The sequence below is a fragment of the Centropristis striata genome, chromosome 13, assembly GCF_030273125.1.
Source record: "Centropristis striata isolate RG_2023a ecotype Rhode Island chromosome 13, C.striata_1.0, whole genome shotgun sequence".
NCBI classification, from domain to species: Eukaryota; Metazoa; Chordata; class Actinopteri; order Perciformes; family Serranidae; genus Centropristis; species Centropristis striata.
The window spans coordinates 31,125,048-31,627,383 of NC_081529.1; the positions used below are offsets into that span (position 1 = coordinate 31,125,048).

The window sequence follows — 502,336 nt, forward strand, 5'->3', positions numbered from 1 at the left end:
TCTCCATTGTAATAATATAAATCTTAAATCTTCATACCCTGTCTTCCTGTCCTGTTTACCTTTGTCATATTGTTTGTGGGTGTTTTATACGTTCTGGACGGGATGATGGCTCAATTTCGTTGTTCTTGTACTTGTTACTCTCTGCAATGACAATAAAAGGGTTCATTCATTCATTCATTCATTCAAATTGTCTCAGCCCTTAACCATTTCCAGAATGCTGTATTCATCAGAAAAATGACAAATTGCCACAAAAAAAATCATCAATTTCAAGTTAATTTCTGTCTAGGACTTGAAACAAACCAAATACTTTTTTTTTTGGCAGTCTTGCTTCAAACTGAAATCCGATTGAATCACATGCTGAATTATCTCGATCTGAAACGCTATTGACCCGCAGCCATGAGCATTGCTCCACGATCGATTAAACACCGACCGAGTTTGTGGCTCGGGATAAATAATCACAGCAAACAAGCAACACAAACATCTCCCTCCCTCTCATCCTCTTCTGCTCTTATACCACAGACTTTGATGCTCAGCGTTTTGACTAATGGTATCTTCAGTGGGGGTTGATGAAGAAAACATGCTGGATCATGTGCTCAGCACTGCGCTGCTCCCTGAGGACTCTTTAACTAAAGCAGGCCAATGATACAGCAAGATTAAATGAGGTTACTAATAACAACAAGCTCAGCTCCCACCACAAAAAACCTCTGAATCATATTCTGCAGGACACAACTCGTGTGTATGCTGAGGGTTGACCTGCATCCTCATCCACGGGCTCATTAAATCTCACGGTCAAGCGCCAGAAAGGAGGGTTGGAAACAGTTTGATATGCAGCCCGTAAAGATGAGCATTGCTGTGATGTTTGTGGATAATGGTGTCATTTACAGACCAGTGGAGGCTGCAGTCTGACTCAACAGTTGCAGCATGAGACAAAAGCAAGATGGACGATAGAGAAAAAGAAAGAAAAATAGGGGATAGGGAGAAGTGACGTGAAAAGAGACAGATTGAAAGTGACAAAATGACGGAGGATGACCTCTGTTGGGAATATATCACTTAGCACACACACAGACATGCAGTAAGTCAGTGATTGGCCTTTAGGAGTGACAGCATGGGGGGATTCCTGTGGCTATAAAGTACGTGGATGACACAGGAGACATGTCCCCCAACGAAGCCAATGGAGGGAGTCGTACCTGCTGTGTATATATATATATATATATATATATATATATATATATATATAGGGCTGAGACTCGATTAAAAAAATTAATCTAATTAATTAGAGGCCTTGTAATTAATCGAAATTAATCGCATTTTAATCGCATATAAATATTTGACCTGATCGCATATAAATATTTGACCTGAGAACATTTTTAATTTTTTTCACATGGATTTTTAGTATACCATTGAATAATGACTGAATACATGAGCTAAAGCAACAAAAATATTGTTTATTTTTGTTCAAGTCCAACTGACCAGTGCAATTTTTGCCATTAAGTGTAGCAATAGCATATTTAGAAATATAGTACATTTCAGAAATTCAGGTGATATGCAAATTCCTTGTTGCATAGCAACACAAGCATGCTCTTACCGACGCTTCCATCTTGTTGTTTTTTTTTACAAAATTTCCCATCCACGGGACCAACCAAAGCGCTCTCATCAGCTTCTTCCTTCATGTTCACTGTGGTTTGTTGTTGTCTGAACTCATCAACGCTAGTTGGTGCTCCAGTATAATCGGTCCGCCTGAAACTCATCCAGTGAGAAACGTTCCGCGGTGCAAAAATAAGTGCGATTAAAATGCGTCAATTTTTTTAACGCGTAAATTTTTGTGTAATTGATTAATCTTTATTGACGTGTTAAAGTCCCGGCCCTAATATGTATATATATATATATATTGGTATGAATGTCAGCCAATAGGGAACATTCATTTCAGTAGAAAATGGCAGATAATGTAAGATATTTTTGAGGTGATTTGGAAATAGTGTCACCATAGTGCAGAAGAAGTAAAGAATGGATAAAAGTGAGCAACAGAAAATGATGGTAACACTTTATATTAAGGTACACGTATTCAACATTAATTAGCTGCTTATTAGCATGCAAATTAGTAACATATTGGCCCTTAATTAGTCATTATTAAGTAGGTATTAATGCCTTATTCTGCATGGCCTTATTATACAACCAGTAAGCCATTAACTAAGAGTTTTCCCTCAATAACCTGAGAATTATTGCTTATTAGTAGTAAGTAAGGAAGTTGTTGTATATGAGTTACAATCTTAATATGCTTTGCTTTGTGTGGACTTTATTAGGTGATAGTACCACAAGAATAGTTATTCTCCCTTAATGAATATGGTCTGTTCTTATATAACAAAACACAAAACTTCAAAGCATAAGGCAGAATAAGGCATTTATAAGTACTTAATAAAGACTAATTAAGGGCCAATATGTTACTAATTTGCATGCTTATGAGCAACATATTAATGTTGAATATGTGTAGCTTAATATAAAGCGTTACTAAAATGATTTATTGGAAAAGTCTCTTGCTATGCTAGTATATAAAAACCAGAGAAACTCAGGAAGATGGCTTCCTTAAAGCTGGCCCGAGATACTCTAAAATTCATTTCACAGCCTGCACTGCTAATAATAAAATACTGAGGTATACATAAAAACATACTTTTACTGTAGAATACACACACACACACACACACACACACACACACACGCACATGCACACACACACACACACACACAGTCAATCCGTGCAGCAGGCTGAGTGCAGCAGCGGGCTTCAGGGTGGACTGGCTCCCCCGTCATCTTACCTCATTCATAATTCACACAGCCATTTATCACACACACACATACACACACACACTCCCGCTGTGCACATTAACGAGTCACTACAACCCACAAACACAGACAGGGTGCGGCTGCATGCGTGTGCGTTTGCATTTAGTGTACTTGAACGCAGAAAAGTGCAGAAAGTGAATCCGTGTCAGTGAGTGTGTGTGTGTGAAGGAAGGTGGGAGGGGCTTATTGCTTGTGTCACCTTAAGACTGCGCTCTATCCGTCAATGTCAGTAAAGGCTAGTGTGAGTCCGTTAGGAGGAGTGCTGGCATTTTCTCTACCCTTGATCACAAAGGAGAAAAGCTTAGGATGCATCAATGACTCATGATAGCAATGCATCACCCGAGAATCTGCACGGCCGCGAGGAGAGCAAACATAGTCCCAGCTCAACTCACACTGCACAGCGTCTGGATATCAGATATACAGCAACATCAGGAGAGAGATACACAGAGATGCCTTCACGTACGTTTCCTTCGCTTTTTCAAGGTTTTATAGATCTTTGAGAGTCAGCGCGTGTGCAGTTTGTATCTGTGTAGGTGTCCTTTAGAGCTGCAACAACGAAGAGTGGCTGCACGTGTTCGGTTCAGTCTTGCTGGGCTCACACACAAACAGGCCTTCGCTTGGCTTTTACCTCAATATGAAAGCCAGAGCTTCAGCTGAATTAAGTCAATTTTGGCCCTTTTCTCCCATTCAGAGCACCAGTCCTCCATCTAAAAAAGAGCCTCCAGTTACCAGCTGACCCACGCCCCTTTCAAAAGCTTGTTGCCATGGCAATTAGCCTTGGCGGGCCTGGGGTGCAGAGCTGGGATAAGTGTGTGTGTGTGTGTGTGTGTGTGTGTGTGTGTGTTGCTGCAGACGGGAATCGTCCTTTCCCTTGTGCTGAGGCAGGTGTTATGACCGTGAGTCAGGTGGAGCCAAACAACAGCCATAAACATGGTGACCCTTAAGGGGCAACTCCATCCATCTTTCTGTCTCACTTTATATATCTGTTTCTTTCTCTCTTTATATACTGCCTTTCTTGCAAACCCGTTCCCTCTTGTTTGCTTTGTATTCTGTTTTCATTTTTCCTTCAATCTGCAGGAGGGGATGTTATGATTGCATGGAGATTTACAAGCAGATCTTCTGAGTACATTTGCATATGTGAAAACTCCTACGGTGTATGATAACAGATTGGTTTGCTGTATGCAGTGAAGGAGAGAGCAGCAAGAAAATTACTTTACAAACTCTGGCATATCAACACTATTTCTATTCATTTTACATTTCTGACGCTGTAAATAAATAAAAAACTCTGAACCCTGAGGTAATAAAAAGAGTCCTGGTAATTGTGTTTGCATTCAGGAGCCTGATATTACGTTGGCCTTGAGAGCTCACAGCACTGCAACTTAAGAAAACACATGGAAATACACAAAACACAAGCAAACTGAGAAAACATCATCAATTTGACAACACAAGTGCAGAATTTAGAAAATGCACTGCAAATAGACCACAACACAACAGAAGTGTTTCTAGAGGACACTTAAAAGTGATGCACACGTCTGGACATACATGTGAAATTATCACGTTATTTCATGATATTTTCATGTTATAAGGTGATATATAGTGTTAGCCCGCTAGCAATCACATTGCAGTTAAACAAATAAAATAAAATGAATGACACATGTTTTAGTTGGTCTCTCAACAGCACCAAGTTGGTCTTGGTCTTGCTCGCTTGCTAACATTAGCACGTTATCGATCGCGGCTAACGTTAGCATGCTATCGATCGGACGTTAACGTTAGCACGCTATGATCGTTATAATGCTATAACGTGAAATTATCATTATCTTAAAATAACGTGATAATATCACATGCGTGTCCAGACGTGTGCATCACTTTTAAGGGTCCTCTGGAAACACTTCTGTTGTGTTCTGGTCTATTTACAGCGCGTTTCCTTATCGTGTTGTGTTGTGGCCTTTGCAGCGCGTTTTCTAAATGCTGCGCTCATGTTATCAAATTGATGAAGCTGTTTTCTCAATTTGCTTGTGTTTTTTGTATTTGCATGTGTTTTCTTAAGTTGCAGTGATGTGAGCTCTCAGGGCCACCGTATGATATATACTTTAAATGCAATTACTGCAAGGAAAACTGCAAACATACACCACATTTTGTAGTTTGAAGATTAGAAGCAACCCATAGCAAAGACATAATGTCTACTATCCTGCAGATCAACACTCCCTCCATCCTCCACTACTCATAACCTCAGTGAGTTATGGCCTAATTATACAAGAGAGTAAATATCTGCCACATGACCACCTCCACACAACAGACCAACGCATGGCTTCGCTGCATTACCCCACCAGTGTGATGGCGGCTAATGGAGCAGCTGAAACGTGAAGTCAAAGCACATTACTCTCTCATTCCATCATAACAGACTCCCCAGGGGAATAAATAGGTTATTTTAGTTAAAAGAGTGTAAAAGCTGTGACAGGTCTTGGCTAAGCTTTTAGTCTCTTCTCCAACACTTAGAACTACTCAAATGAAACATGCTGATACAATGACACAGCAGTTTGATATGTTGTGTCAGCTTGATATACAAACTAAAATACACCCTGTAGGTACCCAGTACTTGCAGCCCTTTCCTCTGATATCCCCAATTTATTATTTCCTTATTCCACTGTACCTACATTTAAGTACCAGTAGGAACCAGTAAGTATTTTTGTGTACTGTATTGTATCTAAATTACTATATTACTCCTTGTTGCCTAACAGTCCAAATCCCAAAGATACACATATTACAGTGCTATAAAATAGAGAAAAGTAACAAGTGATGTGAAGCTACACTTCACATGCAATTAATTGTCAGTTGAATCGTCAACTAATTATTTTAGCTGCAACTTAAACTCAACAAAGTGATAACAACAATTATATGCTCCTTTATAGCATATTTACAGGTAAGATACTTTATTCCCCCTCAGCTAGCCTGTGGCGGTCGGGCCGGATATAATATATATATAATGATAAGCCGCATTTTTTCCCGGAGGCCTATTAGGAGTATACTAAATATAATGATATCATATGAAACTAGAAGATCTAAGGAATCTATAGAGCCCAAGCATGTTAGGATACCATGTTGGGAAGTTGTTGAAAAAACGCTGCAGTTAGGGTATTTTGGCGATTTTCAAAACGGTCATCTGACCTCTGACGTCATGCTATCTGAATGAAAAAAGGCTCTCTGGGTTCCCATGAGTCTCCTCTTTACATACATGCCTACATGATGTTCACCACTTCTATGTGGCATTTATTGTTGACCTGCTATCTCCCCCTAAACATCCATTGCCCACAACCACCAAAAAGGTCTTTGAACAGTAACAGGCTAGAACTTAACCTTCACCGAAATGTAGCACTTTTTATATGTCACATAAAAAAATTGAAAAAAAGTTTTAATAAAACTCCACCTTCAATAACCTTTGTCAGCACTGCCATTGATATTGATGTGAGCACTTACTTTGGTAGATTAAAAAAGGCTATAAGTGAAACAGTGTGCGCTCGACAGCATGTAGCGTAGCATGTTGTCCTCCACATGCTACATGTGTTTGTGTTTGTTCTGCAGCCGTGTCAGCTGCTCGCATGTGTGGCTCCTTATCAGACAGACAGTGGTGGCGCTGATATCAGCCTCTCTCATCCACCTCGCCCTGGGTCATCTCTGTCAGAGCAGATAGAGGCAGAACGCTTCAGCACTGAGCCAATGGGACAGCTGTCCCCTACAGGAGGGACTGAGAGGTCTGCCGGGTCTGCTGACACTTGTCAGGATTAAGTGGAGCACAACAGGATACGTAGATGTTCAGAGGAAAATCTCTAACAGTATCGGTTCAATAGAAAGCTCACTGGGCTGGGCAGGTAAGATTATTCGCTGCCTTTTGAAAAAAAAATCCTGCTTTTCTGATTTTGATCCAGAAACTCATTAGACCCCCCGAGTACAAATCTATTATCGCTTGCAGCAATACCCTTGCTGCACCACGGTCCCCCTGAACCAGCACAGGTAGTCCAAAACCTGCTGAGTAACACAGCAGATGACCTAAATGACTGCAGCTATAAAATCCAGCTAATCCCCACTTCATAGACCTTCAATAACCTTGCAACAATGGGCCCCATGTTTGCAGAGCATGACAAGGGATCCCGAAGCTCTGCAGACTTGCTCAGTATGATGAGGCCAAAAATGATAAATGATGAGATTGCGTTGCTGCTGGCCACAATGCCATGCTGCGCTGAACTACAATACACAGTCCAGGGCGACACAGTACAGCGCCGGGTGATGCATTATGCCATTACACTCTGGGCTGTAATCTACCATGCAGAGCCAAGGTGTTCTCGGCAGGGCTCGGTCACTGCAATACAATATAGCAGCTTAGAGTTCCCCTGGCAGTTTGTTCCCCTGGCAGCCTCTGGAGAGCCACGTTCCCCTCGCAGACTCAAGATGAAAGGGCAGCTAGAGAACACAGTATGCAGAAATCTATTTACCACTGGTTTTATAAACCATCAGACCAGCTGCCACGAGGACTAACCAGAGTTTAGCTCGATGTCTGCCCCTCCTTACCCCCTCTTCGTAGTAAGCCACTCCACTCCACTATCGACCCCCGCTGTCTTTCTACAGTACAGCTGAATGCTGTGTGTGCATACTGATTTGGACTCAAGAGTCTAGACGGAAATTATGCCAGGTATTTGATTTGTTGGCAGGGGGAGAAGACAGCTGTGTGTTAGGGTGAAAAAGCCAAACCGTTTAACTTTTTGTCAAGTACGGCAGTGTGTAGGCCGACGGCGCACACGCACAAACACACACGCAGCACTTTAGGTGTGAAATCCAGAGGCTTAAATGTGTACAGCCTCCCTTTCTCTGCTTGTAGTTCACACTCCAGCTCAATGCTGAGGTCCAGTTACATGGAGGCTTAATGTAGTGGTGGTTAGGCAACTCAACTCTGCTGCAGTTGTGCTCTCTAGTGTCACCACTCATTGGATCAAAACTGAGCCGTAGACGGCAGAACTGGACCAAAGTTGAGAGCAGTTCATCTACTTTCCCTGTCTAGCTCTCTTGCATTCACTTCTCCATCCTTGCGTCTCTAAGTGTAACCTCAAAACGAAACTCATTTATCGCTTTTCAAGGTTACAGATAGCAGCCATAATAAGTAATTCTCCGCTGAGCCTCGGGCAAATACTGTGCACTTTGCAGACTGACGGTAAATCCCTATGGAATAGCATTCAGGGGTTAAGGGAGTTTGAACGTGTGTGTGTATGTGTGTGTGTGTGTGTGTGTGTGAATCACCCAAAAGCACGAATAGCTCTCCCGATAGCCAATACCTGCGGCAGAGCTTGAAGTAATGGGACCAGAGTGAGGGGACACGGGACATTCATCACCAGGACCATTTGCCGACAGGTTCGGCTCTGTGCTCAAATCAATCCTAATGTAGCTAATCAATTATTGTTCTCAAGACTTAAAGGTGGACAAGGAATCGGGACAAATTAATATCATGGACCAGAATACAAATTATCTTACGTTTTAGAGCCAGCACAGCTCCTGGCCTTGGTTGATTCTCTTTGATATCCACATGACATGAAAATCTTTCGTGTTGCCTCATCATAAATAAATACAGCCGTGACAGCCTCATTATAGGCAATCAATATCATTTACTGTGAAGTATAAATAGCTGGCTGGCAAGCGGCTGGTGTTCGGGGTCAGTGTTGGAAGATATGATGATGGAGAATTACTAACATTAATCACTTTAGAGATTACCCAGTCTGACTTTATTCGAATTACCCCGCAGGGCAAACAAAGAAGAGAGCAGGTTGGGAAGGGATATGTTTTATGCAACCGCCCAGCACTGCTTCGCTCAGCAGTTAAGTTAGAAAAGGTCACGCTCACAATTTCAAATGGAATCTGAGAACAAGCCTTACCTTGAGGTGGCAGGTCACGGAGAGCCCAGTACATAATGAGTGTTGGTGGAAAGGGGCTGTGCAATTATCTAAATCGGTCCAGTATTGACTTGTGCCAACAACACACTTTGAGCAGCTTTCATAGACTAATGTTGCCATGGTTGAGTACAGGCAGGTTGAATTTGTGGCCAGTTGGGCTTAAAATGGATCCTAAGGGTGGGTGCCTTCAAACCTGAGCTGTTTGGTCCGCTTGAAACAAACTCTGGTGAGTTTTGTCGGATAGTTCGTTTGGTTTTTGCTGGTGTGAACGCTCAAACGAGCTCTGGTCGAGACCAAAGAACCGAACTCTGGTCCGCTTAAAAACAGAAGTCTCGGTTCACCACCAAGTGCACCGGAGATCCGTTCTCTGTAGGTGATAAATGGTAAATGGTAAAAATGGTGAATGGGGTGCACTTATATAGCGCTTTTATCCAAAGCAATTTACACTACACACTACGCTCATGTAACGTAGTTAATGAGTTCATGAAATTGATTCCACTTGCCATATATAAAAAACGTATCTCTCAATAACCATGGTATTTGAACGCAGCACCCCTGTGGTTTAGAGTCGTGCACCCCGGGGGACAGCAACAGTCGGACCTTGTGGCTCCATGGTAGGTTCACGGGCTATGAGCTCCGTCTTTTTTTATAAATTAATTACTTTAATTTCACTGCAGATGGGTGGTTTAAGTTGTGTTTGTCTGTTATATAGCTCCCTTACGGTTGAGCCCTTCTTTTTTTTCGTAGAAAGTTGACAGTGTTTTTCTTTTATTTTTATTTACAAAATGGCTATTGCTACAAGTTAGCAATTAATCTTTTAATTTTATATTTTTCAGATGTTATGTTTGTGTGAGAGAGCAACTGATTGACTGTGATTCCTGTACCAGAATAAACGGCTGGATGCCAATTGGATCTCTTCGTCTCGCCATAAAATTACACAACGCACGAGAGAGAGAGTACAAAGCCGCTACAAAGCCATTCACACACACATTCATACTGGTGTTAGAGGCTACCAGGGCACACTGGTGCCACCTGCCACCATTGGGAATTCATTCACACACTGATGAACGCAGCATCGGGACCAATTTGGGGTTCAGTATCTTGCTCAAGGATACTTCAACATGTAGGCTGCTATGGTCGGGGATCGAACCACCAACCTTCCGATCACTGGACGAACGATCTACCAACTGAGCCACAGGTGAGAACACAGTCTGAACCAAAGGAAGGAAGCAAACCAAAAACACAGAGCATTCAGGGTTGAATTTGGCCCAAAAATTCTGAATCAGCACCAGGCACAGTGGTAGCAGGCTTAAAAAATGTCTCGTTAACAGACGTGGTCTAATGCTGAAGGAAAGGTCGTTATAAAAATCTGGTCAGACAATCACAGTTCTTTCAGCTGCTTGTGGCTACACACTAAACAACAAAGTCTTCAAATGATTTAGCGACTGAATGGAGGCTAATGGATTTAATCACACAGCAAATTCAATTCCACATAAGAGTGAAAAAACTCAACCAACAAGTCTACTTCGAAAAAGTTTCAGCTCTTTCACTCACATATTCTGTCGAATAGACGAAGGACATTTGTTTACAATACTTGGTGTGCTTGATAAAGCTCAGTGTAGAAGCAAAGCAAACCAAATGAAAAATGCAATAATGTTGCAACTTCTCCACTAAATCGCACCGAGTCCACCAGACTTTATGTGTGAAAGCGACCTTACACTTCAGTTCATACAGCCTCTGCAGACCTGAGGGTCTGAAAGAACTATTCTGACCAGCCAAAGAGGAAGAAAGAGAGAGAGAAAGAAAGAAATCCTATACCAAAGCCTTTTTCCTGAAGAAAAATGCAGTCCCAGGAGAGGAGAGATCTGCTGTAAGTATGAAGGTAATGTTATTCACTGTGTTAACCTGGCATCAGTACACATGAAAGCCTGGCAGCATAACAGTGAAACAAACTCAATAATCCAGTAATAGGTACACAGTATCAACTGATTCCTGCCTGATTTTAAAATATTAATATAGAATAATTGCCCCGAGCGTTAACATTGCAGCCGATTTCATGGCTGCTGGTTGCAGTGCTCTCGCTCAATACTGGACCAATTTCAAGAATTGTTGTCTCCATTAGTCATTTAGACACAAAACATGGGAAAATAGTGTCCAGGTTGGAAAAAAAACAAAAAAACAAAGTTCCCTTTTAATGTCTGCCACCGAGCCACTGCTGAAGCAGTCTGGGTGTCGTACTCAAAGATACCCGAAGCAGCTGTTGTTAATCTGTAATGCTATTGTTTTTTTGTTTTTTTAAATTTGTTTATTATGTGATTATGATAAAATGTTATGTTGTGATGTTGTATGTGATGTTGTATTTTTTCTTAATTGTATCGTAAGTGATTGTATATGTATTTTGTATATTGTACGTGGGGTTTTTTTTGTTTGGTTGTTTTTTTTTTTGTTTTGTTTGTTTGTTTTTTGTTTTGTAATTCTCTGCTTTTTTACATCATGGCCAGGGGACTACAGATGAAAACTAGCCTTCTGGCTAACTCTGGCTTTTTTAACCATGTGTAATCATGTGTTTTATGAAATTGCACTGTCCCCTTTTAAATAAAGTACTAAAAAAAAAAAAAGTGTTTTTTTCACAATAAAACACACACATACAGGAACACTCACCCCAAAAAGTAAAAATAAGTGAATGGATAGATAAATAATAATAATAATAATGATTAATAGATGAATAAATCTAAGACAATATAAGTTAAGTATGTTGTGAAAGAGGACATATATAAACATAAAAAGGAGAGAATTTTACAAAAAAACAAAAAAAACATACTGAATAGTATTTAAGCAGGTTGTCATCTAAGCACAATGAAATCTTTGGTTGTCCTAATTAACTTGAGTCAGGCAGCTCTGATTTCTCTTCCACATATCTCAGAAAAGGTTGCCAAATCTTATTGAATTTGCCAGCTGAACCTGAGCATCTTTCCATTTCAGAAGGATTAGGCGACAGGCAAGCAAGGTACAAAAAGCCAGAAAGTCACACTGGGAATTATTCAAACTGTAAACAGTGGACGGTACTCCAAACAGAGCTATGATGGGGCAGGGGGCTATATGTGTAATGCTATTGTACTGCTCCAGATTAAAGCAAGAACTAGTAATGACTCTAGTAACTGCATTTTCTCCCATCTTATTGTAACCCACACAACTCTGGCAACATCCGCACCCAAACAATTTCATTTCCCCTGGAAACAAAGGCGGCTTAAAAAGAAAGAGAGAACCATCTCTGGCTCACTGTGGTGATTTTGTCATCAGCTGAAAAGATAATAGGACCACACTGACAGTCTCCTCCGGAGGGATAATCTTCTACAGGGGCCATCATTTTGCATTAAGCACAAAAGGAAGGACATAGACAGGTACTTTCCAGGGAAACAGAGCCAAATATAGCTCCCATTTCCAGTAAGGAAAACGCACAACAGCGTCTGGCCTCACGTGTAGCCCCTTATAGAGACAAACACTCACAGCTGTGTACAGAGAGCCTTGTGTGCTGCACTGCTATATCTGATGTACACATATATCCATCAGACAAGCTGTGGTTGTGGTTCGGGCTGCAACTAATTGATTATTCTGTCAATTGTTTCCTCAATTAGTTAATTAATCATGTCATTCTTAATAAAGAATTTAATCGATTAGTCAACTGGCAGAAAAAAAAAGATTAAAAAGATTTAATTAGCGTTTCTTCATGCAGAAATACCTCTCTGGTTACAGCCTCCCCAGTGTATGGATTTCTATTTTATATAATTGTTAACTGAATATCTTTGAGCTTTGGACTGGTAGTTGGACAAAACTTGATGTTTGAACACATCGCCATGGGCGTGATCAAACAGTATCTGGCATTTTTCAGTACTTTCTGACATTTTATGAAATCAATTATTGAGAGAACAACATTAACCGTTAAGAGGGAAAAATAAGTTATTCTTTATGCCATCTAGTGGTTAAATAATCTGTTCATTAACCCTTTATAGGACACTCATTGAAATACTTGCAAATTCCAAATTTCAACCCCAGAGAATATTGGAGGATATTACATACTGCCAGAATGTGTAAAAAAAACATGCAGACCCAGGGGGAGGGGGGTCATATTTTGAGAAAAAGTTTATTAAAGTGGCAAATCTACGATCAAAAAATGTGCAGATTTATGAGATTTAAAGTGGTGAATCTGCGAGAAAAAAGTCACTTTTTCCCCCACTTTTTTCTCGTAAATTTACGACTGTTTTCGCCACTTTAATCTAGTAAATTTGCAACTTTTTTCTCGAAATATTAGAAATCCATGTGGTTCTACGACCTCACAGAGAGACATGGGGACCCCATTTTGATATCCACTGAAGTTACCAAATATAGTTCTTTGCCCAATAAAGGGTTAAATTAAATCTTTTAATTAAATCTTTAAAATGATCTATCAAGCAAAATTGCCAAGCATTCACCGTTTCTAGCATCTCATAAATCTCCTCTAAAAGACATAATTTTGTAGCAGTCATTGTTTTCTGGCATTCTACGGACTAAACAATTAATAAACCACTCAGAAGAATCAGTAATTCAGATTAAGCTGTAATGAAAATAATCATGAGATTGAGCCTCAAAACTATCTTCAATATTGTCAGACTGTCTAACTTACCCTAGAGCACCAGCTATCACCGTGTGGTTTGTAAACCGAACCACAGCATCTCAAATTTGTTAGTAAAACCACAGGTCAGTGCTGTAGGGCCAACAGGAAGCAGCTGCAACACTCAACTGACCACATGTGGTTCTGCACCACATGTGCACCTCTGCTACAATGAACCACAAATAGCTTATAATCACATCAGGAAGCTATAAATAATAAAGCATAAACTTTTAAGCGTGCACCTACAAGATGAGACCAAGAACTTGACTCTATAGCCTAAAGCATAAAGTTAAAGTGGCACTGTAAAACCCAAAAGTGAGACATCACTGCACTGATTCCAAAAGCATATAAAAAATACATAAAAGACAGCTGCACGGCAATCAGTGCCTTGGTCAGAGCAATTTACTTGCTCCGAGTCGGGCAACAGGGACCGGCCCCAGCCAGGATCCATGGCTGGCTGCAATGGTACCCAAGTGATTAACACAGACTGAGCCAGACAGTGGAGGGAATTTTACAGCACTGGAGCACAACTCTCTCTTGACAGCCAGCTCTCTCAGTGGCACAGCAGATCTAGAGTGAGAGGATAAATCTTAGGAGGGGAACTCAATGCATGATTGAGGCAAGAAAGGAGTCGAGGAGAAAGGGGAGGAGGAGGAGGTGAGGTGGGGTGATAACACCACATTTATCCTCACAATAAAAAGAGAAGAAGGACAATAGCAAGTGTGGTAGTCACTCATTAATCTAACAGATGAGGGGAAAATGCAGGCCCATAAATTACTTCTGTGGGCTGGTAAACAAGACGCACTTTCCCTCCATCTTGTAATTTCCAGGCCAAAATAATGGAAAATGTGCGAGTCCTGCAGGTATAACAGCTTCTGATAGTTTGGGTGCCCAAATTATTAATGTGCAGACTTGAATTGCTAATTTGCATTAATTGCCAGTTTATTCTAATCCATGCCTGATACGCTCTGTACAAAATCAGACATGCAGCCTCCGAGGGAGCACATTCAGCATCTCTTACACAAAAATAAACCTGAAATGCTAATTCAAAAGGGCAGATGAACACCATCTGCACTACCTTAGTCAGACACTGTCGCTTCACTTACACTGGCTGATAATGGATCAGTAAGCCTTGAATGATGAAAAGATCCATTAAGCCAACATTTAGTTACACTGGGGCGATTTGCATAAATGTATCAAATAAAAGCTGCAGTCAAGCAGTTTAGAGGCAAGGAAAAGAGAGGACAAGATTGAGGGGTGAAGATATAGCTGCGGGCAAATCTCTATTAGAGAAGGCGACAGTTGCATTAAGTTGTAAAGCAATCCTGGGGGGGTTCAGATCGAGGTTAAGAGAACAGGACACATTGAGGACGTCTGGAAGGCAATGTAATTGAACAAGGGAACAAAGAGTGGGCAGAGACAGGGTGCAGGGGAGGATGGGAAAGAAGATGGTATCTGTCTGTGATACAGTCATATAATACTAACACCACAGAGGGCACCTGTACCAGACTCAGACCTGTACCATCAGTGCTAAAACCCAGTGTCATTCTTGACCAATGCAAATGCTCCCTTACCACTGTTCGGATCCACCTGGGGCTGAACTGCAGATATGCTGGCATCAGTAGATACTTCTCCTCAAGGGATGGCAGAGAGGCATTACAGGACATTAACTTAAGCACCGAGGTCTATGGCCTCATGGGAGAATAATTGCAGAAATAAGTCTCACTATTGCAGCCAATTTGTAACAACTGCTGCTGACGTTGGAGTTCTATTCTTCTTCTCAGGGATTCAACAAAGTGCACCTTTTTTATACTAAAGCTTAAAAAAATGGGTAACGCTTTATAATAAGGTCCTTAATAACCATTAATTAACAAGTAATAAGGCATTGTTCTCGCTTTAGATCCGGTAGTTGCAAAAAGCATAGTTAACTTATAGTTAACTTATAATAGATGAGCAATAAAGAATATTTTAATATCAATAAGCAAACAAAATAAGATTGATAAAGGCATGGCAAAGACATAATGGGTGGGTCATGGGTGTTTGTAATGCCATTATTAACACTTATATAATCTTATAAACACACAATAATGTTAATAAGCATCTTGTAAGGACTTACAAGGGCCTTATTACTTGTTAATAATGGTTATTAGAAGGACCTTAACCCATTGAAGCCTGGAAAGCGGATACGTCGTTTTGTAGTATTTGTATAAGCTCTCAAATACTTTTTGAATTTTATTTCTATCTGCTACAGAGGCTGAAAAATCTATTATTTAGTAGAAGCGTTAACACTTCTGTTGAATTTCCAGAAAAACTTCAGGTTTTAGGGGCTTATTTTAAAATCGCCCAGAGGTTTTACAGGAAGTTGTAGGCGTCAATGGGTTAATATAAAGCGTTACCAAAAATGTAATAATGCTGGACATCTCGCTCCATCTCTACTTGGCATTGAAATGTACGCCATATTTTCTCAGAACACCTACCTTTCAGCTGGTCAGCCACCACGCTCTGTCCTATTCTCTCAATGACTTGTCCGTCTTCGTGCTGGTAGCGGTCATCCAGGAAGTTGGCGGTGGCCTGTGACAGGTGGACCTTCCCAGCCACTCCCAGCTGCTCCATCAGGTTGGCCAGGTTGACGTCATTGGACCAAACATCAAACTTGAAGCGCTTCATGCCCAGAATACCACACAGGACAGTGCCAGTGTGGACACCCACCCTCATGTTCACCATCTCCCTCTTCTCCTGGCAGAACTGTTCAATAGCCTGAATCATGCCCAGACCCATCTCCACGCAGCAGTAGGCATGGTCTGCTCTTGGCTCAGGACAACCAGCCACACAGTAGTAACAGTCCCCTAGAGTGCTTATCTTTTCACAGCCAGTGAGCTCACAAAGTCGATCAAAACGCCCAAATAAGTCATTTAGAAGACCAACGAGTGCATGGGCAGATTTGTTGGCAGACATTTTTGTGAATCCCACGATGTCTGCAAAGAGAATGCTGACGGGCTCCATCCGTTTCATGTTGAAAGGTCTGAAGATGATCTGGCCACGGGGGATGGAGGTCTTTTTGCGTTTATTGTTTTTAGGGCTGGAGATGGCAGCTGCCGCACCGCTGGTGGAGTATCGTTTAACAGAATTATCACCGATCTCCTCGTCACCCTGCTTCATCAGTTCATCAGCCACGATTCTGGGCATGACCGAGTGGATCATTCGCTCCTTTAAGGCTTTCTCCACCTCCAGGTCTTTGCCGTGCATGATAGCTTGTCCCACCTTAAGGAAGGTGCTGCGTGACCGTACCTCAGACATGGTGAACAGGTGTATACCGATGACGTGGGCACAGAGGTGGAGCAGAGCTTTGGCGGGGCCAAGCCAACATAACGTATCCCAGTCTGATTGAGAGGCTAAGCTCCAGTTATCTCCTGCCTGGGTCAGGTGCAGCCAGCCCAAACTCTCAAAAAAGACAGAGTAGAGAAACCCGAGAAGGACAGAAGCATAGAGGCGAACATGGAGAACGCTGTAGAGCAACAGAAGGACCTCAATACAGAGGGAGAAGGTGCCTACAGGAGAAAGACAGGGGGATGGGGGGCTACCTCCAAGAAACTTATCATAGGACAGGTTGTATGTGGGTCCCATGCCACTGAACTCTTCCACTTCGAGTTCAGGTGTGGGCGTCTCTGGGTCCCTGAAGCTATATGTCTGGATCTGGGGGGCCAGGGTTAGGGTGAAGGTTACAATGATGAGCAGCAGAGATGCTTGGTTGTAGCAGCGAGAGTAGAGCTTAGTAAAAGTTAAGAGGAAGAGAAGGAGACAGAACAGGAGGAAGGATGCAGTGGGTACAAGAAAGGCAGTCCTGTCACAGCGGGAGGGGTTGGCAGCAAAGTACAATCCCCAGAGGAGGGCAGCGGCAACCAGGTAGAAGAGCACGTAGCGGAAGCGGCGCTGGGTTTGAGGGAAACATCGTTCTCTACAGGCCTCCTCCAGGATCGAGGAGTCAAACTTTGGGTCCCAGAAATGACCTGCAGATCTCTCGAAAAGCTGGGGCATCTTCTTCTGCGTGCGAAAGCTCTTGACCACCGGCCTCCTGGCTCCGGACTCCCCGGAGCTGCAGCTGGAGGAAATGCTGTACTTGCAGTGCTTGGTTCCCCCCATGAAGCCTCCTCCGATTGAGCTGAGCGGCCCTCCAACGTGCTTGTGTTTGACACTGCTGCCAATCCTCACTGAGACGCCTCCATCTCCACTTGAGTCACAGCTCACTTCTGTGTTGTGAGGCAGTAATTGTTGATGTTGGGGGGATGCCATTTTTGCTTTCTAGTCTTTCCCGAAAAAAAAATGTAAACTATGCAGAAGGGAATGTTATTTCAAAGCAGTAAGTAAGGCAAAGTACGTGGCCACAGTGCAAAAACTAGGACACTTATTGTTACCTCTTAAAAGTGAAAAAGGAGAGCACAAACAAAAACCTTTTCAGTGAGAATTCCTCCTCTCAGTTAGCAGTGTAGTGGCTGCAGAAACACCAGCAGACCTTCCAGAGATTTTGAATAGATCATTATTGCGCCTCTTGACGTCAATCCCTGCATTCCTCTACGTTCCCGTCTGTTTTGACGCACTTGAGACTGCAAGGTTCACTCGCTGCTTGCTCTGATCCTGTCCAAATCCACTCAGCTGCCTACACACTGTTTCACTCATTGGAAAAGTATTTGAGAAACTCAGAGAATTGCAATATAATAAGCGTAAGGGGGAGGAAGTGTAAAAGAAACGCCAAATGAGTAAAGGGAAAGGTTTACACGGGGTATTGAGAAGTTGTAGGCAAGTGTGCAATATCAAATCCAGTTCAAATGTGTTGCTTTAGTGAAGAGTCTGCTGCGTTAATAGACTGGTGCATGTCCTTTCTCGGATCTCCAGTTTTACGTCCCACTGGGGATTCACAGTACCCCTGAACTTCACCACGTTTTGTTTACTTCATCCAAAAAAAAAAAAAACACCCTCCGCAGTGTTTTCTCTGCCTAAAAATCGTCTGTTTGCATGATCGGTTTAAACAAAAAAAGACCAGCGTTTAATTTTAAGACGCAGATCAACTTCGGATAATGGTAACGTGAGTGCAAGATCTGCCATCAGCGCTTTTATTTATACCCACATGCTCCGTGCAGCAGGGCCTAATCGCGATCATTTCCGTGGACGGAGCCCCGTCCTTTCCTGACTCTCTACTCCTGAGTCCCCGCCACCGCTGCGTCTCCAAGCCCACAGGGGATCATGTGCACGGAGGTCTGTGCAGGAGACAAATGCATGAGACGTGGTGCCCGGAAAATACCCGATGAACTGTGTTATTGCAAGAGCTTAGCTGACAGCGGCTCACGTGTAAACACACTCCTCCAGGGCTATGCACCAAGCAGTCTTGATCGATAATGCTTTGGTATCCACAGTCACATTAAATGTCGCCAATCCCTTGTCACAGTGCGCCTTAAGGAGATCCTCCAGATATTCCAAATATATAACCCGGGCAGCTGAGAGAAAGAAAATGCCGCCTAGAGCAGGCTACATGAAGTCCAGTCCAGTCCAGTCTCTCCTTTTCTCTGAAGTAAACTTTGCCCACGGTGCTCTGTCCCCCCTCTAAAAGGCAGACAACAAAAAACCCGGAGAGAGTCGGGCTAATTAAAAGGTCTCCACCTGCGCTCCACGCCTCCCCACACCAAGAGTCCCACAGGTCAAAGCTGAGTGCTGTGTTGATCCAGCCACTTTAATTGAATTGCATGGGATACACAGGAGAATATCTTCTTCATACCTCCAAAGAATTCCCTTAAATCCAAGACAAATGGCTTAGGGCTGCAGCATCGTCCAGCCTCTCCATTCCCTGCATCGTCCACAGTGAAAAGAGATTGTCTCACTCTGTTACCTGACCATTATCTGCTGCTGGCTGCTGCAGCGTCGACACCTGCACGTAATGTTGTGTCCGCTATCCAGGCGCGGTGGGCAACGCAGTGGCCGGAGCCGCCACCATCTTCTGTGCGCTGACAGCCGTCCAGCCTCTAGAACTGTGTGTGTGTGTGCTTGTGTGTGTGTGTGTGTGTGTGTGTGAGAGAGAGAGAGAGTGTGTGAAGTAGGCCAAAACATAATAGAGATGATTTCCGCCTTTTCCTTCCAAAATAAAACCCTATGTGCATTTGGCATAATAAGAAAAGCAACACAAAAGGCCATTTTCTATGGCACCGAATTAATTGAGAAACATTATGAACCCTTATATTGACACAAAAGAAGGCATGATCATGCTGTAACGACTGAATTTCCCCACTGTGGCATAAATAAAGTCTTATCTTATCTTATCTTATCTTATTGTATCTCATCTTATCTTATCTTATCTTATCTTATCTTGTGTGTTGTTGTTAGTCTTCTCAATTACAGAAATTACAAATTACAAACTACAGGTATAACTACAACCCCAACTAACCCTTGTCCTATTTTGTGTATCTCATGAAATCATCATTCTAACATTTGGGGCTTGTTTTTAAAGAGTCCACACACCGTTGAGCTAACCATCTATTTTTTACACTAAGCTAGACAGCCTTATAAGTCATTTAGCAACACTTGAAATACGTTTTTTTTTCTCCAGCTGGAGGGAAATATACCATCTCCTAACCGTGTCTTCTAAAAATTCTCTGAAATGTGAGCATCAACCCAAAAAATGCTTTTTTAAAAAAAATTTAAAATCAACGTTTTATTTTGAAAAATATTTATGTGCTTCCTTTTTGGAGGTTACCGGTGACTTGACGCTGCTGTCTGGCGAGCAGAGGAAAGAGGGCTGACTACTGATGGCAGGGGAGGGGTACGGAGGTACGTGCACGCTCTTGGTGGGGAAAAAAAGAGACTGAAAGGTAACGAGCACGTATTTAGGAGAAGGGTGGGGACGTTTTTTTTTCTGACCGCAATGAGCGCATCCCCCACCTTCAGTTCAGCCCCTCGAGCCTCCATTCACAATAAAAAATAAACTGCATTATTTTTATACATGTAAACATCCGCATTGGGAAGGCAGCAGAGGGCAAGTTAAGATTTGGAAATGTAATAATTAATATTGGATTATATTAATATTATTATGAGGGATGAAAATATTAACCCTCTGGAGTCCATGAAAGCACCAGCACATTACTTCTTCATGACATGAAGACATAAAAATGAAGCAACGTCTAGACTTACCATCAGCTTCCCTCTAAAGTTCTGGCTTGAAAGATATTTTTTCATGATATTCGGCCAAGAAAAAAACAGAGATAATGTCAAATATATTATCCTCATTTAACCTGTTATATGTTTGCATATTTGCAACCTGTGTTCATATTTGCAACATGTACATTTCAGTGTGTAAAACATAATTTTCAAGATCAGATTTTATGTTTTTATTTGTTTCTTTTGGGTTCAAAATTTAGATCAAGTACGTCAAAGTTAAAAATTAATTATCAGGACATTTAGGTGAGGTTGCACTGAAAAAACTGATGCCAACATGGCATGGGGAAGATTTTTAAGGGTTAATTCAACAAAGTCAGCACATAGAGGCTGACTTGATGTGATACTGCACACGATAATATTTCAGCACCCTGAAGGTGAAAATAACAAAAAAAAACGTGACTTTTCAAGGATGAAACATTACAATTCTACAGTATATGTGTGCAGCACAGTCAAACCTTCAGTGCTTTATTCTCTATTCAGTAGCCTGAGAGAAATAATAAACAGCAGCCTCTGTAGTCAGCCCTGTGGCTTCACAGTACAGTGTAATGAGGGAACCCCATGGGGGGACTGTGGGCGCCTTTTTGCAAACCACCTGCACGTAGGGCAACAAAATAAAGCATGTCCTGTATGGAATGAATGGAAAGATTTTCTCTATATTTAGACTGGATTGTGGTTTATAATGCTGGGTTTTGGGGCCAGTCCTCATTGCAATAATACTTGTTTGTGTAAAAATGGCAAGTTTCGATGTACAAACTTAACCCCGCAAGTATAAAAGTCAAAAAGAAAAGTCTAAAAGAGAAGTAATTTACACTGGACAATGCAGTGTTGTACACAATGTGTACATGTGTTTACATGGTTGTGCACTTGAGGTGTCACCATTTCAATTTTTAATTGAAAATAGATCGAAATTCACTTTCACTTTTTCCGGATTTGCACTATTTCTGACTGTTGTCACGTTATAAAACCAATGTCCTGTTGATCTTTATGAAGCAAGACTCCATAGTCATTAAATATTAGTAACAATGGCAAAGCCTTCGGAGCAGAAAAAAATCAAATGAATCAATTAATCAAATTGTCTAATATTATTATTAATATTATTAGAATTAGAAAAAATGTGTACATGTGTATGTCACGTGTATTAAATATAATCTGTGTATTCGTTTTGTGTTTACCTAAAAACTCAAATATGTTCTTTACAATAACAATTCATTTATTTACGTACCTTTAAAAAAAAAAAAAAAAGTTTTTTCTGCAGGCTATTGTTTATAACAGGATAAAAAAGGCTTATGCTTTTATTAATTTTTACACAAAGCCCCAGTGTGTCTTTTTATGTCTTTGATTTACACATAAGAGCAGTTTTAGTGTTTTGTATTTCTACTTTATTTTCTATTTCCAGTCACGAGCAGAGGTGAGTCTGAGTGCACAACTATAGGAACTACACTGGCACCCAAATACTTCATCCACCACACACACACACACACACACACACACACACACACAGCCCTCCCCACTTCAAGTCACGACAAACTGTTGGTGCATTGCAGCTACTGGATAAAACCCCCACAAATACTCTCAAACCCAAAAGTGAGAGACTTAACCTCCAGAGTAAAGGAACATGGGACATGAATGTCGGCAGAGTTGTGATAGAGAGCAGGGAATGTCAGCACGAGATAGAGAGCTTGGTACACGTTTGAGTCTCTCCCATTAAGAATTGACAGTTTTATCACAATAACCACAACGTTTCACTACCTAGTCAATCAGAAATCTTTATTCTTGATGATCAAGCATCCAAAGTTGGGCCAAGATTAATTTCAATTTTATACCAAAACAAAAAAAACTTAATCAACAACTACTTTAATGGGACACACATCCGTTCCAGATCTAAAATCACAGGTAAATTAAGATAACTGATGCTGAAATATACCAAAAACACAACCACACAACATCATTAGCCCAAGCTTTCACTGTTTCACTAAATACTGTTTCCATGATGAGAGTTAGTGGTCTGTAGAACTTTTTACACTTTTACACAGCACTCTCTAGTGGGCATCTCCTGGATCTGCAGTGTAAGCATACTAAACACAACCAGTGGAGCACTCACACTCAAATAAAAAGAGAAAATTAAGCAAATGTGTGTGTTTGTTAGTTTTATTTTTTCATTATGCTTCTGATTTTAGTTGGGGAAACACTCTTCACAATGGGGTTAGTGAGGGAGGACACAGAGGGAACTGGGAGCACAGTTTTCCATGAGCTAACTTTTTGGAAGTTTAGGTATTTCTACTTATCTATTCTTTGATGATTAGGGCTCTGTTTTTAGAGCAATAGTTTGGTTTTTTCAGCGTTATATTGATATCAATTTCATGTCTGTACAGCCCTGTGGGTAGTTAGCCAGCTGCAGCCAGCAGACACTTAGCTTAGCTTAGTTTAGCTTAGCTGGTACCAGAATCAGGGGGAAACATTTAGCCTGTGCATGTCCAAAGGTTTAAAAAACAACAACATTTTTTTATGCCTAACTGCACGTCCAAAGCTGGGTTGTCTTAGTCTGTACAAAAAACAAAGTTTAAAGGTGACGTGCTGCAGTTTAGGAGGGGTTATGTGCCGGATTTATTCTTAGAAGTGAAAATTGAAATAGTCCAGTAGTGTATTTCTGAAAATGTCAAACTACTTTAAGCAATTTTATCCTGCTATACTCATGGTAAGTTCATTGAGGTAGGCTTACATAAGAATTTGCAGCTAGTACATGTATCACTGCAAAACCGTTGTGGATATATAGCTAGACGCTGCATTGGATCTTACATCAACATCATCGCCATGTTGAATGGGCCACAGCTGGTCTTTAAACCAACACAAGTGAACACTTTTTTTGTGAATGAAAAGCACTATAAGATAATACTACTGAGCACTATTAAGCTTTTTATATTCAAGGGTTTATTGGAGTGGAGTAAGTTAGACAAAAAACCTTTGTCTACTCCAAGTAGATAATAAACCCATGAATACAAAAACAACTCAAATTGATTGAGCAATGTAGAAGTTTTAGTGCTTTTTGTCTAGAAAAACTACAGCTCCCATGTTTATTCTATTTGGTTAACAGGTGATTTTGTCCAATCCAATATGGCAGCAACATTGACATATTGCAGCAACAGCCACAGCAGTCAATGCGGCATCTATGTATGTATGTCGTTGGGTGTTAAGGTCAGTATTTGGGGCTTCCTTCTTTCCACAGAGGTCAGGGGTCAACTCATGAGTCCTCCACTTTACCTCCAGCCCGCTTTTCGCAAGCGAGGAATCTTACAGTGGAAGTTTGCAAAATATTGCAGGGGGTGTTCAGTACACATACACAGCCTACTTCAATGCCCATTTGGAAAGTTTACACAGAAAAATCAATAAATAGCTTTCTATCCTGCAGAAGAAATGGCTAAAGACAGCTATAATCCAAACACATCCTTCATGTGTTATCTTTTTATGGTCGTTCAGCTAAAAAAAAGCTGGGAAGCTTATCGTTCAAGGAAAAAAAAAATCATAACACAGTATTGAATTTCTGCCAAAGACTGGCAAATTTATAGACGCAAACAGAAACAGTAAGAACAGTTAAGAAGTGAAGCAGAATGAGCATACCCACCCTGCTCTGAAGACTCTGACCCTTGAACCCTGACCTCTGCTTCCATCAAAGTGCTCATTTCACAGGTTGTCAACAACCAGGACTGATGAGCGTATATAAAGGAAAAAGAGAAAAAGGCCTTATTTGTTGCATGGCAGGGTTGGTTCAGGTTTCAGTTACACAAGGAATTTATCACTTAAACTTTATGTTAGCAGGAAATGCATGCATCTGTTAAATAAGATCTAACATGCAATGTTAATGTTAATCTATGTCAAAAGCAAAGGTTTGTATGATAAACACAAAGGCTTTGCGTAGCACCCACAAAAAGGCTACTTCAAAATCAGCTTCTGAAGCTTATGGAATTGACTTTCTGCAATGCAATTCTCAAGATTTTACAACACAAATTTGCAAGTCCTGTTTCCACTTTTTCCTGTTTTATTCACATACAAGGGAGCTGGTACTTGACTGTTTTCAGTCTAGGATTAATAATTTTTATTTGATCTTTTTCCCCCTCTTTTTTCACATCATTACATCCCCAACCCCCAAATCCCAGACAGTCCACTGTGATTGTGCAAGGGAGAGAGGAGGGTGTATATTTTAACAAAACTCAGTGATCAGTGGCATGTTCTCATTTCTTCAGCACTTGTGTCCTTAAGCTGCCTTATCAAACGATGACCCTTCCCTCCCTCTATCTGCCTCATTCCCACAGTCCCCAAATGCACCTCCCCATATTCTCCTGAGGAAAAAAACAAACACTAATCTCCTCTCCTCTGTCTCCTCAACAATACAGGCGTTCTGACAAAAGCAGGGTTGGCTTCCACCAGACCCATTCTCTTCTTACTTCCCCCACTCAAGTTATTTTGTTGCTCTCAGTTCTTCCGGTAGCGATTCTTTGGCTTCTCACCGCAGCCAGTGGCCTCGCAGGAGGACAGGCCTGGCTGCTTGCCAGAGTTAATGCTGCTCAGTAGGCCGGGCAGCTCATTGGTGATCGCCCTCTCAATCTTTTCCAGCAGACAACCTCCCATGTAGGAGCACTGAGCCGCCAGAGGCTTGAAGTTGGTGATGGGGTTGACGCCAAAGAAGTCACGGTAGGCATCGCGGTTGGGCAGGTCAAACTTGCTGACGTTGGTCTTGGCTAGGATGGATTTGAAAATGTAGAACTTGTCTGGTTCGTCCACAATCTCCTTGAAGACTAGTTCGGGGTCACTGAAGAAGCTCATCTTCTCTTTGAAGGTCTGAACGTAGCGGTCTACCAGCAGGCCATGGATGCGTACGCGGATGCCATGTTGACGGATGAAGGCAATTTTGTTCTCCATGCGATTTTCAATCACCTGGTTCAGATCTTCCAAGAGGGAGATCTCTTCTCGCTTGAAGAGCTCACGGCTGGTATCAGGTGCATAGTCATAAGGCCAGAAGGAGCTGACATAGACACGAGGGGGTTCAGTCACATTGATGAGGGGAGCTAAGCTCCAAAACAGAGCTCCGTAGACTCTCATTAGGTCTTGGGTGGCCAGATTGTCAGCCTTGTTTAGGATGATGCGGATCTGGGATTCACGACCCTTCAACTGCCGGAAGAGCATCTCCAGCTCCAGGCCAACGTCCAGCTTGGTGGGGTCAAACACCACGAAAATCAGGTCGGCACGGTCAATGAACCACTGGCATACATCATTAAAGGGGTAGCCTGGATGGAAGAAGAGAAGAAGTAAACCACAAATTGTAGCCAGCTGCTTTGTTATTGAATTGTGGTATGTGAAAACCTGCAAATTAAAGGTAGAAGTCTCCGTTTTACCTCTCTCCTGCTGCTTTCGGTTCTCAATGATTCCTGGTGTGTCAACAAAAGTCACACGTTCCAGCAGCTTGTGGGGCATCTCAATACCAATCAGCTTTTCCAGAAAGTTTTGGCCAAACTTCTCCAAGGGAGAGAAGGACCGAGAGCTGTCTGCTGCCATAACAATACCCTCAACAGAGCGGATCTTCTCCCCATGCATAATTACAGTGAACTCAGAGGTAGTAGGCTCAGCTCCTGAAGACAAATGTAGAAAACAAGAGGGAAAGATTAGCAAGAGTGGTATTAAGACGAGAAGCAGACTGAGACACAGAGACATGAAAGAGATGTGTATACACTTAAATAACTGATATTCTTTATGTTGTTGTGAACATTGACATATCATCACCTTTTAAGATGACTTGTTAGCAAGCAGTTGCATATTCATACATACAGCCAGCCTTAACCAAGTCCTGAGGTAATTATCTGGCTCTTTAGCGATCATTCACCAGATACTTTATAACTGTGTCTGTCTGGTCTGGCGTTAGCCCGCTAGCGTGAGCCCGCTAGCCTGTATCAATCACATTGCAGTTAAACAAATCAAATAAATGAATTATACATGTTTTAGTTGGTATCTCTCAACAGTACCGAGTTGGTCTTGGTCTTGCTAGCCCTCTAACGCTAGCATGCTATCGATCAGCCAGTAACATTAGCACGCTATGATCGGCCGCTAACGTTAGCACGCTATAACGTGAAATTATCATTATCTTGAAATAACGTGATAATATCACAAGCATGTCAGACGTGTGCATCACGTTTAAGTGTCCTCTGGAAACACTTCTGTTGTGTTCTGATCTATTTGCAGCGCTTTTTCTTATTGTGTTGTGTTGTGGTCTTTGCAGCACTTTCTAAATGCTGCGCTGAAGATGAGTTGGTGAAGATGTTTTCTTAATTTGCTTGTGTTTTGTGTACTTGCATGTGTTTTCTTAAGATGCAGCGCTGTGAGCTCTCAGGGCCACCGTAGTAAACATTTTCCTTACGTGTTTTTGGTCTCATTCGTTGTTTTCTTAAATCAGCATGATTGCATAATTTTGTAAGTTTAGGCAGCGCTGTGAGCTCTTAGGGCCACCGTACTTTCACACCTTTTGCAGCACGCAGAGGCAGGTAGTCAGCTGATACAACCACAAACCACTGAAGCACAGTGAAGTCGCTGATATGCAAATGAGCACATGACGCCATCTGTCAACTTTTGTAGCTAGAGCTAGCTACTTTCATTGGAATAGAGTTGGCAACACTGGCTGCAGATCGAGGCCTTAACACTCAGATAGTACAGATATTGATTATATGCTTCAAATAAACTGAACAGTGGCACTTAATTGCCAGATATATTTTTTAGATAAAGCAGTTGCCTCTAATGGTCCTGTAAATTTATGATGGCATTTTAGGGTAACTTCACATTTTTATTGCTAATTTAAAAATCAAGTCTTTCTAACATACCTGTGTAGAGCTGATAGGGGCTGTCGTGCATGCCCAGGAGGTAATTGATCATGGAGGACTTCCCTACGCTCCAGGGTCCCAGGAACAGCACCATGGGCTTGGAGGTAATCTCTCCATCTGTGAGGCAAGGAGAGACAACATTGGTTAAAATCTCAGCAGAAAAAGCTAAATTATGACAAACAACCTCTCAAATTCATCCCAAACTCTAATCAGTTATGCTGGGATTTTATTTGTGGCTGACAGGAAAAGGTGTGAGAATTTGAGCTGTTCAATGTTTCCTAAAAAAAGTGAATGTTTGCTACAGTCTCCATGTATTTTTGTGCCTCATAAAAGGACAGTTTAACCAAAACGTTTTTATGATGAACTATTTTTAGTCTGAGAGACATCAAGATAGCACTGTCACTCTCAATCCAGAGCACAGATAAATAGACTGAGAAAGGAAATAAAAAGAAAGCAGTTGAAGCTGTAATGCTTGTTTAATAGCGTATAAAATATTGTAAAAAAACAAACAACAACAAGAATGCTGCAGCCATATCTCAGTAGCACACATCAAAGCGGCACCATTACTGTAACATAAGACTCAACACAGCAAAGCTCTCAGAGAAAGCTGTGTCTCATAACAAGCTGATATCTGTGTTGTGAGTGGAAGTGGTGTCGGGGTTGTGTGGTGCAGGAAAGGTCAAAGGTTACAGCCTACTGGTCCAAAGCTGAATTGGTTCAAAGGAGACGAGGATAAAAAAAATATCAAGAAAAGAATGAAAGAAAAGAAAAAAAGGGATAATGTCATCAGAAAAGAAACCAAAAAAAATTAGAACAACTCTCCCTGACTCTCGTGACTTTTAAAATTATTAAAAAGGAAAGAACAAAGTATGACAAAAAGTCAGAGATTGTATAAAAATGAACATAACAGCAAAGTGCCTTAAATCTGAATTCTGTCTAAAGACCAGCAGGGGGCAACCCTACTTCTCACTGGATTTATTACCTTAGTAAACATTTTTCTTATCAGTTTATGGTCTCAATCGCCAGTTTTAAGTCGTCTTCAATTTTTTTGTTATTTTGTGGTCCCATTTAGAGCAAATTAGAAGATGATAAAGCATACCCTGCTTTAGGGCGTGACTACCTTGTGATTTACAAGTGAACTTTTGGGGTGTTTTCTTTGTTTTTGTCTTAGAACTATGTAACACTAGTTGCCTAAAAATGTCTTGTTCAGCGTTGGGTTGCATTAAAAGACATTAAGAACTGCAAGTACATTTTATAGGTCTGTTATTTGCTAGCTAAAATTAGCATCACCATTAGGGAGAGAGTACGAACCAAGCTAGCTAGCATTAGGGTTAGCATAGACTGTAGTCAGATCCAACCCTCGCTCCACCCTCTCATCCAAATATGAACATTCTGGCCCAAAAAATCCCCAAAATGCCAAACTTAAGGCTTCCAAACGGCAGCCCACAAACCAATGGGTGATGACAAGGTGGCAAAGTCCACTTCTTTTATACAGTCTATGCTCCTAGCCTAACACTAACCATCATCTCTAGGGATGCACGATATTGGATTTTTTGCCGATATCCGATATGCCGAATTTTTTACAACTCATTTAGCCGATTACCGAAACCGATATTTTTTTCCCGCACAACTAATACCCACAATCAGGGCAAATTTGGCCAATTTCCCAATTGACACAATAAGTAAACATAACCTGTGTTCACTGGGAACATGTGAAAAGTGCAACTGTACAGCAATTAAACCCAAATTGAATAAAACTACATGTACCTTACAGACTGCTGCTTAAATTCAAATATAACTTAAAACAGGAGCCCAATATGTGACGACTCAATCTGCACTGTGCAAACAAAATCACAATAAGTACAAAAAATATAAGCAGCTTCAGTCCCTAATCAGAAAATAAATAAATAGGTGAGCTCAGACTACACTGCACATTGGCGTGTTGGCCAATGTCTGATAGTTCATCAGAACAATAACGTGCCAATAATATCGTGCATCCCTAGTCATCTCCTCAAACCTGTGTGTCCTTCGCTAAAGCCAGAATTGCACATGCAACCCCCTCCATATTTTACATTTTACACCCTGCCTAAAGACTAACAAGTTTAAAATCTTGCAACATTTCTTCCCATTTAATTCTTGCATATGGAATTGGAGTTTTGGTTGAAATTTTGAACAAGTAAATCAAGACAAAGTACATGGATCTTGATTCACATAGGGTATAAAACTGCTGCTTCCCTGCTCTGTGTGGGTTGAACCTTTCACCTATGGTTCACTTCGACCACACACCAATCTGTGATGTCACATCAGGTGTCAAAGTGAAACATGCTTGAAATCTTTGACCCACAGAGAGCAGCGCAGAGCTCATATTATGCCAAGTGACTCACAAATGCACGAGGACAAATGAAGGGGGTAAAGATGGGGCTGAGCACGTCAGGCAGTGCCATGCACAGGTAAGCCCCGCCCACACCCACCTGTGGCTGATTCCCCCAGGGTTCGTCCGGGGTAGGCTGTTAGATGAGGGGAGCGGAGGGGGTGGGGATAAGGGACAGGAGAGGGTGGAGCACAGAGAAATTAAGGGAACAGGAGGTGGAGGAGAGTGAGGGTGTGACGTCTCTAGCAGCAACAGGGAGGAGGATTGACAAAGTGCATGAATGGGTGGGAGTCTAGTCCCATATTTGACCTAGTGTGTCAAACATGTCCGTCTACAGATGGATAATGTGCCTTTGTGTTCGGGTGAGGTAAATCTTTTTGTCTGTATAGTTTTTTTTACTCTATCTCTTTTCATTTAGAGCCATGACACAAGTGATATTTCACAAATTTGCATGTATGCCAATCCCAAAAAGCCACAAGAGGGCGAGCTTTATTTCATTGTGGGGAAGTAGAGTTTGTTCTTGGCAGTTCAGTGTGCAGCCTAGAGTCTTGAGTTTACTGTGAAGAAACAATGAGCATTTTAAAATCAAACATTACAAAAAGTGTTGGAGGAAAATTATTGGAACAAAAGGGGAAGAAATATATACCATGAATGGAGAGATTTAGACAAAATGATAATATGCCTTTTCTTGGACCAATAGTGTTTTAGAAAAAACAACTGGTGCCAGTGTTGGCTTAAAAATAAATATAAATAAATATCCTGTGACTACGTCTGTACTGAAAAGCCAATAAATTACCTTAACAAGGAGGGATTACTAAACGGGCTTAAAGGAAAGGGGCAAAACAACCACAAAGAGACACAAAGCAACTACAAAGAGACACAAAACAACTACAAATAGACACAAAGCAACTACAAAGAGACACAAACCAACTACAAGGAGACTTGAAATGAAACAAAAAGACACAAAACAACTACAAAAAAACACACAGCAACTAAAAAGAGCCACAAAACAACTACAAAGAAACTTGAAATGACAACAAAACGACACGAAACAACTACAAAAAGACACAAAGCAACTACAAAAAGACACAAAGCAACTAAAAAGAGCCACAAAACAACTACAAAGAGACTTGAAATGACAACAAAAAGACTTGAAAACAACTACAAAAAGACACAAAGCAACCACAAAGAGACACAAATCAACTACAAAGAGACACAAAACAACAACAAAAAGAGGTTTAACAACTATAAAAATCTGTGTGTGTTATAGGTTATTCTCAGTCAGTCAGAGAGCCCAAAGAAAAAATAATAACAGACAAAAAAAAATCCCCACATATTGGAAAAATAAAAGATCTTTCTGCTATGTATTGGTTGATGGTGTGTGGACGATGTGTGTGCGTACAAACAAGACAACAAATCAGTCACCAAAGCAACCCAAACAGAAAAACCCACACATCAGAACAAAAGTGCAGAGGTGGCAGAAGCCGCAGTGATACCTGAGATCTCGTGCTGCCTCAGCTCGTTGTACTTGTAGGCCTGCTCCATCGGCTTGATGGATGAGTGGTAGATCTTCCGCAGCTTCTGTAGAGCAGCTGGAGGACAAGAAAATTATGATAAAGATGTTAGAAAAAGATGAAGCGGGGCAATTTTACTTTTTTTTAACTTTACAATTTTCTACAATGCATGTTTTTCAGTGATGCGATACTTTAAAAAAGAGGGAAGAGTATAGGGAACCAATAGCAATGCTTTAATTTGTCACATGACCTCCAGGAGGCCATATTTAAAGCCTATCAAAACAAATTTCCCGGCCCTTTTCCATCTGGAAAAAAAATTATTCCTACTGATAGGTGAGTAAACCTTCATTTTTTATAATTTCATACACTTAGACTGTTCCAGACATTCATTTCAATGGGTCGTTGGTTCAATGGTACAATGTTTCCTACAGGCAACATTCAGACAAGAAACCGGTTAAAAAAAGTTCCTTTTATAATGTTTTTTAAATTTAAAATGTTGTGTATTGTATTAAAGCTACTGAATCTTTTAATTTTTTTTACGTTTATTAAATAAATTATGTTAAAATTAATTTTAAAAACTTTCTTTTTCACTTGTGCACCGTTATGGTACAATGTTGCCTACGCACAACTAACCCCAAAAACTTCCCAAAAAAATAATTATAAAATTTATTCAGATTATGTTTATTTAGTCTATCTTAAGCCAAAAAAACCACTCCAAACATTTTTTTTTCCTATCTGGCATCATAATGTGTACCATAGAGGGTTGAACATTTTGACCTGTAACCCCTAAAATGAAATAATATCTACTTGGGACCCCTTAACACAAGTTTCACATATTTAGTAACAAGCCCGGAAAGGTGAACCATCAAGTGGTTAACAGAGAAAAGCAACAATTTTAGATAAGTCAGAATAAGAGGGTTTTTGTTGTTGTTGTTGCTGCAAGCTATATTGGTATCATTGCTTCTTTAATTGCCTCATCAGTCCTTAGATATATTTTGTGACTGAGACTTCAAGGGTTCCTGAGCCACTGGTGCATGTGTCTGTTTGTTAATCACTAAGAATCAACCAAATTCCTTTTTTATGTGTTGCATTAATAATCAAATATTAGGAAGAAAGACATCCGTAAGCTAAAAGGAAATCAGTGATAGGGATTTAAAGGATATTAGAATATTTAACTGCTTGTCATATCTAATTAATCTAACAGTATAGTACAAAACTTCACAAAATCACATTTATTGAAGAATCTTTGATCCTCACCTGCATAGTCCCCTGCTTTCTCCTCAGTTGCAAGCCGCAGCGTCTCATCGATGTGAGATCTGTCCCTGAGGACGGAGATGAATTCTTCTTCTTCTTCTTCTTCTGTAAAAAACAACATTAACAAAATTTAATAAGGTTCAAGTCTCAACTGTATGTCTTTCATGATCTGTTAACATCAATAATGGAAGTGGACCCAGGTTGCCAGATTTGGTGATGACAGCCAATCGCACCTGGTCTCACAGGAATCTGTGAAATAGCCACGGATTCGCTTAACTCAAAATCCGTGGAATAGCCACAGAATCACTCAAATTTCCGTGAAACTGACACGGATTTCGCTACAATGCAAGTTAATGATAGTCATATTCCGTGGCTATTCCATGGATATTTTTTCCTATTGGTTTGTTCCAAGTCACGTGACTTTCAAGGTCCCGGCGGTCAGAACAAAAAACATGGCGGACACTTCTCTCATTTTTAGTGAAAAAAATCTATATTTTGACTTAGTTTCTGCATAAAAATGGATTTTCATCACATTTCTAGCGAGAAATATATGTTTTATTTTCTAAATATTCACTCAGTGAATGTACATAATCACTTTGTATGTTGGAATAGCCACGGGATATGACTGTCATTAACTTGCATCGTAGCCTAATCCGTGTCAGTTTCACGGAAATTTGAGTGATTCCGTGGCTATTCCACGGATTTTGAGTTAAGCGAATCCGTGGCTATTTCACAGGTTCCTGTGAGACCAGGTTGGCTAGTCGTACATGTTCAATAATGCTACAAAGGCCAACAGCGCTGCTATTTCTGGATGTCAGTCAATACAACCTGCGTCTCAGTATGTATCATTCACCACTGCTGGGAAGTCAAGTGTGACATACAGATAATTGATAATAAGCACTGGGTGACAGTTTTGCATTGGATACCAATAGCAACTTCAGACATAGCAGATATTTGAGCTGATCAGATTTCCATTTCCATTTCCAGAGTCTTGATTTCATCTGCAGCCACATGCACTCCAAATGACCAGACCGAATGACTCTTCATAGTCTCTCTGTAAACTCAGAACCATAAAATGTCTGGCAAGAATTATCTGATACTTGTTGGTGATTAGAGTGTTTGCAGGCGTCCTTTGCAGCATCCATTTCCTGCTGTGTGGTACTTGTGCAGAGGCCACAGGGAAATTCAATCATCCACTGGGAACAACAAGACCTCACTTCACCCTACGGAGATAATTCTGGTGATCCATTTTCAAAGTCTGATTTAAATAGTTTTCTTTCCCATGTTTAAGACGAGAGAAAAGGTGAGAAAAAAAGGCTCTTCCAGGATCATCTTTCTACGTTTTTTCTTTCTTTTTATCTGTGATAAAAGGTGGGAAAAAATGTAAAGGTTTGTTTGTTGTTGTAATACTCCGTATCCTTCCAGGTGAGTTTTAAATCCTCCATGTATCCCTCTCCAAACACACGGGACATATCCCTCTATGGTACGGTATTGCCCCATTTTTGGCCTGTCAAATTTCTACAATGCATGTTTTTGAGTGATGCGATACTTTAAAAAGAGGGAAGAGTATAGGGAACCAATAGCAATGCTTTAATTTGTTACATGATCTCCATTAGGCCATATTGAAACACTTTTTTGCAGACTTTTACAAAGGAAACAGCTTTGCCATTTTGCGCCACAAAAATCACTCAAAACGTCAAAATGTTATTTCCTAAAATATATTCCTACTGACAGGTGAGTAAACCTTCATTTTTGATACTTTCATGCAATTTATTTTTTAATTAAATAATGGAAACTTGTTGACATGCAACTGTTGCCTCAAGGCAGCAATGAACCATTATGGAATCAGCATGGCAACATGAGATATTGGTAGTGTGTGTTTATGTATTTATATAATGTTCAAAAGTATACCACTCATCATAATTTAGTTTTGATCTTTACAATTTACAAAGATATATTTGATGGTGGTTGCAATAAAGTAAAGTTCCAGCTATTACTATTAATACCCTGTAGGCCATAATCTACTATTATAGTGAACTTCACATGTCTTAATTGCTTATAATTTCCACACATGGCAACAGGCAACAAACCCCAAAAACTTCCCCAAAAATTCTTCAGATTATGTTTATTTAGTCTATTTCAACACAATAAAACACCCCAAACATGTTTTCCCTAACTGGCATCATAATGCGTACCATAGAGGGATATATTATGTGTTAGTGAGTTATGTAACATTATGGTGTGTCTTTAATTAGGCAAGAAATGTATTTTGATACTGATAAAAACATATTTCTAGCCAAAAGAGACATGACAGTAATGCTACATAACTTGCTAACACACAATATACCACATTGGTTTAGAGTGCATGGAGGAATTAAAAACCCACCTGAAAGAAAACATTAATGCATTTAGTCCTATTTATAATATAAGTTAATTGTGCACGTCAGCCTCTTCTGGCCAAAATGAGTATTACAACAAAGAGGGAAAAAAATTTCACCTGGCAAAAGTTTTGTTTACCACCAGATGAAAATAAGGGGAAGAAATGTCAAATTAAAACCTTTCATTCACATTTTCTTGAGTTGACCATCCTTCTATTTGCATCCATTACGTTTAATGCTTTTTTCCAAAGTGGCTTACATTTTTGCACCCCACAACGTACCCATGCGTGTGGTATTTCAATGACTATTTTCACCCCCCAAAGAGTGAGAGAGAGAGAGAATCTGAGAGAGTACATCCGCTCACCAGTGTGTCATGTCCACTTTTGAACATATCGTATCGCTCAGATCTCAGCTGTTAGTACAATCAGCTCTTAATTTAGAAAGCAAACGCTGAAAATAAATGTTTGGCATCACCATGGGCTTTATAGCAACACTAAAGATAAGAGAGGCAGAGAGAGAGACAGAGAGAGAGAGAGAGAGAGAGAGAGAGAGAGAGAGAGAGAGAGAGAGAGAGAGAGAGAGAGAGAGAGAGAGAGAGAGAGGGACTTCCCCAGTTTCATGACAGACTGGGAGGAGAACTGAGAGATGGACTGAGTGTTCCCATCACTAATATACAGGATGGGACAATGATGTGCAATCCTCTGTCTTTTCTCTTCTATATTTATCCACCTATCACAGACTTATCGTGCCGTGAGGCCTGTCCTTGTGTGTCCAGGCCTCCTAACAAGCCTCCCTGTAACGCCTCCCACACAGTCCGGCTTCTGACAAACCTGCTACGGCTATGAGCTATATTTAGGAGGAGTGGGGAAGTCTTCCTGGTTCACACTTCCATGCCCCTGGAGGGTTATGGGTCTGTGTATCCAAGCTACCAGACACTCCCTTAATAGAGTTGTCAGGGAATTTTAAAGGTATTTACAGCATGTTATTGGAATATTACAGCTGATAGTAGTAGCTGTTTGATTGGCATTAATTGTAAATCAGACTGTGTAAAACACATGGCATAATGTGGATAGTAGTAGTCGACGGGTACAGGTTTTTTAATGCCGATACCGATTATTTTGACATCAGTCTTAACTGATCCCTGATTTGTGCTGCCGATTTTTTTAGGCCGATTCTAGAAGCCGATATTGCCTTTTCTCCCTCCATTTACATAATAAAAATGACACAATTATAACAAATGTTAGACAAGTCTCAATTTAAACAACAAAAGAAACATTTATTAACAAAACAACCTCAGTGAAATGGGCTAATTGATCGGCGAACGCACGCACATATCGGCCAATGTCGATACAAGTAAAAAACGCAAATATCGGCTGGCCGATATATCGGTCTATCTCTAGTGGATAGTGATGTTCTCATATAAACACATCATCTGCTTTTATTAATCCTGTCAGCACAGCAAGGTTACATTAGGTTTACTGGCACAGGAAATGAAAAGTAATAAATCAATCCTTAACTTTCTCAAAAAAGTTTGATCCCCGGCTGTAAATGTCTCCTTGACATAAATCTGGTAATAAAAAACTTTTCAGCATCGCAAATTAATATTATAGCATGTTCAGATAAAGAGACCTGCATGAGGATCAGAAAGCACAACAAACAGGAGCCTTGGCCCACGGCACGCATCACCCATCAGCAATCAATAAGTGACCGGTGTGAAGCAGAAGTACTTGGTGCAGGAAGGTAAAAAATGTTTTTGTTTTTGTGAACATCTTAGACCAGAGGGACAAAACTTTGATGATTTCATGTAGCCTGCTACTTTGTTTTGTTACAGCAATGTGGACTTGTCCAATAGATGTAACAGATTGAGTCGTTGCCTTTTTAGGGCTGGGCGATATATTGATATAAAAATTATATAGATATATTTTTAAATGTGATATGGAATTAGACCGAATTGCATATATCGATATAGTTCTTTTTTTTTTCTTCCTTTATATATAAATGCTGCCCTTTCTAGGGTTTGTCATATTTAGTTATTTTGTAATGTTCATCGTTCTTTTCTCATATAAATATATTTATTTCAGAAAACGAAGAAGCCTTTTTTATTTCATAGGCTATTTTTATTTAAGATATTTTTTATTTAAATGTGCACTTTTTGGAGCTTTTTTTCCTGTTGTTATACAGTATTTATGTTCACTTAAATAAACGGTTTCAATATACTTGTGACATGTTGCATTTGACTTTAACTGAACATTTGCTCTCACTTTGCAAATATCGGGATATATATCGTATATCGATTTTCAGCCTATGACTTTTGGACTTTTGTTTTTTTTCCTAACAAAGCAATGATATATGATGACAAGGTTTCCCCCACTTGGATTGATCTTTTTTTAATTCAAATATATGAGAGATTTTGATGTTTTTAATTACATAATTAAATTAATAATTGTGCCATATATTGAGCTTCCCAGTCTTGAATCATGGTGCTACAGTAAATTCTCCACAAGACTACCTTTTATTTTGCTTTTTGTAAACACAAGCATATATTTTTTATGTGAGAGACCCCTCCCTCTCTGGAAGCACTACTGCCATGGCATCTTGGACCCTAACGTGGAGTCGAGCATGAGGTCGATGACTTCTAGTTCTTCTAGCCAAGAGTCAGAATGGCATGTTGCTCTGGCCAAAACTGACGGTGCATCAAATGACAAGTAAAAGCATCTGTTTGTTTACAAGCCTGGAGCAAACTGTTTGTTTGTTATTATTAATGAGCCAGTGGTAGTTAAAATAGGAATATAATCACATCCTCTGAAATAAACTGGGGTCAATAAAGGTGTCTGACAACTGAAGCAACAGAAACTGACAAATGCAGGGAAGAACACCACACCTCATAAAGCCATAAAGATAATAACAGTACAGTATGTGCACAGTTAAATAGTAATAACCACAAAGGACCTCCCACAATGACATATAGTATGGCTAAGGCTTTAATTGAGACCCCAGCAGTTGCTCTATTGCAGTTTCTCCCCGAGTCAACCTGCTAAAAATAAACCTGTGTAATGTTGCTCCCAGCACGCTGCAAGAACAAGAGAAACCAAAAGGTTAGCAGCCAGAATAAAAGCAGGGTATGAGTAATACTGCAGTCCCTAAAAAGATTGAGTGACTGATCCATATTTGTCACTACGTATTTAAATGTGTGAAAGGGTACGTACTTGGTCTTTATTCTCAACAAGTTTTTTCGAGGAGGTACAGTAGGATGTGGCGAATAGCAAAGAGGATATATATCAGCTATTGTCAAAATAGTGCAAGAGAAAATGGGTTCATCCTTCTATGCATGTGAGCACATAATATTAAGGGTGTAACTTCATACAATGCACTGTCCAATCTGACAATAGTCTTCAATTAATGGCATTTTATATCAGCCATTATAGGTCACGTGATTGCTACATACCTATGCAGAATTGCTGCATGATATTTAAAATAACAATAAGTGACGTCATTGTAAGGGCCAATAAGGACCAGTTCAGCAATAATAATTTAAGTTAAAAACAGTTAAAAATGAATGATGATAATTTCATTGTAATTCATGCAATGCTTAGAGTATGTTAGTTTAAAATACACAATTAGTAATGTTTAAGGGGTTAAAAATGCGTCCATGCTTTAAATTTGTGATGTCACTATATAGTGGTAACTACGGTAACTGACTGTGTATCTTAAGTTTTGTTTAGAGTCAGAACATGTTGGAAGCAACACAGTCTTTTGACCGTGCGTCAGACTTGTAATTTACTTTGTTGTTTTTAGGTAAACATTTTAAAAGACAAAGAAGTTGTCATGTCTCCTCGCTCACGTGGAAAAAGAGTGTTTTTGCCGACTGATTCTAGAAGTGGCGCAGCAAAAAAAGAAGACCAAACGGAGTGCCACTACAGTCATCTTGTCGCACCATCTGTGTTACAGGCACACACTGTATAAAAGAAGTGGACATAGCCTCTGTGTCTGATGAATGAGGCCAATGTGGAAGTGCCTTTAAACCGCATTCTCTGTAATGGCCAGCAGGGGGCGACTCCACTGGTTGCAGAATGAGGATATGAGAAAATGACCCTACTTCTCACCTGTTTTTTGCCTCAGTAAACATTTTCCTAATGAGTTTATGGCAATCACTATTTTCGAATCTTCTTCAATACAGCAAGATATTTATTTTGTAATTTATGGTTTGTAGTAAAAAAGTGCAAAATGTGCTTAAGGGCATGGCTACCTTGTGATTGACACAGTGACCTGTCAATAAGGATAAAGGTATGGCACTGTGTACATTTAATAGCCGTGAACTTGTTTTTGGTTTACCTCACAAGTTAACTTTATTAGCAGCGACTTTGCAAAGTATAGCCAGGAACCAGGTGCAGTCAGGTTCGGGTTCCCAGTCAGACACACCCCCTTGTTAAAATATGGTCACTTCTGGCTCCAAGAGACAGTCAACCTTCCAAACTTCATTTTATCAAAATGATGGAGGGGACTTCACAGTGGCAAGGTCCACATCTGACACTTGTCATGGAACACATTGGCTGCATATCAAATTGAGTTAGAGAAACATTGCAAAAGCAAGAATTTAAGTTATCTGAACAGACACTGAGATAGTTAAAGATTTGGCATAAAAGTTTAGGAGAAAGTGGATGATTCAACTTGGAGGCTAACGAGGCTTTTGGGGGAACATATGCCATCTCTTCACTGCACCAGGCCAGTCCCTGCAGCACACTGAGCTTACTCAATTCTGTAACTTGACTCATCACTCAGAAGAGTCATGTCTTTTAACACTATCCTCTTGAGTGGGCCTTAACTGCTGTGAGTGTGTTAACACCTCCCAATCCAGTCAATCCCTGATGGAAGCCATGAGGCCGAGGTCTGCAAAGATCAGAGAGGTAGTGTTGCCCGCGGAGGGCGGCCCTTGCATCAGCGCTCTAAATTAACCCTGCAGGCGCCAGAGGAGTTGAACCCTGGACATCTGCGCCCAGGACCATGTGTCCTCAGTGAGCCCGTTGCCACACAACCCTCCCTCAGTTTGGAGAAACATTCTGGTGGCATCAGTACATCCAGTAGGAATGCTGGTGGTTTAAGCCTAGCACGGCCTCTGCGGCTGGACAAGTCATGCCTCAACTATAGATCCTTATGTGGAGGCTGTTCAATCATTAGAGGGAATGTCTATCAACTACTGCAAGTGTGAAACTTCGAACCTGGTCTCACAGGAATCCGTGAAATAGCCACGGATTCGCTTAGCTCAAAATCCGTGGAATAGCCACGGAAAAACTCAAATTTCCGTGAAACTGACACGGATTTCGCTACAATGCAAGTTAATGACAGTCATATCCCGTGGCTATTCGTGGTCCAAGTCACGTGACTTTCAAGGTCCCGGCGGTCAGAACAAAAAACATGGCGAACAGTTCTCTCATTTTTAGTGAGAAAAATCAATATTTTGACTTTGTTTCTGCATAAAAATGGATTTTGATCATATTTCTAGCAAGAAATATATGTTTTATTTTCTAAATATTCACTCAGTGAATGTACATAATCACTTTGTATGTTGGAATAGCCACGGGATATGACTGTCATTAACTTGCATTGTAGCGAAATCCGTGTCAGTTTCACGGAAATTTGAGCGATTCCGTGGCTATTCCACGGATTTTGAGTTAAGCGAATCCGTGGCTATTTCACGGATTCCTGTGAGACCATATTGGAAACTTCAGTGCAAATATGTTTACTTTTGAGATATTTTATTTTCACTACAAAGGTCGATGGATGTGTAACATTCACATTACTTTAACCTGAAACTTTATGTGTTCGTATACGTGTAACAGTGTGTGACATCACAATTTGTGCAGCAAATCACTATTCAATATAGAAAAAGAATATATCTTGACAATCATAAGCACATACCTCTGTTACACTAATGTGAATTCTTGTTATGTGCATTCTTATGTGTTGTGCCAGTATGTATCAGCACTCTTGTGCATTTACAGTGTATATATTAGGTATCTGTATATGTGTAAAACCCTAGGATCATGTTCTGCTTGCAGCACAGTGGAGGTAAATTGAATTATGAACATGATGAGGGCGACACGCCTGGAACCCCCGGTCAGAGGATTTATACTGAGCAAGGGGGGATTCAGGCAACCTTAACTGAAGGCCAGGGGGTTCCACTGGAAAGATCCCTAAAGAGGCATCGGTTTCATTCAGATTTAAACAGTGGACAACTTTTACATAACCTATAGTTTATTAAATACCAAGGGACGTTAATACAAGCATTCTGACAAACACAAACCGATTTTCTTGCACACGCTAGAGGGACATTGCATGTACATTTCCCTAAATATGAAGCCCGATGAGTCCTACATAAACCTATCCCTTTAAAAATGCACATGATTCTCCCTCTAGCAAGGGTCAGAGGTGTGACAGCAGTCAGCAGAGCTTGTGCAGGGCGTGGTGAGAAGAGGCCACGGATGGCAACAGGTGGCACAGCTCGCGGAGCTAGTACTCCCCCACGGTCAAAAATAGACCCACAATGGGTCAGAAGATGGACAGAGGAGGGGGCAGAATGGCCGGCTCCTATTTTAGTCAGTGTGGAGACTCAGAGACATTCACATCCTTTAGAGCGGATTGTGTAATATACAGGCAGACAGAGGGAATGCTACTGTACGAGGACCGCCCATGTTAGTTTCAAATACAGTAATGAGACTTTGTAAATAGAACTGGTCCTTAAACGTGAAAAAGCAGACTACTTATAAAATCTTTTACTGTAAAAGCCACTGGCTGTAACAGATCATCTTATGTGAGCCACATCCGGATTGTAAGTCCTCTAAGGCAGTAGTTCTCAACCTTTTTGAGTCGCGACCCCCAATTTAACATGAATGTTGTCCGCAACCCCCACTCACTGAACAGAATCTCACAGTTCAGATCATACAAACTTAGTTGATACACCACATGACAAATAATGAAGCACAAAAAAGAAACCAGATGACCAAAAAAAGTCACAAAATGTCTAAAAAAAGACACAAAACGACCAAAAAAGAAACAAAATGACCACAAAAGACACAAATTGACCACAAAATGATCAAAAAAAGGCACAAAATGACCAGAAAAGACACAAAATGACCAAAAAAGACATAGAATGTCAAAAAAAGACACAAAATGTCTAAAAAAATACACAAAATGACTTAAAAAGACACAAATTGACCACAAAATGATCAAAAAAAGACACAAAATGACCAGAAAAGACATAAAATGTCCAAAAAAGACACAAAATGTCTAAAAAAAAGACACAAAATGGCCAACAAAGACACAAAATAACCCAAAAAGACACAAAATGACAAAAAGAAGACACAAAATGACCAAAAAAGACACAAAATGTCTAAAAAAAGGACACAAAATGGCCAACAAAGACACAAAATGACCCAAAAAGACACAGAATAACCAAAATGATTTGGCCCCTTAGCTGCTCTAAGGGGTCACTGACAACTAGATATGCAGTTGAGTGACAGGCTCAAAGGAAGGCGCTATGGCGAAGGCACTTCACCCTGAGGTGTTGATCTGACACCTCTATCCCTGCTCTCCTGTTGGAAAGCCAGGAGAGGACGTCAGGTGCCCTTGGGAGTGGGGGGCTTGTCTTGAGGAGGGGTGTGTTGTAAGGCACTTGACTGTGACTGGTGAGTCCCGTCTACTACGACCACAGCGCAGGGATGTCCCAGACATGCCACATGCCACCAGAGGAAGTCACGTGGAGACAGAGTGCCGTTAAAGCTCCATGTCTCCACTCTGCAAAGTGAGGAGGCCCAAAATGTTTTTACTGTATCGAAGGCGGATAGTGTTACCACTCAAGTATATAAACACACTGGTGTGAAGAACTAATCAAGGTCCCAAAGAAGCTGTGATATATTTGTATATGAAAAAAAATAGCTTTAAGTGTTGCATTTTACATTTGTAAAACTATATATTTTCCTCCTGCCTGTAGTGCTATTGATTATTAATAGCTTGTTTTGGTGTGAGTTGCCCACAAATATTGGCCAAAGCGATGTCTTGAATATAATCCACAGACTTTGTTGTAAACAGTTTCATGTATGACTATTTTCTTTCTAGTGTAGTTCCAACTTGAAACTGCTCACAACAAGGTCTATGGATTATTGTTTAGTAATCATGATTACTGATGATCACTCATGATTTCTGGAGAGAGACATTGCTGTTAATTATTTAAAATATAGTTTTTGTGGCACTTTGAGCACCATATGCCGAGCGCCATCTAGTTCCATTATATTCACGAGAAGGCAAAAATATCTCCAACACTCTGGACGTCACACCAAAACTACTGTGATTGATAACTTGGATTGATAACACATGTAAGACTAACCACTATCTGACACTGAACACAGCTTTAATCCTTGTTCAGTGAGTCATTGTTATTCTCACAACACCTGGTTAGTATTAAGGCTTTCTGGCAAACTGATTAAAAAAACCCAATTGGGTGTTCCCAATTGGGTTTGGCACACCTGGTGTCACACCTGGTAGAGCGCATACCACGGAGGCCCAGTCCTCGTAAGCGGTCGGCCCAGGTTCGAATCCGGCTCGGAGCCCTTTCCTGCATGTCTTCCCCTCTGTATCCCCCTTTCACTCTCAATATATCTCTCTCTCTCTCAATAAAGCTACAAAATGCCCAAAAAAGCCCCAAAAAAAACAAAAAAACGAAACCCAATTGTTACCATCGCAATTCCGACATGACAAGTAAACAGCATCATGTCAGGTTGGTCATATACATAGACTGTTCAAAATGGTCATATATCACAGAAACGGGGGAGACATGCATCAAAAGTCCGCAATCGCACCGCAGATGTTGCGGTTTTATGGCATGTTCTGTAACCACTTGACTAATAGATTGCTCCAGATGCAAGTTTTTAAACAGGCAAATGAAATATTATGGCAGCGTCAGATGAGCACTCTGAACCTGCCTTACTACACCTGAAGGTGTGTTCACACTGCTACAACACAGTCATGTCATTCATAAGCATACACACTGCAAAGCCATGTACCATATTCAATAATAAATGTATATACTACATTACTATGTGTTATACATACATATATACAGTATATAAATATTATTGTTGTTATATAACTGAATATAGTAAATTAACATAGGGAGAAGGGCTGGGATTTAATAAGCTGTGGCTCCTTTTGAACACAAATAAGTGTTGTCTTGTTATTGTTTCATTTTGTGTTGTTGTCTTGTATTTATTGTTGTTAATTTGTTTTTAATTGTTCATCTTCTATTTCGTGTTCAAATAAATTCTCAATCAATGTAGGCCCTGCTGCTTCTTTCATCTGTATTTCTCTCTACTGAATTATTCTGTTAGGATAAAACATTAATGTCACTGCTTTTTGGACTAGAAACCCCGCACAGCCCAGGCCTGTTATAAAACCTGTGATGAGATGATAGAAAATCGATTTTACATTCCTTGAGAAGGAGATTGCCCTTTCTGCTCCTCTGTGTGATGTTGGCTACTGCAATGGAGTTCCTGACATCGATCGAAACCAATCCATAACACAAATAATTACACACTGAGCAGCAAGGAGTTCATGATTCTCATAATTATCCATAACCTGCAGGTATTGGGAAAACTCCTGTGTGCTCTGCAGTAAAAAAAAACAAAAAAATGATTACATAGTGTGCACATGCAGTAGATTTAGAGACAGAGGCCACTAAAAGACACCTGCATGGGCCTGCAGACGAAGGCGTGAGTTGCAGCCAGAGCCCGGCCCCTCCTGCCTGGAGAATGCATGTCCCTATAAGGCCAACTGCTGGGAATAAATTGCGATTGTGACAGTGCAGAGTGACAGCAGCTGTGCAGCGTATCTAAAGGGAAGCATGGGTCTGGGAGGGGTGAGGAGTCAGGAGGGAAGGGGAGCCGAGCGGCGGGAGGGAGGGAGGAACTGTAGTGGACAGTGTTGGGTTTCAGGAGGCCTTCCAATCTTAGACACCTGACAGCAGCCTGGAATATGGAGGCCTGGGCCCCGGCCGTGGAGCCCAACGCCACCCCAAGGACGGACAAGGGTGACAGACAAGGGTACTGTCCGGTGCAGAGCCAGGGACCAGTTTGCATTTTTAGAATGGGTAATCTGGGAGAAGTCGTTGTCCTTGTGATATTCAACTCCCATGGGTGCCATTTAATATTGTCAGATTGTCACGATCTGGTGATGCTATGGATTATCATCACAGGAAAGGTTGCCCCCTGTAGGTATTTCAAGCCTGCACAAACTCTTGTCCAGGGAGAAAAAGTTCAAGAATGAAGCAAAGAGATCACATCTATGAATACAAAGATTAAAAAAGCTCCAATGTCCATTCAAGCTCCCGGGTGGCCGTCCTCTCCTTGGTTGGACTAAGACTTTCCATCAGCTGGTGCCATGCGTTAGGACAGCTGACATGCTGTCAGTCCACAGGAGGAGCTGAACTCTAGTTTGAATGATCCTCAGCTGCTCTCCTTGGTAAAGCCACCAAATGTATCACAAAGACATTTGTATATACACCCAAAGTGTTAGTGACTAGAGTGTTGGCTTGGTTTTGGATTTTTATGATCAAAAAGGTGACAAAGAGCCACGTAAATCTGTCATTTTGTGCTGGGGGCCAATAGTATAATAATAAACTGACATTTTAAATAGTCCTGCTCAGTGGTAAAGAAAGATTGGGATAACATTTCTGTCTCCGTCTATCCTCGGCTGGTGTCACCATGACTGTCACTGTCCACACGCACACCGCCTCTAGTAGCCATTCCTGATTAAACTGCCCCACAACGGACACAAAACTGTACCAACTACTTATAGCAATCTACTTTTAACAGTCTGAATCACAGCGTTTGGATCTCTGAAGGGTCACAGTGTGATCGAGCAATCAAGCATTCATTAAACTTACACCGCATCACTATTTCATCCATCAGCACCACTTGTACACCAATGTATCTCATGCCCACAGTGCACCACACGACATGAAATACAAGGAGTCCACCAGGTGTTTGAGCAAAATGCCCATTAAAAGGCTTACCTGCTGTGGCCTGCAAAAGCAGCAGGGAGAGGAAACAGCAGATCAGGACTGTACCCTTCATGATGGCTGCCAGGAGAACTCTGATAGTCACACAGACTATATATACCGAGGCAGGAAGGTTAAAGGGCATGCAGAGAGAAGAGGAGGAGCCCAGGGAGGGCCAGCTGGTGGAGGGGCAGAGATCTGTGTGGTGGAGGTGTTGCAGGAGTCACAGCATGCCACGGGGACTCTATGTGTACAAGCAGCTGACTCTCCTTTTTCGAGAAGGGTCGCAGCTCAGGCCTCAGCATAAATCAGTGCAGAATCACATAACTTCTCATTGATGATCATTTTCCAAAATATGTGTTTCAGAGACTGCAAATAGATACATCAGATAGATCAAATACTTACTGTTCATGACATCAATATTTCTCAAATATGTGTTTTATTTTTAAGGTATATTCAGATCATGAAAACTTTCCAAAGCACTTTAAGAGTTATTTTAAATGTAATTCTCAGATTCACTCTAATTCAACGCATCAATCTTTAGATCTTCATCCTCCAAGATTTCTGACATGCAGAGGTCAATTTATTGTTCAATTTAGGGACTAAATGATGGAAAACCTTTTCCCATCTGGCAAAGAACTCCATCTCTGTGAAATGTTTCAAAATATGTCTGAAAGCTCATTTAACTGCTGTTTTGAAATTCTAGTTCACACACAAATACACTTTTATATCATGTTCATTTTTGTTTTTAATTGTTTTTGTTCATTATAACTTGTTGATGTTATACATTTGTTTTTTCTATTATCAGTTTATTACTTTCTAATAACTATGACATTTTGGGTGGAGACTTTAAATAAACCCATCTGGGTTTCTGCCTCTCCCTGCATTTTACATTATATGTTATCTTTGTCATTTTATGTAATTCTAACTGTGCAAATAAAATAAAAAATTACATATATATATATATATATATAGGAAATGTTTTGTTTTCTTGTCAAGAGTTAGTTTAAGATATTAAGACTATCTTATTAGTCCCACAACGGACATTTTCAACCTCTGCATTTAAGCCATCCCTTCACACACCAGTGAACACACACCATAGTGGTGCAGCACATTACTGCAGTGGAGGGTTAGGTGCCTTGCTCAAGTGTGCAAGGACTTGCTCATGAACTGTCAGTACTGGGATTCAACCTGATCACAGCGGTTACAAGCCCGATTCTCTAACTTCTGGGGAGGCTACAGACTGCCCAAAGAGTTACTAGGTGGTCTAGCTGGTGTTTGACCATTGACCTTTCCACTAGGCCACAAAAGATATACAGTTACACATTTAGATGAAAAGATTGTTGAGCAATTAAATGCAGAAATGGGTCTAGATGCCTTTAACCCTCTGGAGCCACTGAGATCGCTGGCGCATTACATCTTGATGATGTCACAATGTAAAAACGAAGCAACGTCTAACCGAGCCGTCAACTTCCCTCTAAAGCAAGTAAAACCAGAGATAAGACAAATATATTAAGTAGAAATAATAACTGGATGTTATCATTTTACCTCTTATATGTTGTGTTTGCAACCTGTGTTCACATTTTCAACATTTAAAATTCTTTATCGAGCATGATTGGATTTTGAAAGTAAAAAAAAAAAACACAATCATTTTCTAAATCCAATTTTATGTTTTTTTTGTTTGTTTTTTGGATAAAAAATCTTGATCCAGTAAGTCAAAGCAAGAAAAAAAACTGTCAGGTCATAGAGGTGAGGTTGTGCTGAAAAAGTCATGCTAAACATTTTTAAGTGGTATATACAGGCAGAATGAAAAATATTGAAAAACTGACTAAATAGCCCAGGACTCCCAAGGGTTAATACTGAGGCCCAAGCTGTTGTGTTTCTGTATTTGGTGGTATTTTTTTTGGTATTTTTTTTATATTCGGATTTTGGTGTTTCTGTGTTGTTCTTCTTAATGCTGCTCAAGTGCTATCACATTTGTCAAGATATTTTCTCCATTTGCATGTGTTTTTCTTAAGTTGCATTGTTGTTGAGCTTTTAGGGCTACTTACTTCAGTTAAACAGACTGAAAAGGAGTGTTACCTTCCTCTAAATTAATACTGAATAAATAAATGAAGAACTGCATCTTGAGCTGACACGGCTGCTTTGCTGAACAGAGACTGATGATCAAATGACTGTAACAACTTCACCACCTTCACTTTCCAAACCACTCGCAGTAAATGTGCGTTAAGTAAATGAGCTGTCAACCCCTTATTGTGGCAAGGACGACACAATGCTCACTTGGCTGTCGCGTTGGGAAGTAATCATCATAAGACTGTGTCTGAGAGAGAGAAGGAGGGATGAGAGCTGGAGAGAGGGTATGTCTGGGACATATAGACCCCCGAGTCAACCTTGAATCCCTAACACAGCTAAACGCTAGGCGGATTACTGCTTTATCACACTCAAGCAGACACACTGTGTTGAACATAATCTCACAGTTCCTTGGGAATCAACATCTCAACTGTAAATTAATCCCCAAATATGGCAGGAGTTTCTTACTCGAGCATGTCCATCCCAAATGACTCTGGAAGCGTGTCCAAACAATACAACATGTTCATTTTGGTGCGTAAAACTGCTTTAATCCACAGGAACTTCGCTGCTGGTGGGATGTGGCATGATGATTTGTTTATGGGGAAAATCTGTGCTTTTGATGAGCTTTTATGAATTCCAGTGAACATTAATTCTTTGTTAATTACCGATGACAGGCACTGGTATCAGTTGCTGTCCTCTTCCAAGTGTGGCTTCAAAATGTTAGCTGCAGCTTTGATGTTGCTATCATCAGCAATGGAAAAAAATGCCATAACATTAGCTGCGCTGTTTAATGTCTGCAGGGTGTCTAGTGTTACAGCAATACCTTAGATGTGGCTTTTATCCTGTTATTTCACATGCTAACATTGTGTTTATTGAGACACTGCATGCCTGTGCACATCTTTGATCACTAACTTGTTGTGAGTTCTGGGATATAATATATATATATTGTGCTCCTTATGGAGATTTTTAAATTATACTGTATTTCGAGACTAGAGTTAATACAACTATGTACTCTTTAGCTGGATGATTTGAACGATTTTGAATGTTTTTTCAGGTTTTTGCCGAGCCCAGGCAGGTTCGCAGTTGGATCAACTTGCGAAAAAGCTCTGAACCTGTTTGCTTTTCCACAGGATCTAGAGCCAAGTCATTACACCACTGTTAATGTCTATATACAGCTTCATCTCAATACATTAGAATATGATGGAAAAGTCAATTTCCAGTAGTTTAAGTCAAATAGCCCCAACCAAGTACTGAGTAGGCTACATATAGATAGACATACTTTTCAGAGGCCAACATTTCCATTTAAAATTGGTCTTTTTTAATATAATTTTTTTTTGAGACATTGAATTTTAGGTCTTCATAAAATGTAAGCCATTATCATTATAATTAGAAGAAATTAAATAAATCAAGGCATTAAATGTTTTATTCTGTGTGTAATGGAGCTATATAATGTGTAAAATAAAAAATTCCACTTTTTCCAATTGAATTACTGACATAAATAAACTTTTCTATGATATTCTAATTTATTGAAATACATTCTAATTAACGCTGAACGTTAATGTTGGACTTTGTTGTAAGCTAACGTTAGCACGCTAGCAATTACCAGCTAACGTTAGCATGCTAGCTCGCCCATATTAATCACATTGCAGTTAAACAAATCAAATAAAGTATGATACATGTAGGAGCCTAAATGAAATTTTTTGTTGTTAACAGAATAATTGAAGTTCATAAGAAATAATAAGAAGAATATTTACAATATATACATGTTTTGATATTTACAATATGTGGATAGATATATTTTTGTTTTGTGAAGACTGTACCTTTAATTTGTCACTCTCGCGAGTGTTTGTATTTCATTTTGTGACATTTTATATTTTGTATTTCTCCTGCATTTTTCTGAGTAAATATTTCAAGTTTACCGGCTGGTCTCTGTGGATTTATTGGATGTAGACACAGGTGGTATGAGCCTCAAACTACAATACTCACCTACAATACACCTTTTAGTTGGTCTCTCTCACCGGCACAGAGTTGGTCTCGTTGGTCATATAGCCTGACCCTCAGCCCCTGACGTAGCGGGTCGCGGTTCAAGATCAGCAAAGAGTTGGTGCTGCTCTGGAACCGGTTTCCCGGCCGGGAGCCGGTTCTTTGGCGATGGAAAACCAAAGAACTGGTTCGCAATTGGGCACCAGCTCTGGTCGAAAAGTCCTAAAAAAGAGACCAAAACAACTACAAAGAGATGCAAAAAAGCTGAAAAGAGACAGAGACCACTAAGGGACTAATCCTAACCCAATGACTGTGATTGTGGGAAAACAACCATAAAAAGACACAAAAGACTATACTGAGACACAAAGCAACTGCAAAGAGACACAAAACTTTAAAAAAGATCAACCAAAGTAAAAACAAACAAACATATAAACCAAAAATGATTCCAAAGAGACACAAAATGACCAGAATGAAACACAAACCACCACAGAAAGAGCCGTAACATCTACACAAAACAGCAGCAAAAAGAGGCTCAGCAGCTATAAAGTCTGTGCGTCTTGCTCCTGTTGCAGAGGTGGTTTGACCTTTTGCACGTCTGTGCCGAGAGGCCCATCGTCACATTATCCACCCAGGAGTCCAGGGAACCCTTCGACCAAATGGGACACCAATGGGAACTATTCCTACTTGACATGATGCCACCTAATACCTCACACACTTTTTGGTCCATATCGCAAAAGTGAATTTCATACATACATTAATAATACAGTTAACTGTTGTGGTTTGGACACTGTCCACACTTATGAACAGTCTTTGCTATAAGTCATTAAAAATGAGGAAGAATTGAGTCTCTATGGAACCAAAAACCAGCAGTATTTCTGAATGAATGTGTGAGGGTGTGAACAAGAAGTCTGGCATGAATGAATGCATGTCAGAGGATGATGGCAAGAGATGCCACCTACTGTCCCTCGTGTACTTTCTAACTGTCACAGAGAAGGTGGTTGATCTTAATTTAGCAATGAGCTGTTGAGCAAGAGAGGGAGCGGGAGGGGGGGCCTTCAAAATCCCAGCCAACCAGAGACTATTTCAGCTGGTTATGTCATTTTTTGTGCTATAATAACTATAAATACATCAGAAATGTCAGTGAAATTAAAAAGAAAGTGGAAAAAAAGACACACACACTGGGCCCAATGCGTAAAAAACAAAGTACAAATTTTATTATTCTGTCTTTACAAAGGCACAAGCCTCTTTATCCCCAAAACATTTCTCTTAAAAACAAAACAAAAAAAGACACGAAATAGCTTCTTGACGACCATATGCACAGACAGGTCTAACGAAAAAAAAAAAAAAAAAAAAGGTTACAGAGAACAGACAAAAGGAAAGGGAGAGGAGGGAGCTGCGAAATGTGGAGGGAGACAAGAGATACTGACAAGAGATACACAATGACAGCGTAAAAGATTCTGAAAAAAAATTTAAAAAACAAAAATGCGAGGGGCAAATAGGACAAGATGTGAGAGGTCTGGACATGGAGGAAAAGGGGGATACACAGCTGTGCGGCTTTTACTCATAACCTCGAGAGCTTCAGCTGAGGAGACGCCCCTTTATACAAAAGAAAGAGGCGGACTCCAGTATAGTACAGTAAGTGCTTTGTAATCTTGACCCCGTTTAATGATCCCCAGGCCCACCCCGCTCACCTGACAATCTGATATGTCCACGTAACGTTTCCTAACACACAGAACAGAGTGTAAAACACAGATGGAGATAAAACAGGAAATCTGGGATTCAGCAGAAAACTATCAAATGCAGATGAAACAACAAAGGCTCTATAAGGAGCAGAGCTTGCACAACACGTTTTCAGCATCCAGGAATCCCCTAGCTATAGTGAGAAGTACTGGGAAAATGTCCCAGGGTTTCATTTGACAGACGCGTCACTCATTTCAGTGCAGCTGACATCAATATTTCTTTTAAAGGGCAATTCCATGACATGAATCATGATAGATGAGGTGCGTTCGATCGATCGAACACATTATCTGTCCAGCAGTTCAAAGCTCCATCTATGCATTGATGCAGGGGATTCTAATAATGAGTTTGTCACAAAAAGAGCGAGTGTGATGTGTCAGAAGCACTAATCTCTAAAATAGACCAGGTTTCCCTGATAGGACAAATTAGTAAAGATTTTATGGAATGTCAACATTTCATTGTGGAATTTTTTCCCCACACACATCTGGCTTTAATAGTGCACACGAAGGGGCCAACAGTTGCAAAAATCTACAGTATTCAGACACTGTTTGAATACTTGGGGAGAAAAAATATCAGGAGCGCTTGAATGTAATTCAGATGCCAGCAACTTGTTCATGTTTGTGGCAAACATTATGAAACAAACAGATAAAAATAAGTGGGAATATATATTGTAACACACCCCAAGTGTTTACAAGCCTGTTTGGGAAGTCCAGAGGGATTCCAGCGGCCACCAAGCGGCCCAGATCAAGTGTTCAGGTACTCTCGGGCCCCCGGGGGCCGTGTTAAGGCTGGCTCCACGGTGCCTCCCTGCACCCACGGGCTCCTGGTAAGGCAAGCTGCTGCCTCTCTCAGCTACATGTCTTAACGTCTGTCTGTCGACCAACAGTTCTCCACGCAAAAACATTTAAAAGTGAGCAGAAACGAGTGGTAACACACTAAAATAACCATTGTTAATAAACGGTAAATTGATCAATTAAACTTAGCTTAATAGCTTAAATAGTTTACTGTTATATAATAATTCATATTTACTTAGTGATGCTAAAATGTATTAAGTTTGTTGCACACAATATAACATTATATGTACTATGTTGAGTATTTGTTAATGATTGATTACCAAATTATTACTCAAACATCTATAAACATTTCGATTTTTATTATAAAGATGCAACTGGTGATTATAATACCTTATTAAATGGTTGATTAATACTTTGTAATGCATCTGTAAATATTTACATAAATATTATCAATGCATGTGTAATCATTCTTTTGTAGAGCACCCGTAAAATATTTAATGTGTCAAATTAATATACCACAACTACTTACTTTATAACAATCCAAATACTGTTATAGAAGTCTTTATTTACCATTTAACAAAGTGAATAATTACCAGTTGCAACTTTATAATAGCATCCAAATACCGTTTATAGATGTGTTAAAACAGTCTGACCCATTTATTTAACATTTAGAGATGTTGTTCATGAATGTTTAAAATCATCAAGTATTAGTTATTTTGGTAATGAGTGACAAATACTTAAATCTGTAACATAGTCTATAAATTGTTATTTGTGCAACAATAAACAAGGCATCGCTGATAACTAATAACTTTTAAAAAGCAAAAAAATAATGAGCTTTTGGTTGTTGAAACTGAAAATATGGTTTAGTGACCTCATATTTTAAGTAATTATGATACTAGGTGGTAATAATTGACATAAAAAATAATAAAAGGTTTATTAGAGAAACCATACAAAAGTCTTTGTAGTGTTTTTTTTTATCTGTTGCTTTTTACGCTCTGCAGCTTTTACTGTTGTGCCCTGTTCATTAACAGTAAAATAACTATTAATTTACATTTATTAATCTACAATTTACCATTTATAACTGATGGTTATTATAAAGTGTAATCTAACGTGTATCCCGAGACAAAAAGCGCACAAAAGGGACAAAATGATCTCTGCAGGGAAATGCATAGATCACGTGTGGTCAGCCCGGACACCTCCATGGCACATTCAAACTATTTCACCGTCGTATTTGAAGTGTACTCGTCTTCGAAAGATGTCCAACATTTGGACAAGAGACTCCACTGTTAAGGGCTGAATAAAGCCAGCCCTTCAGAGTGAGCAAAGTGATTGTATGTCAGTCGTATTTGTGTGTGTTGTGCGCTCATATACACACGTGCCCAAGGCAAAAGCTGTGCAGACTGCCAGAGTCTGGGACACCGCTGAGCCCTGCTGATTCAAAATGCTAAAAGGGACACACACACACACACACACACACACACACACAAGCCAGTGGAAATCACTCAAGAGTGCCCACAGATTAGCTTATTTTACCAAGCCAGGTGCTTTAAAATTCAAGAGGGGAGGATGTCAAGAAATGTCAAAGCACTGATTTTTTTTTTTTTTTTGTCAGGCCATGAGTGTAAAAAAAAAAAAAAAAAAAAAAAAAAAAAGAACATGCCAAATACATATGTGGGATTACTGGGAACCCAGCCCAGTAAAAATGGCAACAAACAAACAAACAAACAAAAAAAATAAAGAATAGAGCTTTGAACCAGTAAGCGCACACTCTCCCCCGAGCTTTGCTTCATTTCCTTTGAGCACCAGTCAGCCATGAAAACAGTTTTTTAAATTCCCGTCATTTTTTGTGTTTTCTTTTTTTTTTTTCAGTACAATCACTTTAACTTGCTGGCTGAGGGAGCCTTAGAGAAACAAACCATGGGGAGGAAAAAAAAAAAAAAAGACTTCACAAGAGTAAAACAAGATAATTCTTTCATCCAGAAGCCTAAACAGGTGGATGTTTGAGACAGCCTTTGTTAGCTCACAGTGTCTCTCCAAACAGCTCAGAGAAGGAGGTTTAAAAGGATGATCGTCTTAGAAACGAGAATGCTCTGGTGTTGGGTGGTGTTGGGTGGTGGTGGTGGTGACGCCACACTGCTGGGCTCTTTGTCTCCTGTTTCAGTCACGTGGCCTCGGGGCCGAATAAAGAGAACAGTCCTGGTGATGAACGGTGACGTTTAGCAGACATTCTAGTATCCAGTATGACGGAGCATTTACAGATCAGTCAGTGAAGTAGTCGCTCTAATAACCTCTCTACAGAATAATGAACAGAGCTTGTGTGTGTGTGTGTGTGTGTGTGTGTGTGGGCTAAGCAGAGAGAAAGACGCAGAAGAGACTGCATGTATGAATGTCTAAGTGTAAACCTATTCGGCTGCCTATCACGGTACAAATGTACTGAAAAGAAGAGAAAAAAAAACAACAACGAGTGCTTCAATGTGTCTACCAGCCCTAGTAATGTCCACTGAAGAAGAGTGCTGTGCGTTTGAAACCTCCTGTGGCCCCTGTGGTCTGCTCGGGGCCGTTTGTGTGTAAGTGTGTGTATGTAGGTATACGGCGTGCGAGATGTCGGGGAAGAACTCAGGGCAGCGAACAGTCGTCGGGCCCGTCGCTGTTGGAGGCCGTGTCTGAGCCCGCCGCGTCAGAGAGGACGCGACCTGAAGTGACGATGACCGCCCTCCGCTGCTCCTCCTCGCCGGGGCAGGCCTTCCCCTGGGTGCCCTCGATGTGCTGGATTGCCTGGAAGAAAAGAGGACGAGTGATGTCAGACACAGCAGCGCCCTCTGGTGTTCACATCTGGGAAGAAAAAAACCCTTCACAACAACAAGAAGTGTCTCATAAGGCTGCTCCTGACTCCTGTCTTACTTGAACGATGGTGTCCAGGTTCTGTCGAGATGTGGACACTGTGTTGATAACGGATGCTGGTCCCATGGTTACCACGGTGACGTGATGGGGAGGCTGAGCGGGTGCAGGGACGATGACTGTGGCGTGGTGCGTCGGTGCAGGGGGAGTAGCTGGGGCCAACACCTGGAAGATTGGAAAACAATTATTATACATTATAACTAGTCTTGTAAAGCAGGGATGGGCAACTGGAGGCCCGAGGGCCACATACGGCCCGCATCCTCACTTGAAGTGGCCCTCAGTACAACTACATGCATTTGAGCATGAAATCTTAAAAGTGCAGTGTAAAAATGCACAAAATTACTTCTTGCAATTAATGTTGGTCTGCTGTTCTTGCACTTAATAAAAAAAGAAATCACAGTAAGTGGTTATTTTTTATTTGCTTCAAACCTTTTGTATTCCTATTTATACTGTTATTCATGCATTAGAGCATGAAATATGTTAAGTTACTGCACTTCAAAAATATTTTAAATTGCAGTTTCATCATATCTGGTTAAGTGCACGATCCTATATGTGCCTACATGTACCTGCCTACTTGATAACCTATAACGTTAACGATCAATTAATCGATCAATCGCTGCATGCATACATGGGTAAAATAAAAGATATATAAACAGTACAATGCAAAAGCCTGTTTTGATATCAGACGCTTTTATTTTGAAAGGATGAAAAGAGACTTGATCCTGTCAATCGTAAAACTAACTCAACTGAGATTAAACTGTAGAGATAAAGTCAAGGAGTTCAATGTTTTATGTTTTAGCCCCTGAAGAGGCATGAGGTTAGTTTTCACAGTAGTTTTGCATATTTAAATGTGTTTAAATGCGTTTTGGACAACTTTTACCAAGTAATTCATGCTAGCAAGGTTTGATACAGTAAGGTAATTTTGCTCAAATTAATACTCTCGTATTTGTGTGTTTTATAATTGTTTTTGCAACTTCCAGTTTGCAAACTGTAGCTTTATCCAACTTAATTCTCAGCTCATTGGTTTATTGACATACAGCTGCTGAACTAAACGATCGGTCGTGTTTCAGTTCAGTGAGTACTGATACACAGTCATAGATAAAATTAAAAAATACACAGATCGATTAAAAATTCCATGTGATCGATCAAATCTCAACGACCATTAATCGATCATTGATCAATTATTCCCATCACTAGTACATTGCTCGGCTATAATGTTGGAAACTCCGGTCTGTTTCCTCAAAAATGGGGCAGTGCAGACCATCAACTCTATATAATACACCGACTATGGAGAAGTGCCTCATACAACGACACCTCATACAAAAATCCAAACTATCCTACTAATATACAGGGTTCGTACACTTCAGCAGTGGTCAAATTCAAGCATTTTTCAAGGATTTCCATGGTCAATTTTCAAGCTTTTCCAGTATCTTACACCTGTTGTAAATTGCATGTTTTAGATGAGTACTTACATACTAAAAGGGGGAGATTTCACTTAACCATACCAACAGCGATGGTGTTACACTTTTAGGAGGAACGGTCTTCATTTCAGATAGGCTACTCATTATTTTTACATTGAACATGTGATTATCTATAGTCTATAGATGGATATAGTCAGATTGCAAGAGAAATTCAGTAAGAATTTCAAGCATTTAAAAGCAATTAATCTCAAATCCAAGCACTTTTTAAACCTTGAGAATACAACATTTAAATTCAAGCATTTTCAAGGATTTCAAGCACCCGTACGAACCCTGAATATATGTATATGCGCACATACACAGGCACTATCACACACCTAAGTGGGAATACAGTTGGGCAGCATGTTGAATATTAAGCAGGCCAGATGTTAGGAGTCTCTCAGCAACAGGAGTTTTCTCCTGTCCTTATGTTTGGGTTCACTGAGCGTTTTGAGCTGCCTATAAGAACCAAACTTACTGGGGAGCCAGTTAGAGTTTTCATGAGTGTGCCGCTACACTGCGAAAAACATGAAGCTTACCAAGTATTTTCTTCTTATATCTAGCAATAGTACCCAATTTGCCTATTGGCCATAGCTTCTTGTGCTTATGTAATTATCTTATTGTTTAAAGACTTGTTTTTAGGATTGACATTGTTAGCTTTGTCATGCTTTTCAAGCTATTCAACTGTTGAATATGGTGAGTTTTTACCTAAAATATTGGCTCCAATTGAGAGATTTAGTTGCATGTAGTTTGAAATCTATTTCAAAAGCATTTTCTACCACCAAAACGTGCTCGTTTCCAGTATTGCTGGCTTATTTTAATGTTACTACAGTCGGGCTATTCAAGCCACAGTTGCTCAAAATAAGTATATTTGTATTTATTTCAAGACATCATTGGTTTTTCCAGTGCCAAGATATTTTTTTACTTATTTAAAGAATTCTTACAAGGAAAAATGTACTTACTGCATTGGCAGGTCATTTTACTTGTTTCGAGCATGTATTTAATTAATTCTAGTCATTAATTTCTTGTTATTTGTCAGTTGGTTTTTGCAGTGTAACAGGTGGAGCACACAAGCCCATAATGATCCCTTAACTTAAAATAAACCAGATCTGTCAGGACACCAAAGCTGCCGTTGTGCATCTTGCAATTTAAATGTTTCTAGTAACATCTAATGTTGCGAAAAAAGCTGAAATCTGTGAGAAAAGTTAGTAAGAAGGTTCAAAAACTTTTTGAGTGGCCAAATTCAAGCACGTTTTAAGGACTTTCAAGGTCCATTTTTAAGTTTTTCCAGGACCTTACAACGGTTGTAAATTGCATGTTTTAGATGAGTACTTACATGCTAAAAGGGTTAATTTCACTCAACCATACCAACAGTGATGGTATTACACTTTTAACAAACAAAAGTACAGTTTGCTAATCTCAATATTCAATTTAGTATTTTTTTCATTGATTATTGATGAATTTCAAGCATTTTCAAGCACTTTATCCAAAATCCAAGCACTTTTCAAACCTTGAAAAAACAACATTTAAAGTCAAGCACTTTCAAGGATTTCAAGCATCTGTATGAACCCTGTAGTAAGCTGGCTTTTTTTTTTTGACATTTTTGGTCACATTTTCCCTATATTATGGATTTGATGCATATACAAGTATCTGTTTCAGCAAAGTTAAAATGTGATATCAAAGAAGATCAAGCTTTTCAAGGAGCCATGAAGATAGATAGATAGATAGATAGATAGATAGATAGATAGATAGATAGATAGATAGATAGATAGATAGATAGATAGATAGATAGATAGATAGATAGATAGATAGATAGATAGATAGATAGATAGATAGATAGATAGATAGATAGATAGATAGATAGATAGATAGAAAAACCAGTTGAATAATTTTATTTTCAGTAATTTTGTGTTAATGTGATTCACTCAGTTAATTCATTGTGATATTGATTTAAGCTTGTGTCGCTCAGATCTGCTTAGGGAGTCACAGAGTCTCACATGACTAATGCAGAGTCTATAAACCATCTTTCACTAGCAGCGCCCGGCTGCCACCAGCAGTGAACAGGCAGACAGCGCTCGCCGATTGATTTGGCATCATGTTCAGTCCGGGTTGGCCTGCAGAAACAGGATCCTGTGGCTGTCAGGGCCAGAGACGGGCACAGCAGAAAGACGTGTGAGCCGCTCATTTAACACACTGTAAATGTGTCTGAGCTGCTGACAGCTCTAACTCTGGACACGGAAGAGGCTGTCAGCGTGACGTCTGAAGTGCTCTGTGAGATTAGCTCAGGTGTTCCTGTTTTAAAATGTTTCAACACCGACTCAAAGACGTCTATAGAATTTTACAGCTACATTCAGGAGGAGGAGGAGGATTGGTGTCAGGCGCCAGTTGAAGTTAGGCTGAAGCAGGGATGGGCAACTTAAATGCTGGAGCGGGCCACAGTTTTTCATCTACACTACCACAGGGCCACATATAGGACTGTGCACTTCACCAGATATGATGAAACTGCAATTTTAAATATGTTTACAGTGCAGTAACTTAACATATTTCATGCTCAAATGCATGTATAACAGTATAAATAGGAATACAAAAGGTTTGAAGCAAATAAGAAATAACCACTAACTGTGATTTATTTTGTTTTTTCAGTGCAAGAACAGCAGACTAACTTTAATTGCATTGCAATTGCATTAATTTTGTGCATTTTTACACTGCACTTTTAAGATTTCATGCTCAAATGCATGTAGTTAATTTTATGAGACACTGAGTTTTGTGTTTTCATTATCTCTAAGCCAGAATCATCAAAATTAGAACAAAAACAGGCTTGTAATATTTCACTCTATGTGTAATGAATCTATATAATATACAAGTTTCACTTTCTGAAATAATTGATAAAAAATATTGAACTTTTTCATGATATTGTAGTTTTTTTTAGATGTACCTGTACATTCAATGAGAAAATTGAAGGTCTAGAAACAGCCCCATTTCTAATTAAGTTTTCAAGAGTGAAATGTGTAATGCTGAATATGCACAGCAGACGAAAGGTGAGAACTTTCAGCATATGAGTAATAATAATTCTCAAAAGTATTCCTCTGTTTAATGTGTGAGTCGGACTCATATGCAAATGTTTCCAACCTGTGGGCTGTGGGCCGGAGTGAGGTCCCTCTCCAGCTGCTTGTGCTGCTGCAGATGGACGAGGCTCTGTGTTTGGTGCTCCGCGAGCTGCTGAGTGATCGCCTTCAGTTTCTCCGGGTACAACTGGGCATCCAGGGAGCGCATCTGGCACACAGAGCAGATTAGGCTTTGAGTTAGTCACTGCGTTTTTCTCTGGACACAGACTCAGGAGTCTCAAACTCAAATTACCTAGGGGCCGCTGTAGGCAATATCAAAATTACCATAAAAAAGACACAAAATGACTAAAAAAAGACACAAAATGACTAAAAAAAGACAAAAATAACCAAAAAAAGACACAAAATTACTGAAAAAACACTAAATTACTTAAAAAAAGACACAAAATGACCAAAAAAAGACACAAAATGACACAAAAAAGACAAAATAAAATAAAAAAAGACACAAAATGACACAAAAAAGACAAAATAAATTTAAAAAAAGACACAAAATGACTGAAAAAACACTAAATTACTTAAAAAAGACACAAAATGACCAAAACAAAAAACACAAAATTACATTACATAACATTTCCACTTCTTCCGGTAACAACAACACGGCAGATAATAAACGGTCCGGTAGCAGCTGCCTTTCTTTTTGTTAACGTCGTCATAGAAACAAGTGAAACAAAGCTCCAGCTGGAGCAATAAAGGGACCTTCCACACACAACACGGTAAAGAGCCATTCATATAAAACTCACACTAAACTTTCATATCAAGGTGAGGGCCACAAAATATCGTCACGAGGGCCGTGACTGGCCCGCGGGCCACGAGTTTGAGACACCTGATTTAAATAGTCTGAAATTCTGTCACATTGCTGTTGTTCCTTTCACCTGATCTTCCAGCATCATCCTGACCGAGCGCTCCTTCTCCAGCTGCTGCCTCAACTCAATCATCTCCCTCCTCAGGTCCTCCGTCTTCTCCTCCTCCAGGATGTCTGGTGAGCCGATCCCTTCATCCTTCTCCTCTGCGCGCCTCCTCTTGGGGGAGGAACCACTTAGCTCCTAGGGAGAGGAAACAGAAATTGGATATCCGTTTTAGATGAATAGCTAAAATGATGATACACACAGGAAATCCTTTTTCAGTTTGTTTTGTTACGGCGATGCTTTACTTGTATGATTCGTTTGAGCTGACTGTTCTGCTGCAGTAGCCGCGTCTTCTCCTGCTCCAAAGTGAAAATGTACTCCGCTGTCTGTTGCAGGATGGCAGCCTGGGGGAGAGGAGAGGAAGCAGAATGTTACAAGGTTTGTTATGGAGGCGGGTTCGGCGCCTTCCAGCTACATCTAATGCTGGACTTACACCAGAAGATTTCCACAGTCTCAGAATAAAAACTGAAAGTCTTCAGTAAATCTAGGAGTTTTACTGGAGTCACGGCGCTTCCGTCATCTCCATCGTTTTATATAGTGTATAAATTTAACCCTTTGATGCACAACATGGGTCAAAAATGACCCGCATTCATTTCTCATGTTATTTCATGCTTGCTGTGTGTTTATTTGCTCTATCTTTTAAAATCAATTTATTTTATAAATAAGTATAGTCCAAGTATTCTTTGAATACTCGATCATTATATCTTCTCACTTGATTTATTACTTCAGAAGTTTTTTTTAGGACAACACTATGGTCTCAATCACTAGTAAAAAATCTTCTTCAAGACAGTTTGATGTCAATAGTTCTAATAATGGTCCCATTTAGAAGAAAATAGAAGATAAAGAATTGTATGATTTGGGGCGTGGCTACCTTTGATTGACAGGTCACTAACAAGGCGAGCCGTCATCAGGAGAGAAGCAGAACAATGCGTATCCACGGCAACGTGTCAATAAAGTTATATATAATGTTATATAGATATATAAAAGGATGTTTAGCGGTTTGGTCTCATAACTTTGACCCTTTCACTGTATTTTCACTTAATGACAGTTTATTTGAACGTTTTGTTCATTAAATGTCTTGTTCAGTGTTTGGTTGGACTAACAGACACTCCAAGGAGTCGCTGCTCAGTTTTCTGAGGTCAGTAACGAACATGTTTTGCCAAAGCTAACATCCCAGTTAATGCTAACATGAATTAGCAGCAGCTTCTCTCAGTCAGGTTGAGGTGTAGAGAGGCTGTAGTCAGTGATCAGATCCCTCTCCTCCTCCACAGTCCAAATATGGTCGGCTTCCAGTATCGGAAACAAGATGGCGACGAGTGTAACGATGAACTCGATGTTTCCAACGGGCCACAAACCAACGGGTGACGTCACGGTGACTACGTCCATTATTTATACAGTCTATGTTTCAAACCCACCTTACTGAGTTTCTCTCCATCGCTGTGTGGGATGAGTGTTTTCAGTGACTGGAACCCAGAGTTGATGCTCTGCATACGCCGACGCTCGTTGCTGTTGGCGATCTCTCTCCGAATTCGCCTCTCTTGGTCCCGGGCTGTTTCTGGGGTCAGAGGAATGTTGGCCAGACTGGAGGGGAAGACACGGGGAGAACATAAAACACAATTTCAGTAACATCCACTTTACACTGTGAACTTCAACCTGACCAAAAAAAAAAAGACACAAAATTACTAACAAAAGACAAAAATAACCAAAAAAAGACACAAAATTACTGAAAAAATACACAAAATCACTAAAGAAGACACAAAATTACAAAAAAGACACAAAATGACCCAAACAATACACAAAATTACAAAAAAAATAAAATAAAAAGACACAAAATTACTAAAAAAAGACACAAAATGACCCAAAAAAGACACAAAATTACTAAAAAAGACACAAAATTATTAGAAAAAGACACAAATTTACAAAACAAAAGACACAAAATTACCAAAAAAAGACACAAAATTACATTACATAACATTTCCACTTCTTTACTTCTTTAACAACAAAGTTCCAAAGTGATTTAGAATCATACAACATGTTATACAACCATTTCCCCGCTAAAAAGTAAATCATTCTATAAAATGAAACCAAAAAATACACGATGAAACACTGTCTTGTTGAGTTGCAGCTCAGTCTGCTTCCATTGGAACGATCCAAGTCAATGATGAACAACAACGAGCTATCTTCATTTTTGCTTTGATTTACTTTACTTATTTTGGAAACCCACATTCTCTCAATCTGCCCTTTTCTGCTCCCACTTGTGAGAGCGGACGGGCGTAAAATTGTTATTTTCTACCAGAGCTTAGTAAACAGACATAAATACAGTATTCCTGTGCTTACAATCCCATCCAACACAATATTTCTGTGGCTTTGCTCTTTGATTTTGAGGGACAGACAGTCACATTTTATTGCTTTAACTTCTTTATACCTGAGGATAAAAACTGTGAGGTCTGCGGATTATCCTTGAATGACACATTGGTGTCTGGGTTTTCATTCAGCTCTAATGTAATGAGGTTACAGCAGGCTGAAGCTGTCGGCACGGCTAAACATAAACTGTAGTAAGAAAGAAATGAACTGATCCAACAGCAAACAGCAGAATGGACCAACATTTTCTCCTTATGTCCATCAATTCAGGCTTTGTACAGATTTGAAAAGTTACATTCAAGCACTTTCGAGGTACAAACCTGTTTTAACTCTATGGAGTCTTGGGCTATTTTGTTCATTTTTGAATCATTTTCATGTCTTTGTAAGTATTTTTGTGTCTTTTTCTGTCATTTTGTGTCTTTTTTTAGTCATTTTGTTTCTTTTTTTAGTAATTTTCTGTCTTTTTTTAGTCATTTTGTTTCTTTTTTTAGTCATTTTGTGTCTTTTTTTGGTCATTTTGTGTCTTTTTTAGTCCTTTAGTCCAACATAAAAGGTGATTTTGAATCTTTTTATTTTAACTTTCAAAACACTATCATGCTCAATAAAAAAATGTAAATGTTGCAAATGTGAACAAAGGTGTCAAATCTAACATATAAGAGGGTTACATTCAGTTCTATAATTTTATACTAAATATATTTGAGCTATCTCCGGTTTTACTTGGTATATTATCATCAAACTGAAACTGGCCTCATGGAGTTTACAGCCAGAACTTTAGAGGTAAATTTACAGTAGGGCTCCACGCTGCTTTGTTTTCTAGTCTGGATGTGATGAAGAAGTCTGGATTTGGTGCTTTTGGAGACTCCAGAGGGTTAATCACGACCAAAACCCCAGCTCCCTACCATTTAATATTTATGGAAAATAATTCATTTTTGGTTTTGTTTTGTTTTTGTTTTTTTTGGAAGAAATTATGGACAACTTCAAATACATAAACTGGCATATAAAGGGTTAAAATTCTGAAAATCATTCAATGTTTGGTAGTTTTGAACAAGTCTGAAGTTGTTTAAGAGATTTATGAAAAAAAATCAGAAAGGAATATTGATGTATGGTGATTTTATAGCAGTTTAAGTGTGCATGGCCTTTTTTGGCCATGAGGGTCACCAGAGGGAGAATCTGGCACTACATAAAAAATTCTAATGCAATCAAATCAGTTTTGTTGCTAATCTTTGACATATCCAAGACTCTAATCACCACCAAAACACCAGCTCCCTACTATTTATTATATGGAAAATAATTCATTTTTTTGTGTTTTTTTGGAAGAAATTATGGAAAACTTCAAATATACAAACTAGCATATAAAGGGTTAAAATTCTGAAAACGATTCAATGTTTGGTAGTTTTGAACAAGTCTGAAGTTGTTTAAGAGATTTATGAAAAAAAAAATCTGAGAGAAATATTGATGTATGGTGATTTAACAGCAGTTTTAGTGTGTGTGGCCAATTTTAGCCACAAGGGTCACGAGAGGGTAGTAAATTTGAAGAGAGCATAAGGGTTTAAACCCTGTGCACTTTCATAACAGGTGTTAAAGTGACTCATTGATATGTAACCTACGCAATCCAAAGTTTTAAAAGTGTTTCCTGCAGATGAAGCAGTATTGACGTTTCACAAGACGCCTTAAAAGCACCGCATGTGGTAAAAAAAAAGGCATTTTTACAGTAGGACCACAGCTGATAACTCCAGTTAAGATATAATTAGTGCAGCACTGAACCTGTTAATGTTTCCCACTTCAAGCTGTGGTGAAAAGACACAATATGCTGTAATTCAGTTGAGGGAAAATTCTAAGCGAACTTCCTCTAACATCCTCTGTATCAAGCTCGGTATCTCTGGGACCCTCTCTGGCCAAGCTCTTATCTGTACTGACTCAGCTGCCTCAGTGCAAACACTGGGAACAATTGTGCAGACACAGATGAGAAAAGGAGTGTGTGTGTGTGTGTGTGTGTGTGTGTGCGGACACACACGTACCAGCACAGCAGCCGCACATCCAGCAAACACATCCACTGCCAAAACATGACCAACTGGGCCTGGACTTCACCATATCACACAGACACAAACCAGTACAGAGGAGCAGACTGGCTCCCAATTAGAGCGGATTAAAGCCCAAAACAGGAGTTTAAATGCCAGGCAACTAAATAGAGCTGAACTGGAGTCGATTAATTGTTTTGTGGATCAAATCAAGAAAATTATTCCAAAAGTATGTGAATAATCGAGTCTTTTTTCCAAGCAAAAATGTCAAATATTTGATGGTTCCAGCGTCTCAAATATTACAATTTGCTGCTTCAATTGTCTTTGATTGTTGTGAGTATTTTTTTATGGACTGTTGGTTAAACAACTCAAGATATTTAACCTTTTGATGCACAACATGGGTCTAAAGTGACCCGACTAAGTTTTTATATGCTATATCTTTGCAATAAATTAATTTCTTCATTCAGTATTGCAGGTTTTCCTGAAATTTTTTTTTTTTTTTTATCATCACATGTCCTAATTTTTCGTTTTCATTTCTTACTTTTTGAATAGAAACCCTTTTTTTATTACTACGCTTCTAATGCACACGGCCATTTTTGTCCCATCTTGTGCATCAAAGGGTCAACTTGACAAAGAAGACACAAATATTAACTATAATATTTTGTTAAATTGCTGTTTTTCCAATGGAAATTATTATTTGGTGGCTCTAAAAAACATGTGATTTTCCAATGTAATCTGGTGGTTCTAACAACTCTTTTAAAGTTAAAGATTAAAAAAAATTACACATATACTCTAATTGTTAATTTAGTGAATCACTTTTTGTATCAATACGCTTCTAATGCACAAGGTCATTTTAGACCCATGTGTGTAAACTTGATGTAATAATACAAAAACTATTTTTCTTCATAAAGTATGAAAGGAAAAATGGATATAATGATCTGTTGTAATTTAAAAATAGATAAAAAGATATTCAAACACACAGCCAGCATGAAATAACATGGGAAATTAATGCGGGTCATTTTTGACCCATGTTGTGCATTAGAAGGTGTTTAAATGTTGTGCATCAAAGGGTTAAAGACATCAGGTTAGACTCTATGAAAGAAATAGGCATTTTTCCACCATTTTCTAAATTTTACAGGCCAAATGATGAATCCACATATTACTTGCCTGAACCAAAAAATGTATTGATTGACTCCAGACCACAAAGCTTTTAACCAGAACCGAGAGACGTGATCACATTACTCCCGTTTTAGCCTCTGTACACTGGCTTCTGTATTTACTGATTATTTTAAGGCTCTTTATGACCTTTCTCCATGCTACATACCTGACTTTTCAGTACCGTATATACTTTTAGACCCTCGGGCGGAGGTCTGAAAACTAAAAGGGGACGCAGCATTTGAAGTCAGGCCCCCCGAGGCTGTGGAATGACCAGCCTGAGGAAATCAGGTCGGCTCAGTCTGTGATCTTCTTTAAGTCCCTTCATGAAACATACTTTTATCTCAGAGCCTTCAAACTGTCTTTTTATTTCCTCCTGTGCTGTATTGGTTTTTATTAGCGCTGCTAAATTAATCAAACTTTTATTTAAATCACAACGTAGACTAATGCAATCGTCCACAGATCCTTCACACTTTGATACCAATATACTGTAACATAACGCAATATCAGTTAAATAATAATTGTGATTAGATATTATTCCAAAACACACAGACCTAGATTTTACATATTCAAAAAGGCAATAATATCTACAACAGCAAAATTATCTACACTGATAAATAGCACTACAGGTAAGAGAGAGAAAAATTAGATTTTGTTTTCTTTTTAATGTATTTGTATAAACCCCACAGCTTTTTATCTGTTACTATTTGTATACAATCTTGTGTATGATTAATATCTGTCTTGTTATTTAAATAAACAATAAAAAAGATAGATATCCCTCGTCATCTTTTATGCCATGTTCTCACACCAAAGAAATTCTGGCAAAACCTTTACAGATTTGTCATTGATCATAAATATATAACTTCAATTTGAAAAAATGTGGTGTTTGGTTTCTTTCTTTTTTTTAAAAGACACATTTTTTTTTTTAAATAACGCACTTGATGATTTGGCAATTCTTCATTCATAAATGTAAATTTAGCAATAAAAAAACAAAACAAATTGTTGTTTTCCTGAAGGACGTCACACAGTGTATGACGTATGCTTTTCAATGTTTTTGTATAAACCTCACAGCTTTTTATCTGTTATTTGTATGCAATCTCGTGTATAATGAATATCTGTTTTGTTATTTGAATAAACATTTTTTGTGTGTGGGAAAAAATAGATATCCCTCGTTGTGTAGTAATTCTAAATATGTTCAGAAACAGAAAAATATATATTTTAAAAGGACTACATCTCCCACACTGCCCGCGTCACTCCAGCCAGCAGCAGCATATCCCTCCGCCTCCCTCTTCAAACAGGGCTGCGGACGTATCGAAGGGCCTTCCGCGACATACACACCCCCTTATTAATAACACCACTTTTAATTTTCCTGCCTCCCCGCGAACACCAAATGCCCCTTTAAGCGGACACACCGGAGGAAAATATATTTCTTAAACAGACCAAATAGTCCCCGCTTCGGTCGCCACAGTGCCCGACACCTCCTCCTCTGCGCTCCGAGCAGACTGTTCGTGTCCTCCGCCATTATAACAATGCGGCAGGCAGCATGGCAGAGGTGCGGGATGAAAAGACGCAGTGGAGGCGCCTCGATAGCGCCAACAAGACGCGCTGAAACACGAGTAAAACTGTCGCCACGTCGAGTGGGGGCGATTTTGAAAGCACATATGCCGTTTCACGTTAGAAGCGGACTAAAAGAGGGCGCCATAAACAGGAAACAAACGCCAGACCCCCTCATCACTTTTAGCTCAAGCCACAAGCATGGCCGCACTACCCACAATAACTTCGGATCGCTCCCAGCGCAATCACAAACCCCGCACGATGTGTGCGCCAAAACTAGATCCCTCCAACACTGAATGCCACCAGCTTGCACAATCTTTCCCTTTCTTGCGCAAATCACAGCACCTTTAGGTGACACTGAGGGGTAATTTGAGGATAAATAGAGCAGGGGTGCGCTCTGGAGCGGAGTAGCAGCGTGGTGCGCACGGAACCACGTGGTTTATGTTTGTTAGCCACAAAATACATCGATTTCGCAACAAAATTTGCGAAATAACATCACGGGGAGGATGCTGCGGTCCGACACGGACCCCCTACTTGCTCAGACGCAATATTATTTAAGTGTTTGATGATAATTAATGCCCGCAGCTCCCCGTGAGTGGGTCGTGTACACAACAGACCAGATCAAGCATGTTGCCTCATCGCCGTCGTTAAGTGCATCTACTCCAAACAGATGACTTATAATAATAATAATAATGCACGCAGCGTGCTGGGTGAAGCGCATGTATACACACCTACAAAGACCTCCAATCACTTCTTTCTCCGTTTTCCTGAAATGTTGCAAGGAGGGCACCTTCTGAGCTGGTACCATGAAATACTCCATGCTCGCCTCTCGCCAGTTTGCCCCCCTCCTCCTCAGGAAAATAAATAAAATAAAAACAGCAAACAGTCTCCGTAGAATAAAAAAAATCAGATGTTAGAGAGCAGAAATCCCGTGATCCGACGCAGGTTAAATCCTCAGAGAAGATCTGATTTTCCTCGTCTGTGTAATGTAGTAGTTTCAGGCTACTGAGAGTTGTAATGTTACTCGACTTCCAGCTGATGGGGTTCCCTCGTTGTGTGTGGCGCTCTACCTCTCTCTCTCTTTCTCCCTCCCCTCTGCTTTCTCCCTCTGCATGACCGTGTGTGTGTGTGTGTGTGTGAGCGCATGTGTGTGTGTGTGTGTATGCAGCTGATCGGATGGCTTTCAAGGCGGGAAACAGCTGGTAGGAGTCACACTGCACTACCAAAAGCCTCCTTCCGCAGAGACGAGGGACTGCATGTAAACAAAGGACTATTTAGCGGAGAAATACACGAACGAGAAAACGCGCATGTGGAGGGAAACGTCTTTAAATGTCTTTAATGGGAATTACACTGGCAGCTTTTCTTATGATTAAACGTGTAATCCAGTATATTATGTCGATGATTAACATGTAGACCAGGGATGGGCAACTTAAATGCTGGAGGGGGCCACAATGTTTCATCCACAATACCACAGGGCCACATATAGGACCGTGTACTACCAGATATGATGAAACTGCAATTTTAAATATCTTTACAGTGCAGTAACGTAACATATTTCATGCTCAAATGCATGTATAACAGTATAAATAGGAATACAAAAAGGTTGAAGCAAATAAAAATAATCACTTATTGTGATTTCTTCTTTTTTTCAGTGCAAGAACAGCAGACCAACTAATTGCAAGAAGTAATTCTGTGCATTTCTACACTGCACTTTTAAGATTTCATGCTCAAATGCATGTTGTGCTGAGGGCCACTTCAAGTGACTGTGCGGGTCGTCTGCGGCCCCCGGGCCTCCAGTTGCCCATCCCTAATGTAGGCTATCAATCACAAATATCCCCCTTACATGACATGTTCAAGTGAAATCTGTACTTTTTTTTATTATTATTATAAAGAGCGCCTATAATTTAAACCCATAAACATTTAAAGCATTCTTAAAATGATCGACAGGTAATTACAGGCTATAAACATGACATTAGTTTTATATCTTTTGAAGCAACAACGTTAAAACTGTAGCTTGCACCTTGTCACTGATATAGTAAATAGACAGTAGGGGCGGACACTCCAACAGCTGCGATAAAGCGAACAAGAGGGATCAGCTGACGAGTTGGCAGAGCTGCACAGCAACAGCGCACCGGGGAGGGCTTTTAGGGACAGAGCGCTGCTGGCGGACACACAACACTGCACGGCTCAGTTCGTGTATGTTGTTCACCATTTTGGGTTGAAGAGTGTTAACACAGGAGGATAAACTCTAATTTAGGAGCTGCGACTCCCACACGGCGATACCAGACACAAAATGGGAGCAGAGCGGATTTTTTTTTTCTTTTTGTTTTTTGCACCCGGAAACATGAGAAGCCTGCAGCTGCAGCTGCGTCCTCTTGGAGGCACATGGTGGCGTTTTATTAATTAGTCTACCTTTACTGGTGCAGCTGGAAGTTGCCGTGCATTTACATAACCGCACTGCTGTTTACACACGGATGACCTTCGTGCACTCGCATGAATGCATCGCGGTGATTTCCAGTTTTAATCATATCCGCATTTATTTAAATATCACATTTTAAAACCGAGAAAAAGACACAAAACAGCATTAAATGGGCTACACAAAGACATAAATGAGAAAATGGCAATTAAATATTAAACAAAAGTAATAAGGAAGCTCTCATTCTGAATTATTTAAAATAAAAATAATTTTAATATTAAAAAAACTAAAATTAAAATTATAGGAGAAACTAGAAGATGCATTTAATACTGTAGGCTATTTAAAGAAAATGCAATAAACAATTTTATTCAACATATATAGTTCTTAATGCTAGATTAAACCCCCCCCCAACCAAAAAAAAACCTCCCTCAAAAAAGGAACCGGATTCAAACTCTATCCATTATATAAATAAAATAACAAAAAGATGCTCCAAAATCCAGCCTATTTATAATAAATTTAAAAGTACATTGTATTCATATAGTACTTTTCAAAAACAGATTTACAAAGTGCTTCAGACATAAAAACAAAATAGTAATACAAGTTTTATTAAATATAAATCTTCAATGAAAGTCAATTAAAAATAGTTTTTAAAAGAGTAATCTCATTAAACAGCAAAATAAAATATAATTATTTCTTCTTATTATAATGTTATTGTTTTTTTTAGCTGATATGAAAGTGTCTCTTAATGGCCACATATGAGTGTAGAGTTAATATTATTTTGGAATACATTATCAACCAATCAAAACTCAGTGATGGGATAAAAAGGAAGTTTACTTAAGTGCTGTACTTAAGTACAATTAGGCATACTTCACTTGAGTATTTCCATTTTTTGTCACAATTCTTCAACTAGAGGAGAGGAAAGTATTGTACTTTTTACTACATTCATTCGACACTTTGTTTTCACACATAACAACATGTTCATGTGATATGATGCAGCATTGTACTACTTATCTACCCAGTAAATATGGTACAGAAAGTATCTAAAATTGTCTCCACACTGACAAGCTCCAACATTAAAATGCTCTTACATTTATTAGTGATAAACACAGAATAAAATAATATTCTGTCACATCACTGAAAGGAGCCACAGCACAATGATCTTTTACAACTTGGTTACATTTCTACTTTTACTGAAGTAAAGAATCTGAATACTTCTTCCACAGCGGTCAAAACTAAGTATCAAACTCATATTTCATGAGTATTATTGCTTAGCCTGTTTATTCCAAGTTGTAGGTTACTATCAATTAATTGGTAAAGTCCATGGTGCAAACTTCAACATGTAGGCCATGGGTCTCAAACTTGCGGGCTGTGGGCCAATTGTGGCCCTCGTGATGATATTTTGTGGCCCCCACCTTGATATGAAAGTTTAATGTGATTTTTATATGAATGGCACTTTACCATGTTGTGTGTGGAAGGTCCCTTTAATTACTTTTTTTGGTAATTTTGTGTCTTTTTTTGGTAATTTTGTGTCTTTTTTTGGTAATTTTGTGTCTTTTTTTGGTAATTTTGTGTCTTTTTATTTAATAATGTTGTGTCTTTTTTGGTAATTTTGTTTATCTTTTTTAAGTAATTCAGTTTTTCTGTCATTTTGTGTGTTTTTTGGTCATTTTATGTCTTTTGGGTCATGTCATGTATCTTTTTTTTTATATTGTAATTTTTTTGTGTGGTAATTCTGTGTATTTTTTTTTGTCATTTTGTGTCTTTTTAAAGTAATTTAGTGTTTCTTCAGTAATTTTGAGTCTTTTTTTGTCATTTTGTGTTTGTTTTTTTTGGTCATTTAATGTCTTTTTTAAGTAATTTAGTTTTTTTTCTGTCATTTTGTGTCTTTTTTAAGTAATTTAGTTTTTTTTCTGTCATTTTGTGTCTTTTTTAAGCAATTTTGTGTCTTTTCTTGGTCATTTTGATGCTGCCTCCAGCAGCCCCCAGGTAATTTTAAGTTTGACACCCCTGATGTAGCTTATAAAAAGCAGCTTAGTTTAAATCCAAAACATAACATTAAGTGTTACATACAATACCAAAACAGGCTCCGTGCACTAGGTGGAAAATGTAATAATAGTGAACATTTAAAACAACATATTTTGAGTGTTTTGGTCTAATTAGGGGCCCCTGGATTGGCCCTGTCACTACCCATGTCATCTTCCTTACATTCATCATTAACTTAGGTCTGAAATACTGCTTCCAACTACATTAACACACCTAGAGCTTATCAGCATGGAAATACATTTATGGTCTTGATCATTATTTTAGAAATATTAAATGCTTAGAGAATAATCGCTTAACTCTAAATGGAAATGTAAGGCTCAGCAAATCAATTCTTACTGATGAATAAAATCTCTGTGGGCTCCTGGGTTAATTAAATCTCCTCCCAGGCTGCTTGAGGCCCTCTAGTGGTGGCTCGGTGGAAGGGCCACAGAGTTTCTGCTGCACAGATTTGCAGGCCAGTATCAGTGAATCACTGGGTGCCACAGGGAGGACAAAACATCTGTATGCAGCACCACTTCAGTCAAAATGGTAGCTATATTTGGAAGTTGTCTTGTGATGTATAAATGGTGTTGGTGGTTTGTCTTTGAGGTGTCAGACTTGTGTTAAAGCTGGCTTCTGCTGCTAATTGGTGTTCACTTAGAAATGAACTGACTTGTGTCATTGATGCCTATAATCTACAGTTATCACTGCATCAATCATATGCGTTAGAACATTAAAATGGTGATGACATCAGGAATACACATTTACATATTTCACTGCACACCAGATTTCTTAGAAATGCCATTTAAGTCAATTCTAAATAATTAAATATACCTAGGAAATAAATAAATGAATGAATAAATAAATAAAAAAATAAAAAAATAAATTTGAAATAAATCCCAAAATGAACAAACAAGTCGATACATTTAAAAATAAATATATTAATATAAATTAGTCACTATAGAAATAATAAATATGAAGAAATTATTTTTTTAAATCTATTTTTCAATGATTAATTTTGCTTATTTAATTATATTGCAGAATTTCATATTTATTTATTTCAGGGGAGTTTTACTCCCTAAGTGCCACATTTCCCCCCCAGCTTTTATTTTCCATCTTTTTTATTCAGATGATGGGGTGAGGTTATCTCACAGAGACTACTTCACTGGAAAGTTTGCTGATTAGGGCGGGACTTGGAGTGGTTTGCTGGGATTTTGCACTGGCTGAATTTAAAGTTGCTACAGCTATTTTTTAATGTCAAGCTCGATGCTGATCCACAGGTTCTGCTTCTGGGTTTACCCAGTACTCATATTAAAGGGACTCATCAAAGAAGGCTGCTCAGTATTCCCACATTTGCTGCTCGAAATGATATATTGCTCAGATGCATTGATAATGCACCTCCAAGAATTGGGGGCTGGCACAAAGTGATATTTGACCTGATACCAATGGAATATCTAATGCACAGATTGCAGACTGGCTAACTGATGTTTTTAGGTTATAAGGCAGGACATTAATTTACTCATAATTATTATTATTTTTGATTATCAAAAATATAGCATTTTCTCTCAAAATGGAAATTGAGATTTTTGTAAAAAATTGTTGTTGTTTTTTTTTTTTTTTACCACTCTTCACTTCTTTCCAGATGTGTATATTCTACATCACTGTCAATTGTAATGGGACGGAGCATTTTCATTGTATTGTCTAATAAGTACAGCACCATGTTGCTTTTATAGCAGCCTTCAGCTCATCTGGTGTCTCTCACCTTCCTCTTGACAACAGCCCATAGACTCCTATGGGGTTGAGGTCAGCCCAGTTTGCTGGCCAGTCCAGCCCAGTAACACCATGGTCACTGAAGCAGCTTTTGGTACCTTTGCCAGTGTGGGCAGGTGCCAAGTCCTGCTGGAAAATGAAAGCAGCGTCTCCAAAGAGCTTGTGGAAGCATGAAGACTCTAAAATGTCCTGCTAGATGGCTGCTATGTTGACTGTGGACTTCAGAAAACACAGTGGAGCAACAGCAGCAGAGGACATGGCCCCAAACCACCACTGACCCAGGACCAGCACATTACACTTCTGATCAATATTCTAATTTTATGAGACACTGAGTTTTTGAGTTAAAACTGGGCTGACCTCAACCCCATAGGAGTCTATGGGCTGTTGTCAAGAGGAAGGTGAGAGACACCAGATGAGCTGAAGGCTGCTATAAAAGCAACATGGTGCTGTAGGCTGATCTCCTCCATGCCACCAAGTATTAATGCAGTAATTCATGATTCAAAAGGAGCCCAACCAAGTATTGATGGAGAGAAATGAAGATACTTCTGAAGTCTGAAATTTGTGTTTAAAATATCCTTTTTCTTAATTAATCTTATGTAATATTCTAATTTTATGAGACACTGAGTTTTGTGTTTTCATTATCTCTAAGCCAGAATCATCAAAATTACAAGAAAAACAGGCTTGTAATATTTCACTCTATGTGTAATGAATATATAATGTATGAGATTCACTTTCTGAAATGATTGACAAAAAAACTTTTTCATGATATTCTAATTTTTTTTAGATGCACCTGTATGTTTGCTGTAGCACATGGTTGCAAGGTTGTATTGCTTTGGGGGTGAAAAAAAAGAACAGGCTGTTTGGAAGTTAGAAGTTTTAGATTATGTCCCAGTTTTCACATCTGTTGGTGAGGCAGATGTGGTGGTCAGCGTGAGAACAGAGATGTCCACAAAACTCTGGAGAACAAAACAACAGCCAGTGAATTAGAGGGGTGTTAGGCTTCATGAAGGCCTGCTGATGGAGATGGAGGGGAGCTGAGGCGGAGAGATGGCCATGAGGACACGGAGAGAGAGAGAGAGAGAGAGAGAGAGAGAGAGAGAGAGAGAGAGAGAGAGAGAGAGAGAGAGAGAGAGGGAGAGAGAGAGGGAGAGTTTGGAGAGCAGCCGGGGACTGCCCATGGTGGATGGGCGGAGCAGTAAGCATGCGCTGAGCTGGCAGACTCTGGGCTGGTCCTGACGGGCTGGCTGGGCTCCGGGCGGCTGTCTGTGCGCTTCAGACGGTCTTGGGGGAGACTACCACCAACACTCAGCGTCTCCTCGAGTGCTTAGAGATTATTAAAAAAAAAGAAAACACAGAAAGCAGAAGAGACACGAGGATAACTGCGAGAAAAGAAAAGCAAACAGCCCCACCTCGGCATCTGGAAAAGCACCGAAGAAGAAGGAGACGATCCTCCCCCTCTACCCCACACCCCGCCGCCAACCCGCCCTATCTACCCTACCCACCACTCCGTGCCATCCCTCTGCTCTCAACTGCCCTCCCACCCCGTCAGGAGAAGCACGACCACCCATAGGAAACCCCCACTTGACCAGCGTTGCCATTAAGCGATGCGCTTTGAATTTAGGAAGAAATCCCCTTTGCGTTTTTGATGCACAACACAACCAGTGGTCTTCATTTTTTTTTCCTCAGCGGGAACAGTTACGGATTTGGGTGTTTACACTTTTTGACGGGTTTCCAGTGGCATGATAACATGCAGAATATATCATCCCACGGCAACAGACAAGGCTGTCATTCTATAGATTAGTCTTTATTTAAACAACCAGCTGTCACATACGCTGCGTTTGAGCTCATGTTTGATTTTTCCCATGCTTAGAAAGAATCCTGACAATGGTCTGGGAACGGACTGCCTCTACAGACCCCTAGAAATATTTTTTCAACACGTACCAGCTCTATATTTCGTTTTGATCGAAGAAAGAGCGACAAATTGACGAGGAGTCATTTGACACCGACGCCGCTTGAGCCATAGGACTTTGCGTGCGAAGTTTGCACCGGGAAGAGGGGGGCCAAGTCGGAGATATCTCGGCCATATCCACGGCAATTTCCCTGTAAGGTAAGCCCGGAGCGACTCTATGCTGCATGTCAGTCCTGTATATTGTGTCAGTTGTCATGTGTGTCCACGTTGGACTGAGTGCGCTGCTTCAATGTGAAAAATTGCACGAGTTCAAACAGGGTAGTGACCTATTTTCAGAGACTCTCCAGCGGTGCGCCCATATCCTGCAGCCTGGACTCCCCACACTGACATATTCAAGGCCGGTTGTGGCGGACGTGCCTGTACCGGCGTTTGTGCCATTTACGCACCGTGACAATTTCAACATGGGAGCGACCCTTTTCCGCGTGTCTGCATCCTCTGTTAAACCAGCATCACCCCTCTCCTCAACCCCGAGACATTTTTAGAGCACTATCACAAATCCTGCCCTATATAGGGGCGTTCATCTCATCTCAGCCCAGCCAGCTGTTGTGCAAGATGCAGGCTTGTACTGAGCTCTCTGATGTTCTGTCACAACATCTGATAAAGAGTTCAACGTCTACACGCTGCTGATATTCACTTAAAACGGCGATGCATCGGTAAATAAAACTGTGAGTGCCACATGAGGTGACGAAAAAATACAGACGAAAAAATTATGGTAATTCTCAGTCTAGACAATTTCTCCAAGTTTTATGTGAGAAAGTGCTGGATACATACAAATGGATACATTTCCACATGACTGCAACCTATTATAATATTGCTTAATAATCTCATTAATGTGGTTTACACACTAGATAATGACTGCAACTGGTAAAACCCTAGTTTTTCCTGTTTTATCATTTTTGCTTGGACTAATTCTAAGTTAGTTGAGGGGGGCAAGGATGAGCACAGGCACAGAGGCCTAGATAAAGAGCTATTTTCCTCCAATTAAGCAATTCCACTGTCCCTAAGCCTAATTGTGTGCACACTGGGACTGGGTTTGGGATGGACCTTCTCCCCATTGGCTGCCTCCCATGGGCCCATTGTTCCAGAAGATGCCAGGGGAAAGAGCCGAGCTCTGCCAAGGCAGACCTAACAAGCCCTGTGCTGGAGTGGAATAAGGCCTGATCATTAAAAAGCATTAGGCCACAATGCAGATCGAGGCACAATCAGGGGGCTGCAGTTGTATTTTGGACCAGAGTAGGATGGCTGTTTATTTCCAAGGTGACTGTGAGGGATTGTATGAACAATATAGCACGTGGGTGCATGAGAGAGGCTGTCACACAGATATCATATGAGACTGGAGGAGGTCTGGCCACAGGCCCACTGGACCTCTCTCAAAGTATGTGGGGGAGAGGAGCAGCGAAAGAGGCCGCGCAGGCTTTGTGCAGAGGGAGGACTTTGACTCCCTCTCCTCCCTTCCTCCCTCCCTCTTCCAGGCCCCTGCTATTTAATCCATAACCCCTCTCTGAACTGTGAGCACAGGTGCTCCTCACATCCACGGCCTGCATTGTTTATCCAATCAGCTGATGATCAGTTCAGCCGCAGGTCAACCATAACATCCATCTGACAGGAAGGCTGGAGCCAGACGGAGAGGCATCTATCAACACCGTCCGGCACACTCAACTCAGCGATACTTCTTTTACACAACTCTTAGTCAGTGCAGAGAAAGTCTCAGCGCCACCATAAAGCCAGATGTCCGCTGGGGTCCAGCTGTGCATCCCTGTGGTGGCATTCCACACTCGCACCATGTGTGCATGTGTTTGTGTAGGCTGCTTTTTTTTTTCTTGCTGTACATTTTCTCGTCCTGACTGCATGCTTGGCCAGATGGAGATTCTTGGACAGCTGCTGGGTGCAACAACTTGCACACAGTTTGGGTCAGACACCAAATTGCTTCATCTGCTGCAATCAAGAAGATGTACCATAAAGGTTGTCTACCCTGCCGGTCTCTAGAAATCAAATCACGGGGTGTGGTTGTCACCTCCACAATTTCCCCGTGCCTTTAAGATTTTGCCTCGCACCACAACTGTGTGACATCATACCCCTGAGGTCCGTGTGAGGCTTAGGCAGCTGCTTTATGGTGGAAAAGGTGGACCCTAATGGCATATTCCTGCGTCAGAGAACCACCACGAGGCATGTGGTGGAGGGACGGTGGGAACCCGCAGTGCACTTGTAGTTAATGCCTTAAACCAGGCTATTAAAAGTGTACCGCATCTGATGTAGAAAAGAAGTACATTGTGAGTATAGCGCCACAGAAAAAACACTCATCTGAAATCCAAGGTGACAACAGTAGGTTTTGTTTTTCAAACAGTGTTGTCAGCCTGTTGTGGGGCCACTAAATTATGTTTTCCACCGGAGGAAAAAACACTTTGAGGAGGACGAGGGCTGCTACCGATAATTGGGTGAAATGTAAGTGGTACAAACTGCAGTGGGAGAGCCAGTGTGAGTGTTTGAATTGATATCACAGTGGGGTTTCATAGCTGCTGGGGATTACGGTCAAACTGAAAGGCAACTCAGCAGCAGGGGAGGCAGGATTATAGTGGTCAGTGAATGAGGCAGCACGCAGTGAAAACAAGGCACCTGATACACTCTTGCATTTATCTTCACAAGGATAACAGACAGTTCATTTTAGATCCTCATGACAGATATGTCCTCTCTGTGGTTACACGTGTAGACAGGAATCCGGTAGTAATCGGTTTTTCTAATTTATGGGTCATCCACGAGGGTGCTCAACAGATGAAATATGACTAACATTAAGTTATGTCATGTTGAATGGAGATTCACATTCTAGCTCTTGACCTTTGATTGGGCTGGAAATGTCAGAGGAGATGCATGATGTAGCCAGATGAAGCAATGTGTTCCTCCAGTGAAATGTGCTAGACAAATCCTGTCTCGTAAAATGAAATTACATCCTCAAATATGCTTACAGAATACTGTGAATTGAAACTGAACTAGTTGAATAGAATAGAATAGAATAGAGTCTTTATTGTCATTGCACGGTAGTATAAAAAAATATGTTAGCACAACGACATTGAGGCACAGCTCTCCCGTCAGAGCAAAAAAGATAAATATTAAATAAATATGCACCCATCAAACAAGTTGGACAGGTTTAGGAAAAGATCATGGTTTGCGTTAAAATAAGTATGTTTGTTAAGCAACTTACGTAAGCTGTGAATATATGTGTATGTGAATAGTTAAGTATGTTACACATGTGTTGTCCTTTACTGAAGTAAAACTAAGTCAGTGTTGACTGTTGGTTTCACTTGAGACATAAACAGTAAAAAATAAAGTTGAATGAAATCTTAAAATTAAGAGGTGAAAATGAAACACCAAAGTACGGTTTACATTTTGTATTACCTTGTGCCTTCATCATTTCAAGTGTAATTGTAAAAAAAAAAAAGTTCTTGAAGTCCTGTGTTTGTTTGACTCATTTATAGAGCTGAAAGATTTGGGAAAAAATGTAATTAGGATTATTTTAACTGATATGACTGATGGGGAACGATCTTTTTTTGCATCATTATAATTTTAATTGACAAAAATATTTGAAGAATCAGGCTGCATATTTTTTTTGCAAGGATCTCCATCTAACCAACACTTTGTGTACAATATGATTTGTAGGCTAGCATATCTCATCAGTTCTGTATTAATTAATGCTGCAGTTATTTTTGACACATATTTAGGCCTTAACAAATATTGCACCTCCTGCAATTTTGACATTGCACTTGTCAGTATTGTTATTTTGATATAACTCAGATTAATTGTTCAGCCCTACCCATCTATCCATCACAGACAGTGACCACAAACATATTTGTCATATGTTGAAAATCCAGGAGAAAATATATTTCCCTCAAAATTTAATTAAAAGTGCAGTTTTGTTGTATGGTAACTTAATCTTTAGGGAACACTACTATCTAGATAAAAAAAAATGATGTTTGCTTTGCGTCAGTCCCATGAACACTGTGATGTGTCACAATATATGTGCAACAAGTTATATTTATTGTCATTGTATAAGTAGAATTAAATTAAATTTGTAGTAATCCTGTAGATGCATAATTAAGGATAGAAGCTATAAAAGTATAAACACACAAAAATATATAATAGGATAAATACAACAAAATATAATACTGTATATATTGACAATTAAAGAAGAATAAAGTGTCCAGTTCTGCAAGTGGGGCCAGTATTGTAGTTATCAGTTATTGAATGATGTTAATATGAATGATTTGTCATACCAACAGATCATTCTCATGACTTGACTTTGTTACTTCAAATTCTTGGTTGTTTTGCAGCTGATATTGGATCTAGCCTGTGTGGATTTCATATGAGCAGCGAGTCTGAAATCATCAACGTGACTCATTAAAACCCAAGATGAAACGGAGCTGAATCAATGGCTGAACTTTAGTTAAACTTGAAACTGACAGCGGATGACTCTCTCAGCTCTCATATCATTACAGTCGTGCTCTGTGCATTTTTTCCACCAAATACCTTATCACTAATCATTGCCATGTGTGCAGCAGCGGAGGTGACACACTCACACTTTAGAGTTCTGCAGTGTGATGTGTCTATGTGTCTCCTGGACCCCATACATTAAGAATAGACAGAGCGGATACAGAGCTTGACTCACACCAACTTGCTGAAGGAGACCAGTGCATACCGCTTTGCTCCCTGGCTGGCTGGGCTCACGGAGCGTGCATTTTTCTCCAGTTAAACTGTAACCACTAATCACCTCACGGCCTCACTGTTTCCTCCTGGAGCAGACCGTTCCTGGGTCCCCAGGGTGGGTTAAAAAGCCCCCTCGGGGGGAATATACGGTCAACCCTTTATTTAAAATCACCTGTTTGGGACATCCCAAACGAGCGCAGGACTCTTGCTCTTTCTCAGAGGCTCTGCCGCGGGGAAGTTTAGGGGTCAGTTCCTCTGTTGCAAGTCTGCAGGCCTGCATTTCCAAAATAAACACAGACAACTCAGTGCCTCACTCCAGCTACCCCACCCTACCTCTTCTCATTCTCTTTAATGCTCCTTCTGCGCTCCCTGCTCGGTGTTTCTATCGTGAGAGAATTTCAGCTCGCAGAGCCCTTCAGACAATATGCAGACCATGTCTGGGGCAGGGCACACTTGATGAGGAAAAGTTAAAGAAAGAATACAGGAGTAACGCCAAAACTTAGAAGAATAACAGCAATGTGAAGGAGCTGTCAGAGAAGGGGTGGAGGGAGTAGAAGGAAGCCTGTGTTTAAGTCCAGTTTGGGTTTCCACCAACATACTTTCATTTGCAACGTATAGATGATAGGGTTGTCACGATGCTAAAATTTTCAACTCGATATCGATACTCAGGAAAATATTCGATACTCGATACCATTTTCGGTACCACAAGGATAAAAACAAAGACCCCAAAATGTAACAGAAATATTTTCATTAACAAGAAAAATGCAACATGTAAAAATTATCAGAACCACAGTTTAACCCTCTGGAGTCTCCAAAAGCGTCAAAGCATGACTTCTTCATCACATCCAGACTAGAAAACAAAGCAGTCCAAAAAAAATACACAAGAAGACACAAAATGACAAAAAAAAGAATCAAAATTACCCAAAAAAGACACAAAATGAGAAGACAGAATAACCAAAAAACCCCACAGAAGACACAAAATGACCAAAAAAGACACAAAATGACCAAAAAAGACACAAAATGACCAAAAAAAGACACAAAATAACCAAAAAAGACACAAAATGACCAAAAAAAGACACAAAATAACTAAAAAAGACACAACAACAGACACATAATTACCAAAAAAGAAACAAAAAAGACACAAAATGACTTACAAAGACATAAAAAGACATGAAAAGGATTCAAAAATGGACAAAACAGCCCTATAAGACTCCATAGAATTAAATACTTATAATAAAAAACAGTTGTGCAAAAAGAAACTGCAACTATGATAACAAGCTTCAGATACTCGATACTTTTGAAAATGAGTATTGTATCCGGATACAAAGTTTTAGTATCGATACTTTTTTGAGTATCTATACTTTTGACAACCCTGATAGATGATAATAAACTTGGATCTAGCTACAGGTTTTACAGCTAAGTTCAAGGAGCCGTGAGTTGTACAGTAATGTGCTCACAGCAATGCAGTTTAAGTGGAGACACAGCTGGTTTGTATTATTATTTACTTGCTTGGCCAACACCCTGGATTCCCCAGTTCACCCTCACTAGCTCTACAGCAGTTCAGCATGACTGAGGTATGTATGTGTGTGTTTGCTTGTTTGAAGAGAAAAGAAAAGGAGGAGTCGGACAAGAGGGGCTCTGCCTGTAAGTACGGGTGAGGAATAACATGCTGGGAAGGGGGAGACGGGGGAGAGGGATTGATGATGTTTTTTAAAGAAGGGGATGAGGGGGAGATGGGTGAGGCATTTCTGAGACTCAAATAAGGCTCTCAAGTCTGGGCCTGGGCTGGGCTCCCTGTCTGGGCACATCCAGTCGTGTCAGTTAGCTTCCAGACTTTGCCCCCTTCACCTCCTCCTCCTCCCCATCCCTGACTCCCTGGGACTCCATCTCCTCCTCGCTTTTAACTTCTGCTCCCTCTTTTCCTTCGGCCCTCCCTCGCGTTTTCGTCTCCCACTTTCCATGAGCCCCCAGCTTCATAAGTGACGCTTACATTATATAAGACATTCTCCATCTTATATATGCAGTAAAAGAGAGAGAGAGAGGAAGAGAGAGAGAAAAAAGTTTGGCCTGTAAGTGTTTACCTTCTCGGTGGTGTTGTGGAGATGTTGCCAGCACTAATTTAATTCATATGTGCCATGGCTGTTTTTTTTCTTATGAGGGGAGCCTTATGTAATTTGCAAATGTTTTAAGTTTGAGGTTACAGTTTGTGAAATAAAGACTTATTCTGACCTCAGATGCTTTGATGAAATACCCTCGCTGTTTTTATTTGGTTGCTTAAAGTAGATTTAAGTAAAAGTAGTATTTTTTTTGGTATTTAGCTTACATTTACAGAGTGCAATTCACTTCAACAACGCTGTGATACATATGAAAATGGGCATTATGATTATGATAAGGAGTTGATAACTTTGCTAACACAGCCAAACATCAAGCAAGACAACACAAGACATAGCAAGCTAGCTAATATTACTCACTATATTGGTCACAAGTCTGTTTGTAGCATTCGATTTCGGAAGACTCTTGTAAATGAAAAAAGAAGCTAGTCCAAGATTTACTCTTGTCCAGCGGCCTCTTGCTCGGTCACTCTCTCCTTTTCTCCTCATAGCTTTTTCAATTGCTTGAACAGGAGCTTGCCTGTTCAGGCACAACACCTGTGACGTTCCCAGCCAGCGTCCTCCTTCGCCCACAGGGCGAAAACCCTTTTCCCCCCAGTGGTCCAAAGCTCCCGTAGTAGTGGTGTAAACACCAACACTCCCCCGGTTCTTTGCGCAGTCCTGGCAGCACGGCGAACTAAGCTAATTGACTGCAGCAACAGTTAGCAGCAGTTAGCGGTTAGCTTTGCTTTAGCAACAAGGAGCTTACCAGAAGGAAAACCAGTGGTGCTGCATTAGTGCTCTGTTAGATTGTACCCACTCATTAAAGTTACATTGTATGAAAAAAGGCATTCAGAGTGCACCATTTCACCTACTACAAGTCAGTGTAGCTTCAATAGTTTTCAAGTTGTTATTTTAAGGTTAAATAGTTCCATTAGTTGCTATAAGTTGAAATCATTATCTTTTTGTGGCCATCTTATATAAACCAGTCCCTATTTAAAGGTCTTTCATTTCTACTGCGTCCCATTACTTCGAAATGCCTTTGCTCCTTGTTTGCTCGGTTCACAATAAATGGTGCTGTCTATCATGGTGGCCTTGGCTATTTCTTAATTGATTCTAAATGTCAGTATTGATTCAGGACAGAAGAGTGTGTGAGAGCATGAGTATCTCCCTGACCTTCACCACTAATTGAGATCCTCTCTTAGGCTCGTTCTTCCCAATGCGGCCGATATATACTGTACGATTGTCCGCAGCACATTCATCAGCCCTCGCTGTTCAGAGTATTTCGCCAAATCAAAAGAGGAATCAGCTCCAGATCTTTTTTCCTTCCAACAGATCGTGCAGCACACATGCCAACAAATTTAAATCAAGACTTTAGTGCTACTCCATTTTACAGCATTATGCTCAACTCTGTCTGTCGCCATCTCACTCGCCCTCCATCTGTCCCTTTGCATCTGTCTCCCTGCTCTCTTTTTCTGTTTCTCTCTCTTGGATGGAGCTGCGAAAAGATAAAAGCTGTAGGGTGGAGCCTGTCACTTAGTTGAGCTAGAACACAGAAATACAGAGAGGAGAGAGGGAGGGAGATAAAGGGAGAGAAGAGAGAAGAGAAAAGACTGTCATATTGACCTTGTCTTAATGCCAGCCATGGTGGGAGGGGGGGGGGAAGGGGGGGGGGACACGGGGTGGAGGGTTACTCCGAGAAAACAGGCGCTCCATGTGAGCAGGGAGAACACAGGGCTGCCGTTAAGTTGGCACGGCCTCACAGGGAAAAGACAACACCAGCTTTGTGTAGACATATATGTGAGATCATGGCGAGCCAGGCAGAAGGGCTGAAACGGAGGTATAGCAGACAGTATTGGGGGCACGCCCAAATTTAAAGAAGCAGGAGCTCCTTGCAGTGTGTGTTTGCCCCCCAACACACACACAAACACACATCACGTCACTTTGTCCGCTAATTGCTCTCTGCTGTTTTGTATTTCTCCCTCTTCCTGTTTTCTTCCCCTTTCAATGTGCTTCGGTTTTTGGAAGTGGGGCCCTTGGCCTGTCCTTACTCTCTACATAAACACACTTACACACACATGTGGACTCACATGCTATAATGGACAGACACCAGCGGAGGCACTCCCTGTCCAAAGCACATCTGGCTCTGTGTCATCCCTTCGACACACACCCCTTCTTTGCTTTCCTGACAAAGTCTAACTGCAGTAACTACGATTTTGGTCGAAATTGGGTTTTAACCAAAAATGAACTCCTTGACGTCTGTTTTATCTTGTGACAAAGTTTTAGGCTTCGTTTTTGCTTTATTTCAGAGAAAAAATGATGTGAAAAATTGCAGTTACTACAAAATCCAACTCAAAACCAAAGCAGACCGCAGCAAGTTCACTTACCACGGTCTGCTTTGGATATATATACAAATTTAAACATAAAACCAAAGCAGATGGTCTGATATAGTGTAGCCTTGTATTTCTCCATTGTGTTGAATAGTGAAGACATAATAGAAATTATAAGTTTACTTGATAGGGAAATTAGTATCTAGATAGTGATTAAGTAAAAACGTAAGATAAAATTATATCAAGACTAAAATATAACTTTATAATTTAAATGAACCATTATGGAATCAGCATGGCAGCATGAGATATTGGTAGTGGGTGTTTATGTATATATATAACATTCAAAAGCATACCATTAATCATAATTTTGTTCTGATCTATACTATTTAACAAAGATATATTTGATGGTGGTTGCAGTAAAGTTCAGGCTATTACTATACCCTGTATATATATATATATATATATATATATATATATATACATACCCATAGTCTAATATTATAGTGAACTTATTTGCTTATAATTTCCACACATGGCAACAGGCAACAAACGCCCAAAACTCCAAACTCTCAAAAAATTTTCTTCAAATGATGTTTATTTAGTCTATTTTAAGACAAAAAAACACTCCAAACATTTTTTTCCTAACTGGCATCATAATGCGTACCATAGAGGGTTAAAAAACATTAAAAAACTTTAAAACAGTTTTTCTCAGTTTTACCCTTTATGTAGTTACTGCAGTTAGACTTTTTTAGGGCAGTGGTGTACAGGTGTCACCCATGACTCCAGGGACAGGGAGTGGACATCCAGAAATTCTGGGGCAAAGAAGTAGAAATAGTTACGTCAGCGACCATAGATGTGTCTGAAAGGCCTCAGCAACACCAGGCAGCGATACCACCAGCCCACCCCGTGCATCGCCCCCAGCCTCCCGGAGGCCGTGTTGCATAAAGCTGTTGTTGGGATCATATTACGGCGGCTATTGAATAAGAACACTTGCTTCCCAGGGAGTTCACTGTGTGCCGTCGGCTTATTGAGTTGCAAGCAAATGAAAGTGGCTGGGGTCACTGTGAAAAGGCGAATAGGGGTTTGTTTCTCATGCGTGTGGTGCCATAATATTCCTGTCCAGGAAATGACTGAGACCGGTGCACCCCTCCCAAAGCTGCACCACAGCGCTCTGAACTGGTCTGAACTCTAGTATGTGTGTGTGTGTGTGTACACGTATGCATAGTCTGTACATTAGGGGCTGTACAGTGTGTGTTTGTGTGTATGTGTGCATACACTGAATGCCTCCCTACCTCTTTCCCTGATCCTGGAAGTCGTCATTGGGTGGGTAGACCACATTGGCTCAGCAACTGGTGCTGAAATACCCCGGGTTTGCTGCTTATCGTACCGCAGTTTCCATACGTATGTCACGCCTATTAATCTGCCCTCAGTTTTCTGTTAACTGTGTGGGAGAGAGGGGGAGAGAAAAAAAAAGAGAGATTTCTGGACCTCCTCCCATTCCCTCCTACCCAGTGGCTTAGAACTGGTGCTGGGTTTTCACCAGTGAGGGAATATAATAGACGTCTCCTGTTGAGTTCAACCGCAGCTGCTTTTTACACTCGCTTATTTTGAAAGGAGCTTGAAGCTGTGATGTACTTTTGTACTAGTTGTTTTATAATAGTTGTTTGGTCTATAACACGTCAGAAAATGGTGATTAATGTTGATCAGTGTTTAAAGCCTGAGATGATGTTCACAAATGTCTTGTTTTGTCCACAATTCAGAGGTATAAAACCAGAAAATATTCACATTTGCTGGAATCTTAAAATGTTGACTTTTTTTCTCAAAAAAAAGACTTGATCGATAATTAAAATAGATGCCATTTAAGTTAATACTTGACAGCTAATTGATTAATCTCTGCAGCTCTTTCACCAAGTTTTGGGGTGCACACCTGTGTGCTTTGTTTTGGGCTGAAGCCATTCCTCTTAAGTCTTAAACCCTGCAGTGGGATTTTAGGGAGTGGCCTTTTGTTTGCGTGTGTGCTGAGGGAACCTGGTATTTTAAAGATTTAGGCAGGTGCCAGTGCTTTGCATTCCTACCCTGACCTTGTGCTCATTCCTGCTGCCTTTAGGGGAGGTCTGCTGCTACAAAGCCAGCAAACCAGGGTTGCCTGAGTGTGTGTGGCTTGCATGGTTACATGCATGTATATCTGCACATTGCAAGGTTTCAGCTTCATGCTTGGCTTTTTTTAAATGCTAAAGCCTCCCCTTTCCACCCCTGTCTAAGTGCACGGTGTTTGATAAGATCTCTCTTTGCATGCATGCATCTCTGCAGGGCTTAGCAGACCACTGCATATCCATTATAGAGCCACAGTGATAACACATGTCACCTGCACACTGCAAATTATTTGGTTCTTACCAAGATAAAGAAAACACTTAGATTTAGAAGTGTTTAAAAATGCATTTTTTTAAGTGTTCAACATGTTTATTTCTAGATTTAACAATCTTAATTCAAGAAATCCAAAGTGGAAATTATCTGTCCATGCAGCAAGATAATTTCCCTCAGATTTAGTGTTTTTTATCTTGTTTTTCGACCCCCCTTTTTTGCAGTGCACGGCCCCAGCAAGGAAACATTTCTGTTTGGAAAGGTACAGACCTCCAGAGACGACGTTAAAATGCCCGATCCGACAGCGTTACACCTCCACAATTATGACTTGAATTTCATACTGCCAGTCTAGCTGTTAGAATAATGCTAATGTCTGTGTGAGTCAGCTGGAATGACAGCATTTAGTGTGGGAGTAGCAAAGAACCATCACTTCCGAAACACAGACCCTATCCAGCAACCCAAGCAAAACGGACACAGCTGGTTGGTGGGCTGATGAGAGGGCAACAAGCGGGGATGTTGTGCTGTTTGATCCCCCACAATCCATTCAAAAGTTCCTCCAGAAAACAAAAGAATCACCAAAACAACAACATGTTTACCCCAAGTTTAGCTGTGAGTGTGCACAAACTGTGAAACAGAGCTGTTAACTTTTATCGCTGTGCTTTTTTTCCTCTATCACCCACCACCAGCTCTGACAACCTCAGCCTGTTTTTCCTCCCTCTCTCATTGGCTTCATTTCTTCTTTTCTTTCACCCCCCCTCCCCCCCTCCCCACCTCTCTTCTTTCCTCTCCTGTTGCTTTCCTACTGAGCGTGGTCTGGTGACGCCCCTGCTTTGGCTGGTGAGCCGACTCCAGACCCTGTGATTGCGCGCAGGAGTCGGAGGATTGCATCACTGCCTGTGGGGAGAGGCCACAGGAATGGACTGAAAACTGGGGGGAGAAGAGTAAAAACACTAAAGAGAGAGAGAAACGAGGGGAGTGGATGAAGGAGAGGAAGAGGAGAGACGATGGGGATACTAGGGTTGTCATGATACTAAAATTTATACCGATAATCAGGAAAATATTCAATACTCGATACCATTTTTGATACCCTAAGGATAAAAACAAAGACCCCAAAATTTAACTGAAATATTTTTATTAACAAGAAAAATGCAACATGTAAAAATTAACAGAACCACAGGTTAAATATTTATAATAAAAAACTGCAACTATAATAACCAGCTTCAGGTCTGAGGTAGTGCAAAAAATAAATAAATACAATAAACAATGACAGTTAGAACAATATTTTGAGGTTGTATGCTGTGCAAGGGGGGTTATCGATACTTTTGAAAATGAGTATCGCATCCGGATACAACGTTTTAGCATCGATACTTTTTTGAGTATGGATACTTTTGACAACCCTAGGGGATACAGCCTGAGGAAGTGAGGAGGAAGTGGAGAGGGAATAGGGCCGAGAGAGATCATGCCAGTTTATGTTTATGTGGAAGTACGGCAGAGTTGGAGTGGAGCGAATGCATTGAGAGGACTGCAGGAGGCAGAGAGGCCCAGCAGAGTTAGTGGGAGGTCAGAGTAAACCAGGGCGGGGATGTCGATCAAATCTCCTGAGTGCAAAGACAAACACATACTTCTCTTCTCCTCTCCCTGGCCGTGGCAGGCCTCCTGCTGCGCTCATTGGTTCCCCGCCGCCCCTTTGCTGCGCTATGAAACTGCTATGTTGTGAAATGCCCCACATTATTGTAAGATTACTCACCGCTCTTCAAAGCCTACAGTACCGTCGTGCGAAGTGCCTTAAGCAGGTTTACTGCTTAAACACTGAGTCATCGTCCCCTGGAGGATTATCCGTTTACCGCTGATTGCTGTCCTGATGCTACAGTATAGATTAAAACTGTTTCAGTTGATTAAAAACCTATGGATATGACTTTGAATTGGAGTAGGTGGGAGAAAAACTAACCAGTGACTCAAAACACATGTTGCTACACGTGGCCCCCTAAATCACATACTGTTCATGTCATATAGCAGCTACTAAGGAGTCTAATAACTCGACTGTGGCTTGGGGGAAGTTTCCTAGCCTCGTGCCAATCTGCAGCTGCTCTCTCCTCCTATACCTGCGTCTTCTCTTTCAGAATAGTTCGACTGGCTGCTTTTATTGCAGAACAGATTTTCTGATCAAGTTTGCACTCTTTAAAAGGATGCAACAGAAAGAAACAGGATGCAGTTTCAAGAGCTTTGCAAAGTCTCACTCCCAAAAGGCAGGCATTATTAAATGGATCTGATAATGCACGCTTCCCTTGAAATCCATCCGTCATCTTTGCTCCCGTTCATCCGCACAACGCCAAGAGTCGAGTCAGGTCACTGTGTCGTGCGATAATCCCGGGTTGAGCAGGTCATAAGGCTTACTGACACAATGTGAAATCTCAGTCAGATGGCTGTTTATAGATCATTCGTGGCCTAATCTCACTATCCGGTGGACTAAGTAGAATTGCCGTTCTGTTGTCAGGCTCGCCTGGATGCCATTAAGATGCAGAGTCTGCTGGAGTGTTTTCTCTCAAATTAAAATGATGTACCACTTATAATCTCCCTCTTATGTTTAATTCAGCTGACCAGAATCCACAGTGCTGCCAGTAGTCTTTCTGCACAGCGGTCTACATCCTTTAGCTTTAAAAGGCTTTAAATGTTTTTATTTGCCAGTATAGATACAGTCGATGGTTGGGCGGCATTCCAGTTTCCCTCAGCCTGGGAATGCTGGGAAAACATGTTTTTTTAGTTTTTTTAGTTTTGTTTGTTTTTTACATTTAAATGATGCTAATATCACCAAGGTGTCATTTCTTATACCGGTGCATCTCAATAAATTAGAACAGGGATGGGCAACTTAAATGCTGGAGGGGGCCACAATTTTTCATGGCCACTACCACAGGGCCACATATAGGACCGTGCACTTAACCAGATATGATGAAACTGCAATTTTAAATATGTTAACAGTGCAGTAACTTAACATATTTCATGCTCAAATGCATGTATAACAGTATAAATAGGAATACAAAAGGTTTGAAGCAAATAAAAAATAACCACTTACTGTGATTTCTTTTTTTTTCAGTGCAAGAACAGCAGACCAACATTAATTGCAAGAAGTAATTTTGTGCATTTTTACACTGCACTTGCACTGCATTTCATGCTCAAATGCATGTAGTTGTACTGAGGGCCACTTCAAGTGAGGGTGCGGGCTGTATGCAGCCCCCGGGCCTCCAGTTGCCCATCCCTGAATTAGAATATCATAGAAAAGTTTATTTATCAGTCAGTAACTCAATTCAAAAAGTGGAAATAACACATTATATAGATCCATTACCAACCGAATGGAACATTACATGTCTTAATTAATTTAATTTCTTCTAATTATAATGATTATGGCTTACTTTTTAAAAAAAAATTTTTTTTTACTTTATTGCCTTTATGCACATTAACAGGCAATTAACATCACAAAGGAAAACAAATCAAAACATCTTGAGATTGGGTCTCATCTGTCACATAAATAGCACTGTAAAGGGTGTTGCACATATTTTATCTGGTTTTGTATTTAAAAAAAGGGATATTTTAGATAATAATAGTGTTTAAGAGTCTTAAGCAATATAGTCTGTAACTGGGGTCCACCTTCTCATAAAAACAGGTACTTTTAGCTGTAATTGGGCAGTCATTTATTCCATCATGTAGACATGTTTTGCTTTCTGTAACCACTGAGTGATCATAGGGGGTCAGTCTTCATCCAATTTATAGTAATCATTTTTGGCTTACATTTAATGAAGACCTAAAATTCAGTGTCTCAAAAAATTTCAATATTACAAAAGACCAATTTTAAAAAGTATGTTTAATATGTAAATGTTGGCCTCTGAACAGTATGTCCATCTATATGACTCAATACTTGGTTGGGACTATTTGACTTGAACTACTGGAAATGGACTTTTACATCATATTCTAATGTATTGAGATGCACCTGTATAGTGTCCTTGCTGTCACTACAAAAGTGCTAGACTCAAAAATTAAATAGAATCGGACCGGATTGTTGTGAGATATCTCATAAAAGATCGGACAGAATGGCCCAATGTGTCATTCCCAGATTTCTTCTGTCACAACTACATGACGATATTTGCACTTAACAGTGGTATATAAAGTAGTATAATTGTCTCTCTTTTAAAATATAAAAATAAATAAATAAAAAAATATAAAATAATGAAAGATTCTGTTAAGTGGCCATTTCTGCATAATGAGCACTTTATGCAACTTAATCGATATGATCCATTACATTTCAGGGAGAAGTATTTTACTTTGAACCCCAAAATTACAAATTATATTTCTACATTAATTTTGCAAATTAAAGTTTAACACACATACATTTAATATTGGAGACTCCAGAGGGTTAATCAATCTCTTCCAAACGTATCATAAATGAAAAATGAAACCACACTGTAAAACCCAGTGTTGCTTGTTTGTTATTATAACTAATTTTTCCTTTTCAATACAACAAGATTTGTGTCATTAAGTCATTTTAACTTAAAATATTGAGTCAAATAGCAAGATTCATTTGATTTAACTCTGTTGTCTTTGTTGTCTTGACATAAAATTCTTTTGCAGCATGGACACTCAAATATTTAAGTTGAAACAACAAGTTGGGTTTTACAGTGCACAATTAACTGGTAAATTATTCCAACTTTAAGGGCAAGCATTTAAAAAAAATCCTAACTCCGTATTGATGTACCGTACACACAGATTCCCATTCACTAAACTGTGCACCGAAGTGTCCCATAATTCATAACCAGAAGTTTGGAAGTCTCGGAAAGCTGTTAGACTTTTCATACCAAAGTTTGCATCCTAACAGAAATGTTAATGTTCAACCCCAGAGAGATATCTTCCTTTCTCATGTAGCAGTCCCTCTTTGACAACAAACCACAAGTGCGACCCGCCCTCCTCGCTCTGTTTCTCCCTCCCTCCTTCCCTGCTGGCACCTTCCCTCCCTGCCTGCCCTCTGCCTGGAATTCCTCAGTGTCTGAACGCTCTGGCTGGAGGCCATCAGTAGCTCGCTGAGAAGCTTCCTGTTGCACTCTCTCCCTCCTTCAATCCTTCTATCCCTCCCTTTTTCCTTTCCTTATTTCCCTCACTCTCTCCTTTCTCCCCTGTCTCATGTGTCGCCTTGGATTTTTCCCTTCCTCTTCTCCTTTGCATCTTTATTGCTTCCCTTTGCACGCTGTCATTCTCTTTAATTCCTGGCCGATATATATTCTCTTTTTTTAAAAATCCTAAAAGATCAAGTGGCAACCTTGTGCTTATTTCTCCTCGGGATGAAGCATGTGAACACACGTGTCACTCTGTCTCTGTAATGCAGCTGTTATGACTGCAGGGCTCCAACAAACTTGTGTTTTTTTCTCAATAGCCCTTCCCCAGTAGCTCCGTGCATGCTGCTATTACATAATCCTGTGTAAGATCCTGTGTGCTTTTTTGCAACAGGGGTAAGGAGAAGGGGGCAGGAGGTGGTTTGGGTTGACATTAGGAGAAAACTCAGCAAGTTATCTATGTTTAAAGTTAATTTATCTTGAAGAAATGGTGTGAAAAGAGGGAATAATCCAACAGTTGATAGATAGATAGATAGATAGATAGATAGATAGATAGATAGATAGATAGATAGATAGATAGATAGATAGATAGATAGATAGATAGATAGATAGATAGATAGATAGATAGATAGATAGATAGATAGATAGATAGATAGATGGATAGATAGATAGATAGATAGAAATATAAAAATACAATAAAAATACAATAAAAAATAAAGTGTCTAAAGAAGGAGTATGTATTAAGGCAGCTACTCTCAACCTTGGGGTCCCGACCCCAATTGGGGTCGCGAGATGATTTCTGGGGGTTTTGGTCATTTGTGTCTTTTTTGGTCATTTTGTGTCTTTTTTTGTCATTTTGTGTCTTTTTTTGGTAATTTTATGTCTTTTTTTTATCATTTTGTGGTCAATTTGTGTCTTTTTTTGGTAAGTTTTTTCCTTTTTGGTCATTTTGTGTCTTTTTTTAGACATTTTGTGACCTGGTTTCTGGTTTCTTTTTTGTGCTTCATTATTTGCCATGTGTTTTATCAACTAAGTTTGTATGATCTGAACTGTGAGATTCTGTTCAGTGAGTGGGGGTCATTAACCCCCACTTTATTTAACATGAATTTAACATGAATGTCATTAACATTCATGTTAAATTGGCTAAATTGACTCAAAAAGGTGGAGAACTACTGTATTAAGGAGTAGAATTCCAGTGCAAAATAAATATGAATATGCAGTATAAAAATGTTGGTGCCGTGAAACAAATAAGGTGCAATGAACAGTGTGCATAAAAAATACATAAAGTGCACATATCGACTGTATGTATGTAATGAACCAGATTATTATTTGTTATTTGTTATAGCCAGGAGAGAAGTAAAGTCAGGTAGGGGTTACTAGTAGTAGGTGAGACAAGAATGAGATAAGAAGTGGAAGAAAAAAACAAACTGAAAGAGGAAGCAGTGCACGTGAGAGAAAAACAAAAGCAGAGAATGGAGGGATAAAGGGAGAAAGAGGGAGAGAGAGAGGGAATGAGAGGCCCAGAGGAGGAGGAGGAGTGGAAACTGAGGTTTCCTGTCTGAGGAGGCGGCTGGCTGAGGAGGACAGAGGCAAGAAAAAAAAAATCTCTCAGCTGTGTGTGTTTGTGTGTTGAGTGATCCATCAGAGGTGGAGGGTGGAGGGCTGTGGCTCCAGTGTGTATGTGTCAGCGGAGGTGGGGTCACTACCTCAAGAAACGTCAACAGCGACACAAGTGGAAGTGAAGGAGTGACCAACTTTGGGCCTGTTTTTCTCCTGCCTCCAAATCTGTAACAAACACACCAATAACTGCATATTAACCTGTCTCACCTCATTCTAATTGTCTTTTTCATTGTCAGTGATTCTTCTCCGACTAATCTCAAAAAAGACACAAAATGAGAAGACAGAATAACAAAAAACCCCCACAGAAAACACAAAATGACAATAAAGACACAAATTGGCCAAAATAAGACACAAAATAACAAAAAAAAAGACACAGCAGACACAAAATGACCAAAAAAGACACAAAAAGACACAAAATAACTAAAAAAGACACAACAACAGACACAAAAAGACACAAAATTACTTAAAAACACTTCTTCTTGACTTCTTGTGCCTCCAAATCTGTAACAAACACACCAATAACTGCATATTAACCTGTCTCACCTCATTCTAATTGTCTTTTTCATTATCGGTGATTCTTCTCAGACCAATTTCGAAAAAAGACACAAAATGAGAAGACAGAATAACAAAAAAACCCACAGAAAACACAAAATGACAATAAAGACACAAATTGACCAAAATAAGACACAAAATAACTAAAAAAGACACAAAATTACCAAAAAAGACACAAAATGACTTAAAAAGACTTCTTCTTTACTTCTTGTGCCTCCAAATCCGTAACAAACACACCAATAACTGGATATTAACCTGTCTCACCTCATTCTAATTGTCTTTTTCATTGTCAGTGATTCGTCTCTGACTAATCTCACCTGACTTTGATATGTTGCAAATGGAAATCGCTGCACTTTGAAGTACGCAACTGCTTTGATCACCTAAATCCGATTATTCTCAGAGCATTGTGAGTGTAAACCCGCTTGAAAATGTGCCAAGTTGTTTATTTCTCTCCGGCCCTAGTTACAGATGTAAAACCCAAATGTCATGGGGTCAGAGTTCACACCACACCCACGCCTCAATCAGTCACCTTTGACCCCTTCCTGCCCACCTGGTGGATGGAAAAACCAGCAGGTCTAGACATGACGGGTCTTTACACGTCACTGCTAAACCACTGAACTGCTAAACCAATGGAAACATATTTACTAAACTCAGTTGTTTACCTTCACTTCATTAGACGTGGTCATGGAGTTTTAACATGGCAGAAGATGTTGCTTTGGGGGATTTTTTCCATTTATTTGGTCACATTAAGTTCAAGCTATGAAATTAAGAAGAACTATAAAGCTTTGCTATTTGTTCCCTATACTCTTCCCTCTTTTATAATAATAATAATAGATTCTATTTGTAAAGCACTTCATTTTTGAAAACAATCCCGAGGTGCTAAAAAAAGCTTTTTAAAGTATCGCATCACTCAAAAACATGCATTATAGAAATTTTCCCCCCCAAAAATTATAATTCTTAAAAAAATATGCATCAATCAACTACTAGACCCCAACTGCCACTATATGCATTATAGTAGCAGAACTGTGAGACAGGCGGCTTTTAAATCATGATGTTGGGTTCAGTAGTTGCAAGTTTGCAACGGTGCTAACAGTATTCATTGCATGCTTAAAATGGAATTAATCAATGTTGCACGGATTGCTGTCACTTTGTCCCCAAATTCTCAACTCTTTTGTAATGAGAATCCTCTATTATAACAGATAGGCCTATAAATATGAGCAGCGACAGCACACAAGGAACAAGGTGCCTCAATATTAAATTACATCAAATTTGAATTTGAAAACATAACCCGTTTAAATTAAAGGATATTTCAAAGTTCAAAGTACTTTGTTTGTCATGTTACAGGAACAACGAGACAGCAGAGCATCTCTAGAAAAGAATGGCACAATACCTACCACATGCAATTCAACTGGGCAAACCTCCGATGGGCCCTTTCCTGCTAAACAGGTGAAAATAGACTTTAGAGTGACAGGACTTGAAGACCTGAAGAAGCTAGTTGCTGGCTATATTGTCAAGGACAAATTTCCCATTTCAACTGTAGACTGAATCATTCTGAGGCATCGTGGAAAAAATACCGACCAAAAGCGTCAAGCTGCCGCAGAGAGAGTCATTTTCACGATAGCTTGAGAGAGAATACGACTGTTTAACCCTCTGGAGTCTCCAAAAGCGCCAAAGCATAGCTTCTTCATCACATCCAGACGTAAAAACAAAGCAGACCAAAAAAAGACACAAAAAGACACAAAATCACAAAAAAAAGACTCAAAATGACCAAAAAAGACACAAAATGAGAAGACAGAATAACCCAAAAAAAACACACACACAGAAGACACAAAAAATGACAAAAAAGACACAAAATGACCAAAAAAAGATAAAATAACTAAAAAAGATACAAAAAAGACACAAAATGACTTACAAAGACACGAAAAGACATGAAAAGGATTCAAAAATGGACAAAATAGCAAAAAGACTCCATGGAGTTAATTTGATTAAATTTTATATGATGGAATATGCAGAAAGAACAGAAATAGGCTAAAAGGTCTATTGCTTAATAGTATATACAGGTTGTGCATCATGTTTTTGAAAAGTAACTAAGTAAAGTAATTAAAGTAACTAATTACTTTTGAAAATAAGTAATCATTAAAGTAACTGGATTACTTTCTTGGAGAAGTAATCAGTAACTAATTACTATTTCTAAGTAACTTGACCAACACTGATAAAGACAAGGACACAGATGCAGAAGACCTGGAAACCTGACCAATCAGAGCTGACGGTGTTTTTTTGGGAGGGAGCCTTTAAGAGACAGGCAGTAAAATGTAGCAGAGGGCCAGTACAGGTATATTCAGACAGAGAGTATGTAAAAAATAATGTCATGTTCTTATAGAAACTATAAATACAAGTATGAACCTGAAAATGAGCTTCGTTTAAAACACAATGAAGACTTCACACGGACCACCACATCGCTACCATTAGCTGTTAGACTTTCCCACCACGTTCTTTCTCTCTTTCCCTGCGTTGTGTGTGTGTTTGTGTGTGAAAATGAAAAAGAGAGAGCAAAGCGCCCCAGGGAGAGATGGCTTACCTCCTACAGACCACCTCCCAGGGTCACAGCAGGAGGCAGATTAAGTTACAGCCAACCTCAGAGGGGGTCACACAAAACGTGTGTGCACACACATTCTCTCGCTCTCTGGAAGCCTCACAGAAAATAAAATATTACACAATACGATTTTAAACCCTGTAACATAATCATCTTATGCCGCGCAGCTTTGATATTCTCTGATTCTTTTAGTTGGCACTAGTTTCTGCACCATCACACGGAGCCGATACACAATCCTCCCGATCAGGCTGCAGATCAATGGGTCGGAGCGGGGTCAAAGGTCAGCTCTGATCCGTGTGGGCCTAGCCTCGGAGCACGGAGGTGTTGAAACACATAGCCCTTCTTTGAACTGTGCCCCCCCCCAAAAAATAACACAAAAAAGACACAAATGACCAAAGAAAACAACAAAATTAAAACTAATGAAAAATCGAAAACTATTATAACCTCCCTTATAACCTACCTTATAACCCCCCCACCGAGGTTATAATAGTTTTCGATTTTTCATTAGTTTTAATTTTGTTGTTTTCTTTGGTCATTTGTGTCTTTTTTGTGTTATTTTTGGTCATTTTGTGTCTTTTTTGGTCATTTTGTGTCTTTTTTTGTTATTTTGTGTGTTTTTTGGTCATTTTGTGTCTTTTTTTGTGATTTTGTGTGTTTTTTGGTCATTTTGTGTCTTTTTTTGTCATTTTGTGTCTTCTTTTTTTGGGGGGGGTTATTCTGTCTTCTCATTTTGTGTCTTTTTTGGTCATTTTGTGTCTTTTTTAGTTATTTTGTGTGTTTTTTGGTCATTTTGTGTGTTTTTTTGTCATTTTGTGTCTTCTGTTTTTTTGGGGGGGTTATTCTGTCTTTTCATTTTGTGTCTTTTTTGGTCATTTTGTGTCTTTTTTTGTGATTTTGTGTCTTTTTTTGGTCTGCTTTGTTTTAAAATAGTAATTAGTTACTGATTACTGATTACTTCTAAGAAAGTAATCCAGTTACTTTACTGATTACTTATTTTCAAAAGTAATTTGTTACTTTTATTACTTTACTTAGTTACTTTTCAAAAAACATGATGCACAACCTAATCACTTTGTATGTTGGAATAGCCACGGGATATGACTAATGTCATTAACTTGCATTGTAGCGAAATCCGTGTCAGTTTCACCCAAATTTGAGTGAATCCGTGGCTATTTCACGGATTCCTGTGAGACCAGGTTCCACGTTCACACCCGAACACACCTCATCAAAGGGCGGCGTCCTAATGCAGCGGGGCCAATGTGGGACTGGGGTGGGAAAGGGTTGAGCAGGGGGGATAGGTGACGGGGGTTGCTGTAGAGGACACACACAAACCTCTCTTTCAGGACTCCTCTTCCTCCTCCACTTCCTCCTCCCTTCATCCTCACCCTCGTATATCCTCGCTGTGGCCCCTTTGGTCATCCCTCTCCTCTCTCGCTCTGCTGTAGCTGTGTTTACTCTGCTCCAGAGAGAGAGAGAGAGAGAGAGAGAGAGAGAGAGAGAAGGGACAAAGCCGCCTTTCAGAGAGACTGTCGACCCCACGGCTGAGCAAGGAAGTCTGCATGGGGGCCAGCCAACACCCCTTCCACAAACTTCACAGCCATCCGCCACCGAGCTTCACACACACACACACACACACACACACACACACACACATATCACGCCAAAACCGAACTCCTTCCTTCACGTCTCTCCGTCGCCCTTTTTCTTTGTCTCACATTCCCCACAAACCCTCTCTCTCAGTGACCGTGGCTGTTTTTCGAGGATGTAGTCGAGATCTCCGTGACTTCAGTCCAACATCCACACGCTGTGAGTCACTTCCCAGCCAGTCTCGAACATTTCCCCACCAAGAAATAATCGTGAGGGTGGGCTGAGGTGAAATCTAGCAGCGGGGACTGATTCACCAGGAGCTGAAGACTCCGTTGGGAACACATCAGACTAGCTGGTGTCGGACATATCTTATGATCTGCTGAGTTCGTTCGTCGTGTGAAATCAGGCCAATAAACAAAATTGAATTGGTGTCTGTACACATATGCGGCAGCCTATATATGCATCTATATGTACAAACTTACATACATATGCACTAGCACTTTAGGCCATTCTGGATATATAGGTCAGAAATGGTTGCCACATTTTGTCAAAGGTTGCAGGGCTGAGAGAAACACTGTATCGAACCCTTTCCATATGTAATAAGTTGGTTATTTCTGCTAGCCTTCATTTTTCCAAAGGGTTAAAATATTCCTTTTTGCAATAACCATGCCATATTGTAATGTCGTCTGTTGTAAGTGGGTTAAAGCTAGTAGATGTCGGGTCGCCCAAAGTGGCAGTGCAAGGATCTGGTGTAATATCACAGTTATATACTTCAGAAAAACATTCAAAAATATCTAAACAGAACTTGTTTAGCTTGGGGCAAGACCAGAATTAACAACTCTTGTCTAGTATACTAAGTTTTAACCCTCTATGGTACGGTGTTGCCCCATTTTTGGCCTGTCAAATTTCTACAATGCATGTTTTTGAGTGATGCGATACTTTAAAAAAAGAGAGAAGAGTGTAGGGAACCAATAGCAATGCTTTAATTTGTCACATGATCTTTTTTGCAGACTTTTCCAAAGGAAACAACTTTGCCATACTTGTTTTAACCCAAACCATGATCTTTGCCTAAACCTTACCAAGTACTTTGTTTCAAACACAATCCAAGTGTTCAAAACTGCAGCTGTAATAAAAATGTTTCCCTCAAAACATAGTTGATAATGCAGTTTTGTTGTATGGGGACACACTATTTAGGAGACAGGGTTGAATATCCTGTAGGGCTGCAATTAAAGATTACTTTCTTTATTAATTAATTTGGGGATTATTTTCTAGATTAATTGATTAAATCCAGTGTGATGTTTGGTCTGACAAACACATTTCAGAACCTGGAACCAGTGATTCTTTGCTTGAAAAGTGAGTTAAATAATTGATGGATGAATTAATTTCTATCTGTGGACGAATAGATTAATCATGTAATCTTTTCATTGTTAATATGTTGAATTGAGCAGTTTAGTGGAACAGTAATGTAGCCTTATTAAGTAAAAAGCTGGCTGAATTGGAACCAGCTGAAATATTTACACACACACACGAAAATATTTCATACTAAAATAAATTACTTGCTAAGATGGATGCTCTATTTATTTTCCAGAGCATGCAAGTAGCTGCATGATGCCAACAATGCTCTTTATTATATCAGGGAAAGGACACATTTCTAATAAATTGGCTATACAGTCCATTATGGAGGTTTAGTAATGGTTTTCACGTGGAGCAGCTGCCTCAGAAGGGCTTTTGTGTGTAGAGACCCCTGTAGTGTGTCTCTGCCAGGGAGAGATGTAGGATCACATGATTTGAGTTGCCAAAGCGATTTATGTTGCCGAGTTATATGGATCCAGAAGTTTTATATCTGTTTCTCATCGTGTTTTACAGCGTGGATTATAGCGCTGATGGGGGCCAGTTTTGTGTTTGTCCCTGCAGTTGATAGGAGCAGGATTTATAGAAAGGTTAAGCTGATTCTCGGTCCGTGCCTGAGGGTAAGGGCTTTTACTCGATTAAAGTGGATGACAGGCGATTTTCTGCTACTTTAGCCAAACAATAAAGCCAAAAGTCTTGGCAGGCTGTGTGGTAGGAGTTACAGTAAGTTAGTCATACTCACCCAATCCAGAGAGAGGAAGAGAAACAGAGATGTGGTATTAACCGCAGCTCGTTCTAAATGAGGATCACATCCACTCTGACAGATCTGAGGATGTTTATTTTCACAGCTAATGGCAGTATTTGCCCACATAACAAACTCTGTGGTCGAAATGATCATTAGAGCAACTCCCAGTCATACTTCTTTATCATTATGCAATTGTCCTGGGTTTAACTGATGGGAATGATACATTAAGGATGCATGTGTGGATACATTCATGATGGTTGATGATGATGGAAACATTTAGCAACATCGAGGATAATGGAGACATTAATAGTAGAGAGGCAGGACACATACACCTCCAAGAACCAAGGTTATAATAGTTTTGGATTTTTCATTAGTTTTAGTTTTAATTTCGTTGTCAGTTTTTGTTTTTAAATTCAAGTCAAGTCAAGTCAAGTCAAAGTTTATTTATAGAGCACATTTAAAAACAACCTCAGTTGACCAAAGTGCTGTACAGTTATTAAAATAGAATAAATCATACACAAATAGGTATAAATAAAAACAATGAAAACAATAAAATACTAAAAACAGTAAAAACAATAAAATAAAATAGAATAAAATAGTAATAAAAACTCAATCCAAAACAGTGTTAGAGATAAAAAGACAAATAAAAGGGTAAAAAAGTAAAAAAAAAAAGAAAGCCAAGGATTCTTGCCTAGCTGGGACTGAAAGCCAAGCAGAATAGATAGGTTTTTAATAATTTAATAATTCAGTTAGTTTTAATTAGTTTTTACTTTCTGGAAAATGCTTAGTTTTAGTTTAGTTTTTATTAGTTTTAGTTTTTTGTAATGGGGTATTTGTTGGGTGCAAGATTCAATAAGGTCACAATAAATGTTGCCTTTATTTCCTTTGTCTGATCAATCTCAGCCCCAATAAGGTTATTAAGTCATAAAACCAGATAGATGAAATAGATTTCATATCAACCAAAAAGGTTTACGTATGAAAAAAGTTGACAAAGATGAAAACTAAGGACATTTTTACTATAATTTTAGTTAGTTTTGTAACCACAAAATACAGTTTCAGTTAGTTCTTGTTTTAAAAAAAACTCTTGTTTTTATTCTTAGTTCAGTTAACGAAAATGTTTTTTCAATTCTAGTTTTCGTTATTTCGTTAACTATAATAAGCTTGTCAAGAACCAGTGTAAACACAAGTTGGCCTGACTGCAGCTGTAACATGTCAAAACTAGAAAGGCACTCAAAGAGCGCAGGGCTCCGAAAGGCCACCGGTAGATTACCATGTCTGTCAGATGTTTCTATCTCCAGAGTCGGGAAAGTGTTCTTCTGACTTTAGTGTGTTCATGAGCTTTAAGCATAGACTGTATAAGTAATGGATGTAATCACCGTGACGTCACACATTGGTTTGTGGCATCGAGTTTAGCGTTACGCTCGTCGCCATCTTGTTTTTTCGATACAGGAAGCAGACCATATTTGGACTGTGGAGGAGAAAGAGGGATCTGATCACTGACTACAGCCTCTCTACACCTCAACCTGACTGAGAGAAGTCGCTGCTTATTCATGTTAGCAATAACTGGGATGATCATTTTGGCTAGCAAAAAAACAAAAACCAAATGTACATTACTTCCCTCAGAAAAATGAGCAGCAACTCCTTGGAGTGTCTGTTAGCCCAACCAAATGCTGAACAAGACATTTTTACTGAACAAAATTTTGAAATAAACTGTCATTTAGTGAAAATACAGTGTCAAAGTGTCAAAGTTATGAGACCAAACCGGTATAATTGCAATAACAATTATAAAACACACAAATACAAGAGTATTAATTGGAGCAAAACTAGCTTACTGTACCGAACCTTGCTAGCATGAATTACTCGGTTTAATTTTATTCAAAACTTATTTAAACACAAAACACACTTAAATATGCAAGATTACTGTGAAAACTAACCTCAGGCCTCTTGGGGGGCTAAAACATAAACGATGAACTCCTTGACCTTATCTTTACAGTTTAATCTCAGTTGACTTTCAAAATAAAAGCGTTTGTTATCAAAACAGGCTTTTGCATAATCCTGTAGATACATCTTTTATTTTGGCCATGTATGCATGCAGCGATTAATCGATTAATTGATCGTTAACGTTATAGATAATCAAGTTGGCAGGTTTCTTCCAAACGCCCATCCCTACTGCAGAGATCCATTCTAAGACCAATTACTGTGTCATTTTGAAACCTGAAGTCAAGATTAAGATGGATCAGTGGGTCATGTGCAGTCTTTAATCAGATAACATCTAAAGGGAATTTTTCCTAATGTGTTTCTTGATGTTCACGTGAGGAACATGAGTGTATTTATATGTGCAGAGATCTTGCTGATAATGCCATAATGCAGGTCTGTGTGTGCATGTTCATACAGTATGTTCCTCTGTTTGAATCAGTACGTGTGTGTATCATCATCTTCTTATCTATGGCTGATTGAGTCTTTACACCCCCTCCGGCTGTGTGTACCACTGTGTGTGTATGTGTGTGTGTGTGTGTGTGTGTGTGTGTGTGAGCTGGTGGCCATCCCTGGTTGGGCTGGTGAACCTGGTGACCTCTCTGCTCCGTGCCTCCCAGACACAAGGGCTTCTCATGTGGCCCCTGGCCAGTCGCTCTCAAAGCCCACCATTCACCACCAACCGTGGCTGCTCCTCTATGAGTGTGTGTCGGCATGTGTGCGAGGAAGAGGGAGGAAGAAGGGGGTGAATTTGTTGGAATTACAGTTTGATTAATTACTTGTGTGTGTGTATGTGTGTGTGTGTGTGTGTGTGTGTGTGTGTGTGATTTGGTAAGTATGACCGTGTGTGTGGGTCTACAGTCAGCATGCACATAGAGAGCTGTTCTACATGAACTCCAGCAGAAATATAGGACACCCTGCAACTGTGTGTGCTTGTGTAGACGGAAAATGCTTTGAGGAGATGTGTGCGTGTGTGTGTGTGTGTGCGTGTGTGTGTGTGTGTGTGAGCCTGGTGAGAAGGAGCAGTGAACCCTAACACATTGTGTTGAATGGAGAGCTTGGCTTTAAACCAGCAGTACTGTACTAGCACTGCCTATATGTGTGAAGCAGTGAATGCTGGACGAAGAGGAATAGACTTAACATTTGTTTATGTTTAACTCTTTATCGGGCGAATAACTATATTTGGTAACTTCAGCGGATATCCAAGACTGGGTCCCCATTAGGGTTGTCAAAAGTATCGATACTCAAAAAAGTATCGATACTAAAACGTTGTATCTGGATACGATACTCATTTTCAGCATACAACCTCAAAATATTGTTCTAATTGTTATTATTTATTGTATTTATTTATTTTTTGCACTACTTCAGACCTGAAGTTTGTTATCATAGTTGCAGTTTCTTTTTGCACAACTGTTTTTTATTATAAATATTTAACCTGTGCTTCTGTTAATTTTTACATGTTGGATTTTTCTTGTTAATAAAAATATTTCTGTTAAATTTTGGGGTCTTTGTTTGTATCCTTGTGGTATCGAAAATGGCATCGAGTATCGAATATTTTCCTGAGTACCGGTATCAGGTTGAAAATTTTAGTATCGTGACAACCCTAGTTCATGGTGTTTGGTTGTTTAGGTATTTGCTTAAATCTTTGCATGGCACACAACCAGAAGTCTAAATGACAGCTAGATGAAGCGTCCTGCCCATAACCCTCAGGCTGGGTCCAGAGGTCAGTGTGTTTAGAGGAGGGAGGAGGTGGACGGAGTAGGTGCAGCTGGACTTGAAGGCCCCGGGGGGGTTGCTGGTGGGTCTCAAAGGTCCAAGGGGTCTGAAGGTGCACACTGTGGGGGCTGGGCTGGGGGTGATGTGACAGGGTGCAAGGGCCAGCGAGTGGCCGAGGGGCGGGGTTGAGCAAGGCATGGCGGCGAGGGTGACCATCTGGATTGGATTGTAGAAATTCCTCAGGAAGAGTGTGTGAGTAAAGGTCAGTGTGGAAGAAGAGGAGGGGGTCACTCCAATCTGTGTGTGTGTGTGTGTGTTTATTTTTCTTTAGCTTACTCAGTGTTTCAGTTTACGATTGTGGTCAGTTTACCATTGTCCGAGAGGGTTTCCCACCCAGTGGGATTGTGTAATGTGAGATGCTTTCACATGGGAAATATTGCAGGTGTGGGGAGTCTGTCACTGTTTCCTATCAGAATGCAGCATTTCATTTTATTATATGAAAACCAAACCGGGCTGACTTTGTCCCTGTGTGACTGTTTTTGCAGGTGGGAGGTCAGCGGGTTGTGGAGATGCTGTCCCTGGACGAGCCCCTGGACCTGAAGCTCCCTCGGCGGGCCAACGGGCGGGACAGAGGGGCGCGCTCCCCCCCTCTCTCCCCACTGCACCCCAAGCGAGCTCGACAGCTGCGCATGGCAGACGATGGCACTGCAGTCATAGAGCCGGCCTCGCCAGCATCTCCGCACACAGGTAGGTAACAACGAAACAAAGCCTACAGCAGGGGTCTCAAACTCAAATTACCTGGGGGCCGCTGGAGGCAGTATCAGAAGGACCAAAAAAAGACACAAAATGGCTAAAAAAAAGACACAAAATTACAAATAAAAGATACAAAATGACAGAAAAAAACTAAATTGCTTAAAAAGACACAAAATGACCAAAAAATACATAGAATTACCAAAAAAATACACAGAATTACCAAAAAAGACACAAAATTATTAAAAAGAGACACAAAATTACAAAAAAAGTAATTAATTAATTAATTAGCTCCCGTGGAGCTATATGTGGGAGTGCTGAATGTCTGATTTTATATTAAATTGTTTAGTTTCTCCCAATAAATTATGGTATATAGCTTATTTTGGCATAAATAATCAGCCTATAATAATAATAATAATACTTAGAAAAATGACTGTAGAAGTAAGGGACAAAAAACAGAAGTGCTGGTTCTCAGTACTGGTGAGTACAATGATAACATGTTGATGTTTACAAGCATATTGTGTACTGTGTAAACAAATATTTAAGTCTGGACCAAAGTGGTGGACTGATCCACCAACATTGCACATGCGTTCCCCTATGACATCCCCCAGGTGAAAGGTCATCTTTACAGGTGTGTGTGTGTGTGTGTGTGTGTGTGTGTGTGTGTGTGTGTTTTCTCAGGTGTGCAGGTGGTCCCCCATGATCGGACAAACACCCCCACCCCCCCTGCGGTGGACCTGAGCATGTCTCCCTCCTCCCGCCACACCCCCACCTCTCCAGAAATGACCAACGGCAACTACATCCCCTCAGGGGTGAGTACGACTGAAGCCTTAATCTCGGGCAGGCCGACTTTTGTCATTGGGCAAAAATTCTATAATGACCATTCAGCATGTTTTAATTCAAGTACTCGAGGAGAAAACTGGACTTCTCTGTGTTGTGGTGCGTGTCAAGAGACGTTGGCCAATCACAGGTCATTTCAAAGAGGGGGCGTTCCTATTGGCAAATTCAGATGCACTGCACGTCTCTTCAGATGGTGAAAATCTGATTCAATGGCAGAAAATCCTGCAGAAAAAGTTGCTATTCCAGCATTTGCAATAACCGACACTACAAAGCAACCCAAAAAAAGGAGGACAGACTTATTAAAAAGAGAATCTGATGATAAAATCATTTCAGAGATGGAGACAAAAACAGTTTAGCCTCCAACTAACCAAATGCTCACAGCTGCAGGTAATTCAAGTTCATGTTCATGTAGCTCACAACCCCATTCATCACTGTATGTCATCTCAAAGGGCTTTACAGGCTAATTATGTCTTCTTTTGTTTGCCGTTTCCAGAAAACCCCTACACCAGCTTTAAACACACACACATACACACACAGACACACACACACACACACACACACACACACACACACACACACACACACATTAAAAGAGGTCACAGTATTTTTTACTTTCATTTCCTTTGTCTTATCCATCTTCATTATGTATGAAAAAAGTTGAAAAAGACGAAAATGAAGGAAATTTTCACTATAATTTTAGTTAGTTTTGTAACCACACAATACAGTTTCAGTTAGTCAATTAATTATCCTTCTTTAAACATAAACCTAATTGTAACCTGAACCCTTAAAACAACAACAAGTCTGAAATCTCAAAAACTCCTTTAAAGAAGTGAGGACATTTCGGCCGGTCCTCACTTCTTTAAAGGCGTTTTTGAGATTTCAGCATTGCAAAAATGTCCTCACACTGTTGGTTAAGAAACGTGTTGTGGTCCTCACTATGTAGGAAGTACAAGAACACACACACACACACACACACACACACACACACACACACACACAGCAGTACAGGTGTTCCAGCTTTTATTTTGCCCTCTGCTGCCTCCATTGTTTCTTCATTCACCTCTGGCTTGTTGAAAGAATAAACACTGTCTTTCAGTGCAGTAGTGAGTGGCCAACACTTTCCCTGTCTACAGCGGAGAGTGATTCAGCCTGCTGGGGTCAGCAAGTCAGGAACAACATCGAGTTGTGTCACACTCTCCATAAGGGAGTCAGGCTCTGCAAGGGGTGGGAGGTGTGTGTGTGTGTGTGTGTGTGTGTGTGTGTGTGTAAGAGGGGGTTGGGCTCTTATCAAACACCTCTTCTGTCCCCAACAAGTACCTCTGTCTGCGCAACTTGCACTCAATGGCCCCACTGGCATGACGTGTGTGTGCTTGTGTGTGTGCATGCATGTGTGTGTGCATGTGTGTGTGTGTGTGTGCATGTATAATCGGATTTAAGACAAGGTACAGCCATGCAGACCTCACGCTGCCTAATTCAATTCCCTCCCAATTGAATTGAGACACGATGGCTGGGACCATTCAGGCGCCCCCCGAGTCCTCGATAGCCCCCTGACCCCACCATTACACACACTCTGCACTTTATTTATCCCCAGTGGACGCAGATAGGATGCTTTCTTCCAACAGTTGCACACACACATTCATGCTCACATGTTCTCTCCCCTACAGCATCTCACAAGGCAGCTCACATAGTTTTGCATGCAGAGGCAAAGCTCAGTGCAGAGAATTTGTCTCATTTTATGAAATTTGTCACATAGACATTACTGACATAGCTGAAGAAGACATACTGAGACAGGACTGTGATCCATTTGCACCCTTATTCTCCCTGTGCCTCCCTGCTCTCTGCCTTATGTGTCCCTTTTTCCAAATTCTACTTTTCTTCAAGTCTCCTCTCTGTTTTCTGCTCGCGCTGAGTAACTCTGTGTGTGTCTGTGTGTGTGTGAGAGCCGGTGCATTAGCTCTTTGAGCCCCAGCTGAGGTTCAGTGAATCTTGCAGCTCTCATGCAGAGCTCAGGGATGTAGGGAGGTTTTGTAGCACGCAGCGGGTGACTACAAGAGAAAAAGTGGATTTTTGAAGGGAGAGATTAAGATCGGCACTTCTGTACTCCATTGACAAAAAGGAAAACTTTTGTCTCTACTAAGTGTTTTCTTAGTGCCTGTTTATGTCATCCAGCTGCTTCTCAATCATGCCACGTGGACAGTGCTATCACAGAGCTCATAGCAGTTTTTTTGACAAGCTGTGCTTTTTATTTGTTCATTTCAGGCCATATAATACACCCACTGTTCTTTTTCCTGTGGTTTTATACTATTTTTCCAGTGCCAACACATTAAATATGAACTAAAGCTAAACTTGTGCATGTATTGATAACCCTGTTGCTTTTTGTTCTCTGTTTCTGCTTGCTCACCAGAATTCTCACATCTCCCAGGCCTTTCAGTTCTTCGTGCCAATCGGAGCAGGGGCGGGACTTCACCTGCCATCCTCCATGTTTATTGGCCAGACGAGCGACAAGAGAGCCTCTCCTGACCTCTCAGCGGACGAACAACTGGCCTGCCGCTGGAAGAAGGTAAGACCCCGAAAGTAGAAGAACACTTTTACGATCTTGTTGTAGCCAAACTAGAATCAGCTCCAAAAAGTTTTATGATCGCAATTAATTTTAAATGCTGAATGTTTTCGCTTTTCTAGTGCCATCTGCTCTTTGACTCCCTGCAAGACCTGGTGGACCACGTTAACGACTTCCATGTCAAGCCTGAGAAGGATTCTGGGTACTGCTGCCACTGGGAGGGCTGTGCTCGCAAAGGGAGGGGTTTCAATGCCAGGTGAGAAAATCATACATTTGCATACTTCATTAAGAAATGATCACTTGTATATCAGTTACTCCAACTTACTTCAATTAATCATTAACCTTTTTAAGCCGGAAAGCATTATCGCATTTCTACCAATTAAAACCGGGGGCGCTGTTGTGTTATTCTACCATTAAAGCCTGGAAAGCGGATACGTCGTTTTGTAGTATTTGTAGTTTTTTCCACCTATTTTCGTCTCTTGGCCAATGAAATGCATCTGAATACATGTGGGAGTGTTGCAATGCAACATGGGACTTTTCCAGAACTGAAATCATGGCAGAAGATGACTATAGTGGAGGGACAGGTACAGGCTCTCAAATACTTTTTGAATTTAATTTCTATCTGCTACAGAGGCTGAAAATTTGATGATTTAGTAGGAAGCATTGACATTTCTGTTGAATTTCCAGAAAAACTTCAGGTTTTAGGGGGTTATTTTAAAATCGCCCATAAAATCTGTGTTTTAGGCCTAAATGGGTTAATTAGAATAGAAAAACAAGGTTTTCATTAGGAATTCAAGGTAGCACAGGATGAATAATTGATATACTAATAGTCATTTTGGGGGTGAAATATTCTTTAAGTGTAAACATCAGGTACATATCCTCTATTTATGCTACCATGCTCACTATTAACATTAGTGCCTGAATTGGTTCAAAAAAGGTGCGAGTTCCGCAGTTGCATGGCATGATTATTATGCGTCTTGGAAATATTTATATTCATACACATTTTGTGTGGCTGCAGGTACAAGATGCTCATCCACATCCGCACTCACACTAACGAGAAGCCCCATCGCTGTCCCACCTGCAACAAGAGCTTCTCACGCCTGGAGAACCTCAAGATACACAACCGCTCACACACAGGTCAGTGGTAGAAGCTCAAATCAATGTTTTTCTTTATTATTATTTTTTGAAAGATTTGGTGAGTCCATTCTCAACATCTGGATCTCCCCTCTGCAGGTGAGAAGCCGTACATTTGTCCTTACGAGGGTTGCAACAAGCGCTACTCCAACTCCAGCGACCGCTTCAAGCACACGCGCACACACTACGTGGACAAGCCCTACTACTGTAAGATGGTGGGCTGCCTGAAGCGCTACACAGACCCCAGCTCTCTCCGCAAGCACATCAAGGCCCATGGCCACTTTGTGGCCCAGGAGCAGGGCTCCCCGGGCGGGGTGGGCTCCCTGCTGAGGGGGAGTCAGAGTGGAGTGCTTGTGGGCGAAGGGGGGAAGGACTCAGACCTGTCCTACGTGAGTGCAGCACACATTATCATCCCCGGGGCAGCGGCTGCTCTCCTGGGAGGCCACGCCCTGCAGGGTCTGGGTGGCGCCCTACCCCTGTCCCCCCTCAGTCCTCGGCCCCTGGACCTCAGCACACTCGGTTGCCCCAGCTCCCCTCCAGGCAACCTGGGAGGCACTCCCATCCTGTCCTTCAGCGGCTCCCCCCTGGGCCTGGCCAAGTCTCCTCTGCTCTCCCCGGCGTTCCCCTCCTCGGCGCTGAGCCTGCCCATGATGCCCATGCTGGGGGCCTCGTCCGAGCGCAGGGCCCAGAGCCAACACGCCAAGAAGGGCCGGGGGGAGGAGGGCGAGAACAAGGTGACTGGGGGGGTCCTGAACCTCTCCACAGGATCCCATGATCCCCTGTCCTGGGTGGTCATCCCCCCAGGCACCGTGGTGCTCAAGCCAGCTGTGGTCAACTGATACACACACACACACACACACACACACACACACACACACAGACACACACACACAGACATATACACACACATTCCAGAAGAGCTCAGGGGGTCGGGATGGGGGGGTGAACGCCATAGTGAGGGTGCTCAGAGGTGATAGGGATTGGCTCGCACAATCAAATCCACGCAATGCATTTCAGAGAGGTTGTAAGAGGAGAAAACTATAGAAACTTATCAAACTCTCAAACAGCAAATCAATAGATAACACTACACCTCACAAAAAATAAGTATACAATGCAAGCCTCTTGTATTGATGGGAAACTAAACCTGGGGCCCAGGAACATGTATGGTTCTGTGTTTCTATCAGCCCGACAGTGGGCTCCTCTTTGCTCTCTTCATTTTGAATTTTATACTTTATTCATTCCTGAACGTGACAGTCTTAGTGCTCTGTGTTCTTATAAAACGTCCTGATTCATTGATGAGTATTTATATGACTGTACTTCATTGACAGTGTGCCTCCAGCTTAGCAGTGAGATAGACCAACACCACAAAACCCAACGACGCACTCACCGTTAGGCAAACGTGCACGCAATATTATACGATTCTCTACAGTCGATGCTAAAGTTATGACCTATTTTTCACAGGCTGCTGCTGTGATTAATATGACTCAGACAGGCTTGCCAAACCAAAGCAAGTGAACTCAAACTGTCTTGGATTTTTTACAGTTTTCAGCTCTGAGACAGTTCAATTAAACACAGCACTTAATAGTGTAAACTGGTTATTATAGTATTGAGACCTCAAAACTGCTGCTAACCTCTCGGCTCCCCCAGTGTAACACAAACTGGGAGAGAGCACTTTTGACAATCTGTCCCCAGTTCGGGGAGGGTGACCAACATGGACCAGCCTAGTCCACCAGAATGTGTGCCAGGTGTGCAGACTAGGGGCTTTTAGGGCACAGAGCGAACTAAACACAGACAAATGGTGTTGCATCACCTGACAATGACCAATCATTACTTCCTCTTTTACACAAGTGAAATTAACGGCAGCGGTGCGTCTGGCTCCCTCCTCTGGCAGGACACGATGCACATCATCCTGCTTTCCAGTTACAGAACCTGCACTGTTTTTACTTCTGGATTGTCCAGCTGCTTTCCCGTAATTGAATCAACACGGCCAGTTTGTGTATGAAAGGGCCACTGTGGCGATAAACACTAGTGTCTTGTTTTTTTAAAAAGTGACCCGACCCAAAACCAGCTGTGAAAAACAGGTGGTCGTCCAGTCGAAGCCCGACTTAGCCTCGTCGGCTAGAGTTTTGTCCCTAGTTCAACAAGTCCCATGCTGTGCCAAAAATACCTGGAGACGGGAAAGGGGGATGTATGTATTGTGCCGCAGAGGGGGGTGTGACGCACTCAATGCCACATACAGCTGGACTGACTAGGAAGCCACACTTTTGCAAACTGCCTCATTTTACTCTGTCCAAAGGGGCAAAAAAAAAAAAGACAAAAAAAGACTCGTATGACGTCTGGGAAAACCTTTCTCATGGTTCTATTAAGCAGTCAACACGCACTTACCACACACTATATTCCTTACATGTTTTATAAAATGTTACTGCCAAGTCATGGTTTGCTCTTATTACATTTTTCTGCAAGGGTGAGTTTTACTGTGGGGTCTTTCCAGGCTTGTTTCCAGTGATAATGCATGTATGATGTTGACTGACTGAGGCAGAGGAGCAGGAGAGGATCATCACAACACAAGGAACATTCCCTCAAGAGACTGTCTCACCACCCTCCTCTCTCCTTTCACTCCTCCATCTCTGCTTACGTTGCTGGTCTTACTTTTCCATCGCCCAGTCTTAGAAATAATCAGTTATTGCTGTTTTTTTTTTGGTGTCATTTTTTTGTTTTTCTGCTGTTGTTCAGACGAGACATTGTTTTCTGATGTTGAAGTTGCTTCTTGTGTTCTGTGACGGCTGCTCTGCTCAGCTTTCTGCCGTCGAGGAGGAGTCTTTAAGGGGTTGAGGAGAGGGCCAGGAGGAGGTTTGGAGGGGTCCTTTAGGGGCAGTGGTTCCCAATCCAGGGGTTTGGGGGGAAAAAATCCAAATGGTTCCATAACAATTATATATATAGAAGACAGAGATTAAGGTTTCTTGAATGTTCTCTGGTCTGATGTTGATTTAGCCTCTGGGGATGAGGGATATTTCTGGGGTTCTGTAGCCAGAAGATATGGAAAACGGCCAAGACTTCCTCTTCTGTGCGCTTTTTACAGTCTGATTTGCAACTTGAGATGCAAGAATGAAGTCAGAGCTGAGAGATGACCAACAAGATCTAAAATCTAATTCTTCATTAGACAATACCCAATGGGTTCCATGACTTCATTTCAGCCAACATTTTCCACTTTTTTTGATCTCCAGACAGACTTTTTACTGCAGTAAACTGAAGCCCGCTCTAATATGATCTGATTGATCAATATTACTCAGACTACAAATAGAAACCAGAACTAATATTCTAATAATACCAATATTTTTCTAATACCAAAATCTCTCCAGATCCCGTTGCCTTCAGATTCTTCATAAAGAAAGAAAGAAAGAAAAATTTTGCTATTTAGCTTCACTTTTAATGCGGCTGATAGTCGCTCCACCACTTAGGTCCAGACTGAATTATCTCAACGACTACTGGATGGATTACCATGCAGTTTTACATGTTACAATGCCCAAGACACAGCCGTACCCAAGTACAGCCTTAGTGCTTCAAGCCTAGCTGTAAACTCTTGTTTCCTGTAACATCCTGAATATGGTTACCTGTTCTGGGTACATGAAGCAATGTCTGGAAAATAGAAATCACCCTTTGGTTAAATGGCTCACAACAACACTGCAAATTGCTTGTTTCTTACCAAGAAAAAAAAAAAAAAAAACGATTTAGAAGTGTTTGATAATTTATCTTGTTTTAAGAGTTAATTTCTTATTTTAAGTGTTCAACATGCTTATTTCTAGATTCAACAATCTTAATTCAAGAAATCTTGTCAAGTGAATTTAGCATTTCCCTCAGATTTAGTGTTTTTATCTTGTTTTTAGACACCCTTTTTTTTGCAGTGAACATGTCCAAACTGAGGCCATAAACAGCTAGGTTAGGGGCCATACGTTGAGATGAGCAGCTAGGGGCCATACGTTGAGATGATGTTTGATTTAAGGGGGTCACAAGCCAAAAAGATTGGAAACCACTGCTCTAAGGGGGAAATATGAAAAAAAAAAACATATCTAGTGGACCAAATGATCACATTCCTCTATGACAATCACAATGGTGTACTGAGGATCATTTAGAGAGGGTGTGGGCATAAAACCCATGTTGGATAGTATAATATCAAAAGTATAGTATAGACTATAATAGCAAAATTACTTTCAGTGTAAAATTAGATATGCAAACTCTGCCTCCTTTGTTCTGACTTTTAATTTCCACCGTCAGATAAAGAGAGAAATAACATCCGACTGTGAGATGGCGGGCAGTGCTGGGGAAAGCGTGCGAGCAAAGAGAGACAGGATTGGCTGAATGAATAAATGAATGGACAAGGGGAAGGGAGAGATGAGGGGAGAGGCTGTGTGCCAGCAGGGGAAAAGAGGCAGAGGATAGCTGTGCTGTGCAGCCGCCCTCCATCTGGCCACCTAAACAGCAAACGGCCCTCTCAGCTCTGAAGTCACTGGCTGTGCTGTGCCCGATGTGGCAGCGACTCACAGGCATACCAGCCTGCAGAAACTAGGCCACTGAACTCTGTCTGCCCTGTGTTTTTTCTTTTTTTTTTTTTTTATAGATTAAACCCAAAAGGCTCAACTCCCCCACCTTCCGGCCACAAAGCATTTTAGCAGAGACGAGGAAAACAAGCAGACTAACAAGTCACATTTAAAGTAAATAAAACAAATATAACCCTCCCTGTCTGCGGGCAGGGATGAACAGCATACCTGTGTTTCTGCTTCAGTAAATCTCAGTCATCATTATCTCAGACACCACCCCCCCCCCTCCTTCTCCACACACAGTGGTGCGTCTCCGGGTTCAGGCTGGGCACTGAAATGAATCTTGCGTCGTGAGTGGACAATCCTGGCATGTGATGTCATCAGAAACAGGTGTTAAGTAGGCTAGACATGGTTTCCGTGGCAACAGTGAGACCCAGAGCCGTGGCGGCTCTCCTCCTCCCCGTCGGTCTGTCTCTCCTCTGCAGGTCGAAGCCAGGGACAGAGACTCAGCGCGGCGGCAGAACGCTGAATAATACGACACGGATCCTCCCAGGGTCCACATCTTTTCAATATCAAATAAGCTGTATGATGATCCATTAACCCTTTGAGCTCAGTCTGTAATTAACTGCACTTTTGTTCCCCTCATAGCGTGTGTAGATACGGGGATGCTGCAACATCCTTTCTCAGTGTACAGCATTTTTCACCAGTTGTTTTGGGAACCAAGAATAATTGTAAAAATCATCCTCAGTCGCTAAAATGTCTGAATTTGATGTCTTTTTTTTTTTTTTTTTTGTGGACAGTATAAAAGCGGTACTTGCTCCTGGAGATTTTAAAGTAACCCTCACTTACTGCTCTGAAAAGTGGAACTGAAATCCAGGGCACAGAATTTGTGTTAGCTAGCTAGGTCAGTGTCATTGTAAAGGGGTGCCATTGACTGAAGTGCCACAGTGTTGCACAAAGGGTTAATGATAAGACTAAGGCCATGCAAGGCCTGTTCCAAGTTATGTTTTTTGCACATTTGTGAGATATTATGTCAGTATTTTAATTTTTCCAAGTGCCTTTTTATTATAGGTAAAAAAAAATATAGAAGTTATACAGTATATGAAAAAAAATGATTATATGAAAATATATTTTTTTCCTGGCGTCATGTTCTGTGGTTGAACATGCAGAATTTTAGAGTTGTAAAAGTCTCCAATTGGTACAACATAGCGGTGTTCTCCTGTTTTAGAGGAATTTTATTACGATATTGATAATAATGTCAATGAAAAGAAAAATGTTTAATAAAGTTGTATTTGATACACCTTGTGTATTCATTTCGGTTCAAAATATGCAATAAAGTTTTGTGGAAATGTATATTTACTTAATTAATTGTGCAGATAAATGTGATTCTGCCCCATTACACCAACATAAGGACACTTAATGCTGCAATCACACTTCACCTGAACAAAAACTATCATATAAATACCTGATGATTAGCCAACAAGCTTCAGTTTAACATTTGGAACAACTTAAATGCTGCAGGGGGCCACAATTTTTCATCGACACTACCACAGGGCCACATATAGGACCGTGCACTTAACCAGATATGATGAAACTGCAATTTTAATTATGTTTACAGTGCAGTAACTTAACATATTTCATGCTCAAATGCATGTATAACAGTATAAATAGGAATACAAAAGGCTTGAAGCAAATAAAAAATAACCACTAACTGTGATTTCTTTTTTTTCAGTGCAAGAACAGCAGACCAACATTAACCCATTTAATCCCACCGGTCACAATAGTGACCATAAAAATTAACTGGGAACTGGAAAGGGAAATATATTAATTTTCATGACTGCATAGGAGAAATATGTTAATGTATTCTCTAAATGGTAGATACATCTTATCACAATTGTGACCGAACATAAAACACACTTTTTCACCTATTTTTCCATGAAAATCTTTTAAAATAATGGTTAATTATTTTAAAGGAGTACTAATGACACATGATTTGGATATTTTTATGTCTAGAAAAAAATTTGGGATTAAATGGGTTAATTGCAAGAAATAATTTTGTGCATTTTTTACACTGCACTTTTAAGATTTCATGCTCAAATGCATGTAGTTGTACTGAGGGCCACTTCAAGTGAGGTTGCGGACCGTATGCGGTCCCCGGGCCTCAAGTTGCCCATCCCTGCTCTAAAATAAGAACAATAAGCCCATATTTTGTTCATGTTTTTGCTTACCTGTCTTAAAAATCACATCCATTGCCAACAAATAGCCACAAGTTCAAGACTAGAGAAAAGGAGAAGTGTTTTATTGGGTTATAATTTACAGAGGAGGGGGAGGGGGAGGGGGAGGACAGGGCATCATTTCATAGGCCTACTTCATGTTTCCGTGTTCTGCTGTGATTGCTGTTTTGGTTGTTGCGTCTGAATTTCTACTTCCTCGTCTAGACGCTCTTTAGCCCGCACCACCTGCACACAGACAATAATAATAAAGACTGAGAGACAGAGATGACACTTATAAATAACACAGTGGTTTACTCAGAGCGGGGAGAAATGAGTGAGAAATAAAACCAGTAACACCATTTCAAACAGTTGGATTCCTCCCACACACAAAGACATTCACATGACTCAGAATTTGATATATAACCGAACTGTTCGTTGCATTGAAAAAAGCTTTCTTGGAATCAGATATTATGACAGCTGACTTGTTAAAACTGGAAAAGGATTATCTTGGTTCAGCGGCACACTGCCATGCTAAAAATATTAAAGCCATATTTTCAAGAAATGAACACAATGGCTTCTTCTTAGCAGACTCAGAGTCAGTCAAGCTTGAAAATACTTGAAAAACTGTAATTAAGAGTGCACATTTAGCTTCTTATCATGATTTGCCAGTTTCTCCAACACTAGGGACATGCCAACTGCCATCTATTGTAGGAGAAGTACCTCAAACAACCCCACTTTAATAAACCCAAACTATTACTATTATTAGTTTTAAGCTTTGTCTTGAACTATTCTGTCTTATGGTTTCCAGATACCATATTTATCTTTTATGTTCACATGATGTTTTTGTATTTTGGTGAAATAAAACCCAATTACTTCCATAGGAAATAAAGTCATATTCTAGTCACTTCTAACCAATATTTGCCTTAACCATCCACTCTACAATACATCTGAAAATACTTACTTTTGATTGTATATAAAACGAACCGCCCACTTCCTTGTCATTCACTTTAAAAAGGTGCTCGTAGTTCTGGAAAAGATAAACACTTTTATTTAGAACAGCAGGAAAGACAATCGTTGACACATTTTCTGATCAACAAAAGGTAAAGACACATGTTGATTATGTTGGCGAATGGTCAAATAAACTAACAAAATAAACAACATTTATTAAAAATATATTCCTGATGTTAACTGACAGACAAATTCCTGGATATGGATTTTGCACCAGCTCCACAGACACTGTGCATCATTTTGTAAAGATATCGTCACACTGTTAAAATAATCGCCTAAGTCGTTTTTGTCAAAATTGTTTTGTTTTTTTGCCTAAATCATCTCCTCATAGCCACCTATGGTAAAATCGCCTACATCCTCAGTTGATCAGATCATGTGATTTTACCCCTTTAAGATAATGGCCTATGTCAAGCGTGTGACTTAAGCAGATTTATTATGCCTAAGTCAAAATAAAATGTGACTTAGGCAAATTTTTGAACATGCCTTTTTGACTTAAGCAAGATATGGTAACACTTTATTTTGAAGGTGTCTACATAAGAGTGACATGAGCGTGTCATAAACATGACATGGGATGTGTCATGAACATTAATGACACTTTGAAGTAACATTAATGCTCATGATACTTGTCATGTCATGTTTCTGACAGGCTTGTGTCACTCTTACGTAGACACCTTCAAAATAAAGTGTTACCATATCTTGCTTAAGTCACAAAGGCATGTTCAAAAAATTGCCTAAGTCATTTATTTCTCTTAAGTTACATAATTTACACACAGTGTTATTACTATGCCAATAGCCATCCTTTGTTACATCCTTTTTGAGTGAAATGATCATTAAATGTCATACGTTATACTTTTGGTGAAGTTTTTTGGGTTTCCTGCAAAACTTGAAAAAATCAGTTAGGCGATTATTTTAACAGGGTGACGATGGACTGGCAAACACAACATTATAACAGAGCTTAATGGCTCTGCAGCTCAGGTTCACATCTGTGTCTGTACCTTCTGAATCTCCTCGGGGGTGAGAGTGGACACGTTGAGGATTTGCTGCGCCTCTTGCAGGCTCATTCCAGTGATGCTCGAGGTTGCAGCAGACTGCTGACCTGCACGGTTTCTGGCCTGCGCTGCTGCTTGACTGGCTGCGAGAGGAAACAACAAACACAAATACACACAACTTAATTTCATCATACATACTGAATGAATGTGCAACCAATTTTATTTAGATAGGCAAATATCACCAGATATCCCAGATTTAAAGATACAGTGTACTAGATTGTCAACCAATTTCAGAAATCAACAGAGTAAACAAAGAAGTTAAAAAAAAAAAGAAGAGTAAATCAAATAAAAAGCTAACATCATGTTCAAATCACACCAAGCATTGTTTAATACATTTAAAAAAAATATATATATAAAGTTTTTATATCTGTGAATATATGCTGATAATGATAGTGAAATGTGATTTTTTTTAAAATCATAATGTACATTGATTTCAGAAAATATTTGTATTAATAGCATGATCAAGATTTCTGCCATAAAATCAGGCTCTGCTGCAACAAGCAACTATCTTATTTCGATTAATCTTTTGATAATTTTGGACAAGTCATTTAGTTGATAAAAATGATAAACATGCTTATTCCATCTTGTGAAGGGTTTGTATGAGTGGAATATGGTCTCAAAAAAATAAAAAAATAAAATGCAAGCCTCTTTTAAAAACAATCAGAGGCACACTGCAGGATATATGCAAAATGAAAACTTGGCTATTGGCTAAAATGTATATTTTTTTTGATTGAATTTTGCCCATGCAATGAGCATTTCACAAGATGGAATAAACATTTAGCATTTTTGCATGAAACACAAACTAGGAACACAATTTGTCTCCCACTTGGCTGATTAATACATTTGTCTCAGAAGTTTCCATACCATGTTTAAAATGACAGTATAGAAGTATCTAGTATATAATGGATCATACCTGCAAATTCTTGCTGCAAAGCTCGAGCAAAGGCACGTCCCACCACCTGCGCTCCCATCACAATGATCTGTGCAAGATATTTAGCCTGCAGAGGAAATACAACGTAGCTTAATGTATGCAGAAATTAATTACAAAACGCAACAGAGCAGACGTGCAATTTCTCATTGACAGTCATGGGGCAGTCAGTTGTCAACATGTGTGACATTACAGCCCGTACACCTTTTACTCTTTGTATATTTAATTTTATTATTATTATTTTTTATTTTTTTATTTTTTTTATTTTCAACTTCTCTTTATTGGGGTTTTTTCCTTTTGTTCATATACAAAAATAAAGAATACACATGTTAATTTATGCTTTAAATCAACATGAAAGAACAGAATGATTGTAGAAAAATAAAAGCAATAAAAAAAATAAAAAACAACAACAACAAACGAACAAAAACCAAGGTGGAGTCAAATAAAATACCAAAACAACAATAATAAGATTTACAAATAAAAGAAAGATATTTAAATAGTAATAATACAACTTGGAGGAGGTCAAGCGTACTAAAATCTACAGCTGCTAATTTTTCATGGGATTATATTTGGTATAATAGTCCATAAATGGCTGCCATATTGTGTAAAAGGTGAAAAAAGTGCAAATGTTTCAATATATCAATTATTAGCATATTTTATTATTTTTAGCTTGTATTTTTTAATTATTTATGTATTTTTTTTGACACACTGTAAAGCTCTTCACGTAGCCTCTATTGATTTTCATGCCATAATGTGGAGCACTTGAGGTGCTAAAAACAAAGCTATTATAATTATGATGATTATTAATATTAACTTTAACTGTCTGCAGGTGCAGATAGAGGAAGCACCTACATTACAGCACATTAACAGCTGTTAACACTGTGGCAGCGTCTTCAGAAGCTCCTCAGTCCTGCTTGGGCATTAATTAACTTACATTTTGGCACATTAATTTCTCCCTGAATCACATTAATGATTTCCCAGTGAAGAGGAGGCAGACACATTATGTAACAGAGCTGAAGAAGCAAACTGCGTCAAAGATTCAACTGCAGCGACACGACACCTCATGCTAATGCTACCTAGCAACAGCTGGATCACTAACTTCTGCTATACACACACACACGACTAGAATAAAATGTATTCTTACCATTTGGAAATATTAAGCAGGTCCCTCGGACAGTGGGCCACCTCTGTTTTTTTCTCACATGTACACTAATGAAGGTTACTTATGGGTCAAAGTTCAAGGAAGTTTCGACAGCGCAGAATCCAAGATGAACCAGGCGAACAGCGACATTTCTAATCCTGACACCTGCTGGCAGGGAGGTGAACTGCACCCAATCTGATTTAAATTCAGTGGTTCTCAACCTTTTTTCAGTGATGTATCCTCTGTGTAAAAAAAAAAATCAGCCAAGTACTCCTTGCCCCAAAGTATTTTTGGTTGAAAAAAAAAAGACTTATTAACACATACAAAATTCAAATATTTCGTCACCCTGTTAAAATAATCACCTAACTAATTTTTTCAAGTTTTGCAGGAAACACAAAAAACTTCACCAAAAGTGTACCTTATGACATTTATTGATCATTTCACTCAAAAAGGATGTAACAAAGGATGGCTATTGGCATAGTAATAACACTGTGTGTAAATTATGTAACTTAAGAGAAATAAATGACTTAGGCAATTTTTTGAACATGCCTTTGTGACTTAAGCAAGATATGGTAACACTTTATTTTGAAGGTGTCTACATAAGAGTCACACAAGCCTGTCAGAAACATGACATGACAAGTATCATGAGCATTAATGTTACTTCAAAGTGTCATTAATGTTCATGACACATCCCATGTCATGTTTATGACATGGTCATGTCACTCTTATGTAGACACCTTCAAAATAAAGTGTTAAAGTGTTGTTATGAGGTTGAATTACTCATGAATTACTATTCATACAAGTGCATCTCAATAAATTAGAATATCATAGAAAAGTTTATTTATGTCAGCAATTCAATTCAAAAAGTGGAAATAACACATTATATAGATCCATTACACACTTTATTTATTTAATTTCTTCTAATTATGATTATAATTTACATAACAATGAAGACCTAAAATTCAGTGTCTCAATTTTTTTAATATTACAAAAGAACAATTTTAAAAAGTATGTTTAATATGGAAATGTTGGAATACTGAAAAGTATGTCCATCTATATGAATCAATACTTGGTTGGGGCTGTTTGACTTGAAGTACTGGAAATGGACTTTTCCATCATATTCTAATTTATTTAGATCCACCTGCAGTAAGAGTATACTAATATTATTTATTTTCTGTATATTTAATGTAAAGGAGATTTTTTTCTGCACAGTGAGCCATATGTCAGTTATTAGCAACAACACTGATTTTGGTGCTTTTTTTCTTTGCAGTTTCAGATCTAACAAAAAACAAACAAAAAAACTCCCACTTAGAGCACAAAATGTCCCTTTCCTAAGTCTGCTATAACATACTTCATATTAATATTATTTTCCACTCTCACTCGGATAATTTTTAAACCAAGATCGGTCCTGATCAGAACTACCAAATAGTATTTACATTTCCAAATTTTAACCCATTAAATGCCAGTTTGTTTACATAATTCCATAATTGTTTGTTTTTACGAAAAAAACACACAAAAGTTTAATTATTTTCTGCATGCTAAATTCTATTGGGAACATGTGAATGATTTGCAACAACACTGATTGCATTAAACATTGCAGTGCTAATTAACACAGCAGCAATAAAACGAGTGGACACTAGAAAAATATCATGATTTTTTGTTCGGTCTGTTATTTTCCCCATATGGTAAACATGAGATCAGATTACATAAATCGATCCCACATCTATTCACTACGATGTCATGGGGATTTAATCACAAATGGACAAATAGTATTGGGTTTAAAAATGTGTTTATTGCGAGACAATATTGAAAAAAATTCACAAACCCTCACAAATTCCTCAAGTATGACAGACAAAAACAACAACAATGCTTTACTCACGGTATAAAAAGGAAGTTTCTTTTTAAACACAATGGAAGGCAAGTTAATCCAATACAAATATTACAAAGTATGGCATTAGAGAATCACTAGCACATACAGTGTACATCACACAAACACCTACAACACCAGCAGTTCACCTGTACAACATGATGTGCACGACCATGCATGGCTGAACCGATGCTTGTTAAACTGTGTGTTCCAGCCTGGATTATTGTCCATATTGCTGTAGCCCTGATTGGAAATTACATGATTCCTGTTATGGCTGCATCGTAAGTTATTAATACTGTCCTGTTATTAATTAACACCATGAGTACTTCCTACTAGTAAACATTAGATAAGAAAATTAACTCGTTGAAGTGAGGAATATTTCCCAAACAGTCTGAAAATCAACAAATATTATGATTAAAAGTTGCCCAGCAAAAAAAAAGAAAAGACAGAATAATCTCAGAGTATACAAAGGCCCCTCAAAGAAACTCCATAAAGGAGGTGGTTTGGCTTTCAATGCATAAAAAAAAAAAAAAAATCCCAGTTCGGTAACACTTTACAATAACCATAATTTATAAATGTCAAACAGATTTATTAATGTTTAATTATCATTTATAAACCGTATATAGGCCAATTAGAATGGTAAATACATAATTTATTAATTTTTAACTAACTAGATAATTTATAAATGACAAATAGATGGTATATTAATGTAAGTTTATAGTTACTTTACCATTAACAAACAATTCAATTATAATTAATAGTTTATCAGTAGTTTTAGTTGCACTGATTTTAACATTTTTAACACCATATTAAGTATGTTAATGATTATGAAATTATTCATATACCTTTAAGACATTGGTTTAAAACATATAAAGATTAAATATGTATAGCACTTTGTAAATGGTTAATCCTTTATCAGGCGAAGACCCGTATTGGGTAACTTCAGCGGATATCCAAAATAAAAAATAAAAATATTTTGAGAAAAAAGTTGCAAATTTACTAGATTAAAGTGGCAGATCAACAAGAAAAAAAGTTGCAGATTTAAGAGATTTAAAGTAGCAAATCTGTGCGAAAAAAGTCGCAGATTTATGAGAAAGTAGTGGGAAAAAAGTAACTTTTCTCGAAGATTCACCACTTTAAATCTCTTAAATCTGCGACTTTTTTTCTTGTAGATTTGCCACTTTAATCTAGTAAATTTGCAACTTTTTTCTCGACCCCATTTTGATATCCACTGAAGTAACCAAATACAGTTCTTCGCCTGATGAATGGTTAATAATTGGTCTATAAACATCACTTAGTTGGTTATTGTAAAGTGTTACCCCCAGTTCCACTGACCTTTAACCCCTACTTATATGACTAATACAAGACTATCGAACATTCAATCAAATCTTACCTGTACAAATACGGAGACACGTTATCATGTTACTATGGCGTTCTATTCTAGCACTGATTGGCTGACAAAGAAAACTTAATGTTGTCGTCATAAGAAAATTCCAGTTCATGCCAAACATGAGCACTGGTGACCCTGTTGTATCCTCATTGTGGTTTTTGCTGCTGAAGGCTTGAACATGTTACAGTGTGTGTGTTTCACCTGATCCAACAGGAAGACGAGGGTTCGTTTATTAAATCAGATGTATGATGAGTCACTTAAGAACATTACATCTTTCAAAGACACATCGTGACTGAGCGTGCTCACATGACTGGCCAGTAGAAAAAGCAAACAGTGGTCCACAGCGGAGGTAAATGTGCACACATGGGTAGATAATAATAATTTGTGTGCAACTGTACACAAGCTGGTATCGTGATTTTGGAAAATAACAGACTGGGCACAAAGGGAGGTCATTAATTGTTATATCAGGACACATCAGAGTGTTTTATCACGCTTAACCCTTTATCAGGAGAAGAACTATATTTGGTAACTTCAGGCAATATTTCGAGAAAAAAGTTGCAAATTTACTACATTAAAGTTGCAAATTTACTCGAAAAAAAGTTGCAGATTTAAGAGATTTAAAGTGGCAAATCTGCGCGAAAAAAGTCGCAGATTTACGAGAAAAAAGTTGGAAAAAAACAACTTTTTTCTCCCAGATTCGTCACTTTAAATCTCATAAATCTACGTTTTTTTTTCTCGTAGATTTGCCACTTTAATCTTGTCAACTTTTTTCTCAAAATATTATTTTCGTATGTTTTTTTTACACATTCTGGCAGTATGTAATATCCTCCAATATTCTGTAGGGTTGAAATTTGGAATTTGCAAGAATTTCAATGAGTGCCCTATTAAGGGTTAAAGTGGTGAATCTGGGAGAAAAAAGTTGCTTTTTCCCACTTTTTTCTCGTAAATCGCCGACTTTTCTTGCACAGATTTGCCACTTTAAATCTCTTAAATCTGCAACTTTTTTTCTAATAAATTTGCAACTTTTTTCTCGAAATATTACCTGAAGTTACCGAATATAGTTCTTTGCCTGATAAAGGGTTAAAGCATGGTCACATACCAAAGAAAAAGAGAAGCTGTGCTACAGGTGCATCTCAATAAAATAGAATATCATAGAAAAGTTTATTTATGTGAGTAATTCAATTCAAAAAGTGGAAATAACACATTATATAGATCCATTACACACAGAATGAAACATTTAATGTCTAATTTATTTAATTTGTTCTAATTATAATGATTATAACTTACATTTAATGAAGACCTAACATTCAGTGTCTCATTTTTTTTTTATATTACAAAAGTCCAATTTTAAAAAGTATGTTTAGTATGGAAAATGTTGGTTTTGTCTGTAGTTTAGACCTGTATTTGTGATGTTTATTTTGAATCCTACTATTTTGTCTTGAATGGGATGTTTGTTGTTTGAATATGAAAATCAATAAAAACACTTTGATTACTATTAATATGGAAATGTTGGCCTCTGAAAAGTATTTCCATCTATATGAATCAATACTTGGTTGGAGCTATTTGACTAGAACTACTAGAAATGGACGTTTCCATCATGGACATTTCCATCATATTCTAATGCATTGAGATGCACCTGTATTTTACTCATCCACTAAAATGAAATGTTCTGTTCCATCAGTTACTACTGGTAATGTTGCATAAAGCAGAAGTATTATTGCTATAATTGGCTGCTGTTGGTTGCTTTACCAGAAATATGTTTGAGGTGTCCTGACATATGACTTTAATGGACTATTTCCTGCTAAAATATCTTGAATAGTGTGATTTTATAGTCTACATTAACATAAAAAAAAATCAAAAATCAATAACTACGTCAGATTCCCCCCCCCAAACGTGATTTCTGAAATATTTAAGAATTATAGCCGAAAATGATTTCCATATCAAATTTCATGCAGTCAGATAAGATAAACACCAAACTAGACGACATGACATTTGATTTTCTAAACCTTAACACTGTGATACATACTGATATCATATTTGTGATTTATTTATTTTTTCCCAAATCATGTATACCTTCACATTGTACAGTGTTGTTTGTGCGTGCAGTAGGCTGAGATGTTAGCTGATTAAGCTCTGAGGATGTGTGTGTGTGGCACCGTCACACACACAAATGGCAACGTAACTTGACAGTTGGTCTGTTCTCTCCGATCTGCTGTTGGCACCATGATTGAACCCAAGGCAAGATGGCGTCTCCTTTAGTCATCCTGCACGACACAACAGCCACAATTAGCAAAAACAGATTAAAGACTTGTAACAATTAGCTTAACGGCATTACCTTAATACCTCATTGGCCCCTACTGTGTCAGTGTTTGATAATGAAGGAATACAAACGGACCATCTGTCTATCAATTACTCACCCTGTGTTACCTTGATTCTTGAACAAAACTTTGTTTTTCTCACACGCTTCAAGGGAATATTTAGGATTCTGCATAACGAGTGCTTTTACTTTTGGTACTTAAAGTATAATTGGATAATAATACTGAAACAAAGGACTAGGCCTGTCATGATAGTCAATATCAGTAATAAATGGGATTGGTGCCAAAGCCAATGTGGGAACATTTCGGATTTCACTGTTCAGCTCAGCAACAAGCGGCATGCTTACTGTACACATGGCTGATCATAAATGAACCTGCATGGCTAACTGTGCACAGAGTGTCTGGTGCTTGTTGTAAACAAACAGAGATCGCTAAGTGAACACCTCCTGCAGCAGCAGCACATACACACTGTACTGCTACAGAGCTAACTGTTAGCCTGTTAGCACTGACTGTCCTGCCTCTTAAAGGAGCCACGCCTCTCTTATAATGGTCGCAGTATAAGGCAGACTTTTTATGCTATTTTTATTAATACTGCAAAATTTGTCACCCTGTTAAAATAATCACCTAACTAATTTTTTCAAGTTTTGCAGGAAACACAAAAAGTAGTTTTCCCTTTTAATATGTAGCTGATACAGTGGTGCCAAAGTGTGTTTAATTCTATGGGGTCTTGGGCTATTTTGTCCATTTTTTTAATCCTTTTCATGTCTTTCGTGTCATTTTGTGTCTTTTTTGGTCATTTGTGTCTTTTTTGTGTCTTTTTTTGGTCATTTTGTGTCTGTTGTTTTGTCTTTTTTAGTTATTTTGTGTATTTTTTTTTGTCATTTTGTGTCTTCTCTGTTTTTTTTTGTTATTCAGTCTTCTCATTTTGTGTCTTTTTTTTTTTGTCATTTTGTGTCTTTTTTTTTTGTCATTTTGTGTCTTTTTTTGGTCTGCTTTGTTTTAACATCTGGATGTGATGAAGAAGCATGCTTTGGGGCTTTTGGAGACTCCAGAGGGTTAAGAAGAGCTTTAATCATGCACACAGTGTAAGTCATTAGAGTCGAAGCTTCACAGCTGTTTCCATCACATCCACTCACCCACTCGTCCTCGTCGACCCCCTCGAAGGACTCCTGTGGCAGCGGGTCGTCCATGTTCCCCAACTTAGCCACCATGGCACTGAGCAACTGGACACAGAAATGTTAAATCAGAAATCAGAAAAAACAACAAGTGAGACATACTAGGAGCAGCTGATCCTCACCTCCTCTTTCTTCTGCTCGTCAGTCTTCTCCTCCAGGTAAACTGATGAGGGAAGGTATTTCCTGACTGGAGCCTCTTTAGGGGCCTCACTCACTGAAATAAAAAACACACACCATTTATAAATTTAAACATACCAGAATATATGCAATACTGACATGTAGACGGTAGATGTAAGCATCTTTATCTAGATCACGGGTAGGCAATTCATTTTTCCGAGGGGCCACATGAGATACTGAAATTACCAAAAAAAAAAAGACACAAAATCACCCAAAAAAAGACACAAAATTACCACAAAAAAAAAGACACAAAATTACCAAAAAAAGGAATTATAGGGACCTTCCACACACAACATGGTAAAGTGCCATTCGTATAAAATATGTACATAAACAAACAGAATAAGAACAATTAAATAAAACAGGAATAAACACTAAAATAAATAGTTTCATTGCTTTTAAAAAACAAACAAACAAACAAATTTTTTTTAAAAACAATAAATAAGAGCAAACCATAAAACACTAAAAACAAGAGCAGAGTCTCATGCGTGGTTGAAAGCCAAGGAATAAAAATAGGTTTTAAGATGAGTTTTAAAAATGGAGAGTGAGGAGGCATACACATCCAGAATGGTCAGAGTGTGTACCTGGTGTCATGTCTTTAGGCTTCAGGCTGATCTTCTTGTGCTGGCCGTTGGAGCCAGAGAGCCAGGCGGAGGCAGTCAGTGCTGGTTCCCAACACACTGCAGTATCTGTGTACACATCGTCCTGGAAAAACTCTTTCTGGAGACACAGAATCACACACATAGAGCCATTTATACTTTTTATAGTGAGACGATAGCGTTATAGTGCTGCAGGCATGACACACTTTTGTCGGCCAACCGGGAAGTTACAGTAGCATTGCTCTGGTTCCCTTGACAAAAAACCAATGGGATTGTTTTATTTTGGATTATTGCAGAAAAAGTAGTTAAATCGTTGAACAAAGTTTGATACTTACATGTTTTGTTCAGTTAAATAATCTTCATAAAAGCTAAATGGCAATAGCTAGAACTGAGCTGACAATGACCCCTGTAGTATCATTTAGCTGCTTTTGACATTTTCAGCAAAAAGTGGGTTATTTACTGACTTTTTAAAGGTCATAGAATACAATATTAAAATATCTTCAAGTCTTCAAAACAAAGGAACACGAAGGGCAAAAAAAAATGCTGACTCATTTCCAGGTTTTAGGACTTATCCCTCTATGGTACGGTGTTACCGATACTGATTTTTGGCCTGACAAATTTCTGCAATGCATTTTTTTGAGTGATGCGATACTTTAAAAAAGAGGAAAGAGTATAGGGAGCCAATAGCAATGCTTTAATTTGTCAATTGTGGCCCTTGTGACGATATTTTGTGGCCCTCACCTTGATATGAAAGTTAATGTGAATTTTATATGAATGGCACTTTACTGTGTTGTGTTTGAAAGGTCCCTTTACTACTTACTTTACTACTATTACTTTTTTTTTGGTAATTTTATCTTTTTTAACAATTTTGTGTCTTTTTTAGTAATTTTGTGTATTTTTTGGGTCATTTTGTGTACTTTTTAAAATAATTTTGTGTCTTTTTTGGTAATTCTGTGTCTTATTTTGGTCATTTTGTGTCTTGTTTTGGTCATTTTGATACTGCCTCTAGCGGCCCCCAGGTAATTTGAGTTTGAGACCCCTGCCGTAGAGGGTTATTCCTGCAGCACTCTGTTTATTAGAATTAACCACCAGGAGTTAAACAGTCCACTGGGTGGTGCAGTGTGCTCACCTTGACTCGAGGGACTCTGAAGGCCACCGGCTCGATGCTCGTCTTGGTGAGCAAAAGTCCCACAGCGATCTCCACGTCACGCACATTGCACTCTGTCTTGGGCAGAAAGGCCAAGCCCTGCAAACAGGAATCAATCAAAATAACATTTAAAGTCTACACTGTTTCACATGCAAATCTCCATACTTTTCAGCAGATTTTTCAGACCATTTTTGACATCTTCGTACAAATAATGAGATGTTTCTTACGTAAATAAATTGCTTTGAAATACAACCGTTAACATGCATGTTACATTCTGACTGTGTTAGATGCTATTGAGTTGCTGACTGCTAAAGTGCAACGTTATTCAATGTTTGTCATGTACGTTTAAATAACTGTAAACCCTCAACCAGGAAAATAGAAGGGATGTTAATTTCATCAGGGAACAATTAACCCTCTGGGCTCTTTATATGATCGAGCCGTCCAGATCAGATCATGTGAAGTTTAACAAAAAAAAACATTCAATCTTAATAAATGTTCAAAAACATTTATTGTTCAACAGCACTATTAATGTCACAATTTTGATAAATGTTGTGGAGATGTTTTTTTTAATTATATAACTAAGAAATATCATAAACATAAATACCATAAACGCCCAATGTAACGTTTATGTCACATCACAGATCTTTGACATTTAGGGGTAGACATTTTTTTAAAACATCATAAATGTGTTCTATGTGGTCCACTTGCTCTGTGGTATATCCCCCATACTTTTCCCAGGATTACTGGGTTTTTATGGTTTAAATTCCATTCTTTCCCATAATGTGTAGGAACTCTGAAGAAGTAAAGCTTGGCAAATAAAAACACAGACAGCATCACAAACACTCACATGCATGGTGACTGAATTAAAATATGACAAAAATGAATAAAAAGTAAGCAGCTCAGTACCTTATGTGGCTCAGGGGAGTTAAAATAGCTGCAGTCAAGAAAGTGCGGCTCCTCAGGGAGCACCTCGTAAATGTGAACTCTGGTGTCACCCTGGAAACACATTAAACACACAGCTCACACCCAACTCTTACGTTTCTCTCAGATTTTGGATTTTAGACGTACCTTTATTTATTCTATTTGCCTACCTTTCCAGTGAGGATGAGCACGCTGGTGTCAGCGTCGTAGAAAGGGATGAGTGTGGAAGGAGAGACGTCTAGCTGGGTGCTGGCGACGGCTCCGGAGGACAAGGAGTCAGCGGAGTACAGGTAGAGTCCTCGCTCACTGCGGCTGCACACGGGCGACAAGAAAGAGTCAGTAGGGGTCTGATTTAACTGATTTAGTTTTATCCTACCATAACTTAGTAGGGGGGACCGGGGGCATGCTCACATGGAGACATTTTTGCCCTAAAAGCCTAAATTTGGTGCCTCTCGCACATTCTAATGCTACTATTCCATCTTAATCATTGCATATTTTAATGAATTACTGTAAAGGGGAATAAGGGGTCTGTTTTACTTAAGGCGTCATATTTTTACAGGCTTCTTGTAAATTATATGGTGGAATCTGCTAACACATCCATGTGCTCTTATTTTGAAAGCTATATTTGTTTGCATTTATTTTGAAGGCGGGTCCGACACGTTCTTACCAAGGTTATTATAGTTAACGAAAAATAACGAAATAACGGAAGCTAGAATTGAAAAAACATTTTTCGTTAACTGATATAAAAATAAAAACGAGAGTTTAAAAAAAAGGATTACTCATTGAAACTGTATTTTGTGGTTACAAAACTAACTAAAACTAAAATGTCCTTTGTTTTTGTCAACTTTTTTCATACGTAAACCTTTTTGGTTTTATGACTTAATAAACTTATTGGGGTTGAGATGGATGAGACAAAGGAAATAAAGGAAACATTTATTGTGACTTAACTAATAAAAACTAAACTAAAACTAAGCTTTTGAAAGTCTTTGCCATGTTCAGTACCTGTCAAATCCTGACACCAGCAGGAACTTGCCGTCACACACCCAGACTGTACGAGCTCCCCGGTGGCCCTCAGGACCTGGGCCCTCCTAAAAAAAGAAATGTAATTAAAGATTTAATTAGTTCATGAAATGTAAAGAAAACCTGTATTTTTTCACTCATTAAACAACACTGTAATGGATTGCTTCCTGTTAGATCTTCTTACTCACTAGCATCTTATTCCTTTTACAAAGCAGTCACACAAACTAACAAATTACATTTAAATATTTAAGGACAGACAGGAAAAACATGTTTTTGCACCAAGTTAAGTGTTGTTTAATGACATTTAAGTATTAATATAAGAGGATATTGAATTGTTATATAAGGTATTTATGTTTATTCAAACATACAATGCCATTTAGTCAATTACAAAAACAAAGAAAAGGAAGACAAAAAACTTTCATAAAATGAATATATATACACACACACACACACACACACACACACACACACACACACACACACACACACATATTTGATTAGGATAATTATAAGAATAATTAAGATGTATAATGAATTACATTATAAAATTTCATTTTGCAACTAGGGTAGATAATTTGATGGATAAATGTAAATAAATGTAATTATCAAATGTAAAATACAGTCATATAAAACAATTAAAAGTAAAGGTTGGGAATTTCAGGATCAAATTTCCAAAAGGTTTATGAGAACTGATTTTAAGGAGTTGCTGTATGTAATACATATTTTGTTTGAAGAGTTACGTCTACAATACACAACATACAGTTTAAAGACAAATCTCATCTTTTTTTTAAAAATCATGCATCGTTCCATATTCTGCAAAGTGCTGCACAAACCTGCACAGGTGCAGTGGACTTGCGGGGGTCATAGATGCGAACTTTTCCATCCTTGCACACTGTGGCCAGGAGCTTCCCATCTGGGCTCCACGCCATGCTGAAGATCTGAATATGATCCATGAGAGAAAGGAGAAGGAGAAGCTCAGAGACACTTGATTCTTCAGTTCTTCAGTGTTTGCAGGGGAGAATATCTAAATGACCAACCTGCTGTGCCAACAGTCTATACCAGGGATTAAATGCTGGAGGGGGCCACAATTTTTCATGGACACTACCACAGGGCCACATATAGGACCGTGCACTTAACCAGATATGATGAAACTGCAATTTTAAATATGTTTACAGTGCAGTAACTTTTTTTTTGTGATCAAATTTTCATCATCATTCAACAGCACATAAATAAAGTAATTACCATTTATAAACATGTGCATACCCATGTACATACACACACAGATACACACATACACGTCAAATAATAATAATAATAATAATAAAATGAAAACATAACAATAAAATGAAGATATAACTGCAAATAAATAAATAATAAAAATAAAAAAGGCAAGTAAGTGAAATACATAAAGTGTCACAAATGCAAAAGGAAAAAAGTGCCAATGAGGTATAACCTAGTTAGATCTATTAAATGGTTAGATGCCATCCACAATTTACAGTACACAGTAAAAACCCAAACAGGGAACATAAACCAAAGAAAAAAGGACAGAGAGGGCGAACAGTGCAGTAACTTAACATATTTCATGCTCAATGCATGTATAACAGTATAAATAGGAATGCAAAAGGTTTGAAGCAAATAAGAAATAACCACTTACTGTGATTTATTTTTTATCAGTGCAAGAACAGCAGACCAACATTAATTGCAAGAAGTAATTTTGTGCATTTTTACACTGCACTTTTAAGATTTCATGCTCAAATGCATGTAGTTGTACTGAGGGCCACTTCAAGTGAGGGTGCGGGCCGTATGCGGCCCCCGGGCCTCCAGTTGCCCATCCCTGGTCTATATCTATTATGTTTTACTAATTCTATGATTTGATCACGGTGTGGATCTTGATCACCCACCTGGTCCTGGTGTCCGGTGAGGACTTTGACCTGTTCTCCGCTTTCCACGTTCCACATTCTGACGGAGAGATCGTAGGATGAGGACACCAGCAGTCCGCTGGCCAGAGGGTGGAACTTGATGGAGTAAATCTTCTCCGTGTGGCCTACGAAGGGTCACAGCAGCTGTCAATCAACTTGACTTTTACCTTCAATCAATGATCTGTTATAGAAAAAACTAGAACATTTCTAAAGGAATTTTGAGTGTGCTTGACTCTTGCCTGTGACTCTCCCCCCATACATTAATAAATTACAATTTGAACTGTTCTCAAAATGGAAAAGAGATGGAAGTAATGAACTATAATAAAGCAGGTGTTGGTGTGTGTGTCTGTGTGTAAGTGTGAGATAAAAAAGCCGAAGTCACAAGAATGAAGTCAAAATGACAAGAAAAAGGTAAAAATGAGGAGAATAAAATAGAAAATTACAAGAAAGAAGTTGAAATTATGAGAATAAAGTAAAAATAACGAGAAAAAAGTCAAAATGAGAAAAGTAGTCGAAGTCAGGAGAAAAAAAAATTGAAGTCAGGATAAAATGTCAAAATGAAAAAGAAAATTAGAAGCCATGAAAAAAAAGTCAAAATGAGAAAAAAAGTTGAAGGCAGGACAAAATGTCAAAATGAAAAAAAAAAAGTAGAGTCATGAAAAAAAGTCAAAATGAGAAACAAAAGTCGAAGTCAGGAAATAAAAAGTCGAAGTCAGGAAAAAAAAGAAAAAATTAGGAAAAAAAAGTCGGTCAGAAAAAAAAGAAAAAAAAGTGAAAATGAAAACGAAAAGTCGAAGCCACCCAAAAAAGTCAAAATGAGAAAAAAAAGTCAAAGTCACGAAAAAAAGTAAAAATGAGAAAAATAAGTCAAAGTCACGAAAAAAAAAAAGTAAAAGTCACGAAAAAGTCGACAGACAAATTTTTATCTCCCTCTACACTCTCGGGATGATGTCATCCACTCTAGCCTCTTCATAGGGTAACAATGGGGGATTTTTTGGCGTGTCTTTGCCGAATAATTTAAAAAACGTTTGCCGAAATCCTTAGAAAATAAAAAAAAACATGGAAGAAATGGAAGAATAAGAATAAGCCCGGTGAATAGTATATAGTGTGCTAGACTGACGTAATATCAGTAGGTTCCTACCTCTCAAGATGACTTCAGGCTCGGTCAGGGTCTCTGTCAGGCCTCCCTTTGGGACCTGCCACACCCGGATCTTTGCATCATCGCCAGCTAGCACGGACAGAGAGCCGGAGATACACAAGTCAAATCACACACTAGTCAGGACGGTAATACAACGTACAGCTGCAGATGCTCACACCTACACAGAGTACATGTATTCACTCACCCACAGCCAGCCGCTGCGTGTCAAAGGGGTCCCAGGACAAGTCGACCACATTGACGGAGTTCTGGATGGTGGCCTGGGCCGTGTCAGGGAGCCTGCCAGGCTGAGAGCGCTGAGGAGAGCAAGCAAATCAGTCAACAGGGCTGCATGACATGCGGAAAATATACCTATATGTAATGTTGTTAAATCAATATAACCACAGTACTTGCAATGATTTCTGTTCATGTTGTGAATTGTATTATGCCTATGTTGCTGAGGTTTTTTTCCAATGACAATAAAGGCTTTCTGAGTCTGATTCTGATTTAACCCTACTATTATGTTGCGGGTGAAATTGATCCATTTCAAAGTTTAAAAATCTAGAAAAAATAGTTAAAAGTATTTTTTCATGTCATGTAAATCCATTGTATGTTATATGTAGGTCTTTTAATGTACCGTACATAAAAAAAGTTTTAACATGCATTTTTTATGAAAAACAATTGAATTATCCCCATTGAACCATGATCTGTGATAGGTAAAGAACGCTAAATATTGATTAAAATGGTTAGTAATTGAGTTATTAATGAAATATAAACAATGTTTATAGGGATATTTTAGTCTCTGACACTTTTGGATAATTAAACATGCCCTTGGTCAAATTGACCCATGAACATTATTGCTGTTCCTGAGAAATGAACATAACAGGAGGGTTAAACAGATATTGAAGAGACCTCAGTCCTGCTTTTCTGCTGCTTAATTATTGAACACATTAAACATTAAACTGAAGACAAAAGGCCCAGTAAAAAAGAATAATAGTCACATTAGAAAGTGCAGTTTTTTACTGATACTCATGATGGTGACGAAAAAACAAAGTGGGGAGGTTTTCTAAATCAGCATGACATAAACAGATATTAATTTAATCTCCCGTACCTCAAAAACGGCGATCTGGCCCCCAGAGATGGCGAGGGGCACGGCCACACGTTGGCTGTTGACACAGAAGCCGTCACACTCGCCTGGAGTGGTCAGGTTGAGGCCACGCAGGTTGGTGATGTGTGTGTCCCGGTGCATCACCGCTCCCTGGACGTGACGGAACTTGGAGGTCGGCCCTGGATCGAAGAAAATCAACAAACAGCTATTATTATAAAATGAAAGACATGAGAATAAAGAATCAATTAATTAATCAATCAATAGGACTTTATTTGGATAAGACTTTTCATACAAGAGAAAGGCAACACAAAGTGCTTCACATAAAAAAGGAGAAAATAATAATAATAATAATAATAAAACATAGAAACAAGCAAACATCCTAGCAACACTGGAGGCAGGTTAGAATTAATTAGATAAATAAATAAAAATAAAGTAAGGTAAGATAAAATAAAATAAAAAACAAAAGTAAATAATAATAATAAAAAGTAAAAAAAAAGCTAGATAAAAAAGATGAAAACAATAAATAAAAATTAAAAAGTAGAGCATGATAAAAAAAAAATATGAATAAATTAATATATAAATAACTAAATAAATATATATATATATACACAAAAATAAATAAATGAATATATATATATATATATACACCGGTATATAAAATAGACTAATAAATAGTAGCAAATAAATAAATAGATAAAAGAGAAGATGTTGTAACACTAAGACGCATGAGCAGAAAAATCTTTAAAAATGGGGTTCAAGTAAAAGCCAAATTAAAAAGATAAGTCTTAAGTTTTCTCCTAAAGATATGAACAGTCTCTGATGGCCTCATGAATGAGAGATGTGAGTGTGTTGGTACCCAGCAGGTTGTGGATGGCCTTGGTGCTCTGGCTGGGACTGGGACTGGGCAGGAAGCCTGAGGAGAGGCCGGAGGTGGAGGAGGGGGAGCGGGACGGGGCAGCGCTGCTGCTGCTGGGGGTGCTCAGAGGACTGCTGGAGGTGGAGCAGCCACGTGCTGGCTCCTGGAGAATAGAAGGTGGCTGTTAACTTGTCATAATAAAAATAAAATGAATACATTTAATTTAAAAACTCAAATTTTTACTACTCCCAATTTGGTAGAAAATCTACTAGTTATTATACTTGAGTCTTTAGTGGAACTTTGAAGGGGGGATACTATGTTTTTCCTTATTTTCTGTCATATATATACATTCTAAGAGACAGGTGAGACAACAGAGCGTTTTAGAAAGAGGGTGGATAGAGGTGTATGTGTTTGAGAAAATTGTCTTTTTTAACATTAAAGCATGTGATCACGTTTGAGTAAAGACACACAAAAACCCCCAAAAAACTATGAACCTGAAAATGATCATAATACAGGTACATCTCAAAAAAATTGAATATTGTGAAAAAGTTCAATATTTTTTATCAATTATTTCATGAAGTGAAACTTGCATATTATATAGATTCATTACACATAGAGTGAAATATTTCAAGCCTGTATTTCTTGTAATTTTGATGATTATGGCTTACAGATAATGAAAACACAAAACTCAGTGTCTCAGAAAATTAGAATATTACATCAGATCAATGAAAAAAATGATATTTTATCTTGTGGAAGCATGAAGACTCTAAAATGTCCTGCTAGATGGCTGCTATGTGGACTTCAGAAAACACAGTGGACCAACAGCAGCAGAGGACATGGCCCCAAACCACCACTGACCCAGCACCAGCACATTACACTGACCAGCAATATTCTAGTTTTATATTGAGACACTTAGTTTTGTGTTTTCATTATCTCTAAGCCAGAATCATCAAAATTACAAGAAAAACAGGCTTGAAATATTTCACTCTGTGGGTAATGAATCTATATAATATATGAGTTTCACTTTCTGAAATGATTGAGAAAAAATATTGAACTTTTTTATGATATTCTACTTTTTTGAGATGTACCTGTAGTTCCCCTTTAATAGTCAGATTTTTTTCTACCTCCTTGCTCCCCCCACTGGTCAGCTCCTTCTTTGCAGACATCTGTTTTGCTGGTGGAGCCTTTGCTTTGGGCTGTTTGTCTGGGTGGAGGCTGACTTTCTCCACCTGAGGATAAACAGAAGATGAATTATTTAAGGCTTCCTAAAGTGCAAAGACAGGATAAACTTGTTGGGAGTGGAGATTTTTTTTTTAACTTTACCTGCTTGTTCCCTCCCTGCCACCACTCCTCAGCAGACATGGCTGCTGTGGTGCCCACTGTGTCCGGGTAGAGGTCGTCATGAAACTCCTGGCCTGAACGCTGGAAGGGAACATGGCACAAACAAACATAAATACTAGGACCGGGACTTTAACTACACAAAAATTACACAAAAATAAACGCGTTTAAAAAAATTGACACATTTTAATTGCACTCATTTTTGCACCGCGGAACGTTTCTCACTGGATGAGTTTCAGGCGGACCGATTATACTGGAGCACCAACTAGCGTTGATGAGTTCAGACAACAACAAACCACAGTGAACATGAAGGAAGAAGCTGATGAGACCTTTGGTTGGCCCCGTGGATGATGGGACATTTAGTTACTAAAAACCAACGGATGGAAGCGTCGATAAGAGCATGGTTGTGTTGCTAGGCAACAAGGAATTCACATATCACCGCAGCAGTTTTACTTAAAAACCAAAGTATTCTAGTTTACAGAAGGTCTACCTACCTATAGGCTACCTGGATTTATGAAATGTACTATATTTCTAAATATGCTATTGCTACACTTAATGGCAAAAATTGCACTGGTCTGTTGGACTTGAACAAAAATAAACAATATTTTTGTTGCTTAAGCTTATGTATTCAGTCATTATCCAGTATTCAGTCATTAATGGTATACTAAAAATCCATGTGAAAAAAATGACTTCTCACTGTTCTCAGGTCAAATATATACATGCGATTAAAATGCGATTAATTACGATTAATTAATTACAAAGCCTCTAATTAATTCGATTATTTTTTTTAATCGAGTCCCGGCCCTAATAAATACATTAAAAAAAACCCAATGCAAACATGTACATCACTTGAAAACATTAGGAATCTGCATTTTCTGTGCAGATGCTCACCTTGCGAGGGACCTGATAGCTGATTGGAACAATGCAGCTGTCTGTCAGCTGAAGCACACGCATCACTTCACAGGACATGACATCCAACGCCAGCTTGGGCACCATGGCAACGCCTCGTGTTGAGGTGTCTGTCAGACAGTGGCTCACTGCAGAGATGTAGAGAAAAAAGAGAAGAGAGGGGTTAGGAACCAGGAGGGAGAGCTTTAATAACCTGAGCAGACAGATAACAGCTGATTATACTCTACCTTGGGTGAGGAAAGGCTCTGAGGACGACACTTCAAAGCAATCGACCACAGTGTCCCCCTGCAAGAGAGAGAACATTATCAAATCATTCACAGTGCTGCAAACTGTAAAGTAGAACCTGACCGATAAGAAGATTTTTGAGATGCTGATAGTGATTCTAGAGGGAGAAAATTCATCAATAACCCATATGGTGGCCGATCTTAATATGCTTTATAACATGGACTTTATAAGGTGGTAGTTATGTTCATTGAGTGTTATTAAGGGAGAATAACTATCCTTGTTGTACTACCACCTTATAAAGTCCATACAAAGCAAAGCATATTTAGATCATAACTCATATACAGCTTCCTTACTTACTACTGATAAGCAATAATTCTGAGGTTATTGAGGGAAAACTCTTAGTTAATGGCTTACTGGTTGTATAATAAGGCCATGCAGAATAAGGCATTAATAACTACTTAATGATTAATTAAGAGCCAATATGTTACTTATTTGCATGCTAATAAGCAATTAATTAATGTGTATATATATCTCAATATATCATATTATGTCATATCTTGTGTATATATATGTGTACGTGTGTGTGTTTATATATACATGTTTACATATTATATATTATGTTATGTATGTATGCACACCCTGCACAGGCTAAATATATGACACATTGCTATGTTATTATTAGTATTATTACTATTACTATTATTACTATTAATACTACTATTATTATTATTATTATTATATACATATACTGTTGCTGCCATTACTATTATTACTATATACTGTGATATATGACTATTAATATACTGGCCTTATTGTTATTATTATTATATTATTATTATTATTATTATTATTATTATTATTATTATTATTATATTCTATATTATATACTACACATATACTGTACCATTATTATATACTGTCTAGTCACTATAACATTATTACCATCATATCATCAGTATAATAACCATCATCTTGCCACTGTACCTTACCTACTAACTGATCTTCTTAGTGTCCTTCTTCTATTCTGTGTTTTTTTCTATTGTTGTTTTTATTTATTCTACCTCAGTATTTCATTCTATTGTATTTTATTGTACTTAAACTGTGACAACCGAATTTCCCTTCAGAAGTGGTACCTTATTATTTTTATAATACAATAAGTCTAAGGAAGGTTTTTTTTTTTTTTTTAAGTAGAGCACAAAGTTGAACATTCAAACCATTCTCTAAGTTTTACTTGGCAGAAGACATTAATCTGTATCTCACCGTGCCGGCCAGTATCAGCAGACCAGTGTCATCATCAAAGAGAGGGACCACCATCCTAAAAGAAGAGCAATGGAGAGAAACAGGCTCATCACATGATACTCAGAAACAACACACTGATGTAGAACACACATTTCTATGTCTCAGTCTGTAGGAGGAAGTACTGCAGCAGCACCACTAGATGGAGGAGTGTGATCAGTTTTAGGGCAAAAGAGTCACTGGACACTCACTGATTTCTGTTAGTTAGTGCTTATAAGCTGCTCAAGTAACGCTAAACCAACATTATCAAAGACATATACTGTACAGCATGGGTCTCAAACTCGCGGCCCTTGTGACGATATTTTGTGGCCCCCACCTTGATATGAAAGTTTAACGTGAGTTTTATAAGAATGGCACTTTACTGTGTTGTGTGTGGAAGGTCCCTTTAATTACTTTTTTGGTAATTTTGTGTCTTTTTTAGTAATTTTGTGTCTTTTTTGGTAATTTTGCGTCTTTTTCGGTAATTTCGTGTCTTTTTTAATGATTTTATGTCTTTTTTTTAATGATTTTGTGTCTTTTTTGGTAATTCTGTGTCTTTTTTGGAAATTTTGTTTGTTTTTTAATAATTTTGTGTCTTTTTAAAATAATTTTGTGTTTTTTTTTAAATAATTTTGTATCTTTTTTGGTAATTTTGTGTCTTTTTAAAGTAATTTTGTGTCCTTTTTTTTTGGCAATTCTGTGTCTTTTTTTGGTAATTTTGTGTCTTTTTCAAATAATTCTGTGTCTTTTTCAAATAATTCTGTGTCTTTTTTGGTAATTTTGTGTCTTTTTTGGTAATTTTGTTTCTTTTTGATGTTTTTGAAATGTGAGTTTGAGACCCCTGCTGTATAGCATAAAAACAGTTAAATGAATATGCTGCAGGATTTCTACAAAGAAATTCTGTTGTGTTTTCGGTTCCAATATTTTTATATTATTGCCTTTTTTTTCTTCTTATACTTCATTATATGAACTCTGTCCTGCCGACATACTGAATGTAACGTCTGTTCTGTTCTCCTCATTTCATCATGATGCTTCTGTTTTTGTCTCACATGTTGTTAATTATGATATATAAAAAATTAAATAAATAAAAAATGATAGATACTTTGTCAAATGGACAAAGAAGAAAAGAGTGCAACTAATGATTACTTAACAATTTCATTTTCACTGCTGAATTTGATCATAATTGAAGCATTTTATCTAATAAAAGGACAGAAAATCTTGGAAAATAAGCATTTTAGTTTCCTGCAGCCAAAGGTGACGTTTTGTACGCCAAAATATCTGAAACCCAAAGATACTCAGTTTAGCATCTTATTGACGATGAAAACAAGCAATCCGAGAGAATGTGTCGCATTTCTGCCTGAGGAACAACTTTAATGATTAATCAATTAGCAGATTATTAATCATCTAACCATTTCAGCTCTACCTTGAACCTCCACCCACACCGGCATAAACACGCCACAGTCACCTGCTTCCTCTCATGATTTGAGGTAAGAAGATTGAGGGATGAGGAGAGTGAATGAGCTTTAAACTCAAATGGGGAAAAAAGAAAAGCACAACCGGCTGTAAACCGTAAACAGACTAAACAGGAAGTAATGGCTTAAACAGGAAATGCAGACAAATCTCCTTCATACTGTAAGTCTTTCATTCATCAATGAGAGCAACAGTCAGCAGGCTGTGTTGCTTTCCAGACAGGAAAAGAGGACGGAGAGTGAGAGAGTGGCAGTTGATGTGGCCACTTCACATCAAGGCCACAGATGGGCTGATTGAAGTGGAGCGGCCGTTCCACTGATTGGCTGATGATGACGACCTCGTGTCACGGTGCTATTCTAGAGGCCACTCGGCTGTCTCCACATCGACCCAGAGTGACAGACTGGTGATGTAATGCTCCAAGTATGACAATATAATGACAGACTAACTTTGGGTATCTTAAGCAACTGCACATGGGGACACGCAACGTGCACCAGAGTGACAAAGAGAGACAGCGTGACTGCATGTCAGCAGAGCGTTTCTGCCATTTTCAGCAAAACCTACTTGAGTTCTGGCTGCCACGAGTCTGTGGTTGTAACGGCACATATGCTTTTGTTGCACTCACAAATGCTTCCCAAACAACAATGACAGGAATCTTGGTATCATTTTCTTTTCAGTCTTCTGTTACATGTTTTGGAGGTAATTGTGCACTTGGCAGTTTTTGCAGCAGGAGCTGACAGAGAAACAGCTGAATGCTGGTTATGATTGGGAAGGCTAAAGGTTTCTTGGTAAACTAGTCTGCCAAGGGGAAATGGTCTAGAAAAATGAGATATTTTGTAAAGTGTATGGGGGTAAAAGGTTATATTATATTGTTTGTTTTTTGGCTTAAAACAGTGAGTTTTAATAAAAACCTTATTGATCCTGCAAAGGGGAACTGAAGTACAAGAACAGATGTATATGGTAAAGACATGGATGTATTATATATATATATATATATATATATATATATATATATATCTATCTGCATAGTATAGATGGGGAACCTCTACAAAACGAGAAAATCATAAACATTATGAATGTCTCCCATAGAAAAAAGGGAATAAGAATAGAATATGCCTTTGCCAAACCAGTTGCAGTTTACACTAATAGTTTGTGATTTTTCATTATTTTTAGTTTTGAATGGCACTTTACCATGTTGTGTGTGGAAGGTCCCTTTGACTACTTTTTTTTTGTAATTTTGCGTCTTTTTTTGGGCAATTTTGTGTCTTTTTTGATAATTTTGTGTCTTTTTTGGTAATTTTGTGTATTTTTTTTGGTAATTTTGTGTATTTTTTTATCATTTTGTGTCTTTTTTTGGTAATTTTGTGTTTTTTTTTTATCATTTTGTGTCTTTTTTGGGTAATTTTGTGTCTTTTTTGGTCATTTAGTGTCTTTTTTAAAGTAATTTAGTTGTTTTGTTTTTAAAAAAAAAAAGATTTTTATGCTTTATTGAAAGTGATAGAGTGAAAGGGGGTGATAGAGGGGAAGACATGCGGTAAAGGGAGCTCAGGCCGGATTCGAACCCGGCTCCGCCGCAGCAAGGACTCAGCCTTAGTGGTAAGCGCTCTACCAGTGTGAGCCACCAGGTCGCCCAAGTAATTTTTAAGTTTTATCATCTAGAGCAATTGTTGACTTCAAAGTCTAAGTGTGATTGATTTGAAGTCCATTAGTTGTTGGAGATTGAATAATGTAAAAGCAATAAGCAGTTATTATGTAATGTTCATGAGGGACACAGTTTCCTAAAAAGAAACCTTTATAAACTGAGTGTTTGTCATGCTAATGTTTTGCTCCAACATGGTATTTAACCCACTTTAAAGCTGACTTGTTATGACTCCTACCTGTTCCAACTCTTTTCTCTCCAGTTTTCTCTCTCTCTCTCTCTCCCTCCCTCTGTCTGTCCCAGGCTATGAAGTCATGCTTCGTTAGTGCGACTGTGTGTTCCCATGTCGGAGTCAGCCCACAGGGAGTCCCTAAACACCTCCATTCCCACACCCCTCTCTGCTGCCTGTCCTCCTCTCCCTCCCTCCTTCACTCCCTCCTCTCCTATTCAACACCACCACCACCACCACCACCACCTTGCACCCCGCCGCCTCTTTGTGCCTTCAATCCCAAATTGGTGGCGTCCAATTTGCCTTCACTTTCTCCGCAGGCCTTATCTCTGGTTTTCTCACAGTAAAAGGTACAACAAGTCAACAGCCACATAATAGGAGTGGAGCTTTATCACTGATAATGGCCTCTGTTTACTATCGCTTTCATGCTCCACCTCACCACCAGCACATTTTCCCACACAGGAAAAAAACATACAAGCATGCATGTGCATATTTACGCCCATCGATTGCACAAGCACACAAACATACATGTGCTAGTAATGCAGCTAAATGACGTGTGAACACATGCAGGGCGAAGTGCGGGAGCTGTGCAGATCTCGATCACATGGGCTGATTATGAATGAAAAGCTATTATAGGCCTCATTCATGCTCTTAGAGGCTGTAAACACAAGTGTGTGTAGTGCCGAATACAGACTGACACACTAATCCAGACTAAAGCGCCTTTCAGTGTTGGGTGTGTGACTAGTTTAACCACTCACACATGCTGATTAGTCATCACATAACATAGTATTATATCATGTTTCAGGTTGCACCAAATCAACTTTTTCAGTCCCAACACAATAACAATATTTGGGCTTTAGGTATCAGCTGATATGGAGTATCAGTCTGATTCCAGTGTTAAATTAAACCTCTGAAGTCCAGGAGATTTGGGTTCAAATTTGTCAACTTCCTATGCATTTGTTTCTGTCTCTGTTTAGTCTGTCCTTACATCACATGCATGGCTCCTTTTTCTCCACACAAACTTGGCTATCAGTCAGATTTTTCATTCTATTTTAATTAAGTATAAAGCTGCAAGGAACCCAAAATACAAACAAAAGACACAGGTGTCTATGGAAATTTACCATTTTTTAAAACCATTTTTACACACAAAAACAGCAGAAAAAATAACAAATAATAAAACTACAAAACAGTCTATTTGCATGTAAATTAAAAATAGTAATAGTTTCATTGTAGAAAGTCAAATTCAATTCCAATTTATTTAAGGGGCAATTAGATTAAAGCAGCTCGTAAAGAGAGAAACGCAATAAAATATGACAACATGCAAACAAATGCATTGAAGAGGTTAAAATGTGGAACAAAATCTTTAAATAGATCATTTTGCTGAACCTTGATATAGATCAGATAAAGGGTTAAAAAAGAGACCTACAAAGTATTAAAATGTCAGACTGCAGAGGGGTTTCTCGATTTGGAATGACCATTAGTTTTACAACCAGGTAAAACATAACGACGTCTGATGGCAACAGAGAGAACTGACTTGCAAGAACACGACCCGAAGAAGCCAAAACGCTTGCTGCTTTCTTGAAGATTTGTTAGTTGCGGAAAGCATTCAGGTGCTGCTCAGGCTGCAAAACCAGCAGATAAAGGACAAACTCATAACACATACACTGAAAAAGAACCCACTTAATTGAATTGTTTCATTTGGTAACACCTAAATGAATTAAGTTCTTTCAAATTAATTTAAAATCAATTGTGTTAATCTAACTTATTAAATTAATTTGAAAGAACTTAATTCATTTAGGTGTTACCAAATGAAACAATTCAATTAAGTTGGTTCAACTATTTTCTTTTTTCAGTGTAGACACAATAAAAGATTGATAAAGATGACAATCCTAACAGAAAAATTTTAGCAAAATTTACAATCTATCTATAAAGCAAGAAGCATCTGTATGTGTGTGTGTGTGCGGCATTGCACTGTTTCCGATCGGACGCCTTTTAGTGGAGCTCCGCCCACTTTTAGGGGAGCTCCGCCACATTGTGTGATAGGCCTACACCTGGTCAGTAACACAATTCACTCTGGATTTCCACCCTGACTCATCTCATCTGTAAGTCTATTTAGCCTACCTATCTTTAGGAGTTTTAAAGTGGCTACAAGGTTCGATTTTCCAATAATATTCGAATAGTTTCCAGTGAATATCAATGTTCAATGTGGCTCACACTCTCAGGGCTTTCTACACCCACTAACGTCTGCGATGACTCGCCTAATGCTCAAAAAAACTCCCCTGGGCTTCAGTCTGTCACTGGCACTCTGCTCCTATCAGAGTTTACACAAAACAGAGAGCGGAGAGAGAGCCCGCCTCCGCCTCGTCTGCCATCGCCTCACACCGCTCTCTCACACAGACCCAATAAAATGACCTTCTGCCCATGACAGCAGCCTTCAGCACCACCAGATATGATGGCTATATTACTCTAATGTGCATCTGTGTGTGTGTGTGTGTGTGTGTGTGTGTTCTTGTACTTCCTACATAGTGAGGACCAGAACACGTTTTTAACCAACAGAGTGAGGACATTTTTGCAAAGTGAGGACATTTCGGCCGGTCCTCATTCTTTAAAGGCTTTTTTGAGATTTCAGACTTTGTTTTAAGGGTTAAAGGTTACATGATTATGATAATGAACTGAAACTGTATTGTGTGGTTACAAAACTGACTAAAATTATAGTAAAAATGTCCTTTGTTTTCGTCTTTGTCAACTTTTTTCATACATAATGAAGATGGATAAGGCAAAGGAAATAAAGGCAAAATGTACGGTGACCTCTTTTAATCTCCCACCCAACAAATACCCCATTACAAAAAACTAAAACTAATGAAAACTAAACTAAAACTTTTCAAAAAAATAAATACTAAGCTAAAACTAGCAAAATCACTCTAAAAACTCATTAAAACTAACTGAATTTGAAAACAAAAAATCACAACAAAATTAAAACTAAAATTAATTTAAAAAATCCAAAACTATTGTAACCTTGCAAGGGAATTCACTAATCCAATGAGGGCCCTCACAAAGATAGAAGTACAAGAATGTGTGTGTGTGTGTGTGTGTGTGTGTGTGTGTGTGTATGAATGGGTCTGAGTCAGCCCAGGTATATAATGATTATGAGAAACTGCTGTCGTTTGATTATGTAGGAGAAAATGTGTAAATCAGTGGAATAACTGACTAATGGAGGGTCAGACGAATGTGGATGAAAGACAAATGCAAAAATGCAGAAATGGTGCATGCTCGTGTGTGTTTGAAGTGGGGAGCGCTCGTGATTGGGCATCTGCAGCTGGGGTTGTGGTGGAGAGAAAGTTGATGGGGTTCAACTGAGCAAAAATGTCCAGTCATCGGAAAAAAAAACAGAAGTATTCGGCACTGCAATCAAATTATGGTTCCACACATACACAAGAAGAAACACAGTCAGGTGCAGACTGTTCACTGCAAAAAACATGAAGCTTACCTAGTATTATCTTCATGACGTCAAAAAAAGATACAAAAATGACCAAAAAAGACACAAAAAGACACAAAATTACTAGAAAAAAAGACACAAAATTACCAAAAAAGACAAAGAAGACAAAAGCGTCTGCTAAATGACATGTAATGTAATGTAATGTAAAAGACACAAAATGACAAAAAAGAGATAAAAACCCCCCACAAAATGACAAAAAAGACACAAAATGACAAAAAAAATACACAAAATAACTAAAAAAAGACACAACAGACACAAAAAGACCAAAAAAGACACAAAAAAGACATGAAAGGGTTTTCAAAAATGGACAAAATAGTCCAAGACTCCATAGAGTTAATTCTAGTTATTTATTTCTTATTTTTTGTCAGTTGGTTTTTGCAGTGTGCGAGTACGTGCTTACAGCATGATGAAATATGTAAAAGTATGAAAAATGCACACACATCAACACCATCTCTACGCTTGTGTGAGCACATATAGACTGGTCCAGATGCACTGATAGCATCAGACACACACAGTAGTGTATTATATACAGTATATAGGTGCAGCTAATGGAAGCAGCCTGCAGAGGTATAAGGTTATGGGTTGTGCAGCTATGACCAGATCTCTATCAGTCAAAGGGACCTTTCTCTGTGTGAGATCACAGCCTTTAGCCTGGCCAGTCCTGCTGCTAAAAACACACATTACAGAGCACAATAAGCTCCAGTCGACAGGTAGGAGCTGGCTGGAAAAAGAGAGGAGGCTCTTGGTGAATATGGAACTAAAACAAAGCAGCTGGTTGTCTACTTTTCTGCATATTACTTAATTCAATCATTGCAACACTTTCACACTTAAAAAATATTGAGTTGATTTGAAAAATCTCAAATTTGTTAACCCTCTGGAGTCCACGAAAGCGCCAGAGCAGGACTTATCATGACGTCAAAAAAAAGACACAAAAATGACCAAAAAAGACACAAAAAGACACAAAATGACTTTAAAAAAAAAGACACAAAATGACAAAAAAGACACAGAAGACACAAAATGACCAAAAAAGAGACAAAATAAAAAAAACAAACCAAAATGACAAAAAAAGACACAAAATGACGAGAAAAAAGACACAAAATGACAAAAAAACTTTAAGCTTACACAGGGTCTCTGTATTGCTCCTCCAAGATAGGCACACATTAGACTTTCAAGCTAAAAGAACTAACAAGCTAAAAGCTAAACAAGCTAAAAGAACTGCAAGCTAAAAGAACTGCTTCATCAAGCTAACAAGCTAAAACAAGCTAAAAGAACTGCTTCATCAAGCTAACAAGCTAAAAAAAAGCTAAAAGAACTGCTTCATCAAGCTAACAAGCTAAAACAAGCTAAAAGAACTGCTTCATCAAGCTAACAAGCTAAAACAAGCTAAAAGAACTGCTTCATCAAGCTAACAAGCTAAAACAAGCTAAAAGAACTGCTTCATCAAGCTAACAAGCTAAAACAAGCTAAAAGAACTGCTTCATCAAGCTAACAAGCTAAAACAAGCTAAAAGAACTGCTTCATCAAGCTAACAAGCTAAAACAAGCTAAAAGAACTGCTTCATCAAGCTAACATGCTAAAAAAAGCTAAAAGAACTGCTTCATCAAGCTAACAAGCTAAAACAAGCTAAAAGAACTGCTTCATCCTCATTCCTTTCCTCCACGCCGTACGTTTAAAGGGATAGGTTGAATTCTTTGTATGACGTACTTAATGTATTGTTGTGGATGGGGGCAGCAGCTAAACCAGAAAAATTAACCTAGAAAAATCAATATCAGGTTAAGTGTACTCTTTTTAGAAAATTTTACCTTGCAGTCAGACCAGACGGCCTCGTTTTAGTTTTCACAGAGACGGCAGAACACAGGAGTTGGTGGTGTACCACTGCCTTGATTGGTTAGTTTGTTTGTGTAAAGTAAAGTCACGCAATAACACAAATAAACTAAGCAATCAAGGCAGTGGTACACCACCAACTCCTGTGGTCTGCAAGTTAAAATGACTTTATTTGTAAACTGATATTGATTTTTTTAGGTGTCTAAAATATGCTTTGCTGCTGCCCCCATCCACAGCAGTACATTGTTTAGCTGCTGTTCATGTACTCATGCTGCTTCTTCAAACTGGGGGCACGCTAACCGCCCTTTACCATATAATAGGAAATACACTGACTATGGATAAGTACATACAACCACACTTAACACATTTAAGCCGGGAAAGCATTGCCGCATTTCTACCATTAAGACCGGGGGCGCTGTTGCGTTTTTCTACCATTGAAGTCGGAAAAGCGCATACGTCGTTTTGTTGTATTTGTAGTTTTTTCCACCTATTTTCGGTCTCTTGGCCAATGAAATGCATCAGCATACATGTGGGAGTGTCGCAATGCAACATGGGACTTTTCCAGAACTTTGGAATCATCACCAAAAAAAGGACACAAAATGACATAAAAAGACACAAAATGACTAAAAAAAGACACAAAAAGACACAAAATGACTATAAAAAAACACACAAAATGACTAAAAAAAGACACAAAATGACTTAAAAAAGACAAACTGACCAAAAAAGACACAAAATGACTAAAAACACACACAAAGTGACTAAAAAAAGACACAAAATGACGAAAAAAATGACCAAAAAAGACACAAAATAACTAAAAAAAGACACAAAATGAGAATACACGTGGGAGTGCCGCAATGCAACATGGGACTTTTCCAGAACTGAAATCATGTCGTAAGACGACTATAGCGGAGGGAGCTCAGATATAACAGCTATAAGCTCTCAAATACTTTATGAATTTCATTTCTATCTGCTACAGAGGCTGAAAATCTATTATTTAGTAGGCAGCATTGACACTTCTGTTGAATTTCCAGAAAAACTTCAGGTTTTAGGGGGTTATTTTAAAATCGGCCAGAGGTTTTACAGGCATTTTTTTTACAGCCGTTTTAGGTCTAACTGGGTTAAATAAATCTGACCTATCCCTTTAATAAGGCCATATCTGTCTAGTCTGAATATACAACGACTATAAAGTTAGTCAGTCCTGACAGATCTCTCCTTTGTAGCTGTTCCAAGTATTTTTTCACATCAATTGAGGGTCTAATTATAGAGGACGCTGTATAGATTGGGAAGCCCCTTCATCCTTTTTTAGGTTTGACCAGATCCAAGCAGAAAAAAAACTCTAACATTTGTTCAAATCACAACCATTCTGACTCATCCTAACCTCAATCTAAAGGTGAAAGATTTGAATCATAAATCCCGGCAATGGAGCCACGCCACAGTATTGGAAACCATTCTTCAGGGTTAAACGGGTCATAATCAGGCTTTAAATGATGTGGTGTGACCTCAGCTATATTCTGTTTTTATTTCATCCCTTTTCCGCTCCTCCCTCCTTCTTTATCGGTCCCCTGGTTATGTCATCCCAGTCAGTGGGAGTGAATGAGTGAGTGGTGAAGCGGTATCGCTGAGGGTGAAGGGTCTGCTGAACTGTGAACTGCAACAGTCCACTTTATCAGCCCTCCTGCCTGCAGGGACCGCAGGCCTGCAGCTCGTCCAGCTGTCCCACTGCCCACTGGTGACTTAGTGTTTTAGACTGAAACTAGAGCCGTCTCAGCCATAAAATAATGTTTGGAATATCACACAGGGTCATGAGGTCGAAACAGGAACAGTGAATGTGTTGTTGGGAGCCGCGAGTTTCTGATTTTAGAGTTTAAGTGTGAGACTGCACTTCGTTCACCCCAGCTGACCCATAAACATTCACACTTTTCTCACACTCACTCGGAGATCAAACCCAATGAAAGCTGAATTCAATGTCTTAAAACGAAAACATTTAAGGATAAGATATTATGCTGTTTAAAAAGTTGACATCTGAAGCTATAATCCAGAGCTGTGGTTGACACAAATATTCATCACTGGGGTTTTCTTGGAATCTAAAGTGTTGGCAGAGACAGCCAGGAATGTGGATAAATCCTGATGCTATATTTATTCCCTGCGTTTGTTTTTATCTATGTACCTTTTCTTGGCTATATAAGAGAGTCTGAAGCTCTGTAAATGGCTCTCAGAGACTCTTCAGAGGTGTCATTGTTTTGTAAGTCAGCCTTGTCTTTGCACTGCATTGATTTGTCTCTCCTGATGAGCAAACCGGTGAAACCACCGTCCAATATCACAAGAAACACAACTAATATTTGCAAAATGGAGGCAAAACCACATATTGAGCGAAGCTGACAGGGAGGCGACCGGAGAGGTCGGAACAAGTCCCTCTGGGGAACTTGAATGTCTGTACAAACTTTCATGATAATCCATCCAATAGTGGTCTAAAGTGGTGATCAAGGTTATTATAGTTAACGAAAACTAACAAAATAACGAAAACTAGAATTAAAAAAACCTTTTCGTTGACTGAAATAAATAAAACGAGATAACAAACGATAACTAACTGAAGCTGTATTGTGTGGTTACAAAACTAACTAAAATTATAGTGAAAATGTCCTTAGTTTTCGTCTGTGTCAACTTTTTTCATACGTAAACCTTTTTGGTTGATATGAAATCTATTTCCTCTATCTGGTTTTATGACTTAATAAACTTATTGGGGCTGAGATTGATGAGGAAAAGGAAATAAAGGAAACATTTCTTGTGACTTTTAAAAAAAATCTGGCACCCAACACATACCCCATTACAAAATACCCCAAAAACTAATAAAAACTAAACTAAAACTAAGCATTTTCCAAAAAATAAAAACAAATTAAAACTAGCAAACTCACTCTAAAACCGAATATAAGACTAACTGAATTTGAAAATTAAAACTAATGAAAAATCCAAAACTATTATAACCTTGGTGGTGATGGTGCTGCCGTGGCTCAAAGAACAATACCGGACTGTTTAAACCTGCTCTTTTCTTTCCATAAATTCATAATTACAACGATCCATTTAAGGCGTTACTTTAGCTCCCCCAGACATACAGATTAACAATGCAGCAGATCTGTTATAGTATGAAATTAATCAGTAAAATATGCAGTATGATGAACCGCTGGCTGCAACTAAACAGCTGTATCTCCCATTTCAAAGTATGACCATGTATGTGCATGCTTTTTCATTATTTTCATTGGCACTATCTGATGCTGACAGTTCATATGACCAGCAGATTATCTATTTATTCTTATGATAACCCTTCCCTCTTCCTGTCTTTATTGTTTGCTGTGACAGAACACACTCTTTCTGTTCCACTGTTATTACTCTTGTGTAAGGGAGTTAGACACAGCTAATGGTTTTATGCACACTTACGCTGCAGGCCCATGGGTGTTCACATTACACCAACAATGGAAGGACTGGTGCAGAATAATCCACTGGTGATTAACTGGGATTCATAACGGAACAACACTAGACCTGTAAAACCGTCTCCAGGATGGTAAATCCTGGGTTGGTTTCTAGACTTCTTCAAATATGTGACATTTATTTATTTATTTATTCGTCTATTTAACACATTAAAGCCGGGAAAGCATTACCGCATTTCTAACATTAAAACCGGGATCGCTGTTGTGTTATTCTACCATTAAGGCCGGGTAAGCGGATACGTCGTTTTGTAGTATTTGTAGTTTTTTCCACCTATTTTCGGTCTCTTGGCCAATGAAATGCATCAGAATACATGCAGGAGTGTCGCAATGCAACATGGGACTTTTCCAGAATTTTGAAATCATGGCGGAAGACGACTATAGCGGAGGAGCTCAGCAGTAAGTGACGGAAGCGATCATGATGAAAACAGCACCGATGATTTTATTGCTGATCCGGACTTTGAACCCTCAGAACCAATTGACCGGGTTTATGGATGAGGAATGTTTTTAGACGACATATTTTCACAGAAGAGCAGAGATTTGTGGCCATCTGGAGATAATAATAATAATAATACTAATTGATTGTGATGATGATATAAGAAATCATGATTGTTTGTCTTATATTACTTTATGCGTCGTTGAATACCCTGAAAAGTGCAATAGATAAAATATATTATTATTATTATTATTATTATTATTATTATTATTATTATTATTACAGTAGGCTAATGAGAACTATGTCTATTTCTTCCAATGGTCATATCATATTTGCATCTTGCTAATGGGCATGTATTAGTATTATGCATAAGATTTTTATTCAGTCAAATGTAACATTTGCTGAGTTTGCTGATTTTTAAAAAAACTTTATTGAAGGTTTGGACAAATAAACTCAACTTCTCATGAAAGTCATGGGTATAAGCTCTCATTACTTTTTAATTTCATTTCTATCTGCTACAGAGGCTGAAAAATCTTCTGTTGAATTTCCAAAAAAACTTCAGGTTTTAGGGGGTTCTTTCAAAATTGCCCAGAGGTTTCCAGCCATTTTTTTCCAGGCGTTTTAGGCCTTAATGGGTTAACAGGGACAGTGCATGGTTCTAAGCCGTACCAGAATTAGCTACTAGCTAAATTTCATCCGTAGTCCCTGAGCAGGAACAAATAACATAAATCTAACACAAACAAACAAGCCTTTCAAACAGGAAAAACAAAATTTCACATTCTTAAAACACAATACAACTGGAAGAGTAAAGTCACAGTATTAAGACACAACACAAAACAATGTTAAAATACAACACGAAAGAGATTGCCAAATAGTGAGCTAATGTTTGAGTTTATAGTTGGTAGGTGCATGATTGAGTGGATTTAAGCCATGATTTTATTTTAGATTTAAAACCAACGTATGTGCTGATGTCTCTGACCTCATTTGGTACTAAATTTTTAAAAGTCAAGAGTTTGTGCTTTTGAATGATATTGCAATGATGGCTTTTTGTCTAATACCTTGAGAGTTTGTTTATAGAGCGTTTGTAGTGGAGCAAGTGTTGTTGAAATGAAAAAATCCTTTCCATAGGAGACATGAGAATAAATATTCCAGAAGGTTATGGAAAAGGTTCTCTAAACAGCAAGCACATGGTTTGGCAATGATTTAGCTTTTCAAAATTGAAGCATAGCAATCCACCAAATATAACCACAGGGTGCCAAAAGCAAATAAACAATATATCAGAGCTGATGAACTTTGTCACCTTTGTAAACTCACAGAATCACAGATCAATCAGACCTCTGCACTTGTGCTGTCTGGATGTGTATAAACGTGTCCATTAGGAGCATCAGAGCTCCAAAAGCCTGCACCACAAAAGTTAAACTGCAGGGTCACAGCGAGGGCAGCTACAATCTGCAGCTCACGATGGTGCCGCAGAGCAGTTACCCCAACCTTACATTTAAATTCACTCATCCATCCCCGTTGAACGCTGTCCCAGGTCAGTGTGTTCACACGAGAACCTTTCAGAACTTGTTCTATGGCACACAAGGCTGGGCGATATGACCAAAATCTTCTATTCTGATAGAGTTTATTAAATACCTCAATAACAACATGTAAATACATTCAATAAATACATGCCTCTATGGCAGGGGTCTCAAACTCAAATTACCTGGGGGCCACTGGAGGCAGTATCAAAATGACAAAAAAAAGAGACACAGAATTACCAAAAAAGACACAAAATTATTTAAAAAAAGACACAGAATGACCAAAAAAAGACACAAAATGCCCACAAAATGACAGAAAAAAACTAAATTACTTAAAGAAGAAACAAAATGACCAAAAAAAGACACAGAATTACCAAAAAAGACACAAAATTATTTAAAAAAAAGACACAGAATGACCTAATAAAGACACAAAATGCACAAAAAAGACACAAAATGACAGAAAAAAACTAAATTACTTAAAGAAGAAACAAAATGACCAAAAAAAGACACAGAATTACCAAAAAAGACACAAAATTATTTAAAAAAGACAAAATGACCAAAAAAAGATATAGAATTACCAAAAAAAGATACAGAATTACCAAAAAAAGACACAAAATTACAAAATAAGACACAAAATTACCAAAAAAACGTACTTAAGAGGACCTTTCACACACAACATGGTAAAGTGCCATTCATATAAAACTCACATTAAACTTTCATATCAAGGTGGGGGCCACAAAATATCATCACAAGGGCCGCAATTGGCCCGCGGGCCGCAAGTTTGAGACCCATGCTCTATGGTTTGCTGCAGCTCTGCTCCCAAATGCAACAGTTTGGCTGCTGCTTTTTCCACATTGTTATAAAAATGATACTGAAAAAGATATACAAAAGACATTTTTTTTGGGTAAAAGAAATCTTAAAACCCATTTTTATTCACTGGCTTTTAATTCAACATGAGCCTTTGCTCTGTTTTATTTGTTTTCATTTGTTCTTTGTGGTTTTTAAAATGAAGATTCATTTTAAAATTGAGATTCATTTTAAAACCCACTGTTATTTACTGGTTTTTACCCAGCATCTCGCTTTGTTTTAGTTGTTTTTACTTGTTCTCTGTTTTTATTGTTGGTTTGTCCTGCCATGAGCAGCACTTTGTATCAGCTAACGCTCTTTTGAAGGGCTCTATAAATAAAGTTAATTTGATTTGAATATATATTGCCCAGCTCTGTAACACCTGATATGATAGTGACTCTGTCTCTATCTCTACAATGACATCTCGGTTCTTATTACCCCCAGTTGGTAACTCTGCTGTATTGTTATACTCCAGTTTATCTGAAAGAGGATCTTTGAAAAACCAAGAAAGTAGTTTAACAAGTCCTACCACTGTTTTTTTTTTTGTAATTCCAGAATCCACAAAGTTTACATTCTTCTACAAAAGCTAAACCAAACCTCTGCACGATAAGAAAAAAGCTGACTGTGACTATATTTCCTGATCATTTTGTAAGACACACAAACAATATAAAGAGATCATCCTGCTCTATTCAGTGTAAATACATAGAATAGAATATTTTCTCCTGTTCTCAGGTCTTTAATGATTACTTCTCAAGACAGGTGTTAGTACATTTCTTTCATAAAAACTGATCCTCTGTGGCTAATTTTATATATTAATATTAGACAAGAGACACACACTGGTTGTACTGTAGGTTCTTATATAGTCTTAAAGGCACACAGCTCTGGTTGGGGTGCTACTGAATGCAGCTTCAAAGTCATGATGAGTTCAAGGACCCTCAGCAGGCGTTTGAGTCCAGCTGCACAGTCGCCCTGCCGAGCAGTGAAATGTACTTAAGTGCAACATACTTTCTCCGCTGTGTTTGAGTCTGTGTGTTTTGTTGCCAGTGTGTGTGTGTGTATTTAATAAACGTGCTGCCTCGCTACCTTCCAGTAGCCAGTTCATTAGAAGGGAATTAGAGTTGACGCGCTGCGTTCCTGAGAGGGGAAGAAAAGCCGGGATTGTTGGTGGAGGGGCCAGCTGTGGCCCCTCAGAGCCCCAGTGACGAGGCTCTCAGATAGGCTGCCAAGCTGCTTCTCTACTCTCTCTCTCCTCGCTTCACCGGGCCCCATCCTCTGGCCCCTACATTCTTGTACTTCTATCTTTGTGAGGACCCTCATTGGAATAGTGAATTCCCTGCCAAGGTTATTATAGTTTTGGATTTTTCATTAGTTTTAGTTTTAATTTCATGGTGAATTTTTGTTTTCAAATTCAGTTCGTTTTAATTAGTTTTTAGAGAGAGTTTGCTAAGTTTTTATTTTTTGGAAAATGCTTAGTTTTAGTTTCGTTTTTATTAGTTTTATTGTTAGTTTTAGTTTTTTGTAATGGGGTATTTGTTGGGTGGGAGATTAAAAGAGGTCACAGTAAATTTTGCCTTTATTTCCTTTGCCTTATCCATCTTCATTATGTATGAAAAAAGTTGACAAAGACGAAAACGAAGGACATTTTTTACTATAATTTTAGTTACTTTTGTAACCACACAATACAGTTTCAGTTAATTGTCATTATCATGTAACCTTTAACCCTTAAAACAAAGTCTGAAATCTCAAAAAAGCCTTTAAAGAAGTGAGGACCGGCCGAAATGTCCTCACTTTGCAAAAATGTCCTCATTCTGTTGGTTAAAAACGTGTTCCGGTCCTCACTATGTAGGAAGTACAAGCACACACACACACACACACACACACACGCAAAAGACATGTAGTGGTGCACATGCATGCATACTGAGGATTTAATTAAACCCACTGTGTCCCGTGTCAACAGGTCTGCAGCGACCCCTCTGACACCCCCCCACACACACACTCCCAATTCCACATACGACCACATGCAAAGTTGCCAAACGTAAAGAATGCAGCACTTATTTTCCTCCTGTCCTCAAGAAACAGAATAACGCTTCATTACCATTCCAGCTTGTCAGTGCGGCTCCATCTCCACTGGCACCCAATCTGCGTTGTGCATCTCTCAGTTAATCCCTCTTTGCAGGGAGAAACAATGAGCCCGCAACAAGACAGTCCTTCTGCGTCAGCCACAAATCACTTCTTCGCAAAAATATCAAGCATGTGTAGAAAAACAACCCACGACAATATAATAGACACTTAGAGACATCTCAAGACAACTTAACACACAGTGCTGTCCGACCACATGATTGACAGCACGTCTGTTTCGCATCATGTTGACATGAAAAATGAAAACCCCAATCTTTATTTTTACAAGAATAGACCCGGAGGGAGAAGAGCTGGGTTTCAACTGGTGAAACACAAAATTACACATACCGATTAAACACACACTGTTCTACTTATCCCAGATAAATGAGAGACATTACAAGCTCATCCTCAATAGATTCATGCCTACTCACACACTTACAGACACTTAGGCAGGCTATAAGTGCGTGGTAAACTGGTCCAGACTGGTGGGGCAATAAAACAGCCAGGTCGCTGGTCATAAAGTGGTAAGAGACCTCAGCGCTGAAGGGCAGACGTGGGTGGGGGTGGGGGAGGGGTGAGGATGTGGGTGGGCGTGTGGGCGTCATGGCATACAGACTAAATGGGAGGTTAGGATGTGAAATGAGAAAATCTTTCCAATGCACATCAGTATACTATACTGTAGTATACTGGCATGTGTTTAAACTTTTTTTTAAGTTTTAAATTTAGAGCATATTAATTGCCTGCACACGGTTCTCAACATGGCCGTGGCTGAACTATATAAGTGCAGTCCATTTACCATTTACCATTTCAAGACCAGCAATGAGTTGGTGCTGAACACGTTTCCCTGGCTGGGAGCCGGCTCTTTGGTGGTGGAAAACCAAAGAACAGTTTGCAAATGGGCACCGGCCAGGAACCGCCTCCGGTAGAAAAGCCCTATTACTGTTGTAAACGTAGATTAAAACAAACAGAGAAGAAGCTCTCGCCTCACAGCTAGAAGGTCCTGAGTTCGATTCCCGCCAGGACGCTGTGGGCGTTGGAGGCGTGTCCCCAGCTCCATGTCTCCGGTGTCCGTAGCCCTGGTCGGTGTCGGCAAAAGGGCCTTTCTGTGTGGAGTTTGCATGTTTTCCCCGTGTCCCCCGAGGATCCCCTTACAGGGACCTCTCACAAAAACATACATTGATCCTGGTCGCTATAGAGCCTCCCTCTGGTCGGTCAGGGCGCCTGATGGGGGGGAGAGGAACCGGTGGGAATAAGGTGATCCTCACATGCGCTTCGTCCCACCGGGGAAACTCCCACTGTCAGGTGTCAAGAAGCGGTCTGCTAACTCCACATGTCTCGGAGGAAGCATGAGTCCAGTTCAGGACTCTCCCCAGACTGTCAGGGATGAGGTGGTGCCCAGGATCATGATATAGGCAACTGGGTGATAAATAAATGGGTTACAAAATTGTGGGATAAAAAAAACAAAAAAACGAACAGAGAAGAAGTCCAACTTCATTCTCTAGTCAGGTCGGCATTATTCCACTATATCTTTACATAGTAAGTAGTTGTTTAATGCTCTATGGATGTTCTGAATATTGTGCGTAGCCCCTTTAAGTTTGTGTTTACATCTGTAGGGAATGAGGTGTGTCTGGTGGCGGCTTGTTGACGGCTGCGGCACCCAGGAAGAGATGCGTTCCGCGTTAACCCCGGGGTTCAGCATCAAGGGGCCCGGGCTAGATGACCATTAAATGACCTGTCGACGGGGGCCTGGGAACTGATCAGCAACCACGACTGCCTCAGAGGAGAGAAGAGGGAGGACAGAAGGAGAAGAGGAGAGGTGAGGGTCACGACCGCGACGACCCCTCGTTCTGTTAGACCACCGGAGGGAAGTCCGGTTCCCGTCACAGTTGCATTTTAAATGCTAAACACAGACACAGGTACACATGTTGCAGAGGAAGTGAGAAAACAACCTGTTTTGAACTCTCAATGAGCAGTTGATGGATTATCCAACAATATTAGTTTTTTACAGATGGACTATGATCAGTAAAATCTCTGCTAATGGGACTAATAAATTACAGTGAAACAAGCCCTGAAAGTCTGGAGGCCTCTCAAGTTTTAAAGCACACAAATTATCTAAAGAAATATGTTCTTGGCAGCATTGAATTGCTAAAAACATCCCTCTCTTTGTGTGACTTTGAGTATGAACCAAACCTAATTTGCTAGTTAAAATCACCTCCAACTTTTCTATTAATTCATCCTATTTCATTAACAAATATCTGTCTCTTCAGGTTAAGTGTTTCATTAGCAGTCCCATTATTTTCTTTCACATGCAAAGACTAAAATAGATGTCTTTTTTATTTTATTTTTTGCAAAATAACATGAAGCCAAGGTGGGAAATCCCATAATAAATCTAAATATAAGATCAAACCAGTGATGACAAGAAGACTAAATGGAAAAGACCATTTATGATATGATATATATCTGCAGATATTGTGATTATTGGATCTTTAAATTCCACATAATCTACATCAGTATCTGACCTTAGAAATACCTCTGTATAAATCTGCTTAAATTCAGTGAATAAACCACAGAATTGAAATTTCAGGCTCTAAATCAAGCGTGGATATAATGCATTGCACAGTAATTATTCTGCATACCAGAGGCATAACTTAAAAGTCATGATCACAAGTTCAGTTTGACTTGGCTCCATCGAGCCAGTCACTCCACACTGTGAATTGATTTGCTAGAGGGAATAATTTGGACGTGATGTCAGTATTAGGTGCACTCTCGTCTCTTTTTCCTACTGTGGAAAAGCCACAAGTGCAAACTGTTGCCGATCTGCCACGCACACACTCCATAAAGTCCACTTTAAAAACACAGTCCACCAGTAACAGGCTCGACGAATGACTTACTGCCCTGTTAAAATCCTGTCCAGCTAAACAGACCGTGATTGGTCGCTCTTGGTCCGACAGTCGGCTGCTAAATAGCGACGGCTGACGGTTTGGAGCACGCCACAACTGGACGGAGATGTCACATGATCTGGACGTATATTGAGGAATATTTTGGCAAATGTAGCTCAAATCTTCAGCCAAAGTTCCCTCAAATGATGGTAGAGCTTGACCTCATACCAAAGCTCACAGTGGACGATCCAAACCATTTTCAGACCATACTTGCCCGAATGTGTATGACTGAATGTGTGTGTGTGTGTGTGTGTGTGTGTGTGTGTGTCTTTCCTTCATGGACAGCCAAGACAGAATTATTGGAAATGCTATAACCATAAAACCCAGTAATTTACAGACACAAAACATTACTGTTTAATATTTGTTTTTCCCTTCAAGCCTGAGTACGTGTGTGCAAATGAGTGAGAGGGTCGACTCGAGACACAGAGAGAGAGAGAGAGAGAGAGAGAGAGAGAGAGAGAGAGAGAGAGAGAGAGAGAGAGAGAGAGAGAGGGGACGGGAAAAATAAAGAGAGAAATATAAACCCTAAAACAACTTCTTCAGACCTTTTTTTCCCCGCTCCTGCTCCACTAGAGCTACAAAAACATTCTTGAGGCGTTCAACAGAGCGCCTTTCATCGATCGCATGTTTTGACTCCGTGGTGTCTTCCAGTTCTGCTTTATCAGAGTCGGCTAACAGAGTTTATCAGCCCCGCTGTCTGCCAGCCTGGAGCCAAGCGATCTGACTCATCTCTCTGTGACACACTCACACCTAGCCGGCTGCGACTATGTGTCCAAACTTGCTCTTTCTGGTGCAAAGAAAATGCCACTTTATCACTGTCTGCCCCTCCACTGCCCCCCCTCTCTGTCTCTCATATCTGAAAAACTGGAATTCCACCCCTGCTGTGTGAAATCTTACATCTCCAAAAAGACAACATTTGGAAACACAAAAAAGGATTGTGATCTTTTGAAAAATCCCAACTAGGATTGGTTTAACTTTCAGGGCTGATAAAATGATTAAGCTCAAGTAGAGACTTACAAAGGGCTAAAAAAAAAAGCTTATAAGTTTGACTGCTGGCATTGTAATCTATGTATAAATCACATAGACTGTATATAAATAATGGATGTAGTCACCGTGACGTCACCCATTGGTTTGTGGCCCTCAGAAAAATGAGCAGCGACTCCTTGGAGTGTCTGTTAGTCCAACCAAACGCTGAACAAGACATTTTTAATGAACAAAACGTTCAAATAAACTGTCATTAAGTGAAAATACAGTGAAAGGTTCAAAGTTATGAGACCAAACCAGTAAACGTCCCTTTTAATATCTATATAACGTTATATATAACTTTATTGACACGTTGCCATGGATACGCATTGTTCAGCTTCTCTTCTGATGACGGCTCACTTGTTAGTGACCTGTCAATCAAAGGTAGCCATGGCTAAAATCATATGATTCTTTATCTTCTATTTTCTATTATTTACACTATTAACATCAAATTGTCTTGAAAAAGATTTTTTTACTAGTGATTGAGACCATAGTGTTTTCCTAAAAAAAAGTTTTCTCATTTTGCATTTAAATGAATGGACAGAAATGCTTTTGCAGCCAAACCTGGTCTTGAGTGTAAACAGCTGATCAGTCATTTGAATTAAATGTTCGCTACATCAGAACTTATTTGAAAAAAACATTTCCATCTTCTGTTTAGTGCATCAACTATTTTTTGAGAAAGACAAAAACCACCGTAGGCGAGCGTAAAAACTTTTATGCGCATTTAAGAACGTTTTTTTTTTTTTTTTTTTCAGAAATGTTGTGTTTCCATCAAGCTTTTCTCCAGCGAATCTTAAAAATTAGCATTCGTTAATGGAAACACGACTAGACCAGGCCAAAACCTGAACAGGGGTGGAGACCTTATACTGATCATGGATTTCACCGCTTGCAGCTTTGCCATGTCCCGACCTGGTTTTGATCTGTCCTCCGTGTGGCTTCATACCACACCAGGAGATTTTGTTGATTTGGTCATAAATAAGTTAGGAGCCCATTGGCCATGATCAGCTCCAGCAACCACTGAAAGAAGAACCATCAACCCATCTGTGGCTGTCAACTAAAACAAAGATAAACAAAGAGCCTTGTCTTAGAAGCCCCCAAAAATAATATTCAGAACAGCCCTAGAAATTACATTTTACAATTGAACACTATTAAAAAAAACAATTTTTCCTTATTATTTTGTAGAAAAACCCTAAAATGTATGACAGCATCATACCCTCAGCCTGCCTGTGGCCCCAGGCCTCGGCCTCACCTTTACCCCTGTGTCCCGTTAGACTGCCTGAGCACGAAAGTCTGTGTTTTACTGTCCAACACGCCCACACTAAATCATGTGCTTTAATGACCAGAGCAGGGATTTGTACAGTGAAAACCAATAAAAACCTCACAGAACTCAGCAGATTTACTATAACAGAGATGGTGAAAGACTTAAGGAGGGAGAGGAAAAAAAGAGAGAAACGGAGCGAGACAGAGAGTAGTAAGAGATAAGATCGCTATCATATTGGTGTTGTAAATCACAACAGTCCTCATACGTGTGTGTGTCCTTCTAAGAATGCTTTGAGCGCTATCGTGCTACATCTGGGAGAGATGTTGGACAGAAAAGAGAAAGTACAAGATTGTTACAGAGGACAGTGTAGACTTGATAGCCTCGATGAGCTGCAACTGCACTGCAAAAAAGGCAACTTGTATTTTTTGGCCTAAAACAGTGATTTAAATTGGTAAAACTTGGAAATATAAATTATTGACATTTAGGGCAATAATGTAAGTTAGCACAACAAAGGAAGCCAGTTGTCTGCTCAGAAACAAGTTGGTGAGTTGTTGTTACTTATATCTTTAAGTTGGGGTTCAAAACAAGGGACAATAGTTCTGCTAACTCTTATTTCTTTGTTGTGAAATTCGGTCATTAGCGAAAGCTAGCGGCTAACTGACGCTAGTGGCTAACTGACGCTAGCGGCTAAGTGATGCTAGCGGCGCTGCTTGTTACAGCTACAAGAGTAGCCATTAGTGCATCAATGCTCACTCAAAATTGTGGTCGCAACATTAGCTGACATTTCATAGCAGTGCCACTTCAGCACATTGCAGAAGTTAGCAGAAGTAAGGATTAAAAGTTATTACAATGTAAAATTATAAGTTAGTACAACTTACAGATGAGTTGACAAAAATCTGAATTCAGAGTTGAGCAAACTCAAAAACAAAACTTACAATATTTAGTTTAATTGTCCAACTTAAAATTTTATCGAGGTTTGTTGCCTTGAAATTTTGAGTTCACCCAACTTTTCTTTTTTTGCAGTGTGATACGACAAGACTCCAGTTCTTTCCCCTCAGTTTCCACCACCTCTGTCTGCCTCTTGGTCAGGAGAGAAACCACGTTTTGTGACCACCCATACAGAGTAACCATCACTAATGCACAGTTTAGTATTCCGGTCATACAATGCCAACAAACCTCAAACATTTCAAGTGTATAAACTTTACATTGTAAATAAAAGGGGTTTTGGTCAAAAGGAGAGCAGAAAACTATGCGTTTGACGAAGCGAGACGCAGTGATGAACACTTCTTGTGTCGTTTATGTAGCCGCCATCTCTTAACAACAAGCTGCTGACCAAACGTTTACAAGCCCACATCCAGCCTCGGCCCGGGCCTTCCACCGCTGCATGACGAGGCAGCTTTGAGCAATTTGTTAACACAGCAGATGCGTTTTCCTCTGGAGGATAAAGCTAAGTGGCGCTCATGTTGCATTGAATCACACTCAGATGTTTCAGCCTCGCAAACACGGAGGAGGCCGGACAGTCACGAGAGGAATAAAAGCACAACAACAACAGAGAATGAGAGAAGAATAACAGTCATAGCTTGAGCGCTTTTAAAACCAATGACAATAGAAACAAGACGCGCTTTCTTTTTATTTAATCAACTTCTATTTGACCTCTCCTCCATGTCACGGCCTCCACATCCATCTTTTCAAGCTATGTGTGTGTCACAGCTGAAGGAAGGCTTGTTATCTGTGCGCGTGTTTGTTTTTATTTAACCTCCTTTATTTAACTAAGCAGGTCAGAGCCAAATTACTCAATAATCATCTGCCAAAACCCAAACAGGCTTTAAACCCTCTAAGGTATGGTGTTGCTCAGGCAACATACCCATTTTTGGCTTTTATTTTGAAGGCGATGTACATGTGTGCATGCATGCATGTGCACCTGCATATTAACACTGAGTTACCTTGTTTCCTTATCAAAAACAATTATTGCTTTTTTTGCATATAGTCAATAACTTGCTGGTTTACTGCATAAGAGAAATGCTTTATATTGTTTTTGTGGTTTGAACGTATGTTATGTTTAAAATAAATGGAAAAATTAAATAATGATTGGAGTTTACTCCACATTAACAGTCTTATCATAACATGTATTCTTACCAGTAGCAGCTCAAAACCAGATAATTTACTGCATTTCCTAAAGCCATGAAAAAGAGTTTTGGTGCGGCCCTCTGCAACCTTCATAGTTTCTCATGTGGCCCCTTGGGAAAATTAATTGCCCACCCCTGGTTTAGAACAAAGGTCCCTCCATGAATCAAATGTCCTTCTGCAATTGATCCACCAAAATTGGTCCCGTTTCTTTACTACAACTTTTTCTGTGTGTGCTTACATGGATTTTGCACTGGAATCTGTGTTGTGTTGGATTTTTAGCTACTTTTGGAGATTTCTAAGACAATGTTAGCTAGAGTAGCAAACTGCTGGCACAGCAGGGAAACTGAAGAGACGGAACATGTATAAACGTCACATCTTTTAGATTTCCTGGAGAAAGAACGAAACGTCCCAAGCCCTTTACTTAGAAATCAGTCCGTCACTTAACAGTTTGTGCAAACATTATTCAATACAAGGTGATTGATGCTGGCCTCACATAATATGACGTGTTTAACAGTCATTTCTACAACGTTTCTTTGTGCTGTGAAGCCTCCACACTGGACGGCATGCTCCTACCACATCATATGACTGACCACTCTTACTGTCTGCCAGTGGGCTGAATAGGATCTGGCTGACTGTGAGTCAGTCGGCTGGAAACTTTTATTTTATTTTTCTCTGCGGTTCTGTTGAGAAATTAAAGATATGAACTTAGATTTTTAGAGACAAGACTGCACTCCACACTAACTACAATTGCATGATTTTTAAGTATTAGAAAATAGATGAAAAGTTGGCAAAGAATATACAGGGTTCGTACACAGCAGTGGTCAAATTCAAGCATTTTTCAACGACTTTCAAGGTAAATATTCAAGCTTTTCCAGTATCTTACACCTGTTGTAAATTGCATGTTTTAGATGAGTACTTACATACTAAAAGGGGGAGATTTCACTTAACCATACCAACAGCGATGGTATTACACTATTAGGAGGAACGGTCTTCACTTCAGATAGGCTACTCATTATTTTTACATTGAACATGTGATTATCTATAGTCTATAGATGGATATAGTCAGATTGCAAGAGAAATACAGTAAGAATTTCAAGCATTTACAAGCACTTTATCCAAAATCCAAGCACTTTTTAAACCTTGAAAATACAACATTTAAATTCAAGCATTTTCAAGGAATTCAAGCACCCGTACAAACCCTGAATATATGTATATGTGCACATACACAGGCACTATCACACACCTAAGTGGGAATACAGTTGGGCAGCATGTTGAATATTAAGCAGGCCAGATGCTAGGAGTCTCTCGGCAACAGGAGTTTTCTCCTTATGTTTGGGTTCACTGTGCGTTTAGAGCTGTCTATAAGAACCAAACTTATTCATGAGTTTTCATGAATGTGCCGCTACACTGCGAAAACCATGAAGCTTCCCAAGTATTTTCCTCTTATATCTAGCAATAGTATCTGAATTACAGAACAGGCCAAAAGTTTGGACACACAGCTTCTCATTCAATGCGTTTTTCTTTATTTTCATGACTATTTACATTGTAGATTCTCACTGAAGGCATCAAAACTATGAATAAACACATATGGAATTATGTACTTAACAAAAAAAGTGTGAAATAACTGAAAACATGTCTTGTATTTTAGATTCCTTAAAGTAGCCACCCTTTGCTTACTAGAATATAAGACATGTTTTCAGTTAAGTACCTGTTTTCAGTTAAGTACATAATTCCACATGTGTTCATTAATAGTTTTGATGAATTTACAATGTCAATAGTCATGAAAATAAAGGAAAAACATTGAATGAGAAGGTGTGTCCAAACTTTTGGCCTGTACTGTATATTGTTTCGAGTATAATTTACCTATTGGCCATAGCTTCATGTGCATTAGTATTATTATGTGCTTATGTAATCATCTTATTGTTTAAAGACCTCTTTTTAGGATTGACATTGTGAGCTTTTTCATGCTTTTCAAGCTATTCAACTGTTGAATATGGTGAGTTGTTACCTAAAATAATGGCTCCAATTGAGAGTTTTAGTTGCATGTAGTTAAATTCAAGCATTTTCAAGGATTTCAAGCACCCGTACGAATCCTGAATATAAATTTAATTTTTTAAAAATGTAACTAAAAATGTGCAGAAGATGCTTGCACACAGTCTTCAAAGACTCTGGCCTTGAAGTATTTAATGACATTATGTAAATCTAGCAAGCAGCAGGCTGACCTGATGTGACCTGTGCTGCAGAGTTCCTCTCATCCCTCTGATAGAGTTTCTGTCATACAGCAGTGCAGTCATAGTGAACATACTGTAGCTAAGCTGCAGTCGCTGTACTTCCCGCACCAAACCACAGGCATGCTGCTGTTACTCAATACCTGACATACCAGAGCGCAGGGTGAGAATGAGACTGAGAGGTAGGAAGGAGGGAGCACAGCGGGGAAGGTAGGAAAGGAGGAAATGAAGGACGAGGGGAACTGGAGGTGTGAGTGAGTGAATGCAAGTAGATTTTATACTTGTATAGATTGTGTTGCATGGTTTTTCTTAGCTGTGCAAGTCTTAAATACATTTTATTGTGGAATAGAACTTTAACTCTATGGAGTTTTGGGCTATTTTGTCCATTTTTTGATCCTTTTCATCCTGCCTGTATTCACCACTTAAAAAATGTTTAAATGCCATGTTGGTATATATTTTTTCACCTACATGACCTGATAATAATTGATTTTTTATTCTGACTTACTGGATCAAAATTTGGAACCAAAAAGAAACAAAGAAAACCCAACATAAATGTGATCTTGTGATTGTGTGTGTTCCTGTCATCCAACTTTTTTTTTTATTCTAGTGGGACTCTATTTTATTTTTGTCTTGAGTGTTTAGCGTAACAATTTTGGTCATTTTGTGTCTTTTGTTCTGTCTTTTTTGGTTATTTTGTGTCTTTTTTTAGTCATTTTGTTTCTTCTTCTGTGTTTTTTTTTGTCATTTTGTGTCTTTTTGGTAATTTTGTGTCTTTTTTTGTCATTTTGTGTCTTTTGTTGTGTCTTCTTTTAGTTATTTTGTGTCTTTTTTAGTCATTTTGTGTCTTCTGTTGGGGTTTTTTTGGTCATTTTGTCTTGAACTTTAGAGGTAAATTTACAGTAAGGCTCCACGCTGCTTTGTTTTAACGTCTGGATGTGATGAAGAAGTCATGCTTTGGTGCTTTTTGTGACTCCAGAGGGTTAACAGTAGAGCAACTAAAAGGAACCTTTATTTTGTGTTGATTTTAGCGCCCCCTGTGGACAAAAGCTTTATTTTTCATGAGCACTATCACCTTGTGTCAAAAAGATCTTGATCTGGCTCGTGCGTGCATTCGTTTTGGAGCCGAATAGAAGAAAGAGGAAAACAAGCTGCTGCTGATGGTAAAACATGGAAAAGTTTATTTTAGCCACCAGCTTAAAAACAAATCCATATATTGATGTAAAACCACCTCTTATTTCATAAGTTAAATAGATACTCATGAGCGACTTGGAATTCTTTCAAATCTCATAATTCTCTCTGTGGAATGACCAGCCAAGGTTAAATTAACTCACCTGTGCTGTTACTATCCCTTTAAGATTTTTTGTTGTTCTTTGATCAATTCTTTTCTTTTCCTTTTTGCAGATCAGTATCAGCCATAACCACAAAATATAACGTCAGAAAATAAAGAGAGGTGTTCTCCTCGGGCCTGTTTCACAAAGCAAGTACGTTAGTCTGACTCATTTTTAAATTGATCGGTAACTGAGATTATGTAACTGAATCAACTGTAAATGAGTCAGATTAACCAAAACAAGCCTGTTTTGTTTTTGATTAAGTTATTTCATTGAACTGTCCAAAGTGTATGTGAGATGTAGAGGTAAGCCAGAAACAGACCGTTAAGCCGTTAAGCAGTTTGCCAAACTGTCTGCCAACATTTGTTTGACTGTTCAGTCCATAAATTTCATGAATAACGTTTATTTGTATGTATGTAACAGAAAGAAAAATCGGGTGTAAACTAGTCAGATGTAATAGTGTCCCCTAGTAATCCCACAGTGCTTTTAAAATGACCCCATCTTCTTTTAATTTATTTTAAATTAAATTTTGTTTTGTTTTTTGTTTGTTTCTTTTTTACCTTTGTCAATTCTGTATTTTATTGCACTTTTTGCACTTTTATGTGAAGCACTTTGGTGCGGCTCAGCCGTCTGTAAATGCTCTATACAAATAAATTTGACTTTGACGAACTAAAAGATGTGTAAATACATATGAACACCAATAAATACTTGGTTAAAGAAAAAAAAAAAAAAAAAAAAAAAGTTCCTTCATGGAACTGGCCCCTGCTTACGTACTACTCACTGCAAAACGTAGCCCGGTCTACATAGTGAAGGTGTTTCATCAAATAATTATATAGAAATAGCCAGTTTTCTCACTGATTGTGTCATTTGTTTGTGTAGGTTGAATTGAAGTATTAGGATTAAAACTTGTTTAGCTAGTTTAACTTTACTTAGTTAGTTTTAGCTAAATGATTGAAAAAGAGGCACAGAAAAACAAAACTGAAAAAAAGTAACAAGAAAGGAAGAATAAATGCAAAATAAATAGATAAATAAACAGAGTCATGGGAAAATGGCACTTCTAGATGACCCCCCTCAGTAATGGGGGGATGGGAGGTCGTCCACACGCTCCCTCCATCCAACCTCTTCCCCTCGAATCTCACCCCTCTCTCTCTCTCTCTCTGCACTCTCTTCTATCACTCTTATCAGAGCCTCAGCGATCAGCAGAAATCACTCTTTTACCTCAAGAGAGAAGCGATAATGCAGGACACTACAGCAGCGCCCACATGTGTCTAGTTTAACCCATTTAGGCCTAAAACGCCTGGAAAAAATGCCTGGAAAACTTCTGGGCGATTTTAAAATAACCCCCTAAAACCTGAAGATTTTCTGGAAAATCAACAGAAGTGTCAAAGCTTCCTACTAAATAATAGATTTTTCAGCCTCCGTAGCAGATAGAAATGAAATTCAAAAGTATTTGAGAGCTTATACATGTGGATTTCATGAGAAGTTAAGTTTATTTGTCCAAACCTTCAATTAAGTTTTTTTTTAAAAAATCAACATGTTGCATTGCGACACTCCCACATGTATTCTCATTTTGTGTCTTTTTTTAGTCTTTTTTGGTCTTTTTTGGTCATTTTTTAGTAATTTTGTGTCTTTTTTTTAGTAATTTTGTGTCTTTTTTAGTAATTTTTTAGTCATTTTGTGTCATTTTGGTCATTTTTTAGTATGTGTCTTTTTGTGTCTTTTTTAGTCTTTTTGTGTCTATTTTTAGTCATTTTGTGTCTTTTTTGGTCATTTTTGGTCATTTTGTGTCATTTTTAGTCACTTTGTGTCTTTTTGTGTCTTATTTTAGTCATTTTGTGTCTTTTTTTTGCTGATGATTTCAAAGTTCTGGAAAAGTCCCATGTTGCATTGTGACACTCCCACATGTATTCTGATGCATTTCATTGGCCAAGAGACCGAAAATAGATAGAAAAAAACTACAAATACTACAAAAGGACGTATCCGCTTTCCCGGTTTTAATGGTAGAATAACGCAACAGCGGCAAATCACACGGTTACTGAGGGAAACATGTTCTCAATCAGCACGACACTGTAAGTTGGTAAAGCCTGGATTGTTTTCATGATGGATTCTTCATCCTTTCACCAATAAAATGTGCACTAATAGCTTATCCAGCTCTGAGGCATGCACGGCCCAGCTGTGCTATCTGTCTCTGTCCCGCTCCTTAATGAGAAGTGCCAGCTTGCACAGAGTCAACAGACGAGTAAACCTCAAAGTGAACTGTGGTCTGACCTCTCCGGGTCTCTGTGTGTTCGCCGTCTCGGCCTCCTCTGCGTGAAACAAACAGCTCCTGCAATCATTAAAACTTTAGTGTACAGATTCTTGAGGTCTTTGTGTTTGAGGGGCCTTTTCATGTTTGTTCACTGACATAACTGGCTTAGCTCGCTCCGAGGAGGCCCACATGCCATGACAAGGCCACGAGGAAATTACCAAAAACGCCCGAATCATAATAATAATAAAAAGCACAAAAACAAAACAATAAACAAAGCGACAAACAGGAGCCAGGCGGTTTTTTTCCTTCTTCAGATTATGACATCCTGTCTGTGTTTCCCAAAGCAAAGTTTGTTAACACAGGCTGTCTGACGCTCTCGCTGACTGACAAATGGTGAGAAAGGGCAAAATGATATTTAGGGTGAGCACACTCTGCCCTCTTCACCTTTAAAGTATTATGTCACTTTTCACCGCATTAAAAAACAACCTATGTTATATGTATAGTTTGTTGAAATGTGTTTTGCATGATCCTAGATTATTCAAGTTTCAGTATTCAGTTTCATTTTATTTTTCATCCTGACACCCTGAGGGCACCACAGTTCATAAACACTTGATGCACACATGGGTCTAAAGTGACCAGACTGAGTTTTTATGTTCTATATCTTTGCAATAAATTATTTTCATCATTCAGTATTCCAGGTTTTCCTCAATTAGTTTGTTTTTGATCTTCATACATCCTAATTTTATGTTTTCCTTTATTCATATTTTAATAAAATCTACTACTTTTCTAATGCACAACATCTATTTTAGCTAAGTAGTGTGTGAAGCTAACTACTAAGCTAACTTCTTGCTAAGTATTTAGTTAAGTAGCTTGCTAAGCTAACTACTTAGCTAACTTCTTGCTAAGTATTTAGTTAAGTAGCTTGCTAAGCTAACTACTAAGCTAACTTCTTGGCTAAGTAGTTAGCTTGGCAAGCTACTTAGCCAAGAAGTTAGCTATGTAATAATACAAAACCTTTTTTCTTCATAAAGAATGAGAGGCAAAATGGAAATAATGACCTGTTGTTATCAAAAACAAGATATTTAAAGAATACTTGGAATACTCAATCATTAAATAAGTTGATATAAAAAGATAGAGCGCAGAAACACACAGCAGAATTAAATAACATGGGGAATGAATGAGGGTCATTTTTTACCCATGTTGTGCATCAGTGGGTTAAAAAAGGACTAAAAATTAAAACTTTTTGGCAAAACCTTTGGTTCCTCCCGTCTAGATGGTTTTTGGATTATGTATGTATCTATGTATGTATGTGTATATGTATACTTTTTCTTCTGTTTTTAGCTGTTTTTTCCCTTTTTTAATCATTTTTATAATTAGACTGTTATGCTTTTAACCTGTAGCACTAGATTTCCTCTAATGTAAAGTGCATTACAAATAAAATGTATTATTAATGAACAGTTCATTTCATATGTTCGCCTGTCAATGGCATCATATCTCCTTTGTGCATGCTTCAGCATTGTGGTTATCTGTCACCAAGTGACTTAATATCCAGTTTTAAGCCACTTTTTTGATACACTTTTTAAATCTTGGTCTTGTGTTTTAACTGGATGACAGATTTAAGTCATCAGACGTCTGGATCCTACAGTAAGCTTTGTTTTTACCAGTTTTAATCACCAGGTCTGTTTGTTTTGGAGAGGAGGAGACCTCTGCGGGCAGTTTGACTCCCGTTATAAACCTACTGAACGTCTGGATCTTAAGTTCCCAGAGAAATGAGCTGAGCAGCAGCTCGTCTTGCAGCCCCTTCAGGACTGTTCTGTGTCCACCGACCAGCGTTGGAAAAACACTGATTCATAATAGGAAACAGTTTTATTCAGTGTTTTTATTGGTTTTAATCACCAGGTCCGTTTGTTTTGGAGGGGAGGAGACCTCTGTGGATAATTCAGCAGTAAAAACCTCCTGAACGATGAACACTGAAAGGATGAAGGGAAGCTGACAGAAATGACTGCAATGGTGGTGGAGACAACAACTCCCATGATGCAACGCTACATCAAAACTTTTGTTACTTTTTTGATTGACAGACCCCTAGAGAAAAAAAAATTAGAATATCATGAAAAAAATGAAAATGAAACTCATACATTATATAGATTAATTACACATAGAGTGAAATATTTCAAGCCTGTTTTTCTTGTAATTTTGATGATTCTGGCTTAGAGATAATGAAAACACAAAACTCAGTGTCTCAGAAAATTTGAATATTGTGAAAGAGTTCAATATGGTGGTATGATGGATGGTCCTGGGTCAGTGGTGGTTTGGGGCCATGTCCTCTGCTGCTGTTGGTCCACTGTGTTTTCTGAAGTCCACAGTCAACATAGCAGCCATCTAGCAGGACATTTTAGAGTCTTCATGCTTGCACAAGCTCTTTGGAGATGCTGCTTTCATTTTCCAGCAGGACTTGGCACCTGCCCACACTGGCAAAGGTACCAAAAGCTGCTTCAATGACCACGGTGTTACTGGGCTGGACTGGCCAGCAAACTGGGCTGACCTCAACCCCATAGGAGTCTATGGGCTGTTATCAAGGAAGGTGAGAGACACCAGATGAGCTGAAGGCTGCTATAAAAGCAACATGGTGCTGTAGGCTGATCTCCTCCATGCCACCAAGTATTAATGCAGTAATTCATGATTGAAAAGGAGCCCAACCAAGTATTGATGTATAGAAATGAACAGACTTTTCAGAAGCCTGACATTTGTGTTTAAAATATCCTTTTTTTTAAATTGATCTTATGTAATATTCTAATTTTCTGAGACTCTGGGTTTTGTGATTTCATTATCTGTAAGCCATAATCATCAAAATTACAAGAAATACAGGCTTGAAATATTTCACTCTGTGTAATGAATCTATAAAATATACAAGTTTTACTTTCTGAAATAAATGACAAAAAATATTGAACTTTTCCACGATATTCAAATTTTTTGAGATGTACCTGTATATATTGTGCATTTAAGACTGAAGTTCAATTTAGGACACATAGTTCCCCATGAACCATTTCGAGAACTACACTATGTAAACACGATCATAAAATGTATGCTAGCCTTAATACTGAAAGGTTCCTCTGCAGCAGACAGCTTTATGAGGACCAGATTGACTTATAATGGGTGAAGCTGGCAACAGCAGACAGGTGGGAAGAGTCAACATTTCACTTTAATCTGCTGCAGAGCTTTTGATTGTCGCGCTATGTGTTTGTTCTCACACAAACAGTGACAACTTCTGCTTCGGGTAAACTCATTATTCCTCTTTCTATTGGCCTTATTCCTTCATCACATCCAGGTTCCCACAGCAGCAGCTAATTAGCCATGGATGTTCCTAGCTGCTCCCTCTCCTCCGCGCGCCACTCCTTCCCACGGACGTTTTTCCTACCTACGGGGAGCTGAGGCACTGTGGGAAGAAAAAGGCTCTCCGGGCCCTGTGGGGAGGGCCGGTCATGTCTCACGGCAGCCCACACATTCTGCCGTCAGAGCGCATTTACGTGTGACAGCCAAGACATGTAGTTGTGGACGGAGGGGGATGGCATGCATCTGCACAAAAACACACATGAACACAGATGCCAATACATATGCAGATATACTAACCACTAACAAAGAACACACTCACACTCCCACCTCAGCCTCTTAAGCACGGAGAGAGGCTGGGAGAATAATGAGCCATCAGAAAATAACCCAGGACGATCATTCCCAGGCTGCGCTAATGGGAAAGCAACGCATGATTCCCAAAACCGCTCCCTCTGTCTTTGTACTTGCTAATTGTGCTGAATATTACAAAACATGACTAATGCTGCAAATTCCTATACCACATAAATAATGTTAAAGGAGCAGCCCGGGGCAAAATGCACAAAAAGGTTTAAAGAATCATCAAACAAAGATTTCTACACCCACAAATTTCCAGTTCTGCTTTATTCTTGCTAAATCTAGGCCAACCTTTTTGAAACTGTGAGCTACTGCAAGGGTACTGAGTAATACCAAGGGCTATTTGTTTGATACAAACTTCTATGAACACAGTGTTTGCAAATTATCATCATAGCTTCTTTTAAGACCTCCCAGTCCGAAAAGGCTTTCTTGCTCTTCATCAAAAAGTTTGCTGCTTGACATTATATTGTGCCTCTTTGTTTGTAATTTGTTTTGGTATGTTATGGTATGTGTCAAGTTTTTTTTATTTTTTTTCTTGTTTATTTATTCACCTATATTTTTATTTTATTTATTATTATTATTATTATTATTATTATCATCATCGTATGTTTTCTTGAAGAGTACCTATTGTGACATTTGATACACTTAAGTGGACATTCGACTCTGACATTATATTGTGTATACTCTGTTTTGACATGTCATAGTTTGTGTCTAGTTTTTATTTATTTGCCTTTTATTATTATCTTTATCATTTGTGTATGTATGTTATTTGTCACTCTGAAAATTGACAATAAAAATATTTTAAAAAAATAAATAAATTAAAAAAAAAGTTTGCCCACCGGCCTTCTGAAAAGAGACTGCTGATTGCCCAAAGCTGCCTTTAACTCACATGCTTTTTCTGCCAGGTGGGTATTTAACATGGAAGCTTTCGTGACACATACTGAAGTGTCTCAGTACAGTTTCCCCGCAAATGAGACATTCACACTTCTCCCAAACTGTGAAAAAAAGAATTCTTCTTCCCAACCATTGTGAAAATGTAAATTTTTCTTTCGCTTTTCTGCCATGTTTTACTTTATTTTGGGGGTTAAAAACCGCACTTAGCCCATCGTAGCTGCGCCCACTAGCTCGTCTCTGCAGAGTAAGATGGAGGTTTGTCTTGCGCATGATATTGAACTTTGACCCCAGATAAGGTCACAGTTCATATATACATTAAACATTTTTGAATTGAAAATGTTATATTCAATACTGTCATTTTCAAATCTACATCAAGTGTTATTTATTCAAAAAGGACAGTACCTCAACTAAATAAAATTTTTAGATGGACCTTCATTGTAAATGGTGCTATTTTTAGGGAAAGAAAAAAAAAGCAGAAATGTCTTTCATCATTTATATCTGAGCTCAAGCAATAATCATTCTGCAGCTCCGTGTGTTCTTCCAGGACCAGAGCTGCCGAAAAATGTGAACATTGGGACCAATATTTTAGGTGAAAAGTGGCCTTTGTTTGGCTACAAAATGTGCCGCACAAGCTGTTTCCAGAAATTTGATGGATACTTTATTCTGGTTTTGGAGCTGTAAAAAGATCATCCCGCTCACTTCAATTTCTCAAAAGAAGGCATGTTTGTTGTTACAACTGACAATGTGGGGAGTAAGTGAATAAGTGAAATGTCATTTTGTGGTGAACTATTCTGCTAAACTCGCTCTTATTCTCACTGACTCTATTCCCATCCTTTTTTTGTTTCTGCAAGGACACTTTTCTTGTTTGTTTGCTACTTTTCAGAAAGACAAAACCCACAGGCATGCTGGGAACAACAAAACATGAACACCTCAAACCAAGACATGTGCACAGACATAATTATGGAAGGTAGTTGCCTTCACGGTGGTCTGCATCTGTTCCATGACGGGACGTCTGCTTGGCAAGGAGGTAACGCGGTGATAGGTCACAAGGCCATGGACAACACTGAAGCACATGCTGTATTCACCAGATATAGTGCATAATATACAAAACACACACTAACCACATAATTGAGTTTACAGCCAATTTCCAATTATTCCGAAAGCACAAGAATGTAGCGTAAATGCCCTATCTCGCATCGCTAATTAAAGTGAAAATTAATTAATATATCCACCTAAACACGATCATATCGGGGGAGGTCAAAATTAGGAAATGTATTAATGTTGCACATCCAAAACAAACCTATCCTAAAATCAAAGCAAGAACAAATGATCACTGTAAATCTGGGTCTCAAACTTGCAGCCCGCGGGCCAATTGCGGCCCTCGTGACGATATTTTGTGGCCCTCACCTTGATATGAAAGTTTAATGTGAGTTTTATATGAATGGCACTTATACCATGTTGTGTGTGAAAGGTCCCTTAAATTACTTTTTTTGTAATTGTGTGTCTTTTTTTTGGTCATTTTGTGTCTTTTTTTAATAATTTTGTGATTTTTTTTTTTATCATTTTGTGTGGGTTTTGGTAATGCTGTTCTTTTGGTCATTTTTGGGTCATTTTGTGTCTTTTTGTTTAAATAATTTGTGTCTTTTCTGGTAAGTCTGTGTCTTTTTTGGTCATTTTGTTTCTTTTTTAAGTAATTTAGTTTTTTTCTGTCATTTTGGCTCTTTTTTGGTCATTTGTGTCATTTTTGGTAATTCTGTGTATTTTTTTGTCATTTAGTTTGTTTTCTGTCATTTTGTGTCACAATCCCGTTCCTCTGTTTGTAGTGTGTGTGTGTGTGTGTGTATATATATATATATATATATATATATATATATATATATATATATATATATATATATATGTATACATGCAGAATATATATATTAAAGTTATGGATAATCGAGGACGTGGTCGTTTTGAGTGACACATCCAACCAGACATCACAGAGACTGCATCCATATTTTATACATTTATGGTTCTACCACTATGAATAAGGATACCAAACCATAAAAAAACATTAAGGACACAATGACACATACAGTTAAGTCTGTTTAGAGTCACTTTAGCCTTTCTGATAAGCTCTTCTGTTAAGTTCATGATAAGTCTGTGTGGACCAGGAGATAAAGCCAATCCATCAATGATTCTGTCAGTCTGAAATACAAGTGTTCCTACCTCAGGTAAAACTACTCTGCATCTTTGACTTGCTCTTCTTTTTTTTTTTTTTTTAAACTGCTTTTTTTCTTTCGTACAGATACAAAAATAAAGAAGGTACATGTTTATTTATACTTGAAATCAACATGAAAGAACAGAATTGTAGAAAAAAATGTAAAGCAATTTATAAAAACAAAAAAACAAAACAGAAAGAGATTTAAATAGTAATAATACAACTTGGAGGATGTCAAGTGTTCTAAAATTTACAGTTGTTAATTTTTGACTCGCTCTTCTTTTAAAGTGTACCTTACAATAGTATAATTCCAAATGATAAATCATGTAGAAATGATCTACAGTGATGCCTACAGGATCCATAAATACCAGGGAAAGGTGAACTTGAAAGAAGCCACTGTATAGAAGTTATCATAAATCACAGCGACAAGAAAATGACTCATGAAGTAAGAAACGATGAAGCAAATGTGAGAGAAAGTGAAGCAGCCAAAAAACTAAATGGGACCGTGGCCTCACCAGGGTGGGGAAAGAAAGTGATGAAAGTCTGCTGCTTGACAACATACTGTACACTACAGGCCAAAAGTTTGAAAGCAACTTAAATTTTCTGTTTACAATGGCTTTCTCAAAAACCAGTATGGATTCTTTGGATTTTTGGATGTGTTTGATCATACTTGAATCAATGAATTGAACCATTTTCCTCAATTTACCTTTAGGTATACATGTTACCAGACCATTGTTGAATAAATTGTTGAATAAAGAAAAAAAGTTTTTAGGGTTGAGAAGATTTGGAAGAGTCACAACTTCAGTGCAAAAGTAAAAAACAAATCACATTTTGCATTATTCGCTTTAAGCTATTTGGCTTTTGAGAGACTCTGGATACAAAAATCCCAATAAATCTCAACTGTGTTCATATCTCTGACAAAAGAAACGAGTTCTTGTTGAGTGGTGGTGGGACAAAAAAAAAAAGTCTGTCACCTCCCTCCAAAAAAGGCACAGTGCTGTGTGGCTAAGTGCCCCTAGCTTTAAAACCGTTAGCAGGCTGCGGTTGGCTCAGCAGCAGCAAACCAGTGTTTTACTGGTTCCCCTGGGCAGTGTTATGGAGCAGGCTGTACGCCGCCTCGCTGTTTTTTACTGAGCCAGGGTGATTAGGAGACCAACGTGCTGACGGCAGTAATGCTGTTAAACTGTGATTTACACCGCTGACCAAACGCCCGAGACTGTCCTGTTACGGACAAATATGAGGAACAAATTACACAGAAGTTCTTCATTCAACTGCAGGACGGAGCGGTCAGGTCTTTAAAAGTGATGAGTCGGGGCGTAACAATGACAGTTTGACAAGTGAATAATATGCTCAGTTCCTTCATATGATGAGTGGAACAATTCTCTTTGCATTTTTCTATTTATTGCTGTTTGTTGAGCTGAGAGGGTTTCTGTTGTTTTTACCACATCTGGTGGGTTTACAGGATATTTCATATATGCTGCTGAGACTCTAAATGGGCCAGGACATAAATAATTCTTAAATATTATAAATTGAATACTTTAATAACAGCTTGAGGAGGGAGTTTATATTCTATGATTACAAAGGAAACAGGCATTGTGGGTTTTGAGGGCAGATTCTAGTAAATGTCCTTAATTTTTTTGTTTTTTAACCCTTTGATGCACAACATGGGTCAAAAATGGTCCTCATTCATTCCTCATGTTATTTAATGCTGCTGTGTGTTTCTGTGCTCTATCTTTTGATAACAACTTATTTTATGATTGAATATTCCAAGTATTCTTTAAATATCTTGTTTTTGATAACAACAGATCATTATTTCCATTTTACCTCTCATACTTTATGAAGAAAAAAAGGTTTTGTATTATTACAGAAGTACTTAGCTACGTAGCTTGCTAAGCTAACTACTTAGCTAAGTAGCTTGCTAAGCTAACAATTTAACTAACTACTTGGCTAAGGAGCTTGCTAAGCTAACTACTTAGCCAAGAAGTTTGCTAAGAAGTTAGCTTAGCAAGCTACTAAGCTAAATATTTAGCCAAGAAGTTAGCTAAATAGTTAGCTTAGCAAGCTACTAAGCTAAATATTTAGCCAAGAAGTTAGCTAAATAGTTAGCTTAGCAAGCTACTTAGCTAAAAAAAAATGGATATGGGTAATTTTTGATCCATGTTGTACATTAGAAGAGTAGTGACACAAAAAGGGATTTTATTAAAAAATTAATAAAGGAAAACATAAAATGTGGATGTATGATGATCAAAAACAAACTAATTGAGGAAAACCTGGAATACTGAATGATGAATATAATTTATTGCAAAGATAAAGAACATAAAAACTCATACACATCGGGTCACTTTAGACCCATGTTGTGCATCAAAGGGTTAAAGATTATTATTCATCTTTATTTGATCGTACAGCTGGAGATTTTAATGGGAAGAGAGCAGCAACATGCAGCAAAAGACCAAGGGTCAGGTGTCCCATAAATATTGTTTTCAGGCAAAAATATTAAATTACAATAATATATAATCAATAGATTTATTATCTCCCCTTCATTATTTTATCCTGGAAGAGTAGAAAAGGCTTTTGTAATAGTGTTTAATAAATCAAATGTGGTGCAAAAACTACAGAAAACATTATAGAACAGTTTAAAATAAATAATATTCCTCAAATTTAAAAAAGAGGAATTTAACAAGAAACGTTCAGGAATTTGTTGGCGGCTTGTCAAACATCTTGAATTAGGTGTGTCAGTTTGTGTTTAAAAGTGTAAATGGTGGAGAAAAAAAAACAAATATACAGAAAAGTTTTTAAACAATGTAATGTGGGGTTTGGTGTGAGGTCAGAATAGATAATTGGGAAAAATTGCATAATGGCGCATCAAATAGCACAGTGTCAGCTACTACAGAGTCAACAATATGAAAATAAGCCTACTCAAGTTTCTGCGTTTCTGTTTACCCAGAGTTGACACTGTTATGACTTCAATATGCATGCATTGTGAAACTGTATTTTACACTAAACTTGCTTGTCTATTTATTTATTCTAATGTGACAACCAGTTATGGCAACACTCAGATCTTGCTGACTTTCAATTAGATTTGTTTTTCTCGGCAATTTGGCTTTAAAAGGAACAAACAAGCTTCTAGAGGATAAAATAACAGAGCCGTCTAGAGGCGGGTCCTGAGCTCTGGAGACGCTCGTCCTCCTCACTGTCCAACACACACAAGCTGAAACTAAAACTGAACTCACTCTCCCTCTGTGTTACCTGGATAACCTCCGCTCTGGTGTTGTAGTTTGGACACATATTATGTTTATTAGGGAGAGAAACAGAGATACACAGAGTGTGAGCACTGATTTTGTGAGCCTGTGTGATTAGGTTCAGCAGGGGAACACTGTAATGTTGCGTGTTTGTCATTATAACACATTTTCCCTTTCAGTACAACAAAGATTTGTGCAAAAAGTCATTTTTACCCAAAAAATTGAGTTAAACACCAAGATTCATTTGAGTTAACTCCATTGTATCTGTGTTGTCTTGACATAAAATTCTTTCGCAGCATCGATACTCAAATATTTAAGTTAAAACAACAAGTTGGGTTTTACAGTGAAGAGTTATTTCCTTCTTTATGTATTGCAAAAAAAAAGCAGTTGTGGCTATGACTGAGGAGCCACATCTGGACCCTGCGGGACGTGCGTGAAATCATTTCTCTATTCCTGCAATTTACTGTAATGCCTTGCAGATGGCACAGTAAGTGTGTGTGTGTGTGTGTGTGTGTGTGTGTGTGTGTGTAATAGGTCCTACAGTAGGAGCAGAAGGAGACTTAGCAGGGGAAAGGCACAAGACTTTATGGAGACTGCTATCAAAGAGTAAACTGTGCAAAAAAAAAAAAAAACATAAGCATGGCTCAACAAGTGGGACTAAAGTGTCCGGGGGACACTGAGGGTGGGGCTGGACCCCCGTGGGTCCTGTTAGTTAAATACTGAGTCAGAACGGTTTTGGCACGAGGGTGAGTGACATCACCACAAGGAGAAAATGTCCTTAGTTTCATTCTTTTTTAATAATTTCTTGTCAAGATGTGGAGAGAACAGAAGCTATAAACACGTGTTGTAGGTCAAACTTATGCAAATATTAAAGCTCTGTACACACCAGGCGTCAGGTTGCTGGTTGATTCTGCGACATGTGGCTAAAAGTACACATTGGAGGTGACACGGTTCCTGAGAGCTATCACCTTACTGCACCTTGTTGGGACCGGCTGACATTGAAATAGGCTGCCAGCTGCCGACGGGTAGTTTGTCACTGGCGTGAGGAAGTATTCAATAGCTTTCTCAGCTTGAAGATGGCTCTGTGAATGAAGCAACCATATGTTGTAATGTACGCTGCACGTATACGCTGTGGAGGGAACTGACTGTCTCTCATGTGTCAACAGAGACATAAAGTGAGTGAAACGATAGATCGCAGCATCTTGAATTAAATATTTAATATTTCTAATATTTTATATTTCTAAACCACTGTGTCATGGATTCTAGTTTTAATGGATGTTGTGATTTGGTTTGATCTGATCCAAACATTAGCTCTGGCAAAGGGTCTGCTGGATTGTAACTAAGTATTTACTCAAGCACAAGGACAAATTTGAGGTACTTTACTTTTTTCTATCTTATACTTCTTCTCCACTGCACCTCAGAGATAAATATTCCACTTTTTACTCCCTTTTTTACTTTTCAGATCCAGTTCCTGTCCAGTAAAAATAACAGCAACACATACCTCCAGATTTTAAATGTTTGTGGAAAACTGAAGGATCTTCTGATAGCAGGATAAGTTGATGTCTTTTAAGAGACATATGTTTCTCACAGGACAGTCAGGCCTCGAACATATGATGATCTTATAGAACAAGGTGCATTGATGTAGATGAGGGATGGGCCACATATAGGACCGTGCACTTGACCAGATATGATGAAACTGCTATTTTAAACATATTTACAGTGCAGTAACTTATCATATTTCATGCTCAAATGCATGTAGAACAGTATAAATATGAATACAAAAGGTTTGAAGCAAATAAAAAATAACCACTTGCTGTGATTTCTTTTTTTTCCAGTGCAAGAACAGCAGACCAACATTAATTGCAAGAAGTAATTTTGTGCATTTTTACACTGAACTTTTAAGATTTCATGCTCAAATGCATGTAGTTGTACTGAGGGCCACTTCAAGTGAGGGTGCGGGCCGTATGCGGCCCCCGGGCCTCCAGTTGCCCATCCCTGATGGAGATGAAACTACCCACCAGGATATAAGGAGTTCAAATCAGCACAACCCTAAACATTTACTGGAGTAAAATGCAACATAATAATCCAAAAACATCACATATAAGAGTGAAACGCTGGCATGGATCATTTTACAATGGATACTTTTAATTTCCATGATTTAATTTAGCTGATAATACTTTTTTAAACTTAAACTTCTGAAGTCCAGGAGATTTTGGTTGAAATGTATCAACTTCCTATGCATTCATTTCTGTCTCTGTTTATCATCTTTCAGTCTGTCCTTACATCACATGCATGGCTCCTTTTTCTCCACACAAACTTGCCTATCAGTCAGATTTTTCATTTTATTTTAATTAAAGTATAAAGCTGCCAGGAACCCAAAATACAAACAAAAGACACAGGTGTCTCTGAAAATGTACCATTTTTAAAAACCATTTTACACACAAAAACAGCAGAAATAATAATAAATAATAAAACTACAAAACAGTCTATTTGCATGCAAATTAAAAATAGTCATAGTTTTCATTGTAGAAAGAGAATTCACATTTTAAAAATGCTCTAGAAACTAAATGGCACACTGTGAAAGCTCCTATGATTGAACTTTAACTGTCTTTCTCAGCGTGTCTACATATCATATATAAATAAAGTTATTCCTGTAAATAAAACGTGTATTTTCAATAACTAGATGGACTCCAGAGGCTTAAGCAACGTTTTGAATGCAGTATTTCCACAGAGTGGTACTACTTTAGTAAAGCATCTGCATACTTCTTCCACCACTGTCTGGTCTGCAGGTATGCTGAAAACCTATCACCTGGTTATAACGCATACTTGTAAAAAAAACAAACAAAGCAAAGGTAGCAATTAAGGAATAGTCATTCAAATAAAATGCACCCAGCGTCACTGAACAGTAGCTAATGAAAGCACGCATGCCTCCTGCTTAAAACAGGTCGTGCAGGTAGGCATTAAGATATATAGCGAACTGAAAGCAGGCTGGAATGTCTCAGCCGAGCTGCAAGGTGACTATCTGCTCGCTGCTCTCCGGACTGAGCAGGAGTAGTGCGCTCTGCTGCCGTGCGCCTCGCCTCTCCTCGCCCCTCCCATCCCTCCTGCTCCTACTCTCCTCTGTGCTCACCCAATAAAGCGCTTTTTGTCCAGGGAGTCAGCACTTGAGCGCATTCCTTGACGTGGAGGTCGGTGTATCTCTCCAAGGATTTGATGAAGACTATTCGTTACAAGTTTAATACCTTCACAGAAACTTTTTTTCCACCGGAGCGAGCGCACGCACGGAAAACTACAAGGTCTTGGAGTTATATCGGTGAACTGCTCCGCTTGGATAAAGACAAACAAGCGCGACTGCGCTCACAACTTTACTTCTACGAAGTTCAGGGTAAGAGTTGCCTGTTTTGACTCTGGAAATAAGGAGTAATATTTCATTTTTGGGGCTCTATCGCTTGGAAAAGGATCTAAACGTGCGTAAAGACTTTAAAAATTGGTTTGTAGACAAATGCGTTTATGCAGAATATGTATAAACATTATAATATATTTACTGCGCTAAGTAGATGAAGTATTCAGTGCGAAATCAAGTCTTCGACAGGTTCAGTTACTTTTTTTTAAAGATAATTTACCGCTGATCGGTGTTCATTTAAGTTGTGTTTTTGCGACAACTCCCTCAGCGAAACCTCACCGTGTTCCTGTTCTGCTCAACAGCAAGTTGCTATTATTATAATAAAAAAAAAACAATGTTGTGCGTTTAACGCTGTGTAGGTGTAAATATAATTTGTTTTTATGTAAATGCACAAATGCAAAAACAAATAAAGTAGTTCTTTCCCGTCAGGAGTTGCACATCAACACGATCGCTGCAGTGACTTATAGGATGCAACAGGTTTTATGGGCGATGCGGGCGCCACTAATGCTTCCAAGTTACCAAATACTGACAATAAAACGGGATTTGGGGAAACGCGTAAAAGTGGAGCGTGTGCGCGGAGCAGAAAAAGCAGCAGCCGGGGCGGTAATGAGGCGGGCCGGTGTGGGACCGCAGGACGCCGTGCAGCATGCAGGGGCCGAGCCGAGTGTCTAGACCGCACCGTGCCGTGTTCACCGCAGAGGAAAGAGCTGTTTTTGGACCCACACGGGGGAACGTCCCACTGCACAGAGTTCAATAGGACACGGGCGTTGAAGTGAAAATGCAGATCATGCAAAGTCAGATTTAGTAGTTTTTGCAGCATTTTTATCTCGACTGCATCATATGTGGAGACAAGTGGAGAGTGACAGTCCTGCAGGAATGGGTGATATATGGCACCACCAAATCATCTCTGCAGACTCCAGGTTCCACCTGTTATTTTAAGTTTTCAGATAATTTATGGGCAGTTTCAGTGCACCGTTGCTCACTGTAAATTAAAAAACTATTGAGGAAATAAGGGCTAAGTTTGGCAAAGTGCCAAGCCTTACTGACACTCAATGATGCATTGACTTGATGTGGTTTCGCTTGCTTTAGAACCAAAACAAATCTTGAGCAATAATTAACCTGTAACCCAATATCAGAGATGGAAGAACATATCTTTGTTGCAGTGTTTGTGGCCAAGTTTCAGTCATCAGCCTAATTAGTGCCAAACTGTAATATTAAAGGTGTCTAGCTACTGCTGTGAAGATTGCTCAATAACTTCATTATTATTATTATTTTATTGTGTTCCAGTTTGATTGAAGTGTGAACAAGTCCCAAAGTGGATTTAATCATTTTTAGCTGCAGGCGGTGCAGATGAATCAAACGCCGACTCAGATGTGAAGAGAGGTACAAGCAGAAATTAGAGAGACATCACTTTCCTTCAGCTGGTGTGCAGCAGAGCAATGAGCGATGAGGTCAAATTCCTGAAAGATTAAATCTCTGAGTGAGTGACCCACTCCACCAATAAACTAACATCCAATAAAGTGGCATGACTCAACGCCTTAAAATCCATCTCTGTTCTGAAGAAGTACAGAAATAAAGTTTAACTGCAAGTGCATCCGCTTCATAACGTATTCTCATCACTTCAAATATTATGAAAATGATACTTTGTTTCTATAGAAGGAGCCTCATTTGTCAAAAAAGATTTTAGTTTCAGCCTTTAAAGTACGCAGGTCTGCCCCCTCTTAGCCCATTAACTGACTCATTGGTTGCTTCTGTCTTTTCCTTTTGATTTCTTTACTTATTTAGTCATTTTTTTGCTGAATGACTTACTTCCAAGAAACTTAGGAGCAAACCTCTGCTAAACATAAGATTTAAAGTGGCGTTTTGGCTTGATTCTTGATGGAGAAAGTCATTTTTTCCCCCGTCGATTAGAACAAAAAATCAACAAGTGTTTGTCGACTCTGAGTTACTAAAAAAAATCTGCATATGTTTTTGCCTGAGATGCTTAACTCATGTAAGAACAGTCTTCTGATCCCTCCAGCTTTCAGTCAGATTACCATCTTTTACACAGCCCCCCACAAACAGGCACGGAAAATCGCCTAATCTCTCCTGGGGGCAAAACAGGCGGCGTAAACTACTCCAATAGCCCCATTATTAACCCCTACCCCGGTGTACCGCTTGTTTCCTCGCCATGTGCTTCCTCACAGGCTGTCATTATGCTATAGGAGAAGCTACTGTGCCATTGACAGTATATAATGGTGGTAATTGGTTTATATTAGGCTACCAGACACAGCAGAGCAGCCACAGGAGGCCGATTATCCTTCGCCAATGTGGAGAACGTTCAGGCTCCTCTGAAGCACAGATTGTAACACTTACAGTAAAGTGTAGTTATTTTCTAGTGTAGTGCTCAGTGCTTTCTCTACACAGCACACTGTTGTGTTTGCACAGTCACTTGTTGACACTGACAGAGAAAGAATAAATGAGGAAGGGTAACAGGGTTGCTGCACACTTGACAATATTAAAAAACATATTTCACTAGATACTTTTGCATCTTTGGATAATCATATGTGAAACCTCATGAAGTTATCAAATTAGTGGCAAAAGCAATGAACTGTGTCCCCCTTTACTGTGTTAACTAAAAACACAGTAAAGTACAATTTTAAACTCCAGTTAAGTTATCTACAAAATTAAGTCTTCTTCTTGTTGCATGTTGGCTTTTTGGCTCAGAAATAAAATAAATGATCAAGAATATCAGTTATCATAAATAACAGAGAGCTTCGTGTCCTCTGAAACCTTATAGCATGGGTCTCAAACTCGTGGCCCGCGGGCCAATTGCGGCCCTTGTGACGATATTTTGTGGCCCCCACCTTGATATGAAAGTTGTGTGTGGAAGGTCCCTTTAATTATTTTTTTTTTGTAATTCTGTGTATTTTTTGGTCATTTTGTGTCTTTTTTTGTCATTTTGTGTCTATTTTAAGTAATTTAGTGTTTTTTCAATCATTTTGTGTCTTTTTTTGTAATTTTGTGTCTTTTTTGGTCATTTTGTGTCTTTTTTTGGTCATTTTGTGTCTTTTTTTGTAATTTTGTGTCTTTTTTGGTCATTTTGTGTCTTTTTTTGGTCATTTTGTGTCTTTTTTTAATAATTTTGGTAAACTTTAAACTCCAGTGGCCCTCAGATAATTTGAGTTTGACACCACTGCCTTATAGCCTACTGTTGTTAGCTTAGCATCATACTGTTTTGTGCACTTTTTTAATCCTGTTACCTTTGCTGAGGAACCAATCGAACATTTAGAAAAAGAAAGAGCTGGACTGAATCGACCGAAGACCAAATTATACTTTAAATACTGAATCCAGTGAAGGAGACATTTCTCATGCAGCAGGGAGCTCAAAATATAACAGTTTTTTATGACCTTAAATTCAGAATTTTTGGACTTCTGGAGAATCTGAAAGCTTTTTCTCTTCACCTGTGATGTCACATTAAAATCACAGCTTGTCAAAAATATTAGTATGCATGCACTTGCTGATCAAATGTGCAATTGTGCATGCTGGTGTGAGCATTAAGTGAGACACATATGCACACTGGGTGGATTATCTCTGCCCCCTTAAAAGTCACTCTGCAGACAGAAAGCAAGACAAAGGCGAAGGAGCATATAAAGTCATATAAACCCAAAATAAGCATGTCAGCTCAGGCCTGCTGTCACACCACTGTGACACTGATGTTGAAAACTCACTATCTGTCTGAAATTTGGTTACCAACATTGTGTCACCCTTTGTTTTTTTGGGTTTTGTTTTACAAAATCAACTGGCATTTCATTATCTGTGCCAAAGAGCTCGGGTGAAAAGAGCACTGATGTCTAAATCTTCTGCCTGACGATGATTGACAGATGTGTTGTTACATCTGTTGTGTTGAGACATGACTAAAAAGCTCTGCTGGCCATCTTACAGGAGATTGTGATGCCTGTAAATTTACTCCATCAACACAACAATCTTCTTTCTCCAAAAGTGAGAGCAGAGGATTTTCACATCGCGCCTCGTATCGCCAGAGCTCCGATTTACGCCAATTAGGGGCAGTGCCTGAAGCATCTTACCCTCCGCATCAGAGGGATTAGAGGGTTAAAAGTCAGGTGCTGAGGCGAGGAGGCCTGGGGGAGGGAGGAGAGGAGGAGGTGGAGGTAGAGGAGGACTGGAGTGGGCCACTCACGCAGCAGGCGGAGAGAAGGGAGTCGACAGGGCAGAAAGTTGGAATCAGATTGTGAATGTGTTTGTTTTTCTCAAGGCCATGTGAAAGTGAGGGCCCACGATCACGGAACCTGGTCTCACAGGAATCCGTGGAATAGCCACGGAATAACTCAAATTTCCGTGAAACTGACACGAATTTCGCTACAATGCAAGTTAATGATAGTCATATCCCGTGGCTATTCAATGGATATTTTTTCCTATTGGTTTGTTCCAAGTCACGTGACTTTCAAGGTCCCGGCGGTCAGAACAAAAAACATGGCGGACAGTTCTCTCATTTTTAGTGAAAAAAATCAATATTTTGACTTAGTTTCTGCATAAAAATGGATTTTGATCACATTTCTAGCGAGAAATATATGTTTTATTTTCTAAATATTCACTCAGTGAATGTACATAATCACTTTGTATGTTGGAATAGCCACGGGATATGACTGTCATTAACTTGCATTGTAGCGAAATCCGTGTCAGTTTCACGGAAATTTGAGCGATTCCGTGGCTATTCCACGGATTTTGAGTCAAGCAAATCCGTGGCTATTTCACGGATTCCTGTGAGACCATGTTGGATCACGACAAGCAAGAAGTCTGTGCGAGTGAGAAGGAGAATTCAAGATGTGTAGATTCTTCCTCTGTCGGAGTTAAATGTTCCAGCGTGCCCCTCGTCAGGTGCTGCACAGCAGGGGGGCGTTCCCGAGAGCGGCTCTCTCAAAGAGGCGTCTTAAATAAAACCCCCGGCTTCAAGGGCCTCAGCCTCACACATCAATGCTGACCCAGCGGTATGCGGAGGCAAACCCCAGCCTGTACGCCTGCCAAGCTAAATTGAAGAAGAGCTTGCCGATGCAGCCAAATGATGCGTTCAGAAGAACCACTTCAAAACGCTGCATAAATATACACACACATGCGAAGGGATCTGAGCGGCTTTGGAGTGCCCCAGCTAGAGCGCAAAACCCCAAATAACTGCTGTCCTCCGCGTCCACACACACACACACACATGCTCACTGCTGTCACATTTGACCACTTTCTAGATCTTCCAAAGCAAATGAATCAAGGAAGATGCTCTCTGAAGCTTTACATTAAATGCTGCTTTTTTTTTTTTGTTAACCATCTCTGGTTGGAAAATGTAGAAGAAGCCAAAAAGAATTCCTAAACTGACTCCCCTGAAGTATTGAGAGAGAGAGGAGCAGAGTCAGAGACAGATGTAGAGAGGGAGAGAGAGAGAGAGAGAGAGAGAGAGAGAGAGGATGAGAGGGAGGATGCTCATCCCAGAAAGTCACCACAAATTGCTGCATTTCAGTGGGCCCGTAAAAAAAAAGAGAAGAGAAACAGCTCTTAATCTAAGGTTGTAATTACCTCTGGCCAGCACTGTAATTAGGAAATGAGCCTTGAACCAGACCAAGAGCAAAGAAGGGGACACACACACACATGCACACACACACACACACACACACACACACACACACACTATTTGACCAAAGCCAAAAGTGGGAAAAACACATCTCACTTTGAGAGGAAGGTCCAATATTTAACCACTGACTGAACATTAATGTTTTCCTCAACATGGATTGGATTTAAAGACAGCAGAGTAAACTTGTCTCCATCAGGTCAACGCTCTCACACACACACTCTCTCTCACACACACTTTCTCTCACACACACACTCTCACACACGTGCACGTCGTCCATACGATCCGACACGTCCGCGCGGAGCCGCTCTCTCGCATTACATCATTGGATGTTGGAGTTCTCTGCTCCCCTTTTGCTTAAAGTCTATTCCTGTCCCGGCACAGAGACGCAAATAGTGCTGTTATCTGCTGCTGAGAGAGTAAGAGGCACCCTGGGAGAGAATCAGTGCGTGCATACGTGCCTGCATGCGTGTATCCGAATGCCACCGTGTATCAACCCAAATCTCAATCACTCAACAGTGCAATCAACAGCAGAGCGGCAGCGACAGTGGCACAAGTCACAGCTTGTCACTGGTGTACATTCAACATAGGAAAAACAAGTTAAATACGAATCGAGAAACACACCTACAGCTTCTTTCTGTTTATCCCCGCCGTCCTCTGCAGGTTTAGGGTTTGGACTCTGAGCTGTAATTTGGACAAATTGTCGGCAGTTTTAGATGATGCCACTACAAAGTGGTTCCAGCATTAAGGCCAGGCTGGGCTCTGTTCTGCTTTGGGAGAGATTAAACCAGATGGGGGAAGAGAAAGGGAGTGACAGAGAGAAAAGGAGAAACAGAGGAGGAGAAGGGTGAGGCGATATTTATGTTTAACAGATGAACACAGAGGAGGAAGGAAGAAAATTATAGTGGACAGAAAGCCTGAAAAGTATCAGTCCTCTAAAAAAAGGGAAGGACTGAAATAGACCTTCAAAAGAGGACAAATACGTAAGGAAAGCAATAATGTTGGAAATAAGAGGTACTGGCAGGTTAGAAGATACGGCGGATGTTTTGGCAGCGTGCAGCGTGCATAAATTAAAGACCAAACGTCTCATGGAAAGATGTGGAGAAAGCGGCCGGAGCCATTACGGCATACCAAGACAGAAATATTGTTGTCGACAGTTTTTTCTTTTATAAAACTGCTGCAGTCATTCATGTAGCTTAGTGGTAAAGATTTGCATCTATTCTGAGTGTCGAGTTCCACTTTGAAAGCTAAATATTTACAGTCGGGATTGTCTGAGAGGAGACACAGTGACCTCAGGAGACTGACCAGCACACGAGTCGCCACACTTGCATATATTTGACCTACAAGAAAGCGTGCGTCATTGGGTTTACCTGTACAGATTAGTTAAATTAATGCAAATAACTCCAAACTCTGTTGTTGACACTGACAGAGAAGGAATACATGAGGAAGGGTAACAGGGTTGCTGCACACTTGACAATGTTACAAAACATATTTCACTAGATACTTTTGCATCTTTGTATAATCATATGTGAAACCTCATGAAGTTATCAAATTAGTGGCCAAAGCCAGTACAATTTTAAAGTTAAGTTATCTACAAAATTAAGACTTTTTCGTGTTGCATGTTGGCTTTTGCGGCTCAGCAATAAAATAAATGATCAATAATATCAGTTATCATAAATAACAGAGAGCTTTGTGGCCTCTGAGACCCTATAGCCTACTGTTGTTAGCTTAGCATCATACTGTTTTGTGCACTTTTTTTAATCCTGTTACCTTTGCTGAGAAACCAATCGAACATTTAGAAAAAGAAAGAGCTGGACTGAGTGGACCGAAGACCAAACTATACTTTAAATACTGAATCCAGTGAAGGAGACACTTCTCATGCAGCAAGGAGCTCAAAATATAACACTTTTTTTATGACCTTAAAATTCAGAATTTTTGGACTTTTTAAGAATCTGAAAGCTTTTTCTCTTCACCTGTGATGTCAAATTAAAATCACAGCTTGTAAAAATATTTGTTGAATGCACTTGGTGATCAAATGTGCAATTGTGCATGCTGGTGTGAGCATTAAGTGAGACACATATGCACACTGGGTGGATTATCTCTGCCCCATTAAAAGTCACTCTGCAGACAGAAAGCAAGACAAAGGCGAAGGAGCATATAAAGTCATATAAAACCAAAATAAGCATGTCAGCTCAGGCCTGCTGTCACACCACTGTGACACTGATGTTGAAAACTCACTATCCGTCTGAAATTTGGTTACCAACATTGTGTCACCCTTTGTTTTTGTGACTTTTTTGTGAGCTTAAATTCAGAATTTTTGGACTTTTGAAGAATCTGCAAGCTTTTTCTCTTCACCTGTGATGTCAAATTAAAATCACAGCTTGTCAAAATATGAGTTGCATATTAGTTAAATCAATGCAAATAACTCCAAACTGGACAAACACAATAAAAACATGCACAAAAGCCTCTTTGCAGCAGAGCAAAACACTCCCACGGACTGTAGCAAAGGCCTGACAGCAGGTCAGAGAGCCAAACCAAGCCACGGCCTGTCACAGCTTGTTTTCAGATGTAAACAATGCACTCTGTATGTGGAAGCAAGTGTGAGCTGTGTTATGAATCAGAGATTGTATATGCAAAGTGAAAAGAGGATAAAGGTGTTGCACAATCAGGTGTATAGCACGTGGTTTGGACCTCAGTCTGGTTTCCTCCTCCACAGTTTGACTCAGAGCTTAGGTATATGAAACATGGCTTCACAACACTGCCTAGTGGAAATATACTGGAAGAGTGAGTCAAGTGTATTCATTGTGAAAAGGTGTATAGTTAAGAGTCTGTCTGTGCTGTCAAGGCATTTCAGCTATCTCCAGAACTGTTTTATGGCCGTGCCTTGAATCAATTAAATGGAAAAGTAATAAGTCGGAGCCGCTCTTGGCAAAACGTCTCCCGCTAATAAAACACCTATCAGGCGGTCACTTTGAGTTTCTCAAACCCGACTCATTTATGATCCCACAACTACGCTCAAAAATAACATTTGATACTAGTTAATAGTGTGTTCATTCAAAGCAACACGTGGACACAAGCATAAAGGGTTCTGTGGTCCGGGATAATGAGAAGCTAATAATTAAAAACACACAAAGTGTGTGTTTCATTTGGGCTCTGCTAGCTGATATCTTATAAAGTTAAAGATGGTTTTGGCTTTAAAGGGATACTTTGGATTTATTAAAGCGGAGTTGTACTGCTGTGGATGGGCTCATCCACAAGCTGTTATCGTGCTCTCGATAAAGCCAAACTCAACTGAAAAAACTGTCATTTTAACTCTCAGAGCACAGGAGTAACTGATTTACCACTTCCTCAATCGGTTAGTTTGTTTGTTTGGTTGTGTGACTTTAGTGAATCTGAAGTAACTCAAGGTAAGGTAGTGAAAATATTTTACTTATAGCGTACACTTAAATCGATATCGATATTTCTTCATGTTGCCAAAATACGTTTTGCTGCATCATCAACATCAACACATCATTCATTAAACCTCTGAAGTCCAGGAGATTTAGGTTCAAATTTGTCAACTTCCATTCATTTCTGTCTCTGTTTAGCATCTTCCAGTCTGTCCTTACATCTGGTGTCTTTTTTTTTTTTTTTTACCACTTATACACACAAAAGCAGCAAAAAAAATAAATAATAAAACTACAAAACAGTCTATTTGCATGTAAATTAAAATAGGAATAGTTTTCATTGTAGAAAGAAAATTCACATGTTAAAAATGGTCTAGAAACATAAATGGCACACTGTGAAAGCTCCTATGATTGAACTTTCAACTGGCTTTCTCAGCTTGTCTACATATCATATATAAATAAAGTTATTAATGTAAATAAAACATGTTATTTTCAATAAATAGATGGACTCCAGAGGGTTTACAGCAGCTTAAGAGAGTAAAACTTGCAGATCAGACCAGAAACTGTGAACACAGAACAACATATAAGGGTTCAAAGAAGCAGTCTTGTGCGACTCTACACTCTCACATACTGTACACACACACACACACACACACACATGAAGACACTCTCGGGCCACGGCTGATGGGCTGATACCACAGGACAAGGAGCTGACAGAGTGGAGAGTGGTCGGCCTGCATTCTTCCTCTCCCGCTCTGTCATTCTCTTGTGCTGCCACACGGCCTGCCAGCACTCAGCACGCTCCCGCACACAGCTGGAATCCAACCAATTAACAGGCAGAAAACCTCCTGTTTTGCTTGTGGACCATTAACAAAGCATGACAAGGGGGGTGGGGGGGAGGCTGGATTCCTAAAAAAAATAAACTTATGCAACATATTTGGCTAATAGGTGCAACTGTTGTGTTGTTTCCAGGAAAAAAGAAGATCTGAAAGCAAGAAAAGTGGCGCAAGAGTAGAGGAAGATTCTTCACTGGGTGAGTGAAGCACTAAATCTAATCCGACACTTTTATTAGTAATCTTTGTCAATTATGAATGATATGCAGCCATAATACAAAACTACTGTTTACATAAGGAATAGTTTTTTTCATTGCAATACAGAAAAAACAAAAGTGAGGATAGATTACAGAAGCAATGACACACGTCATTATATTGCACTCCTTTGGATGTTTGCATCCAAAAAACTCAAATCACACTCAGTTGGCGGTCCGTATTGTGTTAACCCTAACACCCTGCTCCCTCAAAAGGCTCCTTTCACACAATTCTGAGCCTCTTAACAAGACTGGCAGGAGAACAAGAGCAGCTCTCTAAACACACACACGGCATTTAATGGATACAGTGAGGCTGTGTAGGGTTACAGACGGAGGAAGAAGGAAAAGACAGAATGGAGGAAGTTTGGAGTTTACCACGCCTGTCTGGCTGATGATGTTATGGAGTTGTGGAAGAAGTGGGTAGATTCAGTGGAGACTTTGTGGGCACATGTACCATTGTAAACATCTGCAGTATGTACAGTATTAGGATTAGGGCTGGGTGATATATCCATATATTTTTAAATGTGATATGGAATTAGACCATATCGCATGTATCAATACAGTTGAACATTTTTTCTCTTTTATGCTTTTTTTTTTTCAATGCTGCCCTTACTAGGGTTTGTCATATTTAGTTCTTTTATAATGTTCGTTATTCTTTTCTCATATAAATATATTCATTTCAGAAAAAGATTTTTCTGTTTTATTTTTGTTTTTGTTTTATTTCATAAGCTAATTTTATTGAAGATATTTTTTTGATATTTGGCTTTGACTTTGACTGAACATTTGCTTATAGGCTGAATATCGTATATCGATATTCTGCCTAAATATATCGGGATATGGCTTTTGGTCCATATCGCCCAGCCCTAATTAGGATCATAGTACCCTTGAGCAAGGCACCTAACCCCCCCACACAGCTCCCCGGGCGCAGTAATGTGCTGCATTGTGGGATTAATAAAGTAAAAAACCTATTTACCTATATTTTGCATCTGATGATGTTCTATATTTTTTGTATTGTCAGCAAATCCCAAGACAAAAGCAAACCAAAAATAAATTCATCCTACTCTATTAGTGGCATGTATTAGAATATTAAAAGTACTGCCTTTTTATCCAAAGCCTGATTGATCTTATTCTGTGCCATAAAGATTCACAAAACAACAATGAGACTTACGCCATTGTTCCTATATTGTGATGAACACGGACACTGTCATTTTTTGTAAGTCAGTCTCACATAAAAAATCTGGTTTACGGCTAGCACATGGTTTGTAAAGAAAGAAAAAAAAGGAAATTGGGACATTTTTAGCATAAAAAAAAGAGAAAAAGAAAGATATTTGAAACTATGGCTGTATAGAAAACCAACCAATTTTCCCCCCGAAGTGAGAATTCCCAAAACTTTGTTCAAACTATAAAAACCAACAAATCCGCCTCTATGTGCTGGAGTCCGGTTATTATTGCGTCACCCTTAAAAATCTGTCGCTCTGATTTTCTTTTCAACGCCATACGCCCCTCCTGACCCCTCACCTTCTGTCCTGCCTCGTTCCTGTGTTGTGCCAGTTATCAATGAGCTGTGACAGGAACTGTGTGGGCTTGTAAAGACACACACATACACAGGACGAGACCGACCCGCGGGCCTCTGGACGCACACCGATACTCTCGCTAATTGCCTCACAGCTCCCGCCGCTGTCCTTGGGGAAAACAGGGAAGCAGAGGGAGCAGTGGAGGTGCAGAGTTCTTCTTCTGGGGTTGACTTTGGGCTCTAACGCATGCACACATTCCTCAGGTTAAGGAAGTGTATGTGCTTGCTGTAAATTATTTGCTATACAGGCAATTCTTCAGTGCCAACGTGCACTATTTCTGCCTTTATCCTGGAGTTTAAACATCAAAGCTGGTACACACTATGATGAATAACCGCACGTCCTGTGCATGTGTGTGTGTTTTACCTGCTTTTTTCCTGTGTTAACTACACACTGCTGCCACACCTATTTGAATACGTAGTAAAATATGAGTGTGTGCATGTGTCGAGGCTCCACGTCTGGCTGGTGGCGGCCTGTGTTTCTCATTAATGAGTTAAACCTCGAGACACGGAGGTGAAAAAAACAGCATGAACGCAATTTCCTCCACTCACTCCGTTGCTCAATTACCTGTTAATAATGTTAATATTTCTACCTTGAAGCAAACATGGAAAAGCAAACAAGGGTGCTCCATGATGGGCATAACACACACACACTCATTGACATCAGAACACACACACGGGCAGATCATACGTGTGAGCAGACACACACAGGTAGCCATTGTTCTATGTGTCACAGGTCAGCTCAGGAATCTACTGTACTCACTTAATGACGTGTACGAACGGATGTGAAAGCAAACAAACTGCTCTTTATATAGACAAATTGCTATTCGCAGCTACAACAACAAAGCGTCATTCATTCTGTCACTGGCTGTGTGGCAGACTGACAGGTCGCCTCAGGCTCGCTGTAGATGACAGCGTGACTAACCCACAGGGCAAACACATAGTGAAGCCATAGACCATCTACTTCATAACCACATGCCTCTTTGACATTATTTAATGAAAGGGCTTGGGCAGGTAAACGTCCCTTTAAAAAGGATCAAACAGGCCTTTATTACAGTGGCCCTGAGAGCTCACAGCACTGCAACTTAAAAAAACACATGCAAATACACAAAACACATGCAAAAAAAACCATCTTAATCAATTTGACAACACGAGCGCAGCATTTAGAAAACGCACTGCAAAGACCACAACTCAATAAGAAAACGTGCTGCAAATAGGCCACAACACACAGTGTTTCCAGAGGACCCTTAAAGGTGATGCACACGTCTGGACACAGTTGTGATATTATCTCTAGATAATGATAATTTCACATTTTAACGATCATATCGTGCTAACGTTAACAGCCGATTGATAGCATGTTAACGTTAGCCGACGATAAAAAGCATGCTAACGTTAGCCGTGATCGTTAGCGTGCTAACGTTAGCAGGCGAGCAAGACCAAGACCAACTCGGAGCTGTTGAGAGAGACCAACTAAAACATGTGTCATTCATTTTATTTTATTTGTTTAACTGCAATGTGATTCATATGAGCTAGCGGGCTAATGCTATATATCACGTTATAACATTAAATTATCATTATCGTGAAATAATGTGATAATTTAACTTTATAACGTGAAATTATAATTATCTTGAAATAATTTGATAATATCACGTGTATCCAGACGTGTGCATCATTTTTAAGTGTCCTCTGGAAACACTTCTGTTGTGTTGTGGTCTTTGCAGCGTGTTTTCTAAATGCTGCAATGTTTTCTCAATTTGCTTGTGTTTTGTGTATTTGCATGTTTTTTCTTAAGTTGCAGCGCTGTGAGCTCTCAGGGCCACCGTACTTTTCCTGTTAACCACAAATCACACACACTTTATATTCTGTGTTTGTAGAGTGTATTTTGGTTTTCTTTTGTTTCTTTCCAAAGAATTGAAACAAACAGTCTGGTGAAACTGGCTAAACACAAAGTCTGCATTGATGTCTGTCCAAGTTTTCACAACAAACTGAACTTTACCTGCATTACTACACAATAACAATGCGACACAAACTAATCCAAACTAGTTCCGTGTGATTGATTACACAACTCAAGCAGGTCTGCCAAGCTATCAGTCAAATTAATCTCCCACCTGTGAATTTTGTCTCTTCTTTGGAAAATTAATTAGCGAGGGAGGTGTACAAAAAGAAGAAACAGAGTAGATTACCGTTTATCGAAACACCCTAATATTAAGAAAGTTTAATTGATCGGCTGATACATTATCATAAAGTGTAGAAATGAGTGGAAACCAAGGTTGTCAGCAATGGCAAAAAAGTTACAACTTAAAGTAGAAACTTTAAAAAGATGATACATAAGATGTTGTCCTTTGAAAAGGAGCACCATGTGGAATAAATGATGGCAGTTGGCTTGGGTCGGACTTTGTTGTTGCATATTTCTTTGTATGACTGTGTATGTTTTTAATGGAACGGAACATCAGCAGAACATTCTTCTAAGATGTTGCTGAAATAAGAAGAAGTTCATATTGTCCTGATTTTGATGTCTTTCTAAGACACAGTGCACAGTGAATTCCTGTAGGCAGTTTTTACAGGGTTTTGTTGCATTCAGCAGATTTAAACAGTCCTCTCTTCTCTCTCAACTTGTTTGTGCCGTCTATGAGGAATCTTGTGGTCGTGTGCACCTGCTGCCGGTAAATTGTGTAGCTGAGGGTCAGCGTTGATGTCTTAATAGACTGTTGCTGACAGATGTCTTTACACTGAGCGCTAAGGGCTCACCTGTTTAATCAGTGGAGTATGCAGTATGTCAATGTGATAATCAAACTGGGGATTGCAGACTGATGTTGGCTGGCGGGCTGCTGTCATTTATCTGTGACAGTTGAATTCAATCTAATAGGGAAGGATAAAGGTAATAACTAGATACAATTAACAGGGTTCGTACACTTTAGCAGTGGTCAAATTCAAGCATTTTTCAAGGCCTTGATATTTTCAAGCTTTTCCAGTATCTTACACCTGTTGTAAATTGCATGTTTTAGATGAGTACTTACATACTAAAAGGGGGAGATTTCACTGAACCATACCAACAGTGATGGTGTTACACTTTTAGGAGGAATGGTCTTCATTTCAGATAGGCTACTCATTATTCTTTACATTGAACATGTGATTATCTATAGCAGGGGAAGGGCAAACTGCAGCCACATGTGGCTCTTCAGGCTGTCTGCAGTGGCTCCCTGTGGCTGTGACAAAAAATATATATATATATATACTAAATGAAACATTATTTACATTTTCATTTTCATTTGTCATTGGTGTAGGCCTTAAGCAATTTGTATTCTTCAATTGTAAAAATGTGAAGATTATATTCGCCAATAAAACTAAATTGTGCATCATAGCTTACGAAAATCTTAAATAGCCTTAACCTAAAAATTTTGAGTTTGAATTGAGTTTCCCTAGCTAGGCTAGCTTTCGATTCCAAACTCCAAATTCATATAAATAAATGTTCATTTTGACTATTTTAGTAATGTTGGTAGAATAATTTAGACTTAGTAGGCTATTTTATTTTCATTCAAAATAAGATTTGCGGCTCGATTCTGACATTTTTTCTCTTATTTTGGCTAAAAATGGCTCTTTTGTAAGTAAAGGTTGCCGACCCCTGATCTATAGTCTATAGATGGAAATAGTCAGATTGCAACAGAAATACAGTAAGAATTCCAAGCATTAACAAGAACTTTATCCAAAATCCAAGCACTTTTACATTTAAATTTAAGCATTTTCAAGGATTCCAAGCCCCCGTACCAACCCTGCATTTATCTGTGACAGTTGAAATCAATCTAATAGGGAAGGGTAAAGGTAATAACTGCAGCTGTGCAACAGATACAAGTTGATGACACAATGAATCAAATCAAATGTGTCAAAGCAGCCACTTTGAATACTTGAGAGAAATTGCACTGTGGTAGGATTCCTGTCATAAACAAGTCAACAGTCTTTAGAAGGTAATCACAGGGCACCCGGGGCCATGGAGGAGATGTCAGGGTCGGGGGCGGGGAAACTCTTCTGCCTGACTGCTGGTTTGCCAGCCAGCCTCCCCAGTGCTGGCGCACTACCAACACAGGCAGCAGTTTCACAATAAATTCCTTTGTGACATCCTAATCAGCAGCAGTGATCTCCATTTCACATTTATCTTGTGTGTGTGGCACATGTCTGAGGTGTTTTGCTTTCTTTTCTTTTTTTTTTATTAGGAGGAAAAAAAGCCTGCGGGCCAGAATGACTAGAAAAATCACAAACGGTTACTCTAAGAAAAGGAGGGGGTGTGAGTTTGGGGGCCTGAAAAACAGGTAGCACTGCACAATGCCTTCCTTTAAATGAAGTCTGTGATCCAGAAAAGTTTCCAGAGAAATTTCCACTTAGATTGACTGGAAGTATATATATAAAATTGATATAAATATGGACCTGTTTGTTTGACCTCATCCCTACATGGACTTTGATTAGGAACGTATTTGTGATAAAAACATAATCAGGGAGGAAATGTTTCCCTTGAGACGTGATTGATTTTTATGAGACCAGGATGAACTGGTGATGAGTAACTGTGGACAACGGCCAATAAATCACTCATCAGTTGATCAAAACATCACTTACTTCCTGACGTAGCAATCATCTTTCACATTTTATTGCTATAGATGCCAACCGAATCTCACACAGAGATGAGGTTCTCTGTACGATGCAAATAATGAACTTCATAATCTCTCTGCTCAGCCTTCTGAACCCTCTGAAATTTTGGGCTTTTATGTCCGTTAATAAAAATCTGTTAAAAGATCTTCACCATGCCATGTTGGTATGTTTTTTTCAGCAGTTACCTCACCTATATGTCCTGATAATTCATTTTTAACTTTGACATACTTGATCAAAATTTTGAACCCAAAAGAAACAAAGAAAAACATAAAATCTGATCTTGAAAATTATGTTTCACACACAGAAATGTACATGTTGCAAATATGAACACAGGTTGCAAATATAATATATAACAGGTAAAATGAGGATAATATCTAGTTATATATTTTTATACTAAATATATTTTGTTCGTTCGTATCCGTTTATTTCGGTCAATACATGTAATTAAAACAGAAGTAACAAACCAGAAAAAAAAAAACATTGATCAAAGTAAACAATAAGTAAACAGAGAAAGAAAATTGATAATATAATATTTGACATTATCTCTGGTTTTACTCGGCCGAATATCATCAAAAAAAAAATCTGATATGGAGTTTCAAGCCAGAAATCTAGAGAGAAGCTGATGGCTGAAGACTCGACGTTGCTTCATTTTTATGTCTTCACGTCATTAAGAAGTAATGTGCCGGGGCTTTCATGGACTCTAGAGGGTTAAAGTGTTTCACCTCTTTTAGTGTTTCAGCAAGAGACAAAGTGACACATGGCTTAATGTAGAAAAGGTGATTCTTATTGGTCAAATATCTGCACATAGTCCAATCAAAAAGCTGCCCTGTGTGAATGACGTGTGTTTGTTTTCTAAGTCTACAAGTTTCTATCCTGAACTGCATTTGAACAAGGTACATAAGTCAATGTTTACCTGTCAGAACCACTATAGAACCGCCTGAGGTTTCTGTTTACCATCGTATGACTTCAGCCTCGGGCTCTTACAAGCTCCTCGGCCTAATGAACATTTTGACAGTTGCATAGTTGCCAAGAGGGCCTGCAGGGCCGTTCATCAGATTCCAGTCATACCCTTGCCAGCTGCATGAACAAACCTGAGCGAAAGGAAAGAGTTGAGCAGAGCGGGACAAGGTGACGAAGACAGGGATTTTTTTTACTTGTGCTATGTGTCAAAAACAGTGTTTATGGACACATTTCAACATCAGTGCTTTGGCAGAAATGCAATACAGAATCAGTCTCGACCTATTAAACTCCCAGAGAACATCCTCTGATAAGTGTCTGTGTGTTTAAAGAATAAGTGGAAATATGATCCAGACGCATGAGCCGACAGGCTGACGGGCAAAATGCGAGCGCTTCCTCGGAGAGTACGTGTGACACTGTTTGTCTAACGAGGATAGTCGACCTGACAGGCAGCCCGACACACACACACCCTCTGATTTAGTCGTGCTCCAGTTTGAACCAAGATTGTAACAGTTTTGGATATTTCATTAGTTTTAGTTTTAATTTCGTTGTCATTTTTTGTTTTCAAATTCAGTTAGTTTTAATGAGTTTTTAGAGTGAGTTTGCTAGTTTTAATTAGTTTTTATTTTTTGGAAAATGCTTTGTTTTAGTTTAGTTGTTATTCGTTTTAGTGTCAGTTTTAGTTTTTTTGCAATGGGGTATTTGTTGGGTGCCAGATTCAATAAGGTCACAGTGAATGTTGCCTTTATTTCCTTTGTCTGATCCATCTCAGCCCCAATAAGGTTATTAAGTCATAAAACCAGATAGATGAAATAGATTTCATATCAACCAAAAAGGTTTATGTATGAAAAAAGTTGACAAAGACGAAAACAAAGGACATTTTCACTATAATTTTAGTTTTAGTTAGTTTTGTAATCACAAAATACAGTCTCAGTTAGTTATTGTTTTTTTTTTTTTAAACTCTCGTTCTAATTTTTATTTTCGTTATTTTGTTAGTTTTCGTTAACTATAATAACCTTGGTTTGAACTCGACAATAACAATGATGAGAAAAGCCTTGTTTCTTTCAGTTGGGAGAAATAAACACAGGTGGAAAAAGTCAGGTGACAAACAAACATTGCAGCCATGTTGGAGCTGGAATGAATGTCACAGGGCCAGGCAGAGTGTCGCACATCACTCCAGGCTTGTGGCTGACTGATAAAACTGGTCCATCCAGCTACTTTAAACCGCGAACACACACACACACACACACACACACACACACACACACACACACACAGCACAAACATTGCCTTGTCCCTGCTGGAGGACAGGTTCTCTCAGGTGTTTTAAGCACTCTGGAGGAGTCTGTTTGAGACGTGCCTGCTGCCAGAGTCAGCGAACCAGGCAGTGCAAAGAAGTTTTGGTTTGTTGAATAGCACAGGATGTGGAGAGAGTCCAACTTTGTGACACTAGGATGTAGGGCTGGGCGATATGGACCAAAAGGCATATCCTGATATATTTAGGCTGAATATCAATATACGATATATGTCTTGATAATCTTATCGCAAAGTGAGAACAAATGTTCAGTCAAAGTCAAAGCCAAATATGACATGTCACAAGTACACTGTAAAATCAAAGTACAACAGTTAAATCGGTCCATTAACAATAGGTAACTGTAATTTAACAGCATTAAACAGTATTATACTGTTTGATAAATTATGATAAATGTCCTGTAAAATAACCTCAACACCCACAGTTATCCTACGGTCATATACTGTAATCCAAAATATGATTATGTACTGTTAAAATACATTTTAGTACATGGACTGTAAAATAACTGTTAAATACTGGCGTCCCTGCTGCCAGTATTTTAGGAGTACCTTTTTTTTTTTTTTTTTTTTAATCAAAGCCCCATAACGTGCACATTTAAATAAAAAAAATATCTTAAATAAAAATAGCCTATGAAATAAAATAGGCCACTCGTTTTTCTGAAATAAATATATTTATATGAGAAAAGAATAACGAATATTACAAAAACTAAATATGACAAATTCTAGTAAGGGCAGCATCAATATATAAAGAAAGAAAGAAAATTTGAACTGTATCGATATATGCGATATGGTCTAATTCCATATCACATTTAAAAATATATCGATATATCTTTTATATCGATATATCGCCCAGCCCTACTAGGATGTAGTATTTACCGTTGCCTGGTGATGAAGTCCTTTTTGACTCATCACACTGCAGTGTGGTTTGTTGCTGTGTGAAGTGCAGATAAACAGAGACAGAGTCGGTAGTTTGAGCTGTTGTTTGTGTTTCTGTGCCACTCTGCTGTGACTGATTCAAGCCGGGGCAAAGCCCGACTCAGGGCCAGCCACGCTGTTTCAGGTCACAGAGAAAGAGAAGGAGGCGCAAGGTTGGCAGGAGTTGGTGCTAAACACCACAGAGAAATACAAAAACAGATGTTGTCAGTGTTGCACTGAAATCCTTTGTGTCTGTGTAATGTGAGAATCTTGTGGTGAAGATCTCAGACAGACGCCATGTGACTGTGACCTCAATGACTATCTGTCCCGAGAGGTCACAGGGCACGGTGCACTGATAAAAGACGCGTGTCTGTGTAGAAACAATCCACACTGGGTGGAACAAGAGGACACTGTGTGTGTGTGTGTGTGTGTGTGTGAACTAGGGTTGTCAAAAGTATCGATACTCCAAAAAGTATCGATATTAAAACGTTGTATCCGGATACAATACTCATTTTCAAAAGTATCGAGTATCTGAAGCTTGTTATCATACTTGCAGAAACTGCAACTATGATAACAAGCTTCAGGCCTGAGGTAGTGCAAAAAATAAATAAATACAATAAACAATAACAATTAGAACAATATTTTCGGCTGTGTGTGTTGCTGTTTGGTTGCAGGTCGACTTTTCTCTGCTTCATTCTGGGACTTTAAGAGAGAAAATAACACTTTTCAGTCACCAACATTTATGTAAAAACTTCGATACTTTTGAAAATGAGTATCGTATCCGGATACTACATTTTAGTATCGATACTTTTTGGAGTATCGATACTTTTGACAACCCTAGTGTGAACTGAGAGAGAAGAAGAGATCAGCCCATGCATCCTGAGCCTCCCCTTTATACAAACAGAATCAGATCTTGCATCTCCAGCACCATCCGTCATATCCTTCAGCAATAAAACAAAAGGAAATGGTCCACATTTCCGTTTGGAACTCAAAGAGCCTGACCTCTCTGCTCGAATGCTCAGAGGAGGCAGAGTCAGACAGCAGGCTTGCTGTTGCACAGTCCCACTCCTGGTCTAGTTTTGGCCGCCCGGCTGGCCGCCCACCTCGGCCTGCTTCCGTTCCCCGTTGCTTGCTTGGAGGCGGGAGTGTGCAGCAGGCTGTAAGGCTGCAGCTTTGGCTCAGGACGCATCATTTACTCAGGCACACTCCAGAGGTTTTAGGTTTCATGTTGCCCCGGAGGAGCGGAGAAAGCACCTGTTGTGGAGACGAGGACCAGCCAGGCTCAGGTGTTCTTGTGTGTAACTGGAGCTGGGTGTGTGCCCGTGTCAAGCAGGGCCTGTTATCTGTGTTGTCTGGGCCACAGTTACAACAGAGGACACAGAATACTGAGCAGCGGTGGAAACATTAATCCGAGCCTGACCTCTGACCTCAAGGAGTCGCTCTCTGCCTCATTGGTCCGCAGGCTTTGTTGTCCTTTGGGCTGATGCTATCTGACCAAATGAACTCGCCACAGGAATCACTGTTTTTTCTCTTTTGTATTAATATTTTACAAAGAGTACGGAAATGAAAATGTCATGAGCGACTCGGATCAGGAAAAACAAACGCGGAGTTAACCTGTTTTCCTCTTATAGTGCAGCAAATAAACAGAGTTTTACTATGTCACTACCCTCCCATTCACCCCTGGACTGTATATTATGCTCTCTTTCAAGTCCTCCAGCTGCAGGCTCTAATGGTACGGCTTCACACTGTCCCTATAAGCAAGGCATGGTCCAGAGCATAAATCTTGAGATGAAAAGAGCCGCCTTTCACACCGATAATAAGCTGTTCAACAACTCATTTAGATGTGCAGAATGAGAGGAGGCATAAGAAAAGCTAAAGTCTGTAACTGGGAGGCAGCCCGACAGGAACCTGCCTGTTGGTTAAGTGGCTGTTTGTGTTACAATAACTCTTTGACTTCAATCAGCGCTGGCAGAGCTGATGCACGATGGATGTGACTATTGCAGCGTCTTTTCTTGTGGTCAGGCTGAAATCAGTTGGAAAGCTTTGTTTGTGCAGCACATTGTAAAACTATAACGACCCCTAATCCCTCCTCATACCACTACAAAGCATAGCAATGATACCGTGGCTTTAAGATGAGTATTGGTAGTGACAGACCTAAAACTATCATCCTTCTTAGATTTCACAAAGCATCCTCTCTCCTGTCTGTGTTGTATTCTGACTTTGATGCAAGTGCAATGGAAGTCCCATTATCTCTCTTGTTTAAAAAGGCTTCGACTGACATGATAGACTGTTTTATACAGCCGAGCACTGATGTTTGGACACCTAATCAGTTGTTTGACTATTTAAAGAATCTCAGATATATCTAAGCTCGACAGATAAAGATGACCTTAGCTGTTGAATAACCAGATTTATTTTCAGTACAAACACATTTAAAAACTCTGCTTTGCTATTATGCCACCAAAACCACAAAACAACTAAAATTAGTATTTACCATTGAAAGAAACTGTAATCTTTTTTTGATATTTCATCAAAATCACTTTATATCTCATATAAAATTTCATCATAGAAAATAAAAACATTTTCACTAGCCAGATCCTTTAAAAACCAACAACATTTAATTTGGAAAACAAGAATGACTTGGCTGAGACAAACATTCACGCATCAAAAAATAATTAAAATCCGCTTCAACTGCAGGCTGTTTACACAGAGCAGAGAGGAGAGGACAAGAGAGGTTGGAACATCACCAATACGACAAATGTTCAAATTTGGGGTTGTATGTTTGTTTTTCTTATGTTAAGGAGTGTTTGCTACTGATCACAACCTATTTAAAAAAAAAAAAAAAAAAGGTTGCAAATGGCAAGTTGCCAACCGTTTCAGGAGTTCAAACAAATACTTGACAGCATTGCATTCGTACCAACAGTCTGACATTGACATAGCTGACATTTTCAAAGTCATACTTGTGTTACTTGCAAACATGCTCCTTCCTCCCTGCGCTTCTTAGGAAACCTTTTCATCCTCTGATAGTCAACACAACTCTTGTTTCATGTTGATGGATAAACCCATCATAACAATAACAGGCTCCAGCTGTGGCAGGGACGATGCTGACAGTAGAAAGGGATGGAAAAGTGGGAAAAAATAGAGATGGGATATGGGAAATAGTGTTGGGGGGTCAGAGGGGACACGTCAGCCTTCATCACTAGCTTTTCTCTGAGTTAGCATTTCGTCACACTGTTAAAATAATCGCCTAAGTCATTTTTTTGTCAAAATTGTTTTTTTGCCTAAATCATCTCCTCATAGCCACCTATGGTCAAATCTCCTACATCCTCAGTTGATCAGATCATGTGATTTTACCCCTTTAAGATAATGGCCTATGTCAAGTGTGTGACTTAAGCAGATTTATTATGCCTAAGTCAAAATAAAATGTGACTTAGGCAATTTTTCAAACATGCCTTTGTGACTTAAGCAAGATATGGTAACACTTTATTTTGAAGGTGTCTACATAAGAGTGACATGAGCATGACATGGGATGTGTCATGAACATAAATGACACTTTGAAGTAGCATTAATGCTCATGATACTTGTCATGTCATGTTTCTGACAGGCTTGTGTCACTCTTATGTAGACACCTTCAAAATAAAGTGTTACCATATCTTGCTTAAGTCATAAAGGCATGTTCTAAAAATTGCCTAAGTCATTTATTTCTCTTAAGTTACATAATTTACACACAGTGTTATTACTATACCAATAGCCATCCTTTGTTACATCCTTTTTGAGTGAAATGATCAATAAATGTCATATGTTACACTTCTGGTGAAGTTTTTTGCGTTTCCTGCAAAACTTGGAAAAATGAGTTAGGCAATTATTTTAACAGGGTGACGATTTACAACAAAGGTCCCTGTGCTACTGCAGTAAATCCACAAGAGGAGCTGCAATAGTAGTGCACCCCATGTGAACCCCCAGACCTGCAACACTGTAGATCATACTCTAATGCACATACCACAAGTGTTGTCCCTTTAATAGATTAAGTCCCAGAAGAGAAGGGGCCTCTTTAATGGGAGTATGCACTCTGTAGAGCGCAGCCTTATCCCCTTACTGTGATTTGGCGTGGTGCCCCCCTGATGTCTCTGGCCCGGCCTGCTGAATTATGCAAGTGCACAGTGACCTGCAACTCCTCCGCACCCAATACACACACCACAGTTTTCTTCCCCCTCATGTACCCTTCATTGCCCCTCAGTGTTGGCCTTCAGCTCTGAAGATAAGGGCTCTTGACGCTTGGCCTGCCGGGATTTAATTGCCGAAGCCCACTTCACCCTCCCAAAGCCAGGCCTTATCCATCTCTCCACCCCGGTGCCCCTGCTGACAGAAAACCTGCTTTTGTCTCCGCCGTTCCCCTGCTTTTGTTTTCTTTTCCTTCTCATCTCCAACAGAAAGGAAAAAGCGGAGTAAGAAGTGAGCCGAGGGAGAGGGGGAAAACGCTTTTTTCCCCCTTTTGAACCTTCTCATTGCCTTTTTAATTTTTCTTTTCAAGGGGCTCACCATGTTTTTCACTTAGTGTTCCCATGCTTCTTTCCTAGCATTTTTTCCTCCACGTTTCAGCCCCTCGGGGGGATTCAACATACACATCAGCCAACACGTTTTATTCTAATATAGCCCACAGACTCGAGCATAAAGAAAACACAGATGCGAGAACTATTGTTATATGACAGACGTGGTCACAGATGTTTGAACTCTCATTCATATAAGCAGCAGTGTAATTCATCCGATCCATCGTCTGTTTATAAACCCCCAAAAAGACTCTCTGTTAATCTCTAAATACCAAGCCAGTGAGACAGGGCGAGCTCACTTTTTCAAACTCAGCTGCTGCCTGTCTCAGGAATGTCTCAACAAGTGTGCAGGGGAGAGAAAAGGAAATTACAGCTCAAGAGAGGAGGAGGAAGGGGAGAAAGAAGGAGGAGGGGGGGGCATTCCTCCTTGTGCAGGATGACAAGCCTGTCTTTCTACTATCTCTCTCTGGGCCCTCCACCTGCACTTCAAAACTCTTAAAGCCACACAGCCAGGAGTCACTCACCACGTCGGTTTACTGTGGATCCATACTGTCGTGACGCCACAGTTGTTATGTCACCTGATGATAAGACCTGCACAAGTCACTCGCATCCACAGTGAAAGAAAACAACAGAATCCAACTTTGCAAGCTACGGTTTATCTGTGATCTGGCAGTATTCACTGGCTGAACCCCTCCCCATCCACATCCACCACAGTTTCTCCTCCACTGGGTTATCAGATGTGCCTGGCCCAGTTTGGAATGAGGCACAGTCAAATAAACATTCTGCCCCGGGGAGCTACGTTAGAATCACCACGTTGACTTTCTAAGACAAATATTCTCGGTTTTATCTCGCCCTCCTCTCATGACTGCCTTGATGTTGTTGTATGTTCTGGCACCGGACCCTCACGGCCGTCTCTGGCCCTGATATAATGTACCAAAGTCAGGTTTTTCTATCTCCGGAAGGAATGAGACGCATGTGATACTTCTCTCAAACAGTAAAGTGCGTCAGTGTTTGTTCTGAACAGGCATCCACTAACATGAAGTACACTCTCTTTGGCACACACACACACACGTAGTATCCTGAAACCCCACACACATAGTGATGATATGAAAACCTGAGACCATCTGCACACGCTCCAGCTGCTGCTTGATTCTCCCTAACTCCTTCATCTCCTGTTTATCTTCCCAAATCCCTTTGTTTTCCCTTGTTCGGTACACATACTTTCTTCTCTCTCATCATCATTTCTGAGCCTTGTAATGAAACATGCCTTCTTCTCCGTGACTATTTTAAAAAGGTTTTGGCCATCCTTAAACCTCTTCTTCCCTAGAATAAAAGCTTTTTTAAAAATACTTCCTAATAAGACATAATTTGGACAACATACAAATGGTTTTTAGACTCTGAAAAAGGAAGACCACATGTTTTCAAAGCAGTAGAATTTGAATATCATCTTTAAATAGATGATTATGAAACATGAATTTCCCTCTCAAGATTAAGAGCATAAAGTTGTGAGTCTAGTTATTATTTAGGCCATGCTTATATATTTTTCCTCATAATTGCTCACAATTTGAAATGATTCATATACCTTTAAGAAATTGGTTTAAAACATTTAAAGATTAAATTTGTATAGCACTTTGTAAATGGTTAATAATTGGTTTATAAACCATCTATAAACCTCATTTAGTTGGTTATTGTAAAGTGTTACCAAAAAACTTTTTTTGATTTGACTTTTTGTGACCTCGAGCCACTGAGGCATGACTCCAAAATCCTTTACAACTCTGTACATGTAATTACTCACCTGTTAAAGTGAATTCCCCCAGGCGCTGTGTGTACATTATGGGATAACTGCGACCCTTGACCCCTGCTGCCCATTCAGCTGTAGCCGACAGCTGCTATGGCGACTTTCTGGACAACATTTTCCATAAACAATTGCTACACTAAGGGGGTGTAGAAGCTGATAATGTAATAAATTCCCGATAATGTAATAAAAATCTGCACTTGAGTCCATTGAAAATGTAATAACTTCCCGATAATGTAATACACTTTTTTTTTTTTTTTTTTTACCAATAATGTAATAAAGTATAACATTAATGGGAGGTTATTACATTATCAGGTTAGCCTTCATTTCACAAGTCCTGATAATGTAACAATTCCCCAATATTGTCATAATTTAACAGCAGACCACCCATTACTTGGGTTCAAGTGGTGATACTGTGTATCAACTCTAGCTCAAGAGCTCTAGCGCCACCAACAGGTCAAAGTTGAATGTTTATTAACTTTTGACCCGTTCATCCGTTTTTCACAAACGAGTGCATTCAACAGCTTCTTGAGATCTAAAGGTGCTTGGTGTTATACTTTATTACATTATTGGTAAAAAGTGTATTACATTATTGGGAAATGCACTTTATTACATTATCTGGAAGTTATTACATTATCAGGTTTTATTGCATTTTCAATGGACTCAAGTGCAGATTTTACTTACATTATCTGGAATTTATTACATTATCAGGTTCTACAGGGGTCCAACTTTTCTGCACGGCTGCCAAAGTTCAGGTAGTTTCTCTGTGCTGTGAGCAGGTGCCCAGTCTGAAAACCGGTTAGCTGCTCTGTTCAATCAAGCCTCGAGGTTCGAGCGAGGTCGTGTTATTGACGTGTGGCTGCACAGAATAACATTTCTGCCCTGTCTGAAAGAGTTATCCGAATAACGAGAGTACCATGTTGGCAGTGGGGTTCAGGCGGATGCCATGATTGCTTTTAGTTTATACACTCGAGAATGAAAAATAAGACATCAGGGAATCTTTCCAAGGAGGTTGCAATTACAAGGAGGAGCGGAAAGAAAAGTATGCTGAAAGAGAAGGAAAATAAATGCCATAGCTGTGGCGTGATGGGATGATACCCTTCCTCTGCCTCCCTGATGCACCCCCACCAGAACCCTTCATCTCCTCTCCAAGTTCTGACATTCGAGGCTGTGATTTTTTTGGAAAGAAAATGTTTCATTAAACAGTCAGAGTAAAGGGAAAGAGCAGTGATTGAATTTTAAAAAGGAGAAATTATTTAAGTTGGCAGCAGCTCTGAAGCTACTGTAACATACACTTAGATTCAATTACTTTTTTTTATTAACAGAGAACAGACAAAGCTGTTTTCAGAGGTGGAACTGACACCAAGTAAAGTCAACGAAACAAAAATTCAGCACTTTTAAATGTATCAGAAAAATTGAATTAGCACATAGGAAAGAGGTAGAAAAAAAAAAAGTGTAATTAATTCCCAAAATGCATGATTGCTGACCCTAATAAACTCTTCGTGCTTCTACAGCCTACTGCAATGTTTGTGTGGCACAGAAAAACACAATACAGCTGTAATTTCAGAAGAAAAAAGCATAGTTCCAAGATAGAAAAGGAAATGAGGAAAATAAAATGTCCAAAGCAATTTCTTCAACATTTTATGTGTAATGAGCCACAACCCCTAGGTAGAGCAGTGTGAGAACAGAATGTTCTCTGTGTGTGCTCCATCTGTGTAAAACTGTAAGTCACACATACTTGGCTTCTCATTCAGGTATTTGTGCAGTGAAGACATCAACAACTACACCATTTAAGGCCCTAAAGTAAGCTCCCTGGAGCATTCAAGTAGATGCAGTGCTTATGGGTGTATTATTTAAAAAAAAGCAATGTTTGGAAGTTATCAGCTACTCACTTCACTCACTTCCTATCAATAATCATGGTACATCCCTTTGCATACAGGCAGGCATGCATTGGGCTGCTTTTTCATTTCATTTTTCGGTAATGCTTTATATTAGGATCATTGTAATAACCATTAATTAACAAGTAATAAGGCCCTTGTAAGTCCTTACAAGATGCTTATTAACATTATTGTGTGTTTATAAGCTTATATAAGTGTTAATAATGGCATTACACCCATTATGTCTTTGCCATGCCTTTATTAATCTTATTTTGTTTGCTTATTGATATTAAAATATACTTTATTGCTCATCTATTATAAGTTAACTATAAGTTAACTATGCTTTTTGCAACTACCGGATCTAAAGCGGGAACAATGCCTTGTTACTTCTTAATTAATTCATTATTGGTTAGATTGATTTGGGTGGGTGGGTGGATCACTGTGCTATATTTTATTGAATTTTCAATGCATACTTTTGTAACAAATGGTGGACCTCTCACTTTTTATGCCCACTCAATATTGCATTGTATTTTTGTACTTTGATGTGAACTTGCCCAAGAAAAATTTGGTCACAAAAAAAAAAAAATCAATAATCATGATCATTGAGTGATCATTGATAATGATCAATATTGAGTGTATTTGGCAAAGTATTTGCAAATCAGGCCAGACAGCCTCTGGTTAAAGATTACACACAAATTAGTGTTTGCTATTGACTCCCTGAAGAGTAAAAAAAAAAGAAAAGAAAGAAAAGCTGTCTAAAGAAGAGAAATGGTTAACAGATAGAGATGTTGCCTCTTCCCCCCAAGGCTGTCTCGCTCGATAGCAGAGGATGATAAACTGCCACACAAACTCATCTCGGTATCTCCCCTCATTCCTCTCGCCTTTCCATCTCTTTCAAAAACGTTGTTGTTACTTTGTTGTGGGAAAACTCAGGTGAAATGTGCTTATATCACAGTATCAGTCTCAGAATGTTTCATACAGCATTAGAGACACTTGTCTGGCAAGCAGCACGGGCCGTCAGTCTGCGTAATGACAGCATAGAAAATGTGTTATTTATATTACGTCTATGGTCAGGGAAGCAGCTCCGGGCTATCAGTGAAGCTCTCCCAAGTTTAGAACGCCACAAAGTAAATCGTCCACAGATGCGTGGCCACGTGCAGCATGGCAGACATGCAGCCAAACAAAGTTGACACAGTATGGTTATATGGAACTGCAGAGACCAGAGCAGTGTTTATGGTGAATCATTGAGAGGGCGTGTGTGACGCTTTTCACTGTTTCAGTGGCTCTGAAAAGAGACGGGAGGAAAAACGTCCAAAGCCACTGAGTGTTTTCACTTTGATACATCATCTCCGAAACAAAACCAGTTGGATTTGTTCGTTGCTGCTGTGTGTCTGTGTTTCATAGCCTATGAAGTCTGTCATAAACATAGGGAGAACAGTTAGCTGTGACCCCAATACGACCACAGTGTGTGCAGTAAAGCAAATAGCAACCGGTGGGTGGCTTACAAATATAAACCCTTTTATTCAAAAAGACCAACACACATATTATTATGCATATATATATCCTTTCCTTGTGCATGCACACATAGCCATCTGTAGGATCATTAGAGAGGGAACAATGGTTTTGGCGTCCCACCATACTATCTATTACACAGATCATTGCAGGAAGAATGTGGCACTCCTTTAGCCAGAAAAGCGTGGCAAGACGCCATTATGTCAACTTTTCCTTGAGTTTAGCAGAAAACTCCCTCTGAAGCCTGAGGTCACGGCACCAGCCCTATTGTTTGAGAGACCTTGTGACAAAAGACTGCCTTTGATCACTGGCTATGCATAGTTAAACCTTTGATAGTAATCTCACCCTTTGAAACACATTAAAGAACCACACGGTGAATCAATAGCTGACCATGCAAGGCTGGGTTAGAAACTAAAACATATAGGGAGAAAATAAGCCTTGTTAAAGAAATTCAGCATTGTGTGTATGTATCTCGCCCACATTTCTATATATAACAGCTGGATGCTCCTAAACTGGCTCTTGCAATATTATGTGTACTCCTTTTTACAGTCTGTCAGCATTTACTGTATATTTCTCTGGATGATTATGCTGGCCCTTGACCGCTTCTTTGTTCTTTTGTTCTAGGCTGAGCATGGAGAGAGGAAGGGTCGGCACCATGAAGGTCTTTCTCACTCCGCTGATGCCCTTTCTGCTCTTCCTCATCCTTCCTGATGGCACCCTGTCCAGCAACTGCCCAGAAGGCTGCTCCTGTTCAACGCCAGAATCCATCTTATGCTTCCAGAGACGCTCCTCTACCATTCCCAGGGGTGTGGCCTCGTCCACAAGGAGTCTCTACCTCTTTGCCAATGGCATTGAAGGCTTGACAACGGAGGACTTCGATGGTCTGGAGAACCTGGAGATGCTGGACCTCAGTCAAAACAAACTGACCGAACTGACTGATAGGGTGTTTGAACCGTTGACCTCTTTGAGGAACCTGGACTTGTCATCCAACCAGATCAGATACATTTCAGAGGAATGCTTCCATGGCATGGAACTGCTTGAGCGCCTTTATTTGTATAGCAATCTTATCGAGACCATCCACCCTGCAGCCTTTAATGGCTTGGATCACCTGCTGGAACTTAAGCTGCAGGGCAACCAGTTGACATCCCTGCCTGCTCTCTCAATGCCTCGATTACTGCTGCTGGACCTTCGCTTTAATGTCTTACCCACCTTGGGGCCTTCTGACCTCCAGACCCCAAACCTGGAGTCGCTCAAATTGGGTAGTGTGGGTCTCACCAGCCTGAATAAAGAGCTCATTGTTAGTCTAAAGAACCTCCATGAACTGGACATCTCAGGAAACCAACTGGAGTCCTTCCCCTCGGCGCTTAAGGAGACCCAGGGGCTGATTCGCCTCAGCCTGGCTGGGAACCCGATGGGTCCTCTTAAGGTTCAAGACCTGCAGAACTTTGGAGAGCTGCAGGAGTTGGACATCAGCAGCCTCAGTTTGCAAAGCCTCCCTGAAGAATTCGCTCAGCTCCTACCATACCTAAAAAAGCTTACAGTAGCAGAAAACCCCTTCAACTGTCTCTGTAACTTAGCATGGTTCCCAAGATGGGTGAGGGGAAATATAATCACAATTGAGAGGACAGAGGAGACACGCTGCCATTTCCCACCTATCAATGCTGGAAAGGTATTGGAAAGACTGGAGCACAGGGATTTTGGCTGTCCTACAACAACTACAGTCACCACTAGTACTGTCAAAACTACCACTACCATGCCTATTCCTGTCACTACCTCCCCAAGTACTACTAGAGCGGTTCCAGCCCCCAAGGCCAGTGATAACCCCAAGGGAGAAGATGATGACTATCCCCTGGCCCCGGTCCCTGCATCCCCCAGTAGCAGCAGCATGGATGAGGTACCACATTTCTGTCCCCCTCACACCTGTCTCAATGGGGGTACCTGTCGTTTGGACAAGCACGGTCAGGTGGAATGTACCTGTCCACATGGTACCTCTGGCTTCTATTGTGAAAACCAAAACCGTCACCTGCCTTCACCAACTGAAGTTGACATGCCCATGGTAACTGTCGCTGTAGATGCGTCAGACATCAGCTCACATCAAGCAACCGCAACCTCAATCCTGCTGGACCTCCACCGCTACATTGAGATGCGGCCTTACATCCGCGGAATCCGCCTAACCTACCGCAATCTCTCTGGACCGGACCGCAGGCCGATTCAACTCAGCCTGCCAGCATCTTTCCCAGAGTACAGACTCAGAGGCCTGAAGCCCAACTCCACCTACACTGTGTGTGCCAGCCCACTAGGTGCACCAACTGGCATAGACAGTGTCTGCACTGAGGCCCATACCGCTGCAGAAATCATCAGGGGTCCTGATGCGCAGTTTGACGACCAGAAGCTGACCACCATGCTGGTACCTGCAGTTGCCATCTTGCTTCTGCTGGTACTGATAGCAATAGCAGTGGGAGTGGTGTGCTACCTTCGCAGGAAGAGGGCCAAGGGCCACCTGGACCTAGAGTGTGAGCCCCCCCAGCTAGAGTTGGATGGTGTGAAGGCTGGTTTGGACAATGGGGCACTGCCTCAAAAACAGCCCCAACTTATGATGCCTGAGCCTGTTGTTCAGAATGGCAATCTGGAGTATGAGGTGTTGCTACTACAGGATCACTGTTCATCAAATAACAATAAGCCTTCCTACTTTTGACACCTGACTACTCAGACCTAAAGGATGGTTTTTAATTCTACAGCTCTGTTGAAACACAGAGAGCAGCAAATGCTGTTGTGAAAGTGGAGGATGCAGTATCAGACAGCCAACCAGCAACGGAGAAACCGGACATATATTTGAGTCAATGCCCTCCGGTTGTCTAAGTAGACATTAAACAAGTTGAAAAACATTTGTTTGGACTTCAAAAAAGCATTGAAAGTGCCTCTACTCAATTTATATGCTGCATCTTGCTTTAATTATATCTCCTCACTCACATTGCTGGAATGGCAACCTCTTGAGAGTGTTGTTGTCATTGGCTGAAACCTAGGGTTAAGGGACATGGTGACCTCAGGCCCTCCTTTACCAGTCCATAAAGGAGAGTGCACTGAAATGGGGTTGTGCTGCCCTTTTCCCATCAGAACAGCCCAAGTAAACACTATCGGCAATTGTTTTTGCTGCATGTTGTAACTCCTCAGCACTACCCCAAAGGGATCAGTGCTTGCTGTGAATGACCTTTAAGACACCAAATGAAGAGAGAAAATAGCTGATGCTTGTATTGCTTTATTTGGCTGTAAAACTTTTGTTTTGTATGTATGATTTTTTTTATACCTGTGTCTTTATGTAAATTTGTTATTGTGCAACATTTTGTGAGTGTTAACAGCTTTTATACCCTCCACCCCCGCCTCTTGTGACTAACAGACAAAACAGCAGATTAAAATCTTTGAAGATTAAAACTCGTTTGGTACCAGCAAAGTCAATCAAAGGGCTTTGCCCCTAGAATGTCAGACAGTCTAAGTAGATGTGAGTCTGGACAGACTCAAGACTAAATCCCCCTTCTCCATACTGAAGCCCCCAGCATGCTTTGCCATCACAAAGGGAGAAGGTAAGCAGGATTTACAAAAAGGTACAGAGGGAAGCAGTTGACTGAACCCCTTCTGTTTCAGCGCTATGCTGAATTTCAACCAGTTTAGAGCTCGCCTTAATTACAGTAAGCACTCACATGACTACCACAGCAAAAGAGAACTTCAGAGACATTATTTATTATTTATATTCCCTGCAAGGGAAACTCTGTATGATTCCTAAACCACAATTCACATTCAACATGCTACTTGGCCGGTACCACAACAAGCAAAGCAAATAGTGGTTGTGTATTGTGTTTCCCTTCAGTAAAAATAGCCCGCTCGGCGTAATCGTGTGCACAATTTCTTCTTGGCAACGAGGGTCCTAGTTTTGCTCACTTGCACCTAACCAGACTATGGAAAGGCCAGATGCACAAGAGAAGCAAGCAAACTTAATAGTGTTTATTTTGGTGAATAGAGAACAGTGACACTTGCAAAGTGGGAGATCCACAGGAAGGTTATTATGCAGACACACAGTGCAGAGATCCAAATCTGTGAATATAGGGCAAAGAAGGACTCAAAGTAGCCTTTTGTGTGTTTGGGAGCATGTGTGTGTGCGTGTGTGTGTGTGTGTGTGTGTGTGGGTGTGTGTGGATCTGTAGACTTCAGTGATAATGCAAGTGCGTGTTCCGTCTTGTGCAAAGACCTGCAGACATCAAGCTACTATCAGTTACCCCCCTCTATCTGCCCGCATGCTTTAGAGTGCATCAAGCCCCAAACAACTCTACCTATAGGCAAACACACCAAAGACACACCTGTGGATGTCTGTAAATTACCTGCTTACAGTATTTCCAGCACACAATTAACACTTAACTGCTAACAAGATGCCTTAAGAACCCACACAAACAAACAATCAAGCAATGCAACTGGAATATTTGTCTGTAAAATAGAATACATTGAAGATAACCAAAAGTTTTTTTCGATGTGATTGTTAATTTTTCCCTGTTTATTTTGGGAAGCTCTTTGTTGTCAATAATTGTTTTTTTTTTTAATTCTGTGATTTGTACAAGTGGAAAAAAGTGATATTATCATTAAATGAATATCCAAAAATGAAACAGGTCGAGTCGTCTTCTTTGTCGTTTCCACCTTTTGCTTGTAAGAGGAAGGATTAGATTGACAGGCAACGGGGGGATTAGCTATGTCATTAACTTCCCTTCCCTTTTAAGCCATCACTCAACAGGGTGAGGGGAGAGATCATAGGAGGGGGAGTCCAGGAAAGAGAAAGAAAAAGGAACAAAGTGCAGGTATAATTATGCTGGATATTACAATCACCCACACATTAGTAAGTGTGTGTGTGTGTGTGTACATGTGTTGTGTATTTGTGCAATAGTGGTACAGTACCAAGCATCTACATAGACATTCATGTAGGTGTATGTCAGACTCTGCCCCGCTCTTTAATGTCTGTACAGCCGAATAACAAAGAGTCTACAGAGAGAGAGACGCTGTTCTTTGAGCTAACATAAGCATGCTAACATGCTCAAATGCTAACGTTAAGCAGGTATAATGTTTATACAATGTTCACCGTCCTAATTCAGCATAAACTAGCATAAACACAAACAATACTTAATCAGTGATCAAACAATTACACTAGTTTTTAAGATACTTGGTCTTAAACCAAAGACTTTTATTATTATTTATCTGGAGGTTTGGCTTAAGTTAAATCAGATATGTGGCAATAGTATGGATTCTGAACTAAAAAAAGAACAGAGATAAGACCCCTACCTGCAGCACTGCAGTTTCTTAACAAAATCTAAAGTGATTCCAGTATGTTTTAGTGTCATTTTAGGAGTTTAAAACATATGTTGATGATTACTGTGATAAGATTGTGTGAAATATTTCAAGCCTGTATTTCTTGTAATTTTGATGATTATGGCTTACAGATAATGAAAACCCATAATTCAATGTCTCAGAAAATTAGATTATTACATAAGATCAATTAAAAAAAAGGAAATTTTAAACACAAATGTCAGGCTTCTGAAAAGTCTGTTCATTTCTATACACCCAATACTTGGTTGGGCTCCTTTTACATGAATTACTGCATTAATACAAGCAGAGGACATGGCCCCAAATCACCACTGACTGTGGAAACACATATTAAACTTCTTCACAATATTTTAATTTTCTGAGACACTGAGTTTTGTGTTTTCATTATCTCTAAACCAGAATCATCAAAATTACAAGAAAAACAGACTTGAAATATTTCACTCCATACGTAATGAATCTATATAATGTATGAGTTTCACTTTCTGGAATAATTGACATAAAATATTTAACATTTTCATGATATTCGCATTTTTTGAGTTGTGTCTGTAATACTTATAGAGATGTTTCAGTCTTGATCAAAGTGGTGGTCTGAACGAATGACCCATAGACCGATTATCCAGGCCCCTTAAATGATTTCCAATATATTTCCAAGATTTCCAATAATTAATTTGCCCTCTAAAAGTCTAAGACTGACTTTGCTGCACTTTAAAGTGCACCACCATCCCAAATGTATTATTTTTTACAAGACTGTTTAATGTGTGCTTTCAATTGCCGAGAGGTCTTGGAATACTTCCTCACCAGCAGTGAGCTGGAGGCAAAATGGAAATAAAGATTATGATTGAAAACACTCAGGTTATGGTTGTAAGTGGATTTAACCATAGTGAGTGACTCACTGGTCTAAGCCTAATGAGTGAGCATTGTTTGCAAACCCACGCCATAAACAGGCTGACCACCCATGTGTTTTATAGGTAGGATGTTGGTAGGGGATTGATGCTGCATGCACGCACACACACCCACACCTACAAACAAGCACACACACATATACTGGCCCGTAGCTGGGAGCTGTTGTGCAAGGTCCCGTGCTAACAACACAAACACATAAAACAGCACTGCTCCTGTCATGGAGGCCCTATTATATCAATTTGCTCAGAGAGAGAAAAAAACAAAACAAGAAAAACAATGCACCCTATGGAGGTCAATAACCTTGAACTTTTTTAACCCTTTGATGCACAACATATAAACACCTTCTAATGCACAACATGGGTCAAAAATGACCCGCATTCATTTCCCATGTTATTTCATGCTGGCTGTCTGTTTGAATATCTTTTTATTATTATTATTACAACAGATCATTATATCCTTTTTTCCTTTCATAGTTTATGAAGAAAATAGCTTTTTGTATTATTACATCAAGTTTACACACATGGGTCAATAATTACCTTGTGCATTAGAAGCGTAGTGATACAAAAAGTGATACACTGAATTAACAATTTGAGTATATGTGTAACTTTGTTTGTCTTATTTTTAAGGTTTAACTTTAAAAGAGTTGTTAGAACCACCAGATTACATTGGAAAATCACATATTTTAACATTTGAGACTTATTAGAGCCACCAAATAATAATTTACATTGGAAAAACACCAATTTAACAAAGTAGGATAGTTAATATTTGTGTCTTCTTTGTCAGGTTTTAAATGGGTGATTGGTGAATTGTTAACCCTTTGATGCACAACATGGGACAAAAATGACCTTGTGCATTAGAAGCATAGTGGTAAAAAAAGGGTATTTTTATTCAAAAAGTAAGAAATGAAAACAAAAAAATAGGATGTATCATGTTCAAAAAGAAGTTATTTGAGGAAAACCTGGAATACTGAATGATGAAATAAATTTATTGCGAAGATATAGAATATAAAAACTTATGTTGTGCATCAAAGGGTTAACCTCCCCCTACTGTTTGCCCTCCATGTGTCCTGAATTTTTTGGACTAAATACAATTTTTTTTAAGTTGTGGAGGAGTTCAGTCTGTTTTTCATTTGCCTAATAAAAAAGCAAGATAGATTTTACAACGGATGGGGCTTAATTGTGAGCACATGTGTGTACACTGGAGGTTCTCCAGGTAAGAGAACAGATAGGTAGATGATGTCAGATAAGAATAATGGCTGAAAGAATTCAGGCACATTTCTCTTCCTCTCTGGGCAGAGACCTGCAAATGTTCATGTATGTGAGTAAGAAAGGGAGCAGGAGAACAGAGAGTGTGTGTGTGCCTGTTTCTCTCCTTACCCTCTATAAAACAGTCCCTCTTTTCTTCTCCTGGCTTTAAGAGAAACCTGGTCCCTGGATGGGCTCCAACTTTGACGCTCACACTCAGCCGGCGCTGCTCAATGGCCCCTATTGTAGTTTCAAGGGACCTTTTCCACAATCATCAACACAAAAAATTCCACATGGAATTACTTCTGAGTAAATATTTTTTCACTCCCCTCCTTTCTGTTTCTCTCTCTCAATCTCTCTCTATTTTTTTTGTTTCTAATTTGTTTCCAAATTCAGGGCTGCAAGAAGGCAGCCAAGGACAATGTGTTGAAGCACCAGGTCATGTGGCTGAAAGTAGCGTTTGTATTTTCTTTCTCTTTCTTTCTTTCTTTCTTTCTTTCTTTCATTCTCTTTCTTTCTTTCATATTCTCTTTCTTTCTTTCTTTCTCATTCTTTCATATTCTTTCTTTCTTTCATTCTCATTTTTTCATATTCTTTCTTTCTTTCTTTCATTCTCATTCTTTCATATTCTTTCTTTCTTTCATTCTTATTCTTTCATATTCTTTCTTTCATTCTCATTCTTTCATATTCTTTCTTTCATTCATTCTCATTCTTTCATATTCTTTCTTTCTTTCTTTCATTCTCATTCTTTCATATTCTTTCTTTCATTCTCATTCTTTCATATTCTTTCTTTCATTCATTCTCATTCTTTCATATTCTTTCTTTCTTTCTTTCTTTCATTCTCATTCTTTCATATTCTTTCTTTCATTCTCCTTCATTCTTTCTTTCATTCTCTTTCTTTCTTTCATTCTCTCTTTCTTTCTTTCTTTCTTTCATCCCGTTTTTCATCAAATAGCCCCCCAGCCCACACATCCCAGCTGACCTCCCAGTAACCTCAAACCATCTTTCCAACCACAGCCAAGACTATTTACAGTCAGCAGTTGGGGGGCATAAAATTAGTGCCACAAAAAATCACAAGATGAAGCCTTAAACTCATCATGAGCTACAAAAAAACATGGCACACAAGTGCCATTTTCCATGAAACAAGAACAAGCAGCTGAAAATGCTACCTGCTTTATTGGATCTAAAAATTCTACCAACTCAAGTGATTATTTTAAAATGTAAGATTTGATTCAGTTTCTGTGATGTTGACATTTAGGGCAATAATGTAAGTTAGCACAACAAAGGAAGCCAGTTGTCTGCTCAAAAACAAGTTTGTCAGTTGTTGTTACTTATATCTTTAAGTTGGGGTTCAAAACAAGGGACAATAGTTCTGCTAACTCTTATTTCTTTGTTGTGAAATGCGGGAAAGCGGTGAAATTCGGTCATTAGCGAAAGCTAGCGGCTAACTGATGCTAGCGGCTAACTGATGCTAGCGGCTAACTGATGCTAGCGGCTAACTGACGCTAGCTGCGCTGCTTGTTACAGCTACAAGAGTAGCCATTAGCGTATCAATGCTAACTCAAAATTGTGGTCGCAACATTAGCTGACATTTCATGGCGGCGTTACAATCGTGCCAATTCAGCACATTGCAGAAGTTAGCAGGAGTAAGGATTAAAAGTTATTACAGTGTAAAATTATAAGTTAGTACAACTTATAGTTGAGTTGACAAAAATCTGAATTCAGAGTTGAGCAGACTCAAAAACAAAACTTAAAATATTTTGTTTAACTGTCCAACTTAAAATTTTATCGAAGTTTGTTGCCTTGAAATTTTGAGTTCACCCAACTTTTCTTTTTTTGTAGTGTAGAGTAAAAGAGTAGAGAAGAAAAAGAAGAGCTGAGTAGAGAAAACACACCACCACTTTGTTTTTGGAACCTGGTTCTCTGGCTCCGGCTTTTGGCCCTCTGCTTGTTTCCCTACAGTACTCGCTCCAACTCTCCTGCACCACATCCCACCTTCCCTCCCTCTAAATCTTTCTAATAACAGATGAAGGGTGGTGTGCCACTGGTTCCTCTAAAGGCATACAGCTGCCAGCCTGTGCCAGCAGATGGCCCAGATGTTGCTCTGAACAAAACGCAGTGAGGGGAAAGATGAGAAGAAATAGAAAAGTAAGCAAAAAGGAACAATTTCACTTTGGTTAGTTCCTGGCAACATACATTAGCAGGCACACATGCAATTCATTTCACATGCTGTTTAGTAGATTATTAGATATAAAAACAATAGCCGTGTGATTTCCCCAGTGCAGATATTTTCTTCCACCCTAAGCTTGCCACTTTAGTCTTTCTCAGTCTCGCCTCAATAGAATAAAGGCTGACCCTCATCATTGCTTCATACTGCAGGGATGGGCTACTTAAATGCTGGAGGGGGCCACAATTTTTCATGTTCACTACCACAGGGCCACATATAGGACCGTGCACTTAACCAGATATGATGAAACTGCCATTTTAAATATGTTTACAGTGCAGTAACTTAACATATTTCATGCTCAAATGCATGTACAGTACAGGCCAAAAGTTTGGACACACCTTCTCATTTAATGCGTTTCCTTTATTTTCACGACTATTTACATTGTAGATTCATCAAAACTATTAATGAACACATGTGGAATTATGTACTTAATAAAAAAGTGTGAGATAACTGAAAACATGTCTTATATTCTAGTAAGCAAAGGGTGGTTACTTTGAGGAATCTAAAATACAAGACATGTTTTCAGTTATTTCACACTTTTTTGTTAAGTACATAATTCCATATGTGTTCATTCATAGTTTGATGCCTTCAGTGAGAATCTACAATGTAAATAGTCATGAAAATAAAGGCTAAAACGCATTGAATGAGAAGGTGTGTGTCCAAACTTTTGGCCTGTACTGTATAACAGTATAAATAGGGATACAAAAGGTTTGAAGCAAATAAAAAATAACCGCTTACTGTGATTTCTTTTTTTTAGTGCAAGAAAAGCAGACCAACATTATTTGCAAGAAGTAATTTTGTGCATTTTTACACTGCACTTTTAAGATTTCATGCTCAAATGCATGTAGTTGTACTGAGGGCCACTTCAAGTGAGGGTGCGGGCCGTATGCGGCCCCCGGGCCTCCAGTTGCCCATCCCTGTCATACTGGAAATGGACAATGCAAGCTGGCAGGCAAGTAATACAGAATAGGAGTGAATCAGAGTGTACAGTAGGCAGCTGCCCGAGGCCACGTTTGTTCCTGGCAGGCGCTTGTGTTGCGTTCCTGAGGCTGCATCAGGTTCTGAGGAAATCATTAGTGTTTAACACCGTCCAGCTGCTGAGAATCCATGTCACAACTTAAGATCTGGACACCTTATTCCAAAGACTATTCTCTCTCTTTGTCTGTTGTTCTGAATGTTTCAATTATGGCCGTACACTGAAAAAAGTGATCTTTTTTTTGGCCCTGTAATTATTATTTCAATCATCTATATAAACTCTACAAAGAAATACGAATTCAGTGCTTTTACTTTAAAATAGCAGTTTTTCATGTAGTGCATTACTTAGTGATTGTTTGTTATTATGTGTCCTCAGTTTTGTATGTAAATTGAATCATTCGTTCCAAGTAATATTCACTAAACCAGTTCATTGGCTTAATTAGTTGATATTTCCAAATAAAATGTAATTGAGGGACATCAGTGAATCTGCAATTTACTTATTTACTTTACTTTTTTTTTAAAAGTGGTTCTATTACATAAATATTACTTAGAAACAGCCCGAGTAAAGATTACAAACACTTTCTGCGTGGAAAAACTTGCCTAGCTTTTTTTAAGTAAATGTCACTCCAATTTTTTTCAGTGTAACAAAGTTGCCTGAAAGTCTGAACCAAGGTTCATGTTTTTGTAACTTTGTATTCATTTGATTAGTATTGTGAGCACACTGATACTTGTAATTGATTGGCTTGTGGTCAGGCTCCTCCACCCTTACATATCCTCTCACTCGTATCAAACGTTTTGTGATGTTTTTCCTGCAAACTCCTCTTCCCCATGCTACCGTTGCTCATTTTGTTTAAGCATTAAGCACTGATCTAGGAGCTTCCCTCGGCTTATAATATGAAGATAACCTGCCAAAGTCCAAACCCTCAAAAAAAAAAAAAAAAAACTTCCACACTGGAAACTAACTGAACTTTTGTGCAAGTCAGATCTGGACTGAGAACATCTCTTTTAACTGGACCAAGGTCTTATTTTTTATTATCAGCTAATACTACTGATTACTCTTCAAGTAATCTTTTAACTATTTCGACTACGAAACGACAAAAAGTAGTTAAAAAGGTACCCATCACGATTTTCCAGAGTCTGAGGAGACTTCTTCAAATGTCTTGTTGTTGTCTTGTTCATCCAAAAGTACAAAACTATGATTGAGAAAAGAAGATTTTTATCTTTATCTTTATATTTATTTACCTATTTACCTTTTATTGTTATTTTTATTTAAAAAATGGCCAAAATAGTTAATCAACTATGAAAAAAGTTGATACAAAAGTGTTCACTTTTGTATCAACTGTTTGTTCTCAAATATGACACATTTATCAGTTTTCTAAAAAAAAAAAAAAATCCCCAAAACCCATTGCAGCTGTGTGATCTAAATCAGAAGTTAACCTCCCATTAATGGAAAATCTTGTTCATAGTAAACTTGAAGACAAAACCAGTGTTAGATTCTGAAATGTAAAAATACTTCTGCTTGTGTCTCAGTTCCTACTGACCTTTTACTCCAGTGTTAACTGAACCTGCAGTATTATCCTCCCACTCTTTCCATTGTGACAATGTATAATTATATCGCTCATTTTTTTTGTGGCGCTTAATGTAGCTACAAGTCATCTGGGTCAAAATTAATGAGGATGTAGCGGGAGGACCTGAAAGCAAAAGATGACTTGGTGCCACAAAAAGGCTCAGAATGGGTTTATGGAGGTAGAAAGAAAGCTGTTGAAAGATTTAAACTCAAAATATAAAAAATAAATGAGGAAACCAGAAATGGAGAGTGATGAGTCAACCAATGCTGTTAGATAAGAAGGAGAGGATGGAAAGAATTAGACGAAATTAAAGAGGTGGAGCGATGATGAAATGTGAGGGGAAAGGGAGGTGTGTGTGTGTGTGTGTGTGTGTGTGTGTGTGTGTGAGGAGGGGGGGGGCCACATGCAGTGAAAAGCTTATCCGTCTTTGGAAATGTACTGACGAGCGGCACTGAGGGAAATGTGTGTGTGTGTGTGTGTGTGTGTGTCCGGCAGACAGCAGTGGAATTAAAGAGCACCTAAACAGAACAGCCTGTCACCGCTGGAAAGCTACCCAAGTGTGCTTCTCATTTCAAAGGAATGGAGGGACAGTGGGTGGGGGAACTTTATGTATTCAGAAAAACATAAGCAAATGAGTAATATGGCATCAACGGAAGAGGACAGGAGGTCGTCAAGAGGGGAAAAAGGGCTGCAAGAAGGGGTAAAAAACACTTGTACATCCAGTTGAAACCAGAAGTTTACATACACTATATTAAAAGACACATATGCTTTTTTTCTCACTGTCTGACATGAAATCAGACAATCACTTTTCCTGTTTTAGGTCCGTTAGGATTACCAAAATTATTTCTATTTGCTAAATGCCAGAATAATGAGAGGCATCAACTGGGCTTTTCCCAATTGTTTCATAATAATGTTCTGACTTTGAAGAAAGTAATAAAAAATTGTCTAAAAAAATCCTCTCATTATTCTGGCATCTAGCAAATAGAAATAATTTTGGTAATCCTAATGGACCTAAAACAGGAAAAGTGATTGTCTGATTTCATGTCAGACAGTGAGAAAAAAAGCAATGTGTCTTTTCTTTTTTATAGTGTATGTAAACTTCTGGTTTCAACTGTATTGGTTGTCCCATAACCAAACATGCAAGAAGTCCATTTAATTCAAATAAGCTCCCTAAGACTAGCAGATGAGTATAGTAGCTCAAGCGTGCAGCTATCGTTAAAACTAATCAGATGGAGTTTTTCCGGAGTAAGCACATGTAAGAGTAGCTTATAGTGCTCTCCAATTTTTCTTGCAGGGGGACACAGTTTCAACACTTGCAGAGTGCACAGAGGTAAGGAGGTCAGCTCTCTCTGAGAAAGGTTGCCTGCCTCTCATGGTCTTTGTAAGAAAAACAGCTGTGATGAGAAGTGATGAAGGTCTGAGCAGCTGTTCACGGAGCTAGTAGTTAGGAGCTCCAGAGGTTAGCCAAGGGGCCCAATTTTAAAACTCAGCGGTGAATTCCAGTGATTGTCACCAACAGTTACAGTTGTCACACTCGAGCCTGGCAAGCTTCAAGTTGGAACCTGGTCTCACAGGAATCCGTGAAATAGCCACGGATTAGCTTAACTCAAAATCCGTGGAATAGCCACGGAATAACTCAAATTTCCGTGAAACTGACACGGATTTCGCTACAATGCAAGTTAATGACAGTCATATCCCGTGGCTATTCCATGGATATTTTTTCCTATTGGTTTGTTCCAAGTCACGTGACTTTTAAGGTTCCGGCGGTCAGAACAAAAAACATGGTGGACAGTTCTCTCATTTTTAGTGAAAAAAATCAATATTTTGACTTAGTTTCTGCATAAAAATGGATTTTGATCACATTTCTAGCTAGAAATATATGTTTTATTTTCTAAATATTCACTCAGTGAATGTACATAATCACTTTGTATGTTGGAATAGCCACGGGATATGACTGTCATTAACTTGCATTGTAGCGAAATCCGTGTCAGTTTCGCGGAAATTTGAGTGATTCCGTGGCTATTCCACGGATTTTGAGTTAAGCAAATCCGTGGCTATTTCACGGATTACTGTGAGACCATGTTGTCAAGTTCATACACGATGCTTTCTTGTTTGTTGGGGGCCTAAAAAGTCAACAAAAAACTGTCTCCAGGCAAAATAAACAGGAACACAAGAGAAGTAAAGGTAACCGGGAGCAGCCATCACATCAGAGTTGCTTGAAAAAAATCATCAGTTCTGTGTGTTATTTTAATGCATCTTTTATAACGTACACGGACAAATGAGACTATATGCTATATTGCTATTAGGGTTGTCACGATACTAAAATTTTCAACTCGATACCGATACTCAGGAAAATATTCGATACTCGATACCAATTTCGATACCACAAGGATTAAAACAAAGACCCCAAAATTTAACTGAAATATTTTTATCAACAAGAAAAATGCAACATGTAAAAATGAACAGAACCACTGGTTAAATATTTATAATAAAAAACAGTTGTGCAAAAAGAAACTGCGTCTATGGTCTGGTCTAACCCTTTTTTGAGTATCGATACTTTTGACAACCCTAATTGCTATATAACATAAAACAACAATTTCACAGCATCTCCGTGTGATGAATTGTATGTTTTTGTTGACAGAAACAAAGGAACAACCATCATTAACCTCCTGTGACTGAACACAGCGCTGCAATAAAATGACCATGGGGTTTATGATCTAATAAAGTCACTGTAAGTCTCATTAGTCACTGCAAGGGGCCACGCGTGCATCCACATGAGGGTGGGGGGCATCAGCAGGAGAGGATCGTTTTGACACAGTCCCCAGTACTGATTAAAACAATATTACTCAGCGCTTTACATCATCTCACCAGATGAGCAGAGGAAACATTCGGTGTAAACACAGAAAAGGCTCGCACTTATGAGGTTCACCAGAGGGATCTATGGTTGCTTGTGATGTGCTGATGTGAGTTTTTTAAGTTCAGGTCAGTTTGGAGAAGCAGGCAGGAGTATTAGCACATTAGCTCAGCAGTGTTGCAAAGGGCTGTCTGATGGCAAGGTGAGAATATTCTTAATATAGCAGGCACTTAAACTGATATTGTTTTTTATTTTTATTTTTATGCATCCTTTTTATAGGCGGCTAAATACGTTTTTCTCAGGCGGCAACCTCCGGGTCTGAGCAGGGAGGCAAACCAGGAAGTGCCTTAAGCTGCATTTTACCGAAAATTCCAGCAGGGGGCGCTGACGGTGGCTGCAGAAGCATTTGGGTCCAATTATTTCAGTACAAAATTTGAAAACTTCTCACTTGATTTTTTTACCTCAGAAAATTTTTTTAGGACAACGCTATGGTCTCAATCGCTAGTAAAAAAAAAACCTTCTTCAAGACGATCAAGACAATTTGATGTTAATAGTGTAAATAATGGTTCAATTTAGAAGAAAATAGAAGATAAAGAATCATATGATTTGGGGCGTGGCTACCTTTGATTGACAGGTCACTAACAAGGCGTCATCAGAAGAGAAACAGAACAATGTGTATCCACGGCAACAGTACCTCATATAACCCACTTTTTTTTAAAAATCTGTACAATCCTTTAAAGGCATTGTTTCCTGTATTAATTTTATTGCTCCATTATTCCATGTTGTTGTGATTAAATATTTAAAAATGTGTCCAAAATGCCATAAAAACTACAGCTGCAATAACAGCTATTAAATCATAATCTAAATGTTATAATAAGAGCCATAAAAGGCATCTGTAGCATGTACTGGAACTGATCTTACATTAATACTGGAATTGATTTGACATAAACAGAGCCAACAACACAACCCAAATCCTGTATTTCAGCAACTTTCAGAGACAGAAAACAGTCTCTGATGGGCTTGTACACTTCTTTCATCAGGAGGCAAAAGATCTGGACATAGTAGTTCCCTCTCTCTCCCTCCAGATTCCTTTTTTACTTCTCCATTTCTCATTTTCCCAGACGTTTAAAACCTGCAGCCCAAACAAAACAGCAGAAGCGTAACATCCACAACTTAAAGAGTTTCAGCACATTGATGCACTGCAAAAAAAGAAAAGTTGGGTGAACTCAAAATTTCAAGGTAGCAAACTTCGATAAAATTCTAAGTTGGACTATTAAACTAAATATTTTAAGTTTTGTTTTTGAGTTTGCTCAACTGAATTCAGATTTTTGTCAACTCAACTGTAAGTTGTACTACATTGTAATAACTTTTAATCCTTACTTCTGCTAACTTCTGCAATGTGCTGAATTGGCACGATTATAACACTGCTATGAAATGTCAGCTAATGTTGCGACCACAATTTTGAGTTAGCATTGATACGCTAATGGCTACTCTTGTAGCTGTAACAAGCAGCGCAGCTAGCATCAGTTAGCCGCTAGCATCCGTTAGCCGCTATCATCAGTTAGCCGCTAGCATCAGTTAGCCGCTAGCTTTTCGCTAATGACACCGCATTTCACCGCTTTCCCGCATTTCAAAACAAAGAAATAAGAGTTATCAGAACTATTGTCCCTTGTTGTGAACCCCAACTTAAAGATATAAGTAACAACAACTCACAAACTTGTTTTTGAGCAGACAACTGGCTTCCTTTGTTGTGCTAACTTACATTATTGCCCTAAATGTCAATAATTTATATTTCCAAGTTTTACCAATTTAAATCACTGTTTTAGGCCAAAAAATACAAGTTGTCTTTTTTGCAGTGGGGAGAAGGCCAGCTGATACATCCCCCTTAAGACAGCAGCAGCCATTCATCAAACACTGCTGTGTACACATCCTGCGCTAACTTTCAAACTCTACTTGCATCATGGCTGAGCTGTGTATACACATCTGCAGATTCCACGTTGTTTGTGGCTGGAGCTCCTGCGTAATCTCAAACTGAGTTGAGCTATACGCTGTAACGTGGGTGGGCATGTAACGGGTACGGGCAAGTGAAGAGAAAAGAAACATTCCACTCATAGTATTAGCTCTGCCAACATCAATGCAAATAGGTTTAACTCACAATTTGAAAATAAAGTAACACAGCCCTCAGAGAAATTAACCCTCTGGAGTCCACAAAAGTGCCGGAGCATGACACCTCATGACGTTGCAACGGTTGCAACATAAAAACGAAGCAGCATGGAGCCCTGCTGTCAGCTTTTCTCTAAAGTTTTGGCTTTTCCAGAAGTTTCCATGTCCAATTAAGCACATCAACTCTTTTTCAGCAAAGGTGAAAACCACCTCGACCAAGCGTAACATGATATTACTGAAGTTTTTGCAGATATTTTATTGAATTTTGCAGTGTGGATTCAGCATTTTTAATGCAATCTTTTGTGCGTAATGTTTTTTGTGTGTTTTTATGTGTGGTTTTTTTTGCCATTTTTGATGTTTTTAGTGTCTTTTGAGGTTTTTTTTTGTCATTTTTTGTGTTTTTTATGTGTTTTTTATGTATGATTTTTATGTATTTTTTGTGTGTTTTATGTTTTTGTGTGTGTGTTTTTTGTATTTTTTTGTGTGTTTTTTTTTGCAATTTTTTGTGTTTTTAGTGTGTTTTTTAAAAAAAAATCAGTTTTTTTGTAAATTTTTGTGTATTTTTATGTGTTTTTTATGTATGATTTTTTTGTATTTTTTGTGTTCAAAATGTTGATCCAGTAAGTCAAAATGACAAAATAATAATCAGGTGAGGTTGTGTTAAAAGGAATGATCCTAACATATTTTTAAATCGTTTATAGAGGCATAATGAAAAATAGTCAAAACCCTTCAAAATAGCCCCAAACTCCACTCTAAAGTGGGTTAAAGTGAAAAAAATAATTGTCAGATCATGCTGAAGTTGTGCTAAGAAAATACCAAATACCAAACATGGGTATAGTAAATATTATGTGGTATATCAGACCCCAGAGGGTTAAAGTATTGCATAGGTTGGCACTTAGATGAGGAACACTGTATGTTGTTCACATTGGATTTAAATTATTTCCACACCATTTGAGCACGGTGCTGTGTGCGTTTTTGTGTTAAGTGGAAGGTGGCGACAGGCACGGATTATGTGCCTGTAATCCTTTTCATCACAGAAGGTGCTCATGGTGTCTCTGTGGCAGACAGCATGATTTACATACATCTCTTACAGGATGGGAACCCCTCCCCGTGTGTCTGAGAGGATTAGACACTACAAGGAAGATTTGTAAGCTGTCATACATAGTTTTCATGGAGATATCACAAAATGTTTTGCAAGGATGATGTAAGGAGTAAGCAGTACATGGATGTGTTAAAAGGTTAGTTTGGATATATTGAAGTGGGGTTGTATGAGGCTATTATATACATCCATGATCCTTTAAAGCATGGGTCTCAAACTCGTGGCCCGCGGGCCAATTGTGGCCCCCACCTTGATATGAAAGTTTAATGTGAGTTTTATATGAATGGCACTTTACCACGTTGTGTGTAGAAGGTCCATTTAATTACTTGTTTTTGGTAATTTTGTGTATTTTTTGGTAATTCTGTGTATTTTTTGGCCATTTTGTGCCTTTTTTAAGTAATTTTGTGTCTTTTGGGGTCATTTTGTGTCTTTTTTAATAATTTTGTGTCTTTTTTGGTCATTCTGTGTATTTTTTTTAAAATTTGTGTCTTTTTAAGGAATTTTGTGTCTTTTTTTAGGTCATTTTGTGTCTTTTTTAAGTAATTTAGTTGTTTTTCTGTCATTTTGTGTCTTTTTTTTAGTAATTTTGTGTCTTTTTTTGGTCATTTTGATACTGCCTCCAGCGGCCCCCAGGTAATTTGAGTTTGAGACCCCTGCTTTAAAGCCACCAGACTCCATCGACTCCAACATAAAAAATTTCTCGTGGGACACAGGAGTTGTTTGTGTTTGATCGGTTCATTTCTTTCTGTTATTTTGTGTCTTCGGTGAATTTCAAAGTTATCCTTTAAAACAGTCACACAGTAACACAAACAAACTGAATGGTTGAGGCAGCAGTAGACCAGCAACTCCTGTTTCCTGTGGGGGTAAAATTGCCGTTTTTGTCAAAGGAGTCTGGTGGCTTTGAAAAGAAGCAGAGATAACGGTTTCAGTATCCTGTTGGAAGAGTGTAAAACTTTTCAGTGTAACTCTACAGTAATAAAGTGGCTGCAGCTTCACCTGCAATGCCCTGTATTTTTTCTTTTTTTATAGTTTTTTTTAGAAATACAGCGTATTTCTAGAAATAAAATAGCAGTATATTACTGTATTCTTGACACTATACTGTTTATAGTTTTGTCTGTATATTACTGAATATTTACAGTACGCTTTTCAGTAAATTTGCAGTAAATTAATGTAATTCTTGTATTTAATACGGTTCACCTCTCTCTGAAAATGTACAGCAAAGGTTGACAGAGAAACTGGGGTCATGCCGTCTCCAATCTACTGGAGGTAACACACTGACTATGCATAAATACCTCAAGCAGGGGTCTCAAACTCAAATTACCTGGGGACCGCTGGAGGCAGTATCAAAATGACCAAAAAAAAGACACAAAATGACCAAAAAAAGTCACAAAGTAACCAAGAAAAGACACAAAATGACCAATAAAGACACAAAATTACAAAAAAGACACAACATTATTAAAAAAAGACACACAATTCTTAAAAAAGACACAAAATTATTTAAAAGGACACAAAATTACCAAAACAAGACACAGAATTACCAAAAAAAGTAATTAAAGGGACCTTCCACACACAACACGGTAAAGTGCCATTCATATAAAACTCACATTAAACTTTCATATCAAGGTGGGGGCCACAAAATATCGTTACGAGGGCCGCAATTGGCCTGCAGGCCACAAGTTTGAGACCCTATGTGTATGAACTGAGTGTGCCGCCCTCATACGTTCTGACACAAAGTTTGACTTCAGTAATCCAGTAAACATCAGTCACACTAATTCCATTTCCTCAAAACACACATCAACATCATGTTCACTGGCAGATCATAATGGCCGCCTCAAACATCCTGCTGCCACAGGGCTGAGGCCACCTGACCTCTGACCCCTGCATGTGAACTCTAACACTGAAGGAATGGACGGTGGGCTTCTGCCCAACAAACACCTGTTTGTTTCTAATAACGCTCAGAGGGAGGGCTGTGAGTCATTACACTCAAACATAGAAAATGTTGATCTGCTAATCCTGTCCGTGGGGAGGCTCTGGACAGCCACAAGTGTCTGGCTGCTGATTAGTAGTGAGCTGGTGAACAAGTAGCAGAGCAGGATGAGGCTGAGTTTTACAGACTGCTGCCTGGTAATTAGGCTGCTGGTTTACATATCCTGAGCAGACGGGGTTAAACAGGGACAAAGACACACAGACGCCCTCTCTATACATCTGAAGTCAACAGTGTTACAAGCCTCTTATTAGTACATTTGACAGGTACGTTTGTGTAATCCTCTATTTACTCTGAAGAAGCTTGAAATAAATAGCTTTATAGTACAACATCAGAGTTTGACCATGGTGGAGATTAAAGAACACTGAAAGATCAAAATATTGTCAATATAAGAATATATATATAGACTTTCTCAGTCACCAAATAGCATAATTTCTGTGCTGGCAAATCCTGCCACGAGTACGTTTTAGCCTATATGTAATTACTTTATATTGAATATCTGTCTGTCTCTCTGTCCTTTTTGTTTGTCTTGTTATTTATTTATTTTTTATTCTTTTATTTATTTTTTTATTATTATGTTTTTACTTTATTGTTTTATGGACCGCCCCTGTGTCCGAAATAAAGTGTTGATTGAATACGGAAAATTGCAGAAAATATGCAAGCAAAAAATGGTTTTCCTTCAATAAACTGGCATTGGTCTATAGATGGATATAGTCAGATTGCAAGAGAAATAGAGTAACAATTTCAAACATTTACAAGCACTTTATCCAAAAATCCAAGAACTTTTTAAACCTTGAAAAAAACAACATTTAAATTCAAGCATTTTCAAGGATTTCAAGTACCCGTACCAACCCTGACTACAAAAATATCACTGCAAACGATTAGCTGACGTCAGTTTATGTAAGTCCATTTCCATGCTGGGCTGATCAAGTGAATGGTATGTTTTGGGGAAAAGGACAGGCAGTAATTTAAAATATACAGAATTTGTATTTCATGAGCTAAAACATGCAAAACCACCAGTATAGTCCTTTAAGTATAAGCCTAAGCCCTTCACTGCCTCAGTATGTGGACCCACAGCCACAGCCGGAGTCCGTCCGGTCCAGTTCAAGTGACGGGTGCCAACGGCCGCTTACAGCCCACAACTGTCCGGGGCTTGGCCTGGGTCGGGGAGGGCAGTTCTTGGAGAGAGAGAGAGAGGGTGGTGTGCTGGGTGGTGCTACGGTCACAGCAGCACAGTGAGAAACTCGCCACCGCACAAGACAAACATAAACAGGGACACCCGTTGGGCAGGCTGACGCCGCGTGCCTGTTTGGGTGCCTGCCAGCCCGGGCTGTGGCCTCGGGGTGTGGGTGAGGCGCCCCGGTAGGCACCCCGAGTCGATGGGTTCACCCCAGTGGAAAGTCTGCATCAGCCCGCACGACGGAGCCCACTGCGGCTAAGAGAAGGTAGCGATTCACCAGACCCCCACCCCCCCACACACACACACTAATGTAGCCATCACTTCCCAAGCGACCACAAGCTAAATGTATCCTCCATGCACAGCAGAAAATAGCATAACTGTGGAGAGGGAGAGAGGGGAGGGGGGGCGGCCGATAGAAAGGCATAAAAGTAACTGCCCTACAAAGCAAAAAGACAGTAACTAGTGCAGAACTGAGAAAAATGACTTTAAAGTTATCCTGTAATCCAGCCTAAGTAGTTGTAGGTAGATTATTGGACATGTGGCTGTTTTGTTACTTTTTTTCAGAAATTTTATTGAGAAGGATAAACCCCTTGAGAGGAATCCTCTCGGTTTCGAGGGGGTCCTAAAGTACATTACAAAACAAAACACTCAACAATTTACAGACATACAACAACAAAGACAACAGGCATCAACACAAACATAGAAAAAATGAACACAAGAATGAACACAACCTCTCAATGGCCACAAGTTGGCCATAACATTAGCCTAGTAAAACTGAAAGAAGTAACATAATATTATTGTATAATATTATGATTATTAAATTAATTAAAATGATACAGGAATTTTATTCTGAGCTGTGTTGTGCAGAGTTGTACGTCGTTTGTTGGAGAAGGCAACCTTTTCAACGTTAACTTCAACTTTAAACACAAACAGGTTTTCAGTCATTAGCGAAAGCTAGCGGCTAACTGATACTAGCGGCTAACTGATGCTAGCGGCTAACTGATGCTGGCGGCTAACTGATGCTAGCGGCTAACTGATGCTAGCGGCTAACTGATACTAGCCACGCCGCTTGTTACAGCTACAAGAGTAGCCATTAGCGTATCAATGCTAACTCAAATTGTGGTCGCAACATTAGCTGACATTTCATAGCGGCGTTACAATCGTGCCAATTCAGCACATTGCAGAAGTTAGCAGAAGTTAGGATTAAAAGTTATTACAATGGAAAATTATAAATTAGTACAATTTACAGTTGAGTTGACAAAAATCTGAAACAAACTCAAAAACATATGTAAAATATTTAGTTTAATTGTCCAACTTAAAATTTTTTCGAAGTTTGTTGCCTTGAAATTTTCACACCCCATCACCCAATTTTTCTTTTTTTGCAGTGTAGAGGGTTGAGATAAAGGAGGCGGAGGTGATGAATGCACTAAAAAGGACTGGAGTTATTACGGTGTGACCAAAGAGGGAAACAACTTCATAAAACAAAGGGATGACTTTTAAAAGCAAGATAAGGAGGAAGGCATGAAGGGGGGTCTGAGAGATGGATGGAGCGCTCCTCAAGAAGAGTAAACGACAGCAGACAGATGAAGAGAACAGAGTGGGGGGGTGGGGGGTCCAGTCTAACCACCACATATTTTCCCTAGAAAGGGATATAATTTACACGAACCCACTAAAGGTCAGGAGCAGAGCATGCGGTGCCAACTCCATCCCAGCAGCCAACACTTTTTTTCATCTTCTTCTTTCCCTTTCTGTCCGTCTCTCTTTCATTCTGTCCCCGTCCTCCGTCTCTCTTTCTGTCTTTCTCAGCATCCTCTCCACATATTTTCATGGGACTTACTCCAATCACTGTGGATTTTATGTCGGGAGATGCTCGTGTGTGTTCGTGTGTGTTATTTGAAGACCGTGTGTCTTTTAGCGATCTTGGTTTCTGCAGCGTGCGGTTGGCAGGAAGTGGTGTTCCACTCCAGTTTCAGCGTCTCACATCCCCCATCTTTATTACGGTCAAAAGGGAGAGAAAAGAAGGGAAGAAAAAAATAGTGCAACAGCAAAGGTGGAATGGGCATAGCGTTGTTTATTGGCAGGAGGAATGTAGGATTTAACACAAAAAAAGCTTTGTGACCAAAGTATGTAAGTGGTGCAGGTAAAAGTGGAGCAAAGAGTAAAAGAATAAAAGGCTTCTTTATCACAGTGCATCCACCAGTTTGGAGTGAATCCATTGTAATCAGGGATGCAAAGTTTAAGGACATCTATTGACAAAAGACTAGTATTAATTTAAGGATGCTTGATTAAAGCAAAAATCATAATCACGATTACTTTTGTCAATACGGAGTTCCCAATTATTTAAAACGATTACTCATTGACTTTAGAAACATGATGCATTTACTGGATATTCTTAAACATTTACTATAAGGAAAATGAAAAACGAATAACAAATAAGTGTTAAAAAAATAGATTAAAAAAATAAAAATAACAACATGAAATAAATGATCAATAAATAATAAATACAAATAAATTAAATTTAAAAACATGAAACATTTATTTATTTTAAAATAAACTAAATTATACTAGAATAAATATGTTGTAGTCAGTTGGTGTTGAGTTTGATAGTCGTTGGAAGCTAAAATTAGCCTGGGTATACCCATACTGCCTTGCGCGCTCGATTTCATTTCGAACCTCCAGCCAGTCTGGCAACCAGGGCCGTTTCTCAGCCCTGTTTTAGGGATCCAATCAGAGAGCGGGGAGGGACGGCAAGACGATGACGCGTACTACTCGACAGACGGAAGCTTGTAGTTTTCTTATGGATCCAACATGGCTGCTGCAGACACGAAGCTCTCTTTCGATCTAGCTGACGGTGTTTTAAATAGTTTAGAGCGAAAGTTCATTTTAAAAGAAAAACAACAATTGACTTTACGGAACAATGTTTGGCTTTAAAGTCCTGTTTCACCACCAAAAAGGATGTTTTAGCCTTGCTTCCGACAGGATTTGGCCAAAGCCTAATCTACCAACTAGCCCCGCTACCGCTCGCTGCTGTAACCACGGTGATCTGTGAGCAGCCAGAGTCAGAACATGCTGCAGAAAAATGTTGCAGGAGCACAATTGAGCATTTTAGTCTCATAGTAGAGATGCTAGAGGGCTAGTCTGGCTATGTAAACATCAATTTCTGTCTCTCTACATACGTCATCTGGTATAACTGATCTGATTGGCTAAGAGCTACGTACAGGCGCTTATGATAGACATTCATAGCACCCAATAAACGGCTCTGGAGGATCGTAAACCACGCCTCCTCTACGGAAAAATGAATGGCTGGTTTTCAGACTATATCTCATTTGTGATTAGTCTGGCGTTAGCCAGGCTAGGTCAATAAAGTTAATATTATATTATTATCATACTGATTGGTCAGATGTCATTGTGTCTCCGTCTGTGACGTAGCCTCATCTTTGCTGATTAGCTAGAAGAAATCCATGTGGTTCTACGACCAAACAGAGAGACATGGGGACCTCATTTAGATATCCGCTGAATTTACCAAATATAGTTATTTGCCCGAAAAAGGGTTAATGCATGTGTTTGTTTGCACAGTAGTGAGCTGGTAGCTGACAGTGGACAGTTTGCAGCTGTGAGTCCCCACAGCTTCACAGCAGCAGTGGAGCGTGGACGCACCATGATGGCCAGGATGTGTGGAGAACAGTTAAGAATAATACAGGCCACCTCACCAGCGCACATGTGTATGACTTTCTTTCCCCATTTGTCCATCAGCCCTGTGTTTTTTCAGTCCAGTGCTAATGAAAGGGTTGCTCCTCTAGAGCACCACCCAGGCAGGTCAGAGAGAAAGCCCCAGCAGCTCCACAGCTTTGTCCCTTTGGCCTCCAAGGAACAAGTGCTCCCTTCAATATTTTCCTGCAACTGGGCCTCCCTCTTTCTCCAGGCTGGTCTTTTGGTCAAACATGTTTGTCTAAGGTGCTTTGTGGCAGAGTTTCTCTTTCACTCTCACTCCAAGACCCAATCCACACAGCTGGCTTATAAAGAAAGCCAGTGGAAAGGAAAAACAGCAGGATACAGTAAACATGGAGGTACAAAACTGAGCAGGCACATGCACTTTATATTGTCTGTTGAATAGAAACTACTACACTCATTTAACCCTCTACAGTCTATCTATTTATTGAAAATACACAGGTTTTTTTTTACAGTAATAACTTTATTTATATATGATATGTAGACAAGCTGAGAAAGCCAGTTGAAAGTGCAATGATAGGAGCTTTCACACTGTGCCATTTATGTTTCTAGACCATTTTAAAAATGTGAATTTTCATTCTACAATGAAAACTATTACTATTTTTAATTTACAAGCGAATAGACTGTTTTGTAGTTTTATTATTTATTATTTTTTTCTGCTGTTTTTGTGTGTAGCCTATAAATGGTTAAAAAAAAAAGAGGTACATTTCCATAGACACCTGTGTCTTTTGTTTGTATTTTCGGTTCCTGGCAGCTTTATACTTTGTTAATTAAAATAAAATGAAAAATCTGACTGATAGCCAAGTGTGTGTGGAGAAAAAGGAGCCATGCATGTGATGTAAGGACAGACTGAAAGATGCTAAACAGAGACAGAAATGAATGCATAGGAAGTTGATGATATGCATATTTTATTTTGTGCGGGCAGTACATTTTATATTTTATATTATTTATTTTTATCCCATTTTTAATTTATTTTATCTTATTGCATCTTACTGATCTATTGTTTACTACATCTCCTTGTATTGTGTTATGTATTTATTGTTTGTGCAGCACTTTGGAAACCTTGTGTTTGCTAAAATTGTGCTATATAAATAAAGGGGATTGGATTGGATTGGATTGATGAGTTTGAATCAAAATCTCCTGGACTTCATAGGTTTAAACTGAGGAGCATAACTGAAGACAAAGAAAAGAAGAAGAGGAATTAACACTATTTGTTTTAAGGTGTACTATGTTGTTAAAGTATCACCTATTCTGCGCTTGAACGCATCGCTCCATAATAACATGGACGATTACGTCTAAGTCACTCCACCTGTCAAACCCTGCTGAGTGATGATGAATGCTGTTTGGCAATGGTCTACATGCGCTGAAAAAAGGTAAAGAAACGGCAGACCCGTCCAGGCATGTAGGCGTGTATGACAGCATGGTGTGTACTATGTGTTGGACAATTAAACTAAATATTTTAAGTTTTGTTTTTGAGTTTGCTCAACTCTGAATTCAGATTTTTGTCAAATTTATAACTAAGTACTAACTTATAATTTTACATTGTAATAACTTTTAATCCTTACTTCTGCTAACTTCTGCAATGTGCTGAATTGGCACGATTGTAACGCCGCTATGAAATTTCAGCTAATGTTGCAACCACAATTTTGAGTTAGCATTGATACGCTAATGGCTACTCTTGTAGCTGTAACAAGCAGCGCCGCTAGCATCAGTTAGCCGCTAGCATCAGTTAGCCACTAGCTTTCGCTAATGACTGAATTTCACAACAAAGAAATAAGAGTTAGCAGAACTATTGTCCCTTGTTTTGAACCCCAACTTAAAGATATAAGTAACAACAACTCAACAATTTGTTTTTGACAACTGGCTTCCTTTGTTGTGCTAACTTACATTATTGCCCTAAATGTCAATAATTTATATTCCCAAGTTTTACCAGCTTAAATCACTGTTTTAGGCCAAAAAATACAAGTTGGCTTTTTTGCAGTGTATGTATGTGTGTGTGACTGACCTATCCAGCTTGCAGATAGGAATGCAGCCCCTCCAGCTCATGGTTGGCCAGCTGTCTGAGAGACACCTGTGCCCCACATGCCCTCAACACACCCGGACAAAGTGCAGTGGAAGAGTGCCCCTATGTTTGAGTTAATGGCACTGCCATTCTCTCACTGTGTCCCCCACACACATTACAATGGATAATGGACGAGGACAGGAAACACTTTCAGGGGACTTCTGCGGTCATTTTGTTTCTTTAAGTAATTTAGTGTCTTTTTTGTCATTTTGTGTCTTTTTTTGGTCATTTTGTGTCTTTTTTTAGTAATTCTGCCAGTTTTTGCTTGACGATGACCAGCCGAGTGAAACCGAGAATACGGTCATATATATGAAGTATAAAAATATAATACTAGATGTTGTCTTCATTTGAACTCTTGTATGTTATATTTGCAACCTGTGTTCACATTTGCAACATTTACAATTCTTCATTGAGCATGATTGTGTTGTGTGTGAAAGTTTAAAAAAATGATTCTATGCTGTTTTTTTTGTTTCTTTTGGTCCAAAATGTTGAAAGTCAAAGTAATAAAATAATAATTAGGTCATATAGGTTGTGCTGAACCAAAATGATTCCAACATGACATGGTAAAAAAAAAAAGTTAAAAGTTAAATTAAAAGTTTTTAAAAAACGACATAAAAGCCCAAGACTTAGCAAAGGTTAGGCCGTGTTTTCGTTCTCTGTACTGACAAATACGCTCTGAGCTGGAGGTTTCAGGTTCTGCCCAGCATACGTTTAAATGTCAGATTGTAGGGAAGTGCACAGACGTCTCCATCTTCAGTAGAAGAATGTGGAAAAACACCAAAGTTTGCACTGATATAAATCAGTACAGTCAAGGCAAGACCAGAGTTTTGAACTTAAAACAGTTTCTCTCAATCAACAATTATGCTGAAGTCTGCTTTCCTCATCTTTTGTGTTCAGAGGAAAAAGTATTAGACAAAAGACACAATAGAGGGCTTACACTCCCAACTCTTACAAGACTCTACCTCCCACTCGTCCCCAACTCTTCACTCCCCTGCCACAGCAGCCTTGCACAAAGCCTTCATACAATAGCTGACTGACTAATTGACCTTGCTGAAATAATGTTAGCTGGCTTCAAACGGAGAACATTCAGTTGATTTTAGAGCAGGAGAGTCCACAGAGGTTTCTTGGAGAGCACACAGACTAAAGACCAACTGGTGTTCCCCCTGAGGGTCCTCCATCTTTTCTTCTGTGCTCCCACTCTAAACTTGCTTTGCACAATGGGGAAGTTATTCTCTGGCCACCATCACCTCCTCAACCCTCCCACCAATTACATTTTGATGAAATTTTTTTAATCTGCTTAGGACAAGTGCACTTGCACAGATGCATACACAATCTTTGGCAGAAAATCGGGGAGGCAGTGCAGGTGCAGAGCAGCTTTTGTTGTCATAACATCTCCATAGAGAGGAGGGAAATCTGACAGGCGAGGATGCTGTTCAGTCCTTTCCTTGCTTTTTTTCTCTGTTGTGTACAGAGATACACACACTGCACACCTAGTAACCTGCACGTTTTAAGTTCAAGTGCATCCACTCAATTGAAACGCAGTGACACAGTTTTTGGTAATTCTGTGTCTTTTTTGGGTAATTTTGTGTCTTTTTTTGTTCACTTTGTTTATTTTTTAAGTAATTTCATTTTTCTGTCATTTTGTGTCTTTTTTTGGTAATTTTGTGTCTTTTTGGGTCATTTTGTGTCTTTTTGGGTCATTTTGTGTCTGTTTTTGGTCATTTTGTGTCTTTTTAAAATAATTTTGTGTCTTTTTTTAATAATTTTGTGTCTTTTTTGCTAATTATGTGTCCTTTTTTTTGGTCATTTTGTGTCTGTTTTGGGTCATTTTGTGTCTTTTTTTAACGACTTTGTCCTTTTCGGTAATTCTGTGTCTTTTTTGGTCATTTTGGGGGTTTTTTGGGTCATTTTGTGTCTTTTTTTGGTAATTTTGTGTCTTTTTTGGGTAATTTTGTGTCTTTTTTGGGTAATTTTGTGTCTTTCATTTGGTCATTTTGTGTCTTTTTTTTTGGTCATTTTGTGTCTTTTTTTTGGTCATTTTGTGTCTTTTTTAAGGAATTTAGTTTTTTTCTGTAATTTTGTGTCTTTTTGGTGGTTTTGTGTCTTTTTTTAGTTTTTTTTTGGTCATTTTGATACTGCCTCCAGCGGCCCCCAGTTAATGTGAGTTTGAGACCCTTGCTTTAGAGCATCTAGTCATATGAACAGTTACGCAATGAAAACACTCACACACACAGAGAGAGACAGACGGTGAGTAGCAGCATGCCTCAGCACTTTTCCCATTAAACTAAGCGTGGCACATTACTCCTGCCTCACTGACACTGACATGTTTCCACAGCGTGGGCAGACAAATAGGGCCCACATGGGAAGTGACATCAGCCAGGAGCACATGTGGCCCACCTGCCACCAACCAATCAGGGAGCCTCTTCGATAAAGAATTTCCTTCTGTTTCCTTCGAGTTTCCCTTTCAGACTGCGGGTCTGCCAATAAAGGGCCCGGGATCACTGGTTTCTATCATGGAAACATGATCATAAAAGAGAATACAATGAGCAGACAATCCACCTAGCCTGCTCTCTCTATTAAACGATAGGAAAAGTCTGCTCACTCAAACTCACTTTAAAGAAAAGCAGGGCTGGATTTGCTTTTGAGCCAGATGTGCATAAGGGGTTTTCTGATGTTACACAGACCATTCACAAATGTGAAAAGACATTGGCTGAGATATTATGAGATTAGCTTTGGCATCACTATTGGCAGTGAAACAGTGAAGTTTTTTTGTTGATTTTGGGATGATTTTGAAATTTAACAGCAGCTATGGTGCTCGAGTGCCAAGAAATACATATAATGGGATAATTGGCTGCTTAAACGTTTCTTGAGCAGGTGTGGTTCACTTCATCACTGATTAATCTGTCCGTCAGTCCGTCCATCCATCCATAGTCCATCCATCCATCCATCCATCCATCCATCCATAGTCCATCCATCCATCCATCCATCCATCCATCCATAGTCCATCCATCCATCCATCCATCCATCCATCCATCCAAGCTGACATTGATCGATTCATGCAAAATAGAATTAAGGTTGGAGTTGATTTAAATTGTGACTTTTACATTGGAGTCCACAGTTGTTTCTTAATATGAGGAACAAAGAAGCCATCCTGTGGCTAAAAAATCCCAATCAGGTGTGTCGAGGTCAGCTGTTTGGTTCATTTTAGATATCAAAGGAAGAACAGTTGGAACGGTGAAAAAAACCCTTTACAACTGTCCAACAGAATCTTGTTGTATAGGTTTCAAAGCTTATAATCAACAATAAACTCCACTCAAGAGAGCATTCATCTGTCAAATGTGTCAGAACTCGATGGACAGAACATCACGCAGAGTCACAAGTCATGTGATACTCTGGTGACCATTTCAGGGTGAATCCAGCCACTTGCACAATCACAGCTGGAATCGGGTTCAGTGCTCTCTGCAGTGCCTATGGATGAATGGCTGTATGGCTGTATGGCTGTATGGCTGTATGGATGGATGGATGGATGGATGGATGGATGGATGGATGGATGGATGGATGGATGGATGGATGGATGGATGAATGGCTGTATGGATGGATGGATGAATGGATGAATGGATGAATGGATGGATGGCTGGATGGATGGATGAATGGATGAATGGATGAATGGATGGATGGCTGGATGGATGGATGGATGGATGGATGGATGGATGGATGGATGAATGGCTGTATGTATGGATGGATGAATGGATGAATGGATGGATGGATGGATGGATGGATGGATGGATGGATGGATGGATGGGTGGGTGGATGGATGGAGTAAATACTGAAAGGGCCACAATACCCATAGTTTTACTAATGTGAATGTATGAAATCATAGCTGAAAGTCAGCCCTTTACTATTTTTATCCAAATCTACTAGAGTACAGATCAACACAACATAAAACATACCAAATACAAATAGACCGCATTGGAGCTACAACCACTTTTAATGAAATGGACATCTATGTTGACATATTAGAACTACCACAAGGTTTATCTCGGTTTTATCTTGGGCTGTGCAATTTAGGAGGGTCCATCTATCTTTGTACATATGAATTATGAAGGCACGTAACAAGCAACTCCTGCTTGTCACTGTGCAGCAATAACACAGCCTCTTTATCACTCCCTTTGTACCTTTATTATTCTATGTAAGAAAATGAGGTGTGCAGTGAGATGCTGCCAATCTGCAGCAGTCCCAGAGGCAGCAGTGGAGGCCAGACTGCAGGGCGGAGGTGGGCGGGGTGCAGGGCAGAGGAAACCATCTACTAATGGGAAACACACTTCTCTCCATCGCTCAAATTGCTCTTTCTACCACAGCAGAGAGGTGGCAGGCATCCAGGAGGCGACTGGCGTCCAGAAGCGAAGCATGATTTAAAAACGGGAGCTCTGCCTTGCCACGGTTCCTGATTCTCGTGAAAGGGACAATCATGAGTCTTATAAAATACGTGCATGTGTTGAAAGAGTCGGGGAGGAAGAAGAGGGGGGGTATATGAGAACACATAAAACACAAAGACAGTACAGACAAATTGAATAAAAAATACAAAGTAAAGGAAATTAAAAGCAAACAGATGAAATGGAGATTCCAGAAGGCTTTGAAAACAGTAGGGATACTGAAGATAATTACATTAGAAATGCGGCAACTTTATGGATTTCAGCCTATTTCTAGTTTGAAAGATCTTCTGGAACATGCCACTGTAGATCCTCCAGAAATAGCATCCAAATGCACTGATACTTAATAGCATTTTGTTTGTCATTTCCTAGCATTGCATCCATGGATTGTGAATAATGGCCTGTGCTGTTTCCACTTTGGTCATGCATCTTCTGCCAACCCAGCCTTCTTCACATCTCTATCAGACACTCAGTTACTGGATATCTGGCCCACTGAGCAGGGAGAAAAGTGCTGAAATCGACTTGGGATGGCCGAGAAGTAGTGTGAAGGCTTTTGGTAGGGCAAAGATCCCAAATGTTGTTGCCAGTGCATTTTTAATAAAGCGGAAAAAAGACATATTTCCAGATGTTGGAGGAAAGCTATATCTGCAGCTGCAAGTGCAAGTGCGCTGCTGTTTTTGTAAAGGACGGAAAGTGAAGTCTGACACTGTCTCAAACTCCAAAAGTGAGACGGAGCGAGGATCCAGAAAGTCATCCAGTTTTGAGTCATTTGTGCAATTACCTTAACAGCATTAACAAAGACGTGCTCAGTTGCCACGTAATGCAGAGCAGCTTCCCCTGACAAATCATCCCCAGTTTAGTCTGCATCACATTATAATCCAAACCATAAAAGAAAATAAAGGTGAATGGAAGAAGAGAAGGGGGGAGGTGGTAAGAAAAGGAGGTAGCTGAAGGTGGAAGGGGGAGATTTTTCCTTCTGTGGCAAGTTCACACAAAAGGGTCCTTCTGATCCCTGGAGTGCTGAGCACATACCTGCGGGATGAAATCAAAACCCTCTGTGAATTATATTAAACATCCCCTGCCAAACGCTCCACATACTTCCATGTGTTTTTACCAGTTTGGAGAGGCTCCATTAGACTCTGCTCTACAAAAATACACTTAATTAGAATCCCAGACACCCGCACCTTTAAAAACTCGGCCCCCTTCTTCCATTTTGTCTGTGCAGGACAAAGAGACAGACTGTGAGGAGCAGAGGAGTGGGGGGGACAAATGGTAACAGACGGAAGGTCTAATAGGTACCCAGATAAGGATATAAAAAGGATTTGCTGAAAGATAGAGGCTATATTCTTGACAGGTTCGTAGGGCCGGGAATAAAAGGATATCTGCTCTTTTAGTTGATCACAGGGCATGAAAGAGAAACAGATGGCTTCTTCGATGAGGTGTTATTGGTTGCCAGATGAGCTTCAATCAAAAGCTAAAAGAGAGACGATATCTTAAAAAAATTATAGAAAAATAAGAGGGGATTTCGGAGCTCCCTCCTACTCCTTTTTCATCCTCTTTTCCTGGTCAAACTCCCCCTCTATTGAATCACAAACTGAAACCCCAAATGACTAACAGATTCCAGACACCATGTTTCAACTGTCAGAACACAGCACTCAGGTTCTTTGACGGAGCCTGTGCGGTCACATCTTTACTCTAAACCCCCCCCCCCCCCCCCCCCCCAAGGCTATGCATGCTGCAGAGGGGGTGCAGCAGCTGAACCGTCGACTTGACCCCGAAGATCACCTGAGTATTGTAGTTCTGTTTCTCCCTCCACTTTAAACACGACTTTCCGAGCGGGACTCGAACAACAAAGCTCTGTTCGCTCTTTAGAAAGTGAACTCTGAGAAAGGAGCGAGGTCAAACGATGGTTCAAACATTCTGTGGCATTTTTTTTTCGGGGTCTGGTTTGGTTAGCGGTGCTGCAGCTGCACCTAATCCCCACAGGAAAGCCTTCATCTGGGACTGATTTTGGAGCGCCTGGGCCAGGGTGGGAGAAAGAGGGGGGACTGTTCTACAAAAAAAGGCTGGTTCCCTTCTGGGGCACAGGCCTCTTCTCAATCCATCTGATTAAAGGGAGTTTGGCTCAATTACACCCAATGACTGGGCCCTGCTCCCAGGCACGACCCTGGTAGAAAAACACACAGGAATAGATTGTGGAGAGTCAATAGAGGGTGTGAGTATGTGCATATCGCACCTGTGGCACTCCCATGCATCCACCGCAAAACTCCTCTCTCTCTCTCTCTCTCTCTCTCTCTGTCGGCTAACAGCGCAGTCTGTCAGCAGTTCTTGCCTCAGAGGGCGAGTTCTTTGTGTAACCCGTGACTGGGTTGAGAAAACAGAAGGGTCGGCTCTCCAGGGACAGGCTTATGTCCTCTCCAATCGGCGGGATGGATACGGGTGGGCACTGGATCACAGCAATCTGTTTTAATCTGCCTCATGCCAGAAGAAAGACAGAGCAGCCATGATGAGGAGTAATAGAAGATGCATGTGTGTGCGTGCCTACATGTGTCCACTCGTATGTGGGAGCAGAACATTGGTAGTGACTGACGACAATTACAGGGGTTAAGGCCAGGACTTTCTCAAGTTTCGTCACGCTGGATTCTAACCAACTGACCCCCGGAGAACGCACCGTCAGCTTTATGACACTGTTACAAGCTGCTTTACGGGGCACACATCATCAAGGCTTTGCTGTATTTACCGTGAATGTGGTGAATCTGTGCGTGTAGCTGTGAAAGCGGAGGAGTACGGATAATTATCGTGACGTCTCGAGCATTTACGCGGCAAGCTGGTTGCAATCGTGCCCAGTTGTAAAGTTCACTGATTGCAGCTGGCTTAGAGGCCCAATTAAACTCATTATTATAATTCAGGTTTATAGAGGGAAGAGTTTGAGGGAGAGAGTGCTGCACAGAGATCCATGCTGTTCTCTAATGTCCAGATCTGTATGGAAAAGGGGCATCCAGTAATAGCTACCTCTGCACAGTTAAAAACACCCCTCTCAGGCTCATCACTCTCCATCCCTCAATTTTTCAGTCTCCATTTCAACCCCAACCGAAAAATAAACAGTTCCCCTCCATTATTCTCCATCCAAATTATATTCCACCCACAACCCCATTTTACTGGCTCATGCTCCCGGTCCGTTTTATGTTGTGACACTCCAAAGAAAACAGTCCTACTGAAAGTCATGGACGAGCACAGCTAACCTGATACAAGCCAGCCCGCTGCTCCGATTACACACCATGTTTACCGCGGCCCTTTTAATTAAAAACAGCCAAGAAAAAAAAAGAACAAATCCATCTTTATATGCACCTCGGCATAAAATGACAGGGAGGAAATGCCCCACTCTGGATGTTTGACTTTGAGCTTCCTCAGCTGGCACGGTTTAATCTATCAAGTGCAGAGAAAAATGGAGACAAGGCCTCCACTTGATTATTGCACGTTGTCTTTTTCATGGCTGCTTCGTTATACGTAAGAGACGTGCACTGAGGCAACGCTGAACTCAAATAAAATTATCCACAGAAAACCAAGCGTGATAACAAAGCAGAAACAAACAATTTAAGCCATAAAGGCCAAAGGGAACTTGAGGGCAAGCTGAATAAGACTTCACCGCACAGTGAGATACTGAAAGAACTGAATGGAAGGAGGCCCAGACACGAGCCTCTATGCCCCAGTTGCATTTTAAAACATTGATAAAAAAAGATACAGTAAGACTGAGTCAACAGTCAGCAATAACAAACGTTTTGACCTTGCCATTACCTAGAAACAGGCCAGCTATTTCTGCTATCAGCATTTGCAGATTGCAGACTACGTCTAGGAGCTATTTAGCTTCATGAAGTGTTTGGCCAGCGCTGAGATGGATATGACTTAAATAAGAAGTAGTGATTACATTTTCCCCCCAATTTAACTCCTGAAGCCTTGTTTGTTTTTGACAGTGTTCTGGATGTTTCCCACCGTGGAGATTAGAAGACAAGAATGGAGCCTCGGCCTGTAACAGCAGCTTTGGTCAGAAGCCCAGACAGGACCTTGGTCTGTGCTGCAGCTACATTTAAACAGGGCAAAGAGTTAGAAGGAGGCGGGTGAAGGGTACAGAACGTGATGTGGGGAGAGGGATGAGATGGTGTTTAAAAATCTGGTTATAAACATAAAGGGCCCTTTGCAGAACATTTTAACACAAGCCAAAATTCACAAACTTACCTACCTCTGCCAAGGAGGTTATGTTTTCGGTCCAGTTATATTGTCTACATATCGTCACACTGTTAAAATAATCGCCTAAGTCATTTTTTGTCAAAATTGGGGTTGTTTTTGCCTAAATCATCTCCTCATGATGCCGGCCACCTTTGGTAATCAATTTGGAAATCACCTACAGTTGATCAGATCATGTGATTTTACCCCTTTAAGATAATGGCCTATGTCAAGTGTGTGACTTATGCAGATTTATTATGCCTAAGTCAAAATAAAATGTGACTTAGGCAATTTTTTGAACATGCCTTTGTGACTTAAGAAAGATATGGTAACACTTTATTTTGAAGGTGTCTACATAAGAGTGACATGAGCGTGTCATAAACATGACATGGGATGTGTCATGAACATTAATGACACTTTGAAGTAACATTAATGCTCATGATACTTGTCATGTCATGTTTCTGACAGGCTTGTGTGACTCTTATGGAGACACCTTCAAAATAAAGAATTGTCACAGTTGTCATAAACAGGGAAATTAGCAAACAGACCAACATCAGGATGTAAACGTGCTTATTTCTGCAGTAAAGTTTGGCATTTTAACATGGGGTCTATGGTGATGGTCTCGTTTTTGAGGACCTGCCGTTTTTGGCACTTGGTTTCATTTTTCAACCTTGGAGGTTGGCGCTTGATTAACCCATTTAGGCCTAAAACGCTTGGAAAAAATGCCTGTAAAACCTCTGGCCGATTTTAAAATAAGCCCCTAAAACCAGAAGTTTAAAAAGTATTTGAGAGCTTATAGCTGTTATATCTGAGCTCCCTTCACTATAGTCGTCTTCCACCATGATTTCAAAGTTCTGGAAAAGTCCCATGTTGCATTGTGACACTCCCACATGTATTCTGATGCATTTCATTGGCCAAGAGACCGAAAATAGGTGGAAAAAACTACAAATACTACAAAACAACGTATCCGCTTTCCCGGTTTTAATGGTAGAATAACGCAACAGCGCCCCCAGTTTTAATGGTAGAAATGTGGTAATGCTTTCCCGGCTTAAATGGGCTAAAACCAGCTTGGTGAAAATGGGAAAAACACTAAAGGGTAATATAGCTCTTGAAGAGGTTCATTAGGCCTAATTTTTACACATACAAGGCCAATATAGCTATAACTTGACAGGTACAAGAAACTATTTTGCTATATTGGCCTTGTATAGAGAAACAGTGTAAAAAAGGGAAAAAAAAAAAAAGAAGTAACATAGCTGTTTTGCTTTAGAAAAAATAAGACGGACTACAGTTGTGTATTATCAAAAACTTTGAAAGACTTCTTTCAGGCTTGATAGAGAATTCAGATGGAAAATACGAGATGGGAGAGAGAAAGGTGAAGGAAACCTTGTGGCAAAGAAAATGAAATGAGAAGGAAGGGGAACAGGCAGAATGGCAGTAAAGGGCAAGGTCTCATCTGTCATTTGATTGCCTATACCTGTTTTATATCAGTGGTGGTCGACAGGCATGTGGAGGGGATGTGGCCTTGGTGTGATCGCTCTCTGACACACCATCCCGGCATATGATAGCATGATTGAAGTGATTTAATGCAGGACGCGCTGCAGATGCGTCGGCACACACCCCAGCAATTATGTTCAATGAATAAATCACAGTACGTCGAATTAACTAGTATCAAAATACAGGAAACCAAAGGGAATGTCTCAAATTCAAAGCTAATCAAATGAATCTAATAAATCCAATATGCTGCTAATTCAAGAAAGTGTGGACAGACACGTAGAAAACCAGACGGTGGCTGAGCAAGAAAGGATCAGGAATGCTGAGCAGCTTGTCACCAGATGAGCAGGACATTTTCGTAGAAATCCTCACATTGCTGGTACATTCCCTTCAAGTTGCGCCATCGTCGCAACCACAAAGCGGCGGCTACAGACGGCGAGGACACGTCAACATTCCTCTGTCTACGAGCGGAGACACCAAGGGAGACAAACCTTGCAATAAAATTAACTAATTAGCACTATTTTCTGTGGTTTTTAGCTGACACCCAGTTCCTGATGTGCTGTGTTTTATGGGGATTTTTGTTTTTTGCAGCATCATTGACATCAGATATCCTCCGTTTCCATGAAAAGCAAGCTGGCACCAAACAATGTGATGGATTCCAAAGAGGCACTCAGACAGGCAACTATCTGTCTCACTCAAATGAAGGAGGAAGTGGAGGAAATGGAGATGAGTGGCGAGCACGAGGGCAGAGGGAGGAGGGAGGAGGGAGGAGGGAGGAGGAGAGTGGAGGTCGTTATTTAGGACCCCACTGTGTCAACTCCTAAACGTCAATCACACTGACACAGATTCCAAAGGGAAGGAAAAAACAATCAGAGGCTCAGGTTTAAAAGAGAACGTCCATACTGTTTACATACATTTGCATTGTGCTGCATATCTTCCAATTTTCTGGTTATTGCTGCAACCAAACATGAGCACATAGAGACAGATGTGGAGTCTGTTCTGCCACAGAGCTACCATTCTGTCTTTTTTACATTAAAAATAATGACAATAAATGTATTTAATCCACCACAGCGTGCTGAATCGTCTGGCAGAATCCAGTCTGCTCTAGTTTGGAGTGACTTGGCCCACAAACCTGTTTATAATAGCACTCTTAAATGCATGAGTTGAATCTGACAAAGGAAGCTTCACTCCCACTCTCTCTCTTCTCTTCTCCTCCTTCCTCTCTTCTCTTCTCCTCCTCCATCCTTCCATTCTTCTCCTCTCCTCTCCTCTAACCTCATCTCCTTTCCTTGTTTCCTCTCCTCTCCTCTCCTCTCCTCCATCCTTCCATTCCATTCCTCTCCTCTCCTCTAACCTCCTCTCCTTTCCTTGTTTCCTCTCCTCTCCTCCATTCTTCCATTCCATTCCTCTCCTCTTCTCTTCTCTCCTCTCCTCTAACCTCCTCTCCTTTCCTTGTTTCATCTCCTCTCCTCCCCTCTAACCTCCTCTCCTTTCCTTGTTTCCTCTCCTCTAACCTCCTCTCCTCTAACCTCCTCTCCTTTCCTTGTTTCCTCTCCTCTCCTCTCCTCTCCTCTCCTCTCCTCTAACCTCCTCTCCTTTCCTTGTTTCCTCTCCTCTCCTCTTCTCTCCTCTCCTCTAACCTCCTCTCCTTTCCTTGTTTCATCTCCTCTCCTCTCCTCTCCTCTCCTCTCCTCTAACCTCCTCTCCTTTCCTTGTTTCCTCTCCTCTCCTCTCCTCTAACCTCCTCTCCTTTCCTTGTTTCCTCTCCTCTCCTCTCCTCTCCTCTAACCTTATTTCCTCTCCTTTCCTTGTTTCCTCTCCTCTCCTCTCCTCTCCTCTCCTCTCCTCTCCTCTCCTCTCCTTGTTTCCTCTCCTCTCCTCTCCTCTCCTCTCCTCTCCTCTCCTCTCTGGAGCTCGGCCATGCTCCTGTTCTCCTCCGCAGTGTTTGGAAAAATAAACGGAGCGATTTGGAAAGAGGTCAGGAGGTGAAATGACAAGCAGTGAGCTGAAGGGAGAAGTGCTGATGTGTGAGCTGCTGTTTCCTGACCCCTCAGTGATTATGGACTGAGAGACGCAGAGAGAGGACAGGAGTCCCTGTGTGGGGCTCCGACCCAGGAAATGGATGAAATGTGAGGGACAGAGTCGGAACTCTGGGAGGTCTGCACAGCCGTCCAGCTTCACAATGCTCCATATATGTAAATACCACACAGCAATATCCACATACCAAACACACATAAACTGTATGCCAAGTATGTCACATCACACATGCACACAGCCGAGCTTTGTACTGTAACACACCACCTCTTGGTGACTGTGTTCGGGGGCAGTGGTTGCACACTGATGCAGTACTTACGCGCTGGATGTGCCGAGTGATGCCGAGCTGACCGAAGAACTCAGCTTCCTGCTGTCCCAAAGCCTCGCCTCCCGACCGCGCATCTACACACAACAACATGACGAGTTAAGTACACTGCAAAAAGGCCAACTTGGTAAAACTTGGAAATATAAATTATTGACATTTAGGGCAATGATGTAAGTTAGCACAACAAAGGAAGCCAGTTGTCTGCTCAAAAACAAGTTGGTGAGTTGTTGTTACTTATATCTTTAAGTTGGGGTTCACAACAAGGGACAATAGTTCTGCTAACTCTTATTTCTTTGTTGTGAAATGCTGGAAATTGGTGAAATTCGGTCATTAGCGAAAGCTAGCGGCTAGCTGATGCTAGCAGCTAACTGATGCTAGCGGCGCTGCTTGTTACAGCTACAAGAGAAGCCATTAGCGTATCAATGCTAATTCAAAATTGTGGTTGCAACATTAGCTGACATTTCATAGCAGCGTTACAATCGTGCCAATTCAGCACATTGCAGAAGTTAGCAGAAGTAAGGATTAAAAGTTATTACAATGTAAAATTATAAGTTAGTACAACTTACAGTTGAGTTGACAAAAATCTGAATTCAGAGTTGAGCAGACACAAAAACAAAACTTAAAATATTTAGTTTAATTGTCCAACTTAAAATTTTATGGAAGTTTGTTGGCTTAAAATTTTGAGTTCACCCAACTTTTTCTTTTTTTGCAGTGTATGGTAAACACAATCCTTCATACTGACAGATGAGGTGATACAAACTAAATGAGACTCTAGGTTCTTATGTTGTTACACTTATGGATATCATGATTCTACACCATCACTAACAGGTGCAGAAATGTATTATGATCATTTTCACTCATTTATATCTCATCTCATCTCCGAAGCAAATACAGAGCATTGCATTGCATTTAATTTGTGCATGTATATGTATGATAGTGTACATATTTCTTTAAATTGTGAACCTTTTTTGATGCCACTATAGAGTGAACTAAATGTCACACTTCATAATTTGAACACTTAAAGGGGAGTTTTGATACATTTCAACCTGGTTCCTATTTCCCCATGTTTTTAATAATAATTAGGGGTGCACCGATCGATCGACCGGCCACTCAGTGGTTACAGAAAGTAAAACATGTTGACATGATGGAATATATGACTGCCCAATTACAGCTAAAAGTACCTGTTTTTATGAGAAGGTGGACTCCAGTTACCGACTATATCACTTAAGACTCTTATACACTATTATTATCTAAAATATCCCTTTTTTTGGAATACAGAACCAGATAAAATATGTGCAATACCCTCTACAGTGCTATTTATGTGACAGATGAGACCCAATCTCAAGATGTTTTGATTTGTTTTCCTTTGTGATGTTAATTGCCTGTTAATGTGCATAAAGGCAATAAAGTAAAAGTGTCTTTGTCTCTGTTGCAGCCCGATACTGAGATTTCGGAACAAGACTGCTCCTTGAGCAAGACTTCTTAGACATAATAACAAACAGACCCGATCAAGCAAAATGTAAAGAAAAACATTTCATTCTCTGTTCTCTGTTTCCATAATGTTGTCAGACACTCTTAAAACAATCTGAGCCTGTCAGTGGCAAAAACAAGCACTTTTTGATGGTGTGCAATTGACCTTGCAGCTCATTTCGCGGCTGCCGGTTACAGCAATCTTACTCAATACTGGACCAACTTCAAAAAAAATGTCCCATTAGTCACTTAGACACAAACATGGGGAAATAGGGTCCAGGTTGAAAAATACCACAAGTTCGTCTTTATAATAGCATAAAGAAAATATTGTGAGCTTTTAGCAAATAGAAAGTAATTCCGTAGTAATTTCAGGTAAAGCTAGTGAATCTGAACTGATTAACAAACCATGTTAAACTTTTGTATTTCTCCAAAAACTAACAATGTTCACTGTGTGCTTCAAATATCATCTTCAACAGGTTTACTAAGTGTATTTTTTTTTTAATTGAATGAAAAAAAATCATCCTTTCATTGTAGTCCTGTTATATCATAACGGTTACATTCAACAACAAAAAAATTGCACAAAAAAGCAAAACAAAATCTGTGTATGTCCCAATAACTCTGATTAGTCAAACTCTCTTTCAGTGCATATGCACATGTGCTTGTTTCAACAGGTAATAATACACATTAGAAACACAGGATTACTGGTTATTGCAGGCTGTACATGGAGTTTCTCACCATATCAAAGCCGGTGGTGAGTAAAAAGTCGTCTTTGGCCCACAGGATGCGTGAATCCTTGTTGTTCTGAAGGCCCTTGGCGCTCTGCAGGACAAACAATGCAACATTTTTAAATGAAATACATTTTACTTGACTACTTGATCCTAACTTCTTTAACCCTTTGATGCACAACATGGGTCCAAAATGACCCTTATTCATTCCCCATGTTATTTAATGCTGTTTCTGTTTCTGTGCTCTATCTTTTTATATCAACTTATTTTATGATTGAATATTCCAAGTATTCTTTAAATATCTTGTTTTTGATAACAACAGATCATTATTTACATTTTGCCTGTCATACTTTATGAAGAAAAAAAGGTTTTGTATAATTAAATGGCTAACTACTTGGCTAAGTAGCTTGCTAAGCTAACTACTTAGCCAAGAAGTTAGCTTAGTAGTTAGCTTAACAAGCTACTTAGCTAAATACTTAGCCAAGAAGTTAGCTAAGTAGTTAGCTTAGCGAGCTACTAAGCTAAAAAATGGATATGTGTCATTTTTGACCCATGTTGTTCATTAGAAGAGTAGTCACACAAAAAACGGATTTTATTAAAATATGAATAAAGGAAAACATAAAATTAGGATGTATGATGATCAAAAACAAACAAATTGAGGAAAACCTGGAATACTGAATGAGGAAAATAATTTATTGCAAAGTTTTTATAGAACATAAAAACTCTGTCACTGGGTCACTTTAGACGTACCTTGTGCATCAAAGGTTTAAGTCAATGTCAGTGTTGAACCTTAATATTTAACATAATCTTGAAGTAAAGTTCAAGAGAACAAAGGGGGTGATAAGTGAATAATTTGCAGGAAAAAGAAAAAGAGGAAAAAAAGGAAGGAAGACAGACTGTAGAAGCCTCTGACAGATCTCTGTGGTTGGACAGAACAGGACTTGTCCCATGAAAGGAGCGCTTGTTATTGTTGATGTAGTAGACAAGGTGACTTCTGGCCCCAGAGCGGCTTAGATTACCAAACTGTGACTCTGTGTCTGTCTGTGTGTGTGTGTTCATGGTACTGAGAAGTTGTTGCCATGTTTCCATGGGGAATATGTGTCAAAACAGCACTGCAACGCTGCGTTTGGTTGGTGGTCTTCAAATGCAAACGACACGTGTTGTCAGAGGTAGCGGCTAAAAACAACTGCAGGTGCTGAAATGTGAGAATCTGCATGTTTGTAAAAGAGGAGCAAGAGGCAAGTGGATGATTCGCATGAAGCCAGTCTAAGCTATGTCTGTGAAGATTATAAGGACATACTTTATTAAACTAAGGCAAGGGAAGTTTATTTGTATCGCACAATTCAACACAAGGTAATTCAAAGTGCTTTACATACACATTAAAACAGCAAGACACACTTGAAAACAGTAAAAACAGTCAATTAAAACAGGGAAATAGAAATAAAATTACAAATAAGATAAAATAAGATACAGCAGGATAAGAAAATAGATAAAATAATGAAAAGCACAAGTCAAACACTGTGTAGTTAAAAGTAAGGGCAGTAGAGTAGAGCAGATAAGTGTTAAAGTTAAGAGTACGCTGCAGTAAACAATAGTGTTTTTAGTCCTGATTTAAAGGAGCAGACCTCAGATCTACAGGTAGTTTGTTCCACAGGTGAGGAGCAGAATAACTGAAAGCTGCCTCACCCCGCTTAGTTCTTGTTCTTGGGACACGCAACAAGCCAGTTCCAGATGACCTAAGGGGACTATATCTAATATTTCACTTTTATATGAATGAACAATATAACCAAAATGAGACACAATTCATTGTTTTGTGTTAAAATAATATTTTCTATATTTTTAAACATATTTTTGATTCACAATTTCATTACTGTAATGCGTCCAGATAAAAATGTCATGGTTTCCCCACACTTATATACAATAAATATTTAATAAGCTTTACAAAAATAAATATACATTTGTTTGAAATGTATAATTTAACAGAATATAATCAAACAATGTATAAAGAACAAAATATGAATGAAAATTGATGAGAAAAAAATGGTTATATGTTACGGTAATGATAGAATTGTTTGCATTAAAAATGTGTATATTTGAATAAAATACATTTTGGTGATACCAGCTACCCTTGAGCACATTTAAGTGCTCGCCAAGGAAGAAAAAAAAATGTTGTTTTTTTTATTATTTAAGAATGTGTTACGGTGTCTCTAAAAATGTCAGAAAATACCTTAAAATTCTTTAAAAATATTATAAATTCATATTAAACAGTGACTTGGATTATTGCTATGAGCTGCACCATGTTCATGAGGATCACCCAAGTGGAAGGGGGCATGTAAGTAAGTTAATGTGCTGGATTTTGTACACATTGTCGTCAACACTGTGCTTTTGTGTGAATATGTCATAAATGTACTGTAATTGTGAAGGTGCGGACAAAAGAAGAGACGAGATGGACAATAGACTGTCATTTAACTACTTAGACATGTGGCTTATAAGTAACTGGGGATTTAAAAGAACCCTAAAAACATGTTATTTAGAGCTTATCTGTCAGGTCTTTTACTTCTTGTAGAGTCTCACAGCCGCAGTGAGCCCGTTGGTATCTGTGTACTAATACTAGAGTTACACTGAGCTTTCCCATAAGGCATGAGGTTCAGCGATGGAGTTTCAATGGAACAGGAGCCGTCCACCTCTCAGCCCGCTGGGTCCCCCCAAATTACTGTTGTCATTTTTATGGCCACACTAACCCTGAGGAGCGTGGCTGGACGTCTGTACGGCCAAAGGACAGAGCCTGATTTTCTAAGGTTTAACACACATAACCTCTCGACAGAGTGTGCCGCCTCATGTCTCTGTTAAATGGCTGCACATGACAAACTGTAAAAACAAATGGGGAGAACTTAAGCTGCCATGTTGCACTGTTGAACACGAGGCGGGTTACAGGGAACACTGGACAACCTCCAGCTATGTTTGAGTCCAGTGGACACTTGCCAGTTCTACAAATGAAGCTAACAGTAAATAGTAACTAGAAAATTTCCTCTGGGGAAATTCTGAAAGGGCCACGGGGGCTACTGCCGGTGTGTGTACACTATGATGAGATTCTTCAGAGATTTCAAACTATGCCCTTTGATATGCTTTGTGTGTGTGTGTGTGTGTGTGTGTGTGTGTGTGTGTGTGTGTGTGTGTGTGAGAAACATGTATCTGAAGGAGTGTGTGCGCTTATGCGCGCATTTGTGTGTGTGTGTGTGTGTAGCGAAAATCGCATAAAGTTACCTGTGTGTGTGTGTGTGTGTGTGTGTGTGTGTGTGTGTGTGTGTGTGTGTGTGTGTGTGAGTGTGTGTGTGTAATTAAAATCACATAAAGTTACCTGTGTGTCTGTGTGTATCTGTAACTGTAATCACATCAAAGATCAAAGGCAATCAGATCAACGCAATCAACAGAATTGACTGACACCTGTTCCGGCTTAGTGACAGCAGAGGTGGACTGGAATTTCTGGCCTCGATCAGAAAGCATTTTTGGTAAAACCATAATACCTATTATTGATCCGACTTCACTTTGAGCGTCCTGAGTTCTTCCTGAACGTCTACATATGTTTGTTTTTTTAAGAAAAATGAAAAAATAGCTTTGTTAGAGCGATCTAAAAAAACTGTTAAATGTCCCTTTTTCAGAAATCTTCCTGCGTTTTTAATATGGGAGCCAATGAGGCTGTTGGTGCGTTTTGTATAAACAACTTAAAAAGTGTTCAACCTGCCATGTTGGTATTATTGTTTTCAGCACAACCTCACCTATATGACCTGATTATTATTTTTTCATTTTAACTTACTGGATCAACATTTTCAACACAAAAAAATTACAAAAAACCCACAAAACATAAAAAAACCCACAATAAAATGACAAAAAAACACATAAAAAAACACATAAAAAACACACAAAAAATGACAAAAAAACCACAAAAACAAAAAATACACAAAAACACAAAATTGAAAAAAAAAATAAAACGCACAAAAAAAACACAAAAATTGCATTAAAACAAAAAATACAAAATACACATATAAAACACACAAAAACATTAAACACCAAAGATTGCATTAAAATGCATTGAAATGCTGAATGCACACTGCAAAATTTGAGAGAGAAAAAACGCAAAATCTTCAGTAAAATCTTCAGTTATCATCATCATGTGGTTTTAACCTTTGCTGAAAAAGAGTTGACGCGCTAAATGGGACATGGAAACTTCTGGAAAAGCCAGAACTTTAGAGGGAAGCTGACAGCAGGGCTTTCCAGAGGGTTAAGAGCCATGTCAACAAAGAACTTTAAAATCAATCCAAAAAGACACTGGGAGCAAATGCACACTGGCTAAAACTGTAGTGATATGCTCTCTCTTTCCTGTTGTAGTTTAAAGTCTGTTGTTTATCAATGGACTGTTTTGGAGGACCAGTGAAGAGAGCTTTACAGTAGTCTACTAGAAATAATTGCATTTGTAAAGCAAGTTTTTCTGCATATTGTTAGGATTAGGAATGACCAAACCTTTGCAATATTTATATTAAAAAAAGAAAGAAAGGTTGGACAAATAGGGATGAAGACAGAAATATTAAATCCAGCTTGAGCACACAGAGTGACACACACATGTGGGCCTTATCAACCCTTAAACCTCTCCACTTCCTTTGCTCCCCTTAATGACGTCACTCTCGCCACACACCCGGCCAAGTGGTTTGAGAATCGACTGCTGAAAGGGAGAAACTGAGGTTCTGCCTGGTTAGATTTCTTTAAATGGCCTAAATCAAACATTTCATCACTGTTCGCCCATCTCAGATCCTCTCCAGGGTGCTTCTTACTTCATGCTGACAATAAATGACACGCATATGTTTAGTTTGCTCCGGGTGCTGTACGACTTCTGGGGACAGAAGGAAACGGAGCATAAGGGTGGTCATTGTTTGACTGATTTCAATAAAAGGGAATTTTAAGAGTTGACTCCCTTCCCCTTGTGAGCGCTGGAACTGTCTTATCGTGTTTAGTAAATGTTGAAATGTTGAAATGAGGCACTGAGTTCAGGATGAATCATGTCTTGATCAGCAATCACTCGGGTCAGTGACTAAACCAGTACTACCAGTACTCAAATACAAATCTTAAAGCACAGAAAAAAAAGTGCTGGAGCATGATGTGTAGCTACACATGATGCCCCCTTCATATTTCTGACTGCCCCCTCATATATGCTGCCTAGAACCAGCCCTGCTCCTCCAGCTGGCAAAGTGTCAATGTGAACGGCTCCAAAAAACCCAGTGACAGGCTGTCAGTGTACCGTTGCCATGGAGACAAGTCCCGATGTACACGTACTGACCCAACCAAAACCCATAGTGAAGAAATAACAGTTCGGGGGCCACAAATAGGCCCATTCTCATCCATATATTTTTGTTTCTCAATTAATTAAAAAAACAAGATGCAACATGTAAATTCGGTCCAAATCTGTTTAATAACTTGTACATTTGGAGTTTTTCCCCCTTAGAACATTCCTTCTGCATATTGGTGAAATGTGTCTGAGGTGGGAGCAGGAAAGGAAACAAAGGGAGAAGGTGCTAGCTGTGTAGTACAGTTTTTGCCACATCCCAGATTGCAAAGCATACAGGAGCCATTTAGCTCAAACCTGCAAGGTACGCCTGGTAGACGGGTTGGATCGGGGTCGGATCACGTTCCCACCACATACAAACAGCTCCTGAGTTTGTTCGGGACCTGATTGAGACCACCTCGTCAAAAGGTTTTGGTGCAGTTTCAGTCCGCAACCTTGTTAAATAACTTTGATCACACCTGTCCAAACAACTGGACTTAAAAGGTGCAGGTGCGAAAACATTAAACCATGGGTCTCAAACTTGCGGCCCGCGGGCCAGTTGCAGCCCTTGTAATGATATTTTGTGGCCCTCACCTTGATATGAAAGTTTAATGTGAGTTTTATATGAATGGCACTTTACCATGTTGTGTGTGGAAGGTCCCTTTAATTACTTTTTTGGTAATTTTGTGTCTTGTTTTGGTAATTTTGTGTCTTTTATTGGTGATTTTGTGTCTTTTTTTTAATCATTTTGTGTCTTTTTTAGTAATTTTGTGTATTTTTTTGGGCATTTTGTGTCTTTTTAAATAATTTTGTGTCTTTTTTAATAATTGTGTCTCTTTTTTAGTAATTTTGTGTCTTTTTTTGGTCATTTTGTGTCTTTTTTTTGGTCATTTTGTGTCTTTTTTGGTAATTCTGTGTCTTTTTTTGGTCATTTTGTGTCTTTTTTGGCAATTCTGTGTCTTTTTTTGGTCATTTTGTGTGGTTTTTTTTGTCTAATTTTTTAGAAATTTTGTGTCTTTTTTTTGTCACTTTGATACTGCCTCCAGCGGCCCCCAGGTAATTTGAGTTTGAGACCCCTGCATTAAACCCTTAGTAACTTTTCGAGGTGTTAGTAAGTCCATTTGTACTTTTATCTGGCTACAAAAAGATAAAATTGATACAAATCTTTTTTTTAATTTTGTGTTGAAAGGGTTGGAAACAAAATTCTTTCCAAAAAAGTGCAGCGAAATATAAAGTTCAGGCCAAGACTCCTGTGCTGGAACCATCCCTGTCAGCAAGGCAGAACAAGCTTTAAATCATAAGCAGCCAGTTGAATGTGAGCTTAACGGCCACACCGGTGGTTCAAACACAATTTATTGTTCTCAGCTATGAGGGGACTTGACATTGTTACATATGTTGAGAGCGCACGCCAACATCAAATCCCGGTTTTGAAAAGGAAATTCTCAGATGTGCACTTCTGCACCTCTCTCAGGGATGATATGTCTTTGTCCATACCAGCGTTTTATCTGACAACATCTGTATGCAATACAGATGTTTTCTGGCTCCCGTCGTGCTCCCAAATAGCTTTATCCACTAAGAGGGATTAGAAAACACTCTACTGACCTGGCTCTCAAACACGTCCCTGAAGTTATGCTACCAGAGCACTGACAGAGTTGATAATAAGTCCTGGATTGAATAAACACTTAAAGTGCAACTCAGGATCATTTTTCAGCCAAAGTCAGACGGTATGCCTCTTGCAGGTAACAGAACTCATATATGCCTTGATAAGTCCCTGCGAGTGAGTCATTTGAAGAATGGCACAGATGTAGGAGAGAGGTCCAGAGTAAACTAAGACCTCCAAAAAGGCGATAGATCAGAAAAGAGCGTGGAAGGAGAGCGGCTAAAGCCAGCACGGTATAAACAGACACAGAGATAATTCATTGCCATTGAGCTGTTCATCACCGGCACACCGCTGGCTGATTTCCTTCCAGGGGCAAGACAATGCAGAGTTGGTACTCTGACCAAACTAGGAACGAGTCGAGCTCCGACTATTTTAATCTGCTCAAGGTCTGTTTGACACTGGAGCTGCTTTTAGGAGCAACATGTGGCGTATGATTCATACTTCTGGCTACCAGCAGGAGATTCCAATAGTGTTCATATTACATGGAAGAGTAAACAGCACAAAATCTGCATCATCACTTTTTTTCCATATTCAGTCATGAATCAGCATAATTATTGCTGAGCACCAGATCGTGAGCGTGTCAAAGTGATTTCCCAAAGTATCACTGTAATTACTTTTCTAGCCGAAACTGTTTGACCAGACTGAGGCCAAATTTAGAGCGATTGAGCCCTGTTTAAAATAGGCGGTCCCACTATTTGAATGAAGTCAGTTGATCAGTGGAATGCTGGTGCCAATTCAAGGGGGCTGCTTCAAAACCTTTTTACAAACTACATAATGCACAAAAAAATTACCCTTGGGGCGATTCAGAGATGGTTTTAGCCATTTATTGTATTTTTATGTATCTTTTATTTCAATGACCAGCAATTGACTGATACTAATGTTTCGCTATGTATTTTATTTTGAAATATTCTTTTATTTTTCCATTTCTAGAATTGGTTTACAGTGTGGTATATTGAATGTATAATGTATAAAAAAAGTTTAATATAATTTAATCAAGTCATTTGTTTGGGAAAGCAGCCATCTGAGTACATTTGCATAGTGCATAGTCATACCATTGCAAATTTGCAAACAATCCACATAGTTAAAAAAGAAAAGTTATATTTTCATTACAGATTCAACTTCTGATCAATATTCTAATTTTCTGAGACCCTGAGTTTTGTGTTTCCATTATCTGTAAGCCAGAATCATTAAAATTACAAGAAAAACAGGCTTGAAATATTTCACTCTACATGTAATGAATCTATATAATATACAAGTTTCACTTTCTGAAATAATTGACAAAAAATATTGAACTTTTTCACAATATTCTAATATTTTGAGATGTTCCTGTAAATGTCAAAGCCAAAATGTCATAGCTATCCATCCAGTAGTTAATGTGATGTTCAGCCTGTACTACAGCTTGGCTATGAAGGCAATTAGTACCAGACACGAGCTTCAAAACTCGGCCTTCCTTACACTACCTTTAGACTCTACTAGTGGGGAGGACAAAAGACAAATTACTCCTCGAGGGAGTCAATAAAAAAAAACGCTGAAAATATATCACCTTTCAGTGAACCGGCTCTGGAGCAGACAGGCTTAGTTTTGCCATTACAGCATCCCTCAGGCCTTCACTACGCTGCCGGAGCCAGCCAGCTTCAGGGCTGAAGGCAAATAAACCGGCCTGACGTCTCTCACTGCAGACAGCTATACATGCTCCACAGATCACAGCGCCATGATGTCATCCTCCACCCGGATATGGAGGCACGTGCAGCTTTGAGCCTTTTGACGAAGATGTCATCAGGGCTTGGCGGCTTGAGCGATAAAAGTGCAATTGAGGATTAGGGGTTTGTGCTGGGCCTCGGCTCACCTTCTCCCAATAAACAGTTTTTTTTTCGGCTGAAGGAAGCGGAACGCAGCCGTCAGAGGGCTATATTACTACTAACACCCCGGGGCAGCCAGAGGACACAACATCTGGACCTTGTGTGTGTATATAAATGTTGCCAAACAGTATCTCTCCTCTGCAGTCATAAATTTAACTCGAATCCCATTCACCTAGAACCCTGCCCCCCCTTCTTCCTCTCCTCATAGCTGAACCTTACAGACATGCAACAAATCGATCACGACACAGTTGAAAATGGGGAGAAAAGCAGAGAGAGAGAGGAGGGAGGAAAGGAGAAAAAAACAACAGAAATGTTTTTCTTAGCAGCTGAACAAAGGACCCGAGCAGATGGAATTCAACACATAAGGATGGAGAGGAAAGAGAAATGGATTATGACTTGACTAAATACGCAAAGGGAGGTGTAAAGAATCAGTTGCACCTGTTTGAGAGATCGGCTCAGACACACAATAAAAGGGAAAGTTTATTACCAACACAGGTGTCTGCTAGCCTGGCTAACGCCAGACTATATCACAAATGAGATATAGTCTGGAGACAATCTATTCATTTCTCCGTAGAGGAGGCGTGGTTTATGATCCTCCAGAGCCGTTTATTGGACGCTACGAATGTCTATCAAAAGCGTCTGTAGGTAGCTCTTAGCCAATCGTATCAGTTATACCAGATGATGTGTGTAGAGCGACAGAAATTGATGTTTACCTAGCCAGACTAGCCCATCTCTACTTTGAGACTAAAATGCTTAATTCTGCTTCTGCAACGTTTTTCTGCAGCATGTTCTCACAGTCTACCGGCAGTGTTGGTGTGTGTGTGTGTGTGTGTGTGTGTGTGTGTGTGTGTGTGTGTGTGTGTTTGTGTGTGTGTGTGTGTGTGTGTGTGTGTGTGTGTGTGTGTGTGCGTGTGTCTGTGAGAGAGTGTTGCTTGCTGCTTTGCTTCTCCAGTTCTCGCTTTCTGCAAGACTATTTATTTTTACGCCTTATTCCCCCTCATGTCATTCAGCCACACACATCCACAGATTTTATGGGCAATAGACGAGCTGCTGGGGGTCTCTGGACAGCTCCGCTGTCCCCCGGCTCGTAGCCAGATCACCGTGGTTACAGCAGCGAGTGGTAGCGGGGCTAGTTGGTAGATTAGGCTTTGGCCAAATCCTGTCGGAAGCAAGGCTAAAACATCCTTTTTGGTGGTGAAACAGGAGCGTAAAGTCAAACGTTCTTCTTTTAAAATAAACTTTGGCTCTAAACTATCTAGAACACTGTCTACAGCAAGATCCAAAGACAGTTTTCGCGTCTGCTGCAGCCATGTTGGATCCGTAAGAAACTACAAAACTACAAGCTTCCGTCTGTCCAATAGTACGCGTCATCATCTCGCCGTCCCTCCCCGTTCTGTGATTGGATCCCTAAAACAGGGCTAAGAATCCGCTATAAACACCAGACCCTTTCGCAGTTCAAAATGAAATCGAGCGCTCAAGGTGTCTGCATCGAAATTAGGAGAAATATTTCATAGACTGCTAAATAGTGAAAACCAAAAGAAGAAGAAGAAAAAAAACGTAGCTGGGCAAGATAATGCCAAATGACACCATGCAGGGTTTACACTTCGGTTAAACAGACAGAGACGGGAAAGTGCCAGTCAGCAGTCTGGCCAATTATGGTTTTATAAGTCTATTAAATATCCTCTCCCAATATAAATAAATGGGGATCACTCCCTCTCCTTCTGTCCTTCTCCCTCAGCTATTTAACTTCTGAACTACAACAGACGGAGTGCACATCTGTGTCAGTCACGGAGAATGTTGATTCACCCACCAGGATGAATATCAGGTGTCTGTATTCACATATGGGAACTATCACAATCTCTGCATCTCTTTCTATCTCTGCCTCTCTACCACTCTCTGTCTATCCGTCTCTGTGTATCAGTTTAATGGGGGTGGAAGTATTTTACAACGAGTGCCAGTGGTGCAGAGATTTATTTAGTGCGCTGGAAGATAAAGTGCTTATTTTCTCAACTTTATCCAGTCTTATTATCCAGTATAATGGCAGATCCTCCAGTCAGATAATGTGTGTTGACACTAGATTATTATCAGTCATATAATCAAACTTCACATAAAGTCTCACAGTCAAGTTTTTCTATAAATGAGCAAAATATCAGCCACTGAGGTTAGGCATTGGACTGGCTGAGTCAAATTTTTTTCTTCTGTCAATTATGACTTTTAAAACAATATATTTGAGATAAAACATTAAGTATTTCACTTTCTCTGTGAGGCTTCAAAAAGCCAAATTTGAGGAAATCTGGGAGAAGTGGAGATTGTACATCGCCCCGAAACGCCCTTCTCTTGTTTAATATTATGTAACTTTATTTTTATTTATTTTTTTTATCTGTTTTTACTACTTACTGCAGATGGAAACAGCCCTAAGTTCTGTTTGTTTGTATATAACTAGATAAAAATCAGAAAATATGGATCAGTGTCAATAATCAAAACGGTGATGACTGTTGTAATGTGATATTGAAATGTGATTCTTAATAAGACAAAATGTAAAAAAAAAAAAACATTAAGTATTATTGTGCATTCTGTTTCACAATGACGCTTTGTTCCGCCTTGCATTATAAATTTCCCTTTTCATTTACCTGAAAAATGACAAAAGTGGGTAGCTTTAATCCACAGTTACGAATGATATAATATGTCATATTTGTATGTGAAATATTTACGCAATCACATTCATACAATATGTTAAGTATAGTTTACCAAAATGTAAAAAATAAAAATATGTTTTCATTGAAAGATTATATTAATTTTGGTCTAATTAATTTTTCTTTTTTTTCTTTTTTTACATATGAAATTGTTTGATTGTGGAAATGCATACACAGTTTTACAAAAAAGCTTATCTAATTTACTTTTTTATTTATTGTTTATATACTATGTAATATAATGGGTGGGAAATTAATAAATAAATAAATAAATAAATAAATAAATAAACAGAAATGTATATATATACACAGTACTGTGCAAAAGTTTTATGCAGGTGTGAAAAAACGGCAAAACTTTCAAAAATATAAATGTTAATAGTTTTTTTTTTTTTCAATTAACAAAATGCAATGTGTGCATTGTGAGTGAACAGAAGAAAAATCTATATATAATCTATATCTATAATATATATATATATAGGTTAGATGCCTTGCTCAAGATCACTTCGGCCCTTGACATGTCAGTCCAAGGATTTGAACCGGCAAACATTCGGTTACAGTTTTCTAAAAAAAAAAAAACATATATTCTATATATTTTTCAGTATTTTGTAATATCGTCAAGAATATTGTTATTGCAAAAATACCCAGAAACATCGTGTTAATCTTTTAGGGCCATATTGCCCACCCATACTTGTGAGTAGAAAAAAAGTCTTGCAACTTGTACATTTAAATGGAAATGCTGTATATTTTCCTATGTATGTGTGTCTCTTCATGGTAACAACAAAAGGAGTGTGTTTCTGGTCCTTTAACAGTTCTAACTAACAGACAACTCGACACCATTTACAGCCCCAGCTGCAGCCACTCATCTCTTCAACCTGTTCCTGATTTTCCCCTCTCTCCTTCTTTCCACTCTACTCACAGAATCATCATTCCTTTCCTTTAATTTCCTCTCCTCTAATCAATAACCGTCGCTTTGTAGCTTTCATCACCCCTGAAACAGACTCCCTCTCAGTCTTTTCATCCACGGCTAATTAGTCTTTTTAGCAATTACTGGCTTTTTCTTCATCCTGTTCTGTCTCCATGGCCCATTTAAGCTGATTTTCTGAGTCAGGATTCACTATGTCAAATGTAACTCTGACTTTACAGAAGCTGGCGGGCTTCTAGAAATAGGACAAAAGGGAGGGGAGGAAGACGAGGGGGGTCAGAAAATGGAAATCAAACCAGCCATTTTATTCTTTCATTTGCTCTGCTGCCTGTTGCCACTTTTCCTGTGTTAATTGGAACCATCTTACATTTTCTCTCATTTAAAAATAATCTAGAAGCCACAAGCCCCTCTCTTAGTTTTCCATACTTCTCCTTCCTCTGCTCTCTCCTTTCCTGAAGATGAAAATGAATGTGCGAGGTCAGAAGCTGGGCAGGGAGTGTAATCTAAGGAAAGGACAACACGGAGTAAATCTTGGAGGTGCAGCTGTAATAGCATAAATCTGAGGAGAGACCCCAGTGACACACAGGGGCCACACGTCTCCAACTCACCAACAAGAGTGTCAGTTGATACAGTTAATGCAAATCATTGTTCAGATGCTGGTACCAAGAGTGAGAACTGAATTAGGTAAGAAAGCTTTTAGTTACGCCCCTTTATCATGGAACAATCTGCAGAAAGAGTTTCAATTGTCTGAGTTGATCACAATCGGTGAATTTAAATCGATTCTAAAGGATAATGACATTATTTCCCTTGGTCAGTGTGACTGCTCCTTATAAGTCTCTACTTGAGGCTCGTTCACTGTTGTTGTGATGGCTGGATTTGTATTTAACTGTATTTAATTGTTTGTGTTAACTGTGTTTAATTGTTGTAATTTGTCACTTTTTATGCTAGGTCTCTCTTGAAAAAGAGATTTTTTAATCAAAACGAAACCTTTCAAGGTTAAATAAAGGATATATATATATATATATATATATATATATATGTATATATGTATATATATACATATATACATATATATACACATATATATACATATACATATACATATAGATATATACATATACATATATATATACATATATATATACACATATATACATACATATATACATATATATACATATACATATACATATACATGTACATGTATGTATGTATGTATATGTATATATTTATGCTGAGCACTGTATATACAAATACATAATAACCAATGTGTGACTTGAAATATCAGCTAAGTACGACCTCTACTGATTCACCTCCCAGACTGTCATCGCCATCATCCTTTTTTTTTTCTCAAAGATTTGCTTTGCCTGCAGTCATTCTTTTCCCAACAGTCTCATTTCCTTTGTGTCAGCAAATGAAAAGCACTGTGCAGTTAAAATGTGAGCCAACAGGCCTATATGAGCCCACAGCTACGGGGCCAGGTCTGCTCTACAGACCCCAGGCAGGACCTGCAGCCCCTGGGGAGGGACTGGTGATACGAACTGGACTGATCCCCAGTTAAATATAGTGTCAGCTAGAATGGGATATCCAGAAGTCTTCTCCCCACGCCAGTTGTTTGGATTTTTTTTTCCTTTCTATCCCTGCACTCTTCTTCTCAGCTGAAATGGGAACAGGCGAGGGGTAAAGGGATAAAGATAGGCAGATAGACACTTTTTCAGTGGTCAAATTCAAGCACTTTTCAAGGACTTTCAGGTCCATTTCCAAGCTTTTCCAGGACCTTACAACGGTTATAAGCTGCATGTTTTAGATGAGTACATTTCACTCAACCATACCAACAGCGATGGTATTACGCTTTTACCAACCAAAAGTACAGTTTGCTAATCTCAATATTCAATTTAGTATTTTTTTTCATTGAACATATGATTATCTATATAAGGGATGGGCAACTGGAGGCCCGGGGGCCACAGACGGCCCGCACCCTCACTTGAAGTGGCCCTCAGTACAACTACATGCATTTGAGCATGAAATCTTAAAAGTGCAGTGTAAAAATGCACAAAATTACTTCTTGTAATTAATGTTGGTCTGCTGTGCACTAAAAAAAAAAAGAAATCACAGTAAGTGGTTATTTTTTATTTGCTTCAAACCTTTTGTATTCCTATTTATACTGTTATACATGCATTTGAGCATGAAATATGTTAAGTTACTGCAATGTAAACATATTTAAAATTGCAGTTTCATCATATCTGGTTAAGTACACGGTCCTATATGTGGCCCTGTGGTAGTGTTGATGAAAAATAGTGGCCCCCTCCAGCATTTAAGTTGCCCATCCCTGATCTATAGTCAGATTGCACAAGAAATACAGTAACAATTTCAAGCATTTTCAAGCACTTTTAAAACCTTGAAGATACAACATTAAAATTTAAGCATTTTCAAGGATTTCAAGCATCCGTATGAACCCTGGATAGAGAATAAAGAGATAAAATGTGGAAAAAAAGGAGGATACTGCACCCTTGGTTTTACACACGAGGCGCATCAATCTTATGGGGATCAGGGGGGATTTCCTCAATTTTCAACCTACACACTCCTCAAATACTACACATCCTCTGGATCACATATCCTTTATCCTTTATCATAAAGTGACAGGTGCAGTGCCGTCATGGATGTTGTTACGGTTTTACTGATGAAAGTCAGAAAAGAATCAAGTAACAACTGTTCCAAAAGCTGAATTTACCCATAAATAAAGTCCTCGATCAATCATTACATTTTTTTTTTTTTAAACAGACAGACACAGTTTCCCAGAGGCCGAGACGACACCTTCATCTGTCTTGTTATGTCGGCCTGACACCCAAAAAGCCAAAGATATTCTCTAGTATTCAGATACCAAAAAAGACCAAAAAAGAAAAAAGCAGCAAATCTTCACATTTGAGAAGCTGGAACACGATTTTTTTTTATTCATAAACATTATTCAGTTATTAAAATAGTTTCCAATTATTTTCTTTCAATCAACTGTGTAATTAATCAACTAACTGATTCAGCTCTACATCTAAAACTCACTTAAACTATTAGGTAATCTGATATCAATTTTGACTCAAATTGCTGCAATAGGGTCAATCTATTGAATTTGAAGTTATATAATGGATTTTTAATTCTCAGTTTTTAAGTGTAGTATACTATTTAGCAGTTTCCGTTTTTTTATGTTGCTGCATTTAAACTGTTCACACTTGAATTTCTTGTTATTTTGAAGATTTTTTTTTTTTTACCAAGTTCACCAAGCTGTGCTATTTTGATAATAAATACCTCATTCATTGACTTCATATCTATGCATTTTTTTTACAAAGTTGGGAAATTCTTGTTAAAGTTAAGTCTGATTTTGGTTTACACATAACAAAAATGATCCCAGTCACCTACACAGTGAGGGACACAGCCTATTAATTAATCAGTACTTGGTATTGGCCAGTGGTGGAAAAAGTATTCAGATCCCTTACTTAAGTAAAAGTACTAATACCACACTGCAGAATTACTCCACTACAAGTAAAAGTCCTACATTCAAAACTTGAACAAAATACAAAAGTATCAGCATCAACATGTACTTAAAGTATCAAAAGTAAAAGTACTCATCATGCAAAATGGCCCAACTCAGATTGTTTTAAATATTCCAAATATATTATTGGATTATTATTATAATTCATGCATTTCTTTAAGCAGTGTTTTAATTTTATCAAGGTAGGGCTAATGGTAGGGCTAATTTTAACTACTTTTTATACTATTATGAGTTGTAATAAAAAAATGTCTTATCACATTAAAAGCATCATGTATTTTATGTTAAATCTCAACCTAAAAAGTAACAAAAGCTGCTAGCTAAATGTAGTGGGGGGAAAAGTACAATATGTTCCCCAAAATGTAGTGGAGTAGAAGTATAAAGTTACATAAAATGGAAATACTCAAGTGAAGTAAAGGTAGCTTAAAATTGTACTTAAATACAGTACTTGAGTTAAATTCCACCACTGGTTTATGGCCGATATCCAAAGTTATGGTATCAGTATCTGAAGTGAAAAAGTAGCATTGAAAATATCATGACTCTCTCTATCAGTAATTACATGGTTTCTGGCTGACAAAACAGAGAGCTGGCTCAGCTTCTGTGAACCGTGGAGACTTTGTGAGAGACTGATCACCAGCGACTGCCCGCCGCAAAGACGTCACCCTGTGTTTTAAGAGGGCAGGAAAAATACTGGCCCTAGGAATCATTCTACCCCATGGAAAAATAAATCAAGAGGGGGGAAAGAGGTAGATGGAAAAAGGGGATTTAACAAGAGACCAGTTCCCTGATGACATCGTGGATGACTAAAATGTCGAAGTGTTAGGAAGATTAAAAAAAAAAAAAAGACTGAGCGAGAGATAAAGACAGCAACAGCATAGGTTTTTTTTTTTTTTTTTTTTTTGGAGCTTGCATTGAGTGCAAAGTATGTGGTTTGTCCATGAGTGGCCAAAAATCAGGCTGGAAAAAGGACGTTGTATGTACAAGCGCTCTGGTAGCCGCGGTTTAGAAGGCCCCGCTTTCTCACCGGTGTTGGCTTTCAAGAGCTGGCACTACGCTACCATACCTCCACTGCTGCTGCACTCATTTGTTCACTGCCGTCTCTGTTCCATCATCAACACCTAAAGACATACACTTTCCAGATCGCCTGATTGAAAAAAAGCTAATCTTAAAAAGGGAAATTTCGGATTATTTCATTTGCGTCAGGTGACAATTTCTATTTATTAATTGGACCTTTATTTGACCAGGAATATTCCCTTTCAGATTCAGAATCTGTAAAGGTGAATAGACACGCGCTCGGCCAAAAAAACAAAGATCAAAGATTGCAAGTACTGGCGTTCCTGCCCGTGGCTGTCCAGTGGTGAAAGAGTAATCCTATCCAGTTTGTGCATTTTTTGAGGAATCTGTGGGGGCAGGTGTAAAATCCATTACCCAGACATTGACTTCATAGCTATGCATTTTTTATACAAATTGTTAAAGTTAAGCCTGATTTTGGCTTACACATAACAAAAATATATACAAACACTTTCCGGATCGCCTGACTGAAAAAAAGCTAATCCTAAAAGGGAGATTTTGGATTATTTAATTTGCGTCAGGTGACAATTTCTATTTATTTATTGGACCAGAGGGAGCTCAGTAGAGCCGCTGCTCCTTCGCGTTAAAAGGAGTCAGTTGAGGTGGTTTTAGTATCTGGTAAGGATCCTCCCGGACGCCTCCCGTTAGAGGTGTTCCGGGCACGTCCAACTGGTAGGAGGCCCCGGGGAAGACCCAGAACACGGTGGAGGGATTATATATCTCTCCTGGCCTGGGAACGCCTCGGGGTCCCCCAGGAGGAGCTGGACGTTGTGGCTGGGAAGAGGGACGTCTGGAATGCCCTGCTTAGCCTGCTGCCCCCGCGACCCGGCCCCGGATAAGCGGCGGAAAATGGATGGATGGATTATTTGACATTTATTTGACCAGGAATATTCCCTTTCAGATTCAGAATCTGTAAAAAGGTGAATGGACACACGCTCGGCCAAAAAAACAAAGATCAAAGATTGCAAGTACTGGCGGTCCTGCCCCTGGCTGTCCAGTGGTGAAAGAGTAATCGTATCCAGCATGTGCATTTGTTAAGGAATCTGAGGGGGCAGGTGTAAAATCCATTACCCAGACTGAGTCAGTGCAGGTTGCCTTCCATCCACTCGCAATCATTGGCTCAACAGATCTAGGCAAGTTTCACTTGTTTCCATTTTGCTTATTTTGGATGACTACAGACAGGAAGAGGTCATCCACCGAAACATAACACATTGATTCAGCATCCAGGAAGAGGGCCAGCTAAACTACTGGTGTAAAATTGCAATTATAGGAAGTAAATAATCCCTTAATCCCATGGTGGTTGTCGAATATTATTGGGAGAGTCATAATTTACGCATCAGGATGTCATAAAATGTTTTCCAGACTCGACTCCGAGTCCTCCTAACTAGGTTTTGGGTGCAGCGAGGCAGACTAGCATTGTGATTTTTGGTCCGGGCGAGAGACGAACAAATCAGTTTAACTGCCTTGCTAACTGAAATGAAAAACTCAAGTGGTGGAAAGGCTGTGATTATTGAGCCACGGTGCTAATTGGGCCGAGTGGCCACAGTCAGAAATGCAGCCAGCCGAGCGTGCCAGCTCAGGCTGTGGTCGGCCCTCTCTGGGGCCAAGGGGACAAAAGATTGGACCCAATCACAGCACACTGTGGGGGACTGGCACCAACTGAGCTGTGCCTACTGGCAGGGGCCTCCCTCTGGGGGAAACTACCCAAGGTCGCAGAGGCTGGTCTTGGATCAGAGCATCGTACAGAGCTGGTCGTTTCCTGGAACTAACATGATTAACGGGACCATTGAATTGCCTAAATCTGCGTTTGAGTCCAAGAGAAGCACTCGAGAGCCAGAGGAGATTTCAAGTGCATGTTTGGTGATCTCCAGGGTTTTTGATGGTTATTGTGGTTCAAGCAATGAATATTCTAGAGATGCACTTAGTGGCTCTTCCCTTTAAATCCAAGGAGAGCTCCGTGGGGCAGCGCAGGGCACTAATGACAGAGGAAGGGACGATGTAAGTAAGTAAGGATGTAAGTAAGTAAGTAAGTAAAGTTTATTTATATAGCACTTTTCACAGATAAAATCACAAAGTGCTTTACAGAAGATAAAATGAAAGAAATAAGATATGGGAACATAAGATAATTAAAACACAGTTAAAACACAATTTAAACACAATGAAACATTAAAAAATTATAAAATAATATGTACAATGCATGGTGGTCATTCAAATGCCTGTCTAAAATCATAGGTCTTAAGGTGATTTTGAAAAGTAGATAGATAGATAGATAGATAGATAGATAGATAGATAGATAGATAGATAGATAGATAGATAGATAGATAGATAGATAGATAGATAGATAGATAGATAGATAGATAGATAGATAGATAGATAGATAGATAGATAGATAGATAGATAGATAGATAGATAGATAGATAGATAGATAGATTTTATTTATCCCAAGGTGGGAAATTACAATACAACTAAATAAAAACAACAACCTAGGCAAGTTTGGGTGCTACATATTCAAATGAACGATCACCACGTGTTTTCAAACGGGTACGTAAGAACTACTACGACACTCGGGGCTGATGAGAATCTGCGAGCCAGACCTGCTCGGTAAAAACAAAGAGATGATTCTTTGGTACGGTTTCTCATGAAGACAGTTAGTCACAGCAGGAGCACACAACACACAGCTCATCCTGCCCACACTGCTGGAGACACCATGAAGCCCCTCATGGTGTCCCTGCAGCTCTGACCCACCAGTCCATTGCCTTGTCATTTTCAGCTCTTTCATAGCAGCTTCGGATCCAGTTGGCTTGCTGCGATCCCTCCCTGAAACCACTTCATAGAGGCTTCACATCTTCAAAGTGCCCCCACGCATTTGTATAGAAGCATGGATTGTGCACAGTGGGATTCGCCCGCGAGGCACATGTGTGCAAGGCATGTCATGTTCATGTCATTTGTGTATAATCATGAAATCCTTTCCCCTGTGTAAATATTGGAGGCTATAGTCTTTAGTTTCACAATCCCTCCTTAATCTTCTATTTGTTTGCTGTAATCAAAGTGCGATTTTGGAACTTTCCTGCATCGACTTCAAGGACTTTTAGAAATCATTTATATCATGCAAAATTGCAATGAATGGAAGAAAAACAAGTTTAATGTGATTATAATTACAGCAGCAGGTGTTGGCCTAAAGCAGGGGTCTCAAACTCGCGGCCCGCGGGCCAATTGCGGCCCTCGTGACGATATTTTGTGGCCCTCACCTTGATATGAAAGTTTAATGTGAGTTTTATATGAATGGCACTTTACCGTGTTGTGTGTGGAAGGTTCCTTTAATTCCTTTTTTTTGGTAATTTTGTGTCCCTTTAAAATAATTTTGTGTCTTTTTTTGGTCATTTTGTGTCTTTTTTTGGTCATTTTGTGTCTTTTTTTTAGTAATTTTGTGTCTTTTTTGGTAATTCTTTGCATTTTTTTGGTAATTTTGTGTCTTTTTTAAGTAATTTAGTGTTCTTTCAGTCATTTTGTGTCTTTCTTTATTGTAATTTAGTGTCTTTTTTGGTCATTTTGTGTCTTTTTTGGTCATTTTGTGTCTTTTTTGGTCATTTTGTGTCTTTTGAGTGATTTAGTGTTTTTCTGTCATTTTGTGTCTTTTAAGTGATTTAGTTTTTTTCTGTCATTTTGTGTCTTTTTTTTAAGTAGTTTTGTGTCTTTTTTTGATCATTTTGACACTGCCTCCAGCGGCCCCCAGGTAATTTGAGTTTGAAATCCCTGGTCTAAAGTGACATAAATGTATAAAATATGTAACAAGCTCGCTAATGCTGAAGCTTATATCTTTTAGCTAACACTGACTATCATTTGTAGCATACTCTATGTGCAGCAGCAGCAGAGCATGGGGCAGCTGACTGACAGCTTGATTAATTACCTCATCTTCACTATGCTAACAAACAGCTCAATCTCCCGCCGCGGCTCGCTCTGCTCCGTAGAGAATTCCCAACTACGACAGGACCTCCAACGCTAACTTTACCCCAACACTCAGCAGCCTCACTCACGGAGAACTATTTAGCTCTTGCATGAAACCACAAATTGTAGCAGAACCTGTTGTCTTAAGAAGCTCAATTAGCAAAAGATGACCTAAGTTGGCTTTTTTTGTTGGGAAAGGATGTGGCATTTATAAGACATGTGTGAGCCAGATTTCAGGGGCCCTCTGCTCAGAGAAACAGCGAGCAGAGAAGACACATTAAAACACTAATGCAGCTACTGCGGCTGAGGCTCAGCAGGCGTCCACTGCACCACACCAGCTCCAGACATTTCCCTCCTATTTACTTCATAAAACACAAGGCCGAGTCACAAAAATGTCAACTAACACTGATCATGACTGACGAGTGTATTTACTTAACGCTGGTCAGCTAATTGAGATTATGTAATATAGAAAATAGTCGCGGTGCTGAAATAAAAATATAACTAGATGTACCATATCGTGGTTGTACGCCTCCGCCAACCAGTTAGCTTGCAGTTCCAGGTCTGTCCAGACTCATATAATATGTGTAGTGAAGGCTTTAATTTAATAAAAGGTATCAAGAGTGTTTTTTGTCTAAGTGTGGATGACTCACACACATCTTCAGCCCAGAAAAATCTGTACAATTTCATCAGTTTTAAAGTTGGCACCAAGATCAGTCACCAATTCAGTTTCCGAACAAATGTGAAATATGGTCACTGTTGCTAAATTATGGGGCTGGATTATGATACGGAAAGGAAAGGAAAGGAAAGGAAAGGAAAGGAATGGAATGGAATGGAATGGAATGGAATGGAATGGAATGGAATGGAATGGAATGGAATGGAAAGGAAAGGAAAGGAAAGGAAAGGAAAGGAAAGGAAAGGAAAGGAAAGGAAAGGAAAGGAAAGGAAAGGAATGGAATGGAATGGAATGGAATGGAATGGAATGGAATGGAATGGAAAGGAAAGGAAAGGAAAGGAAAGGAAAGGAAAGGAAAGGAAAGGAATGGAATGGAATGGAATGGAATGGAATGGAAAGGAAAGGAAAGGAAAGGAAAGGAAAGGAAAGGAAAGGAAAGGAATGGAATGGAAAAGGAAAAGGAAACGAAAGAAAGGAAAGTGTTTCTATACACCAGCTCCAGACATTTCCCTCCTATTTACTTCATAAAACACAAGGCCGAGTCACAAAAATGTCAACTAACACTGATCATGACTGACGAGTGTATTTACTTAACGCTGGTCAGCTAATTGAGATTATGTAATATAGAAAATAGTCGCGGTGGTGAAATAAAAACATAACTAGATGTCCCATAGCGTGGTTGTAGGCCTCCGCCAACCAGTTAGCTTGCAGTTCCAGGTCTGTCCAGACTCATATAATATGTGTAGTGAAGGCTTTAATTTAATAAAAGGCACTGAGTGTATTTTTGTCTAAGTGTGGATGACTCACACACATCTTCAGCCCAGAAAAATCTGTACAATTTCAACAGTTTTAAAGTTGGCACCAAGATCAGTCATCAATTCAGTGTCCGAACAAATGTGAAATATGGTCACTGTTTCTAAATTATGGGGCTGAATTATGATACGGAAAGGAAAGGAAAGGAAAGGAAAGGAAAGGAAAGGAAAAACATTGAAAGGAAAGGAAAGGAAACAAAACGAAAGAATTGAAAGGAAAGGAAAGGAAAGGAAACAAAACAAAAATAATTGAAAGGAAAGGAAAAGAAAAGAAAAGAAAAGAAAAGAAAAGAAAAGGAAGAAAAAGAAAGGAAAAGAAAAGAAAAGGAAGGAAAAGAAAGGAAAAGAAAAGAAAAGGAAAGGAAGGAAGGAAGGAAGGAAGGAAAAGAAAGGAGAGGAAAGGAAAAGAAACTTAAAGAAAGAAAAGAAAAGTTAAGAAAGGAAAGTGTTTCTACAAAGTTTGTTTAAAGTCTTCAAAGCAAAGTTGACCTTTGACCTTTTGGCTATAAAATGTCATCCCTTTGGTGTATGAATTTCTTTATGTGAAGTCATCAAAATCTAATCAGTTCAGGGTTGAGTCCTTCAAGGCAATCTTGAGGTTTAACGTTCACAAGAACAGGATAGACACACCAACTGACAACCAGAAAACAGATTGCCTGTGGCTGTTATTTGTACAGGCTTGAAAAAGAAATATTAAATCATTTTAAACTCTGCTTCAGTGTTTAATTTGATTATCACATCAGCAATGTTTTCACTTCACCGATGATTTATAGCTATGATTTGTTAGATTTGAGTAAAATACCACTTAGCGGTTATTAACATGGATCTGTTCTGTTATTTTGCAGATTATCTCTAATTATACAATTATTTTTCTGCAATATGAGTTTGACATGATATTCAAAAGGCATATGGCAGATAACTGAATAAGTGTTTAGAAAACCACAATTTGCCTTGGTTCTTTCTAATAATTACAGAATACTAAAATAATAGAAACTCTTAGAAATATATTACAAATTAAATACCAGGTGATACATAACAAATGGATGAAATCAATGTCAGAAAAGTTTTTCAATCTTGGCATGCCTAAAAGATATGACTTAGAACAGGGCCGCTGGAGGCAGTATCAAAATGACCAAAAAAAGACACAAAATGACAGAAAAAAAGACACAAAATGACAAAAAAAAACACAAAATGACAGAAAAAACTAAATACCGAAAAAATACACAAAATAACCCAAAAAAATACACAAAATGACTAGAAAAAAAGACACAAAATGACTAGAAAAAAAGACACAAAATGACAGAAAAAAACTAAATTACTTAAAAAAAGACACAAAATTACTTAAAAAAAGACACAAAATGACCAAAAAAGACACAAAATGACACAAAAAATACACAAATTGACAAAAAAGACCCGACATTATTAAAGAAAAGACACAAAATTACAAAAAAAAGACACAAAATGACTGAAAAAACACTAAATGACTTAAAAAAGACACAAAATTACCAAAAAAAGACACAAAATTACCAAAAAAAAAGACACAAAATTACTAAAAAAGACACACAATTATTTAAAAAAACACACAATTATTTAAAAAGACACAAAATTACCAAAAAAAAGACACAAAATTACCAAAAAAAAGACACAAAATTACAGTCTTCCGGTAACAACAACACAGCAGATAATAAACGGTCCGGTATCAGCTGCCTTTCTTTTTGTTAACATCGTCATAGAAACAAGTGAAACAAAGCTCCAGCTGGAGCAATAAAGGGACCTTCTACACACAACACAGTAAAGACACATTCATATAAAACTCACATTAAACTTTCATATCAAGTGAGGGGCCACAAAATATCGTCCCGAGGGCCGCATTCGGCCCGTGGGCCGCGAGTTTGAGACCAGAACTTTGTATCTTAAAAGACAACTTCGTTGTCCATCTGATAGAACTACCACATCTGTCTTAAAACTCTCACCTCTCGTAAGCTGCACCACTGTGTGACCTCTTAGCACCAGTAACTCCCACATGGAGAACACCAGGATAATGGAAATAGCACCAGTGTTTGGTCAAACTAAGGTCAGCTCTCCTCGCCGCTGATGGAGCCCACGCTGCTCTTTATTTCCCTCAGGGCTCTCTGAGGTCGGCCTCAGCTGTGTCTCGTTCTCACTCTGTCCTTTGGGGAGCCTACTGTATGTGGATCAGTGGTGGAAGCAGCATTCAGAAAGGTTATCATAGTTTTTTTTATGATTTTTCATTAGTTTTAGTTTTAATTACGCTGTGAATTTTTGTTTTCAAATTCAGTTTGTTTTAATTCGTTTTTAGAGTGAGTTTGCTAGTTTTAGTTTAGTTTTTAGTTTTTGAAAATGCTTAGTTTTAGTTTTACTGTAATGGGCTATGTGTTGGGTGCAAGATTCAAAGAGGTCATAATACATTTTGCTTTTATATCCTTTGGCTTATTCATCTTAGTCCCAAACTCTTACAGTTCCAGGTGAAAAGTTGCATAAAATTAAAATAGCCAAGTAAAGTACAAGTACCTCAAAATCTTGCTTAAGTACAGTACTTGAGTAAATGTACTTAGTTACTTCCACCACCGATGTGAATGTATATGTAGATCTCATCTGACAGTCTGACAGGTGAACTTCTGCTAAAGTCAAGTAAAGATCAATCAATGTACGCATAGAATGATGCTTTTTATGTATTTTACAGGCTACGATGACCAACAGAGGTCTGATGTGCACAATCACACTCAATCTGTTCTCTTTAAGGACAAACATCTATTCCCACCAGGCGGCAACCTCCAGGTCTGAGCAGGGAGATAAACCAGGAAGTGCCTTAAGCTGCATTCTACCAAAAATTCCAGCAGGGGGCGCTAAGTGTGGCTGCAAAAACATTTATGTCCATTCATTTCAATGCAAAATGAGAAAACGTCTCAATTTTTTTTGGACAATACTATGGTCTCAATCACTAGTAAAAAATCTTCTTCAAGACAATTTGATGTTAATAGTGTAAATAATGGCCCCATTTAGAAGAAAATAGAAGATAAAGAATCGTATGATTTGGGGCGGGGCTACCTTTGATTGACAGGTCACTAACAAGGCGAGCCGTCATCAGGAGAGAAGCAGAACAATGCGTATCCACGGCAACGTGTCAATAAAGTTATATATAACGTTATATGGATATAAAAAAGGACGTTTAGCGGTTTGGTCTCATAACTTTGACCCTTTCACTGTATTTTCACTTAATGACAGTTTATTTGAACGTTTTGTTCATTAAATGTCTTGTTCAGTGTTTGGTTGGACTAACAGACACTCCAAGGAGTCGCTGTTCATGTTTCTGAGGTAAGTAACGTACATTTTGTTTTTTATTTTTGCCAAAACTAACATCAGTTAATGCTCCAGTTAATGCTAACATGATATATTGTCTGCTCCCCGTATCGGAAACAAGATGGCGACGAGTGTAACGCTGAACTCGATGCTTCCAACGGGCCACAAACCAACATATGACATCATGGTGACTATGTCCATTATTTATATAGTCTATGTTTCCCCCACAAACAATGCCTGCTGCAAACAGCTACTTGCATGCCACAAAACCACACAGTTAACTAACAAACCACAGTAATTGATCATTTGTAAATCAACACAGGGTAGAGAAGATAAACAACGAGCCAATTCACACCTCATTCTGCTGTTCTGGCAGAATAATATCGAAACCTCCCCGCTCTTGTAATACCTCCAGGAGTGTCAGGCTTTGGCCAAGTTTAAAGCAAAGACAGAGAAACAAGTTGCTTGTTTTAAATGAAATGGATGATAAAAACGGAGCAGTGCAGCTGCTGATTAAAGCCACATTGTAGTTGCTGAGAAGTGTAGTAGAGACAAAAAAGGGCAAACTGAGGTGAAGTCACATGGGAGCTGCAAAATGCTGAAACTGTGCTGATGTCAGTGTTGTGATTAATTTCTTTAATTAATTTAATCAAGAAGGGTTTTTTTTCCTCCCATTCAAAAATGATGACTGCAACTTCCCAAAACAAGTGGCTCCCATGTGAACTGATCTCATGTAACAAGTAACAATAATTATTTCATTATTGAATGTTTCTCCTTCCAGCTTCTCATGATGAAAAATTTGGACAGAATATGACTGAGGAAAACACTAATTCCCCGTGATAACAATGTCCGAATCAATTGGACTGGAGTTTAAATGGACTTTTCCCTGCCAGTTCTGGAGCACAGAATTAATGTAATGTCCGATTGAGCCCATGTGTGAATAGAGAAGTTCATTGTCTGGAGAATTCACAGTGAGCAGGTGGACGTGTTGGTGACGTTTCTATCATGCAACTGGTGCAAAACCAAAAGAATATCAAGGAAGAAAGAAAATACCAACTTAAATGTCTGGAAAATGTCTTAAAGTGGAGATACAACAAGATACAGGAGCAGACTCATCTAAAATATAAGAGAAATCTGTTTATAAAAGCTAGAAGCATCTGTGTGTGTGTGTGTGTGTGTCTAGTTCATATCTCGCTGACCGTTAGACTGACCTCAGATTTCATGCATGATTTCATCCATTGCATGGCACGAAGGTGTGCATCCTCGATTTTGAAGATTTTTCAATTAATTTTTCAAAATATCATTATTTACGTAGGACGTGTTGCAGCATTGCACTGTTTCCGATCGGACGCCTTTTAGTGGAGCTCCGCCCCCTTTTAGTGGAGCTCCGCCCCATTGTATGATAGGCCTACACCTGGTCAGAAACACAATTCACTCTGGATTTACACCCTGACTCACCTCATCTGTGAGTCTATTTAGCCTACCTATCTTCAGGAGTTTTAAAGTGCGCTACAAAGTTTGATTTTCCAATAATATTCAAATAGTTTCCAGCGAATATCAATGTTCAATGTGTATGTGCTGGATGGTGTGGTACCTTATGAAAAGTAAGTGTTTTATGGAGTTGCAGACGTTGTTTAGCATGTTAAGCAGAGATTTAGCTTTATTCACTTCTTATGTTGCATTACTATGTAATTCAGGGATGACATTCATGTTTCTTAGCGTCATGCCCATAATCATTGGATATGAGATACTTACATGCAATATAGTACTTTAATACTTGAATACTGTATTTTTGGATAGGGACAGTGCACATTAATGAACATCGAAAAACCTCTTTGTAAATATGCCGGATTATAGCAAAGCTGCTAGTTTGCATCCGTAGTCCCTAAAAAAATTAAAAGAAATACAAATATAAAAGACAGCAAGTACATAGGTAAGATACAAATAGAGGAGACAACACACAACACATACCAGACCCAGACAGGATATAACTAGGCAATAAAAAGTTCAAGTCGTCTCAAGTCCAGTTAGTGGTCACACTTTTGATGTGATTTGAGCCATTGTTTCAGATTTCCTTTAAAAGAAGAGTAAGTAGTATATCAGCTAATTGGGTTCATGTTAATTTACTTTTAATGCAGCACACTGCGTAATGTGCTATTTCACGATTAGCATGCTAACGAATTAGGGGTGTGCCATATCGTATCGTTCACGATAATATCGGGGGGGGGTTTTTATGGTTAAAAAAATTGCATATCATGATATTGGCAACATTCCTACTTCTTGATGTAGTGGCGTAAGGCTGACAATTAAAGTTGTTTTAATCACAAAAAGCTACTATTACTCTCTGTCACTAAACACATGCAGCTTTCAAACTAAGAGCACGGTGTGTTAACAGAAACCACCACAGAACTTACAAGAAGACTGTCAAAATAAGATGCCTTAAATAAAACATACAAGAACCTTTATTCTCCTTTACAAAATGTCATTAAAATATGCCCCCAGAACCCCTAAATGGTTATTTTTTTATTATTTGCTCATACTCAAGAGTCAAGAGTAAACGTTTTTGTATTTGGAAACTGTTGAGATTTGCACTTCACACTTCACACTACATTTTAGATTTTTATTTATTAATACAGACTAAAAAAAAACATTTTCTATATCTTTTTAAGTATTTCGTAATATTGTGAAGAATAATCGCTATCGCAAAAATTGCCTGAAATATCGGGATATTCTTTTAGGGCCATATCGCCCACCCCTATAACGAATACATTCTTCCTACGGGCACTGCACTAGTTGAAGAAACTGCAAGAAACTGGTGTTTATGACCAAATTAGTGACCGTGGTGTAATCCACGCCATGTCCTGCCTCCTGCACGCTCTACTCAGGCGCCACCCCTCGCCTCAACCCAACAGAGTATTTCTAGTAAGTGAGAATGCGTCTGACACGGACAATCTCCTTTTGTGTGAAACTGCGGACTCCGTCCAAGGAATCTGGTCAAATCATATTAGAAAACAGCCAATGTCTCTCCACTCCCAGGATGCAGCAGGAGAAGCAGCTAATCGTCATCCATTCCTGCTCCAGGTGTCACCCACATGTGTGCGTAGGGGCGTAATTAGTTGAGTCCCAGGGCAGCCAGCACACTAATGAGGCCTCCGCTAACAAACAACACACACATGTGAGCAAAGGGCTCCGTCACTGCCAGCTGGCACCCACTCTTACCCCTTTCCTCCAAATAAATACTTCAGCACTACCCCCAGAGCAAACACCCACAAATCCTTGCACACACACAAAAAACCCAACCTTGTTGCTTTGCAAAAGCGGCTAAAAAACCCTTCGAACTCCAAATCTCAATCCTGTCTCTCCAGACGCTGCACTTCTTGACCTCCTCGCCACTTTTTCCAGCAACCAGACTGACCGACACTGATTAGCCCACCATTCTGTTTATGCCCACACACACAATGTAATTCAAACATGAAATCAAATCAACCCCAACGCAAGATTATCTCTTAGTTTACGTTGAAAATAAGCACCTAGAGAAGTTAAGTCATAAAAACTGAGTGCTGATGTATCAATCGTAATTGAGACGGACTCCATCCAGCGCAGCAATGGAATATCCAGAGTTTGTGCCACTGTTTTGCAGAGCTGTCCAGGACAGCAAAAATCCTGTTCCCTCATTAGGAAAGACTCCATTCAGCTCTGCCAGAATCATTCAAATTATAACGAACACTGGCAGAGGGGCGGCCAGTTACACAGGGAGCTGAAAGATGGAGAGGAGAAGAAGGAGGAAAAGAGAAGAAGGGGGCACAACATCTGGGCTGAGTTAGCCACCAGCTACTACCAGGTCCTGAACCCAGCAGGGCCTGATGGAGAAAGGTACAGGCACAGTGCAGCATGCAAGAGGGGTTTTTTTTAGGGGGGGGAGGAAGAGAAACCCCATGAGTGAGAGAAGTTCAGGAAAAGACGAGGGTAAAGAAGAAACAGAGCTGCAGAAATGAACTCATATATGTATTTTAAAATGTGAATAAATGCATTTTGATGCTGCATAACGCAGGTTGAAATGTCAAGACTAATAAGACGTGACATGAAGCTATATATGATTATCAGCCACGAGGAGGTCAAAGGTCAAAGGGATTATAGTGGTTAGACGGGGATCAACGTACTAACTGGCAGCTTGACCTTTGCACAATTGAAGACATATTTCTTGCCAGGTGTTTTTTTCCATCAGAGACACAGCCGGTTGCACAAAACACCCTAAGTTTGCTTCTTGTAGTAAACAGAGTGTGTATGGCACAGAAGATTTGATTTCTCCTTAACAGAGAGACTTTCTTAAGTGTGCCGTACAGAATCCTTTATAAGGTTTTCTTAATGAAGGAAAAAGATTAAGCTGTTTACTGCACTGGAAGAGTATTTAAATCTGTAAAATTCTGCATTTTTTTCAATGAAAAAGAGAAGACTATTATTTATTTACACTCGTATTTGAGTTGTCTGTAAGTTGAAAATGACTGAAATAAACCAATTTAGACTACAATATTAAATAAGAGCAGCACACTCGTCCTCCAACTGTTTTGACGGGAACATCACAAGGGTTTTCAGCAAACAGGTAAGGACTGGAACTTGGTGAATTACCAGCATATCACTGATCTGTGGCCATGAAATAGCTCGCCTGTTACTAACTGGAAAGATCTTAGCTTGAAACCACAAAACTGTAGAGAAAACGTAGGGAAATCAATCATCTTTAAGTGGATCTTTTGGGCTCTCCCGCTCACAGAACGATCTTGGGATGCATTCATGTTCTTTATTTATCACCATGAACTTGCCAAGATAGTGTCAGAGGTACCTTAAGGTTTTTTTCCCCCTTGCTTTGGTTGTGAAGGTCTTTTGAGCAATGGTTTAATATATAATGATAATAATCAGGCGGCAACCTCCGGGTCTGAGCAGGGAGGCAAACCAGGAAGTGCCTTAAGCTGCATTCTACTGAAAATTCCAGCAGGGGGCGCCAAGTGTGGCAAGAATTATATGATTTGGGGCGGGGCTACCTTTGATTGACAGGTCACTAACAAGACAAGCCGTCATCAGGAGAGAAGTAGAGCAATGCGTATCCACAGCAACGCGTCAATAAAGTTATATATAATGTTATATAGATGTAAAAAAGGATGTTTACCAGTTTAGTCTCATAACTTTGACCCTTTCACTGTATTTTCACTTAATGACAGTTTATTTGAACATTTTTATTTTTATACTTATTTATTACATCACATGTCCTTGTTCTTGTTTTTGTCCTTGTTTAGCTTGGTATTTTTTAAAATATTTTTACTCATGTTGTTTTGTGTTATGATTGTCATAACTATGCACCTTATGCAGTGGCACTTTCAATTTCATTGTATAGTGAACTATATAATGACAATAAAGACTATTTGATTTGATTTGATTTGGTTTTGTTCAGTAAAAATGTCTTGTTCAGCGTTTGGTTGGACTAACAGACACTCCAAGAATGAATTAGCAGCGGCTTCTCTCAGTCAGGTTGAGGTGTAGAGAGGCTGTAGTCAGTGATCAGATCCCTCTCCTCCTCCACAGTCCAGATATGGTCTGCTCCCCGTATCGGAAACAAGATGGCGAAGAGTGTAACGCTGAACTCGATGCTTCCAACGGGCAACAAACCAATGGTGACGTCACGGTCACGATGTCCATTAATTATATACAGTCTATGGTTTAATTATGTTTAAGGGATTCCTTAAGTACATGATCAAGATAAGGAGAATACCTTGATTTTCTTTTTAAGAAAGCCTAAAAGAGAAAACTTGAAGGGGTTTTGTGAAGCCTTTGGAAAACTTAACTTGGACTTTCAAGGAAAATCTTAATTTAAGGTGTTTTGTGCAATTGATTTTATTCCCAGACCCAGAACACGTGGATGGATTATATCTCTAGGCTGGCATAGGGACGTCTGGAATGCCCTGCCTAAACTGCTGCCCCCGCGACCCGGCCCCGGATAAACGGATGGATGGATGATTTCATTCTAAGGAAACCTTAACTTAAGACTTTCAGACAAAACTTAACTTAATGGTGTTACTGTGAGAAAAATAAAAACAGTTATCACTGTGAAAAATGTGTTTATGCCTAATCTTGCACTAGTGTGTTAAATAGTGTGCTTCATGGCGTCACACATTTGCTGGGGAGGTGAGATGTTATGAGGAGAATGCTGCTGTGTGTACAGAGGAATATTTCTGCTATGTCGTGTTTACACTGGGAAAGAGAAATTGATGTTTAACACAAATTCAGCAGTTAAAAATCTGTGTTTAACATGTAGAAACAGTGTACGGCTGTTTAAATCGCATGTTATCACGTATGGTCTCGTTCCAGCCAAAAAACGTGATCAGGTATGTTGGCTGCATACATGAATACTTTTTAAAACACAGAAGCATTTTTGGCTCAGTTTCAGGTCAAATTATGTAGCTTGTGTAGCTGGAATGTGGAGTTCAGTGTTGAGTAAGGCTGTGACATTTTCCTGGAATGAGCCCCCGGTCTTTACAGACATTATATTTCACATTTCATATTGTTGACTCCGTATCCCTGTGGTGTTAGTACAAGACATTCGCCAGACTCTAAACAAGTTTCATTCTGCGGGAAGTATCGAACTCTCTTTCTCTGGCAAGCGTTGACATTATGTGAGAAGAAATCATTTGCTGGTGCAACGGAATACTGAGCATTTTTTGAGGACAGAGAAAGGAATTTCTACAACTGTATCGACTTTTTAAATAGTATAACATAATAATAAAAAATGACACCACACTCTTTTGAAGCCTGAACAGTGAATGTGTCATTTGTTTAATCTGTGCATTATTTCAAGAAGCATCCATTACTCAATTAACACAGTAAATGTCTATGAATCAACTAGTCTACATTATATTTACTTACAGTAAAGAATTGACTAATTATCTAACCTTTTTCTAGATAAATTTTCCATGTATTGACTAATCATTTTAACAAGACTTCATTTAAATTTAAATAATTAAATACAGACTAGAGCCCAACCCATGACCTTAACAGTTTTATAAAGAACTTTAAAAAAAAAAAATCAGATAATATATTATTAAGTAGGGATGTGAACACACCATGTGGACCATTAGGTAACCAACAGTCAACTACCTATTATACTATTCCTATTTAGTATGAACTAACTTACCATGAAGAGTTAACTATTAACTAATCATTATGTAACCAACAGTTATCATTACCTATTAAACTATTAACTAACAATTACCTTACTATAGATTAATACTGGACTTTTAACAAGCTGTAATCAAACTATTAACTAACTAATAAGTAACTATTAACTAAATAACTATATTCTGTTAACTAATAATAAACTAGCTATTCACTAATAATTAGCTAATAACTAACATACACTTTTCTAGATTAATTTTCCATGCATTGACTAATCATTTTAACAATAATTTAAATAATTAAATACAGACTTAAGGAATTTTGAGTAAGAAAACAGTATTATAAAAAAACGTTTTAAAAAAAATCTGATAATGATATATCATTAAGTAGGAATGTGCGTTTGGAAGAATCCTGCCAACTCGATTATCTATAAAGTTAACGATCAATTAATCGATTAATCGCATTACTCCAGTATCTATTAAAACATGCATACATGGGCAAAGATATATAACATACACACATATATACATACATGTACTTTTTCCAATTATAAGAATTCAAAGGCAAATAACTAACACAGATGTATAAATGGAGTTTATTTTGCCTGTAGTGCAAAGTATGGAGACACACACACGTACACACACACACACACACACACACACACAGACATGCACACACATACATGCACACACACACACACACACACACACACACACACACACACACACACACACACACACACACACACACACACACACACACGCACACACACGCACACACACACGCACACACACACCAACCAGGGAGTCCAGTGTGTGTAATTTATGGCAGGATATAAAAGATGGTATGAGTGGCTGCTCTCAGCCACCTATAGCAGTGAAACCGCTGTGCTTTTCCTTGGCTCTGTGCAGCGTTCCCTCCTTAAGTCCAAACCCATTCCAGCCCGTGGTCCTCTCTAATTTCACCCAAAGCAGCAGAAGCTTGAGCTGAAAAAGAGGAATCTGGCCCCGGAGTCCGGCAAACTATTCCCTTTTCCTGTCTCCCTCATCTTCCAGCGACCGCAGATCGACAGCTCTACGGCCAGCGCTGGCCCAAAACTATGAGGGGTATTTTCAGCACTGTAATTTGAAGCACACATGGTACACACACACATCCAGAACGCACGCTCGCAATACAGAACCACACACTCAGCAAATACACAGACACTGGCGACACATCAAAAGATACAATAAGACAGGAGAGAGGAGACACAAAGGCCAGCTACGGCACGTGTCCTCACATCCATAAAACAACTCGTCCCGTTAGGATCAGGTCAGCAAGTGTGGCTGCCTGTTTTCTCCCTGCGTGCTGCATGGGCCGGAGCAGTCGGGTAGCGGAGCAGGGAAGCAGGGCGGAGGCCTACAACTACATGGAGACGTGAAAGAAACTCATCTGAAAACAAGAGGCCAGTATGGGGATGTTATGGCAGCGAGGGCAGCAGCCAGAATAGCAAAAGAGAGTAAAAAACAGCTTTAACGCTTCATATAATGTTTATGTTTGGGGCTTTGTGATTCACCTCTTTGTTATTCTTACATTTTATGTGATTTATATGTGCGACAGTAAAAAACATTTTATTCATTTGGGTCAAGTTTGACTCACAAGAAAACTTAATAACACTAAGTTGTAACTTAAGATAATTAAAAACCTATTTAGTCTCCTTGGCGTTCAGTCCCAGCTAGGCAAGAATCCTTGGCTTTACTTTTACTTTTTTACCCTTTTATTTTTATTTATTTTTATTTCTAACTCTGTTTTGGATTGAGTTTTTATTACTATTTTATTGTTTTACTGTTTTTAGTATTTTATTGTTTTCATTGTTTTTATTTATACCTATTTGTGTGTGATTTTATCCTATTTTAATAACTGTACAGCACTTTGGTCAACTGAGGTTGTTTTTAACCCTCTATGGTACACATTATGATCCCAGTTGGTAGGAAAATGTTTTGGGTGTTTTTTTGTCTTAAAATAGTCCAAGTAAACATAATCAAGAGATATTTTCAAAAAATATTATTTATTTAGTAGTTTTTAGGGTTGGTTGCCATACGGCAACACCGTACGATAGTAGAAAGTAATGAAAACAAGAGAGTGTTGTTTAAAATGGTATTAACATTTATTTAAAAACTCATGTTATAGTCTGAACAATCCCCAGTAGCCTGAATGCATGCATGAGATGCATCTCATTTGAAAGTAAAAACTATTTAAAAATACATTTTTCATAATTTAATTCAAATTTTTGTGCCATATCGTGAGTAATTGGTTGGCTATTGGTATAATTAGAATCCCACCTCTCTTTTAATTCATTGCATCATAACTGGGGATGTATTGTCTTTATGTAGAAGGCTTAAAATGGGTTTGTTGCCATATGGCAACGTCGTACCATAGAGGGTTAAATGTACTCTATAAATAAACTTTGACTTGACTTAACTTAAGAAATGTGTTGCATGAAACATATTAGCTCAAATGTTAAATGCTCCATTAATGGACAGATTTAAAGGGGGAGTAAGCTGCACAAACAAAACAAAAAATGAAATCTGCTCTTCAGTGTTGGGACAGGGAGCGAAAGGATGCCACATGCACGAACACGCAGCATCCTTCTGTGTGCCAACTACCCAAATACCACCATGTGCATGCTCGTGCGCATGCATACACACACACACTGATTACAGATGCAGTATATACTGCTCCTCCTGTCCAAGACCTTAATTACCCTGCACAGTCTTATTTCCCATAAATACAGCGAGCCCAGGGCTGTAATTAGGGCCTATATTTACCCCACCTGGCTAGAGTAGAACACAGTTCAGTGCTGGCCACAGGGGATGAGCCAGCCCCGCTCCACTACGCTGCCATGGGTGGAACCAGGACACCAGTGGATGCACACGAGCTGTGTACCAGCTCAGGGGCTGGTGGGACTGGTGGGAGGCAAGGAGGTACACTTCCTGCACAAACAGGACGGACTAGCCACAAGGTGCGTCCCAGAGATTAACTGTTTGAGTGCTCCGATTGATTTGAAATCCGTATCAGGTCTTGGTGGTGTACACCCAAACCAGTGATTCCCAACCGGGGGGGCCCGACCCCCCCAGGGGGGCGCCAAAGATCAAAGGTCATGAAGCCCTCTTGATTTTAAGGGGTGTAATAAATCTAATGGGTTAAATATGTATATCTATACCTATAAATTTGAAAAAAGTCAATCTCCAAGTGTTGCACCCATGCAATGATGACTCAAAGTCTTCTCTCTTGGCAACTTTATTTACTTAAAAGCTCGGTTCTTTTACCGGAGCATGTTGCGGACAACAGGTACGAAGATCTTCTACGATCTTCTACGCAGATTTGCTACTTTAAATCTCTTAAATCTGTGACTTTTTTTCTTGTAGATTTGCCACTTTAATCTAGTAAATTTGCAACTTTTTTCTAGAAAAATAACTATTATTTTTATTCATACTTGGCCTTAATATGCCTTCATAGTCAAGTTCTCCTCCACTGTTTCTTGCAGATTTTCATTTTTACATTGGAGGTCAAGGTCAATAAAGTTAATATTATTATATTTTTATTATGGTAAAAATGTGGGTCCCTCAAGAAAAAGGTTGGGAATCACTGACCTAAACCATGGTTAGGCAACCTGCGGCTCCAGAGCCACATGTGGCTCTTCAGGCCATCTGCAGTGGCTCCCTGTGACTGTGACCGAAACATTTACAAAATGAAATGGCTATTTGTTAATGTTTTATTTTTCATTCAACATGTAGACCCAAAGCAATTTGCATTTTTCGATTGAAAAAAATGTGCCGCTTATATGAAAACACTTTTTTTTTTACTTTTTGGTTAACTTAAATGTGCATCATAGCTTACAAAATCTACGCCACGGCACATTAACCTCTGCATTTTACCAACTTCAAGTCTATTTTTAAGTTTCCCTAGTCAGGCTAGCTTTCGATTCCAGATCTCCTGAGATATTTGTCAAGTGTCAAGCCTCTCAATTGCACTTTGGTCCTTGCTGCTTTCTGACAAAATCATATACATTAATGCTAATTATGACCTATTAGTAAAGCTTCTAGGCTAGTTTAGACTTAGTAGGCTGTTTTATCTTCATTGTAAGGCTTGAAATAAGGTTTGCAGCTCCATTCCGACATTTTTTCCCTTTTTTCTGGCCAACAGTGGCTCTTTTGCCCATAAAGGTTGCCGACCCCTGACCTAAACCATAGAAGTCTATTGCCAAAACTTGACCTGGTTAAAATCTGGATTCAATCCACTGATACTGACATTCTGTTCTGTAATCTGCCCACATTAATGACTATTTTTGACTATTTATGACTATTTATTACCATCCATTCATATACCTGCACTGCTGCTTAACTGTACATTCTTTACTGAACATACTCCTATAACATATTAATTCAGGATTCGTGATTTTCAATACCATCAAAAATATAGATTCTCCTGTTTAGTGGTGAGATGTTTTGAATTGTAGTGCACAGTAAACACCATCAGAGGTCAGAGGTCAAGTTTATTACCAGTAGTATGACTGTTTCTTTATCAATGGCTGGTAGAGGTGAGGTGAGCCTATTTTAAAAAGCTTTGAATTATTAAGGGCTAGATACAAATGAGAGTACAAGAAAATTGTGGATAAAAACAACAAGATGAACAGAACTAAATAGCACATATTACATGCCAAAGCACAGGTTTCTTTGTCTCTTATCTGATAGTTTTAAATGCGTACAGCACACTTTATTTGTGCTTTACACAGAATTATAAACTCTTGCCAGCCCCAATAAATGCAACACATTATGCTTCACTTTAATGCTCTGCAGCTCTCGTGAGATATCCTTCTCCAAAAATCTTGTGGTTTCTCTTTATGAGGACAGCTGACTGGCTCTCATTTAAGAAGCCAAACAGACCTCCAACTGAGGTTACATATTCAAATAGCTTGGACACTTCTCTGCCCCTCTCTGTTTACTTTGTGGCTGGATCGGCTTTTCTCTGCCATCACATCTACAACAACAAACTGATCAAAAATGCAAACAGGAGAAAACGGCTTCGCTGTGCCCTCACATCAAGCACAAACAAACAATTTTGTGGAATCTCCTTGTAACCGCTGATACACTGTGATATGTTGAGTTTTACGGTGTTGAACATTGCTTTACTGTAGAGCAGGGGTCTCAAACTCAAATTACCTGGGGGCCGTATCAAAATGACCAAAAAAAGACACAAAATTAGTAAAAAAATACAGAAAATGACAGAAAAGAACTAAATTACTTTAAAAAAGATACAAAATGACCAAAAAAAGACACAAAATGACAATAAAAAACTAAATTACTTTAAAAAAAATAGACACAAAATGACAAAAAAAAGACACAAAATGACCCCAAAAAGATACAAAATTACTAAAAAAAATACACAAATTTACTAAAAAAAAAAAAATCCCAAAAAAATTCATAAAATTACTAAAAAAAACACCATAAAATTACCAAAAAAACCCCCATAAAATAAAAAAACACAAAATTATTAAAAAAAGGACACAAAATTACCACAAAAAAAAGACACAAAATTACATTAAATAATATTTCGACTTCTTCCGGTAACAACAACACGGCAGATAATAATAAACGCTCCGGTAGCAGCTGCCTTTCTTTTTGTCATCATACAAACAAGTGAAACAAAGCTCCAGCTTGTGCAATAAAGGGACCTTCCACACACAACACAGTTAAGTGCCATTCATATAAAATTCACATTAAACTTTCAAATCAAGGTGGGGGCCACAAAATATCGTCACGAGGACCGCAAATGGCCCGCGGGCCGCGAGTTTGAGACCCGTGCTGTAGACATAAGAGCTTCACACCCTTCTATGCATCCAAATTACTGGCCTCATCATGTTTCAGTGTGTTTAGGATTCATGGCCCGCACCCTTTACACCCTCCTCCAGCAGACGGGGTGTTAATAGGAGTGGCTCTCCCATTCTCTAGTGAGAGAGTCAAACATCTGAAAGCTGTCAGGCTCTCTGAAAAAATTATACCAACATCACAGCGTGGTAAACACTTTTAAAGTGGCAAAATGAAAAGTATTCAATAACCGACAAAATATCCCAAGACTCCAAAGGGTTAAAGTATAAAAACCTGGTAGAGGTGAAGCCGATAGTAATTCAATTCAATTCAATTCAACTTTATTTATAGAGTGCATTTCATGCACAAGGCAGACTCAATGTGCTTCACAATGGATATACATAATTACAGTTAAAAAACAAAACAAAACAACAGAAAACAAGCAAATACAAACAATTAGAAAAAATCAATTACAAATTAATTGAAGAGTGCAGGTAGACAAGCTATGCCATATTCACCACATACACACTTACTTACTCACACATGTGCACCCACTCCCACAATCACACGTACACAGTTCAACCGAATGCTGTTAAAAAAAGATTGGTTTTTAATCTGTTTTTAAAAATGGCTACTGATTTGGCATGTTTAACTGAGTCAGGCACTACTAGTACTATACTACTATACCAACTATTATACTGTAGGGTAGTTAAATCTATGACAGTGCATCATATTATATAAACTACTTGTAAAAAATAAATAAATACAATTTTAAAACATTCAAGCTTGACTCTAGTAAGTAACTCTCTGAACTGAAGCAGGACGTCGGCTATTTCTGAGACAGAGAGAACGAGAAAACAAGAGAGCGCAAAACTAAAAAGGGAAGAGCAACCCTCTACTAGCTTTGAACTCTTCTTTATTTTGAAGCCATGTGTGGGGTGCAGAGGAGGACAGCGTGCTGACTCAGGCTTCTTCACCACTTCATCCTCCTCTAGAGCCGAGGCATTAATGAGAGAGTGGGAAAGAAAGAGAGCAGAGATCCGAGTAGACTTGGCTCAATGGTCTCTCTGTGTCCTGGTGGCCCAGCGCTCTTTTTTACACCACAGACCACTTTTAAATTGAAAGTTTTGCTATTACTTTTTTTTGACCGTCTTCTTATGGACTTTGCCTTAACACTGAGTTTGAAAATGACAGAGAAAGACAAGGAGAGGGGGAGATACAGAGAGAAAAGAGATCATAGAAGAAGAAAAAAGAGTGAGTGAGCATAAAAGCTAAACTTAAATACAAAACAAACTTTGTTTGGCCTGTCTTTCATTTATGGGTATACTTACTAAATAAGAAACATAAATCTCTCAGTAACACTCAGGTAGTCTGCACACAAATTTCATGTACTGAGAGCTGAAAAAATGGTGATGACAGACTGGTTCTTTTTGAAGGGAGTGATGGGAAAACATATGCAGCACAGACACAAGTTACATAAAAAAGCTCATGGCCTGTTAACAAATCACAGCCTGGTAGCAAATGTTCTGTGGCGTTGTATTAGTTCAGGGTCCGCAGTGGTGCTAGAAGGATTCAGGTCATTTGCTTTAGTAAAAGTTGCAATACAGCAATGTTAAAGGTAAAAGACCAACCTGGTCTCACAGGAATCCGTGAAATAGCCACGGAATCACTCAAATTTCCGTGAAACTGACACAGATTTTCGCTACAATGCAAGTTAATGTCATATCCCGTGGCTATTCCAACATACAAAGTGATTATGTACATTCACTGAGTGAATATTTAGAAAATAAAACATATATTTCTTGCTAGAAATGTGATTAAAATCCATTTTTATGCAGAAACTAAGTCAAAATATTGATTTTTTTCACTAAAAACTAGAGAACTGTCCACCATGTTTATTGTTCTGACCGCCGGGACCTTGAAAGTCACGTGACTTGGAACAAACCAATAGGAAAATTATCCATGGCATAGCCACGGGATATGACTGTCATTAACTTGCATTGTAGCGAAATCTGTGTCAGTTTCACGGAAATTTGAGTTATTCCGTGGCTATTCCACGGATTTTGACTTAAGCAAATCCGTGGCTATTTCATGGATTCCTGTGAGACCAGGTTCTATAGAACATACAGACCTTGTTGTGAGAAATTTCATGTAAATTGTCTAGATTACATAACAAGTAGTTGGATATTTTGTTTTTTGAGGCCACGGTGTGTAACTGTTTGTATTTTGTGTCTATGTTGGAAAATGTAATAAAAATACTATTAAAAAAAAAAAACAGAGTGCCATCTATTCATCCATCTATTATCCTAAGCACTTATCCAAACTCGTGTCACGGGGGGCTGGAGCCAATCACAGCTGACATTGGGCAGAATGGGGTTCAGTTGGTAGAGCGTTCGTCCAGTGATCGGATGGTTGGTGGTTCGATCCCCGACCATGGCAGCTTACATGTCGAAGTATCCTTGAGCAAGATACTGAACCCCAAATTGCTCCCGATGCTGCATTCATCGGTGTGTGAATGAATTCCCAATGGTGGCAGGTGGCACCGTTTAGGGTAGCCTCTGCCACCAGTATGAATGTGTGTGTGAAAGGGTGAATGAGCGCAGTCTGTAGTGCAGGGCAGACACACAGAGACAGACAATCATACAAACTCTCATTCGCTCCTTTTAGAGTTGCCAATTAAACCTAATCTGCATGTTTCTGGACTGTGGGAGGAAGCCAGAGGACCCAGGGGAACCCACGATGACTACATGCAAACACATAAGAGCCAAAAGCCTCAGAGTGGAACCGGAGACCCTCTTGTTGTGAGGCGAGAGTGCTAACCACCACGCCACCATGTGCCATCAAGATCCATTACATTCCAGACAAGCCAGACATCTTAACGACCAATATCTCAAACACTCAGCAACTCCTTCAAAAAAACCCAATCTGGATTGATAAAGCACACTACAGAAAAGAGGGGAAAAATGTCTATTTTTGATTTTGGGGGCTAACTGTCACTGTAAAATGTTTTCCCCTCTCTTTCTCCCCTATACGGTCTGCTGCTCACTGCTGACAATGATCGAATGAAGTCAAAAATGCCATAAGCTTAGCTGGAATGTCCCAGCAGCTCATCCCCACCACCAGTAAGTAACCACTGGGCTCTTACTGGAGACGCTGTTTCAGACATACAGACGACCCAACGCTGATTTCATCTAAACTAATGAGGCCCTTCGGCTGCACAAAGTGATTTACATCCAGCTTCAGTGCAGTTTTATTTGAATTTCTTCAATTTGTTAAACAGAGTGTGCAGAGTGGCCGGGGACCTGGGTAGCATTTAGTCAGGCGATCTGCTGAAAAAGGGCTGTGCTTGATGTCCGTATTGCAATGGAGAAAATTCAAACAGGGTGCTGAAAAGCAGTGTGTTAAAAAGGACTTTATATAAAAGATATTATAGCTTTCACATCCTTACTTGCAAGTACTTGCACGTTTATTATTGTTACATTGGAAGTCTGCTAAATCTCCTTCTTACGGTGGCCCTGAAGTGCAAATCACAACGACAAGACAGAAAACACAACGACAAATCAGAAATCACAACGACAAATCTAAAAACACAACGACAAGTCAGAAAACACAACGACAAGTCAGAAAACACAACGACAAGTCAGAAATCACAACGACAAATCAGAAAACACAACAACAAATCAGAAAACACAACAACAAATCAGAAATCACAACGACAAATCAGAAAACACAACAACAAATCAGAAATCACAACGACAAATCAGAAAACACAACAACAAATCAGAAAACACAACGACACATCAGAAAACACAATGACAAATCTGAAAACTGAAAACTGATTTGTCGTTGTGATTTGCACTTCAGGGCCACCGTACCTTCTATTTCCCGTTGGCTTAAAGACATCATGTTTTTTTTAAAGCTTGAAAAAATTAAATATACATTAAGAGGAAGTACAGTCAAATTTTTTCACAAATGGCGACCTTTTATTTCCTATTTCACTAATTTAGAGGTACTACCTGATTGAATTTCTGCCTATTACTGTTGTTGTACATTTTATATTGCATAATTGACCAATATTATGTTTGTTGTGTTTTTGTTCATTTTTGTTTGTGTATGTGTATATGTGACTGTTTACATGTACATACATGTATAAAAAATAAGAAAAGGATAATTGTATTCCTGTAATTGGAAATTTCTTATTGTATTTTTCTTTTTTCTTTTTTTTTCCCATAACAAACCACCACAAGACACGCATACATACACATACACTAATATACAAAATCAAATTACAAACATTTGATTGTTTGGGGGGGGGGGGGGGATGCAATTAATTGTTCTTTTCAAAATCATGTTAATTTCATAATCTTTTTCAAGTTATTGTATTTTTCAATAAAAATATTTTGGAAAAAAAAAAAAAAAAGGACTTCAATGCCGACACACCTGATGTAAACATCCAGGTTCAAACAGTGGAGAGGAGCCAGCCTGCTCGGCTCGTGTTACTTAAGCAAACACAGACGCACATGCATCGCACTCGCACTCTGGGTTGTAAAGGCGTACGGCTCCAAGTGTGCCACAAAGAAAATAATCCATATGTACCTCTTTCACTGCCGACTCCCTCCCTGTCAAAGTCAATGACATCACATGCCTGTGGAACAGTATGCCTTTGTCACTATTTCAAAAAACGCATACCAAACAACACATCAGGAGGCAGAGACACGGACAGATATGCCTTCCAGGTATTTCTGTGGTCGAAAATGTACGTCTACATAGTGTTTTTGCAGGATTCTTGTATAGGCCGACCAAGCATCTCTGTAATTAAAACACCCTGGGAGGTCCGCCACTGTAAAGTGTGAGAATATTTTCTCTACATCGACCGGCCTATCAAAACACTCCGCGGCCCCCCCACACTGTAAAACCCAGTGTTGCTTGTTTGTTATTATAACTAATTTTTCCTTTTCAATACAACAAGATTTGTGCAAAAAAGCCATTTTAACTTAAAATATTGAGTCAAATAGCAAGGTTCATTTGAGTTAACTCTGTTGTCTTTGTTGTCTTGACATAAAATTCTTTTGCATGGACACTCAAGTATTTAAGTTGAAACAACAAGTTGGGTTTTACAGTGCACACACACACACTGTAGTGTACATCTTCATCTTCCCTCAACACACATATTCAGCTCTACAACTCCACTTCCTCATTGCTGCTGGTTGTGATCGAGTCCTTTTGGCTCAAGCTTGGTTGTCGATGGTGAGAGAGGAAAAGGACAGAGCGGTGAGAGTGGAGAGGGTTCATGGTCGCAGTAGGTTAGCGTGGGACGGGTACCCGTGGGAAGATGAACGCCAGGACTGCAGCATGTGTCGCACATCCATAAATCAATAGTAGATGAATCACAGAGTGGCCGGTGGTGAGCTGGGTCACAGTCAACATGTTTAGCACGAACAGCAGTGTGGAAAAACACACACTTATAGTAGACGGCCCATCATTTTCCTGAAGGGGGCCATATTGTGCTCATTTTCAGATTCAAACTTGTATTTTGGGTTTCTACTAGAACATGTTTACATGCTTTAATCTTCAAAAAACATTAGTTTTTCTCAAACTGTCTGTCTTTGTGGCTGTAATGCCCCTCTGTCTGAAACTGCCCGTCTCTTTAACACTCACTGAAATACTTGCAAATTCCAAATTTCAACCCTAGAGAATATTGGAGGATATTAAATACAGCCAGAATGTGTAAAAAAAAAAAAAAACATATGAAAATAATATTTTGAGAAAAAAGTTTACGAGATTGAAGTGGCAATCTATGAGAAAAAATGCACAGATTTATGAGATTTAAAGTGGTGAATCCGGGAGAAAAAGTAGCTTTTTTCCCCACTTTTTAATTGCAAAACTGCAACTTTTTTCGCGAAAATTTGCCACTTTAAAGCTCTTAAATCTGCAACTTTTTTTCTTGTAGATTTGCCACTTTAATCTAGTAAATTTGGAACTTTTTTCTTGAAATATTACCTGAAGTTACCAAATATAGTTCTTTGCCAGATAAAGGTTTAAGCCCCCTCTGTCTCTGCAGCATCAGCACAGCTGGAAAATTACCAAAAAACCACATATACTATCACAGCCTCACTAAGTCCTGACAACTCGTTTCAAATTAAAGTTTCTGACAATGGGCTGTGGGCGATTCTCAGTGGATTCATTGTTTTGATACTTTCACATTATTTATATAGCACCTACATCTGTTTTAAGACCAAAAGAATCAAGGAAATCTCACTTTTTTTTACAATAGGAGACCTTTGAATAGGGCCATATACAGTTCTGTTCATACAAAAAAAAATTGTTTTCTTAGCTGTGTAGGATTTCCATGTTTTTAAAAGCAGTTCCAGTAGTTTTGTGGTGAAGGTTTTATTATTAGGGACTTACCTGGACAGGTGTCAGCTGGGCTCTGGGGTCAAACACTCGCAGCATCTTGTCCTAGACAGAAAGGTGAAGGAAAAAAACATAAATATTCATATAATATACGAGTGAGTGATGGAAGAAGTACTTTAAAGTCCTGCATTCACAAAAATACTTCAGTAAAAGTCAAGCAGAAAGTGAAGCCAGTATCAAAAAGTATCAAAAACTGCAATTCCTTAAATGGCCACTTGAGGCACTCAACCCTTATAGACCCCCATGTTACAATGACCAACTTTACAGCAAACATATACATGTTTATATGGTATAAAATACCATTTTGGTCTCTATAGCTAATTTCCCTATTTGTGACAACTGTGGGATCATTTTTTATATAGCACACTTCCTTGCTAGCTGGCTTAATCTATTTAACATATATAATACTTTATTAGCTGATTTATATCTAGTATCCACAATTTGAATCTGCAAACTAGAAAACTCATCTTGTCAAGTAAATGTAGTGGAGTAAAACCTACAACATTGGCTTCCAAATGGTGTAGAGTAGAAGTATAAAGTAATACATAATGGACAAACTTAAAAAAAAAATGTAATAAGTATATTACTTGAATAAATGTATTTTCCACCACTGATACATTTGAATCAACACCACTCTAAAAGTGTTTTGATTAAAGCTGAGCATTGTAGCCTTGATGAAGCTAGGAATTGTGCAGCACTGTTGTATTTGAGTGCATTCATTTTAGTTGTACCTAATAAAATGGCAGCATAATTTACGTGCAAAGGAGGTTAAAAAAAAACTGTGCAAGGTAAAGATTTAATTTTTTCTCAGAGAAAGTGGTAAGGAATTTTCATACACTAGTTTCAATGGACGACTGAAATATGAAAGCCAGATATTAAAAACATTAATAACAGAGTCCCTCCACCTTAATATAATTCAGTTAAAGAATAACACCAGCTCTCTGAAGTTTGTCCATTTATCAGCGTGATCTCACTGCTTCATCGTCAGCAAATGCAATCAAGTGACCTCTCTGGAGCCTCATGTGCCTTGACCCCGACCAGCCCAAACACGCATTTGGCATCAATCACAGCAGCCAATCAGAGAGCCCCCTGCATGACTGAGAGGAAATGGGGCCTAATGGGATCAGGCTGTGACCGGGACATGCGTGTCTGCAGCCGTGTCACTCAATACGGCTGTGTGACTGTGATCACAGCGGACACACGGGGCTGATAGCAGCTAATAAGTAGAGGGACTTAGACTAAACCATGAACACACTTCACTCACATAGACACGTCAAAGAGAATCAGGAGGCTGACAAGGACACACATACACACACACACAGACACACACACGGGCATCATGCAACATTTGGCCATAAATCTATCTATCTATGTATTTATAAAAGCAAGAAGCGTCTTTGTGTGTGTGTGTGTGTGTGTGTGTGTGTGTGTGTGTGTGTGTGTGTGCCTAGGGCATGGGTCTCAAACTCGCGGCCCGTGGGCCAATTGCGGCCCTCGTGACGATATTTTGTGGCCCCCACCTTGATATGAAAGTTTAATGTGAGTTTTATATGAATGGCACTTTACCGTGTTGTGTGTGGAAGGTCCCTTTGATTACTTTTTCTGGTAATTTTGTGTCTTTTTTTGGTAATTGTCTTTTTTTTCATAATTGTGTCGTTTTTTAATAATTGTGTCTTTTTTAAGTAATTTAGTTTTTTTGTCATTTTGTGTATTTTTTGGGTCATTTTGTGTCTTTTTGGGTCATTTTGTGTAATTTCTTGGTAATTTTGTGTGTTTTTAAATAATTTTGTGTCTTTTTTGGTAATTGTGTGTCTTCTTTTGGTCATTTTGTGTCTTTTTTTAGTAATTGTGTGTCTTCTTTTGGTCATTTTGATACAGCCCCCATGCAGGTAATTTGAGTTTGAGACCCCTGATGTACAGTATGTAGATACGTGTGTGTGTGTGTGTGTGTGTGTGTGTGTGTGTGTGTGTGTGTGTGTGTGTGTTTGGTTATTCTAAAGTGTGTTTGCAAGGTCAGGGGAGTGAAACAATGGTTTTCTTTTCAGCAATTTTGTGTTTCTGTCTTTTTTGATCTTCCCAAATGCCAAACATGTGCGGGTTTGATGCCTGCTGTCATGTTAAACTAAACATATTTGGGCTGTTAGACTGTAGGGCTGATGGGAATTTTAATAGTAATTTTTCATGTGAGGCAAAGATTCAATAATGTTAATTCAGCACATCTGTGACCGTGCCCTTACTTGAAGCCTAACAAGATGGATGTCCTGATATTGGGAGAATCCAGGTGCAGTACAAGGTAACTAGCTGGCTATGAATCAAAATGATTGGTCGACTTTTACAGCTGGAAAGGACTGAAGGACTCCAGCACACCAGGCTCATCGCTTGCAGTCAGAGATATTTAGTAAAACAGTTTTTGTTTTTTTACACAGACCCTTTATCAGGTTAATAACCATCATTTACCAAAACTTGCATATGTGCTTGTCCCGTGCTAGTAAACTGGCTGAGAATGCTTCGAGGTCAGACACGATTTTTGACCAGATTTGTGCATTTTTGCAACAGGTGGACTCTCATCCAAATAGGTTTTGTGTGTGTGTGTGTGTGTGTGTGTGTGTGTGTGTGTGTGTGTGTGTGTGTGTGTGTGTGTGTGTGTGTGTGTGTGTGTGTGTGTGTGTGTGTGTGTGTTGATCTGGCATTGCTCCCTGAGCCTCTGGCTTAGGCCTGGGTCACAGAGGCCTCAGGAAGACATTGCCTTGGGGCATCATATTCGTGGGTGGGCAGGCAACACAAACACAGAGACACAGAGAGAGAAAGGGCACATTAAGGAACTCCCTAGTTCGGTAATAACGCTAATAAACATCACACAAATCCCCTCTTGGATTGCTGTGATTGCAGGATGAAAAAAAACAAAACTAAATTACCTAAAAAAGAAAAAAATGACCAAAAAAAAGACACAAAATTACCAAAAAAAGACACAAAATTACCACAAAAAAAAGACACAAAATGACAAAAAAAAGACACAATATTACCAAAAAAAATGAATTAAAAGGGACCTTCCACACACAACACTATGGAATGAGCTGCCTTTGCACATCAGACAAGCCTCCTCACTGTCCATTTGTAAAAGTCATCTTAAAACCTATTTTTATTCCTTGACTTTTAACCACGCATGAGACTCTGCTCTTGTTTTTAGTGTTTTATGGTTTGCTTTTATTTATTGTTTTTAAAAATTGTCTTTTAAAAAGCAATGAATCTATTTATTTTAGTGTTTATTTCCTGTTTTATTTATTTTATTGTCTCTTGTTCTGTTTGTTGATGTACAGCACTTTGTAGCGGCTGTTGTTGTTTTAAAGTGCTTTACAAATAAAGTTGAGTTGAGTTAAAGTGCCATTCCTATAAAACTCACATTAAACTTTCATATCAAAGTGAGGGCAACAAAATATCGTCACGAGGGCCGCAATTGGCCCGCAGGCCGCGAGTTTGAGACCCATGCTGTACATATATACAAACATACAGTTGCCGTATTAAGTTCACTCACTGGCATATAAACCAAAGTGTTGTTGTGCAAACAACAACATGAAGGAGGAAACTATCTGGCTGTGCAAACACACAGATGAGGCCCTACTCACATACAGATGTGTCCACCAAGCACACACACACACACACACACACACACACACACAGGCAAGCAAACTTCTCTTAAGCCTGTGACAATAACCCATATAAACACACTCACACCACCTCAACTCATAAACGCACAGATGGAGGGCCGGTGTGTGTTTGTGTGTTTGTGTGTGTGTGCTGAGACAGCAGCTGTTTAATCAAATTGGCGGAGCCTCATTCTCAAGCTGCTGTTAATGAGTTTTCAGTGCGAGTTCGCCGCACACAACTTTCATATGTACGCAAACACACTCAGACGCTGGGAATCTTCATGCCGGGGTGCTCCCTCTCTTCACTTGCCAAACACACAGCGATGCCGACCTCCCCTCCCTAGTCTCCCACGGTTACCGGTGTCAAAGCCTGTTGTGATTGTCAGTTTGAGACTGCAGGATCCCCCTCGTCAATTACTCTATCCCTCTCCTCTCACCAGGGGAAATATGGTATGGGGGATCAGTAAAAATGTGACTTTTTTAAATTCAAGGTGAAGCATGGAGCATAAATCCAGCGACACCTCATCTATAAACAGCATACCACTCTGTCCTGTCCATCATTTGGATAAACACAGGCTGTCTTCCCTCTCTGCTCCTACTACCTGTGGATTTCTCCTAAATGAATGGCGCCTTTCTCCCTCCCAGCGTGTCATAAATATACATCTCTATAGGTCCAAACGAGGCCTGTCATGATTCCCTGCTCTTTGGGGTGGTGGTCTCCCCTTCATCTTCCCCTCAGCCCTACAGTCTAACAGCCCAAATATGTTTAGTTTTAGCATGACAACAGGCATCAAACCCGCACATGTTTGGCATTTGGGAACATCAAAAAAGACAGAAAAACTTTAGAATAACCAAACACATACACACGTATCTACATACTGTACATAAGGGGTCTCAAACTCAAATTACCTGGGGGCTAGAGGCAGTATCAAAATGACTAAAAAAAGACACAAAATTACAACAACAAAAAAGACACAAAATGACCAAAAAAGACACAAAAGTACAAAAAGACACAAAATGACCAAAAAATACACAGAATTACCAAAAAAGACACAAAATAATTTTTAAAAAAAAGACACAAAATTATTTAAAAAAAGACACAAAATTATTAAAAAAGACACAAATATATTTTAAAAAAAGACACAAAATTATTAAAAAAGACAAAATTACAAAAAAGACACAAAATTACAAAAAAAGACACAATATGACTGAAAAAACACTAAATTATTTTTTTTAAAAAGACACAAAATGACCCAAAAAAGACACAAAATGACCCTAAAAAGACACAAAATTATTAAAAAAAAAGACACAAATATATAATAAAGACACAAAATTACAAAACATTCCCTGCTCTTTGGGGTGGTGGTCTCCCCTTCATCTTCCCCTCAGCCCTGCGCCCCAATGTTTACCCTATGGGAGGGCCGGGGGGATTGGACCCACATGTTGGCGGGCCCTATTTGCTTTAATAGGTTGGATTGGAGAGATTGAAAGGGGCCTTTTGGTTAAATGACACCAGAGCCCAACAGGGCAAGAACCTCAGAGGCCCCCCGGCTCTGATCTTGGCTCATATTCCCCCCCCTCCCCCTTTCTTTTCAGGTGCCGCCTTCTTTCTTTTTTTTTTTTTTTTAAAGCTGATGGTGGAGTGGTAGCTCCAGTGCGGATGATTATCCTGTCAAGGTAAATGTCATGATTAAGACACAGCCTGTGACGGGGAGTAATTTGTTACTTGTCAGAGCAAAGACAAACAACAGGGAATGGACTGACGTTCATACGAGTTAATTATCTGCATGTGCTAGATTTCTGTGTCAAAGTTTATTCCGTCTCAAGCACAAGTTAACTCATCGTGCATTGTCTAAGTATACACCAGGGGCCTCTGCCTCATTTTCACATCAATCAGTCCATGTCTGGTTTCAACAAGGATGCAAACACACAGACAATTTCATTGTGGTGCCAAGCACAATGATATGTATTATATGTTAGTAGATTTTGTAATGATGTATACATACACTGCAAAAAAAGAAAAGTTGGGTGAACTCAAAATTTCAAGGCAACAAACTTCGAAAAAATTTTAAGTTGGACAATTAAACTAAATATTTTAAGTTTTGTTTATGAGTTTGCTCAACTCTGAATTCAGATTTTTGAACTTGTTTTTTACATTGTAATAACTTTTAATCCTTACTTCTGCTAACTTCTGCAATGTGCTGAATTGGCACGATTGTAACGCCACTATGAAATGTCAGCTAATGTTGCGACCGCAATTTTGAGTTAGCATTGATACGCTAATGGCTACTCTTGTAGCTGTAACAAGCGGCGCCGCTAGCATCAGTTAGCCGCTAGCATCAGTTAGCCGCTAGCATCAGTTAGCCGCTAGCTTTCGCCAATGACCGAATTTCACAACAAAGAAATAAGAGTTAGCAGAACTATTGTCCCTTGTTGTGAACCCCAACTTAAAGATATAAGTAACAACAACTCACAAAGCTTCCTTTGTTGTGCTAACTTACATTATTGCCCTAAATGTCAATAATTTATATTTCCAAGTTTTACCAACTTAAATCACTGTTTTAGGCCAAAAAATACAAGTTGGCTTTTTTGCAGTGTATGTGATATGTAGAAATGTGTGTAATATAGTGCAATAAATAAATAAATACAATAAACAATAACAATTAGAACAATATTTTAAGGTTGTATGCTGTGCACAATATTAGGCAAGCTTGATAAAAAATAACAATAACTGAAGTGTTCATTCCTTGGCTAGGTATCGATACTTTTAAAAATGAGTATCGTATCCGGATACAACGTTTTAGTATCGATACTTTGCGGAGTATGGATACTTTTGACAACCCTAGTGTAATATGGATTAGTATGTGAATAATTAATATAACAAAGAATGAATGAAGCACAGTTAAGAACTGTAAATGCTGAAAACTCTGTTTTTGTTTTGTTAGGTGAAGCATATTGCTCACTTATTTGTTTTTAGTTTTTTTAGTTTTTAATTTTTTATAATGTTTATGTTTTCAACTGTATATTTGATACTGTTGGACCCCAGGAAGAATAGCTGTGGCTTTGCTGCAGCTAATGGGGATCTTAATAATAAACTAAACTGAACTAAACCAACCTCTGGCTCTAAAAAGTGAAGTCAATGCAAAAGTGCCTTAAACCTGCATTTTTTTCTAATGGCCAGCAGGAGGAAATGCCACTGGTCACGAAAAGAAGTTTGATTGTATAGAAAACTATAATAATAATAATAATAAAAATACATTTTGTTTGGAAGGCACCTTTCTTAACACTCAAGGACACCGTACAAAAAGATAGAAAAAAGAAACAACAATAAAATACACAAAATTAAGAACAATACAATAGGTTGGACAGGGCAATTGTCATCACAGGGAATAGGCATCTATGGGGAAATTACCCTAATTCTCACTTGGCTTACTACTTCAGTAAACATTTTTCTAATAACTTTATGTCTCAGTTGCTAATTTCAAGTGTTCTTGATGTTCATTTTGCAAATTATGGTCTAATTTAGAGTAAATTAGACAACAGAGCAGCAGGGTATGATTTACTTAGCCAACTTGTAGCAGAAGCTACAGCTGGATTCTCCTGATATCACAAGATCTCTTGTTGGAATTCTCTATGAGGAGCATCTCCTGAGGAGATCTGGAGAGTATGTCTTCACTGATAGAAGAGCAGAGACCAGCACTGAAGGCTTTTGCTCTTCACCTAAGTGGTTTCAGCATGAATGTGTGACAGTGATAGACAGATGGTTCATCCAATCATCTGACAGGTATTTTTTTCTGCCCTTTTCTAAAAAAAAAAAAACGTTTCCAATGCTTCTCAGATGGTTCTGTGTAGCAAATCATCTGGCATCGTCAGGTTAGCATGACCCCATCCTCCACCTCATTTAAACACCATGTATGGTGCATAATCTGAGTATAAAAACGCTGCAAAAAAAATGATTTACTTTAACCTGCCCCGATGAAAACGCCTCTAGCTCTTCCTATAAATCAAACATATTCATGAAACAATCCCAGCTCAACTCATAAATTCCTTCTTTCTCTGGCCCCCTACTCATAAACCGCCTCCCTTCTTCCTCCCCCTACACAAAATATTAACAACCCTAATGGAAACCCTATCAAGATGTGTGATTATTTCCTGATGACACATATGAGAACGGGGACATATGAATGCATAAAAAGAGAGACTCTCAGGTTATTTTTGGCTTTACCTTCTATGCTACCAAACTACTGTACATGGCATAAGAGTGATGGTCTTCAGTTCCTGATTGGACCTAAAGGGGATGCGGGTCAGGTGAGGTCAAGACAAAAAAAAAAAAACCTGGCAGATTTATCCTTTACACGCAGGCTTGTGCCCTAATTAAAAAGTTAATACAGTTTCCAGCCTGACGAGGAAAATCTCCACAGGCTCTTTATCAACTGCGGCCAAGATTTCTTTATTTGTCATCATCATTAGTGCACTAAAACAGTAAGCTATTATCTTTTACGTCAGAGGGGCTTTCAAAGTTTATTCTTTTTCCCTCTAAAGAAATCACTCACTAATTCTTAATCAAATGTGTGATGTGATCTCCACCCTTTTTATGAGCACTACCTCTGTTGACATTTTGATGAAATAAACCCCATTAAAACAGATAACAAGCAGCAGTGTTCAGTGTGAGGAATGCAGCATTAAATGTGAGCCACTGGCTGCATCTAGTGGTCACACACTGAAACTGCAGCTATCAAACCATCTATCTATAAATTTATAAAGCAAGAAGCGTGTGTGTGTGTGTGTGTGTGTGTGTGTGTGTGTGTGTGTTCTTAACCAACAGAGTGAGGCCATTTTTGCAAAGTGAGGACATTTCGGCCAATCCTCACTTCTTTAAAGGCCAATCCTCACTTCTTTAAAGGCTTTGAGATTTCAGACTTTGTTTTAAGGATTAAGGTTACAAAAAAATGATAACTAACAGAAACTGTATTTTGTGGTTACAAAACTAACTAAAACTAACTAAATTATAGTAAAAATGTCCTTCGTTTTCGTCTTTGTCAACTTTTTTCATACATAATGAAGATGGATAAACCAAAGGAAATAAAGGCAAAATTTATTGTGACCTCTTTTAACCTGGCATCCAACTAAACTAAACTAAGCTAAAACTAACAAACTCACTCTAAAAACTAATAAAAACTGAGTGTGTGTGTGTGTGTGTGTGTGTGTGTGTGTGTGTGTGTGTGTGATGGATGTTCAGATTTTCACTTTTCTGACAGTTCCTGAATGCATCATGTGTGACAAACACTTTCATCAGAAAAAATCTGAGTGTGTGAGATTTAAAATCAAATCAAATAAAAATGTATAAACAATGAAATAAATTCTTGTATCAGGTTGTTACAAATATCGATATCGTCAAATATTCTATTTTCCAATAATATTGGAATAGTTTCCAGCGAATATCAATGTTCAATGAAAAGTACATTTTTTATGGAGTTGCAGACGTTTTAGTGGTCTGCATGTAAATTTATTCCCTCCTATATCTGTGTCTGTATATATGTCTAACCATGTTGAATGATTAAGATTCTTTTTCTTAAAATAATTATTTCTGTGTCTCTTTATATCCCAATGTACCTTCATGTATTACCTAATATACACTTTGTATATTAACACTACGCAAGAGTATTACACCTCATTATACATCCCACTTTCACACACATACTTAACCCATTTAGGCCTAAAACACCTGGAAAAATGCCTGTAAAACCTCTGGGCGATTTTAAAATAACCCCCTAAAACCTGAAGTTTTTCTGGAAATTCAACAGAAGTGTCAATGCTTCCTACTAAATAATAGATTTTTCAGCCTCTGTAGCAGATAGAAATGAATTTCAAAAAGTATTTGAGAGCTTATAGCTGTTATATCTGAGCTCCCTCTGCTATAGTCGTCTTCCGCCATGATTTCAAAGTTCTGGAAAAGTCCCATGTTGCATTGCGGCACTCCCATATGTATTCTCATTTTATGTCTTTCTGTGTCTTTTTTTAGTCATTGTGTGCCTTTTTTGGTCATTTTGTGTCTCTTTTTTTTGGTCATTTTGTGTCTTTTTTGGTCAAATTGTGTCTTTTTTTGTCGTTTTGTGTCTTTTTGGGTCATTTTGTGTCTTTTTTTAGTCATTTTGTGTCTTTTTTAGTCATTTTGTGTCTTTTTATGTCTTTTTTTGGTCATTTTGTGTCTTTTTTTTAGTCATTTTGTGTTTTTTTATGTCTTTTTGGTCATTTTGTTTCTTTTTTTGGTGATGATTTCAAAGTTCTGGAAAAGTCCCATGTTGCATTGCGACACTCCCACATGTATTCTGATGCATTTCATTGGCCAAGAGACCGAAAATAGGTGGAAAAAACTACAAATACTACAAAACGACGTATACGCTTTCCCGGTTTTAATGGTAGAAATGCTGTACTGCTTTCCCGGCTCAAAAGGGTTAATATATACACTTACTTAATCTCCCACTAAACGAATACATACTTCCTACGGGCACTGCACTAGGACAGTAAAAGTCAGTGGTGCAGTGTAAGTTGTGGTTACCTTGCAGGAGGAGGCCAGCAGGGAGCCGTCCTGTTTCCAGCTGAGACTCTGCAGCTGGTCGCCGTGCTGCTCCAGAGCTGCAGACACACACACATTGTTATTTAGAGAGGTGAGAAAGAGGAAGGGTGAGAGACACAGAGTTCATGTTGGACGGGGACAAAAAAAAAGAGGAAAAGAAAACATGATGCTACACAGTATGAACACAGAATGATGGCACATGTACAGACAAGACAAAGAACACGACAGAAACTATCTGCAGGAGAAATGCAGGGGAGACATGAAGCAGTAAATCAAGCACAAACAATTCAGAAAACACACAATAATACAAAGTATGGATGGAGTCCCGATGGCTTAGGCGAGTGAAGACATTATGAGCAGGAGACATGTTAGGCTGCAGTGCCATGAGTGAGCACAGGACAGCTTGAGTGAATTGTTCAGTTTCAATATGACATCAAACACAAAAAGACATGAGAGGTGCACTTGTTAACCCTTTGATGCACAACATATAAAAACACCTTCTAATGCACAACATGGGTCAAAAATGACCCATATTCATTTTCCCATGTTATTTCATGCTGGCTGTGTGTTAAAAAAAAAAGTAAGTTTCACAAATTGTACGGTTATTGTGGAGGCTTATCAGGTTTACGATGGGCCCCGCTAGCTTTTTTTATTTATTACAACAGCTCATTATATCCTTATTTCCTTTCATACTTTATGAAGAAAAATATTTTTTGTATTATTAAATCAAGTTTACACACATGGGTCAATAATGACCTTGTGCATTAGAAGCGTAGTGATACAAAAAGTGATACACTATATTAACAATTTGAGTATATGTGTAACTATGTTTGTCTTATTTTTTATCTTTAACTTTAAAAGAGTTGTTAGAACCACCAGATTACATTGGAAAATCACATATTTTACCATTTGAGACTCATTAGAGCCACTAAATAATAATTTCAAGTGGAAAAAACACCAATTTAACAAAATAGGATAGTTAATATTTGTGTCTTCTTTGTCAGGTTTTAAATTGGTGACAACATATAAAAAACCTTCTAATGCACAACATGGGTCAAAAATGACCTTGTGCATTAGAAGCATAGTGATAAAAAAATGTTTTTTATTCAAAAAGTAATAAATGAAAACAAAAATTAGGACGTATGATGATCAAAAACAAGTTGATTGAGGAAAACCTGCAATACTGCATGATGAAATCGATTTATTGCAAAGATATAGAACATAAAAACTTTGTCCCACTCAGTCCACTTTTAAGGAGTGGATACAGGTTTTAAGTTCAATGGCCAGCTACGAGCGGGTCACCTATAGAGTGGCTGGGAGGGAAGACTTATTCAATGAGGTGTGGGGCCCATTCCTAGCTCAATTGCTGGACATGTAAGGTTGTCACCATCTACCTATATTTTATTAGATTCAGGTACAGGATTGGTATAGTATGTAGACTTCCTGGGGTGTTTTGTTTTGTCTTGTTTTGTTCTGTGGATCTATGTTTTGTGTTGTAGATCTGGCTTGTATTACATTGTTGCTGGACTGCATTTCTTTTTTTTTTTTTGGTTGTTTGTTTAAAAAAAAAAAAAAAAAAGACTGGGCAGATACTGATAAATGCCCATAATATGTTTTTCTTATCCATGTAACTGTTATAAGGCAACGTGTATTTGTTTGTATTTGTCTGGCATAAACATCAATAAAAAAAAAAAGAACATAAAAACTCAGTCGGGTCACTTTAGACCAGGGGTCTCAAACTCAAATTACCTGGGGGCCGCTGGAGGCAGCATCAAAATGACTAAAAAAGAAAAAAATACTAAAGAAAGACACAAAATGATTGAAAAAACACAAAATTACTAAAAATAAAATAAAATAAACAAATTATAAGGAAAAAGACACAAAATTACCAAAAAAAGACACAAAATTACAAAAAAAAGACACAAAATTACAACAAAAAAAGACGCAAAAATATTTGAAAAAGACACAAAATTATTTAAAAGAAGACACAAAATTACCAAAAAAAGACACAAAATTACCAAAAAAAAGACACAAAATTACAACAACAAAAAAGACGCAAAAATATTTGAAAAAGACACAAAATTACAACAAAAAAAAAGACGCAAAAATATTTGAAAAAGACACAAAATTATTTAAAAGAAGACACAAAATTACCAAAAAAAGACACAAAATTACCAAAAAAAAAGACACAAAATTACATTACATAACATTTCCAATTCTTCCAGTCACAACAACACGGTAGATAAACGGTCCGGTAGCAGCTGCCTTTCTTTTTGTTAACGTCGTCATAGAAACAGGTGAAAAAAAGCTCCAGCTTGGGCAATAAAGGGACCTTCCACACACAACACGATAAAGTTCCATTCATGTAAAACTCACATTAAACTTTCATATCAAGGTGAGGGCCACAAAATATCGTCACGAGGGCTGCAATTGGCCCGCGGGCCGCGAGTTTGAGACCCATGCTTTAGACCCATGTTGTGCATCAAAAGACAACAAAAAGTGATTTTGCATGGGAAAAAAAAACATTCAAAAATAGATCTTTATCATCCCTCGAACACATAAGAATGGAGGAGTGAAGGTGGTGAAAGACAGCGTGTGGGGGGGAACAGCTCATGAAAAGTTGGATCAGCAGTGAGCAGCAGCAGCCAGGCCAGCTGTCATGGGATGGGGAGATGGGGGGATGTGGGGTGGTGTTTGTGGGGGGTGTTGAGGCCAGAGGATAGCGACTGCATCCTGAGGCCAGTCTGGGGAGACCGGGACCAGGAGAGCAAACCAAAACATTACCTCTGCTGCTCCGGTACTTAGACAGAGCCACAGGGCTGTAAAACGTAGGCAGTGTCAGTCAGACAGTCCCCCATGGAGAAAAGGAAACCAACCACTTCACTCCAAATATATAAAATCATGTTGCACGTAGAAACAAAAGAGGCCACAATAACAACAATAACAACAACAACAAAAAGACTAACTGACAGAGACTGAAATGTTAAATGCAGACAGTGTATCATGTACAACGAAGACAGATTAATTTAGATTGTGGTTTGTTTTGGTATAAACTGCGCGCACACATAAACAAACGTGTGTACAGGTACATCTAAAAAAATATCCTGAAGAAGTTCAATATTTTTTGTCAATTATTTTAGAAAGGGAAACTTGTGTATTATATAGATTCATTACGCGTATAGTGAAGTATTTAAAGCCTGTTTTTCTTGTAATTTTGATGATTCTGGCTTAGAGATAATGAAAACACAAAACTCAGTGTCTCAGAGAATTTGAACATTATATAAGATCAATTTAAAAAAGGATATTTTAAACACAAATGTCAGGCTTCTGAAAAGTCTGTTCATTTCTATCCATCAATACTTGGTTGGGCTCCTTTTGAATCATGAATTAGTGCATTAATACTTGGTGGCATGGAGGAGATCAGCCTACAGCACCATGTTGCTTTTATAGCAGCCTTCAGCTCATCTGGTGTCTCTCACCTTCCTCTTGACAACAGCCCATAGACTCCTATGGGGGGTTGAGGTCAGCCCAGTTTGCTGGCCAGTCCAGCCCAGTAACACCATGGTCATTGAAGCAGCTTTTGGTACCTTTGCCAGTGTGGGCAGGTGCCAAGTCCTGCTGGAAAATGAAAGCAGCATCTCCAAAGAGCTTGTGGAAGCATGAAGACTCTAAAATGTCCTGCTAGATGGCTGCTATGTTGACTGTGGACTTCAGAAAACACAGTGGACCAACAGCAGCAGAGGACATGGCCCCAAACCACCACTGACCCAGGACCAGCATATTACACTGACCAGCAATATTCTAGTTTTATACTGAGACACTGAGTTTTGTGTTTTCATTATCTCTAAGCCAGAATCATCAAAACAACAAGAAAAACAAGCTTGAAATATTTCACTCTACGAGTAATGAATCTAATGTTGAGAATTTATTTGTCTGAATAAAAGAATAAATAAGTCAATACAGGTTAAAATATAAGTTAACAGTAATATTATTAAAAACAGTTCACGTGTGTAATATGTGATTAGAAAGAGACTACATTTCATTTAATTGATTTGGAGTTACATAAAAAAAAAAAGACTTAATTTCCCAAGATGCTCTAGGAGCAGAAGTAACGTACGTGATTACGTCAGAGTTTGTTGTGTTAGCCAGAAATGTGGAACCACGGCATGAACGCACACACTGTATGTTTTTTGCTCTTCTTTATTTTTCACTAAAGAACATCTGAACATGAAAGAAAAGGTCTTGCTTAGTTATTTTTAGTCAAGAAGCATTTTCTGCAACATATAATGTATAATGAGTTTCATTTTCTGGAATGATTGACAAAAAATATTGAGCTTTTTCATGATATTCTCATTTTTTGAGATGTACCTGTACATGCACAGCTCACATAGCCGGCTGTAGCTACCTGCTAGTGGTGAATCCTGGCGGCTGATGTCCCAAATCAGTGGGGTCTTGTTGGCGCCCACAGCCAGCAGCCCAGAGGAGGTGGGGTGGAAAAGCAGCAGCTCCAGCCGGCCCTGACCCGGCAGCAGGGTGAGCTCCGGAGCGCCGGGCTGCTGCTGCTCTGGATCACACAAACGCCACAGCTTCACCTGAACACACAGAGGGAGGGGAAAGTCAAAATAGTGGGTGACGAGGCAGTATGGGGACGGATATGGGAATCCGCAACAAGGTTATAATAGTTTTGGATTTTTCATCAGTTTTAGTTTTAATTTCGTTGTCAATTTTTGTTTTCAAATTCAGTTAGTTTTAATTCGTTTTTAGAGTGAGTTTGCTCGTTTTGATTAGTTTTATTTTTTGGAAAATGCTTAGTTTTATTTTAGTTTTTATTAGTTTTAATTTTTTGTAATGGGGTATTTGTTGGGTCCAGATTCAATAAGGTCACAATAAATGTTGCCTTTATTTCCTTTGTCTGATCCATCTCAGCCCCAATAAGTTTATTAAGTCATAAAACCAGAAAGATGAAATAGATTTCATATCAACCAAAAAGGTTTACGTATGAAAAAAGTTGTCAAAGACGAAAACGAAGGACATTTTCACTATCATTTTAGTTAGTTTTGTAATCACACAATACAGTTTCAGTTAGTTATCGTTTTTTTTTTTAAAAACTCCCGTTTTTATTTTTATTTCAGTTAACAAAAATGTTTTTTCAATTCTAGTTTTCGTTATTTCGTTAGTTTTCGTTAACTATAATAACCTTGATCCGCAAACAACATCTCGGCCTGTAACAGGGCAAGAGAAACCCAATTTAGACTTCTTCACCTTTAACAGATTACCCCCCAGTTTAGACACAAACTGGATAACAGTAAATCAGAACTGTGCACTAAGTGTAATGTCGAGGTGGGGAGTTTTATTCATTGAGTCTGGACTTGTAGATATATTGATAAATACTGGCAAGATGTAGAAAACTGACTACAACTAATTTTTGACATTAAAGCCAAAAAGACCCATGTGTCTACTGTTTGGACTGGCAGACACAGTTGTTTGTTTGTTAACTAAAATACCAATAAATAAAAGAAGAAGAAAAACAGAGAGGGATCCAATCTGCTCCTAAGCAGCAGAAAGTTTTCTCCATCAACTTCGGGAATGGAAATAGTATTCTAACCTACAGTACATTTCTGCTTCTTTAAATATGAAATAAAATGGGCATGGTGTGTTTGCTCTGACAGCTGTTTTCTGAAGCCACACCAGAGAAAATGGATGTAGCAGACGGGGAGGATCACTGCAGCGGGCATTTAAAAGAAAATCATGATTCAGCATAACAGCCGGAGATGAGGTGCTCCTTTAGTGATTTAGTGATTGCTTAAATGGCAAATAGTACTGTGGTCGGGGTTCAGCTTTGGAATTTTTCTCAAATTAAACTGCATTGGTTAATTTTAAGTCAGTAAAAATACTCATATTTCACAAGTGGGTGCATTTCTTCAGTTTCATTAATTTGCTTAGTCAGCATAAGCTATTTGGTGTAACAATATACCCTGTTGGCAACAGATAAAATTCAAATGTGCTGCAGATGCTGTGTGTGTGTGTGTGTGTGTGTGTGTGTTCTTGTACTTCCTACATAGTGAGGACCAGAACACGTTTTTAACCAACATTGTGAGGACATTTTTGCAAAGTGAGGACATTTCGGCCGGTCCTCACTTCTTTAAAGGCTTTTTTGAGATTTAAGACTTTGTTTTAAGGGTAAAGGTTACAAAAAAATGATAACTAACTGAAATTTTTTTTTGTGGTTACAAAACTAACTAAAATTAAAGGGAAAATGTCCTTCTTTTTAGTCTTTGTCAACTTTTTTCATACATAATGAAGATGGATAAACCAAAGGAAATAAAGGTAAAATTGAATGTGACTTCTTTTAACTTGGCATCCAACAAATACCCCATTACAAAAAACTAAAACTTATAAAAACTAAACTAAAACTAAAGCATTTCAAAAAATAAAATACTAAACTAGCAAACTCACTCTAAGTCTTTTACAGACTTTGTTTTAAGGGTTAAAGGTTACATGATAATGATAATTAATTGAAACTGTGTTGTGTGGTTACAAAACTAACTAAAATTATAGTGAAAATGTCCTTCGTTTTCGTCTTTGTCAACTTTTTTCATACATAATGAAGATGGATAAGACAAAGGAAATAAAGGCAAAATTTACTTTGACCTCTTTTAATCTCCCACCCAACAAATACCCCATTACAACAAACTAAAACTAATAAAAACTAAACTAAAACTAAAGCATTTCAAAAAAATAAATACTAAACTAAAACTAGCAAACTCACTATAAAAAACAAATTAAAACTAACTGAATTTGAAAACAAAAATTCACAACCCAATTAAAAATAAAACTAATGAAAAATCCAAAACTATTATAACCTTGGAAGGGAATCCACTATTCCAATGAGGGTCCTCACAAAGATAGAAGTACAAGAATGTGTGTGTGTGTGTGTGCATGTGTCAGTTGTTGTGTGTGTTTTTACAGCTCCCTGAGGTAAACCGAGCCGCTGAGTCTGAAGATGCAGACCCACACTCAGCAGATTCCAGTAAGCTCGGGCACCTGTGGCTGGGATAATGTGCTGAGAGGAGCGAGTCTTCAAAAGGTTGAAATAAAAAAGAAACTGAGCAGCTCCATATTGTTTTCAAGGCCACGCCAGGAACAACAAAGCCGGAGAGGATGGAAAGTGGACTTATGTGTAAGTATACAACTACAAGATCAATACAAAGACAGAGAAAAGAAATCTCACCGTTTCATCTGCAGAGCATGTTGCCAGGAGACTTTCATCAAAGGGAGAAAAGTCCATATCAGTCACCAGATCTGTCAGAGAGGAGGGGGGAAAAAAATGGAAAGTAAAAATTAGATTAGGGTCACAGCTGTCTGGCTTAATTTCCTTTCCGAGGAAATGAATCTGCATTTTTCATGTGATCACTTTCTTTAACCCTTTGATGCACAACATATAAACACCTTCTAATGCACAACATGGGTCAAAAATGACCCGCATTCATTTCCCATGTTATTTCATGTTGTCTGTGTGTTTGAATATCTTTTTTTTTTTATTACAATAGATCATTATATTCATTTTTCTTTTCATACTGTATGAAGAAAAATAGTTGTTGTATTATTACATCAAGTTTACACACATGGTCAAAAATGACCTTGTGCAAAAGTGATACACTAAATTAACAGTTTGAGTATATGTGTAACTGTTTGTCTTATTTTGAAGGTTTAACTTTAAAAGAGTTGTTAGAACCACCAGATTACATTTAAAATCACATATTTTAACAATTGTGACTTTTTAGAGCCACCAAATAATAATTTCCATTGGAAAAAACACCAATTTAACAAAATAGGATAGTTAATATTTGTGTCTTCTTTGTCGGGGTTTAAATTGGTGAATTGTGCATTAGAAGCGTAGTGATATAAACAAAAAAAAGGGGGTTTTATTCAGAAAGTGAGAAATGAAAACAAAAAATTAGAATGTATGATGATCAAAAACAAAACCTGCAATACTGAAAGATGAAATTAAGTTATTGCAAAGATATGGAATATAAAAACTTAGTCGGGTCACTTTAGACCCATGTTGTGCATCAAAGGGTTAACCCTTAATAGGACACTTATTGAAATACTTGCAAATTCCAAATTTCAACCCTAGAGAATATTGGAGGATATTACATACAGCCAGAATGTGTAAAAAAACAAAAACAAACGGACCCAGGGAAGGGGGGTAATATTTTGAGAAAAAAGTTGACGAGATTAAAGTGGCAAATCTACAAGAAAAAAATGCGGTGATTTATGAGATTTAAAGTGGTGAATCTGCGAGAAAAAAGTATTTTTTTCCCACTTTTTCTCGTAAATCTGCGACTTTTTTCACGCAGATTTGCCACTTTAAATCTCTTAAATCTGCAGCTTTTTTTCTTGTAGATTTGCCACTTTAATCTAGTAAATTTGCAACTTTTTTCTCAAAATATTCTCAGATGTCATGGTGTCACCGTCTGTGACGTAGCCTGATGTTTGCTGATTAGCTGGAAGAAATCCATGTGGTTCTAGGACCTCATACAGAGACATGGGGACCCCATTTTGATATCCACTGAAGTTACTTTACGTTATAGTTCTTCGCCCGATAAAGGGTTAAAGAGAGTGGGGTTTCCTTGAGTGTTGGAGTGGTGACAGTTATGCAGAGGGACAGGGAAGGAAAAGGACTGTAATTTGCTGGAAAAGGAATAAAGAAACATTACCAGAGTGACAGGAAACCTGTGTGACTGTCCACTGGCCATCCGGACCAGGTCTGACTGAGGACAGGCCCAGCATACCTCCACCTGCAGACGCAGACACAGAACATGTGATTGATTATACAGTTCAAACCTCATTTCAGTCCTAATAGTACAGAGAATTTATTTAACCCTTATGTCCATTTAAAAAATGTCAAAAAAGTAACATATGGGTCAATGACGTGATCTAATCCAGTGTCAGTTGGTCTATCCAGGTACTTTTTCCCCATAAAAATCTGATTATATACAGGGAAATAAATGTGAACTAAAATGATAAAAAAAAATACAATCCACGTTTACTTTGCAACATTATGGTATATAACAAATTTTACATAATTTGTCAAAACTTTAGAAAAAATGTTTGTTTTAAACTTTGATATGAAAGTTTAATGTGAGTTTTATATGAATGGCACTTCACCGTGTTGTGTGTGGAAGGTCCCTTTAAATTACTTTTTTGGTAATTTTGTGTGTTTTTTTGGTAATTTTTTGGGGGGGGGGGGTCTATAATTCTGTGTGTTTTTTAATAATTGTGTGTTTTTTAATAATTTTGTGTTTTTTTGGTAATTCTGAGTATTTTTTGGTCATTTTGTTTCTTTTTTAAGTAATTTAGGTTTTTTTCTGTCATTTTGCGTCTTTTTGGGTAATTCTGTGTGTTTTTGGGTCATTTTGCGTCTTTTTGTCGTTTTGTGTCTTTTTAAAGTAATTAAGTGTCTTTTTAAAGTAATTTAGTGTTTTTTCAGTCATTTTGTGTCTTTTTTGTAATTTTGTGACTTTTTATATAGTAATTTAGTTTTTTCTGTCATTTTGTGTCTTTTTTTGGTCATTTTGATACTGCCTCCAGCGGCCCCCAGGTAATTTGAGTTTCATACCTACCTAATGTTCATTCATTTCCAGGATTTTAACCCTTTAAATAACAGTTTTTTCCAAGATTGCCCACTGTTGTTTCTTGTTTCCTGGATACTTAATGTTAGGGTATTTTTTCTCTGTCTGGGATTATGATTATAATGATTATCAATAACACTGATTTTGCTGCAATGCATCAAACACTGCAGCGCTCCAAAATACAGCAAGGGGAAACCAGAAAAACAGTGTTTCTTTGCCCCGTAGGGAAAGCATGAGAAAATGGTTTAGTCCAGTGGAAAATAGTAAAAATGATCATTTTGAAACCAGGGCTCTAGATTTAATGCTTGATGTAATAAAATGCATGATTTTATGCTTTTATGGCCTTGGGATCAAAATTTGTGGTTTAAATGGGTTTCAATGGGGACGTTTTTGTCTGTATATTGGATACACAGCTTATGAAAGACTAATTATAGGAGCTGAGGTTGAACTTGAAGGAAAAAAACGCACCCTTGCAAAAAATGTATGCCCTATTCATAAACAAAATGAGGAATTTGGAAAAATGAAAACCCAAAAATGTCCCTAAGAGACAGTGCTATACATATATGCAGCAAACTATCTTTATTTATTTTTTTATTACAAACACTATTTTTAGAGACGTTTTAAACAAGGTTTGTAGCATAAGGTGATTACGACAGAAATATCACAATTTTGACCTTGGTTTGTTACTTTTTCTTTTTCTTTTTCATTGACAAAATGATCTATAACTGTCAGATTAATAAATAATGTAATCTTTATTTAATTTCCTAGTACTATCATTTGAGTTGATGTTGCTCTTGTCATGGATGTTATCATAATAAGGTTCTGTTTGCAGAAGAAAACATGGATGAAGGAAGGTGCACATGGGGCAGAGAAACTCACTATTATTACGGCTGTTATTGTGATTTTCTAACTATCATTATTATTTTTATTTTATTTTTCAAGTTGTTAATTGTTAAGTTTCAAGTTGACTATCAATTTAGGTATAAGTATGCCTTTATAGGAGTTCTGTGACAGAGAGTATAAATGCTTTTGCAAGGATGTGATTTTGATTTTTTTATTTAATTTTTTATTATTATTATTATTATTATTGTCTTCTCTTTACTTTCTTTTCATTTTTAAACCATTTTCTTTCTTTTTATGTTTTGATGAAAAGACTTGATATGTGTACAAAATGTAGAGCAACATGTATGTGCTGTTTTGTTTTTCTTTAAATAAAAATTGGGTACCGCTTTATAATAAGGTCCTTAATAACCATTAATAAACAAGTAATAAGGCATTGTTCTCGCTTTAGATGCGGTAGTTGCAAAAAGCATAGTTAACTTATAGTTAACTTATAATAGATGAGCAAAAAAGTATATTTTAATATCAATAAGCAAACAAAATAAGATTAATAAAGGCATGGCAAAGACATAATGGGTGGGTCATGGGTGTTTGTAATGCCATTATTAACACTTATATAAGCTTATAAACACACAATAATGTTAATAAGCATCTTGTAAGGACTTACAAAGGACATACAAAAGTTTCCATAATTCTCAATATTCTGAACATGTGAACACTTGATGAAACAAGCAGACACATAGTGGCTTCTTCTGTCTGCATGAAGCAAACGTTACAGCTGACCACAGGTTTATAGCCTTACCAGCCTGCTCCGTGTTGAAGGCCACCAGCCTGGAGCTGGCTCTGATGTGGTTCCCCTGGCAGGAGTAGGAGCCAGCCTGGACGTTGTTGATCCATTCCTGGAGTTAAAAGCACGGAGAGCATGAGTAAGTGATCATTACGGATAAAAACAAGAGCAAGATAGTGCCGCTTATATAATCAGGGTCAGAAAACACAACAGAGAAGAAGGAAAATGTCTTTCAAGCCCAAGAAAGTGTCCACTGGACAAGGTGACACAAGAAAACACCCCACTATCTAAACCAGGGGTCTCAAAATCAAATTACCTGGGGGCCGCTGGAGGCAGTATCAAAATTACTTCAAAAAAAAAAAGACAAAAAATTACAAAAAAAACACTAAATTACTTAAAAAAGACAACAAATGACAAAATGACCAAAAAAATACACAGAATTACCAAAAAAGACACAAAATTATTTTAAAAAGACACAAAATTATTTCAAAAAGACACAAAATGACTCAAAAAAGACAAAAAAAATTTTTAAAAGACACAAAATGACAGAAAAAAACTAAATTACTTAAAAAAGAAACAAAATGACCAAAAAGAAATTATTTTTTAAAAAGACACAAAATTATATTTTTTTAAAAGAGACAAAATTACTAAAAAAAAAAAGACACAAAATTATTTTAAAAATACACAAAATTACCAAAAAAGACACAGAATTTCCAAAAAAGACACTCAATTATTAAAAAGACACAAAATTGTTTAAAAAAAGACACAAACTTATTAAAAATACACAAAATTATTTTAAAAAAGACACAAAATTACCCCAAAAAAGTAATTAAAGGGACCTTCCACACACAACACGGTAAAGTGTAATTCTTACAAAACTCACATTAAACTTTCATATCAAGGTGGGGGCCACAAAATATCATCACGAGGGCCGCAATTGGCCCGCGGGCCGCAAGGTTGAGACCCCTGACCATCTGTTTTCTAATAATAATGAGGAAGACGTGACTAAGTTGCTGTCACAACTTGAATTTAACAAAGTGAGCAGTGAAATAAACAGGAAGGACCGAGCTGAGAGTCAGAGACTGAATGAGTTGAGGAAGTGAAGGACTCCCTGCTGCTCAGCAGAGAACTCTTAAAACCTTTCAACATGAACAAGGAAAGAGCAGCAAGAGGACTGAGTGTCTGTACAGCACGCTTCAATAAATACTGCTGATCCTCACAACCAGACTTGGCAAGGGGAACTTCATAATCAGCATATCATTTAACAGGATTACATAATCTTAGTGTGTGTACGTCAGGAGACATGGTGCATATGTATCATTGGTGTTACAAAGGATTAAAACCACATTGTGTTCTATTTCAGGGTTCGTACACTTTTTCAGTGGTCAAATTCAAGCACCTTTTTTGTGTCTTTTTTTGTCTTTTTTGGGTGTTTTTGGTGTCTTTGTACATGTCCATGACAGTTTCTACAAAGTCCAAGGTGATGTCTTTAAATGTGGTTGATCCAAAAACCCCAAAGACAAATCAGTTTAACATAATATAAAAACAGAAAGGGTATGTAATCTCCATGTTCAAGGCATATCATGTCATTTTTTCATGAAAAATAGTTGATTCTTTTTCTGTTTATCAGATCATCATTTCAGCTCTGATACTAACTAGCTGCCTAGGAGTTTTTTCCACTTTGTATTAATCTCTCCCTAGGACTTCACATAGGAATGACTACTCCAGTATCTGGAGCATCTTTTCCTGCATGGATAATATTAAGGATGCTTTTTATATTCCAAAGGGCTTATCTTCCATTAATATTCCCATTTGGGTCAACATGTACAACATCTGGTGTGTGTTTTTCTGCATTTTACTCAGGTTTAAAGAGAAAGACGGAACACACTCCGCTGTGTTTTAGAAGTCGACCGATATATCGGCCGGCCGATATAACGGGCCGATATTTGCGTTTTTTCTTGTAACGGCATCGGCCAATACATGCGTGCGTTCACTGATCAATTAGCCCATTTCACTGATCAACAGCAGGCAAGGCTCGGTGCAACATCTGCCATTCTCTGGTGAGCTGCTGCTGATACCGGCAAAAAGGAAAACACATCAAATATGTGGATCATCTGAGGCGCCACCACCTCCAGGCCTAGAACAACATACACATTGTTTGCTATCCAACTGTTAATATGTTTTGTTTGTTTGTTAATAAATGTTTCTTTTATTGTTTAAATTGAGACTTGTATAACGTTTGTTATCATTGTGTCATTTTTATCATAAAAATGGAGGGAGAAAAGGCAATATCGGCTTCAAGAATCGGCCCCAAAAAAAAAAAACGGCAGCACATATTGGGAATCGGTTAAGACTGATGTCAAAATAATCTGTATCGGCATTAAAAAACCTGTATCGGTCAACCACTACTGCGTATCAAAATCAAGAGCTTTGTCACAAAAACAAAAAAAAGGTTCTGGGGACTATTGGATACCTCAGTGCTCAGTTGATTAAATTAGACTATTAGGAAGAAAAGAGTTGACTAAATTAAACTATCACCGTCTCTAATCATGTGGAAAACTGAAGCTTTTCCAGATAATTTGGAGAGAAAACATCCCACTCATATTTGCTTTTTTGTTTTTTACCATAAATCTGCCTCTCCGCTCACTTTTTGTTCCTTGTCCCATTTTCTCTCTTTTACAGTGTCTTGACATGGCAACGTCACATGACTATTAGCACCGGAACAGCCACAAACACACATATCCAATGATCTGTTGTGTGAAAGGCTAGTTTAACCCTTTTGATGCACAATATGGGTCAAAAATGACCCACATTCATTTCTCATGTTATTTCATGCTGCTGTGTGTTTCTTTGCTCTTTTAAAATCAATTAATTTTATGATTGACAAGTATTTTTTGAATATCTTTTTTTATTATTACAATCGATCATATCCATTTTTCCTTTCATACTTTGTGAAGAAAAATAGTTTTTTGTATTATTACATCAATTTTACACACATGGGTCAAAAATGACTCATTCATCCAAATTTCATTTAAAATTAAATGACCTAATACTATAATAATAGTCATTTGTTTCAAATAGTTACTTTAGCAGTAAAAGGGGCCAAAAAGTCATATATTTAATATATTTAACATGTTTATGTATCATGTTGTCACACATACAGTGTATCTGGAAGGTTTTCACAGCGCTTCACTTTTTCCACATTTTGTTATGTTACAGTATTATTCCAAAATTGATTAAATTAATTTTTCCTTAAAATTATACCCCATAATGAAATGTTTGACCCATGTTGTGCATTAGAAGCGTAGTGATACAAAAAGGGTTTTTATTCAAAAAGTAAGAAATGAAAACAAAAAATGAGGATGTTTGATGATAATTAAAAACAAGTTGATTGAGGGAAACCTGGAACACTGAATGATGAAATGAATTAATTGCAAAGATATAGAAAATAAAAACTCAGTGGGGTCACTTTAGACCCATGTTGTGCATCAGAGGGTTCACATTCGTGGCAGCAAAGCACCACCTGCTGTCTCAGACCCTGCAGATGCAGAGATTGGAGAGACTATCAACTATCTCTGTAAATACCAGACATTTTACTGCCTCAGTAAAAACAAGGCAGAGGATTACATAATCCACCTCAGCAAGGAGAGCTGCAGGCGTTGAAACTTGAAACAAATGGCCTCAGACGAGGAGAAAAATGGCAGATTTTTTTAAAAGAAAGAGACTCCAGTCCAGTCCAGACATGTCGTCTCTTGCAGTTTACTACTATCACTGACAGAGAGCCAGGCATCATGACAGTAATATCACATATCACATTTGCCATTCAAATGTTTATCTTTCCCTTTGGATGGCTGAAAGAGAAATCAGTGCAGGTAACATTTGTGCACATGATTGCTAAAAAGCAGAGAGGAAATTCAGTCAGCTAGAACATAATCGCAGTGATGATGGGCGTCTATGCAACAATCCGATGCAGGCTAACAGCTCTTTGCAACCACATGGCTGATAGTTTTCACTACTAGCCTACAGTTCGTGTGAATACTAGTGTAAGAGTTCAGATTTTCGTGCAGTTGCCTCAGTGCTAAGCAGCCATCCAGATGCAGGAAGTTCAACATCCCTTGCAGGCAGGCGTTCCCCAAAACACAACTTAAGTAGCACAGCTGATCACCAAAAGCTAATGTTAGCTGGGAGAAGTGGCTCCACACAGACTCCCGTCAGCTACTCACATCTTTCTTGGCAATTTTCGGAGTGGTGTTTTTGAATTTGGAGGTCTTAAAGCGATTCATGCTGCTCTCTCAAATTGACTTTCGTGCCTTCCGGGTGTCTCTGTCGAGCTGGTTGGTACTCTGCAGAGGACTGCTGCTGCAGCTGACAGTCAGGTTGGCGGCGCGGGGTCCGCTCGGTTTGCTTCACGGGGCTGTCCGCTTGGGCGGGGTTGGGCGGAGATTTACCCCCCCCCCCCTCCCGAAACACAAGAGAACGCGTCTTCTTCTTCTTCTTCTTTTGAGTTTTATTGGCGGTTGTCAGACCAACGTACAGGTGCATTACCGCCACCTACTGACTGGAGTGTGGAGCAGTAGATTGATAGGAAAATAAGGAGAGAAAATAATAATACTGATACAAAAAAATTTAAATAAATGAAATAAAATAAATGAAGTAGTAGTAATAATAATAATGATAATATATATAGGCATATATATATATATTATATATATATATATATATATATATAAAGGGAAAGACTGTACACATTTAGCTGTGGATCCATCCACTAATCCATAATTAGAGAGAGCAGTGTAAAAAAAAAAAAAAAAATATATATATATATATATATATATATATATATATATATATATATATATATATATATATATATACATATAAAGGGGTTATTGGGACTATGGCTGCCAGCAAAATAAGAACTCTCCCAAACCATATGGAAACTGAAGCTTTTATGGATGATTTGAGGAGAAAACATCCCACTTTTTATTTTTTTCATAAGCCTCTTCGCACTTTTTGTTCCTTGTCCCATTTTCTCTCTTTTATAGTTTGACCATAGCCTGTTTATACAGAGTTTTAGTTTTTGACATGTCAGCACCCGTCACATGACTTTACAGCACCGGAACATGAACTTTTTACAACTCGTTTTTCTTGAGAGATCACCATCTTGACTCAAGCTGAACATCTTCGCGCCCTCGGTGACGCCCCCTCCGGCCCGCACATGCGCAGTGTGTCCGAAGCGGCGGCAGGAGAAGGAATGATGGCGTCCTCAGCTGCTCGTTGCTCCTCACGCTGGATTACAGTTATCGTGTCCTCCGGCCACCGCAGGGCCGCCGGGGCTGCTGTCTGCGCTGGCCATGGAGGGGTCCGAAGTATTTCTACCCTGGGAGCGGATAAACTGTGGCGGGGAGGGAGCCAGATGTGTGTCGGAGCAGGGAAAGCGTTGACATTGAGAGGGCTGTCAGGTGAGTGGTTCATATGGTACATATGGTACTGGCCTAGGACAGGCTAAGCTAGGCTAGGCTAGGCTAGGTTAGCCTAAGCTAGGCTAAATGTCTTGTACTTTGTGGTTTACTCATATGACGCAGGATAAAACAACTTACTTAACTAGCTTTATGAGGTCTCACAAGAGTATGAAATATAAAATGAGCGTGTAACTCCAAAATACATTTGCTTTTATTCACGTAGAGGCTAACTTTGGTTTTTACAGTCATCAACTTGAATTTGCAAGAAGGTGATGCCAGTGTTGCGTCCATAGTTAGCGTCGTATTCTGTAACAGTGTTTCCCCTTACTGTAACTGCAAGGACTAGCATAATTGAACCTCCTGCAAGTGCTGCAGCTTTACAAACAAGCGTGTTTCTAGAATGTTCTAGCACAGTTTTTTCAGTGATGTACCCCCTGTGAAATATTTTTTTTTAGCCAAGTACCCCCTAACCAGGGCAAAGCATTTTTGTGTAGTGATTCAAATTATTATAGTAAAAACAGTGACCATATAACCATTTAAAACTGCCAGGTGTCATATGACAGGTTGGGTCAAACCATCCTGGTATGGGGGAGACTCTGGGCTTTTAGGATAATGTAATTGAATAGCCTACTGAATATATACAATTATTTTTTTATGAATGTATACTTATATTTTCCTACGATATTTATTAAATAATTATTTTTAAAGGATTTTTGCATGGATGCGACTTTTTAAATGTATATTTTAAATTCTCACGTGCCCCCTGGAGTGCCTTCACCGACCCCCAGGGGTACGCGTACCCCCATTTGAGAACCACTGTTCTAGCAGATAAGGTCAACCTGTCAGACTGTCTTAAAGAAATATTTGTTATTTGTCGGATGATTTTATCAGCTCAGCCTAAAGGTAAATACAGTAGTAAATAAAACTGTAAATAACAATGCCCTGCAGACGATTTAAGATGCTACTGTCAGTTACTGGGATGAATTATATGTATTTATTTCAGCTGGTACTGATAAGAGATAATGACCTGCTTCTCCTGGCCGCTTCTGATAAAATAGCTGGTTATTTGCACGTTTTTGTTTTAGTCTAATTTTAGAAAAAGTGTGTTAATGTAAAGGACACACTAGCATTGTGCATTAAGTCTGCAGTCAGAACAGTTGAATCTGCATTTGCATTTATTACAGTCCCTGTAACATCCAACATCATAGCACTACTTTTTGTGCAATGAATCTCTGCATGCATCACAAATGAATGTCTTTTTCTATTTGATTGTTGTTGTTTTATCTTTATCTAAAAGGGAAATTATTTTGTGTGCAATTTGTGTGGTCGACTGTAACAAAGAAATTTCCCCGCTGTGGGATTAATATATATATATATAATCTAAAATCATAATATTGCAGCACTCAAGTTTATCAATACCTTCTTACACTGTTGTAAGCAAATATGGATGATTTGTATAATCCGAGCTCTAATTTAACCAATTTTAACTATTAAATCTCACATTTCAGGTTTAAAATCGCCTCATGCTTCCTGCACACTGTCCTTTCACACAAGTGCCCCTGCTAGCAGCAAGCAGGACTTCTACCAGATCCTCGGCGTGCCTCGCTCGGCAACCCAGAAAGAGATCAAGAAAGCCTACTACCAGGTCTGCTCCCGCCCGACACACATTCACAGCTTGTATCGTTTCTCCAGATAACCAATCATCACAGCAGCTGACATTGTGTTTGTTGTCCCTCAGATGGCCAAAAAGTATCACCCTGACACCAACAAAGACGACCCACAAGCCAAGGAGAAATTTGCTCAGCTGGCTGAAGCATACGAGGTTTATTCTCCGTCTTTATTCAAGCTGTCACTTCACACTTGGACTGTATATTTCCCCTCTTTGAAATCCAGTTTAAACAATCTAATTAGAACAAATGCACCGTTGAAACTCTGCGATGTGTTTCTCTCAGATCCTGAGCGATGAAGGAAAGAGGAAGCAGTACGATGCCTACGGCTCATCAGGCTTTGATACGGGTTATGCCGGTGGAGGGCAGCACCAGTGGTCTGGACACGCCAGCAGCATTGACCCCGAGGAGCTCTTCCGCAAGATCTTTGGGGAATTCTCCGGAGGCCGTGGCTTCGGAGACTTCAATGCCATATTTGAACAGCCACAGGAGGTTGGTGGGATGGAATAAAAGTGTCTTCGATTTTTATAGATGCATATTAACCCATTTAAGGCGGGAAAGCTTTACCGCATTTCTACCATTAAAACCAGGGGGGCGCTGTTGTGTTATTTTACCATTAAAGCTGGGAAAGTGGATACGTCGTTTTGTAGTATTTGTAGTTTTTTCCACCTATTTTCAGTCTCTTGGCCAATGAAATGCATCAGAATAAATGTGGGAGTGTCGCAATGCAACATGGGACTTTTCCTAGAACTTTGAAATCATCACCAAAAAAAAGACACAAAATGACAAAAAAAAAGACACAAAATGACAAAAAAAAAGATACAAAATTACTTAAAAAAGACACAAAATGACTAAAAAATGACCAAAAAAGACACAAAATGAGAATACATGTGGGAGTGTCGCAATGCAACATGGGACTTTTCCAGAACTGAAATCATCACCAAAAAAAAGACACAAAATGACAAAAAAAAAGACACAAAAATAATAACTAAAAAAAAGACACAAAATGACTAAAAAACAACCAAGAAAGACAAAATGAGAATACATGTGGGAGTGTCGCAATGCCACATGGGACTTTTCCAGAACTTTGAAATCATGGCAGAAGACGACTATAGCGGAGGGAGCTCAGATATAACAGCTATAAGCTCTCAAATACTTTTTGAATTTCATTTCTATCTGCTACAGAGGCTGAAAAATCTATTATTTAGTAGAAGCGTTGACACTTCTGTTGAATTTCCAGAAAAACTTCAGGTTTTAGGGGGTTATTTTAAAATCGCCCAGAGGTTTTACAGGCATTTTTTCCAGCCGTTTTAGGCCTAAATGGGTTAAAAGTGATTGATTTCTGACACCCTCTTTTTTTCGACACAGTACATCATGGACCTGACGTTCACTCAGGCAGCAAAGGGAGTCAATAAAGAGTTCTCGGTTACCGTAGAAGCAGCCTGCCTCCGTTGTGATGGTAAAGGCCACGAGCCAGGCACTAAAGTCCAGCACTGCCACTACTGCAACGGCTCGGGCATGGTAAGAGCTCTGAAAAACTCTTTCTTCACAGTCTGTTTGTGTTTTATCACTAATCACATGTGTGGTCCACCATGCAGGAGACCATAAACACGGGCCCGTTCGTGATGCGCTCCACATGTCGGCGCTGTGGCGGCAAAGGCTCAGTCATCTCCACTCCCTGTAACGCGTGTGGGGGGGCGGGGCAGACCAAGCAGAAGAAGCAGGTGATGGTTCCTGTGCCTGCAGGTCAGTCGCACTCAACTGTTTGCTCTACTGTTTGCACATTGTCAATACCTCCGAGGGATTTTTTCTTATCACTAATTATTAGCATGAAAAATCACCCAGCAGCGTATCGGAGGCTAAAACTGTCAGCTCTCCTGCTGATTTTCCTGAATTCAGGGATGTTTAAGGCTTTTATTGTCCACAAAAAATAATTTAATAAGCAGCTACACAGTCTACATGATGGAATATATAACTGCCCAATTACAGCTAAAAGTACTTGTTTTTATGAGAAGGTTACCAACTATATCGCTTAAGACTCTTATACACTATTATTATCTAAAATATCCCTTTTTTTTTGGAATACTGAACCAGATAAAATATGTGCAATACCCTTTACAGTGTTATTTGTGTGACAGATGAGACCCAATCTCAAGATGTTTTGATTTGTTTTCCTTTGATGTTAATTGCCTGTTAATGTGCATAAAGAAAAAAGATTTACATTTTTTTTTTTAAAAAGCAGCTAGACAGCTGAACATAATACATCATTTTGATGTTGTACTTTTTTTTTGGTAGTTTTTTTAAATCCAGTTTAGTTTCATTATGCCAGATTTAGAAAAATGGAAATGCATGTAGATTTCGTATCTAACCTGACTGTGTTTCTGCTTTAAGGAGTGGAGGATGGTCAGACAGTCAGAATGCCGGTTGGTAAGAAGGAGATCTTCATCACATTTAGGGTGAGTACCTTCATCAACTCCCTTAAAAACATAACAACACTTTTCATAATAATACAAACAAAACCTTTTTACGTTTACACACGTTCTTCTGGGCTTTTTAGGAGTTTAGACATTTTAAATCCTGCTTAAAATGAACATTCAGCGTGCTGTTCATTGTTTGTTTACATCCGAGTACTTCCAATATGGCCGACATCCGGCTAACTGGCTACAATGTGCTGTGTAAAACACTCTAAAAAGTGCCGGTCAGAGCTGCTCTGATTTTCTTTTTTTTAATAAAAGCCTCCTTCAAATAATAGCCTGCCCCTATTATTAGCTGGGTCCCAAACAGATTTTTTATTAATAGAAGCCCCGGCGATTATTTGAGGAAATATGGTATTTGCATTTTCAGCTACTTTCGTAGAAACTATACCACCATTGGCCTATTCTATTTCATAGGCTATTTTTATTTATGATATATTTTTATTTAAATGTGCACTTTATGGAGCTTTGATTTAAAGAAAAGATCCTCCTGTTGTTATACAGTAAACTACTTGTGACATGTCATATTTGGCTTTGACTTTGACTGAACATTTGCTCTCACTTTGCGATAAAAATATCAGGATATATATCGGATATTCAGCCTAAATATATGGGGATATGACTTTTGGTCCATGTCGCCCAGCCCTACACCCACCACAATCTCACAAAAATCCTGTGGGAAACACTGTGATCTCACAACAATCCCAGGCCAGGAATAAATGAGCTCTCCGTGGAGTGAATGTTCCCTTCAGAGCTGCTATAATGGGATTGTCTCGTCTTGTAAGAGACATTGAGCCGTCTGAGCCGTTTGACTCAGAATCAACACAGTTCAGACAACCTGTGCTTTACTGCTTCTTAACCCTTAATAGGGCACTCATTGAAATACTTGCAAATTCCAAATTTCAACCATAGAGAATATTGGAGGATATTACATACTGCCAGAATGTGTAAAAAAAAAATATAGGAAAATAGTATTTTGAGAAAAAAATTTACGAGATTAAAGTGGCAAATTACGAGAAATTCGCAGATATGTGAGATTTAAAGTGGTGAATCTGCGAGAAAATTTTTTTTTTTTTCCCATTTTTTTCGCCACTTTAAATCTCTTAAATCTGCGACTTTTTTTCTTGTAGATTTGTCTCTTTAATCTAGTAAATTTGCAACTTTTCTCTCGAAATATTACCCGAAGTTACCAAATATAGTTCTTTGCCCGATAAAGGATTAAGACTGATGCTTTGATTCCACGTGTGATTGGTTGTGACGTGTCCTGTGTTGGTTTCCAGGTTCAGAAAAGTCCTGTGTTCAGGAGGGACGGGGCAGACGTCCACTCCGACCTTTTAATCTCTGTGGCACAAGCCATCCTGGGCGGCACGGCCCGAGCACAGGGCCTTTATGAAACACTAAACCTATCAGTAAGTAGACACAGTGGACTTTCTCATTCTCAAAGGGGGAACAAGTCAAACACTTACATTGAAATGAACGATTGGATATTTTTCTATGTGTCCAGATCCCTGCAGGCATCCAGGTAGACCAGAGGATCCGTCTGTCCGGGAAGGGGATCGCTCGGATCAGCGGCCACGGCTTCGGAGACCATTATGTCCATGTCAAAATAAAAGTACCCAAGTAAGACAAACACACAGCTTTGTCACCTTTATGCTCCAGGAAACATTTATAACTAGGATTTCAAAGTCTAAAATATTTGGAAAAATCTTACTTTGGTATCACTTTACAATAACCATCGTTTATAAATGGTAAACAGATAGTTTATTAATGTTTAATCATCATTTATAAACTGTTTATAGACCATTTAGAATGGTAAATACATAATTTCTTAATGTCTAACTAACTTAATCATGTATAAATGGCAAATAGATGTATATTCATTTATAAACATGTCTATTAATGTAAGTTTATAGTTACTTTACCATAAACAAACAATTAAATTATAATTAATTGTTTATAAATAGCTTTAGTTGCACCCATTTTAATATTTTTAACACCATATTAAGTGTGTTAATGACTTTGAAATTATTCGTATACCTTTAAGAAATTGGTTGAAAAAATTTAACAAATATGTAAAGCACTTTGTAAATGGTTAATAATTGGTTTATAAACATCTATAAACATTATTTAGTTATTGTTAAGTGTTACCCTTACTTTTAACTAGGGATGCACGATATTATCAGCATGTTATCGGTATCGGCCGATATTGGCTTAAAAATGAACTATCGGCCAACACGCCGATATAATAAACCAATTAAATAATGTGGTGCTGCTTACCTGATTAAATGCACAACCTCGGCGCCTATGTCTGTCATATGTTCGGAATTTTTTATTGTTTGCACATCACCTCTCTGTTGCATCTTAAGCACATGTTTACTTATTATGTAAATTGTGAAATTGGCCAAATTTGCCCTGTATTGTTATTGATTATCTCAGGGAGAGCATCATCCAAGTTTTAAGTATCTTTTTTGTATTTTATTTGAAAGCAATTGTCAAAAATAAGTATGCAGTTTTAAGCATCAAGTATTTTTCTTATTTTGCACCAGGGAATGAATATTACATAACAAATGTGATAAGAGTATGCACCATAATACTGTATGCTGATTCCACTACAGAAGAGAGATGAAGATCTCTGCAATTAGTTGTGTGGGGAAAAAATATCGGTATCGTAATCGGCTAAATGAGTTGCAAAAAATCCAATATCGTGCATCCCTACTTTTAACCACTCTGTTTTCAAGGTTAGAAATATATACCTGAATTAAAATCCATTCCTAGAAACATGGTGTTGTGTTTCATTGACACAATCACTCTATGGCGTCATGAGGACGACCACCTGCTTATGTTTATAGTAACGATTTAGATTTGATGATAAGGGCTTTGAGCATCTGGAAAGTGCTGGAGTACCAGATGGGGACAAAGGAGGGCTTTGGGATTGAAGTGAGATAAAAACTGTTACCCGATCACACGGACCATAAGACATTGTTTTCCTGTGCAGGACGCTGTCGGACAGACAGAGATCTCTGCTAATGAGCTACGCTGAGGACGAGACAGAGGTGGAGGGGACCGTGAACGGTGTCACTAACACCACCACAGGTAAAAAAAAAAAAAATTTTAAAAGGATATTCACTTCTTGCTTTACCTACCTGTCCATTTAATGCTGCTGTATTTGTGTGGTATAAATCTCTGATCTGCTGATGTTAAGGCCGGGGTCTCAAACTAAAAAAAAAACAAATAGAAAGACACAAAATGACCAAAAAAAGACACAAAATGACCAAAAAAAAGACACAAAATGACCAAAAAAAGACACAAAATGACCCAAAAAAAGACACAAAATTATTTTTAAAAGACACAAAATGACCAAAAAAAGACACAAAATTACATTACATCACATTTCCACTTCTTCCGGTAACAACAACACGGCAGATAATAAACGGTCCGGTAGCAGCTGCCTTTCTTTTTGTTACCGTAGTCATAGAAACAAGTGAAACAAAGCTTCCTTCCACACACAACGCGATAAAGTGCCATTCATATAAAACTCACATTAAACTTTCATATCAAGGTGGGGGCCACAAAATATCGTCACGAGGGCCGCAACTTTGAGACCCATGTGTTAAGGAGAGGAAGTTGCATTCAGTCTTCAGCCTGGCTGATGCAGTGTTAATCTTTGTCCAGGTGGGGGCAGCAGTGGTAAGCAGTCTGAGGCAAAACGAGCATGATAAGAAGGAAGCAGAGTTAAAACAAGAGGGAGGCTTCTTCTCCAGGTTAAGAAATTGTTTAGTTTTCCCATTCAGCCACAAACCAAGTCGGACTAGTATTGATTTATCCCAAAACACCCTTTCTGTTCTGTTCTAAACAAAGAAATGTGATGCATTTTGTTTGTTTGAGAATTTTATTTCGAACATGTAAAAGTCAACAAAAACACTAAAAATAAGATTAAATTAAATCATACATGTTCAAAAGGGAGTAGGAAGAAGTTTACACTTATATATATATATATATACTGATATTATTATAATTTATAGACTTTGTGTATTTTTTGTGTATTTTTTTTGGTAATTTTGCGTATTTTTTTTTGTAATTTTGTGTCTTTTTTTGGTAATTTTGTGTCTTTTTTTGGTAATTTTGTGTCTTTTTTTGGGTCAATTTGTGTCTTTTTTTTTAAAAATAATTTTGTGTATTTTTTGGTTAAAAAAATTAAAAGTGTAATACCATCGCTGGTGGTATGGTTAAGTGAAATTACCCCTTTTATTATCAAAGTACTCATCTAAAACATGCCATTTACAACTGTTAAAAGGTACTGGAAAAGCTTGAAATTGACTTTGAAAGTCTTTGAAAAGTGCTTGAATTTCACCACTTAAAAAGTGTACAAACCTTGTTAATTGTTTGGTTTTTCGTCATTTTTGAAACAGGGACTGACTTGCCAGCTCACATTAACATTTTGCAACACTTTTCTTTCCTTCTTAAAGGTAAAAGGTCCTCCTGGAACTGAGGAGCGTCATCAGTAGGTCAGAGGGCAGAAGGGTGAAGCAGCACAGCCCCATTATAAAAGGACAGGTGGTTTAGGAGGTTTGGGTGTTGGATTTGAGGCCGACAAAGGTTCTGGACGGATCGGTACGGACCTCCCCGCCTCACCCCGCCCAGCCCTGCCCTGCAGAGAGTTAAACGGACGATCACCTGCTCTGTTCCTCTGCCAAGTTGAATCATAGGAGGATGTTCCAGTGCACCAATCACCTCCAGTCAGACGTCCATGTGGCCATTGGAGCAGCAAAGACTCATCTACTTCAACTTTATCTAAGCAGGCAGCGCATATTGGTTTTTCTGTTGATTCCCTCCTAACACGATGGTGCACAGGGACAAATTATTGTATTCACAAAGTCGACAGATTCAGTCAAAAGTTAATTAGGGATTAAATTAACCTCTTGTTATTAATCCTTTTGGTCTGTATGCTTCATGGTGTTTTTTATGAATTGTTGCCCTCAGTCCCAACAGGTCGACCAACACAACACTTCATGTTTACCTTTTAGTTTCAGTTGTTAGAGAAGAGCTGTGTCTGCAGTTTTGGTTCCCACTTTCCTCAGCTGTGAACATTGATGGCCGAGCTCTGTCCCAGTTTTTAACCCGAGAATTCTGCACCTTCGTTACATTTGTACATAGATGATTGTGGATCATACAGTTGCATCAATGTGTCACATAGAAGATATATACTGTACAACTATAATAAAGATATGGTCTGGGGAAAGCTTCTGTTTTCTATAAGTTTAAAGAAATAGCACTCAAGTGGTTCGACTAGACCAGGGATGGGCAACTTAAATGCAATTAAATGAAACTGCAATTTTAAATATGTTTACAGTGCAGTAACTTAACATATTTCATGCTCAAATGCATGTATACTGCAAAAAAAGTGCAAAAACAGGATAAAAAGACAAAATCTGAGGGAAATTTTCTTGCTGCATGGACAGATAATTTCACTTGACAAGATTTCTTGAATTAAGATTATTAAATCTAGAAATAAGCCTGTTGAACACTTGTTGAAATTAACTCTTAAAACAAGATAAATTATCTTAAACTTCTAAATCTAAGTTTGTTTTATCTTAACCAAATAATTTGCAGTGTATAACAGTATAAATATGAATACAAAAGGTTTGAAGCAAATAAAAAAAAACACTGATTTTTTTTTTTCAGTGCAAGAACAGCAGAACAACATTAATGCAAGAAGTCATTTTGTGCATTTTTACACTGCACTTTTAAGAATTCATGTTCAAATGCATGTAGTTTTACTGAGGGCCACTTCAAGTGAGGGTGCGGGCCGTATGTGGCCCCCGGGCCTCCAGTTGCCCATCCCTGGACTAGACATTAATATTTTTTTAAATATGAGTACATATTTAGCTTGTCCTTATTTAGATGCAATATATTATAATCCGAAACACAAAACTGCCTCCAATAAAGTCTGAACATTAGAAACAATAAAAGTAGCCTTGGTTTTTTTTTTGCATAGATATTGAATTGCTTACATTTAATTGTTAATGTGAACTTAAACTGCAAGCATGCATTTTTACTTTTAAATAAATATATTAGCATTATTTTCAAATTAATGTTCAGTGGACATTCTTTCTCTGAGCCCTGAGGAACTTACACAGATGCTTAAAGCTAAATCTTTTAACCAACACTAGTTTTAATAAAGCTCACATGACACCATCAGAGGCCCTCTGCGAGGACTTTGCAGACCACTTCAGAAGTAAGATCGATGGTATCAGATCCAGTCTTTTATCCCAGAATGTAACTTTTTACACACCTGAACCATCGCTCTTATCTGAGGAAACACTGGAGAGTGTTGCCCTGGTTGATGCAAGGACACTTGGTCGAGTTTTCTCCCAAGTAAACCCAGCAACCTGCCTTTAAGATCCTATTCCCACATCGCTCTTAAAATCATTTTATGCTTTCTTTGAGGAACAGATTTTAAATGTTGTGAATTGCTCTCTTCAGACGGGTGTCTTCCCCACTGCCTACAAAACGGCAGTGGTGAAGCCCCTTCTGAAGAAGAGTAATTTAGACCCCCAACATTTTAAATAACTACCGGCCTGTATCCAACTTACCATTTTTAAGTAAAATTTTAGAAAAACTGGTTTTTAACCAGTTAAATTATTTTTTAAATAGAAACAACATTTTAGAGAAATATCAATCTGGTTTTAGAATGAACCACAGTACCGAGACAGCTCTTTTAAAGATTTTAAATGACTTCAGGTGTTATTTAGATTCACAGAAATTAACAGTCTTGGTTCTACTGGATCTCAGCGCCGCCTTTGATACAGTAGACCATCACATTTTATTAAACAGACTCCGAACCCTGGTCGGCTTCTCTGGTACTGTTTTTAACTGGTTCAGTTCTTATCTCTCAGATCGAAGTTTCTTTGTAAGTATGGATACATGCTCCTCCAGAACACATGAAATCAAGTGTGGGGTTCCCCAAGGGTCAATTTTAGGTCCAATTCTTTTTAATCTGTATATGCTTCCCCTTGGGGACGTCATCAGGAGACACGGCATCAGCTTCCACAGCTATGCTGATGACACACAACTGTACATCGCCGTGTCTCCTGATGACACTGAGCCAATTGATTCCCTTTTAAACTGTATTTTAGATATCAAGTCATGGATGGCAGTGAACTTCCTACAGCTCAACCAGGACAAAACAGAGGTTTTAGTCATCGGTCCTGAAGGCAAGAGAGAGAAAGTTTTACCAAAACTACAAGATTTTAAAACCTCACAATGTGTAAAGAACCTGGGCGTCATTTTTGACTCTGAGCTAAGTTTTATTCCTCATATTAAAAATACAACAAAGATAGGTTTTTACCATCTTAAGAACATAGCCAGAGTCCGCCCATTTCTCTCCCAGGCCAACACGGAGGTGCTGATGCATGCTTTTATCTCTTGTCGTTTAGACTATTGTAATGCCCTGCTCTCTGGTCTTCCCAAAAACAGCATCCACAACCTACAATTATTACAAAACTCAGCCGCACGCGTGCTGACGAGGACCAGAGGGCGGGAGCACATTACACCGGTTTTAAAATCACTGCATTGGCTCCCCGTGTGTTTCAGGATTGATTTTAAGGTTCTTTTATTAGTTTTTAAATGTTTTAACGGTCTTGGGCCATCTTATCTATCTGATATGCTTTTATCATATCAACCCTCGCGGGTCCTGAGGTCCTCTGGCACCGGCCTTTTTAATCATTCCAAGAGTTAAAACTAAAACCTACGGGGAGGCTGCATTCAGCCATTATGGCCCACGCCTTTGGAACAGCCTGCCAGAGGACATCAGGACCGCAGAGACTGTTGATGTTTTTAAAAGGAGGCTCAAGACCCACCTGTTTGGTCTAGCTTTTAACTGATTATTTTACTATTTATTTATTTATTTATTCCCGTTGTATTTTAGTTTTTATCTTTTATTTTCTATCCTGTTGTTTTTTAGTCTTTTAGTTTTTACCCTATCCTGTTGTCTTTTAGTCTTTTAGTCTTTTAGTTTTTATCTTGTCTTTTAGTCTTTTAGTTTTTATCCTGTCCTGTTGTCTTTTAGTCTTTTAGTTTTTATCCTGTCCTGTTGTTTTTTAGTCTTTTAGTTTTTATCCTGTCCTGTTGTCTTTTAGTTTTTTAGTTTTTATCCTGTCCTGTTGTCTTTTAGTCTTTTAGTTTTTATCTTGTCCTGTTGTCTTTTAGTCTTTTAGTTTTTATTCTGTCCTGTTGTCTTTTAGTCCTTTAGTCTTTTAGTCTTTAGCTCCAGTGTTTCCTCATGGGGGCCCCCTCACTGGGGGGTGTGTTGGGTCTGCCCATGGGGATGTGGTCTTGGGGACTCCCTGGGCCCGGGGGGCTGGGCGGCTCTGCACCATGTGTGGAGTCCGCCTCGGTCTCCCCGGGTCCCGGTGGTCTCTGTGACGGCGTCCTCTATGGCCGTGGGCTCTGCCACCTCTCAGTGTGGATGCTCCCACAGGTTGCTTTTTCCTCATCTGGATCCTCGGTGCCTTGCCATGTCTCTACACTGTCAATCAATATGTGCTGTGTGTGAGTCTGAGTGTGTTTGTGTGCGTGCATGACTAAATGCGTGTGTGCATGTTTGTGTATGTGTACTTACAGATGTGTATGTGGGGGAGGGAGGGGTGGGTTTTGTCATTTTTATTGTTTGTTTTTTCTTATTTTTTGTAAAGCACTTTGTGTTGCATTTTTATGTATGAAAAGCGCTATATAAATAAAGTTTGATTGATTGATTGATAAATGCTAGCGATTAATGCTAATATGCTAATGTTGAGCTAGCAGGTCAATTATTCACCTTAATTTAGCCTGTTACTAAGCTAACATTTGCTCATTATTTTCACGTTGAAAATTAAGTTGATTAAAAAAATACAGCTGAGGCTGATGGGAATGTCAATAGTTTGCTTTATTTGGTCATAAATATATTTTATGTCTTGCTTTAAAAAATTGCTCCATCATTGAACAAAAATGCGTCAAACTACCTTAAGATTATTTACTATTATATATAAACTATTATTATATATTTATATTATAATGGATACACTGTTTGTTATAGATGTAAAGGTACATCTCAAAAAATTAGAATATCGTGAAAAAGTTCAATATTTTTTGTCAATTATTTCAGAAAGTGAAACTCATACATTGTGTTTAAAATATCCTTTTTTTTATTGATCTAATATCATATTCTAATTTTCTGAGACACTGAGTTTTGGGTTTTCATTATCTGTAAGCCAGAATCCTCAAAATTACAAGAAATACAGGCTTGAAATATTTCACTCTATGTGTAATAAATCTATAAAAAGTTTCACTTTCTGAAATAATTGACAAAAAATATTGAACTTTTTCACAATATTCTAATTTTTCGAGATGTACTTGTATATATAGAAGCGGATGTTGAACTTCTAAAATTAAACACTAATAAAATTATAATAAAATCTTGTCACACCCATGTTAAAATTCATGACATATGCATTACAACAAAAATAACAAATGCCAAAAATGTCCCTAGTGAGGCACAAGAGTTAAACTTGTTGAAATTTTGACCTGATGATGGTGCTAAAGAAAAAGTCAGGGTGTCACTTAAGTGACCAGCGTTCATCCTGATCATTTGTACAAAATTATCCAATAGTCGAGATATTGTGAATTGTGACTGTGAACCAAAGTAGTGGACTGACCAACAAAGCTAGAAAATATCAAACTGTAGTTATTATGGCCATTAATATTGGTGATGCAGTGCTGTGTGACTGTGTGAAAGCTTCATGGATGAATCTGAGATCTTTTTGTTTCAGCTTCCAAGACCTCAAGATTTGTGCCATAAAGTATGCATTAAAAAATAATCATCTTTTAAAGTTTTCATTGTGATTAATAACACCAGTCTAAACTAATTACCTTTAATTTTGTGGGTTTTTTTTTTTAAATAATTGTGTCTTTTTTAATAATTTTGTCTTTTTTAAATAATAGTCTTTTTTTGTAATTTTGTGTCTTTTTTGGTAATTCTTTGTCTTTTGGGCCATTTTGTGTCTTTTTTTAATAATTTTGTGTATTTTTTTGGTCATTTTGTGTATTTTTTAAAAATAATTTAAAATAACACCAGTCTAAACTAATTATCTTTAATTTTATGGGGTTTTTTTAAATAATTTTGTGTCTTTTTAATAATTTTGTGTCTTTATTAGTAATTTTGTGTATTTTTCGGTCATTTTGTGTCTTTTTTTGTAATTTTGTGGGGGGGGTTTAAAATAATTTTGTGTCTTTTTTGGTCATTTTGTGTATTTTTTTGGTCATTTTGTGTCTTTTTTGGTAATTTTGTGTCTTCTTTGGTCCATTTTGTGTCTTTTTAAAAAAAAAAAAAAAATGAAAATAATAACACCAGTCTAAACTAATTACCTTTATTTCGGCATGAGCAGGAAAACAGAATTTATTTCATTACAGACAGCACAACATACCCCTGGGGTTTCACTCTCATACAATGAGAGTATTATAGCCAAACACTATAAAGCTTAGTTCAGTGAGACACACAAGGGATTAACAGCCGGGTTAATGAAAAGGCAAGAGAATTCAACATCAGCATGAATTAGTCAAGCATCTCACTCACTTCACTCTAAGGTTTAACTGATGACCAAAGCTTCCTGTACTCCTGAGTCCCCTCTGTATGGCCAAAAAATACTGCAGCATTGTAACACATCACATTAAAAATGTTAAATTAAACATGGACGTTGAACTACAGGAGTATATTAGGCTAGTCCGTGTGTTAGTCCTCCATACAGAATGCATTGTATTGCCATCTGACTGCAACATGACCCTGAGACTCTCAAATACAAAACACATCATGATGAAATCCAAACAAGTTTTGCTAATAAAAGAATACAGTACATCCGTTTATGTGTGAACGTGTTGTGCAAGTGCACCCAGCATGGAAAACCTGATAGAAATATTTTTTAGCAGGTTTATTTCCAAGCAAAGGAGAAAAAAAAACACAACTGCTTGGAGAGACAAAGCAAAGTTAATAGAAATGTCATTACTGTCTGGATAAATATTCAACTTCAATCCGAAAACAGTGCAATTACACTGCATAAAGTACAAACAGCACAATAGATTCCTCCTTATCAATGCTGATAAAAACAGTTCTGGGAGAGTTTTTCCCAACATACAGCATGAGGAAAAATATTTAAGAATGATCACACAGTTTTAGTGATGACACCTTCTGGTATAAAAAACAACCACTGAGCTGCTAAAGGACCTTTTTATAAGTACCTCACCTGAAGTAGCTCATAATAACACACATTTAGTCTTTATGCATGATGAATAATTAACATTATAACGACAGTTTCCTTTTAAAACTGCTGCAAAGACCTCTGTTAACACCTTCGTCCTAATATAGGCTCCTGTGGCAGGTAAAAATTGAATCATTTATCTTGGATAGTTAATCGATGCATATGCAACAACAGGCAGTTTTATTTAGAAATACTACTAATAAGATGCCATATCATAGAACTCTGTAAGAGAGAAATAGCAGTATATTTGAACATGCATCAGTCGAGATTAAATATCCTGTATATTCACTAGTATCTATGAAGAGTTTATTTGCAAATAAAGATACAAGCCATTCTTAAAATAATTAACCCAACACCACCAAAAAGGTTTATGGAAGGCAAACAATAAACATGTTCGACTGAAATAAATAAAAATGGTGGTATCTGGTTTTGCAAATTAACCGTCTGTTTATTAATCATACACTTGACAAAGTGTAGGTGTGCTATATATTTTTTTAATTATTTAAAGATTCCTATCACCTGTCTCACAGTATACCTGTACAAACTTTTTGGAAACATTTGAGGCCATGTCTGACTCATGAAATGTGAAAATGGATTTGAAAAAAGACAAAGTTTCAGTGTATTGTATTGTATCTTTGGAACGTCAATTATAGTGTAGAAGTTAAAAAAAAGAAAAAAATACAGTTGCATTATTAACTCGTACATTACCTCTTCTCTGTGGTAGATAAAGGAACAGTGTGTAGGATATGAATGGCTCATTCTAAGCAAACAAAAACATTTATGGACAAATGAATTCAGAATTATGAATATTATATCCAATTCCTGCCAAAAGATACCACTAAATCCTTCACACTGCTCCTTTAAGATCTTTTAACGCAAAAACACAAAGGCCTCATTCACAATCAACACAGCATTCTGACCAGCAATAACACACTGTGCTATATATCCATAATATATGCATAGCCTGTTTTAATAGGTTTTTCATCAGCTCACTATGAATTAATTTCTGATAATGCATTAATCATTATTATTAGTGTGTGGGCAGCATCTAAAAGTCACCACGCTTTGTCAATTTGGCAGCTTCGTTTAAAATTGAGATTCATTTTTTTTTAAACACTTAAGCACAACTTGTGCTTCCATCCGACAACTTCAGAGTCAGGACAGGATGGAGGGATAGTGCAGAGGAGGTAGAGAAATAAAGACAGGTGAGTAAATTGTAACGAGGTGTAGCTTGTTGGTTGGATGGATGGATGGATGGATGGATGAATGGATGGAGGAATGGATGGATGGATGGATGGATGAAGATGACGTCCTACTGGTCCTAGTGATCATTTTATTGGAATTCCATCGATAATAAACAGATCCAAGTTTATTTCCTGTCAGTTGTTATTACAAACATTAAATAAACTTGGACCCGTTCAGAATGTTTGTATGAGACTACAGCCTGAGGGAGTTTTCTCGTCTCCTTACTGTCCGTTCTTCATTGTTTCTCCTCCGTCTCCCTTACAGCAGCAGAGTTACAGGGTGACGGCTGGATCACATCAGATACCACGCAGCCAATCCAGCCAGAGCAGCAAACCAGGTTGCAAACAGCACCTGTCCTGTCGGGTGTCGGAGGACGGCCATGGCGATCTGACAGGCATACGCTGTTCCACCTGACGCGGCTGGAAGGAAGCATGAAAACATTTGAACAAGATCCTTGCAAAAGCTTTATAATAAAAGCTTTGACACCTAGCCTGGCTAACGCCAGACTAATCACAAATGAGATTAGTCTGGAAACCAGCCATTCATTTTTCCGTAGAGGAGGTGTGGTTTACGATCCTCCAGAGCCGTTTATTGGGCGCTTAGAATGTCTATCATAAGCGTCTGTAGGTAGCTCTTAGCCAATCAGATCAGTTATACCAGATGACGTATGTAGAGCGACAGAAATTGATGTTTACATAGCCAGACTAGCCCATCGCTACTTTGAGACTAAAATGCTCAATTCTGCTTCTGCAACGTTTTTCTGCAGCATGTTCTGACTCTGGCTGCTCACAGTCTACCGGCAGTGTTGGTGTGTGTGTGTGTGTGTGTGTGTGTGTGTGTGTGTGTGTGTTGCTTGCTGCTTTGCTTCTCCAGTTCTCGCTTTCTGCAAGACTATTTATTTTTACGCCTTATTCCCCCTCATGTCATTCAGCCACACACATCCACTGATTTTATGGTCAATAGTGGAGCTGCTGGGGGTCTCTGGACGGCTCCGCTGTCCCCCGGCTCGTAGCCAGATCACCGTGGTTACAGCAGCGAGCGGTAGCGGGGCTAGTTGGTAGATTAGGCTTTTGCCAAATCCTGTCGGAAGCAAGGCTAAAACATCCTTTTTGGTGGTGAAACAGGAGTGTAAAGTCAAACGTTCTTCTTTTAAAATCAACTTTCGCTCTAAACTATTTAAAATGCCGTCTACAGCTAAAGAGAGTTTTGCGTCTGCTGCAGCCATGTTGGATCAGTAAGAAAACTACAAAACTACAAGCTTCCGTCTGTCGAGTAGTACGCGTCATCGTCTTGCCGTCCCTCCCCGTTCTGTGATTGGATCCCTAAAACAGGGCTAAGAAACGGCCGTGGTTGCCAGACTGGCTGCAGGTTCGAAATGAAATCAAGTGTGCAAGGCAGTATGGGTATACCCAGGCTATTGACACCAATGCTACAGATAGAAGTACTAAAGCTTACCCATTTTGGCATTGTAGTAGGGACACTTGCTAATGTCTCCACCCATCTCTCCATGGACAGGCATGCCAGCATCTAAAACCTCCTCCTGGATGGTTTTGCCGATTTCCTCCAACTCCTCGAACACCTGCCAACACAAAAATACAATATGTAAGATTATCAAGCTCGTTGCACAGTCTATATTCTAGATCGTGGGTCTCAAACTTGCGGCCTGCGGGCCAATTGCGGCCCTCGTGACGACATTTTGTGGGCCCCACCTTGATATGAAGTTTAATGTGAGTTTTATATGAATGGCACTTTACCGTGTTGTGTGTGGAAGGTCCCTTTAATTACTTTTTTTGGTAATTTTGTGTCTTTTTTTGGTAATTCTGTGTCTTTCTTTGGTAATTCTGTGTCTTTCTTTGGTAATTTTGTGTCTTTTTTGTCATTTTGTGTCTTTTTTTTTTTGTAATTTTTTTGGTCATTTTGATACTGCCTCCAGCGGCCCCCAGGCAATTTGAGTTTGAGATCCCTGTTCTAGATATTGTTCATGGATGAAACTAGGGATGCACGTTATTCAATTTTTTGCCGATATCCGATATGCCAATTTTTTACAACTCATTTAGCCGATTACAGATATTTTTTTACGCACAACTAATACCCACAATCAGAGAAATTTGGCCAATTTCCCAATTGACACAATAAGTAAACATAACCTGTGTTCACTGGGAACATGTGAAAAGTGCAACTGTACAGCAGTTAAACCCAAATTGAATAATACTACATGTACCTTACAGACTGCTGTTTAAATTCAAATTTAACTTAAAACAGGAGCCCAATATGTGACGACTCAATCTGCACTGTGCAAACAAAATCACAAAAAGTATAAAAAATATAAGCAGCTTCAGTCCCTAATCACAACATAAATAAATAGGTGGGCTCAGACTACACTGTACAATTCTATGAGCTACAAACAAGGTGCAACAGAGAGGTGATGTGCACCCCATTATTTAATCACTTTATTATATCGGCATGTTGGCCGATGTCCGATAGTTCATTTTCAAGCCAATATCGGCCGATACCGATAACGTGCCGATAATATCGTGCATCCCTAGATGAAACCATAAGGTAGGTCTGTTCAGCAAACAACTCATTTTAACTTCCTGTCACACTGACAGGAAAATCATAGAAAGATCAAACACGGCCATAAAACTGTTGGGATAAACAATGCACAATATTGCCCACAGGGTCTAAAACACCCTAAAGATATGAAAGGGATCGTTAACATAACAGAGACCGCAATACAGCAGACATTTGTATTGTCATATCCCCAGCTCTACATCCAGTAAGATACAAGGTGCAATGCAGTAAAGGACAAGTCAACAATGCAGTAATTTCATATCTAGATAAGTGGAGCCAAGACCAGAATCTTATACATAATAGAAAATACTTTTTGAGTGACTTTAAGGGAAAATGGTCACAAGGATGTCTCAATTAGAATAGGATCACGATAGAGGATGACAGTGCCTTCAGTAATAAATATATTACCTTCAATATGTCTTATATAAGGTTCGTACACTTTAGCAGTGGTCAAAATCAAGCATTTTTCAAGGTAAATTTTCAAGCTTTTCCAGCATCTTTCACCTGTTGTAAATTGCATGTTTTAGATGAGTACTTACATACTAAGTACACTTAACCATACCAACAGCGATGGAGGAACAGTCTTCATTTCAGATAGGCTACTCATTATTTTTTTTACATTGAACATGTGATTATCTATAGTCTATAGATGGATATAGTCAGATTGCATTTTTTAATAATTTCTTAAGAGTCTTTTTTTGTAATTTTGTGTCTTTTTTTGTCATTTTGTGTCTTTTTGGGTGATTTTGTATCTTTTTTGGTAATTCTGTGTCTCCAGCGGCCCCCAGGTAATTTGAGTTTGAGACCCCTGATCTATAGTCTATGGATGGATATAGTCAAATTACAAGAGAAATACAGTAAGAATTTCAAGCATTTACAAGCACTTTATCCAAAATCCAAGCACTTTTTAAACCTTGAAAATACAACATTTAAATTCAAGCATTTTCAAGGATTTCAAGCACCCGTAAGAACCCTGAATATAAATTCAGGAAGTTATCAAAACAGGCACAAGTAGCACACCTCCACTGCAAGCAAACCTTCATTTAACCGCTTCACCACCAGGGAACAAATCGCCCACTAGTGTTTCTAAACATAGCTTCCATTTAGTCGTCTCTCCTCAGCCTCTCACCTCCATGTTGAACTGAAACGCCTTGACAGCCTCGTCCACCAGCCTCTTCTTTGTTTTCATGTCCAGTTCCAGCTCGTTCATCCGACTACGGTACAGCTGCTTGAATGCTTTGGCACTGTGGATGCCGTCGAATTGATAGAACTCCAGGCCCTCCCCAGTGGGCGGCAGCTTCATGGCTCTCTGTGCCACCTTCTTCAGCACCTGGCCCCCGGAAAGGTCCCCCATGTAGCGGGTGTAGGCGTGGGCCACCAGCAGCACTGGGTCTTCCTGCCCTACTTGGTGAATACGGTCCACATAGTGTTGAGTGGCCTCGGTGCAGCGGATCTGGCTCTGCCACTCAGGGCCGTAAAAGTACTCGAGGTCACGGGCCAAGGCCTCGTGGCGGTGCAGCTCTGTAGGAAAATACAGAGGGGCAAAGTGGGGGTGATCTTTGTTCCTTTCTATTTCTTCTTCCATGGCTGTATAAGTGTAGTAGAGCGCCACGGCACCAAGCTGGGGAAGCAAGAGAGAAAAATATTACATTACTTGTCTCATTCTTCTAGTACATTGTCACAATTTCTCACTTAATTTTTTCAGACTGACTTTGAAGAGCTCTTTGCGGATGCGTCCCCTGAGGAAATCTTTCACAAACTGGGTGTTCTCAGCCTTTTCGTGGACCTCCTTGGTCCCTGCTGCCAGCACCTCAGACAGATCCTCAGGACTGAGGGGAAAAGTGAAGGAAAAAATTAGGGCCGGGACTCGATTAAAAAAAATTAATCTAATTAATTAGAGGCTTTGTAATGAATTAATCGAAATTAATCGCATTTTAATCGCATATAAATATTTGACCTGAGAACAGTGAGAAGTCATTTTTTTCACATGGATTTTTAGTATACCATTGAATAATGACTGAATACATAAGCTGAAGCAACAAAAATATTGTTTATTTTTGTTCAAGTCCAACAGACCAGTGCAATTTTTGCCATTAAGTGTAGCAATAGCATATTTAGAAATATAGTACACTTCATAAATCCAGGTAGCCTATAGGTAGGTAGACCTTCTGTTAACTAGAATACTTTGGTTTTTTAAGTAAAACACAATCCACGCTAGCTACCACACTAGCCGCTAGCTGCTATATGTTTAGCATTGAGGTGATACTTGAGGCTCGATGTGCTGCGGTGATATGTGAATTCCTTGTTGCATAGCAACACAACCATGCTCTTATCGAAGCTTCCATCCGTTGGTTTTTTGTAAGAAAATGTCCCATCATCCACGGGGCCAACCAAAGCGTCTGTTGTTGTCTGAACTCATGAACGCTAGTTGGTGCTCCAGTATAATCGGTCCGCCTGAAACTCATCCAGTGAGAAACGTTCCGCGGTGCAAAAAAAAGTGCGATTAACATGCGTCCATTTTTTTTAACGCGTTCATTTTTGTGTAATGAATTAATCTTAATTAACGCGTTAAAGTCCCGGCCCTAGAAAAAATTGAAGGTATAATTTGTATAGGACAGAAGCACAACAACCAACATGATTATTTTGTAATCTTATTTTACTGTCCCAGAGGTAATCCAGTTATAATACTAGAGGAAGATTTACCTGAGGGTGCCATCTTTTGCCTCATAAGCAGGCGCTTCTCCATTGGACACACTCGCTGTTGTCTCCATCTTCTCTGCTGACATTATGATCCTGTCTGCCAGTTAGTTCACCTTAGAATCAGCAAAAAATATCAAATTAGCATTATCTACCTTCAATTCTTTAGTAAACTTTGAATAATATATACATTTTAAGTTCAGTGCAATTCAAGGAATATACAAAAGTTACTTGTGTAAGACTGTGTAATGTATTATACCTATGACCTATACTAGTTACTGAGGTCTAAATGTGTCACTTGAGTCAAGATTGCGTAACTGGTTTTCACAACAAGGGAGCAATGTCAGGCTGCAGTGTTCCCTGTGGTTCTAGAGGTCTGGGGTATTGTACATGAAACAATAACAACACACAGGAGCAACACAGTATTAATTACACCTTGTCCAGAGTCAGGGAGAAATGCTACAGATTATAAGGTAGCCCAAACACAATCACAGTAAACTGCCCATTACAGTCATCAGGTCCCTACATAATTACTCAGCCACTACCAACAGCCACAGTCCTTTAAACACCCTCTGGATGTTACAGGGGTCACCTTAAAGTAATCTAAACCTTTCAGGGTAATTGGCTGCTTCTAACAACAAATAACAAACAAACAAGCATTTCGTCACACTGTTAAAGTAATTACCTAAGTCATTTTTTGTCAAAATTGTTGTTTTTTTTGCCTAAAACATCTCCTCATGACGCCCACCACCTATGGTAAAATCACCCCCATCCTCAGTTGATCAGATCATGTGATTTTACCCCTTTAAGATAATAGCCTATGTCAAGTGTGTGACTTAAGCGGATTTATTATGCCTAAGTCAAAATAAAATGTGACTTAGGCAATTTTTTGAACATGCCTTTGTGACTTAAGCAAGATAAGGTAACACTTTATTTTGAAGGTGTCTACATGAGAGTGACATGAGCTTGTCATAAACATGACATGGGATGTGTCATGAACATTAATGACACTTTGAAGTAACATTAATGCTCATGATACTTGTCATGTCATGTTTCTGACAGGCTTGTGTGGCTCTTATGAAGACACCTTCAAAATAAAGTGTCACAAAGGCATGTTCAAAAAATTGCCTAAGTCATTTATTTCTCTTAAGTTACATCATTTACACACAGTGTTATTACTATGCCAATAGCCATCCTTTGTTACATCCTTTTTGAGTGAAATGATCAATAAATGTCATATGTTACACTTTTGGTGAAGTTTTTTGTGTTTCCTGCGAAACTTGAAACAATGACCTAGGCGATTATTTTAACAGGGTGACAATTTATATTCAATACCAGGATGAATAAATCCTTACCCAAGAGGCAGCAGAAGTCTAATCAGGAAAAAGGGGGAGGCTGATGTCACCCAATCCTTGTCTCTGTAGCTGTTGTCCCTGAGATGATGGTTTAAAGGAAAGATGTCTTCTACCAGTTAAGTGCAGCTGCTTCAAGCCTTTGACCTTATTTACTGAGAGAAAAACAAGGCAATGTAAGAGTGAAAGCTGATACAGTAGTGTGGCAGGGGCTGGCTTGCTTTCAAAAGAAAAGGCTATTTAAAAAAAACTCCAGAGTTGAACCACATTGAACACAGAGACAAACAAAAAGCTGCACAGGCCTTCTGGCGTTTACCACAAGTCTCAAAGAATAGCTGTGATGTGAGGCGAGTTATTAACATGGTTTCACTCGGCTCAGTTCCTCAATGTCACCATAATCATAATCTCAAGCCACCTTTAATCGAAATACGAGTGCGTGTCTTGTTTGTGACTCCTGTCGGTAACGTCCTCTAACTTGCTAGGAGCATCAACATGACAACAACAACAGCTAACTTTGCTGGTTGACGCTAGCTAAGTTAGCTAACAGCTAGCTAGCGATCCAACAAGCTTAACAACAAAGTTAAAGAGTGACGTAACATCACGTTGTAGGTTCGACGCGTTTATTCGCTTATCAAATTATATATTAGCGGCTTAGACGGCTCTGGTATCATACTGACAGTACAAACCTTCACCTCACTGTGCAGAGCAGTCCGGGGAACTACAAATCTGGCTGGAGATCCAGAACGGAACTACACGTCCAGCCCCGCCCCCCTAGACTGTAGCTCCGCCCCCCTAGACTGTAGCCCCGCCCCCAGCCGGCCGCAGTCAGCTGCTTCTCCACAGGAAGTGCTGAGGAAGCAAACTGGGAAAAAACAACAACTACCCACACTTCTACTATTACTGCAATTACTACTACTAGTGATAATGATAATACTACCACTGATACTACTACTATTATTGTAACTACTGCTACCATTACTACTAGTAGTGATAATAATAATAGTAGCACTGATACTACTACTATTATTGCAACTACTACTATTACTACTAGTAGTGATAATAATAATAGTACCACTGATACTACTACTATTATTGTAACTACTACTATTACTACTAGTAGTGATAATAATAATAGTACCACTGATACTACTACTATTATTGCAACTACTACTATTACTACTAGTAGTGATAATAATAATAGTACCACTGATACTACTACTATTATTGCAACTACTACTATTACTACTAGTAGTGATAATAATAATAGTACCACTGATACTACTACTATTATTGCAACTACTGCTACCATTACTACTAGTAGTGATAATAATAATAGTACCACTGATACTACTACTATTATTGTAACTACTACTATTACTACTAGTAGTGATAATAATAATAGTACCACTGATACTACTACTATTATTATAACTACTGCTACCATTACTACTAGTAGTGATAATAATAATAGTACCACTGATACTACTACTATTATTGCAACTACTACTATTACTACTAGTAGTGATAATAATAATAGTACCACTGATACTACTACTATTATTGTAACTACTACTATTACTACTAGTAGTGATAATAATAATAGTACCACTGATACTACTACTATTATTGTAACTACTACTATTACTACTAGTAGTGATAATAATAATAGTACCACTGATACTACTACTATTATTATAACTACTGCTACCATTACTACTAGTAGTGATAATAATAATAGTACCACTGATACTACTACTATTATTGCAACTACTACTATTACTACTAGTAGTGATAATAATAATAGTACCACTGATACTACTACTATTATTGTAACTACTGCTACCATTACTACTAGTAGTGATAATAATAATAGTACCACTGATACTACTACTATTATTGCAACTACTTATATTACTACTAGTAGTGATAATAATAATAGTACCACTGATACTACTACTATTATTGCAAAGACTACTACTATTGATATTACTGCTAATACTTCTACCACTACTACTCCTACTATTCCTACTAATACTACCACTACTACTCCTACTACTACTACGACTGATACTACTACTACTACTACTACTGCTACTCCTACTCCTACTATTGCAACTAATACTACCACTACTACTATTGATACTACTACTCCTACTACCACTACTACTCCTACTCCTACTACTACTATTGCTACTATTACTACCACTACTACTACTACCAATACTACTACTACTACCACTACTATACTCCTACTACTACTACTACTGATACTACTACTACCACTACTACTACTCCTACGACTACTAGTACTGATACTACTACTGCTAATACTTCTACCACTACTACTACAGATACTACTACTCCTACTATTGCTACTAATACTACTACTACTAGGCCTGCTTCTCCTAATACTACTGATACTACTACTACTACTACTACCACTACTACTCCTACTGATACTACTACTACCACTACTACTACTACTACTATGACTTCACCTAATACTACTGCTACTACAATAACTTCTCCTAATATTACTGCTACTACTACCACTACTACTATGGGACATTTTTTGAAGAGTAAACCAACATTTTTCCAGGTGGAAAAAAACATACCTCACACATCACAAAACTTCTAAATAATCATCCAGACAAAAAAGGCACATCAGCAGGCTAGAAGAGAATAACCACAAGATGGCATTCCCATAAAAGCAAATACCTAAATATGACTTGGCAGGTTACAGCTTTGCAAACCGTTTGAATATAAAGGTCAAAAAGCCCTATCAAAACAAATTTGGCTAACCGACCTTCTGGTTCAAGTAATGTTTTATTCTGAAAGGGCACACATTGGGTAATAATTCCCGATTATGTTTGCTTATATTATGCATGAGATGTTTCTTTTTCCTCCTAGGAAAATGAATCCATCATTCTAGGATATGAATCTGAAATTAAATATTCTTAATTTCTTCCCCATGCCAAACAAATTATCCTTATATTTGTTTGTTGCTCTCTAAGGCCACACTGAAATGATTAAAAAAATTAGCTCTTACATAACCACATAACATCGTCAGGGTTAGCATGCAATTATATCCATTATGAGGGTGTTTATTGCAGTGATTGTTGTAAAACTGGCTCATCAGTTCTCATTTAATGGAGAGGCAGTGATGTCAGTGACCAGTGATGGAAGAAATTCAGAGCTTTTATTTCAGTAATGTCAGGTCAGGTCAAAGTAGATAATTAGTCACATTAAATTGTGCTTGAAGTTGAAGAGAAAAAAAGGAAAAGCATTCATTTTGCAGAATTGCAAGATTCACATATATTATATTTCTGAATAATCATTATTGATGCATTTAGATTTTTGTTATTTTAATGTTGCATCTGTTGTTCATTTATGCTTGAAATCAACAAGAAAAATATTTAAATAGAAATAATACAACTTGTTTTTCATGTGTTTTTTGTATTACATCTTGTGTGTGTGTGTGTGTGTGTGTTTTGTAAAAAAAAATGTATTTTTTGTGTGCTTTTATGTGTGTATTCTGTGTGTTTTTATGTGTTTTTTTTGTCATTTTTTTGTGTGTTTTTTTGTGTTTTTTTATGTGTGTTTTTGTGTGTTTTTTGTATTTTTTTGTGTGTATTTTTTGTATTTCAAAATGTTGATCCAGTAAGTCAAAATGACAAAATAATAATCAGGTGAGATTCTGCTGAAAAAGATGATACCAGCATGGCACGGTCATCATTATTTAAGTTGCACATACAGGCAGAATGACAAAGAGTCTAAAAACCAACAAAATAGCCCCAAACTCCAAAGAGTTAACACAAGGCTAATCAGAACAAAAGAAAGTACAGGAAAAGATCAAGATAAAGGTACTCTTATAGAGTTAAACTGAGGAGTTTGGCATCTGGATCAACACCAAATGCTTTTTAAAAACTAAAGAAGGAAAGAGACTGAAGGTGTGGGATTTGGAGAGGTGGGAGGGGGCAGAGCTGCGAGCGGGGCACATAATAAGCTTGACAGAGCGTTCTGTGAACACAGAATGTACTGTGCAATTACAATGAGTGCCTCCAGATTAACAGGTGTTTGTCCTGAACAGACATCAAACACACAGACAAGCAGAATCTGTGAGTCTTTCTACAGGTTAACTGCAAAACATGCTGCCTCCATGTTACCTTGTTTACAATGGGCTGTTGGGAAATTCTTCCAGAAATCACATTTTAATAATCAGTGATCTTTTTGTTGTTTTTGTGTCATATGATTCATGCATGCTGTTCATGAATTATGTACGAGGTAGTTGTTTGCTTAGCAGATTTTTCCGTCAATTAATGCGCAGGGTGTATTTTGTAAGCCTGTGTGCGTGTGCTCTTGTCCTTCCTACATAGTGAGGACCAGAACACGTTTTTAACCAACAGAGTGAGGACATTTTTGTGAACTGAGGACATTTCATCCGGTCCTCACTTCTTTAAAGGCTTTTTTTGAGATTTACATTTAGTCATTTAGCAGACACGTTTATCCAAAGCCCCTTAGAGTAAAGAAAGTTTTGTTTACTCCAGCCCTTGAGGGGGCTCGACAGAGCCGAAAAGCTTCTTGGCAGCGGTGGGATTCGAACCCACGCCCCCGAAGAGACTGGAGCCTTAATCCAGCGCCTTAGACCGCTCGGCCACGCTACCTATGCTACTGCATTTGATTTCACAATCAGGTTAGGGTTAGGTATGTTAGGGTAACCATGGTTACCTTAGAGTAAGGGGTTCGGGAACAAGGTTATGATAGTTAACAAAAACTAACAAAGTACCGCAAACTAGAATTGAAAAAACATTTTTGTTAACTGAAATAAAAATAAAAACTAGAGTTTTTAAAAACTCTGGAACTGGAACTGTATTTTGTGGTGACAAAACTGACTAAAAATAACTAAAATTATAGTGAAAATGTCCTTCGTTTTCATCTTTGTCAACTTTTTTTATACATAATGAAGATGGATCAGACAAAGGAAATAAAGGCAAAATTTACTGTGACCTCTTTTAATCTCCCACCCAACAAATACCCCATTACAAAAAACTAAAACTAATAAAAAATAAACGAAAACTAAGCATTTAAACAAAAAAATTAAACTAAAACTAGAAAACAAAAATTCACAACAAAATTAAAACTAAAACTATTGAAAAATCCAAAACTATTATAACTTTGCTAGGGAATTCACTGTTACAATGAGGGTCCTCACAAAGATAGAAGTACAAGAATGTGTGTGTGTGTGTGTGTGTGTGTGTGTGTGTGTGTGTGTGTGTATTAGTCTGGCAGCCGGCTGCAGTGTCAGATGCTTGGTTGCCCCCCCCCCCCAGCCTCAGGAGGGGGGGGAAGATGAGCTAACAAGATGATTCACTTGCCTCCAACGGGGCCAGCAAGCTGTTCCCATTTAAAGGGGGACTTTGGTCTAAAAACTCTAATGGGGGAAAGATCCTTTTGGGTGCTTTTGTGTTCGTTTTTAGATTAGACGCTCACAAAACAAAAGGATTTGTATTCATGTTCACCGGATGGTTCTTTGACTTATTTTTGCTGCTATTTGGTTTTGGTTCCGTTTGTTGAGAAATGCATTGAGGAAACCTTTAAAATTAAATTATCTGACTCCAACAGTAACGTCTCACCTCCAAGTCCAAGTTCTCAGTTTAACCCTTTATCAGGCGAAGAACTATATTTGGTAACTTTAGCGGATATCTAAAATGAGTCATAAATAAAATAATATTTCGAGAAAAAAGTTGCAAATTTACTAGATTAAAGTGGCAAATCTGCAAGAAAAAAGTTGCAGATTTACAAGAAAAAAGTGGAAAAAAGCAACTTTGTTCCCGTAGATTTGCCACTTTAATCTCATAAACTTTTTTCTCAAAATATTACCCCCCTCCCCGGGTCCGTATGTTTTTTTTTACACATTCTGGCCGTATGCAATATCCTCCAATATTCTGTAGGGTTGAAATTTGCAAGTATTTCAATGAGTGCCCTATTAAGGGTTAACATAATTTTATTACAATACGTCAAGAAATTTGCAGTTACAGGTTCTCTGGGTTCAAACTACACTTCCCTGATTTACATGATTAAGGTGGATCAGTTCATAAAGTCTGGACCCCCTCTATTTCCCCTGAACCCTTTTGTTAATTTGCTGCCCACTGCTCCTTGCATGGTGTGTTCACTTGTGTGTAAAAAAGGATGGGTTAAATGCAGAGGTTGAATTTCCCCATTGTGGGATTAATAAAGTAATCTTCTTCTTCAATATCCTAACAGAAGGTTTTTTTAAAAATGTATGTAGAACTCTCCAGAAGGAACAAACCCTCTCAAACTGTTGATTCGTCAGTTTGAATAAATATTATGGACACGTCATGTCACCAAGCAGAGCAGACTGTTATCTTTCTGCTTCAGCACACCATGTCCCTGACCTGACCTGGAACAGCTTTTGAGACAAAACCTCCTGTTTTGTTATGACTTGCAGAGATATTAGTGGAAACACAGGTTTTGCAATGACCACATAAAAAAACAAAACATAAAATATATATTTTTGTGATTCTAGAATCTTACTCTAACTAGGACACAGACAGTTTAGGCAGATAAAATAAATGTATCCTAGAGTGATCATAGGTTTAAAACAATATTAGTACATGATCATTGTATCAAAAGCATATTACATGATTGATCTATAAATGCATAAAGAGAGGGCACACACACACAGATGCATAGATAGTGACCCCTATGCACAGAGACAGAAAACAGAGACAGAATAACAGATTATTTCTAACAGGAGGACACCATATGTGAAATGCTGATGACTTGACAGTAAAAAAAATGCTTTATTGAAAGCACTCATCATAACACGTCTCATAAGAAATGCAGCAGGAGGCCCATTTCACCATAACACTCCATGAAAGCTGCGATCTGGTGCTTTTGATGACATCATGGCAATCAGTAGTTGATCAAAAATCGGTTCAGGATAATGAATGTATTAGAGGTGGGAATCACCAGATGCCCAACGATACAATATTATCCCGATATTAGAGTCACGATATGATATTTTTGCGATTTTAAGCATTTTGCGATATGGTATGGAGTATTGCGAATAAAATATATTGCGATTTAACTGTTTAACTGTGTTTGGTGTCCAGAAAATTAAATTAAATCAAGAATTGTTTTGTGAAATAAGACTAAATAATTGATATCAAACATGTATGGGAGACAACAATTGCAACAATTTCTCAAACGTTCCTCAACTTTAACTCACTGCTCTGCATAGCTTTGATACGGCTGTGTCTGTGAAATAAAGTTGCAACAGAGTCACATAACTGGGTCCCAATGTCTTTAGCATGTAGCTAAAACAATCGTAACTTTGCAGTGTTATTTCAACAACTTCCCGACACGATATTATGACACTCATGGTGCTTATACACTGTAAGAAATGTCTGCAGATTTTACGGTGAAAAACTGCTAACCATGACAGCAAAATGCAAGACGCAAGACTGTAAAATGATAAATGGGTTAATTCAGTTTTGGTAACAATGAAATACCATAAATGTATAAATCACCCAAAACAGTATTTTTTTTTTACATTTAAAAAAAAAATACATTACTCCACTGTAAAATACACTGGCACCGTGTTTGTGACAAAAATATACTGTAATATATATATACAAGCCATCATTTTTGCATTTATTTTTTGTAAAAATACTTTTTCACACTGTTAAATGTACTAAACACCATATCCCTAACAGTAATATATTGTAATATTTAATGGTAAAATCTTTCATTCGTGCGGCATTTAAAAAGTATTTTCTTGTCAATTATATGGCAGAACAGTGTTTCTTTTGATGGAAAAACTTTTTATTTTTTACAGTAAAATATGGACTAAAATGGCAATCTTAAATGTGAAATCAACAGTACTAATATCATTTTACCGTAATATTAAAAAAAGTTCTACCGTATTTATTACGGTAAAATTCTGGCAACCACAGCTGCCGTTTTTTTACCGTAAAAACAACAGATGTTTTTTTACAGTGTAGATTCCTTAGACCGTCTGGGTTAATATGATGATACCAGTATATTTCTACCAGTATATATAGCCCATTACGGCCTCCAAAAAACAAAAACAAAACGGCGAAAATACTGCCGCTAAATAAATGCTAAATATCGATACTTGGTGTCCATGAATAAATACAATATTGCCATGCAAAATATCGCGATACTATGCTCTATCGATTTTTTCCCCCACTTCTAGAATGTATGAATGAATTTAGACTTGGATCTACACCCATTGCTGCATTGCATTGAATTGCTTTACTCCAGCATCATTATTAGTCCTTAATGGAGTGTCATGTTAAACACAAATTATACAACCACCTCAATGTTATGATGAAGAAGTATGTCCCATTTGTATACATGCTGTGTGCAACAGTATAGGCCAGCTGCAGTACAAACTGAAAGTTAAAAGAAAAGGTATGCAATTTGGAATGCATCCGATATTTAGTTTGTACGTTTTTAAAACTTCCTATCTGATAGACAGAATGTGGGCTACAACAAACAAACCAAAGTACACCTTTGCTGCAAATGTGCAGGTGTAATTTATGACATTAATTATAGCTTTGTTGCATTTTGACCTATGGTTTTTTTGACATCCCAGTGGGCCAGCATGCATGATGTCAGCGGTCTGTCACAGCTAAATGTCATGCAGCCATCATTAATGCTATCAGTCACACCCGTGCTTGAGAAGCCAATGTTTCTTCTGTAAAAGAAGTTAACCCTCAGGAGTCTATCTATTTATTGAAAATAGATGTTTTATTTACAGTCATAACTTTATTTATATATGATATGTAGACAAGCTGAGAAAGCCAGTTGAAAGTCCAATCATAGGAGCTTTCACAGTGTGCCATTTATGTTTCTAGACCATTTTTAAAATGTGAATTTTCTTTCTACAATGAAAACTATTACTATTTTTTAATTTACATGTAAATAGACTGTTTTGTAGTTTTATTATTCATTTATTTTTCTGCTGTTTTTATGTGTATAAGTGGTAAAATAAATAAAAATTAAAATAAAAAAGTACATTTCCATAGACACCTGTGTCTTTTGTTTGTATTTTGGGTTCCTGGCAGCTTGATACTTTGTTAATTAAAATAAAATGAAAACTCTGACTGATAGCCAAGTTTGTGTGGAGAAAAAGGAGCCATGCATGTGATGTAAGGACAGACTGAAAGATGCTAAACAGAGACAGAAATTAATGCATAGGAAGTTGACAAATTTGAACCAAAATCTCCTGGACTTCAGAGGTTTAATAACTGTGTACATACAGACCGTTTATTGACATTCTAGCACAGAACAACACATTCTAATTCTAGTGCGAGGTATTTGATTTTTACATGTGTTACATTAGAAAACAATGCTGATAGCTGTGAAGTCAGTCTGCTTCACTGGTGCGTTTGTGGGACAGCTACTCCTGATGAGTACACAGATCAGATGCAGTAGTTTTATATGTGCATGGACAACAAGAGGCTCTATAACAAATACACTGACCCGCAAAACAACTACTACTACTTCTTTGTAACAACGGTTTTCTGTCAGTGTCAAGATTTGGTTGGATCATTAACAATGTTACATAAAACAGCAAATTATCCTTCAGTTAGTCATATCCCGTTTTCAATTACTGTCAGGAATCGTGGGAACATAAAATATTCAATATTTGTTTTGGTATCAAAATGACAAACATTGCTCTTTAGAGAAATCATTTGCAACTGATAATTCACATTTTGGAACACAATCAGGACCTGATTAATAAAAGGAGCAAGCAGATTGTTCTCATTTTCACTTTTTTTCCTAATCCTTTTCCCTGTTAATATTTTAAAAAAAAGTTGCACAATTCATGAAGCCAAAAGTCATGTAAAGTACACAAAGTACATTTACTCAAGTAAAGTACTTAAGTACAATTTTGATGTACTTTAGCCTTCTAGTAGAGTACTTCAATTATATAGGCCTACTTCTACTCCTCTAAATCTCAGAGGGAAATACTGTACTTTTTAATTCACCACATTTATTTGGTGACTTTTTTTTAAACTACAAGGAGTATATGAAATACATTAATACAGTAATTTACAGTAAATTAAACCACCTGATAGTATAAAAATTTAAAAAAAGCACTTTAGCAGTAGCTACAACATTTAAAAGTATCTAACATGTTACTGCACTAATATTAATAACTTAATATTAATATAATGTAGCAATTTAAGTGCCAATTTGGCTGCACACACTTTTACTTTTATATCTACATTTTCTTAATGTTACTTTAAAGCTTACTTTTACTTACATTTGTATTTTTAGTGTGCTTTCACTTGAAGAAGATTATTTTCCTGTGCTTATTATAAAGTTGAGACGAATTTATTGGTGGAATAAATGATATATATAATATTTAGCCTAATAAATCATTAAATGAATAATATATTTTTTTAAATAATAAAAATGGGAGTTCTATACATTATAGTATTCTATAGTATTTCATGTGGGGTAATTTTCCGTTTTCTGTAGAAATAGTTTCTTACATGTTCACCGCTACATTTGTGTGTTTCTAAAATATATTACGTAACTAAGAAACTGTTTCTATGGCAACATAAAGGAGTAGCGTCCCAGGTTACAACCACACTTATCGCGAGAAGTGACAGATTATTGACGAGATAAAGCCAAATAACACGTGTTTTGGTTGTGTTTAGTTAAAGTTAAACAAATACCGTATTTATTTGCTGGTATTATACACTAAAACGAGCGTCGTGACGATGATAGCCGCTTGAATATGTTTTCACATTGTTTCACATTCCCTTTTTTGAAGCAAGAAGATAGAAATGACGAAATGAAGATAGAAGTGACTTCCGCATCCGCTAAGTTTTCGATTTCGCGGGTCAGCACGAAGAAACTTCATGCGGTTTTGTATTTATATACAGTCTATGGGGAAGATGACACCCACAGTACTTTCATGATAACTTTAATCTTGTGTAATAACAAGTAGTTATTTCTTATTGTCGCGGCAGAGCATTAGATACACGAGCATGTCACTGCTGTCTGTGGTGGAGCAAGCTATCAAGTCCTGCAAAGCTGAGCAAGCCAAGATTAACGACAACATTCAACTGTACAGGGAAATATTACAGAGCTTGTAAGTACTGTTACATCCAAGTTATTGATCGTATTGTTCATCAGTGCTCACTATTCCACTTGTGTCGCCAGAGCAAACGTGCATAAATAAGCGGAATAGATGCAGATGCTTTCTTATGTTATTTTGCCCTCTCAGTCATTAAACGTCTCGTGTAAACTGGGCTTAAAGTTTTCTGAAATATCCACTGAAGTCCCAAAGATCAAAATTAATATGAGCTGTGTGCGGTATTTGTCAGAATACTACATTATCGGCATTTTATCTTTCAAACTTTAGGATATTTGATCACATAAGTTGAACATCTGGTCGATGATGCATTTATCTGGCGCTGTGGCTTAGTTGGTTAAAGCGCCTGTCTAGTAAACAGGAGATCCTGGGTTCGAATCCCAGCAGTGCCTTTTCCAGCACCCACAAGTTTCTTCTCTGTAAATATATGGAGCATGGTTAGGCACGCATACGTCCCGCACCCCTCATTTGAAGTGGCCCTTAGTACAACATCATGCATTTGAGCATGAAATCTTAAAAGTCCAGTGTAAAAATGCACAAAATTACGCAATTAATGTTGGTCTGCTGTTCTTCCACTGAAAAAAAAAGGAAATCACAGTAAGTGGTTAATTTTTATTTGCTTTAAACATTTTGTATTCCTATTTATACTGTTATACATGCATTTGAGCATGAAATATGTTAAGTTACTGCACTGTAAACATATTTAAAATTGCAGTTTCATCATATCTGGTTAAGTGCACGGTCCTATATGTGGCCCTGTGGTAGTGTCAATGAAAAATTGTGGCCCCCTCCAGCATTTAAGTTGCCCATCCCTGACATAGAGGAAAATGTCCTTCTCGGTATGTTAATGTGTGAGGTAAACTGAAAAGACAAAAAAAAAATAGACTTCTGACGAATTGTACCTTGAGGGGTAGGTTTGCAGTGCTAATGTTTCCTTATTGAAGATATATTTACACAAATGTTGGCTTATAACTAACTAAAATGTCCTTCAGATAACTGAAATCAAAAGACTCTGGTCATAATAATGATTTATAAATAAGAATTTAAAAAAAACAATCAGATATATTCTTATTTCTTACATTTATATGCCCCATAATCTTATCTAATCTACAAGCAACAAACTGATTCTCAGACACATAAAAAGTGTGCTGAGTGATGTAAGTATTATTTACATGGTGTGTGCTGTACTTAAAGATCTGTGACAAGTTTATATTATCTTTATATTGCCAAGCTCACTACATATCTTGGTCTTCAGTAACCAAATTTACGGGACACCTTCATCTAAATGATCGCATATATACTGTGTTTGGGTTAAAACATTTTTTAATTGGCTGATATATTGTAACATAAGATTTTTGAACTCCCACAAATTGATTTTGACCTGAAAAAACAACAACAATAATTTGTGGTAAACTGAAAGTTTCATACAGAGTTGTAACCAGGAATTTGCCTGTTTACACTTAAAGTCACATTTTGACTTAGTGTAACAAGTAATAATGATAATAATAATGATGCATTTTATTTGGAAGGCGTCTTTCTTTGCACTCAAGGACCCTGTACAAAAAAGATAGAAAAGAAACAGCAATAAAATACAATAAAATACACAGAATTAAGAACAATACAATACAATAGATTGGACAGGGTAATTGTCGTCAGAGGCAGTTTTAAACAGATGTGTTTTGAGTTGTGATTTGAGTAGGCTGTGCAAGTAATCCCACCACTCCCCCATTTGGTATTATATATTATTGTGACCTTAGTTTGCTTAGTCATCAATGTGTCATCACATTTTGTCTTTTCCTGCAGAACGCCACATCCAAAGACGGACCTTGATGAGTCAGAATGTGCAGATGCTGTTATAACAGGTAATTAAAGATGTGTTTGTCAGATGCAATGCTCATTCTACAAAAGAAAAAAGAATTGTAAATGAGTTAGTATCGCTAAAAATATTCTTTAAAAATGGGATAAAATGTCACATTGCAGTCCCTGTTCTAAATAATCACGCTTTTCTCTTGGATATTGTATATATAAAGAGATGTTGAGGTTAATTAAAGGTTAAATAGTATTTTTTTATTTTTTTTATTTTTATTTATTTATTCATTTTTAATTTGACTTCTTTTTTTTATATATATATTTATTTTATTTCCCACATTAAGCACTCACATGACAAACCAAAGAAATGGGGAAAAATAAAAAAATAGCACAGCACGCAGACAAGGAATACACCAAAAAAATAAAAAATAATAATAAAATAAAAATAAAATGAAAAACAGTAAGTTACCACTGTGTTACCTATACATCTTTCATTTACTGTCAGTCATTCAGTCATTTGTACAGATATATAAGGCCGTACAGTTTACATGGTGAAAAAAAATAGGGAAAAAAAAAAAGGGAAGGTAAGTGAAGTGAAGACTAACCAGCCAATAACTCTATAAAGGATCACCAAGTTTTGTGGAAACTCTCTTCCAAGCCTCGAAGAGTAAATCTGAGCTTTTCTAAAGCAAGGTGTTGCAAAACATCCCTCCTCCACATTGTATAAGAAGGTGGGATTACCTGTTTCCAGTTCAACAAAATCAGCCTACGGGCTAGTGAGTTTGTAAATCTGGCCACAATTAGATTAGATCCTGTGAGGGGGCTGTTCTCCCCTCTTCTAGTAATTTTTTTGGTAACACTTTAGATTAGGGAACACATATATATAATTAGTTGCTTATTAGCATGCAAATAAGTAACATATTGGCTCTTAATTAGTCATTATTAAGTAGTTATTAATGCCTTATTCTGCATGGCCTTATTATACAACCAGTAAGACATTAACTAAGAGTTTTCCCTCAATAACCTCAGAATTATTGCTTGTTAGTAGTAAGTAAGGAAGTTGTTGTATATGAGTTATGATCTTAATATGCTTTACTTTATATGGACTTTATAAGTATCTACCTAGCGGTGAACGAAACCATGGAAACGGCAAATAGCCACCTTCTTGGATGAGGATTGGTAGATTGTAATGTCAATCATTACTCTAGCATATTGAGATCGTAACTCATATACAACAACTTCCTTACTTACTATTAATAAGCAATAATTCTGAGGTAATTGAGGGAAAACTCCTAGTTAATGTCTTACTGGTTGTATAATAAGGCCATGCAGAATAAGGCATTAATATCTACTTAATAATGACTAATTAAGAGCCAATATGTTACTTATTTGCATCCTAATAAGCAACTAATTAATGTTGAATATGTGTTCCCTAATCTAAAGTGTTACCATTTTTTTTTTTAAACAGTAGCCACATGTTTGCATGCTGCTACCTTCACAGACACAGATACCTCACCAAGGGAGAAAGAAGATATGGAATTGCTTGAGCGAGCTCTGGACAAAGCACTTCGGGTCCGCACCGGCACCGAATCTTCTAAAAACAGACAGACTGCACCTGGAAAAGGACCCGGCACCACAGCTGTCACATCCAAAACGGCAACGCAGGCATCTGAAGCCTCTAAAGGAAACACGGCAACCGCCAGATTAACCTCTAAATCAGCCGGTCTTGAGAAAAAGGAGCACAAAAAGTCTGGTACGTCAGTGTGCTTCACAATCCTAAAAACTGCAGAATAGGGGTGTGCCATATCGTATCGTTCACGATAAAACCGGTATATTTTTTTTATGGGTAAAAAAAATGCATATCATGATATTAGCAACATTCCTACTTCTTGACGTAGTCTCATGTGCTGCGCTAACGTCACATTTCAAGCTACTGAAAGTATATTTACACTATTCATAATTTAAAGGTATTTTGCGTTGCTGTTGCTCAGCAGAGTGTCAAAATAAGATGCTTTAAATAAAACATACTAGAACACTTATTCTTCTTTACAGTTATTCATTGAAATAGGCAACGATAAGATCAGTGTATATGATGGAATAGTGGCATTAGAATTCGTGAGAGGCACTAAATTTGGGCTTTTATTTAAAAAAAAATTCTCCAGAGGGGCATCATGCCCCCAGACCCTGTTGATGGTTATTTTTAATTATTTGCTAAAACTCGAGATACAAAAGTATTTTTTTTGTATTTGGCAACTGTTGGGATAATCACCAATGAAAGAAGGAAACTTAAATACACAATAAAAAAAAAACATGGTACAAATACGACATAAGTAAATAAAAATAAATAATAAAATAATAAATAATAGAAATAAGAATACGGATGGGGGAGAATAAATATAAAACCAACCATACACTGCATATAAATGCATTAACACTGTTGGGACATTTTAGATTTATGATTGGTTTTGGTTTTTTAATTTATACAGACTAAAATATCATATTTTCTATATAATTTTCAGTATTTTGTAATTTCGTCAAGAATATCGTTATCGCAAAAAATACCCTGAAATATCATGATAATTTTTAAGGGACATATCGCCCACCCCTACTGCAGAACCATAATTTATAGGTGCATGATTTAGAACTGTCCTCTCTCTTTAGGTGGGATTGTGCATCACCAGTCTACAAGGAAATCACAGCAGGCTGTCTCAGCGTCTGGCTCTCTTGATCGGGGTCAGGTACACAAGACTATGAGAAGCAAAGTGCTGAGTGGAAATGATCCAAGCAAAGCTGCAGCTATCCCCTCTCCTTCAAATATATCAGATAAACAGGAGTCTGGAGCTCACAGTTTACCTCAACACAGTGGGTAGGTTTTAAAACAACTGGAGCATAAAGAAAACCACACTTTGTTCATTATAGTAGGAAGGTGGTGGACATTTGCATGCTGTGTTATTATAATCATTCTGTTTGCTTTACGGCAGGAAAGCTTCTGATCAAACAGCAGAATGGAAATCTCTGAGGAGCAAGAAGAACAGGTGGCCAAAACCAGTCCGTTAACCCTCCTTTAAATCATTTTTTTCAGCATTACCTCATCTATATGTCCTGATAATTCATTTTTAACTTTGACTTTCTTGATCAAAATGTTGAACCCAAAAGAAACAAAGGAAAACATAAAATCTGATCTTGGAAATCATGTTTCAAAACACAGAATTTTAAATATTGCAAATATGAATACAGGTTGCAAATATTACATATAACAGGTGAAATGAGGATAATATCTAGTTTAATATTTTTTACTAAATATATTTGACAATATCTCCGGAAGCTGATGGAGAGGCTCAATGTTGCTTCATTTTTATGTCTTCACGTCATGAAGAAGTAATGTGCCGGTGGTTTCATGGATAATATTGTGAAAAATTATTCAGCGGAATCCACAGTGGGCACTAAGTTTCCCTTTCTACTCTGTCTGTCTTTAGGTTATGGGACAAAGTGGTTGACCTACAAAGGAAACCTGTGCCTGGGAGGAGTCACTTTATGGAGAGAATGAGAGCGACGGTATCCTTCCTTTTTCTCGTGAAGTCTGTCACAATGGGCTGGCAAATGTTTTGGCAAAAAACGGCAAATGGCAAATTCATTATCATATTCTTTTTTAGGTGGCTAAAATACTTTTTGCAGCCGCCCACTATGCATGAATACCTCATACAATCCCACTTTCATAAACCAAACTCTCTCTAATACACTAACATTCCTCTAAGTCAGGGATGGGCAACTTAAATGCTGGAGGGGGCCACAGTTTTTCATGGACACTACCACAGGGCCACATATAGGACCGTGCACTTAACCAGATATGATGAAACTGCAATTTTAAATATGTTTACAGTGCAGTAACTTCACATATTTCATGCTCAAATGCATGTTTAACAGTATAAATAGGAATACAAAAGGTTTGAAGCAAATAAAAAATAACCACTTACTGTGATTTCTTTTGTTTTCAGTGCAAGAACAGCAGACCAACATTAATTGCAAGAAGTAATTTTGTGCATTTTTACACTGCACTTTTAAGATAAGGAAAAAAAGATTTAAAATTACATTTTAAGTTGGACTAAAGGACCAAAAAAGACACAAAATAACTAAGAAAGACACAAAATGACTAAAATAAGACACAAAATGACACAAAAAAAGACACAAAATGACCAAAAAAAGACACAAAATAACTAAGAAAGACACAAAATGACTAAAATAAGACACATAATGACAACAAAAACAAAGACACAAAATGACACAAAAAAAAGACACAAAATGACAAAAAAAAGACACAAAATGACAAAAAAAAAGACACAAAATAACTAAGAAAGACACAAGAAAGACACAAAAAACATTTTTCATGCTTAAATGCATGTATAACAGTATAAATAGGAATACAAATAAAAAATAACCACTTACTGTGATTTTTTTTTTCAGTACAAGAACAGCAGACCAACATTAATTGCAGGAAGTAATTTTGTGCATTTTTACACTGCACTTTTAAGATTTCATGCTCAAATGCATGTAGTTGTACTGAGGGCCACTTCAAGTGAGGGTGCGGGCCGTATGTGGCCCCCGGGCCTCCAGTTGCCCATCCCTGCTCTAAGCAGTCTGACAGCGTGTTGTCCTTGACCCTGCCTCTCTCACCCCTTCAGTTCCCAGAGGATTGGCCATGTGGTTGCCCAGATCAGACCAGGGATCTGATCAACAGACTGACTCACCGAGGCCGTGACCTCATCCGGCAGTGGCAGACACAGGAGTTTCTGGCCAAACAGGCACCAGAAGTGGCCTCAGAAATGGGTAAAAGCCTGAACACATGACGCATGCATACACAAAATGAGGAGTGGAGGAATGTGGAGAAATAAATGTGACTGATGACACAAGTGTGTGGGTGAGAAAATTATAATTTGGGAGGAAAAAACTGCACAGGGAGCTGGCAGGAAGTGGCTCTCTGACAGCTCTTCAGACGGATATATCAGTCTCTGCCAATCATGCTCCAGACCCTGAAATGAGCATTGAGATATTTTACAACTGCGCTGACTGCAAACATGAGACTAATTGACACAGTGCAATGATGCAAGACAACTCCACTGTCCCCTGTAAAAATGTTGCTGGTGAAATTATGTTCAGGGTTGGTACGGGTGCTTGAAATCCTTGAAAATGCTTGAATTTTAATGTTGTTTTCAAGGTTTGAAAAGTGCTTGGAATTTGGATAAAGTGCTTAAAATTGTATCTGCATTTCTTTAACAACAAAATCCTATAGAAGAGAAATGTAATTAGTTGGAGAACCTGAAATGAAAACGTAAAATAATCATTTTCAGTATGCATGTATTCGAAGAAGAAATATGTAATTTACCACAGCTGTAAGATGCTGGAAAAGCTTGAAAATGGACCTTGAAATCCTTGAAAATGCTTGAATTTTAATGTTGTGTTTTCAAGGTTTAAAAAGTGCTTGGATTTTGGATAAAGTGCTTGTAAATGCTTGAAATTCTCACTGTATTTCTCTTGCAATCTGACTATATCCATCTATAGACTATAGATAATCACATGTTCAATGTAAAAAATAATGAGTAGCCTATCTGAAATGAAGACCGTTCCTCCTGACCAAAAAATAGATGTAAAAATGACTAAAAAAGACACAAAATTACAAAAATAGTTGCAAAAATGACCAAAAAATGACACAATATTGTCGAAATAGAAACAAACTGACCAAAAATAGATGTAAAAATGACCAAAAAAGACACAAACTGACCAAAAATAGATGTAAAAATGACCAAAAAAGACACAAACTGACCAAAAATAGATGTAAAAATGACCAAAAATGACCAAAAAAGACACAAACTGACCAAAAATAGATGTAAAAATGACCAAAAAAGACACAAAATGACCAAAAATATATGTAAAAATGACCAAAAAAGACACAAAATTACCAAAAATACAGCCATGGAAAAAAGTATTAGACCATTGCTCCTAAAAGTGTAATACTATCACTGTTGGTATGGTTCAGTGAAATCTCCCCCTTTTATTATGTAAGTACTCATCTAAAACATGCAATTTACAACAGGTGTAAGATACTGGAAAAGCTTTAAAGTCCTTGAAAAATGCTCAAATTTGACCACTGCTAAAGTGTACGAAGCCTGTAATTTACACAGTGCAATGAAGCGAAACAACTCCACTGTCCCCTGTAAAAATGTTGCTGGTGAAATTATGTTGTTTTTTTTGTCATGTACTTCTATACAGGTGGATACAGCAAGTCTGACTCCTCACTGACACTTGAAAGGTTGCAGAAATCAGCAGCACATCTCCATGAAGTTGCACACCAAGTGAAACAAGGTAGGAAATAATCCTGTTTCACTTAACTTTTCAAACCACGTGTTCCTTCTAAAAGGGGGACACTAAAGTCTAAATCAGGGATGTCTTTTTTGGTAATTTTGTGTCTTTTTTTAGTAATTTTGTGTATTTTTTGGGTACATGAACACATCTCTTGAAAACAAAAAATATGTAAAGTAGTGCTTTTATATGATTCTTTGTGGAGAATCCCTGTTTTACAGATCTGTAACAAACCAATCAATTATCTATCAGTGTTAGTGAAAAAAATAATATTTTGCTGAGGACAGACCTGAAAAGATGTTAAGTGAGTAAATTGAGGACCAACATTTTTTTTTTTTTTTTTTTTAACTATTTATTGGTTTTTGGTTTTGTGTTAATATAACAACATCCAGCAACCAAAACTTCACAAACATATGGCAGCAAGGAAATAATAATCAAAATATCAATAATACTGAAAAGGACCAAAACAAATGAATAATCAAATAAATGTAGATAACAAAAAATAAATAACAAAAACATATAAATAAAATGAAAATAAATAAATAAATAAATAATTAATTAAACTGTGACGAGTATTCTTACATTCTTACAGGTTAACCAACATTTTTTTGGTCAAAATATGACTGAAGTTGTTCATGTTTATGAATATTTTTGCACTCTCTTCCATCATAGGAATAACATGTATGGATTTTTGAAAATGGACGTAGTTTCAGTTATGTGAAGGCGTTCTTGAGCAGAAGAAAATACATATAACAGTATAAATAGGAATACAAAAGGTTTGAAGCAAATAAAAAATAACCAATTACTGTGATTTCTTTTTTTTTTCCAGTGCAAGAACAGCAGACCAACATTAATTGCAGGAAGTAATTTTGTGCATTTTTACACTGAACTTTTAAGATAAGAAAAAAAGATTTAAAATTACATTTTATGTTGGACTAAAGGACCAAAAAAGACACAAAATGACCCAAATAAAAGACACAAAATGACAAAAAAAGACACAAAATGACAAAAAAGACACAAAATGACAAAAAAAAGACACAAAATGACTAAAAAAAGACACAAAATGACTAAGAAAGACACAAAAAGACACAAAATGACTAAAAAAAGACACAAAATGACTAAGAAAGACACAAAAAGACACAAAATGACTAAAAAAAGACACAAAATGACTAAGAAAGACAGAAAAAAGACACAAAATGACTAAAATAAGACACAAAATGACTAAAATAAGACATAAAATGACAAAAAAAAGACACAAAATAACTAAGAAAGACACAAAAACATTTTTCATGCTTAAATGCATGTTTAACAGTATAAATAGGAAAACAAGAAGTTTTCAAGAAGTTGTTCATGTTTATGAACATTTTTGCACTCTGTTCCATCATAGGAATAACATGTATGGATTTTTGAAAATGGGCGTAGTTTCAGTTATGTGAAGGCGGTCTTGAGCAGAAGAAAATACATTATTAAAAAGATTTATGCCACAGCACAGTCTTGCATAATGAAGAGCACATTGGTGGAGAAATCATGAGCGTGTGTTTGAATTATCAAGTCTGGGTGTCAGGGTATCACTCATTCACTACCTGCACTATGTTACATGGTATCATTTCCATGACCTCCAACGATACTGTTTATAATGAAGCTGAATGCTCAGAGATTTTCCATTCACACCTCTCAGATGACCGTATCACCTTCAGGGAGCGACTTTTGTTTATGTTGAGCTGTTATAGCTCCAGTGCAGCACAAGCATGTGGCTAAAGCCAGTGTGAGAGAGAAGTTTCCAGTCGTTTCTAGCTCCCTGCTTTAGCCCACACACTCCATCTTGTGTTGTGAGTGCACGCATCCAATCTAGCGTCCAAGTTCCAGCAAGTATTTCATGTCAGAGTTTTTATTTTCAAGAGAGGGATTAATCGTTTTATTGGATTTTAACAGCATTTGAAAAATGATTGCGATGAGAAATTATTTTGTTAAAAACGAAAATAAAATAAAGAGAAGAAAAAAAATTTAATTAAATTTTTTTTTTAATTAAATATCAAAATCACATCCTTGCAAAAGCATTTACACTCTCTATTGCATCATTTTATCATTTAACATGTTTTTATTGAAATGTTTATACTTTTGACAACCTTAAACCGAATAATTTATTTATATCACATGGCAGCAATTCAATACATTTATGTAGACATGTTGATGGCGACCTGCTGAAGTTCAAAGCGAGCATCAGAATCCAATCCACTTTGTTTATATAGCACAATTTTAGCAAACACAAGGTTTCCAAAGTGCTGCACAAACAATAAATAGATAACATAATACAAAGAGATGTAGTAAACAATAGAACAGTAAAATGCAATAAGATAAAATAAATTAAAAGTGGGATAAAAATAAATAAAATAAAATGTACTGCCCGCACAAAATAAAATATGCATGTATACAAATAAAAACAATAAATAAAACAAAAAATCATAAAATCAAGAATGGGGAAGAAATGTAATTTAAGTATTTTAGAGTATTTCAGAAACTGCTGATCTACTGGGGTTTTCACACACTACCATCTTTAGGGTTTACAGAGAATTGTCAGAAATAATACTTTTTAAAAAACTTTATTTATATAGCACCTTTTAAAAACATCAGTTTACAAAGTGCTTCACCAGAGAGCAGTTAATAGTATTTCATGTCAGAGAGTTTTTATTTTCAAGAGAGGGATTAATCGTTTTATTGGATTTTAACAGCATTTGAAAAATGATTGCGATGAGTAGCTGCATTTCTTTAACAACAAAATCCTATAGAAGAGAAATGTAATTAGTTGGATAACCGGAAATGAAAACGTAAAATAATCATTTTCAATATGTATGTATTCGAAGAAATATGTAATTTACCTCATCTGTAAGATTCTGGAAAAGCTTGAAAATGGACCTTGAAATCCTTGAAATGCTTAAATTTTAATGTTGTGTTTTCAAGTCCAAGTTCCAGCAAGTATTTCATGTCAGAGAGTTTTTATTTTCAAGAGAGGGATTAATTGTTTTATTGGATTTTAACAGCATTTGAAAAATGATTGCGATGAGTGTAGCGTGCTAACGAGCTAATGCAGCCTCTCCATCCTGGCGTATGGAAAATGAAAATAGAGCCGCAGTGAAACCTCAGTGCCAGATCAGTACTTTCAGATCCCCCCTCCCCGTGACGCCGGGGTTTTAAAGCCGTCTATCCTGACGCGGCGAGGCGAGGGCCTAGCTATTTAAAGCTATTTAAAGCTGAGGCAGCAGAGCAGAAAAACGTTTTAGGGTACGGTTGCTCACGCTCACGCTCTAAAAATAACCGTATTTTCCGTCAGAGTGGGAAGCATGGGATCGATGGAGGCCAGAGGGAGGTTGTCTTTGCCCCACGGGGGCAGATGGTGTGTGGGGAGACGGGATGGTTGCCCCCCTGCCCCCGACGATAACCTACAGGACGGAGGCAGAGCTCCGAGAGTTTGAGCAGCTGAGGACGAGGCTGGCTCTGCTGCAACAGGAGACTTCCATAGAGCAGGTGAGGGGTTTACACTTCAAGCACCTTGTAAAATAACAGTTCATCAAATACCTGATTATGCTAATCAGTTAGAGCAGGGGTCTCAAACTTGCGGCCCACGGGCCAATTGTGTCCCTCGTGACGATATTCTGTGGCCCCCACCTTGATATGAAAGTTTAATGTGAGTTTTATATGAATGGCACTGTACAGTGTTGTGTGTGGAAGGTCCCTTTAATTACTTTTTTTTGGTAATTTTGTGTCTTTTGTAGGTAATTTTGTGTCTTTTTGGTAATTCTGTGTCTTTTTTTTGGTAATTTTGTGTCTTTTTTTTGGTAATTTTGTGTCTTTTTTTAATTATTTTGTGTCTTTTTTGGTAATTCTCTGTCTTTTTTTTAGTAATGTTGGGTTATTTTTTGGTAATTTTCTGTCTTTTTTTAGTAATGTTGGGTTATTTTTTGGTAATTTTCTGTCTTTTTAAAATCATTTTGTGTCTTTTTTTAGTAATTTTGTGTCATTTTGGGGTCATTTTGTGTCTTTTTTTGTCATTTTGTGTCTTTTTTAAGTAATTTAGTTTTTTTCTGTCATTTTGTGTCTTTTTTTGTAATTCTGTCTTTTTTTGGTCATTTTGTGTCTTTTTTTGGTCATTTTGATGCTGCCTCCAATTTGAGTTTGAGACCCCTGAATTAGACGGTCTCTGTGTTCTGTTCTGAGTAGCAGTCAATACCTACTAAGAAATAATATGCTGACAGTCTCTTCTTTTACGTGACAGGCTCTGCTGGACACTCTGTCCCCCCAGCTCTCATCTATAGAACCTGGACCTGGATGTCCCGACGTCACTGTGCTGAGACACATGTACTCCCTGCTGGGGGAGGGAGGGCAGCGTTTCCCTGCCGTAGTCCTGGACTCTGAGACAGACTGACGACACAACATAGTACACTGAGTTACCAGTTTAAAGTATAAAATCTGCTTTACACTTCCTCTTTACAGACTTAAGAAAAATACAATACTACCTCTCAGTATAATGTGATCCAGTGTAAGTGAGGTTGTCACGAAACCAGAAGATTAAACTTCGATACAATAAAAAATTCAACACTTCAACACCCCCCCACCCCATCCCCCTTTTTGGCTTCTGTACTTTTACTTTATCACTACTATCAAAATGCAGATATTGCATCATTTTCTTTTTGTTATTAAACTTTTTATTTGAAGAAAAACAAAACAGCACATACATGTTGTTCTACATTTTGTAAACATATCAAGTATTTTCATCAAAACATAAAAAGAAATACAATGGTTTAAAAACGAAAAGAAAATAAATAGATTATTAAGCATTTTAACTCTCTATTGCATCATTTTGTAAACATGTTGTATTGAAATGTTTATACTTTTGACAACCTTAAACCGAATAATTGATTTATATCACATGGCAGCAATTCAATACATTTATGTAGACGTGTTGATGGCGACCTGCTGAAGTTCAAAGCGAGCATCAGAATCCAATCCACTTTATTTATATTGCACACTTTTAGCAAACACAAGGTTTCCAAAGTGCTGCACAAACAATAAATAGATAACATAATACAAAGAGATGTAGTAAACAATAGAACAGTAAAATGCAATAAGATAAAATAAATTAAAAATGGGATAAAAATAAATAAAATAAAATGTACTGCCCGCACAAAATAAAATATGCATGTATACAAATAAAAACAAAAAAAATCCCAAAAAAAATCATAAAATCAAGAATGGGGAAGAAATGTAATTTTAGTATTTTAGAGTATTTCAGAAACTGCTGATCTACTGGGGTTTTCACACACTACCATCTTTAGGGTTTACAGAGAATTGTCAGAAATAATACTTTCTTTTTAAACTTTATTTATATAGCACCTTTTAAAAACATCAGTTTACAAAGTGCTTCACCAGAGAGCACTTAATTATAACGAGAATGATGCCATGAGGCTAAAAACATTCTTACATTAAAAGAAAAACAATAAGAGAGAGCAGGAACAATCACAAGACGTTCTCAGAGACACAGAAAACAAAAAGTAAAAGGAGTAAAAAAGTAAAAAGTGAAGAAGTAAAAAGGAGTGGTGAGATGGACAGCATTACATAAAAGCAAGTCTATAAAAGTGGGTTTTAAGAAGTGATTTAACAGAAGTTACTGACTCTAAGTGCCTTATCTCCTCTGGCAGCTCGTTAAAAAAGTCCCGCTCACCTTTGGTTTTCAGTTTTGACTTTGGAACGGTCAGAAGAACCCGAGGATCTGAGGACGCGGGTCGGCTCGTATGGAGTTAATAATTCTGTTAAATAGCTAGTAGCCAGACATAAAAGAGCTTTGAAAGTGAGCAGTAAAATCATGAAATCAATCCTAAAACCAACAGGGAGCCAGAGCAAAGAAGCTAAAATCAGGGTGATGTGATGTCGTCTGTTAAAACCGGTAAGAAAAAGAAGAAAAAAGAGAAAATATCCAGTGAGCAGCAGTTCTCTGGGCCAAAATACCTTGTTGGAGAATGGCCAGACTGGTTCGAGATGATAGAAAAGCAACAGTAACTCAAATAACTCTCGTTACAACCAAAGTAAGCAGAAAAGAATCTCTGAAAACACAACACATCCAACCTTGAAGCAGATGAAAACACCACCACTTTATTAGGTACACACTTCACCTACTAAAGTGGCTGGTGAGTTTACTTCTCTGACACTATCAAGAGAACTCGAACAAGTTTACAAAAATAAAATCAGTAACAAGACCGTTACATCAGATTGCCTTAAGACAGGGGTCTCAAACTCAAATGACCTGGGTGCCGCTGGAGGCAGTATCAAAATGACCAAAAAATGACACAAAATTACTAAAAAAAGATACAAAATGACAGAAAAAAACCCAAATTACTTAAAAAAAAAGACACAAAATGAGTACTGCTACTACACTGTAAAAAAAAATCTGTTTAATTTACGGTAAAATGTGTGTGTGCTGTGCTGTTTGTTTGTTTTTTCCCTTTTTTTGTGTTTTGTTATGTAAGTGTTTTTTTGTGGGGGGGAAAAAAAATAAAAATATTAAAAAAATAAAAATATAAAAAAAATAAAAATAAAAAATAATAATTTACGGTAAAATACCGGCAGCTGTGGTTGCCAGAACTTCAATGTAAGAAATACAGTGAGAGTATGTAAATGTAAATATCAGCAAAAAAACTGTAATTTATACTGAATAATCCCATTACTTTCAGGATAATTGTGTCATCATGGTATTTCTCCATTCATTTTACATGAAAATTGTTTATTTTTACAGCACAACTGTGTGTTTTCTACAGTTTATGACAGTAGCATTTAAAGTTTTATGCTATTCTTTGATTTACAGTAATTAAAAGTACTACGGTGATGTACAATGTTCAATTTTACGACCTATTTCTGATGCAATTTGACAGTGTTTTACTGTCATTTCTACAAACATTTTTTACAGTGTACCTCTTTATAGGAATATTTAATTATAATATTTGATATTAAAAATGACCAAATTTGTATTCACAAAGATTTTTTTTTTTTTTAAAACGCAGTAACAATTTATATATATTAACATGTAATTACTACATTATTGTCATTCCCGTTGGTCTTTAATTTGAACAGCGTAGGTTTTATTTTTCTAATAATTTAATGCTGTTTCTGTGCTTGAAATTATACTTTGATTTATATTCCTGTTGTATTATTGCATTACATGACAATTATTATGGAGAATAATGGAAAAAACTGAACCCGAGGTCAGTGATGGAGCTCTTGCAGCACAGAGTGTACCAGCAGGTGGCACTCCTCTCACAGGAGAGGTCCCCATAGAAAACACTGGCAGGTGACTAATGTGAAGCTTGTTTAGTTGCATCAAAAGCAATCAATAAATTGCCAGTTGGATTCAGTCCCTGACCTGGAATTACATGTGGAAATAAGACCAGTTTAAAAAATAAAAAAAATTAAGCAATTTTAATATGCTGTATGACTGTTGGCCTGCTGGTCTTTGGAACAATGGAGGCGTTTCATCTGATTTTTAATCCTGTCTTTCACCGAAAGCAGCATGGACACCAGGACTTCAGGCTCATCGCCCATGTGTCCAATTTCTTCCGATTGCAAATCAGGCTTTGCAGGGTGATAATAATTGTGTTTGTTAGTCATGAGACAGCCCTGCAACCTTTCCATAATGTTTCCCCTCATGGTGTGATTGAAAAAGACACAAAATTACTAAAAAAAAGACACAAAATGACTGAAAAAACACTAAATTACTTCAACAAAGAAAAAAATGACCAAAACAAGACACAGAATGACCAAAAAGACACACAATTATTTAAAAAAATTTTTTTTTAAAAATACACAAAATTACCAAAAAAAGTAATTATAGGGAACCTTCCACACACAACACAGTAAAGTGCCATTCATATAAAACTCACACTCACATTAAAAAAAGACACAAAATGACCAAAAAAATACACAAAATTACTAAAAAAAGACACAAAATTATTTTAAAAATACACAAAATTATTTTAAAAATACACAAAATTACCAAAAAAAGACACAAATCTACTCAAAAAAGACACAGAATTACCAAAAAAGACACAAAATGATTAAAAAAGAAACACAATTAACAAAAAAAAAGACAGAATTACCAAAAAGACACAAAATTATTTTTAAAAAGACACAAAATGTCCAAAAAAAGACACAAAATGACTGAAAAACACACAAAATTACTTAAAAAAGAAACAAAATGACCAAAAAAGACACAAAATTACAAAAAAACACACAAAATTATAAAAAAAAGACACAAAATGACCAAAAAAAGGAATTAAAGGGACCTTCCACACACAACACGGTAAAGTGCCATTCATATAAAACTCACATTAAACTTTCATATAAAGTCTTTCACCGAAAGCAGCATGGACACCAGGACTTCAGGCTCATCATCCATGTGTCCAATTTCTTCCGACTGCAAATCAGGCTTTGCAGGGTGATAATAATTGTGTTTGTTAGTCATGAGACAGCCCTGCAACCTTTCCATAATGTTTCCCCTCATGGTGTGTTTGATTCCAACGCCAGGCTTTCATAACCTGACATACATAGAATGATGAATAACACGTATGGAGCCAATATGATATCTGTGATCTGAGAAAAATTAGTAAGCGTAGTTTTTGCCCGCCTCAGATGTTGTGTGAGGGCGTAGAGGAGATGCGGCAAGACTTGGAGCGGCCTTCGAGGCTCGTGCCCACAGATGACGTGCGGATAGCAGGGGGCTGTGCCAGACTGGGCAACAGGTGGCGCTGGGTTCACACAGCAGGCCGTGGGTGTTTGAGCCCTGCTGCACCAACCCTCACGGCTACACAAACGTGGGGACGTGCACACTCAAAAGCCGGCTGAGTCATAAAGACGCCCGGGGGGCTGGCTCTCTGTATGCTGCAAGCTGGAAATGGCATGTTTCCCTCGAGGAGAGGAATAAAAAGATTATAAAGGGGAGATTCAGCTTCATGTTGTGAGCTGTGTCTAAAACAACAGAATCACAACGAGAGCAGCTCAAGTCAGGAATGCACTCATACACTGTAAAAAAAAATAAGATAAACAATAGCTAGTCAATAAGATTGAGGCAACAGATTGCACACAATATTATTAATTAAATCTAACTACGTTACAAGTTGAGTTGATAACAACAGGAAGTGCCTGTCAATTAAAAACGGACTAATTCTATTGTGTTGGATTCATTCAAAATTCTCTTGATTTAGAATTACAAACACATAAAGATTATATTTAATGTGATCAAAATAAGTAGATTAAATTACTGTAGATAATAGTAGATTAAAGTTACTGGTAACGCTTTATAATAAGGTCCTTAATAACCATTAATTAACAAGTAATAAGGCATTGTTCTCGCTTTAGATCCGGTAGTTGCAAAAAGCATAGTTAACTTATAATAGATGAGCAATAAAGTATATTTTAATATCAATAAGCAAACAAAATAAGATTAATAAAGGCATGGCAAAGACATAATGGGTGGGTCATGGGTGTTTGTAATACCATTATTAACACTTATATAAGCTTATAAACACATAATAATGTTAATAAGCATCTTGTAAGGACTTACAAGGGCCTTATTACTTGTTAATTAATGGTTATTACAAGGACCTTAATATAAAGCGTTACCAAGTTACTTAAACAACTGCCTCAAAATCAAGGACGTATTTTTATTTGATACATTTTACCAAATATATTAAGTAAAATGAAATGACTACAGAATAATTTATTACAGTGTATGTTTGCAAGATTTTCAGCTAACTGTAGGGAACTGTGGCAATATGCTGCACGGCTTCTCGTCTTCTGCAGTCTTGGATCAGTGTGTGTGTGTGAAGGGAGCGAAGGAGGAGGTAAGGAAGCATCCTAGAGATCACGTCAACACTACACACAGGTCCCACAGGGAGTGGCGCCTACGCAACTCAGCCTTCCTTTGACCTGCATACATCAGCTGCTGCCTGGATCTGGCTGTCACTAGCAGAGCTCTTCCACTCCCACAGCGTGGCCCGGCCCTGCCCAGGTTACCCATGTCTCACGCGTTGGTCCCATTTTTCTCACGCCTCTCTTTGTCACAGGATGGAAACATCCCCGTCCCTTTCACTTTCCAATGGGACAAGCTTCATTTTCTTTCCCATGCGCTGAAGGCCGCACGTACTCTCACACAGAAAGTCTTTTCTTTGTCGTACACATTCCTTCCTACTTGTTCACTTTTTTCACCCTTTTTGATTTTCACTCTTTCTTTCTTTTTTTTGTTTTTTTTTTGCCTCAATCCACCGCAGTGCCGGAGTCCAAGTACAAATCCACAGAAACCGAACAGTGCTACCAAGAATCCACTTCTCTCCTTCAAATGCCCATTGAACATCTCTTTTCTCCCGCGCCCCGCCCCTCACAAACACATTCCTCACTTCCCCTCTTTTTACTCCTCTTTTGCTCATGTACAGCTCTGTTGCAGACAGAGTGAGCTACAGCAGGGATCGTTAAGTCAGCGTGGTCATCCGTTAGGCTGCATTAAGGCCCTTTATTTGATTTTCCTCCCACCATTCAGCCCATCTCAGCCAGCTTTCTCCGTCAAGTTGATTTTTTCTGTCAAGGGAAAGAACGCAGCGTCTAAACTAAGGAGCAGCTCTCTTGTTCCTATGGAGGCATGTGTGGAATTAATTACAAAATATTCATTATCATCATCAACCATTGTTTATTAAGCTCCTTCAAAACACTGCTCTCATTAAATTCAATTCAATTCAAGTCTACTTTTATAGCCCAGAATCACATATCAAAAAATTTGCCTTGAAGGGCTTTGCAGACACATTAAAAACAGGCTAGAAGGATAAACAATAAACATATTGCCAGTGTCAATAGTTAGAGAGCTGGTCGGCCAATGGTTGATATATAATGCTGATATCATCTTGTGTTTGTTTATTTTTGCATCTGATCAAATACAACAAACACAAGATGATATCAGCATTATATATCAACCATTGGCCGACCAGCTCTCTAAATATTGACATTGGCAATATATTTATTGTTTATCCTTCTAGGCTGTTTTTAATGTGTCTGCAAAGCCGAGACAAAAAAAATGCTGAATCTAAAATAACATTTCACACTGTTATTGTCTGCATTGTAGTAAATTTACATTGCAAGTACAGTCATTAAAAAAATGATTAGACCATTTTTTCTTCAATTTCTTGTTCATTTTAATGCCTGGTACAACTAAAGGTACATTTATTTGGACAAATATAATGATAACAACAAAAAAATAGCGTTTAATTTAGGAGCTGATATCTAGACATTTCCATGGTTTTCTTGATAATAACCAAAATAAATCAAGAAAACCATGGAAAGTGTCTAAATATCAGCTCCTAAATTAAACTCTTATGAGCTATTTTTTGTTGTTATCATTATATTTGTCCAAATAAATGTACCTTTAGTTGTACCAGGCATTAAAATGAACAAGAAAGCAAGGAGAAAACAAGGGTGGGCTAATATTTTTTTCCATGACTGTATCTTCTAAGTGCTTCTAAGTCTTCTAAGTAACCCTAACCCTAACCCAAAAAACAAACTTTATAAGAGTGCAAATAGCAGAAAATTTACAAAAACTAATCTTCTTTGTGAGCACACCCACTCGATCTACCACTTCTTAAAATCACTGTTCTCCTCATTGTAGGTAACAGTCACACTTAATTTTAAAAAGAAGCTCTGAAAGAAAAATGGATAAAATGTTGCCATAGCAAATCCAGTAATGCCTGAAGAAAAAAACAAAAAAACACAGACATTCAGCTGTATACACACATTTATCCTCACCTAACGTAGCTTTCCAGTCGTGGAGGGGCGAGATAAGCAAGTTTAGGAGAGGAGAGCTGTCTTGATTGATTTTCTTTTCATGGCAGAGAGAGATGCCGGGGGATTAACTACTACTAGGTTGCCTTCCATGCAGAAAGGACTGGCACCCGCAGTGTGCGTGGGTGGGAAGCAGTGGGGGCTGCCTGGGTTTTTCACGAGTGTATTTCTGTCACATGTGGGCATATTCATTAGTCTATTTACACTTACATTATAGGTGAATTGTTTATCTCATCAGCCCTCCTGTAAATCTTGAGCTGTCTGCGTGCACAGTGAGTGTGTGGGTGACCGTAGGATTTCTGTTTGCTGCTGATGTGCCCACGAAGAGTGGTGAGGCGCTATGGGAACACTGTACTGTACATTGGTGCTGTTGTGTCTGGGGGTATAAGGGAAAAAGTAACTTTCCAATCAGTGATGGTGAGGGATTCCCCTTCCTGCTCTGATTTCCAGTCAGTAGAAGGCTTCTGTAGTCCCCCAGGATTGGCTTTTATACCGCAGGAAAACAAAAACAAAACAAAAAGACTGCAATTGAGAGGCAGTGATGGGGAGATGAAGAAAAGAGGGAGCAGTCAACCCCTTTCCCCTCCCCCTTCCTGTGCTTCGTCAATCCCTATTCTCCCTGCTTCAGTGTTTGACGTCACACCGAGGAGACCAATCGCAGCTCTCGCTCTTCCATTTTTTTCTTCCCAAGCCCCTCCCTTCCCCACGGTGCCTTATATATCCCCCACCACTACATTCAGCAGAGTGTACAATGTGCTGCCAGAGAGCCAGCAGGCAGTGTACAGAGAAACAGAGCGGGAGGGAGAGAAGAGGAAAGTGTGAGTGGATTTCAGCGCTGACTTAGAAGCCTTCATCTGACTCGCTCCGGTCATTTCTCCGGTCTTACACAGACCTCCCGTCTCTCCTTTTTCTTCCTTTCTCTGTTTCTTTCTGTCTCTCCAGGCCAGAGCTGACTGACTGTGATTCCAGAGGCAAACACTGCAGTCTGCTCTCAGGATCCGGCAGCCCCTCGACATCAGGATGGGCTGTTCAACGGGCCACCTCGCTTGCCAAAACCAGCCCCAGGGCGGCTCGGGGCAGGAGGGCCAGTCTCTGGAGGCCGGTGGCGCCAAAGTCCCCGAGGTGCTCTCCTCTCTGGAGCGTCTGTCCCAGGCCACCGGGGGCATGGAGAAGTCCTGGTACCGCTGCATCTTTCCCTTCGGAATCATTTCTTTGGTGATCGGCGTGGCGGGAACCGGGGTGACCTACACCTACAATGACCTGCCTCAGACTAAAGTGGTGTCAGTGGTGCTGCTTGTCATGGGGCTTCTGCTGTTGCTGATGGCCACCGCCTGTTGGACTGTCCACAAGAAGAAGAGAAGGAAAAAGAAAGAGGGAGGCTCCTTCACCTCTGAGCAGTGTCCCTTGTGAAGCACATGGGAAAAAACAGTGGTAGGAACTGGAAAGCAGAGACATGCCCAGGGCTGGGAGCTTACGGCTTGGCTACAGACCTCCTCCCAGCACCAAATCCCCTCTATTCTTTAGTTTGGCTCAGCTCATACCAGAGAGAGCTGAGGAATCATAGAGAGTGGAAGGACAGCTAGACAGACAGGACTCTGAGTATCTGTTTAGTCTGTAAAGTTTGGACCATTTTGGATTGTTAAGGAGGGATCACCAAGGCCTCTTTTCTCATCAGACAGCAGGTGTCCAGTGTCAAAACAACCTCTGAGGAGACACACACAAATATGCACAGCACACTACATGCATATTTACGCGCACGGATACATGGCAGTCCTCACTCACATAAGCACCAGGAGCCACAGTGGGAGCTCGCACAGACACCCAACACGCTATGCAGAGCTGCTGCCGGAGTCAACGCTGGCGTCACTAGGCACGTCAGTCACAGCATTCCTCTCGTCAGGACAGGTGACTCTCCAAGAGGCCAGAAGTGGGCCAAAGACGGGAACCCGATACCCAGCCCAAAGAGCAGCACACTCGCGTCAGCGGCCAGCGTCATTCACTCGTCCTGTGACACCGCAGCAATGTGTTGGGGGCTTTTTTTACGCAATGGGAGAGTGGAACTTGAGTCCAGCAGGATCTTACTGGCATCTATGTGGACGTTTGAGCCGGAGAGGGCAGACGACCTGCTGGGGAAGTGGAAGGTGTTTGTGTGCGCGCTCAATAAAAGATTCTGGTGAACTGAAAAGATTGTTGGAGCTTGGACTTCACCACTGAGGAACATTTGCACATATTGCCATGGCCACGCTGACTTCTAGTAACGCAACATACTCTAAAAAGACCTTTTGTAGCTTCAGCTTCACATTACAAAGGAGCGGGGCACTGACTTTCTGACTGACTGATTGCCCTCCTGTCAATGTGCGAGCATTTACGCCCTGCTAGTGTCTTCGTGGGGCACCTTAACCCCACACATGGCAGGCCAGGATTATTGAAGGACACTACCCGAGGGGACATGCCACTGCAGGGACACTTTGACTGATCCTGCTCCCCTAGGGCCCCTCCCTCTTGGTGCCTTGAGCAAGCACTCATGGAAAAAGGCTCTGTCGCATTCCCCCGTTTCCATCTGAACCCCTGAGAATTTCCCCCCTTGTTCTGTCCCCTCGTCCATCCCGTATACCTTCCTCCCCAGTTTCTGACTTGATCCCACTCATTGTGATATAGCCCAGGAGGAAGTGCTTTGACAAATGAAGACACACACACACACACTTAAATATAATCCCCATAGTCCACAAACATTAGTCTGGATCGCTGTGTGCCAAAGGAAGTGGATTATTTTCTCTCTCTGCAGGAAAGAATAGTGACTGAGAGTGAGTGATAAATCCATTTCTCAGTCTGAAAAATATGTTACAAGGCTGTATCCAGTGAATACTGATTCATGTTTGTGCTGTAAGTGACTCTGGGGTTTCCCTTTCATATACTTTTTTTCTTCTCAAGAGAACGAGTGAATGTAGCTGCGCTCAGCTCCTTATCTGTGAATAGGTGCTTTCTGTTAGTGTATGGTCTCACAGGATGAGACGCACAATGGCATTTTATTCTTCTTGTCTTAAATAATCTTGTTTATGTCAGTGAATGTAACGCGGGATGGAGAGTATAAATCACAGCATACAGAATGTGTAGAAATTGAGTGTAGCCTGTTTGTCTCCATGTGAAGGACTGTCTACAAGCACTCTGTTACCCTTGAGAAATCATTGATCACCACTGCATTGATTCTGGCTACCAGATTAGTGACGCCTGTTGCTGAGTGAATGTGTCTGTGCATCCAGAGGTAGCAGTTAACACACGATGCCAAAGACCATCCTGGAGGCCAGCTGCTTCAATAGGCATGCAATCGATCAGTCCTTTCTCCCGCATTTCTTGCGGCTCAGTGCATTTAGATGTTCCGTTTGCATACTGATTGTCAGTCAAACTCTTATTTAGTTTAAATAAGGAGAAGAGAGGGGAAGAACGGAGGAAACAAGGAGGCGATAGTGCAAGACAAAAGCAGAATCTGGGAAGTCATTCCTTTTACTTTTATGTGAGAGTGGGGAGCTGTCCCTGCGGATAGATTGGGATCAGCCAACCTGAACAGAGCGGCATTATTCTTGGGGGATAAGATGCAGCTCTGGCAGCAGCTGTGAAAATGACAATTTAACCAGACTTTAAGTCTGTTTTGAACCTTTATCTACTAAAAAAATAGGATTAACAATCTGCATTCGCAAGCATACTGCACGGTACGGCTGGGCGATATGGACTAAAAGTCATATCCCGATATATTTAGGATGAATATTGATATACGATATATGTCCCGATATTTTTATCGCAAAGTGAGAGCAAATGTTCAAAGTCAAATATGACATGTCACAAGTAGTTTTATTGAAACTTTTTATTTAAGTGAACATAAATACTGTATAGCAACAGGAGTACCTTTTTTTTCTTCTTTTTTTAAATCAAAGCTCCATAAAGTGCTCATTTAAATAAAAATATCTTAAATAAAAATAGCCTATGAAATAAAATAGACCAATCTTTTTCTGAAATAAATATATTTATATGAGAAAAGAATAACGAACATTACAAAAGAACTAAATATGACAAACTCTAGTAAGGGCAGCATTTATATATATAAAAAAGAAGAAAAAATTTAACTATATCGATATATGGGATATGGTCTATTTCCATACCACATTTAAAAATATATCGATATATTTTTTATATCGATATATTTTTTTATATTGATATATCGCCCAGCCCTACTGCACGGCCCCTAATTCTTTGAAGTTCTTTAATAGCTCGGTGCATTGTGGTTCCATTCTTGTCCTTGTTAACTTTAAAGCGACAGTGTGTGACAATAAAAATTGATGTCAGGTGACCAGATTTTTTTGTTTTGTTTTGTTAGAGATGTGAAGTGATTTCCCTTCTGCCTTCTGAAAAATGTAAGGGAAGATCTACCTCTCTGCTGCGGGGGAAAACACATCCCTCACCCAGGAGACAGCCACGCTGTCTGCCAATGCTGTTCGTCACTCCAGCAGTGACACAAAATATGTTTGTGTGCCCTCTGATATTTGGTGCTGTATATATATGACAATTTTATATTTCTACTGTACTATATTTCTACTTATATGTATTATATGTACTTAATTGTTGTATTGAATAAATGTTATGTGAACACATTGATCTGTGAGGTTCTCGTTTGTGGCATTTATTACACATAATTGTACACGGTTGCCCATAAAGTTGAAATAAAATATTTTTAACCTCTTTTACATTAAAATGATTGTGACAATGTGATTTATTATTGACAGATAAAAACTTTATTAATCAATCTCTTCCAAACAATGAAAATAAAACCACCATTAACAGAGGATTTTGTCTGAAAACTATATTATTCCAAGTTCATGGGCAACAGTGTATTAAGCTGATAGATGTTGTTTATACTCGGGACATTAAAGACATGTCTCCAACACTTTGAAAATAATTTTTCTTAACCCTCTGGAGTCTCCAAAAGCTCCGAAGCATGACTTCTTCATCACATCCAGATGTAAAAACAAAGCAGAAAAGATACAAAATGACTAAAAAAAAGACAGAAAATGACTAAAAAAGACAGAAAATGACCAAAATTGTTACGCTAAAAAACAAGACACAAATAAGATAGAGTAAATATAGATAGAATAGAATAAAAACCAGAGTTGGATGACAGAATCACACAAAAAATACTAAAACATGCTCTTGTTTGCACAAAGAAATGTTAAATAACAAATGCATTAAGAAGGATTATTTGCCCAATAAGCAAACATTCAATGCAATGTATAGTGAATATAGAAAAAACAAGCATGCATTCATGATATTTTTCGACTCTGTAGTAGTGTAGGCCAGTGATTCTCAACCAGGGTCCTTGAGGGAGTTCAAGGGGAGTCCTTGAAAAATAGGGAATGGTTTATTTCCACTATAGAAGTGAGCCCAGTGTGAGTAAGAGTCATTAAAGTGATTTTTCTGGTCATAGGTTTCGCTTCCTGCAGAGTTATCTCCTCAATTGTAGTTGGGATCTATAGAATTATGGTTTTAACCCTCTGGACATCACATCCAGACGTAAAAACAAAGCAGACCAAAAAAAGACACAAAATGACAAAAAAAAAGACAAAATGACCAAAAAAGACACAAAATGAGAAGACAGAATAACAAAAAAAAACCCACAGAAGACAAAAAAAAGATACAAAATGACCACAAAAAGACACAAAATAACTAAAAAAGACACAACAACAGACACAAAATGACCAAAAAAGACACAAAAAGACACAAATGACCAAAAAAAGACACAAAATTACAAAAAAACACACACAAAATAACTAAACAAGACACAACAGACACAAAATTACCAAAAAAAAGACACAAAATGACTTACAAAGACACGAAAAGACATGATAAAATGGACAAAATAGCCCAAGACTCCATAGAGTTAATTATATTTTACAACAAAAACCCTTTCACATGGGGATCCCTGAAGCAAAATCTTATCAAATGGGGGACCGTGGTGACTTCAGGGGCCCTTAACATGAAAACACTCGAGAACCACTGCAGAACATTAACATGATCATCGTACTTAACCCTTTTACATAGAACATTAGAACATTTTTGGATGATGGGAGCTTCTCAGCTTCCCCTGTGCTTGAAATTTCAATGCTGTATATAGACACATCACCATGTGCTGCCCTGCCAGCTTGAATGACTTGGTCAGATACACAGAGAAGTGTGATCCTTTGGTTGTTAGGAAAACAGACTGGACACCACCAAGCAGAATAAATCACACCCCCTACTGGCAAAATTAAAATAAGCAAATGCCCTCACAGTGACATGTGGGAGTGTGTTTCAGTTTATTTTACATTTTATTAACCCTCTGTAGTCTCCAAAAGCTCCAGACTTCTTCACCACATCCAGACTAGAAAACAAAGCAGCGTGGAGCCCTACTGTAAATTTACCTCTAAAGTTCTGGCTGTAAACTCCATGAGGCCAGTTTCAGTTTGATGATGATATACCAAGTAAAACTGGAGACAAGCTCAAATAGGCCTACATTTTGTATAAAAGTATAGAAATGGATGTAACCCTCTTATATGTTATATTTGCAACCTTTGTTCACATTTGCAAGATTTCAAATTCTTTATTGAGCATGATAGTGTTTTGAAAGTTAAAAAAAGATTGAAAATCACTTTTTTATGTTGGACTAAAGGACTAAAAAAGACACAAAATGACTAAAAAAGACACAAAATGACCAAAAAAAGACACAAAATAACTAAAAAAGACACAAAATGAACAAAAAAGACACAAAATGACTAAAAAAAGCATAGAAGAAGACACAAAATGACCAAAAAAGACACAAAAAGACATAAAATGACTATAAAAACATAGAAGAAGACACAAAATGACTAAAAAATAAACAAAATGACCAAAATTGTTCCGCTTAACACACAAGACACAAATAGAATAGAGTCCCACCAGAATAAAAACCAGAGTTGGATGACAGGATCACACACAATCACAAGATCACATTTATGTTGGTTTTTCTTTATTTCTTTTTGGTTCAAAATGTTGATCCAGTCAGTCAGAATAAAAAAATAAATTATTATTAGGTCATATAGATGAAAAAATATATACCAACATGGCATTTAAACATTTTTTAAGTGGTGCATACAGGCAGGATGAAGAGGATTAGGAAATGGACTAAATAGCCGAAGACTCCATGGAGTTAAGGATGAACCTCTTTATCATTCAGTGCTGGGAACCGGTTGTGGGAGTGGAGGGAACAGCGTCCAGGTCTGGATAGAGGGTGGGGAGGCCAGCGGGGGGCAAAGTGCAGATGGAGTGGAAGTGGTCAGTTGGATTGCTGGGGTCAGCACCGATTACAGGAAACCAGATGGGAGCAACTCATCCGCCTCTCAATCTCCATAACTTGGCTCCAAACGCAGGCATTCAACGTATTTGGTTTCATCATCCTTGTAATTACACAAAACTGACATCCGTTTCAAGTGTAATGCCTGGAACACAGGCAGCACGACGTGGACGACATGAAGGCTGGATTCCAGCCTGATGACTCTATTTATGTTTTATTCAAATCTCTGATCAACAGCATCTGTGCAAAAGACAATTCTGTCTCTATGTAATGTGTGTAATTATTCGCTGCCTGCTGTTGGTTCCCAGTGATACTTTTGTATTGGGATGGAGTTACATTTAAATTGATCAGATATCACAACAATTTTGTCTCTACACTGTCAATCAATATGTGCCGTGTGTGAGTCTGAGTGTGTGTTTGTGTGCGTGCGTGTCTATGTGCGTGTGTGTGCATGTTTGTGTATGTGTACATACAGATGTGCACTGCAAAAAAGTCAACTTGTATTTTTTGGCCTAAAATGGTGATTTAAGTTGGTAAAACTTGGAAATATAAATTATTGACATTTAGGGCAATAATGTAAGTTAGCACAACAAAGGAAGCAACGTTGTCTGTTTGTGAGTTGTTGTTACTTAAATATAAGTTGGGGTTCACAACAAGGGACAATAGTTCTGCTAACTCTTATTTATTTGCTGTGAAATGTTAGCCTGGGTATACCCAGACTGCCTTGCGCGCTCGAATTTGATTTCGAACCTCCAGGCAGTCTGGCAACTAGGCGATTTCGCTAGCCCTGTTTTAGGGATCCAATCACAGAGCGGGGAGGGACGGTGAGACGATGACGCGTACTACTCGGCACTTGGAAGCTTTCCGGATCCAACATGGCTGCTGCAGACGCGAAACTCTCTTTAGCTGTAGATGGTGTTTTAAATAGTTTAGAGTGAAAGTTGAAAGGCGAAAGGTCTCTCGGCAGCTCCGCTGTCCCCCGGCTTGGAGCCAGATCACCGGTAGTGGGGCTATTAGCGCCGCACGGGCGGTTTCTGCGGCTCGTTGCGCCGAGCCGGTGAGACCGCCGGTCACCGCCGGTGATCTCGCTCCGAATCGGGGGACAGCGGAGCCCCCAGAGACCCGCAGCAGCTTGTTTGTTGCCCATAAAATCAGTGGATGTGTGTGGCTGAATGACATGAGGGGGAATAAAGCGTGAAAATAAATAATCTTGCAGAAAGCGAGAACTGGAGAAGCAAAGCAGCAGCAACACTCTCTCACAGACACACACACAACAAACATCCATCTCTGTTGCTCTACTACGTCATCTGGTATAACTGATCTGATTGGCTAAGAGCTACCTACAGACGCTTTGATAGACATTCTAAGCGTCCAATAAACGGCTCCGGAGGATCGTAAACCACACCTCCTCTACGGAGAAATGCATTGAAGGTGTCCAGACCTAATCTCCAATGAGATTTGGTCTGGTGTTAGCCAGGCTAGTGAAATGTGGGAAAGCGGTGAAATTCGGTCATTAGCGAAAGCTAGCGGCTAACTGATGCTAGCGGCTAACTTATGCTAGCGGCTAACTGATGCTAGCGGCGCTGCTTGTTACAGCTACAAGAGTAGCCATTAGCGTATCAATGCTAACTCAAAATTGTGGTCGCAACATTAGCTGACATTTCATAGCGGCGTTACAATCGTGCCAATTCAGCACATTGCAGAAGTTAGCAGAAGTAAGGATTAAAAGTTATTACAATGTAAAACTATGAGTTAGTACAACTTACAGTTGAGTTGACAAAAATCTGAATTCAGAGTTGAGCAAACTCAAAAACAAAACTTAAAATATTTAGTTTAATTGTCCAACTTAAAATTTTATCGAAGTTTGTTGCCTTGAAATTTTGAGTTCACCCAACTTTTCTTTTTTTTGCAGTGTCTATGTGGGGATGGAAGGGGTGGGTTTTGTCATTTTTATTGTCTGTTTTTATTCTTATTTTTTGTAAAGCACTTTGTGTTGCATTTATATGTATGAAAAGCGCTATATATATATGAAGTTTGATTGATTGATTGATGGTGACAGGCAGTGGCGGTTCTAGACCAGTGTTCCTGTAGCTCAAGTAGCTTGCTAAGCTAGCTACTTAACTAACTTCTTGGCTAAGTAGTTAGCTTAGCAAGCTACTTAGCCAAGTAGTTAGCTATATAATAATACAAAACCTTTTTTCTTCATAAAGTATGAGAGGCAAAATGGAAATTATGATCTGTTGTTATCAAAAACAAGATATTTAAAGAATACTTGGAATATTCAATCATAAAATAAGTTGATATCAAAAGATAAAGCACAGAAACACACAGCAAGCATTAAATAACATGGGAAATGAATGCGGGTCATTTTTGACCCATGTTGTGCATTAGAAGGGGGTCAATATGGTGGGGTGTGCATCAAAGGGTTAATTTGACACAGGGGCCACAGCAGGGGCCCCTGTAGGCCCCTGTGTAGAACCGCCACTGGTGACAGGTGCACACCTGCGTGGCTAGACAGACGGTTAAATTAAAACACAGACTCCGCGTAGGTGTTGTAATGGAAACAGATGTAATGAGAAGCTATTGGATTTAATCACTCAGATACTTGAGAATATGGGAACACTGTCACACACACTGATTATTTTTGATTCCTTCTGGATGAGCATGAATCTGAGATATTGCCAATTACCGACAGCCAAAAATAAAAAGTTTTTTCTATCCCCCATGACTCATCGCTTATCTTTTCTTAATATCCTGTCTCGCTTTCTATCCAACATTCAGTCAACAAATATTTCAGTCCACAAATGCTTTTAAGGAAATGTTCTGCTGTGTATTTACCTGATAAATACTTTGCTGCATCGGGGCGACTCTTATGAAGGCGTGAAGTCATTGCAGTCCCATCTACCTCTCAGATCAAACACAATTACTTCCTGTGGAAGGCTGCAGCTTCATAATGACACGTATAATTTCAGAGAAATTATTCTAAGAAATAATGAATGCTCAGGGAACAAGATTGTAGACTTGGACCCCACAGTTTTGTAAGCACATTGTCCATGGTTTTATTGCTACAATTATTTTCAATTTAGTTTAAATGCACCAACAGATTGCTTTTCCCTAGCCATTAATGGTCACATTGTGTTTTACTGAGAAAATGGTTGGAGTTTCTATGGAAACTGTAACTGCATCCAATTGAGGATGTCATAGCCTCTGCCCTGTCTGAGGTCAGCCAGTTACAGGATAATTTGATCCTATGACACCATCAGTACAGTCATAAGAACAATAAGCCTCAATGTTGACAAAGAAAACAGCAGAAATTTATTTTCTTTATTCGCAGTCACAGTTCATATTTATAGAAAAATGACACAGATACAGATTTAACCCTCTGGAGTCCATCTATTCATTGAAAATCCACATGTTTATTTACAGTAATAACTTTATTTATATATGATATGTAGACAAGCTGAGAAAGCCAGTTGAAAGTTCAATAATAGGAGCTTTCACAGTGTGCCATTTATGTTTTTTAAATTGTGAATTTTCTTTCTATAATGAAAACTATTACCATTTTTAATTTACATGCAAATAGACTGTTTTGTAGTTTTATTATCTATTATTTTTTCTTCTGTTCCATAGACACCTGTGTCTTTTGTTTGTATTTTCGGTTCCTTTCAGCTTTATACTTTGTTAATTAAAATAAAATGAAAAATCTGACTGGTAGCCAAGTTTGTGTGGAGAAAAAGGAGCCATGCATTTGATGTAAAGACATGAAATATGATTGATTGATTGATTGATTGATTGATTGATTGATTGATTGATTGTCTTTATTTCGAACATGCAAGCAAGTCAAAAAAACAACACAAAAAAAAACAAGTTTAAATATTAATAGATGAATAAATAAAAAACAAAACAAAAAAGCAAAAAAAAAATTGAGAAAACAGACACTTTCTGCAAGCTTGAAAGGGGGTAGGAAGAAGTAAAAAAACTTATCGAGTCCTACCCCTTAACAGGTCTCTATATCTATATCTATATCTATATATATGAATAATCAATATAGTCACATACAAATATTATAAACAATTATATATATATATATACTATAAACAATTTATATTACATTGTAAATACCTATACATGTATATTGTAAATTACTATATAAATATAAATATTATAAACATAAATACAATTACCATGTGTATTACAAAACTACAGTCTACATATGTCCATGTTACAGAGGCTTTTCTAAATTTCTGTACTGGAATATGCTAAACAGAGACAGAAATTAGAAATTAATGCAAAGGAAGTTGACAAATTTCAACCAAAATCTCCTGGACTTCAGAGGTTTAACACAAAGACTTCCTCAGTTTGCTTTTCCTTTTCAAATTTGGATGTATAATATATATAAAAAAATATTGTGAATTTGGGTAATGTGGGACACTTTTTGCAATTTTGACTTTGTTATATTTTTCTAAATGTAAAAATATTTTATGTAATTTCAGTCACATGACACCCATGGTAGACCAATAGTAAAGGTTTTGATGACTATTATTTACTTTAAGCAGGAAATAAACCAGCCAAACCTTAAATGTCCCGCATTACACGAATCCACCCTATTGTTTGTTTTAAATATAGAAAAACAACTTCTTTTGTTAATTTTATTGAGTGGTAGAGAAAAGGTTGAGCAGCAGCTCCTTTAGGAAATGAGGAGATAAGGTGAGGTGCAGATCAATAGTGAGCCTGAAAGAACAAATGATTACTACTGGTAGTGTACTCAGCTCCTTTATGACCCTCTTCTAAAGACCAGCAGTGGAGAGGACACTATTCAGCAGAGAGAGTAGTCTATTTATAACACAATGGTCTTAATCATCCTGGCGGTTCTCTAACTTCCTCAAAGACAGCTGCGTCAGAGGCCGAACCAGTCTGTTGCTTTTCTTTGTTTGCATCTATGCTCTGTCACACAAATATTGATGAATTGATAAGTGTGTTTGTGCATGTGTTTGCGAATGTGTTTGCGTGTGTGTGTGTGTGTGATGTGTTAAAAGATGAGGCAACCAACGTCATGATTTTTTATTGTGCTCAAAGAAAACATCAATAATCTTGTTTGAAAGGTCCACAGACTTGATTAACCTATTACCCTAGAAGCATCATAATAATTAAATACTGCTTCTATGCTCTTCTTGTGATTTTACAAAATGTTTGTTTATTGGCTTGCTTTAACGATCCAATATTCAGGAGCAAACTATTTATTTTCCAGTCATTTATTTGCTTTTTTAAACAACATTAAGACAGACACAGGACAGTTCAGTCTTGTGTTCAAAGCACTTTCTATGCTTGTGGTGGTAATTCATTTGGTAATGATATCTGATATCTTTCTATCTATCTATCTATCTATCTATCTATCTATCTATCTATCTATCTATCTATCTATCTATCTATCTATCTATAAAAGCAAGAAGCAACTGTGTGTGTGTGTGTGTGTGTGTGTGTGTGTGTGTGTGTGTTTGTGTGTGTGTGTGTGTGTGTGTGTGTGTGTCTAGGGCATATCTTGCTGACCGTTAGTCAGACTGACCTCAGATTTCGTAAGTGGTTTGTGCATGGCACAAAAGTGTTCATCCTTGATTTTGAAGATTTTTGAAATAATTTTTCAAAATATCAATATCTACGTAGGACGTGTTGCAGCATTGCTCTGTTTCTGATCGGACGCCTTTTAGGGGAGCTCCGCCCCATTGTGTGATAGGCCTACACCTGGTCAGTAACACAATTCACTCTGGATTTCCACCCTGACTCATCTCATCTGGAAGTCTATTTAGCCTACCTATCTTTAGGAGTTTTAAAGTGCGCTACAAGGTTCGATTTTCAAATAATATTCGAATAGTTTCCAGCGAATATCAATGTTCAATGTGTATGTGCTGGATGGTGTGGTACCTTATGAAAAGTAAGTGTTTTATGGAGTTGTAGACATCGTAGCAGTCTGCATAGCCACAATATATGAAACACAATAGTTATCAATCAATCTACACATTCCACAACACACCTAATAACTCTTACTCACATTATTCACATTCATCTGTTTGTGCTGCATGTAAACGTATTCCCTCCTATATCTGTGTCTGTATATATGTCTAAAAGTTTATTTTTCTTAAAATAACTATTTCTGTGTCTCTTTATATCTTAAAGTACATCCATGTATTACCCAATATACACTTTGTATATTAACACTACGCAAGAGTATTACACCTCATTGTACATCCCACTTTCACACACAACCTCATTTGGCCATAATGTAAAAAATCTACTTAATCTCCCACTATACGAATACATACTTCCCACGGGCTCTGCACCAGTAATACAAAAATCTACCTAGGAGCAAACTGTGCGCCTGTCCCTTTAAACAGTGTACCTTTAAACGGCATTTCCTGTCCAACTACATTTCCCACAATCCACGGTAAATAAGTGGATCTGTGGACTTGCGTCATAATCAGGTCAACAAATCAAATGCAGCCACTGGCGAGCGCGTAGTTCGAAAAGGCGTCACGTTGTCCAATGAGCTTCTGATATTTTACAGTTTATAAAATCTGGCCAATCGGTGCCACCATTCTTTACGCTGACCAATCAAAGGGCTACTATGTAGTGGGTGGGCGTCACCGAGCCTGACCAATCAGATTGAATGTGGTGTTTAAACGGTAAACATGGGCGGTTCTTCAGTCGCTTTGGGGGCGGGGCCAACAAGAGAGGACGCGTGCTTGAATTTGAATTCAGGCGAGAGCTAACAACTTGTTCACATATTAGTCAAATACTACAGCACAACAGAAGCAGCGAGCTTTAATTTAACTCCCTAATCTAATTGTTTATTATAGAATAGTCTGTACGTTTGTGTGTGTTACGTTTAAATCGCTGCTCAGTGCTGTTTGAGAAGAGATCACTACACTTGCAATGAAAGCGGGCGGTAAGTACATGATAATAACTCGCTACTAATACTTTAACTAGCTTTTACTTTTCAGAAATATGGGCATGACTTAGTGTAACGCAAGTGTTTGCGGACGTGTGTTTAAATTCTGGCAATTTGACCGAATTAGCTCTGGTTACTAGCTCCTAGACAACTCTAATCAAACGTTAACCGGGGTAAAGTTCCTCCTCTAAGATACTGTAACTTAGTTTAAAAAGGCAGCGGATATTTCAGTAAAACGTGCCTCCTTCTAGCACGGTACGTGTTTGTGGTAATCAAAATCAATCATATAATGTTTAACTTTATGAGACGTAGTTGTAATTTAACTTTAGTTGCATCTGTAACACGGGAGGGAAATTTGGGCGCTCACTTGGTTTGACTCTCCCCCAGTCTGATGCTGCCTTCACCATCCTGTCTCTAAATCCTCACAACACTTACTAAGTGGTGATGTTTGCTTATTTTTATACTTTCTAAGGCCATCAGCTTTGTAGTTATTTCAACATTTCCGCATTCAAACAGAGGGTTTGACTAGACCACCCGCAGATGCCTTACGTTAGGAGTTTTGAATGTGGAGCCATAACCTTCTGCCTTACTACCCTGTTAAAATAATCGCTTTAATCATTTTTTCAAGTTTTGCAGGAAACACAAAAAACTTAATTGATCATTTCACTCAAAAAGGATGGCTATTGGCATAGTAATAACACTGTGTGTAAATTATGTAACCTAAGAGGAAAAAAAATGACTTAGGCAATTTTTTGAACATGCCTTTGTGACTTAAGCAAGATATGGTAACACTTTATTTTGAAGGTGTCTACATAAGAGTGACACAAGCCTGTCAGAAACATGACATGACAAGTATCATGAGCATTAATGTTACTTCAGAGTGACATTAATGTTCATGACACATCCCATGTCATGTTTATGACACACTCATGTCACTCTTATGTAGACACCTTCAAAATAAAGTGTTACCATATCTTGCTTAAGTCACAAAGGCATGTTCAAAAAATTGCCTAAGTCATTTATTTCTCTTAAGTTACATAATGACATAGGCCATTATCTTAAAGGGGTAAAATCACATGATCTAATCAACTGAGGATGTAGGTGATTTTTTTTTACCATAGGTGGCCGGCATCATGAGATTTAGGCAAAAAAAAAACCAATTTTGACGAAAAATGCGATTATTTTAACAGTGTGGCTATATCTGCCAGCCACACACCTTCTTTAAATGAAGTGCAAATATTTGTTTGACATTAATGTGAGAGTTAGTTCTTAGCTCTGCACCAAGATGTGAAATGCTTTTGAGGTGTGAGTGTGCAGTCCAAACACTATGCTGTGTCTTGCACTGAATACAAGAAGCTTGCTGAGTAATTGAATTCTTTCTTGTTAACATTGTATAAAGTGTCTAACTTTTAACTACCCTTCCTGTCAGCAGTCCACTGCCGTTGTTCAAAATGCTACTCGGTTCCGGCCAGGAAGCGGGTCCGTAAGCGAACTCCAGCCCTCACCTTGCTGTCTCTACCTGAGGAGGTCCTCCTCTGTGTGTTCCAGTGCCTCTCTGCTGAAGACCTGCTGTCTGTCAGAGCAGTGAGTGAACTTACTGTACACACTGTAATAGGGTTGTCATGATACTAAAATTTTCACCTCGATACCGATACTCAGGAAAATATTCGATACTCGATACCATTTTCGATACCACCAGGATAAAAACAAAGACCCCAAAATTTAACAGAAATATTTTTATTAACAAGAAAAATGCAACATGTAAAAATTAACAGAACCACAGGTTAAATATTTATAATTAAAAACAGTTGTGCAAAAAGAAACTGCAACTATGATAACAAGCTTCAGGTCTAAGTGGTGCAAAAAATAAGGGGGACGGGGGGTATCGATACTTTTGAAAATGAGTATCTTATCCGGATACAACGTTTTAGTATCGATACTTTTTTGAGTATCGATAGTTTTGACAACCTTACACTGTAACACTACTACACAACCTCTAGCACAGACGTGGGCATTAGGCAGCCCAGGGGCCACATCTGGCCTGCATGAGGTAACCAGGACCTTAGAGATTAGGACAACCACAGTGCTTTTATTTTGACGGCGATTTCCGTATATGCATGCATGCATACCCACCTGCACAGAAATGCATTCAACATAAAGTCTGAGTTACCTCGGTACCTCGTCAAAAACCCGTATTTCTTTTTGCATAAAGTTAATAAATTGCTGGTTTACTTCATAACATACATGCTACATATTGTTTTTGTGGTTTAATTTTAGTTGTGTTTAAAATAAACGGAAAAGTGAGATGATTGGAGTTTTTATGGCTATATTTGACATTAACATTGTCTTACATAACATGTATTCTTACCAGTAGCAGCTCAAAACCAGAATCATTTAATACATTTTTATAAAGGAATTATATTATTATTGAGCAGAATTTGTTTCATAGTTTTGGTCCGGCCCTCTGCAACCTTTGCAGAATCTCATGTGGCCCCTTTGGGAAATTAATGGTAACGCTTTCTAATGAGGTCCTTAATAACCATTAATTAACAAGTAATAAGGCATTGTTCTCGCTTTAGATCCGGTAGTTGCAAAAAGCATAGTTAACTTATAGTTAACTTATAATAGATGAGCAATAAAGTATATTTTAATATCAATAAGCAAACAAAATAAGATTAATAAAGGCATGGCAAAGACATGATGGGTGGGTCATGGGTGTTTGTAATGCCATTATTAACACTTATATAAGCTTATAAACACACAATAATGTTAATAAGCATCTTGTAAGGACTTACAAGGGCCTTATGACTTGTTAATTAATGGTTATTACAAGGACCTTAATATAAAGCGTTACCAATAGTTTTGGTCCGGCCCTCTGCAACCTTTGCAGAATCTCATGTGGCCCCTTTGGGAAATGAATTGCTCTAGCATGTATGTGCCATTTCACCTCAGATTTGTTCTGGCTCTGGCATCTTGCCGCCACCTGATTGTTGGGACTAAATGTGTTGACCTCTGTTACAGGTTCACTCCCAGCTGCGGGACATTGTTGACAACCACTCCAGCGTGTGGGCGAGGGTCAGTTTCAAAGACACGTGGCCATCCCCCAACACCTTATGGCTGTTTGAAAGGTACAGTTGCATTTGTCAAAAAATACCAATCAAAATACTGATGTGTTGTTTATATTTTGTGTGATTTTTTTTTTTAACCAAAAACATCTCTCCTCTTTCAGAGCTGCAGAGAAAGGGAATTTTGAAGCTGCTGTGAAGCTAGGGATTGCTTATTTGTACAATGAAGGACGTAAGTTAAACTCTACACCACTCATTCATTCAAACATTTATTTGGTTCATACGGGTGCTTCCAATCCTTGAAAATGCTTAAATTTTAACACCTCTGATGAAGGCTACAGTGGCAAGGTAGCCCAAACTTGTAAGGTACAAGAAAATATTTTGCTTTATTGGCCTTGTATAGAGAAACAGTGTAAAAAAAATAATTGAATTTTGTATATTTAAGGTTTGAAAAGTGCTTGGATTTTGGATAAAATGCTTGAAATTTTTACTGCATTTCTTGTGCAATCTGACTATAGATAATCACAAATTCAATGAAAAAATACTAAATTGAATATTGAGATTAGCAAACTGTACTTTTGGTTGTTAAAAGTGTAAAACCGTCGCTGTTGGTATGGTTGAGTGAAATTACCCCTTTAAGCATGTAAGTACTCATCTAAAACATGCAACTTACAACCGTTTTAAGGTCCTAGAAAAGCTTGAAAATGGACCTAGAAAGTCCTAGAAAAGTGCTTGAATTTGACCGCTCAAAAAGTATACAAACCTTGATTCAGGGTTCATACGTATGCTTGAAATCCTTGAAAATGCTTGAATTTAAATGTATTTTCAAGGTTTAAAAGGTGCTTGGATTTTGGATAAAGTGCTTGTAAATGCTTGAAATTCTTCCTGTATTTCTCTTGCAATCTGACTATATCCATCTATAGACTATAGATCAGAGGTCTCAAACTCAAATTACCTTGGGGCCGCTGGAGACACAGAATTACCAAAAAAGATACAAAATGACCCAAAAAGACACAAAATGACCAAAAAAGACACAAAATTACAAAAAAAGACACAACATTTTTTTTAAAAAAGACACAGAATTATTAAAAAATGCAATCTGACTATATCCATCTATAGACTATAGATAATCACATGTTCAATGTAAAAAATAATGAGTAGCCTATCTGAAATGAAGACCGTTCCTCCTAAAAGTGTAATACCATCGCTGTTGGTATGGTTCAGTGAAATCTCCCCCTTTTAGTATATAAGTACTCATCTAAAACATGCGATTTACAACAGGTGTAAGATACTGGAAAAGCTTGAAAATGGGCCTATAAAGTCCAAGAAAGGTGCTTGAATTTGACCACTGCTAAAGTGTATGAACCTTGATTTATTGAGAATATGTTTGCCAGTGATTGCAGCTCCTCACCTCCTTGTTTTCCTCCTCCAGCGTTGCTGAGCGATGAGGGGCGAGCGGATGTGTGTGGTCGTAAGGCCTCCCACTTCTTCAGCCTGGCAGAGAGCCTGCACTCTCCCACCACGGATCCCTTCATCTGGGTGTTCATCCGTCCTCCGTGGTCGCCCACCGGCAGCTGCTGCAAGGCCGTGGTGTTCGACCGGCTCAAGGCTGAGTGTGACAGCAACGCGGTAGGCTTTTGCTATTTTAGAGGTCAAGGGAATGTGCTTTCTTTGAAACCAAGAGCTTTGAACAGTTCACTCGAGTCAACAAGTGATAAGGCAGGGTTCATATGGGTGCTTGAAATCCTTGAAAATGCTTGAATTTAAATGTTGTATTTTCAAGGTTTAAAAAGTGCTTGGATTTTGGATAAAGTGCTTGTAAATGCTTGAAATTCTTACTGTATTTCTCTTGCAATCTGACTATATCCATCTATAGACTATAGATCAGGGGTCTCAAACTCAAATTACCAGGGGGCCGCTGGAGACACAAAATTACTAAAAAAAAGACACAAAATTATTAAAAAAGACACAAAATGATTTAAAAAAGACACAACATTATTAAAAAAGACATCATTATTTTAAAAATACATAAAATTACCAAAAAAGACACAAAATTACCAAAAAAAAGACACAAAATGACTGAAAAAACACTAAATTACTTTAAAAAGACACAAAATTACCAAAAAAAAGACACAAAATGACTGAAAAAACACTAAATTACTTTAAAAAGACACAAAATTATTTTTAAAAAAGACACAGAATTATTTTTTAAAAAGACACAAAATTACCAAAAAAAGACACACAATTATTTAAAAAAACACAAACAAAATGACCCAAAAAAGACCCAAAATTACCAGAAAGACACAAAATGGCAAAAAAGACACAAAATGACCCAAAAAAGACACAAAATGACCAAAAAAGGCACATAATTATTTTTCTAAAAAGACACAAAATTACCAAAAAAAGTAATTAAAGGGACCTTTAAAGGGACCATATCAAGTTGGGGGCCACAAAATATCATCAAGAGGGCCACAATTGGCCCGCGGGCCGCAAGTTTGAGACCCATGTTCAACTATTGTTGTGCATCAAAGGGTAACTGATACCCAGCCTTAAAATTCATTATTTTTGTTTTGTGTCTGGCCTGCAAAGCTTCACTGTCTTTGTCACCGCAGCACCCAATAACGCTCCAAACAGGGCCGATATTCTTTTATTGCTCAGTGAAGATGCTGCTGTGCCATAAATTGTTGATATGGAATATTATGCAAATGATTCTGCAGCGAACAACAGTGTTGATCATTTTATTCCTCTCCTCTCTGCAGGAGAAGAGAGGACCCCTGTTGCACTGTTTGGCCAGAGTTTTGCAGCTGTTTGAGGTGAGTGTGAGTTCAGTCTGCCTGGGTGTGGTTAGCTCAGTTTCTGTTAGCCTCTCATCAGTATTTAGCTCTGTGCTGCTGTCACAGGGGCCTGTCTGACTCATTATTAACAGCACAGATGGGATACTTGTTGTTTTCTACTTTCTTCATATTAACACAGCTGTTGCAGCACTCCCTATTAATTCCTCTGACTCATAACTCCAGTGTGCTTATTTTTTTTTTATGAATAGTTTGACAAATGACTTCACACTGTTTACATTGAATTGTGTGTTTTTCAGTATCATGACGCACAAGAAATGACATGTAGATGAGACAATGTTGGACTCCTTTTTTAGCATCAAGAAAAGAGCTTTTTGCCAGTTTTCTTCGTAACATTTGTCATTCACACCTTGAACCTCGTTGCCTCCTCCAGGGTGACTCAAGACATTCGGAGGCCATATCTATGCTGGAGGAGTCATCCCAGGCCGGCTGTCTGCAGAGCTCCTATCTGTTGTGGGAACAAAACCGGAAAGCAGCTGTGAGTCTGAAGCTCTCCTTTAGTTTTCTGATCCAGATTTGTTGTTGGATACGTTGTCGTTGAAATCCTTGAAAATGCTTGAATTAAAAAGTTGTATTTTCAAGGTTTTTGAAAAGTGCTTGGATTTTGGATAAAGTGCTTGAAAATGCTCGAAATTCTTACTGTATTTCTCGTGCAATCTGACTATAGATAATCACATGTTCACTGAAAAAAGATACTAAATTGAATATTAAGATTAACAAACTGTATTGGTTGTTAACCCATTTAGGCCTGAAACGCCTGGAAAACCTCTGGGCGATTTTAAAATAACCCCCTAAAACCTGAAGTTTTTCTGGAAATTCAACAGAAGTATCAACTCTTCCTACTAAATAATAGATTTTTCAGCCTCTGTAGCAGATAGAAATGAAATTCAAAAAGTATTTGAGAGCTTATAGCTGTAATATCTGAGCTCCCTCCGCTATAGTCGTCTTCCACCATGATTTCAAAGTTCTGGAAAAATCCCATGATGCATTGCGACACTCCCACATGTATTCTGATGCATTTCATTGGCCAAGAGACCGAAAATAGATGGAAAAAACTACAAATACTACAAAACGACGTATCCGATTTCCTGGCTTTAATGGTAGAAATGCGGAAATGCTTCCCCGGCTTAATTGGGTTAAAATCGTAATACCATTGCTGTTGGTATGGTTCAGTGAAATCTCCCCCTTTTAGTATGTAAATACTCATCTAAAACATGCAACTTACAACAGGTGTAAGATACTGGAAAAGCTTGAAAGTGCTTGAATTTGACCACTGAAATAGTGTCTGAACCCTGTTTATTGTTCTGGGCTTCTGTACTGTGTCGACCACTGCCACGTTTGTTTATAGTTAAATTTGATTAAATTAAAACTCCCTGAATTGACAATTTAAATTTTTTATTGTGTGAAAAATATTTTACAGGTATGATCATTGTTTTCTATTGAAATTTCAGATGGCAGACCCAGGCAGGTACCTCCAGTGTATCCGAACCCTCAGGGACTATGCTGTGAAAGGATGCTGGGAGGCTCAGGTGTGTGAAATTGTCATTATATTTATTTTTTTATTTTTTTTATTTTGAAACACATTTACATACAAGACATACAATACATATCTTGAATGTATAATTCAGCCGTTTCCATAAACTATTAACTCCATGACAGAGAACAGAAAAATAGGAAAATATATGGTAGCAATAGAAACTTATCTATAAAATATTAAAATTAAAGGAAAGAGAAAAATGATATTTTATCATAAACTTGGTCAATAAATAATGATGTTTTAGTAACGTAATGAATGGTTCCAATTTAATATATTTTCCTTTTTTTAAAATAAAAAATTTCCCCAGAAGCGCAATGGTGTTCAACAACATATTTTGTTGTCATTATATTTATGCAACATGATACAAAAAGTGTCCGTCTTTTGACTGCCTTTTTTCATCATGTTTCATTTCTCTTTTTCATTTCCCACTCCTTCATTTGTGCAGAGCTGCAAGTTGTTCTTATTGAAGTGTTATTAGGCAGTTTCAAGAGGGCTTGACAGCTGTTGACTTATTGTTTTCCTCATCTCAATTTTAAAGCTTTTTCCAAGCTGCACAGAGATATGACTCATCCAAATCACAAGCTCTGTGTGGAAAAAAAAGAAGTTTGTTTTAGCAGAGCTAAAAGGGTGGAGCTTGTGCTTGTGAACTGTGGCTCACAAGTGCAATAGGTGACATTATGTGCATCATCTTACACAGTGTATTGTGCATGCACCAAGCTGTAATCCCTGTACTGTACCGTGACAGTTCAGCACATATAAACACACCATTACAGCCCTACTTTTTACTGTGATCCATTCAATAAGCTTTCGAGCTGATTTAAAGAAAAAAAAAACGTAACCTTCTGGAGTCTCCAAAAGCGCCAAAGCATGGCTTCTTCATCACATCCAGACATAAAAACAAAGCAGACCAAAAAAGACACAAAATAACTAAAAAAAAAAAAAAAGACACAAAATGACCGAAAAAGACACAAAATGAGAAGACAGAATAACCAAAAAAACCCCCACAGAAGACACAAAATGACAAAAAAAAAACAAACACAAAATGGCCAAAAAAGAGACAAAATCACCCAAAAAAGAGAGAAAAAAACAAAAATGACCAAAATGACTTACAAAGACATGAAAAGGATTTTAAAAAATGGACAAAATAGCCCAAGACTCCATAGAGTTAAATTTTATTTCAATTTTTGCAGCTAATACAGACATATATATTTACAAATTCACATTTAGTCTGCTGTTTTCCAATTGTGATCTGCTTAATACAGCATTAAAGTATATACATCAGGTCAAATATGCAGAAATTATATGGTTAAACAAAAGTAACACAAACAAACAATAAGTTTGCTTCTGTACTTATTTCCTCCCATCCATCTTGCTGTATACATATGTTAATTTCGTTTTCCCATTTTTCTTTAATCTGAAGAGTTTCTTTGGAATTCATATCTAAAAATATTTTGTAAAAATGACCAATACGTTTCTTACTTTCACCACCAATTTGTAATTTTATCAAGAATTCTTCAATTGGGGTGGGCTCTAGGATTGTTTTTTTTTTTTATTATTTTTTTTTTTTTTTTTGTGAGAGCACTATCATACAGTGCTTACTTTCAGACAATATACAATAGTATTTCTGCCACTCACAATCAAGGTTTTTTGTTTACAAAACAAGATACAGAAAGTTACACGTATTACATTTGAGAACTTTGAACAAACTGGGAAAGGTAGACATATGTAAAAGAGCAAATAGAAAAAAGAAAAATAAATTATCCACCATGGAGTTTCAAAATGAAATAAAAGTAATACAAACTAATCATTAGACCCAATAAAACATAGTACAATGTTACAGTACAAAACAGCAGTACAGGGTCAGGGCTCTAGGATTTTAATCCATTCAATAAGCTGTTGAGCCGTTTCAAGCCAATCTGAAATATATTTCTTTTAAACCAGGGGTCTCAAAGTCAAATTACCTGGGGGCCGCTTGAGGCAGTATCAAAATGACCAAAAAAGACACAAAATTACTAAAAAAAAGACACAAAATGACCAAAAAAAGACACAATATGACTAAAAAAGACACAAATTACAAGAAAAGCACAAAATGACTGAAAAAAACTAAATTACTTAAAATAGAAACAAAATGACCAAAAAAAGACAGAATTACTAAAAAAGACACAAAGTTATTAAAAACAGACACAAAATTATTTAAAAAATACACAAAATTATTTAAAAAATACACAAAATTATTTAAAAAATACACAAAATTATTTAAAAAAATACACAAAATTACCAAAAAAAGACACACAATTACCAAAAAAGACACAAAATTATTTAAAAAAGACACACAATTATTAAAAAAGACACAAAATTACCCAAAAAAGTAATTAAAGGGACCTTCCACACACAACACAGTAAAGTACCATTCATATTAAACTCACATTAAACTTTCATATCAAGGTGGGGGCCACAAAATATCGTCACGGGGGCCGCAATTGGCCCCCTGGGCCGCAAGTTTGAGACCCCTGTTTTAAACGTTGTCTTTCTTTCCTCAGCTCTCCCTGGCCAAAGTGTGCAGCAGTGGGAATCCTCTGGGTCTGGAGCCAAAAGCCTGCTCTGACCTGGTGGCTCAGCTCTTCAGCTCCACTAGGCCGGCATCACGACCCTGCGCTCAGGGCGTCCTGAGACGAGGCATTAAGGACACAATGAGGTAGACAGGACAGGGACAGAAACCTTCCCCTCATATTACTGGCATGATTACAGTCTGCCGGTGAATAATATCTTTTGAGACAATCCAATTTCCCTGTTAGTCACTGCGATGACTCACTGTTTTTTGATCATCGTGTCTTCCTTTAATAACGTTACCGAAGAGTAGATGAAACGCAACATCAGCACAATCAGTTTTAAAGAGAATAGAGTTGAACCTTTCAGCCTGTAAGGCAGGGGTTTGGCCATCTAGTCAGATATTTAACATGGTATAATGTCTGCTAGTTTACCGCTCTAAGGCATGAGGCTGAAGGAGTTTAACGTTCTGCTCTCTCTCTGCTGGCCCAGATACATCCTGGTGGACTGGCTCGTGGAGGTGACCACCATGAAGGATTTCTCCAGCCTCACGCTGCATGTGACTGTGGGCTGTGTGGACCGCTACCTGGCCCTGCGCTCTGTCCCCAAGGCCCGCCTCCAGTTACTGGGAATCGCCTGCATGGTGGTTTGTACACGGTGAGAATGCACACATGCTTCATCTCTGACATGTTGATATGTTTTATTAACATATTAGCAGGGGTCTCAAACTCAAATTACCCGAGGGCCGCTGGAGGCAGTATCAACATGACCAAAAAAGACACAAAATTACTAAAAAAATACTTTAAAAAGACACAAAATTACTATTAAAAAAAAGACATAAAATGACAGAAAAAAATACTTTAAAAAGACACATTACCAAAAAAAAGACACAAAATTACTAAAATGGCATGGTGAAGATCTTTTAACAGATTTTTAAAGGACATAATTGCCCAAGATTTCCGAGGGTTAATGTAATTGCTGTAATATACGGGTACCTGCTTTGAGGCTTGAGGATTTTTTTAGGCTCTTTTGAGAAGTTTAAAGTATTGTAAAGCTGGTTTTAAAGGGAAAATTAATCATCCAGACTTGCAGGATGTCTAAAAATATTTATATATATCCTGATATTTATAATACTTATTTTTTTTTAAACTTTTGGGACAATGTTTGACTCTTTGTTTTTCAGCTATATGAGTAAAGAAATCCTGACGATACGTGAAGCTGTCTGGCTCACAGACAACACCTACAAATATGAGGACCTGGTCCGAATGATGGGGGAGGTCGTCTCTGTGTTGGAGGGGAAGATCAGGGTGAGTGCAACAAATATGCATTATGTAAAGTAGGGATGCACGATATTATCGGCACGTTATCGGTATCGGCCGATATTGACTTTGAAATTAACTATCGGACATCGGCCAACATGCTGATATAATAAACCGATTAAATAATGTGGTGCTGCTTACTTGATTAAATGCACAACCTCTGCGCCTATGTCTGCCATATGTTTGGAATATTTTATTGTTTGCACATCTCCTCTCTGTTGCACCTTAAGCACATGTTTACTTATCATGTCAATTGTGAATTTGGCCAAATTTGCCCTGATTTTGGGTATTATTGTTATTGATTATCTCAGGGAGAGCAACATCCAAGTTTTAAGTAGGATGTTATCTTTTTGTATTTTATTTAAAAGCAATTGTCAAAAATAAGTATGCAGTTTTAAGCATCAAGTATTTTTCTTATTTTGCACAAGAAATTAATATTACATTACAAATGTGATAAGAGTATGCACCATTATACTGTATGCTGATTCCACTATAGAAAAGAGATGAAGATCTCTGCAATTAGTTGTGTGGGAAAAAATATAGGTATCGGAATTCGGCTAAATGAGTTGCAAAAAAATCTGAATATCGGCAAAAAATCCAATATCGTGCATCCCTAATGTTAAGTATTAAAGTGCCTCTAGAACCTGATAATGTAATAAATTCCCGATAATGTAATAAAGTGCATTTCCCAATAATGTAATACACTTTTTACCAATAATGTAATAAAGTATAACACCAAGCACGTTCAGATTTCAAGAAGCTGTTGAATGCATTCGGTTGTCATGGATACCTCGTTTGTGAAAAACGGTGAACGGGTCAAAAGTTAATAAACATTCAACTTTGACCTGTTGGTGGCGCTAGAGCTCTTGAGCTAGAGTTGATACACAGTATCACCACTTGAACCCAAGTAATGGGTGGTCTGCTGTTAAATTATTACAATATTGGGAAATTATTACATTATCAGGACTTGCGAAATGAAGGCTAACCTGATAATGTAATAACCTCCCATTAATGTTATACTTTATTACATTATTGGTAAAAAATGTATTACATTATTGGGAAATGCACTTTATTACATTATTGGGAAGTTATTACATTATCAGGTTTTATTACATTTTCAATGGACTCAAGTGCAGATTTTTATTACATTATCGGGGTTATTGCATTATCGGGAATTTATTACATTATTAGGTTCTACAAGGATGTAACAAAGGATGGCTATTGGCATAGTAACAACACTGTGTGTAAATTATGTAACTTAAGAGAAATAAATGACCTAGGAACTTATTGAAGTAGATATTATCCTCATTTTACCTGTTATATGTTATATATGCAACCTGTATTCATATTTGCAATATTTAAAATTCTGTGTTTTGAAACATAATTTTAAAGATCAGATTTTATGTTTCCTTCCAAAAATTTTGATCAAATAAGTCAAAGTTAAAAATTAATTATCAGGACATATATTTGTGAAGTTGCGCTGAAAAACACTTTATTACATTATCGGGAAGTTATTACATTATCAGGTTTTATTACATTTTCAATGGACTCAAGTGCAGATTTTTATTACATTATCGGGAATTTATTACATTACCAGGTTCTACAGTGCCAATAAAAAAAAATTGTGTAAACTAAATTTTAACATTCATGCCTCAGAGCCCCACACTGCTGGACTACGGGGAGGTCCTGCTGTCGCTGCTCCCTCTGGAGAGGCGGACGACTCACCTCTTCAGCTACATCTGCGAGCTGTCGCTGCTCTACTCGGCCCTCGCCGCGCCGCCGCCTTCCAAACTGGCCTGCGCCGTGCTGCTGCTTACACGAGCGCTCCATCACTATGGTAATAACACTGAACTAACAACTCGCGTACACACCAAAAAAATGCAGCATATCATCCTTTTTGACTTGTAAACCAAATAATCTTTTCAAACGAAATAGAATTTACGGCTTTATTTCATTGTTGAGTTTATGTTCTCTTTGACTTATGTCCCTGCAGCTCCCGTCTGGCCCAGCCAGTTAGTCGACTACACAGGCTTCTCCAAGCAAGACCTCAGCTCCCTCTCCGTGCTGCTCTATGTCAAGTGGTAAGCATCTCAAAGTGTGTGTGTGTGTGTGTGTGTGTGTTTTGACTCGATCGGTAGCCAAGCAATGGCTTTCTCTCATCCTCTGCCTCCCGACCCGACACCCAGTCTGTCAGGTCAGATCACATTCAGCACACCCGAGTCTTTTTCTTCAGTTCAAATGAAGCATTAAGCCACGTGGAGTTCAGTACTAGATTCTTGAGATATTCTTAAAAGGCAGGGTTCATATGGGTGCTTGAAATCCTTTTATCGACTAATTGATTAGTTGATTTAATCGACACGCCTGCAAAACAAGGTTTAAAAAGTGCTTGGATTTTGGATAAAGTGCTTTTAAATGCTTGAAATTCTCACTGTATTTCTCTTGCAATCTGACTATATCCATCTATAGACGATAGATAATCACATGTTCAATGTAAAAATAATAAGTAGCCTATCTGAAGTGAAGAATATTCCTCCTAAAAGTGTAACACCATCGCTGTTCGTTCGTTTCCGTTTATTTCGGTCAGTGCTTGTCATTAAAAGAGAAGTTACAAACCAGAAAAAAACATTGATCAAAGTAAACAATAAGTAAACAGAGAAAGAAAATTGATAATAGACATTTGGACCGAAAAGGCTGAAGCATAGCTTATTACGCCTACCCTGTTACAACTCAAGTTCATTTGAAAATTAAAAATGTACAATCTGTTATTTATTAATAAAAGAAATAAGCAGTCACAAAAGAGAGAAGCTGCTTGTTTTTTCTTTTGTTTTTTTTCTTCCCCTCCTCTTCCTTTCCTTTCCCTTCCTTCCCCCTCCCCTTCCTTCCTCTTCTCCTTTCCCTTCTTCCTCCTTTTTCCTTAAAAAAGAATAATAATAAGAAAAAAAATATAATAAAATAAAAAACTAAAAATAAAAGACAATTAAACATACAGAACAAAAGAAAACAAAAACATACTGTTGGTATGGTTAAGTGAAATCTCCTCCTTTTAGTATGTAAGAACTCATCTAAACATACAATTTACAACAGGTGTAAGATACTGGAAAAGCTTCAAAATTTACCTTGAAAGTCCTTTAAAAATGCTTGAATTTGACCACTGCTAAAGTGTACGAACCCTGATTAAGCCACACAGAGTTCAGTACTAGATTCTCGAGATATTCTTCAAAGGCAAATAAAAATACACTTCATCTGCTGCAGGTTAAGTCTCTCCTGGTGACCAATCAGTTCAAGTGGTTAGGACAAAAAGAAAAGAAAACCTTTAATCATTTCAAGAGGTGCAGTTTGTTTGTCCTCCTATAGCTGCTTCGCTGTTTGATCAGCCATGTCAGGAACATGTTCTGATTGGTGCATTATGTTTCTCAGTTGGATACTAACAGGACTGTTAAACCTCACCATTATCTAGATTGCATGTTTGTTCAGTGTGAATAATGTCTACTTACAGCTTAAAAGTTTCTTTAAATATTTAAGAAGAATGGCTCTTCACAATAAAAGAAAATACCATCAGGCTTGTTTAAAAAAAAAAAAAAAAGTGATTATGATTAGTTTTATTCATTCAACCATTAATTTATAGTACAAAAGCTTTTATTCTTATTAAAGCTTTTATTATTATTTCTTTATATTATTTTATTTTGGCCTTTTAACCTGTTTTTTTTAATCTTGTTGTACTATGTAGCACCTTGGGATTGCTTTTAACAATGAAAAGTGCTTTACAAATAAAATGTATTATTATTATTATTCTGGATGGGGAAGCACAGATATATTTCTATTGTCTGATTTGTTTCCTAACCTTGAATCACTCCGAACTACTGCTCCTCCATGAAGAGAGATAACAAGGATTGATTTGTGATCCGTAACCTGTTTTCAGCATGCTTGTATAGCCACATTGATTTGATGTAAGATGGTTTATAATGTCTAGCAACCAAGAAAATGGATGGCCATTAATGTATTAAAGTCAACATGAAGCCCAGAGAGAGCCGCAGACTCATAAGAGACAGTAGGAGGCATTTAGACTGTAGGTGGATAGGGAGGGGGGGTGTTGCTGTGTGTATGTGTGTGTGTGTGTGTGTGTGTGTGTGTGTGTGACCATCAGTAAACTGAGTCACAGGAACGTGCCTCAGGCTGAGTCACTTTGATAGGTGAGCATTGTATCGACAAACTGTAATTCTCAAATGGACAAGTAACAAGATTTGTCCCCAAGAGTTGATTACAGAGATGCAGCAAGCAAAGTGCATCAAACTCAGTCATTTTTCTTTTTTCTTTTCTTTCTTTCTTTCTCTCTGTCGCTTCAGTTTCAGTCAAGACGTTCCCAAAGATTACAGGCACGTGTCTCTTACTGGCGTCACGCAGCGGTTTGAAGACGAGGCTTACCAGAACATCAGCAAAGAAACGGTACTTTATTTGATCTTTTACTGCAGCTATAGGAGAAAAAACATCTCCGAATTTTATAATAGACATTCTCAACCTCGGGGTCCAGATCCCAATTGGGTTCGCGAGATGATTTCTGGGGATCGCCAAATCATTTTGGGCAAAAATATGAATGCACAAAATGAATATTAAATGACATAATTTCAGACAGGGAGGGGTTTTAGTTGTTGTCTGCTTCATTATTTGTCCAAAATCCGGCGTATCAACTGAGTTTGTATGATCTGAACTGTGAGATTCTGTTCAGTGAGCACAGTGGAAAAAATAAACAAACAAAAAGGGGGAAAAAAATGGCGCATTGTTGCTTTACTGCAGCTGCAGTTTGCTAGCAGCTAGCTGTAACTGATGCTGGAAAAATGGAGCAATGGCTGCAAAGAAAAGCTCCAGACTGGGTCAGCAGCAGCAGCAGGGGTCCCGAGGTCTACCAGCAGGAAGCTTTTCTTGCACAACAAAAAACGACACAGAATATCCACAGTGTGTCATTTGAAGTGCTGGCAAACGAAAGCTGAAACCAGTAAAACTGAAGAGACCAGAGGGGGGGCTGGGTAGGGGAGGACAACATGCATGTTATATTGGGGGTAGGGTTGTCACGATACTAAAATTTTCAACTCGATACCGATACTCAAGAAAATATTCGATACTCGATACCATTTTCGATACCACCAGGATAAAAACAAAGACCCAAAATTTAACAGAAATATTTTTATAAACAAGAAATATGCAACATGTAGAATTAACAGCATTGAACATTATAAGACAGGTGAAATTCTGAAGTAACTTTTGATTTTGATGAAACTGATATTGATGAAATTCTGAAATTGCTATTTTTTATTTATTTCTGTTGTTCTGATGTACTTCCTGGTACCTAATATGATGACCCACAGAAATTAATAAAATAAAATAAAAAAATAAAAAAGAATAAACAGAACCACAGGTTAAATATTTCTAATTAAAAACAGTTGTACAAAGAAACTGCAGCTATGATAACAAGCTTCAGATACTCGATACTTTTGAAAATGAGTATTGTATCCGGATACAAAGTTTTAGTATCGATACTTTTTTGAGTATCGATACTTTTGACAACCCTAATTGGGGGTTGCGACTCAAAAAGGTTGAGAACCGCTGTTTTATAGCACAGAAAAGTGTTTCAAAATTGTTTTTTAAAAATCTGAAACTGATATTATTTCACGGCCTCCACCAGGTGATGGATTTTAAAGAGCTGTGTCAGATCTTGGAGATTCCCGAGGTGGCGCCCCAGATGGAGCCTCCCAGTCCCACTGGTCAACCAGCAGACATCCACACCTTCCTCGCCTCTCCGTCCAGCACCAACAAGAGGTAAAGCAGCTTTTAACACACTGGCCCTCCTTAAAACACTTTAAGACTGCTGTTTTTTTTCATCCAGCTTTAAGAATTATTTAAATGCAATACCATGGACACTTGTGCAGTCAAATGCATAATGCAAAAATAGTCGACTGGCCTCTAGAAAACTTTATGGGTCTAATTACATTTTTCTGTTTCTTATTAAACAGTCCTGCTGTGAGCACTCTGCAGCTTACTGCACTTGCATTGCTTTCTTATGGCAAGGGGCCATTTGGCTGCTGTTGCTTTTACTGTGTTATATTGTCCAATATAACATTTTGTCTTGGTTTGCACTCTCACTTTAGCAATAATGCTTGTATTTCATACATCATTATTTTATCAAATCAAATAGCCTTTATTGTCATTATATAGACAACTATACCACGAAATTGAAAGTGCCACTGCATAAGGTGCATAGTAAGACAATCATAACACAAAACATGAGTAAAAACTTTTTTTTTTTTTAAAATACCGAGCTTAACGAGGACTTTATGTATTTATTATTAAAATAACAAACAGCTGTAATAGCTGCTTGGGAAATAGTTTTTTTTTTCCCCGGCAAACTTACTGCCTGTCAAACATTTGCAGATTTATTTAAAAAAAAAACACAAAAAAGCACAAAAAGTGACACATGTAAACGACAATATATTGAGTCCAGAAAAAAACCCAATCTTGTCCATTTTTATATATCGAACAATAAGTAGATATAGTAATTATCATGCCAGGCATACACACAGTCATTTATGTAAAGCATCTTTTAATATTTGAGGCGAAACAATCCCACCGTCATATTTGTTTGTTGTCTCCTGGCGTCTCATAGCAGACCAGCTAAGCTACCTAGCGCCTTGATAAGTCTATTGACTTTCTTGTGGAATAAATCAATCAAATCTTACTAACTCGCTAACTATGACCTGGCCAGTGCCCCCACCTCTCTCCCTGCTCATTATGGAGTTCTTGTATTATTGTTCTCCATAACAAACAGACACTTGAAGCATCTTGCCCAGAAGGTGTTTGTTTGTTTGTTTGTGCCATCTGTGAGTTGCTCCGGTGACTCACTGTAACTCACTGCTGCTCCACTTTCTCCCAAGGAGGCGCGATGATGCCATGCAGGCCCGCAGAGCCAGCTTCGTGGCCACGCCCACGGCCGAGCTGTCCAATCAGGAAGAGACGCTGCTGGGCGACATCCTGGACTGGAGCCTGGACACGTCCAGCTCCGGTTATGAAGGGGACCGGGAGGAAGAGAGCGAGGGAGAGAAAGACGCCGATTGTGAGTGTTGAGAAAAAGAAGGGAAAGGGGCTCAGACACAAGACACAAAATTACTTTAAAAAGACACAAAATGACTTAAAAAAGACACAAAGTGATTTAAAAAAGACACAAAATGACCAAAAAAGACACAAGATGACGAAAAAAAGACTCAAAATGACTTAAAAAAGTCACAAAATGACTTAAAAAATACACAAAATGATTTAAAAAAGACACAAAATGACCAAAAAAGACACAAAATGACCAAAAAAAGACTCAAAATGACCTAAAAAAGTCACAAAATTACTTGAAAAAGACACAAAATGCTAATTTAATCCACTGTTACTGGCAGAGTCTCAAAGGTGTTTCTCTGTAAAGCATATGAATGAAATAATTCTCTAATCACTAAAAAGACACAAAATGACTTAAAAAGACACAAAATGACTTAAAAAAGACACAAAATGACTAAAAAAATACACATAAAGACAAAAAAAGGCACAAAAAGACACAAAATGACCCAAAAAAAAGACTCAAAATGACTTAAAAAAAGATACAAAATGACCAAAAAAGACACAAAATGACTAAAAAAAGACACAAAATGACTAAAAAAAGACACAAAATGACTAAAAAAAGACACAAAATGACTAAAAAAATACACAAAATAACTAAAAAAGACATGAAAAGGATTCAAAAATAGCCCCAGACTCCATAGAGTTAACACAACTTAGACCAAAATGACAGATTCATGTATTTTATCACCTTTCTTTTCTTATTATCAATATTATTTTGAATGGTCATAAACCCCGAGCCTTCTCTTCCAACAGCTTCAATGATATCCATCAAACTGCAGCCGGTGACTGATGCCGACAGCAGGCAGGAGCACTGCAGAGCTCTGTCCAGTGACGAGGACAGCTTCTCGGAAGCAGAAGGGGACGTGAGCGAGGATCGCCGGGAAAACCAGGAGCCACTTTCCTTCTCCGCAGACCTCCACAGTTCAGGATACTCCTCTGTCCAGAGTGTCAGCCCCTCCTCCACCTGCTCCTCCTCCCTCATGCCTTGCACATTCAAGACCTTCACCACGTCCCTGGGGGCGGCCTCCGCCAACGCACAGCCGGGCTTCCGCCTCCTGGTGCCCATGCAGAGGCCTCGGGGCACGTCCAGACAACAAGTGAAGAGGAAGAACTCTGCAGCTCACAGCGGAGGCGAGGTGGAGAGAGAAGAGGAGGAGGAGGAAGGAGACAAGTATTCTGCCGACGCAAAGTTTCTGAGCCTATAGACGGTGTTTGTTCCAGACCTCCTGCTCAGTTAATGTCCCCCCCAGCACTTTTTGGTAACGCTTTATATTAAGGTCATTGTAATAACCATTAATTAACAAGTAATAAGGCCCTTGTAAGTCCTTACAAGATGCTTATTAACATTATTGTGTGTTTATAAGCTTATATAAGTGTTAATAATGGCATTACAAACACCCATGACCCACCCATTATGTCTTTGCCATGCCTTTATTAATCTTATTTTGTTTGCTTATTGATGTTAAAATATACTTTATTGCTCATATATTATATATCTAGTATGCTTTTTGCAACTACTGGATCTAAAGCGAGAGCAATGCCTTATTACTTGTTAATTAATGGTTATTAAGGACCTTATTATAAAGCGTTACCCACTTTTTTTTAAGTTCTCCATGCTGTTCCTCACTCCTTTCAGTCTGCACTGAGCCATCCATTGCCAAAAGATCAAAAAAAGACTTTTATACTTAAGACGAGTAAGGGAAAACCAATGAATAACAGAGGAACTTTCCTTCCTATTGCATTACATTTCATTTACACGTTTACAGGCAGGGCACAATGAAATACCTCCCATAAACCGAGAATCCCAGTCAGCTCAGAAAAACCACTGGAACAGGACTCGACTTTTTCCTCACGACCATTTTTCTGTCTCAGATCGGGGAATGGAACCTCACGGACTTTGTTTTTCATTGTTAATATCATATTGTGGTAAAACCTCAAACATTGCTGTCATTTTATTGAGATTGTTTTGGTTGTCATAGTTTCTGATACGCACTGTCTGTACAAGACTCTATCTTGTATTTGGTGAATGTCAACAACAGGTGACCACTGTCATCTAGTTGATGGAAATGTCTGAATCTGAAGTAGGGCTGGGCGATATGGACCAAAAGTCATATCCCGATATATTTAGGCCGAGTATCGATATACGATATTTATACAGGATTCGTACGGGTGCTTGAAATATTTGAAAATGCTTGAATTTAAATGTTGTATTTTCAAGGTTTAAAAAGTGCTTGGATTTTGGATAAAGTGCTTGTAAATGCTTGAAATTCTTACTGTATTTCTCTTGCAATCTGACTATATCCATCTATAGACTATAGATAATCACATGTTCAATGTAAAAAATATTTAGTAGCCTATCTGAAATGAAGACCGTTCCTCCTAAAAGTGTAATACCATCACTGTTGGTATGGTTACGTGAAATCTCCCCATTTTAGTATGTAAGTACTCATCTAAAACATGCAATTTACAACCGTTTTAAGGTCCTGGAAAAGCTTGAAAATGGACCTGGAAAGTCCTTGAAAAGTGCTTGAATTTGACCACTGCTAAAGTGTACGAACCCTATTTTTTTTATTGCAAAGTGAAAGCAAATGTTCAGTCAAAGCCAAATATGACATGTCACAAGTAGTTTAATTGAAACCGTTTATTTAAGTGAACATAAATACTGTATAACAACAGGAGTACTTTTTTTTTTTTAAATCAAAGCTCCATAAAGTGCACATTTAAATAAAAAAATATCTTAAATAAAAGCTGCAGCTTGCCTGGAGCAAGGATCACAGTGCACAATTTGAACTATATCGATATATGCGATAGGCTTGTCACGATACTAAAATTTTCAACTCGATACCGATACTCTGTACCATTTTGGATACCACAAGGATAAAAACAAAGACCCCAAAATTTAACAGAAATGTTTTTATTAACAAGAAAAATGCAATATGTAAAAATTAACAGAACCACAGGTTAAATATTTATAATAAAAAAACAGTTGTTCAAAAAGAAACTACAACTATAATAACAAGTTTCAGATACTCGATACTTTTGAAAATGAGTATTGTATCCGGATACAACATTTTAGTATCGATACTTTTTTAAGTATTGATACTTTTGACAACCCTGATATGCGATATGGTCTAATTCCATATCACATTTTAAAATATATCCATATATCGCCCAGCCCTAATCTGAAGCCTAAAAAAAAATATGATTGTATGAATTCCTCTTGTTCTGTTTTGTCCTTACTTCTAAGTGTGTTTGCCAAAGGTACTGTGCTGGTGTCATTTGTGTTTTCAGGGGCATCTACGTAATAGAAACCGAGCTGTGAAATTAATCTTTCAGTCTGCATCTTCTAGAGCAGCGGTTCTCAACCTTGGGGTCGGGACCCCATTTGGGGTCACGAGATGATTTCTGGGGGTCGCCAAATCATTTTGGAGGTCAGCTCTGTCTCCACTGTGTTAAAGTGTTCATGTGTTAATGTGTTTTAGTCTTTTTGGTCACTTAATGTCTCTTTTTTTTGTCATTTTGTGTCTTTTTTTTTGTCGTTTTGTGTTTGTTTTGTTTAGTAATTTTGTGTCTTTTTTGGTCATTTTGTGTCTTTTTTTTGATCATTTTGTCTTTTTTTTTTTTTTTTTAGTAATTTTGTCTTTTTTGGTTATTTTGTGTCTTTTTTTGGTTATTTTGTGTCTTTTTTGGTCATTTTGTGTCTTTTTTTTTAATCATTTTGTGTTTTTTTGGTCATTTTGTGTCTTTTTTTTTTGTCATTTTGTTTCTTTTCTGTGTGATCTGAACTGTGAGTGAGCTGTTCAGTGAGCGGGCACTGACATGCATGTTAAATTGGGGGTTGCGACTCTAAAAGGTTGAGAACTACTGCTCTAGAGTACATATACACCAGTTGTGCTGTTACTATGACTTAAAATCCCATCAGGAACAGCAGATATTGACATACTGTTTGTTCAATAAGGTGTACTGATAGTGGAAGTAACCAAGAGCTGGGTGAGTGTCACGCTACACGGTCATTAACTTTTTAAGCTCAAATGTAAAGAGGCAACACGAAACTCTTAACATGCTGAAGAGTTGTACTTAACCCACTTTTCATCCCATCTCAATTAGGTCGAGCACTTTTATCATCACAGAAGGAGCCCAATTCAATGAAATGTAACCATTTCCAAGCTTGAACAATCAATACTAAAGTATTTTCGAATGGATTTGCTTTGCCTTCTTAGAGCAAAAGGGAAGTTCAGACACTAAAGGAAAAAGATTCCCTGATGGGGTTTTTAAAAAGAACTGTACGTCCCATTCAGTACACAATGTCTAAAAGTCTGTGACTGACTGTAATTACATTTTAAACTGTTACTCCAGACTGGTTATAACCTGTGTTTTTATAAATGTACATAGTATCATATGTATAAAAAAAATAACAAGAGACAAAGAACATGCCACTACTACTTGAAATTGTTTTTGCTTCATTCCAAAAAAGGCTGTTCTCTTTGTGAAATGTCTGTTTTTCTACAGTCCAGTGTTGTCAATAGACCTCTGATGTGAATATTAAATTTTGTATTGAGTTAAAAATAAAACAAGCCATCATGCAAGTTTCCCGTCTGTGTTACTTTGTGTGCCTTTACCACCACAGAGTTTAATTTATAATGGGTTTACTCGAAACTATTTACCTTCATTAAGATATTTTTAATGAGAATCTATGGGCTTTTTGTAGTCTGCTGTAATTGTCTTTTCTCTAACAAGCTGGGTTTTTTCTGCCCTAATGTGAACCATGAGCAAGATGAAAAAGAATTATGTTTCCAAGGGGAGTTAATTAAAAATTGTTTTGTTCAAGCGCTCACCAAAATGGCCTGTAGAAGAAATACTGACAAACTGTCAGAAATAAATGAGAAAGATTCCAGTTTTATTTTTTTCCTCTTCAGTTGGAAATATACAAGGTCTAAAAAAGCCTAAAAAATGTTTTTAACTGTAAAATATAAACTAAAACCCTCAAGTTTGAAGGATAGACTCGGTGTCAAGGAGCACTGCAGTGATTTTACACATACATTTTAGTTTATTTATGAGTTTTTCTCACTTTCAATAAGATGGGGGACTTGCAAGAGACAGATTTAACCCTCTGGAGTCTCCAAAAGCACCAAATCCAGACTTCATCATCACATCCAGACTAGAAAACAAAGCAGCGTGGAGCCCTACTGTAAATTTACCTCTAAAGTTCTGGCTGTAAACTCCATGAGGCCAGTTTCAGTTTGATGATGATATACCAAGTAAAACTGGAGACAAGCTCAAATATATTTAGTATAAAATGATAGAACTGGATGTAACCCTCTTATATGTTATATTTGCAACCTTTGTTCACATTTGCAACATTTCAAATTCTTTATTGAGCATGATAGTGTTTTGGAAGTATCACATCTTATGTTGGACTAAAGGACTAAAAAAAGACACAATGACCAAAAAAAGACACAAAATGACAAAAAATGGCTAAAAAAAGACACAAAATGACCAAAAAAAACCCACAGAAGAAGACACAAAATGACTAAAATAGACACAAAATGACCAAAAAAAATACACAAAATGACCAAAAACCCCCCCCACAAAATGACAAAAAAAAGACACAAAATGACCAAAAAAAAACCCCACAGAAGAAGACACAAAATGACTAAAATAGACACAAAATGACCAAAAAATTACACAAAATGACCAAACCCCCCCCCCCCCCCCCCACAAAATGACTAAAAAAAGACACAAAATGACCAAAAAAAAACCCACAGAAGAAGACACAAAATGACTAAAATAGACACAAAATGACCAAAAAAAATACACAAAATGACCAAAACCCCCCCCCCACAAAATGACTAAAAAAAAGACACAAAATGACCAAAAATATACACAAAATGACAAAAAAAAAACCCACAAAATGACTAAAAAAAGACACAAAATGACCAAAAAAAAACCCCACAGAAGAAGACACAAAATGACTAAAATAGACACAAAATGACCAAAAAAATACACAAAATGACAAAAAAAAACCCACAGAAGAAGACCCAAAATGACTAAAAAAGACACAGAATGACCAAAAAAACCCCAAAATGACTAAAAAAGACACAAAATTACCAAAAAAAAACCCACAGAAGAAGACACAAAATGACTAAAAAAGACACAGAATGACCAAAAAAACCCCAAAATGACTAAAAAAGACACAAAATGACCTAAAAAACCCCACAGAAGAAGACGACACAAAATGACTAAAAAAAGACACTGCAGCTGACATATCTCAACTTTAGTCTTTTTTATAAAGCTTCAAACTGTCTGGATCACGCAGTTCCCTCAGTGCAACCATAGACTATAAATAAGAGTGAAACTCAACAACGTACTTTAATTAGACCCTCCTTGCTTGGTAAAAGGTAAAAAGTCTTTTAAACTCCAACCCTCAGTTGTTTGTAACACAGCCTGGAAGTCTCTGGGTTATTTTCTTGGATGTTAGAAAACTTGTGAGCAGAAGTAAACTGAACTTAGTTTACATTTTACAGTTAAAAGTGTACATTTTTCAGGCTAATTCCAATATCTTTAGACCCAGGATTATTCCAACAGGATTCAATATTTCTTTACCAGAGTTTTATTTGTGTGGAGAGGTCTTCAAATCAGCATTTAGATCACGTTGAAAAATAAAAGGGTAATTTTTTATTTTTCCTTAAATTCCAAATAATTTCCTTTGGGTTTTGATGTAGTTTGGTTCTATTTATAGATAGAAAAGGCGGTGAAATATTTCATTCCTTTTTGTGGATTAAGGGGCCTGTTTACCCCCAAATCCAGGGGTAGGCAACCTGTGGCTCTTTAGGCTGTGACAAAAAAATCATACGACATGAACAGTTATTTATGTTTTCCCTATAAACGGTATTAAAACGTCTACAGTTCGGCACCTCATAAACATGACATGGGACGTGTCATGAACATTAATGACACTTTGAAGTAACATTAATGCTCATGATACTTGTCATGTCATGTTTCTGACAGGCTTGTGTCACTCTTATGTAGACACCTTCAAAATAAAGTGTTACCATATCTTGCTTAAGTCACAAAGGCATGTTAAAAAAATTGCCTAAGTCACATTTTATTTTGACTTAAGCATAATAAATCTGCTTAAATCACACACTTGACATAGACCATTATCTTAAAGGGGTAAAATCACATGATCTGATCAACTGAGGATGTAGGAGATTTTACCATAGGTGGCTATGAGGAGATGATTTAGGCAAAAAAAAAACATTTTGACAAAAAAATGACTTAGGCGATTATTTTAACAGTGTGATGATATTAGAATAGGTATTATTTACGTCTTGTGGCTCATAGTTATGTTTTTTTTGTGATTAACCCTCTGAAATCTTCGGCTATTATGTCCGTTAAAAAATCTGTTAAAAAAATCTTCACCATGCCATGTTGGCATCAGGTTTTTCAGCGCAACTTCACCTTTATGTCCTGATAATTAATTTTTAACTTTGACTCACTTGATCAAAATTTTGGACCCAAAAGAAACTAAGGAAACATAAAATCTGATCTTCAAAATTATGTTCCAAAACACAGAATTTTGAATATTGCAAATATGAATACAGGTTGCATATATAACAGGTAAAATGAGGATAATATCTACTTCAATAAGTTCCTAAGTCATTTATTTCTCTTAAGTTACATAATTTACACACAGTGTTGTTACTATGCCAACAGCCATCCTTTGTAGGGTTGTCAAAAGTATCGATACTCAAAAAAGTATTGATACTAACACGTTGTATTCGGATACGATACTCTTTTTTTTTTTTTTAAGTATTGATAAGTTTACATAAATGTTGGTGACTGAAAAGTGTTATTTTCTCTCTTGAAGTCCCTGAATGAAGCAGAGAAAAGTCGACCAGCAAACAAACAGCAACACACACAGCCGGAAATATTGTTCTAATTGTTATTGTTTATTGTATTTATTTATTTTTTTGCACTACCTCAGACCTGAAGCTTGTTATCATATCATTGCAGTTTCTTGTTGCACAACTGTTTTTTTATTATAAATATTCAGCCTGTAGTTCTGTTAATTTTTACATGTTGCATTTTACTTGTTAATAAAAATATTTCAGTTAAATTTTAGGGTCTTTGTTTTTATCCTTGTGGTATCGAAAATCAAATATTTTCCTGAGTATCGGTATCGAGTTGAAAATTTTAGTATCGTGACAACCCTAATCCTTTGTTACATCCTTTTTGAGTGAAATAATCAATAAATGTCATATGTAACACTTTTGGTGAAGTTGTTTGTGTTTCCTGCAAAACTTGAAAAAATCAGTTAGGCGATTATCTTTACAGGGTGACGAAATAATACAATTATACCTATTCTAATATAATTTGGACTACTGGTGTGGAAGAATTATCTTCAGCAGGTGAGTTGGAGGGAGGTGAACCGACTCCCAGTCTGTATGTGCCTGTGGTTTTTTTTCTGCTGACATTGTTTGCAACTGTGAATTGTCAGAAGTATCTGTGTTTACAGAGCAGATGACACTGCTTGTTAAGTTGCATAATAAATACAGTAAAATGACATTTAGTTTTAGAAGTAGGCTATCTGTGTTTAAAGAGCAGATGACAAAACTTGTTAAGTTGCATCATAAATACAGTAAAATGACGTTTAGTTTTAGAAGTATTTGTGTTTAAAGAGCAGATGACACTACTTGTTAAGTTGCATAATAAATAAAAAATGGGCTCTTTGTTTTTATCCTTGTGGTATCGAAAATCGAATATTTTCCTGAGTATCGGTATCGAGTTGAAAATTTTAGTATCGTGACAACCCTAATCCTTTGTTACATCCTTTTTGAGTGAAATGATCAATAAATGTCATATGTTACACTTTTGGTGAAGTTGTTTGTGTTTCCTGCAAAACTTGAAAAAATCAGTTAGGCGATTATTTTAACAGGGTGACGAAATAATAAAATAATACCTATTCTAGAAAAATATATTAGTTTTTTTTTTTTATTTTTTATTTTTTTTTATAAACTTTATTAAGGCAGTTGGGTGGGGTGTAATACAAAAAAATACATCAGAACGTCGCCAGGGGGTTTCAATAAATCATAAAGAGGTTGTCATACAAAAATATTATAAAAATTACAAATATTCAGAGTTTTGGCAGCTTTCAAATTAGTAGAGTCTTTAATAGAATTAATATACTGCTTGGTTTCACTTATAAATATAGAAAAGAGGGGATTTTTTTTTGTGTATCGAGATTTATGTATGTGATATTTTGCCAATAGTATAATTAGATTTATAATGTAATATAGATTTTTTTTTTTTTTGTGTATGGGAAGTCAGTGAAACCAAACAGTATATTTTCAAAACAAAGGGACAAATTAGGTTCAATTGAAAAAAAAAAAAATGAAGTTACAAATGAAAAACATATTAGTGTTTAAGTGAAATCCAGCTGTTGAGATCACGTGACACCTTGCTCCATTGTGGTCACGTGACGTGTTTTGTTGACGTTTGTCGCTGCATTTCGCACGATGAATTCACGGGCAAACACAGCAGCTGGTGCAATGTCATCGCTTCGCTAGCAGGCAGCGAGCCGGAGGGGAACAACCTGGAGCGGGCTGCGGACGTCCTTAATGCTCAGCCGAGCCTCGGTGGTGTCGGAGACGGAAGAAGAAGCCCCGCGGTGATGCCGTTATCAACGGTTTAAAAACAAAAAAAGGAGCAATTGTATCCACCTCGACAGGAAGAGGGGACCGCAGCTCGTCAAGTTAATGCGCCGAAACCTGCTTTTTTAAAGGTAATTCGACACATTTACGTCATAAGTTCACTTCAGCGGATACATTTGATGACTTACAGAGTGTAACATTAGATCATATGGGTGAGTCAGCACGTTATATTTGAGGAAAAGCCTTAGCTTTGTGCCTCAGCTCCATCATTAGCATTCATCAGAATCCTTAGGGACTGACGAGCATGTGGATTGTCCAATCAGGAGCGCTGGAACGCTGTGTTGGGCCAATCAGAGAAGAGCAAGGCCGGTTTTTAGTTAATAAGGAAAAGGTTCACGTTTCTAATGGCTTTATTGTTTGCGAGAAGACACTAATAAAGAAATGGCTGCTCTTAAGTATCTGCTCACATGGTCTTTTGAATTTAATTACACGGATAATCCATGCAGTGACCCCTGATATATCATGAAAAGGATGTAGCAGAGATTAGGGCTGGGCGATATGGACCAAAAGTCATATCCTGATATATTTAGGCTGAAAATCGATATACGATATATATCCTGATATTTTTATCGCAAAGTGAGAGCAAAAGTTCAGTCAAAGTCAAAGCCAAATCCAAATATGACATGTCACAAGTAGTTTTATTGAAACCGTTTATAAATGAACATAAATACTGTATAACAACAGGAGTACTTTTTTTTTTTTTTTTAAGTGAAAAAATGTCTTAAATAAAAATAGCCTATGAAATAAACTAGGCCAGTCTTTTTCTGAAATAAACATATTTATATGAGAAAAGATAAACGAACATTACAAAATAAATAAATATGACAAACCCTAGTAAGGGCAGCATTTATATATAAAGAAAGAAAAAAATATTTGAACTATCGATATATATGTTGTATGGTCTAATTCTGTATCACATTAAAAAATATATCAAATTTATCTTTTATGGATATATTGCCCAGCCCTAGCAGAGATAAATGGCAGTGTGAAATTCAGGCATTCCCAGCTTGACCAGTCTGATTACATTTATGAAATCATGAACTGTGAAGTGGAGGTCCAATTAGGTAAATGGTTTTTATTTACTGATCAACCTCTGTGGACTATGCCTAGTTACATGACTAAATCTGCAAATATGACTGTCAATAATAGTAAAAGTTCATAGTTTGTTTGCATGAGAGCAATAAAAATACCAGCAATAAAAATATCTCTGTAAACATCCTGCTTCTGCTAAAACACTACTCTCCATTGGTCTGTATAACTGGTTCACATATGGTTGTCATTAACCTGTTTGTTGTTGTTGTTGTTGTTGTTTTAAATCTTTTGCCAATTTGCCTGTAGTGTTTTCCTTATTAAACTCCTTTCAAGACTTTGATATTATAGTACCACTTGGACCTGTTTCCCTATTCCTATCTAATTACTTAGTAATTGTACTTCAAATAGTTTCTATACATAACAAAAATGTGCTTAGGGAAATTCTGCCGATTGCTCAATTTCACTTCTCTTTTTCTTTTGTTTTCAAGTTATTGTTAAATAGAAACTGAGATCAGAAACCTTTTTAGAGCCATCACTGCATGTTTCGAAAACACAGCTAAGCTACAAAAACCCCTCAGAAACATTTCAAAGATTCATTTGTGCTTTAAGCTCCAACCTGAAACTAAAGATGTCGCTCTGTTTCTACCTCCAGCCACAGTAGAAGGCTGACTGGACTGTGTCCTGTGTACCGCTCAAAATGGCCATCGTGAGACAATTTGGACTACTGGTGTGGAAGAATTATCTTCAGCAGGTGAGTTGGAGGGAGGTGAACCTACTCCCAGTCTGTATGTGCCTGTGGTTTTTTTCTGCTGACATTGTTTGCAACTGTGAATTGTCAGAAGTATCTGTGTTTACAGAGCAGATGACACTGCTTGTAAAGTTGCATAATAAATACAGTAAAATTACATTTAGTTTTAGAAGTATCTGTGTTTATAGAGCAGATGACAAAACTTGTTAAGTTGCATAATAAATACAATAAAATGACATTTAGTTTTAGAAGTATCTGTGTTTAAAGAGCAGATGACAAAACTTGTAAAGTTGCATAATAAATACAGTAAAATGACATTTACTGTTAGAAGTATTTGTGTTTAAAGAGCAGGTGACACTACTTGTTAAGTTTCATCATAAATACAGTAAAATGACATTTAGTTTTTTCAACAACTTATGATGTGAACCAGCTACCTGGAATCTGGTTGACCTCAATAATATACAGTGTGCCTGTATTATTGTTGTGTCACAGGCTTAAGCTCGGTCAACATGTTTGGTGGCTGTCACATGCTTTTCCAAGCCTTATATGGCGACCTTTAGAGGAAATCACAAGTTTTTCCTTTTAAGGATTCAAAGATTCAAGGATGTATGTATGTCACAGATAATGCAAGATTGCGCTACACACAAAGAAAATGTGTAAACAGATGTTAAAAATACTTTTATTAGAGTAGAATACAAACAATAAAATAGGCAAAACAACATAAAAAAGTTATTTATTGTTATTTATTTTAGATCATGTCACTATAGTCTCAAGCATCTATACATGTGTTATGTATTGTGTAGATACATATGTACACATGTAGATATACTTTCTGTTAGGGCTGGGCGATATGGACCAAAAGTCATATCCCGATATATTTAGGCTGAATATCGATATACGATATATATCCCGATATTTTTATCGTAAATTGAGAGCAAATGTTCAGTCAAAGTCGAATATGACATGTCACAAGTAGTTTAGTTGAAACCGTGTATCTAAGTGAACATAAATACTGTATAAAAAGTACCTTTTTTTCAAATCAAAGCTTTATAAAGTGCACATTTATTAATCTAAAAATAAAAAATAGCCTATGAAATAAAATAGGCCAATCTTTTTTTCTGAAATAAATATATTTATATGAGAAAAGAATAAAGAACATTACACAATAACTAAATATGACAAACCCTATAGGCAGCATTTATATATAAAGAAATAAACAATTTTTTTAACTATATCGATATATCCGATATGGTCAAAATCCATAACACATTTAAAAATATATCGATATATCTTTTCTATCGATATATATCGCCCAGCCCTACTTTCTGTTATATTGCAATTATGTTAGTATTTACCATCAATTTTGTCTACTTGTCTGTCACTCATTGTATCTATTGCGATCATTTAAAAGAAAACATTCTGTTTTTTGACATTCCTTTTCATACTTTTTAATATATTTTTGCAATGCAAAGAAGAAAATATGCACATTCCCATCACTGGGTTCAATGGCACTAACTATTGTCTGAATTTTCAACTGTTTGTGATTAACACGCACCCGACCACAACTCTAAATCTCCGAGATAGACTAGACGTCTTACGTAAGCAGTTAATTTGAGGATTGCACCATTGTGCAGTTCATGGAAAATCATATCATCAGGCTCGGGGCCAGTTTTCAGTTTACAGTAGATAGGAAGGAATTTTAACTCCAAACAGTGCCAGCGTTTTGCTCTGAATGTGAGCGTGCATTGCTTGGAACATTAATATCAGCTGTTGGTTTCACAATGCAGCCTGCATGTATCCAGGAATGGAATTGGTTATCTGCTGCAGAGCATGCATGGTGTGAGGTTGTTGCTCCATCACCCGTAATCCACTCCCTGCTGCTCCAGTTGTGGTTGTCTCGAGACTACAGGGACTCCATTAGGATCAGGAAGGAAGAAATACAGTGCATCTTGGAGTTGTTTGTCCTTCTTGGCTGCAGAGAGTATACACAGAGTGCATTTTAATCACTTAGACGACATTTTACCTGCTCTAGCATAATGTGGGCATTGTAATCCAGGCCTATAAAAAAGGCCTGTTGTAATAACAGTTATTGGCAAAGATCTTTTATTTCTGGGCCATCCTGTTTTTTTGGTGGTACAGAACCACAGGTTAAATATTTATATTAAAAAACAGTTGTGCAAAAAGAAACGGCAACCATGATAACAAGCTTCAGGTCTGAGGTAGTGCAAAAAATAAATAAATACAATAAACAATAACAATTAGAACAATATTTTGAGGTTGTATGCTGTGCAAGGGGGCTTAACGATATTTTTGAAAATGAGTATCGTATCCGGATACAATGTTTTAGTATCGATACTTTTTGAGTATCGATACTTTTCACAACCCTACATTTTACCTGCTCTAGCATAATGTGGGCATTGTAATTCAGGCCTGTAAAAAAGGCCTGTTGTAATAACAGTTATTGGCAAAGATCTTTTATTTCTGGTCTATCCTGTTTTTTTGGTGGTGCTGTTCTTATCCCTACGGCCAACTGTTTAAGAAACTTCATATATTGTCAGTCTACGATATTAATATACTTCAATCATGCATATTTATCTATAAATTAGGGTTGTCACGATACAAAAATCAACTCGATACCGATAATCAGGAAAACATTCGATACTCAATACCATTTTTGATACCGCAAGGATAAAAACAAAGACCCCAAAATTTAAAAATGGAACATGTAAAAATTAACAGAACCACAGGTTAAGTATTTATAATAAAAAACAGTTGTGCAAAAAGAAACTGCAACTATGATAACAAGCTTCAGGTCTGAGGTAGTGCAAAAAATAAATAAATACAATAAACAATAACAATTAGAACAATATTTTGAGGTTGTATGCTGTGCACGGGGGGTTAACGATATTTTTTAAAATGAGTATCGTCTCCGGATACAATGTTTTAGTATCGATACTTTTTGAGTATTGATACTTTTCACAACCCTACATTTTACCTGCTCTAGCATAATGTGGGCATTGTTATTCAGGCCTATAAAAAAGGCCTGTTGTAGTAACAGTTATTGGCAAAGATCTTTTATTTCTAGGCCATCCTGTTTTTTTGTGGTGCTGTTCTTATCCCTATGGCCAACTGTTTAAGAAACTTCATATATTGTCAGTCTACGATATTAATATACTTCAATCATGCATGTTTATCTATAAATTAGGATTGTCACGATACTAACATTTCCAACTCGATACCGATAATCAGGAAAATATTTGATAATCGATACCATTTTCGATACCACAAGGATAAAAACAAAGACCCCAAAATTTAACTGAAATATTTTTATTAATAAGAAAAATGGAACATGTAAAAATTAACAGAACCACAGGTTAAATATTTATAATAAAAAACAAAAAAAGAAACTGCAACTATGATAACAAGCTTCAGGTCTGAGGTAGTGCAAAAAATAAATAAATACAATAAACAATAACAGTTAGAACAATATTTTGAGGTTGTATGCTGTGCACGGGGGGGTTATCGATACTTTTGAAAATGAGTATTGTATCCGGATACAACGTTTTAGTATCGATACTTTTTTGAGTATCGATACTTTTGACAACCCTATTATAAATATAATTATCTTTCCCACTTGCTGCCCAAATCTTTTCATGAATTCTTTACAGTTTACAACACAAGACACACCGATAAACTTCATCTTCCTTTCTGTTGCACTACACATACTCAGTTTTCTTTTGCTTACAGAGGCTCCATACTTTGGAATTCTCATATTCATGTAGTTAAATTATCTTCATCCCTCAATAATTTTAAGTTAAGACTGAAAGCTTACCTGTTAAATCAAGACTCCTAATAGTTTCTTTTCCAGTATAGTTGTCATTGGATCATTATCTCTTATACACTCAAATACAGTTAATTTACCTTTATACACATCAATGTTTTTATTTCTGACTATTTTCTTTCTTTTTTGTTGTGATTTGTTGTTGCTTTCTCTCAATGTTGTTAACTTTTTTTGAATTTTTGTATATTTCTTGGGGAGGTGCTTTATATAAGCCCATATAGGGTTTTTTAACCTCTCCCGCACTTACTATTCTTATTTAATTCCTGTTTTTTGTTATTGTCTTTTCTTATGGTGCAAAATAAATGAATAAACTAGACACATTTAGAAAACATGAGGTCACGTTGACACATGTCCAGCTCCGCTCCAGGAGGTTTTATTAGCTGATTAGGTTTCAGTTTGCACAAATTATTTGCTGTTCTCGTGAATGTTATCCCTGGGCTTGATCTTTGTTCTACAATGGCATGCAGCCCAACAAGAGCAGACAGAAACTAAGTCGAGGAAATAAAACAGTTTTGCAAGTGACCCGTTTACAGAGGCCTTTTCAAGGAAGTCCTACAGAAAACATTCAAAATATAGCAAGCAAACCTTTGTATTTCCTCAATAAAAAGAGTTGCGCCCTAGTCGTTGACGAGGTTAATGATTTCTAGGTTATAGCTGATGGTTCTACTGAATTAGATACTGTCTGTAAATGCTCGAGAAAAATACCTCAGAGCTTTATCTTGGCACCTGTAAAGTCAACCAAAGCAAGTAGGGCTGGGCGATATGGCCCTAAAAGAATATCACGATATTTCAGGCTATTTTTGCGATAACGATATTCTTGACGATATTACGAAATACTTAAAAAGATAGAAAATATGTTTTTTTTTAGTCTGTATAAATAAATTAAAATCTAACATGTAGTTTGAAGTGCAAATCTCAACAGTTGCAAAATCCAAAAAAAATTACTCTTGACTCTTGAGTATGAGCAAATAATAAAAATAACCATTTAGGGTTTCGGGGGCATTTTATAAAGGAGAATAAATATGTTTTATTTTAAGGCATCTTATTTTGACAATATTCTTGTAAGTTCTGTGGTGGATTCTGTTAACACACTGTGCTCTTATTTTGAAAGCTGCATGTGTTTAGCGACAGAGAGTAAGTAGCTTTTTGTGATTAAAGCAACTTTAATTGTTAGCTAATGTTAGCTCGTGGCTAACGTGTTTGGAGGGCAGCTCGGTATATTCAGTTGTGTAAGTGTCAACCTTACGCCACTACATCAAGAAGTAGGAATGTTGCCAATATCATGATAACCATAAAAAAAATATACCGATATTATTGTGAACGATGCAATATGGCACATCCCTAAAAGCAAGTATGGTGATTTAAAAACAGAAGATTGACCTCAATAGTGTTTCATTTTGCAGATTTTGAAAAAAAAAGGTTAATTTAAAAGACAGTAGAGAGGCTAACATTTTTATTTTATTTTATTGAAGGATCCCCATTAGCTTGTGCCATGGCAGTTCGCTAGTCTTCCTGGGGTCCACATTCCAACAAGTAATACTCAACAGTCCGACAACAACTTTTACAGTAAAAAAACATTACAAAATGCAGCACAAATTAAAAAGACAGTTTGTAGAATCAAACCATTAAATTATAGCCATTTGGATTCAATGTTTAGGAATAATTGGTCAAATGCATTTGATCAGAAAACAAATAAAATACAAAAAAAACAATACAGCTTTAACCAGTATCATTGATTGTAATCCTGGACATCATGAATCCAGGCAAACAGCTTCTATAAAGAATAGCGTCCTTTCAACCAAAATTAACAAATTAAATTAACAAAAACATTAACCACTGACAACGTACATCTTTAATTTCTTTTTGAAGAACATTGAATGATGCATAACTGGGTTCTGTCTGATACCAGAACGCTACTATATTTCATTCTTTTCCTACGCTTTTCTTAGTTTAGACGCGTTTTTAAAATGTATAGAATGCAGAAGCATTTAACTCCAAGCTGCAGGCTGTAAACAATGTGATAATCAAATGTATTTATGCATTAAAACACCTTTATATATACGTGGACGACCAGGGAACGTGCCTATTCTTGGCTTATATTTATTCCTCTAAGTGATCATTTTGATTGAGTGCTGAAAGGAGAAGGTCTGACATTGGCGCCGCTCTGAGATTGACTGTAATGTCCTGAAACTGTCCAAGTCACTTTGTTCTCCAATCACTCAACAATAGGAGGCCGTCACATTATGAATCGTCTCAATTGTCTGTGAAATTGTCTTGTTCATTTCTGAATTATGTGAAAAGAATAAATTGGTGTCGGGACCCCGTCGTGACTTAAAATTATGTGTAGTTAACATTTTCAAAGCACATTGAACATTTTTGAAGTGGGGTTGCGTTTGCTTTTTATGGCTGCCGAGCTTTCAGTTTTGTGTCTGAGGAGCTAAAAGGGAATTTATCGTACATTACTCACCTGTGGCTGAAATATGGAGCCATTTATCATTATTTATAGAGGCACCGAGTTACTTAAAGTTATGAATATTCTGTCAAACATAGTGTAGTTAATTAATCTCAATACCTTTTCAGTCTCTCATTAACCCTCTGGAGTCCAGCTATTTATTGAAAATACACATTTTATTTACAGTAATAACTTTATTTATATATGATATGTAGACAAGCTGAGAAAGCCAGTTAAAGCTAAATCATAGGAGCTCTGACAGTGTGCCATTTATGTTTCTAGACCATTTTTAAAATGTGAATTTTCTTTCTACAATGATAACTATTACTATTTTTAATTTATATCCAAATAGACTGTTTTGCAGTTTTATTATTTATTATTTTTTCTGCTGTTTTTGTGTGTATAAATGGTAAAAAAAAAAAAAGGCACATTTCCATAGAAACCTGTGTCTTTTGTTTGTATTTTCGGTTCCTGGCAGCTTTATACTTTGTTAATTAAAATAAAATGAAAAATCTGACTGATAGCCAAGTTTGTGTGGAGAAAAAGGAGCCATGCATGTGATGTAAGGACAGACTGAAAGATGCTAAACAGAGACAGAAATGAATGCATAGGAAGTTGACAAATTTGAACCAAAATCTCCTGGACTTCAGAGATTTAATTGATAATTCAAAAAACCTTTCCCTCAAGCTCTTAAATTCCTTTTTTACTCATTTTTCTACCTCCTACCTTTTTTATCTTGCCTTATACTCCCCCATCAGCTTGATGACAGATTATTTCTTTTTTTTCTTTCCAGAAACGTCAAATCCTAGTAACTCTGGTGGAGATACTCCTGCCCCTGCTCTTCTCCGGCATCCTCATCGTGCTTCGTCAGAAGGTGCCTTTTAAGGACTTCCCAAATGCCACGGTCTATGAGAGCTACGACGTTGATACGCTACCCAAGGACTTCATGCGCTACATGCAGCTGGCCTATGTGCCCAGTAACTCCAGTGTGGTGCGACAGGTGGCAGAGGACGTGCGAGGCAGCCTGAGGCTCGTCCCTTTAGGTGGGTAGAAGTTTAGGCAGGAAATGTGTGGCTTGTTCAATACTCATGGATTAAAGTTCTCTGTCGCTACGACGGATTTCAACATTTGGAGTTCATAGAAACCACTTAGGCGAGGGGTGGCCAACCTGTGGCTCCAGAGCCTCATGTGGCTCTTTAGGCCTCCTGCAGGGGCTCCCCGTGGCTGAGACAAAAAATATATACATATTTTTACATTAAAATGTTAACTTATCAATGGTGTAGACCAAAAGCTATTTGTATTCATCAATTGTAAAATTGTATAGCCTTTTTATAGCATATTAAAAAAGTTTGGACATTTAAGTCAACTAAAATGTGCTTCATAGCTTACGAAAGTCTCCGGCCCGGCGCTTTAACCTTTAAGTTTTGCCAACTTTGAGTTTAGTTTTGAGTTCCCCGAGATAGACTAGTTTTCAAAATCATATTGGTAAAGGCTCAATATGACTATTAATAATGTTGGTAGGCTAATTTAGACTTATTAGGCTGTTAATTTTCATTTTAGGCTCAATATAAGGTTTGCGGCTCCATTCCGCAATTTTCTCTTTTTTTTTTTGGCTCTTTAGTTAGTAAAGGTTGCCCACCCCTGACTTAAGAGATCAATAGCCGTGTTTCCTTTAGGGTAAAGAGTGGCCGCTGGGAAAGTCTCAGGCCACGCCCTCTTAAATGTCCATTCACTCCGTGTCTCCATTACAAAAAGGGACCCAGAGGGATTTACTAGACTCTGGAGGTGACGTATGGTTTTCGATCGTAGGTTAATCGCTTAGCGACAGTTTCGACCGCGATCACATGGCTAATTATGCACAGCGTAGCTGCTGATCATAAACAGCGTGATTGTGAATTAACCGGCATCGCTAACTGTGCACAGAGTGTCCGGTGCTTGTTGTAAACAAACAGAGATCGCTAAGTGAACACCTCCTGCAGCAGCAGCACATACACACTGTACTGCTACAGAGCTAACTGTTAGCCTATTAGCAATTTAATTGTGGTGTTGTTTGTTTGATGCTGGATCTGTTTGTTGTTATTTTTTTTAATAAGACAAAGCACTATAGAGATTTGCACCCATTGTTATTTAATCCTGGGGCTGTTTGTTGATGTATTTTTTTTATTTCTATATATATATATTCTATATTTCTTATATATAAAAGGTTTACTTGAAATAATAAGGAAAAAAAAACTGTAATGAAAAGTTATGTAGATGCTTGATTATTTTAGAGAGTAAAGACAAGCTTTGCAAAAAAAAAAAAATAATTGAAAAGACAAAAAAAATTGCAATAGATGCAATAGAACAGCTGTTTAAAAGGCCTCCTCCTGTAAAACAGTTTTGGTTGAGCATCTAAATGTGATGGCTGCATTTGTGCATTAGTATTTCTTAAGCAGGTGTCAAGAAACCTAACCTGAAACATGTTTCACACACAGCATTTGATTTGGCTGAAGAGCAAATACAATTTCAGTCAGAAGATTTTTCTTTTGCTTTAATCCATGAATACAACAATGTTGGCTTGTTTGAAAAACAACTTCAAATGCAAATCCAGATGGTATCCAGATAGATTTTAGAACGCCTGGAGAGCAAAACAAACAAATGAGATACATTTTTTATAAATTGGATCCAAGCTACATTTGGAGCTGGTTTAAAATGTGTTTCCAGTTGGATTTCTACAGCTGCTTCTCAGCGCTGGCGCTTTGGCTACTCAAATCAGATTGGGTGGCGGCCATAGAGCCCGCCAAACATCATTCTTCAATTGGCAAGCCACCTTTCATTCTAACATGCTGCCACCAGTTAGGACTTTGCAGATTTAACGGCTTCAGCATGGAACATCACATTCAATGTTGCTGCTGAGCGCGATCATTTGGAAGACAAAATGACCATTGCTCATGCTTCTGCATTGGAAAACTGCATTACCGGTTCATAGTTACTGACGCCTACATTGTAAACAAAGCAGCACATACAGACAGGTTGGTGATGGAGACACAAATCTGATCTGATCACTGGCAGTGGAGACAGTCTGTCTTAATGATCGGATTTGCCTGAAGTCTGAACAGACAGCTTTGGGAGTCGTACTGATTTATTTATTTAAATCATTTCACTTTCAGCATAAAAGGAAATAAGCATACTACCCAAAATTCCTCTCGGAATGTAGCACTTTATAAAACATCTTTGAAATTTTGTGACAGTAATGTTACCCCCAATTTTTTTTTTTTTTGTAATTTACTTTTTATTGCTTTTTAACAGCACAACAACAAAAAGACCAACATACATGAATGTGAACAATAACAGGGACGTAACAACATAACATGAGATAAAAAAAAAAAAAATAAAAATAAACAAAAACAGAAATCACACCCACAGAAAAACAGTTACTCATCAAAAACTACTTTCAAAAAAGGTAATCCAAACATTATTATAAATAATTACACATATCTACATACAGAGAACACCTCCAGCATCCTTCCTGACTCCTCCAACCAAAACATATCAGACTTCTGTGTTACCCCAAAATTTACATAATTTGCTAACATTTTCTGAATGTTAATGAAAGGAATCGTCACGCCATATACAAATATTTGAGATAAAATATAGCAACAGTTTACTTCAAAAGCCTGTATTCTATTGCAGCAAAGCCTAATGCAGAGTTCGTACGGGTGCTTGAAATCCTTGAAAATGCTTGAATTTAAATGTTGTACTTTCAAGATTTAAAAAGTGCTTGGATTTTGGATAAAGTGCTTGTAAATGCTTGAAATTCTTACTGTATTTCTCTTGCAATCTGACTATATCCATCTATAGACTATAGATAATCAAATGTTCAATGTAAAAAAATAATGAGTAGCCTATCTGAAATGAAGACCGTTCCTCCTGACCAAAAATGGATGTAAAAATGACTAAAAAAGACACAAAATTACAAAAATATATGTAAAAATGACCAAAAAAGACACAAAATGACCAAAAATAGATGTAAAAATGACCCAAAAAGACATAAAATGACCCAAAATAGATGTAAAAATGACCAAAAAAGACACAAAATGACCAAAAATAGATGTAAAAAATGACCAAAAATACAGTCATGGAAAAAAGTATTAGACCATTGCTCCTGTAAGTGTAATACCATCGCTGTTGGTATGGTTAAGTGAAATCTCCCCCTTTTTAGTATGTAAGTACTCTTCTAAAACATGCAATTTACAACAGGTGTAAGATACTGCAAAAGCTTGAAAATGATCCTATAATGCTTGAATTTGACCACTGCTAAAGTGTACGAACCCTGCTAATGTTTACATCCCTAATTTGAGCTGTTAGGGTTGCCACCAAAACGAGTAAAACAAACGCCACCGCCTTGACACCAGTTTGGGACAGAGGTGGGAATACTGGTTTCTCTAGAAACGGCCCTCAGGAGAGCAAACAGGCCACGCCCAGATGGGAGTTTAGATCGCTAAAGCAAAGGAAGCTCACACACTGTAGTATGTTAGTCTTCTCTCTCAGGACACTGATCTCAATCTCTTTTTAATTCACACACTCACACACACCTTGCATGACCAGCCAAACTCGCAGACAGCCTGACTGACAGGTGCACAAACAGGCTGTTAACATATTTGTTTTCACACTGACAGACAATCAGCAAGATGGACGAATAGCAGAAGTGTGAGGCTGAAGGAGGCGATGCAGCAGCAGTTAGACAGACCTGTGAAACTGCAGGTCGTCGCGTACACCGCCGTGTGAGATCCCAGCTCAGCCATTAATGAATAATTTAGCTGCTCTCTGTGTTCAAAGGGATAGGTGGTGGGGAATGATCAAGGTTAACCCTCTGGAGTCTCCAAAAGCTCCAAATCCAGACTTCTTCATCACATCCAGACTAGAAAACAAAGCAGCGTGGAGCCCTACTGTAAATTTACCTCTAAAGTTCTGGCTGTAAACTCCATGAGGCCAGTTTCAGTTTGATGATGATAGACAAATAACAAATTAACCAAAAAAAGACACAAAATTACTAAAAAAAAGACACAAAATGACCAAAAAAAGACACTAAATGACTGAAAAAACACTATATTACTTAAGAAAGACACAAAATTACCAAAAAAGACACACAATTACAGTACATAACATTTCCACTTCTTCCGGTAACAACAACACGGCAGATAATAAACGGTCCGTTTACAAAGTAAAACTGGAGACAAGCTCAAATATATTTAGTATAAAATGATAGAACTGGATGGAACCCTCTTATATGTCCTTTTAAAGTAGTTCAGCTAGTCTAAAATCTTTTTAATTAACCCCCTCACAACTGCACTAGGCTAACCTGGATAAAAGTATGCCTGAATAGGAATTTCTGACATGTTTCCTTCAGTGCACATCTGTGTGTCTGCAAACAAAAGTGTTTATTTTATAAGATTTACCTAGATTTACCTCTGGGACTGTTGTGCCATCCTGACCCCCTTTGTCAGACTCAGAATACCTCCATGTGTGTTTGATAACTGGAGTAAAAAAGCCATTGAGAAATCCAGTTGTGGGAAAGAAAGAAAGAAATGTGATGAAAATTGAAAAGAAAACAGAATCTATTTTATCAATTTTTGTCCTGTTTTCTGTGGTCAATCAGTTTTATATGGAGTGCCTCGACGAGTGCAAAGAAAGGATATATGTTGGCGTATTCGCTTTGTTGTATTGATAATAAAATTGTCCATAGAATTCAGTATTCTGACAGCGTCTCGACCAACTTCCTGCCTGTCAGTGAGAGTAGCGAGCACCAAGGTCGAGCAATGAGACGGGCATGAAAACAGACGTACGTGAGGTGAATACCACACCGCAACTAATTTGATATTGTTTGCATCTCTGTGGGTGTTTGTGTGTTTGTGTGTTTGTTTCCCAGTGCGCGGCTTTGAGACAGAGGAGCAGTTTGAGGACTACGTAAGAAATGACCCCAAGTCAGGAGGGCTGCTGGCTGCTGTGGTGTTTGAGCATCCCTTCAGCCACGACGATGAACCTCTGCCCTTAAAGGTTAAACACACACACACACACACACACACACACACACACACACACACACACACACACACACACACACACACACATTCTTGTACTTCTATCTTTGTGAGGTCCCTCATTGGAATAGTGAATTCCCTAGCAAGGTTATAATAGTTTTGGATTTTTCATTAGTTTTAGTTTTAATTAGGTTGTGAATTTTTGTTTTCAAATTCAGTTAGTTTTAATTAGTTTTTAGAGCAGGGGTCTCAAACTCAAATTACCTGGGGGCCGCTGGAGGCAGTATCAAAATGACCAAAAAAAGACACAAAATTACAAAAAAAAAGACACAAAATGACCAAAAAAAGACACGAAATGACTGAAAAAACACTATATTACTTAAGAAAGACAAAATTACCAAAAAAAGACACAAAATAAAAAAAAAAGACACAAAATTACATTACATAACATTTCCACTTCTTCCGGTAACAACAACACGGCAGATAATAAACGGTCCGTTAGCAGCTGCCTTTCTTTTTGTTAACGTCGTCATAGAAACAAGTGAAACAAAGCTCCAGCTTGCATAATAAAGGGACCTTCCAGAGACCCATGTTTTAGAGTGTGTTTGCTAGTTTTAGTTTATTTATTTATTTTTTTAAATGCCTTTATTTCGTTTGTCTGATCCATCTTCATTACGTATGAAAAAAGTGGAAGAAGACAAAAACGAAAGACATTTTCACTATAATTTGAGTTAGTTTTAGTTAGTTTTGTAACCTCACAATACAGTTTCAGTTAGTTATTGTTTTGTTTTTTTAAATTCTCATTTTTATTTTTATTTCAGTTAACGAAAATGTTTCTCGATTCTAGTTTTCGTTATTTCGTTTCGTTGTTCCCTAGCCCCTAACCCTTAACCTAACCATCACCATGACAACTAAATGCCCAACCCTAACCCTAATACATAAACCTGATTATAACCTTTAACCCTAAAATAAAGTCTGAAATCTCAAAAAAGGCCTTTAAAGAAGTGAGGACCGACCGAAATGTCCTCACTTTGCAAAAATGTCCTCACTCTGTTGGTTAAAAACTTGTTCCGGTCCTCACTATGTAGGAAGTACAAGAACACACACACACACACACACACTGTGCAGCTCGATGGTTGAGTGGTGCATTGTTTTATTGTCAGATACATTGCTGAGTCAAGCCACAGCATGAGTGTTGAATTCAGCTTTTCTATATTTTAACAGAAATGTAATTACTTGGAGAAGTGTAAAATGTACAACACACTAAATTGTTGTGACTGATCTTGTAAGAAGGAATGGCTACTTTACATTTACAGTACATGTTACCGGTAGAACTGGTTTGATCTGCTCCCTGAAACCTGTTTGTTTACACTTTTTGGCCAGCTAGTATTTTAAAGATAGAAGGAAGATCTAAATCACAACCTGAATCCATTTGGTTAATCCGAGTCAGAGTGAAATTAATACTTTTGGTTCGTTTTGTATTTAGTAGTTTGAAGTTTGAAGTGTTTTTTAATTTTGCACAATAGTAAGACAAAAAGAAAAGGATAAGGAAATAACAACAAAAGGAAGGTGCAAGGTAGCGGCAGGAAATCAAAAACGCTTCTACCGGCCTCTACCGATATTAAAATTCACAAGTTAAATTAAAAACAAGTAACTATGAAATAGAAAAAAAATACACATAAAAATAAAGCAAAATTATAATAATATTAAAAGTAAAATAAAACAAAAGAAAGAAATGTTGAAATATACATAACATACAAGAGCAGCCACTAAACTGCTCTTGTATGTTGTGTATATTTCTACATTTCTTTCTTTTGTTTTATTTTACTTGTATATAATACATTTCATAGCTTGCACACAACCATGCTCTTATCGACGCTTCCATCCATTAGTTTTTTATAACAAAATGTAATTTCAGAAATTCAGGTAGCCTATAGGTAGGTAGACCTTCTGTAAACTAGAATACTAGCACACTAGCCGCTAGCTGCTATATGTTTAGCATTGAGGTGATACTTGAGGCTGGATGTGCTGCGGTGATATGTGAATTCCTTGTTGCATAGCAACACAACCATGCTCTTATCGACGCTTCCATCCGTTGGTTTTTAGTAACAAAATGTCCCATCATCCACGGGGCCAACCAAAGGTCTCATCAGCTTCTTCCTTCATGTTCACTGTGGTTTGTTGTTGTCTGAACTCATCAACGCTAGTTGGTGCTCCAGTATAATCGGTCCAGTGAGAAACATTCCGCGGTGCAAAAATAAGTGCGATTAAAATGCGTCAATTTTTTTAACGCGTTCATTTTTGTGTAATTAATTAATCTTAATCAACGCGTTAAAGTCCCGGCCCTAAAAAAAACACAAAATGTGACAAAACAAAGCATAAGATACAAGGACTCTTTATCTCTCTTTTGCCTAATCTTTGTTCTAATTGCTCTTTATCTGCTCCCTTTTTGCCCCTTTGTATCCAGGTGAGCTACCAGCTGCGTTTCAGCTTCACCCCACGCAACGCCCCAGCCAAGGAGAGGTCGGAGCTGAATCCGAACAGTGACCTGGACTGGCACACGCTCAGCCTCTATCCCCTCTTCCAGCTGCCAGGACCGAGGGAGCAGTACGACAAGGACGGGGGCACGCCTGGTGAGAACCTGCGTCTCTTTCTGTTAAATCCCTCTTGTCGTTGTTTCTCTTTATCTGTCTCTTCCACTTCTTCTTACTCCCTTTTATCTGTCACTTCTAAGCCCAAACATCCTGTCTGCTTTGGTTCTACTAAACCTTCATAAGAGAACCGCTCTTCCAGAAAAACATGTTAGTTCAGATTAGCATTTAAAAGCCACAAAATCGCGTCGAACAGGTTTTATTTTTTCCCGCTAAGACAGCAATAATGATTGATGAAAAGCACTCCCCCCCCCCCCCCCCACAAAATCTGTAGCAGGAGTCCTCTCCTTTAAGCTGTGTTTCCATGGCAACCATGCACATCTAGCACTATTAGGATGCATCGTGCCCTTAGACCATTTGTGGGCCATTTGTGAGCTATCGGGCATCAGATACTCTCCAATTTATCCTCACATTTGTCCCTCGGGTTGTTTAAGTTTAAATGATGATGATGACGATAAATTGTGGCTTAGATGAGACACTGTTCTGCTGTTTTTTTTTATAATGAAGTTCCAAAGTTGAGAGGCAGAAGAGCCATGCTCCAAAAGATGAAGTCATCCTCACAGCATAATAGAACTGACAAGCTTTTAGAGTCGCATGAATATGGATTTCCAACCTCCACATGCATAATAACTCACGACTGCAGCTCCACTTTTGTTCCTCAAGGCCTCTCACCCATTTTAACCTTTAGAGGGGAGCTAGAAGGACTTTGCCTTGTGGAACAGGTTGCTTTGTAAGTGGGGTTGTGCCTTGAGTGTTTTGAGAATATATTTCCCTCAGTGTTAATATTTATTTTCTCTTTTCAGGTTATTTCCGAGAGGGATTCTTAACCGTGCAGCATTCGGTGGACCGAGCCATCATGCGCTCTTACAACAAAACGTCTGCTGCTCCTCTACTGCGACAGACCAGAGTGGTCCTGTCGCGGTTTCCTTACCCTCCCTTCATCTATGACGTCTTCATTCTGGCCATTCAGAACCAACTGCCCCTGCTGCTGGTGCTCAGCTTTACCTACACCTCCCTCAACATAGTACGAGCCGTGGTGCAAGAGAAGGAGAGGAAGCTCAAGGTGTGTCTCTATAGCAGTGTTTCCTTTTGGGGGAAGAGTGGCCGCCGGGAAAGTCTCAGGCCACGCCCTCTCAAATGTCCGCTCACTCTGAGTGTCTCCATTACAAAAAAAGGCCCCAGAGGGATTTACGAGACTCTGGAGGTGACGTATGATTTTTGATCGTCGTGTAATCGCTTAGTGACAGTTTCGACCGTGATCACATACACGACGGATTAAACACGGGAGACGCAACTGTGCACAATGTCCGCCGCTGATCATAAACAAACCAGCATGGCTAATTATGCACAGCGTCTCTGCTGATCATAAACATCCTGATCGTGAATTAACCGGCATCGCTAACTGTGCACAGAGTGTCCGGTGCTTGTTGTAAACAAACAGAGATCGCTAAGTGAACACCTCCTGCTGCAGCAGCACATACACACTGTACTGCTACAGAGCTAACTGTTAGCCTATTAGCAATTTGCAGACTGGACGCTAAGGGGTTAACATCCCCTCCGGCTCTGTGACTGCAGCTGGAAGAGACTGCTGCAGGAGGACTGTGCCGCTTCGATTCGTTCTTACTCTTCTTAAAAAGCTGCCAGCCCCGCGGCTTGTTAAGAAGAGTAAGAACGAGTGTCCAAAAGTCTCCAATGAAACCAAAAAAAGTTGCTAGATTTGTTGCTAGTCGCTTTTTTTGAAAAATAGTAGCTATGGGAGTCTGAAAAGTCGCTAAATATAGCGACAACACTGCTTCGCTTTTACAAATGGCACGTGGCGTCGAGTATTACGTCACATCCTGCTTATCGTTCTATCCAATCAGCAACCAGGCTTTTTTTCAGGAGAGAAAAACGGCCCTGCTCTTCTACAGGGCCAAAAAAAGTCTTGACAAAAGACCACTCTGGAGGGTTCATATTCAAATTAGGGGCATTTCAGTGAGTGAGACCCGCCTCATTCCGGGTATTGGACTGTAATGGAAACACTCCTTATAATGCATGTTTTTCTTGGTGATGAAATTGGTAATAAAACCGATCCCTAACATCCACCTTTTCTTGTGCATTTCAGGAGTACATGAGGATGATGGGTCTCAGCAACTGGCTCCACTGGAGCGCCTGGTTCCTCATGTTCTTCCTCTTCCTCTCCATTTCAGTCTTCTTTGTCACTCTGCTCCTTTGTATCCAGGTGAGCTTGTGTTGCACAACATTGTTACATACACCACATTCCAACACGCAAAACCTTCATCACATATTTAAAGGAGTAATCTTAAAGATTAGGATTTTTTAAAAAGTCACTATCGCCGAATGAGGTAACAATGGTTCTTGAGCCTAAGGCCCAATGGTGAAAGCCCGTGCATTTGCAGTATTGCAAACCTGACAAAATTCCCAGGAAAAGTCACAAGAAGTGCTTAGCAAGTAACCATTTTGCATCACCCTGCAGTAGTTGGTTAGATATAGTAGGCGGGCTTCTGCTAGCATTGGGAATAAAAGCTTGTTAAGCCTGAACAAACAAAGAAAAGAGCAATGACTATAGATTATGTAGTCAAACAAGTGCAAATCCAACTCACTGACGTCCCAAAGGCAAATACAAAAACAACAAATTAGACCTTTAAGAATTAAACTTAAAAGGGCACATATTTTGCTATTTTTCAGATTCGTACTGTATTTTAGGTTTCTACCACAAAGTGAGTTTTTCAAAGTATGTCCTGTTCAAGCACTTTCTTAGATAAGTAACCCAGACTGTATTTGATGCACACGTTGGGACTACGGCTCAGCTGGGAGTACAAATGTCCTTTTCCACCTCATGTACATGGGAGATGGTAATTCAATTCAATTCAATTCAACTTTATTTATAGAGCGCATTTCATGCACAAGGCAGACTCAATGTGCTTCACAATGTATATACATAATTACAGTTAAAAAGCACAACAAAACACAGAAAAACAAACAATTAAAAAAATAAAAAATCAATTAATGTAAAGTAATGACATTAAAGACTCCTTTAATTCTTGAACCCAGTATGTGCAGAATGTATCCATTTTTTTGAACCGAAGCTGTGACTAAATGAACTAATAAGACACAAGAGGCCATACTTTACAATCAATGTGGAACAAGTAAAACAAAGAGGAAAGAGAGTAAAAAACGGGAAAAAAGCAAATTAAAGTTTAAATGATAACCATTTCATCATATTTATATGACTGCAGTAGTTACTGTACAATAGCTTAAGTCATGATTAGAACATGCAGGAATGCATCATTTTTCTTTTAGAGGCTATAAATGGACTTCAGCCCTTGTTAACTGAGCACTGGGACTATTTGTTCTGTAACTGTTGTTTCAGGTGAGCCCTAACGGAGCGGTGCTGACCCGCAGTGACCCCTCGCTGGTCTTTGTGTTCCTGCTCGTCTTCACTGTGGCCACCATCAACTTCAGCTTCATGATCAGTGCCTTCTTCTCACGAGGTTTGTGTGTCACTGTGTCTGTGCACTCTTTTTCTGAATGATAAGTTCAGGTACATCTTAAAAAATAGAATATCATGAAAAAGTTCAATATTTATTGTCAATCATTTCAGAAAGTGAAACTCATACATTATATAGATTCATTACGCGTATAGTGAAATATTTCAAGCCTGTTTTTCTTGTAATTTTGATGATTCTGACTTAGAGGTAATGAAAACACAAAACTCAGCGTCTCAGAAAATTAGAATGTTGTGAAAGAGTTCAATATTGGAGTCCACAGTCAGTGGTGATTTGAGTTTGAGTTTATTTATTTGAAACAGGGACAATACATAATAATGAACGTATACATGTAAATATGCAAGATCATAGCCAACGGCTAATTTCCATCTTTAGTCCCTTTGGCAGGTCAATACCATGAGACAATAAATTAAAACAACGGTAACAACAAGTAGAACAGTTGGCCAGAATGAGCAGGAGGAGTAATTACTGAGAGAGAAAATGTGTCCTTGAAAACACAAGAGAACAGAAAATAAAAAGTAAAGCAAGAACAATGAAAAAGTATAGTGGATCATGGAACATACAGGCCAAGGGTCAGGGGACCAAACGTATTTCACTAGTGTTAAACGCTAAAATTTAAATATCGGAGGGGGCCACATTGGTGTTGGCTACATTGACTGTGGATTTAAAAAAACACATAGCAGCCATCTAGCAGGACATTTTAGAGTCTTCATGCTTCCACAAGCTCTTTGGAGATGCTGCTTTCATTTTCCAGCAGGACTTGGCACCTGCCCACACTGGCAAAGGTACCAAAAGCTGCTTCAATGACCATGGTGTTACTGGGCTGGACTGGCCAGCAAACTGGGCTGACCTCAACCCCATAGGAGTCTATGGGCTGTTGTCAAGAGGAAGGTGAGAGACACCAGCTGAGCTGAAGGCTGCTATAAAAGCAACATGGTGCTGTAGGCTGATCTCCTCCATGCCACCAAGTATTAATGCACTAATTCATGATTCAAAAGGAGCCCAACCAAGTATTGATGGAGAGAAATGAACAGACTTTTCAGAAGCCTGACATTTGTGTTTAAAATATCCTGTTTCTTTATTGATCTTATGTAATATTCCAATTTTCTGAGACACTGAGTTTTGTGTTTTCATTATCTCTAAGCCAGAATCATCAAAATGACAAGAAAAACAGGCTTGAAATATTTCACTCTATGTGTAATGAATCTATATAACATATGATTTTCACTTTCTGAAATAATTGACAAAAAATATTGAACTTTTTCCATGATATTCTAATTTTTTGATACGTACCTGTATGTCCCTCATTGACTGAGGTATACACAACACTCTCTGGCTCCATTGACCTCAAATGTACTGTGTGTGTAACATTGTGTAATCCCTCATATGTAGGTCAAAGTGTCTGTCTGTTTGCTTTGATCCCTCCCCTTAGCTGGCTCAAAGCATACTTTAATACCGTAGCATGCCATAATAATAGGCACATTAGCTATAAAAACACTACAGCAACTACACAGAAGAGTTATGCATTCTGTTACAAGCTCACACACACACACACACACACACACACAAAGAATCCTGTCCAGCCTGAACAACATAGACGATAAAGAGAACTATTTAAATCTCTTCTTCCTCATGTTCTCCTCTTTGTGCTCTCACTCATTCACACCAGCATCTGAATAAAAGTGTCTCCTCCCAACTTTCCCACAACAAAGCGGCTCAGGTTGCAAGTGCTCGTCACAGCTTCAGTTTTCTGCAGCCTTTTGCAAAATAGTTGCACATAAGCACTTGCTTTTCCCTGCTGCAGTTTGCTGCATACTAGATTGTAATTGGTTATGATTATGCCTTAAAAGCCTTTTGAGTTGGAGAGAAAAATCCTGAGTTGTTGAATTTCTTTTCACATTAACTCTATGGAGTCTTGGGCTATTTTGTCCCTTTTTGAATCCTGTCTTCGTGTCTTTTTTGGTCATTTTGTGTCTTTTTTAGTTATTTTGTGTCTTTTTTTGGTCATTTGTGTCTTTCTTGTGTCTTTTTCGGTCATTTTGTGTCTTTTTTTTGGTCATTTTGTGTCTTTTGTGTCTTTTGGTCATTTTGTGTCTTTTTAGTTATTTTGTATCTTTTTTGTGTCTTTTTTGTTAATTTTGTGTCTATTGTTGTGTCTTTTTTTGTCATTTTGTGTCTTTTTTTGGCAATTTGTGTCTTTTTTGTGTCTTTTTTGGTCATTTTATGTCTGTTGTTGTGTCTTTTTTTAGTTATTTTGTGTCTTTTTTGTCATTTTGTGTCTTCTGTGGGTTTTTTTTGGTTATTCTGTCTTCTCATTTTAGTCTCTAGTCACCTGTATTGTCTTCCCTTAAGTGATTAATATTGCGTAATTTCCAGTGAACTTACCGATAACGAGTTTTAAAAAAAACTCCATCATGATGTAATTTTCCCTCTGGCACTGTACATGAATATAAACTTGTAAAGACACGAAGATAAACCTGAACTAGATTGAAGGGTTTTCCTTATAAATGATTGTAGATGGAGAGAAAAGAGGCCGTGATGAGGGCCATTTACTGAAATTAGGCCAACAGAAAAAGGGTCCTTCAGTGCCCTTGGTGGCCTTTTTTTTTTTTTTACAAAGCCTGATTTTTTCTCTCTTGGCTGTCTTTGTGTGAACAGCTGTCTGGGTACTTCTACACCCACTGATGTACTTTTTTAGAAAAAGAAAATCTTAATCAATGCGTGTTCCACACAGGCTCAAAATGTCACATTGTCTGCATAAGTGCTCTTTTGAGAAGTCTCGTCATGCTTCTCAGACATGGAAGAAATGACAGCCCTGAAAGTCTTTCATTCACTTCATCCACAGTGCTCGACTTTTTTTTTCCCTCCACCGTTTCTCATTTGTCCTCCTCGGTGCTTCATGTGAACAGCACTCACAGACGTGCTCTGTCAGTCACGGAAATGGGGTTTTGCAGCAAAAGTAGTTTCTTTCACATAGTAATTTGCCTGTTACTTCACGCTTACTTCTACAAATATACAGCAGTGTTTCCCCTACCATTATATTAGGAGGCTGCCCCGCCCCCTTGAAGATCAAGCTAATTTTATTTTCTATAGAGCGCCAAATCACAGCAGAAGTCATTTAAGGTTACCTTTCCTATAGAACAGGTCTATATTTTGTCCTTTTATTAAACAAACTAAATAGCCTTATGTTATTTATTTTATTTACATGACGGCATGTCATTTCTGTCTACACGGTTGGCGTGTACAATTCTCGTCTGCTCTCTGTATTGCGCGGTGGAGGGTGCCGTTTCCCAATAACCCATTTAGGCCTAAAACGCCTGTAAAAAATGCCTATAAAACCTCTGGGCGATTTTAAAATAACCCCCTAAAACCTGAAGTTTTTCTGGAAATTCAACAGTAGTGTCAACGCTTCCTACTAAATAATAGATTTTTCAGCCTCTGTAGCAGATAGAAATGAAATTCAAAAAGTATTTGAGAGCTTATAGCTGTTATATCTGAGCTCCCTCCCTATTTGTTGCATTGTGACACTCCCACATGTATTCTCATTTTGTTTCTTTTTTTTTCATTTTGTATCATTTTGTGGTTTTTTTTGTCAGTGTCTTTTTTTAGTCATTTTGTGTCTTTTTTTTGGTAATTTTGTCTCTTTTTTGGTGATTCTGGAAAAGTCCCATGTTGCATTGCGACATTCCCACATGTATTCTCATTTTGTTTCTTTTTTTGTCATTTTGTGTCTTTTTTTGTCATTTTGTGTCATTTTGTCTTTTTTTTGTCATTTTGTGTCTTTTGTTAGTCATTCTGTGTCTTTTTAGCTCTTTTTTTGGCCATTTTGTGTCTTTTTTTTGGTGATGATTTCAAAGTTCTGGAAAAGTCCCATGTTGCATTGCGACACTCCCACATGTATTCTGATGCATTTCATTGGCCTACAACTACAAAACGACGTATCCGATTTCCCAGCTTTAATGGTAGAATAACGCAACATCGCCCCCGGTTTTAATGGTAGAAATGCGCTAATGCTTTCCTGCCTTAAATGGGTTAATAACCTAGACTGTGGCGGCCCGCTATAGTCTAATTTGCCGCTATTGTTCAGCATCTCCTCAACCTCTCTGCCTCTGTTTTCTGTCTGATTTCAGCCAATGTGGCGGCAGCAGCGGGCGGTTTCATCTATTTCATGAGCTACCTGCCTTATTTGTTCCTGTGGCCGCGCTACGACTTGCTGAGCCACGCCCAGAAGGTGTCAGCCTGCCTCATCTCCAACGTGGCCATGGCCATGGGAGCTCAGCTCATAGGAATGTTTGAAGGGAAAGGTGAGCCTTGACTTTATTGCCACATTTGTGTCCATCCAGTTGTGTTTTTGATTTACTGCGTTTTATATGACTTTAAAAATCAATGAAAAAGACTAGGGGTGGGAGATATGGCCCCAAAAGATTATCATGTCTGTATAAATAAATAAAAAACATACAACAAAATAAAAATAAAATTTAGTGTAAATTGCAAATCTCAACAGTTGCAAACACCTCACATAACATTTTTCACAGTCAACAGGGCTTTCCACTAGGACATGGAGCAGCCAGACAGTGTTGAAAAATAGTCGGTTAGGGGGGTCTGGGGGCATTTCCCCTGGAGAATCTTTTTTCATAAAAGCCCAAATTTGGTGCCTCTCACACATTCTAATGCCACTATTCCATCATATACACTGATCTTATCATTGCCTATTTTAATTAATTATTGTAAAGAAGAATAAGGGTTCTTGTATGTTTTATTTTAGGCATCTTATTTTTGTCTAATTGTAAATTCTGTGGTGGATTCTGTGCTTTTATTTTGAAAGCTGCATTTGTTTAGCGACAGGAAGTAATAGTAGCTTTTTGTGATTAAAACAACTTTAATTGCTAGCTAATGTTAGCTCATGGCTAACGAACGAAATAATGCAACAGTGTGTTTGGACTCTGACGGGCGGGCAGAACGCAAAATAACTTTATATTATGAATAGTGTAGATCAGGGATGGACAACTGGAGGCCCGGGGGCCGCATACGGCCCGCACCCTCACTTGAAGTAGCCCTCAGTACAACTACATGCATTTGAGCATGAAATCTTAAAAGTGCAGTGTAAAAATGCACAAAATGACTTCTTGCAATTAATGTTGGTCTGCTGTTCTTGCACTGAAAAAAAAAGAAATCACAGTAAGTGGTTATTTTTTATTTGCTTACAACCTTTATTAGTATTCCTATTTATACTGTTATACATGCATTTGAGCATGAAAAATGTTAAGTTACTGCACTGTAAACATATTTAAAATTGCAGTTTCATCATATCTGGTTAAGTGCACGGTCCTATATGTGGCCCTGTGGTAGTGTCCATGAAAAATTGTAGCCCCCATCCCTGGTGTAGATATACTTTCAGTAGCTTGAAATGTGGCGTTAGCGTAGCACATGAGACTCTGGAGCTGCCGCAGTCTAGGTAATTAATGGGAACCCTTACGCCAAAACACTGTAAACAAAACAAACAATAGCTACTCAATAAAATTGAGGCAACAGATTGCACGAAATATTATTTATTAAATCTAACTACGTTACAAGTTGAGTTAATAACAACTTAACAGGAAGTGTTAAGTGTGATCAAATAAGCAGATTCTATCTCAAACATTTTTATATTAAAGTTACCTAAACAACTGCCTCAAAATCAAGGACGCATTTATATTTAATACATTTTATCAAATATATTAAGTAAAATGAAATGACTACAGAATAATTTATTACAGTGTACATCAAAAAGTAGGAATGTTGCCAATATCATGATATGCATTTTTTTTTACCCATAAAATTTTTTTACCGGTATAATCGTGAACGATACGATATGGCACACCCCTTAAAAAGACCAAAAAAAGAAAAAAAAAAGCTGATCACATCCCTCTCCCCTCTGTAGGAACGGGAATCCAGTGGGCGAACATGTTTGACTCTGTGACGGTGGATGATGACTTCTCCCTGGGCCAGGTGTTGGGCCTGCTGCTCTTCGACTCTGTGCTCTACGGCCTGGTGGCCTGGTACATGGAGGCAGTTTTCCCTGGAGAGTACGGAGTGCCTCTACCATCTTACTTCTTCGTTCTGGTATGCTTCAAAGCTGAGCAGCTGACACTTGCACACACCCACGTATACAGATAATGCTTTCAGAAATGACACAAAAGTTTCTGATGATTGCAGTTCGAAATGAATTGTTCTAAAAATATCTTTAGTCTTGAGTGCAGGGTCATTTCCTTATTCCAAAATTAAAAGAAGTAAACCAAAAAGGGGGAAGTTGTGTATGAACAAAATAACGCCTAATCATTGTGTTTTGTTCTTGTGATCATCTTTCCAAATAACACAACACTGTCATGTGCTTTGCACGAATATATATATATATATATATATATATATGTATGTATATTTAACTAGGTAAAAGTCTCATTGAGATTAAAAAAATCTCTTTTCGAAGAGACCTCTGGCCAAGAAAGCAACATAAAAAGAGACAAGTTTTAACATTCAACAGGGTTCGTAGGATGCTTGAAATCCTTGTAAATGCTTGAAATTCTTGCTGTATTTCTCTTGCAATCTGACTATATCCATCTATAGACTATAGATAATTACATGTCCAATGTAAAAAAATAATAGTAATGTATATGTAGTAACCTTTCAAACAGCTATTTGCCTTTGGATTCCTATCAAAATGTCTATCAAATTGTGAAATTTCTCCTAAAAAAAATCTGAGTTTACTGAGCTGCTTCTTATTTTATAAAGCTAATCTAAAGTTGCCTTACATTAAATAAATTGCTGCACTCAGTCAAAGTGGCTCTGAGATGGGATTGAAAACTTGAGGTCACAACATGTCGGCCAGAGGAAGTCTTTGGGTTCAGCTGGCTAGAATAACAGGAAGCGTCTGAGTCCTTCCAGCCAACACAAATAAGCTTTATGTTTATAAAAACTATGGATGATCACGAAATGGCGTGCCTCCACACACACACACACACACACACACACACGCACACACACACATTCTTGTACTTCTATCTTTGTGAGGGCCCTCATTGGAACAGTGAATTCCCTTGCAAGGTTATAATAGTTTTGGATTTTTCATTAGTTTTAGTTTTAATTTTGTTGTGAATTTTTGTTTTCAGTTAGTTTTAATGAGTTTTAATGAGTTTTAGTGTTAGTTTTATTTTTTTGTAATGGGGTATTTGTTGGGTGGGAGATTAAAAGAGGTCACAGTAAATTTTACCTTTATTTCCTTTGTCTTATCCATCTTCATTATGTATGAAAAAAGTGGACAAAGATGAAAATGAAGGACATTTTCACTATAATTTTAATCAGTTTTGTAACCACACAATACAGTTTCAGTTAATTAAAACAAAGTCTGAAATCTCAAAAAAGCCTTTATAGAAGTGAGGACTGGCCGAAATGTCCTCACTTTGCAAAAATGTCCTCACTCTGTTGGTAAAAAAAACGTGTTGTGGTCCTCACTATGTAGGAAGTACAAGAACACACACACACACACACACACACACACACAAAAATAAACTCATTCTAACCCATTTCCCAGTCGTCAGGAATTCAAGAGACTGCCAGCAGGGTGTGGATTAGATGTTGACGCACTTCATTGTGTGTGTGTGGGTGTGAAATGTAGAAATTGGAGGTCTGACTCTGGTTCTTAGGAAGTTCACCAGAGGGAGGTTTGGTCAGGAAACAAGCCCCTCTAATGTAGAGTGAACATGAACAATGCTAACTCTCTCTTTCTTGTATTTTATGAATGATCTTGTTCCTCTGCTTCCCTTGTTGCATCCTGTAGTTACTTACAGTCTGTGTAATATACAGATACATCTCAAAAAATGAGAATATCATGAAAAAGTTCAATATTTTTTGTCAATTATTTCAGAAAGTGAAACTTGTACATTATATAGATTCATTACACATAGAGTGAAATATTTCAAGCCTGTATTTCTTCTAATTTTGATGATTCTGGCTTAGAGATAATGAAAACACAAAACTCAGTGTCTCAGAAAATTAGAATATTACATAAGTTCTATTAAAAAAAGGATATTTTAAACACAAATGTCAGGCTTCTGAAAAGTCTGTTCATTTCTCTACATCAATACTTGGTTGGACTCCTTTTGTATGAATTAGTGCATTAATACTTGGTACTTGGTACTTTAAGACAGAATCATCAAAATTACAAGAAAAACAGGCTTGAAATATTTCACTCTATGTAATGAATCTATATAATGTATGAGTTTCACTTTCTGAAATAACTGACAAAAAATATTAAACTTTTTCATGATATTCTAATTTTTCGAGATGCACCTGTATGATGCAATATTTGAATTTCATTCTATAAAATATTGTGGAAATTTGTTGGATATTAATACTTGAATTGTAACATTTCTATACTGCTTTCTTGCTGAATATTTTGCTCATTTTGCTCACATTTGAGACACAAACCCTTGTAAAACAACACGAGGTAAATGTGATAAAAGGATTAGGTTAATATCAAAAATATATGAGCTAGAAAATTGTAATCAGATTTTAACATTTAGTGCTCCAAAGTACTATTTTTATAAAGCTTTTTGACCAAAGTCTGTTTCACCCCACTTTCCTTTCAACCTTTATTCATCCCTCACTTTCTTATCCCTTACTTTCTTTCGATTCCCACATCTGCCTCATCTTTATAAGCCTTCATACTGGTGCAGCAGCCCCCGCATGGCCTTGGTGAATGAGAAAGAGGAAGAGGAGGATGCAGAAAAGGCTCTGAAAGGGGAGTTCATAGAGGAGGAGCCAGCTGGACTCGTCTCCGGGGTCAAGATTAAACACCTCGCCAAGGTGAGCCGCAAAACAAAAAATGGTGCAGATGGTGCATGCTTTCAAAAACAAAAAAGTAGACAGTGAGATTGTAAATAACCAACAAGGTTACTTTGTCCTCATGCCTCATTTGTTTGGGTAATGCATGTAAAAATATATTTTGTTTTTCTGCTTGACAGGAATTCAAAGTGGGCAACAAGACTCGGCAGGCTGTGCGGGACCTCACGGTGAACATGTTCGAGGGACAGATCACGGTGCTGCTGGGACACAACGGTGCTGGGAAGACCACGACACTGTCCATGCTGACAGGTGACACACACACACACACACACACACACACACACACACACACATTCTTGTACTTCTATCTTTGTGAGGACCCTCATTGGAACAGTGAATACCCTTGAGGTTATAATAGTTTGGAATTTTTCATTAGTTTTAGATTTAATTTTGTTGTGAATTTTTGTTTTCAAATTCAGTTAGTTTTAATTAGTTTTTAGAGTGAGTTTGCTAGTTTTAGTTGATTTTTTTTTTTTTTAAATGCTTTAGTTTTAGTTTAGTTTTTATTAGTTTTAGTTTTTTGTAATGGGGTATTTGTTGGGTGGGAGATTAAAAGAGGTCACAGTAAATTTTGCCTTTATTTCCTTTATCTTATCCATCTTCATTATGTATGAAAAAAGTTGACAAAGATGAAAACGAAGGACATTTTCACTATGATTTTAGTTAATTTTAGTCAGTTTTGTCACCACACATTACAGTTCCAGTTTCAATTTTAAAACTCTCATTTTTTAAATTTTATTTCAGTTAACAAAAATGTTTTTTCAATTCTAGTTTTCGTTAACTATAATAACATTGTTCCCTAGCCCCTTACCCTAACCCTTAACCAAACCTTCACCATGACAAATAAATGTCCAACCCTAACATAAACCTAATTGTAACCTTTAACCCTTAAAATAAAGTCTGAAATCTCAAAAAAGCCTTTAAAGAAGTGTTGGTTAAAAACGTGTTCTGGTCCTCACTATGTAGGAAGTACAAGAACACACACACACACACACACACACACACACACACACACACACACACACACACACACACACAAATGCCTCCTAAGTAATCTGCTTCTACCTCATTATGCTTGCAGGGCTGTTTCCCCCCACCAGTGGCAGGGCTTATATCAACGGTTACGACATCTGTCAGGACATGGCTCTGATCCGCCGCAGTCTGGGTCTCTGTCCGCAGCACGACGTCCTGTTTGATAACCTTACTGTCAGAGAACACCTGCTCTTCTATGCACAGGTACTCGCACAATCGTGCACAAAAATACTGCCTTTTCTCTTGTCATGCACTCATTACAGGTACATATAAAAAAATTTGAATATCATGGAAAAGTTAAAAAAATGGTGTCAATCATTTCAGAAAGTGAAACTCGTATATTTTATAGATTCATTACACATAGAGTGAAATATTTCAAGCCTGTATTTCTTGTAATTTTGATGATTCTGGCTTAGAGATAATGAAAACACAAAACTCAGTGTCTCAGAAAATTAGAATACTCAACTCTCTCAACTCAACTTTATTTGTAAAACTCTTTAAAACAACCACAGCCGCAACAAAGTGCTGTATGTAAACAAACAGAACAAGAAGAATAAAATAAATAAAACAGGAATAAACACTAAAATAAATAGTTTCATTGCTTTTTAAAAAAACAAACAATTGAAGAAATAATAAATAAAAGCAAACCATAAAACACTAAAAACAAGACCAGAGTCTAATGGACCACTGGGTTTTGTGTTTTCATTATCTCTAAGCCAGAATCATCAAAATTATAAGAAAAACAAGCTTGAAATATTTCACTCTATAAGTAATGAATCTATATAATGTATGAGTTTCACTTTCTGAAATAATTGACAAAAAAATTTAACTGTTTCATGATATTCTATTTTTTTGAGATGTACCTGTAGTTATCGTTTTCCTACTTGTTCAAAGTGTTCACTTTGTATACACCCCCGGGCCATTTTATTAGGCACACCTGTACAATCCAAACTTTACACTGTCTATAAAAGTCAGGTTTTAATTCAACTATATGTTTACTACTGGTGTCATGTATCTGCTTGATATCCAGCTGAAGGGCTTCTCCAAAGACAAGATCCCAGATGAGGTAGACCGGATCATCCGGATCCTGAACCTTGAGGACAAGCGCCAGGCTCGCTCCAAGACCCTCTCTGGTGGCATGAAGAGGAAACTCTCTATCGGCATCGCCCTCATCGGGGACTCCAAGGTGAATAATTTCATTAGCATTATTAACTCTCATTCCTTTTGTCCCATCCTTAAGATATATATATATATATATATATATATATATATATCTACGTCGACGTGATCTAACCCAGTGTCAGTTGGTGTAACCAGTAATTTTTTTCCCTTAAAAATCTGATTATATACAGGAAAATAAATGTGAACTAAAATGAGAAAAAAATACAACCCACGTTTACATTGCAACACTATGGTATATAATTTTTTTTTACATAATTTGTCAAAACTTTAGAAAAAGATGGTTGTTTTTAGAATATGTTCCGCTCAATATTGACGAAATGTGTAAATGAATGAATGAAGAAATACTAAAAAAAAAAAAATAATTTGATGTTTTTTAGAATTAAGTAATTATATGTATAAGTCTGCTTAAATACAATGTGGGTGGATCTATTTAATATTTATCATTTTTTTGTGGTTACACCATTTGACATCTTGCCAACCCTTATTTGTCACTGACCCATATATATATTTAACTAGGTAAAAGTCTCATTGAGATTAAAAAAATCTCTTTATAAAGAGACCCCTGGCCAAGAAAGCAGCATAAAAAGAGACAAGTTGCAACATTTAACAGAATTCATACGGGTGCTTGAAATCCTTGAAAATGCTTGAATTTAAATGTTTTATTTTCAAGGTTTAAAAAGTGCTTGGATTTTGGATAAAGTCCCTGTAAATGCTTGAAATTCTTGCTGTATTTCTCTTGCAATCGGACTATATCCCTCTATAGACTAAATAAAACATGTGTATTTTCAATAAATAGATGGACTCCAGAGGGTTAAGGCTCTGATTAGTTACATTCATAAAAAGCAGATCACTGTAGTAGAGTCAGGGCAAGAAAGTTGCAGAAATCAAGTATTTCATTGGTAGAAGAAACAAGATTTGTTTCTGTAAAAGAATCCTAATTTTAGTTTTGTTTTAAAAAAGGCCTAAAAACCTTTCTCTTTAGAAAAGCCTTTTATTAAATGTATCGTTGTGCTTTGGCCTTTTAACCTGTTTTTAATCTTGTTGTACTCTGTAGCACCTTGGGATTGCTTTTTAACAATGAAAAGTGCTTTACAAATAAAATGTATTATTATTATTATTATTATTATTAGAAGAAAAAGATTACTTTATTAATCCCACAATGGGGAAATTCAACCTCTGCATTTAACCCATCCTTTTTTACACACAAGTGAACACACCATATAAGGAGCAGTGGGCAGCACACACATTACTGTACTGCATTATTACTACATTATTATTACAAGGCTTTCACTGAGGGCTTTGTCCATGTGAACCGTGTCTCATCTCTCTAGGTGGTGATGTTAGACGAGCCCACATCAGGTATGGACCCGTCAGCGCGGCGTGCCACCTGGGACCTTCTGCAGGGAGAGAAGCGCGGTCGCACCATCCTGCTCACCACACACTTCATGGACGAGGCCGACCTGCTCGGGGACCGCATCGCCATCATGGCGGGAGGAGAGCTGCAGTGCAGCGGCTCGCCACTCTTTCTTAAGAACAAATATGGTGAGTGGACAACACACACTCAGCATTTTGATTTGAAAAACACAAAATTGTTAAAAAAGACACACAATTATTAAAAAAAGACACAAAATTATTTAAAAAAGACACAAAATTACCAAAAAAGACACATTATTAAAAAAAAAAGACACAAAATTTCCAAAAAGACAACATTATTAAAAAAAAGGCACAAAATTATTTTAAAAAGACACAAAATTATCAAAAAAAGACACAAAATTATTTAAAAAAGACACAAAATTATTTAAAAAAGACACAAAATTATTTAAAAAAGACACAAAATTACCAAAAAAGACACAAAATTACCAAAAAGACAACATTATTAAAAAAAAGACACAAAATTATTTAAAAAAGACACAAAATTACCAAAAAAGACACAAAATTATTTAAAAAAGACACAAAATTACCAAAAAAGACACAAAATTATTTAAAAAAGACACAAAATTACCAAAAAAAGACACAACATTATTAAAAAAAAGACACAAAATTACCAAAAAGACACAACATTATTTAAAAAAGACACAAAATTACCAAAAAAGACACAACATTATTAAAAAAAAGACACAAAATTATTTAAAAAAGACACAAAATTACCAAAAAAAGACACAAAATTACCATAAAAAGTAATTAAAGGGACCTTCCACACACAACACGGTAAAGTGCCATTCATATAAAACTCACATTAAACTTTCATATCAAGGTGGGGGCCACAAAATATTGTCACGAGGGCTGCAATTGGCCCGCGGGCCGCGAGTTTGAGACCCATGCTGTACATCATTGTTACAAATAATTACACCTCCGTCCCTCTGCTCTCCAGGTGCTGGCTACCACATGGTGATAGTGAAGGATGCTCTTTGTAACGTGTCTGAGATCACCCGCCTTGTCCACATGTACGTTCCCAACGCGACTCTGGAGAGCAGCGCGGGGGCCGAGCTCTCTTACATTCTGCCCAAAGAAAGCACCAGCAGGTGAGTCAGGTCTTTGTTCATTCTCACAATAACACTGAGGGATATAAAGATCATCAAACAGAAATAACACATGAAACTAAATAGTGACTACATGAAAGGTGCCAACCTACACTAAGACTGGGTATATAATTATAATAAACTATAATTATGATAAATACAGAAAGTAACTTCTCTTTCTCTCTTCGGCTCTTTGCATCAAACTCTTACTTCTTTTTATTCCAGCACAACAACTGTAATTACTATGGTGAATATAGCTAAATGTAGGGCTGCATTGCAGTATGCATGTAGCATGTGTTATTTTTAAACCAAAGAAAAGTTTGGTCGACTGAATTTATTCCTACAGTTAGGGGGGGAAAATTTGATTTATATCTTCAGATCAACTAAATCAGCCACCTGGTAGTGTTGTGTGTCCATAAAAGCTTTTTTTCCTGTGTGGTTTTTTTTTTTTTTTTTGAGTAATATTTTTTATTGCATTTTCCAACATAGACAAAAACAACAAACAACAGCACACTGTGGCCAGAAAAAAAAAAATCCAACTACTTATTATTTAATACAGACAATACAATGAAAATGCTCTGTCCCATTACAATTGACAGTGATGTAGCAAATACACATCTGGAAAGAAGTGAAGAGTAGTAAAAAAACACTTACAATTTTCCCCAGTACTCCTCAGTATGGATACATGACCAGATACAGTGCCTATAGCGTCCCACCTCTACTTGACATTTGGAACACTTTTCAGTGTGTTTTCTTGTGTCTGAGCTGTGGAGTAATCTGCAAACGGTGTAATACTCTAAACTGAGTCTCTCTGGTTCTGTTACATATGGAGATCTCTCCAGCACAGTATTTCTCAATCTTTTTGAGTCGCGACCCCCAATTTAGCATCCATGTTGTCCGCGACCCCCGCTCACTGAACACAATCTCACACACACAGTTCAGATCACCCAAAAAAAGAAACAAAATTACCAAAAAAGACACAAAATGACCAGAAAAGACTCAAAATGACCACAAAATGACCAATAAAGACACAAAATGACCAAGAAGACACTAAATGACCAAAAAAGAAACAAAATGACCAAAAAAAGACACAAAATGACCAAAACAAGGAAACAAAATTACCAAAAAAGACACAAATTGACCAGAAAATGATCAAAAAAAGAAACAAAATGACCAAAAAAGACACAAAATGACAAAAAAAACACAAAATGACCAAAAAAAAAGACATTAAGTGACCAAAAAGACTAAAACACTTAAACACAGTGGAGACAGAGCTGACTTCCAAAATGATTTGGCGACCCCCAGAAATCATCTCGCGACCCCAATTGGGGTCCCAACCCCATGGTTGAGAATAGCTGCTATGCTATTCTATGCTATGCTATGCAATGGGAGTGTTGCGTATTTACATTTATACTATGCTACAAATACTAGCAGTGTGACAAATGCAATAAACGTGTATTTTGCACTGAGCACTGCACTTTGGCGCCTTTTTGTGGTTGCTGAGAGTTGAAAAATGTTCAACTTTGCAAAAAAAAAAGGGGGGGAGGGACAAATACCATAGCGACCCACCATCACATCCCACATGTACAAGTGATAAACAACAACAACAATGGAGGAGAAATATGACTGCTGGATTTATAGACTCCTTGTGTCATCATTTTTACTTCCATAAATATTCGGTATTAATAGCAACCAGTCGCAAGCAAAGCATTTAATGTGAGTAAATGCTGTGCCTCCAGAATGCTCTAAAGTTCTCCCAGATGGATGTTTTCAGAAGTGTGTCTGGTGTTTTGAGCTGAGAAAAAAAACACTTTGGTGACACACAGCCCTATGGAAGAAACACCAGCGGTTGTCAAACCAATGAGAATGTAGCTGGACGAAATTGTCCGTATCTTGTTTTTACCAAATCTGTGTATCATTTGTTCTTTCCATTTTCACTTGGCAATCAAAAATCAAATAGTGAAAAATTGACTGGTTATTTTGTTATTTGTTTTTTATTATAATACAAAAAAAAAAAAAAAAATGCTTTTTTTCCCCTATTTCAATATTAGGCTCAGATCAAAAATACCAAATGGAAAAACGGGCACAAGAACTGAATTTGATTTTAATATTTAATTGTTTGGGTTTACGTGACCCGGAAGTTTGTAATGTAATATTTTACATTTTTTTTTTTCGAAAAAAAATCCACAGTGAACAGTTCTGTGAATATCATGCAATTAATCTTCTTTCCATATTTATCTGGTATTTGGGCCTTGTTGTGTAATACTTTATTCTGAAAACTGAAAACCGCACGTCGACGCAACAAATATATTTTCGGTGCGACGCAATTTAATTATTTCACGTGGTGTGTTCATGTAAAATTAATACTTCATCTCCTCTCTGCAGGTAAGAGTTTTATACTGGGAAAAAAAAGTGAGAAAGAATGACAGTAAAGTGTTTATCCTTCATGTCAGCTCGCTCTGAGCAGTCTCAATAAATTTACCGTAAATATCACAATACGGGTCACTACATTGACCACTGAGAAGCTAATGACGGCTCACTGGACCTCAGTCAAACTTCTGGGTCACGTAAACCCGACCAATTAAATATTAAAATCAAATTCAGTCCTGATGCTCGTTTTTCCATTTCGTATTTTTTAACTGAGCCTAATATTGAAAAATGAAAAAACAAGCATTTTTTTTTAGTTTTTTGTGCTATAGTAAAAAACAAATAACAAAATAACCAGTCAATTTTTCATTATTTGATTTTTGATTGCCAATTGAAAATGAAAAGAACAAATGATGACACAGATTTTACCCCAATCCGCTTCCAGGTTATTCTGTCTTTACAACCAGCTCTCCTGTTATGTTGTTATGAAAATCTATATTTTTCCCCCGACCAATTCAACCCCAGAGTCCTATAATTGGATTTGAGGCAGAACTACAAGAACAATATCTGATTCCATTTCAAAGCACATTGATACAGAGTGAAATCTGACAGGTTTACACTGTTTCTACTGTAATATTGAGTCACTGCATTTGTCCCACTGCGAGGTAGTGTGTAACGTGTTTCCCTGATTGTGTTTATTGTGACAGGTTTGAGCTGCTGTTTGCGGAGCTGGAGATGAACAGAGAGGAGCTGGGCATCGCCAGCTACGGAGCTTCAGTCACCACGATGGAAGAGGTTTTCCTCAGGTGGGAGAAATATCACACGTACCAATGTGAAAGAGTCTCTTTAACTTCCTCTATCAGTAGGATCTGACAAGGGACATTTTCAGTGAAGCCTTTATTTAAGGGTGAATAGGGCAATTAAAAAAATGTATATACAGTAGTGTTCAAAATAATAGCAGTCCAATGTGACTAACCAGATTAATCCAGGTTTTTAGTATATTTTTTATTGCTACATGGCAAACAAGGTACCAGTAGGTGCTGTAGATTCTCAGAAAACCAACCAGACCCAGCATTCGTGATATGCAGCTCTTAAGGCTGTGCAACTGGGCAATTAGTTGAAAGGGGTGTTTTCAAAAAAATAGCTTATGTTCACGACATGAATGCTAACTTTTTTAGTGAATTTATGAGAAATCTACAGGTGCAAATGAATCAAATATAGTAAAACAGAAACCTAAATGTTTGTTTTGGATTTTTTCTTTTCTATGTTTTTGCCTGCAGTTTATTGTCTTAATCCAATGTAATTAAAACATTGGTAACGCTTTATATTAAGGTCCTTGTAATAACCATTAATTAACAAGTAATAAGGCCCTTGTAAGTCCTTACAAGATGCTTATTAACATTATTGTGTGTTTATAAGCTTATATAAGTGTAAATAATGGCATTACAAACACCCATGACCCACCCATTATGTCTTTGCCATGCCTTTATTAATCTTATTTTGTTTGCTTATTGATATTAAAATCTACTTTATTGCTCATCTATTATAAGTTAACTATAAGTTAACTATGCTTTTTGCAACTACCGGATCTAAAGCCAGAACAATGCCTTATTACTTGTTAATTAATGGTTATTAAGGACCTTATTATAAAGCGTTACCAAAACATTATTATAATGTACAAAAGAAGATATTTTAAGGCTAAAAAGGTCCAGACACTACTTAAATTGAAAACTGTGTGTTATAGTAGCTATGCAATCATTCATCATTATACTCTGGGGTAGGATGGTCTGCTCTGGCCACTCCAATGGCTCAGAGTCATTGGTATACTTTCATTTATAAGCAATATTGGGACTGCTGCCTTCATACATTTGCAACTTAATTACTGTGAGAAATGCAGGATCTTATTCTCTTCGTTCACTAGATCAGTTGTTACTTTCTGCTCGTACGGAGTTGGGTAAAAGGGCATTTGTTTACTCTGCACCTTATGCTGGAATACTTTACAGATCGACTGGAAATAGGGCTGGGCGATATGGCCCTAAAAGAATATCATGATATTTCAGGGTATTTTTGCAATAATGATATTCTTGACGGTATTACAAAATACTGAAAAAAAAAAGTATGAAATAGGATTGTTTAAGTGTGTATAAATAAATAAAATACATACAACAAAATAAAATCAATCATAAATCTAAAATGCACTGTAAATTGCAAATCTCAACAGTTGCCAAATACAAAAAAAATTACTCTTGACTCTTGAGTATTAGCAAATAATAAAAATAAACATCTACACCACTATGTCAGAAAGTAGGAATGTTGCCAATATCATGATATGCAATTTTTTTACTCATAAAAAAATATACTGGTATTATCGTGAACGATATGATATGGCACACCCCTAACTGGAAACTAACTGACTTAGTTTCTTTGAGCACTTTTAAATCCAAACTAAGAGTTATTGAGGCCAATTCAACAATATGCACTTGTTTCTCATGATGCGTTTAAGGTCTGTGTCTTATGTAAATATGTAACTGTATTTTGTGTTTGCTGCCTCTTGGTCAGGGCTCCCTTAAAGAAAAAGAGGTTCTTAATCTCAATGGGATATTTCCTGGTTAAATAAAGGTTAAATAAAAAAAAGAGCTAAACATTTAGCCTTGGTGTAAAAAGAAGCAATTTTCATTTTAGTTTACAGGCAAACCAGCTGTATGGCAAACGTTTTCCCAGCTTCCTGCTGCTTCCCGAGCAGTTATTTCTGCTTCCCTGTAGACTCGATATGTGAATCTACGGCAACATTCAGAAGAGCTCTTTCACTGCAGGCCGCTAACTCTGCACGCTACTTCCGTTAGCATAGGGTGTAGTTCATCGTAACTGACGCTGCCAAGAATGCGTGTCTAGCAGGCCTCATTATTTACAGCGTGCTCCGGCTATAAATGGCAAACATCAAACATGACTGCAAGAAAAGCTGCTGTTTGAACATTTGGTCGTTTAGCTCCCTTCTGGTGTTCTGTATTTTGCAGCCAAGTAAAACGCCTTGATAGTTAGATAGTAACACTGCTTCTGTTAAAGCTGTTTTTAAAAAAAAAAATGTAATTCTTGATTTATTTAATCATTAATCTCGAGTGTTTCCTCAAGGTTTACTGCTTTGACCTGACAGATTTATGGCCTTTGACTTAAAGTTTCTTTAAATATTTATCAGTTACTTTTCCAAATATTTATCAGCTACGTTTTAATATGAAGCACTCACAACAGCATGAGTTAGATCCACCACACAGCACTTATTTAAAGAGATAATATGTCACTTTTAACCCTTTGGAGTTTTCGCCTAATTTGTCGGTTTTTGACTCTTTTTCATTCTGCCTCTATATTACACTTAAAAAATGTTTACCGTGCCATGTTGGTATCATTTTTTTTTAGCACAACCTATATGACATTCATTTTGACTTACTGGATCAACATTTTGAACACAAAAAACAAAATTTAAAACACACAAAAATTACAAAAAACACACAAAAATACAAAAAAAACCCCACTTAAAAAACACAACAAATTACAAGAAGACACACATAAAAACAGACAAAAAATATATAAAAACTTCACAAAAAACACAGAAAAACGCAGAAAAAACACACCAAAAATTACAAAAAAACACACCAAAAATACAAATAACACACATAAAAACACAAAAAATTACAAAAAACACAAAAATCACACAATAAACATTAAACACAAAATATTGCATTAAAAATGCTGAATGCAAACTGCAAAATTTGAAAAACCTCTGGTTTTTACCTTTGCTGGGAAAAGAGTTGATGCATTAAATCGGACATGAAAACTTCTGGAAAAGCAAAAACTTTAGAGAGAAGCTGACAGCAAGGCTCCATGCTGCTTCGTTTTTACGTCGTGCTGCGGCGCTTTTGGGGACTCCAGAGGGTTAAAGGTGACTTGCCTGTTAACTCCCAAAAGCAAATTGAGTTGAGCTTTCAACAAAACAAAAAAAATATGACTGTTGTGTTAATGCATGCAGAATAAATCAGAAGCACAAGTTGCCTCCTTAGTTAAGTTACCATATGACCAGTTGCTGTCAAGCAGTGGTATTAAGGGTTATTTTTGGCATTAAAATATATTTTTTCCCATTGTATTCCTATATAGGAATCAATGATCCCAATTTGAATACCACATAATGATATTTTCTTATCTACAACATATGATGACCAAACATATTAAACTAGATCATGATGAGGTTTTATCATAATGGATTTGTAATTTTTTTCTTTTCTCAAAATCGTATTTTCTTAGTTTGCTCCTAAATCGAAATGAAAAACTAATCGAAAAAAACACACATAAAAAACACAACAAATTACAAGAAAACACATATAAAAACGGACAAAAAAATACATAAACCTCACAAAAAAACACAAAAAACAGACCAAAAAAAAAAAAAAAAACACATATCACGAATAAAAAATCGAAATTAAAAACTGATGGAAAAACTTGTTGGAAGATGCACCGAGGCTGACAAAGGCTGAGATATCTGGCAAGATGAGCGTGTCTCATGCAGTCGGTGCTTGATAATTGAATTTTAAGGCCCAGAAATAGCTTTATTTGCAAGCAGCCCTGCGTTTCTTCACCTTACTGGGTGCTGAAAGGAAAGAAAATTGGATTTGGGTGGATGGATTGGATGTAGCTCACACAAAAGAACTGCTGTAGGTCTAGTTTTGTATTTTTGTATATAAATGCTAGGTTGGAGTCAAGTCTGAACCCACGTGATCGGCCCCAATCTCCGATCATGTGATCGGATCGGGACCTCCCTAGTAACCGCTGCTTTGGTTTGTGTGTTCAGGGTGGGAAAGTTGGTGGATTCGAGTTTGGACATCCAGGCGATCCAGCTGCCCGCCCTGCAGTACCAACATGAGAGACGCTCCCATGACTGGACCACCGATGACGCCAGCAGCATCAGCGGCATGACTGACGTCACAGACTTCACAGACAGCGGCACGCTCATCTCAGAGGACTGCTCCAACATCAAGCTGAACACCGGGGTGAGATAAAGGGAGCTAACTGCTGCTCTAACTAGTAGAGGTGGGAATCACCAGAGGCCCCACGATTTTACGATTTATTTATTTTTAAATTTGCTTGATGGTGTTTTTTTTCTTTTGTTCACATACAAAAATAAAGAAGGTACGTGTTAATTTATGCTTGAAATCAACACGAAAGAGCAGAATGATAGTAGAAAAATCTGTCTGCCTGCAGGTTCGAAATGAAATCAAGCGAGCAAGGCAGTATGGGTATACCCAGGCAATCTTTTTTTAGTAATTGTGTGTCTTTTTTAATAATTTTGTGTCTTTTTTGGTCATTTTGTTTCTTTTTTAAGTAATTTAGTTTTTTTCTTTCATTTTGTGTCTTTTTTTTGTGACATTTTGTGTCTTTTTGGTCATTTTGTGTCTTTTTTCTGTCATTTTGATTCTTTTTTGTAATTTTGTGTATTTTTTGGTCATTTTGCGTCTTTTTTTTTGGTCATTTTGTGTCTTTTTTAAGTAATTTAGTTTTTTCTGTCTTTTTTTTGTCATTTTGTGTGTTTTTTCGTAATTCTGTGTATTTCTTGTCATTTTGTGTCTATTTTTTTGTCATTTTGTGTCTTTTTAAAGTAATTTAGTCTTTTTTGGGTCATTTTGTGTCTTTTTTTTTTTGTGATTTTGTGTTTTTGAGTTTGAGACCCCTGATCTAGATTAATATGATACCAGTATATTCCTAAAAGTGAAAAGGGCGAAAAAACTGACAGCCTGCCGGCCATTGTAACACTAAATATCGATACATGGCGCCCATGAATCAATACGATATTGCCATGCAAAATATCACAATACTAAGCTATATCGATTTTTCCCCACACCTCTAATATTCATGTTCCTCTTCCATCAGGTCAGACTCTACCTGCAGCAGTTCTACGCCATGTTCCTGAAGAGGGCGCTGTATAGCTGGAGGAACTGGAAGGTGATGGTGGCTCAGTTCCTGGTCCCTCTGGTTTTCACCGTTGTGGCCTTAGTGGTGGCTCGCACCATTCCCAACCACCAGAATGCTCCTCAGCTGAGGCTGGCACTCAGCCGCTACGGCCACACCAAAGTCCCCGTGGCCCTGCCGCCCGGAGTGGGGCCCCTGGCCTCGGCCCTGGCAAACACATACAGCTCACAGCTCTCCGCCCAGCTCGGCCAGCTCATCAACGTCACAGGTAGACATCAAGGTTATAATAGATTGGGATTTTTAATTAGTTTTAGTTTTAGTTTCGTTGTGATTTTTTCTTTTTCAAATTCGGTTAGTTTTAGTTAGTTTTTAGAGTGATTTTGCTAGTTTTAGTAAGTTTTAATTATTTTGAAAATGCTTGGTTTTAGTTTAGTTTTTATTAGTTTTTTTTTTTTGTAATTATTATTATTATTTCCTTTGTCTGATCCATCTCAGCCCCAATAAGTTTATTAAGTCATAAAACCAGATAGATGAAATAGGTTTCATATCAACCAAAAAGGTTTACGTATGGAAAAAAAGTTGACAAAGACGAAAACTAAGGACATTTTCACTATAGTTTTAGTTAGTTTTAGTTAGTTCTGTAACCACACAATACAGTTTCAGTTAGTTATCATTTAAAAAAATTTTATTTCAGTTAACGAAAATGGTTTTTCACTTCTAGTTTTCGTTATTTCGCTATAATAACCTTGGTAAGCATCATTAGAAAGACAGAGACTTTGCTTCACTGCTCAGCTGAGTATTTTCTTACTTATATGCACTTTTTCTTTCTCCTGCTGCCCGTCAGACTTCACTGATTACGTCCTGAACCAGGCGGAGGAAGAAGGCGGCAGCTTTAACGAGCGCTGTGTGGTGGGCGCCGCTTTCCGTGGCAGCAGCAGCCAGTACGCAGAAGTGACGGCCTACTTCAACAACGAGGGCTACCACACACCGGCCACGGCCCTCATGATGGCGGACAACGCTCTGTTCAAGCTGCTAGCGGGGCCGAATGCTTCCATCCAGACCAGCAATTACCCCATGCCACGCAACCTGTCGGAGGTCGCCCAGAGCCAGCTGGCAGAGTGAGGCACTGCTCCTCACTAATAAAATGGATAGATTTTTACTCACAAGGACACGACTATTGTGCCTTGTTGGGGGCATAATAGGTTTTATGTTTATGTTTAGGTTTATTTGCACAGTTAGAATTACATAAAATGACAAAGATAACATATAGTGTAAAGCAGCTATTCTCAACCTTGGGGTCCCGACCCCAATTAGGGTCGCGAGATGATTTCTGGGGGTCGCCAAATCATTCTTCAGTCAGCTCTGTCTCCACTGTGTTAAAGTGGTCATGTGTTCATGTGTTTTAGTCTTTTTTGTGTCTTTTTTTGGTCATTTTGTGGTTTTTGTCGTCATTTTGTGTCTTTTTTTGGTCATTTGGTGTCTTTTTTGGTCATTTGATGTCTTTTTTGGTCATTTTGTCTCTTTTTTTGATCATTTTGTGGTCAATTTGTGTCTTACTTTGCCATTTCCCCACCTTTTTTGGTCATTTTGTGACTTTTTTGGTCATTTTGTGTTTTTTTTTTTTTGTTTTTTTTAATCATTTTGTGGTCAATTTGTGTCTTCTTTGGCCATTTTCTCCCCTTTTTTGGTCATTTTGTGTCTTTTTTTTGTCATTTTATGTCTTTTTTGGTCATTTTGTGTCTTTGTGGTCAATTTGATTCTTTTTTGGGTAATTTTGTGTATTTTTTGGAAATTCTGTGTCTTTTTGTTGATAATTTTGGGTCTTTTTTTGTTGTAATTTTGTGTCTTTTTGTAATAATTTTGTGTCTTTTTTTTTTTTTTGTAATTTCGTGTATTTTTTTTGGTAATTTTGTCTTTCTGGGTCATTTTGGGTCTTTTTTTTGTTGGTTTTTATTGTCATTTCGTGTCTTTTTTGGGTCATTTTGTGTCTTTTTCTTTGTAATTTTGATACTGCCTCCAGCGGCCCCCAGGAAATTTGAGTTTGAGACCCCTGATTTAGTGAGTTTAGAGAAAAAAGACCAGTCATTACACCAAGAAGAAAACATATCAAATCAACATTGACGATTTGAAAAGGTGGAGAGTTGTGTATTTTATTTCTGCCTCTCAGTCTTTTCCAATCTCTTCGCTGCTGTTTCTCCACCTTTCCTTGAACACCATCAACACTTTTTCACCTCCTTCTTTGTTCTCTCCTGTCCGTCTCACTCTTTTCTCTCTCCTCCACCTCTAGGGGAAAGACAGGCTTCATCATCGCCATCAACCTCATGTACGGCATGGCCTCCCTGTCCAGCACGTTCGCCCTGCTGCTGGTCACAGAGTCCTCCATCAAGTCCAAACATGTGCAGCAGGTCAGCGGTGTGTACCTGTCCAACTTCTGGTTCTCTGCTCTGCTGTGGGACCTGGTCAACTTCCTGCTGCCCTGTCTTCTCATGCTGGTCAGTATGATATCTGATTACTGGAGACTGACAAGTTAGTATTATAAACACAGTACAGTATGCTTTAGAGTTGTTCCGATTCAGATACCAGTATCGGAAATTGCTCCGATACTGCAGAAAATGCTGCATCGGAATCGGCGAGTACTGGAGTCCAGGCACCGATCCGATACCACGTCATTTATTAAACTAGCTCTTAAAATAGTGGCGCTGGGATGCAACCTGCAGCCTGCTGTTCAAGGTCTACACCATGGGTCTCAAACTCGCAGGCCAACTGCAGCCCTCGTGATGATATTTTGTGGCCCCCACCTTGATATGAAAGTTTAATGTGTTTTATATGAATGGCACTTTACTGTGCTGTGTGTGGAAGGTCCCTTCAATTACTTTTTTGGGTAATTTTGTGTCTTTTTTGGTAATTCTGTGTCTTTTTTTTGGTAATTTTGTGTCTCTTTTTGGTAATTTTTTTGTCTTTTTTTAGTAATTTTGTGTATTTTTTTTGGTAATTTTGTGTCTTTTTTGTCATTTTGTGTCTTTTTTGGTAATTTTTTGTCTTTTTTGGTAATTCTGTGTCTTTTTTGGTAATTTTGTGTCTTTTGTCATTTTGTGTCTTTTTTGGTAATTTTTTGTCTTTTTTGGTAATTCGGTGTCTTTTTTTGGTAATTTTGTGTCTTTTTTAGTAATTTTGTGTATTTTTTTTGGGTCATTTAGTGTTTTTTTTGGTCATTTAGTGTCTTTTTTTGGTAATCCGGTGTCTTTTTTGGGTCATTTTGTGTCTTTTTTGGGTCATTTTGATACTGCCTCCAGCGGCCCCCAGGTAATTTGAGTTTGAGACCCCTGGTCTACATGAATGTCAAAATTTTCGACGTTGTTCTGAGCTCCAAGTTCCGACTGTGTTAATATAACACACCATAAGGCGTTACAGTAAGAACATGTTAGACCCGCCTTCAAAATAAAAGCAAACACATGTAGCTTTCAAAATAAGATGGATGACACATGGATGTGTTAGCAGAATCCACCACATAATTTACAAGAAGACTGTCAAAATAAGATGCCTTTAATAAAACATAGAAGAACCCTTATTCTCCTTTACAATAATTCATTAAAATATGCAATGATTAAGATGGAATAGTGGCACTAGAATATGAGAGAGGCACCAAATTTAAGCTATTAGGGCAAAAATGTTCTCCTGGGGAGGATGCCTCCGGAGCCCCAGATTAATGTATTTAAATTGCTGTTGCACTAGATTAAGATTAATAAACCCGTCCTTTTTTTTACACACAAGTGAACACACCATGCAAGGACCATATACTGCTTTGTATACTGCTTGAAGCTGCTGTATTTATTCATGTATTACAATGCCTTACCACAATGATAATCATATCACAGTCATGATGTTGTATAATTTTTTTTATCGGTATCAGGAGGGAAAAGAATCGTATTGGAACATCTCTAGTATGCATACAATTCATGAAAGCCTCATGTCCCAGGTCTCATGTTTTACCCTGTTTTATGCTCCTAGGTGGTGTTTCAGGCATTCGAAATCAAGGCTTTCACAGACAACAACCACCTGGTGGATGTGCTGTTGATCCTGCTGCTGTATGGCTGGGCTGTTGTTCCTCTCATGTACCTGCTCAGCTTCCTCTTCTCCACTGCCGCTACTGCCTACACACGCCTCACCATCTTCAACGTGATCTCTGGCACGGCCACCTTTCTGACTGTCACCATCATGACCATCCCAGGTGAGAGGAGACTTCCTGCAGTGGTAGACATTTAAAGTCAATAAAATATCGTGTCATGCTCACGGGCATGTCATGGGTTTGACAAGAAAGAAGAAAAGAAAAGGTAAAAACACTTGCCAACTCCTTCATACAGTCATGGAAAAGATTATTATACCATTGTTTTCTTCAATTTTTTGGGAAATTCTGTGTCTTTTTGTTGATAATATTGGGTCTTTTTTGGTTGTAATTTTGTGTCTTTTTGTAATAATTTTGTGTCTTTTTTTAGTAATTTTGTGTATTTTTTTGGGTAATTTTGTTTTTTGGGGGCATTTTGGGTCTTTTTAATAATTTTGTGTCTTTTTTGATTTTTTCTGTCATTTTGTGTCTTTTTTAGGTCATTTTGTGATTAATTTTGTCATTTTTTCTTCAATTTCTTGTGCATTTTATTGCCTGGTACAACTAAAGGTACATTTGTTTTGACAAATATAATGATAACAACAAAAAAAGCTCATAAGAGTTTAAATTTAGGAGCTGATATCTAGACATTTTCCATGGTTTACTTGATAATAACCAAAGTCATTATCAAGAAAACCATGGAAAATGGCTAGATAACGGAGAAAACAAGGGTGGTCTAATCATTTTTTCCATGACTGTAGATTTGGATTTAGTTTTCAGCATCAGCAACATTAGAGTTGGCAATGATAACTGCTACTGAACACAACAAAATTGCATTGAAATCAGGAGAAAAATGTGGGGAAAATGCATTTTAAAAAAAGCTTTATTTATTTATTTATTTTTATTTACAGTGTATTTTTATTAACTTTTCTTATAAGCAAACATACAGAAGACAGGCCCAGACAAAACGACAAAACAACAACAACAAGCTGGGAATACCAATACAAAAATCAAAACCCAATTAAAATAATCAGTTCCAGGTAAATATGACAGGTACAATATGCAGTATAGAGTGAAATACAATGGGAGCTAAAGAAAGAAAGAAAGAAAACACATAAAAAATACAGTTTTTTATACAAATGCTCTTGTTAGTATAGCAGAAATATTTACATGAGTATAGTCAAGAAATGGTTTGATTGACTGATTGATTGTCTTTATTTCGAACATGCAAGCAATAAAAAAACAGTTTACATATAAATAGATGAATAAATAAAAAACAAAACAAAAAAGCAAAAAAAAATTGAAAAAAAGACACTTTCTGCAAGCTCGAAAGGGGGTAGGAAGAAGTAAAAAAACGTATCTAGTCCTACCCCTTAACGGGTCAGTATATACATACATATGTGAATAATCAATATAGTCACATACAAATATTATAAATAATTATGTATATACATATACTATAAACAATTTATATTATATTGTGAATACCTATACATTTCCATATTCTTTCAAAGGCATTTGTTTTAAGTGAAGGTAAGAAAGTCCAGAGGTATGTATTCCATTATTGTCCTATGCCATCCCACCAATAAGGGGTCTTATCTGAGATCCAGTAAAAAAAAAAAAAAAAGCTTTTAAAAAAAAAAAGAAAATGTTTCCTTATCACTCGTTCTTCCCTCTCCAGAGTTGAACCTGCGGGACCTCTCACACTTACTGGATAAGATATTCCTGATCTTCCCAAACTACTGCCTGGGCATGTCCTTCAGCCAGTTCTACAAGAACTACGAATTCATCTCGTTTTGCACCTCCAGTCCATTAATCACGCCAATCTGCGACGCGCTAAGTAAGTACTGGCCAGATGCAGCGTCAGAGAATAGAGAGGTTTTTGCTTTTTTCTCTAGAGGTGGTACATTGTATGCTTTTAGTTTGAAAATGATGCATTGTACTATCTAAAAATACCATTTAATTTGTCATGTATAGAAAACATAATTATAAAGATGAGTCATAACGTGGGTGGCAGTAAAACACACACATATTGTAATGACAGAGGTGGTTCGTTTGTATAGTGACAGTGATTACATGAATAATGATTTATCCTTGTAGTAATGCTTTTTTCTGGTTGTTTTTGTCAGGGTTCGTACGGATGCTTGAAATCTTTGAAAATGCTTGAATTTTAATGTTGAATTTCAAGGTTTGAAAAGTGCTTGGATTTTGGATAAAGTGCTTGTAAATGCTTGAAATTCTTACTGTATTTCTCTTGCAATCTGACTATAGATAACCACATTTTCAATGGAAAAATCTATATACACTGAACAGCCTATAGCCTATAATCTGAAATGAAGACCACTCCGCTCTGTGGGAATTTTGAGACCTAAACTATACCTATTTTTAAGAAAAAAAAGTATAGATAACCAGTAAACAACAAGCAATATTGCATGTTTTCTGTAATTAAAATAAACCTTTTCATGTGGATTATGCATCAATTTTTCACTAATTTTCATTAATATGGCTTTGAAAATGTCCTACAAATTAGTGTATTAAATAATATAATTAAATAAAAATAATATTTATAATAATAAATAATATTTTTTTATACATTATTATAAATAATACATACAAAATATTAGACAAAAAATAATAACTAAAAAAACTAAACTGTATTTCTCTTGCAATCTGACTATAGATAACCGCATTTTCAATGGAAAAATATACAAACTGAATAGCCTATAGCCTATCTGAAATGAAGAGCGCTCCGCCTGCGTCTTCTTGTTTCTGAGATGTTTCTTGTTGCTCTACCCTGTATCTTCTTACTGAAGGGAGTTTTTCTGATTCCTACTGGATGTGAGGGCTCCTGAAGTATTTGTGGGGCTTTCCTCCTAGTTTGGGTCGTGTTTAGTTCCACCAGCTGCCGGTTGATGATTTCTGTGAGCTTCCTTTTGCTCCTAGCCCTTATAGATTCCCATACCAGTATGTTTTATGAGATTAGTAAACTACTTTTAGTTGTTAAAAGTGTAATACCATTGCTGGTGGTATGGTGAAGTGAAATTACCCCTTTTAGTATCGAAGTACTCATCTAAAACATGACATTTACAACCGTTGAAAGGTACTGGAAAAGCTTGAAAATGGACCTTGAAAGTCTTTTAAAAGTGCTTGAATTTGACCACTGAAAAAGTGTACGAACCCTGAAATATGCATTTATTATGTAAAGTATTTAAGTGCCAATTTAAAAAAAACTAAACTAAATTTGAACATTCCTCAGGGTTCATACAGGTGCTTGAAACCCTTGAAAATGCTTGAATTTTAATGTTGTTTTCAAGATTTGAAAAGTGCTTGACTTTTGGATAAAGTGCTTAAAATTGTATCTGCATTTCTTTAACAACAAAATCAAGAATTTGACCACTGAAAAAGTATACGAACCCTGTTTTGTCCTTTTTTTGTGTTCGAGGGTGTATAAATAATAGAAATGATAATAATTGCAAATACATAACAATATATCAGACATTTTGTGGATGTAATGATTCATGAATATGCTGCAAAAACAGCATTAAATAAAAATGTATTATATAAATACTGATCAAAGAACAGATTGATTTAAAACTTTATTTTCACCCCAGATTTATGATGTATTATAAACAGAGTTGTTGTTATTATTATTATTATTTCTGCTCTCATTTGACTTGACATAACTCAATGTTTTCTTGCTTTTAGACATCACGTACCAGCTGAACTACTTCTCCATGTCGGAGCCTGGTATAGGACGCTACCTCGTGGCCTTTTCAGTTCAGGGTTTAGTCTTCATCGTTCTGCTGTTCGTCATCGAGCTGCAGTGTGTTCGCACTCTCCGGAGACTTCTCACCTCGCTGGGCAGAAGGCGTAAACAGGTAAATTCCCGCTTCAAGATCTGATTCAACTTTAATGGAAACACGGCTTTGATTTGTGTTCATTACTCTCTTTGTCCGTTAGTTACCTCTAATAGAGGACGCAGCTCTCCAACCAGAGGACAGGGACGTGGCTGATGAGAGGAAGCGGGTCCTGGAGTGTCAGCCCGTGGTAGAGTCGATGGTGGGCAGCCCCCTCATACTGCAGGAGCTAAGCAAGGTGTGTTACACAGGTGTCCTTCCATCGTGTGAATGAGACAGACTGCCTCAGTGTTAAAATATGTGCGACTCCAAAGGTGTGTGTCTCTGTGACATATGATGGCTGTTATCTTTCAGGGTTCATATGGATGCTTGAAATCCTTGAAAATGTTGTATTTTCAAGGTTTAAAAAGTGTTTGGATTTTAGATAAAATTATTGAAAATGCTTGAAATTCTTACTGTATTTCTTGTGCAATCTGACTACAGGCCCTAGATCAGGGGTGGGCAACCTTTACTAACTAAAGAGCCACTGTTGGCAAAAAAAAATCGCAGAATGGAGCCGCAAACCTTATATTGAGCCTAAAATGAAAATTAAACAGCAATTTTTAATTAAGTCTAAATTAGCCAACCAACATTATTAATAGTCATATTGAGCATTTATTAATATGATTTTGAAAACTAGTCTATCTCGGGGAACTCAAATCTAAACTCAAAAGTTGGCAAAACTTAAAGGTTAAAGCGCCGGGCCGGAGACTTTCGTAAGCTATGAATCACATTTTAGTTTTGACTTAAATGTCCAAACTTTTTTAATATGCTGTAAAAAGGCTATACAATTTTACAATTGAAGAATACAAATAGTTTTTGGTCTACACCATTGATAAATGAAAATTTTAATGTAAAAAAATATATGTCATTTTTTTGTCCCTGCAAGCGGCCTAAAGAGCCACATGAGGCTCTGGAGCCACAGGTTGGCCACCCCTGCCCTAGATAATCACATGTTCAATGAAAAAAATAATAAATTGAATATTGAGATTAGCAAACTGCACTTTTGGTTGTTAAAAGCGTAAAATGGTCGCTGTTGGTATGGTTGAGTGAAATTACCCCTTTTAGCATGTAAGTACTCATCTAAAATGTGCAGCTTACAACCGTTGTGAGGTCCTGGAAAAGCTTGAAAATGGACCTTGAAAGTCCTTGAAAAGTGCTTGAATTTGACCACTGAAAAAGTGTATGAACCCTGATCTTTGTTTCTCAGGTGTACAGCAGCGGGCAGACTCTTCTGGCTGTGGACAGGCTGTCTCTAGCTGTAGGGAAAGGGGAGTGTTTTGGCCTTCTGGGCTTCAATGGAGCAGGAAAGACCACAACGTTTAAGATGCTGACAGGAGATGAGAGTGTCACTTCAGGGGACGCCTACATCGACGGATACAGCATCTTGAGGGACATTAAAAAGGTAAGATTTTTAAAACCTCTGTGTACCAAGTGCAACTTAGAAAGGGGGACGTATTTCCATAACTTTGGGGAATGTAAATGTTTCTGTGTTTTGTATTGTTAATGTGTTTAAAAACAATAAAGTGTGTTTAAAAAAAAAAAAAAGACATTTCTATGAATGCAGAGATAAAATGATGCCACACTGCTTTCAAAAGGCCACGGTTTGAAAACAGACGTTTGTCTCTGGACTGCAGGTGCAGCAGCGCATCGGTTACTGCCCTCAGTTTGATGCTGTGTTGGACCACATGACAGGAAGAGAAACTCTGTGTATGTATGCGCGGCTCAGAGGAATACCGGAGAGGTACGTGTCTGGCTGCGTGGAGAACGTCCTGAGGTCGCTGCTGCTGGAGCCGCATGCTGATAAACTGGTCCGCAGCTACAGGTAGGCACACGCTTTTTTTAACTGTAACACCCAGGATGATCTCATGTTCCAAATTTCAACCCTAGAGAATATTGGAGGATATTATATGCTGCCAGAATGTGTAAAAAAAACATACGGACCCGGGGGAGGGGCTCAATATTTTGAGAAAAAAAGTTCACGAGATTAAGGTGTCAAATCTACGAGAAAAAATGCGCAGATTTATGAGATTTAAAGTGTTGAATCTGCGAGAAAAAAAGTTGTTTTTCCCCCCCACTTTTTTCTCGTAAATCTGCGTCTTTTTTCGAGCAGATTTGCCACTTTAAATCTCTTAAATCTGCAAAAAAATTTCTTGTAGATTTGGCACTTTAATCTATTAAATTTTCAACTCCCCCCGTTTGTATTTTTATTTTTATTCATATTTTACCTTAATATGCCGTGATAATCAAGTTCCCCTCGTACAAGTCCATGTGGTCCTACGACCTCACAGAGAGACATGGGGACCCCATTTTAATATCCACTGAAGTTACCAAATATAGTTATTCGCCCGATAAAGGGTTAATAAATAAAAAGTAAAAAATCTGTCACTATCAACATACACAGTGGCGGGAACAAGCGGAAGCTGAGTGCAGGCATGGCTCTGATCGGTGGGCCTCCGGTCATCTTCCTGGACGAGCCTTCGACCGGGATGGACCCCGTCGCCCGGAGGCTGCTGTGGGACGCTGTGACGCGCACACGGGAGTCTGGAAAGGCTATAATCATCACTTCTCATAGGTGAGCTTCATGTGTTACATTGGGTATCTGCAGTGGGACATTTACTCAATTACTGTACAGCTACATCTAAAAAAATTAGAATATCATGAAAAAATTAAATATTTTTTTATTTGCAATATCACTAATGCCAAAAATATAAGGTGTATATCATTTATGTATATTATGTATGTATATGTCTTATTTTTTTATTCTTTTATTCTGTTTTTTTTTAAATCTCTTTTTGTAAACTTTGTTAATTCCTTGACCCAGAAAATGTATATTAAATCTATTAACGACCTTCTAAGTGGCTTGGAAGATATATTGGTTCTCATAGATTTTATATGGCAGCCATCTTGGATGCCCCATCTTGATGAAGTGGCTCCCATCAAAAACTGAAACTTATAGTGATGGAGAGCATGTGGAAGAAATTTGGTGCTTTTTTTCCAGCGTGTCCCCATTCTTCTCAAATCTGGTCCCAAGCCGCCTGACTATTATCTTAATATGATATACAATATTTTTTTTTACTTTTACTGGCCATTTCTTGCATAAATTCATTTAATTTGTATACTAGGTATGCTTTGCAACCAGTACTTATTATTTGAAATGTTGGACTTTTAATTGTAATTGTAATTGAGTATTTTTACAGCTTGGTACCAAGGTTATAATTGTTTTGGATTTTTCATTAGTTTTAGTTTTAATTTTGTTGTGATTTTTTTGTTTTCAAATTCAGTTAGTTTTAATTGGTTTTTAGAGTGAATTTGCTAGTTTTAATTAGTTTTTATTTTTGGAAAATGCTTAGTTTTAGTTTTTTGTAATGGGGTATTTGTTAGGTGACAGATTTAAAAAATAAAAAAAAGTCACAATAAATGTTGACTTTATTTCCTTTGTCTGATCCATCTCAGCCCCAATAAGTCATAAAACCAGATAGATTAAATAGATTTCATATCAACCAAAAAGGTTTACGTATGAAAATAGTTGACAAAGACGCAAACAAACATTTTCACGATAATTTTAGTTAGTTTTGTAACCACACAATACAGTTTCAGTTAGTTATCGTTTGTTTTTTTTAAATTGTGTTATACAAATAAACTTGCCTTGCCTCTTACCTGTTCCCCTGATCTGTTCCCTCACCAGTATGGAGGAGTGTGAGGCTCTGTGTACCAGGCTGGCGGTGATGGTCAACGGCCAGTTCAAGTGCCTCGGGAGTCCCCAACACCTAAAAAGCAAGTTCGGCAGTGGCTACACCCTGCTGGCTAAAGTCCACATAGAGGCAGAGCTGGAGGACAGCGACCTGCAGCTTTTTAAAGACTTCATCGAAAGCACCTTCCCAGGTCAGAGGCCTACAGTTAAAGTGACAGTTCAGACTTTTGAAGTGGGCTTTATGAGGTACTTATAGTACTTATAGTCAGTGTATTACTTCAAGTAGATAGCGGCTGGCACGCCCCTAGTTTGGAGGAGCAGGTTGGATAAAACGGCTTCAGTGTCAAGCCGAAAAGGGCTGTCTGACAAAGAAAATATAGTAAATAAATGTGCACTTAAATTGATATTGATTTATTTGGGTGGGACCTTAGACCAGTAGTTCTCAACCTTTTTGAGTCGCGACCCCCAATTTAACATCCATGTTGTCCGCGACCCCCGCTCACTGAACAGAATCTCACACGCACAGTTCAGATCACCCAAAATAGAAACAAATGACCAAAAAAAGACACAAATTGACCAAAAAAGACACAAAATGACCCCAAAAAGAAACAAAATTACCAAAAAAGACACAAAATGACAAAAAAGGAAACAAAATGACCAAAAAAGACACAAATTGACCACAAAATGATCAAAAAAGACACAAAATGACAAAAAAAGACACAATTGACCACAAAATGGTCAAAAAAAGACACAAAATGACAAAAAAAAGACACAAAATGACCAAAAAAAGACACAAAATAAGTAAAAAAAAAAACACAAAATGACAAAAAAAAAGACATTAAGTGACCAAAAAGACTAAAAAGACACAGTGGAGACAGAGCTGACTTCCAAAATGGTTTGGCAACCCCCAGAAATCATCTCGCGACCCCAATTGGGGTCCCGACCCCAAGGTTGAGAATAACTGCCTTAGACAACCCTGCTTAAAAGAACTATCCCTTTAACGTTTACATGTGATAACTATAGAGATTACTAAAACTATAAAAGATTTAATACAAATTGAAGTAAATAAGAGTGTGTTTACTACTACAGTAAAATTACCAGGGCCATAACTGTAATTATGTTTTAACAACAGAACAAAATGTATTACTGAAGCTGCATTTTCAGCCATTCTTTTACATTTGAATGGGCAGACAGCCTTGTTTTTTTTATTCTTCATTGTCTCTCTTTGTCCCTCTCTCACTGTCTCCCTCCCTCTTTCTCTCTACACTGTCTCTTTATATTCTTTTCAACTGTTGACACTGTTTTGATGTTAAATGAATCTGAAAGAAAGCAAAGGTAACCCATTTTCTCTCACCACAGGAAGTCACTTGAAGGATGAGCACCAGGGAATGGTGCACTATCATTTGACTGACAAAACACTGACCTGGGCACAGGTACGGATCCATACAGAGCACTCTCTCTGCATTAGTGCAGTGTTAGGGCTCCCTCTAGTGGACAGAACGGCACACAGAAACACTTAACCCTTAATAGGACACTCATTGAAATACTTGCAAATTCCAAATTTCAACCCTAGAGAATATTGGAGGATATTATACAGCCAGAATGTAGACTGTGAAATGTGTAAAAACAAACCAAAAAAACCCATATGGACCCGGGGGAGGGGGATAATATTGAGAAAAAAGTTTACGAGATTAAAGTGGCAAATCTACAAGAAAAAAATGCACAGATTTATGAGAAAGTGGTGAATCTGCGAGATAAAAGTTGCTTTTTTCCCCACTTTTTTATCGTGAATCTGCGACTTTTTTTGCGCAGATTTGCCACTTTAAATCTCTTAAATCTGCAACTTTTTTTCTTGTAGATTTGCCATTTTAATCTAGTAAATTTGCACCTTTTTTCCTCGAAATATATCTCAAAATATACCTTTTCTGTGTGAATTGTATATTTTTTTCCCCCGATATGATTCAGCAGAGTTACTCAGAAGGTTTCTTTCATAAACAAATAACTTTATTAAAAAAAAAATGTAATACTATTACACATTATTGTGCATTAAACATACAATATACATACATTGTTTAAATAAAAAATTAATAAAAAATAAAATAAATAGCCAGCCCCATTTCTGAATCACCCCAGACATTATTTTCTTCAATATATATTGTGTAAAAAAGTTTTCACATCGAACAACATATATACCAATATTAATAAATACAGATATGCCTTTGATTAGGATTTAGTATATAGTCATATTTACGCCAAACAACACTGACAATTGACTTTTGAAAAAAGAAACGTGAATGTTAAAAAGATGTAAGTAGCTGTGTGTGCACGGGGGCAGAAATAAAGAGTTTTTATTTGTATTTTCAATGTTCAAAACAAGTTGCAGACTGTTACTTTTTATCTTTGCACCGAGTTGTTGTTTAACACCAGAGATGCATTAAAAATTCACACTTTTCCACGTTTTCTCCCTCCCTATTCTCTGCTCCCGGCTAGGTGTTTGGCACTTTGGAGGCAGCCAAAGAGAAATACCAGATTGAGGACTACTGCGTGAGCCAGATATCACTGGAGCAGGTGTTTCTCAGCTTTGCCCAGTTTCAGCACTGCATAGAGAGTGGGAGGAAGTAACTGGAGCGAGAAATCCGTCCAATCCATTGTCCATTTTCCACAGAGGTGTGTGTGTGTGTGTGTGTGTGTGTGTGTGTTACACAGCAGGTGTGTACACAGGCTGGAGCGGCTTTATCTCCAGCTCCATTTTTACCTTGAACATCAACACACACACACACTCTGAGCCAGTCGCATCAACTACAGCATTTCTACTACTGTATCTTTGTCTTTGTTGGGTCCATCATGCCGTTGTTGTTATTGTTGTTGTTGTGTGATGAGGAAGTGGGAGGATTTGGATTCTGACGTGGCAGGGATGATGATTATACCAAGTAATGAACTCTGAGTACTGCACCTTTTTAGTGAGCTCAAAGACAATGACAACACTCATTAGATACTACTCACTACTGTGTGTGACGGGGTTTCTTTGTGTGTGTGTGTGTGTGCATTTATGCGTGTACAGCTCGTCTTTTTTTTGTTGTTATTTATGATTTGGTTTTCTTACTTGATTATGTTTCCAATAATTTGTGCTTTTTTTTCTGTGATCATCACAAGAGAATGAACCACTCCATTTGATACGTGTATGAAATCGTTGCACACCTTTGCGCCTTATCTAATTAATGAGGGTTCTTGTTTCTTTATATTGCCCTAAACAAAATGCCTGGTTATCCTTAATAAGAGCGTCTTAATGTCGTTGCCAGATGTAAATAATGTGATGTGTTCATGGTACTAAAAAAAAACCACTTACTCATTCAGGCCAGAGCAGAACATTTACTCATTTAAAGACTGTTTTGGGCACATTAATGAATGCATGTATACAATAAGATTTACAGAGTGCATGATACTGGAAGAGCAAAGAGCTGCTAGCGATCACAAGAAGACCGTCCTTAACGAGGAAGTATCCTCCGAGTGCTTTTAGCCCAGTCTGGGAACATTTAACACGCCTCCATTGTCCAGGCATTGTGAACCGTTGTTTCTGTTTTCCTGCCAAACAAGTTCCAGCAACAGTGTGTTACCATGTGGATACACGGACATTACAGTTTACATGGAAGCTATTTAGAAAGAAATCATGGTGTGATGCAGGAGATTATTTTCAAAATGTTGCAGTGAAATGTATGGAAGCCCGGAGAGGCAAGTGAGAAAAACTATTCTGGTGATCCATTTTCTAAGTCTGATTATTTTCTATCTTGTGTTTATGACTTAAGAACAGATGAAAGGATAATATTTTTAATTCCTTTAAAAAAAATCTGTGAAAATGGGTGAAAAACTAAAGTTTTTCAGGTGATTTTTTTTGTTTTTTTTGTTGTAATGCTCGTTTCAGCCACAAGAGGCTGAAGTGTATTACGAGCATTAGTTCTAAATAGGACTAAAAGCATTCATGTTTTATTAAAGGTGAGTCATGAGAAATATTTAAAAAAAACTCAACCAGAAAAATAACTAACCTTCCAAAACAATTTTGGTTTCACAGAAGAAAAAAAAGTTTTTAACTTAGAAAGATTTTTTTTCATGTCTTCTCAAGTCATAAACACATAAGAAAAATAAATTTAGGTCAAACTTATCAAAACCTCATCACCAGAATTTTTTCCCCTACTTGGCCTCTCGAGGCTTCCGTAACAAGCGGTATGTCATGACGTCAAATCAAGTCGTATCAAACTGCATGTGATTGATTTGAGCCCAAAAACAGCAAGACTGCAATGAACTTAGAGGTGTTTTTGTATTTTTTTGTTGTTGTTTTCATTTTTCTTGCAGCTATGCATTTCACATAGTACACCTATGTTTGTATGTGTGTGTGTGTGTGTGTGTGTTCTTGTACTTCCTACATAGTGAGGACCAGAACACGTTTTTAACCAACAGAGTGAGGACATTTTTGCAAAGTGAGGACATTTCGGCCGGTCCTCACTTCTTTAAAGGCTTTTTTGAGATTTCAGACTTTGTTTTAAGGGTTAAAGGTTACATGATAATGATAATTAACTGAAACTGTATTGTGTGGTTACAAAACTAACTAAAATTATAGTGAAAATGTCTTTTGTTTTCATCTTTGTCAACTTTTTTCATACATAATGAAGATGGATCAGACAAAGGAAATAAAGGCAAAATTTACTGTGACGTCTTTTAATCCCCCACCCAACAAATACCCCATTACAAAAAACTACAACTAATAAAAACTAAACTAAAACTAAAGCATTTCAAAAAATAAATACTTTTCTAAAACTAGCAAACTCACTTTAAAAACGAATTAAATATAACTGAATTTGAAAACAAAAATTCAGAACGAAATTAAAACTAAAACTAATGAAAATCCAAAACTATTATAACCTTGCTAGGGAATTCACTGTTCCAATGAGGGTCCTCACAAAGATAGAAGTACAAGAATGTGTGTGTGAATGTGTATGTGTGTGTGTGAGAGGTACAGAGAGCATGGCAACACATGATTCCTGATTTCATCCAGACTGTGTGAAAACAGTGCTTTGGTAGCCCTCGAATATATCAAAAACCAAGAGATTGTTATTGCGCAGTGGACAAACTTCTGTTTCATCCTTAATGTTGCGCTGCTCCTTCAGGGAACGACAGGAAATGCAATAAGAAGGCCCAACAGTGGTAAAGATAGTACAAACTTTACTACGTACAAATAGATGCCTTGTTCTGATAAAGGAAGAATGATCAGCGCAATGTTTGTCCTCTCATTTGGATGTGCTACTGATTTTAGACTGTACCCTATTTATCACTCTCTCAAAGCCTTGTTTGTACACTAAATAAGTTGTAAAAAGATTTCTGTATTCTGTAAGAATATTTCAAATGCTATTTGAACTTTAAAACAAATAATTCCCACACATATTGATGAGAAATAGATTCTCAGTTTCCCGTTTATCAGTCATGTTAGAAATTAATATTATAATCTGGGATGAATCACAAATCAGTCCGAGTGTACAGATGACATGCCTCCTCTCGAGAAAAAAAAAGCACTCTGACTTCACAGAAGTGACATGAATGTATTTACACGAAAGTACTCAAACTTTATGAACAGCTTCGTATGATTTCCAGCAATTTCTTTTTGTCACCAGATGCGTGTGTGAGAAGTAGAGACTGACATTCCAGAAAGACACAGATATGTGGCTTATTGCTCTTTTTAAAGGCTTTAACCTCCTAACTTTGACTTTTGTTACATTTGTTCGTGTATTTGCACAATTGTTTTTTCTCATTACATGTATGACTTGAATCAACTGCAATGTTAAATACATAGTTGAGGAGAAATGGGAAGGTTTGCACTGCTGAAGGATTGAGTTATGCTGAAATACAGTGTATCATATTTGAAAAGGGAATTTACATCATTGTAATTGTGTACTGTACTGTACCATGAAACTGACCTTGTCAACTGTATATGTATCGCTATTCTTTTTAAATTAAATAATGCTCTATGCAAATGGTAGCAATTACCAGTGCCGGGTCTTTTTTTTTCCAGCAAGTGACTTTTTTTTTTTTTTTTCAAAACTTCATTTATTGATATCATACAGTCATAAAACTCCATCCCTCCCTCTCATAACCAACAGTAATCTCGGAGGAAAACAAATACCTGAGCTAATAAAAAATAAAAAATAAACAAAAGAAATGTATTAATCAATTAATAATAATAATAATAATAAATTCATTAAATTAAATCATATTAATAAATAAATAAAATAAAAATATATATAAAAAATGGGGAGGAAATAAATAATAAAACAATAATTCACAATCATAATAATAATGAAAGTATACATAATTAAAATGAATTAATTAAATAACAACAATAATAATAATGAAATAAAATTAAATGGACTCAAGTGACATTTATAGGTCATGTGTTGTAGTTCTCTCTCAGTTTCCTCTTTAGCTACTTTTGGACTTCTTTTTGGTGAGAAGACCTGTGATCTCATTGATGCAACGCATATTTTTTGAAAAGCAGTGTACCTTTTTGAGTTTGAGTTTGATTTGATTTATTTGGCACAGTTTTCAAAGAAAGAATATAACATAATAACAACAATAATACAATTTATATATTCCATATACATATTGAAATAAAATAAAGACATGCCAGGAAAACCCAAAAAACCCCTCATGGGGCTTGAATAGTGGGATTCCCTAATATAACATAAAAAATAAAAAAGGAATAGAATGTATAGAATCATACAGAGCAAGAAACTAGAAAAACAAAACAAAGGCACAACATAGCAATGAAACAAGAATTATAATAGGTTATTGAAATAGTTTTCTTTAAAAGATTTTTTAAACGATAAGTTATTTAAGTAATTTAAGTGAGTTCCATATCCTGGATCCTCTATATGTAATGCTAAACTGTGATAAGGTGGTTTGTGAAGTTTGAGTTTATTTATTTAATCCAATCCAGTCCAATCCACTTTGTTTGTATGGCACATTTAAACAACAAAAACATCTCCAAAGTGCTGTACGTAGAATCAACAATAAAACAAACATTTCCATATACCAATCAGCAATAGATAATAAGTGTATAAATCTAAAATAATGCTATAAATAAAAAAATACAATCAAACAGATAAACATAGTAAAATAAATAAAAGACGTAGTTAAAAGTAGTAAAATAAATAAATATTTAAAACGGGGACAACACATATTAATGAACATATACGTGTAAATATGCAAGATTATAGCCAACGGCTAATTTCCATCTTTAGTCCCTTTGGCAGGTTGATGCTGTTATGACAAAGTGCCATGCGTATGCATTTTCACATAACTTTATGAACATATTCACATAACTTTATGAACATATTCACATAACTTTATGAACATTTTCACATAACTTTATGAACTTTTATGTGACCAGTATAACAGAACACAGCTGCTTCTACAGCTGCGAATTAAATAAAAAAACTGATGAAAAATCCCAAACTCTTATAACCTTGCAAGGGAATTCACTATTCCAATGAGGGTCCTCACAAAGAGAGAAGTACAAGAATGTGTGTGTGTGTGTGTGTGTTGTTCTTACAGGCACGTATCTATCAGTTACAATGGTTAAACATACGTTAATCTTGCTTCTGTGGGAACACAAACTGTGAGAGAAAGCAACAACATCTTCCATGTTGTCCTCCTGGGACCGCCTGTCACTTGGTAACCTTTACTGAATGATTTAACTCTCGCCAAACAAGTCCTTCTGCTTCCTCTGTCAGGTGTGGCAGTACGCTTGGCTTACCTATGAAACAACAACCACAATGTGTTTTACCTGCAAGGAGGAACATCAACAGCACAAAAACACATTTTGTCACATTTGTTGTAATTGTTTTTTAAAAAAGAAAATGTCCTTACACGTGTATGTTGTGACAGTTACATACAAAACTCAAAGGAAAGGAAGACTGCTATGTTCTTGAGGGTTTCTATTCTCCATGGCAGCTATTCTCAACCTTGGGGTCCCGACCCCAATTGGGGTCGCGAGATGATTTTTGGGGGTCGCCAAATCATTTTGGAAGTCAGCTCTGTCTCCACTGTGTTAAAGTGTTCATGTGTTTTAGTCTTTTTGGTCATTTAATGTCTTTTTTTGGTCATTTGTGGGGTTTCTTTGTCATTTTGTGTCCTTTTTGGTCATTTTGTGTCTTTTTTGGTCATTTTGTGTCTTTTTTTTTTAATCATTTTGTGGTCGATTTGTGTCTTTTTTGGTCATTTTGTGTCTTTTTTTGGTCATTTTGTTTCTTTTTTGGGCCATTTTGTGTCTTTTTGGTCAATTTGTGTCTTTTTGTGGTCATTTTTTTGTAATTTTGTGTCTTTTTCTGATCATTTTGTGTAATGAAATATAAAAAAATAAAAATGCATAGACAGAGAGATGTTTTAGTTGCTGTCTGCTTCATTATTTGTCCAAAATTTGTCGTATCAACTGAGTTTGTATGATCTGAACTGTGGGTGGAGGTTGTGTTCAGTGAGCGGGGGTCACGGACAACATGCATGTTAAATTGGCGGTTGCTACTCCAAAAGGTTGAGAAATACTGGTTTAGGGATTACAGAGAATTCTTTGGAAACAGTATGATCAAGTTTCCTTCTTTGCAAATGTGTTTTATCCTCACAGGTCGCAGGGTGTGTCTCGGAGAGAGTCTGGCTAAGTCTGGAGAACTACTGCTCCATAGAACAGTCCCCAGCAGAAGTATATGTTATTTTTAGTAAAACAGATCAAAAAGTGTTGAGCAACCCATACCGACCAATCAGTTCTCTTGGAAAATGTTTAATTGTTTAATGTTTAATTTTTTTTTTTTTTTTTCGCGCCAAAGTCTGTTTTATACTCCGGTGTTCCAGCTGAAGAGATTAGGCTAAAATTTTCATACATGCAATCAGGGGTGGGCGATATGGCCCTAAAAGAATATCACGATATTGCAGGCTATTTTTGCGATAACGATATTCTTGACGATATTAGGAAATACTTAAAAAGATAGAAAAAATGATTTTTTTTTTTGTAGTCTGTATAAATAATTAAAAATCTAAAATGTAGTTTGAAGTACAAATCTCAACAGTTGCCAAATACAAAAAAATGTATTCTTAACTCTTGAGTATGAACAAATAATAAAAATAACCATTTAGGGGTTCCGGGGGCATATTTTAATGACATTTTGTAATAGAGAATAAAAGGTTCTTGTATGTTTTATTTAAGGCATCTTATTTTGACAGTCTTCTTGTAAATTCTGTGGTGGATTCTCTTAACACACTGTGCTCTTATTTTGAAAGCTGCATGTGTTTAGCGACAGGGAGTAAGTAGCTTTTTGTGATTAAAACAACTTTAACCACTACATCAAGAAGTAGGAATGTTGCCAATATCATGATATGCATTTTTTTAACCATAAAAAAAAAATACAGATATTATCGTGAACGATACGATATGGCACACCCCTACATGCAATGTATAAAACTCCCTTTTATACACCTGAGCAACACATTAATTAAATGGAATACACAAATGTATTTTTTAATCTACTCTGGGCGGGGGACGTTCTATGCATTAACACCATCGCATCATATTTGCTATACTTACATTTGTTTATTCCATTAAATGAATGCGTTTCTTAGATTTATTCTAATGGTGTGTGTCTCTGTCTGTCTGTGTGTGTGTTTAAGGTTTATTTTTTCAGTTGCAGCCCCAGAGGCGGGAGCAAACAAATTTACATTTAAAAACACAATTTGTTTAGTTTCCAAGTTATTTTCCGCTGGTCCCATACTGCAAACACTGCCCCCTTTTTATGTGAATGCACTCATTAGCTAACTTGAGAAATGCTAGTTGACCCACTAATGTCACGTGACTGAGTTTAAGGCTTAGTGACGCCAGATAACAGAAAGATATCCTGGCTTTAAAGAGCGTCTCCTTCATTTTATGGACAAGCCAAACAGGTTGGAAAGTGGTGTAGAAATATAGGTGACTGGTACTTCTCTAATGTTTTTTGCTTTTTTTGTTTTTTTGTTTTCTGTAAAATTCTCTCCTTTTTATGTTTATATATGTCCTCTTTTACAACATACTTAACTTATATTGTCTTAGATTTACTCATCTATTTATCATTATCATCATCATTATTATTATTATTATTTATCTATCTATATAATTATTTCATTTTACTTTTTGGGGTGGCGATTCTGTTCTGAGTGTTCCTGTATGTCTGTGTTCTATTGTGAAAAAAACTTCATAAACAAAGTTTTTAAAAAAAGAAAAGAAATATAGGTCACTGAAGACATATTTAAGACGGTGAAGTGAACCTCGGGTGAACTTTGAACCCTGACTTATGTCTGGAATTTCTAACCTACAGCTACAATTACCCTTCAATTAAATGCACCTGAAATCAGACATGCTAATATGTCAACAGTTTTTTTTGTTTTTTATGAACGCGGTCTACCCTCTAATTATTTCACAACAGGTTTTCAGGTCAGGTTTGTCCCTCCTTTTAGGTGAGTTGCTCATCTAAATTAGTTTTAGGTACTTCTCTAATGTTTTTTGCTATTTTTGTTTTTTTGTTTTCTGTAAAATTCTCTCCTTTTTATGTTTATATATGTCCTCTTTTACAACATACTTAACTTATATTGTCTTAGATTTATTAATCTATTTATCATTATTATTATTATTATTATTATTATTATTATTATATATCTATATCATTATTTCATTTTACTTTTTGGGGTGGGGATTCTGTTCTGAGTGTTCCTGTATGTCTGTGTTCTATTGTGAAAAAAACTTAATAAACATAGTTTTTTTTTTTAAATAAAAGAAATATAGGTCACTGAAGACATATTTAAGACAGTGAAGTGAACCTCGGGTGAACTTTGAACTTTTATGTCTGGAATTTCTAACCTACAGCTACAATTACCCTTCAATTAAATGCACCTGAAATCAGACATGCTAATATGTCAACTGTTTTTTTTTTTTTTTATGAACGCGGTCTACCCTCTAGTTATTTCACAACAGGTTTTCAGGTCAGGGTTGTCCCTCCTTTTAGGTGAGTTGCTCATCTGTGAGTTAACAAAACCCTGCAGGGCGGGTTGATGATTAGTAATCCTATACGTTTGCTGCTCCAGGAAGTGTTTGTGAGGACCTCAGTGTGTTTTTAACCTCAAGCCTCAGTCAGAGGAGGAACATCAACAGCTCCACAAATGTCTCTCTTGGAGGATTTCTTCCTTTTCTCTAGTCCCACCACTTTTTTGGGAGTTGTTGCCCTTCTGCTCATCCTTTATCTTGTTTCCAGCCGTTCTGCCTCACAGGAAAAAGGGAAGAAGCCTCCAGGACCGAGGCCTCTTCCCTTGCTTGGTAACCTGTTGCAGCTTGATCTCAAGAGACCGTACATTACCCTCTGTGAGGTGAGTGAAGCTCGAATCCCAAACAGAATACACTTTGTAACATTTGCACTAGGGTTGTCACGATACTAAAATTTTCAACTCGATACCGATACTCAGGAAAATATTCGATACTCGATACCATTTTCGATACCACAAGGATAAAAACAAAGACCCCAAAATTTAACAGAAATATTTTTATCAACAAGAAAAATGCAACATGTAAAAATTAACAGAACCACAGGTTTAATATTAATAATAAAAAACAGTTGTGCAAAAAGAAACTGCAACTATGATAACAAGCTTCAGATACTCGATACTTTTGAAAATGAGTATTGTATCCGGATACAAAGTTTTAGTATCAATACTTTTTTGAGTATCGATATTTTTGACAATCCTAATTTGCAGCAATATACCAAGGTTGTAATAGTTTTGGATTTTTCATTAGTTTTAGTTTTAATTTCGTTGTCATTTTTTGTTTTTAAATTCAGTTAGTTTTAATTAGTTTTCAGAGTGAGTTTGCTAGTTTTAATTCGTTTTTATTTTTTGGAAAATGCTTTAGTTTTAGTTTAGTTTTTATTCGTTTTCGTGTTAGTTTTAGTTTTTTTGTAATGGGGTATTTGTTGGGTTTTCAGATTCAGAAAGGTCACGATAAATTTTTCTTTTATTTCCTTTGTCTGATCCAACAAGTTTATTAAGTCATAAAACCAGATAGATGAAATAGATTTCATATCAACCAAAAAGGTTTATGTATGGAAAAAGTTGACAAAGACGAAAACGAAGGATATTTTCACTCTAATTTTAGTTAGTTTTAGTTAGTTTTGTAACCACATAACACAGTTTCAGTTAGTTATCGTTTTTTTTAAAAACTCTCTTTTTTAAAAACTCTCTTTTTTAAAATAAAATTTCAGTTAACGAAAATGTTTTTTCAATTCTAGTTTTCATTATTTTATAAGCTTGCAATATATTTGAAGGTTCTGTGCATTAAAAAATGTCTTTGCACTATCTCCAACACATTCTCCCCCACATCCCCAGCTTTCTAAGACATATGGCTCTGTGTTTACGGTGTACTTGGGAACTAATGAAGTGGTTGTCCTGGCTGGATACAAGGCAGTAAAAGAGGCTCTGGTCAGCTACGCAGAAGAGTTTGGAGACAGAGACATCTCCCCGATTTTCTATGACAGCAATCAAGGCCACGGTATGACCTACTTTTGATTGATCTTTAATATACAGTATGCATAATTATAGGCACAAAACCGAATAGTTAGTTTAGTAACAAAAGCAAAACCTAAAAATAACTGTATTTTTCAATTGTTTGTTTTTAAAATAAAAAAACAACAACACACATATATATATATATATATATATATATATATATATATATATATATATATATATACACATATATATTTATATATATATATATATGTTGTTATGTTGTTGTTTTTTATTTTAATTTGTGCTTTTGTAACACATCTGTTTTTCCTGAAAATAAAAAAAAGAAATATAGAAATAATAAAAATGTTCTATTTTCTTTTTCTTTAGTTTCTGTATCACATCTAATAATATTTATGACTAGTGATAAAATGTGCATGACTATATAATATAATTATTACAAAAGCACAAATTAAAATAAAAAAACAACAACATATATTATATATAGTAGGTATAATATATATATATATATAAAATATAATATATATATAAATGTTGTTGTTTTTTATTTTAATTTGTGCTTTTGTAACACATCTGTTTTTCCTGAATATACAAATAAATGTAGATGATGATGTAGAAATCATACAATATTTCTATTTTCTTTCTCTTTAGTTTCTGTATCACATCTAATAATATTTATGACTAGTAATAAAATGTGCATGACTAGTACAGATTGAATGTAACTTCCATGTTTGATAGGAATCCTGTTTGCTAATGGAGAATCTTGGAAAGAGATGAGACGTTTTGCTCTCACCACGCTGAGAGACTTTGGGATGGGCAAAAGAGTCGCCGAGAGTAAAATCTTAGAGGAATGCCACCATCTTAACCAGCTGCTTGAAAAGCACGAAGGTATGTATGAGTTTACTTATGTAGGGGATGATGCATGACAAGGTGTTCTGTTATACAAAAATAAAAAATGGCAGGGCTCACCGTAATGTTGAGTGACATTTGCTCCACAAGGTTTGTTATTTTTCATATCCGGACAGACATAATGTGTATTATTGTGATCAGAAAATGATTCCAGTACTGCACTTTTCATAGTTCACTTAAATTAATGCTTCATTATTTCTCACTGCTGTTTTACAGGGAAACCATTTGAAACAGCATGCCCAGTGAATTATGCAACATCCAATATCATCTCATCCATCGTGTATGGCAACAGGTTTGAATACGATAACCCCAGTTTCAAAAACATGGTGAGAAGAGCCAACGACAACATACGCTTGGTCGGCTCTGCACAAATCCAGGTGGGCTTCATATTTGCTTTTAAAATTGCTGTGGTTTTTAACTCTATGGCCTATTTTGTCCATTTTTGAATCGTTTTCATCCTGCTTGTATACACCACTTAAAAAATGTTTAAATGCCATGTTGGTATATTTTTTTTCAGCACAACCTCACCTACATGACCTAATAATAATTTATGTTTTATTCTGACTTACTGGATCAACATTTTGAGCCAAAAAGAAACAAAGAAAAACCAACATAAATGTGATCTTGTGATTGTGTGTGATCCTGTCATCCAACTCTGGTTTTTATTCTAGTGGGACTCCATTTTATTTGTGTCTTGTGTGTTTAGCGTAACATTTTTGGTCATTTTGTATATATTTTTTAGTAATTTTGTGTCTTTTTTGGTCATTTTGTGTCTTTTTGTGTCTTTTTTTAGTCATGTTGTGTCTTTGTAATTCATTTTGTGTCTTTTTTGGTCATTTTGTGTCTTTTTTGTCATTTTGTGTCTTTTTTTTTGTTATTTTGTGTCTTTTTTTGTTATTTTGTGTGTCTTTTACTTATTTTGTCCAACATAAAATGTGATTTTGAATCTTTTTTTTTAACTTTCAAAACACTATCATGCTCAATTAAGAATCTGAAATGTTGCAAATGTGAACAGAGGTTGCAAATATAACATATAAGAGGGTTACATCCAGTAATAAGTTTTGAGCTATGACCAGTTCGGTAGTGTTGTGGACATTTCTGCTGCTGGTGAATAATGAAATAGAGGTTCATCAGCTGACAAGGTTTTTATTTTCTTTGCAAAGAAAAGACCAGTCATCACTAAACATTGATACCTGAGGCGTTTTTTCACACCCTCTGGTCAGCTGTAGGTAATTGGTGCTGACTCATTAGGGCGTGTATGTAGGTGTTAACAGGTCTAGACATCACAATTTAAAACACAAACAGTACCTGATATCTTGGTGAGATAGTGGGAGGTGGGGTATCCATTGCTCGATCAGGTAGGGTCTGATTTTCCTGATGTTGTATAGGACAAATGGACACGATTGGGCAGTTGAAGACACATGAACCTTGGAGGTCAGTTGGTCATCAGTTTCGTGAAGAGCTTGTGGGCGCAAGTTGCATGGATCCAAACTGAAGACTGATATATGGTGGGACGAGCTGGGGTGACAAGAAGCTCCGTCTTTAACCCTTAATAGGGCACTCATTGAAATACTTTCAAATTCCAAATTTTAACCCTAGAGAATATTGGAGGATATTACATACAGTCAGAATGTGGACTGTGGAATGTGTAAAAAAAACAAAAATACGGACCTGAGGGAGGGGGGGAATATTTTGAGAAAAAAGTTTAAAGTGGTGAATCTGCGAGAAAACAGTTGCTTTTTTCCACTTTTTTCTCTGCGACTTTTTTCGTGCAGATTTGGCACTTTAAATCTCTTAAATCTGTAACTTTTTTTCTTGTAGATTTGCCACTTTAATGGAAATAAACAGCTGGGTATTGTCGGCGTAACAATGGTATGAGAAGCGATGATTGCTCCAAGTGAGGTGGTGTAAATTGAGAAGAGAAGGGGGCCTAGCACTGATCCTTGAGGCACCCCAGTGGAAAGGTTTTGTAGTTTGGACATTTCTTCCTTCCAAGATAATAATTACCAATTTCCGTCAACAAATCCTGAGCCCTGAGTTTGATATATGACCAGAGCCTGTGTAAATAGAGGCTCATGTGAAGGCAAACAGCTTCTTCCAGCGCGCCCCTTTAACTTAATCTGAGACAGCCTGAGACGGAGCGGACCCCCACCACAGAAGAAGCAGCACTTCCAAGAACCTGAAGTTGGAGAAACCCAGCTGACCTGCGAGCCGCTGTCTCTGTTTACAGGGCAACATATGCGGTTGATATAAAGCCAGTTTATTGCAGCAGCTGAAAAAATAAGCACAAAAAAATGCCTGCCAGTGAAAGGCACATGTGTAGAGTGATTATTTAACTGTTGAAAATATCTGATCAAAAGTTTGTCTCAATGCTGAATATATATAAACACATATACTTTACGTGATGTTGCACATAGCACAATTCTTGCTGTTTAGTATGTTTAACTAACCAGAATTTTTCAAATCAATGAAATGTACTGGGGTTGTTGTTTTGTGAACATTATCTTCAATCACTGTTGTTTTTTACTGTTACATCACAGCTTTACAACATGTTTCCCAGGCTGGTCAGCTGGATCGAAAACCGGCAGCTGATATTAAAAAACACTGAGACGTCTATCAGTGTTGTGAAAGATTTAATCAACAGTCTGAAGGAGACGCTGAACCCGCACCTCTGCAGGGGGCTTGTGGACTGTTTTCTGATTCGGAAGCAGAAAGAAGAGGTGAGATATTATTTTTGCCATTTTCATCTGATAAAAAAAGTCTGTTTTATAATAATCATATATGGGCGTTCTTCTCTCCTAGGACTCTTGTGTTACGGACACTCACTACAATGAGAAGAACTTGATATTTACAGTGACCAACCTGTTTGCTGCTGGTACTGATACCACAGCGACTACACTGAGATGGGGTTTGCTGCTAATGGCTAAATATCCACATATACAAGGTAAAGAGAGAGAGGAAGCTGTCAGTATACATTGTGTTTTGACCTGTGGGGGAGCTTAAATATTTGACAAAGACAAGGTTGAATAGGCCTACGGAAGAAACATTTTAAGATAATATGAAGCTGTAAAGTGATTGAGTGATTTCGTTGTGTACCAGCTATTTTCTCTTTACCCTCTGGAGTCTCCAAAAGCACCAAATCATGACTTCTTCATCACATCAGACTAGAAAACAAAGCAGCGTGGAGCCCTACTGTAAATTTACCTCTAAAGTTCTGGCTGTAAACTCCATGAGGCCATTTTCAGTTGATGATAGTGTTTTGAAAGTAAAAAAATAAAAGATTCGAAATCACATTTTATGTTGGACTAAAGGACTGAAAAAGACACAAAATAACTAAAAAAAGACACAAAATGACAAAAAAGACACAAAATAACTAAAAAGGACACAATAAAAGACACAAAATGACAAAAAAGACAAAAAGACAACAAAAGACACAAAATTACTAAAAAAAGACACAAAATGACTTACAAAGACACAAAATTACAACAAATAAAATGCACAAAATTACAAAAATGGTTACGCTAAACACACAAGACACAAATAAAAAAGAGTCACACTTGAATAAAAACCAGAGTTGGATGACAGGATCACACACAATCACATAAAGGATATGCATTGTCAATATGAAGATGTTAGCATCCTGACATTAGCATTTAGCTGAAATTACAGCCTCACAGTGCCACTAGAATTACTGTAGACTCTGGTTAAAGTAATATATATATATATATATATATATATATATATAAATATAAATATAAATATAAATATAAATATATATATATATATATATATATGTATATATATATAACATCTTATATTGACATCTTCACATTTACAATGTATATCCTTTATTTAACCAGGTAAAAGATTAAAAAATCTCTTTACCAAGAGAGACCTGGTCAAGAAAGCAACATAAAAAGTGACAAGTTACAACATGGTTAAAGTAATATATATATATTACTTCAAACAGAGTCTACAGTAATTCTAGTGGCACTGTGAAGCTGTAATTTCAGCTAAATGCTATATATATAAATATGTGTGTTCAGACCAGGTCCAGGAGGAGCTGAGCAGGGTGTTAGAAAGCCGAGAGGTTCAGGTTGATGACCGGAGGAACCTGCCGTTCACTGACGCTGTCATCCACGAGACACAGAGGCTGGCCAGCATCACCCCGATGGCCATTCCTCACAAAACCAGCCGAGATGTCACCTTCCAGGGCTACTTCATCAAACAGGTCGGTTGCTCACATGCAGGGTTACCTTTTAACTTTATAACATTGTATATTATCGAATGCATGCCTTTAACCCTCTGGAGCCACTGAGAGCGCTGGAGCATAACATCTTGATGATGTCACGATGTAAAAACGAAGCAACGTGTAGCCGAGCCGTCAACTTCCCTCTAAAGCAAGTAAAACCAGAGATAAGACAAATACATTAAGTAGAAATAATAACTGGATGTTATCCTCATTTTACCTCTTACATGTTGTGTTTGCAACCTGTGTTCACATTTGCAACATTTAAAATTCTTTATCGAGCATGATTGGATTTTGAAAGTAAGAAAATTAACACGATAATTTTCTGAACCCAATTTTATGTTTTTTTTGTTTGTTTTTTTGGATCAAAAATCTTGATCCAGTAAGTCAAAGCGAGAAAAAAAACTGTCAGGTCATATAGGTGAGGTTGTGCTGAAAAAGATTATACCAACAAGTCATGCTAAACATTTTTAAGTGGTATACAGGCAGAATGAAAAGTAATGAAAAACTGACTAAATAGCCCAGGACTCCCAAGGGTTAATTTGTATCATTTTCAGTTACTCGAAAATCATTTTGCAGAGCTCATTTGTCTGGGTCTTTTATATTTTCATGCCAAAATATATTCCCAGTAGATTGTTCACAAACCATGTAAGCATCAGAAACGTGTGTTTGCCACAGAGTTTATAATCCCATAGGAGAATTCTCAATAGGCCCCATGGTGATGCTACTTCCCGGTTGGCCTACACAAATACATCATTCCTTTAATCTCTATTGTTGCTCATTAAAAAATAAAAAATAAAAGCCTCACATGAATTTTAAAACAAATTAAATACAAACAAATTAAAAGGGCACAAATGCCTTGCCCTTTCTTGCAAATGAAAAGTCTTCTCAGTGATTCAAATCAGCTCCAAATCCTAATGGCACATGTTCCACGTGTCCACCACGTTTCCTGAAGATCGGACCAGAAGTTTTTTCTGTAATCCTGCTGACAAACAAATGAAGAAAATAAACTGAATCATAAACATTAGCAGAAATCTAGTTTTAAATAAAGTGACTGTATTCATAATATAGCTATAATCGTAATCCAGTTACTTGCATTCTGTTACTCCCCAAGCCCGCTCATATCTATCATATCTATCTCTCTCTCTCTATATATATATATATATATATATAAAAAAGCTCTTCTTCTTAGAAAAAATGCCCTTCTTCTCTTCTTCAACTTAAAGCACTCCTGTAGCGATTACAGATGGCTCTTAACCCATAAGAACCCAGACCTATTTATCCTTAAAGGAAAATTATGGGGGATATACCACAGACCAAGTGGACCACATAGAACACATTTATGATGTTTTAATAAAGAAATACTACCCCTAATTGGGCGTTTATGGAAGTTATGTTTATGATATTTTTTATTTCAAAATAAATAAACTAGACGACTTTTCTGCTCACACAAATTTGCCTTTTTCTTTGCATCTCCACCACATATATCAAAATTGTGACAGGATAGGAAAGGATTATTTTTTGTTTATATTTGTTCAAATGTACTTAGATTAGAATTAGAATTGTTGAATGGGTTTAAACAAAAATAAGCTTTTTGAAATTAGCTACTTTTTAACGTTTCTGTTTCCAGTCACACACATATTTTGGAAATGTCACTTGTCACAGTCACACAGTCTTGCTAAGGGACTTAATGAGTTAATGTGAAGCATAAAGCTGAATATTGGAGATTCTACAACATTTAAAGTGTTTGTTACATGCGTGTCACCATGAGTTCTTATGGGTTAAAGTTATGTACTTACTTGATTCCTGTGGTCTATGTCTAGTACCATCAGGTTTAATGCATTTATTGTAAGTCGCTTTGGACAAAAGTGTCAGCTAAATTACATGTAATGTAATGTAATGTAATATCTGTTGTTATTTGTTACTGGAAATATTCTCTGAAAAGGTGAAAATCATGCTTTCATGCTCACACGTTATACTTTTTCCTACAGGGGACTGTTGTGATTCCTCTTCTTACTTCTGTCCTGCATGATGAGAGTGAATGGGAGAGCCCACACACTTTCAACCCTTCCCACTTCCTGGATAAGGAGGGTAAATTCATCAGGAGAGATGCCTTCATGCCGTTTTCTGCAGGTACAACAACTTTGTCAAAGATTACAGATATTTTACAATTCTCTTCGTTGTCGTTGATCAGGGGTGGACAACCTTTACTAACTAAAGAGCCACTGTTGGCCAAAAAAAAAGAAGAGAAAATTGCGGAATGGAGCCGCAAACCTTATATTGAGCCTAAAATGAAAATTAATAAGTCTAAATTAGCCTACCAACATTATTAATAGTAATATTGAGCATTTATTAATATGATTTTGAAAACTAGTCTATCTTGGGGAACTCAAAACTAAACTCAAAGTTGGCAAAATTTAAAGGTTAAGGCGCCGGGCCGGAGACTTTCGTATGCTATGAAGCACATTTTAGTTGACTTAAATGTCAAAACCTTTTTAATATGCTGTAAAAAGGCTATACAATTTTACAATTGAGTAATACAAATAGCTTTTGGTCTACACCATTGATGAATGAACATTTTGATGTAAAAATATGTATATAATTTTTTTTGTCTCAGCCACGGAGAGCCCCTGCAGGTGGCCTAAAGAGCCACATGAGGCTCTGGAGCCACAGGTTGGCCACCCCTGTCATAGGGCCAGAATTAAGCTGTACTTCATTTCCTTCATAGCTTTTGTTGTTTAGGGATTACAGAGAATTCTTTGGAAACAGTATGATCAAGTTTCCTTCTTTGCAAATGTGTTTTATTCTCACAGGTCGCAGGGTGTGTCTGGGAGAGAGTCTGGCTAAAATGGAGCTCTTCCTCTTCTTCACCTCCCTCCTCCAGCACTTCCGTTTCACTCCTCCACCCGGAGTCACAGAGGAGGAGCTGGATCTGACACCAGCTGTGGGCTTCACCCTCGGCCCGTCAGCTCACAAACTGTGCGCTGTCCGTCGTCAATAAGGAAGAGAGCCGGAACATTACAACTGCCTCTACTACAGGCATGAATATTATTGTAATCACTCTCGGGGCATTACATACACTGTAAAAAAAAGATAAACAATAGCTGCTCAATAAAATTGAGGCAACAGATTGCACGTAATATTATTAATTAAATCTAACTACGTTACAAGTTGAGTTAATAACAACTTAACAGAAAGTGCCTGTCAATTAAAAACGGACTGATTCTATTGTGTTGGATTCATTCAAAATTCTCTTGATTTAGATTTACATACACATAAAGATTATATTTAATGTGAACAAAATAAGTTTTTATATTAAAGTTACTTAAACAACTGCCTCAAGATCAAGGACGCATTTATATTTAATACATTTTATCAAATATATTAAATAAAATGAAATGACTACAGAATAATTTATTACAGTGTACTGAGCAGGCAGCAGATGTCACCATCCTCAAGAATACCATCAGGAGACAGACAGAGAAATTAGACACTGGCTGTATCCCAAAGTCAAGGATCCTTCCTTCAGAGTCGGGTCCTCCAGAGACGAGGAAAGAGTCCTTCCTCTCACTTGTGTAACGCACTAATGGGACAGCCTTCAGAGTGTGCAGCTGTGTGTCATTGCGTAATTGGACGTCCTGCTTAAATTCAGCGCTGCAATTTCAAAATCAGTTCAGGACATGATGTGTCTTTGGCATCAGCACTCTGACACATATTTGTGAAAATGGAAGAAGATGATTTAAGGTTGAATCTCCACGATTTAGCAAGTAAAAGCCACAAAGTGGATTAAACCTGAATATCTCACTGAATATTTCAGTGATTTCACTGAATTTGGCTGCTACTTAGTTTCATAAAAGCAGCGGAGCATAATTCACCATGGAAATATGTTCTGTGATTTTTTTATTTTACAGTACAGTACATTAACAGTTATTTATAAATAAAAAGAAATTTTCTGAATGGCATAGCTAAATATACTTTGCACATAGTACATCATCATCTGACGCATATAAATTAATTAACAATAACTTTAGCGACTGAGATGGCATTAATTAACTTAACCGGCAATGTATCAAGATGATGTTTATTATCTTTTAGCTGTAGAGTAAATAATGTGGTGAGAGTTAGCTAGTATCTCTTTATGAGGGTCTCTAGAGGGACTACGTAGCTATTTGTATGACAAATTGTGATTAAATAATGTAACCCTGAGTGATCTATGTGATGTTATATGTATAATCAAAATGCTGCAGAGATTTAACTGAAAGATGGAGAAGTACTGGAAGAGAGGAGAAGTAAAATAAGGCCTAGATAAGAATGTTAAGTTTGTGCCAGAAAAAACACCTGTGATCTTTCGCCAGAGATGCTCATTAGAGTGCTGGTCCTGGAGAGCTGATAAGAGCAAGGTTACCCAGCTGGGCAAGAAGCAGCATTAACAAGGGCTAAATACAGTAGCATACAATAAGTGAGAAATGAAAAATAAAAAAGGCTCTGTGTATGACAAACAGAGATGAGTGAGAGATAAGAACATAGAAAGACTCTATGGGAACTTATGAATGACTCAGAATCATAGTGATAAGGTAATGCCACTTATGTTGAGTATTTTCAACCCCTGAACATATTGGTGTCTCACTGCCAGGAGATGAGGTAATGCCACCTGCACCTAGGGGGGCGGATATTAACTGAATAAAATGATGTTTGGAGCAGCCCCTAGGAGGAGAAATCTAAAGAATCAACAAATTTTATTGGAGGAAAGGTCATAATGAATATTTATGATAGGATGGACATATGTGTGTGATTTCTCTATAAAACCTCATGTAAGTTTCATTTCGAGTTAGAGAGCTTATGGACTGCACCTTGTGTGTATTATATTTGTTCTCTCCACTTTTTATCGATAATAAAGTGTTGTCACAACATCTTGGACTCCTGCTTGAAGATTTTTGAGACCTGTTAGAGTTTTTTTGAGCTGTTTTCCAACTGGGCTTTTGAATAACTGTTAAAGATAGAGAAGTAATTTTTTCCAATTGGACTCCTTTAAAAACTAATTTATGAGCTATTTGACCTACAACTTGGACCAGCAAATTACACGACAATAAACACTTACTTGGTTTTTGAGATTGTTATTAATCTTTTTTTATTATTATTTGTGATTATAAGTGATTACAGTATAGTGAAGATAAGTACAGGATGAAATATATTGAAACTGGTGGGTCAATACCAAACAAGGCAAAACAGGACCAGAAAAACTGCATGAAGATGTGTGTGTGCGTGTGTGTGTTTGTGTGTGTGTGTGTGTGTGTGTGTGTGTGTGTGTGTGTGTGTGTGTGTGTGTGTGAGATAATAATGAAGTTGAATGAGGCTATGAGTACATCCCCCACATTTCTGCAAACACTGAAGAAATGACACTTTCCTACAATGTAAAGAAGTCAGTGTACAGCTTGTATAACAGTGTAAATTTACTGTCCCCTCAAAATAACTCAACACACAGCCGTTAATGTCTAAACCACTGGCAACAAAAGTGAATACTTAGTACTTAGAGATGTCTGGTGATCAAAAAAAACTTGCAAAAATGTGAGGGGTGCACTCACTTTTGTGAGATACTGTACATATCTACTCATAAATACACACATAATGTATATATCAAGGTTAAAATAGTTTTGGATTTTTCATTCGTTTTAGTTTTAGTATTAATTTCGTTGTGATTTTTTGTTTTCAAATTCAGTTAGTTTTAGTTTAGTTTTCATTAGTTTTAGTGTTAGTTTTACTTTTTTGTAATGTGTTGGTTGCAAGATTCAAGATTTCCTTTGCCTTATCCATCTCAGCCCCAATAAGGTGATTACCTCTTACAGTTCTGGGTGTTTTGAATTTTGGTTCAAGTGAAGACATCCCAGTCTCAATAAACATATTTACCATGTGTTCCTGCATGTTCACTAACAGAATCCTCTTTCTAATAGAAACACTGGATTTATGATGTATGAAAAAAAGGTGACAAAGATGAAAACAAAGTTAGTTTCAGTTAGTTTTGTAACCTCACAATACAGTTTCAGTTAGTCATCATTTTCATTTTTATTTTTATTTTTATTTCAGTTAATGAAAATGTTTTTTCAATTCTAGTTTTCGTTATTTCTTTAGTTTTCGTTAACTATAATAACCTTGGTTCAGACCAGGTCCAGGAGGAGCTGAGCAGGGGGGTTCGGAAGCCGACTGGACCAGG

At 38.1% G+C, this 502,336-nt stretch overlaps 14 protein-coding genes and 2 non-coding genes across 23 annotated transcripts in view; 9 read left to right on the forward strand and 7 right to left on the reverse strand.

Moving 5' to 3' along the window:
- The window catches only part of LOC131983207 (adenylate cyclase type 9-like), a 55,634-nt gene extending 36,218 nt beyond the window's left edge, over positions 1 to 19,416 (reverse strand). The window contains exon 1 of one of the 2 annotated variants that reach the window (XM_059347886.1): positions 15,897 to 19,416. In XM_059347886.1, coding sequence (XP_059203869.1) covers positions 15,897 to 17,709 — 1,813 coding nt within the window. In that variant the 5' untranslated portion in view covers positions 17,710 to 19,416. The remainder of the gene's footprint in view (positions 1 to 15,896) is intronic. The other variant, XM_059347885.1, reaches the window with a different exon arrangement.
- Positions 19,417 to 25,086: 5,670 nt separating this feature from the next.
- srl (sarcalumenin) lies at positions 25,087 to 32,739 on the reverse strand (the record flags this gene model as incomplete). The annotated part of the gene is made up of 6 exons (XM_059348774.1): positions 25,087 to 25,898; positions 26,007 to 26,240; positions 27,480 to 27,596; positions 29,951 to 29,986; positions 31,347 to 31,442; positions 32,622 to 32,739. Coding segments are annotated over 6 exons (1,413 nt in total), but the record flags the coding sequence as incomplete, so codon positions are not given.
- A 21,645-nt stretch (positions 32,740 to 54,384) lies between these two features.
- Positions 54,385 to 69,226, reverse strand: tfap4 (transcription factor AP-4 (activating enhancer binding protein 4)). Its single transcript, XM_059347229.1, has 7 exons — positions 68,829 to 69,226; positions 62,425 to 62,590; positions 61,255 to 61,353; positions 60,977 to 61,147; positions 60,112 to 60,255; positions 55,529 to 55,690; positions 54,385 to 55,402 (listed from the first exon to the last, which is right to left on the reverse strand). The coding sequence occupies exons 1-7, from the start codon at positions 68,915 to 68,917 to the stop codon at positions 55,244 to 55,246; spliced, it is 990 nt and encodes a 329-aa protein (XP_059203212.1). The 5' UTR covers positions 68,918 to 69,226; the 3' UTR covers positions 54,385 to 55,243.
- A 6,209-nt stretch (positions 69,227 to 75,435) lies between these two features.
- On the forward strand, positions 75,436 to 116,097 carry glis2b (GLIS family zinc finger 2b). Its single transcript, XM_059347228.1, has 7 exons — positions 75,436 to 76,412; positions 105,526 to 105,727; positions 106,412 to 106,542; positions 108,975 to 109,130; positions 109,250 to 109,383; positions 110,146 to 110,264; positions 110,361 to 116,097. The coding sequence occupies exons 2-7, from the start codon at positions 105,550 to 105,552 to the stop codon at positions 111,098 to 111,100; spliced, it is 1,458 nt and encodes a 485-aa protein (XP_059203211.1). The 5' UTR covers positions 75,436 to 76,412; positions 105,526 to 105,549; the 3' UTR covers positions 111,101 to 116,097.
- Positions 116,098 to 117,074: 977 nt separating this feature from the next.
- On the reverse strand, positions 117,075 to 121,276 carry pam16 (presequence translocase associated motor 16). The gene is made up of 5 exons (XM_059348268.1): positions 121,139 to 121,276; positions 119,980 to 120,064; positions 119,013 to 119,149; positions 117,971 to 118,036; positions 117,075 to 117,255 (listed from the first exon to the last, which is right to left on the reverse strand). Exons 1-5 carry the CDS (start codon positions 121,139 to 121,141, stop codon positions 117,166 to 117,168), a joined length of 381 nt encoding a protein of 126 aa, XP_059204251.1. The 5' UTR covers positions 121,142 to 121,276; the 3' UTR covers positions 117,075 to 117,165.
- Positions 121,277 to 125,085: 3,809 nt separating this feature from the next.
- On the reverse strand, positions 125,086 to 326,448 carry coro7 (coronin 7). Its single transcript, XM_059348265.1, has 28 exons — positions 326,317 to 326,448; positions 322,109 to 322,205; positions 319,552 to 319,632; positions 318,063 to 318,133; positions 315,237 to 315,423; positions 310,814 to 310,890; positions 300,605 to 300,655; positions 255,395 to 255,478; positions 253,184 to 253,266; positions 140,494 to 140,548; positions 139,236 to 139,293; positions 138,991 to 139,136; positions 138,085 to 138,183; positions 137,886 to 137,990; positions 136,762 to 136,924; positions 135,909 to 136,084; positions 135,006 to 135,114; positions 134,804 to 134,890; positions 133,645 to 133,787; positions 132,577 to 132,681; positions 131,726 to 131,811; positions 130,894 to 131,035; positions 130,709 to 130,798; positions 129,785 to 129,901; positions 128,641 to 128,776; positions 128,005 to 128,096; positions 127,844 to 127,930; positions 125,086 to 126,656 (listed from the first exon to the last, which is right to left on the reverse strand). The coding sequence occupies exons 1-28, from the start codon at positions 326,374 to 326,376 to the stop codon at positions 126,648 to 126,650; spliced, it is 2,796 nt and encodes a 931-aa protein (XP_059204248.1). The 5' UTR covers positions 326,377 to 326,448; the 3' UTR covers positions 125,086 to 126,647.
- On the forward strand, positions 183,889 to 217,985 carry vasnb (vasorin b). Of its 2 annotated transcripts, XM_059348266.1 has the most exons (3): positions 183,889 to 184,118; positions 194,109 to 194,169; positions 213,967 to 217,985. In XM_059348266.1, exon 3 carries the CDS (start codon positions 213,974 to 213,976, stop codon positions 216,035 to 216,037), a length of 2,064 nt encoding a protein of 687 aa, XP_059204249.1. In that variant the 5' UTR covers positions 183,889 to 184,118; positions 194,109 to 194,169; positions 213,967 to 213,973; the 3' UTR covers positions 216,038 to 217,985. The 2 variants fall into 2 exon arrangements, with proteins under 2 accessions (XP_059204249.1, XP_059204250.1); XM_059348267.1 differs by lacking the exon at positions 194,109 to 194,169.
- An 870-nt stretch (positions 326,449 to 327,318) lies between the features above and the next one.
- dnaja3a (DnaJ heat shock protein family (Hsp40) member A3a) lies at positions 327,319 to 336,221 on the forward strand. Its single transcript, XM_059348198.1, has 11 exons — positions 327,319 to 327,555; positions 329,064 to 329,200; positions 329,294 to 329,377; positions 329,508 to 329,714; positions 330,591 to 330,743; positions 330,821 to 330,968; positions 331,614 to 331,678; positions 332,977 to 333,105; positions 333,201 to 333,316; positions 334,692 to 334,789; positions 336,163 to 336,221. Exons 1-11 carry the CDS (start codon positions 327,348 to 327,350, stop codon positions 336,183 to 336,185), a joined length of 1,368 nt encoding a protein of 455 aa, XP_059204181.1. The 5' UTR covers positions 327,319 to 327,347; the 3' UTR covers positions 336,186 to 336,221.
- Positions 336,222 to 342,085: 5,864 nt separating this feature from the next.
- Positions 342,086 to 351,595, reverse strand: hmox2b (heme oxygenase 2b). 2 transcript variants are annotated; one of them, XM_059348647.1, is made up of 7 exons: positions 351,536 to 351,595; positions 350,853 to 351,004; positions 349,504 to 349,613; positions 348,512 to 348,629; positions 347,930 to 348,421; positions 345,685 to 345,808; positions 342,086 to 344,648 (listed from the first exon to the last, which is right to left on the reverse strand). In XM_059348647.1, the coding sequence occupies exons 3-7, from the start codon at positions 349,584 to 349,586 to the stop codon at positions 344,521 to 344,523; spliced, it is 945 nt and encodes a 314-aa protein (XP_059204630.1). In that variant the 5' UTR covers positions 349,587 to 349,613; positions 350,853 to 351,004; positions 351,536 to 351,595; the 3' UTR covers positions 342,086 to 344,520. The 2 variants fall into 2 exon arrangements, with proteins under 2 accessions (XP_059204630.1, XP_059204631.1); XM_059348648.1 differs by having other exon boundaries at positions 351,542 to 351,590.
- A 3,836-nt stretch (positions 351,596 to 355,431) lies between these two features.
- Positions 355,432 to 355,513, reverse strand: trnal-aag (transfer RNA leucine (anticodon AAG)). The gene has a single exon. It is a non-coding gene; the product is annotated as a tRNA-Leu (tRNA).
- A 6,024-nt stretch (positions 355,514 to 361,537) lies between these two features.
- Positions 361,538 to 374,849, forward strand: LOC131984152 (uncharacterized). Of its 5 annotated transcripts, none has more exons than XM_059349042.1 (11): positions 361,538 to 361,755; positions 361,886 to 362,007; positions 363,814 to 363,872; positions 365,288 to 365,572; positions 366,481 to 366,685; positions 366,801 to 366,854; positions 367,296 to 367,374; positions 368,499 to 368,643; positions 370,084 to 370,176; positions 373,502 to 373,695; positions 374,444 to 374,849. In XM_059349042.1, exons 1-11 carry the CDS (start codon positions 361,651 to 361,653, stop codon positions 374,591 to 374,593), a joined length of 1,491 nt encoding a protein of 496 aa, XP_059205025.1. In that variant the 5' UTR covers positions 361,538 to 361,650; the 3' UTR covers positions 374,594 to 374,849. The 5 variants fall into 5 exon arrangements, with proteins under 5 accessions (XP_059205025.1, XP_059205026.1, XP_059205027.1 ...); XM_059349043.1 differs by having other exon boundaries at positions 365,291 to 365,572; XM_059349044.1 differs by having other exon boundaries at positions 365,321 to 365,572.
- On the forward strand, positions 362,329 to 362,402 carry trnat-agu (transfer RNA threonine (anticodon AGU)). Its single transcript has one exon. It is a non-coding gene; the product is annotated as a tRNA-Thr (tRNA).
- An 8,067-nt stretch (positions 374,850 to 382,916) lies between the features above and the next one.
- On the forward strand, positions 382,917 to 386,681 carry LOC131983567 (transmembrane protein 100). Its single transcript, XM_059348299.1, has one exon. It carries the CDS (start codon positions 383,059 to 383,061, stop codon positions 383,446 to 383,448), a length of 390 nt encoding a protein of 129 aa, XP_059204282.1. The 5' UTR covers positions 382,917 to 383,058; the 3' UTR covers positions 383,449 to 386,681.
- Positions 386,682 to 396,120: 9,439 nt separating this feature from the next.
- On the forward strand, positions 396,121 to 418,298 carry ccnf (cyclin F). The gene is made up of 17 exons (XM_059348300.1): positions 396,121 to 396,332; positions 397,768 to 397,919; positions 399,357 to 399,463; positions 399,565 to 399,632; positions 400,833 to 401,029; positions 402,160 to 402,213; positions 402,626 to 402,730; positions 403,704 to 403,781; positions 406,330 to 406,484; positions 406,829 to 406,993; positions 407,520 to 407,643; positions 409,312 to 409,492; positions 409,649 to 409,736; positions 411,999 to 412,098; positions 413,333 to 413,466; positions 414,579 to 414,757; positions 415,558 to 418,298. The coding sequence occupies exons 1-17, from the start codon at positions 396,320 to 396,322 to the stop codon at positions 416,007 to 416,009; spliced, it is 2,352 nt and encodes a 783-aa protein (XP_059204283.1). The 5' UTR covers positions 396,121 to 396,319; the 3' UTR covers positions 416,010 to 418,298.
- Positions 418,299 to 423,851: 5,553 nt separating this feature from the next.
- Positions 423,852 to 484,419, forward strand: abca3b (ATP-binding cassette, sub-family A (ABC1), member 3b). Its single transcript, XM_059348295.1, has 31 exons — positions 423,852 to 424,588; positions 426,202 to 426,300; positions 433,384 to 433,633; positions 438,499 to 438,626; positions 441,078 to 441,243; positions 442,065 to 442,324; positions 443,366 to 443,482; positions 444,635 to 444,755; positions 448,901 to 449,074; positions 450,691 to 450,872; positions 453,465 to 453,611; positions 453,770 to 453,899; positions 454,732 to 454,886; positions 455,713 to 455,868; positions 457,196 to 457,406; positions 458,236 to 458,386; positions 461,458 to 461,556; positions 465,588 to 465,786; positions 466,664 to 466,970; positions 467,547 to 467,820; positions 468,990 to 469,194; positions 470,711 to 470,930; positions 472,486 to 472,644; positions 474,510 to 474,682; positions 474,765 to 474,899; positions 475,911 to 476,105; positions 476,338 to 476,525; positions 477,105 to 477,275; positions 478,389 to 478,585; positions 479,754 to 479,827; positions 480,885 to 484,419. The coding sequence occupies exons 2-31, from the start codon at positions 426,247 to 426,249 to the stop codon at positions 481,014 to 481,016; spliced, it is 5,130 nt and encodes a 1,709-aa protein (XP_059204278.1). The 5' UTR covers positions 423,852 to 424,588; positions 426,202 to 426,246; the 3' UTR covers positions 481,017 to 484,419.
- A 5,195-nt stretch (positions 484,420 to 489,614) lies between these two features.
- On the forward strand, positions 489,615 to 499,129 carry LOC131983566 (cytochrome P450 2K1-like). Its single transcript, XM_059348298.1, has 9 exons — positions 489,615 to 489,818; positions 490,830 to 490,992; positions 491,709 to 491,858; positions 492,096 to 492,256; positions 494,420 to 494,599; positions 494,682 to 494,823; positions 495,926 to 496,110; positions 498,120 to 498,261; positions 498,942 to 499,129. Exons 1-9 carry the CDS (start codon positions 489,615 to 489,617, stop codon positions 499,127 to 499,129), a joined length of 1,515 nt encoding a protein of 504 aa, XP_059204281.1.
- Positions 499,130 to 502,336: the final 3,207 nt, after the last annotated feature.

Bases quoted from the DNA above. Each gene is read 5' to 3' on its own strand.
- tfap4 (XM_059347229.1), bottom strand. From the start codon at position 68,917: ATGGAGTATTTCATGGTACCAGCTCAGAAGGTGCCCTCCTTGCAACAT. The intron at 60,256-60,976 runs GTGAAAGGAACA...TCTGTGTGCCAG, and splicing joins GGATGATGCTGGAAGATCAG to ATGCGCTCCCTGGATGCCCA. The intron at 55,691-60,111 runs GTTGGAAACATT...CCAATCTTCCAG, and splicing joins CTCCGGCCCACAGCCCACAG to GTGTTGGCCCCAGCTACTCC.
- glis2b (XM_059347228.1), top strand. From the start codon at position 105,550: ATGCTGTCCCTGGACGAGCCCCTGGACCTGAAGCTCCCTCGGCGGGCC. The intron at 105,728-106,411 runs GTAGGTAACAAC...GTGTTTTCTCAG, and splicing joins GCCAGCATCTCCGCACACAG to GTGTGCAGGTGGTCCCCCAT. The intron at 106,543-108,974 runs GTGAGTACGACT...CTTGCTCACCAG, and splicing joins GCAACTACATCCCCTCAGGG to AATTCTCACATCTCCCAGGC.
- pam16 (XM_059348268.1), bottom strand. The intron at 119,150-119,979 runs GTATGATCCATT...TTCCTCTCGCAG, and splicing joins TTTGCAGCAAGAATTTGCAG to CCAGTCAAGCAGCAGCGCAG. The intron at 118,037-119,012 runs GTACAGACACAG...TATCTTTTCCAG, and splicing joins CCCCCGAGGAGATTCAGAAG to AACTACGAGCACCTTTTTAA.
- vasnb (XM_059348266.1), top strand. From the start codon at position 213,974: ATGGAGAGAGGAAGGGTCGGCACCATGAAGGTCTTTCTCACTCCGCTG.
- coro7 (XM_059348265.1), bottom strand. From the start codon at position 326,376: ATGAATCGCTTTAAGACCTCCAAATTCAAAAACACCACTCCGAAAATT. The intron at 130,799-130,893 runs GTAGGCAAATAG...ATGTGTTTCCAG, and splicing joins TGCTCATCCTCACTGGAAAG to GGTGACACCAGAGTTCACAT. The intron at 128,777-129,784 runs GTGAGCACACTG...CTGTGTCTCCAG, and splicing joins TCAGAGTCCCTCGAGTCAAG to AAAGAGTTTTTCCAGGACGA.
- dnaja3a (XM_059348198.1), top strand. From the start codon at position 327,348: ATGATGGCGTCCTCAGCTGCTCGTTGCTCCTCACGCTGGATTACAGTT. The intron at 327,556-329,063 runs GTGAGTGGTTCA...CTCACATTTCAG, and splicing joins GACATTGAGAGGGCTGTCAG to GTTTAAAATCGCCTCATGCT. The intron at 329,201-329,293 runs GTCTGCTCCCGC...GTTGTCCCTCAG, and splicing joins TCAAGAAAGCCTACTACCAG to ATGGCCAAAAAGTATCACCC.
- hmox2b (XM_059348647.1), bottom strand. From the start codon at position 349,586: ATGTCAGCAGAGAAGATGGAGACAACAGCGAGTGTGTCCAATGGAGAA. The intron at 348,630-349,503 runs GTAAATCTTCCT...TTTTCCCCTCAG, and splicing joins GCAAAAGATGGCACCCTCAG to TCCTGAGGATCTGTCTGAGG. The intron at 348,422-348,511 runs GTCAGTCTGAAA...TTGCTTCCCCAG, and splicing joins TCCGCAAAGAGCTCTTCAAA to CTTGGTGCCGTGGCGCTCTA.
- LOC131984152 (XM_059349042.1), top strand. From the start codon at position 361,651: ATGTTTTCACATTGTTTCACATTCCCTTTTTTGAAGCAAGAAGATAGA. The intron at 366,686-366,800 runs GTAGGTTTTAAA...GCTTTACGGCAG, and splicing joins AGTTTACCTCAACACAGTGG to GAAAGCTTCTGATCAAACAG. The intron at 370,177-373,501 runs GTAGGAAATAAT...ATTTTCCGTCAG, and splicing joins TGCACACCAAGTGAAACAAG to AGTGGGAAGCATGGGATCGA.
- LOC131983567 (XM_059348299.1), top strand. From the start codon at position 383,059: ATGGGCTGTTCAACGGGCCACCTCGCTTGCCAAAACCAGCCCCAGGGC.
- ccnf (XM_059348300.1), top strand. The intron at 402,731-403,703 runs GTGAGTCTGAAG...TTGAAATTTCAG, and splicing joins AACAAAACCGGAAAGCAGCT to ATGGCAGACCCAGGCAGGTA. The intron at 403,782-406,329 runs GTGTGTGAAATT...TTCTTTCCTCAG, and splicing joins AAGGATGCTGGGAGGCTCAG to CTCTCCCTGGCCAAAGTGTG.
- abca3b (XM_059348295.1), top strand. From the start codon at position 426,247: ATGGCCATCGTGAGACAATTTGGACTACTGGTGTGGAAGAATTATCTT. The intron at 470,931-472,485 runs GTGAGAGGAGAC...TTCCCTCTCCAG, and splicing joins CACCATCATGACCATCCCAG to AGTTGAACCTGCGGGACCTC. The intron at 476,106-476,337 runs GTAAGATTTTTA...TCTGGACTGCAG, and splicing joins TCTTGAGGGACATTAAAAAG to GTGCAGCAGCGCATCGGTTA.
- LOC131983566 (XM_059348298.1), top strand. From the start codon at position 489,615: ATGTCTCTCTTGGAGGATTTCTTCCTTTTCTCTAGTCCCACCACTTTT. The intron at 494,824-495,925 runs GTAAAGAGAGAG...ATGTGTGTTCAG, and splicing joins TAAATATCCACATATACAAG to ACCAGGTCCAGGAGGAGCTG. The intron at 498,262-498,941 runs GTACAACAACTT...TTATTCTCACAG, and splicing joins CTTCATGCCGTTTTCTGCAG to GTCGCAGGGTGTGTCTGGGA.